The following is a 576,716-nucleotide window of genomic DNA, read 5'->3' as shown; positions in this document are numbered from 1 at the left end:
TTATTGTTGGTCTTCCTATGTCATCTCGTCGCCATGATGCCATTTTGGTGATAGTCAACACATTGACCAAGGTTTCCCATTTCTCACCCGTGCGTACTACATTTACAGCACGAGACATAGCTCAGGTGTTCTTGCGGGACATTGTTAGACTTCATGGTGTTCCCCGTAAGATCATATCTAACAGAGACTCTCTGTTCACCTCTTAATTTTGGAGAGAGTTACAGTCGGCTTTGGGCACTAGGCTCAATTTTAGTACAACATACCATCCTCAGACCGATGGCCAGACCGAGCGAGTGAATCAGGTTTTGGATGACATGCTATGTATGTACGTGATGGACCATCAGGTCAAATGGGAGGAATACCTTCATCTTTTCGAGTTTGCCTATAACAATGGGCATCATTCTTCCATAGGTATGCCGCCGTATGAGGCTTTGTACGGGAGACCGTGCAGGAGTTAGTAAAGGAGATGGAGCAGCAGGTGACCCTGATTAGATAGCGCCTGAAAGAGGCGCAGGATAGGCAAAAAAAGTATGCAGATGCGAAGAGGACAGAGTGAGAGTATCAGGTTGGTGATAGAGTGTTCTTGAGGGTATGACCACACAAGAGTCCGATTCGATTCGGAAAGGGCTCTAAGTTGGCACCCCGGTTTGTTGGGCCGTTCGAGATCCTTGAGAGGATAGGACCTGTTGCATACCGTTTAGCTTTGCCACCTAGCCTGTCACGCATCCACAATGTGTTTCATATTTCAGTACTTAGAGGATACATTTATGATGAGTCTCATATTATTGATTGTGATGCTTTACAGGTGGAGTCAGACGGGCAACTAGCACTGGAGCCTATCCGCATTATTGCCCGACGGACCCTAGCACTTCGAGGCCGAGAGCTGGACCAGGTTAGGGTCCAATGGGATTGTTACGATGAGGTCACAGCTTCATGGGAGGATGCAGCGCAGATGTGATCTCAGTACTAGTACATTTTTGATGAACTCCAGGAGGAAGTTCATGCCTAGTGGGGGAGGATGTGAGGCCTCACACCGACCCAACGTGGCATAGTGGTACATTACCCTTATTTTGTTATTCACGACTCGAGATGTCGAGACATTATCTGATGCTTGGAACATATTTTATTATTTAATGTTGTGTGATGTTATTTCCAGATATATTTGATGATTGTCATTTAATGTTCATGTATATGTATGTTGACGAAATCAGTAGATGTAGGATTGAGATGTGATTTAAGATATTTCAAATGGTTAAGAATTATAAAGGATGAAGAAACTTTATTGATGTATGTTTTAAATTATGAAAATTTCTGATACATATAGGTTTATATAGATGTGATTTTACGAGACTACTGATGGGTGCAATGAGTGTGCAGATATTTAGCCAAGGAACCCTACGGAGGAACAAAACTGATCTCCATGTGCTAAAATTTGGAAACCCTATTGTTCGTAATTGTGTTCTTTCAGTGTCGCTTGACACTCGTAAAATGTTTATGTGCTTAATTTGCTAGTTAGAGTTGTTAGATGGACCTATTTTATTTCTAGATTTTATTTTTTCTCTAACCTCTTCCCTAAGGCTTTAAAACATGTTTTTTTTCTAACCTATGGGTGTGGGTATGGGTTAGGGATCTTTTCCAACCCCTAAGCCCCTAGCTTTGACTTTTGAGGGCACTCAAAAAGTCCCTTTTTGCCTTTGTGCGAAAATTGCAAGTAGTTGTCATGAGTTGTCTTACCCCACCTCCTTTTAGGGTTTAACCATGGTGTAGGTTGTGTTAGGAGTTTCTAGAGTGGCTAAGTGGGTGGAGATAGTTATTTCTCTTTTTGGGTGGTTGAGTTGGAGGCTTATTAGAGGCCTTCCTTGGTCTAGTGGTTTGGTTAACCAATCTCTACATTTAGAGAAGATTTCTTGAAGCTTGAAGGAAGGAGGGATACTCTACTCAAATTTTTTCATTGCCATTACCTCTTTGAGAAGGTAGGAAATTCCCATCTCCCTTATTCAATTTTTATGTTTTGTTTCATGTTCTTGTTACCTTGTTGTTGTTTTATTGTTGTATGGTTGTGGGTATGTTGGGAAGATTTGTAAACCTTGTTATTTTGGTTGTTTTCCTTTCTTGTTTATGTTTGCAATTTTGAGTTTCCTTGCATGGGTGTTTTGGTATTACTCACCCTAGGAGAGGGCAGAAGTGACCAATTTTGGGAGAGGTCTGTTTAGTTGGACTCCAACCTGTGTAGAGTCTCTTCTCAGGATGAGAAGAGGGATAAAGGGTAGGGTGTTATGGGCCTCTACCCGTCAGCACAAACCTGGTATGAGTATGGCAAGTTAAAATGGAAGAACGGAAGTTCTTGGTTATTGGCCCCGATTGGGCATCTGAATTGGTGTTGTGCTTGACTTCTCCAGTTGGAAGAATCCACCTCTCCCTAGTCTTGATTCACTGTGAATCTTATTGTGTAAACCATGTATGATTATGCATGCTTGATGTTCTTTTGGTTATGCTTGATTGTCACCCGATCAGTTATTGGTTTCTTCCATGGCTCTTGAAATGAGATTAAAAAAAAATTACAAAATTCTTGATGATGACCATGAAGAAAATTGGATAAAATTGTTGTAATTGGGATTGAGATCCTATTGTAAATTGTAATTTTAATCCTTATTGTATATGGCAACGAAGTTGGGTTTTCTTCCTGATTCTTTCCCGGCTGAGCCCTTGAATCAGGTTAGCCAATAAAGTAATGGATGAGTGTATTTGGTTCTCTTAATATTTGTTCATAACGTTCAGTTGTATGAGTGCTCATCAAAAGAGAATAAATTAATTTGCATATATATATATATATATATATATATATATATATATATATATATATATATATATATATATATAAATGGGAAAATAGAATCATAGATAATATCTTGATTTATGAATGTCCAAGTTTTAATTACGATAATGAAGAGTTGAATTGATATAGTGAGTTTAAATTTAATGTATAAGTATTATGATGAGATCAATCAAGAGCAAAACCATATATTACGAAATCAAAGATAGTTCATTCCTTGATAAATTTCATGGTGGTTACAATCAAATTTGAATGAGAATAATCCACCACCTTTTCTTTTATTATGTGCATAGTATCATTCACCTTCTAAGTTCTTCAAATATGATCAATTGGACTGAGAGGTTGTATTCTTGAAATCAATAATAATAATAATCAGAACATAGAACTCATACCATGTCCTTGAAGAATTAATATTAAACATACATGTTTAACTAGAGATTGAGAGACTTTACCTAATGTACTCCTTTGCATTGGAATACTTGTATTTAGGAAACATGTTAATAATAGATTTATTCAAATCCCTAGCAACATGAATGAAATGCTTAAAATAGCATGATCATGCCTTGTCAAAAAATTTTCTTTCAAAAAAAAAATATGCACTCCCAGGAGTAAAAACTCTCTGGAAAATACATGGGGAAAAAGAATTCATTGCTTCCAAGCCGCAGAGAATATTCTTGCTCAGATTCCTTCCTTAGTGAATAAAGAAACTAGATAAATATTATGTAAATCTCTTTGGTACATAATTCTAAATATATATATATATATATATATATATATATATATATACTTTTCTTAAATAAAGCCAATATCTAAATATCTCCTCTTCACCTATAAAACTTTATGTTTTTTATTGCCTCCTTGGCCTTGCACGTCAGTTTAAGCTTGCCTTTAACAAGCTCTTTAATGTCTGCCTCATGTCATAGTGGATGGGATGGGTGGGTGACATCACCCTGCCACCTTGTCCCATCCCCATCCTTCTCCCATCCTAGTGGCCAAGTTGGATTAGTGGCATTTATGTTGAAAAGGGTATGGTGGTGGTCACTTTTATTTCAAAAAAAATTTCCCTTGCTCATCTATGATCACGTGCCCACCCTTGGGATTGTGTTCCCCTTCCTTGGGCTACGTGGAAACGTTGGGAGGAGAGATCAATGTCAACACATGACATTAATGCTTGGACGCTGGCCTAGCTTGGGAGTAGTATTAATGTCCTAGAGAATGTTTTTTTAAAAACTTCAGACCTCATCCCCTCTGCGTACATTCTTCCTGATGTGCAGGCTTGGGGTTGCGTGGGGCCTAGGGTGAGGTGTAGGGAGGGGTCAAATCGACCTGTCACATAAGCTAGTGTTATGATTAGTGGTTAGGGTAGGATAGCTGGGATTAGGATAGACTAGAGTTAGTAGGGTAGAGTTAATTTTGTTTAGGTGTAGGTTAGTTTATTTAATTCCTTGGTTTTAGTCTCTTTATTAATATCATTTTATACATATTATTTTATTTATGTATTTTATATTTGTAGTTAGCATTTTAGAATATGTTTTAGTATAGATAATTTAGTATTTATTAGATGGTTGTGTCTTTAGGTTGTTTTAGTTTAAAGTTGTAAAGAGAAATTTGTTTAAATCAAGTCTTAAGTTAGCATTACATATGAAGTTAATTTATAACCACTTAGTTATATAGTTAGTTTAGAATGAAACTTTAATCTGTTAAAGTGTACTTAGTTTAATTTAATAGAGTTTTAAGTTAACGTTGAAATTATTTTAAATCTTTTAATTATTAAGTTAGTTGATAACTATGTTGTGTAATTTTGAGTTGGTTTTAGGTTATCCGTTTTTGTATATTTAGTATAAATTTTTAAACATTTAAGGTTTTAGCAAACTCATTATGAAACTATTATCTTGTTCCATTACGCTAGCATATGATAAACAAATAGAGTATGTTGGATTGTTTCCTTTATCATTTAGCCAAAAGTTAAGAGTAACTTGCATTGTTGGTATCTTTTGATATGTTTAATTCTTAAATAGCATAACTCAAGATCGATATCAATCTAATAACAAAAGTTTCAAAATCGTAATGTTGTAATCGCCCTCATGTTTATAACCTTAGGACGTAAAGTAAAGAACCTGTACTAAAACTATTATCAATCATTTCAAACCTAGGGCATGTTAAATTATTAATTCAAAAAAAAAATTTGTGTGTGTGTTTTTGCCTTCAAGTTTTGGGCATGACACATTATTATTTTTGATACTTATGACTCGATATGTCAGAACATTATTTGATGCACTGAACATTATTATGCTATTATGATGTGTGATGCTTTACTGTTAGGTATTTGTTTTCATCATTTAATGCTTTATAAACATGTATGGTGATGTAGTGAATGAATGCAGAACTAACACTTCGATTTATCCAGTTTTAATGAATAGAATGAGATAAACAATTGATTATTAGAAAAATGGATCTTTTAATTTATATGATTTTTTTGATATGTAAATTACACAATGCATGTGATTTCTTGAACCTACTGATGTGTGCAATGAGTGTATAGGATATTTAGCCAGGAAACCTAATGGAAAGACGAAACTAAATCCCTTGTTAATTTATGCTATCTTTACATTGTCTTTCTTTAAAGGTTGTTATTTGTTCTTATTATTCCCTTAGCTTTTATTTGTTCCTATTAATTTTTTAAGGATTAAAATCATTAAATTTAAGTGCCCTAGGGGTAAGAGTATGGGTGGGGAGTACTTTCCACCCCTTTAGCCTCTTAGTTAGACTTTTAGGGTCACTCAAAAACTCTATTTTTGATGGATTGTGAAAATTGATTGTGTCCTCCATGAGTTGGTGACTCAAACTCCATCTTGAGTTACTTGAAGTCTACTTGAGTTAAGGATCATACTTAAAGGCATTTTTGAGTAGTTTTGGGGTTGTTACCCAATCTCTAGTTTTGGAAAAAGATTGAAAATTGAAGGAAGAAAAAAGGAAAAAGCTCTTCTGAACCCACCATTTTTGCCATAAATCTTTTGCTGAAGGTAGGAGTTCTTCACTCCTTTGAATTGTTTCTTCATGTGTTCATGCTTGAATCGTGCATAGGCATTATTTTGTTGTTGTATTGCTTGCTTGTGTGTTGGGGTTGATTGGGAGGGATTTTAACTTGTTTTTCTTTTGATGTTATTCTTATGCTTGCTTTGATGTTTTTTGTTTGAGAGGATTTCATGGAGATTGATTTGGCATCACTCACCCTTGGATAGGGAAGAAGTGGCCATGTATGGGGGAAGGGCCTTAGTTGGACCTCAATGGTGTAGAGTCTCCTCTCATGGTGAGAGGATGGAAAGAGGGTAGGGTGAATGGGCCCCTACTTGTCATCACATGCCTTCTTTGATATTGTGAATTCTTGAATATGGAAAGGAATGAAAATCCTTGTGGTATTAGCCATGAAAGGGCCTTGTAGAAGAATGGAAGTTCTTGAAGTTTTAGCCTCGAAAGGGCTATGTTATGGCATGGTGATTGACGTCTCTCATTGGAAAAATCACCCTCCCTCCTAGTGAAGTCCTATGTTTGGATCTATTGTGTAAAATCGGGTTGGGGTGTATGCTTGTTGTGTTTTTGATGTTGTGATGTTTCACTCGGGTAAGCTCTTGTCTTCTCTTTGTATTTCCTTGAAGTTTTGAAGGTATTGGAAGAGAGCACTTGTGAAGGATTTTGAAGAGATATAAGTTGAATTGTAATATTATGTAAAATGTATTTGAATTTTGATGTATTGGCAAAACAATCGGGTTTTCTTACTGGTTCTTTCCTGATGGAGCCTTGAACCAGGTTGAATAATAGAGAAAGAAAAAAAAAAGATTGTGAAAATATTTTTGCATTGCTTTTATGTGATTTCAAGTTTTGCATATGTATGTGAGAAAGTAGGTTAATATATTATGTCTTCAAATTATGAATTCTCAAGTTTTCAATTATGTAATGAAAAGAAATTTGATATGATGAAGTTTCCAATTCAATGTTTTTGTGTCAACAGGAAATAAAAATTCTACAATGTGGTCACAAAGTTATCTCTCTCCTTGTTAAATTTCATAATTGACACAATCAAATTTGGTTAAGAATTATGCATCACCCTGAATTATGAATTAATGGAACATACACCTTGTTGGAGGATGATTGATAAAACATGAATGGTAGGAGAAAAGAAAGAAATAACCCTATTCAAATCCTTGTAGTAGTACATTATTCATAGGAAAATCTATGTTATCATTGGGATTGAATTCACTATATATATATGACAAGAAACAAAAAGTATCATCATTTAGAATTGGCTTCAAAAATGCATCTCCAAGAGTGAAAAACACTCTCTGGAAATTGTATGGAAAAATTTTAATCTCCTTTTTGAAATATAGAGAATCTTAAAAAGATTCTCTCAACATCCTCTTAACTCATTAAATGTTCTAATCTTAAATGCATAAATAAAAGGAAAACATTAAAAAAAAGGGCTTATATGTTCAAAACATATATATATATATATATATATATATATATATATATAAGTTTCTCCTCCAACTAATAAACTTTATAAAGTAAATGCACCACTCCCCTACCTTGGCGTGGTCAAGACTTTCCCCCACTTCTCAAGCCATCCCCGTGTCAGAGGTACCTGCGCATGCTAGTGGGGCAAATTGAATATTGTTGTTTTTTTAAATATATATAACTTATGATATCAGATTTCCAAGTCAACTAGCATTTAAGGGAGATGTAGCTTGTCTCTGTTTCATTAAGAAAACTTCTCCTTGTCCATGTGAATCCTCTCCACCACATAACGTTGGGATCAAGCGTGCATCATAGTACTGCCACCATAGTACGATTGATGAATGTGATTGGAGCAAGAAAATCCTTCCCTTCTCTCTCTCTAGGTTGGCGCAGGGTGATGGGAAGTTTGAATGTGGGGTCATCATCATTTATATGGGCATCATGGGGGAAAGCATTGCCAATCAATTTAATTCTTCCCCCTCCATTCCTTGTCGGTACCTCATGTGTACCCTTCTGCAGGTCTAGGTCAGCACCCAGAATGTTAGGGCAGAGCGCCATAGCCTTGGTTAGCGCTGTGTGGAGGTGGGGGTAAGGTAGGATTAGGATGGCGATAGTGGGAGGTTAGTGTAGGTTAGTAATTACTTTAGTTTAAGTTTTTAGTTATTATATTTTTTTTTATTGTTATTTAGTATATTATATTGTTAAGTTAACATGTAGATAGTGTATGTTTTTGGTGGTGTTAGGATAGTTTTAAGTTTAAATTATTAAATTAGTTTGGTTATTTTCTTCTAGCTGATTTAAGTTAGCTTAGATTTAAGATTGTTTTAGAGTTTAGTAATCTAGTTTTCATTAAGTAGTAATTAATGACTTTTAGATCTAGTTTTAGTATTAAATTAGTATTTGATTGTGAAATTTTAAGTTAGTTTAGTGATTTAAAAAAAAAAAATAGTGTAGTTTGATTTAGAAATGTTAAATGTTAGGTTTAGTTAGAAGTTATTTCCATGTTGTAATATAAGTTATTTAATGATGTAAATAATTCTATTAGTTTTAATGTTCAATTGGTAGTATACGGAAGCTTGTTTTATTTTGTTACCTAATCATAGTTACTTTAATTTATATTGCTATTTTCCTTAGAAATGTTGTATCTAATAAATTTAGATTTAAAATTTAATGGTTAGTAAAAGATTAATTCGCGTAACTCTAAGTGTTCATTGGTAAAGAAAGTTACGGGATATGTTGCAACTCGAGGAGACATCTTGAGATGTTTTATTTTCCAGATTTTGCTCGAGGCACATCCCATTCAATATTTTATTTTTTTGCATTCTGGAGAATATCTTGGTTGTTTTAGGTCAGAAGATTGATTTAGTTTCTTTAGATGATTTTTCATGTGTTCTACTATCTCTTTTATCAACCTTATGTCTCTTTTGATATTTTTTGACATCCTTTTGTAGTATTTTTGCAAACGCACTGAGATAAAGTGCCACTCTTTTGGATTTCAAGATCTCACACATCTTTGTGTTTTATTTTACTTGCACTACATTATAAGGTGCCTTGGGGGGCTTCATGTTGGCCATATTTTTCATCTTCATTTTTTAAGTGAGTTTTATTTCCACAACATTAACCTTATAATGTGTCAATGACATGTGTCATTATATAGTTTTTTATACTTCTTTTGCACTCTTGATGTTTTTGGTTCTTTCTACAGGAGATATTGCATTCAATTTTAGTGTTTTTGCCTTACCTCTCGATATTAAATGGGTGTTATATTGAATCTATTGCTTTTTTGGTTCGATGGAGTGAGCTATGTATTCAATATCTGATCCTATGTACTAGGTGATTGCAGTAGCTAGATACCTATGCATTTCAATGAGATGAATCATTTACCATATATACATTTTTCATTCCTAATTTTGGAGGCCACAAAGATACCTTCCATCTTTGATTGATCAGATCTTCAAACTTAGTCTTCTTTATTTGGTCATGTTCTACACAATGGAGGTTCTTCATATCAACAATTTGGTAGTGTTTACAGCTTCATGCTTTAGTGGTGTTCTTCATGATCATCCTTTTGTTCTTATCTTGGGGAACATTATTTTCATCTCCTTTTGGAGGAGGGTTTTTCTCATGTGATTTTCTCTGTTTCTCCTCTTTTAAGAGATTTGGTTGTGCTTGGATACCTCATTGGGTCTTGTTATCAGGACCCAAATTTATCGAGTAGTAGTTTCTAGGTTTGTAGCTACTTCTTAAGTTTATTTTAAGGGTGGGTGTTAGAGTAATAAAATATTTTCTTACTAATTAAATCATATTAAATTCATTATTAAGTCACTTATTATCTATAGATTGCTTGAGCTAAACTTTGGGCATTTAATAAATAATTCTTTAATTAATTATTATCACACAACCTAGGTTTTACATTTTAGGGTTTTGATTTCCTTTACAATAATTGATTTGTTTTGAACATTTATTGACTTTTTATTATTACAATCTCTTTTTTGCTCATCAAGAATATCTCAATTGTGGATCTGGGAATTCCAGCCTCCATAGCTTTTGTGTCTTTCTTTCTGTGACAGGTGTTTGCATGCAGGTTATTCTTGGGAACTGTGATGTTGATCTTTCATCAACTTCGACATTCTTGTTGGGCTACTTCAAAAACCTTCTACCTGAAGCTTGAGTGTCTTCTTAGAGAATTTCCTTGGGATTCTTGTGATCTTCAGGGGTTTTACAGAGTGGCTTGGGATTTTTGTTGTTTCCTAATGACTCTAGAGGCCTTGGTCTCTTATCCACCCCAAAGAAAGTTTTGACTTTGTGTGCCTGATTGACCATTCATGCTTGTACTAGAAACAAGGCTTGGATTCTTCTTGTTTTCCATTGCATTTCTTCTTGATTTTTGATGCATAGGCCCACCTTTCTTGTGATGATAAAGCCATTTGAAATCTAGGGTACTTTTACAACTAAAAGTATCTACAAAGCATAGTAAACTATCAAACCTCAAATTTAGTGAGACAATAATGGATTTCATGATGGGTGTTCTGTGAACCAACAAAATATTTTTTGGTCGTCTCTTTTTTATGTTCAAGGCTTTGTCCTCTTTCTATTCTTCCTGGAGTTAATACTCTGTCTTTTCATAAACATGGCATTCAAACTGCCCACGATATTTTTTTTAGAGATGTATTGTGAGCATTTATACCTGGGAATATATATAGGTACATTTTCCATAGTTTAGTCATAACTTGCGAATCACTTCTGTCAAACCATGGGGAAAACATTGGAAATTGTATGTGTACTCTTTCTAGTTACAAGCATAAGCTAGGTAATAATTGGTTGGTTCCCCATTTTCCTATCATCACCATTCTCAATCAAAGATGCCATTTGAATTCTTCTCAAAAAGTTTGGCATCTTAGGTTTCTTGATGTGTGGTGTGTTACCACATAATGTAAAATAGCCCATTTTTCTTGATGTGACCTTTACCAAGGTTTGTCTATGGGTTTGAGACTTTGACAAATGGGAGTCCTTAATGCTCGACACTCTTTTCATAGATAACCAATAATTTTGATGCATATTGTTTTATGTTTTATTAGAGAGCTCAACATTTTTAGAGCTTTACACATGATTTTCTTAAGGCTTTTAGGCCTGAACGGTTCTCTTTACGTAGAACTAGACAACCACTCTTACAATATATAAATTTGTTTAAAATTTATAAGTATTTCATGTAGGTTAATCATCCTATTAAAATTCTCAAATTAAGACTTTCAATATGACATTTGAATAAAAAACCATAGCATATAAAATAGTATGATAAAAGTTCGTTTAAAAGGTTCTAAAGTATTCACTTTAAATCATCTGTAGTTTTCTAGCCTATATAAATGAGTATAGTTGCAAACAAGTGCCTTTATATTTAAATATAAACCAGTATATTTCTTTTGTTAGTTTATCACTAACTCTATATTTCAATAGGTACTAGGTTTGGATTTGGAGAATTTGGAGAAAAGATTGACACATTTAGAAAAAATGTATAGGTAAGAGATTTTAAATTTGTGATGGTTTTTTAATAGTTGTTTTTTAGACTAAACTTTTTTTTATTAAATATTAGTGATCAATTTTAGTACTAAGAAATGTTATTCTTATTGCAAAGAAAATGAGTTTGGGTGCTAGAAAGATAAACTCAAAAAAGGTAAGTTGTAACAGTATTTAAACTTATTTAAATTTTCATCTTTTTTCTTCTGATTATATAATTTGAAATACATTTATCATTTTTATAATTATATAATTTTGATATTGTTTATTAAATCTTACTACTTGAAATTATTTTTCCAAAAAGATTAATTCAATTTACAGTATTCTCTATGAATTTAATCAATTTTAAATCACCTTGTATATATCTATCATGTAATTTTGTAGGATACAATTATGCTAGAATATATCAGATCTCGAAAATCAAAGGTAACACACTATTTCTTTTTAATCAAACCTATTACATATTATTAAATGTTAATGTTATCATATGTGGTAGGTTTAATATAGATATTGTTTTTCTAATGTGAAATACTTTCTCTGTGAATCACTTCATGAAAAGGGAAATTATTTAGAAAAAAATCTTTATAATTTATACAATGCAAATAGTCTTTTGTTTAGTTTTTAAATTAGTAGATTTGGTATTTGTAATGCTTTAATGTATGTGAGTAAAAATTAGTAAATTTAGTATTCTTAATGGTTCAATATACATTACCACGAACCCTTAAACATGTAAAGCAAAAGATAATGTAGAAATAGATAACAAGCAAAAGGTATCCTCAAGCACTACAAAGGTCGGTAAACAATCCTTTGACAGCTTCAAATACCTACTAGGTCTCCAAATGTAATTAGTGTCGATGGAAACCTTACACTTCTCACTTGTTCCTACACATTATAGATAAATTGATCTAATGGTTGTCTCTCCATTACACAAGCTTTAGTTGAGTAGTATATTAGAGTTAATTGGTGTTAGGAATAAACCAAGGATAGAAATAACAATTACATGCAAATATAACCAATATCATAAAATAATAGAGCACACAAAAAAGAACACAAGACACCAAAATTTAACATGGTTCACCCAAACCTTGGGCTACGTCCACCAAATAGCAAGTCCAATATTTTACGATCCAATGATTACAACCTAATTACAATCCGTAATCCCTTACAGCTCAATACCGCCACAAGAACCAATTTTCGCATCACCTTATGAAACAATCCCTAACCCAAAACTCTTTTATACAAGTATTTTTACTGCTTTAGGGTTATAATTAATAATTACATTTCGGCCCAAAATCTCGATAAAATAGGGCCCACTTTTTTTTTTCTGATCAATCACCACAATCTAACAGTCTCCCACTTGGGAACTGATCAAGCTCCATTCTAAACAACAATCTCCCACTTGGAGACTGGTCATGTAGCTATGCTTCTACTCCATGAGGCTCCCACTAGATCAAACCACCTTGGACTCTGTTGCTCTTTTATTCATGTTCAGTCTAGAAGATCAACTAAAGCTGAAGAGGAGTTCAACTTCTCCCTTATTACTACCTTTGTAAACATATCTACTGGATTGTCAATTGTATGTATCTTGTCTAGCTTTAACTGTCCATCCTCCAAAATTGACTGAATGAAATGGTACCACAACTGAATGTGTTTGGTATTTGAATGCAGAGCTAAATTCTTGGCAAGATGAATGGCACTCTTACTATCTATAAGCAAATAATTATCCTTCTGAGGATATCCCAATTCTTCTAAGAAGAACTAAAGCCATATCATCTCCTTGGTTGTCTCTGTAGAAGCTACATACTGTGCCTCTAATAGTAGATAAAGCATTAACCTTCTATAACCTAAAAACCTAGCTCATGGCTGTGCTACCAACAGTAAAGACATAACCGTAGTACTCCACCTGGTATCAATATCCCCTTCTAGATCTGAGTCAACATAGCCTTGTATATCAGTAGTCGAGCCCCCAAAGTGTAAACACTTATTAGATGTTCCTCTCCAATATCTGAGAATCCATTTGACTGCATTCCAATGCACAATTCCTGGATGACTCATATACCTTTTAAAGACTCCCACTACATGTGCAATATATGGCCTTGTACATACCATAGCATACATCAAGCTTCCTACAACTAAAGCACAGGGTACCTTGGACATCTTAGCCTCCTCTTCTTGTGTCTTGGGACACATCTCCTTAGTCAACTTCAAATGACTAGGTAAAGGTGTTCTGACAGCTTTAGCATTCTCCATAGAGAAATGTTGTAACACCTTCTCAACATAATCAACTTGAGACAGCATCAATTTCCTATTCTTCCTATCTCTGCAAATCTTCTTACCAAGGATTTGTTTTTCTACCTCCAAATCCTTCATAGAAAATACATGTGTTAACTGGCATTTCAGCCCCTTAATATGATCCATGTTAGACCCAACTACAAGCATATCATCAACATATAAACATAAAATAATGTAGCTGTCATCATCCAACCTCTTAAAATAAGCACAATGATCTGAATGGCACCTATTGTCTCCTTGCTCATGCATAAAACTATCAAATTTCGGATACCATTTCCGAGGTGCTTGCTTCAAGCCATATAAACTTTTTCTCAATTTGCACATTAAGTTCTCCTTACCTTTGACCTCAAAACCCTATGGTTGAGCCATATATATCTCTTCATCCAAATCACCATGAAAGAAGGTTGTTTTAACATCAAGTTGCTCGAAATGCAAATCTTTAGTAGCCACAAAACTTAAAACAATATGGATATAAGTAATCTTAACGATAGGAGAATATATTTCATCAAAATCAATGCCCTTTTTCTGTGCAAATTGTTTCAAAACTAACCCGGTTTTCAATCTTTTCTTACCTCCATCCTCTTCTTTTAACCTATAAACCCACTTATTCTGTAAAACTCTTTTACGTGCAGGCAACTTGCACAAATCCCATGTCTTATTCTTCAACAAAGAGTCCATTTCATCTTTCATTGCAGACTCCTACTGAATCTTATTATCCACCTAGACAGCTTCATCATAACATTTAGGTTCACCAGCATCAGTAAGTAAAATAGAATACAAAGAGGGAGAAAATATTTCTTTTTATGCCTTGATTTTCCACAGTACCAACAGTCTTTTTGTCCTCTCAATTGATACCTCCTCCCCTTTTACTTTCCTCTTGATTTCCCATGATTTTTGGAATTACTTCCTCCCTCAATCGTTCTGCCCCTGCTTTGTGCATTCAAAGCACTTCCTAATGTAGATCCACCAAAGGTTTTCCTATGAGTTTCTTCACTCAAAACAACACCGATCACATCATTATATTAAATTGTATTTCTATTATAGCAATTTGATATAGGAATTTGTGGCTACCAATTATATCCTTGGAAGCAGTGTTTTAGTACTACAGAAAGGTATCAAACATGTCTAATATTGTGTGCAATTTTTTATAAGAGTTTCATGATTAAATTATGTTATCTGAATGCAAGCTATATCTACCAATTATATCCTGGGAAGTAGTGTTTTGATACTACAAGAAGGTGTCAAACATGTCTAATATTGTGTACAATTTTTCATAGGTCCATCATCTACATGACCCATGATCTAGGCAATAAAGTATGCAGAACATTATCACATTGTATATTTATCAAAGAAATATAAGAGAGACAGTAATAAATAAGTAGAACATGTGCCTCAAGCACCAAATAATTCAAGTTACAGTTTTTCCAAGAATGATTTCCGATGTGGACCAAAGGAAGGGTTTATGAGGAGTAACAACATATTGCCTTCAAATAAGAAATCCATCATGGACAAGCAACATCATTGCCACGAGGAAAAAGATCAACATGGGTCAAAACAACTTTCTCAAATAGAGTCTCCAATATTGGAGTGCTCCAAGATATGGTAGCCTCGTCACCTATACACTAAAAAATGAGCAAAGTGTAGGAAGTCATACCATGAATAAATCACAACTAGGAGCATACACCAAGGAGACAAGGAGTTTAGAATGGGAAATCTCCATAAAATGTCATCCTCGCATTGAGGAACAAAGTGGAACAAATGGAGGGAAACTCCATTGAAGTAAGCGCACATGAATTATAGGTTGGAGGGATACTCCACGGGCTAGATAAGGCAACTACGAGTCAGTTAAAACTGTCGGGTCCACCATAGTTAACCTTGAAAAAATTGGCTCCTAATCAAACTTACACAAAATCATATAAACCAATGGTATAAAACCATAAACTACTACCATGAGCATAAAGAGATGCTATAAAAGCATAAAACTGCAACCATGTGCAGAGAGATCAATAGAACATAGAAAAATCAAATCATTAAATAATGAAGGCAATAGTGTAAGATAACTCATAAACCTGAATAATTTGAGATAAATAAGAAGTATTTGGAAGAGCAATAAGCATAAATTATTAGATATTAGTTAAAATCTCCATGCAAGGTGAAGATAGGTAGATAGAAATGATGGGAAGAACCTAAGGTAAGAAAAAAAATTCGATGGCTATAGGCAACAGCTGGGCTGATCAATAATAATGATGATCACAATAACCCCAATGCAGCAAGGGAGAAGGATAATGCCAAAATGGCAAAAGTTAAAGGTATTGCATCAGCAGGCATTGAAAAAGACAATGTAGCTGCCAGTTCTAGAGCTCAGAAGATGAAAACTAGGACAAGCACTAGAATAAAACGGATAAAAAATAAATATCAGAAAAGAACCTTTAAGTGATTTTTCTTTTTGATTGTACTCCATATCATGCAGAAAATTACTTACCAAACTCTACAAATATGAATGTAGTTATTCACTGCACGATATTTTGGTCTGCTTACAAGCACTATTCATTGTAGATATTTTGAAATGTTTATGGAAACACAATGTAGCTTGAGTTTTTTTTATGCTTTGAAGATCAGTTATCACATGATTTTTTTATTTTTTCTTTTTTAGAACGACGTAATTATTTTCATTTTACATTGATTCTGAAGTCGTTGAAAAACCATTTTAGGTGTAGCCATTCAATCGAGATTAATCATTTCTCTTCAAAATTGCTACAGACTATCTCTATTTAGGATATATTTGCCATTTTGCTGATGGGTATAACAATTAAATTTGTGGAACAAAATAGGAGATTGTACCAAACTCATCTCTTGTTAATAAACTGCGATGGCCTCTATAATTTTTTAATATAAATAACTTACCATACAAAAGTTGTTGTATTGTTATATGCAAATATGTTGGGTTACATTAATAGATGGTAGCATGCAACCACTTGCAAATAACCTGGAACTATATGAAGAGGTTATGCAAAAAATATATATATGCAGGGAAATCAATGAAGAATCAAATTTGCCAGGGAAAAATATATGCAAAAAATATATATATTTAGGGAAATGAGACCAAAAGTGCCTTAAGAAAAATTAACAAACAGACAAATCTGCCAAGGCAAAATGATAAATTTCCTCACAAATCAACAAACAACCACATTTGTAGGGATAGAATATAGGCAAGGCAAGAAAAGAATGCATTGTTGAGAAGCCAGAAGCCCCAGTGGAAAGACAAGGTCAAAAAGGCAAGGACAGATCTGAAAAAGGATGACAGCCAAGCCAATGGTAAACACTCAAATTTACATCGTAATCAGAGTGGCATGAAGAGAGATAGAGGAAATTGGATGGATCAAGACACCCAACCTATTAAGAATGTACCAAGGGTCCTACCTAAGAATGAAGATCCAAGCTTGGTGAAGCGTAATAGGAGAATGCTGGGACAACTCTTAGGGACACTTGAGAAATTTCGGGAGGAGGACAAGCAATTTTCATCATCAAAAGAATTCATGCGGCGATCAGATTCTTTAAGAAGAGTAGAGCAAAGGGCATGTGAGGAAAGTGAAAAGCTTTGCCAACAAGAGCATGAGCAGCTTGTTGAAAAGAGACGTTGGGATTTGACTCTTCATGCACGGGTTGCTGCAAAAGCAAATAAGCATAGGTTTATAGAAGAGGTTTATTTACATGTTAGGAAAACAAACAATGGGAGCCGAGGGAGTCGAGGGAGCACAGGCCACAGGAAGGACACAAACAAATTTGAGCAAGTGTCATGAACCGACCAGGAGATAGGGTTTGGAGAATGACACCTCCTATTATGGAAGATTTAAGCATAAGGAAGCTACATTTGCCAATATCTTCTCATCTATGCCAATTGTTCAACCTGCGAAACAATATGAGGGAGATTTGATGAAGCCCCCGCCTAAGCGTGTTGCTACTCAAGGCAATGATGGGGGAGATTTATTTAAAATTTTCTCAGGAAAGGTGGTTGTTCAACCCGCCAAACCCTTCTTTGCTAACCCACAATTTCATTTACAATCAACACTGACAGATTGAACTAAGCGATCATATGAATATACTCAACGCAATGCCTCAGAACATTATAAACTAAGCATGCTACTTTCTTTTGAAAAGGGTGTCTTCGGCACAAGGTGCAAGGAAGGGTTTGCATAATAAAAAAATTAAATCAGCAGTTAGAAGAATAGAGCAATGATGATTCCAAGAGAATAGAGCAACGATACAAAACACAGTGCATGCAAGGCATGCAGAAATAAAAGTAATGATTAAGCAATTAAAAAATGCACAAATAGAATGAACTATCATTCATATTATGACATGTAGAGATAAGGAGTTAGAAATAATAATTGCAAAGAGAATATTCTAAACATGCAAGAGATAGAATTAGAAACTTAAGGAGTGCAATTTCAAAAAAATAATTGATTAGATAAGAACCGATATTAAAAATTTTTAATTATAATATTAGAAAAGAATTAATATTATTATCAAAATGAAAAGGATAATATTTGAGATTTTGATTTATATAAAATGATAAAAGATAATAATAATAAAAATTTAGCACAAATTTTGATAAAGGAGATTTAGAATAAACTTAACTAACAAAGTAAGGGGAGGTACTAAATTTTTTCTACTAAATTAAATTAGTTAAAAAAAATGAAATATATTAGAATAAACTCTCTCAACAATATACTAGATTGTACTAGAATATACTATTAAATTAGGAGTGTGATATCTTTAAATTTATATTATTCTCTTTATCAACAATATATCAAAACCTACACAAATTAGAGCAAACAGGAGTTAATCGGGTTTGGCAGTAAACCAACCAAACCCAAAATAAAATTCAATTTCTTCCAACTAAAGAAGATTAAAAAAGAAATTAGTGAAATTTCTCTTAAGAGTTTCCTTCGAATCATACCTTCATGCAAACACTCAAAAACAAAGATTAAATTGCTCTGATACCATGTTAGAAATGGAAAAAGAAATATGTAAATAAGCAATACCAAGAAAGAATCTAAGCAAGTTAATGCATGAAAAGATATTACCATAAGATAGGAGAGAGAAAGATTCAAGATCCAACACCATGAGACAAGATATTTGAAAAGGGGAAAGCAAAGAAAACCCCTTGTGACATTATGAATGAGGCATGAAAAGCTAGAGAGAGAGAGAGAGAGAGAGAGAGAGAGAGAGAGAGTGCAATCGCTCATAAAATAATTGAGAAGAGGAAGAAACCTCATGAGAAATGAGAGAGGAGGTTCATCTCTTAAATAGAGATGAGAGAGAGGAGTTAGAATGTAACTCCCATGTCTATGAATGCCACCATTCATAAGTGTGTGAGGCCAAGTGTGAGATTCCTCTTAAGGAGGAATAATCTAAATTACAAATTACAATAAATATTTGTTCTCACATATTCCACTAGAGGAGAAAATAAGATGTAGTGGAAAAAAGAAAAAAAAGAAAAATATTAGGATACCTTGGCTTATATCCTAATATATTATAACAATAAAGAAAGGAGGTCTAACCTTGGTTTATAAACACACCAAGGAAAAATTACAACTTCTAACATTTATTGTAATTTGTAATTTAGATTATTCCTCCTTAAGAGGAATCTCACACTTGGCCTCACACACTTATGAATGGTGGCATTCATAGACATGGGAGTTACATTCTAACTCCTCTGTCTCATCTCTATTTAAGAGATGACCCTCCTCTCTCATTTCTCATGAGGTTTCTTCCTCTTCTCAATTATTGTATGAGTGATTGCTCTCTCTCTCTCTCTCTCTCTCTCTCTCTCTCTCTCTTAGGCTTTTCATTCCTCATTCATAATGTCACAAGGGGTTTTCTTTGCTTTCCCCTTTTCAAATATCTTGTCTCATGGTGTTGGATCTTGAAGCTTTCTCTCTCCTATCTTATGGTAATATCTTTTCATGCATTAACTCGCTTAGATTCTTTTTTGGTATTACTTATTTACATATTTCTTTTTCCATTTCTAACATTTTTGATGGATGGGCAAAGGCACATGAAAAATGAAAAAACACAAAACACAATGTGTTGCGGCACAATAAAAAATATATTGTATTCCATTCATCGTGATTTCAAATGAATACATAGTGCCTTTTTATAGGCAAGCATACAATATTCTAGAGAAATCTAGCATTAGCCGATGAGACAAAATATCTACATATTTCTGAAAAATACTACAGCAGACACAACCTAAACTTAAACCTAATAATCTAGAAACATCTAATGAAAGACAATTAATTCTAAGTAGAAATTAATATTTCTAACATTCCTCCCTAATTTCTACTATCTACATCGTGAATATTTACAATTCCTAATGCTTCCCTCAAAATCTCAAATTCTTCCTATGCTAAACCCTTGGTGAAGATATTTGCAAGCTGCTCCTCTGATCTGCAACATTGTAGATTAAATTCTCTGTTATTAACTAGCTCTCTAATGAAGTGATACCTTGTATCAATGTGCTTTGTCCTCTTGTGAAACACATGGTTCTTTGAAAGTGTAATAGCTGATTTGTTATCACAATAGACTGTAGTAGGTCCATCTTGATCTTGCATTAAGTCTTTCAAAATTTTTTGCGTTCATGTTGCTTGACATGCTTCTGTTGTTCCCGCTATATACTCTACTTCAGCTACTTGAGAGAGTTACTATAGGTTGCTTCTTTGATGCCCAAAATACAATACCTATCCCAAGATGAAATGCATATCCAAATGTACTCCTTCTATCCTTGGTATTCCTAGCAAAATCACTATATGTATATCCAACTAATTGACAATCATTTGAAGTAGAATACAAAATACCATGATTCATAGTTCCTGTAATATACCTCAAAATCATTTTTCCTACCTGCCAATGTGAGTTCTTAGGTGATTCTATGAATCTAGAGATTAAACTCACTCCATACATAATATCTAGTCTAGTAATAATGAGATACATCAAAACTACCAACCAATCTTTTGAATATAATTGAGTCAAAACCTTTCTTAGTATCTTCTCTATTTAGTTTGGTGCCTACTATCATAGGTGTAGAAATTGGACTGCAATTTATCAATCTAAATCTTTTCAAAATTTCTTTTCCATATTTACTTTGGCAAATGAAAATTCCTTTATCATTTTGAGTAACATCAATGCCAAGAAAATATTTCATCAATCCTAGATCTATCATTTGAAATTCCTTTATCATTGCTGATTTAAACATGTCAATAGATAAATTTCTTGTGAAGGTCAAATCATTAATGTATAAATAAACAATGAAAATCTGACCTTGTTCATTGATCTTCGTATATAATTTAGGTTAACTGGCACTTCTCTTGAATCCATTCTCCATCATGTATGAACCTATTCTGTTCTACCAGGCTCTTGGAGCTTGCTTCAATCAATAGAGCACCTTCTTCAACTTATAAACTTTGTCTTCATGTCCTCTTATTTCATATCTTGGTGGTTGCTACATATAGACTTATTCTTCCAAATATCCATTCAACAATTTTGATTTGATGTCCATTTGGTGAACCATCCATTTGTTTTGAGCTACAATAGCTAATACTATTCTGGCACTATCAAGTCTTGTTATAGGTGCAAATGTCTCATTATAGTCAACCCCTTATTCTTGTGAAAACCCTTTAGCAACTAACCTTGTCTTATATTTTTCTACATCTCCATTAGCTTTAAACTTAGTCTTATAAACCCATTTTATACCAATGCAATTTTTGTTCTTAGGCAAATCAACTAATTCCCATGTATCATTTCTCTCAATTGATTCTATTTCATCATTCATTGCATTAATCCAATGTTCTTCCTTAATTGCATCTTCAAAATATATGGGATCTTAAGAAAATAAAGCAAAATTTCATTGCAAATCCATTTTAGTTCCTTGATCATAAATCTCATTCAAGCTTCTAGTTTTCTTGCTTGTAATTCTTGATCTCAATTGTGCAAGTATAGGGTTTGAATCATTACTTACTTGTAAATTGGAAGATTCTTCATGTTCAACTCCATTTTCTAAGTCGTCTCCTTGTGGACTTCGTGGTGGATTTCCTTCTTGGTCACTTGGTTGATCCTCTTGATCTTCATGATCCTTTTTATCCTTCTCATCATATGGTATTGTTGCAGTACCTATACATTTGTATCTATATTTCCATCCGAAGATTCATCCTCTTTAAATACAACATCCCTACTGACAATGACTTTTCTAGTGATAGGATTAAACAACCTATATGCCTTAGATTGCTCATCATAGTAAAAAAAAAATGCATTTCTCACTCTTATCATCTAATTTACTTATAGTTTCTTTTGGAACATGTGCATATGTAATACAACAAAATACTTTGAGATTAGAAACACTATGAATCTTACCACTCCATGCTTGTTGTGGATCATGCCCCTTATAATATTTATTGGACTCCTATTCAAGATATAAACAACATAAGAAACTAGCTCAACCCAATACTAATTAGGAAGATTCTTACCTTTCAACATGCTCCTTGCCATCTCCATTATTGTCCTGTTTTTTCTCTCTACAATACCATTTTGCTAATTATTTTTTGATTCCATGATCCCTACAATAATCTAAAAACTCATTTGACTTATACTCTCCTCCTCTATCAAATCTCAATACTTTGATAGGTAAACCACTTTGTTTCTCAACAAAAGTCCCGAATTCTTTAAATTTGCCAAAATTTTTAGATTTTTGTTAAAGAAATTAAACCCATGTCTTTCTACCAAAGTCATCAATAAATGTTAAGAAATAAGTGCTCCCCCCTAATGATGGCATTTTCATTGGACCACATATATCTGAATGCACAATTTCTAAAGGTACTCTTTCTCTATATGACATCCCTTTTGGAATGCTCTCTCTATGATGTTTGGCTAAAATACAACTTTCACATGGACTTAATGATGCTTCAATTGGAGCTAAGCCTCTTACCATTTTTTTTTTTTTGCAATAAAGATAATCTTTTGAGATTTAGATGACCATACCTCAAGTGCCATATCCATGTCTAAACTTGACTTGTTTCCTTGAAACTTGCTACAATTTCATCAATCATATTGATCTTCATCCAAAGTGGAAACATTTTGTTATTTGTCATTTCTACTCTTGCAATCACCGAGTTACTAGGAGGCATATCAAATATAGTGCACATATTTTTCTCAAAAATAACTCTATATCCTTTTTGACTATGATGCCCCACACTTATAAGATTATTTTTCAAGCCAGGTACAAAGTATACATCAGAAATAGATTTCTTACCATGTTTTTTTATGACATTGATTGTACCTTTTCCACTTACTTCCACTATCTCATTGTTTCCCAACTTCACTTCTGATTTGATTGATCTATACAAGCTTTCAGAAAAACCTTTGTTTCCTATCATATGATTTCTACAACCACTATCTAGAAACAAAAAATCATTTGAACTCTCTTGTGCTACATTTTAAGTAATGAACAACATCTTAGAACTATTCTCAGCAAAATTTGCATTTTGGTTACTCATTTCAGCTTGTTTCTTTCTACACTCATTTGTAAAATGTCCAAACTTCTTGCAGTAATAACATTGAAAATTTGTTTTATCATACCTTTGAGATGTATGGTTGTTACTACATCCCCTTGAGTTGAAGTATTGATTTCTCCTTCCTTCTAGATCTAGAATCTTTCCTTCTTCCTTTTGAAAATTATATTTTCCTCTTCCTCTTCCTCTCAATCCAAAATTGCCTCTTGCTCTGTCCCCATCAAATATCATTTGTGTTTTGAATGCATTCTCCAGTGAATTACCATTATGCTTTTTCAACCTGTCTTCATGATTATACAATGATCCAAACACCTCATCTATGGATAATGTTGTTAAATCTTTAGATTCTTCAATTGCAACCACAATATTATAAAATTTAGGAGGCAAAATTCTTTAAATCTTCTCTACAACTTTCTAATCAGTAAGCTCATCACCATTCATTCTTACTTGATTAACTGCATTCATAACACAATTTGAAGATTTCTCTATAGAGCTAGAATCCTTCATTTGTAAATTCTCAAATTCTCTTCTAAGTGTTTTCAATTTAACAATCTTTACCTTACTTGTACCTTGATATGCAGTCTGAAGAATGTCCCAAGCTTGCTTGGTTGTAACAACGGGCTTAATTTTTCCAAGAACTGAGTCATCTACAGCTTGTCCAATAATCTGCAAAGTTTTTTTACTCTTTTGCCTATTTTCATCAAGCTTCTTGTTTTGATTAGCATTTAAAGTAGATTCATCTACAGGTTCAACGTAACCATTTAATATTATATCTAATAACTCATAGGAATCAAATATAAGCTTCATTCTAAAAGCCCAATCATCAGAATTCTTTTCAGAAAATACAAGGATTGAAGCCTGAAAACTCCTTGAAGCCATGCCTGATAGAAACTTACAAACAAAATTCATACATATAACAAACCCTAAATAGGGCAATAAGAAACTTACAGATCTCATAATAACTTTCTATCCCTTTTCTTTGATGCAATCCTTCAAACTCCTTTTCTTAACCTTGCTTTGATACCAATCTGATGGATGTGTAGAGGCACAAGAAAAATAAAAAATACAAAATACAATGTGTTTTGGTACAAGAAAAAATAAATTATATTCCATTCATGATGATTTCAAATGAATAAATAGTGCCTTTTTATAGGCCAGCATACAATATTCTAGAGAAATCTAGCATTAGTTGACAAGATAAAATATCTACATATTTATGGAAAATACTACAGCAGACACAACCTAAACATAAACTTAATAATCTAGAAACATCTAATGACAGAAGATTAATTCTAAGTAGAAATTAATATTTCTAACAAATTTTTGATTAAATTATGTTATTTGAATGCAAGGTATATCTACAAATTGGGGCTTGTTAATGCCTTGCCATTATTGTTATTTCTAGGTCCAATTTCCTCGAAGAGTATTGAGGGTATTTGCATTAGTATTTGGCATGAGGAAACCTCCAACTTTGAAATCACATTAGCCTTATAGGTTGTTTGATTGTATCAAATTTAGGGCATCAATTTGGCTGAATACTAGGCAGTGTTATTCCTATCATGAGTGCCCGATTTCATTAATATTATGACTAAGGAAAATATTTATTATAAATATGAGCTCATTTCATTATGAAAACCATGCATAAATATTTATTTGCTTTTGTTTCCTTTGTGGCTTTCTGAGTTTCTGAAGTTTGTGCCCTTGCTGAGGTCTAAGGGTCTTCTAGTGATGAAAGTGGTTCTAATGATTGTATTGCAAATTATTGTTCTTGTATATAAATCTGACATCACTCCTTGCTTTTTTAGCTATGTCTAAAGGAGGGATTTGTTCGGTGGTAATTGTCTAATTTAAGGAGAGTTTTCTTGTTGGACATTATCTTGATATTGTGAAGAGATTCATTGGAATTTATTATATTAAATTGTATTTGTGTTATAGAAATTTAATCTAGGAGTTTGTGGCTACCAATTATATCCTAGGAAGCAGTGTTTTAGTACTACAAGAAGGTATCAAACATGTCTAATATTGTGTGCAATTTTTCATAAGAGTTTTGTGATTAAATTATGTTATTTGAATGCAAGTTATTTCTACCAATTATATCCTGGGAAGCAGTGTTTTGATACTACAAGAAGGTATTAAACATGTCTAATATTGTGTACAATTTGTCATAGGAGTTTATGATGGATGGGCAAAGGCACATGAAAAATAGAAAAAACACAAAACACAATGTGTTGCAGCACAATAAAAATATTTTTTATTCCATTCATCGTGATGTCAAATGAATACATATTGCCTTTTGATAGGCAAGGATACAATATTCTATAGAAATCTAGCATTAGCCAACAAGACAAAATATCTACATATTTTTCTAGAAAATATTACAGCTGACACAACCTAAACCTAAACCCAATAATCTAGAAATATCTAATGATGGACGATTAATTCTAAGTAGAAAAAAATATTTCTAACAGTTTCGTGATTAAATTATTTTATTTTAATGGAAGGTATATCTACAAATTGGGGCTCGTTAATGCCTTGCCATTACTGTTATTTCTAGGTCCAATTTCCTCGAAGAGGATTGAGGGTATTTGCATCAGTATTTGGCATGAGGAAACCTCCAACTTTGACATCACATTAGCTTTATAGGCCATTTGATTGTATCAAATTTAGGGCGTCAGTTTGGCTGAATACTCGATAGTGTGATTCCTACCATGAGTGCCTGATTTGATAGCATGAGGGGGCTGCTGAAATTAATGCCAATTAAATTGGCATTAGTGATTGATTTTTGTAAGTTTGTTTTCTCACTGTGGTCTTGAATATTCAAGTCATTATTCTGCAAATTAGTTGATTTTTGATTTATACAGGTTCATATTTTGTAAATATCCTTGGGCTCAATAAGCTATAGGCTACAATCAAAATTCCCAATCAAAAATATTTTTATTGTTGTATGTGATTGTTCTAGTAATATTGCAGTAGATGAATGCATAATTTGAATATACATATTAAGAGTTGAGTATAGAATTTAAAGAGTTGATAGTATTGACATTAGTGGAAAAATCGATAATATAATATACTCTCTTCAAGTTGCCTTGCAAGTTCAATAATTGCCTCTTTATCTGATGATAGACTTAGCATTGATATTAAAATTGGTTGTGAAGTGTTTGATGAAATTAAAAAGACTTGATTATTGACTAAGATTAGCATTCATTATAGTTATTGCTAGGCTAGGGTTATTACAATGGTATCAAAGCAGTTACCTTCCATCTAGTGGGGTTGGATAATATTTTTTTCTTTCAGATCTATTGTTGTTTGCGGAGTGACAACCACTCTATATTTTTATAGGTATGGATAGATACCAGAGGTCTAGTAGTTCTAGGAGATAGATTCATTAGTAGAGGTTGGAAAACAACTTGATGAACCAAGAGACAGTTGAGTGTGCTACAAGATAAAATGGTTTTTTCCTTTAGAAGGTCAGGGGGAAGAAGGCTTGAGTTTTCCCTAACAGGTGCCCATGATGTATATAGATGTACCTATATTTAGTATGACACCTATTAGTTCTATTTGAAGTGATAATGATGGACGTATTACATAGGGATATGTGGATGTGTTATTACCTTGGGTGGATAGCAATACTAAGTTTCAACAGATTGATGCACACATGGAGTCACCCAACTATGATGTTGGTGATATGGGTGTTACAACGAAATTAGGAGATGTCGATGTAGATAGTATAGAGACATATAATGATCCATTTGATGATGCTATGAGTTGTATTGGGTATGACATCCCTTGTTAGATAATGGGTGATGATTTCCAGGAGGTTTTTGATGGGTCCCAAGATTGATGTTTACATGATCTTACTATTGAGGAGGATGATGATATTGTGAGGTCTTCCATTTCTTTAGATGAGTTGATTCACGTACATAGTATTTTTACGTTGAATGTAGAGTTGTGCACGGATGATAGCACACATATTAGCCATCTTATGGTGGGTAGTTTTGATGTAGTTTCCTATCACAATGTGATTAGTGAAACAAAGAACTTTCATAGGTGCCAGGGGTTACAGAGGCATCATGTGAATAGTCAACTAAAGGGAATGATAGTGACATTTCTTTAGCTCTTGAGCATTATAATGTTATCCATCAAATGTTAGCTAAATTTCGCTGGGGTGCTCTTATATCTGATAAGCATATTGATAGTACTCTTTCTCTAGTAGAGATTCATGTGCTTCAAGAGGCTATCAGGATCCTTAAGTACAACTATTCACTGCTAGTTGCTAACATGGATTACATTCTGGAGTGAAGTGGCAACTCTTATGAAACATTATTACAGAAATAGGAAGAGGTGGTTAAGCTCAGCCAAGGGCTTGAGGTGATTATGGACTCTCTTCTATGTACTTAGTTGGCTCTTCAAGATTCATAGTTACGATTGGATGAGGTGATCATGGAGTTGGAGCATATACGGTCCACACCAGCCTCAAATCCAGTTCAGTTGCTTATTGTGGTTGGTGGTGAGTCTACTTCTATGGTTGCGGATGAGGAAAGTGATGATGTGGTTGACACATCTATCCAGGATATGGGTGCAGTAGGTACTAATGAGATAAGAGTATTAGTGGAGTTGAACTCTCATGATGATTTGTTTTCTTCTATTGGAAGAAAATCTATTTATTCATCTAATACAACTAATATCATTGGATAGTTGGTGGTGCAGTGCTACATTTTCAAAGTGATTAGTTGTGGGTTGCAAGGGAGTAGGTTGATTCTTCCACACATAATTTCTACTGCACAAAGTCTTTCATGGAGTATCCTTTGGAGAGTTCAAATGTGTGGAAGGATTCATACACAGTGTATAAGGGTACTCTCATCCAAGGTTATTGTGCTATTTAGATTTTGGTGGGAAAGATCATAGAGACTCTATCTAACATACTTTCCTACAAGGATTTTGAGGTTTTGTTTTTTGAGAGGGTCTCCCATAATCCTGCCTGACTAGCAGTTCAGAGTCAAAGATTGGAGTCATCTCCCAATTCTTGGTTTGCTACTGATGAGTTATTGATAGATATTGGAGCTTTCTACCAATATTATATAGTGGGGTGTGCTCATCATTTTTCTTTTGACCCACTGGTAGAGGATTTGGTTTCACATTGGTGTGGGTTGGCTCTAGTTTCATATCATCCATTATGGGATAGGTTAGTATCATCTTTTGCAGATGGGATTGACTACTGCAAGTTAGACTGCTTGCAATATCTACATACTCTAGATAGTTTATAAGAGGTTGGAATTGATATCAGTGTTTCAGGTATATATGGTCTTTATTGTTTTCGCAGTGCAGTTGGGTATGAGTGTCAGTTTGATAGGGACCTAGGCTTGTATAGAGTTGGTATTTTAATTGGGTTGAATTCTTATGTGTTGTTTCCTTCCTCAGTGCGTAAAGATATTTTTCTATTGATTTTGATGTTGATATCAGTAATGTGGATATTGGTGCTACAAGAGTTACTTGTATACAACAGGAATAGTACACAGTTCTACCCTTGGGATCAGGTGGTCTGTGATGTTCATTTTACTCCAAGATTGCTCGGGTACAAGTAATATTAGCGAGAGATTACTATAATGTCCCCATTTTTTCAGTATGGGAGTTTGAGAGACTAACCTATTATTATGAGCCTCGTAGGCAAATTATTGTGGATAGAGCTCTTATGAGGCAGTGGCTCAGCTTGGGAGGGTCTTATATTCTCCACAATTCAATAAGTTACAGGTTGGTTTTCATTTGGCTCAGATTGGACTTCATTTGTGTTTAGTTTTCTCTACTTATCATTTGTGGTAAGTTGGGTGTTGATTGGGATGGACTATGTTGGGACTTAAAATTGAAGCATTGATTTTGAGTACCATTTTGAAAACTAAGTCTAAATGAGCCCTTATAAAATCTTTTCATGCATGTGTACCTAGTCGTCATATTGAGGTCTATGATGTGTTTCATGTGTTTAGAACCTTTCATTCAATACATTCATGAGTCTCATAATGACCAATTTCTATTTTGAGTCATTTCATGATGTGTCATTTTGAGCATTTGAGAAATCTGCATTTTTTCCCTCAGTGTGAAACAACGATAGTAGGCCTAGTTTGCAATTAAATAAATTGCACCTAATAAATTTTAATGAGTCACCAACTTTTTTAATGTCTATTATGCATATCAAAGAACCTATGTTTCAGATTTTGAGTCATTTTGATTTGATAGGGTTTTGAATCCCCCAAAGTTTGTTTTTCATTGTTGTCGTATTGATGCGCATTGCTCAGAATTTTGGGTATCCCTTTTTGACCAGTTATAATTTTGAGCCACTTAACATTGAGAGTATTCTATGAGTCAGAGACTTGCTATTTTCCGAATTTGAGACTATGACAAATCTATTTGACTAGTTTGCAAACGTGATTCCAAATGCAATTTCTAAAGTTTCATTGGTAACAGAATATGCAGATTGATCAGTAGCCTTATTCAAAATGTTATAATTTTGAAACTATGATAGATAGGACCAAATTGATTGTACAACTTTCTTCTATACTCTGAATACTCCAAGTATGCTAGTTTGTAAGTTTTGACAAATCTATTTACATGCTTTCTCAGGTCCATTTCGTTTGCAAGAATTTGTATTTTGATAGTTTGTTCAATCTTCCAATTCTAAGTATCAAACTTTGAACGCTTGCCAAATTTGTCCACTTATTCATCATGAGCCCAAATTGTAGACTTATATTCTCTATATGACAATGAACCAATGCTCCAAGTTTCAATTCCCCAAGTTGTCATTTGACCACTTTTCAAAGCAAAATCCAAAGGTATTTTATTATTTCTAACATGTTTAAATGTAGGGTAGTTTGGAGCAAGTGACTTTGACAATTAATAACTTTTGATCTTGATGTTTTTATGAGATAATATTGTATAGGATGAAAGTATGTGGGAAAGAAAACATGAATGCAAGTTTTTTAAGCCTAGTGGTTTGATTTTACTAGTTTTTCAGAGCCAGTTAAGAGGCTTCCTGACTTGAAAGTGGCGTGTTTGCAGAGAATTATTTTTAAGAGTTGAATCAATTGCCCAAATTGAATTCAGTCAATTAAGGGAGTTCAATCGGTGGATTTTAGAAGATTTTCATTTCAGTTAAATTTTTTATTAGCCAAACCCACTTTGGGGACCGAGTAATCCCAACAAATCAACAAGACATTTCTTGGAGAATGAGGGGTTTCAAATAAGTTATGATAACTATGGTCACTTAAAATATTCATGCTCGTATCATCATTCAAGTTCGAATGACATGTGGTATTACTTACATATTGATTAGTAAAGGAGGGAATGCCATATTCTAGAAAGAATCATAAGGTGCATGTCTCTTGAAGTACATTATAACAAGGGTATTTTATTCTAAACATATTACTAAAAATATTCTTATCTAGCAAAATGTTCCAAATCCATAAAATAGGTGGTTAAACTCTCCAAACATCATCTATGCAACCTGTTAGATACCCACATGACTTTTACTAAAGTAGGTGTGTGCATTTATTGTATTCATTCCCCTTTAGACACTTTGAAATGTTTAGATTTTGGGTGAACATGAATAGGCTTGGTTTGCAATCTGTGTTAGATATCCTTCAAGCACTATCCACAAGGAATCATGACTTGTTTTTTATATACAAGAAGGCACGAAATTAAAGGCAAGAACTGTAAAATATAAAGAAATGAATAAAACTATACAACTCCCTAATCTAACAACTTTGGACCAAGCTTGAATATGCAAAAGAAAGTTAAAATGCTACTCTACAAAAACCAAAAGTTGGAACACTTGTCCTAATCCATACACAACCATACTAGGGCATTAAAGCATTGCAAAAATAATGTAGAATGCTGCAAAAGTCTGTACAACAGACACACACATGTGGAATCTAAATAATAACTTACACTGTTTGCTCGGTCTAGCTTGGCAGACACATTTTAATGCAAACTCTTCTTCTTGACTTAAGTAACCTTCATTATAGCCTTAACTAGATAAATAATTAACTATATCATCAAAGTCTTACTTGGTCTTATTGCTCCTTTTATACACCATATAACTTAACCTTTCTCTAGGTACTCTTGTTATCCTTTCTTTTCCAATTCTCTTGATCAATCAATCAAATTATAGCATTCAGACCAAGAAACAATTATCTTACCAGCAAGTCACAGGTTTTGACATCTTCATTTGTAGGTTTGAGATGAGTGACAAAATAATGATTGTTCGATGCTGGGTTCCAACACATCAACATTCTTCTTTTCAACAATCTCCCTCTTTGGCATTGATGGAAAACCAATATTAACAACAATACCAAAAAAAAACTTCATTCCTTTTATTTAAATCTCTCCCTCTATCAGTGTGTGTCCTTCCTTTGTACAGGGTAATGTTTGCTTTTCAATCTCTCTTCTTTGTCCTTCAAATAAACCCTTCATACTTTTAGTCTCCCTCTTCTGATAAACTCTCCCTCATACTTGCAATCTCTCCCTCTTTGACAACAATTGCAAGGTCTAGTCATCTATTCATGCAGATATTAACAATTTAGGTTCTCCCTCTATCACCTTGCTTGTGATTCTAAATCTTTTGTTTCAACTCCTTCCCTCCTTTAGGCAGTTCCTATAATAAGATCCACTACATCAAGTTGTAAATTAGGACATTTAACTTGGTTTATGGAGTTCACTAGTCTATTTCTTTAAGAAGCTTGAGATAGTGGTGTCATCCCTTGCTTACCTCTAAGATATTCATTTGGATCCTTAGGTAAAGCCTTTGTGAATATATTAGCTATCTATTCCTTTGTATTTAGATATTCCATTCTCACTTTTTTGTCTTGAACTAATACTCTCAAATAGTGATATTTGATTGCACTTGTATTATCATAGTAGATTACCACATGTTCATTGATTTCTTCTTTCATTCCTTTGAGTGACTATTTAATCCATATTACATTTGTACAATTCATAGGAGTAGCCACATATTCAATTTCAGCAATAGACTATGAAATACAATTATCTTTCTTACTGGTCCAGGTAACTAGCCTGATTTTCCTAAGAAAAATGCTCCACCGCTAGTACTTTTCCTATCATCAATGTTTTCAACCCAATCATCATCTGTATAGAGTCTCAATTAAAACTTCTCATTCTTCTTGTAGTATAGACCATTGTCTTCTGTCCCTTTTAGATATCTCATAATCCCTTTGATAGTCGTTAAGTGATTCTCCTTATAATTTGTAAAGAATCTTGCAACAATCCCAATAGCTAGTGCAATATCAAGTCTACTATAAACTACTTATTGCAACTTCCCAATCATAGACTTGTATAATGTTCACTGGCCTTTAATCTTCCATATGAAAGGTTTTCAACATTTCCTTTACATACTTGGATTGAGTAATGCAAATACCATATTGCATCTAATACACTTGAAATCCAACAAAGAACTTTATCTCTCCAAACATAGATATACTAGACTTCCTTTGCTTAGCACATACTAACGTATCATGGTTCTTCAGGCCAGATTTTGTTAGACAACATATAAGTTGTTATGGTTCTTCTAGCCGGATCTTGCTGGACACTGTAACTTAAATTTTATTATAGACCACAGTTAATGTGGTGTTTAAACTTATATTCATGTTATAGAAATTTCTTAATTTTTGTCTTTGCTAAAAGAAGTGTTAAGAAATTTAGCCTCATTGTGAATCGTAACAAATTCCTTATATAATATATGTGTGTGTTGACAGATTGATATTGATATCCTTAAATATGTCATTCCAAGAATATCATGCTGAGATGATACCTTTTTGCATACTCAAGAACATAATATGTTCTATATCAATCCTTCCTAACTAAGAGGGAGTATTAAGTTTGTAGTTATAGTCAGATTGATATAACCATGAGTTTTATTATTGATGATAAATTATCATTGCATAAATATTATTTAATATATTATTATATATAATATATATACATATATTATTATATATAATATATATACATATATTATATTCTATATATATAATAATAATATTTATATTATACATATGGTTATTAATATTAATATACTAACTAATGATGTTTAAACCTTGGAGACATGTCCCCTTCTCTCATACTTATGTGAGATCCAAATCTGCATTTGGAACATACCTATAACAATGAGAGTAGAATTACATTTACAAACACGATCCATGTTACTCAACAATGATAGCTTTCAGACCAAAAAGAAATTGTCTGACTAATAAGTAGTAGGTTTGACATCATTGACAAAATAATATTTTTTTTGTTACAAGTTCTTCACTTCAAAACAATCCCATATCAACACTCATTTTGGGTTGCATGTGTTGATGTGTTTTTCCTTTGATTCAAAGAATCATGTAAGTGCTTGATATGTCTTTGCAGGGTTTTGGATTTCATGGAAGGATTTGATGAGTATGAGTTTCAATTTGAACATAGATGTCTAATTTATAAAGTATAGGGATAGATCAAATACCTATTGTATGTTGTGATTTGTGAAATACCTAATGGATATGGTACTAATTAGGCATAGGATCTATAAGCTTTTTTTTTTGTTTCATGTGTGGGTTATGTTGATATCAACTTATAATCAAAATAATTTCCCCTTGCGTGTTGTAGTGCTAAAAAGGATACCCACTCTTAACTTATGGGTAAAAGTATAAAGTTGTGTTACCTTTCAAGCTGACTTATTGAAGAAAGACTGAATTTGAATGTTTCTATCCAAAAATCAATTTTGTTCAAACATATGATCTAGATAAATTCATTCTAGCTAAGTTATATATGGTCTCACACTTTTCCAATTGGAAATGTCTATTAGATGCATGGTTTATACTAATTTGTATCCAATTACTAAATAAAATAAATATTTTAGAAAACTAAAGATTTAATAACTCTTGCTATTTTTTATGATATTTTTTCAGTAACATATGAACACCATTTTATAGAGATCAAAGTCAGGAATATTCTGATACATAATTTATAGTATTTTAATTAGATATAGTATACTATAATTTAAAAACTCTACAAGCACGTATTTTAACACTTAAAAAGATGCCAATTTGGAGAAAGAAAAAAATATTAAATCATATCGAAAAAAATTTAAAATTTATATGATGATCTAGAGGAGAGTCATCTTCCAGAATGTATAATTTTTCTTCTGGTTAGAATAGATTTGTTTTAAAAAATGTGGTGGGAGATGAAAACTATCGATTTCAGGTTGGTTGAAATTTGACTCATTATAAAAGAGAAAATATATGTATAAAGTGCATTTTATTTTTAATTTTTCTAGCTATATATGTTATCTATAACATAGTCTGAGTTCAAATGGAAATAAATTTATTTCTATATAGTTTTGTGGTGGGTACTAAACCCCTAATTTTTAGCATTTTCAGTAGCTTAAAAACTATCTGTAAAAAATAGGAAAATATATCAATTCTTATTTCAAATAATTATGAAAAATTATAATCCTAAACTTCATCCATTTCTACTCATTTCATTAGTTTACTTCATTTTCAAATTCTAAATAATAATACCACTTTTATGTTATTGAAGGTGAACAGTTATAGTTTTGTTAGCCTTTGCCTTTACATAAGGATGACACAAGTCTGTGCTTTTACCCTTATGGAATTCATAGGTTGTGATATTAGTTATTTTATATTAAATTTATTATTAAATCATTAAATGACTTATTATAAATTTTTAATTTAACTTTACAATATCACTTAAGTTGATGATTGAGTCATCATTTGAAGGGAACATTTATTTCATAAATATTATGCCTAAGCCAAGTACTTGATGTCTCCAAAATAGTTAAGTTGAAAGGTTGAAGAGTTCAATTCTTTTGGGAAACTTTCACATTTTTAAAAGTTGAGTTCTTTTGGAAACTTTTTTCAACAAAGGCATTATAAATATAAACTCATTTCATTGGGAAAAACACGCTTAAATATTTATTTCCTTTTGTCACCTTTGTGGCTTTTTTCAGTTTTTGAAGTTTGTGCTTTTGTTGAGGTATAAGGACCTGAAGTAGAAAGTGGTTCTAAAGATTGTATTGCAAACTGTTGTTGTATAGCATTCTGCAATAATCCTTATTGTTTTAACTGTGTCTAAAGAAAGGATTTTTTTAGTGGTAATTGCATAGTTTAAGGAGAGTTTTGTTGCTGAAGATTGCGAAGAGATTCATTGGAATTTATTTTATCAAATTGTATTTGTATTATAGCAATTTGATCTAGATATTTGTGTTTGTCGATTATATTTTGGGAAGCAACATTTTGACACTACAAGAAGCTCTAAAGTAGGTATGCTACTGTATGCAATTTGTCATAGGAGTTTGGTGATTAAATTATGTTATTTTAATGCAAGCTATATCTACAAATTAGGGCTTGTTAATGCCTTACCATTACTGTTATTTATGGGTGTAATTTCTTTGAAGAGGATTGGGGATATTTGTATTAGTCTTTGGCATGAGAAAACCTACAACTTTGGCATCACATTAGCTTTGGATGTGCACCTAATTGCATTAGATATAGGGTATCGGTTTGGCTAAATACTGGGCAGCATTATTCTCGTCAGAATTGCATAATTTGGTGGCATGAGGGGGTGTTGAAATTAATGCCATAACACTAGCATTTGGAGCTGGAACTGTTGAGTCTTATTACTAGCATTGGTGATTGGTTGCTACAACTTTGTGTTGCTCATAGTAATCTTATTCAAGTCACCATTCTGAAAATTAGGTGATTGTTGATTTATACAGGTTCATGTTTTATATATATTATTTGGCTTAATAAGATACACACTGCGATTAAAATTCCCATTGAGAAATAGTTTTGCTGTTGTATGTAGTTGTTCTAGTAATGGTGCAGTAGGTGAATGCATATTTTGAACATACATATTAAGAGTTAAGTGTAGAGTTTTAAGAGTTGTTAGTATTGATATTGTTGAACCCTTGGTATTTGGTCTTTGATTGTTGTTATTGATGTCAATAATGAGCATATGATATGGCTAACATAATGAGCATATGGTATGGCTAACATCATGTAATTATCTTATTTGATGTCCTTCAATATTGTTCAAAAATATTCAAGGCAAATACATAGTTGTTATACAATTGACACTTAATGTTCACATTGTTTTTGAAAACATATATAAAAAAATAGTTTTGGTCTATTAGAAAGTCGACAAGCTTTTTTATCAGATAGACCCCAACTATCTTACCTTTTTGGAAAGGTCTCGAAGTTAGGTAAAATGGGTCTTTGTTAGTTTTTGCATAACACATGAACGAAAAGAGGAAAAGTTTGCTTATCGAAAATAGGTACCAAATTGTTATGGCAGTTTTGAGCGATTTTGGTCTAATGGAAGTTTGGGGTATGTAACTGCCTCCAAAATTTCAACTTTCTTGGTTTATAAGTAGAGGATACATTCCTGTAAAACATCCAACAAGTGGTCTTGATAAAAGTTGCAGAATTGGTTGGAATTCCTTGTAGACCGAACAATTTGCAAGAAGATTTTTAACAACAAAGAAGAGGGTAATGCTTTATGTTTCTATTTTCATATTTGTGATTTTATTTTTATTGAAGAAGTTTATTAGAGGTAGAAGAAGGATTATATATTGCTGCTTCATTCATTCATATCAGTATTTGATCAGATCTTTTAATGGAAGAAGAAAATATATTTGGATATTGGATGTTTTAAGGAGAATATAAGTATATCCTACATTGTGTTTTCACAAAGAAGTTGAAACTAGTGATTCATTATTTGTGTTGTAATAGAGATAATTCTCTAATTTTATATCTCACTTGTTCATTTTTGAAGTTGGTACTTCTTGTGTTCATGAAGTTGGTGCTTCAGGTGTAAGGGATTGGTGTTCCTTGAAATTGGTGTTTCTAAAACAGGGTGTTGGTGCTTACTAGAGTTGTAGCTCTAAAAGATTTGCCCAAGAGGCCAATAAAGTTTTAGATTTAAAATGGTTTTTTACCCTAAAGGGTTTTCCATGTTAAAATATTGTGTCACTTTGTTATTCATTAACTATCTTGCTCATGTGTATTTGTGTTTGTATTCCAACAAGTAGTATCAGAGCAAGGTTCCCTATATCAATTTTAAAAAATTTGGATAGATTTTGGTTGAGTGGAATACTTATCTTTTATGGCTCACGATAGTTCTTCAAAGGTTCCTATTTTTGATGGATTAGATTATGCTTTTTGGGAAGTAATAATGCAAACATATTTGTTATCTATTAATGTTGATGTTTTGGCTTCAGCTCTTAATGGTTATAAAGTTCCTAGTATTTTTCCTACATATCTTGGTGAAAAGAGGAAGTATGAAACTAATATGAAAGCTAAATTTTCTATACTTAACAGTTTATCTAAAGATGTTTTTGTTAAGGTAATGCATTGCAGTTCTTCTAAAGAAGTATGAGACAAATTGACAAACACATATCATGGTAATGATATAGTTAAAGAAGCCAAGATACAGCATTTGAAATCAAGATTTGAAGACCTTAAGATGGGTAATGATGAAAAAGTAGAAGACTATCTCCTTATGATAGATGAAACTGTAAATGGCATACGAGGACTTGGTTAAAAAATTGATGATATTGATGTTGTAAAGAAAGTTTTGAGATCTCTTCCTGATAAATTTGATTCTAAGATATGTTCTATAAAAGAAACTAAAGATATTAACAAGTATTCAATGAAAGATATTCATGGAGCACTTGTAGTTTATGAAATGAGGAAGTTTGGCAAACATGAATCCACAAGCAATGAAGAAACATTCAAGGTGGAAAAGAAAGTGAAACAAGTCTGTTCAGAATCAAAAGATCTCGATGTTCTTGAAGCACATTTATCAAGGAAATTAAATAAAGGAGAAGGTAAATACAAAGATAAACTTCCTTTCAAATGCTCTAATTATGGTAAAATAGGACACTTTGCATCCAAATGTTCTTATAATAGTCATGATGAAGTAGATGATGAGAAAGATAAATCAAGTAAGAAGAAATTCTATAACAAAAATAAGTTCTTTAAGAAGAAGAAGACTTTGATTATTGATGTATCAGATAGTGACTCTAGTAGTTTTGAATTTGATGAAAATGAAGTTTAATTCATGGTTATAGAAACTACCTGTCAAGAATTAGATAGTGATGATGATGTTGAACTTGTTGAGGCTGATTAAGAATGTGAATTTCTTTATGCACTTAAAAAGATCAAGGAATTAAAAAGGAATTTAAGTGTTCAAGAAAATCAATTCTTAAAAGAAAAAGAGAACTTTGAAAAAAAAACTAAGGATTTAAATCAACAAATTATAGAATTGAAATTATAAGTTGAGGAACAAAAAAGAATTGTCTTTGTCACTAAGGAAGAGTTAAGTTCTAAAGATCGGGAGTGTACAAGGTTAATGAATGAAGTAGTATCATATAGAAGAAAGTTAAAAAAATATGAGAAGACTACTTTGGATGATATGTTAAGGAAACAAAGAAGAACTGATGATCCAACAGGAATTGGTTTTGAACTTGGACAATGTTCTAATGACAAGAAAGATAAATCTTTATTTGAAATATTTAAATTTGAAAGTAAGGATACAAATCAGAATGTTACCACATCAAATGCAGGTAAAAATACAGATTTTAATCAGATTTCTAATGATAAAAATTAGGGTAGATCAAGCACTTCATTCATGGGTAAAAGATACTCAAACAGATTCACTTATTTCTTTCATGGGTATTGTTTCATGTGTCATCAATATGGACATAGAATAAGTTATTACAGACACATCTCAAGGAGGTATTCAAAGTTTCATTTTGGTTATTCCTTTGCTAAAATGAATATTCTAAGATGTTACAAATGCAATCTCTTTGTTCATGTTATGAGTAATTGCAAAACTAAGTCAATTCAGAATGATCAATCTTATGCTAGTCTATAAGTTGATAAAGAATTTGATACTAAAGTGACTAAGATATGGAGGCCTAAGATTAATAAGTCTATGTTTGTTCAAATGACTCTACATTCTAAAGAAAAAGACTTTTGGATAATTGATAGTGGTTGTTCTAGATAGAAGAAAGGAGATAGAATGAAGTTTAACAAATTTATTAACTACAAAGGTGGCAATGTTAGTTTTGTTGATGATTCTACAAGGAAAATTAAAGGTTTGGGTTCTTTGATGCTTAGTGACAAAATTTCCATTCATGAAATGTATTATATTGATGGATTAAATTATAATCTTCTAAGTGTTAGTCAAATTTGTGATCATGGATATGAAATTGTTTTAGATGAACATGGTTGCCAAATCAAATTAAAATCTAGACAGTTGGTTGTATTAGGTAAAAGATCTAAAGGGAATGTATACAATTTAAAAGATATCACAAATACTAACAATCATGAAGATGTTTGTCTTATGGGACAGGTGAATGAAAGTTGGTTATGACACAAAAGACTTGGGGACTTGAATTTTGACAACTTGGTAAAAGCTAGTAAGCATCAGAAAGTAAGAGGTATGCCATGTATAAGTAAGCCAGAGAATGTTATTTGTGAAGAGTGTCAACATGGTAAATAAATAAAGACATATTTTCCTTCAAAAGAATATTTTGCTTCTAAACCATAGCAACTAGTACATATTGATTTATGTACTCCTACAAGAACAATGTCATTAAATGGTGAAAAGAATTTCATGCTTTTTATAGATGATTATACAAGAATGACATGGGTAACATTCTTAAAGCATAAATTAGAGGTATTTAACAAGTTTAAGATTTTCAGGAAAATGGTTGAAAATGAGTCAGACATGAAGATTAAATACTTACGATCAGATAAAGGTGGTGAGTTTACTTCAGATGAATTTGTTGATTATTGTGAAAAATATGGCATCAAAAGACAATATTCAGCATCCAGGACACCTCAACAAAATGGAGTTATTGAGAGAGAAAACTGAATAGAGAAAGAAATGGCAAGAACTATGTTAGATGAATATAAAGTACTGAACAGGTATTGGAAAGAAGTAGTTTAAACAACAATATATATTTTAAACAGGGCACAACTAAGGGTAAAAACTAAGTACACTCCTTATGAGTTATGGTATGGACATCTTGCATCTGTTTTAATAAAACATTGAATAAACTTATTGAAAGTGTACATGTGAAAGTGGATGAAGTTCTGCAGGATAAAAAGGAAATAAGAATGGATAATACCTTCCTACAAGACAATGATAAAGACTTGAAAGAAACAGATAATAAAGCTGTTGAAGTTGAAAAAGAGATAAAAGAACAAATAGAAACACTAGAGCCCACAGGTACAAAGGCTATAGGAACAAGATTGAAGAAGTATCATCCTCACCACCATATTATAGGAGATAAACATGCAAGTATTCAAATGAGAACAAGAACTACATCTAGTGAATGTGCTAATCTTTGTATGTTATCTCAAATTGAACCTAGATCATATAAAGAAGCTAGTGTGGATGAGTTTTGGGTTAATGCTATGAAAGATTAACTAAGTCAAATTAAACAAAATAAAACTTGGGAATTATTGCCTAGACCTAAAGATAAAAATGTAATAGGTGCTAAATGGGTCTTTAGAAATAAACCTGGTGAAAATGGAAAGATATCAAGGAACAAGGCTAGATTGGTTTGCAAGGTTATGCACAAATAGAAGGTGTGAATTTTGATGAAACTTTTTCACCGCTGGCTAGAATTGAAGCAATAATAATCTTTCTTGCATATTCAACTTTCAAGGGCTTTAAAATGTACCAAATAGATGTTAAAATGACATTTCTTAATGGTTATCTTGATGAAGAAGTTTATATGGATCAACCTGAAGGATTTGAAAACAAAGACTATCCTAATCATGTCTACAGGTTAAAAAAGGCTCTTTATGGTTTGAAACAAGCTCCAAGGGATTGGTATTCTAGGTTGGATCAATATCTTATCAAAAATGGCTTCAGAAGAGTTGGTGTTGATAGAAATTTGTACATATATGGTACATGTGATGATGTTCTCATTGTTCTTGATTATGTTGATGATATAGTATTTGGATCCAATGATGATGCTTTAAGTCAAGGTTTTTCAAAGCTTATGCTTTCTGAATTTGAAATATCCATGCTTGGGGAACTATCCTATTTTCTTGGGTTGCAAATTTTTTAGTTGGAAAGTGTTATATTCTTATCCCAAACTAAGTATGCAAAATAAATGTTAAAAAAAATTCATATGGAAGATTGTAAGCCTATGGGAACACCAATTTTAACAAGATGTAAACTTACTAAAAATGATAATTCTCCTGATGTTGATCAAACTAATTATAGATCTATGATTGGTAGTTTACTATATCTCACAGTTTCACGGCCTTATATCATGTATGTTGTATGTTTGGTTGCAAGATTTCAATCTTCACCTAAAGAATCTAATGTTGTAGTAGTTAAAAGAATTTTTAGATATATTTAGGGTACTTTGGATTATGGGATTTGGTATCCTAAACATAATGATTTCAGATTTGTTGCTTATACTCACTCATATTGGTAAGGTTGTCTAGATGAAAGAAAAAGTACTTCAGGAGTAGCATTTTTCTTGGGTAACAAGCTAGTGTGTTGGCATAGTAAAAAGCAAGATTCTACTACACTTTCTACTGTGGAGGGTGAATATATAGCCGTATGTTCTTGTTGTCAACAGGTTCTTTGGATGGTTCAAACTTTATTAGATATGAAAGTAATAGTGTCTAAACCAATTCCTATCTATGGTGATAATTTGAGTGCAATCAATATTTCTAAGAATCCAGTTATGCATTCACGCACCAAGCACATTGATGTTCCTTATCATTTCATAAGGGAACATGTCTTGAATAGTAATGTTGAATTAGAATTTGTTCCTTCTTCATATCAGCTTGCTGACATATTTACAAAACCTCTCTCAAAAGCCACATTTGAAGGGTTAAGAACAAGATTGGGGGTTTATCCCTCTCTTCTCTTGCATAAGTTCACAAATGAATGATAGGTTTCAGGGGGAGCATATTTTTCTTATCTTTTTGTTACACTGAAACCTTGGTATATCTCCTTTGTCATTGATGTCAAAGGGGGAGAAAAATGAAGAAGATGTCTACATGATGGATATACATGTGTAAGTACACATGAATATATAGGTATATAGGTACATATACAGGATATACAGGTACACATGGATATACAGATGGAAGTTGGTATTGACATCAATACCAAAGGGGGAGTATGTTGAACCCTTGGTATTTGGTCTTTGATTGTTGTCATTGATCTCAATAATGAGCATATGATATGGCTAACATAATGAGCATATGGTATGGCTAACATCATCTAATTATCTTATTCAATGTATTTCAATATTGTTCAAAGCATATTCAAGGCAAATAGTTAAGTGTTATAAAATTAACACTTAATGTTCACATTGTTTTTGAAAACGGATTTTAAAAAAGAAGTTTTGGTCAATTCAAAAATTGACAAGCTTTTGTATCAGATAGACCTCAACTATCAAACCTTTTTGGATAGGCCTTGGAGTTAGCTAAAATGGGTCTTTGTTAGTTTTTGCATAACACATTTATGAAAATAGAAAAAGTCTGCTTATTAGAAACATGCACCAAATTGTTATGACAATTTTGAGCGGTTTTGGTCTAATGGAAGTTTGGGGTATCTTATTGACTCCAAAATTTTGACTTTATTGGTTTATAAGTAGAGGATACATTCCTCTAAAACATCCAATAGGTGGTTTTGATAGAAGTTGCAGAATTGGTGTGGAATTCCTTGTAGACCGAACAGTTTGCAGGAAATTTTTTAACAGTAAAGAAGAGGGTAATACTTTATGTTTCTAATTTCATATTTGTGATTTTATTTTTATTAAAGAATTTTATTAGAGGTAGAAGAAGAGCTATATATTGCTGCTTCATTCATTCATATCAGTATTTGATTAGATCTTTTAATGGAAAAAGAAAATATTTTTGGATATTGGATGTTTTGAGGAGAATAGAATTATATTCTACATTGTGTTTTCAACAAGAAGTTGAAGCTAGATGATCCTCTAATTTTATATCTCACTTTTTCATTTTTTGAAGTTGGTGCTTCTTGTATTCATGAAGTTGGTGCTTCAGGTGTAAGGGATTGGTGTCCTTTGAAATTGGTGTTTCTAAAACAGGGTGTTGGTGCTTCCTAGAGTTGTAGCTCTAAAAGATTTTTCCAAGAGGCCAACAAAGTTTCAGAGTCAAAGTGTTTTTTTACCCTAAGAGGTCTTCCATGTTAAATATTGTGTCACTTTGTTATTCATTAACTATCTTTCTCATGTGTTAAATTTTTATAACTTGTAATTGTTTGAAGTTTTTAAAAGTATTTTAAACCATTGATTCACCACCCCCTATTGGTATTTGTATTCTGACAGATATTAGTGGAAAAATTGGCAATATAATATCCTCCCTTTAAGTTTCTTTGCGAGTTCAATAGTTCTCACTTTATCTAATGATAGAGTTATCATTAATATTAAAGTTAATTGTGAAGTGTTTGACAAAATGGAAAAGACTTGATTATTGACTAAGATTAGCATTCATCGTAGTTATAGCTAGGCTAGGGTTATTAGAACAATCGATTTCTTGACCCCGAAATTGGCTTTCACATTTTAAGAACCTTAAGATATCTCTCTTATCCTCAAAATCTTGCCAATTTTTAATGTTGTGAGGGATAGACAGTCTAGCTTATACCTCTACCTTTAATACACTAGCAAATGTGACATCATTAGGCTTTAGAGCAATAATGGCTAATTGATTAACCATCTTGTTGTTACCTCTCTCTATCCAATATATCCCAAATGCATCAAAATTCTCTACCATGTCCCATACAACATTTCTTAACTACCTTAATCTTTTATTCTTAGAGACATAAATAGACTTTTATTGAGAGACAATAATTTCAGAGTCTCCAATCACATGCAAATATTTAATTCCATTCTAATGTGTTAATATCAAACCTAGCAACAAAGCTTCATACTCTGCAACATTATTGGTGCATTAGAAACTATGAGTGAAAGAATATGTATAAGTAACCCCATCAAGGGATATCAAACGAATGCCTATTCTAGAACCATCCTTGCAGCAAGCACCATAAAAATACATGGTCCACAAATCCCCTTTGTTTGATTTCATTTTAACTTTGGCTGCAATAAGTGATTTAATAGATTCTTTCTCCAAAACTAAGACCTCATCCCTGAATGAGTTAATATCACTTTCAACAAAACATGTTATCTTATTATCAACGTCTTGTTCAATCATATAAATACTCTTTTGTGCTCTATTGATCTTAACCAACTTGTCATCAATAAAAAATGTTGCATGAGAAAAATCACATTATAGGCTTCCACCTATTGTTACAATCCACTTCCTAGACAATAGCATATACTGTATTGAGGTGGGATGTCTACAACTAAGACTGATGTAGTGCAAGGTAGGAGAATCCCCAAAGGAGATGTCCTAGCGCCCAACAAATAACCACACGGTAGAAACACAATTACAATGCAAGATCTGATACCAAATCATAACTCTTTATTCATAAAATAACTATTACATGCAATGTATTGTACCTATAAGGCCTTCCTAGTTACGACCAAATATAATAGCAATTACAATAACAGTTCTACAAGATCCCACAAGATCTAACCCAAACACTAGCTAGCCCATATCCCTACTCTGGTAGGAACCCCCAAGATCTTGACTTGTGCTCACAAGTGACCAAGCAATCTCCTTGTTTCCCAAGCCTTAACTACTAGCTCTCTTCAAAATTTTCTCCTCTACCATCTCTTCTCTAAGATGGATGAATAATCACAATCCTATTGTAAATTGCCTCACATTTGGTGCTCTATCCACAGACTTAGGAAAAACTCATTCTATAGATACTCTCCACACTCACTCCTCTTCTAAATGAATGAATAATGACTAAAGACTTCAGCACAACCCCTACTTATATCAATCTAAGATACAAGTTGGCGCAACTCATTACAAACTAAATTAAATCCCTTACATTAAATATAGGTCAAGCCACAAGTTGGCTACAACACTAAGTTAAATACCCATACATAAATTAAATTCCAAAAGTCGACTCATAGATAACTTGGCACCAACAAAATTCAAGACCAAGCTGAGCACCAGTGAATTGCTAAGCAAATTTGAGCTCCATAGACCCTGTCGAGTTCCCAGACCATGCTAAGCTCCCAGCGCATGCCAAATGCCACTATATGCCAAGCTCCACAACACTTAACCAAAATCCCTCTAAACATACAAGATCACAAGCAAACCCAAGATGCTTCTACATCAGACTCTCCAGATAAATAGAAAAGTGTGTCCCACACTTTGATTCCCAAAGAAAGATCAACAACCATCTGTATGTTTACCAAAGGCTTCCACTCTAATAGGGACAAGAAAACCAATTTTCACATCATCCACATCTACATCATTCCATCAAAGACTAGAATCTTAACCATCCAATCTAAAACACTACCACTATCCATAAAACCATTAAAAAGGCAATTCCAAAAACCAGTACAAAGTACTCAATATTTTTTGTATTTAACTCCTCTTATTACAAGTACAAGTACACAAATTGAACCATTCTCAAACTGAAAACCTCAAAATACATGAAAACATCATCCAAATATGATTCCATAAAGATTCTAAAACATATTGAGTTCAGTACGATAATGAAGTACAATCTCATCCTTAAACGCCTATGTCCAAATATGGACCCTACAAGCAAATGAATAATGATTCAGGAAGAATTTCATTAGGCATATTTAGCTACTTATAAACTCGAAGCACCTGGAAACACACAGGAAGCAACACAAAACAAAAGAGGGCTCAGTACACACTGAGTTGAATACCGTAATCCACCTGCATGCATGTTAGACCAAACATATACATAACCATAATGCAGATATCCATTTTACTACAACATAGTGCAGTTCCAAAATTAATATGCAAGAAGTAAACCTTTACTTATTACTGCAAAATTAAACTCGCACTAAGAATAACACGTAAATGAAACATATAGATACTGAGGTGTCATCATTATGGCACTAAGATACTGCATCCCTGTATGGTATGCTCATAGTCAACACATAACGGTTTTCTCTATTATACTTGTCAATGACAGAATAGAGATATGCCTTGTTCTCCATACTTAACCATAAAGGTCTAAGTCATAGGTAGGGCCAACTATCTTTTATATATGTAATTAACCCACCCAATTCATTTTATAGTTATCACTAAATTAATTAACAGAATAAGATAAACCAAATTCAGCCACCCCGATATACGTTCATCACAGCTATTCGTAAAATACACATCAAACAGATTTTCTAAGAATGTTCATGTTACAAATATAATTCAATATTCAACATGTTACTACATCCTTTAATCTATTCGAACATATCTTAACATTGCCTATTTCAAAGGTAAATTTAGACTACTACAACAACATAAACAAATATTATAATAATAGAACCCACAAATACAATTAAATTAACATCTTAACTTAATGATATTTACTGATCTTAGTACTATAGTATTCATCCCTATTGTCATAACAATATTTACTTATCCTTAGAATTAGCTAAATAGTTAGATCAACTACAAAAGATACCTTTGATTTGAAAATGAATTCCATCAACATATTTCATAATTGAAACTTAAAATGAATCAACTTTCCATTTCAATAAAATCTAGAAAACAGCTCTGACTCTCATTAAAACAGAGTATAACCTTTAATATAAATAAATTCTTTTTATGTTTCAACATTATGATTGAATTTTAATACAACATTATAATACCATTGACAGTTTTCTTACAAGTTCAGATGATGGGGACACAACCCAAGAACAGAATGGACACAACAAAAAAGGGAAATTGTATTAACTGAAAAATAAGCTAGTACATTCAGTACAGAGAAAATAAACTTCAAAACATGCCCTAAGGGCTTACAATAGCATAAATGTGGAGATAATTTCTCCTATCAGTACGTCCTCTCAAACTCCACTCCGAACTACCTTTTACAATGCCAAAAATCTCCTTAAATAGACCCCGGAGGGTTAAGGACTAGGAGTACATTCTAGAAAGTGTTAGTAGGCATCCACCGACCAAATAGAAGGCTCCAGAAGTTGCGTTAGAAGTCGGCGCAAATTTAGAAGAATCCAAAAATAGTAACCGAACTTTCGAGAGGTATAACTTTTGAATCGTAGCTCTGATTGAAGAACCATTTACATTTTCAAAAAGCTCTCGAAGCTCTCTATAGCCCTATGGACTAGCTTCGCTCGTCCCCCATTTTCGGCCCTTTTTGAGGTCATTTAATGTCCCTAACCTAACTTTGAAGCATTCTTAGGAGGTCTCCACAACCCAAAAAATTGCAATAACTTTCAGACCGTGGGGCCTTTTGACCTGATTCTTTTTCTGGAATGCTCTAAATTACAATTACATTCATCTAGCCAATTTACACCTCCTAGTTCACCAAAATGATGGCTCAATTACATACTCCTATTTTTTATGGATTTACACGAACACTGATAGTGGAACTGTGAGAGTTGGAACCTTTATTTGACCCAAATGGGTGTCCAAAAATGAAAACACATGAAACAGAAACTAAGTCTAAGTACATTTTTTTGGGTGACACAGGATTTCCCTTATACCTCTGGATGCTCCTGCATCAGACACCCAGGGTAGATTGAAAAGTGACCCTGTCACTTTATGAATGGTAGAGGAAATCCAAAATGAGAAACATTAGCTGCTGAAATCCAAGATGAATCCTCGATCAGCCGTCCTTTCCACTTCACCAAATACTCTTCATACTACCTGTTTCTGGTACTCCTACCCACATGATGATCTAGAATATCTTTTATCTCCTCCTTCTTAGAAGCAAGAATTAGACATGGATCTAATACTAGCTCCTCATCTGCACCATCATCATGATACTCTGTTAAATCTGCAATGTTGAAAATGGGAGAAATGTGAATACCATCTGCCAACTCCACCTCATATGCATTTCTTGCATCATGTTTCTTCAAAACTTTGCAGGGGCCAAATTTCTTCATTTTCAGCTTGTTGTAAGTACCGGCTGCAAATCTTTCTTTTCGTAAGTGCACCATGACTAGATCCCCTACTTGGAATTCCTTATGTCTTCTCCTTTGATCAGCCCTAGCTTTATACTCTTCATTCATCTTGGTAATGTGTGCCTGAACCTCCTCATGTAGACGCTTGATATGTTCAGCAAATTCTTTCACTTTAGCACTTGTCCTCTCCCCTTGCTCTATCTTCCTCAATTCTGGTGCAGTCCTTGGGCTATTCCCATATACAATTTAGAATGGTGATTTTCTAGTACTCCTATTTATAGAGTTATTGTAAGCAAACTCTTCTTGTGGTAGAATCAAATCCCATCCCTTGGGCTTATCCCCAACTAAACATCTCAGCAAATTGCCCAGACTTCTATTTACCACTTCTGTTTGGTCGTCAGTCTGTGGGTGATGTGTGGAACTGAATTTTAGGTCTGTTCTCAACTTCTTCCACAATGTCCTCTAGAAATACCCCACAAATTTAGTATCTCTGTCAGAAACTATACTCCTTGGGAGACCATGTAGTCTCACCACCTCTCTGAAGAACAAGTCTGCAATATGGACAGCATCATGAGTTTTGTGGCATGGAATGAAATGTACCATTTTGGAGAACCTATCAACCACCACAAATACTGAGTCATTACCCCTTTGTGTCCTTCGCAATCCAAGAACAAAATCCATACTTATGTCCTCCCATGGCCTTGATGGAATAGGCAATGGCTGATATAGGCCAGTATTGTGACTAAACCCCTTGGCAACTTGACAAACCTGGCAACTCTGTACAAACTTCTTCACATCCTATGAAATTTGGGGCCAAAAATAATGTTCTCTAAGAATGGCAATGGTCTTATCTCGACCAAAATATCCTGCCATCCCTCCACTGTGTTTCTCCTTAATCAGATTTTCCCTCATGGAACTCCTTGGAATGCACAATTGACTACCTTCGAACAACATGCCATCCTGAATGAAATAGTCTAACCACTTGGTTCTATCTACAGCAACAGGTTCTTTACAAGCTTTCCATGCTTCAGCAAAATCAGGATCCTTGAGGTACAAATTTTTGAGTTCATCAAACCCAACTACTTCAACCTGCATTACTCTAAGCAACAACTGTCTCCTACTTAGTGCATCTGCAACCCTGTTAGATTTTTCACTTCTATGCTTCAACACAAATGTATAACTCTGCAAGAATTCTACCCACTTCATATGCCTCTGATTCAATTTACCTTGGCTATTTACGTATTATAATGCCTGACGATCAGTATACAAAATAAATTCCTTTGGCAATAAATAATGCCTCCATTTCTTTAAGGCCTGAACTATTGCATAGAATTCTTGATCATAAACAGAATACTTCTTCTTTGCATCATTCAATTTTTCACTAAAATATGCAATAGGCTTACCTTCTTGGCTTAATACAACCCCAATAGCACTGCCATTGGCATCACAATCCACCTGGAAACCTTTCTAAAATCTGGAAGTGCCAACATAGGTTGTTCTGTCATCTTCTTCTTCAGTAATTCAAAACTTCTCGCAGCTGTTGCAGTCCATTTGAACTTTTTTCTATCCCCTCTTATTGTATCAATTAGGGGTGCACATATGCCACTTAAATTCTTAATAAACTTCTTGTAAAAACTAACCAGACCATGAAATGATCTTACCTCAGTAGCAGACCTTGGAGTAGGCCATTCCAAGATGGCTTTTACCTTCTTCGGATCCATTTTGAGACTTTTGGGTAATATAACAAACCCCAAATAGACTAACTCCCTTTTTGCAAAGATACACTTCTTCAGATTAATTAATAGTTTCTCTTCCCTTAGCCTTTCAAGGACACTATGAATATGCATTAAATGTTCTTCCAAAGTCTTGCTAAAAATTAAAATATCATCCAAATAGACAATAACAAATTTTTCCAAGAACTTCTTAAGTAGCTCATTCATGAGCCGCATGAAGGTGCTTGGGGCGTTCGTCAATCCAAAGGGCATGACTAACCACTCATAAAGACCCTCCTTGGTCTTGAAGGTTGTTTTCCACTCATCTCCTTCTCGAACCCGTATCTGATGATAGCCACTCTTGAGATCTATCTTTGTGAAGTACTGAGCTCTACTCAAGTAGTCCATAAGATCATCCATCCTTGGCAAAGGAAACCGGTACTTGATGGTTATCCTATTTATAGCTCGAGAATCTATACACATCCTCCACTCTCCATCCTTCTTTGATGCGAGTATTGCAGGTACTGCACATGGACTTAGGCTCTCTCAAATTAAGCCCTTCCTCAACAGCTCCTGAACCTGTCTATTTAGCTCCTTTGTTTTAGTAGGAGTCATCCTGTGAGTAGCCTTGTTAGAAAAACTAGCTCCTGGAATCAGATCTATCTGGTGGCAATCCATCTGGAACATTATCAGAGATAATATCTCCAAACTCCCCTAGTAAATCTAAAACTTCAAGTGGTATTTCACTACTACATTTTTTATCTTTTCTAGGAATCAAAGCATAGCACATATGCTGATGTTTCATGCCATCTAAAAACTTTCTTTCATCAACAAGACAAATCCTAGCACTGCTACATACCTTTTCACCTTCCTTTTTCATTGGCTTCAATTTGTGGTGAACTCCATCCTTTGTCAGAGAGTATGTGTTTGCATGTCCATCATGTACTGCATGTCTATCAAACTGCCATGGTCTACCCAACAATAGATGGCAAACATCCATCAGAATAACATCACAAAGAACTTCATCATGGTAACTCCCAATTTTGAATTTTACTAAACATTGTTCACTTACCAGGACCTTATGATCATCTTTTACTCAAGCAATCCAATAGGGTTGGGGATGTTTCTCCCTCTTGAGCTTCAGCTTAGAGACCATCTCTTTCGATACCAAGTTATCAGTGCTACCACCATCAATGATCACGTCACAACATTTATCCTCACATTTACATCTGGTACGAAACAAACTCCTCTATTGTCCTGGTTCAATCTCACCACTTAGTAGGACTCTTTCATTTACCAAGGTCTCTCCTCTTTTTGCATCCTTTGAATGTGATGATTGTGCATTTTTATCAACATCAGCAACCCTAGCTTGGCCCTCAGCTCTCTTATCTGTCCTTCCTTGTCGTTGAGGGCATTCAAAGCCACGATGACCTTCTTCATTGCAATGGAAACAGGTACCACGGAAGCCTCCTCTTCCTTGTCCACGTCCTCTACCTCTTCCTCTCTGATTTCCAAAGTCTTGATCATAGGAGCAGTTGAAACCCTCATTCCTCTGGTTCCTGCCAGTACCCACATCTTCATTTTTCTTTTGGGTTTCATTGCAGCCTCCAGATGATCTACCACTTCCCCTTCCACGTTGACTGCGCCCTCTTTGTCTTCCTTCAAACCTTTTATTCAGCTTCTCTTCAACTCGTAGGACAAACTGGTATGCCTCTTCAATGCTAGTCATTCTTACCAGACTTAATTCCTCCTAGATGTTAGGTCGCAACCCACTGATATAACGAACAACCTTCTCCTTATTTGCTTTTGTATGCCCCGCTCTAATCAAAAGTCGGTAAAATTTCTCTGTATATTCTTGGACTGATCTTCCTGCTTTCTTTAACCCATGCATCTTCTTAAACAAATCAAGCTCGTAGTCCACAAGAATGAACTGCTTCTTCAATTTGTCCACTATGCGATCCCATCTTGTGATCTTCTCCTTTCCTCTTCTGTTTCTTTCCAATTGAACCTCTTGCCACCAGATTTTGGCATGGCCTTTTAGTTTGGCCTTTGCAAACTTAACCCTATCTGGGTCCCTGATATCCTCATACTCAAAGTATTCTTCCAGTTCATTGATCCAATCGATCAACTCATCTAGCCAATTTACACCTCCTAGTTCACCAAAATTATGGCTCAATTACATACTCCTATTTTTTTGGGATTTACACGAACATTGATAGTGGAACTGTGAGAGTTGAAACCTTTATTTGACCCAAATGGGTGTCCAAAAATGAAAACACATGAAACAGAAACTAAGTCTAAGTACATTTTTTTGGGTCACATAGGATTGCCCTTATACCTCTGGTTGCTCCTACATCATCAGATCTCATCATTTTTTGAACAGATGACCAATAACAACATTGTCATTACGTTTTTGGCTATCCAATCAAAACAATATGACTTCTTTTCTAATCATAGTCAAATTTGTAAGTTTATAAAAACTGTTATTGCAGTATTCTAAGCAATTGTCAACTAAGACCATATTTTCCAATTATAAAAATGATCTCTTTTGACATTTACAACTCCATTATTCAACAAGACCTGGTGATTCTCAAAATCTAATTTATATATTTTATTTTTTTTGCTCTTTCTTTTACAATACTATCCAATCTACTGTGAATAAAAGAATAAAATAAAAATATCCAAAGAATTGCTAATATTCAATTAAACAAAATCTATTGTTTTATCAAAGTGAATCGATTATCAACTTATTATCATCTATTCTCAAAAATTCGCAGATAACTTGGGGTTTTCCCATTATCATATGACAATCATTTATGAATGTAAACCGTTTTCTATCTTATCTAATATAGATAATGCTCGACTGTTAGCTCATGATTCAAGAACAGAGAAACACTACAGATAAGCTATTACGACAGCAAGTTCAAACAATTAAATCAATAGTTTCTTGCATCTATCACAACCAAATCACAAGTTTCCTTATTATAGAGATAAACTATAAATCTTAATTTAAAACCTCATATATCGAATGAGATTGAACTGTTCGTCAAAACCCAAGAACTTGCAATATATGCCAATTGTTTAACAAAATAACAACGACAAGTCCTTACTACCGACTGTCAACTCTCTATGAATTAATGCAACCAAAAATTGATACTATGTTGTTAACCATCAGAAGTATGGATTAGGACAATCAAAAGATTGAAAACTTAAGATATTCCAAATTTGCCAAACTCGACATCTCTATGTTGCCCCCTATACTTTACTTCATGCAAACTGTTTGACAAAAAGACTACGCCCCGAATTTTATAGACATCCCTTTCGAATTAAATCTTAACCCTCGGTCAAGAAAGGTTAGACATTCACAAGTATACAACATACAACAAAACTCAAAATATAGCACCATATCTCACATTTAATTATGGATACATACAGAGCTGCGAGATACATATAACCCAACTTCGCATATACCCATGGTTAAGTGTTAGATACTCAACATATCGTTGTTAATCCGTATTTAAACAAACATATTGAAATACATGTAGATATAAAGAGAGGGAGATTAGGGTAAGAAATTGCCCCTACTTGACAAATAGTTGAGGGTAATTGCTTAGCTCCAAGAACTTCAGCAACTCACTGAGAAAGCCAAAGCCCAAAATAAATACCACACTTCCAAAATGTAGAGACCCAAATACTGGCTTGCAACAGTTGATATGATGATCAACAACATAATCCAAGAGAAGTTTATCAAAATAACTGGCTAAGAGCAACACCACAATGCTTGGCCTTAAAAACTCAAGATCATTTTCAACAAATTCCTCCATGAACCCGATTACACAGCATCAAGGGTTACAAATGTTCTTCAATCAGAGCAATGCGGCCAAATTTCTGGCCCTTACTCAATAGATAACCCAACTATCAACATGAAATGGCCGACTGTACTAACAGTGCCATAAAACACCATAACTTCTACATTCAATGATCTTTCATTCAAAACAGGGCCGTGTATATGGCAAGTCCACTACCTTCACCATATTTTGGCTAAGATAAAAGCAAATATCCCTTTGATAAATAAGCATGCGAATCCCATTAGGTTTGTGTTATTCAAGCCTCATTTCAAACATCTATAAAACCATATGATGTGACCTAATCCACTAGAGAATGTTAATAGCCACAGGTTAAAGCCCTAAACAAAAAAAAAAAATCACATATACACATTGATGCCTCTTATTAAAACCTTATAAAAACAAAAGAATGTATAAATATATATGCAAGTTACTCTTCTAAGATAAAATTACAAACATATAAGATAAATACCCCCACCTTTTTCATAAGTCACCAATAATTTAAACCCAAGGTTATAATCCCCAAACAATATCAATTGAATGATTGCTTAGCGGTAATAGAAAAAGCTGAATAAGAATATATATATGTTTCCTTAAGCTGGTAACATTAAATAGAACTTCTTCTTTTTTTTAAACAATTATACCTAGGCAAAGAAAATTCATATATCATAACCTGAATATAACATTGGCCAATAAATAGCTCGCAATGTTCACAAATTTGTTTCACCAAAACAACTGAAATATACTTTCTAATATAAATCCAAAAGTATAGTGCATCGCAAAATCAGAGAATTCAAATATAGAATCCTGAAATAAGCTGAATGTTCAGACATAAAACACATGTCCAAAGGACATTATCACCAAGTTCAACAGATGAAATGAACATAATATCAGAGAAAAAACTTATAACCACAATTTTCTAATATGCAATAAAACCAGAGAAGTGGTCAGGCATGACACAATCAGCATGCTCACTCCCAGGAACAAACTGAACATAATGATTCATCATCAAAACCTCATTCACATCAGTAATTAATGACTCCACACAAGCAATGATAAACTCCACATCAATAGCAATATGTAGATCTCCATCAACACATGCCAAACTCATAACACTAGGCATCTCAATGCTCATAAGAAGATGCTCTACAACATACAAGTCACCACCAACAACAACTAGATCATCCATGACCAAGTGCTCTGCAATTTCCATGTTAGACTCAACCAACTAGTCATGAAAGCCAATATACATCCCAGCATCAACAAGGTTAGAAATATCTTCAACAACAACCTTCAGTTGCTCTGCAGGTTCTGTATCAGATTCGACAAACTAATCAACAAAACCAAACTCTTTCACCTTGACCTTGCGATGCCATCTTCCTTCTCGAACAAGTTTTCTAACAGGCCAAATACTCTCTTCCAAATCAATAGACTCCAACTCTGGTAGCATAGAACTTTCTTCTTTGGTTCCTCAACTCTTTTAGAAAATGTAGCATCCACAACACCATCCACTTAAGGTATTGTCTCATTAATCCTCATCTTCACTATATCATAGAAAATCACAATCATTCCAGTGTCCAATCCTCTCAGAGCCATCTTCCAAGATCTTAGCAAACCCTCTACGATAAATCACCAACAGATCAATCTTCTCGAACAAGATCAACCTTCCATCCTTGTAACCATAGATCCATTTGCATGTCCTCCCAAGGTCTTGGTGCAAACTGCCTCAACTTTAGTGATATGTCTATACACTCAGAAACAACCTTTGCTCTAATACCACTTGACATAATGCAATGTAGGAGAATCCCCAAAGGAGATGTCATAGCCCCCAATATATAACCACACAATAGTAATCAAAAATCTGATACCAAATCACAACTCTTTCTTCATAAAATAATTGTTACATGCAATGTACTGAACTATAAGCCTTCCCATTTATGGCAAAATACAATAGCAATTACAATAAAAGTTCTAAAAGATCCCTCAAGATCCAACCCAAACACTAGCTAGTCCAGATTCGTACTCTAGTAGAAACCCCAAGATCTCGACTTGTGCTCATAAGCCACCAAGAAATCTCCTTGTTTCCCAAGCCTCAACAACTAGCTCTCTTCAAAATTCGCTCCTGTACCACCTCCTCTTTCCAAGATGGATGAATAATCACAATCCTACTGTAAACTACCTCATATTCAGCGCTCTGTCCATAGACTCAGGAAAAACTCGCTCTCCAGTTACTCTCCACACTCACTCCTCTTCTAAATGAATGAATAATGACTAAAGACCTCAGTACAAGCCCTACTTATACCAATCTAAGCCACAAGACATCCTAGCTCATTACAAACTAAATTAAAACCCTTACATTAAATATAGGTCAAGCCAAAAGCTAGTTACAACACTAAATTAAATACCCATACATAAATTAAATGCCAAAAGTCAGCTCATAGGCAACTTGGCAGCAAGAAAAACCAAGACCAAGTCGAGCACCATTAAATTCCTAAGCAAAGCCGAGCTCCACAGACCCTATTGAGTTCGCAGACCATGCCAAGCTCCTAGACCATGTCGAGCTCCTAGTGTATGCCAAACACCAGTATTTGCCAAGCTCCACAACACTTAACCAAAATCCCTCCAAACATACAGGATTGGAAGCAAACCCAAGATGTTCTTGCATCAAAGACACTCATTGTCAGTTCTTTGTTAGGATATGCAAAAAATATATAAGGTAGTGTGTTTATTCTTCCTATGACAATAACTTCTCTTTGGAACATAGCACAACATCTACGTTAGTAGTATCTACCTTCAATTCTTACTTTTCCATATCCTCTTAAGTCATTATTGTATTTGATGCACAAAAACCTATCATACAGGTCTTTACTATTTTCCCATTTACACTAATGATTAAGAAAAATAGATCTATATTTCCTAAGAATTGATTCACTGAATCATCTAAATATATGGGTGGTGTTAGAGACACAACACCCTCCATTTCTACTAGTTCTTTCTTCTTCTTAGATGACACTTCAATTATAATTAGGTCAATGTTTTCTATAATATTCCAAAATATGCTAAGGCTTTATCCTTATGTTTTGGATTCTTAAGAATTTTGAGAGTGGGACTTTTACTATAATCTGTGATAGAATAGACAACATATCAACAAGAGGGGTGGGAGGAGTTTTTATTTGCATACCTTTTCCTTCTTAGTGTTTCTCAGAAATAATAACACCATGATTTTTCTGCTCTTTATTTTCAGTACCGTGAAATGACTTTTCTCCCTCCTTCCCATCCTTATTTTTAGCATTGGAAATATTGGAAACATCTTCATTATTGGGTTCCCATTCCTTTTTCACATTCTTGATCTTGATGTCATGGCCATCTTTATGTTTATTTGTTTTATGATCCTTAGGATTTTTTTTCTTGAAAAAAATACTAACCAGTTTACCCCCTTCATTCCTAGATATCTAATGGAGACACAACCAAAGACCAAAATGAACACACAGGAAAAGGGAAATATTATTATCAATGAAAAATGCCCTATGGGCTTACAACAGTATGATTTTGGAGAAAGAAATCCTCCACACAGTACCTTCTCTCTAACACCACTAAGAACTTCCTTTACAATGCCAGAAATGTTCTTAAATAAGCCCCAAATGGTTTAGGGTTAGGAAAAAATTCTAGAATATGCTAGTTGTCATCCACCACCAAAACAGAAGGTTCCATAAATCACGTTAGAAGTTGGTGTAAAATTAGAAGAATCCAAAAACGGTAGTCCAACTTCCGGGAGGCATAACTTTTGAATCGTAACTCTGATTGATGAACCGTTTACATTTTTGAAAAGCTCTTGAAGTGCTCTACAGCCCTATGGATTAGCTTAGCTCATCCCCCATTTTTTGGCCCCATAAAGGCCATTTAGTGCCCCATATCTAACTTTGAAGCGGTCTTAGGAGGTCTCCAAGAACCAAAAAATTGCAATAACTTTCTAACCGTGAAGCCTTTTGACCTGATTTTTTTTTGGAGTGTTTTAAATTAAAAATATAACCATCCCTCCAATTTACACCCTCTAACTCACCATAATTATGGCTCAATTTCATAGTCCTACATTTTTTGCATTTACACATATGCCAAGGTGCTTAAAAACTCTAACCCAGAACACTAATAATGGAACTGTGAGAGTTGGAACCTTTATTTGACCCAAATGGATATCTAGAAATGAAAATAGAAACTATCTCTAAGCATATTTTTGCGTGATATAGTATTTCCCTTATTGCATCAATATCACACCTCTTGTATGTAGCTCCAACTCTCTCCATTAGGATATAGATCCCCTGAACAATCTTTTGAACCACTCCCTTCCATTTTTAGTCAATGATTGCAAAAATAACTTCATACCCACATCTTCATGCTCTACTTCATAATCATTTAGCAAGTCTAAGAAATACCTCAAATGATCTTCACAAGTTATAACATTATTTCCAGAAAACTTTGTCAATTTGTTTCCCAATTCTTGCACAATAGTATTTGGATATCCAAGGATCCCATTAAAACATAATTTTCTATATCCCTCTAATTGGATTAGCCACTTTTGTGTTCGCACCTCGAGATGACCACTAAATCTAGATGTGTTATTTGTACAAAATGTTTGAAACTACCTTAGCATTAGTATCCACTTTCTTAGAAGATGAAGGAGGGATATCAAATCTAACAGTGTTATTAGTACTAGTTTTTGGCATGGAACCAAAATAAATACTTATTTCAAGAGTAATTGTTGTTTGGAAATTAGAGGTGCTATTGATAAAATGAATCCTCCTTTTCATCTCTAGAATAGTAGCCTCATTCTGCACTCTTTCCAATTCTTTTATCAAATCCTCCCTCTTTTCTTTCTTCTCTAATTCTATATCAGATGCTAACATAGTTGCTTGAGAGCTTGTTATCCTTATGGGCTCACTTATTGTAATACTAAATACTTTCTTCTTGCCTTTGTCATTTTCAATAAAAGAGGATTTAGCATTTTAATCCTCATTATTTTCAACTGGTGTAGTTTTGTAATTTTGGACCTGCCTGACAACAGGGCCTTCCTTTTCAAATCCTTGGTTACTCAAAAAATGCTCTTTCTCCTTTCTTAGGTCAGCAACATCATCTAACATCACTGCTTTCCAAGGAGCAAAAACCTTTTCATTTTTATTTTTTAGAGAAACAATTCTTTTGGGTAAATTTTCTCTTTCTTCTATCACTTTAGTTATTTCTTCTTCCCTTTCTTTCTGAATATGTCTCTCTATTGCTAATTGCTTAGAAAACTACATTGTCAATGTTAAGATTTCATAATTAGATTTATATTAATCCTTTATTTAAATAGATAAATATATAAATGGTCTTGCAAATATATTTATATATTCTTGTATTATTTAAATAAGCCTTGAATTATTAAATACTTTGTCATCACCCTTTTAATATCGGTGATTGTAATATATTTCTATCTAATGTAAATAGAATAATATCGACATGACATATATATGAACTAAAGTGAGGTGGCAAGTACAAAAGACGTGACCCCTTAATATATCAATCAGAGACAAAAGGTGTATGATGAAGTCAAACGATGGATAAACATCAATCATCCAATGCAAAGATTGGTCATGATAAAAGACAAAACATAGAATATGATTGGTTCTTTACCCTGCGATATTAGAGTACCTAAACATCTTAGTAACGTGGAAGTTGAATATGAGTAGTGTCTAGTTCAGAAATAATAGGGAGTAGATGATCCTTAACTCCATCCACAATCAATTTCATGGCTCTAGCATTGTCTTTTTCCCACTTATTCAATTCATCATTTCCTTTTGGTGTTTGGTTATATTTTTCTATGAATTGTTTGAGGTCATTATCCTTTAAGGTTAGCTTCATTCGTAATTTCCATGCTATATAATTTGAGTCGCCTTCGATTCTATCTTCAACTTTGATACCGCTAACCATTTTGAATGGTCAAGAATTTTAGTGCACAAAATAAATAAATAAAAATCTAATCGGGATCGAGTTTCATACCTACTCTGATACCATGTTAAGATTTCATAATTAGATTTATATTAATCTTTGTTCATATATAAATATATAAATGGACTTGCACATATATTTATATATTCTTGCATTATTTGAATAAGCCTTGAAGTATTAAACACTTTGCCATCACCCTTTTAATATCGGTGATTGTAATATATTTCTATCTAGTGTAAATGAAACAATATCAGCGTGACATATATATGAACTAAAGTGAGTTAGAAAGTATAAAAGACGTGACCCCTTAATATATTGGTCAAAGACAAAAGGTGTACGATGAAGTTAGACGATGGATAAACATCGATCATCCAATGCAAAGATCGGTCACGATAACAGACAAAACATAGAATATGACTGGTTCTTTACCTTGCAATATTAGAGTACCTTAACACCTTAGTAACGTGGAACCAAATATGAGTATCATGCTTGGACATAAGGAGATATAACCAAGACTTTTAATTTATGATTAAGATACAAAATTTCTTATCTACATTTTTATATATAATAATAGTTAATCAATGAATTTATAAATAAACTAACTTATCATATATATTAAGGATATAGAAAGATATATATATATTTAATATTTAAACAAAGAGTTTGATCTTTTTATCCGATTGAAGCTATAAAACATTAACACTCCCTCTTAGCAAGGGAGGATAAACACAAGACAAATATTATACCATTGTTAATATTAGGAATCTAAGGATATCTCAGAAAATTTCCATCATTTAATATCACATACGATATCAAGAGTATTCATCTCCAAAATATCAACATATGATATTCATCAATTACTCAAACTAGGGTAAGATATCACATTTGATATTGTTAGAAAGGTTAATCTTCCCTTGGATGTATTAATTGGGATATTCCAAGGATCCCTAAATGTAGTTTGTCCTATTGTACACATGTGGAGGACATGTCATTGTTTGTCCTTTATTCCACATGTGAGGACAACTCATTTTTTTTTCCTTTATTAAAAAATTTAGTTTATCCTCCTTAAGAGGATTGTGACACTTTGCACACACCTATTATGAATGTGGCATTCATAGAAATGGGAGTTACACATGCAACTCCTTTCTCATCTCTTTATAAGAGATGCTCCTCCTTCTTTCTTCTACACTCTTATCACTTTGATGTTATTGTATTGAGCTATTTTGCTCCAACACACTCTCTCTCTCTCTCTCTTCTCTAGGCATTTGCCTACATTCATAATACTCACAAGGGGTTTTCTTTGCTTTCCCCTTATAAATCCTTGTCTCCATTGTTGAACCATCTTGGTGTATGCTCTTGGATTTTTCTTATCTCATGGTAACATTGTTTCACACTTAACTTACTTGGATTTTTTCTCGTTCCTTGCTCAATCTTATCGTTTCTTACATGGTATCAGAGCTTGGCTATCTAATCCTTGTTTTAAGTTTTGTGTTGAAGGTTTCCATTCATTAGAGCACACCTTATTTGGAGACATCATTGAGAGAAGAAGTGTGTGTTGCAATTTTCTGCTCACTCTAACATCCTTTGTGTGCAAATTTTTTTGCATCATTTTTATCATTGTTTACTAACCCTCTTTGGAAGGCTTGCCGCCAAAGGGTTTTCCTATAAAAGTTTCAAAAAAAAAAATTTGTTGTTTTGGAAGGCGTGCTGCCAAAACAACAAAATATTACTTCATTTCATTTATTTATTATTATTGAAGGATATCATTATTTAAAGTGTGCTGTTAAAAAATTAGGTCCTTCAATAGATTCATTTTTTAAAAAAAAATTCCTTCCTTATATTTCTATTTTAAATTTTAATTATTTCATTTGAGATATTTTAATTATTTCATATTCATATTTGAAAAATAAATAAATTTCTACATCTATGTTGAAATATAATTTTTTTTAATCTATGAGATTTTAAAAGATTCTCATTCTTTCAATACCTACATTCACTTCTTTTTAGTATCTTTCCCCTTATATCTGTAGATCGATTGGAGTTTTCTTTAAAAAATCTCATATCACTAAATAGAAACCCAACTAGATATTCAGATCTTTGTGTGGGTTCATCAAAGGAAAGGGTTCATCAATTTTTCATTGCCATTTCAGCAAACCCTAGTCGATTGCCTCAGAGATTCTACAACTACCTTAAAGCGCTAACCTAACTTCCTTGCTCTCCCACTGTTAAAACCAGATCCGCCACACTTTGTTTTCTTTGTTTTCTTTGGGGTTTTGTTGTTTGACTTTCTCTGCTCTATTTTTTCATTTTTTTTGTTGTTGTTGTGCGAGAAACGAGGGATCAACCATCTTCAAGAAAATATAGTTCTTGATATTCAATTTTTGATCTGCACGCCTCTGATCGCCAGCTTTGCTGCAAATTTGAGATTTTCTATGACGAACTTTTTCTAAAGGCTTGCATGCAATAAGAAAACCCGTGACAAGTCTTCTCCTAATTATGTGCACGCAATCAAGGTGACAAAAGCGCTTTAACTCTGCTTTTCTTGACCCCATATTAGACTGTGCTTGCTTGTCTGTGATTGATATTGTGCATTTTCCTTGTAACGCTTGCTATTTCACCCCATTTTCAATAAAAGTAAATGTCCGCCGAGTTGGCTTTTCCAAGCCTGCTCCATCCATCACTATTCCAGTGAAACTGCTAGGTTTTAGGAGGGAAAAGCCTGATATTTCATCCTCCTACGTTTTAGGAGGGAAAAGGCACAGCTAGTGCTGCCAATACTATACAGATCTGAGATCTAACTTTTGAAGGATCTTTGCAGAACTTTATGTGAAACGCCCATGCAGATTTGAAATGCCCTTTGAAAAAGATTCTTTGCGTTCAATCATTGCTTTTTTCGTTTGTCTATCATTTCTTTTCCTTGCATTAAGTAACACGTATACGTTTTTTACTCATACATTTTTTTCTGTATCTTAATTATAGCAAATTAGATTCCTCTATACAAAACACTTAAATCCTATATTACATTTTTTTTCATTAGGAATCATTAACATCGTCATCCTAAATTAAAAAAATTGGATTCATTTTTTCTAGGCTATAATCATTCTAATAACGCTTCTGCAGGATTCTTTTTCATTTTTATCCTTGTACTAACGTTTTGTTGTAGAATTATATCATTTTTTTGTTCAGTTCCATCATCACGTTTTGTTTTCATTCAAGTTAACGTATAAGTCATATTTCTATTAGGGGGGACATTTTTTATTCATAAAAATGTCAACCTTAATTCCAAAAATAAAACTTAGTTATTCTAATTATCACTCCTGGAAAACTCATATCTCATTCATTTTTCGTTTTAAACACCTCTTCGAGATAGCCACTGATCCTTCTGTTGAACCTGGTTTAGTGGCTACCCAAGACGAAAAAGATACTTGGAAAACTAAAAACGAAAAAGCTTTAGGTTTAATTGGTATTTCCATTATTCCAGATTTATATGTGTTAATTGCACACTATTCTAAAGCTCAGTATGCTTAGTCAATCTTGCAAACCAAGTATGACAGTGGAGATGAATACCGCAAAATACAGTTGCAGGATCAACTTGAAGATCTCAGGTATACAGATTTTAAGAGTATGGATGAATTTCTATTAAAATTTGATTATCTTAAAAGCCAAATTATTTCTTTAGGTGTTCAATTAGAGGACATTCGTTTAATTCATCTTATTCTTAAAAAGTGTCTTCCTAGACAGTTTCAACCGTTTATAACTAATATTCATGCACAGCTTGCTATTCCTACTTTAACTTCTCAGTTAACTTATGTTATTTTTCAAACTTTATTAAGACAGGAAGAAGCTAAGATAATTTAGTTTGGTACCCTTAAATCAACTGAACATGCATTTATGTCTCAAAATTCAAATAATAATAATTTTCGTTCAAATAATAATAATAATAATAACAACAAAAAATATAATACTACTTCAAATAATTCCAACAATAAATTTCATACGAAATATAACAATAATAACAATCATCATAATAACAATCGTAATACTAATAATCAAAGGAATCATTCAAATTCCAAACCTCATTGTTCTTATTGTGGCAAAGATGGTCATGTTGTCAATAACTCTTTTAAAAAGCAAAATGATAAAAAAACTTATGAATATCAGTAACCATAATCAAAAATCAAATCATAAAAAAGGTAACTCTATTGGTTCTAATTCTCGTCATGCTTTTACTTGTAGCTTTAATCTTTGCAGACCTTTAGAATGGATTGTTGACAGTGGTGCATCACAACATGTAACTTCTCATAAAGAAATTTTTGATTCTCTGCAACCTGATATTGCTAACATTCCTATTCAGTTAGCTAATAATCAGACTTGTAAAGTTGAAGGTTTAGGTGATGTAACTATTCCTAATGGTAAATTGCATGATGTATTGTACGTACCTGATTTGAAAACTAATTTGCTTTCTGTTTTACAGTTATGTCAGGACTATAAAGTTGAATTCTATAAAGATACATGTTATGTCATAGATCCTCAAACTAAACAAGTGATTGCTCATGCTAAAATGGATAATGACAACTTATTTAAATTTCATGAATTTGCTAGTTCATGATATTATTTACATACTTCTATTGATTTCAATATATGGCATGAAAGACTTCGCCATTTAAATTCGAATTATATTACTTTCATGAAAAAATAGAATATGGTTGATGGCTTGCCTCACATTATTCCTTCTAAGATTACCTGTACAGGTTGTATGAGTGTTAAGATGCATAGGGAGCCCTTTCCAAGTGGAAAATCATGGTGGGCAACTCATAAGTTGCATCTTGTCCATAGTGACCTATTGGGCCCCATGGAGAATAACTCCATCCAAGGTTCTCGGTATGCACTTACCTTTGTTGATGATTTTTTTAGACGAACTTGGATCTATTTTTTGCATAGCAAGGATCAAGTTATTGATATATTCATTGAATTTCAGTTATATGTTGAAAGGCAATCTAGATTTAAACTTAAAATTCTCATAACTAATAATGGAAAGGAATATGTGAATAATGCTTTCCACTCTTATTTGAAATCATGTGGAATTAAACACGAGCTTACTATTCCTTATACACCACAACAAAATGGTGTGGTGGAAAGAAAGCATCGAACCATTGTTGAAATGGCTAGAAGTATGTTGCATGCTAAGAATCTGCATTATAAATTTTGGGCTAAAGCCATGTTTTGTGCAACTTATATTCTTAATAGGACTCCTACCAAAGCTCTCAAGGATATTACTCCAGAAGAGGCTTGGTCTGGTAGGAAACCTAATTTACATCATTTGTGGATTTTTGGATATGTTGCTTATGTTCATACTCCTAAACAGAAAAGGCATAAATTAGATGCTAAGTCATCTCCTTATATGTTTGTTGGTTATGATGAAAACACTAAGGGTTATCGTGTTTATGATTCCACTTCTAACAAAGTTCAAGTTGCTAGAGATGTTTGTATTGTAGAAAATGGAGTCCATGACTGTTCTACTACACATGATGTAGAATTCAGTGGCACTAATATTGTGCTGGTGGAGGACCAACCTCCTTCTCTTAACCCTACTCCTCCTCTTAACTCTTCAACTCAAGTACCACCTACTATTTCTGCTCCTACAAGTAATGATATTCAAGCAGCTACTAATGATACTTTTATTGCTAATGATTCTTCCTCTAGTGATAATTCCATTGCAACTAAACGTAAACCTAAATGGGCTCAAAACTTAATCAATGAAGGTGATGACTACATTTCTAGATTTGGTGGAATTAAACATAGAAGGATTAATTATTGTAATTATGCTTTGATGGCTACAATTATGAATTCTAACGATCCTAAGTCTTTTGATCAAGCTAACTCTCAACCTCATTGGCAAAAAGCCATGCAAGAGGAATATGATTCTTTAATTGCTAATCAAACTTGGGACTTAGTCAAGTTACCTCATGGAAAGAATATAGTTTCATGTAAATGGTTATACAAAACAAAATTGAATACTAATAATGAAATTAGTAAATTTAAGGCTAGACTAGTTTCTAGAGGATTCTCACAAATTGAAGGATTAGACTATAATGAAACTTTTGCTCCTGTTGCTAAAATGCCTACTATCAAATTAGTTCTTTCTTTAGCATCCAAAATGAATTGGCCCATTCATCAAATGGATGTTAAAAGTGCCTTCTTAAATGGTGATTTACATGAAGAAATCTACATGGCCCAACCTCCTGGATTTGTTAAGAAAGGTAGTGAAAATATGGTTTGCAAATTGAAAAAATCTATTTATGGTCTTAAACAATCACCTAGAGAATGGTATTCTAAAATTAATTCTTTCTTTATTTCTCAAGGTTTTTCTAGAAGTAAGAATGATCCTGATTTGTATATTAAACATACTAACGATGATATTATCATTGTTATTGTTTATGTAGATGATCTAATTCTCACTTCTAGTTCAAATGCTTTGATTTCTGTCATTAAGTTTCAACTTAAACAGAAATTTTAGATGACTGATTTAGGTATTTTACATTACTTCTTAGGTATGCAAATTTGCCAAACTCCTAAGGGTATCTCTCTTTCTCAAAGAAAGTATGCTCATGATCTTTTAGAAAAATTTAAGATGGATGATTCTAACCATGTTTCAATTCCATGTGAATTAGGAACTAAATTAATGGTTGATATGAATACTCATTTTGTTGATGAAACTTTGTATAGATAGTTGGTAGGAAGTTTAAATTATTTAACTCTTACTAGACCTAATATTGCTTATAGTGTTGGTTTAGTTTCTCGATTTATGTCTAAACCTCAACAAACTCATTTTAAAGTTGCTAAACAAATCTTAAGGTACATTAAAGGAACTATTAATATGGGATTATTCTATGATGCCAATTCTGAATTTATTTTACATGGCTATACTGATTCCGATCTAGGTGGAGATCCCAATGATGGGAAATCCACTTGTGGCTATTGTTTCTTTGTTGGTTCAGGTGCAATTTCTTGGAAAAGTAAAAAAGAACACTCTATTTCCCTTTGGTCAACTGAAGCTGAATACAAAGGTTGTACCAATGCAGCTAAGGAAGCTTTATGGATTAGAAGACTTCTTGACAATTTGGGTCTACCTCAACAATCACCTACCCCTCTACATTGTGACAATCAAAGTGTTATTGCCTTGGCAAAGAATCCAGTTTTTCATGCAAGGACCAAACATATTTCACTTCAACATCACTTCATTCGAGAACAAGTTGAAGACAAGAAAATTACTCTTCTTTATTGTAAAGGTGAAGATCAAGTGGCTAATATTTTAACCAAACCACTTTCTAAAGAGAGATTTCAATTCCATTGTAAAAATTTGGGTTTACAACCCGTTGATGTAAACTCCCCAAGTAAAGATTAAGGGGGGGTGTTAGAAAGGTTAATCTTCCCTTGGATGTATTAATTGGGATATTCCAAGGATCCCTAAATGTAGTTTGTCCTATTGTACACATGTGGAGGACATGTCATTGTTTGTCCTTTATTCCACATGTGAGGACAACTTATTTTTTTTCCTTTATTAAGGAATTTAGTTTATCCTCCTTAAGAGGATTGTGACACTTTGCACACACCTATTATGAATGTGGCATTCATAGAAATGGGAGTTACACATGCAACTCCTTTCTCATCTCTTTATAAGAGATGCTCCTCCTTCTTTCTTCTACACTCTTATCACTTTGATGTTATTGTATTGAGCTATTTTGCTCCAGCACTCTCTCTCTCTCTTCTCTAGGCATTTTCCTACATTCATAATACTCACAAGGGGTTTTGTTTGCTTTCCCCTTATAAATCCTTGTCACCATTGTTGAACCATCTTGGTGTATGCTCTTGGATTTTGCTTATCTCATGGTAACATTGTTTCACACTTAACTTACTTGGATTGTTTCTCATTCATTGCTCAATCTTATCGTTTCTTACAGATATCAAGATTCTTGATCTCGCAGAATATCGACATCCAATATTCATCAAGTACTCAAAAAAAAAAGTTTAGATATCACATTTGATATTAAGAGTATTGGTCTGCCAGAATATTAATGATATTCACCACTTACTCAAAATGTTTAGATATCACATTTGATATCAAGAGTATTGGCCTCCCGAAATATCAATGATATTCACCACTTACTCAAAATGTTTTAGATACCAATTTGATATCAAGAGTACTGGCCTCCCAGAATATCAATGATTTCACCAAGTACTCTAAGAGTAATGGCCTCCGAGAATGTTGAGATTCAAGACATTCACCATTTACTCAATTTATTTGATCTCATAATACAAATTTATGATCTCTTATGATCTCACCGAGTTTTTGGAATATTCCACTATGCTCTTATGATCTCATCTTCAACTCCTCTTTTTTGATACTCGATTAGATCCTAAATGTTAAGAGCAAGTGAAATATTTAGTTCACTGGGTAATTCTAATTCATAAGCATTTCCTGAATCAGGGTTCTTTAGTATTCTATATAGTCCTAATTTCTTCATCCATAATTTATTGTATGTTCCTGCTGAAAATTGATCATTTCTCATACAAACCATGACTTCATCTCCAATTTCAAATACCATATGCCTACTTTTCTTATCTAGCTTACCCTTGTATTGTGTATTCATTTTAGCAATGTGATTCCTCACTTGCTCATGCAAGTTCTTTAAGTTTTTTGTAAAGTTTTAAGCTTCAATACTACTTCTCTCCCCTATGTTGCAATTTTTCTATTCATAAGCATTTCTAGGACTACTTCCATATACTATCTGAAATGGTGACTTACTAGTGTTCTTATTGAAAAAATCATGTATACAAACTCTACCCATGTTAAAGTCAAATGCCATCCATTTGGTTTATCTCCAACCAAAGATATCAACATGTTTCCCAAACTCCTATTCACAACTTCTGTATGTCTATTAGTTTGAGGATGATGGGATGAGCTAAAATTCAGATATGTCTTTAACTTATTCCACAATGTTCTCAAAAGCATGTAACACAATTGGTGTCTTGATTTGAATCTATGGTCTTTGGTAGACCATATAGTCTTACCACTTTTTTGAAAAATAATTATGCCACATGAACAACATCGTTAGTCTTTTTACAAGGAATAAAATGTGTCATTCAAGAAAAAAGTCCACATTGACAGCTTCCTATAGCTTCCCTAGTATGGGTAATATTTGATATATTCTTGTATTCTAGTTTTCTTATTTTCCCATCTGACATATTTTATAACATTGGAAAGATTTCTTGACATATTGCTAGAACTATGGCTAGTAGCGTTTCTCACTAACCTAAGAAATAGCTTTATCATGACCAAATTGTCTAGCCAACCCTCCACTATGCTTCTCTTTGATGAGATTCTCACTCATAGAATTCCTTAGCATGTACAATTAACTTCCTCTAAATGACGTACAATCCTAAATGATGAAACCCAACCACCTTATTCTGTCTAGAATAGTTCAAGTTTTTTACAAGCTTTCCAAGATTCCTTAAAATTAGAAACCTTTGGATACAAACTTTTAGGTTACTTGAACCCAACAACTTTAACCTAAATATCTGTTAGCAAAATTCGTCTATTGTTAAGAGCATCTGCAACCCTATTAGATTTCCCACTCTTCTGTTTCAAAGTAAATGTGTAACTATGCAAAACTTTAACCCATTTCAAATGCCTTTAATTTAATTTTCCTTGACTATTCAAATATTGCAAATCTTGATGATTAATATATGAAACAAACTCTTTAGACAAGAGATTAGTCTACACTTACTCATTGAAGTAAGCAAGAAGTCTACCTTCTTGACTAAAAAAATCTAATAATATTACAACTATTGTCACATTCTACTTATAACAACTTATTAAAATGTGGAAGTGTTAAAACAAGTTGATCAACAACATTCTGTTTTAACAATTCAAAAATCTTATTTTCGCCTATAGTCCACTTAAACTCCTTCCTCTCTGCTCTTGTTGTTTCAATCAAGGGTCCAAAAATATTGCTAAAACTAATAAACATTTTGTAAAAACTAGCCAAACCATCAAAAGCTTTTTCTCACACACTTCTTGGAGAAGGTCATTCAAGGATAGTCATCACCTACTTTAGGTCCTTTTCTTAGATCTGTGGAGACTAAAAATCCTAGATATTCTAGCTCATTAACAAAACTACACTTCTTTAAATTAATCAACTATTTATCTTCCCTTAGACTCTCAAACATCCTACAGATATGCATTATATGCTCCTCGGATGTCTTACCTAGAAATTCTTTGAGTGCCTCGTTCGTGAGTCAGATAAACGTGCTCAGTGCATTGGTTAGCCAAAATGGCATGACCAATAGGACATACAAGCCCTCCTTTGTCTTTTATTCATCTCCTTCTGTGATTTAGATTTCATGATATCCACTCTTTATATTTATCTTTGTGAAATACAAAAATCCACTCAAATTATCCATAATGTCATCCATCCTTGGAAAGGGACATGTGTACTTGATTATGATCTTATTGGTATCTCGAGAATATATATACATCTTCTATTCTAATTTATCTTTGGAGCTAATACTTTTGGTAAAACACATAGAATCAAACTATTACAATTCAAGCCCTTTTGTGATAACTCATGTACCTGTCCATTAAATTCTTTTGTTTTTGTTGGATTCATTCTTTGAGGTGCCTTACTTGGGAAAATGGCTAGTAGAATCAAATCCATCTAGTGAGTGATCTTCCTTACTCCTGGAAATCCACTAAGAACATATGAGATATAATATCCCGAAACTTATCCAACAAATATACAAATTCTAAAGGTAGATCTTCTACTTCCTCTTTAACGGCTTTTGGAATTAAAAAAAATATGTACGGTCATATGTCATACCTTCTAGAAACTTTCTTCCATCAATTAAACATATTTTGGCATTGCTAACCTTCTTAGTTTCCTTCTATGCCTTTAGCCTGTGTCAAATTCCATACTTTATCAAAGAATAGGTAGTTGTAAATCCATCATGTATTATGTGGTGCTCATTCTATCTAGGTCTCCCTAATAGAAAATGAAAAACATTAAAATATCACACAACACCTCATAGTGGATGTTTCCAATCTTGGACTTTACCAAACATTTTTCACTAACCAAAGCCTTGCAATCCTTCTACAATAAAGAAATATGTCAAGGATTTAGGTGCTTCTTTCTTTCTAGATTTAGTGTGCTACCACCATCAATAATTGCATCGCATTCCTTTCCATTACATTTGCACCTAGTGTAAAATAAATTCTTTCTTTATTGAGGTTCATTCTCATTACGTAGCAAGAATCTCCTAATAACCTAGACTCTTCCTCTTTCAACATATTTAGAATGTGATGATTTTGCATGTTTATCTACATATGCAACTTGTGTGTTTCCCTCAAGTCTTTTTCTGCTTCTCTCTGGATGTTGATAATACTTAGAAGTTTTATGTCATTCTCTATAGTGGAAACATGTCGCACAAAAACCTCATGTTCTCAGTTTTGTCACACCTTCAACTCTTCGACTACGATTCCTTCGTGGAGGCATTTATGAACTTATCGCTCAAACCCACAACCAAAGTCGTAGTGCGAATTGCCTCATAGATACTGACCTTTTACACACTCAACAACTCTTATTCGTGATACAACTTGATGAAGTGCACTTCCCTTAATAACACAAATACATAACAAAAATAGAAAAATGACATGTTGTAAGTACAAAAAATTGGCTTCTTATTATCTCCAAAAGTATGAAATTACAAATTTTTGAAATGAAATATGCCAAGCTAGATGGACATTTTTCTTACAATATTCTGTAATCCAAAGCCACCACGAACATTCCAGAGTTGTCCTAGACAACATATGGAGCTTCTTTATATAGGCAATTTTTTAACTACCCAAGAAGTTTCTAGAAACTTAACCTAGATCGACCAACCTAAAATACTATTATTTTTATTCATATTTTATTACATTAGAGTAGGTCCCTACAACTTTCAGAACTCAAAATAATGTTTAAAGAGATTTTATTTTTTCCCATTATAGGCAGCGCGACTTGTGAAGACCATAACGGCAATTCCTTTGGTTGACTATGATGACTCTATTTATAAATACTTATAAAGATTTCAAAACTAAGTTCAAAGTTTTCATACCCTACTGCCATTATTGGAAGATTTCAATAACTTCACAAATAGACTTATTCTTACAATAAAATTTTACTCAGAAGCTAATATATCTAAAATGAACCTCTAGGGATTAAATAAAAATAAATGAAGCTTGAGTGACCAAATTAATAAAAATAGTAAGCTCCCTAAAATAACAACTTTGCACTGAAATAACCCTAATTGAAAAGAACAAAACAAAAATATTTTGGGCCGATAGAAGATTGCCCTTGCAACCAAGATGCTCTTACATCAATAACCCAATTTTTTGATTGGAATATATATTTAGAGTGCATCCTACTCTAGATCACAACATTTCATTTCTTCAGTTCTACTTAGGCTAAATAGGTCAATTTTTTATAGTGTGTAAGATATGGGAATTAATGTGAAGTTTTCATCTGTAAATTTTGTAATATTCATTTCACAATGGTGGAGTTCTATCATTTGGTGTTTGTATAATTCAATAGTATTACTTCCTTAAGTAATAGTTGAATTCTGAAATATATGGTCAATGTATAATTACTTCTCGAGCCCATCATAGGATTCTATATTTCCTAATTTATCGTCTCATTGCATTCATTAGAAAAAAATGGCTTGCATTTTTTAGCATCCATTAAACATGAGTTTCTCTTTATACACCCACTCAGGATGGTGTTCAATCTCCTCTTATACTTCTATATCTCAACAATCATGCCATTTTGTCTCATATTAGACAACCAATTTAGCGACAATCAATTATTATCAAATGTCACTTTGGGTTATATTGATGTAGTTGTTGATGTCAATATTAGTGTATAACTAGTAGTTGAACACTTTTGTGCTTGCAACGATAAGCTGATAAGTGCTTGATAATAAAATTATTTTTTAAAATATAATCTTATGTGAACAAATTAGATTATTAATAATTTTGATTTTAAATAACATAACATTTACTAATTTTTTAAAAATAGATTAATAAATATTATTAATTTCATTTCATTTTATAAAATATGGCAAAAATAATCATTTTATAAAACCTCATCAAAAACTCTATAGATACAAAATATTAATAAGAGATACAAAAAATCTATTGACTAAATACATTGTAGAAATTAAAAAACAATATTTAAAGAAAAAGCTAAATAGATTTTATAAAAATCAAAATAATTTTAAAACTAAGATCTAAATCAATTCTAAAAATCAAAAGTTAAATAATTAGATATCACAACATGAGCTAATGTGGAGATCACAAGTAATTTTTTTAAATAAATAAAAAAAGAAAAACAATAGTTTTTGATTAAGTAAAATAGGTTTTAACGTGTGTTGAAACCCCACAGTTAATAAAATAAAAATGAATTTTCATTTTGCAATGAACATGGACATTGTTGGCATGTGTGAAGTTGGAAGCACCATGAACGGTTGGTTGAATAAATTGGAGATACAAATCACCTTTCTCTAACTTTTATATTCATTTTTTGAACCATATATTCATATTTTAAGCCAAAAAAGCTTCGATAACAAGTTCTTAATATCAAATATTTTGGGGTTTTAACCAAACAGTCCCAAAATAATTCTAGAAACCGTACTTTGGATTCCAAGTTCCATAATCCCAAATAAAAAATAAAAAATTTCAAATCCTAAATTATATTTTATAATTCCAATTCCCTAATTGTTGTTTTCTTTGCTTATTAGGCTTCCTATTGTTGATGTATTGTGAATACTGAATGGAAAGTGTTCCATTGTTGTTTTAACTCTGTCCAATACCGTCAATCTTAGTTTACTACCCATACCATATATTTCACTAATCATCTAGCTAGTTATCTTTATTTTTTCAAGGCGATGTTACTTAGTACTATAAGTTACCATTAAGGATCCTTTCAAAGAGTGATTGTATTTTTTCATAAACTATTACTTGAATTAGTTACATCATTGTTAATTAACATTTATATTTTCATGCTAACTATGATTTTAAATTCTCCTTAATGAACATGGATTGCATTTATGTCCATGATTGATATGTATCATTCAATGGTATTGACCTTCTAGTGGTTAGCGGTGCTTATGATACACAATTCTTGGTGTCCTCAGTTCTCTTATATTCCTTTGACTTGGACTTCAAACAACTATCACTTCACACGTCCTTTGGAATTTCTTATAATTAGGTTGTGACCTTTGGGTGTCCTTGTCTAGTTTAATAGATGGTATTCATTAATGGTTATTGACTAACATATTTTATTGTATATGTAAATTTTGTTATATCTTTGTTAATATTATTACTAATATTTGTTAATAATAATAATTTTATTTATTTATAATTCATATTTCATAATAATCATATATCATATTATCATTCCAAAAATAAAATATTATATTCATGTAATTATTTTATAATATGTAGTTGTAGTATCGTATTTTTATTTGTTGTTTGTTATTTTTATTTTTCTTTTATTTATTATTTAATAAAAAATTATTATCTAATTAGTATTTACTATTAATTCCTTTTTCAAAATGGAGATATTACAATCCACCCTTCTTGAAATCATTTGTGCTCAAGTGATGCGACCTTTCAGTGTACTTTTGATGTCTAATCCTATGCCTCTCAAATAATACCTTTATCTTGTAGTTAGAATTGCAACATATTTACAAATATAAATTTATAAAATATGAAGTTTCCAATAATTAACTTAAATACTATGAATACTTTAAAGATAGAACTTATCTTGCTATTTTGTAGAACTTTCTTCTACTTTCTTAGGTTTTTCCTTATTCCTTGGTGAATCTTGATGAATGCTTCCAATCTATAGTGATTGTTCATGATTAGGTTCTTAGCACCTATAAAAGGACTTCCTTGGGCTCTAGTTATCTGATAATTTACTTCGAGTAGTTCCCTAGCTACAATACCATCATCTCATGACTCTTCTCTCCTTAATGCCTAATGAATATCGAAAATTCGACGTATACATCCTTCCTAGTAAATAGATCTCTCTTCTAGGCCTGAAGAGATGCAATATATGTTTTGTATTAGGGTGATCTACTAGTTCTCTCTTAATCATAGTGTAGTAAGCTACCTATCAACTAGTTCTGCCATTAGCTTCGCTTAGTGGTTCTCCCTCAACCACATTGTAGTAGCATGCCCTTCTAGTAGTTCTTTCTTATCACTCCAATATAGTGTCATTTACTATTCTCCCTTATTTGCATCCTTGATTACTTTTGCAATAAGGTGCCCTACTATTTTCCCTTAATTGCAGAGTAGTAGGGTTCCCTTTAGCAGTTCCCACTTAACATGCTTCTCCAATGGGCACCCTAGTGCTTATCCCTTAATTAGAACCTTGGAAAGATCCTAGGAATAAGGTGTTTTTAGTAGTTAACCATAAATTATAGTACATTAAGGTGCCCTCACAAAAGTTCTCCCTCACTAATCTATTGGAATACTATACCTCTCATGAATCTCCCTTCATAGTAACCCTTTCCCCCTTTATCTATTTCTGGGCTTTAAAGTTCAATAATAGTAATCAAAATAATTTCACACATATTGATCAGTGTTTCAACATTACTGAATTCTTAGTTTGTTGTCTAAGTATGATCCCTCTCAATATCAACTATCTTAACATTCTTTCATGACACTATATGCATAGGTGTTCTCAATTAGGTGGGCATCTACTAAATTTGGTTAGTTAAATTAAGATCTATTTGACTACTATTTCCATCTACATCTTGTATCCTCGGGAAAGGATCTTGTGTCACATTCTTTACATGGATATATACGACCATATACTGATACTCTAGTCTTTGTTTAATACTGTCAATCTTTGCTTACTTCTATTAACCATATTTCTAAATAACCATCCAACTAGTTATCTTACTTTTAAGTTGAAATTACATAGTAATATAAGTTTCCATTGAGGATCCTCTCAAACAATGATCAAACTTATTAATCTCACTGGTTTTTTTTCACAAATTGGTGATAACTTGAATCAATAATATCATAATTGGAAATAATATTATTAGAGTCACTATGGTTCTTAATTCACCTTAATGAATATGGATTGCGCCATGTTCATGATTACTCTGCATCGTTAAACACTATTAGTATGCCATGGTTTAGCGACACCTATAATACATGATGATTGGTGTCTTGTAGAAACCCACAACAACTCTAATACACCTTGTCAAAGGTGGATGAACAAAATAAACTGAAATGGAAAAATACTAAAAGTTTTGCGGCACTAATATATTTCATTAACCATTTTGTCCATATCAATTACATTTTGTCTTTTTTAATAACATTACAAGATACCTCTATTTATAGAGTGCTTGATTATTTTCGGAAACATCTAAATTAGCGACATAGGACATGTTGAGAGATTTTTGGAAGCATGAATACTAATGATATTCCTATGGTGGTGTATTGTAGATATGTTACTATGATGATATGTTACATTCATGATTGAGTTTTTCATTGATGTCAACATAGCAGTTTTCTGTGGTATTTGATAGAAGAACATTGGAAAGATCAAGTTGTTATGGACGGCTAGTTGAGTATTCTAACTCAACTAAATATGGCTTGAAATTGATCAAAGGTATGCATTGCATGGCTTGAAGCAAGCACCTAGAACCTGATATGCAAGGTTGGACAAGCATTTGACAAAGCTTGGATATAGCAAAGGTATGGCAGATTATAATCTGTATTGAAAAGAAACTAATGATGATTTGGTGATTTTGGTAATATTTGTTAATGAGATTATTTTTGGAGGAAATGATGAAGAAACTAAGAGGTTTGTAGAAGAAATGAAGTAAGCATTTGAGATGAGTATGATAGGAGAAATGAAATATTTTCTAGGATTGATCAGATTGGACAAAATAAAGAAGGAATCTTTATTTCTTAGACTAAATACTTGAAGGATTTACTGAAAAATTTTGGTTTGAAAACATGCAAACCTGTTGGAACACCTATGGTAACTAGACACAAGTTATCTTCGAAGGATGAGACACCTACTGTTAAGTAGAAAAAGTACAGTTCTATGATTGGAGGATTGCAATATCTAACTCACACAACGTTGAATATAGCTAATGCAGTTGGAATTGTTGCAATATTCCAAGTTTATCCCAGATGATGCAGGAGCATCTCGAGTTTCCTTGCAATCCTCCACTCTTGTTCTTTCTACTTTTTGTTGTCGAGTTCTTAGTGGATGTCGAGCGTTCAGTTGATGCCAAGTCATTCCTTTAATTGTTGAGTTCCTATAGTTATCGAGTGAACTCTTTCGATGCTAAGTCATTCTTAGTTGCTATCGAGTTCCTTTTGTTGCCGAGTGAATTCCTTTGGATGTTGAGCTTGTATGGGTGCCAAGTGCTAGTTTTCTGCATGGTCTTCATTTGCTGAGCTTTTTGTGTCTGGTTCTAGTTTGGGCCGACTCTACTTGCATTTAATTTTGGTTTATATTTGTTATGGATCGACTTGTGGCTTTCTATGTTCTAGAATCTTTTGTAATTCATTTTGGCAAGTATTTAAAGAGGTCTATGTTTGAGTTTGGAGGGAGAGAGAAGGAGGCGAGTGAGTTAGAACTAAGAGGATCAAAGAGAGGGTACGAACTAGAAGTTTGGTTGTCTGAATTTGAATCTATTTGTAATTGGCCATAACCCAGAAGGCCTTATAGTTGGGCATGTATGTCGAATATTTGAAGAATCAATAAAAGTATTTCATGCTTCTTCCTCCTTTTGGTTGTTGTTCCTTGTGTTTGCTTTCATTGTGTTAACTCTTGCAGGGTGGTTCAGATAGCTGGGTGAGCCTTTGGCCCTGGTTATTCATCCCTTGCCTGCTTTAGTTGGTATCAGAGCTTAAGGTTTGTCCTTGTTGAGATTAGATTGTGTAGAACCCTGATTTGGATTTGGTTGTAGGGTGGCAGATTTGCAGATTTGACCTATAACTTGTAGAGGGTATTGGTCTTGTAGGAACCTAATTTGTGAAAATGGTTGGTGGTAGAAGAAATGTCGATGATGCTATATTGGATCAATTAAGACAAATTGCAGCCAGATTAGATGTTGTGGAGATAGCCCAGAGGAGAGGAGCACATCTTGATGATGTAAGTGATGATGAAGTAACAACACCAAACCATAATCTAGAGCCTGAAGAAGATCAAGATGAGGAAAGATAATTGTGAGTGTTGTCTAGGGAAAATTCAAAGCCTATTGTAGAATTTGTTCCTTGTGATGGAAAATTGGATACCAATCCTATGTTGGATTGGATCTCTGATATGGAGAAGTTTTTTTAGTGTGAAAACACTCCTGATAATAAAAGGTGAAGATTGCAGTCATTGGTTGAAAGGTCGTGGATCACTATGGTGGGACCACTTGCAGACTGATAGATAAAAGAGAGGAAAGGAGAAGATCAGAACTTGGCTAGAGATGGTGAACAAGGTAAAGAACAAATTCCTCCCTGCTGATTACCAAGTTAGCTTGTTGAGAAAGATGCAAAATTTGAAACAAAAGGATATGACTGTGAAAGAATATACTGAGGAATCATATAAATTGAACATCAGATCTGTACATGTGGATGATGATGTTGAGAAAATTGCAAGGTACATTAATGGATTGAGATCCGAAATTCAAGATAAAATAAGTTTTGTGAAGTTGGAAAGTGTAGAAGAAGCATATCAATATGCCTTGAGAGTTGAGGAAATCTTGACAAAAAATCATGAACAAAGACAAAGAGGTAGAGGTGGTAGATTCCAAAGAGGCAGAGGTAGATCTTATGGAGAAAGTGGCAGGTCTGACAGTTCTGTGCAAGATAAAGACAAATCTGAATGGAAGAATGATGACAAAGGCAAGACTGAATGGAAAAGGGGTATTTCTTACCAAGGAGGCACTAATTCTTACTGAGGAAGAGCTAATTCCTATTCTAGAGGTGGATTTCATGGTAATTGTTTCAGATGTGGTAAAGAGGGACATAGACCTTTTGAATGTAGATCCTCCAAAGTGGACAAGGTAACAATAATGTTGTGATTCAAGGAGATGATGAGGGTTCACCTAGTGGACCTAATGCTAGAGAAAATTTAATGGTGAGAAGAACCTTATGTAATAAGGGAACTGATGAGGAACCTATTTTAAGGAGACATATTTTCAAGACAAGATGTAAGATGGTTGGAAAATGCTGCAAAGTGATCATTGACAGTGGAAGTTCTATAAATCTGGCATCAGAAGAGCCAGTTACCAAGTTGCAGTTACAGAGGTTGAAACATCCCAAACCTTATCATGTTTCATGGATCAAAGATGAGCATAAGATATTGGTAAGTGAGCAATGCCTTGTGAAGTTCAAAATTGGACATTACTTTGATGAAGTTTTGTGTGATATTATGCCTATAAATTGTTGTCATATTTATTTGGGTAGACCTTGGCAATGTGATAGATATGCTATTTATGATGGAAGATTGAATCAATATACTCTTTGGGTAAGTTAGAAGAAACAAATATTGTTGCCTTTGATTGAAAGTCCAGATGAGGTCAATTGTACTGCAATAAAAGTTTGCATGATTAATGGGAAACAATTTGAAAAGGAAATGAAAAAGAATCAAGTCTGTTTTGCCATAGTCCTTAGAGGATCGAGTGTTGGTAGTAATTGTATATAAGCAATGTTAGTATGCTAATAGAAACCAAATTTAAATAAAGCTTCTACAAACTAAACAAAATTCATAAACTTCAAGATAGACTAAGATGAGCTCTCAATTGAGAATATGATCCATTAATGGACTCTCTCAATAAGAAGCTCTCTTGTTGAGTAGCTTTGTCTAAATAGATAGGATGTATGCTCAATATGCTTCCAAAGGCTTCAATGGATGATTGTGGATTTTTGGTGTGGATATATGGATTTAGTATGGATTTGGCTCTCAAAATAGCATTATAACTTTACTTCATGGATTGTGTTATTTTGCAAAGGGGAAGGATCCAATTTATAGGCAAGAGCTTTGAGGGATTGAGGGCTAAGATGCAAGGATGGGAAAAAGCTGATGGAGAGCTCAGATTGCATGAGAAGAGAGCACATGGATTGTGCTTCCTTATAGCCAATCAAGGAGTGACACATGTCACATGGTGAGAGGATGGAGGAAAGGGGAAGGATGAGTCAGCAAAGGAGGCTCAAGGGATAAAATCTTCATAAAGACCCTCATAATGACTTGTAAGAGCAATAAAAGGGCTTGTAAGAGTCATTTATGGCCTAGTGGACTTCATAAAGTTTTATGGTTGAGATATTTTGAGAGAGATGAGAGCAATTTCGACTTGGGCTTGATTAGGAGGGTTTTAAGCTTGCTTAGGCTTGTGAAAATGATTAGAGGATGGATTAGGATGGTTTAGGATTAGCTTAGAGATAGGCAAGTGGATGGCATTTAATGAGGGTGGGTGAAGGAGGAGATATTTGTTAACTTTGGCTTGGGTTAGTAATTCTTAACCCATGTTTAGGGAATGTGACAAGGTTAGGAGGGGATTAGGATTAGGTTTAAAGACATCTTCTAGAAGAGTCTAGACTTTGGATGAGGATAAAGACTTTCTAGAATAGTCTAGAATTTCCTAGGATGAGGATGAAGACTTTCTAGAAGAGTCTAGAACTTCTTAGGATGAGGATAAATTAGATTTTTAAAAATTTAATAAAGTTTTATTTATTTCAAGGGTTTGGGTTGAGGAGATATTTATTAAAACTTTTTTAATAAACATGAGGATTAATATTTAATCTTAATTAAATATTTTGAGTTGGGATTAGGGGTAGGAAATGATGGGATTAGCCTTTAATTAAAATTAAAGAAGGATTAGAAGATTTTGGAAGAGGTTAGTGGTCTTAAGGAAATTGGCCAAGTTTTGGGCAAAAAATAAATTTTTTATTTATTTTGGATTTTTTTGGTCAATTTATTAATTAAATAATTAATAAATAAGGAAATAATATTTAAATAAGATTTAAACATTTTTGGGAGGGATTCCTTAATTAAATATTTTTAATTAAGATAAAGGGATTTAATGGCATAAAAATTAATTAATTAATTAATTAAATAATTAATTAATAAATGATGATGTCATCAGGACTTTTTCAAAAAATAAAAATACTTTATTTTCTAAAGGTTTTTAGGTGTCTACATTTTGCCCCTCTTTGATGTGATGACGCAAGTGGCATGGCATCAAAGATAAGAAAATAAGATGCCCAAGGCTAGAGCAGAAGAGGAGAGAATGGACTGTGAGATGCCCCCTCAAGAAGGCAGCGGGGAGAGAAAGCGAGGCTCGATGGCTTCTTGAAAAGTAAAAGAATCTCGGATGAGCAAGGAAACTCAGATTGGCAAAGAGAAGGGGCTGAATTAGCTCAAACTCTCACTATGGGAGAATGATAAATGAGAATCAGATGCAGAAGAGGAAGCAAGCTTAAGACTTTAGGGAAGGTGGAGGATGAAGGAGCAGAGCGCTATAAAAAGGAATCTAGGATAAGGAGATGGATGAGGGGATTATAAAGTTGATGCAACAAGATTTCAAAGAGTCAGATTGGTGGAAGATGGGTTTCGGAGATCCCTAGGACTAGGATTGTGGATCTCGAAAGATGAGGCTTGGTGGATTGATTTGGACTGGTGGATCCCTAAGACTAGGATTATGGATCCCTAAAGCTAAGAGTGATGAGTGATTCAAAGAGATACTGATGCATAAGCTGGGGTAGGAGAGACGGATGTTGGATATGGATGGGGGATAATGGAGATGAAGGAAAACCATTGAAGCTTTTTGAGCGGGGGGATACTTCAAAGAGAAGTACCACCATGTAGTTGAGCACTAGATTTGCTATAGGACTATTGGTTAATTTCCAAGGTTACCAAGAACATCAAGGCCTTTTCACCAACTGTCCAGAGGACTGACGGACTGACTCAAAACAAACATGCAAGGATTGCTCCAGCATCACACATGAGTCCAAGAGGAAGCAGTGTGGAACCGACACTGGGTAACCCACAAGCAGAAAAGAAAAATAAACAAAAGACTTGATCAAGACCTTACGCTCAGATTGCCCCATTCGTAGCATACCATGATATGGAAGATTGTGGCAACCTTGAGGAGGAAACAAAAAGATTTCTTGGAAAAGATATTTCAAGACCCAAAAGGGAAGATTCCAAATCAAAAAAAAGCGAAAATCCAAAAGAGAATTGTTTGCCAACGAGATGGGTAGGACGAGGTACTAACGGACCAAGATCAGACATGAGGAAAGCTATATCCTACAAGGATCTATCGGAGAGCACCTAAGCTGATGGATCTGGATGGGTGATGCGTCTGGCAAGCTGAACTAAGAAGGATAGCACTTTGGTGACAGGAGATCTAGCTAAAAGATGCATTGGAATAGCTAACCAAGGGTTGTACGATGTGTGCAAGATGCTAATCAAGGAGGAACGAACATGAAAGCTAGATAGATACAACAGTACTAAGCTAAAGAGGATGTACAAACTGACAGACCAAGATATTTACAAGCAGGCTAATCAAGATATGGTACAAGCTAGTAGACCAATGATAGGTATGATACAGATGGATAAAAAGCTCAGGATGAGAGGATAGCGGGATGGTTTGGGATGGTTTGGGATAGTATGGATTTGGCTCTCAAAATAGCATTATAACTTTACTTCATGGATTGTGTTATTTTGCAAAGGGGAAGGATCCAATTTATAGGCAAGAGGCTTGAGGGATTGAGGGCTAAGATGCAAGGATGGGAAAAAGCTCATGGAGGGCTCAGATTGCATGAGAAAAGAGCACATGGATTGTGCTTCCTTATAGCCAATCAAGGAGTGACACATGTCACATGGTGAGAGGATGGAGGAAAGGGGAAGGATGAGTCAGCAAAGGAGGCTCAAGAGATAAAATCTTCATAAAGACCCTCATAATGACTTGTAAGAGCAATAAAAGGGCTTGTAAGAGTCATTTATGACCTAGTGGACTTCATAAAGTTTTATGGTTGAGATATTTTGAGGGTGATGAGAGAAATTTTGACTTGGACTTGATTAGGAAGGTTTTAAGCTTGTTTAGGCTTGTGCAAATGATTAGAGGATGGATTAGGATGGTTTAGGATTAGCTTAGGGATAGGCAAGTGGATGGCATTTAATGAGGGTGGGTGAAGGAGGAGATATTTGTTAACTTTGGCTTGGGTTAGTAAGTCTTAACCCATGTTTAGGGAATGTGACAAGGTTAGGAAGGGATTAGGATTAGGTTTAAAGACATCTTCTAGAAGAGTCTAGACTTTGGATGAAGATAAAGACTTTTTAGAATAGTCTAGAATTTCTTAGGATGAGGATGAAGACTTTCTAGAAGAGTCTAGAACTTCTTAGGATGAGGATAAATTAGATTTTTAGGAAATAAATAAAGTTTTATTTATTTCAAGGGTTTAGGTTGAGGAGATATTTATTAAAACTTTTTTAATAAACATGAGGATTAATATTTAATCTTAATTAAATATTTTGAGTTGGGATTAGGGGTAGGAAATGATGGGATTAGCCTTTAATCGAAATTAAAGAAGGATTAGAAGATTTTGGAAGAGGTTATTGGTCATAAGGAAATTGGCCAAGTTTTGGGCAAAAAATAAATTTTTTATTTATTTTAGGATTTTTGGTCAATTTATTAATTAAATAATTAATAAATAAGGAAATAATGTTTAAATAAGATTTAAACATTTTTGAGAGGGATTCCTTAATTAAATATTTTTAATTAAGATAAAGGGATTTAATAGCATAAAAATTAATTAATTAATTAATTAATGATGATGTCATCAGAAATTTTTCAGAAAATAAAAATACTTTATTTTCTAAAGGATTTTTAGGTGTCTACATTTTGCCCCTCTTTGATGTGATGCCGCAAGTGGCATGGCATCAAAGATAAGAAAATAAGATGCCCAAGGCTAGAGCAGAAGAGGAGAGAATGGATTGTGAGATGCCCCCTCAAGAAGGCAGCGGGGAGAGAAAGCGAGGCTCGGTGGCTTCTTGAAAAATACAAGAATCTAGGATGAGCAAGGAGACTCAGATTGGATTAAGAGAAGAGGTTTAGTTAGCTCAAACTCTTACTATGGGAGAATGATAAAGGGAGAATCAGAGGCATAAGAGGAAGCAAGCTTAAGATCTCAGGGATTGCAGAGGATGAAGGAGCGGAGCGCTATAAAAAAGAATCCAGGATAGGGAGATGGATGAGGGGATTATAAAGCTGATGCAATAGGATTTCAAAGAGTTAGATTGGCGGAAGATGGGTTTCGGAGATCCCTAGGACTAGGATTGTGGATCTCGAAAGATGAGGCTTGGTGGGTTGATTTGGATTGGTGGATCCCTAAGACTAGGATTGTGGATCCCTAAAGCTAAGAGTGATGAGTGATTCAAAGAGATATTGATGCATCAGCTGGGGTAGGAGAGACGGATGCTGGATATGGATGGGGGATAATGGAGATGAAGGAAAACCATTGAAGCTTTTTGAGCGGAGGGATACTTCAAAGAGAAGTACCACCATGTAGTTGAGCACTAGATTTTCTATAGGACTATTGGTTAATTGCCAAGGTTACCAAGAACATCAAGGCCTTTTCACCAACTATCCAAAAGACTGACGAACTGACTCAAAACAAACACGCAAGGATTGCCCCAGCATCACACATGAATCCTAGAGGAAGCAGCGTGGAAACGACACTGGAGAACCCACAAGCAGAAAAGAAAAACAAACGAAAGACCTGATCAAGACCTTACGCTCAGATTGCCCCATTCGTAGCATACCATGATATGGAAGATCGTGGCAACTTTGAGGAGGAAACAAAAAGATTGCTTGGAAAAGATACTTCAAGACCCAAAAGGGAAGATCCCAAATCAAAAGAAAGTGAAATCCAAAAGAGAGCTGTTTGCCAATGAAATGGGTAGGACAAGGTACTAACAGACCAAGATCAGACATGAGGAAAGCTATATCCTGCAAGGACCTATCGGAGAGCACCGAAGCTGGTGGATTTGGATGAGTGATGCGTCTGGCAAGCTAAACTAAGAAAGATAACACTTTGGTGACATGAAATCTAGCTAAAGGATACGTTGGAATAGCTAACCAAGATGTTTGATGGGTGCAAGATGCTGATCAAGGATGAACTGACACGAACATTGGATAGATACAATGGTACTAAGCTAAAGAGGATGTACAAGCTGATGGACCAAGATATGTTACAAATGTACAAGTTTGTTCATGTTTTATTTTTTGTGAGATGGAAATGTTTGTGAAGGATGGGATGTCTATAATAGGTGATAGGTGGATAGGTAGATGGTTTGTAAAAAGCTTAAGTGAAAATGGGGTTTTGTGTGTGCAAGTGATAGTATACAAGCTAGGATACAGGTTTATTTATAGGCTGGAATATGGTACAAACCTTGGACAATATTCGGATAGACAAGGTATGGTACAAGATTTACAAGGTATAATACAAGCTTTGGTACAAGATTTACAAACTGTACAGGAGGTATTTACAAGCTTCATCAGATTTTGGATATTTGGTTGGAACACCAAAGGAACAAGCAAGTGTGTCTTATGGGATGGTGGGTGAATAGATGAGGGATAAGATAGTGATAGATAATGGATTAGTCTTTAGTACACAAGGCACCTGAATTACCAGGTTTTCACCAAGGTACCTATCCAAGGTGCTTGAATTGCCAAGTTTTCACCATTGGACGCTTATTTCTCTTTACTATTTTTTTCTTTTGTATTTTTCAAAAGCTGGGTATACCAAGGATCTTCAAGCATAGAACTTCTTGAGATGAATGATGTTAGTAGGATCATTCAAGAGTTCTCCTTCTAGTGTAGATAGTTGATAAGCTCCGGAGCCAAAGGAAGCAGTGACAACATAAGGACCAAGCCATGTAGGTTCAAACTTGCCTTTCTTTTCTCGATCTACTTGGACTTTCATATTTTCTTTGAGGACCATGTCACCTGGCTGAAAGTGTCGTGGAAGCACCTTCTTGTTGAAATTCCTTTTGAGACGAGTTTGATAGACTGTGAGATGATCATAGGCTTGTTGTCGCTTCTCGTCTAAGAGATCTAGCTGGTGAGTCAAGCTACTCTATATTCTTCATCTGATATTTGCCCTTGCAAAGATATGCGCAAGGAGGGAAGTTCAACCTCTATAGGTAGTACAGCTTCGGCACCATAGACTAGGGAGTATGGAGTTGTGCCTGTGGATGTATGGAAGGAAGTTTGATAGGCCCATAGGGCTGGATTTATTTGTAGGTGCCAATCACGTCCGGAATCATTGACAACTTTCTTTAGAATTTTGAGGAGGGTTTTGTTAGTTGCCTCTGCCTGGCCATTACCTTGTGGGAAATATGGGCTAGAAAAGCGGTGATGGATGCAGAGGGAAGTGCATAATTCTTCCATGTTGAGATTTTCAAAGTTACCTCCGTGGTCGGTGAAGATGGTGGATGGGATGCCGAAGCGGCAAATAATGTGGTACAAGATGAACTTGGAGACCTGAACTCCTGTAGCTGAGACTAGGGAGACTGCTTCCACCCATTTAGTGAAATAATCTGTAGCTGTTATTATCCATTTATGTCCATCAGATGAGAGGGGTGTGATAGTTCCAACTAGATCAAGGCCCCAACAAGTGAAAGGCCAAGGTGGTGCAATAGGTTGTAGATCTTGTGTTGGAGCGTGCACAAGATTTGCATGCTGCTGACATGGGAGACACTTTCTAACAAAGTCACAGGAGTCTTCTTCAATGGTAGGCCAATAGTAGCCTGCTCTAAGGATTTGTCACACTAGGACAATACCACTCGTGTGGGCACCGCAAAGTCCAGAGTGTACTTCCTTTAACACCATCACGGCCTCATTTTGGTCTAAACATCGAGAGAGAGTATCGTGATAACCCCGACGATATAGAGTATTGGCTATGATAACATAGCGGGATGATTTTTGGATGAGGTTCTGACGTTGGGTACGTGTGAGGTGAGGGGATATGATACCATCGTTAAGGTAAGCATGAATCTCATGGTACCAAGGGGATTGGGGACCAACCAAGATACAAACACGGTTTGAATCCTCATTCGCATAGGCGGGTGTGAGGAGCTGCTCCACTAAAAACTCATACTGTGTAGCTGTTTGGGGAATTTCCAAGAGCGAGCCTATAGTAGCCATAGCATCTGCTGCTTTGTTCTATATTCGAGGCACTTGTGTAAACTGAAGCTTTGTAAAATGTTGGGTTAGCTGATCAACTAGCTCTTTGTAGGGTAATAGCTTTTCATCTTTGGTTTGATATTCATTTAGGGCTTGCTTGATGATGAGCTGAGAATCGCCAAAGATTTGTAGCTCAACAATGTTCCATTCTGCAGCTATCTTTAATCCTGCTATGAGGGCCTCATATTCAGCTATATTGTTGGTGTTAGGGAATTGTAGCTTGAAGGCTTTTGGAATGTAATCTCCTTGAGGTGTGATCAACAATATTCTTGCCCCTGATCCATGAGATGTGTATGAGCCATCAAAATAAAGTTTCCATGGGGGTTTTTCTTCAATTAGACAGATATGCTCATCTGGAAATTCTGTCATCAATGGATAAGCATCTATTAGAGGTGCATCAGCTAGGTGATCTGCTATAGCTTGCCCTTTGATTGCCTTTCTATCCACATACTGGATGTCAAATTCACTAAGGAGCATAACCCATTTGGCCAAACGGCCTGTAAGTGCTGTTCTAGAGAGCATATACTTGAGATGGTCAATCTTGGAGACTAGTTGGATGGTATGACTTAGCATGTAATGGCGAAGCTTTTGAGTTGAGAAAACAACTGCCAAACAAGCTTTTTCCATAGGACTGTAATTGAGTTCATAACCAACTAGGGTTCTACTGATGTAGTAGATGGCTCTTTCTCTGTTGTAGTCATCAAGCTGTGCTAGAAGTGCCCCTAGAGCAGTAGGTGTTGCTGATATGTACAAAATCAAGGGACGACCAGGAACTGGTGGAACCAAGATAGGGGGATTGATGAGATACTTCTTGAGATGGTCGAAGATGCACTGACATAAAGGATCCCACTTGAAGTTCTCATCCTTCTTCAGTAAATGTGAAAATGGTGTACACTTATCTGCAAGCTGGGAGATGAAGTGCCGAACAGATTGGAGCTTTCCTTGAAGAGAGCGAAGCTGTCGTAGTGTCTGGGGAGGAGGCATGTCTAAGATAGCCTTGACCTTCTTGGGGTCGATCTCTATACCTCGTTTAGAAACTATGAAGCCTAGAAGCTTGCCAGATGTGACCCCAAAGACACATTTCTTGGGATTCAGCATGAGATGATATTTGGCTAACCTATCAAAGACTTTCTCCAGGTTAGCAAGATGATCCATGAAGGTATGAGACTTGACCAAGATATCATCCACATAATCCTCCAAAATGCTATGGATGAGATCATGAAAAATGGCCGTCATAGCTCTTTGATAGGTAGCCCCAGCATTCTTTAGGCCAAAAGGCATCATGTTGTAGCAAAAGGTTCCCCAAGGGGTAGTGAATGCTGTCTTATGATGATCCTCTTCTGCAATCTTGATTTGATTATACCCAGAAAATCCATCCATGAGGGACAAAATTTCATGTCCAGCTGTAAGATCTACAATCATATCTATGTTGGGCAAGGGAAAATCATCTTTTGGACAAGCTTTGTTAAGATCTCTAAAATCAGTGCAGATTTTGATGTCACCGGAAGGTTTAGTGACAGGGACCATGTTGGAGATCCACTCTGAGTAGTCGATAGGTCGGATAACCTTAGCAGCTAACATTCTTTCTAATTCAGCTTTGACCAATAATGCCACCTTGGGGTGCATTTTTCTAAGCTTTTGTTTGACGGGCTTGATCTTTGGATCAACTGCAAGATGATGAACTACAAGCTTTGGATCAAGTCCTGGCATGTCCTGATATGACAATGCAAATTGGCCAATGTTCTCTCTTAAGACCTCAAAGAGGAGGTCAGCTTAGTCTTGTGATAGGGATGCAGCAATGTGAACAAGTCTGGGGATCTCTGAAGAACCAATGTTGACTTATCGAGTATCCTCAATTAGAATAGAAGACACCTCTAGTCGATTATCTTGAGGAGGCAATGCTAAATCCTCATGTTCTTCTTGTGGCTCTGGATTTTCTTGCTGAGGGGTTCTCTTCGTTGCCTTAGCTAGTCTCAAATTCACCTTAGTTCCAGTTTTGGGTGTATCGGAACTAGGTTGGGGATTTTCTCCAAAATACCCCTTGGGATCTAGCTTTTAGATATAGGTAGAATCTGGCTTTGTTTTCTTGTGAGGAGTTTCAGCTCCCATGAATCTTAGAAGTGCCTCCTCTGATGTGAACTCATCGATGTGTATGACACTTGGTTGGTCCCAATCTATGAGTTGTGGATGGGCGAGTGGTAGGTCAATGAGGTGGATGGATAGTTCTTGGAGAACAGAGTCTCCGAGGGAGATTTGGTCTAGGATATCGTCATAGGCTCTCTTTTCAACTTCCTCAGGAATGTCTTCGATTTCGACAAGGTTGCGGTGAATGTTCAAAAAAGCATGACCGTTCTCATTGGTGCCCCCAGTTGTGGGTATGCCAAAGCCAAGACCTGACTTCAATTCCCATTTGTGTACGTCGATGGGGCACTACATGCCTCTTTCTTCTGGTCCTAGACCACCACCTTGATAGTTCCATTTGTCAGTGATGAGCTTATGTTCTTGGGGATACTTTTGGCTGAAGTGATCAAGGCGTGCTTGATTTCTTTGAGGTGCATCCTTATGTAACCATTTGTTGATATCTGGAGTGAGCTCCTCATGAAGAGGGATTTTTGAGGATACAAAGGTTGTTGGGCCAAACTATTTGTATCGAGGAGGTGGAATCTCCTTAGCTTTGTGATTTGTCGGTCGTCCATGGGCATGTGGACCAAGTGGGAGTGCCCCGACAACAAATGCATCTGACAGACTATACTCTCCGCAACCTTTGTTATTGATCTTCACGGTAGACAGGGTAGAGGCGAGGATGGTTTCTGGATCATTATAAGTGTGGGATGAGCTGGCGATGGATGTGCCGATATCAATTCCAGGGCAATGGTTTGTATATGAAGCTTCAACCGCATTGCAGTAAGCAAAGGGTTCTGGATCGGCATGGATGGTTACCTCAGTGCCTTGATGCGGAAATTTGATGCACTGATGGTAGGTGGATGGAACGGCTTTCATGGCATGAATCCATGGGCAACCGAGGAGGATGTTAAATGGTAGGTTTAGATCAATAACATGGCAGAGTGTCTCTTGGATGACTGGCCCAACCTTGATTGGCAGCAAAATAGTTCCTTCTGTGGTTCTTTCCAAGTTGTCATAAGCTTTGATGGTGATAACCTCACTGATGATATCTTCCTCAGTATACCCAGCTTGTTTTATGAATTTTAGGGTGCAAATATTCAAGGCTGATCCATTATCTATCATTACTCTTTTCACAGCAAAGTTGGATACCATGATGGCTATGCAAAGCGGAAGGGTGTGATCTGGCTCGACCACGGGTATGTCGGTGGGTTTGAACGATAGGGCACATGAGGATGAGAGGTGTCCAACAAGATTATGAAAATCAGTAGCATTGATATCAGAAGGGACACGGGATTCTATGAGAGCACTGTCAAGGATGTTCTTGTACACAGGACTAGTGCGAAGAAGGTCTAAAATGGAGATTTGGGCTGGCATGTTCCCAAGGTGTTCCAAGATATTGTACTGGCTTTTTGATGGAGCTAATGGTGTTGGTGTAATAGGTGGGCCTGCGATGTTAAATTGCGCTCTTCGAGTGGTGACTGCACACTCATTGTTTGGTCCTTGGATATTGATAACATTGACGGAAGGCTCTTTCTCGGATATACAACCTATAAGGCTACCATAGTCTATATAGGATGAAGTGTGGTCATTGTTCTTCCCATGCTGTTGGTTTGGCTGACGGTTGTTGGTGTTGTTGTTGTTGGTTTGGATAGGTGTTTTTCCAGGATTTTGGTTGAGGTGTGGAGGAAAAGCATTTTGATAGATCTGTAAGCTTGCATTGGGAGAGGTTTGGACACCAACAGTGATTTCCTTCTGATCAATGAGGTCCTACACATAGTCTTTCAGTTTCATGCATCTGAGGGTAGTGTGACCTTTTACCCTATGAAATTTGCAGTACTCATTATCTTTGTACCATGCAGCTTTGGATTGGCTTGGGTCAATTTGCTGGGTAGGAGGAAATTTGATGAGGTTTTCCTTGACTAATTTCTCAAAAATGACATCCAATGGCTCACCAAGGGGTGTATAGTTTCTAGGTGTAGGTTGGAATCTAGGCTTTTGTCCTGCAGCTACATTGATGGCATTAGCTTGATTGCTAGACCTTTGGAAGTTGGGTCTTGGATTGTGGTTTTGATAGCTTTGGTTATTCTGTTGTTGGTAGTTGATAGCTTGTTGATTGTTTGGTTGATATGGTGGGTTAGACTGGTTGTGAGAAGGACCAACAATATTCACATGTCTGGTGTCAGTGATGCCATCTGTTGCAACGTACTTGTTTTTGTTCCAATACCTAGACTTGTCATTGGAATGTGATTGATTTTGGTTGGCTTCCTTGTAAATCTTGACCACACCATCTTTAATGAGTCCTTGCTCAAGGATCATTCCTTTCTCTTTGATATCTTTGTAGGTCTGCAAACAGTTCATGGTCATGTGGTGAGCCAAGCTAGGATGGGCATTATCAATAAACATTTTCACCACATGGCATTCTGGCAAGGTGCAGGATATGCGAGTGGTAAGGGTTTGCCATCTTTGCAGGTATTCGGCAAGGCTTTCTCCGCCTTTTTGCTTGGTGTGGACAAGACCAACTATTGATAGCTCAATTTCAACAAGATGGGCATATTGGGCTACAAATGCCTCAGATAATTCAGCAAAGTTTTTAATTATGCCATAGGGGATTCTATAAAACCATTCAAGAGCTGGTCCAGCCAAGCTTTTGGGAAAAAGGTGCAAGAGGAAGACATCATTGTATTCTACGTCCTGGCAGTGCATGTAAAATTCTTTGATATGTGTGACAGGGTCTCCTTTTCCTCTGAATTTGTCAAATTTGGGCACCTCAAAGTGTTTGGTAAATGGTGTCATGGTAATGGCTCTATCAAATGGGTAAGGACACACATTCTCAAACTTGAATGTCTTCGGATCATTCCCTTCTTGGATGGCTTTCAGAGCTATCTTCATTTGCTCCCATTCTGAATTGATAGGTGATGGTTGGGGTGCCCCCAATGTAGGAGTGCCTTGAGGTAGGTATGTGTTGGATGCGGCCACTGAATATGGATGGCTATGAGGGATTTGTTGATAGGGATTGTACATTGTTTGGGCAGCTGCATGGTGGATGACAGGTTGCTGAGGGGGAGGTGGTGCATATTGCTGCATGTGCTGCGAGGCTTGTTGTTGATATGGGATTTGAGGTTGGGATTGAGGAACATAAGTTGGCTGTGGGATAAATGGATTTCTTTGTGGAGGTAAGGTATAAGATGGTTGTGAGGCTTGGGGAAAGGATCGGGGGGTTTGTGAGGTTTGACCAATATATGTGGGTTGTGCCCCCATTTGGGATGGTATCTGCAAATAATTGGTGGTTGGCTGGGGTGGTGGATTACCTCCTAGAAGTGGCATTGAAAAGTAGTTGGTAATTGGAGGTAATGGATTAGTTGGTGGTGGAGGTGGTGGGAATTGAAAGCTTGAGAATCGAACTGATGGGGTTTGATAGCTTTGTGGTTGGATTTGGAAGCTTGGTAGAGTGGTGGCAGGGGTTGGGGTCACTTGGGAGCTTGGTAGAAAATTGGTAGTAGCTTGTGGGATTTGATAGCTTTGTGGAGTGAGGGTAGTAGCTTGTAGATTTGTGGCTAATGGTATTGAGCTCCCAAGACCTAATGCAAATGATGGGATTGTGCTTTGGGCTGCAGTGAACAAGCTGGGGGTGATGAAAGGTTGATTACTTGACCCCATGGGTGGCATCCCTGTTGTATATTGCTGAGGTTGGCCAAAGATGCTAGCACTGATTTGGGAGATGGGTGGATTTGGAAGGCTGGGTTGGGGAGCAGTAGCAGCAATAGTGAAGGGGGTGAACGGTGAGCTGTTTTGGGTAAAGGGGGTTTGGAGCGGAGAGGTATGAACCAAGGATGGAGTGGTTGTGGCTGGGTTGGCTTGCGGCATGGAGATTTCAACTTGGGTGGATGATGGTATGTTTGGGTCTGTTGGATCATATGGATTGGCTGGAGGCTCTTCTTTTGGCATATATTGAGGATAATTTGGATCATAAGAGCCTATGGGTGGTGGTAGTTGCCCAAACAATGAGTGAGATGGATCTGATAATGGAGGGGGTCTTCCAAAGTCAAAGGTTCCTACATTTTCCTTTCGAAAATTAGCCATGATTGTCTCTTTGTTCTTGTCTATAATGGCATTTACCAATACTGCATTTCTTGGTTGGTTCATGAAAGCTTCAATGTCAGTACATGATGGCATAGCTTTCTCTGGGCTGAAGGATGGCTGAATGCTCAAGGGGGGTGAGGTTGTTCGATCCAAATGATAGGGCTCCATTGTTTCTTTCTTCCTAGCTAAGCGAGTGACGGGTGGCATGAAAAATGCTCCTAGGGATGAGATGCAATAATGCTGATGGATGCAAAAGGGGGAAGGCTTCTCTATGCAAATGATTTCCTAGGTTAAGGCAAAGCTATATGACAAAACCTAAGGAGGATAGGGTTGGAGATTCTAACTTCAAAGATATGTTGCCAAAGCACGAAAGGTTTGCTTTCCTATGTGTAAGCTTGGTGGTGATTGTGTCAACTTAAGGATAGACTGATGATCCTTTAGGAAGAACACGAGATTGACCACTTGTGGATCCCAACCTTTAGCTCAAGGTGATGAGGGATAACAAGTGACAAAGCTGGATTACCCTAGACAAAGCTCTGTCAAAGGGATAACCTTGGTGAGATTGATGGATTTGGAAGATTTTAGGAGTGGCAAACTTTTGGCAAAAGTGACAACAATTTTGAAGGCTTGGATGTGAGGTTTTGATTGCTGGCTAGATGGTTTGATTCTAAATGAGATGGATGAGCTAATAATGCTTAAGGGGATAACCTAAGATGGCTGGCTTTTCTACAAAGATGACTCTAAAGTGAAGCTTATCCAAGAAGATGTGGAGAAACAAGGGTGTCTAATCATAGAAATCATGCCTAGTTGGTAAGGCATAAGCAGGTTTAACTCTTGGATGTTGGCTAAATTTGATGGTGCGCTCTAACCAGGCCTCTTGAAGTGCTTCGTCGGTAGCTTTGTCCTCTGCTTTGTGGAGTTTGGCAATTTGTGGGCTTGGTGTTATTTCTTTTCTCTTGGCTGAAAGTTCTTGGTATGCTAGAGATGGTTTGAGTTTAACTTTGTGAAACTTCTGTTTGGGTTTGGGTTGCTCTGACATCAATTTCTGAATCTTCTTGGCTTTAAGAGATCTTGGTTGTTTTGCTTCAACTCGTTCAACTTCTGGAATAGGCAGTGACTACGCTAAGTATGCCCTAAGCTAAGATTGACCAAGTTTGGCAAACATTCATTCAACAAATAAAAGATCAAGCAATAGATAGAAACAACCAGATAGAAGTTTTTGATTCTCGAAAATTGATACTTGCACCAAGGAGTGTGTATGTTCTACAAATGTTTTGATCAGTCACCTCAAACACATTAACATCCTAGATGGTTGTCTACAAGGCTGACAGTTGGTTTAGCTAAGGAGTCCTCGATATACCCAAGGTACGTGAGGCCCAAATCCGTAGATGAGACCAAAAAGATGTCACACAGCCGAGAGGAGCGGTAACCCACTTCTCCTCTTTCACTTCTCAAGGGTATAAAGTTCCTTGAGGCTTAGCCCGAGTGACAAAATCTTGATCCCAAGAGAGGTGTCTTTCGATTCACCTCCCGATTCTTATACTCCACCAGAACGCTGGAGTTGAGGTCATCCAAGGGGTGATGAAATCCCCAAGCAGGCCTCCTAAAAAGAAACAAGGTTTTGGATCCTAATCTTATGCACCCAAGATAGCCTCGAAAGACGACAAGGGGAGAGAAGAATTGGATGACCTTGGGCTAAAAAACACACTTGTTCTTTTACCAACTGACTCTTATGTGTGCTAATCTAGACTTTGCAAACACTTATGTTTAAGAGACAATGTTCAATTCCAACTTGAAGCGCCAACAAAAGTAAATCGATCGAAGAATGCAAACAATAAGAAGAGTTAGGGTCAACAAAAGCAAACTTGTGTGCCCAGAGGCCCTCCACGTCAAGTATCGATTAATTTTCTTTAAGGCATTCAAGATTGAGTGTGAGTTTGTTTTAAGCCCAAAACAAAAGTGTGTGAGATTCGATTTCAAGCATGCGCCCGGAGGCTCTCCACGTTAGTTGTTGTTCAATTTTAGTGTCCAAACTTGAAGTGTGATCGATTTAATCTAGAGTTTTGATCATTTAAGAATTTTGATAAAGTTAAAGCAAACATTCAAAGACCAAGTGAGTGAGTTAGATTGTGAAACATTTAACACCTTTTTCAAGTAGACCCATCCCCATAAATGGCGCTGAGATTGCAACCAATGGTTAATATTTGATGGGTGATTAGAAAAGAGGTGAGTCCAAGGAACTACTCAAATTGATTTTTGCAAATTTTTATTTTAACTTAACAAGGTTTCTTAAATGTCCAAAAATCAAACTTTACCTAGATTGCATGTGGAAAAGAGATTTGTTTTGTTCTATTTTTAGAAGCTCCAAATGAAGTGTTTGATATTGCAATGGTTAATTGATCCTTAGAATTCAAGATTGGATTTGTTGTTTTAATCATGCATTCAAGAAAAATTTGATTTTAATCCATGGCATTCAAGAGTGATTTTAGCAACATGCATTCAAAGACAAGTGGTTAAACATTCAAGTGTTTTCTTTTGAGCATTCAAAATTGAGATTTTGTGTGTTGTTTTAAGAACTTTGAAGTGATTTGTTTTAACCTTAGATCATTCAAGATTGTTTTGGACTCAAAAGTGAAAATGACTATTTGGACTTTGGTTTTCATTCAAGATTTTGTGTTCTAGTTTGCATGTTTTTAAGCCCAAAAATGATATTCCTAGATTGTTTCGATGCATGAAAAACCTAAGAAACATTCAAGATTTTGCAATAAGACATTTGTTTGGAACAAATAACAAATCTTTTAGGACAATTTTTGGCAACCATTTAGGACTCTTATTTTTCATGAGATTTTTTAAAAGAACTTTAGTGTGCACTTAGTGTTGATTTTGAACCTTTTGAAATGGAAACTTGAAGTTCTTTTTAAATTTTCAAAAAATGAAGTGTTCCTAATTTTGCATGAATGCATCTAAAACCTTGATGTTGCAAGGATGCAAATGATTAGATTGGTTTAGTTTCACTTGTTAAAAGATTTTTTCTTTTTTGCAAATTTTTAATTTTTCAATGGATTTAAGTATGATTTGGGGGTTCATTTTAAGCACTAAAAAGAAGTGTGTATGATTTTGCTTCCTTAAAAAAAAAATGGCCAAGATCTCCCACAAGAAGAAGAAGAAGAAGTAGATGGAATAAGAAGAATATAGACAAGAAGAGGAAGAAGAATTTCAAGTTCTTTGTCCACCTATAAGCTTGAAAAATCTGCAAACACTATGAGATAGATTATGAGTTCTTTTGTCTTCTTCATGCTCATGTGGACCTACAAAACCAATTTATACAATCCTACCAATCACAAAAATAAACAAAATTAGCCAAAATTAGCAAATGACATACAAAACTTAACTAAAAAAGCTAATGAAGATGACCCATGCGGGGTCCCACCGGGCGTGCCAAAATGTATATGAGCAATGTTAGTATGCTAATAGAAACCAAATTTAAATAAAGCTTCTACAAACTAAACAAAATTCATAAAATTCAAGATAGACTAGGATGAGCTCTCAATTGAGAATATGAGCCATTAATGGACTCTCTCAATAAGAAGCTCTCTTGTTGAGTAGCTTTGTTTAAATAGATAGGATGTATGCTCAATATGTTTCCAAAGGCTTCAATGGATGATTGTGGATTTTTGGTGTGGATATATGGATTTAGTATGGATTTGGCTCTCAAAATAGCATTATAACTTTACTTCATGGATTGTGTTATTTTGCAAAGGGGAAGGATCCAATTTATAGGCAAGAGGTTTGAGGGATTGAGGGCTAAGATGCAAGGATGGGAAAAAGCTTATGGAGGGCTCAGATTGCATGAGAAGAGAGCACATGGATTGTGCTTCCTTATAGCCAATCAAGGAGTGACACATGTCACATGGTGAGAGGATGGAGGAAAGGGAAAGGATGAGTCAGCAAAGGAGGCTCAAGGGATAAAATCTTCATAAAGACCCTCATAATGACTTGTAAGAGCAATAAAAGGGCTTGTAAGAGTCATTTATGGCCTAGTGGACTTCATAAAGTTTTATGGTTGAGATATTTTGAGAGAGATGAGAGCAATTTCGACTTGGGCTTGATTAGGAGGGTTTTAAGCTTGCTTAGGCTTGTGAAAATGATTAGAGGATGGATTAGGATGGTTTAGGATTAGCTTAGGGATAGGCAAGTGGATGGCATTTAATGAGATTGTGTGAAGGAGGAGATATTTGTTAACTTTGGCTTGGGTTAGTAATTCTTAACCTATGTTTAGGGAATGTGACAAGGTTAGGAGGGGATTAGGATTAGGTTTAAAGACATCTTCTAGAAGAGTCTAGACTTTGGATGAGGATAAAGACTTTCTAGAATAGTCTAGAATTTCCTAGGATGAGGATGAAGACTTTCTAGAAGAGTCTAGAACTTCTTAAGATGAGGATAAGTTAGATTTTTAAGAAATTAATAAAGTTTTATTTATTTCAAGGGTTTGTGTTGAGGAGATTTTTATTAAAACTTTTTTAATAAACATGAGGATTAATATTTAATCTTAATTAAATATTTTGAGTTGGGATTAGGGGTAGGAAATGATGGGATTGGCCTTTAATTAAAATTAAAGAAGGATTAGAAGATTTTGGAAGAGGTTAGTGGTCTTAAGGAAATTGGCCAAGTTTTGGGCAAAAAATAAATTTTTTATTTATTTTGGGTTTTTTTGGTCAATTTATTAATTAAATAATTAATAAATAAGGAAATAATATTTAAATAAGATTTAAACATTTTTGGGAGGGATTCCTTAATTAAATATTTTTAATTAAGATAAAGGGATTTAATGGCATAAAAATTAATTAATTAATTAATTAAATAATTAATTAATAAATGATGATGTCATCAGGACTTTTTCAGAAAATAAAAATACTTTATTTTCTAAAGGTTTTTAGGTGTCTACAGTAATGACCAAGCAACATAAGCTAGTAATGACCAAGTGACAGTAGATAGTGACAGTTGAGTACCAGTAGAAATTATAGTATTTTTGAATGAGTATAAAGACATTATTGCTGATGATATTCCTGATGGTTTACCTCCAGTAAGAAGCAGAAGTCATTGTATGGATCTGATTCCTGAAGCTAGTTTGCGAAACAAAGCACCATATAGATTGACATCTGTAGAGAATGAAGAACTTAATAGACAAGTGCACGTGTTGTTGCAAAAAGGTTTGATCGGAGAAAGCTTAAGTCCATGTGTTGTACCTGCTATATTAGCACCTAAAAATAATGGAGAGTGGAGAATGTGTAATGATTCCAAAGATTTTAACAAAATCACAGTGAAATATAAGTTTCCTATGCCAATGATGGATGACATAATGGATTATTTAAGTGGAGCAAAGTATTTTACCAAGATTGATTTGAAGAGTGGCTATCATTAGATCAAAATTAGAGAAGGTGATGAATGGAAGATTTCTCTCAAGACAAAAGATGCAGGTTTGTATGAATGGTTGATTATACCTTTTGGTTTGACTAATGCACCTAATACTTTCATGAGGTTGATGAATGAAGTTCTGAAACGATTTTTGGCTAAGTTTGTGATTGTTTATTTGGATGATATTTTGATATTCAGTAAGACTAAGGAAGAACATCTTGAGCATATTAGACAAGTATTGCAGAGGTTGAGAGAGGAAAAGTTGAAGATTAATCTGAAATGTGTTCTTTTACGCAAGAGGAGATTGTGTATTTGGGATTTGTGATTTCAGCTGATGGATTGAAGATGAACCCTAAGAAGGTAAAGCAATTTTGGAATGGCCTACACCTGAGAATGTGGGTGAGGTAAGAGCATTTCATGGTTTGGCTAGTTTTTATAGAAGTTTATAGAGAATTTTAGTGTTGTTTGTAATGCTATGATTGAGACAATGAGGGGAGATAAAAATGAATTCAAGTGGACACATGGAGCTGATAAGAGTTTTGAGTCTTTGAAACAAAAGGTTGTTGAATTACTTGTATTAACTTTACCTAATTTTAACAAAGTATTTCAAGTTGAATGTGATGCAAGTGGTAATGCAATAGGACTTGTATTAAGTCAAGAAGGTAAGCTTGTTGCTATCTTTAGTGAAAAGTTGAATGATGCTAAAAGGAAATATTATGTGTATGATCAAGAATTTTATTGTATTGTTCAAGCATTGAAGAAGAGGAGACATTATTTGATTCTTAAAGAGTTTTTGTTGTATATTGATCATAAAGCTTTACAATACTTGGGATGTCAACATAAATTGAATCAAAGACAAATAAAGTGGGTTGAGTACTTGCAGAGTTTTACATTTGTGATCAAGCATAATAGTGGAGTTACTGATAGAGTTGTTGATGCATTGAGTAGAAGATGTTCATTGTTGACCGAAATGAAGGTTGAAGTTCTTGGTTTTCATGAAATGAAAGAGTTGTATGATGTTGATCCTGATTTTTCTGAGGTGTGGAGAGAGTGCAGAGCACCAAATCTGACAAATCACATAACTAAGTATGATGAATATTTCATTCAATAAGGTATGTTGTTCAAAGGTATTCAATTGTGTATTCATAGAATTCCTATGAGGTTGACTCTAATTAAGGAAAAGCATAGTGGTGGATTGGCTGAACATTTTCAAATTGATAAAATATTGAGTTTGTTGAAAGAGAAGTATAATTGGCCACAAATGTATAAGGATGTTCAAAAATTTGTAAAGAGTTGTGGAGTCTGTCAAGTTGCAAAAGGGGTGAGTCAAAATACTGGTTTATATACACCTAATATTGTTCCTCAGAAACCTTGGATTGACATCAGTATGAATTTTGTTCTTGGATTACCTAAGAAAATGAAGGGGTATGATTCTATATTCGTTGTAGTGGACAGATTTTCTAAGATGACTCATTTCATACCATGTAAGAAGATATCAGATGCTAAACATGTTGCTGAACTTTTTTTTAAAGAGATTGTGAGATTGCATGGATTACCAAGAAGTATTATTTATGATAGAGACAGTAAGTTTGTTGGCTACTTTTGGAAGACTTTGTAGAAGAAGATGGGTACTGAGCTGAAGTTTAGTTCTACATTCCATCCACAGACAGGTGGGCAAACAGAGGTTGTGAATAAAAGCTTGGGTAATTCGTTGAGATGTTTAGTTGGGAATAAGCCAAGTAATTCAAAGACTAGGCACATTTATTTTTAAGTATCACATGTTAAGAGAGAAAGTTCTAGAAAATTAAATTAGATTGGAGTATGTGAGCACTAAAGAGAAGATTGTAGATATATTCACTAAGCCTCTTCCCAAAGAGACGTTTGAGTATTTGTGAGGTATACTTGGGGTTATGCCCCTTCTCACATCACAGTAGAAGATGCAAGAGTGCATCACTCTAGTGTAACAGAACGCCATTGTTGTCTGGACTCAACGCTGATGCTTCCTATATGGGGGAGTACCTGACATGGACGGAGTCATCCAAGACTCTTGTTGAATGTTGTTTTGAACAATGTCTTTGCACACTTGAGCTAGTAAGAATTAGTTGTTGAAGAGTTTGATGCAGTGAAGTTGGTTGTTGAAACCCTTGAAATTGATGTCAATGGGGGAGTAGTTTGGCATGAAACACAATATGTACAGTATGACAGTTGGTAAAGTTCGACATGAATACAGTATGTTTGGAAAAAGTACAACATGGAATGACAGTTTGACAGAAAGAACATTAATGTATATCAATCGGGGAGAATAATTGATGTAGAGGATTTTAAAAGAAGATGATCAGTCTTTTGTTGGTATTCCTGGAACTAGATGTTTTCCATCTATGTTGCCATCAATGCCAAAGGGGGAGTTTGTTGAGACATTATTAGAGGCATGAATGCTGATGATATTCCTACGAGCGAGTATTGTTAATATGTTACTATGATGATATGTTACATTGATGATTGAGTTTGTCATTAGTGTCAACATGGCAATTTTCTATGATATCTAACAGAAGAACATTGGAAAGATCAAGTTGGTATGAATGACTGGTTGAGTATTCTAACTATCTGAGGTTATGGGAGATACTTTTGAGTATCTAGTATATGCAATTAATGTCAAATGAAGAAATGATTAGTCTAAAATAAGTTATGTACGCTTTGATGATGTCTTTCTTGAGATAGTGTTTACAGAGGCATGTTATGATAAACTTCTTATATTTCCTAGCAAAGTTATCATTGAGAATCAAGGTTGAGGATGTGAAGAAGACATGTTGGTAATGATGTGGCTAATTTTTCTCGTCATAATATTGCAAGTTATTCAAGTTGCAAAGCAAAAGGCTAATGTTATCACTAAGTGTAATGTGTTCTTAATGTGGTCCTATAATAATTAATCGAGAAGGTCCAACAGACGGCTCAGCAAATTTTATTATGGACTCGGTATAAAGGGAGGACATTTTCCTTTATCATAATATATGTTTTTGATTGATGATAAGTAGTAAGAGTAGAATGCGAAGTTTGGTAGAGCAGAGTTGAAGTGAAGGAAACTTCATTGTCGAGGTTTTGCTAAGTTGTTTGAGGTTTGATATTTGGATTCAAGGTTTGTGATGTGATCTACAAGGTCTGATAGTGATTGGTTTGGTTGATAAAACAATGGAAAGGAGAACATAATAGTAAACTAGTTGTTTGAGCAGTGAGCTCTTCTTGTAGTTGTAGTTGAAATTGCATGTTTGGGCAATGTTAAAGATTTGATTGAAAATATCATTATTGAAGAAGGGAGATTGTTAATAAAGAATATTTTCAATCATTGTCTTGTCACTTATGTCAAACCTGCTACTTGTTAGTATGACAATTGCTTATAAGATCCAAGTACTAACACTTAATTGATTGATGCAGAGGATTTAATCAATAAGATGTAACAAGAGCACCTAAGGGAAAGGTTGAGTTATGGTTTTGTAATGAAGTACAAGGATCAGTTAAGACAATGGTAAAATGATGTATTGATAATACATTTGAAGATACAGAGCTTGGCTACACTTAGAAATTCTAGGAGAATAAGTTATAACAAAATTGTATGCAAATCTTGACTAAATTCATTAGTAGGTGCCGAGCAAGCTAGATCATGTCAAGCATATTATCAATAAGTGTCGAGCAAATGCAAAATCAAGTGTGTGCTAAGTGAAATAGAAGGTGCTGAGTAAGTTTAGGTTCTGAGCTAGATAAAATGTAATAAGTTTTGAGCATCAAAAAAACTTAGGTAACGCTGAGTGAATCCACAGTAGGTGTCGAGTAACACAATATGTTCCAAGCACCAAAAATTTAGTAGTGTCGAGCTGCTGCATTATTTGAAAAATCAAAGATTCACTAGATCTGAGCTGACAAGTTTGTTACCTTGAATTTTGTAAACCAGATGGAAGATAAAAATATTGAGCTAGTGGCACAAAACTCTAAGTTAACCATTTTTAGGTGAATGCAAGTGGATTCACATGATGTTTCTAGAAGAAACAAGATAAGGGGAGGGCACATTATATCTTACTTAATCCATTCAAACCCAAAATAAAAGCGGGAAGATTAGAGTTGTAAAAGTATTCTAGATTCCTATTTAAGGAGTAATAATTCAAGGAGCAAAGGGGTTGAAGAGAGTGTGTGGTGTCAAGGAGAAGGCATTGAGAGAGAGAAGAACAAAGTATAAAGACTCTACTTTGATAGGTGACCACAATGGTGATTGCATTGGTACAAGAAGCATGGAAACTCAAGGAGATATAGCTTGAAAGGAGGATGAGCTATCGGAGATGCAAAGACTGAAAGCTAGGAAAATTTGTGAATTGAATTGAGATCTAAAATTAATAAGTTATGTTGTGAGTTATATCAGACCAAAAGCCCTTATTGTTACTCTCTAGTAATTGTATTAGTTAGGAAAAAATCCTATGGACTTAGGTTGGTTTAACAGCTATTTTATAAATCCTTTAATAGGGTGACATTCCAAGTGAATGTTCTAAAGTCCTTTAATCAAGCCCACTTCTAACATGGTGGTTGAAATCCCTTAACCGGGTCACATGTAACATTGTGTTTTTGTAGCCTTTAACAAGGTAGGACTTTCACAGGGCATCACTATAGAAGAGTGACAAAGGAGTAGCATGTTATTGGTGGTTTTTCCCAAATTGGGTTTCCACATAATCACTGTGTTATGTGTTGATTTTTCATGTCTTATACTTGCATGTTGATTTATCAGTAACTTGCTAAGAAGAATGTTTAGCTTGGATGCATGGTCGGTTTAATGGGCTCACTATACTTAGTGAAAAAAATTTATTAGGACATTTGGACCTTGAATAACTGATTCACCACCACCCCCCCCCCCCCCCAGTTATTCTAAGAGAGAAGTTCCCAAGCTCAATAGAGATAACTTCGCTGCATGACAATGTTTAATAAAGTTGCATCTTGGATCAATAGGTTATCATGCACAAACCTCAATCGAAGTGGAACATGTTGAATGAATAAGTGTCCCTACTACAGAAGATATGAAAAAAAAAAAAAGGAGCACAATCAGGCAATGTCGGAGATGCCTCTGCTCTCAGTTATGCTGAAATTGATGACATTAAGGGATGTACCTCTGCATTCAAAATGTGGAAAGCCTTGTCAAATATTTATGGAGGAGATCGTAATGTCCAAAGAGAAAAAATAGAAAGCCTCAAAGGAATGTTTGATGACATGAGAATGGAGGAAGGTGAGAACATTGCTCAATATCTCTCTAGAATAAAGGAAGTAGTAAGTGCAATAAGAAGTGGGACTAGCCATTTAGATGATGAAACTGTTATTAGAAAAGTCTTAAGAACCTTGCTTCCCATTTATTCTATTAGAGTATCAGCGATCTAAGATTTGAGATGTATACTAGGAAACAAACTAACTCTTGAAGGTATAGTGGGAAGACTTACTGCATTTGAGTTATCCAACTTTGATAGTTACACACCTGAGAATCTTGAATCTTCTTTCAAGGCCAAGTTGTTCTTGAAAAACACTAAAGAGGTGAAACCAAAAAGAAGAAAAGAAAGATAAAATATGCATCTAGTGATAGCAGTACAGATGAAGAAGATGTGGAATAATTGGAAGCATTGTTGGCCAGAAGATTTGACAGAGGCAAAGGTAAATTCAAAGTTAAGTTGCCTATCATTTGTTTTAATTGCAATGAAGTAGGACATATTGCTGCAAGATGCACATAGAAAAAGAACTATAGAGAAGGCAACAAGTACAAGAACAAAAGAGAAGATGATAGCAGAGATTACAAAGACAAAGGCAAAAAGTGCTACATTGTTGAAGAAGAGAATTCTGATGAAAATGATGATGAGGTAGTCTATGTAGCTATGGAGGATGAGTCAGATGAAGATGAGGCAACAACACTAGTAACCTATGTAAACAAGAATGGCAGATGGATCATAGACAGTGGGTCCTCACATCACATGACAAGAGACAAAAGTAAGTTTGTTACCTTAACTTAGTATGATGAAAGTAGTGTTAGATTTGGGAATGATGCTCCATGTCTAATCAAAGGAAAATGTTCCATTAAGCTCACAAAGAAAATTTCATGTGATAATCCATATTATGTTGAAGGATTGAACTACAATCTGTTGAGTGTGTCATAGTTAGGCAATGTAGGATGCAAAGTAGAATTTGGAAAGAAAACTGCCAAAATCTATGACGCTGATAGAAATCTAATAGGAAAAGGAGACCAAACTAGGAGTAATCTATTTTACCTAGATATGGAGGATGTCACCTATCTCATTGTAAGATTTGATGATGTGTGGCTATGGCATAAAAGGCTATGTCATGTTAACTTTGATAATTTGATTAGCATCAGCAAAATGAAGAAAGTCAGAGGTTTACCTAAACTGAAGAAGCCTAACAATACAATGTGCAAACAGTGTCAGTTAGGAAAGATGACCAAGTCAAGTTTCAAAAGAAAAACCTACACTTCCAAAGAAGTACTAGAGTTAGGCCATACTGATTTATGTGGCCCAATAGAAGTGCAAAGCTACAAAGGAGACAAATACATAATATTGTTTGTTGATGACTACTTTGTGATTATTACTGTCATGTTCTTAAAGCAAAAATCTGATGCATTTCAAATGTTTAAGTGGTATTTGGCCAGGGCTGAGAAAGAAACAGGGAAGACTCTAAAGTGCCTAAGATGAGACAAAAGGAGGAGAGTTCACATTAAGAGAATTTGAGAAATTTTGAAATGATAAAGGAATTAAGAGACAAACATCAGAACCTAGAACTCTCACACAGAATGGAATTGCAGAGAGGAGGAATAGATCAGTGATGGACTATGCTAGAACATTAATGATGGAGAAGAATGTTGCTCTAAAGTACTAGAGAGAAGTTGTAAGTATAGCTATCTGCACCCTAAATCAAGTACAAATCAAGAAAGGTATAAATGCAACACCTTTTGAATTGTGGTATGGTCACTCACCCAATGTAAAACATTTCAGAGTGTTTGGTTGTAAGTGCTATATTTCTTAAAGGCTCTAGAAATGGAAAGTTTGATGCAAAGAGTGATGAAGTTATATTCCTTTGATACTCCACTAGAAGTAAAGCATATAAGTGTTTAAATACTAACACTAAGAAAATTGTGGAGAGTGCAAATGTAAACTTTGATGAACATTCAGAAGTTCAAGTTGATGAATCCATCAAGAAACCATAAGAGTATAGATCATTTGTATACTTCTATGAAGGAATGCCTATTGAAAAAGAAGTTGTCAATCAAGTTGGGAATCAGCAACAAGTTTCTGTATTAGTCGAGTCACAACCAATCAATGTCGAGTTGCATTCAGGAGTCGAGTTGTAGAATGAAGATAATGCACATTCTGATTCTGAAGTCAATACACATGAAAGAGATCCTAAGCTACCTGAAAGAGATGTACATAGTGACTCTAAAGCTGAAAGACCAAACATGGAAATAAGAAAAGAACCAAGGCTATCCAAGTATGTGAGAATACATCACTCTACTAAAAAAATCATTGGTGATAAGGAAGCCAGACGAATGACAAGGAACAAACTAAGAAAGATTGAACCCAAAATAGTGAAAGATGCACTACAAGATGATAATTTGTGTAAAGCTATATGGAAGAGGAGATTGAGCAGATAGAGAAGAACAAAACTTGGTCCTTAGTTCCAAGACCAGCTGATAAGAATGTGATTTGTACCAAGTGGGTATTTAGGAACAAGCTAGATGAGAATGATGAGATCACAAGAAATAAAGCCAGACTGGTCTGTAAAGGTTATGCTCAAGAAGAAGGACTAGACTATGGGTAAACATTTTCCCCTGTTGTAAGGATGGAAGGGGTAAGAACTCTAATTGCATATGCTTCTTACAAAAGTTTTAAAGTCTACCAAATGGATGTAGAGTCTACTTTTCTAAATGGTATACTGGAAGAGGAAGTCTACATGGAACAACTAGAGGGATTTGTTGATATCAACAGTAAAAATATGGTTTGCAAATTGCATAAAGCACTCTATGATTTGAAACAAGTGCCTAGAGCATGGTATGAGAGACTTCACAAATAGCTTGTGAAGATAGGATTTGAGAGAACAGATGACAACAACAACCTGTATATCAAGATAGAAAAAGGCAAAGACATTCTGATATTTGAAATCTTTGTTGATGATATAATATTTGGAGGAAAAGATGCACTATGCAAAGATTTTTCTGATTAGATGAAACATGAGTTTGAGATCTCAATGTTTGGGGAAATCAAATTCTTTGTTGGATTGCAAGTACATTAACTGAAACATGGCATATTTTTGACTCAATCAAAATATGTCAAGGAGATACTCAAAACATTTGGCTTAAAGGATTCAAAACCAGTGAGTACACAAATGGTAATAGGACATAAGTTATCCAAGAATGATGATTCAGTTGAATTAAATCAGACAATATACAGATCAATGATTGGAAAGTTACAGTATGTTGTACATAGTAGACCAAACATTGCATTATCTATTGGAATAGTGGCAAGATTTTTTGCAAACCCAAGAGAAAGTCATCTTATGGTAGTAAAAAGAGTAATGAGGTACCTAAAAGCAACAGATGACTTTGGCTTGTACTACAAGAGGATTGAAAAGTTTGAGTTGAATGCCTACACTATGTAGACTAGGGAAGTAATATAGATGACAGAAAAAGTACCAGTGGAGGAGCACTCTTCTTAGATAAAATATTAGTCACTTGGACTAGCAAAAAGCAAAGTTATACCTCATAGTCCATAGCTGAAGCTGAATATGTTTCTTCTACCATCAACTGCACCAATATTGTATGGATTAAGCACCTGTTGAAAGGTATGAAGGAAGAGACAACTAAACTTGTGATACTTTATTGTGATAACACAAGTGCAATAAACATATCAAAGAATCATGTGATGCATGCCAAAACAAAGCACATTGCAATTAAGTATCACTATGTAAGAGAACTGGTGGAAGACAAACAAATGAAGATGGAATATGTCAACTCAAAGGAACAAATTTCTGACATTTTCACAAAACCATTACCTAAAGATGCATTTGAGTATCTTAGAGGTAAGTTGTGGGTAATACCCCTATCCAAGGTTGTTTGAGTAATAGCAAGACTGCCTTGCATCAAATTAGTTGATTGTTGAAGTGATATAAATTGATGCAAATGATACTTACTTTAGGTTTTACCTAAAGTAGTTAAAATACTAAAATTCCAAATAAGTCAAGCAAGGTGGTAGAGGAAGAAATTGGAGTTCCCACAAATTCTACACTTGCATGATAAGATGCTGAAATAATATGTCTTTGACATTGTTGTCAAAGAGGGAGAAATAGCAAAAATTGATCAAATCTACAAGATCAAATGAGTAAAAAGAGAAATAGTAGAAAAGAAGGAGAAAGGAAATAGCAACTAACAAAGAGAAAATAGCACAAATAGAAATCAATCAAGATGACAAGACTAGAGGAGTTATACAAAAAAAGAGAAGACAGTATATCAACAAAAGAGATATCCCTAATACTTTGAAAGAGGGAGTTACTTACAAAATTTAGAGGGAGTCATAAGAAATTCAAAGTTTCTAATAGAGTGAATAATAATTTTGGATACAAAATTTTTTTTTTTGGCATTTGATTTACTGTGCAATTGAACCAATGGAAAACCAAATATGTGCAATTGAAACAATGGAAAACCAAATAAATTCCAATGACAGTAACTATCACTTCCTGGCGATAGGAACATCATAAACAAAAATAAACATCAATCTATAAAACTAATAAAAATAAAAATTTATAGAAGAAATGGCAGTAACATAAATATTTATGTAAATATTATAGTCTACTCTAAAGTATCTAAAGAGATTAATCTAAAACTCACTAACTAATATAAATATGAACATCTAATTTGACAAAAGCAAGAAGTAGAAAACTACATAAAGAAAGTAAACACACTAATAAACATGCATCAACATGTTTTACCAAAGAGCGGGCCCTTACTCCTTGGCTTGCATGGTGGATAAAGAAAAAATGAGTTCTACGTTGTTGTGGTCATGACAAAGTGTTGCTTTTATTTATCATGGAATTATGCAGCCCAAGATTGCATGCAATATTCTCATCTGTAGAAATGTATATAATTATCTCCCTTTGCCTGTATCTTACTTTTCTTTTGTCTGCACAACTATAATAACTTTTACAACCATTTTGATAATATGCACCATACAAATAATAACTAATATGTAACAATACAACAAAAATTGGTAGTCTTCATCTGTAGTTTTGGAACCATGTTTTTGGTGATAACATAAGACAAAGATAGGAAAAATCTAATTACTAAGTATCCTATCCATATGATATTTGGAAATGAATCCCAATTGTGAGATATTTTCTTTCAACAACTTACACCAACTACATACATCGTTTCCATGTACATCCACCAAACTAAATAATAGAATGGTCCTTATGAATCCTTCATAGTTGTCCACAAAGTCAAAATAAATTTGTTACAATATGGGGAAATTGGGAAGGTGATGGTTTCCTCCTGTACACGATAGAGACATCTATGAGTAGAAACATGAGATAAGGTAACACCAATGGAGAAAATCACATAGGTTGCCTTCAAATTAATCACAGATGATCCTTTGGTAAATGTTCATTAATATTAAATCCATGTGAATATATTCATTTGTGTAAGAACATGGAATCATTGCAAAACACAGAATCATGGAAAAACATGGAATCATGTAGAGGCATATGTAAATAATATCCATATCTAAAGAAACCAATAGCCCACATGATCAACTAATTATTCACATAATCAGCATGAATGGATATAACCATTTCCATGTTGGAAGCTTGACGTAACCTTTCAAAATGATGGAAAAAGTGAAAGTTCAAGACTAATAGGTGATAGAAATACTTATAGGTGATAGGAATATTTCTTGCATGGAATGTGATATGAAGATCAATACACTTAAATATGCATTTTGGTAATAAGAATCAATAATTAATTTCCATCTTTTAATCTCAAAACTACATTAAATACTACTTATATATTTTAACCATGTACAACACAAAATGGTAAAGTGAGATGAAATAGAATAGAAATGGAATAGGGAAGGGATTGTTAGATTGTGGTGACTGATCAGGAAAGTACTGTACATACTTCATAAATAGTGGGAAAAAAATTTTTTTGGGAAGTAGCCGACATCGACATGGTAGCCGACATATTATGGCCGACATATGGCCGACATGTTATAACCCTAAAGCGGTTTAATACTTGTATAAAAAGGGCTTAGGGTTGGGTATTTTTGATGTGTGGTGATACGAAATTGGTTCTTGCGGCGGTATTGAGCTGTAAGGGATTACAGATTGTAATCAGGTTGTAATCACTGGATTGTAATAAGATCGGACTTGCTGTTTGGTGGACGTAGCCCAGGGATTGGGTGAACCACGTTAAATCTTGGTGCCTTGTGTTCATTTCTGTGTGTTCTATTATTTTCTGTTATTGGTTATATTTGCATGTAGTTTTTATTTCTGTCCGTGGTTTATCCTAACAAGTGGTATCAGAGCCTAGTTGTTTCTCAGTTATCCTCTGCAGGAAAGTCTCACGGTTAAGTGGGAGTCTCACGGTTGAGTGGGAGCAATGGCAGATGATGGTAAGCTGAGGGTTGATAGGTTTAATGGGCAGAACTTCCAGTTATGGAAGATGCAAATGGAAGACTATTTATATCAGAAGGATTTGTGGAAGCCGTTGGAAGGAAAAGCCAAGAATCAGGGAACTATGTCAGAGGCTGAATGGGATCTTTTGGATAGAAAGGCACTTGGAAGCATTCGGTTATGCTTGGCACCATCGGTGGCATTTAATATTACAAAAGCAAAGACGACAGAAGATTTGATGAAAACCCTAGCGACACTATATGAAAAGCCCTCCGCTTCAAATAAGGTATTTCTCATGAAGCGTTTATTTAATATGAAAATGGCAGAAGGTGGATCTGTTGCAGATCATTTAAATGAGTTTAATACTATTACTAGTCAATTATCTTCTGTGGGTATCAATTTTGATGAAGAAATTAGGGCTCTCTTGATTTTGTGTTCTTTGCCTGAAAGCTGGAATGGCTTGGTAATGGCGGTGAGTAATTCTGTTCCTGGATCTAGTACCCTAAAATATGATGATGTGATCGGTGTTATTTTAAGTGAGGAAACTCGTAGAAAATCCTCAGGTGGATCTACATCAGGAAGTGCTTTAAATGCACAAAGCAGGGGCAGAACGACTGAAAGAGGAAGTAACTCTGGAAATCGTGGGAAATCAAGAGGAAAGTCAAAGGGGAGGAGGTCTCAATCGAGAGGACCAAATGATTGCTGGTACTGTGGGAAACCAGGGCACAAAAAGAAAGATTGCTGGACTCGAAAGAAAAATGAAGGAGATAAATCAGATGGAGACAAAGAGGCAAATGTGGTAAGTAACAAATCCGAAGAGGATGCTTTGCTTCTGTCTTTAGAGAGTGTTGATGATTCATGGGTTTTAGATTCTGGTGCTTCTTTTCATGCTACACCTCATAGAGGTTATTTCATTGATTATGTCCAAGGGGATTTTGGGCTTGTTTATTTGGGGGATAATGAACCCTGTCAGATTGTTGGAAAGGGAAAAATTAAGATTAAGTTGCAGAATGGGAATCATTGGCTACTACATGAGGTAAGACATGTTCCAAAACTAAGTAGAAATTTAATTTCAGTAGGGCAACTCGGTGATGAGGGTTGTGTAATTACTTTTAATGATAAAAATTGGAAGGTTTCAAAAGGTTCCCTTGTAGTAGCAAAAGGTGTGAAAGTAGGCACCTTATATCTTTGTACAGGTCATATTGTTCCTTCTACTTTGATTGTTTCAGAGAAAAATGAATATTCAGGAACAATTACTGCAGATGAGCAGGGAGAACAAATAGCTGCTGTGGATTCTGATACAGCGCTGTGGCACAATAGACTTGGGCACATGAGTGAGAAAGGTATGAAAGTACTTCATTCAAGAAAAGTTTTACCAGGTCTAAAATGTGTGAATATGGATTTCTGTGAAAGTTGTGTGTATGGAAAACAAAAGAGAGTGAGTTTTGTAAAGACAGGGAAGGAAAACAAAAAGGAGAAATTAGAACTTGTGCATACAGATGTATGGGGACCGGCTCAGGTATCTTCCCTTGGTGGCTCTCATTATTATGTTACATTTATTGATGACGCAACTAGAAAAGTATGGGTTTATTTCCTTAAACAGAAATCTGATGTATTTCAAACTTTTAAGAAATGGAAATGCTTGGTTGAAAATGAGACTGGTAAGAAATTAAAATGTCTCAGATCTGATAATGGTGGTGAGTATTGCAGTCATGAATTTGAAGATTATTGCTCCACTAATGGTATTCATAGACAAAAAACTGTTCCAAGGACTCCACAGGAAAATGGAGTGGCTGAACGCATGAACAGGACTATAATGGAGCGCGCAAGGAGCATGAGGTTGCATGCTGGGTTGCCCTTACACATGTGGGCAGAGGCTGTCAATACTGCAGTATATTTAATTAATAGAGGTCCCTCTACTCCTTTGGGCTGTGGTATTCCAGAGGAAGCATGGACTGGCAAGAAGGTGAGTTATTCTTTTCTCAAGACCTTCGGTTGTGAAGCTTTTGCTCATATAGACTCTGAAAATAGAACCAAGCTAGAAGCTAAATCAAAGAAATGTGTCTTCGTTGGATATGGCATTAATGAATTTGGTTATAGGCTTTGGGATTTTGAAACTCATAAAATTATAAGAAGCCGGGATGTCATATTCAATGAAAAAGTGTTGTACAAAGATCTATTGCAGCAACATGAGAAGAAAGAAGATGATTATGTAGTGCTGGATGATACTCCAAAAGCTGATGTTCCAGCCATTCCTCATGATGTGCAACAACTGCAACAACAAATACCACATACACCAGTGAATGTTAGACGGTCAACACGGCCAATTAGACCTCCACAAAGGTTTTCTCCCTCTTTGTATTCTATTTTACTTACTGATGCTGGTGAACCTGAAAGTTATGATGAAGCTGTGCAAGTGGATACTAAGATTCAGTGGGAGTCTGCAATGAAAGATGAAATGGACTCTTTGCTGAAAAATAAGACATGGGATTTGTGCAAGTTGCCTGCAGGTAAAAAGGTTTTACAGAATAAATGGGTTTACAGGTTGAAAGAAGAGGAAGGAGGTAAGAAAAGATTTAAGGCCAGGTTAGTTGTAAAAGGATTTGCACAGAAAAAAGGAATTGATTTTGATGAAATATTTTCTCCTGTTGTTAAAATGACTTCTATTCGTACTGTTTTAAGTCTTGTGGCTACTGAAGATTTGCATTTAGAGCAGATGGATGTTAAAACAGCCTTTCTTCATGGTGATTTGGATGAAGAAATATATATGGCTCAGCCACAGGGTTTTGAGGTCCAAGGTAAGGAGAACTTAGTGTGCAAATTGAAGAAAAGTTTATATGGCCTGAAGCAAGCACCTCGGCAATGGTATCTGAAATTTGACAGTTTTATGCATGAGCATGGATATAATAGGTGTCATTCAGATTACTGTGTCTATTTTAAGAGGTTGGATGATGATAGCTACATTATTTTATGTTTATATGTTGATGATATGCTTATAGCTGGGTCTAACATGGATCATATTAAGGGGCTGAAACGCCAATTAGCACATGCATTTGCTATGAAGGATTTGGGGGCAGCAAAACAAATCCTTGGTATGAAGATTTGCAGAGATAGGAAGAACAGAACATTGACGCTATCTCAAGCTGATTATGTTGAGAAGGTGTTGCAACGTTTCTCTATGGAGAATGCTAAAGCTGTCAGCACACCTTTACCTGGTCATTTGAAATTGACTAAGGAGATGTGTCCCAAGACACAGGAAGAGGAGGATAAGATGTCCAAGGTACCCTATGCTTCAGCTGTAGGAAGTTTGATGTATGCTATGGTATGCACTAGGCCAGATATTGCACACGCAGTGGGAGTCGTTAGCAGGTATATGAGTCATCCAGGTTTCGAGCATTGGAATGCTGTCAAGTGGATTCTCAGATATTTGAGAGGAACATCCAATAAGTGTTTACACTTTGGGGGCTCTACTACTGATTTACAGGGCTATGTTGACTCAGATTTGGCTGGGGATATTGATACCAGGCGGAGTACTACAGGTTATGTCTTTACTGTTGGTGGGGCAGCTGTGAGCTGGGTTTCTAGGCTACAGAAGATTAATGCTCTCTCCACTACAGAGGCAGAGTATGTTGCTGCTACAGAGGCCGCCAAAGAGATGATATGGCTTCAGTTCTTCTTGGAAGAATTGGGACATCCTCAGAAGGATAATTTTTTGTTCACAGATAGTCAGAGTGCCATTCATCTTGCTAAGAATTCAGCTCTGCATTCTAAGACCAAACACATACAGTTGCGGTACCATTTCATTCGGTCAGTTTTGGAGGATGGACAGTTAAAGCTGGAGAAGATACATACCAATGAAAATCCAGCAGATATGTTGACAAAGGTTGTCACAAGGGAGAAGCTGAACTCCTCTTCAGCTTCAGTTGGTCTTTTAGACTAAATGTGAATAAAAGAACAGCAGAGTCCAGGGTGGTTTGATCCAGTGGGAGCCCCATGCGGTAGTTGTATTGCTACAGGATCAGTCTCCAAGTGGGAGATTGTTGTTTAGTGTGGAGCCTGATCAGTCCCCAAGTGGGAGATTGTTAGATTGTGGTGACTGATCAGGAAAGTACTGTACATACTTCATAAATAGTGGGAAAAAAATTTTTTTGGGAAGTAGCCGACATCGACATGGTAGCCGACATATTATGGCCGACATATGGCCGACATGTTATAACCCTAAAGCGGTTTAATACTTGTATAAAAAGGGCTTAGGGTTGGGTATTTTTGATGTGTGGTGATACGAAATTGGTTCTTGCGGCGGTATTGAGCTGTAAGGGATTACAGATTGTAATCAGGTTGTAATCACTGGATTGTAATAAGATCGGACTTGCTGTTTGGTGGACGTAGCCCAGGGATTGGGTGAACCACGTTAAATCTTGGTGCCTTGTGTTCATTTCTGTGTGTTCTATTATTTTCTGTTATTGGTTATATTTGCATGTAGTTTTTATTTCTGTCCGTGGTTTATCCTAACAGGGATTATGGAAGTGCATGGAATGGATTAAAATATTGCATAAAATGGGTCATAAATAGCTCTCATCAATAACATCCAACTTAATCATTAACAAAAAATCTTAACTTTATATTGTTCATCTATCGAGTATTAGAGTGAACTTCATGTCAATACCTAGTTGCAACATGAAACAATAACGATGAAATTAACATACAATAAAATAATTCATGCATATTGACACAAAGTTTGAAACCCTATCAAGGGAAAAACAACTTGGGAACTAACAACCCAAAATATTCGCTCTTCTGAAGTGAGCTTTGTAAGGAGCTAACCTTGTCAAAGGTAACATACATAGTATTAGATGTGATTTTGTTAGAGGATTTAAACTAAATATCATTGACACCTCATTACTCCTAATTATAGTTGGTTTCTCTAAAGGAATTACAAATATTCTACTGATTGCTACCATATAAATGCATTTACAAATAAGAATATTAAGTCTACTCAATTAAGAGATTTTGTACTACAATGGTTAGAGAGTAATAGTAAATGATCTATTAATAACAACAACTCACTTTGCTTGATTAGATCTCCATTTTACTCATTCTCTATCATTTTTTCATGCTCTTTCTCCCTTCTTACTGATCCACTCACATATACACCAACTTATCACTTCACTTGTTGGATCTCATAATGCTTGTTCCATCGATTTCACTTTCATTCTGCTTCATCCCAATTGACTTAGTCAACACCCGATCAAAAATAATGATCAATTTGTTCATACCTTAAATAGAAAACTCATTTCCACTTGACCAAATTGTCCTTTTTTTTTACATTTAATCTCAATCATGCAATCTCCATCTAGCTCAGATTCATTAAATCTAGACACTCGGGTATCACACTTTCATATTAAACTTTGTGCTTATTTTTAAATCATTAAAAACTCCCTCATTAGATCTTCTTTGAATTTTCTCGAGCCATAGATCTCATAGAAAACTTGTTCCTTGTGTTAGAAACTTATCCAAAAAAAAAATCATCAAATGTTGGCCTCAACTCAAATCTTCCAGAAACTACTCTTCTTTCCCTTGCGCAGTCAACACTACACTTGCTCGGTCAATACTAGACTTAGATAACACTATTATCACTTAGTTAATAATTCTCATCCTTCACTTACTTATCTTGTGCTACGTGATAATTGTGATAGCTCTGTGACCACTAAGTTCATTATACACTGACCTTACTAAGTAACTCAGTGCAATTTACCATTTCTTTGTTTTCATATTTTACAATCAATATAAGTTACATATATGATCTTAGCATTAAATATTGAATCAACATCTTACTATCAAAGTCTAGCTCAATAAGTTTTTATTGATATCCATATGATTATCCATACTTCATCATTATACTTTCTTCAAGTCCTCTACATCAATCAAATGATATGACACTTTACCGAATTAGCATAATATCTTATCAATTCAGGCTTGACATCAATGACAAGATAATAATTGATATGACTCTTTATATACATTATCTCTCATATCTTCAACATTGTCAGTTGGGGCTAATCTCCCCCATTGCAATTGATGGAAACATATTATTACATATTAGTTCATTATGAAACAATAACATCATACCATAATAAGCATCTTCAGCTTTGACTTAGTCAGGTTCTCTGTAACTTTAGTTCTTTTCTCTATACCAAGTTATTTATTTTGCATTAAGTACTATTTCTTTGTCTACAACTATTTCATATGCTTACATTTTGGATATACTTCTTTGTTCAACAATTCTAATGCTCAGGTATGTGCTAGATCATGGTGTGCCAAAAAGTGGTAATCTAAAAAATATGTAGTTTTGAAATAACTCAAAGCATTTTAAAATCTATTATGACACTAATACCTATCCTCATGCCAACCAAAAATATTAATACCTTTATAAGGCCTGGTATTGCTTGGATACCAACCCTACATGGTCAACTTTTAAAATGTCTTGAAAGCATGTTTTTGGCATGTTCTTGTGTATTTTTTACTTCAAACATGTGTCTGATAAAAAAAATTTTGCCCAAATTTGATGAAATGAAAAGGGTTTCTTAAGCATGTTCTTATCTTTCCATAAATGTAATGTTTGTCAAATTATGAGTTCAATGATTAATTATTATTTATTTTCTAATGGAGTTACGCATAAAGTGTTGATTGACAGACTGATTGAAAAACAAATATAACTTTCAAATGATATAACATTTTTAAAATCCAAAAGATGTGTCACATTATATAGCTATTCTACTATAAGAAAAATAGATTAAAAATGAAACTATATAAATTTTTGAATTAGTTAAGGTAGTCAAACACTAGAGTCTTTTTATTTTGAAAATACTATAGTAGAAAATTCACAATTAATTATTTGTTTGGAATAAAAATACCCAAAAATATGTGTCATATATGGGATTAAGGTGGTCAGACATACGCTTATTTTTTCCTGAAATTTTTGTACAATTGCATCAAAGTAAAAAATTTCACCAATCAATTTTATCTTTCTTCAAATAAGGCCTAGTAGTTCAGAAACTAAATTGAATTTCCTACATATTCTTTTCTGACAACTATTTTATTGAAATTCCATAACAATTGTAAAATTGCACATCAAGTTGACATAAGCCTAATTTACTGATTTTTCATAGCCATTTAAGGGCATAGTTTGGCTAGCCATGATCTTGCACATAAACACTCCATACTTCCCCTTTGACTGGTTTTGCATCATCACCTCTACTGCTTCTCTTCCTTCACTTATCTCTCCCTTGACAATACATCACTCCCTTTTAATTATTTCTCTATTGTTTCATATACACATTATTTCATATACAAATCATAAATCACTCTCCCTTTGACAACAATGCTAAAGGTTACTATAATATTCAAAGAGACAGTTATAAAACCTTGTAGTTATACCTTGTATCTTGCATGTACTCATTTCATATTCTATATTACATTCATTTTCACAACTCTAGGAAAGTTTTTAAAGTGTGAACACCAGTATCAACTTCATAAATATATTCTAATCAACCATGAATTGATTCAACGTGCATCTCTACTTAGTGAACATTTGATAGATATTGTGTGAAATTATATTTGGAATGATTTTTATGTTGTAATTGATGTCAAACCTACTAGAGAGACATTTACTAATAGTGTAGAGTACCATAATATTTTATTTATGGAAAGGATTTGAGAGGACAAAATAGCAAGGTGAGCTAGTCAAGTTGTTGAGAAAAAAGAAGTTAAGTATCATGGAATTGCAACGAGCACTTGGTAAGTTCATCATTGACAAGATAATGTGTTGTTTAATCATTACATGAAGTAAAGAAGATAAGTAAATTGTTGTACGAGTGAGATGACAAGAAGTTGAGTAAAACTCTAAGCTTGACTCAGTACCAATGTTGATCAGTCAATGAAGAAGCTGAAACAAAACATTAAGGAAATTATGAAAAATTTGAACAAACAGTATTAGACGAGTGATAGTTATGGTCGAACAAGGTAGATAAGGAAATGTTAGTATTGATTGAGTGTGAGTATCAAGCGAGCAAGATAGTGAATGTTGAGTAGTACAAAACAATCAAAGTTGAGCTATATAGTGATTATTGAGCAAAAAAACATAGAGATTGTCGAGTGATAGAAAAGTTACAGTTTGATAAACAATTTAATTTGTGGCCAATAGAGTTGAAATTTCAGATTAGTCAAAATGCATGGATGATAAGGATTGATGAGATGATATATTTGACGCTTGATGGGAGTTTGTTAATTGATTTAGGGCAAGGATTTGATGAGAAGTTTCTAGAAGTATCAAGAAGGGAGGCATATGAGATATTTTCTAAGGTTGGTTTATTATTGATTTGTGACCTTAAGAAAACCCTGTGAAGAGAAGAGTAGCAAAGAAGAAGTAAAGCGATTAGTTAAGTGTGATTTCCTGAAGGCATTCCAAGTAGATTAGTGATGGAGATAATAAAGGAGGCTATTCAATGAACCAACATATTAGTGAATGGAGATCTGAATTTTCAAAGTCAGTTGTGTATTTTAGATCAAACCTATTGTTAACATTCATTTTGTACATCCTTTATCAAGGTGGCATTCTAATGGAATGCGCTAAAGTCCTTTAACAAAGTCACTCCTAATAGTGTGGTTAAATCCTTTAACATGATCATATTTAATAGTTTATTTTGTAACCTTTAATAGGGTTGGCTCTTAATCGAGCTCACTTTAGAAGAGTGAAAAAGTCGTAGCATCTTACTTGGTGGTTTTTCCCAAATAAGGATTCCATGTCAAATCCCGATGTCATTTACTTGTGTGAATGTTATGTTATGTGTGCTATTTTTATAATTATTTATTTTATTGTAAGCCAACACATATACTGAAACATAAAGTAACAAATAGAATATCAAGTTGTTGATATGTTGCTATATAGACTGAGTTGTTTAATAGGATTGTTTGAAGTTGTTAAAAGTTGAAGTGATACATCTGAACCTGAGGATAATTGATTCATCCCCCTTCTCAATTATTCTAATCATTCTAAAAAGGTATAGGACCCGTAGTTTACCTCTTAGATACTCAAAAGCATCTTTAGGCAATGACTTTGTGAATATATCTTCTATTTGGTCCTAGTAGTGATACTTGATAGATATGTGTTTTGTTTTTGCATGCATTGCCGAATTATTTGATATGTTAATTGAACTTGTATTGTAACCATAGACAATAACATGTTCTATGACTTACTCTTTCATACCTTCCAACAATTGTTTGATCTATTCAATATTCGAACAATTAATTACAATAGCCACATACTCAACTTCAAAAATGGACTATGAGATACAACTTTATTTCTTTCTTATCCATGTTACGAATCTTTCTACCAAAAAGAAAGATCCACCACTAGTGTTCTTTTAATCATCAACATTTCCTTCCCAACTAGCATCAATGTAGACTCTTATCTCAAAATCTCCTTCTTGCTTGCATATGTGTTTACTTTGAATTAGCTGAGAATCTTGGCACTTTACCAACTACATGTGCAATATCAGGTTTACTATGAACTATATATTGTAACTTTTCAATCATAGATCTATGCAATGTCTCATTCACTTCTATCAAGTTCCCTTTCTTAGAAAATTTACATCCAGTGACCATCAAGGTGCCAACTAGTCTTGACTCATCCAGGCCAAATGTTTTTAGCGTCTCCTTGATGTAGTTGGACTGAGTAACATACATTCTTCGATTAGTTTGATGAAATTGTAAACCAATAAATAACTTAATCTCATCGAACATTGACATTTTAAATTCTTTACTCATCTGATCAACAAATAATTTACACAACAATTTAGTTCTTCCATATGTGATATCATCAAAAAATATTTACGCTAACTGGACCTTATTTTCAACTTAACTCTTCAAATATAGATTATTGTTATCACTACTTCTTACAAAACTAATTATGATTAATTAGGAATCTAAACTTCAGTACCATGCTCTCATTGATTGCTTCAATCCATATAGGGATTTGTGCAACTTCCATAACTTGTGCTTCTGATATTCTTCCATAAATCCTTTAGGTCGTTCAACGTAGACCTTGTCCTCTAGAATTCCATTCATAACTGTAGACCTTATGTCCATTTGGTAGACCCTAAATATTTTTCATGTAGCATAAGCAAGTAGATTTCTCACTCAAATCTTGTAAAAAGTGCAAAGGTATCTCCATAATCAATTCCTTCTTCTTGTATATAACCTCTAGATACAAGTCTTGACTTGTTTCTCACAAGTTCTCCCTTTTCATTCAACTTTATTTTGAAATTTCATTTTTTTCCAATCATATTTTTGTCCTTGGGTCTTGATACTAGTGTCCATGTCTTATTTTTTTCAATCTAATCAATGTCTTCATTCATATCATTAGTCCAATATTCATCTTCAAGTGCATCTTTCACAGTTCTAGGCTCGAACTCATAAATCAAGGATGTATCACCTCTCAACTCATTTATTGTCATGACTCTAGTTGTCTTATTTCTAATTATTTGATTTTTGAATGGTGTCTTCTGACATATTTAGCTAAAATAAGATTAGTTCTTCGTAATTTAACTTTTTTAGCACTCGATTGGTGCTCATCATTCTTCTCAATGTGGTCAAGTTGTGGCACAGATACTAGAGGATATTTCTTAGTGGCTTACTATTGTATTATAGTTAACCTTTATTGTAGCTCGGCTAGGTGCTTGGTAAAATGTCAAGTACTTCTTCTTGTACATAGACAAATATGTTGTAATCTTTTGGTTCTTTGTTGCTTTCCTCATCATTCTTATCTACAAACCCATCAATTCTCACATTTTCACTTTCAACAATAGTGCCAAACACTTTATTCAAACAATTTTAGGTTTTAATCCTAGTAGAGTACCCTAGGAATATTCATTTATCTCCTTTTGAATCAAATATTCCATTTCTGGCATATTTATAAATATAACTGTTACTAAAATTTTGCACATGCTGAAAATTTTACTTCAAGTAACATCACAGAAAGAATTGTAGAAGAAAACATTTGTTTTCTATTTATTCACATTTCATCATTTTGCAATCATATAAAATCTTGAGCAAAAGAGATATAATGTTCATTGTATAAATCATCACTGATATGTACAATTTTCATTTTTACAAAATATGAAATAAATGGAAGAATGCTGAAATATCCCACACAAGTCGTGAATACATTTTACTGTCTTTCATATGTATTGAAAAAAAGAAAATAAAGCATATGTGAGAAAGTTAGAGATAACCAGTCATTGCCTTTTAGACTTTGCTCTTGGTCTAGCCCTCGATCCAATAAGCTCCTAGTTCTTCATTTGCTTGCATGGGAAAAGGTGGGGTTAGATCTTTTAAGATCTAAGCAATGACTGATTACTTGTAACTGTGTACCCACACATGTGATATTTTTTCATTTTTCGAATACATATGAAAAATAGAAAAATGTATTTCAAGTGCTCTAATGAAAAAAGCGAAAAATATAATGTTAAGGGGACATATTAACTCTGATATGAAACTTTCCATTATAATCAAGAACAAGCTTACAATTATAAAATAGTGGTTTCATGAGTGTCACGAGCCGTGCTCGAACCTCATACAATACCATCTTAAAGAATAGAGCACTAAGGAGTTAGCATCATTGAACAAAGCTCGAGAATTATTTTAAATCACAATACTCTTAAGATCAAGGACAGAAAGGAATAACTGGTTTCATTAAAAGAAGAAAAGAGAATGTTGGTTTCTGGATGCTCAAATGGAAGCTCCTGCAGATTTCACAGCCAGAAAGAGAAAATGAAAATAGTGAGAGCACCAAGGTAAAGATCAATCAAGATTGGTAAAGAATGTAATGATTGCAAATTGGAATAATAAGTTGTTAAGGTGATTTTGGCTTTGTTAATGAGGAGACACACATCAAAAGGGAACATATTATTCTCATGTTTGAATAAGATTTATTGGGGTCATGGTATTTACAGGATATAAAGAGTCTCAGCATTCTACTTTGGAGAATATTTTTTCCTTCTTTCATTGAGAGAGTGTGCTATATTAGCTGACATTATACCAACATCATAACTTCTTTCTCCATCTAAGGGTTCTAGCATGGATTGACAAAGATGTATTGTTTAAAGACAGTATTCGGCTTTGAAAAAGGAGCAGCAGTTATCAAAATCCCTATACAAAAGAATATGATATTCATGAGTACTGAAGGACCCAATGTCAATTATGACTGTTGCATTAGTTTGAGGAGCTGTTGTACATGCACAAATACAACAAACCAAAGAATAGCTGAAATCAAAGACAACATGTTTTTCAACCTCTCATGGCAGACCAAAAGGCAACTCCATACGTTGTTTTAAAGTGCACAAAAATTGAGATATATGCAGAAAACCTGTGTATCATGGTGATTGTTGATCCAAAACGAAAAATGTCACCAACTGGAAGATTTTTGCAAGCAACAAAAAATAACAAATTCTCAGCGATAAAAATGCTTCCAGAATCATTTTATTTGCTGGAAAATGATAAACAGTTGGAACCCATCTAATTTCCAGCAAATAAAATGATATATCAAATGTAAAAAATGTTGTTCCTGTCCCACATTTACCTATATAGCAGTAACAAATCACTCAAGGGAAAGACCATTTTAAAAGCAACAAAATAGCTTACAAAAGAGAACCATATCTTCAGACAGTGGCTCAAATTAAGAAGAAAAAGCCAACAAACTTTTCAAAGCAAAGTTTCACTTGTAGATTTTAGCTCAAGTTTCCAGCAAGCAAAGCTCAATGGCATCCAAGCTGTAATTACTAAAAGAGATCAGCAAATATTCCCATGGTGAATTAACCAGTCTTCCACAACAAATAAAAATTAAATCCGAACAGCATAAAAGTTTCAGCAAAGCTTCAAATTCATTCCAACAAAAAGCATCATTTATGGTGGCATTTTAAAATCTCAAATAGCACACAAATATCATTCATGGCAGCCAATAAAGTAATACAAGCAAGAGAAAAACGTTTTAAGCAAACAAATGCTTAAAAATACCTTTTGAATGGCAGCTTTGAAGTTTTTTTTTCTCTTCATCCTAAAAATGTGGAACACATGCTCCTTAAAATGGTGAATTCTTGTAGCCAGCCAGCATTCAAGCTTGAAAAAACAAGTATATTCATCATGACGGCTGTAAGAAACCCTCATCATTTTTCTCCACTGCTCCAAGCCTCCAGAAGTCAAATGAAGATGAAAATGATTCATTTTAGGGCATTCAAAATATCATACCCTTTTCAACATTGTAGTTCTATTTGGAGTCTGTGGCTTTTAGTGAGATTTTACATCTTTTTAAAAAGTTTTTATATTTGAAAGGAGGGGGGGTTGGTTTATACAATGCCTTACTAAATATTTGAAGTACATAAAATATGCCTTTTAAAGCTTTTTGTGCATTTAGAAAATAATAATGATATTAAATGATACCAAGAAGTCATTTAATATTATCTTCTTGCTAAAATGCACATAAAGCTTTTATTTTTTGCATTTAGTTCCATGTAAATAGGATATTAAAGTGATTCATCATTTGAATATTTTTATTTATTTTCAATGCAAAACAAAAAAGGTTATTTTATTTATTTTTTCCTTTTGCATTAAAGTCTAAAATGTAAAGGAAAACTATTTTGATGATAACTTTTATAAATCATTAAAAAATTCCTATTTGTCATGCAAAAGGAAATGAGTCATCTTGTTTCCCTTGTTATGGTCTTTAAGTTTTAAAATCAGTTGGGAACCTTTGGAGCAAAAATAGGCTTTATGGGTCGAATTTGACCTTATCATAATAGTTAAGTGACATTTGTAAACTGTTAGAGACTTTTTTGGATAGTTTAAGATGAGTCATGGGCTTCATAATGAGTCAGTGGAGTCATATGAGCAAAAGACATTAATTTTAGAAGATTCTAAGCCCTAATTTGGAGGCTTGATTCTTGCATTCGACCCAAGGGTTGAAATTGTACTTATTGGAGTTTGTGAACTCATCTATGGAGGGAGTTCTGATTTTATGAGAAGTTTTTGAGACTCGTTTTCAGAGTCCTAAGCTTTATTGCAGAGTCTGTAATTCATCTTTTGGAGATATAATACAAATGACAGCAGTGTGATGATGTTATTTTATGTTAAGTGTTGAAGCCTTCTTTCTTTTTGCAAGTCCTGTGTGCATTTTATGAGTGATTTGAGAGAATAACTTGAGAATTTTCCTTATTCCTTGTTTTTTTCTATCTCATTCCAGCACCTGTTTGTAGAAAAGTAAGTTTATTTGCAGGTTATGATACGTGTTTATAGGTGAAATTGATCAAAGTGAGGTGTTATTTTTTCCTCCTTTTGGTGTTTCAGTACTGGAACCTTATCATGAATCATTTGTGCAAGTCTTTACAGGAAGTTTTGTTTTATTTGCATTTCATATATGGTATATAATCCTCTATGTCATGTGGGTTACGTCTTCATAATCACTTTGGTGTATCACCTCCTTTTCTTAGTTTAAGCTTTAAGTTTTAAGTTTACTTCTAGCATTTTCTTCCTTTTCCCTAAAATTTTTATTAAGCTTTAGAGGTTATCACTGAAAGATTCAATAGGAGCCGGCCTAGAATCCGAAGATTTTAAGTAGGGTGCAAATCCTGAAACTTAACAATAACACCTTCCAAATATTTTTTAATAATTTTTTTTAAAGCAAAAGTGGAGTATCCATCATATTTTATTAATAATAATTTGATTCAGTAACTCCCCTCTGGAAGAACCAGTAAGAAACCTCAGGATCACTATTATATACAATTATATATTCAATAGTATTCAGTTATATATGCAGTTACATAAGATATCCAATTGGCTAGTCTGCCCCATAGATCAGATTTCTTTATCACACTCATAAGCTAAGTGTTCTACAATTAATGACTTCCTCCTCCAATGAAATGTACAAGGGCACTGATTGAATGAGATCTAGAGCATTGGATAGGAAAATGGCTATAAGTTGTGCTGGGAAAAAGAATTGACGAACATGCAGTGCCAAGATTTCTACCCTAATTACTATGTGGATAAAACTCTGAATTCTCGGATAGTGGCATACAAACATGGCATTAAAAAATTCAAATTTACAATATGTATTTCCTCGCAGCACCTGTACTCAATAATCATTTTAAGTTGCCAAATTGACAATCTACTCTGATAAGGAGGCTATCATATCTGTACAAACTAGATCATACAGTTTAGAGTCGAGATTAATGAGCTCAATAGGTGCAAGTGACATCATGTTTTGGCCATCACATGGTATATTAGCAAGATAGCCTGCCACTGCATTCCCCTCGCGAATAAATCCAAAGGGAACCAAATTTTCTGGAAGATATTTTTAAATAAAATATATTCAATGAGTGACAAAACTAGAGTTCATAGGGTTTCTTGTTTGTACCTTTCTTCAACTGAACTTGATTGAGGGTGTAATCAATAGTTCTTATAGTCTCTCTCTAGAACATTTGTGCAACATATTTGTGAATTAACAATGTTCTAGCACAATCAACAATGGATTTATTTCTCCTCTCTGCAATATCACTTTGTATAGGTGTTGTAGGTGTAGATACTTGCCTTTTTATTCTATGCTCGATACAAAAGTTAATAAACTCATAAGACGTGAACTATCTTTTTCTATCAAATCTTAGACGTGTCAATTTCTTATCAGTTTCCTTCTCAATTCTTGCATTATAGCACTTGAGCACTTGACATGCATTAGATTTAATTTTTAGAATCATTACAATAATCATTCTTGAGTAATCATTTACATATAGAATACAATATCTATCATCATAATAACTCTCAACTCTCAAAGGACCATAAGATCGTAATGAACCAAGTCCAAAACATCATTAGATGATTGTGATTTTCTTGACAAACTTGACATGGTCATTATACCAAGTTGAGATTCGTCACACATGGCATTATTAACATTATGTGGACCAGGGTAAACTTTAAGAAAGCCACCTCCAAAAAAAAGATATAAAATATTGGCAAATCTTTCATTATTTTGAAAAAACAAAATTATTTATGGTGGCGAATCCCTCAATTTTTTATTCTAAATATGATTAATATTGGTGACTATTTACGAATCTTAATTGTTTTGTATAAAATATTGATGAATCTCAATAATAATAGGAAGTTCATTAATCACCATGGAATATTATAAATCAAAATCAAATTTTTTTTTACCTCATGAAATATTATAAGGATCATTGCATATACTTTAAATCAATAGTGAAAACTAAATATTGGTGATATATCCCTAAAGTAACTTATAATTATGATAATTATTGGTCAGTTAAATATAATTTTTTCAATAATATATGATATTTAGGTGACTCAAATGTAATCATGTATTGAATATTGAGGCAAATATTTGAGTTTAAATTTTTCAATAAAATAAATTATTGAGTAATTTTAAATATTTTAGAACTAAACTTTATAAAACTATGGCGATTTAAATATTACTAGCCAAAACATTCTAAAATTAGCCAATTCACAAATATTAGCCACTACAAACTAGCTTGATGCATACTTAGTAAACCTCTGATTTTCTTCATCCTAAGTTGACTTTAATCATATTATCAGAATTCACATGATAAAGTCTCTTATGTCATAACCAAACATCTCCAACTCTATCAAACAGGAATGTACTTAGAGTAGGATCTTGGTAATAGGTTACCTCTAGTTTGTCCACTAGTTCCAATCAATATTCCACCAGCATCAAATATTTTTACCTTAATGTTTTGAAACTCTGGTCTGTGACGTGTTATTTAGTTGTGCAATAATGAACAAATTTTATTTCAAACATTCAACACACTAAGCATCATCACATGTAATCTTATCATTCAACATTAGTGAACCTTTTCCTTTTACAAGAAATTAAACATCATTTCCATGTTTAATAAATCTACCATTATAGTCCTTCCTTGAACTTTTAATGGTTAGAGATGACTTGAAAGAACTTTCAACTTTTTCCAAACTACTATAATAGTTACTCAACTCAAAAGTGGTTAATTTACTAACACAAGCATCAAGAGTAAGGTTATTATCAAAAATAGATCTTATTTCTTAGGTACCAAAAATTCTAATAGTATGAACTTAGTTACTGGTTCGAGTTTAGTTTGACAAAATTTTGGAATGTGTTTTGGGTTCATTCTTACATAAACATGTAAAACTTATACACACACACACACACACACACACACACACACACACACACACACACACATTTATGAAGCCTAGAAGCATAGAGAATCATAAAATCATACGAGTTAATCTTAATTATTTAAACAACTAAAACATCGTAGAAATAAACTTTAAACATGTAAGTTGTAATCATAGCATCATGAATCAAGATCATACCTCATATATTTCAATTAAAAATTTTCAAGTTTAAGATGAAAGATTCAAAACATCAAAAGTAAATCATGATCCATGAATTATAATTGAAGCCACCACCTCCTAGAAGAGGTTATATAATATCCACATACTTCCACAAATGAGAATTAGATAGGGGTTTTATTCTTTGTAGGATATTGGCATAACCATTGAGAAAGATATAGATGCCTTTGAAGATCCTTTTCCTATGATAAGAAATTGTATAAATATTGACATATTGTTATTGAGAATAATTTTTTAGGGAATATAATAGCTAGATCTTATTCACAATCAAATACAATTGAAAAAAAAAAATTAGACAAAAAATTAAACAAAAGCAAAATTGAACAAGAACTTATCTCTTTGTACCATTGTATGCTTGCAAAGATGTGGGAATGAGACAAAAAAATTGAATATAAATCACAATCCAATCTTCAAATCTGTTATAGTTTCAGTACATCAGCTCAACAACAATACTAAATATCACAATAACATCTAACTTAAATATTACCTGAAAACTCTTAACTTCATATTCTTCATCTACCAAGTATCAGAATTGACACATAGATTTTAATGTGGGAACCTTGTTAAAGGAAAAATGACCTAGGATGTGACAACCCAAAATATTCACTCTTTTGAAGTGAGCTCTGTTAGGATTCAACCTTGTTAATGGTTACATACACATTGTTAGATGTGATCTTGTTAGATCGTTTATACCAAAGATCAAGTAGACCTTATCACTTCTCATTAGAGTGGCCTACTCTAAAGGATTTAAACAGATTCAATTAAATGCAACCACACAAATATATTTACAGATAAGATGGTTAAGTCTCCTCGATGAAGATATTTAATGGTACAATGGTTAGAGAGTAACAATAATTAATCTATAAATATTAGAAACTCTCTTTTGCTTGATCAGATGTCCATTTTGCTCATTCTTTGTCCTTTGTTCATCCTCTTTCTCCCTTCTTTCTAATCCACTAAGATACACATCAACTTAGTATTTCACTAGCTAGATCCTACAATGTTGCTCTGCTTGATTTTACCTTATTTCTTCTTCTTCATAATTGACTAGATCAAGAACAATGAACAATTGTTTCATCCCTTGAATAGACAACTTATTGTTGCTTCACCAAATTCTCCTCTATTTTATTGCTTAATCACAATCATCTAATCTTCATTAAGCTTAGAGTAATTGAATATAGATAATCGGGTATCACGCTTTCACCTTGAACTTTGTGCTTCATTTAAAATCAATCAATCTCTTTCATCAGATTTTCTCTAAATTTATTTAGTCGCAAAGCTCATAAAACTTCATCGTTATCTTAAAAACTTCTCGAATGATCTTTGTTTTCATCAAATGTCAGCCTTAGATCAAATCTTCCTGCAACTGTTCTTCTTTCCCTTTGTCGGTTAATGTTGTAGTTTATCAATCAATACTAGACTCTATTAATATTGTTTTCACCGAGTGTTGAATACCTCTCATTCTTCACTTACTTATCTTGTGCTCAATGATAACTGGGATAGCTCGGTGACCACCAGGTTCTTTATTCATTGACTTAACTAGCTAACGTGGTGCAATTTATTGTTTCTTTGTTTTCTCATTTTACAATCAATATAACTTTCTTATACACGATCTCAACACTCAAGAAAATTATGTAAAACAATCAAATCAACATCATACTATCAAATTCTAACTCATCTAGTGCCCATGGAAATCTACAATTTATCAATACTTGATCATTGTACTTTATTCAGATCCTGTTCATCAATCAAATGATATAGTATTCTAGTGAATTAGCATAATGTCTTACCAATTCATTCTTGACATCAATGACAACATAGCAACTGATATAACTCTTTACATACATTGTCTCTCATATATTCAACATTAAATATTTGGGCTAAGAGATCAAATGGACTTTTTCATCAACGTTTGTTTTTTAAATTTTTGAAGTGTCTTTGGTAGGCATGCCAAAAGAAAAATAGAACCATACTTGAATGTATCTCAATATAATAGAGATCATGGATGTGTTTATGGAATAAGATTATATTAATTTGATGGAGGAACTCTCACAAAGCCTTTCAACATTGACATGTTTTGGATGCAATACAATTTGTAACAGCCATTAAATCTTATGCAACACACATGCAAAACATATGAACCAAATTGTCATGCCCAAAATACATGGGCACAAAACACACGAATTTTTTTTTGAAAGATCATAATTAAAATACTCTAAGTTTGATATGTTTGTGTTCATAGTTAAAGTATAGGTTCTCTACATAACGTCTTAAGTTTATAGTCTTGAGGAGGAATTGAATCGTTAAATTTTTACTCTCGTAAAAAAAATTGATATCGACATTAGATACATTATTACATCTCTAGAAAAATAGTAAAACCATAACTTAAGTCCTATTAACTTTGATCATTTATTAATCTATTTAGACAATATTAATCAATAAAAAAAAATTCATTTATTCAAAAAAACATTTAAAAAAATACAAGTCTAATCATTCGATGATGAACTTGATAATGAGATAATGTCTATCACAAAATTTAAACAAACTTTATTAAAACCTTATTCTAATATCAATTTGCTTGAATTAAGGATCTATTCTAAAGTAATAATAATGATAATGATAATAGTAATATATTTAAAACTAAACACTAAAATCTAAATTAAATTTCAATAGTAGAACTTTACTAACTTAAACTAAAACCTACTAAATATATTTTAAAATTTACAACCTTAAAAACAATATCAACTAACCTAACATAATTAATAACTAACTTTTAAATAACAATACTACTAACTAAAAAAATGAAGTGTAACTAACATTCTAAACTAAAAGATTTTTAAACTAACCTAAAAATCTAACCCACCATAGATTCTATTCATTTCCCCCCCCCCAACCCACATGTCACCATCATCCCTCAAATCTCATGTGCTTTCCAAGCGCTTCCCCAAAGGCACTCTGCCCCACAAACATGCGCTGACCAATATTGTGTGTGGTGGCGCCCAAGGACAAGGGGCGACAATTTGCATTAATCCAACTGTAAACTTCAAAGCATAATAAAACTCAAGCGCATCCTTCCAATGGAATTTACAACTGCAACAAAGGATGGGGAGTACAGGGTGATGTCACCCCAAAACCTATGCTTTGACTTTGTCTTAAATCCTTTCTAAGCCCATTCCAAGAGCTGGCACCAACTAAGAGGAGTTAATGCAAAAGTAAATTTGGTAAGATGGATATTTGCTATATGTATGCATATTAATTTATTTATTTATTTTGTTTATTTGGATATTCAATGTAAATTTATTTATTTCCAAGATAAATAAAGATTCCTCTAAGATTCTCTGTCAGAAGGGAAAGAATAAATTTGTTTCCCATACAAAAACCACAGAGATTTTTTACTCTTGGGGCAATTTTTTTTTTAAGTCTTAATTTATGCTAAGTATAGATTTTTAAAGCAACTATTTTTTTTGTGACAAATGGGTATTATTTTTTGATGGGTTTAACATAAAGTTTAATAGTATTGTTAACAATGCAAGATCCATTTGATCTCCTAATAAGTATGAAATTGAATTGGAATATTAACCATTCATAACATAATATCATTTATTTACTTATTTGTTAAACTGCCTTAACATATTTACACTTAAAATTCGCAAAATTGAACATCATCATTCTATCTCATTTTCATATTCATTTCTATAACTGAAAAGAAAATACGAAAATCTCATAAGAACGATATCTCTCAAAACACTATTTTATTGTCAACCTGATTCAAAGGCTCCGTCGGGAAAGAACCAAGAATAAAACCCGATGTTGTTGCCATTACAACAAAGTTTTTAAATACAATTTTCATAGGATTCCAATCCCGAAATTACAACAATCAAATAAATTTCTTTCATGACCTTTGTCAAGGGATCTATATCATTTTTTGCAATACATTGCTAAGATCATGGAGGGAACCAAATCTGACTAGGTGACAAACAAGCAAGACAAAATCAAACATTCATACCCATACTAGGTTTTCACAACATGAGTCAACATTGAATCAAAACTAGAGAAAGGTGGATTTTTCCAATAGGAGATGTCAGACACAACACCAAACCAGGTGCCCAATCGGGGCTATAACTCAAGAACTTTTGTTCTTCCATTCTTACATGCCAAAATGCATACGTGGTTTGTGCTGACAGGTAGGGGCCCATAACACCCTATCCTCTCTCCCTCTTCTCATCTTGAGAAGAGACTCTACACTGTTGGAGTCCAACTAAAAAGACCTTTCCCGAAATTGGCCACTTCTGCCCTATCCAAGGGTGAGTAATGCCAAAATACCCATTCAAGAAAACTTCAAAATTTAAACAAAAACATGAAAGAAAAGCATTCAACAAAACATGGTTTCAATCCTTCCCAAGCATACCCAACATACATGCAAGCATACCAATAAACAACACAATAGCATAAGCATGAACCAAGCATGAAATATCATGAGAAAACATGAATAACATGAACAAGGAGATGAAGAACTCCTACCTTCACAACGAGGTTATGGTAATATGAACAAATTGAGAATAGCTTTTCCTTCCTTGCCTTCAATCTTCCAAGACTTCTCTCTAAAGGTAGAGATTGGGTAACAACCCAAAACTACTCCAAAAAGGGCCTCTAAATAAGATCCAAACTCAACCACCAAAAAGTGCAATAACTTCCCCCACTCACCTAAAAATCTAGAAGTTTCTAACTCAACCAAACCTAAGGTTAACCTCTAAGTGGAGTTGAAGTTATGAAACTCATGGTAACCACTTTCAATTTTCGCACAAAGGAAAAAATAGACTTTTTGAGTGACCTCAAAAGTCAACAAAATGGGCTTAGGGGGTGGAAAATGCCCCCAACCCATACCCATACCCCTTGGGTATAAATATTTCATGTTTTAAGGCCTTAAGAATTGATTTGGGACAAAACAAAAGTTAGGAAAAAATTAAGACTATCTAACAACTCCAAAATGCAGATTAAGCACTAATCCAAATTTTGTGTAACTAAACTCGATTAAGAAAAAAATTAGTGAAAAAGACACTAACTTAGTCTAACTTAGGTCCAAAGGTTCCATAGATAACCCTAACTAGCATGCTGAAATGTATAAGCAAATTCACGAGTGTCAAGTGACACTATAAGAAAATAGTTACAAAACATTAACATTTACTGATCACGGAAAGATACATTCATACATCTCACAATACAATTAACTTACGAATAACAAAGTTTCCACAAATAGCACATAGGGATCAGTTTCGTCCCTCCAGGGGGTTTCTCGGCTAAAATAACCTACACACTCATTGCACACATCAGTAGTCCAATAAAATCACATGCACATATGTATATACGTATTAGGTAATCTCATAAATTAAAACATACATCCTTCAAATCAATCAGGGTTTCTCTTGTCCTACTCATATTCTAAATCGTTACAATTTCATAATTAAAGTGTTAATCGTACATTTACTTACTTCATCAACATACATGTTCATAAAGCATTAAATAACAAACTCAAATATCTGAAAGTAAGCATCACACAACATGAAATAATATAATATGTTCAAAGTATCCAATAGTGTCTCGACATCTCGAGTCGTGAGTATCAAAATAATAAGGTATCAACTATGCTACGAAGGGTCAGGGCGAGGCCTCACACAAATAATCACCATAAATATGATTATGCAATTCAAATGATTAATGACATAAAGCATAAGCCAATTGTAATAATATCGATCAGATCAATATTAATTTATGACAATAGTAAAGAAATAAGAATCTAATTTAAAAACATCCCAGGTCTATGAGAAATATTACATCACCCCAAAAAAGGAACTTTAAAAAATTGAGAAGAGAGAATCATGAAAATGCAATAAAAAATTTAAAATAAATAATCATAATGTTTTTTATCTAATAAATTAATTTAGAAATTTTTTAAATCACATCATACATTCAAGATTAATAGTAAGGTAGTTGTACCTACCTTTTATCATATCTACATTGCTTTTGTTTGTAATCTCTTATGTAGAAAGTATTATATATACTCATAGAAATCAATTGTAAAGGTTGTCTGAGTTTTATAAGGTCTTTAAGAAGTTCTACACTTGTAATTTGTATATTTGAAAGGTGTAAGAATTTTCCTAAGAAAAAGAACAAAGTACCAAGATCTAGAAGCTCAATAGACATTACAGCAAGAGAGACAAAATGATATGATGCTCAAATGACTTGGTTTAAAGGTAATCAATAATTACACAATAATGGTAAGATATATATATATATATATATATATATATATATATATATATATATATATATATATATATATATATATATATATATATATATATATATATATATATATATGCAATAGATAATAAAGGTGGATCATCCTCCATTGTGGAACAAAGTATGTACAACATGTGCAACACAAACAGGATGATAATGTTAGAAAAACATAAATGTAGATCTCACAAAAAGAGATGTGAGACAACATGTGTCCAAAATAGAATGCAAACTTCTAGGTGTCTTCATGATAGATAACATGAAAATGTCTTATCCTAAGTAAACTTAAATAAAGTATAGTTAGTGAATACTTAATTAGGTCAATTAGTAAATACTTAATTGCTCCAACACACCCCTTAAGTGGAACTTAGGAGAATGTACTTAAGCTCACAAAACTTAGATGAAGATGTATAATGGGTCATAGCTACCAAGCCATTTTAGGCACCCATGTACAAAATGTAAAAGCAATGCAATCTCTGATAAAGTGGAGAAACAATGAAAAAAACATCATAGAAAAAAGACTCCCCAAAAATGATAGATGAAAAAAAAAATACATGGATGGATGGAGTAATCAATACCAACACATTATGACATACATCGTGTATCTACAATAGAGCAAGTATGAGAAGGAAAAATCCCATAAGAGAAAAAGGCCCCCCATTAAAGCGAGAATAGAAGAATAAGAAAGGAGACAATGTAGTTGCCCCTCAATGTAGAATACCCATTAGTGATAGCTTCGCCAAGATGAATACAAATGCTAGTCCATGAATGTTAAATAATACAACACCCCCTTATGAAGAAACAATGTCCTAGGTTAGATGCCTCCCTAATGTGTAGGCAAAAACCTTAAGATAAATGTTGTCTCTAAGAACTCCTCAACTATCCCTATGTCAATACAAAAGGTTTCTCCTTTGAAAATGGCTGAAAAGAACGAGTCACAATGTAGATTAGGCTCAAAAACTTGATGGATGGGCATTCACAATAACTTGAACTTGTAGATCAGGAGCTGAGGTTTCTAAAAAGTGGTTATAATAGGCAAACAGAGCAATGATTCTTGAGTGATGGCCTTTTGAAGTTGAGCTATCTAAAACTTCTAAAATAAATGTCAAAGGTGTATTTGGTGGACTCTATATATATTGTTAGAGTCTGTCGGCCCTAGTTTTTAAGTTTGAGTGTCAAGAACCTTCTCGCGTGGCATAAAATTGCCTATTTAAAAAAGGCTTGAACATTGTCTAAGAGAACTCTGGGTGATAGTTCGCAGCTTTGCCTTGTAGATTACTGTAATGAAGGCCCCCATGTGGGTTAACATATTGTAATTCTAAATTTTGTAATTCTACATTTGTGGCGATAATAAGAAGCCCATATTTTTTTCTCACAAATTGTTGTTATCTATTTGTTCCTATTATGTGTTTATGGTATTAAGGGGAGCACCCTTCATCAAAGAACCAAATGTCTACCCTAAAGTTAAAGAGACCTCCTACAACTACTCTACATAAGGATCCATAATTATATCAACTTCGAAGCATTTATCATGTAGAGAATGGATAAGAGGTTGAGAGTGTTCCCTAGCAACAACTAAAGAAGAATCATCTTTATCAAATAGGAGATGCATATCATCAATGATGCCTCAAAAATCAACTATGTAGACACTTACAAAACCCCTACAATGTTTTTCAAGTCGTCATCCGTTGATGTTGTAACCTAAAGACAAAGTGTATGTTGGAAATATAGGAGGGATAACTGAGAGAGGAGGGGTGAATCAATTACCACTAAAATAAATCCCAAATCCCTTTAGATGTTAGTTCAAAATAAAATCTAAAAACTAAATTTTGTTGATGCTCAAAAAACACACATAAAATGTTGTAACTCGGTAAATACTTAACATACGAATCTTAGATGTTATCTGTGATTACCATTATCTTAACTTAGATGCAAACACATAAAAGAAAATAGCATGAACACATTTGTGATGTCCCCACTTTTACATATAATTTATAATAACAAAGAAGTATTATATATAAATTAATATTAATAATAATATTAAAATAATAATATTTTATGAGTAATATTATATATTATCATATAATAATATCATCACATTATAGCAATATGGAAGTATGATGATAATCTAATATAATTATAAATAAATAATGATATCATAATGATTAAGATATGATTTAATATAGAAACACTATAAAGAATTATAGTATAATAATTTATTGTTGATATATTATTAAAATAATATATGTTACAATATAAAATAATATAATATACATTATGATATTAATTAATTTAACTAAGCTTATTGATGTAAATATATAATTAATTATATTATCATTAATATAATTAATATTAATGAAACAACATGACTCTATGAAATGCACATATAAATATAGAATGTCAAGGATATGATGGAGGATATTATAAAATATATACAAAGAAAAGAGAAAATAACTAATGTCTTGAAACGGGACACTACAAGTGGTATCGAAAAGAGAAAGATGAGATAAGGCCTGCGGTGGAACGGGCTAGGTGACACCACTCGAGGTACTAGGTAAAGCCTACGCGTACCAGGTAAGGCTTACAATGGAGAAAATACCCCAGGGTACATCATACAAGGGCACCATCTTGGAAATGATGATCGAAAAGAGAAAGATGAGATAAGGCCTATGATGGAATGGGTTGGGTGACACCACTCGAGGTACTAGGTAAAGCCTACGGGTACTAGGTAAGGCCTACGATGGAGAAAATACCCTAGGGTACATCATAGGGCACCATTCTGAGAATGATGATTGGAGAGAGATAACAATAATGAGGGTGAACAATGAGGCCCATGATTGGGTAATAGCGCACCCTATTATAGTTTCTCCTTGTACTCAGAAAATGATGAGTTAATAAATGAATTATACTTTTTGAGAAGTCACTAAATTGAGACCATAAAATTCCTTATCAGGGGGATTGATATAAGGAAATCCTAAAAAGGGAAAATTTATATATAAATGTGTACTAATGATTTTTTGTGGTTGCAAATTCATAATCAAGGAATTGCATAACGCATGTCTTCATCTATCTACATCGTGTTCTGACACCGAGATTTAACGTGGAAACCCAATTTGGGAAAAACCACTAATTGCAACTAGTTACTATTTTTGACTCTTCTTAAGTGAGCCCTATTAGGAGCTAACCCTATTAAAGGTTACAAAATAGACTGTTAGGTTTAATCCTATTAGAGGATTTAATCACCCTATTAGGAGTGGCCTTGTTAAAGGTCTTTAGACAATTCAACAGAACTGTCGCCTTGTTAGAGGTTTTAAAAATAGCTATTAAGTGAACTCTATTAAGAGATTTAGATCACTACTACAATGGTAAGAGAGTAACAATGAGATGACCTGACTCAATGGAACATATTCAGTCTACTCATCCTCTTCTTCTTTAGCTTCAACTTCAAAAATCATCTCAGGAACCTGAGGAATCATAGTAGTTTTCTTCTTTAACTTTCTCCTCTTTGTGCCTGCCACATGTGTTTCAATTCTTACTCTTTTAGGTACTGAGGGGGTAACTTCTTCCTCTATAGCTTTTGGTGGCACTTTTTGTTCTTCCTCTTCCTTTTCCTACACTTTCTTTTTCTCTTTCTATGGAAGCACTTGCTCAGTTTCTTGGACTTGAGTTGTTGGGTCAACTTGGGGCTCTTTTTGTTTAGGTTGTACCTATTCTTGTTGAGGAACTTCTGCATAAGCCATTTTATTCTTTCCTTTTTCTAGAGCTATCTTCCTTCCTACTTCCCTATCAGCTTCAAAATACTCAACCTCCTGCTCGTATTGATGCACCATTTCTGGCCTCACTTGGGATTGAGCCAAGAAGGTTGGTACTGTAACTTTTGCACCTGTACTTTTAATAGGCCATGTTGTGTCTTGAAAAGGAATAGCCTAAGGAACTGGATCACGTTTGAAAGGTTTCTTGATCCATTCCTTCTTTAATTCAACTATGTGGTAAGCTCTATGATTGATATATTAATTCTCATCATTTCCAATCTCTTCATTCATTATAGGCATGTCATAGATTTATCCCTATTATACAATGGGTCCAATACATCTTCAGTATCCTTTGCGAGAGCCTTTAATGGGATCTTTATTTTGAGTGCCTTCATTTTCATATATAGATTCATCCTACAATAACCCCTTATTCGGATATCGTAGTCATCTACCACATTCATCCAATGATCCTCTAATGTGTCATCATGTACAAACTACTTCCCTACCAAGTGTTTCACCATCCCTATATTGTCAAAGTAGGGGAAAGGGGAGTTGTACTCTTGTAGTGGATATTCATCCCACTCCAAATTAAAAGTACCAATATCTTTATTTTCTTTAACTTCAAAAGGACCAATTGTCATAGGCCATACCCATGTCTTTTTATGCTATTTTCTCACTCTGTCGTATGCAAATGTGAGTTGTCTAGCAATCTCCAATAAAATGATCCTATCCAATGGATACCTTGGAAGTTTCTTTTTATTCTCCAATATACCAGCAAATGTAAGGTAGGTGAATATTTTGAACTCGATATAGTATGTGTCGACCTCTGTGATCCTAGCCACTATTTCTCCTGACATCCTTTTGGCATAATCACCCTCTATGAATCTGATGATTGCAAATATGAAACCATCGATCACTACCCTATACTCTATACTCTAGTCTAAGATTTTCTTCTTGACCAATTTAGGGTATACCACATAAGGCCAAGCATTACCATCTTGCATGCTTCCCTTCTTATAAAGCCTCGGGTAGTCTGTTGATCTAGCCACCAATAAGTACACCAATTATGATGTCATGTAGAATTTTGGATCAGCTTTAATAGCAACCAATTGCTCATCAAGGTTATTTCTTAAAGTGGTGGCCCAGTTAATTGGCATTCTTGTCATCTTGATTGTATCTATAAAGTGGACCATCTGAATGTGAAGATGTCCAATGATAGGGAATCCCATTGCTCTACTCAAAAGCACAATTGTGTATCCAATATCATCCTTCATGTACCCTCATGTCATATCCACTTTACCAACTATGTGGGCTACTAGTATTCTATTAATCAAGAAGGATGATTGAATTATCTGTTTAGCTTCATTTTCATTCTCTTGGTATCATCTCTCAGCTCCTCCATATGTGATATGAAAATACTAATCTACCCTTGGGAGATAAAATACCTTCGCAATGTTCAGACGTCGAAGGTCAAGGACTATTTCTCTAGTGACACTCTTAACGACCTTTTCTTCAGACACATAATGTTCTACCAAGGTCATAGTCAATTCTAAGGATTGTACTGAAGTTAGGTTTGAGGTTATGTTGACTAAGCTTGAATTCATAAGTGTGGATACCATGGGGGACCTTTCCTTGGGCATACTACAAATAGTGAGGAATATGTTCCATCAATATGTCCTAGCTCGGTATCTCTAATCTCTGCATGCCTATCTTGAAATTGGGATTTCCTTAGTGCACCTTGGTATTTGAAAACAACGGCCTTGGGAGAAATATTTTCCACCATCGAAGAGGATTATGATGCAATTTTATCTACACTAGAGGAGACATTAGTTCAAAAAGCTAAAGTTAGACCTAAAACAAACCCTAATTGACCCTAAAAGATTAAAAAAATCACCCAAAATAGTTAGAATTGAGTGAATTCCCCCCATCAGCCCTGGTATGCAAATTAGTGCACTAGATGTACTAAATTGTCTGCATTTGACCATTTAGGTGCAATTGTGCAGTTGTGCACCTACACACCTTGGTAAGGTGCATACATGTGCATGTGCACAACTGTGCACTTGCGTAGTTACAAGTGTGTAAAAAGGGGAGTTCACTAAATTTTTTGATATTTTCAATTGTGCAAAAGGGTGTGCACATACACACCTTAATGAGATGTGCATGTGTGCACCCTAATATGCCTTAAGTGCATTATTTTTGCAAAAAGGTGTGCACATGCGCACCTTGAGGACTTAGGTGTTTTTAGTTTTAGTTAGGTTTTTTGTGTTTTATGGGTAAAAGGTGTGCACATGTGCATCTTAAGGCAATGCACATGTACACACGTTCTGGTGTTTAGCTGACCTTGGTTATTTGAGGGCTTACAGGAGCAGAGGGAGTGTAAGTTGTAAGGTGCAAGAGTGTGAGAGCTTGGATAGCATGGAGTAAAGTCAGAAGGTAGAGGGGGGTCTGGGGTTAATATAAACCCCAAGCCCTAAGTGTGCACCTTTCAGAAGTGCACACTTGCACATGTGTGCATCTCCATAGGTGCACACGTGTGCAAGTGCGTATTTCTAGAAGGAGATGAGTGCACACTTGCACACTGAGCATACCCATACACCCTAATGAGGTGCACATGTGTGTTAGTGTGCAAGTGCACACTTTAAGCACAAACACTTAACAACTTCACTCTTTCTCTGGATCTAACAATCCAAACTTCCCCAGACAAAGACTGAGGCTTGACCTAGACTCCTAGGGGAATCCAAAAATGACCCATGTCCCAGACTAGGGGTCAAGGAGACAAAAATTTACTAGGGGTTCCCCATTTTAAGGAGAAATGGGATGTGCATTATGAGACCACAACACATATGTCCCTAGGCATTCTAGGACCCCAATGAACATATTATATTTGTTTTAATCGGTAGAAAGGGGTCATAGGGTATCCTATGACCCATTTGATGATAATATATGGGTCAAAAGGGGTCATAGGGGTCATAGAGTATCTTAGAACCCCTTCGAACCCATTAAATGATAACATATTTTTCTAGCGATCCTAGGACCCCTTAGAAGATATATATTCATTCTAATGGGTATAAAGAGGTCATAGAGTATCTAAGGACCCCTTTGAACCCTTCCAATAATACCATATGTTCCTAGGGATCCAAGGACCGCTAGAGATGTATTATATTCATTCTAATTGGTTGAAATGGGACATAGGGTGCCATATTACCCCTTTTGACCTATTCCAGAATGACATTTGTGCTTAGGGATTCTAGGACCCCTAGAAACATATTATATTTATTATAATGGGTTGAAAGGAGTCATATGGTATCCTATGATCCCTTTTCACCCATTCAATGATAACATATTTCTGTTAACATCTAATGGGTCAAAAGGGGTGATAGGGTACCGTATGACCCCTTTTGACCTATTCCATGATAACATGTGTTCCTAGGGGTTCTAGAACCCCTAGTGAAATGTTATATTTGTTCTAATGGGTCAAATTTTTCATAGGTTATCCTATGACCCCTTTTGACCCATTCATCATGACTCTAAAGGAAAATTACGCTAAGAGATTTCATTTATTGTCACCTAATGGGTTGAATGTGGTTATACGGCATCTTATGACCCCTTTGAACCCATTCAATGATAACATATGTTCCTAGGGTTCCTACAAACCCTAGGGACATATTATATTCATCTTAATGGGTATAGTATATATCTTATAGTAATTAATTAGTATATCATATATACTATATAATATAATATTGTTGGAACTATAATTGAAACAATTGTTATATTATCATTAATGTGAACCCTTATTGGTGAGATATTTTCTATCTGAGTAGAGTTCCATATCAAGATGATTGATGAAGAGGAATTGAGAAGTGATAACAAGAGAATCTAGTGGAAAGGTTGAGTTAGGCAGAATTAGAATGGGCATTTGATCAGTTGGACCTTGACAAGGTAATGTGTTGTTTAATCACAATATTTTGTGAATGAGTTAGTTATGTTGAAGCCTAGAAGAGATTATTAATGAAGAACATATACATGTGCTTAAGTAAGCTTCAAAGAAAAAGATTAAGGTGCGTATAGTTGAAGTCAAGCTATACAAATGTCAATCGAGTAAATAGTAGAAGCCAAGAAAATTTAGTGTCAACCGAATGCCAGCAAATATAGAGTATTAGATAAGTTGGACCAATTTCTAGTAAAAAGACCGAGTGAACATAGTGTAAGAAAAGTGAGGAAGGTTAGTAATGATTGATTTATCTAGTGATAATCAAGGCTAAAGAACACAATATTGGACGAGTGACAGCATTTTACAGTTTGTGAAGGAATTGAGATTCTTGACCAAAATAGTTGAATTTTTGAAGTATGGAAAGCATGTTGAAGATAAGGATTGATGAGTTGGAATATTTAATGCAAGAGAAATCATGTTTGAGTGTTTCTATGAATGTGTTCAAATAGAAGTTTGGAGAAGTTTGTAGAAGCAGGAGGAAATGAAAAGATTGAAGGGTTTAATGAATCTGGTTGACCTAACCCTAAGATAAACAATGGTATTTAAGCAGAAAAATATCAAGATACATATTTGAGGAGGCCTAAAGTAATAGATAGAGTGGTTAGTAGACCAAAAAATGTTGGAGCAATTTTTCAATTCCATTGATTGTGAACTTGAGCAAAAGGGTGATGAGTGAAGTCTTGAGGTGAAGAGTGATTGCTTAAATGGTTTCTAGGAGAATAAGTGATGGAGATGAAAATGAAGGTTAGTCAATGAATCAATTGTTGAACCAAATTATGATCTATATTTTTAAAATGAGTTGAATTTATTTAGATCAACTTGTTACTTTCTAACCATTATATTAGTTGAAATCTTTTAATATGGGTTGACCTAAAAATCATTTGTAAATTCTTTAATCTAGGTGAATTTCTAATAGAATTTTCTTAAGTCCTCTAACATGGCCACTTCTATCATGGTGATTAAATCCTTCAATAGGGTCACACCTAATAGTGTGTATCGTAACCTTTAATAGGGTTGGCTCTTCATAAAGATTACTTCATAAGAGTGAAAAATTGTTGACATATTGCTGGTGGCTTTTCCCAAATTAGGTCTTGATATTAAATCTTGGAAACTTACTTGTGTGGATGTTTTTTAAGATGTTTTTCCATTGATGTTTTACACTCTACAAGTTAGTTATTAATGGAGCAGTGGACTGCAAGTTTATGTTACTGATAAGTTACTATAGAGACCGAGTGGATTAATGATTATATCTAAGTTGTTTGAAGTGATGAAAAGTTTAATTGTAAATAATCCACCCCCTACCTCTGTTGGTTATTCTAAATCATTTGAATAATTGGTATTCGAGAATTTGGTGCTTGTGAAGGAAAATTTTAAAGGGACTTAAAGCTAAAGATCAAGATTTACAAGAAGGAGATGTCCAAGTTGAATAGGGAGAACTTCTATGCATAGAAAAGTTTGATGAAGTTGTACATTGCTGAAATTGGAGATTTAATAGTATTCTACTTGGAGAATAACTATGTAATTGTACTTTCACCTTTGACAGCTCAACAAATAAAGGAGAAACAAGAAAATAATCATGCATAATGTTGGAGATTGCATCTTCTCTAAGTTGTTAAGAGTTTCATGACCTTAAGGACTATGATAGTCCAAAGAATATGTGAGAAAAGTTGTCAAAGATCCATGGAAGAGATAAAAATGTACATAGAGTCAAATTAGAAAGCTTGAGAGGAAATTTTCATGACATGAAGATGATGGAAGGTGAAAACATTTATCGATATGTTGGAAGAATCAAAGAAGTTGTGAATGCTATCAGAAGAGTTGATGGAAATATTAGTGATGAGACTATGATTGGTAAGGTGTTGAGAATTTTACTTCCTCTTTATGCTATTAGACTCTCTTCAATACAAGAATTGAGACGTACTCATGGTAATGACTTAAGCTTGGATAATCTAGTTGGTAGACTTATTGTATATGAGCAATGTTAGTATGCTAATAGAAACCAAATTTAAATACAGCTTCTACAAACTAAACAAAATTCATAAACTTCAAGATAGACTAAGATGAGCTCTCAATTGAGAATATGAGCCATTAATGGGCTCTCTCAATGAGAAGCTCTCTTGTTGAGTAGCTTTGTCTAAATAGATAGGATGTATGCTCAAGCTTTATACTTCAAAAAGTGCTTCAAATAGAGTTGGAATTTGGGTGTGAGTGTATGGTTTTGATGTAAAATGGCTTCTCAAAATGGCATTATGACTTTACTTCATGGATTGTGTTATTTTGCAAAGGGAAAGGATCCAATTTATAGGCAAGAGGCTTGAGGGATTGAGGGCTAAGATGCAAGGATGGGAAAAAGCTCATGGAGGGCTTAGATTGCATGAGAGGAGAGCACATCAATTGTGCTTCCTTACAACCAATCAAGGAGTGACACATGTCACATGGTGAGAGGATGGAGGAAAGGGGAAGGATGAGTCAACAAAGGAGGCTCAAGGGATAAAATCTTCATAAAGACCCTTCATAAGTGCTTTGTAAGAACATTTATGACTTTGTGGGCTTTATAAAGTTTTGTGGTTGAAGATATTTGTGAAAGATACCATGAAATTCGAATTTGAGGGTTTAGAGAGGTTTTAAGCTTGCTTAGGGTTGTAAAAATGATTAGAGGAAGGGTTAGAGATGGCTTAGGACTAGGCAAGTGGATGACAAGTGGATTGTAATTAATGAGGGTGGGTGAAGGAGGAGATATTTGTTAACTTTGGCTTGAGTTAGCAAGTTTTAACCCATGTTTATGGAATGTGACAAGGTTAGGAGGGGATTAGGATTAGGGTTAAAGACATCTTCTAGAAGAGTCTAGGCTTTGGATGAGGATGAAGACTTTCTAGAAGAGTCTAGAACTTCCTAGGATAAGATTTTATGAAATAAATAAAGTTTTATTTATTTCAAGGGTTTGGGTTGAGGAGATATTTATTAAAATATTTTTAATAAACATGAGGATTAATATTTAATCTTGATTAAATATTTTGAGTTGGAATTAGGGGTAGGAAATGATGAGATTAGCCTTTAATCGAAATTAAAGAAGGATTAGAAGATTTTGGAAGAGGTTATTGGTCTTAAGAAAATTGGCCAACTTTTGGGAAAAAAATTAATTAATTATTTATTTTGGGATTTTTGGTCAATTTATTAATTAAATAATTAATAAATAAGGAAATAATGTTTAAATAAGATTTAAACATTTTTGGGAGGGATTTCTTAATTAAATATTTTTAATTAAGATAAAGGGATTTAATGGCATAAAAATTAATTAATTAATTAAATAATTAATTAATTAATAAATGATGATGTCATCAGAAATTTTTTAGAAAATAAAAATACTTTATTTTCTAAAGGTTTTTTAGGTGTCTACACTTACTACTTTTGAATTGTCATTTTTTTCTATAATTTTAATGTCCCTACTATTGAATCTTCTTTCAAGTGAAAATTGGTTTCACATAAGTATTATAAGAAGAAAGAAAAGTATGATTCTAGTGAGAGTGAATCTTTTAATGATGATCTTGAGGATCTTGAAGCATTAACGGCAAGGAGACTTCCAAGAGGCAAAGGAAGCTTCAAAAGTAAAATCCCTATAATATATTTTTCATGCAATAATGTTTGTCATATTGTTACAAGATTTCCTATAGGGATGACAAGGATGAAATGAAAGACAACAATTTGAAAGGAAGAAAAGATGGAAAAGACAGAAAAGGATACAAGGACTACAAAAGAAAAGGTAAGAAGTCTTGTTACATTGCTAAAGAATATGCTTATGATAAATCTAGTAATAATGATGAAGAAGTTAGTTATATTGCTATGAAAATTGATTCTAATAAGGATGAGAAAAATGCACTTATTTTATATGTGAGTAAAGGTGATGGATGGATAATTGATAGCAGTTCCTCGCATCACGTGACTCGTGATAAAAGTAAGTTTAAAAACCTTTAACATTATGAAGGAGGTAGTGTTAATTTTGGTAATGATGCACCATGTATTTTTTAAAGAAAATATATTAGATGTGATAATTCTTATTGTGTTGAAGGACTTAACTATAATTTTTTTAGTGTGGCACAGTTGAACAGTTTAGGCTACAAACTTGAATTTGAGAATAAGAAGTCCAAGATCTACAATGGTTATGGTAATTGATTAGAAGTGGAGACTAAAGAAGAGGTAATTTATTCTATGTAGACCTATATGATGACACTTGTTTTTTTTCACAATATGATAATATATGGTAATGGCATAAGAGGCTATGTCATGTGAAATTTGAAATTTTGGTAAGCATTAGTAAGATGAAGAAAGTAATATAGGGTTACCAAAATTAAAGAAACCTAATAATGTGATGTGTAAACAATATCAATTGGGAAAATAACAAAGTCTAGTCTGAAGAAAAATACCTATACTTATAGTGTTATTTTAGAATTGGTTCATACCAACCTTTGTGGACCTACTTGTTTACAAAGCTACTATGGTGAAAAATACTTTATTCTATTTGCTGATGACTAATATGTTGATCAATTGTATATTATCTTTGATATTACACAAATGTCATATATTTACCATTTAGTGTGCGTCAAGCTCACTCAGGTGATGAAGATAGTTTCTTGTGTCTACCAAGCATTCTAGTGTTTGCCAAATTTAGAAGATAGTGTTTATCGAGTTCACTCGAGCGTCGAAGAGAAATTCATAGAAGTTGAGTGATAACTAAGCTCACTCAATTGACAAAGGAAAGTTGGATGGAACCAGTGTTAACCAAGCTCACTTAGTTACCAAAGGAAGCTTGCAAAGATGTGGTGTTAACCAAGTTCACTTGGTTAACATAGAAAAATCATTCTGGTGTTAGTGCCTATCGAGAAAGATCGGCTAACAAAGGATTTTCTTATTTTCCATATTGAGTTTAATGGATTTGTTTGTTGGTTCTATCCAACTAAGGAGATGAATATTAATTATTCTAAGTTGTATTCAAGTTGACTTGAAAAATTTTATGGTATAAGTATAAGGTCAAGTTGAGGATTGAATTTGGAAGTGAAAGTATGGAAGATAAGAAGATGCTTAGAGGAAGCAAATTGGAAGAATAAGAAAAATATCCTTGAGGAGCTATAAAGATACATTCAATCCAAAAGGATCAAGTATTTGAGCTAGAATTGAGATCTAAAATCAGCAATATAGTTGCATCAATCATCATATCATATCATTGTTACTCTTTAACCATTGTAGCAATGCATCAAATCTCTTAATCGGGTTGGCTTAATGTCTATTTTTGAAATCCTCTAACAAGGTGGCATGTCGATATTGAAGTGTCTAAAGACCTATAACAAGGACACTCCTAATAAGGTGATTAAATATTATAACAGGGCCACACCTAACAGTGTGTTTTGTAACTTTTAACAGGGTTGGCTCTTAACAGTGCTCACATTAGAAGAGTGAAAGTGAGTAACTAGTTGCAATTAGTGGTTTTTCCCAAATTTGTTTTCTACATTAAATCTTTGTGTCACTTGTGTTCATGCTATTTTTTTTGTGTATGCAACTAGGTTAATTAAGGTTAATCACAAGATAATATCTTAAGTTTTGCATGTTCAGTATTTGTCAAGTAACAGTTGATATTTTATTGCTTTCCAAGTTACAACATATTGTTAATGTTAATCAAGTGCATGTAGTTAATCAAGTAACAACAGTTTTAGCAGATTTTATATTTTGTATTTACATCTAAGGGATCTAGTATTTATTTTTGTGGTAACTAATTCACCCCTCCCCTCTCATTTATTGCTCTTATATTTCCAACAATTGGTATCAAATATTTTGGTTCTTGTAGAGAAAGGTGTCAAGTACCTAAGTTGAAGTTTAGGATGTCTTATAGGAGAGAGATTCCTAAGTTGAAAAATAATAACTTCAAGTCAAGGAAAGAACTTACAAAGCTGCATCTAGAAATCATCAGTGGTTCAGGTCTGAAATATTGAATGCTAAGTAGAAGGCTCCTACTAGAACATTGACAGCGGAGGAGATTGCTGAAAAGAAAAATCATAATATCATGATGATTGACCTTGCATCAACTCTTAACTATGTTGAATTTGATGAGGTCATAGGATGTGCTATTTCTCATGAGATGTGGACAAAGCTAAAGGATATCTATGGAGGTGATGATAATGTGAGAAGATCCAAGGAAAAAATCTTGAGAGGTCAGTTTGATTAGATGAAGGTGAGAGAGGATGAAAACATTACAAAATATGTTGACAGAATCAAAGCTAGTGTCAGTGAAATCAAATCCTCTAGAGGGACAATTGAAGATGTGATAGTCGTAAGCAAGGTACTCAAAACCCTTCTTCCTATCTATGCAATCAGAGTGTCTACTATTTAAGAGATGAGATGTGATCCAAATAATAAGATAACCTTGGATGCTCTAGTGGGAAGATTGATAGCATTTGAGCTAGATAACTATGATAATTATGTTCCTAGTTCTAGAAATCTTGAGTCTTCATTTGAAGCCAAGTTGTCACTCAAGAAGAAAGTTGCAAAGTCTAAAGGAAAATAATCTAAAAGTGAAGAGGAAGATAGTTCTAACAGTGATCTTGAAGCCATTGAAGAATTTCCTACAAGGAGGTATCCCAAAGGCAAAGAAAAATACAAAGGTATCATGTGAAGAAGTTGGTCACATTGTTGCAAGGTGTCCAAACAGAGAAGAAAAGGATGAAAAGAAGAACAAGTATAAAGGAAAGAAGGATTTCAAAAGCTACAAAGACTAGAAGGAAAAAGGTAAGAAGTGTTAGCATGAATGCTAATGATACTACATTTGGGGAGTATCCTAAGCATTTAAGAGTATTGATATGTTGCATTCATGATTGTATTTGTCATTAATGTCAACATAGCAGTAATTTTGTTTAACACTGGAAGAATACCAGTCGGTAATCCTAGTGCGTGTAGAAGTTGAGGAAGTTTTAGATGATGCGTAGTGGAGGACATGTTCCCAAGGTTGTCCTGATGATGTGGTTAAGAGAACTAAGACTGAGTCACTGGTGTACGAAAGATACACTTGATTTACTGGAAGTAGTTCAAAAATGGAGTACAAGAAAATAAAGTTTTGATGATCTATTGCTATCTTTCATCTGAGATGTAATGAAGAGATGTGTAGTCACACAGTGATAAAGGATAGTCATATGATGACACCAACATGTGTGCAAGACTTGGTTTCATATATGTGAAGTTTTGTATAGACTATGAGCCGAATTTACTATTGTAGTTGTGAATTAATTAATTATCTTATTTTAATTAATTAGGAAATCCTCAAGGTCGACTCAAGGAATTATTATGAAGATATGGTATAAAGGAAAGAATTTTTCCTTGCTTGTGAAATGGAACTTGGATTAGAGGATCAAGTGGAATGCAAACTATTAGTGCATAGTGCAAAGAGTAGGATGCTTACTAAATGTGTATAAGCGATCCAAGGGATCATTGGATGCATAGTATGAGATCTGGTTACAAGAATTGAATGAGTGAAATTTTATTTGATAGGATAGAGATAGAGGAAGGAAGTACAATTCAGTCCTATTATTCTACAATGAATAATATAGAGATCATTTGGACAGTGGGTTCATTGGTCTTACGCTTGAAGCTATTTGGGTAGTGGGTCTAGCAGTCTTCCACAACTCCTAATAGGGTTTGTACAACTTCTAACAAGGTTAGAATCTCCTAATAGGGATTAAAAGTCTCTTAATAGGGACTCATATGTATTGAATATTATAATAGACTCCTAAGACTCCTAACAGGGTCTATCCTCTAACAAGGAATATTTATATTAGTACATCGTCTTGTGGGTATCATCCTCGTCAGGGTTTTGCCTCTGGTCAAGGGTTTCCCTAGTTAACATATATGGTGTTAACTGTGTATGAGTATCTTGTATGGTTTCAGTTAATATTACTCATATGGATAAGATTGTTTAAAGATAATTATTGTGATAATAGTTGTATAACCAATTCACCCCCCCCCCCCCCCCCAATTATATCAGTGGATTGTTGGACTAACTACCAACATTCCCCTTCATGATTCATGACATAGATTAACCACCTCCTATGTTCTATAAGTCTAGTGGTTATATTGGGTATTGATAGGTCGATCTTTTAGTGCAACGACAACCCTAGCTTGTAACAAGTGGTATCAGAGATTGGTCATAGGTTTGAATCTCCTTAGGTAATATTGAGGGGGGATTGTTGGACTAACCACCAATGTTTCCATTTGAGATTCATGGCATGGCTTAACCGCCTCCTGTGTTCTATAAGTCCAGTGGTTATATCGGGCATTGACAAGTTGATCTTTTGGTGCAATGGCAACTTTAGCTTGTAACATGGACTATATATTCTAACAATTGGTATCAAAGCATTAGGTCTTTGAAGATAAGGCTTAACACCTTTGGGAGATCAATGGAAAATATGTTTAGGAAGGATAGTCCAAGATTTGATGGGGCCAACTATGATAGTTGGAAGGAAAAGATGAAGACTCGTCTACAATGCATGGGTTCAGGATATTGGCTTTTGAAGAAAGCTAAGAAGGAAACTATTGAGGACTTAAAGCTAGAGGAATGCAGTGACGGAGAAAGAGATATCTTCATGTATAACATGAGAGCCAGAGAAGTCCTACTGTCAGCTCTTCAATAGAATGAATACAAATAGGTATAGACATTTCAAACTTCTCATAAAATTTGGAAAGTATTTGAAATTACGTTTGAAGGTGATGATCATGCAAAAAGAATGAAATTGCAAAATTGGATTTGGGCATTTCAAGATGCTAAAATGATGAAAGATGAATCCATATGAAGATATGTTGGTAGAATATCAAAAATTGTTGCAAGTATTCGATCACTTGGTGGAACTGAACAAGATTATGAGGTTATATGGAAAAGCTTGAAAATTTTATCACCACCATTCAAAAAAACAACTTAGATGATTCAACTAGTAATGTCCTACACCGAAGATTAGAATTGGTAGAAGCAAAAATTAAACAAACTAGAGAATTAGCCAGAGTTCAGACAACCTTTAGTGCTATAAATGTTTGATCTAATCTCTCAAGAAGTACAAATGCAAGAGGAGACTTTTCCAGTAGTAGCAGATCTGAAGAAGATAAAAAGATTGAAGAAGGAATAACCCTTCTAGTAAGAAGAGAGCAAGATGGTAAGAAAATATTTAAGTGTTGGATTTGTGATGAATATGGTAATTATGCATCTAAATGTCCTAAAAGAGAGAAAAAAACTTAGAGGAAAATTTAAGTATAGAAGAGATAAGGATAGAAATTGTTTATATGCTAATGAGGAAAGAATATGATGAAAAAGATCAGAGTGAAAGTGATGATGAATTAGGATTTGTGGCTATTTAGGAAGATAATCTTGATAGATAAAATTAGAGAAGAGAGAGCTCTAGTTACCCAAGTTGAGAAGAAATCAGATTACATTATTGATAGTGGATGTTCACATCACATGACTGGTGATATGAACAAATTTGTCAAGTTCAAAAATCATGATGGAGGTATTGTTAGAATTGGTAATAATGCAACCTGTCACATCACAAGGATTGGATCTATTACTCTTGATGGTAAAACTAAAACTAATGATGTTTAATTTCTTGATGGTTTGAAATATAATTTGTTAAGTGCTGGATACTTGGTAGACAAGGGATAGCTATTATAGTTCACAAAGAAGACTTGCATTATCAAAGCCAAAGATGGTAAGTTGATTGGTATTAGAACTAGATCCAGAGGTAATGTATTTCAATTGAATCCTATTGAAATAACATGTTTGGTTGCAAAGTTTGACAACAATTGGTTATGCATAGAAGGTTTTTTTATATAATCTTTGATAACATTGTGAAGGTTAATAGTACATTTGTAGTGAGAGATCTGCCTAAGATTATTAAACCTACTTATGTTGTCTATAAAGAATACATTTTGGTAAGCAGAGAAAAGTGTCTTTTCCTAGCAAGAAGTTCTCTGCCATAGAGAAACTAGAGATTGTTCACACAGATCTGAGTGGTCTTGCAAGAACTAGAGGATTCTATGGTGAAAGATACTTTATGTTTTTTGTTAATGATTTCACTAGGATGATGTGGGTAGCATTTCTTAAAGAAAAGTCTAAAGCTTTTGAGAAATTCAAGATATTTAAGAATATAGTTGAAAATGAATCTAGTGTCAAGATTAAATGTTTGAGATCAGATAGAGGAGGAGATTTCACCTCTAGAGAGTTCAACATGTTATGTGAAGAGAATGGAATCAAAAGAAAATTATATTCACCTAAAACACCTAAAAAAATGGGATTGCTAAAAGAAGGAATAAATCAGTAGCAGAAGCAACAAGAGTGATGTTATTTGAGAATGATGTCTCAAAGACATTTTGGAGAGAAGCAATTAACACTATAGTATATACTCTGAATGGAGTATAGATAAAAAAAAGGTATGAGAAGGACACCTTATGAGTTATAGTTTGGTCATTCACCATCAGTAAAGTATTTCAGAATGCTATTAGAGTTTCTACAATTCAAAAACTGACATGTATTCCAAGAAATGATCTAACCCTTGAAGGTCTAGTAGGTAGACTAACTGCTTTTGAACTATCTAACTTTGATAATTACAAACCTAAGAGTATTGAATCTTCTTTTAAAGCTAAGTTGTTATTGAATGATTTTGTTGAGGTGAAGCAAAATAAGAAGAGAAAGATAAAATATGTGTCTAGTGACAGTGATACAGATGAGGAAGATGTTGAACAACTGGAAGCACTACTGGCAAGAATATTCCACAGAGGTAAAGGCAAGTTCTAAGGTAAGTTACCTATCATTTGTTTTAATTGCAATGAGGTTGGTCATATTGTTGCAAAATGTACACGAAAGAAGAACTACAAAGGTGGTGACAAGTACAGGATCAGAAGAGAAGATGACAGAAAAGATTACAAAGATAAAGGCAAGAAGTCATGCTACATTGTTGAAGAGAAAACAAGGGATGATTCTAATGAACATGATCATGAAGTGGTGTATATTGCAATGAAGGAAAAATCTAATGAAGATGAGGCATCTACACTTGTGACTTGTGTGAACAAAAATGATAGATGGATCATTAATAGTGGATGCTCACATCACATGACTGGAGACAAAAGTAAGTTCATTACCTTAAACTATTATGAAGGAAATAGTGTAAGATTTGGTAATGATGGACCATGTTTGATAAAAGGAAAAGGTTCTATCAAGCTCACAGATAAGATTTTATGTGACAATGATTTCTATGTTGAAGGACTAAATTATAACTTGTTGAGTGTGTTACAATTGAACAATTTGGGATGCCAAGTTGAATTTGAAAATAAGATTGCTAAGATATATGACACAAATGGGAAACTAATTTGAAAAAGTGATCAAACTAGAAGTAATATATTCTATCTTGATATAGAGGATGCTACTTGTCTTGTTGTAAAATTTGATTATGTATGGCTTTGGCACAAAAGGTTATGTCATGTTAATTTTGATAACTTGGTTAGTATCAGTAACATGAAGAAAGTTACAGGTTTGACAAAGTTGAAGAAGCCCGATAATGTAGTGTGCAAACAATGTCAACTAGGCAAAATGGAAAAGTCAAGTTTTAAGAGTAAAACTTATACCTCTAAAGGAATATTAGAGATTGTTCATATTGAATTGTGTGGACCAATTGAAGTTCAAAGCTACAAGGGAGATAAGTACATGATGCTATTTGTTGATGATTACTCTAGGATGATGATAGTTATGTTTTTGAAACAAAAATTTGATGCTTTTCAAATGTTTAAGTGGTACTTAGCAAGAGTTGAGAAAGAAACGGGCAAGAATTTGAAATGTTTGAGATTTGGCAAAGGAGGAGAATTCACATCAAATGAGTTAATTGAAATTTTTTATAATGACAGAGGAATCAAAAGACAAACATCTACCCCCAGAACCCCTCCACAAAAGGGGATTTTTGAAAGGAGAAATAGGTCTCTAATGGATTGTGCTAGAACACTCATGATGGAGAAGAATGTTGCTCTGAAATACTAGAGAGAAGCTATAAATGTAGCTATCTATACCTTGAAATATGTGTCAACCAAGAAACGTACTCATTCAACACCTTTTGAACTATGTTATGGATATTCACCCACTGTAAAATATTTCAAGGTATTTGGAAGTAAATGTTACATTCTTAAATGTGTTAGGAATGGAAAGCTTGATGCAAAAAGTGAAGAAGGTATATTCTTAGGATACTTCACAAGTAAAGCTTATAAGTGTTTGAATACTAACACTAACAAAATTGTGGAAAGTGCAAATGTAAATTTTGATGAACATACAAAAGTACATGAGAATGAACCTATGAAAGAACCACAAGAATACAAATCATTTGTATACTTTTATGAAGGTATGCCCATTGAAGAAGATGATGTAAATCAAGATGCAAACTAACAACAAGCTTCAATAACTACTGAGTCACATCCTATGAATGTTGAGTTGCATTTAGGAACTAAGCTGCATTCAGATGGTGAGGTACAGAATGAAGTGGATGCACATTCTGATTCTGAGATTAGTACACGTGAAAGAGATATTGAGATACCTAACAGATATGTATGTAGTGATTCTAAAGCTGAAAGACAAAATGAAGAAACAAAAGTTGAACCAAGATTGTCTAAATATGTCAAAAGACATCATCTTTATACTCAAATCATTGAAGAAAAAGATTTAAGAACAAGAAACAGATTAAGAAGTGGAACATGTTTCCTAAGCATAAAGAAACCCAAAACAGTGAAAGATGCATTAGAAGATTTGGATTGGTAGAAAGCCATTGAAGAAGAGATTGAATAAATAGAAAAGAACAAAACATGGAGTCTAGTTCCTAGACCAGAAGACAAGAATGTGATTGGCACCAAGTGGGTATTTAGAAACAAGCTAGATGAAACTAGCAAAGTCACAAGAAACAAAGCAAGATTAGTTTGCAAGAGATATGCACAAGAAGAAGGAATTGACTATGGAGAGACATTTGCCCCTGTTGCTAGATTGGAAGGAGTAAGAACTCTACTTGCTTATGCTGCATACAAAAGTTTCAAATTTTATCAGATGGATGTTAAATCTGCATTTCTGAATGGCATATTACAAGAAGAAGTTTACATAGAACAACCATAAGGTTTTGTTGATGATAACAATAAGAACATAGTATATAGACTGCACAAGGCTCTATATGATTTGAAACAAGCACCAAGAATCTAGTACGAGATATTTTATAATTATCTTGTGAAGATTAGATTTGAAAGGACTGATGATAACAACAATCTATACATAAAGACAAAGAAAGGAAAAGGTGTTTTGTTATGTGAAATATTTGTTGATGATATCATATTTGGAGGTCAAGATGCTTGATGTAAGGATTTTGAAAATCCGATGAAGCAAGAATTTGAAATGTCTATGTTTGGAGAGATCAAATTTTTTATGGGTTTGTAAGTCTATCAGATGAAGAATGGTATATACATCACTTAGTCAAAGTATGTCAAGGAAGTATTGAAAACTTTTGGATTGGAGGATTCCAAACCAGTAAGTACACCTATGATGATAGGACACAAGTTGTCAAAGAATGATGATTCTACTGAGGTGGACCAAACCATGTATAGGTCTATGAGTCTACTAAGGTGGACCAATCACTTAATAGCTGTGAAGAGAATAATGAGATATATGAAAGGAATAGAAGATTTTGGTCTATACTACAAGAAGAATGAAAAGTTTGAATTGAGAACCTACACTAATGTTGATTGGACTAGAAATATTGATGACAAAAAGAGCACCAATGGAGGAGCATTTTTCTTAGGCAAGAGACTAGTTATATGGATTAGCAAGAAACAAAGTTCTACTTCACAATCTATTCCTAAAGATGAATATGTTGTTGCTACTATAAATTACACAAACATTGTATGGATCAAATAGCTACTCAAATGAATGAAGGAAGAAATCGAGAACTAGTGATACTTTATTGTGATAATACAAATGCTATCAATATATCAAAGAATCTAGTGATGCACACAAAGACAAAGCACATTGCAATCAAGTATCATTACTTGAGAGAGTTAGTTCAAGATAAAGAGGTGAAGATGGAATATGTCAACACAAAGAAGAAAATTGTTGATATCTTCATAAAACCATTACCTAAGGATGCTCATGAGTATCTAAGAGGTAAATTAGAAGTGATACCCTTATCAAAGGCTATCTAAGTAACAAGAGGAGTGCCTTGCATCAAACAAGTTGATGTTCATATGTTAGAAATTGATGCAAAGGAACTTACTTTAGGAGCTGCCTAAAGTAATCAAAGAGTTGAAACTTCAAATCAGTCACAAGCAAGGTGATAGAGGGAGAAATTAAAGAAACTGCAAAAGCTTATATCTGCATGTTTTAAGATGACAAGTTTTTGGTATATGTCTTTGGCATTATTGTCAAAGAGGGAGATATTCTACTGATCAAGAGTTAGAACAGATAGCGAGATATTAATCAAGATCTAGAAAAGAGGGAGAGATTTACTAATCAAAGGGGAGATAGATCATAGCTAGAATGTATAATCATAGAGGAAGATATTCCTTATAAATGTTGAGGAAGATATTCCTGATCAAAAGTATCAAGAGATTATTGTCAAAGAGCTAGAGAGTGCTACTAATCTTAGAGGGAGATAATTGTTGGTGTATGATGAAAAAGATAGAAAGCAATATAAGAAAGAGGGAGAAATCCTAATATACCTAGTAAGAGGGAGATATAGGAAGGAACTCAGAGGGAGTCATAAGAAAGAGTTTTGTAACCTAATTAGAAGATGGAAGTTGCTGATAAAGAGAGAGATTTCAATACAAGGAATTATTTTCTTTTTGATATTGTCTTACTATTTTAACCTAGTCATTTTGGTTGAAAAAGATGTTCATCATTTGATTGACTTGGTTGATCAATTTGGTTTTTCATCAATGCCAAAGAGGGAGATTGTTGAGATCTGATTGAAAAGATCATTACTGAAGAGAGATTGTTAAAAGAGGAAGATTTTTGAAGAAGACTATGTGTTTCAATTATTGTTTTGTCACTGATGTCAAACCTTCTTTTTGTTGGTAAGACAACTGCTTATAAGATTCAAGTACTGTCACTTAGTTGATTGATGAAGAGGATTTGATTAATAAGATGTAACAAAAGCACCTATAGGAAAGGTTGAGTTATGATTATGTAATGAAGTACAAGAATCAGTTAAGACTGTGATGACATGATGTATTGATAATCTACTTAAGGTTACAAATGTTGGATAGACTTAGAAAGTTTAGAAGAACAAGTTACACAAAGTTAGTCTACCAAGCTTGACCGAATGGATAGTAGGTGCCGAGCAAAGTTAGTGCAAGCCGATCAAAAAGTCAGTTGGATCCAAGTGAAAGCAAATTCTAGTAGATGCCAAGCAAGATAGTTGATTCTGAGTAAAGTTTAGTTGATACCAAGCATCAATAAACTTTAGTTGATGTCGAGTAATATAGTATGTGCCAAGCATCAGAAGATTGATAATGCCAAGTTTTTGCATTATTTTAAAGATCAAAAATTCATTGAATTTGAGCTGACAAGTTTATTTTCTTGAATTTTTTGAACAAGGTGGAAGATAAGGATGATAATTTGGTGGCATAGAATTTGAGGTAAATCATTTTTAAGTGAATTCAAATGGATTCTAGGAGAAGTTTTTAGAAGAGATATGAGATATGGGGTAGATACATTTTATCCTACCTAATCCATTTGAACCCTGATTTGGACAATGGAAAATGAGCAAGAAAGCATCCTAATTTCCTATTTATAGGAATCTCTAGTCATGAAGAAAAGCTTTCATGTGCGATAACCTAAGGAAGAAAAGGAGTTAAGGGTTTTGCTTCATCAAGTGACCTAAGAAAAGAATCTGCAATGTCATGTTAAGTAAAAAGGCTTAAGGAGGTGAATGCTTGAAGGGTGAATAAGATATCAGATTGCAAAGTATGAAGGCCAAGTAGAATTGAGGATTGAATAGAGATCTATAATTTACAAGAGAAGTTGTAAGTTGTATCAAATCAAAGCTCTATTGTTACTCTCTAACAATTATATCAGTCTAGGGTAAATCTTTTGGAGTCTAGGGTAAATCTTTTGGATTAAAGTTGACCTAACAATCATTTGTAAATCATTTAACTAGATGGCATTCCAACTGAATGGCCTAAGTCCTCTAACAAGGCTCACTTCTAATAGGGTGATTGAAATCTCTTAACTGGGTCACATTTAATAGTGTGTATTGTAACCTTTAACAAGGTTTCCCTTTCACAGAGCATCACTTCAAAAGAGTGAAAAGAAGTAGCATGTTACTGGTGTTTTTTTCCAAATGGGGTTTCCATGTAAATTATTGTGTCAAGTGTGTTGATGAATCTATTATGTTTCATGCTTTACATTTATGCAGGTTGATGTGACAGTAACATACAAGTTTTAAGTGATTGCATAATCTAGTGGTTGAATGCATGGATATGAATGTTTTATGGGTTTACTAAGCTGTGAAAAGTTTTATTTATACATCTGGACCTTGGATAACTAATTCACCCCCCCCCCCCCCCCTCTTAGTTATTCTAAAGTATTCCAACATTTCTTGGTTACTCATTGAAAAGTAAAGCATATAGATATTTGAACTATAAAACTAAGACAATAGTTGAGTGCACAAATGTAAGGATTGATGAAATATTTAGTACTAAAGAGAAGATGGTACATTATAATTTTGATGAAGAAGAGGATAATTCTAGAATTTTTAGATAGAATGTTGAAGTTCTTTCTAAGAATAACAATGACTTGCAGAATGATGTATCTATTGAGCATAGAGAAGAACAAAGATTTGGACCTAGAGAAGAGTTAAGAGTTGAGATGTCAACTCTTACATCTAGCAAAAACATGACAAAGAATCACCCTCCAGAGAAAATAATTGGGAGCAAGGATAAAGGTGTGTTGACAAGGAACAGAGTGAATGAGGAATTGTGTCTAATTTCTCAAGTGAAACCTAAGAGCACAAATGAGGCATTTAAGGATGATCACTAGATGCAAGCAATGAAAGAAGAACTAGACTAGATTGTGAAGAATGAGACATGGGAATTAGTTCCTAGACCTAAAGACAAGATGTTATAGGAACCAAGTGGGTATTTAGAAATAAGATGAATGAGCAAGGAGAGGTTGTGAAAAACAAAGCCAGACTTGTTTGCAAAGGTTATTCACAGAAAGAAGGCATAGATTATGAAGAGACTTATGCACCTATGGCAAGAATGGAAGTAGCAAGGATGTTCTTGGCTTATGCAGAAAGCAAGAATTTCAAGGTTTATCAAGCAGATGTCAAGTCAGCTTTTTTGAATGGAGAACTTGAAGAAGAATTCTACATTGAGCAAACTGATATATTCCCTCTAATAGAAGAAAAATAATTTGCATGCAGATTAAAGAAAGCATTGTATGGTCTAAAGAAGGCACCTAGAACCTAATATACAAGGTTTGACAACTATTTGTCTAAGCTTGGATTTATTAAAGGTACAACAGATGGTAATTTACATTTGAGAAAAGATGATGATGGTTAATTTATCATTGTAATATTTATGGATGATATAATATTTGGAGAAAATGATAAAGAAAGTGATAAGTTTTCTGAAGAGATGAAAAATGAATTTGAAATAAGCATGATAGGAGAAATGAAGTTTTTCCTAGGATTACAAATTGCACAGAACAAACATAGGATATTTATTTCACAAATCAAGTATCTAAAAGATTTTTTGAAAAGATTTGGTTTAGAAAGTTAAAAACCTATCGGTACACCCATGATAACTAGTCACAAGTTATCTAGTAGAGATGAAACACTTACAGTTGGGCAGAATAAATATAGATCTATGATTGGAGGATTGCAATATATGACTCACAATAGACCAAATATAGTAAATGCAATTGGAATTGTAGCAATATTTCAAGTTGATCCTAAAGAGTATCATTATGCAGTAGTAAAGAGGATATTCAAATATTTTAAGGGTAAATCTGATTATGACATTTGGTATAATAGATCAAATGATTCCACCTTGTGCGCATATACTGATGCAGATTGGGTAGGAAGTATAGATGATAGAAAGAGCACTAGTGGTGGAGAATTATTTCTTGGAGGAAGATTGGTTTTTTGGTTGAGAAAGGGACATGACTATATATCTCATAGTACAAATGAGGCAGAGTATGTTGCAGCAACAAATAATTGTAATCAAGTTATGTGGATGAAACCAATGTTGAAGGATATTGCGATTGATTTTACAAAACCTGTTATCATTTACTGTGATAACACAAATATAAGTAGTAAAGATAAGATTGTAGATATCTTTACAAAACATTTGCCTAAAGATATTGTCGGTGTAAATAATTATTTACTATTTACACTTTACTTAAGTTTACTTAGGTTAATGCATTATTTCATTATTTATCTGGTGAGACACTTAGGAGTTTGCGTACTCTTATCAATTGTCATGTTGACAATATTGGAGTAAGCAGCTTTAATTCAGCACATGGTGTCTACAACACTGGAGTTTGCATAATTAACTGAGTTGTCATGTAGACAACACAGTTATTCACACTCCTAATTTAGCACATGGTGTCTACAACATTATTTTTCATGTTACACCATTGTAGGCTTATCCTCTCATCATTGTACTTACTCCTGTGCTTAATGGAGGATAACCCATATCTAGTGGACATGTGCCTAGTTGTATGACTTATCATGTTGCTAACTTCTATGCATTCTAGAAGCATTCCAGAAGCCTTTATATACAAGCACTCCTAGTGTACTTTCATATCAATTCATATCAATCAATATTAAATAAATATCATATCATCATTCTGATTATACTCTTTTGGTCTACTATTGTGCTTGCATTTGAGTTCCTTGATCTTGGGTGAATTTTACTCTAAAGTAAATTTTTACATGGTATCAGAGCTTGGAAAATTTCTCTTCCCATAGTCATTCGAGACCATTCTTGGGTATGCTTTTATTTGATCTATTAATTTATTTCTAGATCTGAATTTTATTTATTCTCTACATTTTCAAATTTGTGGGCATTTGCAAAAAAAAATTAACCCAATCGGGCTAGCAAAGAATTTTTTTTTTTGCAAAATTGGGCAGTGACACCCCAGCCCTGCAAGGAGAAATATTCATATTTTTTCCAAGGAATATTCCAGTTCATTAATCGGTGGACAAAGCATTTAAATTTATAGGCCATACCACACATATCTAGTGGCATAACCCGACAACTACATCAGCCAACACAATTGGACCGGTCCACCTAATACACTCTCGACGGACTTTTGTTTTATGAGTGCGGGCTTCTTATTTTATAAAGTTGTGTGGTTCATCCAACAAGCAATGTGGGGTAAAACCCAATGAATTTGTCACTATTTTTGAGTTTCTTAGTGGTGATTTTAGTATTCTAGCACCCGCACGAAAGACCCTCATCATATTATTTTTATGACTCTGGCAACACCCAAAGCACCAGCACTAGTACTTGTCACGGTGGCACCTGCATTGTCCATTGAAGCCCTGACACATGGCAACCACATATTCTCTATGGCAGACTAACCAATCAGTGGACACGCAGGCAAACAATTGGCACCCCACGTCAGCATATACAGTCACCACCCACGTCAGTACTAGTCAGCTCTGTACGCCACATCAAATAGGATGCATCTTTTTTGTTTGTATAGTCTATACAAATCTGTATAGCTGACATCATCATTACATGATGTTGGCATCATCAGGGGTCGACAATCACTAACATCATCATTCTGTGAGCCTAAATTTGATAGTCATCTGACCATCATCTAGGGGAAAATTTGAACTGCTATGATGGCCATATGACCATCAAATTTAACCCTATCTTTTGCTGATGCAACCCCTCTCCAGATTGATTTTTTACTTTGCAGTCCAACTTTGGGAGGCCATATCTTAGTCATCCGGACTCCAAATTAGGTGCAATTTTTTTTGAAATTGGGTCATGAAACACATGAGTGTTATCATAAGAAGATTGATGAGTTGACAACTATCATGAAGAAACATAATGTTCCACTGCCTAATGCTTATAAGGAGAAAGGATCTTCTTCAGATTCAATGAGCAATGGGCAAGCATTGATGGAAAATTCAAGTTCTTCAATGGAATGGATTCTTAACTTAGGTGCCTCATATCATATGGGTTCTTCAAAAGGAGATTTTTCTTCATTGAAGCAGTCAAAGGTACCGCACATCTTTGTGGGAGATGATACAAAAATGGAAGTTGAAGGGAAAGGAAATGTGGAGATGGAAAATGGAGAGTTCAAAGATGTTCTCTATGTTCCAAACTTAAGCTCTAATCTCCTCTCAATTTACCAAATCACTCACCTTGGAGATGGTCATAAAGTTGAGTTCCTTCCTGACTCAGTAAAGGTACATAGTCTAAAAGATGATTCATTGGTAGCATTGGGGAAAGTTAATCATGACAAAAGGTTGTATTATTTCCACCACTTTGTGCCCAAGTCTCCTTCACAAGCCTTGTTGACTCAATCCAATTATCAAACCCAATTATGGCATGAGCGGTTTGGTCATCTTTCCTTCTACTATCTTTAGCAACTTTGCTCAAACAAAATGGTCAAAGGTCTACCTTCAATCAAATTTTCCCAAGGTGATTGTTCAATAGGTTCAGTGGATATGCATCTAGAGGAGAAGTTACATAAAGGGAAGTCTTCAAGAGCACGAGTTGTTCTTTAGTTGGTTCACATGGTACTAGCAAGTCCTTTTGCAGTGACATCAGTCAGCCAGGGTCACTACATACTCACTTTCATTGATGACTTTTCATGCTACACTTGGGTCTACTTTCCTCATCACAAGAATGAAGTGTTGGATAAGTTTCCAGCCTTCAAGACTCATGTTGAATAGAAATAAAGGAAATCCATCAAAGTTCTTCAAATGGATAATGAAAGCATATATGTGAACAAAAGAATTTCAAAACTTTTGCAAACTTGAGGGTATTAATCTTCAAAATCCACCAACATTCAGTCTACACAAGACAAATGTTGCAGCATTGAGGATTTGAACTCTTAAGTCTATGGCAAGTTTCATGATACAAGCCAAGTCTCTAGATCCATCACTTGAAGTCGAAGCAATCAGCAGTTCCACTCACATACTTAATAAGTCACCTCATAATTCCCTAGATGGGAAGACTCCTTTTGAGGCATGTTGTGGTAGAAAACTAGTTAAGAGTCACTTTAGAGTCTTTGGTTGTCTAGCTTGGGAAAACATATCTTCCAGGGGTTGCAAGGCACCACCACCTAGGCCTTGTACTTTCATCAGATATGAAGATAGTGCTAAGGCATATAGACTTATGGATCTTGAGACTCATGAGATTTTTGTAGACAAGGATGTTCACTTTAAGGAAAGTTCACCCAACTTATCCTCTACTCCTTTGTGCACTTCATATACTGTAGAAACTGATAGTGACACTAGCAATAGTGCTTCAACAAATTTAGATACATAGGGTTCTATCAAAAGTTGCAGTGAGATGTCATGTCATATTCCACATGCATATATTGCCATAGTGATAGATCTAGCACAGCAGGGTACACCTTATCTTCCAGCTCCAACAACAGGGGATGACTACATAGCAGACATTTCAGGTTTGTTTGTGGAGTCATACATAGTGGATTTGGGGGACATCATTGATGATATACATCTTCTCTTTGATGGAGAAGATCCTTCTTCAGTTGTTGTGAGGGCTCACTCTAACCCTCATGTCCATTCTCTACATGATCGATCTTCACAGGTTGATATGATGATGGATACTTATGTATAGTAATTGTAGGAGGTCTCTTTATCAATTGAGGAGATAGTAGATTCTTTGAGATAGGTTCTAAATTCATCCTTGATAGGGACAGTTGAACAGGTTTTGAAGGCATCAGTGATTATCGGGATTCTTTCCACACAGTGGAAGCATCTCATTTGTACCTATGGTATTGTTTCTTCCAAAGGGGAGGAACACTATTCCGTAGTCTTGGATTACTTCTACATTGGAGCAGCTATCACTGACCGGCACTCTTCACTTGGGGGGGAGACTACCTTGTCTCTCTTCTTATTCTTTCTTTTAGGGGGACCTTTTCCTCTTTTGGGATTGTGTTCTTCTCACATTTCTCTATTGTATATACTTGATGTATTTCATAATGGGGGGGTCTAGATTACTCCTTCCATCCATGCATCTAGTTTTTTCATTTCTCTTTTTGGGGGAGGGTTTCTTCCATGAAGTTTTCCCTCTTTCTCTAATTTATGAGAGATTGCATTTTATTATGTACATGGGTACCTAATATGGCCTAGTAGCCGAGACCAATCATGCATTTCATTATAGCTTTTGTAAGCTTAAGTGCATTCCCCTAAGTTGCACTTAAGGGGGGTTGGTGTAAATAAGTATTTACTATTTACACTTTACTTAAGTTTACTTAGGTTAATGTATTATTTTATATATTGCATTATTTGATTATTTATTTGGTGAGACACTTAGGAGTTTGTGTACTCTTATGAGTTGTCATGTTGACAACACTAGAGTAAGAAACTCTAATTCAACACATGGTGTTTACAACACTGGAGTTTTCATAATTAATTGAGTTGTCATGTAGACAACATAGTTACTCGCACTCCTAATTTTGCACATGGTGTCTACAACATTATTTTGCATGCTACACCATTGTAGGCTTATCCTCTCATCATCGCACTTACTCCCATGCTTAATGGAGGATAACCCATATCTGGTGGACATGTGCTTGGTTGTATGACTTATCATGTTGCTAACTTCTATGCATTCTAGAAGCATTTTAGAGGCATTTATATATAGGCACTCCTAGTGTACTTTCATATCAATTCATATCAATCAATATTGAATGAATATCATATCATCATTCTGATCATACTCTTTTGGTCTACTGTTGTGCTTGTATTTGAGCTACTTGGTCTTGGGTGAATTTTTTCCTAAGGAAAATTCTTATAGATACTTTTGAGTACCTAAAAGGCATGGTAGGGGTTATGCCCCTACCTACTTTAGAGTATATGATGCAAGGAGCACATTAGTCTAGTGATACAGAGCACTATGATTAGGCTAGACTACATATTGATGCTTCCTGAATGGGGGAGTATCTAGTATATACTAATTCATTGAGGACACTATGTATTTTGGTATTTTTGTATTAAATAGTGTCTTTGGACACTTGAGTTGATTGAAAGAGTTGGAAGAAGTATTGTGTACTTGTATTGATACCTTTGACATTGATGTCAAAGGAGGAGAGAATGTGTCCATGAAAAACATCTCCTAGGTAATGGGGAGAGAAAATATAAAAGAGGCACCTATTGAGATGTCAATGTGGGAGTGTTATCTCCTTAGGGATATTTAGAAAGATTCATGTAAGTGCGCAGAAGAATATGTAAGTGTGAAGAAGAATATGTTAGTGCACAGAAGAATATGATAGTGCACAATAAGATATCTCTATGGAAAGATATGTAGCTAAAAAGTATTGTAAGTTGTTCTCCAAGAACAACTCATGACCAGTAGCCAGAAGATTTCAGATTGATGAAGAGGATTTGAGAAGATGACAGCAACAGAGTACAGTTTGGTATTCTTGGAATTTAGATATTTTTCATCTATGTTTCCATCAATGCCAAAGGGGGAGATTGTTAGCATGAATATTGATGATACTACATTTGGGGAGTATCCTAAGCATTGAAGAGTATTGATATGTTGCATTCATGACTATATTTGTCATTGATGTCAACATAGCAGTAATTCTGTTAAGACTCGAAGAATAGCAGTCAGTAATCTTAGTATGCATAGAAGCTAAGGAAGTTTTAGATGATGCATAGTGGAGGACATGTTCCTAAGGTTTTCCTAATGACATGGTTAAGAGGACTGAGTATGAGTCAATGGTGTATGGAAGTTACACTTGATTTATTGGAAGCAATGCAGAAATAAAATACTGGAAAGTAGAGATCTAATGATCTATTACTATCTTTCATCTGAGATGTAATGAAGAGATGTGTAGTCACACAATGATAGAGGACAGTTGTATGATGATGCCAACGTGTGTGCAAGATGTGGTTTCACACGTGTGAAGTTTTGTATAGACTGTGAGCTGGCAGTACTATTGTAATTGTGAATTAATTAATTATCTTATTTTAATTAATTGGAAAAGCCTCAAGGCCAACTCAAGGAATTATTATGAAGATACAGTATAAAGGAAAGTAGTTTTCCTTTCTTGTGAAGTGGAACTTGGATTAGAGGATCAATTGGAATGAAAAGTATTAGTGTGCAGTGCAAGAAGGAGCGAGATGCTTCCCAAATGCATGTAAATAATCCAAGGGATCATTGGATGCATAGTATGAGATCTAGTTACAAGTTTTGAAGGAGCAGAAGTATGTTTGATAGGATAGAGATAGAGGAAGTACAATTCAGTTCTATTATTCTGCAAGGAATAATATAAAGATCATTTGGATAGCCCTTGAAGCTGTTTGGGTAGTGGGTCCAACTATCTTCCACAATTCCTAACAAGGTTGACACAACTCCTAACAAGGTTGGAATCTCCTAATAGGAATTCAAAGTCTCCTAATAGGGACTCATATGTACTGAATATCGTAACAGACTCCTAATAGGGTCTATACTCTAACAAAGAATATTTATATTAGTACATCATCTTGTGGGTACCATCCCCACCAAGGTTTTCCCTCTGATCAAAAGTTTCCATAGTTAACATATCTGGTGTTAATTATGTATGAGTATCTTGTTATGGTTTTAGTTTGCATTACTCATATGGTTAAGATTGTTTAAATATAATGATTGTGATAATAGTTGTATAACTAATTCACACCCCCCACCCCACCCCCAGTTATATCATTGGACTATATATTCTAACAAAAAGTCTTGTTTTATGGCTAAAGATTCAAATAGTAGTGATGATGACATTACAATCATGTTTGTTATTAGTGACACACTTATTCAAATTGTAAGTATCTATCGAGCATATTGTATAGTTAACAATGTTAGCTGAGCATTTCAGACTCTATCAAGTTCTATAGTTGCTACCGAGTCCAAGAGACAATATTCAGTTTGTGTCGAGCAATTACTACCAAGTTGGTGATCAGCAGTGTAAACCAAGCTTCATAAGGTGTACCAAGTTCCTCATTGCAAACCAAGTTGTGCAGTGCTTACTGAGTTCATAGTTGATGTGATGTGAGTCTAGTCTTAACTAAGCAACTCAGTGTTAACTAAGTGACTTAGTTTATACCAAGCTCATAGTGATAGTATTTATCGAGTTATGCAATTACAATCAAGTGACTCGGTTTATATGCTGAGTTTTAAAGTATCTATTGAGTCACTAGTGGAGATCGAGTGCAAGACTACTTGGAAGTGATCAATATGGACCGAGCTTCTACGTCTCTCAAGTGCATGATGATGTTGAGCATTGATAGTAGATGTCAAGTATTAGAACCTCACCGAGCTAGTCTTCAAAATCTAAGTTCCTGTAGTTGGGCCAACTTTGTGTATTTTGTGTAAACTTGTATTGTGGTTGAATTTGTAATTTGTAATTGGATTGGTATATATGTAATGTATTGTATCACATCTAATGTATGGAATGGAAGTAAGTAATCAGAAGAGAAGAGCAAAAGAGAAAATTACAAAGGCTACAACAATATAAGGAGCAACAAAGATTTATCTATCACAGCAAGGTGATTACTACATTCAAAGGAATCTCATTCAGAAAACCAAGTTGTAGAATAAGGATCAGCTACTGTTTCATCCTAAAACGTGGATCAATCAAATCTTTTCACAAGGTAGACTCAACAGTCTTATGTAAATATCTTTACCGAGTGCATACTTCATAATATGTCTATAAATTCTTTTGCAAGGTGGACCTAGCAATCCTTATTGCTCCTAAAAGGGAAAAATCATCAAAAGTGATCATTATAAGCCTTAACAGGCCAGCTTTATACTACAACACTAAAGCTTGTGGGTATCATCCTCACCCTATTTTTACTTTTCTATTTGAAAGGATTCTAGGTTACCAAATTGTGTGTCAAAATGTGTTATGAATGCTTTTATGTTTTCAATTTCTCATGTATGCAATTAGATCAAAATACTCATGAAGGATTAATTGCTAATAAAGGATTAAGTTTCATTGGTTACTGATTCACCCCTCCCCTCTTAGTAACTTAGCCCATCACATATATTTTTAACAATTGGTATCAGAGCTTTGTGGTTCTCAAGAAAGAAGTTTAACAGCTTGAGAAAAGATCAGAAGCTATGGAGGTATTCAGACTTGACAAAGCTATTGATAATGAGATGCTAGATTTGGAATTGCCTATTGGTCAACTCAAGAAAGCAAAGGAGAAACTCTCTCAATCCCTAAAAAGAAGAAAAGATCTTGCAATCCAGATGAATGATCAACTCTACATTGAAAAAATAATCGAAGACATCCATTCAGAAAGAAATTCAAATGAAGTAAATGATGTAATCAAGGAACTGTTGGAAAAGAACAACTCACTTCAAGAAGTAAGAAAACTAAGAAGAGAGCAATAAATTTAGTTAGTTAGATTATATGAAGTCATGGAAGAGAAAAAAAAGATAAAAGAAGAGATAGAAGGAAAGAACAATGAAATTCAATACCTATCCCTTCAGCAAGCTGACTTCATTGATTAGCTCACAAATGCAAATGAAGAAATCATGAATCTAAGATTAGAGAATGAAATATTGCAGAATGATCTAAACATTGAAAAGAAAAACAATTAAAGGATGATAAAATCTCAAGCAAACATGAACCAATTGAATGATCAAAGTCATTACAGACAAAAAGGAAAAGCAGGAATTAGATATACAGAAGATGGTGAATCATCCAAGCAAGGAGCTCAAAAGAATCAAAGACCTACTTGCAGTCATGTGGTAAGATAGGTCATACATCAAACAAATGTTGGAGCAATGGGAAAGCAAAATGTAATGGAAAATGCTACAATTGCAATCAGCATGGACATAGGGCTAATGAATGTAAGGACAAACCTAGATTTGAAGGCAAATGTCACAAATGTAAGAAGCATGGGCACAAATCTTCTGAATGCAAAACTAAGATATTGAACCCAACAGAACAGATTGTAAAAGCTATATTTTTTTGGGACTATAATACTTGGTGCAGATCTCATTAATGTGGAGAATTTAGACACATTGGAATGAATTTTGTGAAATTTCATATGAGGACAAGAGATACTATCAAAAGATGTTTCATTTGTGTAGAACTTGGTCATCTTGCCAAGAACTATATGAATAGTGGAAGAGTTGAAGATGAAAAGAAGACAAAACCTAATAACATCAAAAAGTAAATGAGATAGCAATGGGTTCCAAAATCTTCTGAGAATGAAAGTTCAAGCAATGATGAACATGTTACTCAATAATTAGGTGACTCCAACATTTCTACTTGATCTCTCAAAGGAGAACTAGTACTAGGATTCTAAAGAAGATATCTCACATTAGTTCTAGCCAGTAGAATGAAAGATCTATATCAGCATACAAGATGCAAAAGGATCACTAAGTATTCAAATGATGCCAATCATTACCCATCATGGTTGGGTTGAAGACCTTATCGAGCGAGGTCCGGTTGTAAGACCCTGCTGAGCAAGGTTAGGAACTACTATATTTGTTGTGTGGTTATTGATTTGTGGAAGACTCTATTGATATTTCAATGTAAGTGAAGTGGATGATAGTCTATCATTTGAGAAAAGAATTGTACTAGGGAATTTATGGAAAAATTTGATGAAAAGGGTGAAATCAAAGTCATTTCTCACCAAAAATTTTTGAGAGCTATCTGTGCAGAGCGAATTTTAGAGCATTCAAGCAATTTGAGAGAATTAATATTGAAGATTTCTGTGTTCACTCAAACCCTACCAAGCATCAATGGCATCCACTAGTAGCAAATCAAAGAAAGGATCGGATATGTTGGTTCGAGGTATGGAATGGAAAGCGCCAGATTTTAAGCTGAGTCCTACTATCATGGAAACCCTAGATCCAAGTGGAGCTCAATCGCAAATTTCACCAAAGGTATTGTAAATCAATGATATTCATTCACATTTTAATTCAAGACATTATAACTTTGAAATAGATGAATCTTTGAAGGAGTTATGTGTGAATGGTGTGTTGAAACCAAAACATCAACATCTTGAAGCAAAAGGTTTAACTCACATTCCACATATGCCATGGGATTTTCAAATAAAATGGATGAGATACATTCTTAGTCATATACAAAATGGTCAGTTGTGGTTGGAACAACCAATTTTGATAACCAAGAAGATGATCCATAGGATCACTGGTCTTCCTATGTTGGTGAAAGCCAAAATGACCAAACCCTAGGTTAGGTTGAACTAGAGAAGAAAACCCTTGTTGAGTGGGATGGAAGGGGAATGAATATTAGTTGTGTCACAAACATGGAATTAAAGTCTAGAATACATGTTATCACTCACAAGATTTATAGTTTGAGCAAACTTAACAGCCTATCATGTGAAACAATAGATTTAGCATACAAAGTGGTCAAGAATAATCTATCACTTGACCTTGCCGAGTTGTTGTTGAACTAGTTCAACAAGAACATGGAGAGTATAAGAACTTCCAAGAACAATCCTTGTATGTTCAGTTCACTTTTAAGTTGTTTATTTTTCTATGTACAAAAATATTTCCCATCTAATGTTATTGTAGTATGGATGAAGGATGTACCTATTCTTTATCAGATTAATGAATATATAGCTGAAATGGGAGAGAACTATGTAAGTATTATGGACAATTACTTTGATGCATTCAAAGAGAAGATGAATAACAGATTCAGGATACCAAAGAAACTAGTTGATAGTGACAAAGTATATATTTAGGTAGTTAGACCAAGAATAGTATGGGTAAATCCTCTTGGTTATGAGGTATACATAGATGAAACAAAGGACATAATTGAGGCACTCAAGTATGAGACTAGCACTATAGAGGAGTAGAAGCCAAAAGAAGACTTGATAATATCTAAAATGGGTAAATAGAAGCATTCTCCAGACCAACTTACTCAGCAGATTCCTAATGTTCTAATGGAGAAGATCAAGCCAAGATGGGAGAATGCCGTGAAAAATGCAAAAGATATATACGAGCAAACCCTGAGGCAACTCATGCCAAGTTTGAGTGATAAGGAAGTAAAATAATTTTTGAAGAAGAATGAAGAAAAACTAACTTTGAGATTCAACACTTGTCTTATATTATTGAATGACATTGAGCATGTAGTGAAGAATGCTACAAACACATGGAAGAATACTTATGTTCTTCACAAGCAGAGTGATTTTTTTGTCAATGTCAGTGACAAGGATGAAAATGATGATGAACAAGAAAAAGATGATGAAATTGATGAAGTAACTCATTTTGACAATGTAGACAATGATGAAGAGGAACAGGGACAAGAAGCTACCAAGGAAGATTTACCAAATGTTCAAGATACTAAGGAGACTGACCCAAAGAAAATTGTTGTAGTGCTCATAGCCTCACTTCCTCATTCTCTAAACAAAGGACTGAAAACATCAAGCCCAAAGAAAGCTACAACAGGATTGATTGTGTCAAACACTGTAAACACAAGCACTCAATCAATTCTTGCACCTATCCAGCTTAGTACTTCAATGACAAAAGTTGCAAGCACTTCATCTACTGAGCAGATAACACTTCCCTCTACATCAATTTGGTTACACTAGATATTTATACTATTGGTACTTTGGCAATAAGTGTAGTATCTACTTTTTCAGCAAATCCTACTATTTATACAATTGTTTTCATTCCTAGCATGCAATTAATAAGTGCAAAGATAGTTGAGACCAAGTCTCAATCGAGTACAAATTTTTTGGGTAAAGGCAAAGAGAAGGAAGAAGACATAGATCTTGATGAGGAGATTTTTATTCCTAATTGGGACATCTCAAATCTCAATCCTAATCAGATGCACGTTTTTGGAGAAATTATTTAGAAGAAAGCTAGGCAACAGAGACTTAGAGAAGAAAGGAGCAAGTAATTTCAGATAATAGAAGTGATGTAGGAGCATCCTAGGTGTAAGGGCAATCTTGCATCACCCAAAAAAAAAAAATTATTTTCAGCCTTTTCTATTTTAATAAGGACTAGTAGATAGGGTGGTTACTATTTATGGGAACTTACTATTTTTAGTAAGTTTTTCATACGAGCTCAAAATGTTCTCATTTTCTATAGGAAGGTTCATTTTAGAGATGTAAGCCTACCATAAAAATTGCATTGCTCAAGCATTAGTATCAGAGAAAATATTATAGATTTTCGGTGGAAAATTTTGCAGAAAAATCTTTAGGCTCACCGTTGGAGGCCTTAGAGTGCTTGGATGAGGTCCGAAAACTCGACAAAAGAGCACTAGCACAGTTCCAAGCCTATAGATCAGGAGCTAACATTTCTGAAAAGTGGTTATAATAGCTAATCGGAGCAACAATTCGTGAGTTATGGCCTTCGGAAGTTGGGCTATCAAAATTTCTAAAATAATGTGTCAAAGATGTATTTGGCTGACTCTATGTGTATTGTTAGGGTCTTTCAGCACTAGGTATTAAGTTTAAGCATCTAGAACCTTCTCGGGCAGCATAAAACTACCTATTTAAGAAAGGCCTAAAGATATTCTAGGACAGCTCTGGGTAATAGTTCGCAACACTGTCTTGTAGATTACTGTAATGAAGGCACCCATTTGGGTTAGCATATTGTAATTGAGAATTCTGTAATTCCACATTTGTGGCAATAATAAGAAGTTCATATTTTGTTCTTGCATTCATTGTTGTTTCTTTTTTTCTGTTATAGTTTATGGTGTTAAGGGGAGTACCCTGCATCAAGAAGATGCAACGAATATCCTCGTAGAGGCACTAAACACAGAGGTTAATACTTCTCAACCAATTTTGAATGAATTAGCAGAGGTAGTCCAGAAATTCAATGAAGATTCAAATGGACAAGAGAAATTGTTGCAGAGAGCTGAGAAGAAGTTTGAGAATAGAGTTTTGGAACTTATTGCTCAACAAATTTCTATTCATCAAGTAGAATTATCTACTATTCTAGGCTCATTGGAGACCTCTTACAACAATGTGTTTGTTGGAATATTCAAATATAGAAAGAGTACTTATGAGGGGGCGGGGGGGGTGTGTGAATCATAAGTATCACACTTTAGCCAATAAAAATTTTAGGTGGAAGTAAATTGCATACATGTAAATACATCAAGAAAACATGAAACTAAACACATGCATCAACAACACATAACACTAGAATTTGGTAACCCAGAAACCCTCCAAGAATAAGAAGGTAAAACTGGGGTGGGGATGATACCCACAAAAATTACTGTAGCAATATTGTTCAACCACTTCTGATGCTTTGCCCTATTAAAGGCTTTACACTGTGTCAATAGTGACCTGGTTAAAGGATTTCAAACACTTAACATAAAGTGTCACCCTGTTAAAGGATTTAATCACCTTTTGATAAGGATCTACAAATAGTTGTTAAGCCAACCTATCTACATACGATTTTCTTTCTAATACAATGGTAAGAGAGTATTAGGTATTATAAACCTAATTGTTTGCAATCCTTGATTACTGAATGCAGGAACTTGTTTTGGTTCTTTCTCTGATTTCGATCCTCTGAGATCTGATTTCTGTTTGTCTACCTTGCTTTGTTCTGATCAACTGATTAATGAATTGCTGCTCTTACTTTCTAAGTCTCCTCTTGCCAAATACCATTCTGTTTTTCCTTCTTAGTTCTACTCTACTCCTCTCATTTTTTTATTTTTTTTAATGAACCTTTCATCTTCCTTAAAAAGACTTCGAAGACTTAGGGTTAGATATGGATCTATGATCCACATTGAATCTCAATTTCCCACTCAATACTTGTCTTTTTCTGATTGGTTGCATGCCTTTCCAAGTTTTCCAATTAGTTGCATGCAAATTGCATAGGAAATATAAATGATTCGTTCTTATCTCTATATCTTTCGAGATTTATCTTATGTCGGCTACAAAAATAGTTTACATCATAGTTTGTGCAATCACAAACTCTTATGTTGATATCCTGAGTTACTCGGCTCCTGAAGCATTATTGATGCTTGGCACATGTTGTTTCCTGGATAGCTTGGCACCTAAACAAAACTGTATCACTCGACACCTATTGTTACTCGGCACTTGTTAACACTCGGCACCTACTATTACTCGGCACTTGTTAACACGCGACACCTACTATTACTTGGCACTTGTTAACACTTGGCACTTGCTGTTACTTGGCACTTGTTAACACTCGGCACTTGCTATTATAGCTCGGCACTTGATATAGCTCGGCACTTCATATTACTCGACACCTACTCTTTGTTCGACATTGTTTATGGGAAATATGGTTAAGTGTATTGACACTTAGTTGTCAAAAAAAATTTTTAACTAATAATCTCCCCCTTTGACATGAGTGGCAAAAACACTTAACTAAGATCCTTATAACTCCTTGTTATAAGTCTCCCAAAATTTGCTATCTCCCCCTTTTATCATACTTATCATTTCATTCCTGATCATACTTAACTCCCCCATACTTAATCTCTTCTTATCACTCCCCCATACTTATTCTCCCCCTTTTTGACACTTATGTCAAGGGTCTTACAAGGAAATGCCATACTTGGCCAAAAATGTACTATTTACTTCAAGGAGTACCTTCAGAGCTGCATCCCAATTCGCTAGTGCGACATCCAATGACTTATGCTAGATGGCAATCTCTGCTACTAGGTGTACAAGTCCATCAAATGAAGAAATATTGGGGTCTTTCTTGAGGACCGTCTCTGCATTTATCTGCTCCTTGTGAAGTAGTTCCAAATGAGGAGTTATTGAGGATTGAATTTGCATCAATTTAGCTTTTGTGGTTGCCACCTTTGCTGCTAAGACAACTAACTCTCTTTGTGTGTGAAGCGATTGGGCAAAATGCTTCTCACTCTGACCTGGATTTGTGGGGAGTTACATGCTAGAAATCTTTAGATTATTCTCCAAGCTCAGTATTTTCTGGCTAGTGTCCTATGTGAATGTGGAAAAATCACACAACTTGTTGTACAGGGAAAAGATGTTTCCTAGTACAGTTTTAATTGTTTTAATTTTCTTTGCCAGTTCTTCTTGTGACAGTGCTATATCACCAGATATTTTATTATTTACCTTGCCTTGGAACTTCGTTTCTGACCATTTGAGCAATTTGGCGTTTGTTTCTTGGTCTTCACTAGTCACCTGGTCAACTATATCAGATAGTTGCTCTATAATTGGTCTTGACTCATTTGGAGACTGTAAGCAGAAAGCTTCTGTGAATATGTCTTTGTTTTTATTCAAGGTAAGCTTATGCTTGTGTTCTTTTCTTAGTGCTTCTTGTCTCCTTCTGTCCAATGCACTTTGAATTTCATTGATCTTCTCTTAAGTGAGAGTGCTAGATTCATAATATGGGATCTTTATTTCTTCATCAAGCTCAGGAACTCCATAGTGAATTTTCCTGACTGCCTTTGATGAGCTTGAGCCTGGTGTCTTGATTTGTAGTTGTAACCCATCAGTGCTTGGCTGGTGAAGAGTCTATGTTGGAGTACCAGATTTTGGTAATGCAACCAGTGTTTGTATTGCAGACTCCTCCTTCTTCTTTGTCTCATCTTTTTCTTCAGCTTGAGTATCCCTTTTATGATCGCTAGGTGGGGTTGAACTTGTTGGTTGTTCAGATGTTTCTTTTATTTCCCCTGCTGATGTACTCGGCATTTGAAGTGTATAAGTGACTACACTTGGTGGAGGTGGTGGTGGAAGAAATAGAATACTAGTAGTTTGTATGGTCGAGAGTGGTACTTGTACTTTTACCTTGACTATCTTTGTTTTAACTTCTAGATTCTGTAATTCATCAACACTGACCAATACAAGATTTGAACTTAATTTTGCTACTAGTGATGATTGGTCAAGGATTTCTAAATCCTCTGCAGTTAATGGATTGATGTTTGGATTTGAAGTGTCTGTAACATCTTTTATTTTTATAATATCTGCAAGTGTGATGATGGCATGAGGAGGACTAGGAGGAGATACCTGTGTGTCTTGCACGCTTTGATCTTGTGGCTCAGTTGTATCTTTCTCTTCCTCTTTCTCCTCTGTATGTGCCTTTTCTTCCTTTTCTTCTTCACTCTTCTTCTCCACTTGTTCCTTCTCTTTTTCCTTGGTTCCTGACACCTTCTTTTCCCTTATCTTGGCACTTTCCTCTGCCTTATATTCTTCATTATACACATCTTCTATTTTCTTGTAAACTATTTTCCACAATCTTGTGAATTTTGTAACTACCTCTTCAATTTTATTCTGTAATATGCTGAATGCTCTATACTTGGGAGTGAATCTATTATTATGCCTTTTTACTGCATTTGTTACTTGATCTCTAGACAAATTAGGCAACAATCTAGCTAATGTTGACTCCCTTATCTCCCTTTCCATTTGTAAACAAAAATGTCATTTATCCTCTACAATTTTGTACAATTCTTTAGGCATTGATTCATCTAATTCTAGAGGTGTGTGCTTATATTCAGCCATCATAGCATACACAGATTCCTCTAATTTATTTTGCTCTTCTTTGGTGAGCTTAGAAAAATTTAGGTTCTTTAAACCTTTCAAATCATCATTCCTAATTTTTGAACATAATCTATCAACAACAGTCTGAGGTTTGTATCTTACCACTTGAAATTAACTGTTGTCCTCTGACTCTGTCTTCTCCTCATCTGTTTCAGGCTGGGCAACAAATTCTCTTTTCTTAGACTCGGCAGCAGTCTTCTTTGAGTCTTTCTTCTTTCATTTTGCCTCCTCTTGGGCTTTTCATGCTGCAGCCCTTGTGGTAGGTCTCTTTGGTGCAGGAGTAGCTACTTTCTTTCCCTTGGATTGAGGAGCAGGAGGAGTTGTGGCCTTTCTTTTAACTTGTGCTTCCTCGACTTCTTCTTCCTCGGCACTTTCCTCTTTATCTTCTCCTAACCCTTGAGTCAAACCTTGAGGTTTATCTCCCTCTTCTTCAATGTCTTCTCCTTCCTCTTCTGTTGTTCCTTCTTCTTCAACACCAAATTTTCTCTTGATTTGTCTCACCATTTTTTCTTTCTTCTTTACTGCAGAAGCAATCTTCAAATCTGTTATCACCCTTGATTTAACAACATCATAGGTTCCAAAAGCTTTTACATTTTTATCAACTTCTTCTGCAAGGTGGGTTGTTATCACTGCAGAAGCTTGATCAATATCAAGTTCATAACCTAGTGGCCTAAGCCATCTTACTCTAGGTATAACTGCTTGTATATAGGTATAATCTATATCTACAAGAAAACAAATGTCCTTTTCATATTTCTCAGTCAATGAGACTGGAATCCTCATTCTTTGTTTCATGGGCTTTTTGAAGTCCTCAAAGTAACTAGTCATTTGGGCATCAAAATTTTCACCCATCTGTTCAATGTATCCATTGATTTGTTCGACAATTATTTTGTCTGGACTCCATCTTACCTTACCCACAGAAGGGAATTCTTTCATCAGATAGAAAAATATGCACACCAAAACTAATCCAAATTTGCACTGAGCTCCCTTGCTCTTCCTTATAGCTCCCAAATTCTCACTAATCTGTTGAAACATGAGCTCTGCTAGATCATAAGTGTGATCCTTTTTAATTATCTTGTATGCAACATCAACTGTTATACAAGGTACACTGTTTAACCTGCTTGATTGATAGAATTTGTGTGAAATGATTCTCACAGCAAAATCTAGTAGGGGATCTGTGACTATGTCAATAGTCATTCCTCTATTATTCCATTTAGCACCTGTGTTTTTCTCTATTACTTCCCTTTTGTCACTTCGCAGGGTCTTTGGCTGATCTAGGGTTGGAATACCAATAACCCTATGAACAGTTTTCTTGGTGAATTTTACTGGCCCTGAATCTAACCAAAAGGCTCCATCGTGTATTCTACTCAAAACTATCTGTACCCATTCAGTTTTGAAAACAATCAAAAATCCTAGGGTTTTGGTTAATCCTTTTCTTTCTATTATTGAGAACTCATCTTTCAGTCTTTTGTTCTCACATAGTTTGTCATATGCATTGCATATTTCTAAATCTCCTATGGCTCCAATTTTGCAGTTATAACATCTGTGAACATCTTGGACCATAACAAATTTATCAGGAATAACTGATAATGCACTTGCGGAATCATTCTTGTATGCTACTTCTGGAATGGGCTTGAATTCAGGTTGTTTAACTTCATTGCTGACTAGCTGTATTTCATGACTCTCTCTACCCTTAGTGGTTCCTGACCTAGATTCTATTGTTTTCCAAACTAGGGTTTATGATTTAAACAAGTTTATAAATTCTACGTAGCTCGACACTTAAGTAAAATACCTCAAATCGATGAAACTTGTCTTGAATCATTGTTGAAATCTTCACAAATGGCTTCTGAGCTGACCTTGATCTTCTCCACTCTTCTCGGCTTTGCTTCTCGTTTGAATGGTGGGAAAATGATCGAAAATCGAATTTATGTACCGTTCAAAATAGAGTAATTAATGTGTAGTGCGCTGCCAACTATCTACTCAGCACCTGAAGGATTTCAACATGACTCGGCACCCATTGTGTTTCACTTCACTCGGCTCCCATTGATATTTCACAGCTCGGCATCATCTATCAACTTGATCACTATTAGCAACTCGGCACCTGAAGACAACTTTGATAGATCTTGCAAAACTCTCAATTTTGGCTTAGCATCTTTGCTTATGCTGATTTCTTCTTTGCAGTTCTTCTATGTCTTGGAACTGATGTATGATGTAACTTGGTTTATCAATCCCACACACTTATTCTTACTTAATTTGATGAAGTGTGATCACTTTACCTATTAGGTGAAGTGATCTCTGCACTTGATGTTCTATACTCATCTTTCTTCTTCCATGTCTTATTCATTTTACTTCTGATATGTCCAACATCTATCTTTGCCTTTCCATTGCTGAACTCAGAACTTGATGCCTTTGACCTTGTTGGGCAATTCCTGTTGACATGACCAATTTTTAAGCAACTGAAACATGTAGTTTGACTCAACCATCTTTTATAGTTTCCCTTGAAATGCGTTCTTATGCAATTCTGGGGTGTATGTCCATATTCTTGACAATAGTGACAACTGTACCTGGTGTTGTAATCCCAAAATTCATGGTTTGATGTCTTTGTTGGTTGATTTAATGTCCACATAGGCTTTGATCTACATTCAAAATCTCTATGTCCATATTTTTTGCAATTATGACAATGACCCTCAAATCTTGATGTCTTAGTAGTTTTGGTTCTGCATTCATATGCTTGATGACCTTGCTTCTTGCATCTATGACAATGGTTTATACTTTTGGGTTTATCATGTTGATGGGCATTCTTGCTTCTACATACATTAGATGTATGTCCTTTCTTTCCACAGAAATGACATGTAGGTTTAACATCTTTACCTTTATCGCTTCTTTGTTCTGCACTCTCTGATGATTCTCCAACTTCAGTGCTGTTGTATCCAAGTCCTGATGTATCATGGGTTGATCTTGGGGATTTCAGTAATTGCTCAAAATATTTGATTGCTTCACTTGACTTGTTGAGATTCTCTGCCACCTCTTTTTCTCTGTTCAATTCATTCTGCATTTGTTCATTTTGCATCTTCAAAGTAGAGATCTCAATATCTTTCACATTGAGTTCATGATGAAGGTTCATCATTTGGGCAAGTGTATCCATCTGCATGTTTGAGATCCTTGTCAATTCAGTACATTTTTCTTCAAGTCTGTTTGCAAGATTTCTTTTGTCATTTTCCATCATGACCTTATCATCAACTGCTCTTTTCTTTTGTTTACTAATTTCACATATCATTATGGCCTGTGATTCATGTTCCATCTTGAGAGATCTTATCTCCTCTGTTTGAGCTTTATTTTTCTCCATCAGTTCTGCTATTGCTGCATCAAAGTCTTTAGTGTCTCCATTGGAAAATATGTTGGTGGTATCAATCTCCTTGTAGTTTATCTCATTTTCGGCTATGGCTAGATCCTTCCTTTTTTTTAATGAATTTCTCAACTTGTTCCTAAATTCCTCCAAGCTATGCAGAGCAAGTTGCACATCTATCACCTGATTTTCAATGATCTTTCCAAGTTTGAAAGCTTCCATCTATAGATCTTTTCCTCCAAGCTATTAGGCTTTTCCTTGTGAGAACCTGGATTAGCTCTGATACCAATTGTTGGAATATTCAAATATGAAAAGAGTACTTATGAGAGGGGGGGGGGGGGGGGGTGTGAATCATAAGTATCACACTTTAGCCAATAAAACTTTTAGGTGGAAGTAAATTGCATACATGTAAATACAGCAAGCAAACATGAAACTAAACACATGCATCAAGAACACATAACACTGGAATTTGGTAACCCAGAAACCCTCTAGGAATAAGAAGGTAAAACTGGGGTGGGGATGATACCCACAAAAATTACTGTAGCAATATTGTTCAACCACTTCTGATGGTCTACCCTGTTAAAGGCCTGCCCTATTAAAGGCTTTACACTGTGTCAATAGTGACCTAGTTAAAGGATTTCAAACACTTAACATGAAGTGTCACTCTGTTAAAGGATTTAATCACCTTTTGATAAGGATCTACAAATAGTTGTTAAGCGAAACCTATCTACATAGGATTTTCTTTCTAATACAATGGTAAGAGAGTATTAGGTATTATAAACCTGATTGTTTGCAATGCTTGATTACTGAATGCAGGAACTTGTTCTGGCTCTTTCTCTGATTTCAATCCTTTGAGATCTTATTTCTTTTTGTCTACCTTGCTTTGTTCTAATCAACTGATTAATGAATTTCTGCTCTTACTTTCTAAGTCTCCTCTCGCCAAATACCATTCTGTTTTTCCTTCTTAGTTCTACTCTACTCCTCTCCTTTTCTTTTTCTTTTTTTAATGAACCTTTCGTGTTCCTTAAAAAGACTTCGAAGACTTAGGGTTAGATATGGATCTACGATCCACATTGAATCTCAATTTCTCACTCAATACTTGTCTTTTGTTGATTGGTTGCATGCCTTTCCAAGTTTTCCAATTGGCTGCATGCAAATTGCGTAAGAAATGTAAAAGATTCGTTCTTATCTCTATATCTTTCGAGATTTATCTTATGTTGGCTACAAAAATAGTTTACATCATAGTTTGTGCAATCACAAACTCTTATGCTGGTATCCTGAGTTACTTGGCTCCTGAAGCATTGCTGATGCTCGGCACATGTTGTTTCCTGGATAGCTCGACACCTAAACAAAACTGCATCACTCGGCACCTACTATTACTCGGCACTTGTTAGCACTCGGCACTTGTTAACACTTGGCACCTACTATTACTCGGCACTTGTTAACCCTTGACACTTGCTGTTATAGCTCGGCACTTGATATAGCTTGGCACTTCATATTACTCAGCACCTACTCTTTGTTCGGCATTGTTTATGGGAAAAACTGTTAAGTGTATTAACACTTAGTTGTCAAAATTATTCTTTAAACTAACAGTGTCTTCACTATTTGGTAAACTCTATGATACGTCAATTTTCACTGAGGAAATAAGAGATAAATTGTTAAAAATTGATGAGGATCTGAAGGCAAGTGCACCACAGTTGCAACTTGACCTGAGTTATAGCTCTATCCACTACACAAAGATCAGATTCTTGACCGATATGCAGTCAAAATTGTTGAGAGAAGAAGCTAGAATAAGAGTTGCATTGATAAACATTCAGAGCATGATTCTCCCACACATGGATGCATTGTAGAAACATATTGCACATGTCAAAACACTCATCCATGACAATAAATTCTATATTACCGACCACATGATAGAACTATTAGTAGAAGTGCAAATTGCATTGCACACATGCAAGGTGTTGCAAGAGAATTAGGACAAGACAATGGCACTAATATTGAAGGTACATGCAGATTTCTTGTCACATTTTGGCATTACTGTATAGTTTCGATAGCATATATCGTTGGCATTAATGTCAAAAGGGGGAGAAAATTGTAAAGAAGATGTATATTGTGTAAAGGGGAGAGGATAGAATAAAAGGAAGTATACATCAAGGGGGAGAAAATTTATATATCAGATGTGAAATGATGTAAAGTATATTGTATATTATGTATGCAAGAGCATTATCATATAATGCATGTACAGATACTCAGAGATACATCTCTTACAAAATCAATTTTGAAAAATCTCAAAAATAGGATACTCTACCAAGTTGGAGACACAAGGTGATGAATAAAAAGTGTTCTTGAAAATTTTGAATATAGTTTTGACTGATAAGTGCTTTTCTCACTAATGCCGAAGGGGAAGATTGTTGACATTATAGTCATGTATTTTATTAGTGACATACACTCATTCATATTGTATGTATCTACTAAGCATATTGTATATTTAACAGTGTTAGCCAAGCATTTCAGAGTCTACCGAGTTCTATAGTTGCTATCAAGTCTAAGAGACAGTATTCAGTTTGCACTGAGTAGTTATTACCAAGTTGGTGATTAGCAGTGTAAATCAAGCTTCGTAAGGTTTACTAAGTTCCTCAATGCAAACAGAGTTATGTAGTGCTTATCGAGTTCGTAGTTGATGTGATGTGAGTCTAGTGTTAACCGAGAAACTCAGTGTTAACCAAGTGACTTAGTTTATACTGAGCTTGTAGTGATAGTATTTACCAAGCTATGCAGTCAAAATCAAGTGACTCAATTTATATGTCGAGTTTCACAGTATTCGTTGAGTCACCAATATAGACCGAGTTCAAAAATACTTGGAAGTGATCAGTATGGACCAAGCTTCTACATCTACCAAGTGCATGATGATGTTGAGCATTTATAGTGAATGACGAGTATCAGAACCTCACCAAGCTAGTCTTCAGAACCCAAGTTCCTGCAATTGGGTCAACTTTGTGTATTTTATGTAAACTTGTATTATGGTTGACTTTGTAATTTGTAATTGGATTGGTATATATGTAATGTATTGGATCACATTGAATGTATGGTATGAAAGTAATGTAATAAGAAGAGAAGAGCAAAAGAGAGAATTAAAAAGGCTATAGTAGTATAAGGAGCAACAAAGATTTATCTATCACAACAAGGTGATTACTACATTCAAAGGAATCTCATTCAACAAACCAAATTGCAAATCAAAGATCAACTCCTATTTCATCCTAATAGGTGGATCAATCAAATCCTTTCACAATGTAGACTCAACAGTCTTATGTAAATCTCTTTACGGAGTGCATACTTCATTGAATGTTTATAAATCCTTTTGCAAGGTGGACCTAGCAGTCCTTTATTGCTCCTAATAGGGTAGATCGTAAGAAGTGATCATTGTAAGCCTTAACATGCCAACTTTATACTACAGTACTAAAGCTTGTGGGTATCATCACCACCCCAGTTTTACTTTCTATTTGGAAATTTTATGGGTCACCAAATTGTGTGTCAAAACGTGTTATGAATGCTTTTATGTTTTCAATTTCTCATCTATGCAATTAGATCAAAATACTCATGAAGGATTAAATGTTAATAAAGGATTAATTTTTATTGGTTACTGATTCACCCCTACCCTCTCAGGAACTTATCCTATCACATATATTTCCAACACATATGACTGGTGACAAGACAAATTTTGGACATATGTAACACTATGATGGTGGAAGTGTAAGATTTGGAAACAATGAACCATGTTGCATAAAAGGAAAAGGTTGTATTTCTCTAACCAATGAACTAAGATGTGATAACACATATTGGGTTGAAGGATTAAAACATAATCTAATGAGTGTGGCACAGTTGAATAAAATTGGATTCAAGGTCGAATTCATGAATGGGAAGGCCAAGCTGCTAGATGGAAAAAGAAATCTAGTTAGGTCTAGTAACCAAACAAAAGGTAACTTATTCTACCTAGTTCTTAGAGAAAGTTCACGTTTCATTGCTCAAGTAGAAGAAAGTTGGTTATGGCATAAAATGTTATATCATGTAAACTTTGATAACCTAATCAAGATAAGTAAGAACAAAAGAGTAAGAGGTATTCATAGTTTGAGGAAAGCTGATGTGGACCTATCAAAAAGTCTTCAAATTGCTAAGATGGGAAAGACAAGTTTCAAGAGCAAGAACTATCATTTTGAAGAAGTCTTGGAGTTGGTTCACATAGACTTTTGTGGACCTATTGGCAGTGAGAACTATAGTAGAGAAAAGTACTTTAATTTATTTTTTTATGATTACTCTAGAATGATGATAGTAATGTATCTAAAAGACAAGTCTGAATCTTTTCAAAAGTTTAAGTGGTATCTGGCAAGAGTAGAGAAGGAAATAGGAAATAAGCTGAAATGTTTGAGATCAGATAGAAGAGGTGAATTCATTTCTAATGAATTCAATGAATTATGGACTGAAAGAGGAATCAAAAGACAAGCATCAACCCCTGGTACACTTCAATAGAATGGTATAGCTGAAAGAAGGAACAAATCAATCGTGGATTGTGCAAGAACCTTGATGATAGAAAAGAATGTTGTAATCAAATACTGGAAGGAAGCAATCAGTATAATAGTTACCTTGAACAGAGTATAGTTGAATAAAGACTCAAATCATACTCCTTATGAACTATGGTGTGGCTACAAACCCAATTTAAGTTACTTGAAAGTATTTGGTAGAAAATGTTATATCTTGAAGGAGACTAGGAAAGGTAAATTTGATGTCAAAAATGATGAAGGCATATTCCTAGGATGCTCCAGCATAAGTAAAGCATACAAATGTTTGAATATAACTATATTCTTGGTTTGTTTCTATAAGTGGTCCTTTTTCTAACATTATTGTTATATATGCATTGGTTACTATTTGTATCTCAAATAAGAATGGAAACTATTGCAATCTTGTAAATGAAAACATGTTCTTAAATGAGTAGGAATGTATAGTTTTAAGAGGTAATAAGAAATGCCAACTTATGAGAATTATTTTAAGATACTATAACCTTATGTGGCACCAATGGTAGTGTTTTAATGTGGATTATTTTTGCTACAATCATATTTATGTTATTGTGTAATAATTTAATTTTAATCTCTTACACCTTTGCCACTCATAACAATTTGTTGTCTAAAAAGCATAGATCCATTATCAAATCTTTGTTCATTAGATTTCACCATCTTTTGGATAATTAGTATTATTCCTCTATATTCCCCTTTGATAATATTTTAGTTACCATTTATTCTTGAGGTGCATCTTTTCATTTTGATAATATCACATATGCTAATTCATTTAGAATTGATTTGGTTGAGTAATATGTTAAAATGGGAAGTAGTTAAATAATTCCTCTCTTTTCTAAGAATTCTTACTTTACATTATTTCAAATAATAAATAGATTTTAATATTAGATAAAAGGTTAGTCTTCTTGAGTTGAAAAGTATGTAAAAGAGAAGGGCTTCATCAATGGAGTTTAACAATTAGTTAAATATTTGTCAGATTACTTTTATAGTAATATTTACTTTGTTTGATTTTTATTGATGAATAGTCCCTTCTCTATTAATTAAATATTAAAGTGACATATTCACAAAAAAAGGGGTCAGGGGATACAAGATTACCCTGTGAGAGTTCAAATGGCAGAGCCAGAAATATTAACTATTCATCAAAAAAATATTAAAACTACACTTAGGAGGCTAAAGAAGTGTCGACCAAGGGAGGTGGATGATTTTGATCAAGAAAACCCCATGCATCAGTGAGGTTCGATGGTGGCTCAAGAGGAGCCCACCCATCATCACCAGCAACATCTTGTTACTAAGAGGGGAGGGGTGAATTAGTTACCATAAAAATAACTCCAAGTCACTTGAATTTCTTGACAAACTTCTTACTAAGTCAAGATCTTGCACTTCTCGGTTAGAACTAGATATATATTGTAACTTGGTTAACAAAGAAATCTTATGAAATTAATGTATATTAACCTTTAGTAACTTAGTTGCAAAAACATAAATCAATAAGCAAACAACATGAACATGTGAGAAACCAAGATTTAACATGAAAACCCAATTTGGGAAAACCACCAATGCAACTACTTACAACTTTTCACTCTTCTTAAGTGAGCCTTGTTAAGAGCCAACCTAGTTAAAGGTTACAAAACACACAATTAAGTGTGACCCTATTGAAAGATTTGAATTGCCATGTTAGGAGTGGCATTTTTAGAGGTCTTAAGACAATTCAATCTAGAAAATCCACCCTATTAGATGATTTAAACAAATGATGGTTAAGACAACTCTGTTAAGAGATTTCTTCACTACTATGATTGTTAGAGGGTAACAATGATTGACCTAATTGATGAAGCAACTAACTTTTAGTTTAAGATCACTATTCTAGTTTATCCTTTGAATCTTCCTTGATCAAAATATTCTTTGTGGCTCCTTGGATACTCTGTCCTTAATCAAATATCCTTCTTAATTTGCATTGTGTATTCTTTTTCAAAACTGCATTCTTCAATCCACAAATTAACCTTTCATATATATGAGATCCCATTTCAAGTCGGCTTGAATAATCTTTAATTAACATCGACTAAGTTGGCTTGAATTAACCTTTTAATTAGGTTCCTTGTGAATTCTGCTTAGTTGATACTGGAGTCTTCTTCGGTGCCCAACTGAGCTCGGTTACTACTAGTTATGCTCGATTAGGTTCAAGTAGGAAAATGACCATTTGGGGTCAATAACAAGCATAGACCAGCAAGGAATAGTAGGAGTAGTAGGAGGAGCATCAGGGACCATCCCAAGCCATGTCACAAAGAGCTAGAGTGATGATGGTGAACATCCCACCCACTAGGAGAGTGGTGAGGGGCCTATGAATTCAGCATCTATGAGTGGAGGGTTGAGGAGTTATGCCCCCAGCAATGACCACAGGGTGGAGTTGGATTCATCGAAGTGGAATCTGACATCACTTGGGCAATCATACATTGAGCATTACCCAAATGATTGAGAAGCTCCTATAGGTGGGCAAACTCTAGAGCCACTTCGTTATCATGCACTTGAATCTATAGCATTATATTATTACATATGCAAGCCTTAGTATACATAAAAACATTTATATCCAAAAAATTGTGTGTAAAAAGAACATCATGTCTATCTTTTCGAAGAGTGAAACGAATCTCCAACCTAAAAGCATGCCAAACCTGGAAAAATTTAAAAGGGATTCTGGTAGATTCCCTAAGAAAAACCATATTCCATGAAAATGATTCCTACCTAAACACTTAAGAAATTCACGTATCTAGAGCTAGTATTGTTGAGATCTATCATAGAACCAATAGATGTATAAGAAAGACTCAAGTTGCCCACAAAATGGATAATGTGGGTCAAGAATACCCAAATGTGTGAGCTAAGGACCCAAAGGCAAACCCTAGAAGAGGACATACCAAGAAAAGTGTGTAGTGTGTAAAATTTGTATCTCCAATTTTTTTTTGTGGACTAGAGGTGCCAACACTAGTTGAGAGCCTTAACCATAGGAAAATGAGGCGGCAACCAATAATATCCCATTTTTGGCTTGTAATTAACAAGATGAGTACATGGAGACCACTTCCATTCCTTCCACTAGTGTTTGGCTAGTTGAATTCCCAACTTGTGAAGTAAGTGATGAGGTAGGACAGAGACTAGGAGGTCAAAAGTCTGTCAATGTAGGTGAACAGACAATATTGGGCATACATATCTTCCCATGATTTCATATTCATGAATACTCTAAAAATAGGTCTTTGGGATTCCTAATGGAATGTTTGAAAAAATGCAATGCACTAACACCTTGAATCTTGGCAAGTTGTGCACCATCGATAGAAAAAAAGGGTAACCACCACCAATTGTGTTGATTCATTGAAAGCGCTTCTTGGAAACCATTAGTCTCCCATCAAACACATGACTTGACACCCTCACACACTCTCTAAATGCTATTAAAAACAAAAGAGCCTTAGATTTGCACTAGTTCAAAGTGATGAGAAGGATTTGAAACCCAATCCACATCCATGTCAGCCTGTTAACAAGAAAACTAGAGAAGATATAATGCCTAAGAAGAATCTTCTAGGATTCCTCCCAAGAAAGGGCTCTAACAACCAACTTAGTACACAAAGAAGTACCTTGATTTTGAGTGGAAATAAGGCCAAGGATGTTGGATTCTTTGGGAAAGAATCAATAATCACAAGCGACTCAGTAAAAGCCATGATGCTCAAAATCTGAAGCCCAGAGGAAATCTCTCAGAAGATTCTCCAATTTGGAGTATGAGGCTTTGGATGGAGCTCACCAGGAGGAATAATACACATGGATAGCAGCCAAAACCTTGGAGTAATTTGGAATTTACCAAAAAAAGAGAGAGGCTTGGTAATCCAATAATCTAAGTTTTTAGATATTTTATCAAGCATAACATTCCAAAGGTTCGCGCTAGAATCTTGAAAAGAAAAAGGGATACCCAAAAATGGAAAATTTCACCATGTTGGATCCCTTTCCATTGGTATAGTATTGGAAATATAAGAGGAGTAACTAAGAGGGGAGGGGTGAATCAGTTATCACAAAAATATATTCTAGATCCCTTAGATGTCAACACAGAACATAAACTTCACTAAAAATACTAATGCTCGACAAACACACAAGCACTCGTTTACATTAAAAAATGTTGTAACTCAATAAGCACTGAAATAGAAACTATAACTTGGCAAATGCTTAACATGAAAATATCAAGATATTATCTATGGTTAACCTTACTTAACTTAGTCATATACAAATAAAAGAAATAGCATGAACACAAGTGACACCAAGATTTAATGTGGAAACCCAATTTGGGAAAAACCACCAATTGTAACTTGCTACTAATTTTCACTCTTCTGAAGTGAGCCTTGTTAGGAGCCAACCCTGTTAAAGGTTACAAAACACATTGTTAGGTGTAATTGTATTAAAGGATTTAATTACTCTATTAGGAGTGGCCTTGTCAGAGGTCTTTAGACACTTCAATCTAGAAAGGCCACCTTGTTAGAGGATTTACAAATAGTTGTTAAGCCAACTCCGTTAAGAGATTTAGATCACTACTACATTAGTTAGAGAGAAATAATGAGATGACTTAATTTTTGATGCAAATAAATTGCTAATTACAGATCTCAATTCTAGCTTGTATACTTGATCCTTTCATATCGAATGTATCTTTGCAACTCCACATGGATATTTAGCTTATCCTTCTAATTTTCTTCCTCTAAGCATCTTCAAATCTTCTATTGCTTTCATACATGCAATCCTCAACTTGACCTTATATTTATATCTTACACATTGTCAAGTTGTCTTGAATACAACTTAGAATAATTAATATTCATCTCCTTAGTTGGCTAGAACCAACAAACAAATCAATTGAACTCAATATGCCAAAATGAGAAAATCCTTTGTTAGTCAACCTTGTTCGGTAGACACTAACTAAGAAACAATTTTCCTATGTTAACCAAGTGAACTCAGTTTATATTGCATATTCACAAAGTTCCTTTGGTAACTAAGTGAGCTCAGTTAACACTGGTTCTATCTAACATTTCCTTCATTAACTGAGTGAGCTCGATTAACACTCAATCTTTTGCAAACTTCTCTTTGTTGCCCAAGTAAACTTGGTAGACATAGGTCTTCATCACTTGAGTGGGCTTGACATACATTGACTTGCAATGATATGACATTTTGTGTAACATCAAAAACAATACATAATTAAACAATTGTTTTCAACAATAGCCTTCTTTGGCATTGATGGCAACACGACATGTCATAATATAATGAAATTTTAGAGAAAGAATAAAGTAAGGAACATATCCTTAGTTTCATTCTAATTCTCATCCATGAGAGCTCCCTTTATTAGTGTAAACTCCCTCTGCCTTTAATTTCTCCCTCTGTCTGCAAACTCTACCTCTTCAACATCTTCCTCTGATAGCAAACTCTGCATTTTTTATATCAGACCAAGTTCTCCCTCTTTGACATCTTCAAACAAAAATTTTGTGATATGACGACAAACTCTCCCTCTTTGACATCTCATGCCAAAGACAATATTCATTGAATATCAGTACACCTTATGTACTAATTCATATGCAATATACCCTTTTAAATACTAAATCAACTAGTTGATCGTCAACATGCTCTGGTAATGCATCACTAAACTTCATTTAGTGAGCTTTAGATACGGGAATGACCCCTAACTTACCTCTTAGATACAAAAATGCATCCTTAGGTAATGACTTAGTGAATATGTCTGCAAGTTGTTCTTTAGTATTCACATATTCCAATCTTACCTCTTTATCCTGCACCAATTCTTTCAGAAAATGATATTATATAGAAATTTTCTTGGTTTTGGTATGCATCACAGGATTCTTTGATATATTAATTGCACTGGTATTATCACATAATATAATCACTGGATCCTTGATTTCTATCTTCATACCTGTCAATAGTTGCTTGAACCAAACAACATTGGAATAATTAATTGTTGTTGCCACATATTCTGCCTATGTTGTAGACTAGGAAATACAATTTTGCTTCTTGCTTGTCCAAGACACTAGTCTTTTACCAAGAAAGAATGATCCACCACTAGTGACATTCCTATCATTAGCACTTCCTACCCAGTCAGCATCTATGAAGGCTTTCAAATGTAGATTGCCTCCTTTCTTGTACCATAATCCATATTCTTCAATAGCCTTCAGATACCTCATGATTTTCTTGATTTCCATCATATGGTTTTCTTTAGAATTTGCTGAGAATCTTGCCACCATACCAACTGCTAATGTAATATCAAGCCTTGTGTGCACTACATATTGCAATTTTCTAATCATTGATCTATATGTGGTCTGATCTACCTCTTTAGAATCATCATTCTTAGAAATTTTATGTCTAGTAAACATAGGTGTTCCAACTAGTCTTGAATCTTCCATTCTAAACTTCTTTGTTATCTCCTTGATATATTTGGATTGAGTAATGTAGATACCATCTTTCTTCTACTAGATCTATAATCCAACAAAGAATTTTATCTCTCCAAACATAGACGTCTCGAATTATTTACTAATCTCTTCTTAAAATGCCTTGCATAAATCATCATTTCTTGTAAATAAAGAGTCATCCATAAATATTTTTGCCAACACAATCTTCTTTTCTGGTCCTTTGATATACAGGCTATTGTTATCATTTGTTCTTTGAAAACAATCTTTATCAAGCAGTTATGAAGTCTTTCATACCAAGCTCTGGGAGCTTGCTTGAGACCATACAACACTTTGTGTAATTTATAAACCAATCCCTTTTTCTAGGATCCATAAAACCTTTAGGTTATTCTATGTAAACTTCCTCTTCAAGAATGTAGATTTTACATCCTTTTGATAAACTTTAAATCCTTTATGTGCAGCATAAGAAAGTTCTAACACCTTATAATCTATGAATAAGAGTAAAAGTTTTGCCACAATAAATACCTTCTTCTTAAGAATATCCTTTGCATACTAACCTTGCTTTATTTCTGGAAACTTCTCCATCTTCATTCAACTTATTTCTAAAAACACACTTAGTGCCAATTACATTTTTATCCTTGGGTCTAGGAATAAGAGTCCAGATCTTATTCCTCTCTATCTGTTCTATTTCTTCATTCATAGCTTCAATCCAACTTTCATTATCCAAAGCATCTTTAACTGATCTAGGTTCTAACTCAGCAAGTAAACATGTACCTTTCAATTTATTTCTTGCCATTGTTCCTTCTAACTTGTCTCCAATGATTTGATCAGGTGCATGGTGCCTTTTGACATATCTTCCTAACATAGGTACTTTGAATTTAGAATTTTTTCCACTAGCCTCGCCATGATCTTCTATATCAAGCTCAGGTCTCATTGTTTGTGACTCGGGTCCATTCAGTAGCTTTTGACTATGACTCGGGTCCTTTAGATTGTGACTCAGGTTGAATTGGTTACAACTTGGTAGGTCTTGGAGATTTTGAGGAATTGGGGAGTGAAGTCTGTTGACTTTTAATTGGATTTGGCAATGTGTCAAGTTCATAGTAGATAGACTTTCTGTAATCCTCAGGTTCTTTATTTGTTTCTTAATTCTTCACTCTTTTCTGCAAACTCATCAATTCTTGCATGTGCACTTTCTATGATCTTATGATTTGATAAATTCAAACATTTATACACTTTACTTCTGCAAGAGTATCCTAGGAATATGCCTTCATCACCTTTGACATCAAATTTACCTTTCCTAGATTCTTTCAAGATACAACATTTGCAACCAAATACTTTCAAGTAACCTACATTAGGTTTTTAGCCATACCATAGTTCACAAGGAGTTTGATTTAGGTCTTTCTTCAATTGTACTCTATTCAAGGTATGCACAATAGTACTAATTGCTTCCTTCCAGTACTTAATTGCAACATTCTTTTCTATCATCAAGGTTCTTGCATAATCTATGATGGATTAGTTCCTTCTTTCAGCTATACCATTCTATTGTGGTGTACCAGGGGCTGATACTTGTCTCTTAATTCCTTTTTCAATCCAAAATTTATTGAATTCATTGGAAATGAATTCCACACCTCTATCTGACCTTAAACACTTCAGCTTCTTTCCAGTTTCTTTCTCTACTCTTGCTAGATACCATTAAATTTTTGAAAAGCTTCTAACTTATCTTTCAAATACATTACAGTCATCATTCTAGAATAATCATCAACAAAAAAAATACTTATCTCCACTGTAACTCTCCATTCCAATAGATCCACATAAATCTATATGAACTAGCTTCAAGACTTCTTTAGAATAATAGTTTTTTTTTTTGAAACTTGTTTTTCCCATCTTACGAATTTGACAATTTTTGCATAGGCCCATATTAGGTTTCTCCAAACTAGGAATACCTCTCATCTTTTTGTTTTTGCTTATCTTGATTAGATTATCAAAGTTCACATGACATAGCCTTTTATGCCATAACCATCTTTCTTCTACTTGAGCAATAAAACATGAACTTTCATTGAGATCTAGGTAGAATAGATTACCTTTTGTTTTCTTGCCAGACCTAACCAGATTTCCTTTTCCATCCAACAACTTGGTCTTCCCATTCATGAATTCTACCTTGAATCCAATGTTATTCAACTGTGCTACACTTAGTAGATTATGCTTTAGTCCTTCAACCCAATAAGGATTATCACATCTAAGTTCATTGGTTAGTGAGATAAAACTTTTTCCCTTTATGCAACATGGTTCATTATTTCCAAATCTCACACTTCCACCATCATAATGTTCCATATGTTCAAACTTTATTTTGTCACCAATCATATGATATGAGAAACCATTATCAATAATCCATGTATCATTTTTTCTAACATGAGAGATAAGTTCCATTTTATCTCCTTCATCATCAGTTTCATCTTTTACAGCAATATATACCATAAAACAAGATTTCTTAGCTTTGTCCTTGTGGTCCTTGACATTCTTGAAATCCTTCTTGCCTTTGTACTTGATGTGCTTCTTTTCATTTGTGTCTTCTTTGTTTGGGCATCTTGTAGCAATGTGTCCAACTTCTTCATAAGAGAAACAGATCAAAGAAATTTTACCTTTGTACTTTCCTTTTCCTTTGGGATACCTTCTTGCAAGCAATGCTTCAATGGCTTCAAGATTACTATCAGATTGTTTTAGATTGTTTTCCTCTTCCCTCTTCACTTTTAGATTGTTTTCCTTTTGACTTTTTAGCTTTCTTCTTGAGTGATACCTTGGCTTCAAATGTAGACTTAAGATTGTTAGAAGTAGGAGTATAATTGTCATAGTTATCTAGTTCAAATATAGTCAATCTTCCAACCAGGGCATCCAAAGTTATCTTGTTATTTGGATCACATCTTAATAGAAACTCTAATTTCATAGATAGGAAGAAGGGTTATAAGTACCTTTCTTACCACTGTCATGTCTTCAATTGTTCCTCCAAAGGCTTTGATAGCAGTGACACTAGCTTTGATTCTCTCAACATATTTTGCAATGTTTTCATCCTCTCTCATTTTCATCTAATCAAACTAACCTCTCAAGCTTTCTACTTTGGCTCTTTTTATGTTATCATCACCTCCATAGACATCCTTTAGTTTGGTCCACATGTCATGAGCAGTAGCACATCCTTTGACCTCATCAAATTCAACATAGTTAAGAGTTGATACAATGTCAATCGTCGTAATGTTATGATTTTTCTTTTCATCAATTTGTTCCAAAGCCAATGTTCGAGTAGGAGCTTTGTAAGAATTTTCCAAGTATTTCAAACCTAAATCATTGATGGTTTCCTAGAGTAACTTCATAAGTTCCTGCCATACCTCAAAGTTATCTCTGTTCAACTTGGGAATATCTCTTCGGTAAGACATCCTAATCTTTAACTTAGATCCTTGAAACCTTCTCTACAAGAAACAAGAAGCTCTAATACCAATTGTTGGAAATATAAGAGGAGTAACTAAGATGGGAGGGGTGAATCATTTATCACAAAAATAAATTCTAGATCCCTTAGATGTCAACATAGAACATAAACTTCACTAAAAATATTGATGCTTAACAAACACATAGGCACTTGGTTTACACTAGAAAATGTTGCAACTCAATAAGCACTAAAATAGCAACTGTAACTCAGCAAATGCTTAACATGATAATCTCAAGATATTATTTGTGATTAACCTTACTTAACTTAGTTTCATACCAATGAAATAAATAGCATGAACACAAGTGACACCAAGATTTAACGTGGAAACCCAATTTGGGAAAACCCACCAAATGCAACTAGTTATTGATTTTCACTCTTCTGAAGTGAGCCATGTTAGGAGCCAACCCTGTTAAAGGTTGCAAAACACACTTTTAGGTGTAACCCAATTAGAGGATTTAATCACCCTATTAGGAGTGTCCTTGTTAGACTATTCTAAAATAGTTGTTAAGCCAACTCTGTTAAGAGATTTAGATCAAGTTGCTAAAATGGTTAGAGAGTAACAATGAGATGACCTAATTTCTGATGCAACTAAATTTCTAACTACAGATCTCAATTCTAGCTTGTATACGTGATCCTTTCTAATCAAATGTATCGTTGCATCTCCACAAGGATATTCTTCGTATCCTTCTAATTTGCTTCCTCTAATCATCTTCAAATCTTCTAATACTTTCACACATTCGATCCTCAACTTGACCTTATATTTATATCTTACACATAGTCAAGTCGGCTTGAATACAACTTAGAATAATTAATATTCATCTCCTTAGTTGGCTAGAACCAACAAACAGATCAATTGAACTCAATATGCCAAAATGAGAAAATCCTTTGTTAGTCGACCCTGCTTGATAGACACTAACTCATTAATGATTTTCCTATGTTAACCAAGTGAACTCGGTTAACACTGCATATTCACAAAGTTCCTTTGGTAAACACGTGAACTCGATTAACACTGGTTCCATCCAACATTTCCTTCATTAACCAAGTGAGCTCAGTTAACATTCAACCTTCTGCAAACTTCTCTTTGTCACCTGAGTGAACTCGGTAGACACACGAAACCGTCTTCATCTCCCGAGTGAGCTTGGTATACACTAATTGGAAATGATATGACATTTTGTGTAACATAAAATACAATACACAATTAACCAATTGTTTTCAACATATAGAGAAAGCTATGTTGGGGCAGGAAGGAAGGACTATGTATATTAAAGTGTCTTGTGTCACTGGATGGAGAACCTAGAAGCTAAACAAAAAAATCCAAACATTGGAGTGCATTAGAAAAATTATCTCACTACCCTCAATGAGAGTGATGAAGGAATCATCAACAAAGTATCCATTGATAAGTTGAGTGGAGGACTCGAGAAGAGAAATGACTCAAACATGACCACAAGAGATGGAGTGGGATAGAAAGTATCCAAATCCTTTAGCAGATAGGGTGCACAAACTAGAAGCGAAAGGAAAACCTTGGTAAATAGATCTAAAAAGGCCAAAGGCTTCATATTTCCTAGTATTAATGGTGATGCAAGAAGAAGCATCACCAAAAAACATCTCTAGAGACTGAAGAAAGATATGTCCAAACCCTAACACTCTTAGTGCAATCATAAGCTTTGGAAAAATCAATTTTGAGAAAGAGAGCTTGTTGCTTAGACCTACAGACCCATTCCATGCCTTCATAGACAACAATGATGTTGTCCAAGATATGGCGAGATTTGAAAAATCATGTCTGCTTGGGAGAAACAACCAAGGGTAAGAGATGTCAAATATTAACTATCAAGGCTTTGGCTATGATCTTGTAGGAGACATTCAACAAGGTGATAGGCCTTCAATTACATATATCTTTAGGGTCTCTAGCTTTAGGTATGAATTTTATATTTTCTTTTTTGATAATATTTCCTAAATATTTAGATTGAAATGCTTCCACATAGACCTTGTGAAGACTCAAAAGGTTTTGTAAAATTCACAGGGGAAACCATCACATCTAGGAGCCTTGTCATCCGCCATAGAAAAGATAGCCTCCTTGAGGCCAATGAGAGTGAGCAATTGCTCACAAAGAGCACACTGCTCAACCACAAGGTGGTTAGGAGTAACAGCACGGTGTGTTTAAATTTTTATGTAATGAGAATCAAGGATACAATCTCTTATTTATTTCTAGCTATCAAGGCATTAGACTAACTAATTTGAGGTCATAAATATAAATTGTTGTTTTCTTATTATACTTGTCGTAGGCAAATACTATTGCATTCACTTGGACTAATTAGTCAATTACTTTTGACCAATCATATCAATTTATTTGTTTTGTTTGCAAAATAATCTTATATTTTATAAATTTTATTTTTTTATTTAATAAATTTTGATAATAATAAAATATTTATTTGAAATCTTATTGGTTGATATCAAATTATCTTATAGGAGCCCTTTTTCGGACATCCTCCATATTCTATATTTTCCACCTTTTTTCATGTGTATGATATTAATGAATGTTTTCAGGGGAAAAATTAATTACAATGAAGAAATACATAGTTTTTGGTATGAAATTATCTCACCAATAAAATAAAGTGAAAATTAATATACAATAGAGTAGCAAATAATGTAAAGGTGGAATTAGAGACAATTTAATTTATATCCATGTTTCAAATAATTATTTTAATTTTAATAACTAGTTACTAATAGCATTACAATACAAATGTTAAAATTAAATTTTAAACATCATATAAAATTTTAAATATTTTTATTAATATATACATGTAAAATAAGTATTACTAACATAACTATCAATTAAAATTAAAATTTAATATAAAATACTTTAAAAATTATTTAAAATATTTTATGCAACCATTTACTAACTATATAATTAATTATTTATCAATTATGTTAAGATGATGAAGTGCACCGTACAGTGCAAGGAATCTCACTGTATGGTGAGTCCACTTTATCGTACGATAACACAATGTTATTTTTATGTATGGTGGAAGTGAGACATACAACAAAACAATGTGAGGTTTGTGTGCAGTGAAAGTGGTATGACGAGGTGAGTGCCAGATGGAGTATGCAGGTACGACTAGTTGCACAGGTGATTGATGATTGGTAGACCAGTTTGCCTGTAATCATTTATGTACTGAATTTTGAAACAAATTGTAGTATGTTTTAATAACTGCAAGAATTCATTAGAAGGTTGAAGAATGAAAACCAGGTTGATTATGAGGGAAATTTGAGCCTGTAAAAAATTAGAGTTGTGTATGTAACTTGTTACTGTAATATAAAGTTGCTCAAGTTTTTGTGGTGGTGGGTTTTATCTTGGAAGGGTTTCCCACGTTAAACTTTATTTTTTCTATGTCTTGCATCTGATATGTTTGATAATTTATTTTCTTGCTCATCTTTTTTTTAAATTATTATTTTTCTTGTGTCCTTATAATTTGGCATTCAGAGAGCATTTATGCACTGTTGCTTTCCTAACAAGTGGTATCAAATCTTGGTCAGTTGTGTTATCCTTGTCAGGTAGGATTTGATTTTTTGTACCAATTTGGTTTCAGTGGGAGTTTGCAAAAAATTTGTCTATAAATTGAGATGTTAGGTACATCAGGATGAGTGGATTAAAAAGTTCAATGGCACCAACTTTGAATTGTGGAAACTTAAAGTAGAAGATATGTTAGTTGATTAAGATTTGTGGACTATTGTGTATAGCATTAAGCCTTCAAGAATGAAACAGGAAGATTGGCAACTAACGGATCGAAAGGCTAGAGGATTAATAAGATTGAGTCTTGTAGACTCGGTTTTATTGAATGTCCATGAAGAGAAAACTGCACATTCCTTGTGTAAAAAATTATGAGACATTTATCAAGGAAAATCCTTGGTAAACAAGATTTTCTTAAGGAATAAATTATACTCCTTGGAGATGGATAGAAGAATGGTTCTAGAAGATCATTTAAACTCATTCAATATGGTGATTGCACAGTTAACATTTGTCGGTGTGTTTATTGATGAAAAAGATCAGTGCATGCTACTGTTATACTCATTGCCTAATTCATGGGATCATTTAGTAACAGTTATCGAAAGTATGACTACCAAGTTGAAAATGGACAAAGTAGTTGTTGCACTTTTGTTAGAGGAGAGGCGAAAGAAGTCCTCTAAGATAACCAAAGAAGTTCTGAGTGTACGAGGAAGATCTAAGGACGAAAGTAAGAAGAAGGACACGAAGTCAAAGTCTCAGGTGCGATCTGCCACTCCTAGAAAGAAGTCCAAGGTGAAGTTTTGGAACTATGAGTAGAAGGTCATATTTGAAGGTATTGCAAGAAGGAGAAAAGGAAAAAGAAGAAATATACTTCCAACACTGAGTCTTCTCAAAGTGATGTTGATTCCTTCGTAGCAACCTTGGCAGTGCCTATTTCCGATGATGTATGGTTGGTGGATTCAGGAGCATCATTCCAGATGACATCTCACAAAGAGTGGTTCTCGAAATATGAATCATATAATGGTGGAAAGGTGTTCTTGGTGAGTGATTCCACACTAGAAATCATTGGAAGAGGAAGAGTCAGAATCCAACTCCTTTACGAAAAAGTAAAGGGAATTGATAAAGTACTTTACATACCCAATTCGGCCCAAAATGTACTTTCTATCAGCAACTTGAATGATGTCAGAGTACAAGTAAAATTTGTCCTTGGTGGTTGCAAGATGACTAGGAGATCTATTGTTTTACCTAATGGTGAATGCATTGGAACACTATATGAGTTAGATTCCAAACCTATATGTCATAATAGTGTCTCTGTAAAGTTTGATAAATGTAATGTCACAACCCATGGTGCAAACAGTATGGAAGTTCAACTTCCTACTGGCAAAAAAATGCTCTCACATTATAGGTTTGGCTATATGGCAAGAAAGTTTTAAAAACCTTGAAGAATAAAAACTTGGTTGAGGGGTTGGTTGATTGTAACCTTGAATTTGATTTCTGCAAAAATTGCATCTATAGAAAGCAAAATTGTGTTATGTTTTATTCCAATTCTCAAAAATCTTCTAGTGTGTTGTATTATATTCACTTTGATGTATTTGGTCTTGTGGATGTTCGACTTCTCTATCTAATTAAAGATATTATGTATTATTTATTAATGATTATTTGAGAAGAACATTCATTTATTTTTTGAAGAACAAATTATAAGCGTTCAGACATTTTAAGGAATTTATAAACCTTGTTGAAAACTAGATTGGGAGAAAGATTAAATATTTAAGGACGGATAATGGTGGTGAGTTTTATAATGTAGATTTGACAAATTCTATATAGTTCATGGCATCAAGAGGCATAAGATGACACCTTATACTTCACAACAAAATGGAGTAGTGGAAAGAATGAATCAGTCATTGATGGAGAGAGCAAGAAGCATGTTGGGTGGTTCTGGTCTAGAATAGAAGTTTTGGGCCGAAGTAGCGACAACAATGTGTTACTTGTTGAACCATTCTCATACGAAAATTTTAATTGACAAGATACCTATGGAAGCATGGTCTAGTAAAAGCCCTCATTAAGACATTTATGTGTGTTCAGTCGTGAAGCATATGCTCATGTACCTGAGATGAGTAGGTTGAAGTTGGATAACAAAGTAGTGAAGTGTATCTTCGTCAGGTATGGTATTGGTGTGAAGGGATACAAATTGTGGAACCCTCTCACTAAAAAGGTGTTGTACAATAGGAATGTTATCTTTCGTGAGATGAATACTATCTCACTAGAACAGTTAGGAAGACTAAGAAGAGAAAGGAAGCAGTTCAAATCCATTTAGCTTCCAGATAGGAGGTATTTCAAATTCCAAATGAAGCTAAGAATGAGAATCCATAATTACCTGAGAATGAGGATGAGAAGAGCTCAAGCAATCATACAAGTGAAGAAGAACATGATCATGAACCTCATGAAGTTTCCTCACAGGAAGTGAGGAGATATACTCGGGAGAAGTGGCAACCTGATAGGTATGGCTATTCACCAAAGAGTTTTACTTATTCTATGTTGAATGTTAATTGTGTCTATGCTTTGCTTACGGATGTTGATGAACCTAGGATAGTCAAAGAAGAAATTGATATGCCAGATTCAAATTCCTAGTTGTCAGCCATGAAGGATGAAATGAAATCTTTGGAGAAGAATGAAACTCGGGATCTAGTACCTTTGCCTGTAAATGGGTGTTTAAGAAGAAGTACGATCCAGATGGGAGGATTGACAAGTACAAGGCAATATTGGTAGCGAAGGGGTATTCTCAAAAAGAAGGGATTGATTATGGGGAAATATTTTCTCCTGTAGCTAAGCTAACATCTATCAGATTTATGTTATCACTTGCAACAATACGTGACTTTGAAATTGAGTAGATTGTTGTGACGAAACCATTTCTTCATGGTGATCTTGAAGAAGAGATATGCATGTCTCAACCGGAGTACTTTGCAGAAAAAGGTAAAGAGCATTTGGTATGTAAATTAAAAAAGTCTATGTACGGTTTGAAACAGTCACCCAAAATGTGGTACCAAAAATATGATACATATGTTTTGTCTTTAGGTTTTTCGAGATCTAAATTTGATCACTGTGTGTATTATAAAGTTTAAGGTGATTGGATACTTAGTATTGCTCTTTATATAGACGATATGTTGTTTATAGGCACTAGTAAGGAAATTATTTCAGAATTAAAATCTCAATTGTCCCTGAAGTTTCGGCAAAATTTATTTTGGGGATGGAAATCAAAAGTAGGACTCTCTACTCACATTTAAAACTTAACACAATTATAATCTATTGAAACAAACACCTTCTATTTTATTAAATTGTATAAAAATGATACAAGAGCATTCTTGGTTCTTGGAAACCATGTATCAACAAAAAATATTTTCTTTTAGTTTATTCATATTTAGTTCAATTTCTATATTCCTTAAGCACCTTCCTATGTTGATTCATTTACTCATGCACCTAATATCATGGTTGACTTAGGAACCATTTCCATTATTTGCGAATATTTTTGGCTTATTTCATGATGTTCACATACTTGTGGCCGACCTCCCTATGACCCACACTTCATTTCAAATATTTTTGGATGAGTTCTTAATGATTTAGGTATTGGCCTATATTTGGTAACACTTCTTAAATTTTAACTATGGAAATTGAGATCATTCCTAGCCAACTTGATGATTGTGGATATCCTATACGTTGATGTAATTGATCCTTGATAAGGCATCTTAGTAGTAGAATAACCCTTAGAGGTTCGAATGAATAATAATTTTGGATTTTGATATGTAATTAGGTATGTATGCCTATAGTACAAGCATGCATGTTGTTGACCAATTTTATTTGAATTCATGAGTTGATGATAATGCAAAAAATTGTTATTGCAATCTCTCAATTCCTTGTTATTGTTATTTCTATTGCATTTTTCTTTTTTATTGATTTTGGGTGGTACAAGTTTTTGGGTGCTTTCAATTGTAATGGCTCAGAGCTCTAGTCCTAGTGTTGTTGTATATTTTAGTTCATTGTTGTAATTGGGATGAGGCCCCCTCATTGTTGATTCAATAAAAAACATTAAGATGGTGTGCATTTAATTAAATAAACTTAAAGAAATATGGACAATCATAAAATTCACAATTTTAGGCAATTTTAATATATTTTTAAAATTGACAAAAGGTGATAATTTATGTGTTTACAAATATTATAAAAACATTACTTTATTTACATATCATTTATCAAGGAGAACTTAAGTTTCTTAATCATACTGTAATAATTATGCATGTCTTGATAAGTAGGAAAATTGTGTAGTTTTTTGAGTCAAACTCATTGAGTGATAGTTCATGAGTAGTGGTTCACAAGAATCCATCTCTTAAGAAAATAAATAAGACACTTAAACACTCATTGCATTTTGGTTCATCCGTCACCCACCCTAGTACTGCAATGAATTTTCTTAAAGATGGAATTTCCTCCATAGTTAAACTTATTCAAATTGCAACCTAATTTACAAAATCTTAACAATTCAAATATATATCTATTTAATCTTATTTTAAAAGATTGTCCATCATCTTAAAAGTTTGTAGTAGAACTAAAAAAGAAGATAATCTCATCATCTATAATTAAATGAAATATAATGTGAGAAGCAATTAATAAATATGTGATTCATATTAACTAAGAAGTATGAATCTCCCTTTTCGAGAACTGATTGTCTCACTTTTTAAAAGAAAATCAGAAACAATTAATAGTACCTAGAGCGAGTTAATTAAAAAAATTTGTTGAACTTCAACATCTATTTCTGTTGAATAGGTCCGTCAATATAAATTTGAGCAGGATGATGTTTAGATGCTCAAGCCGCATAATCTCTATCTCAAGATTAGTGTACTTTACGTAGCCCAGTCGATTCCCCTTTAGATTAGTGTACTTTACGTAGCCCAGTCGATTCCCCTTTTGTATCTGGATAATATTTGAGTTGATCCAGGCTGTATCTGGATAATATCGAATTGATGCCATCTGAATTTGAATTGATAAGTAGGAGACAACAAGCGTACCATCAGTCAGCCCGAACCAACAAAAGTAGAAAATAGTACAGTTTCTTTGACCATTTCAATTCCAGTGAGAACCTCGAATATTGCATTTCAATGGAGCTAGGAGAGTATCTACACCGTCCAGTATAGTACCTTATAACCCATTAGCTTATCCAGTATAGTACCTTATAACCCATCAGCTTACTTTGAGTTACCTGCAACAACCCAAATAGAATATGATACAGTTTTCAATGACTGACCCAATTCCATTGATACTCAACTGGTGCCCTCCGGTCCAGCAGATTTGTGGCGGTGGCAGGCATCTTGCGCAACTATAGCCAAGCATTCCCCCTCGTAGTAAATTTAATAATAATAAAAACTACCACAAAATAACAAGCATTCTCCATTGTAATGAATTTAACAATGCCAAAATAAAAATAAAAATAATAATTACAACTAAAAATATCGGTAACAGCATAAATCTATGCTGGTAGGGGTTGAGGTATTACCTTATTTCAGTTGAAAATGCCTGATAAGAAAAAAAAATTCGTTTTCTGTGAGGGCAAAGTAAGACTGTATGAAAAGGCCATCAAGTTCTCCCTTCTCTCTGCAAATGACAGGAAAGTTGTATGAATTTAAAACCTCAGGTAAGAAACCATTTTTAATGAAACTTTATTTCCTTGACCTTATTTTCAAATGCCATTGCAATTTGTTTTTGTGATCTGCTACACTTATAACAAAAATGGAATTTCATAGAAAATTTTGAATATATGGGAGATCAAAAGCAACAAATGGTATCTATAATAAACAATGATAATAGAGATCTTGTGTATATTGTTCCATGATGTATTGCTAGATCTAGTCATAATAAAAATTTACAAGATTTAGTGGAGCCAGTTTAGTCGTTTCCTCAAATGTTATAAAAGCAATGTGTTGTTTTTTATTAACTTTTTTTTAAAGAAGATATCATCTAAAATGGTGTGTCTGTTTATTTGTGCATTATGTATGTGTTAAATTCTAACATTCAACCCGGAGATTATACAGGAAACCAGAAAGCCAAAAAGATTGATAAAAAGATAAAAAACGATGCAACTTCAGCATGGAAGAGAACAAAGAGTTTGATGGCCTTCTTCAACAGTCCTGCTTTACCCTTAGAGAATGACAACCAATGGTTTACAGGGTTTTGTATCCTTTTTTACTGAAAGTTTTTCTTCACCCTTTTATTCTATTTGCAATATAAAGAAGATCTAAAGATAGAAAAGTCCCGCATTTTAAATAAGTTTCTATTTTGCTTATGTGATGGGGCCTTGTTGTGTGTCACCAATTGCTCCTTTTCCGTTTCCAGCAGAAGAACGTCTTAAAACATGACAAGGTTGCAGTTAAATATAATGTAATGCTGATTTTTCAGAATGCTTGACTATTACATGAAAATCTGTTGGCCTTCTGGTTCTATACAGAGGCAGTAGATGATAACGAAGGTCTAACAAATCAGTTTTAATCGAACTGGACAAAAATGTTGCTTTTATAAAGATATCAGCAAGTTAATCTTGAACATTGATGTTCTCACCACCATGGCGGATTGATATATTAGTTTTTAAGATCTAAATGCGGATTATTTCATGTAACGGTAATGCAATCACTCTGTTGTTGTAAATGCATTCCTTATGGACGTTCTTTCTCAGAAGATCCTATGTAACTGAAAAATACCCATAAATTGGGGGCACCATGTAACAGATTGGATTATCATTAAACAATTGATTTATGTATTGTGCAGCATTCCAGATATGGGCGAAACCTCTGTTTGTATATTTTCAAATTGTATAGGAGCACACAAATTTTGGATGGATTGAAGTTGGAAGTAGAGCAAGGGTTTTAGAAGTTGTATATGTAGAAAAAAATTTGCTACTTAGGAAAGGATCCCACTACTAATTTGTTGTGTAAAAGAAGAGACACGCATGGAAATCATAATATTTTTTGATGAATAGTCCTGTACTATTAAAAAATATACTTAGAATACAATTCACAAAGAAGGGGTCGGGGGATACATGATCACCCCGCAAGAGAGTTCAAGCGGCCAAAGCCGAAACTAAACACACGGCATCAGCCGGAAAAAGCAACTATTCATAAAAAAAAGCATATATAGCAACCTCAGGCTGCCAAAGCAGTGGCAGCTGAGGGGGGAGGACCATCTTTGTCATTGAAACCCCAATCATTTCTGGGATTGGGGGGCGGGCTGGGCACAGACCAGCTGTCATCAAGAGCAACAGCAGCAGGGGGATCAGTGGCAGCCTCTACATCTTTGACTTCAAGCCGCGGAGGAGAAATCGCTAGCGCCAGGCAGGGCCATTTGCCAGCAGTATCTCGACGAGCACCAAGAGGAAATCATAATATTCTAATATGTAGATAAGTGAAAAAGGAGATTGTTTAAATTTATTGAAGAATGTTATGTCGATAATTAGATTTAGGGTTTATGTTTATGGTAAGAGATTTGATTAAGGTGAGAGTTTAGGGTTAAGGTTAGGATTAGGAGTGGAGCTAGATTTTAAATTAGGATTGGGTTAAGGGTTTAGAGATTAGAATTATGATTATGGTCACAACAATGATTTATATCACTATTAATATTATAATAATAATTTTAATTAGGATCAAGGTTGAAATTATGGTTAAGATGATGGTTTATATGATATAGTTAATGTCATGGTTAGAGTTTAATGTTATAGTTAGGGTAGTTCAATGTTATAGTTAAGACTATGATTATCATTAGGATTTTACATTGCAGCTAGTAATATTTTGTGGGTTAGGGTTTTTATTATGATTAGGACCAGGATGAGAGTTTAGGGTTATGTTTAGGGTTTAGCTTGTGATCTTGTGTACAATTAGGTTTATTTAATTTTTAGGTTAAGTTATAAGGTTGGCAATTAAGGTTTAGAGTTAGGGATATTGTTAAGATAATAGGGTATGAGTTTGCATAATTTGATTATGTTTCATGTTCAAGTTGTGATTAGATTTAAAATTATACTTATGGTTAAGGTTTAGATTTGCAATTAGAACCATGTAAGGGTAAAGGTCTAGGATTAGAAGTATGGTTGGCATTAGAGGTTAGATTTATGGATTTCATTATTAGAGTTTATATTTGGATTATGTATATACTAAGAGTTAGGGTTAAGATTTAGTGATCAAGGTTATGATTAGAAGTATGCTGTAAGAATTTGCCTAAGGCAAGAATGAAATGCCAAGACCTAGAAGCTCAAGAGATAGCACAAGAGAGATAAGATATGATCAAATGAGAATGGATATCAAATGATTGGATGAATACATCATAGAAGTGCCTTGTATATAAAGGCAACTGATATGACTAGGAGTCAACAAAGAGATAAACATCACAACTAAACACATGTCCACCAAGAGTGGATTATCCTCCATTGAGCACAAGAGTTTGTGCGATGATGAGAAGATAAGTTTACATAGGTGTATCTCATAAAGAGATGTTGTAGACACCATGTGCTCTAATAAGTTGCTAACTCCTATGTTGTCAACAAGACAACTCATATGACTATGCATATTCCTAAGTGTCTACATGACAACTAATATAAATATACATTATCCTAAGTAAACTTAAGTAAAGTGTAATAATAATTAATTATTTACACGAACACTGCCCCTTAAGTGCAACTTAGGGGAATGCACTTAAGCTCACAAAGCTAAATGCAAGATGCAATGTGGGTCCCAGCTATTAGGCCATGTTAGGTACTCATGTACAAATGCAATGCTCTACATACAATGTGATGCAATGCAATCTCTCTGAAAATAGAGAAAGAGGGAAAACCTCATGGGAAAAACCTCCTCCAAAAAGAGAGATAAGTACAATAAAGAAGAGAAGAGTCGTGTGACCCCCCTTGGTGAAAAATCTTGCACCCCTAAGAGATCTCACAAATGAAGATACTTGACCTCAATGATGGGCTTGGTGAAGATATCTGTAATCTATTGTTCTGTAGAACAATACTGCAATGCAATGACCCACTCATAAATCAGCTCTATGATGTAGTGCATATGAACCTCAATGTGTTTTGTGTGTTGATGTTGCACTAGATGTTTTGATATTTCAATGGTACTCTAATTATCACAATGTATGATTGTGGGTCTAGGTATGTCAAAACCAAACTCCTTCAGAATGTGTTGTAACCAAATAGCTTCTGTAGCCACAATGACAGCTCCTCGATACTCAACCTCAGTAGATGAAAGAGTGATAGTATTCTGCTTTTTACTCTTCCAACAAATAGGGTCGGGACCAAGATAAAACATGTATCCTAAAGCATTTTTGCAAGAATCAAGATCCCCTGCATAGTATGAGTCTGTATAACCCACTAACTATAGTCTAGTACCAGTTGCATAGCATATCCCATATGTATGTGTACCCTGGATATAGTGTAAGATGTGTTTGGCTACCTTCAAGTGAAGTTTATGTGGCTCTTGCATGAAGCGAGAAACTATGCCAACTGCAAAGGATATGTCAAGGCGTGTATGTGTCAAGTAGATGAGACTTCCAACTAATTCTCTATACAAAGTAGCATCAACAAGTGGAGTGGAACACTTTGCTTCTAACTTAACACCTAAAAGAAATGGAGTAGATGCAGCCTTGCAGTCACTCATGTGAAATCGAGCAAGTAGATCAAGAGCATACTTGGGTTGAGATAATGTGATCCTTGATAAAGATTGTTATATCTTAATACCAAGGAAATAATGAAGTAGACCCAAGTCTATCATGGAAAATTTGTCCTACAAAGTAGACTTGACACCATCAATGATGGATGATGTACTCCCTGTAATGATTAAGTTATCAACATAAAGCACAAGTAGCAGGTGAGAATCACCCCAGTGAAGAATGTAGACATTCAAATCTGAATGACATCTGGTGAACCCTATTGAGAGAAGGAAAGAATCCATCTTGGCATACTAAGCTCTTGGAGCTTGTTTTAGTCCATAGATAGACTTTTCAACTTGCAAACCAAAGTAGAATCTTGAATGAAACCCTGTGGCTGGTCCATATAAATCTCCTCATAAAGATCACCATTCAAGAATGCACTCTTCACATCCATCTAATGAACAACCCATCTCTGAGTTGCAACTAGAGCTAGTGTCAAACGAATCGAGTTCATTTTTTCAACTGGGGCAAAGGTCTCAGTGTAGTCAATACTAGGCACCAAAGAGAAACCTTTTGCAACAAGTCTTGCCTTGTACTTATTGATACTTCCATCTATTGCAGATTTGGTTTGATAGATCCACTTACACCGAACCAATTTTCTTCCCTTAGGAAGAGAGACTAAATCCCATGTGTTGTTTCTCATAAGAGAACTGTATTCTTCCTCCATTGCTTTATCCCATTCTGGAATTCCCAAAGCTTCTTTGAATGTTTGAGGATTAGAAAAAACTGCAATATAAGCATGCAGGAGTGAGTTGTGCTGTGATCTTGTCCTCCTAGTATCTGAAGGATTCCCTACCAATGGTCCTGCCACATCTAATGTCTGTTGAGCCCATTTTGGTCTAGTGGAAGAAGATGTAGAATTAGAAGGGATTTCCTCAACCTCATCTATCTGTTGCCTCTATTTGGGTCATGGACGGACATCTTCCAAGTCACTGTCATCACTGTCACTCTCTTCAATGAAGGAGGAAGAAGGAGGAGTTGAAGGAGTAAAGCTTGGACAACTTTCTTCAAACTGTACACTCCTCTCATAGAAAATTTCATGTGTCTTTGGATCCATCAATTTGTAGGCTTTATGAGAGTCTGCGTAGCCAACAAAGATGTAAGGTTTACTTTGAGGTTCCAATGCCTTATGTTTCTATGGAGGTATTTGTGCCTATGCTAGACAACCAAAGACTCTAGAATGCTTTACAGTAGGTTTCCCTCCATTCCAAGCTTCAAAAGGAGTTAAACCATCCAAAGCTTTATGAGGACTCCTATTCTGGATGTAGTTTGCACAATTCATTACTTTAGCCTAAAAAACTTGATCAAGAGACTTATGTAGTAGCATGCAAGTGGTCATCTCCTTGAGGGTTCGATTCTTCCTTTATGCAACACTATTCTATTGTGGAGTGTATGGTACTAAATGTTGAAGGTCAATTCCCTCTTGAATATAAAAATCTTTAAGTCTTGAGTTCACATACTCCCTTCTATTATTTGTTCGAAGAACCTTGATGGCTTTTTTTGATTTCTTTTCTACTTGAGCCTTGAAGGTGATAAATCATTCAAACACTTCACTCTTATGAGCCATGAAGAATACCCAAGTATTGAAGGTGAGCGCATAGCAAGACTTTCCAAATAATGGCACTGGAAATGGACCCGCCACATCACTATGAACTAGGTCAAGAACACTTTGTGCTCTCCAAGACTTCTCCTTGTCAAACTTTTCTTCGAGATGCTTCCCATATGTGCAACCTGGACAAACACCATATGAGAATTGGACTTGAGGTAGACCATGAACCATGTTCTTACTGCTAAGATGTTGAAGATACTTGTAGTTGAGATGTTCAAACCTCTCATGCCACAGTTTTCTTTCTGTATTTGAATGAATTAACAAGGCTTGTGCATTAGATTTAGGCACAAGAGAAGAGAAAGTGTAAAGCCTTGAATCATGTTTAGCTTCACCTATTGCAACCATAAAATCATCTTTGATGCTTTTCATAACTGAATCTGGAAGAAATTCAACCTTGTTTCCACCTCCATAGTGAGTGATTTGGTAGACTAAAAGAAGGTTGGAGGTAAGATTAGGAACATAGGGAACATCCTTGAACACTCCACTTTCCATCTCAACTTCACCTGTTCCTTCAACTTCTACTTTAGTATCATCCCTTACAAAGATGTGAGGTACCTCTGAAGGTGTCATTGAAGAAAAATATCTCTTTAAAGCCCCCGTGTGATGTGTGGCACCTGAATCAATAACCCATTCCCCTTGACTAACAATGTGTGTGAGTAAAGCTTGCCCTTTGCTCTTGGAATATGAAGATGAATACCCCTTTTCCTTATAAGCATTAGGCAATGGTACATTGTACTTCTTCATGATGTTTTTTAATTCATCAATATGCTTGTGATAACACTCATGTTCATCATGACCAATTCTTTTACTGATGGGGACACGAACCAAGCACAGAATGGACATAACAGGAAAGGGAAAATTTTATTAACTGTAAAAATATGCTAGTACACTTAGTGCAGAGAAATAGACTCCAAAACATGCCCTATGGGCTTACAATAGCATAAATCTGGAGATAAATTCTTCTCCCAGTACCTTCTCTCAAACTTCACTCTGAATTGTCTTATACAATGCCAGAAATGTTCTTAAATAGACCCCGGAGGGTTAAGGATTAGGAATACATTCTAGAAAGTGCTAGTTGGCATCCACCGACCAAATAGAAGGTTCTAGAAGTCGCATTAGAAGTCGGCACAAAATTAGAAGAATCCAGAAACGGTAACCGAACTTTCGGGAGGCATAACTTTTGAACCATAGCTCCAATTGACGAACCGTTTACATTTTTGAAAAGCTCTTGAAGCGCTCTATAGCCCTATGGACCAGCTTTGCTTGTCCCCCATTTTTTGGCCCTGTATGAGGTCATTTAATGCCGTGAAACTGACTTTGAAGCACTCTTAGGATGTCTCCAAAAATTGAAAAACTATGATAACTTTCAAACCGTGGGGTCTTTTGGCCTGATTCCTTTTCTGGAATGCTCTAAATTACAATTACAATCATCCAACCAATTTACACCTTCTAGTTCACCAAAATGATGGCTGAATTACATACTCCTATTTTTTTGGCATTTACACTTATCTCAAGGTGATTAAAAACTCTAACCCAGAACACTAATAGTGGAACTGTGAGAGTTGGAACCTTTATTTAACCCAAATGGGTATCCAGAAATGAAAACACATGAAACAGAAACTAAGTCTAAGTACATTTTTTTTGGGTGACACAGGATTGCTCTTATACCTTTAGATGCTCCTATATCATTTACAATAGGCACACTTCTTCTTTTCCTGATTGTTGCCCCCTTTTTTGTTGGTATTAGGAGAAGACTTGCCTTGTTGTTGAGTTGATTTAGGTGGTGACTTTTCTATATCCCCTTGTTTTTTATCTTTCCTCTTCTTCTTTTTACCCTTGCCTTTGTTTGAACTTTCACTAGTTGGATTTTGGAGCTCTCATTGTTAGCCACCAATGCCTTAGACTTTGAAGACTTGAGAATCCCCATTTTTATCAAATTAGCTTGTTCATTTTCTAACAATTGGGCATATTCATCAAAAGTGAGTTTCTGATAAGAAGCCCCTAAGGTTTTCGTTGAGGTGTTGAAAGTAGAGACAAATGTGGAGTAGTCTGATGGCAGCTTATTCTGAATTAGATAAATCAACCTATCATCCTTAATGGGACTACCACAATCATTAAGTTTTGTTCTCAACTCATGCACCTGAATGATAAAATCCTAGATGGAATCAAGTTCTTAAGATCCAGGGAGATAAGTTCATCTCCAATCTTGTAGACATCCTCCTCAGTCACTTTCCCATATAGATTTTTAAGAGCATCCCAAGTTTCCTTGGATGTATCATATTTAATAATCTGATAAAGGATCTTGTCATCAACCCCTAACCGAAGGATTCCTAGGGCTTTTCTATCTATCAATTCCCAAGCACAGATATCACTTTGAGTTACTTTATCACCTATGAGTTTAGGAAGAGATCCATCCACATGTTGAGAAACTTCTTCATTCATTAATTCACACCATTTTTTAACTGACCATGTGGCATAATTATGTGGTGTTAATTTTGGAACCTTAATGTTTCCCATAATGCAAGGAAAGAAAGATAACAACAAGAAGAAAGGAACACAACATCAAGAGAAACCCCCACCCCTCTTTTCACTCAATCAAAGAACACCCCCCACCCCCCCCCCCCCCCCCACAAATGAATGCTTTAAGCACTTTATACTTAGTGTGATTACAATAGCCACTTGCCAATTTAGGGCTTAAGTGAACCTTTGATTTTACAATAGCACATATGAAACTATATCGAACTCAACAAGATAAGACACAAGACCTCTCGAGGATGTACTTAATTACAAGTGCCAAAATAAGCCAAAAAATGACCAAATGTTGAAAGTACTATATCTACTCAACATGACTCCAAACTGATACCAAAAGTAGAAAGTAGACAAAAAAAATGCACTTTCAAAAAAAATAACACTTGAATATGTGTCCATATGGGCCCAAATGAAGCCTCTGAAGTTGTAAAAATCAGGATTGGCAATTTTTCAAAAAAATCAAGAACATAGATCTTAAACAACCTACACCAATGTGTAGATCACAAAATTTTACCCCAAAACAAAAAAAAAAATTGCTCGAAAAAAGGAGTCAGTATAAGGGAGATATCATTGTTTGAAAATCACCTTTGTAATTTTTTTTCTGAATCACCGTCGTCACACCTTCAAAAATCAAATGATTCTAGATTTCACCTCAGATATCCAATTTTGATGAAATAAAAGTCAATTTAGGAGTTTTTTGACCTTCTGAATGTGATACAAAATTTGATTTGCACCAGCAAGCTCCTATCTTGACTTGCAAAAAAAAATTAAAAAATCTCTACAATGGCTATCGAATGAAGCTCCTGTGGCTCTGATACCATGTAAGAATTTTCCTAAGGCAAGAATAAAATGCCAAGATCTAGAAGCTCAAGAGATAGCACAAGAGAGATAAGATATGATCAAATGAGAATGGATGTCAGATGATTGGATGAATACATCATAGAAGTGCCTTGTATATAAAGGCAATTTATATGACTAGGAGTTGGCAAAGAGATAAACATCACAACTAAGCACATGTCCACCAAGAGTGGATTATCCTCCATTGAGCACAGGAGTTTGTGCGATGATGAGAGGATAAGTTTACATAGGTGTATCCTATAAAGAGATGTTGTAGACACCATGTGCTCTAATAAGTTGCTAACTCTTGTGTTGTCAACAAGACAACTCATATGACTATGCATGTTCCTAAGTGTCTACATGAAAACTAATATAAAAATGCATTATCCTAAGTAAACTTAGGTAAAGTGTAATAATAATTAATTATTTACACTAACATATGGTTTATGATAAGCCTTACAAATGATGGTTAAGATTAGGATTTTTTTTAATGGACAAGATTAGGATTTGGTTTATGATTAATTAATTCCACCTAAACACATTAAGTCACTTCTTGCCACTTATATATGCATAGCTCATTTTTGAAATATTCTTCCAAACATAAATGTTGAAGCATATTGTAATATGTTTTCCTACTTTATTTAGAAAATTATTGAAAAAATAGATGTTCTCTTAATTTAGAAAATTATTGAAAAGATAGATATCGATGTTTAATTGGAAGAATATTGAAAAAAATATGAAGCGGATTTCAATCTCCAATGATAGCTTATTTTGGTAAATTTATAAGATCTGTGAATTTTTTTTATGGTAATGGTGAGAAATAGTCAAATCGAATATAAATTAGGTTATAATTAAAAATATATAAAATTACCATCTAGAAGGTTGTTAAATAATTAGATAGATATATGATGTATAATTTACAAATATTATTACATTTATAACACAAAACTAAGCTGATGATATTTTTTTAAAAAAAAACTATTAAATTTTTTTAATTTTAAAATGTACATTGTCCTCAGGCCCCTTTTTTGTGAATTTTTTGTGAATTTTTTTTTTTGATCGGTAAGAGGCCGAAGCCAAGATTCATTAGAATTATTATGTGTTGGGATTAATTATTATTATTTATTAACCTTGAGTAGATTTGAACCCAAGACCTCACAATTAAGAGGCTGACAATTTACCGTTGTGTTGTAGGCTCTTGCCTCCTTTTTTGTGAAAATATTATTCAAAGTTTGAATAAAAGATAAAACAATTTCAAATGAGCAATAACTCACTACATGCATGCTTTCTCTAACAAACTATAAAGAGAAAAAATTAATATGGATAACTCTTGAAGGCTGCAAAAAAAAAATCATAGATAAGAAAGTGCATGAATTTTCCTTGTGTTTTATACCTAATTTGAAAGTAGATTTAAAAAAAAAATCTTAGATGCAATATGCAATAAAATAATATATGTCATATTATAGGTGTGAATTAACACCACTTTTTATTGAAAGAGAAATAAAAAGACTATTGCAAAAAATTCCAACATCTAACAAGTGCTTGTACTTGCAACAGTGTGGAAACAATCTCTGAATGCCAAATTACAAGGAAATAAGCAACAAAAAAATTGAAACAAAGATAAGAAAGCAAATAAATTATCAAACATATCAGACACAAGACACAAAGAAAACAAAGTTTAATGTGGGAAACCCTTCTAGGAAAAAACCCACCACCACAAAAACCCAAGAAACTTTGTATTACAGTAACAAGTTACATATGAAACTTCATTTTTTTATAGGCTCACATTTCCCTCATGATCAACCTGGTTTTCATCCTTCAACCTTCTAACGAATTCTTGTAGCTATTAAAACATACTGCAATTCATTTCAGAACTTGGTATAGAAACAGTTACAAGCAAAACGATCTACCAACCGTTGATCACCTGCACAACTAGCCATACCTTCATACTCCATTTGGCACTCACCTCACCATACCACTTTCACCGTACACAAACCTCACATTATTGTGTCATACGTCTCACTTCCTCTATACACAAAAAACAACATTGTGCCATTGTACAATGACTCACCTCCACCGTACAGTATGGTGGACTCACCGTACAGTGAGGTTCCTTATACTGTACAGTGCACTTTGTCATCTTAACAATCTCTCATTTGACGAAGTGCAAAATCACTCAATATGACTAACAAGATTCAGGGGTATTAAGCCCCATGGAACTTGTGCACCATTTGAACTTAGTTGTGTTCACCGGCTTTGTCAATGCATTAGCAACACTCTCCTGAGTATCAACCTTTTCAAGATTTACCTTTCCATCTTCAATCATGTCACGTACAAAGTGGTATTTTACACATGTCAATATTCTTTTCTTTGGCGTGGAAAGTAGGATTCTTAACCAAACATATTGCACTTCAATTGTAATTCTTTTTGCATCACAGCCAACATCCAAACATAAATGCTTAAACCAAACTGCTTCCTAACACACACACGTAGATGCCATTTACTCTGCCTCAATTGTTGAAAAATGCAATTACACTTTATCATTCGCTTATCCAACTAATAACACCACCATTTTCCATGAATACATATACATTGGTGGATCTTCTCTTGTCAATGTCCCTAGCCCAATCTGCATTGACATAAACTTGAATGCTAACCAATCTATTAGATCCCACTGAGTTACTTGATAACATAATGTGTGTTGTGATGCACACTCCAAATATCACAAAACTCTTTTCATAGCATCACAATGTGACTTTCCCAAATTCGCCATAAACCAACTAAATACTCCCACTTCTTGTGTAATGTATGGTCTCGTATTGACCAATGCATACATGAGGCTTCCAACAACACTTGCATGAGGTACCCACTTCATGTCTTCAATCTCATCAAGAGATTTTGGATTGTCATTGACCAACAACTTCATTCCATGTAACACTAAAACTATTGTTGCTTGCAATCAATCATATTAAACCACTCTAGAACATTGTTAATATATTTTCTCTAGTAGAGCCAAGGAATTCTGCCAACCCTGTCCCTATGCGTGAATGTAGAAGAGGAGGGGGTGTTTAAGTTTATCTCACTGATCTCCAAATACCATTAATTTGAATTCTTTCCATATTCAAGTCCCAAGAATTCACCTAATCAAGTCAATATTAGCCCTCTAGTCACAAAACACTATCTAAAGTGTAACTAGGTATAGAGTATGAACCTCATTGTAGAAGTGGTTCCTATTGGTTTTCTTTATGTTTTAGTGTGTATATAAAATTTTGTATGAGTGTACTTCAATGTAATTTGGAGAGAAGTTTTTTCCAAATAAGAAGTTTCGCAAGGTAAATCATGTATTTACTATAATTTTCTTATTATATCTCAATTGGAAATTTGAAAGGAAAAATCAAGGGAGAATCTCTCTACCCTGACACTATGCCAACCTATAGAAGTTTAGGGAACCCACCTACAATATTGGCCCAATGAATGCTCAGTGGCAATCAATAATTCCACTAATGGTCCTTAAGGCACCTTTGTAGTTATTTCCAACTAGGAAACCTTAAAAGAAAAGCATGGTCATACATGCCCATAACTATGGTTAAACTTGATAGGTGGACTAAGTCACACCCAACCATCCAAAGAGACAATGCCAAGAAGGAATACAGTCTAGATCTCAAAAACATAGGCAAAGAAGCAACCAAAATCATTATAAGGATACAAACTAGAATTCAATGAAACATCCAAGCTCAACTAATACAACACAAAGTATGCAATGTCATTAACAAAAATATCATATATATTGTGAATAAAATGCACAAAAGTAGGTCTATCAAATTTAAACATCCATTTTAAATAAATAATTTACATAAATTTCATGCAACTAAAATCATATCTAACATGATTTACATCTACTGATAATTTTACATCAAAACTACTAACATTAATAAAAAGAAATATTTTTAGTAAAAAATTAATAAATTTAAGCCAATTATTGCTAATGTGAAATACACCATTGACTAGACTTACACTTCTTTTCATGTCAACTTTTTTTTAATCATTATTTGATTAAGAAGGAATTATCATTAACATAATTATAATTAATCAACAAGTGGAATAGAATAATCCAGAATAACCAATAATGTCAAACATTTAGAATAATCACTAATAAATAGAAAAGGAAAAATAATTCCAATAGTAAATCTAAAAAATTAGCTCATTTCAATAATAAATAAAATGTAACAAATGCCACAAATAGATAGAATGAAATATTTTGGTGACGACTAAAAGAAAAAAGAAATACCACACAATACATTCAGAATAATTTATCAAGAAGGTAAAATAACTCACCAATCAAGAAACAAATCCATTAAAAAATTGTTACCAAAATCAATCATATAAGACTGAGTAACTACCATATGATACTGGAAGGAAATCAACATCTTAACACCATTAGAAAACATACCCAACCACACCAAATAGGAGACTATCTAAGATATCAATCATATGCATTACTATAATACTAATAAACACAACAAAATATTTTCTTAATTTAAATTTCTATTCCTTTTTCCATGCAATAGAATAATTACTCTATGTACTGTCTCAATTAGAAGAAAAAAAATTAAACAAAAGAGGAGCACCAACAATATCATGCCTATGTTCCATGAGTGAGATCAAAGAACTAACTTTTGATTTTATAACTTTAACCATGGACCACTCCAATTCATCTCCATATTTGCAAATATTCCTATTTAGAAACCTAAAGTCTAATATATTCAAGGTACATTTGACAGTAGCATACAATGAATCATATGGAAATCCCTTCCCCAACTTGTCAATGGGAATGACTCCACCATTCAGATTTGAGCTACACCATAGCCAATATCCCTCCATAGTATCGATTAGCATGTTTCCAGACAACAATCGATCTCTAAGGAATTGATTAGCATGACCCAAAAGATCAATATTAGATTGAAGAAAGTCCATGGCATTTGAAAGGAAGATGGATGCCAACTAGAGAGAATATAACAAATGCTTTGAGCTTGGAGAGAGGACTTTGTCACCCAAAAATACCCTAATCCTTGAAGCACATAATTCATAACCCATACAAAAAGTGCATTAAGGGCATCATCTAAAATTATACTAGTGAATGAATGGAAGGGTAGTTGAAGATGCACTACAATTCTTTGGTTTGGCTCACTATGTTCATATACTAATTCAATAGAGATCATTGTGGTTAAAAAATAGAACCACAGGTATGTTACAGTCACCACAAGTTGAATGCAATCATATAGTGAAAGGGAAAATGAATAAGAGAAATAAAATTGTCTTAAATCACATGTATATGGAATATTTCCATTTAAAATTTGAGCACCACCTTTGTTAGTTTTTAGCTTGTGTATACATTCACACATACGAACAAGAGATTATGGAAGATATTAGAGATTGCAAAGTGACATATTAACAACAAGTATTAACTCATTGTAACTTTTTAGAGTACTTCAATGATTTGGAGTTTGTAACAATAGAACCTATTTATTGTCACATGACATTAGACCTCATATGGTGTATTGTGATAACACATTCGGTAGATGCTCAGTCATGTTGGAAATCCATGTGCCTAGTATAGTCTTTCCTTTGCAAGTGCAATTCTCAAATTATGGAAGTCATGGATGTTTTGAGATGACTTGTGTAGGTTGATTACATATTGACAAAAAACATTAACTCGTTGCATCTTTTTAGGGGATTTGAAATATTTGGAGTGTGCAACAATAAAACCTATTTATTGTCACATGACATCAAACCTCATATGATGCATTGTGATGATGCATTTGGTAGATGCTTGACCACGTTGGAAATCCATGTGCCTAGTGTACTCTTCTCTTTGCAAGTACATTCACTAAATTAGAAGAATTCATAAGAAAACCCAAAAACTTAATACTAAAAGCGTAACTGAATATTATGAGGAACACATGTACATGAGGTTTTATTTAGATTTTAGTGCATTCATCCATTCATTCATAAATATCATAGCCTCTTTAGGTTTGATCAGCCTCTCAACAAAGTTCTTTTCATCTTTCAACTCATTTGCCAATCTGTCATTCTCAACTTTTAAATTTGTAATCTCCGGCTCTTTTCTTGCAATATCATGATTTGCACTTAGTAATTGATTGACCATGTCAAACTAATTGTGGGTCAGCTTCTATAGTTCATTTATCCTTTCATCAAGTCTTGTAATCATTTATCTTTTATCTTCATTAGCCATTGTTTTGTCTTCAACCTTTGCTTTAACTTCCTCAACCTTTTTCTTTTATTTGGTCACTTCACATAGCCTAACTACTTGTATCTCATGTTCTCTTTTACATGCTTTGACTCCTTCATTCAGAATGTTTTTCCTCTTCAATAGATCTGCCATTGTTGCATTTGATTCACTAGAATTTCCTTCATCAAATAGTTCTTCAATAGTTTCTTCTTTGTATTGGGTGTCATTTTTTTGAATTTCCATCTCTTTCCTTCTCTTTAAGGATTACCTTAATGTATCCTTTGCAACCTGGGCTTGTTCATATGCAAGTTGGACATCAATCTTCTAGTTTTCAATGATCTTTCCCAATTTGCAGGCTTCCATCTTCAAGATCCTTAACTCCTAAGTGGTTAGACTTTTGCATGTTAGTTTGTGGTGACTGATTAGGGAAGTATTGTACATACATCATAATTCTTTGGAGTTCAAAAAAAATTTGGGCCACGGCTGACGTTGTGGCCGATGTATGGCCAACATGTTGTAACCCTAAAGAGGAAAAAATACTTGTATAAAAGGGCTTAAGGTTAGGTATCTTTTTCATAGGTGTGATGCGAAAATTGCTTCTTGCAGTGGTATTGAGTTGTAAGGGATTATAGATTGTAACCAGGTTGTAATCATTAGATCGTAATAATGTTAGATTTGTTGTTTGGTGGACGTAGCCTAGGGTTTGGGTGAACCATGTTAAATCTTGGTGTCTTGTGTTCTCTTTTGTGTGATTTATTATTTCCTAATATTGTTTATATTTGCATGTAATTGTTATTTCTGTCTGAGGTTGATCCTAACAAGTGGTATCAAAGTGAGGTTGTTTTTCAATTATCCTCTATAGGAAAGTCTCATGGTTGAGTGGGAGCAATGGTAGATGAGGATAAGTTGAAGGATGACAAGTTTAAAGGGCAAAACTTTCAATTATGGAAGATGCAAATGGAAGACTATCTTTATCAAAAGGATTTATGGAAGTTGTTGGAAGAAAGATCCTAGAATCAGGGAACTATGAAAAATGAAGATTGGGATATTTTAGATAGAAAGGCACTTGGAAGCATTTGATTATGATTGGCACCATCAATGACATTTAACATTACAAAAGCGAAGACAATGGAAGAGTTGATGAAAACTCTAGCGACATTGTATGAAGAGCCCTCCACTTCAAATAAGGTATTTCTCATGAAACATTTATTTAATATGAAAATGGAAGAAGGTAGATCTGTTGTGGATTATGTAAATGAGTTTAATACTATTACTAGTTAGTTATCTTCTGTGAGTATTAATTTTGATGAAGAAATTAGGGATCTCTTGATTATGTGTTCTTTGCCTGAAAGATGGAATGGCTTGGTAATGGCTATGAGCAATTCTATCTTTGGATCTAATTTCGTACAATATGATGATGCGGTCAGTGTTATTTTGAGTGAGAAAACTCGTAGGAAAACCTCATGTGGATCTACATCAGGAAGTGCTTTGAACGCACTAAGCAGAGGCAAAATGACAGAGAGAGGAAATAATTCTGGGAATCATAGGAAATCAAGAGGAAAATCAAAGGGGAAGAGGTCTAAATCTAGAGGACCGAGAGAGTGTTGGTACTGTGGGAAACTAGGGCATAAGAATAAAGATTGTTGGACTCGAAAGAACGATGAAGGAGATAAACCAGAAGGGAACAAGGAGGAAAATGTGGTATGTAACAAATCCAAAGAGGATGCTTTGCTTCTATCTTTAGAAAGTGTTGATGATTCATGGGTTTTAGTTTTTGGTGCTTCATTTCATGCTACACCTCGTAAAGGTTATTTCATTGATTATGTCCAAGGGGATTTTGGGCTTGTTTATTTGGGGGATAATGAACCCTATCAGATTGTTGGAAAGGGAAACGTTAAGATTAAGTTGCAGAATGAGAATAATTGGCTACTACATGAGGTAAGACATTCCAAGGCTAAGTAGGAATTTAATTTTAGTAGGGCAATTGGGTGATGAGGTTTGTGTAGTTACTTATAATTATGAAAATTGGAAGGTTTCAAAAGGTTCCCTTGTAGTAGAAAAAGGTGTGAAAGTAGGAACCTTATATCTTTATATAGGTCATATTGTTCTTTCTACTTTGATTCTTTCTGAAAAAAATTAATGTTTAAGAATACTTGTTGCAGTTGAGCAGGGAGAACAAATAGCTACTATAGATTCTAGTACAACGCTATGGCACAACAGACTTGGGCACATGAGTGAGAAAGGTATGAAATCACTTCATTCAAAGAAAGTTTTACTAGGTCTAAAATGTGTTAATATGGATTTCAATGAAAGTTGTGTGTATGGAAAACAAAAGAGAGTGAGTTTTGTGAAGACTAGGAAGGAAAATAAAAGTGAGAGATTAGAGCTTGTGCATATAGATGTATGGGGACCAGTTCAGGTATCTTCCCTTGGTGGCTCTCATTATTATGTTACATTTATTGATGATGCAACTAGAAAGTATGGGTTTATTTCCTTAGACAAAAATTTGACATATTTCAAAATTTTAAGAAATGGAAATGCTTGGTTGAAAATGAGATTGGTGAGAAATTAAAATGTCTTAGATCTGATAATGGTGGTGAGTATTGTAGTCATGAATTTGAAAATTATTTCTCCACTAATGGTATTCGTAGACATAAAACTATTCCAAGGACTCTACAGGAAAATAGAGTGGTTGAACGTATGAACAAGACAATAATGGAGCGTGCAAGGAGCATGAGGTTACATGTTGGGCTTCCCTAAAACATGTGGGTGGAGGCTATCAATACTGATGTATATTTGATTAATAGAGGTCCCTCTACTCCTTCGGGTTGTGTTATTCTAGAGGAAGCATGGACTGGTAAGAAGGCAAGTTATTATTATCTCAAGACCTTCGGTTAAGAAGCATTTGGCCATATATATTCTAAAAATAGAACGAAGTAGGAAGCTAAGTCAAAGAAAGGTGTTTTTTTTGGATATGGCATTGATTAATTTGGTTATAGGCTTTGGGATTTTGAAAATTGTAAAATTGTAAGAAACAGGGATGTCATATTCAATGAGAAAGTGTTGTACAAAGATCTATTGCAAAAACATGAGAAGAAAGAAGATGATTATGTAGTGTTAGATGATACTCCAAAAGATGATGTTCCAACACTTCCTCATGATGTGCAACAACTGCAACAACAAATACCACACACACCAGTGAATATTAGACAGTCAACAAGGCTAAGTAGACCTCTAGCAAGATTTTCTCCTTCTTTGTACTTTATTTTACTAATAGATGTTTGTGAACCTGAATGTTATAATGAAGTTGTGTGGGTGGATACTAAGATTCAGTGGGAGATTGCAATGGTAGATGAAATTGACTCCTTGTTGAAAAAGAAGACTCAAGGGATTTATGCAAGTTGCCTATAGGTAAAAGGGCTTTACAAAATAAATGGGTTTATAGGTTGAAAGAAGAGGATGAAGGTGAGAAAATATTTAAAGCCAGGTTAGCTTTAAAAGGATTTGCATAGAAAACAGGCATTGATTTTGATGAGATATTCTCTCTTGTTGTAAAAATGACTTCTATCCATATTATTTTAAGTATTATGGCTACTGAAGATTTGTATTTGGAGTAGCTTAATGTTAAAACAACCTTCCTTCATGGTGATTTGGATGAAGAGATATATATGGCACAACCAGAGGGATTTGAGGTCTATATCACCTAATTTAGTAGTGTAATAAAAGGAATACTAACTAATAACAACATTCACAAAACTAAATAAGTTAACACTTATGATAGGATGAGGTTATCACTAAAAGGAAAACAAACCAAGAGGGTATAACCTATGATGACGAAGCTATGTCCCTGATGGATAGAGGATGTATGCTCACAATGTGTTCAAGCTTCCAATGGGTAGGTGTTTTTACCAAGTGTATAGATGGGTGAGGGTTTCAACAATGGAGGTGTGAATGTATTTCAACATTATGATGGTGTAAAATGTTTATGATGTAGTGGTCAGTGGGGCATTATAAGTTTGCATAAAAGTGGATGATATTTGTGAGAGAGAAGGGTTTTATTCATAGGCCAAGGGGTAGAGAGATGGAGGGTTAGGATGCAAGGATGGAAGAAAGGTGAAGGAGGACTAGGATGCTTTGGAAGGGGAGCATATGGATTGTGCTTGTTTGTAGCCAATTAGTGAGTGACACTTGTCACAAGGAGGATGAGTGTGAGAGGATGGGATAAAAGTTGGTTAAAGGGAGTAATGAGGGAGGAAGAGTGTGTAAGAGGGATGTAAGAGGTATTAATGACATGTAAGAGTTATAAATGCTCTTGGATAGGGATGGAAGAGGATAAGGGGGACTTTTTGTCTTTAGCTTGATTTAGCAAGTCTTAACACTTGCTTAAAGTTGTGCACATGTTTAGGAGGGGGTTTAGACTTAGTTTAGAAAGGGGGTTAGGGGGAAAGTGGCTTAGCTTTAATGGGATGGGTCAGTTAGGTGGCTAAGTGAGGTTAGTATGGCTGAATGGATTGGATTAGGGGTAAAGGTTGGGTTTAGGGATCTTTTAGAGGTTATAAATGATTTATTAAATGTTTTTTTTTATAAATGGGGGATGTGGGATTAAATTAAATAGATTTGAAGATTTATTTAATTTAGTAGAGGAATAGGGTTTTAATTGATAAATTGATTTTGGGTTATCATTTGATTTTATCAATTGGACTATAGTTAATTTAATTAATTAATTAACTAGGGGATGACGATTAATTAATTAAATAATAAATATTTAATCAATAATGTCCTAGGAGATGACTAAATGCGATTACCTATTTGTGTAATCAAATTTAGGTGTCTACAAAGGGTAAGGAGAACTTAGTGTGCAAATTGAAAAAAAGTTTATATGGCTTGAAACAAGCACCTTGGCAATAGTATCTAAAATTTGATAGTTTTATGCATGAACATGAATATAGTAGGTGTCATTTAAATAATTGTGTTTATTTTAAGAGGTTGGATGATAATAGCTACATTATTTTATGTTTACATGTTGATGATATGTTTGTAGATGGGTCTAACATGGATTACATTAAGGGGTTGAAACGCCAGTTAGCACATGCATTTGCTATGAAAGATTTGGAGGCAGCAAAACAAATCCTTGGTATGAAGATTTGCAAAGATAGGAAGAACATAAAATTGACTTTATCTCGGGTCGATTATATTGAGAAGGTGTTGCAATGTTTCTGTATGGAGAATGCTAAAGCTATCAACACACCTTTACCTGGTCATTTGAAGTTGACTAAGGAGATGTGTCCAAAGAAACAAAAAGAGGAGGATACGATGTCCAAGGTACCTTATGCTTCGGCTGTAAGAAGCTTGATGTATGTTATGCTATGTACAAGGCCAAATATTGCACATGCAGTGGGATTCATTAGTAGGTATATGAAGTCATCAAGGGCTTAAGGATTGGAATGTTGTAAAAGAGATTCTAAGATATTTGAGAGGAACATCTAGTAAGTGTCTACATTTTGGGGGCTCTACTACTTATTTATAGGGACATGTTAACTCTAATTTGGCTAGGGATATTGATACCAAGCGGAGTACTTCAGGTTATGTATTTACTGTTGGTGGGGCAACAATGAGCTAGGTTTCTCATTTTCAGAAGGTTAATGCTTTATCCACTACAGAGGCAGAGTATGTTGCTGCTATAGAGGCAGCCAAGGAGATGATGTGGTTTTAGTTCTTCCTGGAAGAATTGGGACACCCTCAAAAGGATGATTATTTGTTTAAAAATAGTTAGAATGCCATTCATCTTGTGAGGAATTCAACTCTACATTCGAAGACAAAACACATACATTTGTGGTACCATTTCATTCAGTCAGTTTTGGATGATGGGTAGTTAAAGTTGGACAAGATACATACAAATGACAACCTAGTGGATATGTTTACAAAGGTAGTGACAAGGGAGAAGTTAAACTCCTTTTTAGCTTTGGTTGGTCTTCTAGACTGAACAAAATAAAATAACAATGGAGTCCAGGTTGGTTTGATCCAGCGGGAGCCCCATGTGGTAGCGATATTGCTATAGGATTAGTCTCCAAGTGAGAGATTATTGTCTAGTGTGGACCCTGATCAGTTCCTAAGTGGGATATTATCAGTTTGTGGTGACTGATAAGAGAAGTACTATACATACTTCATAATTCTTTGGGGTTAGGGGCATTGCCAAAAAAAAAAGAGGGCCATGGCCGACGTTGTGGCCGACATGTTGTAACCCTAAAGCAACAAAAATACTTGTATAAAAGGGCTTAGGATTATTTTTTTTTTTCATAAGGTGTGATGCAAAAAATGCTTCTTGCGGCGGTATTGAGCTATAAGGGATTACAAATTGTAATCAAGTTGTAATCATTGGATCATAATAATATTAGACTTGTTGATGGTTGTTGAAGTGGAGTTAAGATATAGGAAAAATACTCGAATAAACAAAATAGAAAGTAGGTCAAATGTGATATAAATTTGCAGTACTAATCTTACAATAATGTGAAGATAGAAAAAGTGGGTGTTAGAAAAATTTAGGAATGCCATGTGAACAAATCAGTTTTGCAAAAGAAAAACATATTATATGAAGAATTTAACTACATGTGGAAACATGATGAAAAAACTTATTTGAGATCTATATTAAGGGAAAGGCTAAAATTCTAATTGCATAGTTAAGTACTAAAAGAACTTGCATTTTTTGCACCAAGTGGATGACAGAAGTCGAATGATATCTCATCCTTGTATAGCATATACTGATACTTAAATTCAATTCAATAAACCACTTACTATAAATAGTCTTGAATGAACTTGTGGAAAATGAAATACTTCACAAAAGAACAAGTTTATTACTTTACATTTATGTTAAGCAACATATTAACCAATATAAGAATGTCACTTAATTTTAGTTTTGAATTTTACACTTTTAACCTAAGAATCAATGAATGCTTAGTGTGGAAACATAGTATGTGCGATTTGGGTCCATTTGGTTCTTGGAAGATGACTAGAATTAACTTTTTCAAAAATTGGATTTGAAATTTTTTACGTTTGTTTCAAAATTGCCAAAATAGAATTAGCATACCGGACTTCCAATTTTGCTTCAAAACCAGATTTTTCAACTTCCTACTAGCAAGTATGAATTGAAAATCAAAACCTGGTTATGTTTTTTAAAGAGTGTAAAAATAATAGATTGGACTACTTTTTAAATTTTGTTTTCAACTCTAAGCTTACGCATAAAAATGTGCCTTCACATGCATCTTCGGAGTGAAACAAATAAAAGTAAAATCCCACATATCGGAATGAAGATTTGCAAAAACCTTAATTTGGCTTAACCAAGATTTGTAGAAACCTTATTTTTAAAATTCCATGAACCAAACCGAAAGTTATTCCAAGAGTCATAATTTGAAAACGGACTTCCAATGAGAATCTCCATCTGCAAAGAAAATCCATTCTGAAAATATTGTTGAGGATGCGGAGAAGCGTTGGCTGTCGGCTGGGCTAGGGTTTTTCCCCTAGCATGTTCTTGGTGTTTGATCTTTACTATTTTTCTGTTCTGTTTGGATTGCTAGCTACTGGACATAATTTGCGTCGGTGTTTTTGGAGATCTTCTGCAGTCAATTTTGGATTGGGGTTTTATTGTTTGCATGGCAGGGCCTGGGATTTCTTCTCCATTGGTGAGAACAGATGGTTCTTCTCCAACTATGCATGCAATGCGATCTGAATCGTTTTATTCAGGGGAGAGCTCCAAGCTATTAAAAGTTAATGGTTGTTTTCCGCGTAGCCATGATCGCCCTGTTCTGGTTATTCCTCCAACGGCTGTAATGGAGGACATTGATTATTGGACCAAGCATGTTTTGATATGCAAATTTCTTGGAATCCGGATTTCCCTATCCGCTCTTGAGGCATGGATCTGCCGCTCTTGGCAGGTGGAAGGCGATATGGAGATTATATTGGCAGAGAATAGTTATTTTTTTGTTGTATTCTCTTGCATGTCTGATCGTGATCGTGTTTTTGAAAGAGGCCCTTATTTCTACAACCATGTGGGGTTATTTGTCAAACCTTGGCATTCAGGTTTTAATTCTGCTGAGGATCTCCCTTCAACAGTGCCTGTTTGGGTTCGCTTGCCTCGTCTTCCCTTGGAATTTTGGCGTGAAGACATCCTTCGACAAATTGCTGCTTTGTTGAGAAAGCCGATTGCGATCGCACATCAATCCCTCGATAAAAAAGGTTATTTCTTATGCTAGAATTTGTGTTGAAATTAATTTGAATAACCCATTACCAGATTCTTTGGAAATTTGTCTGGGGGATTCTTCTTGGGTGCAGCAGTTAGACTATGAATCCCTCCCTTTCCGTTGCCAGATTTGTCATGAGTATGGTCATTTACTGTGGCAGTGCCCTCGTAACTCGAGTTTCAAAGGAGTGGATCGTTCTACAGCTGGCAATGCTGGTGGTTTGGCAAATACTACAGGGAAAGGACAATCTCAAATGGTTAATACTACCAAGGGGATGAATCCACAAGATGCTACAAGTAAGGGTAAGGCTCAAATGCAGGATAAGGATGGATTTATCCCTGTTCGCCCTCGAGCTAAGGGATGTGGTCAAAAGAGGCCTTTGAAAGAAAGATTATCTGATTCAAGTTTTAACCGCTTTGAGGTGTTGGATAGTATGGTTCTAGAGGAGGGTATTCCTCATCCTATCTCTTCTGATCCAGTTTGCCCAGATGAGAGATCTGTTCCTAATGATGCTTGTGGGGCATCTCAAGTTGTAGTATATCAGAACTGTGAGGTTCTTGTAGCTCATGTGACAGAGGCTCTGGTGATTCCTACAGTGTTGGAAGATAATGATGTTGTTTTGGCTGACTTGGTTAAGGATGTGCTACCATCAGGTAAGGGCAAGGGATCTCCTCTCCCCTTGGGGTTGCTGCCTCGACCCTTTAAGCGGGCTTCTTCTACTCCCCCTCTAAGGAGTGGGCGCAAAACAGACCAAGAGAAGATTAAACTCATAGGAGATATATTGATTGAGTCTGGTTCAGTGAAACCTTTGGATTCTCATTTTTCGAATTCTACCCAATGATGATTATTCTCTCATGGAATGTAAGGGGGTTGAATAGCATCCCTAGACAAAAGGCTATTCATAACTTGGTGGTTGATCATAGTCTTGATGTTTTTTGTATCCAAGAGACTAAGCTCTCTGTGGAGTCTATGGTCCAACATGCCTCTAGTATTTGGTCTCGTGGCCAATGCCAGTGTGTTGGGGCAACAGGCAGTGCTGGTGGTTTAGCTATATTTTGGGATCCTCAAAAAATTTCTCCTCTTGGCTGGATGTCTTCTTGCTCAGCTCTCTCTATGGTAGCTTCTGCTCTAGACTCAGGAGAGGTAATCATGGTTACTAATGTGTACGCACTTGTTGATCTTGTGGGAAAGGAGGAACTTTGGGAACATATTCAATATGTTAGAAATTGTCATCCTTATCATCCTTGGGTGTTAGCAGGGGACTTCAATTCAGTTTTAAGTCTGGAAGAGAAGCACAGTGGTTTGGCTAGATTGGGGCCTTCTTCTTCTCTTCTTCAGCAACACATATCTCTTTTGCATCTCTCTGATGTTAAGCCTTCTAATGGCCTCTATACCTGGAATAATTGCAAGACTGGTGTTGCTGCTATCTCAGAACGTCTGGATAGATTTCTTGTTTCTTGTTTCTGGCTTAGTGGCACCCTTACTATCTCTTCAGAAATCCTTGATTGGAGGGGTTCAGATCATTGGCCAATCAAATTTTCCACTATAGGGGCTTATGTTCCGAAGCATCCTCCTTTTAAGTTCCAGTTGATGTGGCTTCGTGACTCCTCTCTTCATGATTTTGTTTTTTGTTGGTGGAAAGATGGTGCTCCTGCATATGGTACTACAATGTTCTCATTTTCTAAAAGGCTTCAATATGTTAAAAGGCAGCTCAAGATATGGAATAGGGAATGCTTTGGGAACCTTCACTTTATGAAGAGGCTTGCTCAAGAAAATCTTGATGTCATCACAAGGGAGATTAGAGATCGAGGTTTCTCAGAGGATCTTGGCCAGGCTGAATCCCTTGCTTCTAGAGCTCTAGAAGAATGGGAACTTCGAGAGGAAATTTTTTGGAAGCAAAAGGCTCGAGTTGATTGGCTCCAGGAAGGTGATCGAAACATTGCCTTTTTCCATAAAACAGTGCAATCTCGCCGGAATCAGAACACTATCTCTTCTTTGGTTAATTCTCAAGGTATCCAACTTAATTCCTTGCCAGCTTTGTTCCAGGAGGCTATTTCGTACTTCTCTACCCTCTTCTTTGAGGACTCTCCTCCTACTGATAATGAAGAAAATATTATTTTGTCCTGTATTCCTTCCCTTATCACTCAAGAAATGAATGATTATCTCATGTGTCCTATCTCTTTGGAAGAGCTGGAGGAGGTGGTCTTTGGCATGCCTAAGGGGAAGGCTCCTGGTCTTGATGGCTTTCCAGTTGAATTCTTTCAGGAATTTTGGGACATCATTAATCATGATTTGTTGGAGGTGGTTAAAGAATCCTATGCTAGCAAGCAGATGCTTCGAGCTTTGAACTCTACATTCTTGACTCTTATTCCTAAGAGAGAGGGTGCTAATCAATTGGAGTTTTTTAGACCAATTGCCTTATGTAATGTGGTTTACAAAGTTATTACTAAGCTGATTGCTGAGAGACTGAAGCGGTGGCTTCCCATTATTATCTCAGAAGAACAAGGTGGTTTTGTTGCTGGCAAACAAATTTTGGATGGGGTGGTTATTGCTACTGAGGCTATTCACTTTATGGCTACTTCAAGGGAGAGAGCCATGTTTGTTAAGCTGGATATGGCTAAGGCCTACGATAGAGTTAAATGGAGCTTCCTAAGGAGTATTCTTCTTTCTTTTGGATTTAGCTTTGACTGGGTGAGTTGGATTATGAGTTGTGTTACTTTTGCCTCTTTTTCTGTTCTTATTAATGGTCAACCTTCACAACTATTTGGTGCTTCTAGAGGCCTCCGCCAGGGTGACCCTCTCTCCCCATATCTATTCATCATCATGGCTGAAGGCTTGGGCAGATTCATTAAGCATCAGGTGTCCCAAAATTCTATTCAAGGTTGGCGGTGGGGTAATGGCTTACCTTCTCTTTCCCATCTTCAATTTGTTGATGATTCTGCTCTTGCCGGTCTTGCTAGGATCAAGGAAGCTGAAGCCTTTCGACATGCTTTGGACGTTTATTTGGCAGCTTCAGGCCAGAAAGTTAATGAGCACAAATCTTTCATTTACTTTTTTAACACTCCTGATTCTATTCAGCATAGGATTGTTGGTATCCTACGGTTTCAGATAGGTTCACTTCCTTTGACTTATCTTGGCATTCCTATTGCTGTTTCCAGGCAGCCACGTCTCTTCTGGCAAAATTTGATTACCAAACTTCAGGATAAGGTAAATCATTGGACTCATAGATGGCTTTCTACTGCTGCCCGGGTTACTCTTCTTCAAGCTGTTATCCAAGCTCTTCCTACTTATAGAAGCATGGTTCATGCTGCACCTATTTACTTTCTCAAGGAGTTTGATGCTCTTTCTCGACAATTCCTTTGGAGTGGTAATTTGCGTAGTACTAAATGGAGCTTGGTTAATTGGGCAATTGTTTGTAGGCCTAAAAAGGAGGGTGGTCTTGGTCTTCGATCTGCTCTATTGAGTAGTCAAGCTTTGGCTGCTAAACTTTATTGGCGATGGTGCTCTGGACAACATCAACTTTGGGCTCGTATTATCACTCATAAATATTTTCATGGTGCTGATCCTTGCTCTGTTTCTGCACTTCCTCTTGAAGGTCGTGGCTCAATGGTTTGGCATACTTTGAAGACAGGTGCGATGTTGGTGAAGAGGGGTCTGTTCTGGATATGTAAAGGAGGTTCTCAGGCTTTGTTTTGGTCTGATGCTTGGGATGGATTCCCTTCCATTTTATCCATATACCCTCATCTTCAGCCTCTTTGTGACTCTTTTCTTGCCGCTGGATGGGATAAAGTGGCTCATTACAAGACTCCTTATCAATTGGGACCTGTTGTTGGTTATAGATGGAAGCATTCCTCTGATTGGCCTCCTGGAGGTACAACCATGGATCGTCAGGAGCTTTCTCAAATTCTGGCCTCTAGAGAGTGTTCTTCTTTGCTTGGTCCAGATGTTTTGGCTTGGGGCGATACCTTGTCTGGTAAATATCATGTCTCTGCTGGGTATCAGGAGATAACTAGACAATTATTTGGGGATGCTGAGGTCCCTTGGTGGAAGCAAGTTTGGAATAAAGTTTCTTGATCCAAGTGCAATTTTTTCATGTGGCTAGTGGCTCACAACCGTTGTCTTACCTGGGATAATCTTTGTAAACGTGGATTTCAGGGCCCCTCTTATTGTGTTTTGTGTGGTAATGGAGAGGAGTCTGTCTCCCATCTGTTCTTCCATTGCTCCTATTCTACTCAGATATGACACCTTCGGTGGAGCGCTTGGGGTTGCTCTTGTCGACATGCTTCCTCTTTGCCTGAGTTCTGGGCCCGCTTGGGTAGTGCTCCCTCCAAGTCTTCTTCTCTCCATGCTGCTTGGATTGCTGGCCCATCTTTCATGCTTTGACATATCTGGTTGGAGAGGAATCGTCGCATATTCCAAGATGTTCGGCTTGGTGTTTTGCATCTTTGGTGGAAAATATCACATTCTCTTCACGAAACTATTCTTGTGAAGTGTGAGCTTGATGGGGGTATGGATTCGGTTGATCTTGCTATCTGTAATCGCCTCAATTTTCATCTGCAGGATGGGGTTGCAGCTCATAGGTTTCCTTCTATGTCCAGGCAACTTCACCATCAGAGGAAGGGTCGGGTTAACCGGGATGGGCACTGGACTCCTCCTCCCTGTGGAGTTTTGAAAATTAACACTGATGGTTCTTCCCGTGGGAATCCTGGTCCGGCTGGTATTGGCGAAGTGGCTCGTTGTAGTTCTGGGGATGTTAAATTTTTCTTCTCAGTTCATAAGGGTGATTATACTAACAATCTCATGGAAGCTCAGGCTATTTTATATGCTTTGGAACAGTGTTGCTTGCAGAGATGGAGTAAGATTATTTGTGAGTCTAATTCTCAGGTGGTGGTGAACATGCTTTCTTCGCAAGAGCTTGAGGATGTTAGTTGGCAGCTGACCACTGTTGTTAAGCAGATTCTTTTCTTCTCTTCCTCTTTTCAGTTCATTAGGTTCATGTATATTCCTTGTGAATGGAATAGAACTGCTGATTGTTTAGCCAAATGGGCTTTTAGTCATGATCCGGGTTGGAATATTAGGGATAGGGGGCAACTGTCCTTTGAGATGGTGCAAGAATTTGATGATCTTGTTGCTTAGGATCGAGCTCCTTGTTGAGCTCTCCTTGTTGTATTCCTTTCTGTCTTAATAAATTTTCACCCCTTTTTTTGCATTCTGAAAAGATTTCGCCGTTGATCGTCTTTCAACTAATTCGACGAATTTCAACCATATCTCATATTTCCGTACAATAGTTGACAGATCTGTTCAACTTTACGCATCGATAAGACGCGGGAATACCAATTTCCACAGTATTTTCACAGTTGGAAGGACAATACGCATGCTGCTAACTGTATAGATAAGAAATTGAGAGGCGGGCTTTTAACATTTGGAGAAAACTTTTTTCACTCTGCAGTATTCCCTTTCATTCTGCAAATCCCCTTTTATCTGAAAAAATACGAGGGAATGACGAAGGGAAAAGTGCAGCTGAAGAGGATTCAAAGCCCTGTAAGCCGTCGGATTACTTTCTCGAAGCGCAAAGCAGGACTGTTGAAGAAGGCCAGCGAGCCCGCCCTTCTCTGCGACGCTGAGGTCGCTCTCCTCATTTTCTCTCCCTCGGGGAATAGCTACGAATTCGGCAGCCACAGGTAAGGAACCCTCATTTCCGCCTGTTTTATTTTACCTGATTTTACGGTCAAACATCATACTGCACAAGTTATTTTCAATGCTTCACTGTTTTGAAATATAGAAGTAGAAATTCGCACAAATAATTAGATGCATCACATGTCAATCAACACCATTTTCCAAAGTGCACAAAAATGGTTAGAATCTGGCTATGAATTAAACCTCATAAAAACTAAAAACTTTCCTTCCTAATCCTCAGCCATAATTTAGGGCCTCTCAGTAATTAGTAATGAGTTGAATGGCGAAACAGAGAAATTTAAGTGTCCGTCTTTCAGATAAACGTTAGCTTAGCATTTCTTCTGGATTGCGGATGGCGTGGCGTTCATTATATCGAAATCTATTTTGTATTTTAGACCGAGTCATATTAAAGATCAAGCGGACCTTTTATATGATAGATTGAGAAACAGAGGAAATAACAGAGACAGGAATATAAGTCGCATATCAATACATTTCTGTAATTGCGCTATTCTACGTGGTTGTATGGGGAGGTGGAGACACAGTCCACCATTTTATTAGGAAATATGCTTAATTTCATAATCAAAACCAACATAACAGTTCTGTTACAACTCTTTGTATTTGTTGAAGGAGAAAAACTACTCCTTCCAACATTCTCTTTTAAATTTGACCACTAACACATGATCACATATTTCAAATCTTATGTTCGCTTTTTTTGAATAATTTCTTTTTCTATTAATAAATATTAAAGTTGCATATTCATAAAAAAGAGACCAGAAGATACCAGATCAACTTAAAAGTTCATATTCCTTTATCATAAATGAACTGTAGTGTATTGCTTCTCATCATAATGGTCTGTGAATTTTTCTCCCTAACAAATAAAAATTTAAAATGATTTTTACCTCAAATACCACAGTGTGAACTACCCCCAATACAACTCCTAAATTGTTTTAGTTTACCATAGACTATTACATAAAGTAGTTTCTGCCAACCACAAAATTCACATAAAAGTGATTTCAGATGATCAGAAACTTTGCATGATAGGGATTTTTCATAATGTACAATGTATTTTATCACTTCCAACTTTGTTTTTGAACTTTTATGCTTCTTTTCTTTGATTTGACCATAAGTATGGCAACCCACCAATTTTTTCTTTTGCAGCTGTATCAGATAACTCACCGGAAAATGTAGAAATAGAAACTCATATAAACAAATCAATACATTACATGTCGATGAACATCATTTTACAGGGCAGTGGCTATTTGGCAAAGTAAGCAGAGTAATCCGTAAAAACTATATAGGAAGTTTGAAAAAAATACAAAGCTTGATAAATTCTCATGAAATGCAAATGGCGTTCATTAAGTCGAAGAAGTGCAAGTTGCAATTAGGCAAAGTTTGTACCGCCAATTGTGTTGCCCTCCTATATTGCCAGCGACTTACATGTACCTCGCAACCAAAAGCTGCTGATCGCCATCATTGTGCCAATGCGGAATGTTCATTTCACCTTTAGCCAAACCTGCAAGTAGGTACCTCATATGCCCTGAGAATGACCATTTACACTAAAAAGCAGAGGATGAACAACGCAAGTTGTTCGATGAGCTATGAGTATCTCTCTGTAAGTCAGGTGATAAGATGCTCAAGTTGTCCTCACGATTTAAATTTTCTGACAATCCTGATAAATATTTATAATTTGAAAGATTGTTTAGTGGCAGGGGTCAATCTTCGAATCTGTACCTAGCGGTGATTGCGATAAGTGCATCAATGAAAACGGTTCTACTTCTAACTTTGAAATATGATTAATCAATTTCATCTTATTTAGATGGAAGATTCAATTTAGAAGAAAAATGAGTATTATAAAATTTCTATCTTTTTCACAAACATTGAGAATGTCAATTCTAAAATTTGACAATTCCAATTTCAATCTAATTCCACCAAATAAAGGGACTCTAAATTAGAACACAGCTTACTGTCTCAGCGGGTAACAACAAAGTTTCTGTAAAGATTTGTTTAAAATGCTAGGTGTATTGCTATATGTATCGAGTTTGAGGATTTGGGAAACCAATCATATTTTTTGGTAACGGTGGGGATGACAATTTGAATGTCAAATGTTGATGCGAGGATTCAAGTAGGGAACAATCCTCCTCCGACCTGCAATCTATAGTATTGGTGGAATATATTTTAGCGTGACATTTTGGGAGCAATTGTAAATTTTTTTTCTCCAAAATGTTCGATGAGTTCTATGTTTAGTAGAGTGCATGAGGATTTAGGTTACAACGTTGGGCACGACAATAGGGTAAAAGATTCAAGTAGGGAACAATCTTCCTTCCACACCTGTGATTCGGTTTAAAAGTACTAGTCAGAGTAGAAGTATAGCTTTAAAAGTTGAACTTGTTGAAAATAAGGAATAACCTCTATATAAATTATTACACAATTCCACGTATAACTTTTAAAAAAAAGTTATTGAATTACTTTACAATGAAGTCTTTGGTGAGCAAACCAATCTAGCAAATTTGACACATTGGGCTGGTTTGGTATTATTAGGGGCAATATAACTCCTTATATAAAATTTTAGGGACCAAATTGTAAAAATCAATAATCACTTTTGTTTATATAATTTTTTTATTTGAATTATTTATAATGGTTTATTGTAGATTAAAATATAATTTTTTTATTTGAATTATTTATAATGGTTTATTGTAGATTAAAATATTCCTTATACACATGGAATAGTTGTGAATCTTTTGGCTAAGGATGAAAGCATTATTGAAAATAGAATTTTAATAGGCATATGTTAACTTATTTTGGCATTTCCATTTTAAAGACTTGGGTATTTTGAACTTTTGCATAAATGTCAAATTTACCTCTATTTAGTAGACTTTTTCTAATCACAAAATAAAATTTCTTATATTCAACATTTAATTCAACTAAAATTAACTTTAACTCAAGTTACCCAATCCTTAAGTCACACTAAATAGCTTGCGCATTTTGAGATTATGTGCGGGCACCATCAGCTTGGTTTCTTTACTTTTCACTCTCTAAAGTGATAAAAATGAAAGTTGAATAACCCATTGTTATAAATGATTTTAGAAAAGATGTAAAGTTTTTGAACATTGGATGTAGCATTTTGGAAAGCTGACTCAACGTGAGAAAGTAAGCCCAAGGCTAAAAACCAAGTCTATATCCATCAAATATAGAGATCATGAAAGAAGAAATATTGAAGCTATAAAATCTTTTAAGAAAGATAAGATATTAGGCTTTGATGGAGTTCCTATAGCATTAAAAAGCTAAAAATTCACGTTTTATAAGATAAATCCATGTGTGTTGTTATAAATTATCAATAAAATAAATTTTTATTCAAAGATCACCTTTGTATGCCACTACAAATGTCAGTATGCAAAAGCTCTAGAAGAGATTTTTTCTTCCATATTTGTTCACGGAAAAGCTATCTTTATGTTGTTTGCAAAGTGCACTCCTTGAACAAACTTTTTCGTTTGCCCAACTTTTCAAAAATCCTCTCACTATGTTCTTCTTGTGAAACCAACTTAAACCATAAAAAAATTAGATAGTTCAATACTTATAGTTTTCTCGAGGGCATGCATTTTAGGAACCAATTTGAGAGGAAATAGTCTATTCTCTTTCATAAAAGTCCTTGGAACAAGATTGTAGTCAGCTGATTTATCAAGTGTTTTACATTCATTATCTTCAAACACAACCTTGTTATTTTTTTCACTACAAGCCATCCAATACTTAAAAGTTTATTTTGTAATTTTAACACATGTAAAGTATTAGTACTAAAAGTAGTTTCTCCTTGGTTTGTTTCCATTGCCTACAAACACATCCTTATCTCTTTTAGCTACAAGCTGCCTTATAAGATTATAATTTTTACACATGTAAATTGTTAGTAGTAAAAGTAGTTTCTCCTTGTTTAGTTTTCATTTTCAGGGTACCTTTCCCATAAGATCAACCTTTTCATTATCACCAAATTTTACTTTAGTTCTCATCAATACCAATTCATTGGGGATTACGTACATCATAGATTAGTATGATGTAGTATGTGGTACATATCAACAAATGATAGCCATTCTAGTAAATGTACTAAATGAAGGAAAGCTTGTTTTCTTTAGGGATAAGTTAGGTATTGTGGAGAATACTGCCCTTGCTAGGAGGGATTGTTAAGATAGAAAATCCTACCTTATTTTTTTGTACTCCATCCTAATTCTCCAAGAATTTTCAGATAGGTTCAACCGTGGAGAATTAAGATAGAGCCATATTAAGTGCCAAAACCTAGCAATGGGGGTTTGTTAGTCTAATCACAAAGAATGAGTTAAATATTTGTAACTAGATTACTTAGAAAAGTAAATTCAACTGTGATGAAATGAGGATTCACCTCTCCAACTCCTTCGCACATTTGGGTCACTGATCTAACTGTACATGCTTGTACAAGCCCTGCAAATCACTGGCGAAGTTATAAAAATGAGAGGTTTTCAATGCACAAGATGGATCTCTAGAAGTCACATCTTCATTAACCATCCAAAATGACATTTTTCTTCCTTTTACATGTGTGGAGGTTGGTTACAAACATATCATTTTTCCTGAGCAACTCCTTTCATGCAACTTTTCAAAAATTACAAATGTTGCTCAACAACTTTGAAATCTTTTGCATTTTGTATGCCTTTTTGGCATTTTTGGTATCCCCAAGGGTCTCAGTCATCTCTTACAGTTTTATCTCTTTCTTAATACATGGATTCCATCCACATTAAGCCTACTTTCAAGTTTTGTATCATTTTGGACCATTTTACACTTTTGACATCTTTTGGGACTCAACTAGTCCTTGTAGCCTACAGAGCTTTTTGGAACCTCCTAGGGACCAAACTAGGAATTTTACATCTTAAATGGCTTTCAAAGCCTTATTACATCATCAAGTCAAATTATCAAAAACTTATGATTCATGTTTCAAGATAAAATTAGAAAACCAAAAAAAATAAATAAAAAAATTGCAAGGGAGGTTCTTTGCACCAATTGGGTAGCTTATTAATAGGGCTATCATCTGTCATTCACCCATAAGACATTTACAATGAAGGGAAAGCATAGAAAACTAATTTGTACAGGTACAGGAATTAGAGGTGATGTCTTTCAATTGAATCCTACTGAGATAAGTTATTTAGCTGCAAATGTGGATGATAATTGGTTATGGCTTAGAAGATTTGTCACATAAATTTTGATAACATTACGAATATATGTAGCTCTAATATTGTAAGAGATCTACTAAAGATTGTTAAACCTTTTGACATGATGTGCAAGGAATGTGTGATGGATACACATAAGAAAACTTCATTTCCTAGCAAGACATTCACTGCTTTAGAGAAATCGGAAATTGTTCATATAGATTTGTGTGGTCTTACACATACTAGAACCTTCTATGCTGAAAGTTGAATTATTCTTTTCATTGATAATTTTACAAGAATGATGTGAGTTTCATTCTTAAGAGAGAAATTAGAAGCTTTTGAAAATTTTAAAATATTCAAGGTTAAGGTCGAGAATGAATCCGGAATGACAATCAAATATTTAAGGTCTGATAGAGGAAGACAAGTTACATCAAATTAGTTTAACATTTCTTGTGAGGACATTGGAATTCATACATAAGTTCCAAACCTTGAGAATCTAAAGTAGGATGGGACAACGAAGAGGAGGAGAGTTGTGAGTGAAGCAACTAGAGCAATGTTGCTAGAAGGAAAAGTAGCACATGTCTGCTGGAGATAAGTAGTTACTATTGCAGTATATACCATGAATAGAGTTTAGATCAGACAAGGAACAGGTAAGACACATTATGAGTTCTGGTTTGCTCATACACCTAATGTGAAATACTTCAGAATTATTGGGAGTAAGTGTTACATCAAGAAAGAAGATGATATAGGGAAGTTTGACCCTAGAAGTGATGAAGGCATATTTCTCAAAACATATATATATTAACAATCAAAGATTAAAGAAGATTGTTAAGAATGCAAATGTAAGAGTTGATGAAATATTTCAAGTACAAGAAAGAACACTTGATTTTAATCCAGATGACAATTCAAATCAAGCTGGTACAAGTTAAAGACCAGTGATAAATTAGAATACAAAACAAGAAAAATTCTATGAATTGGATAATGAAATACAAGTTCAAATTGAAGATAAACTTGAAGAAGAATGTAGAGAAGAGTGAAGAACACTAAGGGTCTGTTTGGCAACGAGAATATGAGTGGAATAGGCATATGTAAACTCTTAAAATTTTTAATTCTTCGTTTGGGTGAACCAAATTGGAATAAAATAGGAATTATACATATTCCATTTTTAGCCTAAAAACAAGCATTTGCAATTCCACCTAAATAGGTGGAATTCGAATACGTATTCCTATTCCAGTTATGATTATTTTAGAAAACATAAATTTTTGGGTTCGTGAGTTTCCCATCAAATTCCGGCTGAACCAAATAGAGAATAGGAATATTACGAAGTAAATGGAAAAATATTTGCTTGTTATTAACAGAGAGCTAAAGGTCATTATATACAAAAGAAGGAGACGATGTTTCCTTAGGAAACAATCGTAAAGAATAGAAACATTCTATTCCAGAGAGAGCAAAAAACGAAAGCAAACTAAAGCTTAAGATATTTACAATAGATAACCATTAACTAATAATAGACAACTTATCTATTATTGTAAATACCCTCCCTTAATGGTTAATCTCTCTAACACACCAAGCTGTCCTTTGAATTTGACAAACTTATTAGGACCAAGAGGCTTGGTGAGAATGCTTGCAGTCTGATCTGTGGTAGGAACATATTGCAAATCTATAGTCCCGTCTTCAACCAGTTGTCATATGTAATGACAGTAAACATCCACATGCTTGGTTCGTTCATGGAAGACTGGATTCCATGCTAAGTTATCAACAAATAGAGTAGTCGGTCCTGCTGGTGACATCTGCATATCCCCAAGCATCTGACGAAACCAAACAACTTCACATCCCGCTTTAATAGTCCCTTTGTATTCAGCCTCTGTAGAAGAGAGAGAAATTCTTACTGCTTCTTGCTGGTCCATGTGATTGCACCGGATCCCAAACTGAGCACATATCCAGATGTTGACTTTTTATCATCAACAGAGCCTACCCAATATGAATCTGTGAATCCACTGAGTTTAGGATTTGAACTTCGAGAGTACAAAAGTCCATAATCTGAAGTGCCCTTCACATAACGAAGCACACACTTTGCTGCCATCCAATGATCAGCCTTAGGAGCTGTCATAAAGTGTGAAATATAGTTGATTGCGAAGTTGATATTACGCCTAGTAGCAGAGAGGTAGATGAGGCTGCCTACTACTTGCATGTATGTAGTATCATCAACGGAAGGAGAATCAGATTTTGCTGATAACTTGAGACCATTCTCCATAGTTGTAGATGCAAGTTTGCAATCCTGCATTTCAAATTTGTCTACAAGGCCTTGACATATTTGGATTGAGAGATGAATATACCAGAAGACTATTGCTAAACTTCAACACCTAGGCAATAATGCATGAGCCCAAGGTCAGTCATATCAAAAGGCTGGCATAAATTTTGTTTGATTCCCTGAATCAAAGATGCCGAATTGCCAATGATGATCAAATCATCCACATAAATAACCAGAAGGATGATGTCACCATCAGTAGTCTTGATGTATAGATTTGAGTTTGAAGAACTCCTCTTGAAGCCTTGATCATTGAGGTACTCATCAATCTTGATGTACCATGCCTGAGGGGCTTGCTTCAAGCCATAGAGAGCTTTTACCAATCTGAGAACCTGATGGTCTTTACCAGCAACCTTGAAACCAGGAGGTTGTGTCATGTAGACCTCTTCATGGAGATCACCATTCAGAAAATCACTCTTGACGTCCATTTGATGGACCTTCCAGCCAAATTGTGCTGCCATGGCTAGGACTAATATGATCATGCTCATCTTTACTAGTAGGAGCAAAGGTCTCCTTATAATCAATGCCCTGACGATGAGAAAAACCCTTAGCCACTAAACGAGCATTGTACTTATCCAAAGTACCATTTGATTTGTATTTGATTTCGTAGACCCATTTGCAGCCAATGGGTTTCTTCCTTGGTGGAAGATCAAAAAGGACCCAGGTGTTGTTCTTCAATAGGCTTTGGTGTTCAGATGTCATGGCCTGTTCTTACTCTACAATCCCTTTAGCCTCGAAATATGTTTGAGGTTCAAACACACTGTGAATGTTGGCCAGTAGAGAAAAGTTAATAGAATTTTTAATTTTGCTATTTTTTTGAGTAGTTCTCCCATCAATGAGCTCATCATCACGAAGATCAGCAAGTGTCTTAGCCCACCACTTAGGCCGGATAGGAGAATGACCAACAGTAGTACTAGGAGATGCTTGATCAGCAGGATCCTCATTAGAAGAAGTTGGATCAAACTCAGGCGAAGCATCTACAAAGCAAGGTGATCCTGTAGGAGAAGCCAGAGGTGTCTGTATGGGTATCACTAGAATAACTGGAGTTGCAGGAGCTACTGGAGCCCTCCCATTAGGTGGACCTAATGGAAGCCGTACTTCCAAATCATGAGACATGAGAAATAGGCATGAATGGTTCGCTTTGCTCATCAAAGACTACATCGCGACTGTAGATGAGACGAGATGTCTCAACATCAATCAAGCGGCAGGCTTTGTGAAGATTGCTATATCTAACAAGCATCGATTTTTGACTCTTGGCATCCAACTTGGTGCGTGAAGCATCAGGGATCCAAACAAAAAGCAAGAGAGCCAAAAACCTTCAGGTGATCGATTCTGGGCTTGCGACCTCACTAGGCCTCTTCCTGAGTTTTACCTTTGACTGCCATTGTGGGTGACTGGTTCAATAGATAAACTGCTGTGTTAACTACTTCTGCCCAAAATTGCTTTGGGACATGTCTGTGTTCGAGCATGGAACGAGCCATCTCAGTGATTGTCTTGTTTCGTCGTTCAACTACATTATTCTTTTGTGGTGTGTGGGATGTGGTTAACTTGCGTTTGATGCCATATGTATCCAAGAAGCTGGAAGAAGCATTAGAACAAAATCCCCCCCCCCCCCCCCCAATTGTCTGATCTAAGATTAATAATAGATTTCCCAGACTCTTTTTCAACTAAGGGTTTAAACTTCTGAAATACAGTAAATGCATTTGATTTCTTTTTAAGGAAATACACCCACATTTTTTTACTGAAATCATCTACAAACAACAAAAAATACCTAGACCCAAGAACAAAAGGAGTGGCCATAGGGCCGCAGATATCGACATGAAGAAGCTGAAGTACCTGAGAAGCTCGCCAAGAATCACCACTTGTGAAAGATGTGCGATGTTGCTTCCCAGCTTGGCATGCGTCACAAACTCCAAAGTGTTGAGTCTAAATTTCTGGCAATCCAAGAACAAGCTCATCCCGAGCAAGCTATGAGAGATAATGCACATTTGAGTGCCCATATCGCTGATGCCAAAGTGTGTTGACCGAAGATTGCCGAGAAGCCATAGCTAAGTCCTGAGAATCACTAGAATCAGTAAGTTTGAAAAGACCATGATCCTCAAGACCTACTGCAACATTAGGCTAAGTCGCCCGATTAGTGATGGTGCATTGATGTGAACTGAAGGTGACTGTCAAGTGTGGAGAATGTTGCAGCAGCTAACTTACTGAGAGTAGATTTAGTTCCATCCTTGGAATGTAGTACACATCAAGGAATATGAGATTCCTTACAACAAACTGAATCTAAATGTTGCCTTTACCAACAACCGTGTACTCTTCTCCGCCACCAAAAATAATAGTCTGAATAAGGCTGGTAGTCAGTAAACCAATCTCGACAGTGAGTGAAATGACAAGAGGCACTTGAATTAATGTACCAGGCAGATGTCTTCACATGATCTGCAGGTCTTTTAGCTATGAAGACGTAAAAGGCAGATTTCGCCTGCTCAGTATGCTTTGCACTGTTCGCTTTGGGCACTGGGCAGCTACGCATTTTCGGCATCCAACCTTCATGTGACCAAAGTTGTGGCAGTAGTTGCATTGAATGTTCTTCTTTCTGGAACCATCTGATGTTGAAGCAGAAGACTTCTGCTGAGATGGTTGTTGAATTTTGTCCTTATCCTTTTGAAAGGATTTCGCAACAAAGGCTTGCTCTATGGAGGTGGAACTGGAGCTACTACCAAACTTTTGTTTCCACTGATCTTGCTAAAGCAACAGGGTGCAGAGATCACTGAACTTCAAATCAACACCAGTAGATGTGATGTTGAGAGTCTCGATAAAATGCTCATAAGATTTTGGTAAACTCTGAAGAATGATAACCACAATATCCTCTTCCTCCATCTTGCGATCAATGACAAGTAGCTGATCACGAATTTCCTGAATCCGATTTAGGTGTGCCTGGAGTGAGGTTTGCTCATCCATGACAATAGAAAACAGAGTGTTTTTTAGAAAGAAGGCTCTGTTCTTGTTGGAAGTCTCAGGAAGACCTTTCAGATGTGTCAAGATTTCGGCAACTATCTTGCCAGATGGAATCTGAGAAAGTTGATCATTCGCTATGGATAATTTGAGAAGCATCACTGCCTCTCGATTATTTAGATCCCATGTATCTTGATCAAGACTCGAAGAAGTCAGACGCTTCGTAACACCCAGAACAAGTTGATTTGTGTTCCGATATTCAAAAATTGCGATGATGCGCTGCTTTTAGGTTCCATAATTGTGACCATTGAATTTGAAATTATGCTCGAGCATAATATTTGTCAAAGATGCCATGGCACATTTTTCAATGAAAAACTATGAAAATCTGTGAAGGCGTGCTCTTTGAGGAAAAAATACAGAAGATCCAGAAGAATTAGAGAGTGGCCTAGAAGAGAGCTCGAAAAACCCAAAAGGAATTTAATGTCGGTTTCTAAATCCATTGGCTCAAAAATTAAGGCACAAAAAACGAGGCAACCAAAAAAACGGATGACAACCCAGTTGAGCTCTCAAAAAAAACCAAGAATCTGCAATCAAAAATTTTTTTGACCCCAAAAATTAGGGTTTTGGGCAAAACCCTAGCCGTTGGATTAGAGAGTCGAATTTGCAAAAAAATGGCAGTTTTCTTGAAAAAAAAGTCTGATCCGCTTCCCAGAGCAAGATGACAGACTGAGATGGTGCTGGAAAACATTGAGGTCCTTCCAAATAAGGATAGATGTGACTGGAGCAGGGGTTTTTGTAAAACTCTTCATTTTTGGATGCAGATCACACAACAATGAAAGACGACCCGAATTGCAGATGCGAGTCGCACAGAGCCAAAATGCGAGCAACGGAGCCATGAGTTGGAAGAAACACGCGAGCAACAGAGATGTGGCCTGATATCGATTTGAAGATGCGAGGTTTCTCCAATAAAGCGCGAGTTACAGATTGAAATGAAGCTTGCAATTTACAGATTGAGCTGCGGTAGGGTTTGTGAAAAAAAAGGCCAGGAATCTGCTTGCGATTTGTAGATTCTGCATGTGAAAACTCCAAAATCTCCTCGCAATTCTTAGAAGAAAAATCCTAGCCAAAACTATGATTTTTCACAAATGAATTTCTCAAAAAAACAAAAACCCTGGACGGGTTGTTTGAGAAAAACCTTAGAAATTCGTTCAAAATTTTTTAGCAAACAATTTTGAATGAAATTAGAATTTTTTCAAAAAAATTCAAGTATTGGCTTTGAAAAATATTTGCTTGTTATTAACAGAGACCTAAAGGTCATTATATATAAAAGAAGGAGACGATGTTTCCTTAAGAAACAATTGTAAAGAATAGAAACATTCTATTCTAGAGAAAGCAAAAAGCGAAAGCAAACTAAAGCTTAAGATATTTACAATAGATAACCATTAACTTATAATAGACGACTTATCTATAATTATAATAAGGAATATGTATCCCTATTTTCCATTCCATAATAAGTATTCCATAATAACAATTCCTATTCCCATATTTGTATTCCCGCAGCCAAATGGGCCCTAAAATATGTTACAAGGAATCCTCTCGGATATCACATCATAGGTAATGTCGGCAGAGGAGTGATGGCAAGAGGAATGGTAAGAGAAGAGATTTGTTTGATTTCACAAGTTGAACCTAAAACTATTAACGATGCATGCAAAGATGAATTTTGGGTAAATGAAGTGAAACAAGAAATTAATTGGATAGAGATGAATAAAACACAGGAATTAGTTCCAAGACCTAAAGCTAAAGACTTTATTGGTAAAAAATGGATACCTAGAAACAAGATGAATAAACAAGAAGTTGTTAAAAACAAAGCAAGGTTAGTATGCAAAGGATACTTACAAAGAGACGGTATAGATTTTGAAGAAATTTTTTCTCTTGTTGCAAGACTAGAAGTTGTTAGAATACTTTTGGCTTATGCATCTAACAAGAATTTGAAGGTATATTAGATGGATGTAAAGTCAACTTTGTTGAATGGTGAGCTTGAGAGAGAGGTGTATATTAAACAACCTGATGATTTTTTTCACGAAGACGAAGACATGGTGTACAAACTGTAGAAAGCATTGTACGTGCTAAAGCAAACGCCTAGAACATGGCGTATAAGGTTAGATAAACAATTACCAAGTTTGGGTCTCAAGAAAAGAAATGCAGACAATAATTTGTACTTAAGGACATATTCAAATGACTTGTTGACCATTGTTGTATTTGTTGATGATATTATTTTTGGAGGCAGTAAAGAAGGTAGTGAAAAGTTTTCTAAAGAAATAAAAAATGAAATTGAGATGTCTACAATCGATAAAATGAAATATTATTTGGGAGTACAAATAACACAAAATAATATGACATTTTCTTTATCATGGTAAGTATCTCAAAGATTTCTTAGCAAAGATTTGGTATGGAAAACAATAAACTTGTTGGAAAACTTATAGTGATTGTATGCAAATTGTCAAACAAAGATGAGTCACCTAGTGCTATGCAAACTATATATGAATCGATGATTGGAGTATTGAAATACTTGACACATACAAGGCCAAATATACCAAATATAGTTGGGATAGTTACGAGATTTCAAGCAGATCCAAAAGAGACGCACCTAACATATTAAAAAGAATATTCTGATATTTTAAGGGAGCATTAGACTTTATTTTATTAATATGATAGATCTATTGATTTTATATTATGTGCATATATTGATGTTGATTGGGGAGGTAATGTTGATAATAGAAAGAGAATAAGTGGTGGTGAATTCTTTCTTAGTAGAAGATTGGTTTCTTAGATAGGTAAGAAACAAGATTGTATATCACAATCAACGGTAGAGACAAATTTTGTTGCAGCAGTAAACAATACTAATCAAGATAGGTGGATGAAGGAAATGTTGAAGGACATTGGTATTTAATTTTCAGAACCTATAATTATGCATTGTGATTATAAAAGTACCGTAAGTATGTCAAATAATATGGTATTACATTCAAAGACTAAACACATTTCTATCAAATATAATTTTCTGAGAGAAAAAGTTGCAAAGAAAGAGATCAGATTAGAATATGTGAGTGCAAAGGAACAAATAATAGATATATTTACTAAACCATTAGCTAAGGAGGACACCTTTGAAAATCTCAAAGGAATGCTTGGGGTAATGTTCCGAATTGATTCAGGGTAAGTGGTGAAACATTGCATCAGTCCAATATAATCAGAGCACTATTCTTACACCTGGATGTGATGCTTGGCACTACTCCTTAGGGGGAGTGGTTGCATTGGGCATAACTACTTGAGAGTTCTTATGATTTTGTTTTGTGACATAAAAATATTTGTTGTCACTTTTTAGATACATTTTTGGTTGCAAATTGGTTTGATACCATGCAAGTACTTTGATGAGGATGTTCATCAAAGGGGGCATAATACAGATTGGGATCTGCCACATTGACACCTTTGTCATTGATGTCAAAGGAGGAGAAGTTCAATGAAAACCTAAAAACCTAAGCAAGACAAAGATTGATGTTAAAGGGGAACTTCTGAGGTTTGATAGGCTATATATGTTGAAGATATTCAAAAAATCGTATTCAAGAGATTGACTGATAGAAGATTGTTAGGGTCTAAGAACCCCAATCGCACCCTAACTGCTGTAAGTGTTTGTCATACTTTTGTTGTTTGAAAGTTTATGAGTTTTTTGATTTTCAAGGGGTTTTAGAAATTAAAAGCAAGTATGTAATCATCTAACTTCTGAAACAATATTATCAGCCATTGCAACTTCTATTTATCTTTATCAATGAAATACATATAAGAATTTAGGCAATTCTTTTTTGGAAAAGTGAGCACAAAAATGACGATGGAATTCATACAAAAGTAGTGGAAAAAATTACTCTATCTGCTCAAGAAAATTATTTCTTCCAACATTGCAATGTCTGAAAAGATCCAGCTTGCTCCTTCAAGCTCTCAACTCGCAAACACGCACCACATATAGTTTATTTGATTTTTTAAACAAAATCGCAGGCCTTTGGGATTTGTGCTAATTTAGCTGTAGTATGCAATTTCTCATTTGTGGGTATAAATTAGAATAATAACCAACAATTGTAACTTATTCTTTCTTATTTTGTGTTAATAATACTTTCTCCTTTCTTCCCTACTGCTGAAAACCAATATTGTTTAGGTACAAATAGTTTCTAGATAAATCTCTTAGATATTCGAAATTTACTGGATATTTCACTAACTCAAATGGAGACACACAAAAGAACTACATTCTCCAATGGTAAAGCTATAAACTCTTCTTAGAGCTCAAAATCATCAATGATCAATTTTGGAAATAACAATGGATGCCTTGCTTCATCCCCAACAAGCATAAATAAGCTTTCCAACTCTAGCTTGACTTCTCTCAAGAAAGTTGTAGTTTCTCTAACCTCAAGAAATTGAGTGACTCCCTCAATATGGTGAATTTGGCTTAGTCATCTGAAATTGGAATTCGTACAATAATTTCCCATGTGACCAAATCATTTTCTAAAAATAGTCAAGTACCATGTCTATCATTCACGAATTGCTAAAAATATCATAACTCAAACAACTAAGTCTGAACCATCTTTCCATACCAAATTGAAGGCACAAAGCTCTACAAAAGTTGAGCCATCAGAAAGATATATCTCTCTTATGTACGGATCGCCCTCTATCTATCTTTAGTAGCCTTCGAGGGTCCACCTATAGGCTAATCAATAGCTATAATAATGTCTTTAGCTAGAAGGGGACATCAAAGTTCACTCTTCTTGAAATTGTTTGTCCTCAAGCAATCTCATCTATGGATATTGTAAGATCTCCTCGCTCTCCCATTTACCATCCTCAATTGACATGTCCTTCCATTTCACCAAGTATTCCTTGATGGTACGTGTCCTCAACTTCCTCTCTCTAAAACTTATGATAGCCTCTGGCACCAAAACTGACTTTCCCCTATCATCCAAGGGTGGAAGCATTGTAGAAGGAATAATATAATGTCTTAACGAAGGAATAATATAATGTCCTAATGCCTTTTTGAGACGTGACACGTGAAAAACATGGACTTGGATCTATGCCAACAAATCCAACTTATAGGCCACCTCTCCCACTCTCTTGATCACCCTGAAAGGTCCATAGTACCGTGGCTTAAGTTTCTCAACACCAATTGATTTGAGAGTGGACTGACGATAAGGCTGCAACATCAAGTACACCATATCGTCTACCTCAAAAGTCTGCTCCATTTCCTTCTGATTTGCATATTTCTTCTATTGGTTCTGCATCTTTGTGATATTTTCCATAAGAGCCTTTACAATGTCTTGGTTCTCCTGTAAGAATGCTCCAACACTAGGCACTTTACTATCACTTCGTAACAAATCCATGAAATTGGGTGCTTCATACCGATATAATTCCATGAAAGATGAGATCTTGATAGACATGTGATAGGTGGAAATGTGGCAATACTCATATAGATAAATACACTTAACCCATGCTTTCTACTACCTTGCTATGTAGTTTTTGAGGTATCTCTCCATCTACCTTACTGACAATCTTAGTTTGCCCATCTGTCTGAGGTTGGTAGCTGGTACTTGGAGTGAGCTCTGTCCCACACAATTTGAACAAATCCTTCTAGAAGTGGCTCATAAATTTGCTGCCCTTGCCATTGACTATGTTTTAAGGTAAGCCATGCAACTTGAATACCTCACGAATAAATATTTGGTCTACCTGCATAGCAATGTATGTAGTCGTGGTCAAGAAGAAGTGAGCAAACTTAGTATTCCGATCAACAATAACATATATGTAATCTTTGCTCTGGGCTCTCAACAATCCCATGATGGGTCCATAGATAAGCTCTCCCACTTCTTGTCGAGTATCAGAAGTGGCTTTAACAAACATGCTAGGTAAGCATGTTCCTACTTATTTTCTTGGTAGGTGGGGCATTCTCTAACATATTGCAACACTTCAGCATTGTGCGCTTTCCACGAAAAGTGCTCTTGAATCTGCCAGTAAGTCATTTAGGAACCATGATGTCTTGTCATAGGTGAATCATGATAAGTCCTCGATGTTGGAAGCTATAGTTGGAACAATTGTTATGTTGTCATTGATGTCAAACCTTATTGGTAAGACAATTTTCTATCTGAGTAGAGTGCCATATGAAGATGATTGATGAAGAGGATTTGAGAAGGGCATAACAAAAGGACCTAGAGGAAAGGTTGAGTTATGAGGGACTGTAATGGGCACTTGATTGGTTGGACTTTGACAAGATAATGTGATTGTTTAATTATAATACAAGTGGAGAAGACAGTTGCACTGAAGCGTAGAAGTGAACCAAGAAAGACCAAATGCATAGGCTTGACTGGGAAAAAGAGTAGACGATTAAGGAACTTGAAGTTTAAGTTGAGTGATGCTAGTGTTGATCGAGTGCCAGTATAAGTCGAGTAAATATAGTATCGATCGAGCATGAGTATTTAGCGAGCGTCAGTAAATGTGCTGAACAAAATAGATAGTAATGATCGAGTAATCTAGTGATGACCAAGTCTCAGAACAGAGTGTTGGTCAAGAAACAACATTGGCAGATTATGATGAAATTATGATTTCTAGCTGACACAATTGATTTCTTGGAGTATGGGAAGCATGTTGAAGATAAGGATGGATAACTTGGAGCATTTAATTCAAGGAAAATCATGTTTGAGCATTTCTATGCAAGAATTCAAGGAGAAGTTTCAAGAAATTTCTATAAGAGAAGAGAGGAGACAAAATGATAGAAGTATTCGATAAATCTGTTAGAAATATTAATCTTTCCTTGGATGTATTTAATTTGGGATATTCCAAGGATCCCTAAATGCAGTTTGTCCTATTGTACACATGTCATTATTTGTCCTTTATTCCACATTTGAGGACAACTCATTTTTATAATTCCTTTATTAAGGAATTTAGTTTATCTTCCTTAAGAGGATTGTGACACTTTGCACACACCTATTATGAATGTGGCATTCATAGAAATGGGAGTTACACATACGAACACATGCAACTCCTTTCTCATCTTTATAAAAGAGATGCTCCTCTTTCGTTCTTCTTTACACATCATTTTTGATGTTATTGTATTGAGCTATTTTGCTCCAACACTCTCTCTCTCTCTCTCTCTCTCTCTCTCTCTCTCTCTCTCTCTCTAGGCATTTGCCTTCATTCATAATACTCACAAAGGGGTTTTCTTTGCTTTCCCCTTATAAATCCTTGTCTCCATTGTTGGACCATCTTGGTGTATGCTCTTGGATTTTGCTTATCTCATGGTAACATTGTTTCACACTTAACTTACTTGGATTGTTTCTTGTTCCTTGCTCTATCTTATCGTTTCTTTTAGAATCTGACCAAACTCTAAGATCTACGGTGATGTTTAAGCAATAGAAGATCAGAATTACCTATTTGAGGAGGTGCAAGGGCTAATCTAATGAGGTTGGAGCAGTTGTTGATGCTATTGATTGGCGAACTTGAGCAGGAGGATGAGAAGAGTTGTGAAGAGGGAAAGTATGATTCCTTGAAGGGTTGCCAAGTAGATCAGAGAAAGAGATGACAATGGAGGTCAGTCAGTGGATCAACATGAACCGAATTGTGATTTGTATTTGCAAAGTGAGTTTTATTTGTCATAACAACCTACTATTACTTTAACCATTGTATCACTTTTGAAATCCTTTAGTCAAGGTTGACCTAACAGTCATATGTAAATCTTTTAATCAAGGTGACATTCTAATGGAATGTTCTTGAGCCCTCTAACAAGACACTCTTAGCAAGGTGATTAAATCCTTTAACAAGGTCACATTTAACAGTGTATTTTGTAACCTTTAAGAGGGTTTGCTCCTAACAAAGCTCACTTCAGAGGAATGAAAAATTAGTGACATGTTACTGATGGTTTTTCCGAAATTGGGTTTTCATGTTAAATCCTAGTGCCATACTTGGGTGGATGTCATTTGAGATGTTTTACTATTAAAATGTTTTACATTCTGCAAGTTTGTTACTATTAGTACAATGGACTGCAAGTTTATGTTATTGATTATCTGCTATAGAGATCGAGTTATTGAATGTTTAGATCTGAAGTATGTGAAGTGTGTAAACATTCAATTGGTACATTTGGCCTTGAGGATAATTGATTCCCCCCCTCTTAGTTATTCTAAATCATTCTAACACTGAACACCATCTTTCTGACCTCTAATCTCGGGACCAAATAAATTTGCCCTTCGTAAATGATAAACTCATTCACAGGCAGGGTAAACTTTAAGAAAGCCGCCTCCAAAGAAAGATATAAAATATTGGTGAATCTTTTATTATTTTGAAAACAAAAGAATTATTTCTATTGGAGAATCTCTTAATTTTTTATTCTAAATATAATTAATATTGGCGATTATTTTCTAATCATAATAATGAGAAGTTTATTAATCACCACGGAATATTACAAATCAAAATTGAACAGTTTTTTACCTCGTGGACTATTATGAGGATCATTACATATATTTTAAATCAATAGTGAAAACAAAATATTGGTGATATATCCTTAAAGTAACTAATAATTATGATAATTATTGGTCAGTTCAGTTTAATTTCTCCAATAATATATAATATATAGGTAACTCAAATCTAATCATATATCAAATATTGTGGTGAATATTTGAGTTTATTTTTTTCAATATAATAAATTATTGAGCGATTTTAAATACTCTAGAACTAAATTTTATAGAACTATGGCGGTTTGGGTTTATCAAATCTTAAATTATTAGCCAAATAACTAGCCAAAAATTTCTAAAATTAGCCAATCTTTGAATATTAGCCACTAAAAAATACCTTGTTCACATGGGTATAGTCATTTCCTTGAACAACTACCTCTTCATCATTACTTTCATCCTTATTCTTCTTGAAGTCTCGGTCATCTCTTCTTCCTTTGTACTTGTTGTCCTTTCTATTAATCTCATATTGGTTTTGACATATGAGTGACAATATACTTAAGTCATTTACTTAGTTCATGCTGAAAAAGTAATACATGCGGAGCATAAGTTGTCAGATAGGATATGTCGAGTGTGAGATATTCAGTATGTGCCGAGTCACTCAAGTGCCAAGTAGATAGTAAGTACCGAGTCATTAACATGTTGAGTGATCAATGATGCCAAGTTATTCAGAGGCCGAGTTACAACATTGAAGTTGCAGTTGATGCCAAGCGTCAGGGACTTCAAGTGCCGAGTAATACAATTTTGACATAGTTGTTTGTAATGGCACAAACTACTATGTAAACCGTTTTGAAGCCGACATAAGGATTGTTTTACAATCTTAGATGATAAGGAGAAATCTTAATTGTGAATCCCTATGCAGTCCATGTAGCCAATCATAAAAAGGGAAGGATTAAGCGGCAATATGGGTGAATCACAATCATTGATTCATACCTAACCCTAAGTCACTTAGGTCCTCTTAAGGAGGACAAACCCTAAACTTTTTATGTGTGTCGAAGGAGAAAAGAGAGAAATTTGCATGCACAAACAGAGCATTCATGGTAACTAAGGAGTTGTGAATTGAGATACATTATAGAATCAGTTAGAGGAGAACAGAGGAAAGGAATTAGAAGACAACAAAGATACATCTGATCAGTAAGGATCAAGTAGACATTAGGAAAGAGGTGATTTGTTATCTACCAGCAGAGTGCTAACCACAGGATCATTGTTAAGACATTCTAATTGGTGAATTAGTCAAATCTCTTAACAGAGTAGTCTTAACAAGCTGTTGTAAATCCTTTAATAGGGTGTTTACTTCATTGTAAGTTAAAGGTCTTTTACCAGTCACACTTCTAACAGGGTGTTGAAATCCTTTAACAGGGTAAGATCTAACAATCTTATAAACCTTTAGCAAGGTAGAGTTTTCACAGGGTAGATCATGTTTCATGATCAAACATTGTAACCTTCATTGGGTACACTTTATTATTGGAGTAGTAGAGATTTGTGGGTGTTATCACCACTGCAGTTTTACCTTCTATTTGGTGGGTTTTTGGATAACCAAATATCTTGTGCCATACATGTGTTGAATGTTTATTTATTTTCATACTATGGATGTATATGCTTAACTTGGTATTTCAATTTACATACATTGACCATGAGATGGATGTGTGGTGAATGATTTTAAGGTTAAAGTTTTAAGTGCTGATTCACCCTCTCCTCTCAAAGTTTACTTTTCCCATTATATTTCTAACAATTGATATCAAAGCTTTGTTCTCTAGAAATTGAAAGCTTTGCAACTTTGAGGAAAGTTCTTGAAGATGAAAGTCTACAAGTTGGGAAAGACTATTGAGAACTTGACAATTGAAATACAAATTGCTCTACATCAGCTGAATGAAGCAAGAGATGAGTTAAAGCGATCATTGAAGAGAAGGAAAAAGATAGCTATTGAGGAGAATGACACACATTACCAAGACATTGACACCACTGAATTGTTTGCCGATGGAAACACAAGTGAATTTGATGCAACAGTTGCAGATTTGATGGAACAGAATGGATCCCTAACGGAAGAGGTCAGAAATCTCAAGATAGAATAAGAAGTCCAATCAATATTGTTATGTGAGGTGATCGAGCAAAAGAAGAAAGTTAAAGAAGACAAAGTCATGATTGAAGATGACAAAAGGATACTGACTAATAGACTGAAAGAAAAGACATTAGAGGTGAATAAGATTGTTCACATGCAATCGAAAACATTGAATCAAATGATGATTGCAAATCATGAATTGAATGATAAAGATATTGAGATCACAATACTGAAGTTGCAAAATGAATAACTGAGAAATGATTTGAAAAGAGAAAAAGAGTTTGTTGAAAGTTTCAACACACCCAGTGAAGCCATCAAGTATTTTGAGCAATTGATGAGATGAAATGTCCCTTTCTCTGATTTTATATGATATTTCAAGCCTCAAATCATATCTTTAAAATCAAACAACCAATATTTCAAAGATCCACCAATTTCTCAATAAACTCCAAATCGGGTATGCCAGAAATAGTGCTAAAAGCTTCACAGCTTCACCTATTATTAATAAATTTGAAAGTGGAAACTTTTACAGAAATTTGAGCAGCATAACAGCCTATAAAATGACATTTCTAGATCTGTATAACATGCACACAATAGCTCCCAAACGGAGGACAAAAACAATGCTCATCGGGCTCCCGAAAATAGCACAAAATAGTCCGAAATCACCACAAAAACTTAATAATCTATCACAAAAGTATAATCATATCCAAATACATATATTCAGCGCTATTTTAAAATTTAAAAGTCTGATATACAACAGCAACCCAAACTGATATGAAATACTTAACCGGAAACACCAAACTCTTACAAAAAATACACTCGAAAACCCACAAATCTGCACTGTTCAGCACAAAGGCAAACTCTGCATGAGCATGCACATGGAATGGCTTCAAACTCCCATCCTTAGCCTTCCTGAAAGCCTGCAAACTCCCGTTCTTGGGTCTCCTTCTTCACAGGTTTGGCAGTCTCTGAAGACAAACAAAACAATGCGCAAAAATCAAGTTCTGGAATGAGCTCAAAATGCCTCCAAACCCCTTAAAAGAGGATATAATCATAACTCACGTACAAGAGGGGTTAATAGAACATATTTTAATAATAATTTTCATTTATTAATCCATTAGATTCCAAATATTATCCTCTTTTGTCGAAACTTCACTTTTTTGGGCTTGCCTGCCTTAGCAAAGATTATTATTTTTAATTATTTGAAAAAAGGACATGACATGAGATCTCCTAGATCTAATAGTGATACTACTAGATTGGGTTATACTAGTACTGAAGAAGGAGAGTCATCTAAAAGTGGTGAACAAAGGAATGCCAATGGTAAGAACTCCAAACCTACTTGTCATAATTGTGGTAAGATAGGTCATACTGCCAATGTTTGTAGGAGAAAGACTGCAAATCAGAATCCTAAGCAGAAGTTCATGTGTCACTCCCACAAATGACAAACAAGGACATCAGGCACATGAATGCAGAACCAATACCATAAGCACACATGGATTTGAAGGATATTGCTATAACTGTTAGAAGTATGGACATACAACATATGAATGCAGATCCAAGTCCAAATGGTCATCAAACAAGCAGACAAAGGTATAGCACAATGGAAACTCGTATAATTGGGTTTATAATATTAGGTACAGTGGTCACTATTGTCAAGAGTATGGACATGTTGTTGAAAATCGCATTAGAACACATTTTAGAAGTGACTACAAAAGATGGTCGAGTCAAACTACATGTTTTAACTATTTGAAGAATGGTCACATAAGCAAGAATTGTCCAACAAGGTCAAAGGCAGCTAGTAGTGAATTCAACAAAGGCAAAGGAAAGACAGGTGTTGAGAATCTTAGAGATGAGATGAACAAGACATGGAAAAGAAAGGAAAATTACACCACATCAAGTTTAGATGGGATCACTTCACCCAATGGGTCAGGTGATCATACCACCTCCAATTAAGCAATCAAGAGGTATGTATGGGACTAATATTTAGAAGATACACTATACATCTGTTCTAAGGATTTAGTTCTAAAACGATTATATTTGCACGAAGAAAGATGCAAAGTGTTGTTTAGAATTAGGAAGAAATCTCTAAATTTTGTCAGTTTTCATGTCATTGTCGAGCATGAAAAGTTTCACTGTGGTTGCTGAGTGAAATATAGTTAATGCCGAGCTATCGTAAGTGATAGTGTTGACCAAGATCATAGTGGTTGCTGAGCGTAAAGAAAACTACATGGAAGTTGAGTGAGTTGAATTTTCTATTCAAGCCGAGCTTATAGTTGTGTAAACACTAAGCATTAAATGCGAAGTTTTAAGGTCTATATGATTGATTTTTGACTCATTTGACATCATTCAAAACTGGAGAGAGTAGGAAGAGCTAAAGGCGAATTGAAGAGATCATTCCAAGCGTTTGTAGAGTGAATTCAATCACCGTTCAACACTATTGATTAGATTTATGAAGGTATTTATCGTGTGCCAAGCTATGCTATTTGAATTTGTGCGAACCCTAGGTATTAAATATGGCGTTTAGTTCTGTTGCTACTAAGGTCAAAGAGGGAAATGAAGTTTTAAATGTTCCAATTAATCAACAATGAAATTAAACAACTGAATTTCAAGGCAGTTCCTAACATTGCTTATAAACAAGATCCGTCTGGTGCGTTATCCATGATACCACCACAAGTCTTAATGATTCAAGATGTGAGATGTTGTTACACATGCAAGGTGGGTAGCATAGGTGATATGAAAATCAAATACATATATGGAAAACTGTGTGAGAACGGTGTACTGAAGGAGGAATACAAAATTGTAGAAAGAAAAGGGTTAACTTGTGCCCTAGATTTTCCAAACGTCTTTAAAATAGAGTGGATAAAGATTGTCTTGAGCAGAATTCATGACAATTTTGTGTGGTTAGAAAATGGACCAATCAAGATTACTAAGAAAATTGTGCAGAGGGTAATAAGGTATCCAACCCTAGACAGACCCAAAACCATGATAAGTGAAGCAAGAGAGGTGATTGAGAAGGACACAGGGGTTGTGTGGAACAAGAGATGAATGACAATTGACACCATCATAGAGCGCCTAATTGCTTTTGCAGCAAGGATTATTTTGCACAAATTCTTTCAATCAAGCAAGTTGAACTGTTGAACAGTGTACCATGTATTGTTGTTGACATAGGCTACAAGATAGTGAAGAAGGATCATACTTATGACCTTGCCGAGCTATAGTTGCAACAATTATTAGAAAACTTGGGAGCCATAAGGAAAACCAAGAATGCACAATGCAAGTTTGGATCAATACTTGTATGTATATTTTTCTATGTGCATAACACATTTCCTTTCTTTGAAAGGTAGCTTGGAAGACAAATAGATCTATTGCAGTACAAATAGGTGAATTCATTGAGTAAATGAGAGATAATTTTGAGTCTATTATGACTAGTTACTTTGAGGACTTTAAGAACTCTATGAAACAAAGACACAAGATTCTAGTGTCATTAGTTGAGAAACATTTTAATAATGTTTTCTTTCTAGTTGATACTGATTTCACATATGTACAGGCTGCAGTTCCAAGGGTAAGATGGTTAAGATCTCTAGAATATGAGATCAATATGGATGAGGCATCTATAGTAATTACAGATTTGCTTGCAAAAGAGGTAGATAATAAGGCTACTACCTTTGAAAATTATGATGTTGCAAAATCAAAGATAACTATGGACTTGAAGACAACAAGATTATTAAGAAAGAAGAACAAAATGGTCAAGAAGCTTAAAGAAAAATTTGGTGAAGAAGCAGAGGATGATGAAGAAGAGGAAGACAATAAAGATGATGAAGAAGAAGAAGTTCTTGCTCAAGCACAACTGGCCCTAACTCAAGGTCAAGGAGAAGATCAAGGTGAAGAGAAAGCCGAGCTTGAAGAAGATGCCAAGGGAGAAGAAGCCAGTGAAGCACCTATAGCCACAGAGAAGAAGAAGAGGAAAGCTAAAGCTCCATTAGTCAGCAAACTAAAGAAGGTTGTAAAACCTAAGCCTGCAGTTTCAGCTACTAGAACTAGCACAAGAGCTACTGCTAAGAAAGCTCAAGAAGTGGCAAAGGCAAAAGAAATAATGGCCTGAAAAGCTATACAAGTTGACAAGTCTGTGAAAAGACAAATGAAAAAGTATGTTTCTCCAGCTGAATCAGATGAGGAGAGGACAAATCTGATGATATTAGCCAATTCCAAGTGGTAAGTCACAATCCTTCTGATTTGGATAATCTATGTGAAAATATAAAGAATAATGCAAATTTAAGTTGATTTTCACATATTGAATTTGATAAGCTTGGAAAGTTAGATATGGATAAGGTAGAAGAGTCAGTATATGCTTTGATGGCAACATTTAAGATGACTCCAATTGAGATTGCCAACTCTCTACCAAAGGTCTTATAAGATAGAGTTGAGCAAAGATGCAAATATAGTCTCACAACAGAGAGAAATATAAGAGAAACTACACTTGCAAGAATGATGGTAGATTTAGATAAATTTGAGATGACAAAGGCCATTAAGAAGTATGCAGGAAATTTTACTCCAAAGTATCGAGCATTCAGTATTTTGTAGAATAAAATTGAAGATGCTGTTGAGCAAAATACTCAATTATCGAAGGTAATTTATGGGCTGGCAACACCTAAGGAAATTGAGCAGACATCTGTTGAGGTAGGAGATGAAAAAGATGAACAAGAAGTAATTGAGGTTACTGAAGTTGGATACTGAGAAAAATGCACACGTGGAAGACACTAAGACAAATGCAGATACACAGGCAACAATTGAAGATGAGCAGTAAACACAACAGAGTATACTAGATATACAGATCTTAAGTGCCACTCCACAACATGTGATAGAAGCAAACATTGAAATTATACAGATTAAGGATTTTTCTGACAATGTGCCTCAAAATATCAATCTCCTAATAGAGGACATGCAAACAATATTTCTAGACACCACCACTAAGGCACAACTGTGTAGTCATCCTATATTGGTGAGTGTAGATGACATTAACAAGGTAGAGAAGACATCTACAGAGGTGAAAAAACAAGACAATCAAATACCCCTCAATTTACTGTGATACAACCTACATTAGCCCTTGTAGTGTATCAAAGAAAAGAGAGAACCATGACAAACATCAACAAATTGGTGCACACTGTGTTACTACTAGAAATTGCTATAGATGCACAGATTGGAACACAAGTTCAAGGTGCAATTGAATTTGAAAGACAAGAAGAGGAGAGGATTGAAGAGTCAGACTTGGTTACAAAGTTTGAGGAACAATTAACAATACAAACTTTGGTTACTTTGCCAGGAATGACTACTACTCCAAGTCAAGCATTTCACAGGCTGAGTGTAGAAGCTACAGCACTGCAGTCATCACGAGCTAGTCCTAGTACATCCAAGTTAGATTACGTTACATCATTTGGTGATGTAAACTTGGATAAAGTGATTATTTTACCAAAGTTTGTCCTTGCAACAATCACTATTGAATAAATGAGCATACTACATGATGCACTTGCATGGAAAAAGCATCAAGAATTGCTCAAAAGGGAGCATAGGCAGAAGCAAGCATTACAAGACATCAATGATATCTTTCTTGATGCATTTAGCTTGCCAGTACCCGAAGAAGACAAGCCTATAATGGAGTAGTTGGTAAACATTGTAGAACTGATCAATGATACAAACCTGGATTCAAATGTAAAATTACTTAAATGGTCTGAGATAAAATTTCAAGGAAAGGTAAATGAAAAGATATCGAGTGCTATTGCACTTAGTCAGGTAGAGTTAGCAACCAAGATTGATAGTGTAAAGAAAGTCTTAGAGAATATTTTCTCACTTTACACCAAGTTGTGTGATACAACTCTATTCACACCAGAAGTGCAGCACCATATTGATACTTTGGAGGGAGATATGAAGAAAACAAGTACAACTCTACCTCATTCTCCAGCTCAGAGTCGGAAGCACTTAAGGAATTTGATGAATTCTCAAGGTCAGTTGGCACCTTTGCATGCTCAAGATGCAAATATTCGAGCTACATTGATTAACATTAAATCCATGTTGACCCCACACATGGACATACTTTGCAAGGAGTTAGCCTTTGTAGAGACATTAATGAAGAAAGATCCCCATCTTTCTACACTTGAAGGCTTAGTTCATCTTGCTTATGAGTTTGCGATCCAAATCAAATTATTGGAGGTAGCTTGTTATAATTGGGATGCAGCTTTGAAAATAATTCTTGAGGTCCATAAACCTTTCTTAGACAAACACACTATTCATGTACAACCCATAAGTGTCAAAAGGGGAAATATCAATAATTTTTGGGGAAAATAAATGAAGGGAAAGAATGAAGAAAGAGGGAGAATGCATGAAAGAAGAGATAAGTGGAGATCAAACAGAAACAACTTTAGCAAATGCAAAATCTACTGAGAAGGAGTATTCAGTTTTTAGTTCAAAATGGAACAATCAACTCAAGGGGAGTTATTAAATTTTGAGGTATGACTGATGAGTCATAAGTTTTGCAAAATTTTGAAGTTTTGAAATTTTGTATGTAAATGGATATTATCTGAGTTATGATTGAAAGACAAAGGTTATTCATGCATGACCAAGTATTTTGCCACTCATGTCAAAGGGGGAGATTGTTAATCTTAGATTGGTTTTGACATATGAGTGACAATATACTTAAGTCATTTACTTAGTTCATGCCGAACAAGTAATATGTGCCAAGCATAAGTTATCAGATAGTATATGCCGAGCAAGAGATATTTAGTATGTGTCAAGAAACTAGTAAGTTCCGAGTCACTCAAGTGTCGAGCCTATAGTAAGTGTCGAGTCATTACGATGTCAAGTGATCAATGGATGCCAAGTCATTCAGAGGCAGAGTTACATCAATGAAGTTGCAATTGATGTTGAGCATCAGGGACTTCAAATGCCGAGTAATACAATTTTGACATAGTTGTTTGGAATGACACAAACGACTATGTAAACCGTTTTGGAGCCTACTTAAGGATTGTTTTGCGATCTTAGATGATAAGGACAAATCTTAATTGTAAATCTCTATGTAGTACATGCAGCCAATCAGAAAAAAGAAAGGATTAAGAGGCAATATGGGTGAATCATAACCATTGATTCGTACCTAACCCTAAGTCACCTAGGTCCTCTTAAGGAGGACAAACTCTAAACTTTTTATTTGTGTACAAGGAGAAAAGAGAAAAGTTTGCATGCACAAACAAAGCATTCATGGTGACTAAGGAGTTGCGAATTGAGATACATTTCATAATCGATGAGAGGAGAACAAAGGAAAGGAATTAAAAGACAATAGAAAAACATCTGATTAGTAAGGATCAAGTACACACTAGGAAAGAGGTGATCTGTTATCTAGCAGCAGAGTGCTAACCATAAGATCATTGCTGAGACATTCTAACAGTTGAATCAATTAAATCTCTTAACGGAGTAGTCTTATCAAGCTATTGTAAATCCTTTAACAAGGTGCTTACTTCATTGTAAGTTAAAGTCCTTTTACCAGACACACTTCTAAAAGGGTGTTGAAATCCTTTAATAAGGTAAGATCTAACAATCTTGTAAGCCCTTGATAGGGCAGGCCTTTTACAGGGTAGATCGTCGTGGCTGATGCGTCCTTCATGATGGTGGATATGTATCCTTTCATTGATGATTATCATATGTGAGATGATGTTATCTTATGCTTTTATTTGCATGTTAGATTACTTTCTGCATATGATATAGTATAGGTTAGGAGTGACATTCCTACTATCTTAGTATCGATGATCTCTTCGGTGATTTGGAATGTTACGCACGGAGGGATGGCTAGGATCCACGATGGTCTAATGATGCTATTAACGGTTGGGAGGAACCGTGCACTTAGTTTATTATGTTTGATCTTTATGATGATGTATCATGTATATCATTTGATTATCTTTATTTGATGTATCATGGATTAGAATAGGATGATGTACCTTATTCTATGTATGTATATTTTTGAGCTTGTCATACCCTGTGACATGTACAGTGGATGATTGAGCATTTGAAATGTAATATATGAACATTGGACTTATCATTATTATTTCATGTGGTTGTTATATTTGATGGATTCAATAATGTTAGTTGATTTAGATGTAATTCAACGTTAAGGGATCTTAAAGAATGTAATCTATTATGTATGTTGTATTTAATTTCAATGGACATTACTATTGCTTCCGTTATTATGCATAAGTTATATGTGGTATTTACTGTCATGTTAAAAAAAAAAAAATGCTACCAAACTTAGTGAAATTCTAGGTTGATTCTTTGGATCCCTTGACGGGGCATTACATTTGGTATTAGAGCCCGAGTTTCTACATTGGGAGCTCTAGGTATTTTGGAACAACTAGAACTTTGAACTATTAAGTGTATCTTTTGGAACTTGAAACTAGGTAAACTGAAACAAAACTTGAACTGTAACTTGAATATTTTTCATACTTCAACACTTAGTTTCAAAATTGGAAAATTTACTTTTACCTAAACATAGAACTGAACTTAGTCTATTGCAACATGTGATTTGCACTGTTGTAGGATGGTATTTGACACTAGGTCTTCTGTTAGAGGCCGTGGTCATGGCAGAGCTGTCAGTGTCCATGAGTCTGCCCATGAGGGATCGGCTCATGTAGAGAGCAGAGAAGAGCACTCTAGTAGGCGACAGGAAGAGAGCCATAGAGCGGACCAAGCTGAGTCTGAAGAGGTTAGTTTGAGACAGATGATGCAGACTATTCTAGAACGTCTACCTCCTGTTCAAGAACAGCCCAAAGTACACCAGACAGAACAAGAATATAGACCCAGATCTAGAAGTCCTTGGAAGGATAGTTAGAGGTCCATTGTGTCCACTCAGATGAAGGATCTTTCAAGATCCAAGGTTAAGCCTTTCAATGGGCAAGGTTCTGGTTATGTGGCCGAGCAGTGGCTTATGTCCCTCGACAGGATTTTTGCCATGCAGGAGTTCGGCAACAATGTTAAGGAAAGATTTGCGATCACTAATTTAGAGAATTTTGGGGCCACTTGGTGGACGATTGAGGAGAAGCAGTTGGGAATCGATATGAGCAGTGTCATGTGGGAACTATTCTTAGAGAGATTCCGGGAACGATTCTTACGAGAGGAATGGAAACAACAAAGGGCTAATGAGTTTCATAATCTCAGACAGTACACTTTGTCAGTGACCGAGTATGAGCATAAGTTTTATGAGCTCATGTCTTTTTCAGGGTTCAGTGAAAATTCAGCTCAGTTGACACAACATTTTATTAGGGGTTTGAATAATCGTATAATTGGGGGTGTCAAGGTATTTGAGCCAAAAACCCTTAAGGATGCGGTACATTGAGCTATCCTTGTTGAGAAAAGTGTCAACCTTGGTTAAGGTGGTTTTGTAGGAGCGCCAGCAGCATCAGGATCTAAAGGCAACTTCAATTCAGGTGGTAATAAGAAGTTTTCTTTCTCTAAGGGGAAACAATATCAGCAACAGTCTCAGCAGACATAGCAACAGAAGGGATCAAATTCTCAAGCTCAAGGTGGTGGCAAAGGTTCTAACACCAAGAACAACCGCAATGCTCAACACAATAAACAGAATCAGTCCAATCAGCTAGCTTAGAGTAGCCAGTCTTTTGTTAGCAGGAATAGTTGTCAGCAATCAAATGTACCACCTATGGGAAGAGGGTCTGGCAGGAATATAGAATGTTTTTCATATGGACAGATTGGACATTATGCAACTCAGTGTCCTCAGCTAGCACCTTAGTTTTCAGGACCTAGACCTATAGTTTCAGAGCCTACAGTTGGTGATGCGGGTAGAGCTCATAGAGTTTTTGCAATAGTTGATCAGCGTCAGGCAGATCATCAGGGAACAGTGGTTGAGACGACAGGTGCTATTAGAGGTATATCTCTTTCAGTATTGTTTGATTAAGGAGCTACAGATTCATTTATTTCACCATCTATAGTTTCTAAGTGTAAGCTAGATGCGTTGAAGCAAAATCATGGTTGGCAAGTGGAACTAGCCTCAGGTTTTAAGGTCTCCACATACTCTGTAGTTCATAAGTGTGGGCTTAGCTTAGGAAGCTTTGATACTGCAGTGGATCTTCGAGTCATACCCCTTGGTTCCTATGATGTGGTTTTAGGCATGGACTGGCTTGGATCTCATAGAGCCAGTATATATTGCAGGAAGAAGATTATTTTGTGCCAAGATGACCAAGGGAATGATGTGCAGATAGTTGGGATACCAAGGCCTATATCTCTGCGGATGATTTCTGCTATACAATTGAAGCGAAGTTTCCGTAAGGGATGTCAGATATTTGCTGTTATGGTAAATGATCTTGATGAGGAAGATCCTATGAGGGAGACTTTAGATCACCCGATTTTGCAGGAGTACGCAGATGTCTTTCCAAGTGAAGTTCCAGGCATGCCTCCAAAGAGGGACATTGACTTTAGTATTGATCTGATTCTTGGAGCGGAGCCTATCTCTAAAGCTCCTTATCGCATGACTACTCAAGAATTGGGTGAGCTAGAGGAACTTCTGGCCAAAGGGAGCATTCAACCTAGTGTATCACCATGGGGAGCTCCAGTGCTCTTTGTGAAGAAGAAAGACGGTTCTTTGCGCCTTTGTATCGACTATAGATAGTTGAATAAGGTGACTATTAAGAACATGTATCCTCTGCCTAGGATTGATGACTTATTCGATCAGATCAAGGGAGCTACAGTATTCTCCAAGATTGATCTTAAGTCAGGATACCACTAGCTTCGCATTAAGGAAGCAGATATTCACAAGACCGCTTTTCGAACTCGCTATGGGCATTATGAGTTCACAGTAGTACATTTTGGGTTGACTAATGCTCCATCGGTTTTCATGAGTTTGATGAATGGTGTGTTCCGATCTTATCTAGACAGGTTTGTACTTGTGTTTCTTGATGACATATTGATATATTCTAAGACTCAGAAAGAGCATGAGGAACACCTGCGGTTGGTATTGCAGTGTTTGAGAGACAATCGACTTTATGCCAATGCAGCTAAGTGCAAATTCTTCAAATGAAAATTCAGTATTTAGGGCATGTTATTTCAGGTGATGGTATTTTAGTGGATCCTGCAAAGATTCAAGCGATAATAGATTGGCCGACACCGACTAATGTGTCAGAGATTCGTAGTTTCATGGGTTTAGCCGGTTATTATTGCAGATTTGTCCAAAATTTCTCTAGGATAACACATCCTATCACTTCTCTTCAGAGGAAAGGGAAGAAGTTCGTATGGACAGAGAAATGTGAGGAAGCTTTCCAAAAGCTCAAGGAGCTTTTGACCAGTGCACCGATTTTAGTTGTACCTGATCCAGAAGGTGATTTTATGGTGTGTACAGATGCTTCTCTTGAAGGGATTGGGGCAGTGTTGATGCAGAATGGACAGGTGATTGCGTATGAATCACGCAAGCTCAAGGATCATGAGTTAAATTATCCTACACATGATCTTGAGTTAGCAGCGGTAGTTCATGCTTTGACAAGATGGAGACATTTCTTGTTGGGGCACAGATTTGAGCTACACAGCGATCATCGTAGTCTTCAGTACATTTTTACTCAGCCTAATTTGAATGCTCGCCAGAGGCGATGGATGGAGTTTTTATGCGAGTATGATTTTGAGGTTAAGTACATTCAGGGTAAGGAGAATGTGGTGGCGGATGCTTTGAGTTGCGGGAGACATGTGGTATCATCGATGACCCTTAGTGTGGATTTGAGGAGTAGGATTCTTTAGGCACTTCCTATGGATTCCTGGTATCAGGAAGTGTGCAGAGAGATAGATTCAGGAAGATCTTTGGAAGGTAAGTTTGCAGGTTGCGTTCGAGAATCAGATGGTCTTTTAAGACATTTGGGGAGGATTTATGTGCCATTTTTGGATGAGCTTCGCACCTTGATATTGGCAGAAGCCCATCGTACACCTTACTCAGCACATCCAGGTGTCAAGAAGATGCATGCTGATTTGAGACGTTTGTTCTTTTGGTCTGGGATGAAGCGGGATATTGCTAAGTTTGTGGCTAGGTGCCTTGAGTGTCAGAGAGTTAAGGCAGAACATCAGCACTCGGCTGGACTTTTGCAGCCAAATCTCATTCCTTCTTGGAAATGGGATATTATTTCCATGGACTTTATAGAAGGACTACCTAAAATGGTTTGACATCATGATGCTATCATGGTCACCGTTGATCGGTTGACTAAGGTGGCGCATTTCTCACCGATTAGGTCTTCCTACACAACAACTTCTGTAGTTAATGTCTTCATGCATGACATTGTGAGATTACATGGTATTCCTAGAAAGATCATTTCTGATAGGGATCCTGTATTCACATTTGCATTTTGGACATCGTTGCAGCATGATCTTGGAGCGCAGTTAAAATTTAGTTCCGCATATCATCTAGAGATTGATGGTCAGACATAGAGGGTGAATCAGGTTTTGGAGGATATGTTACAGATGTATGTTATGGATAGGCAGAAGCATTGGGAGGATTATCTCTACCTAGTGGAGTTTGCTTACAACAACAGGTATCATAGTTCTATTGGCATGGCACCTTTTCAGGCATTATATGGACGTCCTTGTTGTACACCATTGAGTTGCGACAACCTTGAGGATCGCATCCTGTTGGGTCCTGAGATGCTTCGTGATATGGAGCAACAGGTAGTGTGTATCCGTGAGCACTTGACTACGGCACAGGATAGGCAGAAGAAGTATGCTGATGCTCATAGGACTGATAAGCAGTTTGCTGTGGGTGATAAGGTTTTCTTGAGAGTGCGACTGCGAAAGAGTCCGATCCGATATGGAAAGGGTTCTAAGTTAGCACCTCGCTTTGTGGGACCATTCAAGATTTTAGAGAGGATTGGCCCGATTGCTTACTGCCTTGCTTTACCGCCCAGCCTATCTCGCATTCATGATGTTTTCTATGTTTCAGCAGTATATTCTTGATATTGTACATGTTCTTGATTGGAATGCGTTGCAGGTAGAGGACGGGCAGCTGGCTTTGGAGCCGGTTCGTATTCTGGAGCAGCGGAAGTTGACCCTCAGGGGTCGAACCATCGAGCAGGTAAGGGTCCAATGGGACCCTACTGATGATTCTTCAGCGACTTGGGAGGATGCAGCTAGATTGAGGGAGTTATATCCCTACCTGTTTGTAGGCTTCCAGGAGTAAGCCTAACCCAAGGGGGGGTGGATGTAGTGCCTACCCTCGTTCACATCTTTTCTGGACATATTATTGCTATTATTATCAGACTATGATGGACTAGTTTTATGTTGATGGATTAGTGGTATTGTTTTGACACTATCAGACATTATGTTATGGATTCAGTGGTTATGTGATGAGATCATTTAGAATTTACGTTTCATGCAGACATGGTGATCATTATATTGTTTTCAGTTATTGTTGATGATTAGTTGGATGGTTTATTATCTCATGTGTTTTATTATGGATACTTACCCCATACTTGCATGTGTATGGTGTGCGTGTTTTCTTATTGTATGGCATTTTTGATGTGGTTAAGGAAGGGAGTCGTAGTCACCTACTTAGTCGGGATCTACACGATGCACCACTTCTTGCCATTGTCTATTTAGCTTAGCATTATATATATTGTATGTACATGCATGGTTTTTTTGCAGGTTGCAGGTACCAGGTATCGACTTCCTTGAATTGCCAAGATGAACGTACCCTATTATATTATCTCAATGATAAGAGAAGGGAGATAAATTCTCAAGTCCAAATCCCAAACCCTTAAGCCAATTGTCCTAGTGAGGTAGGACAAGTATCTGGATATTTTACCCACCGAATGTGTCGGATGACATGATTCGTGATTTTTAACCCTTTAGACTGATTTTGTGTGAATTGCTCTATGATAGGTTTTCATATTTTATCTTGGAGGTCTATGGTGAATTTTTTATTAATTAAGTTTTAATAAATAGATTTAATTAATAAATTAATTATTTGAGAAAAAATTAATATAAAAATCATGTTATTTGATATTTTGATTATAATTAATTAAATGAGAATTAATTGAGGAAAAAGAATTAAATAAAAGAAAATTAGAAATTAAAATTAATAATAATAATAAAATAATAATAAAGTAATAAATAAATAATAATAATAAAAGTTATAAAAATTAAAATAAAAATTATAAATATTTAAATAGAAATTATATAAAAGTGAATTGGAGTTATAAGCTTGCATGGGAGTTAACGGACTTTTCTATTTCTCATGTGTCAACAACAGAGGGTTAGTGCATCAATTAAGCACATGGTGTCTACAACTCTATGACTCATCTAGAAGGTTGGAAAAGACTCATGCTTAGTTGGTGACACCTTCTAGTTGTTTTTAGAAGCATTCTAGATGTTTCCTGAGAGCTCTTTATATTCAGGCATTCTTAGAAGCTTAGATATAGCGTTTGGAGTGCAATTGGAGCATTGGAGGATTCGAGAATTTTGAAGAAGGGAGCTTGCTCTGCGGGTTTTTTGAGGAAGAGCGATTTAGCATCAGAATTCGGGTAGATTCTTGTGATTTTACTTATGCTATTTCCGCATCATGCATTCCCTGTCTTCTTCGTGTCTTCCATATGTTTTCTGAGAAATTTCATACTTTTTGCTATTGTATGCATTCTCAATATGGGTAGTTTAATTTATTTGAAAATTTTATATGCATAGATCTGAAAAGAACACGGGGCTAGGGTTGAGATTCATAGTCAAACCCATTAGATTAATTATTGAAAATTTTGAAGATCAAAGGTTTAAAGAGGAATTTTGAAAATTGAAATTTATATATATATATATAATTTGTCAATTTGTTTATATATGTGTGTGTGTGTGTGTGTGTGTGTGTGTGTATATACATATATACATATATATATATATACATATACACACACACACACACACATATATATATATGTATGCAATCATATATATATATGTATATATGTTCATATACTGTGATATTTTTAATTCTGCACATATATATATACTTTCATATATATATATATATGTATATGTATATGTATATGTATATATATATATATATATATAATATATATACTTGTTAAAAAATCTGATAACATACTCGTGGGCGAAAACGTTTTAAACCAAATCGCAAATGGGAATCACGTAAGCGATTTAAAAAAAATTTATATACATATTAAGTATTAAGTCGGGGGGGACGAGACCTGCGCCCCCACTGCGTTCGCAGTGTACCGCCGTCGTAGGTACTGCGACAGCAGTGATACGTAGTACCACTGACGTCGTAGGCCCTGCGACCGCAGGGTCCTGCGTACCGGCGGACTATTATGTTATATAACGTTTATAACATTTGCAATGTTAAATGGTATTAATCGAATTTGTTAATTCGATTTTGTTTAATGTTAAAATAATTTATATATATATATATGTGTGTGTGTGTGTGTGTGTGTGTATAATATGTAAATATGATTATTAATAATTTTTTTTATAATTGTATAATTGATAAATGATTTATATCAAAGGTTCATGGTTTAAATTAATTGTTTTATCAAGTATATGAAATTTAATTGTTAGTGTGGTGGGGGACGTTTTGAATTAAAATTATAATTGAAAGATGGATTTAAAAGAATATTTGTATTCATTCAAAATATATAAATGTTGTTCCAATTCTTTTTCTAAACTTGGAAACGTAAACCGAGACTTTTGCATTTAAATTTAAGTTGTAAATTTAGCAAAATCAAAACATGTGTTTGCATTGTGTATTCTTTATGCTATTGTTTTGGGTTTTGGGTTGACTAGTGTTCACCAATTATAGGACGTCTACCAGAGGCTTGAGGGATTATGTGATTGTGATATCATGATGATGTTTTAATCTTGATCTTTATAAACCCAACTATGGTTATGAGATGGAATGCTTTATGTATTGTTTGTAATTACTGATAGTTGAGATTCTTATGTATGAAACACTTGACTTAACCATTTTTGGTCATCAATCAGTTATCCTTGGTTATTTTCTAGTCGCCATGATGAGATTGAAATGTGGATTTATTCTTGATGATGTCATGTTGTGACATGCTTGACTCAACCATTTTTTGAGTCTTCGATCAGTATGATTGAGATATATTTTGGTTATTGAGAACCATTGGATACTTTGATTATCAGTGATATTTCAGTTGCTAATAGAGAGCTGTTGTGTTCATGATTTTCTATGGATGTTTGCTCATGGAGATTTGATGCTTTTATGCATATTTGATGATTTTATTATGGATTATCTTTTGTGATTTTGAGATTTATGATTCCATGAGCTTAGGGTAGGATATCTGCATGTAGTGACGGGAAGTGGTTTGCAATGGGGGTCGGGGCCCTAAGAGGTTGCCAGGGTAACTCATTGTAAATTGGATTAAAAAGTGATAACATTCACACCTAATACTAACTGAGCGAACCTAAAAAGATAAGTGTTTTGTTCTCGCGCATGCCTTGAGTGCTTGTACAGGCTAGGATGGGAGTAGCGAGAACGCATGGTTGCGACCTTGCTTTTCGTAGTATGCCTCGTCAGTATGAGAGGATACTAGTGGCCGCATGAGATCAGTATGGACTCGTGGAGTTTAGCTAACTGCCAGGGTAACTTGTACGTGATAAATGCGATGACACTTTCCCGCTTGCATAGTAGGTTCCTACATGTCATTGTGTGCCTCTAGGGATTAGATGTCGGATTTTGTGTTTGGAACCTTTGAGTTAGTATACTTTTAGGATTCCTGGACTTATAGAGATTTGTGCTATGTGATTTTGGATAGCCTGTTTGGGACTTGAGATTATCTCCTCAACATGGTGGGAGTGGACCACTTAGGTACCACGCGATCGGGTGGTAGTGTATTTTCAACTCTTATCATTTGAGATTCATTGAGACATCGTGGCTGATGCGTCCTTCATGATGGTGGATATGTCTCCTTTCATTGATGATTAGCATATGTGAGATGATGTTATCTTATGCTTTTATTTGCATGTTAGATTACTTTCTGCATATGATATAGTATAGGTTAGGAGTGACATTCCTACTATGTTAGTACCGATGATTTCTTCGGTGATTTGGAATGTTACACACAGAGGGATGGCTAGTATCCATGATGGTCTAATGATGCTATTAACGGTTGGGAGGAACCGTGCACTTAGTTTATTATGTTTGATCTTTATGATGATGTATCATGTATATCATGTGATTATCTTTATTTGATGTATCATGGATTAGAATAGGATGATGTACCTTATTCTATGTACGTATATTTTTGAGCTTGTCATACCCTGTGACATGTACAATGGATGATTGAGCATTTGAAATGTAATATATGAACATTGGACTTATCATTATTATTTCATGTGGTTGTTATATTTGATGGATTCAATAATGTTAGTTGATTAAGATGTAATTCAATGTTAAGGGATCTTAAAGAATGTAATCTATTATGTATGTTATGTTTAATTTTAGATGGACATTACTATTGCTTCCGTTATTATGCATAAGTTATATGTGGTATTTACTTTCATGTTAAAAAAAAATGCCACCAAACTTAGTGAAATTCTAGGTTGATTCTTTGGATCCCTTGGCGGGGCATTACAGTCAGTGCCTCAAGTTCATCATCAAAAGTATCATTGTCATTTTTCACATGTTTTCCTTTTCCTTTCTTGCTAATAATCAATTGTGATTTAAAAACAGATTCAATAGTAACAAAGTGTAATTATTAAAATTAGACTTTTCAAAAGGAATAAGTATATGAATTACACCTTCCAGGGTTAGGGCATTACCTAGTGTACATCTCAGTTCTTGTATCAAAGAAACACTAATAACATAAATATGAAGTAGAGTTCTCAATGCCTTGCTGATTATTGTGTCATCTTCAATCTTTTCTTTAGCTCCTCTAATAGCTTTGACAACTTCTTTGATACTTGTGCATTATTGTACTATGTTCTCACCTTCTGTCATTCTCATTTCATCAAACTTACCTCAGATTTTTTGAATTAGCTCTTAAGTCATCATCTCCTCCATAGATGTTCTTGAGTTTATCCCACATTTCCTTTAAATTCTTGCACTTTTTTACATCATCAAACTCAACATAGCTTAGGGCTGAAGCAATCTCCAACATTGACTGATTATGTTCTTTCTTTTCTTTTGGTTGTTGAGCAGTTAGAGGGGTTGTTGTTATGTCCACAAGTGCATTGTCCAGAAAATGCAATGCATCATCAACAATACTAACTATATGTAGCCTCATCAACTTTTGCCATGTAGGAAAGTTTTCTTTGTTAAACGTTGGTATCTCTCTTTTGTATGCCATGATCTTTAGTTGTGAGTGCCTTCAAACTTCTCTTTACAAGCACCAATGCTTTGATACCAATTGTTAGAATATTTAGAATAAATGAGAAGGGGGCACGGGAGGGGTTGGGGGGGGGGGCGGGGTGAATTAGTTATCCAAGGTCTAGATTTACCAATTGAACAAACAAACACTTGAACAATTTAAGATCTTATCATTCCATTGCTCGGTGTCTACTGTAAGCTATTAGCAATATTGGCTAGTTATTGTTGATGTCAGTTTTGTACCGCTACATAACATATAGGAATTGAATACTCAATATGGAATATCAAACACTCAACCCTCTCTTGAAAAGTAAATACGCATGAAGACATGAGAAAAAACTCCAATGTTCCTTACACCTGTGGATACTAACTTAGTTATATTAAGATGATTTGATGGTTAATCATGTAGGCAGCCTTATGTTGTCTTAGTAAGCATATTTGGGAATCTTCTTCATAATTGTTTGATAGATTCAAGAGCATTGAGTAATGTCATGCGTTTGGCTATTTTTAGAAATTTAGGAATTACGCCTTTGAGATCAAAGAAAAGGGTTAACCAATTGGATAAGACAGAAGTGTCGGTGGTAGGTGAGCTACACAACATACACATCCAGTCCTCCATTCCCAAATTTACCTTTACGCATTCATTGCCCCCTGTGGGTTCATATGGCATCTTGTGGAATTGGTCCATGTCGAATATTCTTTCTATGTTAATCATTGCCTTTGGAATAATATTTGTCTTCAAGCTCATAATTTCCTCTAAATTGATTTCTGCTTCTTCATCCACTTCACCATCAATGATTTGTGTTGTGAAAACGTTCAAATTGGTCAAGAAATTGAGGATATGTCTATCATCTTCAAACACCTAGAAGTTCTTGACATTATCGGGTATTGATGGGATTGATGCCAATTCAACTCTAAATTTCTTTAAGCCGTCCAACTTAATTAGTGCCAGTGAGCTTGCAGCTTGTGCGAGTGCGTTTGCTACTTGATTACTTTCTCTATAGCTAAAAACTTGATATTGAAGGCATCAAAGTCTTCTATCAAATCCTAAACTCTGTTTCTATACCTTTTCAATTTCTTGTCATAGCATGCGAACTTTTGCTTTAACTGCTCAGTTATTGTTGGTGTAATTAAATATTCACTAATTACATTCACTTAAGCTTACTTAGGATAATGCATTTCATTTCCAAGTTAGGTGGTGTAGTTTGGTTCTTTGTTTCACCCATCATGCTACTTTCTGCTTCATCAACTTGTAGAGTTTCAACCTTCTATTTGCCATGTTGATCATTGTGTTTTAGTGCTCTTGAGATTCTCTTCTCTGCTTGTTCTAAGGCAACTGTGCACAAGGTACAAGATAATTCCAAATGGAAGGCGTTGTGAATTCTACACTAGTTGGGCAGTAACAAGTCTCTTACTGATGTTTGGTTATCCAACTCTACTCTTTGTACAACCTCAACCACAAAGTTCTTAAAATTCTCGAACATGCCTTTACCATTGTCGGATGAAGTTTTGGGATTTGACTCAATCAAGATCTAACTCAATCAAGATCTTAGTGGAATCCCTCCCTTCACTTATGATATTCAGAGTCAGTACCTCTGTCTTCTTAAGTATATAGATGTTCATACTTGTCTTTGCAAACAATATTTCATTTGATTCCCCATAGTAACTGTCAATCTCAACCTTGGGGTGCTATCAATTCTGATTTGGTTGGCGAATCCTCTCCACAAGAGCCACATATGAGAAATGTCACTTGCCATGTATCCATTCAACCTTTTGGCCCAATCCCTACCTAGGATCAATCCATCATAACTATCGGGCACATCTACCACTGAAATATCTACCATGTGTTCCATCCTCGGATCAGATGCCAATTGCATGTGTATGTTGTGTAGCTCACCTACCACCTACACTTCTGTCTTATCCAATTGGGTAACCCTTTTGTTTGTTCCCAAAGGCGTGATTCCAAAATTTCTACAAATAGTCAAAGGCATGACATTACTTGATGCTCCTGAATCTGTCAAACAATTATGAAGAAGCTTTCCAAATATCCTTACTGAGACAATGTAAGGCCAGGCACGTGATTAACCAACAAATCACATTAATATAATTGAGTTAGTATCCAGAGGTGTAAGGAACATTGGAGTTTTTCTCATGTCTTCATGAGTATTTATTTTTCAAGAAAGGGTTGAGTGTTCAATAGTCTGGATCAAGTATTCGATTCCTATATGTTATGTAGTAGTACAAAATTGACATCAATAGTTATCCACTGTTCTAAAATAATAAACTTGTAGAATGTAAACTTTAATCAGTAAAACATCATAATAACATTCACACAAGCTTGACCCTAGGATTTAATGTGGAAACCCAATTTGGAAAAAACCACCAGCAACATGTCACTAATTTTCACTCTTTTGAAGTGAGCCCTGTTAGCAGCTAAGCCAGTTAAAGGTTACAATACACAATGTTAAATGATTTGGACTGATATACATTTTGTCAAACATTGTTTCTCTCTATCTGGCTACTCAAAATTCCCAATAAGACCTCCACAGGATGGCAAGACTTATAGCTTTGATACCATTGTAATGACCTTGCTCAAATCTTATCCCAAAATGCTAATAAAGGTTCAAGAAAACACTTTGCATACAAGGGTCATATGACTAATATAAAATTTTAGTTTTCTTTTACTGATTTTCTTTTTTCGGATCTGCTTTTTCGCTTTGCTTTTTCGAACTGCTTTTTCGGATCTGCTTTTTCGAACTACTTTTTTAGACCTACTTTTTCGGACTGCTTTTTTTGGACTTGCTTTTTTGGACTACTTTTTCGGATCTACTTTTTCGGACTGCTTTTTCGGAACTACTTTTTCGAACTGCTTCCAAAAACTCAAACCCTCAAGTAGTCTTAGTATACAAATTAAGCTTAACTTGAAATGGTTGAATACCACTTCCAAAGTGCAACCCTTCAGAAGCTCTTTCACTTCCTTAGTTATGCAATCTCTTGAGAGGTATCGTTCTCAAGGATTATGCTGAATATTTGTAGACTATCAAGTTCCACAAATGCTCATAAAAGATGTAGTTGAGTTACCAAATTTCGTTTGTCCAAATGAGAGGCCAAGCCCTCTATTTATTTACTTTTCTAAGAAGTTACTAAGGACTTCTAGAAGCATCATTTTCTAAAAAGTTACTAAGAACTTCTAGAAACATCCATTATAAAATCCCATTATAATGCACTTTTATAATAAAATAATTTTATTAAATAAAAAGTGCAACTCAACTTAGAATTATAACATGTAGGCCCAATATAAGAAGTAATGATAAAATATAAATAATATCTCTAAGAGCATAATAAGCCATCCAATCGCCAAATAAATGCCAAAATGACTCTCTCATCACAACCACCGTTTATGAGAGTCCGTGATAGACTGATTTGACACGCAAAACGATGTCAGCCAAAACGGGGACATTATAGTTCGCCCTTCCTAAAATTGCTTGTCCTCAAGCAATCCAACAACACAATGAACTCCAACCTCCACCTGGATCCCAAATGAAGTAGTATGTGAAATCCTTGTGGACATTAAACCAACTGCAAATCAACATGATCAAGACCAACCACATGTCCTGTAACATAGCACCCAAAACTTGTGCGGGTGATGTAGAAGTTAAAATGACACCAAAAGGCAACTCCATAGAAGATCTAAGAAATCTCTTCTTCCCTGTATCCACCCACATAATATATATTGGACTGGAATCCTGGTCATTACCAACATGCATTGAAAAAGATGTAGCTATAGGTGAAACATATGCACTCATGCTAATTGTATCAACAATTGGTGTAGTCGTATCAAAATATATGGACATAGGAACAACACTAACAGTTGCAATAGGAAACTTAACCGAATCTGGAGTTAATGAAATCTCATAATCAACATGTGTGCCATCATTAGAACACACATCAACCATTGCATGCATACTACTAAACTCCTCATTGGATGGTTCAATTGACATAGAAGTGGCTACTGATATGACAGTATCGTTGCATTCTCCTAGTCCCACTATTGTTGCATTGTCATCTGCTGACAAAGCTTCATATGTGAACTCCTGACTCTGCACATATGACTCAATGACAGATTGTGAATCAATTATACTAGAGCGTAAACCCACATTGACTGACTCTGCTGAAACACCAACATCATATTTGGGTGGCTCTATACATGTCTTAATCCCACCTGAGGAATCAAGTACCTCCTGCACTGGAGCAACATACAAATCATCAATATTGATGCCCATGTGTCTAGCCATAAGCTACAACATCCTATCCATTCGCCTATTCTTCTCACGTTGCATCATATCCATTCGCCTATTTTGCTCCTCTAATGTATCCAGTAACCTAAACATTATATTTTCCTGATCTGGACTGATATACATTTTGTCAAACATTGTTTCTCTCTATCTGGCTATTCAAAATTCTCAATAAGACCTCTACAGGATGGCAAGACTTATAGCTTTGATACCATTGTAATGGGCACCCAAGAATGCCCAAAAGCTAAACCAAGGCTGAAATTATATTAATGCTGAGAATGCTGCAATCAATTATAAAGAGATGTATTCCAAAGGCCAAACCCTAAGGGAATGACGTCTAGAATGTTACAACAGAGAATGAACGTTCCTCTATTGCCAAACAAAAGGAGTGTGATTCACACATCCAAGCTCTTATCAAATGCAAGTCATAATCATTTGATCCAATAATCCGATGATCAGCAATGAGACTTTCAACCTTATTTATCCTTTTGTTCATCCTTCTGGAAGGAACTAAAACATTAATTAATTTCAAGAGCTAGAAGCTTCCTCCTTCCAATAATTAATGTGTGCCCTAGAAATTCCTCCCTGGCAATAATTAATTAAATCACGAGAGGCTTCCATCCTTCCAATAATTAATTCATACCCTAGAAGCTACTCCCTTGTAAATAATTAAATTAATTAAATACAAAGTCACCTTTAATTTTTAATTGAATGACTTTATAAGAAATTAATTTAATTTCTTTTTATCCTCCACTTAGACTTTGGAGAACGTGAAGGCCAAAAGATGGGATCATTAGAAATCTACCCTCCTAGAAATTGCTTGTCCTCAAGCAGTTAAGTAACATAATGCCACCTGGATCCCAATTGAAGTAATATGTGATATCCATATGGACATTAAACAAACTGCAAATGAACATTAAGATCAACCACATGTCCTGTAAGTTAGCTCCCAAAACTTGTGCTGAAAAGTATAAGTCTGGATTTCACCAGAAGTCGGCTCCATAGAAGATCTATGAAACCTCTTCCTCCCAACTGCTGCAACACAAAACTGAATCTTTGTAGGTGGTGAAAACTGAACCCAACTCCACTCAGGTGAATGATCAACATCAGCCTTAAACATCAGATTGTCATAAGACAATGTTGCATCCATGTTGAACATAGTACTATCCCAAGAGTGAACATTAACACTTTGTTGATCGATAGTATAATATGACTCTATCACTATATTGCTCACCTCATTAGCAATAACAAGTGTACTATCATCAGAACACACATCTACAACCACATGCATACTGCCAAACTCCTCATTGGATGGTTTAACTGACATAGAAGTGGCTGTTGATATGATAGTATCCTTGCATTCTTCTAATCCCACATCGATGGACTCTGTATCACCAACATCATAGCTAGGTGGCTCTATATCTGTGTCTCGATCCCACCTGAGGAAACAACTTCTTTCTGCACTGGAGCAACATACAAATCTTCAATATTGATGCCCATCTGTCTAGCCATAAGTTGCAACATCATATCCATTCGCTTGTTATGCTTTTGTTGCATCTGCTGCCCCTCCTCTAATGAACTAAGTAACCTAAGCATTGCATTTTCTTGATCTGGACTGGTATACATTTTGTCAAACTCTTTTCCCTTTATCTCGCTGTTCCAAATTCCCTATAAGAACTCCACAGGATGGCAGGACTAATAGCTCTAATACACCCTGTTAGGAGTGACATTGTTAGAGGACTTTAGAACATTCTATTAGAATATCACCTGGTTAAAATATTTACATAGACTGTTAAGCCCTTATGATTGTTAGGTCAACCTTGATTAAAGGATTTCAAATACTGTTCACAATGGTTAGAAAGTAAGAAAAAGTTTGATCTATTAGGTATATTTCACTTTGCATGTACATATCTCTGTTAAGCTCCTATTACTGATTCACTATATTGCCTCCATTGTCATCTCATTCTCAAATTCGCTTGTCAACCCTTCAAGAAATCACCCTTCACTTCTTCTCAACTCAAGTATGCCTTCTGCTTAGATTCACTGGTCAACATCAATAATAGCTCCAACTCTCTGGAACTTCATACTCAAAGCCTTTCTACATATAAACAGATGCACTACACATAGAAAGTTTGCCTCTGTACCTCTTTAAATAGGTAGTTTTGAACTTTTTCCGTTTAATGAACACCGTAGATCTTAGGGTTTACGATTCAATCCATGAGATTCAATGTATCTAATCGTCATTTTGTTTATCTCTTGTATTCTAATATCTTCTCTTGGAATCTATCTTTTAGATCGTTACTTAATCCTCTACTGGAATTAAATGATCCAACTCATCAACCTGTATCTTAAACACGCTATCCATATCCCAAGAAATCAACTTAGTCAATTGGAAATTATGATTCTTTGAAATTAATCAAAATGTTGTTCCTCAACCAACACTGTGTTTTGACACTGGACCATCACTGAATTACTTGGTTGCTATTGAATTTCTTGCTCGGCATCAATACTATCACTTGGTCGATATTGATTCTTGATCAACACTGAATTTTCTTGACACTTACGAGGGCTTTTTTGACACTAGCATCACTCGGTATGTTCATCAAAATTCTTTAGTTTTCTACTCTGTTACTCGGTCAAGCCTATACATTTGATCTATCTTTGTTCACACTTTCAAGTTTTGTACATTACTATCTTCTCTTGCAACATGATTTAAACAATCACTTTATCTTGTCAAAGTCCAACTAATTAAAAGTCCATTTGTAGTTTCCTCTTCATAATTCAACTAATCCTCTAGATGCTTTTGTTATAAATAACTTCTAAAATCCTCTTCATCAATCAAATAGATATGACAGTTAGATCCGATAGAAAATTGTCTTAGTGCTAATGGATTTGACATCAATGACAACATAAAAATTGTTCCAATTATAGTTTCCAACAAAGTATAGTTAAGGTCGAAATACAATAGAGAAAACACTTATGACCGAGCATTAGAGGCAGTTAGTGCCGAGTAACACAGAGAAAACATAAAAGTCTAGAATGATACAAACTTTGAGATAAATCGTTTCAAGCCGACATGAATACGACACTTGATGATCGTAGAGTTTGTTACAGAGGTGACACGTCTATGACATAGATCATCGATCCCTATGAGGAAAGAACAACCAATCAGAGCAAGAGGCAAAAAGGGAAGTGTCTAGAAGACTCGACAAAATTCTTTAAATAGGCAGATGCAAACCTTATTTTATATAAGAGGAATGAGCTATCGTAGAAGAGATTGTGAAATGTGCAAAGGAAGTTAAGTGTTGTGAAGAAGTTCAGATTTGGATACTACATGTGAAAGTTATGAAGAAGAGAGTTTAGCGACTTGATGAAGTAGTAAAGGACTGAGCAAAGCTATATCAGATTATAGATTGTAAGGAGGAGATCCGTAATCAACAATTATAGTACAAATCGAAAGATCAGGTACTGATTCAATTTTAAATTTTTTTTTAAATCTCCTAACATAGTCCTTACTTCATTAGAAGTGTAAAATCCTTTAACAAGGTAAGACCTAACACTCTTAAATGCCTTTAGCATGGTAGACCCCTCATAGGATAGATCATCTAAAGTGATCAAAATTGTAACCTTAATAGATTATCTTTGTTATTGTAGTGGTGACGATTTGTGGGTGTCATCCCCACGCTAGTTTTATCTTCACCTTGGAGGGTTTTTAGGTAACTAAATCTTTTGTGTTATGTGTTTACATTTCATGGATGCAATTGACAGTGAGATCTATTTGTTTCATCATTTGATTTATGTTATGCATAAAATAGATATGAGATGGTCAATATGGTGAATGTAGTAAAGTTATTTTGAAGGATAATTTTTTTTTATAGATCCCAATTCACCCCCCCTCTCAATATCTTAGTTTCCCAATTAAACTTCCCACAAAAAGAAGCTAAGAATATGTTAATAGGAAGGAAAGGCACTATATGGCAAGTGCACATTAATATTTAAGTTCACTAAAGACAAAGATGAAGAGCTAAAGAAGCATGAAGAACTTCAAGTACTAATAAATCAACTTCAACAACCCAATCAAAAAATTGAAGATATTAAGACAAAGATTGGAAATGCTTTTGATGAGATAAATCATATTAAAATAAATAAATAATGAATTGCTAAAACATTTTTACTTCTTAGAGAAAATCTGTCTTAAAAAATGACAAGTTTGGGAAGGCAAGTTGAGGAATGTCTGAAGGCCAAGACATCTTTTGAGAAGTTTGTCTATTTAGACTTGAATGCAGTTGGAATTGCAACCTATGGACTTTGCGCTCTTCTCAGTATATTAGAAGGAGTTAGAGATTCATGGGAAAAGAACTTCAAGAGTCTAATGACAATTTTTGATGATTGTATGGTACAATTATCTACCTAATGTAGAGGTATAGATCCAAATTTTGAACTGTATATATGTTTTTGACATCTTTGCCATTGATTTCAAAGTGGGATGGATAAGAAAAATTGGATATAGGTATATGTGTGTAAAGTAGAGTTAAGATACAAGACAGGTGGAGTAATAAATCAGCTAGAACTATCATCAAAGGGGGAGTTATGAAATATAATTAGGAGATATAAGGAAAGATGGTTAAGTACTACGATCCACAAGTTTTGAATTATTGGTTATTTTGTTAAGGCCAATTTTTGTAAAGTTTTGATGTTGGGAGTGTTGATTGATGGAGGTATAAACAAGATAACAAGATATTGAGAGGGTGGGGTGAATTAGAATCTTAAGCACTTTTACTTTTCAACAATTCATTCACACATCCAGTAGGTAACTTGTGCATGTAAAACTTGTAATATTAAACTTGCTGGAACATGTAAACTTGATCTACCACATGCATGACAATAAACACAACACAATATTTATTACCTAGAAACCCTCCAAGGTGAGGGTAAAACTACAGTGGGGGTGACACTCAAAAACTTCACTATTGTAGTAATAAAGTTAACCTATTAGGGTTACAATATTCGATCATAATGTATGATCTACCTTGTGAGGGTCTTCTCTATTAAAAATATTTGAGACTACTAGGTCACACCTTATTAGGGGATTTAACACTTACAATAAGGTAAGGACGATGTTAGGAGATTTACAAAGATCTATTAAGACCACTTTGTTAAGATATTTACCCTAATTCAAGTTGGTTAGAACTGATTTAGTACCTGACTCTTGGTATGCTGTGTAAACTGAATTTAAGTCTTCTCCTTGCTAACTTCTGATCTGATCTCAAACTTTCACTTTACTATTTAAATATTACTCCTTTGCATGCACACTCTTCTCTTCTCATCTCATCGCCACACGATGATTATCATCTTCTCTCCCAATCTAGGTTAAGATCTCTATTTAAAGAGTTCTGTAAAGAGTTTTCTAGATGCTCCCACAATTAGCCTCTCCATCTAAATCATTGATCACAAACCATAGGTATCTGTGATCCATGTCGTTAATGCGTAACACTTTTTGTAACAACCTCTACATATTTTAAATTTTCTTTCTATGTTGGCTTGAAAATGATTTACCTCCGAATTTTTATCATTCATGACTTTATGTAAACTTTGCATTGCTTGGCCTTTACTATTTTCTGATACTCGACATTATTGTCGCTTGTTCTGTATTGTACTCGGCTCATACTATGTAACTCAACACTTGTATGCTTGAAACTGCTCGGTCGCTATTGATCTTAGCCCCTATAGAGTTTGGTACATACTTACTTATGTACAGGACTTGGCCTATATAGAGTAGCTTGGTCACAGTGATGACCGTCTAACTCTGCCTTGTAAATGACTATAATTGTTTGACACTTATAGACAACAATAGTTAGAGATACCAACAATTCCCCCCTTTGACATTAGTTGAAAAAACACTTTGTCATATTTACATCGTTACAAATACAATCTGATGTTGAGTTCTCCCCTTAAGTCTTATGACTTATTCCAAAAGATGAATAATGAATAAATAATGTAAAATAAAGATGACAACAAGCTCATTTCCTCCTTCGACAAATCTATTTTCCCCTTGTTTTTGAACACTTATGTCAAGGCTGCTAGAGTTGAATGGGTGGAAGCAAACCATATTTATCAATGAATGTCTGATGAGCTTGGGTGATCATGGACAATGCGTGATCCCATGTGGTTCTTTCTGCCTCCAAAATGTGATTTTGCGACTGTAATCTTGCAGCTAAATGAATTAAGCTGTCAGCCACTGAAAGATTGTGATCTTCTTTGATAAGATCTTGGGCTGATTACATTTCCCTTTGCATGACCTCCAAATAAGGTATTAACATTGATTGAATAGAGATCAATTTAGATCTCATGTTGCTGTCAGTTGTTTGAAGCTTGGCCAATGTGCCTTGACCATTCAGTAAATTATTATAATGATCAATACTAGATCCTGTTGACTGTGAAATAATGTTGTTAAATCTCTTTATCCCCCTAGTGTATTTGTTCTTGAATATCATTTGTGAATCTTGGCATATCTTACAAAATATTGTACAAATGTTGTACTTTCTGTATAAGTTCTCTCATAACCTGTACACGCTCTTGCAATTGCACTTTTTGCTTGGCAATGGTTATGGAAACATTATCCACAACCTTATTTTCAAATTTTCTAGCTGATCAATCCATCATTTTTTTCATTTGATTCTATATTACTAGCATTCACTTGTTCAAAACTATTTACAAGCTAGGTAATGATTAGGGCTTCATCAAAATTTTGAATAGCAAAAACATCAACAAAAATAATTTTCATATCATAAAGTACTTGCTTTTGTTTATGGTCTCTCCTTAAATCTTCTTGCCATTTCCTTTTTGTCAAAATTTGTTGTAACAAAATTGTTTGTTCCAAGGTGAGATTTGCCAAATCTAACTGTGGCATCACATGTATTTCATTTAGACTGACTTCAATATCTGGTGAAGTATCCTTTATTGCTTTTCCTCTTCTTGGCAAAGGAGTGCTGCTACTCATCACTGCTTTAGGATTTGGTGAAGGAGGTGCACTGGTGCTCGAGACAATAGGTCACACTTGGTTCAACTCTACTTATCCCTTTATTTTCCTCAATGTGAGGTGCTGAAACAGTTTGACTGTCCACACTTGTGTCTTTTAGCTCAGTTCCTACCTCTATATCTATAAGCCTTAATTACTCAGCCTTTGGAGTGTTAGAGGTGTTGGCATATACTCGTGACATGCTGCCTTGTGGACTCAGCACACCTAAGCTTTCTTCACTGTTGTGATCATCTTTGATGGTAACAGTTTCAATTTCTTTCTCTGTCTCTGCTCCCTTGGTTGATAGCCCAAAAATGCTTTTCCCAAGAAATTCATCTTGCTATGCTACAACTTCCATTTTATTTTGTAAACTAAAAAACATTCTATACTTAGGAACAAATTTGCTCGTATACTTTACCAAAAATGTTTCCTGTTGATCCTCAGACAGATAAGGCATAACTCTAACTAATGTGTCAGTCCTTATCTTTTTGTCTTCTTCTGTGTGCTGCCATCTTCTTTCCAGTCTCTCCTATAAATCTTTGGGTATCTTCTTCTCAATTTCACTAGGAGCTAGCTTATGATTAGCAATCATATCAACCACATCCTCCTCAATTTGGGTTTTTTTAGTATTATCCAATGTATCATATTTTACAAATCGAAAGCTGGATAATCCTAAAGATCTTGGATTTTCAGATACCTCTAATAGATTTTGTGTGCGCTTTGGGTGATCATTTGACCAATCTCATTCTATTTAGATTTACAGGCACTGGGCTTCGTAGTCTCTACTACTTTTTGTTTTGCAATCTTCTCGGCATTAGCAACCGCCCTGGTTCTTGGCTTAGTTGGTGGTGGAGGAGAGAGGGGTGTTACTTGTGTCTTCTTATTAGTTCCTTGAGTCTTCTTACTCGGTGGAGTGACAACAACTAGGGATTTACCCTTGTCTCCTTCTTCCTCGTCCACATCACCACTGTCTTTTTCTTCATCCTCTCCAAGACCTCGTGTAATTTGTAACGATTCCTTTCCCTTGCTTAGGGTGCCCAGTCTTGCTTTTAGGTCTTCAATCATTATTTTCCTTTTTTTCTTCTTAGAAGCTATCTTTATATTTATAGTTATTCTAGCCTTAGCTTCCTCATATTTTCCAAAAGATTCATACTTGGTGTCTATTTCTTCTTTCAATAGTGCAACAATGTTTGCAGTCACTAAATCACTATCAATTTCATAATCAAAACTTTGTAGTCAAGCCTTCCTCGACTTTACTGCCTGTACAAATGTGTTATCTGTATCTAGAAGAAAATATATGTCATTATAATACCTTGTAACCAATTATTTTGGTATCCTCATCCTCATCTTCATTCTTTGCTTGAATTCCTCAAAATAAGCATGCATGATATTCTCAAAATTTGCTCCTAATTGAGCAATGTATTTGTTTATTTGACTTGTCACTGGTTTGTTTTGTTACCAAACAACATGACCAACACCAGGAAAATACTTTTGGATATAAAAGAAAATGCATACAATGAGGGATCCAAACTTACACATTGAATTCTTTGCTTTTCTGATAGATGATAGTCTCTGCTAATTACGGTCTTTGTAGCTCGGCAAGATCATATTCATGATCTTTCATCACTATCTTCCATGCTTGATCCATTGCCAGACATGCCACACTGTTCACTCTGCTTGACTGATAAAATTTGTGAGCTATAACTCTCACAAAAAAAATAATTAGTGGATAAAAAATGTTTGTAGTGGACAAACCTCGTTCATTCCACTCAACATTTGTGTTTGCCTCAACTTCCTTTCGACTTAGGCATCCCATGGTTTTTTTTTGTTCTAGGGTAGGGTAGCGTGTAACTCTATGAATCATTTTCTTCATGATCTCCATGGGTCTATTCTGTAGCCAATACTTCATATCATGGATTTTGCTTAAAACAATTTTAATCCATTTGATCTTGAAATTTTTTAGAAATTCTAGGGCATGAGTTAACCCTTTCCTTTCAACAACTTCAAATTCATCCTTCAAGATTCCTTCATTAGATAAATTCTCATATGCTTCTCTGATCTCAGTCTCCTACTTCTCTGATCTTACACATACAACAGTTCCTAACATCATGGATCATAATAACTTTTGGTGGTATTGAGGATAGTGCACCTATTGAATCTCCTTTCATTGAAATTTTTGGAATAACACGAAACTTTGGTGGAGGACAAGTGTCACTCTTCACTATTTGAATTTTACTAACCTCCTGGATCATTCCAGTGGTAGATGAAGTGACGATTTTCTCTTTTAGGGTTTGAAGTCTTTTCTTTCTCTTCTAAATTACTCGGTATAGTTTAGATCTTCACTTATTCACGCTTCTCGTCGAAATCACTCTTGAGATCTTTTCTAGTCACTTAAATTGCCAAATTGCTTTGTGCTCTTCAAATTTGTATGCAAGGTATAAGATAATAACTTCAAAATTTGATATATACCTTCTAGTGATCGATTTAGGGTCTCCATTAATGCTATGTATTCAGGTAGGTGGAAGCCAGATGTTTTGGTCAAATTTGGTGCCTTTGAACTAGGTCTTTTCTTTATAGCTTGGTCTCTTCCATATCACCCAATCTCTATTATTTCACTCGGTTTCTACCATTTTACTTGGTCTCTATCATTTTACTTCTAAAATGCTCGGGTCATGTTGCAATGCTCTGTCAACATAGGCAATTTTAGTGATGCTCGACAACCCTCTATAAATCTGTTCTTATGCATCTTTATATAGCAAATATAAACTTTGGCACATTTCATGTAAGAAACTAATGTATGATATATCAATTAAATATACAGTTCCATACATACATCTGTTGCTTAATTTGAGATGACATGATCACCTTCTCTATTGGATTGGGTGATTTCAGCTCCATTTGCTCCACTATTTCCATCTTCTTCCTTCTTTTTCTTTTTTTGATTCATTTCCTTCTTAATTTACTCAATGTCTACTTTTCCTATGCCTTTGTCTCTAGTTTGATTTGCTCAATGTACTTGAGTCCTGCAATTCTTGCTTATATGTCCAGATTTGTGATATTTGGAACATACGTTATTAGTTGCATAACTCTTTCTTTGATTTGTACAATATTTTTTTTTGTGAGATCTGCATTCATATGCTCTATGCCCATACATTTGACAATTATAGTAGTATCCTTCAAACATAGGTGTAGTAGATGCATTCCTCATTCTTGACCTACACTCATGTATTTAATCGCCTTGTTTCTTGCAATAAAAATAATAACCAGTAAACTTAGGTATAAGGTTTTGCATACTATGTTTGTTTCAACAAATGTTTGCAATATGACCAAGTTTTCCACAATGATAGCATGTTGGTTTGTCCTTTGATTTTGCATTCCTCAGCTCTCCATTCCTGGATGATTCTCCTTGCTCAGTGTATGAATGTCCCAAGCCATCTATACTACTAGATGAATTCATAAGTTCTTCAAAGTATTTCATTTCCTCTTTTGGTTTGTTGAACCTCTCAATAGATTCTTTCTCAACTTTCAGTTCATTCTTTAGTATTACCTTTTGTGGATTGAGATTTGCAATTTCCACATCCTTGTGATTCAATTCCTCAACTGCAAGGATTAGTTGATTCAACATGTCCAGTTGTTTGTTTGTGAGCTTTTGCACATTTGATATCCTTTCTTGAAGTCTAGTAGCCATCGCTCTTTTGTCTTCCTTAGTCATAGTCCTATCTTCTTTAGCTTTCTTCTTTTGTTCAGTCACTTCACATAATCTTATTGATTAGATTTCATGTTCTCTTTTCATTTCTCTTATTTCTTCATTCAGGAGTTTGTTCTTTTCAAGTAGATCTGTAGATGCTTTGTCATTTGGATTGATTGATTCAAACAGTCCTTTAGTCTCAACTTCTTCATAGGAAAATTGGTTATCTTGGATAGTTGATTTCTTTCTTCTTTTCAAGGATTTCTTCAGATCTTGTCTTGCTTTCTCTATTTTCTGCAGTATGAGTTGGATATTAATCACCTAATTTTCAATAACCTTGTCTAGTTTAAAAGCCTCCATATCTAATATCTAATCGCCAAGCTATTAACCTTCTCTTAGAGAGCTAATTCTCTAATACCAATTGTTGATTGATGGAGGTATAAACAGGATAAGTAGATGTTGAGAGGGGGAGGTGTGAATCGGAATCTTAAGCACTTTCAATTTTCAACAATTTATTCACACATCCACTAGTTCACTTGTGCATGTAAATATTTTATTAATAAACTTGCTACAATATGTAAATCTGATCTACCACATGCATGAAAATAAATACAACACAATATTTGTTACCTAGAAACCCTTCAAGGTGAAGGTAAAATTGGGTTGGGGATGACACCCACAAATCTTCACTACTGCACTAATAAAGTTAACTTGTTATTGTTACAATGTTTGATCATAATGTATGATCTACCTTGTGAGGGGTCTGCCCTGTTAAAAGCATTTGAGACTGCTAGGTCTCACCTTTTTAGAGGATTCAACACTTACAATAAAGTAAGGACTCTGTTAGGAGATTTACAAAGATTTGTTAAGACCACTCTGTTAAGAGATTTACTCTAGTTCAAGTTGGTTAGAACTGATTCTGTACCCAACTCTCGGTGTGCTCTGTAAGCTGATTTAGAGTCTTCTCCTTGCTAACTGATCCTCTCTTTTGATTTGATGATACTATTCCTCCCCTTTACTACTTTCATTAGGTCATTTGTTCTGTTAAGAGATAACAAAATACTTTCACTGACTTCTGATCTGATCTCAAACTTTCACTTCACTATTTGCATATTACTCCTTATTTGCATGCACACTCTTCTCTTCTCATCTCATTGCCACATGATTATCATCATCTTCTCTCCCGATCTAGGTTAAGATCTTCTCTATTTAAAGAGTTTTGTAAAAAAATTTTTGGATGCTTTAATAAGTAGCTTCCATCTAAATTATTGATCATAAAACATAGGGATCTTTGATCTACGTCATGGGTGCGTAAATCTATCTGTAACAACCTCTACATATATTAAATGTTCCTTCCATGTTGGCTTAAAAATGATTTACTTCAAAATTTGAATAATTCGAGTTTTATGTAAATTTTGCATTGCTCAGTCTTTATTGTTTTCAGATACTCGGCATTGTTGTTGCTGAGTTTGTACTATGCTTGGCATGTACTATGTAACTAGACACTTGTATGCTTGAAACTGCTCAGTTGATGTTGAGCTCGACTTTTTATGGAAAATAATTGATGACCATACACTTACTCGGCTCCTATAGAGCTCAGTACATACTTATGTACATGACTCGACCTATATAGAGTAGCTTGGTTGCAGTGATGACCGTCTGACTTTACCTTGTAAATGACCCTCCAAGGTGAAGGTAAAACTAGGGTGGGGATGACACCCACAAATCTTCACTATTGCAGTAGTAAAATAAACTTGTTATTTTTACAATGTTTCATCATAATGTATGGTCTATCCTGTAAGGGGTGTGCCCTATTAAAAACATTTGAGAATGCTAGGTCTCACCTTGTTAGATGATTTAACACTTACAATAAAGTAAGGACTCTGTTAGGAGATTTATAAAGATCTGTTAAGACCACTCTATTAAGAGATTTACCCTGATTTAAGTTGGTTAGAATTGATTCAATACCTAACTCTTGGTATGCTCTGTAAGCCGATTTAGAGTCTTCTCCTTGCTAATTGATCCTCTCTTCTAACTTGATGATACTTTTCTTTGCCTTCATTGCTCTAATTAGGTCATTTGTTCTGTTAAGAGATAACAAAATACTTTTACTTACTTCTGATTTGATCTCAAACTTTCACTTCACTATTTGCATATTACTCTTTGTTCATATGCACATTCTTCTGTTCTCATCTCATCACCACATGATCACTGTCATCTTCTCTCTCGCTCTAGGTTAAGATATTCTCTATTCAAAGAGTTTTGTAAAGAGTTTTCTAGATGCTTCCATAATTAGCCTCCATCAGAATTGTTGATCACAAAACTTAAGGATCTGTGATCCATGTCATTAACACGTAAAATTCTGTGTAACAACCTCTACATATATAAAATATTCCTTCCATGTCAACTTCGAAATGATTCACCTCAAAATTTGTATCATTTCTGACTTTTATTTCAATTCTGCATTGCTCTTCCTTTACTGTTTTTTGATAATTGACATTGTTGTTGCTTAGTCTGTATTGTGCTTGGCATGTACTATATAACTTGACACTTGTATACTTGAAACTCCTCGGTTGATGTTGAGCTCGACTCATATGGAAAATACTCGGTGACAATACACTTACTTGGCTCGTATAGAGCTCAGTACATACTTATGTACATGACTCCACCTATGTAGAGTATCTCGGTCACATTGATGACCTTTTGACTTTGCCTTGTAAATGACTAAGTGTTTAACACTAATAGACAACAATAGTTAAAGATACCAACAATAAGTTTTTGGGACTTGGCCAATTTTCCCATATGTTGGCATTATTTTCCCATATGTTGTCATTAATGCCAGGGGCAAATTGTTAGCAATTTGGCTAAGGTAGATATTGAATGTTGTCATTTATGGAAAGATATCTTCAGTATGAAGAAGATAAACCTTGAAGATGAAGTTAAGACATTTGTACTTAGAAAATTTTCTAAGTATTACTTTATCTGGGAAAGAAGATACAGTTACTAAATAGATAAAGAAAGCTGAGGAAGATAAGATAATGATTGATGAAGACAAAAGGAAAATGGCCACAAGACTTAATTAAAGGACATTTGCTGTGCATAAACTCACACACAAGCAATTTGATATGCTCAATCTCTTGCTAAGTGTAAATCAAGAGCTTAATAGGATAAATGTGAAGATTGCAAATTTGAGATCAGAAAATGATCATCTGAGGAATGGGTTGAGATCTAAAAAGGAATTCATTGAAGGACTGGATAAACCTAAAGAAGCTATGAGATATTATGAAGAGCTGATGAGATCACACAGAAGATCCCATAATACATCTAGACTAGGTTATGTCGAGCACCTATCATCTATCGAGGAAGGAGAATCATTAAAAGGTGGAGAACAAAGGAGTGTAAAGCCAAAGAACAATAAACCTACATGTTATCACTGTGGAAACTTAAGTCATACAACAACCGTTTGTAACAACAATATTGGTAAGCAAAACCTTAAGGCCAAATTCAATAGATACTATTAATTCAATAGATACTATTTTGGTTGTAAAAAACAAGGACATCAAGCACGAATGTAGATCTGGAGGTAGCAATATACTAGTTGCATCTAGATTTGAAGGATGATGTTGCAATTGTCAGAAGTATGAACATAGAGCTTAAGAATGCAGATCATGGAAGTGCACCTAAGCAAGGTAACTCTTACAATTGGAATTTCAACACATGGTACAATTGTGATTTATGTGGTGAATATGGTCACATTGTATAAATTTGTATTAGGACACATTTTAGAGGTAAATCCAAGAGTTGGATGAATGATAATATAGATTGTTATTGTTGTCATAAGATTGGCCATTTGAGCAAAAAATGCAAGAACTGAGCACTAGCACCTAGCAAAGAACAAAACAAAGGAAAAGGTACCGTTGACGTAGAACATAAAAGAAATCAATTGAATCAAACATGGAGAAAGAAGAAGAAGCAAACAAAAATGGAACTAGTGAAGCCAAGATCTCCCAATCCAATGGATCAGGTGACTAGACTACCTCAAACTAAGAAAAGAAGATATGTTAGGAATTGTATTTCAACTAATATATCATACATCAGTTCCTAACATGTGATGTAGTGAAGTGCATATCTCCATAAGATGAGATGTACTAGGACAGATCTGAATGATGAACCAAGGAAAGAGCTCATATCCCGAGTTGGAGCATAGTTGATGTCGAGCATCAGCATCAATGTCAGTTGTGATCGAATTACATTGTGGACCGAACTCCTTTGCAGACCGAGTTGATATATTGACCAAGGCAGTGAACGAAAGTATAAAGGTCGAGTTGTCATATGCAAGTCGAGACAAATGTCATGCAGTTTGTGATTTCCTACTAAAAATATGGAGTATTAAATGAAAGAGCATTTTAACTGCTTGAAGGTATTTAGTCTATTTTGAGTTCATTTTCCATTTTCCCAATGATTAAGAACTCTTGGAGTGATATCAAGGTGATTGCAGAGCATTTGTGCAATTTGCAGATAAATTTGAGTGCGTGTTGTCGGCCAAATTGCATAAGTATGCAAAGTTTTCTTTGAACCCAGTTGATTAATTTGTGAAATTACTCAAAGTTCAAAACCTTGGTTGGTAATAACATCGCATGTATTCACAAGAGAGAAGAGGGAGGCATTAAAGGACAAAAATGTTTAGATTGTGCGTAATGATGCATGCCCTCCTCCAAAATTCAAGGCATATTAAGAGATTGCGATAATTGGAGACTCATCCAGAGTGTTGTCATTGATTCCACCCTGTGTTATTATGGTGCATGATGTGAGGTCATGCTATATGTGTAAAATATACAAGATCAGTGATTTGAATTGAAAAATGCATATGATAAGCTATGCAATAATGGAGTACTGAAGGAGGAAAACAAAGTCATTATCGAGAAAGGATTAACTCATGTCCTAGCTTTTTCTAAGGTATTCAAGGTTGAATGGATTAAAATTGTTTTGAGAAGGTTTCATGATATGAAGTTATGGCTAGATATTTGACAAGTTAAAATTTCAAAATCCATCATACATCATGTAACTGGTTACCCTGCCCTTGACCGAATAAAGATTGTTCACTTCCAAGTAAGAAATATAATTGAAGACCTCACTAAGGCAAAGTGGAATGACCAAGGGATGTTTATGTTAGAATATATAGTCAACCACCATAATTGAGAGGGGGGGGGGGGGGGGGGGGCGTGAGATGAATCAGTTATCCAACTATTATCATAATTATCAACCTTATTAAATCTTAACCATATGAGCAATATAATCAGAAATCGCAATAAGATTCACATGCACAATAACACCAGATATGTTAACTAGTGAAACCCTTGATCAGAGTGAAAACTCCAATGGGGATGGTACCCACAAGATGATGTACTAATATAAGTATTCCTTGTTAGAGGATGGACCCTATTAGGAGTCTATGAAAATATTTAGTATATATCAATACCTGTTAGGAGACTTTGAATCTCTATTAGGAGTTGTAGAAGGCAGATGGGCCCACTGTCCAAACATCTTCAGGGGAAAGACCAATGAGCCCACTGTCCAAAAGATCTCTATATTATTCCTTGCAGAATAATAGAATCGAACTGTACTTCTCCTTCCTTTTTCTCTATCATGTTAATCAAACTTCTGCCCCTTCTGATCTCGACACAAGATCACAAAAATTCGCATCCAATAATCCCTTGGATCACTTACTCACATTTAGCAAACACTCTGATCTTGTTTGCACTTCCTTGAACACTTCGCATGCCATTTATAAACAAGGAAAACATTTTCCTTTTATACCAAGTCCTCAAAAAAATTCCTTGAGTTGGTCTTGCTTTCCCAATTAATTATAATAGGACCACAATAAGATAATTAATTATTTCGCAACCACATAGCATTGTTGGCTCATAGTCTACACAACTTCTCACACGTGTGACTTCTAGACTTGCGCACTTACTGATGTCATCATTAGGTTGTCCTCTTTCACTATATAACTTTATAACTTTGTGTATCCTGATTATATCACTGTTGAAGGAAAAAATAAAATCATCAGAAATTGCTTTTCAGGTACTCTGTTTCTGCACTTCTCTCTGTAAATTACGTGTATCTTCTGTAGCTCTTCCACTTATGTGATGCATACTTAACCTCATCATCAAGAGACAGTGTGAATACGTCCTTAACTTCGCGTAACTGAATATCAAAACTCTATCCGTACGACAATGATCTTCGTCTGCTACTCTGTCAGTCTTCACAACATTATTGATACGTTGACATCGATGACAAACATAGTGATGAATGCAACATGGTCTCCAATGCTTAGGATTCTCCCCTAAAGGAATACCATTAGTATTTATGCTAATAATCTTCCCCTTTGGCATTGATGACAATATAGATGAAAAACATCTAGGTTTCAAGAATACCAAACAATACCCTACTAATATTCTCATCTTTTCAAATCCTCTTCATCAATCAAATCTGAAATCCTTTGTAATACTACTATGTTCTGCATCTTGTAAGGATTGACATTAGTTGTTCATACGCTAAACAACTCTCAACTTCTCCCCCATACATTATAACTCTTCATGCTTCATATCTGCCCCATAGAAATATTCCTTCTTCTTACTTACTTGAATCTTTGTAGGTCTTCCTAATAAGATATAAGGGTGTGCTCATCTCTCCCTTTTCAACTATTTCTCCCCCATTCATCTAGAGGATGTTTTTTATGTACATATCTCCCTAATTGACATCAATAAAATAGACCTCATTATGTGAATAAATTGCTCCAAGTCTTCAACCAAGTCAAGTTTCCAAAGACATTTCTCAAGACCAATTACCAAGAGTCCTTAATGACATTGCTCATCACAGATACTCCCCCGTACTGCAAGCATCAACATTCAGCCGAGTCAAACATTAGTGCTATGTACTGTTGAGCTATTGTTTTGCACGATATTGAGTGACAGTGATCCATTTTGAACCCTGCTCTTGAAAAGCTGATTGATTACTAACTCCAAGGTTCCGGGTGGGTTTTTCAACCGACGGGGTAAGTTTGTCTGAAGATAAATGTGTATATAAGGGGGAAACCTTTGCTGGTTCAAACCAATGTTGGACAATCTGTTGTTTGAAATGTAACCACAAAAGAAATATTTTTGTTTTTTTTTATTTATGATGAATGCAATTTATCGATGCAACTATATGAATTCCTATTTTAACCAAGTGTTTTAAAAGCAAATAACACAGGTAGAGTAATGAGAGTTTAAGAAAAGCACTTGAAAGATAGATTCCTAACGGACATAAATCAAGATAACAACATCTCTGTGAATTAATTTATCAAAAGGATCAGGTAGAAAACGAAGGAAATTAGGAGCAATGCTTCCTCAACTCCACTGATGCAATTGTTGATGGGAACTCTATAAACCGAAAGATATTTTGTCTCATCAAATCGTAAGGCAACAAATAGTGCACTCACACGAGACAAGACATTATGCCGGAACAAAGCTAATCCTTTCTCTAATTTGTCACAACAATGAAATTCATTAACAAAAGGAAAACACCATAACTAAAAGGTCGCACAATCATAACAACACAATAAAACCATTAGCTCCATTATTACTCATGAACATGCATTCACAAATATAACACACTCCGACAAGATTTACTACACTTAGAATGAGAGCACGAATAATATATATTATTGCTTCAAAATAACAACATGGAGTATATATTATATCCATGTATTTATAAGAGCTCTGAAAATGCAAACTCATGCTAAAAACTAATAAAACTAATCTAATTACATACAAACTGACTCTCTAAATGGTGCTAAGTAGGTCTACACCTCTATTTATATCTATTAATGGGTGCATGAGCCTTTATATGACACAAAATAATAAAACAATAAGAAGATAAGAAGAAGGAAGCTCTAAGATGATTTGGAAGTGTCTAAGGAGCTCTAAAAATGGAAGGTTGGCCTTCATTAGATGTTTCTAGGAGTTGAACTACTATCAAATTTTTTTTGAGGTGCATGGAGTGCTCTAAAATAGCAACTCATAGTTAACTGTCGGAGCACTACTTCAAAAATATCGGCGCACCTCTGTAAAAAGTGCCCGTGCGCACTTGTGCTCCTGTGTGACAGGTTTTGAAAAATCCAAAAATCATCAAAGTGTCAAAACTGAATTTCTAGCATCTGGGTTTCCTTCCCCTTTAGACCAAAATGATGTCTGGATGTTTATTCTTGATTTGTCAATCATCTCTGGTATCTGAGTAGCTCTGGTAAATCTAAAGCCTCTTACTTAGTCTTGACTACTTGCTAGTTGTTATTGATTTCTATTCTTGTCTCCACAAAATCCCCAAGCTTGGTGTTTAATTCCAACAGTGTTTCTTCGATTTTAAACGCTTGTTTGATGTCATCCTATGACGAAGCTTCTTCAAATGTTCCTCTAAACTATTGGACCACTGATTGTACTACAAAAAGCTTAGTTTTAAACTCATCTTCAAAAATATCAAGGTAAGCAACATTATAGTACCTCTCCACTTCCAAAAATTTGTCTTGATCTTTGTCTTTTATTTGTTCGATTTCCTCATGCAATCTCGTTATTACTTTGTTTCCTGTTGATATCTTTTCAATCCAATCCCAAGTATGTACTTCATCCATCAGCCTGATATCATGGTTCACTATAGAAGCCAATTTGTCAACATTTGATTGAATATGGTGCTATAGGTTCAGATTGCCTTGTATTATTTGCACTCCCCTCTCGTTAAAACTGTCATGCCATTGTTAACATGCCTCCAAAAATGAGTCCATCTATGGGCCTGTTTGTTTTCTACCCAATGTAGCTCCAAGAGCGACCTCTAGGTTTTCTTGGTCAATAGGGCCCACTACTTCATTCAGGTAGCCTCTTAGTAGCTCATTCTACTTGCGTAGTGTTATCAGTTCTGATTCATCCTGATCCATGTGTCAAAACACCTCCTTCATGCCTATGGTGATCATTACTTTGGTTGTGTCCTCCGTGGGCTTCCTCAACACGACCTCTTGATTTGGTGATCTTTCATAGTCAGTTCTTTGGCGTTGGTATGAGGAGGAATGACAATATGTGCAAAAAGGTCCTAATCTTGGTTCTTCATTATGAAGGTCAGTGTTCAAGTATCACCCTTAGGCGGCACAAGCCTCTTCACTGCTTTAATCAATTCCTTCATTCCTTCTTCTGTTGTCAACTCCAATTATCTCTTCTATCGAAACATGACCTCCATCTTTAGCCATGCTGGTGTTGTCCCCATAGGTGAGATATAATTAGCTAAAGACTTTAGTTTTGTAGTAGGCTTCTTTCCCTTATCACTTCTCTCTCAGGTATTCTCATGTTGAGGAAGATCTTCAAAAGGAGTCTTTGTACTATGTTGGACTAAGGACCTAAGCTTTGTATCTGGTGGATTTTGTTGAGTTTCGTGCAATATTTGTCCTTCCTTGGAGACTAGATTGGCATGAAGCTGTTGCAATTCTCCTTCCTTGGTTTTTTGTTCTTCTACTTCTGCTTGAATGACTGGAGGAGGCGGAGCTATTGACCCTTTGTCCAGAATAGCCATATCCTGTGATGGTGGTGGTGGAATGCCTAGAGGTCCTTGAGGTAGAGGAGGCACTTGATTCTAATCCTCTTCTAAAGGCTCACTTGTTGGAGTATCTTTGATCTTCTCTCCCACCATCTCAGTGCCCACTGGCATAAAATCAAAGTTCGAGAGGTCGAAGACATCATTTGCTTTACTCTCCATCTTTGCTATCCACTTCTGTCGTTCATCTTCTGAAGTTGATACTTGGATAGGCTCTCTTGGAGCAGATGGAGGTTCCTGTGTAGAGATACTTCTCCTCTCTTCCTCTGCAGCTTTGGCCTAGCAAGTTCTTTGGACCCTTTGGGGATGGAGTATTTTTCTTCTTCAATCTCCTCATCTGTGTGCCCACTAGAGTTGTTTCTTTCCTCACTCTATTTGGAGTTGAGGGGGGAGGCTTCTTCCTCTGTAGTTGTTAGCGGTGGGACCCTCTATTCCTTTGTTTGTTCCTCCTCCCATTATTTTGGCTATGCCTTCTCTGGAGGTTGATCTGGTGGCTTTGCTTGATTCTAAACTTTCTCTACATGAGGTTCATCTTGCTCTTGTTGAGCTGGTACTGTTTGGGCCTCAGCCAATTGTCTCTTTTCCCTAGGAGGTGCCCTCTTCCTCTTCTTTCCCTTGTCAGCCTTGAAGTACTCAACCTCCCGCTCGTGTTGATGTAGCGTTTGTAGCCTTACTGGGGATTGAGCAGGGTAGGTTGGTACGGTGATTGTTGCACGTATAGCTTTGACAGGTCTTGCTGTGGCTGGTAGCGGTATGGTTTGAGGAATTGGATCCATTCCCTTTTTAGTTTAATTATATGTTTGGCTTGATGATCTATGTCATCCTTTTCCTCTCTCCCTATCTCGTCATTCATGATAGGCCTATCATAGATTTTGTCTCTATTGTACAAAGGATCCATAACTTGTGGTACATCTTTTTCTAGAGCCTTGAGAGTATTACGGAAGTAATTGGTAAATGTTGGGTGGATATTTTGTAACCAACAATTTTGGGTAAAAATCAAATCGCAAAATACGATGACCGGCCACAACGTGTGAGACAGAGTCTCTCCTACCTTAAAGGGAAGGCTCCCCTTTCTGACCGTTCCTTGAATCAACTTAAGGTAAGCAAGAAGTTGAGAGATTTTATAAACAAGGTGTTACTAATATTCTTTCTTCTTAACTTTCAAGAAAGGATCTACTTACTCGTAGAACGAATAATGGGCAAGGTGAATCTCTAACTACACTTCTATCAAGAGCTGGAAACAATGATACTGATAAACTTTTACTAACTTAAAGGCCAGCTAAAATGTACCAGTTTGAATCTAAGTCTGATCGTACTTCTATATGGAAAACGCCCACAATTAGGGCACAAAGACTCCTAAAAGTAAGAATACTACTATTTTGCGAATTAAGAAAAAAAATATAAGCTACAGACAAAGCTTCTAGCTATACACTTAATTGCTCCTGGTCAAAGCTCTGGCTTTAATTGTTTCTTAACTCTTTTCAATTTAATTCACTAGACAATTACCAATAACACAAGACAATATGAATCAAAGACAACTTGGATGAATCATAGACAAAGCTTACAATTCATTCAAATCACAATCTTACTTAATCAAAGTTAAGTCTTAAATGCTCCTTGGTATTCACTTTCTCTCAAAATAGTGCTTACACAAACAAAGTTATGCTGGCACAATTTATTTAGAGTTTTCTTGCATAAAGATAATGATGATTTTACAATGAGGGGGCATTCTTTTATATAGGCAAAGAAGTTGAGAAAAAAGGTGGAGGAAAAAGTGGGAGCAACTCAATCAACTTTGACCAAGTCGAACTTAAAAAAATAAAGGGTTACATGCAAGTGCACATGCAACTCGCATTACATCATTTTGCATACATGCAATTTGCATTATATGCAATTACACTTTTTCATGCAATGCATTCTAAACAACTATTAACATAAAAACCAAACAACAATCTTAGAGATTGTTTCTCAGTGCCTTGAATTTGACAATGATGTCATGCACTGTGGGAAGATCAACAATCTCCATAGTCTTTGATATGGCTTCAATTCTTACTGCATTTTCATATGCTGACTGCACAACTTTTGAATTTGCTGCTGTAGTATCTAACAAGTGTTCTGTCAAGGATTTGTACAAAACAAATTTGTTCATTGTGTGCAAATCAAAATTTTCAGAATCTATATCAGCATTGATCTTGATTGTATATTCAGAAGTCACTCTCTCTGTTGCCAAAAGATTACCAAAATCATCAGTAACACGACATCCCATTTGTTCCAAATCACAAATAACACTTGTCTCAACTACTTGACAATCTTCAAGGGCCACTTGCAATTTTGTGATCAACTTTCTTAACGTCTCTTCCTTATAACCAATGAGTCCTTGAAATTTGAAGAATATTTCACATGACGAAAGAACGTCACATGAGACCATAGCATCTAGATCAAATTTTATCATTTCATCCCAATCCTCAAGGATTTCTTTAAGGTTATTTGCTTCTTGAGTCAAAGAAGAAATTAAGCTTAGTACCATTTTGTTCATCTCTTCGACATGTCTTGGAACTACAATTGTCTCTGTGATAGCTCGAACTCCTTGAACAATGATTTCTTGTATCCAAGATTTAGTAGCTTCAATCAGCCTTCTCTCTTTAAATGTTTGTGATGTAACAATAACATTCTGAGAAGATTGCTTCTGGATGACCGAATTCAAATGAGATATCTCCTGTTTCAATTGATTCTTCTTTTCCCAAAGCTCATGATTGCTTTTTGATACATTTGTCAATGCATCTTGAGCATCTTGTAAACAACCCAAACGAGATTGATTTCTAACTTCAACCTTAGTAAAATTGTAGTCAGAATGGGTAAGCTCTTCAACAGGTTTATCTACCAAGGGCTCAACAACCTCAACATATTTGGTTTTGTCAGAATCAACCAAAATTCTGGAAACAATCTTATCTTTCAAAGATTTAGATTTAGTTTCTTCATAGGAAGATTGTCAAGAGGAACAACCACTTTCCTTCTCTTTGTTGTTATTCTACTCAACCATGCAGGCAGGCTGAAACTTTCATCTATAAAAGCAGGCATAGTGGAGACCATTGGCATTGACCCAGATTGTATATCTGTAGTGACTGAGCATGATTAAGTTTGTACCGTTGAAGGTATAGGGACATGTTGAGAAGACTCCGTCACGAAGAGTTCAAATCCATTCAAAGATGTATCATGTTGGGAAACTTGACCATTGGTAAGAGTTGGAAAATATTCAAACACATTTGCTAAGTGATCATATTGGTCATGTGCAGGAACACGAGGAGCAACGGATGAAATAGGAAGAGCCATGGTGTTAACCTCTGAAACTGGAATGGAATGAGTGAAAATAGTAGAGAATGAATCTACATCATCATCAACCTCTTGCAAAAATGGTTCTTCATGTAGAGAACATGTGCAGGCTCGTGTAGGCTTTGGAGGAGATATGATCACAATTTCTCCTTCTTCATCTGAATCTTCCTTGTCAGATTCTGTTTCCAATTCTTCTCCAGAGTTTGCTACTGATTTTTGAATTGGCTCAGGAACTTGAGATGATTTTGTTCCTTTCCCGCCCTTTAATTTAAATTTGATGGCACTATTGGCATTTGAAGATGAGGCACTATCTTTCCTTGTAATTTTCAGTTCTGATTTTCTGCTAGGAGGACCAAAACTTCCACAATCCAGACCCATCTTAGGATTTACTCTTTTAAAGCTTTTACTTTTCAACCATTTGTTAGTGTTTACTAAGATGGATTGAAACTTGTCCATTATAGATGTACCTTCCTTTTTGTTGCCATTGAATAGGGAAAGGGCAAATCTTATCAAAACCGGCATGATAAAATTCTGGATTAAGGATGTCGCCATCATCTTCAACTTGAAAATCTGAAGGGATTTGCAACATGTTAAGATCAATTATTTGCTACAATGTTAATGTTACCTTTGGTTTTACCGCCAAGAATTTAAATTTGAAAGTGTGGCTCGTGCAGCGGTTAGTCTCGAATAAGTATTTTAATGTTACAACCTGCAAGTTTCTGGCCGTCAGATCTAAGCGGTACTGACGGTTGGCGCCATCGCGCTATAAGGGAAATGCATGATATTTATTATAGCGCGATGACGCCCTGAGGACACGTTGCAGGGTGGGTCCGACGTTCCGCGGGTCGGAAAAGGTTCTTAACGCCCTTGGCGCTATGTCGCTATCGCATATCGGCTGGAAAATCTCCATAGCGACATAGCGCCCAGCGGAAATATTCAAGGCGACGAGTTTCAACGACCGCCAGAATCAAGTGTTGCGGCGACAAATCAGAAGGAACCACGTGTGCCAGGTCAGAGTTCCTGTCGGCATGGCTAACACAGTTGGGGCTTACCATCACCACCATCGGATCAGCTCGGATCAATGGTAAGCGCCATCGCGCTATGGAGGAGTAGCGCGAGGGTTATGACAGCGACATCGCACCTTGTTGACGCGTGTCAGGTGGGGTCGTGTCTCAAGGCGATGCCTGGTGTATCGACATGGAGGGAGGAAGCACGAGGTACGACGAGTCCTCACGATCGTTGTATTGGGTCGCATCGACGGATGGCGCCATCTTGCTATGGCGGAGATGCACGGATTTTATCATGGCGACATAGTGACCATCCGCCACGTGGATCGACAGGACCAAGTCTCACCAAGGATTGCCAGGTGTCATCCAGAGTGCAGTATAGTTGCAAACATGGCGCCGAGTGGGATGGGTCCAGTTGCAGATCGCAGAGTACGGCAGGTCAGAAGTTTCATGGCGGCGGGCAAACAAGTTTCACGGCCCGGAGATTTCAAAAAACGGCGAGGCGCCATGGCGCCAACGGAAAACCAATGCATTTTCCGATGGCGATATAGCGCCCAAATGGAAAGTTTACCGTGCCAAGGAATGATCAGACGGACGGGTCGCAGCGGGTGCTTTGCAAGCGCAGTCGACGTGGCGAATCGGATGGGGACACGTGTAAATATCAGGGCATGCTGTCAGTGGGCGCTACGGCGCTATGGGAATTTGGTCTCGATTTTTGCATAGCGACATGGCGCCTAGCTGACACGTGGTCGCTCTGCGGATCAGGTCTTGGGTTGCCAGCTAGTGTTTTGTCGAACCAAATAGGGAGGTGCCACGTGTATGAGTCAATGCATAGCGTACAGCGGGCCGAGTAGTCTCAGCACGAATGGCGAGTCTTTACAATTGTCGGATCCGCAGGGATCTACGACTGGTGTTGTCTCGTTATCGAGACTTGCCCGGGAGTTAATGTTGGCGACATAGCGCCCGTGTGCTACGTGTCCTGGCGGGGCCACATTTCATGTCGCCGGCGCAGTTAGATTCAAGTAGCCAACATACCAACAAGGAGACACCACGTACCAGCGGGCCCGGCAATTCAATAGAGAAGGTGGGTCGCGGGAGGTCAAGTTTTGTGACCGTCGGATTGGAAATGGATCGGCAGCAGGCGCCATCTCGCCATGGCGAAGCTGCAAGATTTTTGCATAGCGACTTGGCGCCCTTCCGCCACGTGTTGGTGGGGTCAAGTCTCGCCAGGATGCGTCGCTGAGGAGGTGCCAAACAGAAGGGGCCCAGTCGCATGGAAAGGGTGGTAAGCGCCCAGTCAAACGTAAAAGACTGCCAGGTTGGCAAGATCGAAGTTGTGATTGGCCTGCATGGCCCAGTTGGCTCGTCGAGCCTGTTTGACTGATCGATTATGATGGGTGCACAAATCATGAATGATGAGAAATCCGAGTTTTGCCACAATTTGATAGTGGGATTAATTGCTACCAACTCGGAATGAATGCCAAGTGCAGGAAGACACTCCATCCATCCGGTCGATCCATCTACCATGTCAGGGAATGTTGTGGCGCCGTTCCTGTCTTCTCCAGGCTCTTTCTCAGAGGGATATCAGATTTCTTGGTATGCAGGCCATGTTCAATCAGATCTTTGATTGGATTCTCAGGATAGAAAGTTAATGCCAGTAGGTGAGAAGTGAATGTAATGCAGAAATCTTTAGTTATGCCTAATCTATAAAGGCAATTTGGTGATTTGTTCTTAGGGTCGACTCTTCCTGATTTTCTCTGCTGCTGCTTGCAGACTTACAGTGTAAAAATTCCTTTGTCTCTGAGCTAGATAAAACATCCTGTATCATCTCTTTCAGCCATCAACATGTATGTGTAGCATTTTGCCTCTCATTGATGTATTGTTGAGATCAGTGGTCTGCATACTGTATCTATCTTTGGCCTATGGAATAATATACAAGTGAAATCTTCTGTTCCTGAGGTTATTCAATTGGTCTCCTAATCTGTATGTGGCTGTTGGTCGATATAAGTCTGAATGAATGTATGACCTTGAATGTTACCCTAGTTCCGTAGTGCATATATGGGCAGAAATGAGCCTGAACACTCTGTTTTGGTGCATCACCGCCTTAGATTAGACTAGGTAGATTTTCTTTAGTGCTCTCTTTCTCCCTTTCCCTTCTGAGAATAGATAGGTGCGCCCTGACAGTAAGAGGAAGCCGGCCTTCTCTGGAGACTCAACCTCGCAGTTCAAGTCCCACAGCTTGGAGGTTGTTTCCATGTTTCACTAGGTTGTCCTTGCGCATAGGCCTTGGACAAGGGTGCAAGCCTATGTGACTACAGTTTTTGGCACGCCCGGTGGGACTCATATCAGAAGATTTCAAGTCTACTGGTGTCAAGAAGAAAGAATTCTAGAGATAAATGCTAAAGAAGTAGTGCTGGCTTCAGTTTTCAAGCCTTCAAGAGGCTGATTCTTCAAGTACTTGGCAACTCTGAACATCAAAAAGTCTGGTTCCAGACCAAGTTTGCAGTGATTCATGCCCAGGACTGAAACCAGGGTGTCTTCTAGAGGTAAATTTCAATATCAAGAGCTTTCTCTTTAAAATCCTAGGAGAAGAAGGACTAGAACTTCATTATCACCAGTTAGGGGTAGAATAACAATTGATATACCTGTAAGATCTGTCTCTACTCCCCCTACTGTTTGAACTCAGCCTAGATTGCCATCAACACTCATCAATAGAACACTTGTTTATATGGCACAGCCAAGAGTTCATGCTTTTGCCACCTTTAATGGTGGAAGTCCTCTGTTGTTAGCCCAAAGACATGATATACCAGTATCTGCACTAAAAAGTATACTTGATTTTACTGGTGAAACTTCTATTTCCCCTTTAGAGCATATCCAAGAGGTAGCGAATGTATGCAATATTCACGGTATTACAGAAGATGATGTTGCCGTCAGACTTCTAGCCTCATCTTTAAAAGGAAAAGCATTACAGTGGTATAGAGGCTTAGCTCATGGTTCCATAACTGATTGGGATGGACTAGGAGCAGGATTATGCAAACATTTTGAAGATAAGAGTGACCATTTGTCACTACTAGAGCAGCTGACTACAATAAAAAGAGCCCCCCATGAATGTATGACTGATTTTAATTACAGATTCCAAAAGACATGGGATAGAATACCTACTATAGTGAAACCTACCCTTGGTAATGCCTTCTTGCATTACCTTAGAGCTTTCAACAGTGACATTGCCACCACAATCCAAACTATGGGAGGGGATACATTACCGAATGCTTATGAGACAGCTATAAAGGCTGAGAACATCCTAATACAAGGAGGAAAGTTGGCTCCAAGGCCTCCTATGCCTTTCTTTCCTGATGTTCCCAACCACCAACCAGCAATAGCCCCCCTTCCTACGATTTCTACGTCACAAGCCCTTACTCCAGTTCCCCAAGCTTCCACATCCTCAAACGGAATAGATGAACTCAAGGAAATGCTCCAAGGTCTAGTGCTGAATACAGATAAAAGAGAGAGGACTCTGGATAAAAAATTGCAAGAGCAGGGGAAGGAGTTGAAGGACCAAGGGAAGAGATTAGAGGATAGTTTTTCTCTAATACAAAAAATGAGTAACAAGGTGGTGGCATAGAAAGGCAGCAAGCCCAAAGTGGCAAGCCCCCCCAATTACAACATCAGGCCCCAAGTGGTGGTAGGCCTCCTAATCATTGGAATAGCTCTTTTGATCAGAATAGGCAAAATAGTCATGCTGCTGCTTCAAGCTCAAATCAGAATAGAGCTTTAGTTCCTCAAAATAACTTAGCCCAAGATCAAGACTTCTGTCCTTCATGTAACTATTCTTATGCCTACTGCCTATGTTAGAAGGCAGAATCTTATTTGGCCCTAACTGTCCAGGAGTCCGCAGTAAAGCAATCATACAAGGAAGATCATCCCAAGGAGGCCTCATATGTTCAGAGGCAGGGTGATTGCTCTTTTATGAATCACCAGATGGAGGAGCATTGTAATGTAAACCAGGATTCCGTTGCTCATAACACAAGAAGCAAGAAGAGAGCTATGGAACATACTACCCCCCTTTCTCCTGAGCAGGCCTCACCTTTGAGTGTTATACCTCATACACAAAAAGCAAATGAGCAGACAAACACTTCACACCAGCAAAGGCAAGGTCCAAGAAAGGAGGATGCAAGTGATCCCTATGTTGCTCCATCTCAGCCTCTCATGGGTACAGCTCCCAAAGTTTCCGCCAAAATTCCTAATGCACCCTTGAGTGTGGTGGAGCAAATGAAGAAAACCAATGTAAGCATCTCCATGTGGGATGCAGTAACCACCATACCAATGCAGAAAAGGATGCTGCAGCAAGAATTGGAAAAGATCGAACGCAAAGATCAGTCATCCACCATGGAGAGTGACACTAGTTTAGTACAACCATCAAGTGATGTGGAGACAAATAAAAAGGTTAGACCTCCTCCATTCTATGTTTCTCTAATTATAGGGGGCAAGTTAGTCCATAATTGCATGATAGATTCGGGGGCTAGTAGCTCAGTAATGCCTAGGTGTGCTGCTGATGCTTTAGGAATGAAATATGAGCCCATTATTAGGGATGTGTTACAACTAGATGGGAGTACTATCAAAACCGTAGGCATCCTTAGGAATGTGGAAATGGCCCTACATGCATGCCCTAATTGTACTGTGATTCAAGACATATCTGTTGCTGAAGTCAAGCCCTATTTTGCCATCTGTCTTTCAAGAGACTTCACTGCCCAAATAGGTGGATTCATATCTGCTGATTGGTCTTATATGTCATTTAAGACCAGATACGGGGCCAATGCTTCAATTAGAGCAGAACCTCAAGCCCTTCATCACACTGAACCTTACACCCCCAACTTCATTAATTTGAATTGCCCTATTTTGGAGATGGATGAAAATGACATAGTAAATGAGCCTGCCACCTCCATAGTAGAGATTCCTGATTTCTTCTTAGATGAGTGGGCAAATACATGTCAGTTTGAACCTATGTCGAAAACTCTTGAGACAGGCCTTAGTACATATTGTATAATAGAGAAGGAGGCTCAAGTTCCTGATCTTGTTGGAGCTAATGATGACATAAGTGGAATATGGAGTATGTACTTTGATGGCTCAAGGAATAGAAATAGATCAGGGGCTAGTGTTATGTTGATCTCTCCTGCACAAATAAGATACTACTTCTCTTTTAGGCTCCAATTCAGTTGTACCAATAATGTGGCCGAGTATGAATCTTTGATCCAAGGTCTCCTACTTGCCCAAAAGAGGGGAATTCAAGCCTTGAAAGTATATGGAGATAGTGAGTTGGTAGTGAACCAAGTGAGAAATCAGAATATCACCAAAAATGGCCTGCTCAAGTCTTACAAACAAAGAGTCTGGGATTTGCTTGAGGGTTTCCAAATATTTAATATCCAGAGCATTCCTAGGAAAGAAAACAAATATGCTGATAGACTTGCAGCAGTGGGTGCATCTTATGATGTGCCAGGGAATCTTGAGGAAAAGAAGAAGCAACAAATAAGGGTGGTAGTAAGGCCTGCTGTTCTTGATAATAATACTCATTGGCAAGTGTTTGAGTCTGATGAGCAGATTGTGAGTTTCTTGCAGAATGAAACAGAATTTTCAGAAAGAAATCAGTCAAGACTACAAGATCGGTATGGTGATCAGATCATTCACCTCAGTTCCAACAAGTTGCCCAAGGGTCTCATTACCTTGGAGAGTGTCTTTAATCCTGATGATTAGTCAAGAGGCAAAGGAATGAATCTAGCTGCAGAAAAAGATGATCATGCCCCAGTTACAATTGCAGATGGAAAATCTCTTAACATGGGGAAGGTATGTTCTAAAGTGGAGCAAGAAAATTTCATTCATCTATGTCAAGAATTTAATGATGTGTTTGCTTGGACATATGATGGCTTAAGGGGGTTTGACCGTAGTTTGTTTCAGCATACCATAGATTTAGTTGATAAGGTCAAACCAGTAAGACAAAAACAGAGGCCAGTGAATCCCAAGATTGAACCCTTAATGAGGAAAAAACTATCCAAGTTGATTGAAGCTAACATAATTTTTTCTATCAAACACTCATCATGGGTGGCTAACCTTGTCCCTGTAAGGAAGAAGAATGGAGAAATCAGATTGTGTGTGGACTTTAGGGATCTTAATCAGGCTTCCCTTAAGGATCACCATCCTCTCCCTTCTATGGAGCAAATTCTGTCCAAGGTCAGTGGGTCAAGGAGGTTCTCTTTTCTTGATGGATTTTCTGGTTATAACCAAGTGTTGGTTAAAGAATCTGACAGATATAAGACAACATTTACTACTAAATGGGGCACCTATGCTTATTGTAAGATGCCATGTGGACTAACAAATGCAGGTGCCACATTCCAAAAGGCAATGGAGGTGGTTTTCAAAAGATTAATCGACAAGCTTGTCTTAGTATACCTTGATGATATAACTGTATATTCCAAGAATGTAAAAGATCATCTTGATCATTTGAGACAGGTATTTCTAAGATGTAGAGAGTTTGGGGTTTCCCTCAACCCAGCCAAGTGTGTCTTTGCTACAAGCCAAGGAAAATTACTGGGACACATTGTACCTAAGGATGGGTTGACCATTGATCCAGAAAGAACAAAAGCAATACTTGCCCTTCCTCTCCCTAAACACAAGAAAGGGCTGCAAAGTTTCCTTGGTAGGATAAATTTTGTAAGAAGGTTTATTCCTAATCTTGCCATCATGGTGAAACCCCTCATAGCCATGCTTAAGAAAGATATGGTCTTCTCATGGACCAAGGAGGGGAAGGAGAGTTTTGAAGAAATCAAGGCAGCCATAGCCTCAGCCCCCACTCTCATGAACCCAAATTTTGAGAAAGATTTCATCCTCTACACTTTAGGTGGTGAGTCAAGTGTTTCTGCTGTCTTGACTCAGACAAATGACAAGAATGAGGAGCAGCCCATAGCCTTCTTTAGTGAAGGACTCAAGGAATATGAAGATAAGTATATCTTTGTTGAGAAGCAAGCCCTTGCAGTCATTAGAGCCTTCAAGAAATTTAGACACCTCTTATCCCACAATAGGATCCATTTGTTGGTGCCCCATGCGAGTGTAAAAGACTTCTTGTTAAGCAAGGACATCAGTGAAAAGAGAGCTGGATGGATCACTAGGGTAATGGAATATGATGTTGATATTTAGATTACCAAATTGGTAAGAGGGAGAGGATTATGCAAAGAAATGTTATCAGGTCAGGATTCAGATGAAGGGACTGCTATGGTAATTGCAGAGCAACAGGAAGAAAGAAAAGTTAATGCCCCAAGGAGCTGGATGGATGACATGAGGAAATTTTTATCAGGGAATGGATACCCTCAGGGATTGGACAGAGCTAAAAGAAGACAATATAGACTGCAGTCCATTCCCTATGTTGTGATTGATGATGTCCTATTCAGGAGGGATTTTAATGGGACCCTGTTGAGATGTATTGAAGAGGATCAGGATGAGAGGATGATTAAAGAACTTCATGATGGCCCTGATGGTGGCCACTTCTCTGCAAGAACAACCGCCATGAAGATCATGAGGGCTGGATATTACTGGCCATCTCTGTTCCATGATTGTTATAGGTATGTGAGAAAATGTGAGAAATGTGCCTTTTTCTCAGGCAAACAAAGACTTGCAGCTCTTCCTCTTCATCCTATTCAGGTAGATCAGCCCTTCACCCAGTGGGGGTTGGATTTTATAGGCCCCATTAATCCTCCATCTAGTGCAGGTCATAAATGGATCCTGGCTGCTACTGATTATTTCACTAGGTGGACAGAGGCAGTTGTCTTGAAGGATGCTACAGAGCCATCAGTTGTTGAATTCCTTGATGGAATTGTATCTAGGTTTGGAGCTCCTTCTACTATCATTTCAGATAATGCCAAATCTTTTGTTGGAACCCAGATTTGTGCATGGGCAATGAATCACAATATCTATCTGAGCACATCATCAAATTACTACCCCCGGGGTAATGGTTTAGCTGAATCTTCCAACAAAAATCTGATCAGAATCATAAGGAGAGCGATAGAAGACAATAAGAGGGTCTGGCATAAAAAATTAAGGACTGCTCTGTGGGCTGATAGGATAACACCCAAGAGATCTATTGGGAATTCACCTTTTGTGCTAGTATATGGTAGGGAGGCCGGACTTCCAATCTCGTTGGAATTCCCATCCTTGGAGTTGGCTCATCAGCTGGAATTGGTTGAAAATAGTTCCATGACAGTGAGAATGGCAGAATTGATTGAACTAGAAGAAAAGAGAAACGAAGCTATGCAAACCCTGGAGATACACCAGCAGCAGACGAAGAAGAGTTTTGATAAGAAGGCAAGGGCCAAAATCTTTAGAGAGGGAGATTTAGTTCTCAAGTGGGACTCAGACAGAGAAAAACCAGGAAGGCACTCCAAATTTGATCCACTATGGAGTGGCCCTTATCTGATCTCCAGCTGCAAACAGGCCAATGCGTTCCAGCTAAGTAGGCCAAATGGTGAAATTCTGCCCATTCCAGTCAATGGGATCCATTTGAAGCCCTGTTTCTGAAAAGTTGTGAATCCATGTACATAGTTAGTTTAGTTGCTTCCTATTTGTTCCTGTTTTGCAATAAGTGCGCGTGCATATGGCTCACTTCTTGAGTCGCCAGTTCTCGAAGTTTTGACAAGTCTCAGGTTGCTGAGGTGGTCCAGTTTTTGTTTCCAAGTCGTACAGACAGAGTCAGAGTTCAAGGGTTTTTAATGTTTTGATTTCTTCATTAAGGGTTAGGGTTTCTTGCAACTCTCGGTTCCGTACCTTCCAGGCCCTCTTTTCCGACTCCATGGCCCAATAGATCATTCTCAGGCACTGGTCATGCATTGAGCAGGCTCATGCCCCCTGGGAGTCGCCAGAAGTGTTACCTCTGGTTTTATCGCCAAGAATTTAAATTTGAAAGTGTGGCTCGTGCAGCGGTTAGTCTCGAATAAGTATTTTAATGTTACAACCTGCAAGTTTCTGGCCGTCAGATCTAAGCGGTATCGACGGTTGGCGCCATCGCGCTATAAGGGAAATGCACGATATTTATTATAGCGCGATGACGCCCTGACGACACATTGTAGAGGTGGGTCCGACGTTCCGCGGGTCAGAAAAGGTTCTTAACGCCCTTTGCGCTATGTCGCTATCGCATATCGGCCAGAAAATCTCCATAGCGACATAGCGCCCGACGGGAATATTCACAGCGGCGAGTTTCAATGACCGGCAGAATCAGGTGTTGCGGCGACAAATCAGAAGGAACCACGTGTGCTAGGTCAGAGTTCCTGTCGGCACGACTAACATAGTCGGGGCTTATGATCACCACCATCAGATCAGCTTAGATCAACGGTAAGCGCCATCGCGCTATGGAGGAGTTGCGCGAGGGTTATGACAGTAACAGCGTGCCCTGGTGACGCGTGTCAGGTGGGGCCGTGTCTCAAGGCGATGCCAGGTGTATCGACATGGAGGGCGGAAGCATGAGGTACGATGAGTCCTCACGATCGTCGGATTGGGTCGCATCGACGGATGGCGCCATCTCGCTATGGCGGAGATGCACGGATTTTATCATGGCGACATAGCGACCATCCGCCACGTGGATCGATAGGACCAAGTCTCACCAAGGATTGCCAGGTGTCATCCAGAGTGCGGTGCAGTTGCAGACATGGCGCCGAGTGGGATGGGTCCAGTCGCAGATCGCAGAGTACGGGAGGTCAGAAGTTTCATGGCGGCGGGCATACAAGTTTCACGGCCCGGAGATTTCAAAAAACGGCGAGGCGCCATGGCGCCAACGGAAAACCAATGCATTTTTTGATGGCAACATAGCGCCCAAACGAAAAGTTCACCGTGGCAAAGAATGATCAAACGGATGGGTCCCAGCAGGTGCTATGCAAGCGCAGTCGACGTGGCGAATCGGATGGGGACACGTGTAAATCTTAGGGCATGCTGTCAGTGGGCGCTATGGCGCTATGGGAATTTGGTCTCGATTTTCGCATAGCGACATGGCGCCTAGCTGACACGTGGTCACTCTGCGGATCAGGTCTTGGGTTGCCAGCTAATGTTTCATCGAACCAAATAGGGAGGTGCCACGTGTATGAGTCAGTGCATAGCGTACAGCGGGCCCAGTAGTCTCAGCACGAATGGCGAGTCTTCACGATCGTCGGATCCACGGGGATCTACGACTAGCTTTGTCTCGCTATCGAGACTTGCCCGGGAGTTAACGTTGGCGACATAGCGCCCGTGCGCCACGTGTCCTAGCGGGGCCACATTTCATGCCGCCGGCGCAGTTAGATTCAAGTAGCCAACAGACCAACAAGGAGACACCACGTACCAGCGGGCCCGACAATTCAATAGAGAAGGTGGGTCGCGGGAGTTCAAGTTTTGTGACCGTCGGATTGGAAATGGATTGGCGGCAGGCGCCATCTCGCCATGGCGAAGCTGCAAGGTTTTTTGCATAGCGACTTGGCGCCCTTCCGCCATGTGTCGGTGGGGTCAAGTCTCGCCAGGATGTGTCGCTGAGGTGGTGTCAAACAGAAGGGGCCTAGTCGCACGAAAAGGGTGGTAAGCGCCCAGTCAAACGTAAAAGACTGCCAGGGTGGCGAGATCGAAGTTGTGATTGGCCTGCATGGCCCAGTTGGCTCATCGAGCCTGTTTGACTGATCGATTATGATGGGTGCACAAATCATGAATGATGAGAAATCCGGGTTTTGACACAATCTGATAGTGGGATTAATTTCTACCAAGTCGGAATGAATGCCAAGTGCAGGAAGACACTCCATCCATCCGGTCGATCCATCTACCATGTCAAGGAATGTTGTGGCGCCGTTCCTATCTTCTCCAGGCTCTTTCTCAGAGGGATATCAGATTTCTTGGTATGCAGGCCATGTTCAATCAGATCTTTGATTGGATTCTCAGGATAGAAAGTTAATGCCAGTAGGTGAGAAGTGAATGTAATGCAGAAATCTTCAGTTATACCTAATCTATAAAGGCAATTTGGTGATCTGTTCTTAGGGTCGAGTCTTCCTGATTTTCTCTGCTGCTGCTTGCAGGCTTGCAGTGTAAAAATCCCTTTGTCTCTGAGCTAGATAAAACATCCTGTATCATCTCTTTCAGCCATCAACATGTATGTGTAGCGTTTTGCCTCTCATTGATGTATTGTTGAGATCAGTGGTTTGCATACTGTATCTATCTTTGGGCTATAGAATAATATACAAGTGAAATCTTCTGTTCCCGGTGTTATTCAATTGGTCTCCTGATCTGTATGTGGCTGTTGATCGATATAAGTCTGAATGAATGTATGACCTTGAATGTTACCCTAGTTCCGTAGTGCATATATGGGCAGAAATGAGCCTGAACACTCTGTTTTGGTGCATCACCGCCTTAGATTAGACTAGGTAGATTTGCTTTAGTGCTCTCTTTCTCGCTTTCCCTTCTGAGAATAGATAGGTGCGCCCTGACAGTAAGAGGAAGCCGGCCTTCTCCGGAGACTCAACCTCGCAGTTCAAGTCCCACAGCTTGGAGGTTGTTTCCATGTTTTACTAGGTTGTCCTCGCACATAGGCCTTGGACAAGGGTGCAAACCTATGTGACAACAGTTAACTTGTAGTAATTCATCTTCATGATGTCAATTTCTGTTCTCATATCAATTTAAATATACTCAATGTGATGAACATGAGTGTAGGCTCTTTTTATCTGAGAGTTCATCTCTCGAGAATCAAAATCAAATCTAGCTTTGAACTTCTTCAATGTAATCAATTGCAATTTTGCTTCCATGTTTTTTGCTTTAGGCACAGAAACAATTGAATAATTGCTAACAGACCAAGGCTTAGCTGAGGTAATGCCAAATCCGGGCCTATGTGAAGCATGTTGATCACTCTGCACATCCATGAGTTGTCTTGCTAATTCCATTAGAATGATTCGATCTATAGCAAACCTAGGTAAAGTATACGGTTCTTCCTTGAAATATCCAACTCTCAAGTATGTGAAGGTAGGAAATTGAAGAAAAATGTGGCCATACTGGTGCACCTTCTCCCATGTTGCATCAGATACTCTTTTAATAGACAACTGGTTGTTGAACAAACACTTATAATGTCCAAAGAAGGCATTTTGGAATCTTCTGTAATGAAATTTACTATTAACCAAAGTGATTTGGTTATTGTAATCCCAAATAGGTACTTGAAGATGATCTCCTTTGGTAGAAAGACCAAAAAAATATTCCATGGCAGCAGCAATGTAAATTATATAAGAATTCATATAAAAAGGCACTAATGTTTCTACATTGCATATCTGTTGACAGAGTGCAATACTGATAAGTGCCCCCCAAAAGATGTGTTCTTTATTTTCCATAATTTGAAACATAAACTTGTACATCCACGGCTCAAAATCAGAGGAATATTTAAGACGACAAATCCTACTGAGAAGGGTGATGAGATCCTCGCACTCCTATTTAAAATTTGATCGATGAAGAGTCTTTGGCCACATAGAAAAATTGCTTCTTTTATTTTCTAATCAGTAAAGGTCGACATACTTCTGATAATTGCTCTTCTACTCATTCCAACAAGCCAATGACGATTCTTTGGTCAAATCAGCACATTTTGATTTATGAAGAATTTTGAAGATTTGCTCAATAACCTTAGGGAGAAGGCTAATGATAACCTTGCCATCAACATCTTTGATAGTCCTTGTCTTAGGAGTAAATTGCCGAGCACATCCATAAACAAAGTCAGGTTCTATAGCTGCCATGGGAAACATAGAAACCAAGTGGATGTTGCTTCTTCTAATGCGCTTCATTTCATGAGTAGCTGGAGCTTCAATCCTTTGTAGAAAATCAGCCACGTCTACATGACCAATCTTTGTGTCCAATTCTTTATCATATTGATATTTCATTTTGCCTTTGGACTTAGGTGGTGAGGACATATCTTGTGCTTGTGCTGCAACACAAAAAATTCCAAAACATAAATACATCATCAGAAGGAATCTCGATGTAGGCGAATTCTGTAGCAACAGTGAAAATTCAAAAAAGGAGTGACTTTCAAAGAGAAGGCATATGCATATGCAATAGAATGAAAAGTGAAATGAAATGAATGGAATGTGAAATGAAATGATATGAAAGTGTGAAAATGGAAAATGGAATGAAATGAAATGGAATGAAATTGTGCAAAGGTGAAACACATGAGAATGAGTGCAAACTGAAAGTTGCTGATTTCAAAAGTGACTTAATGTTTTCAAGGCTTTATTGTATGAAACATGCATTTATGTAAATGCAACATGTAACTGAAAGTGGAAGGCGAAATGTGATGCAAGTGCGAATGAAAGGTACATTTTACATGTATATACAGATGAAGGATAACATGTAAATCATGTAATGAGGTGGAAACATGTACTTATTTATGTAATCACGAATGCGTATGAGAAGATGGAAATGAAAAAGGGAGGTGAGATAATGAGTTATATAGTCACTTTTGGAAGAAAGAAGAAGTCAAAGTACACAGAAAGCGAAAATGACATCTTTGTGTCTTTTCAAAATAAGACACTTGATCAAAATCGGACCTTTTGGATGCAATTAAACATAAGACATTTCTTCTAATTGTGTCGTGCGAATGGAAGCAAAAAGTGAGATGGATAAAAATGGAAACAAAAAATGGGATTACATGCATGTGCAGATGGTGAATGAGATGAAAAATATGTAATTGCATTTGTCGGATGAGATGTGAGATGGAATGACACGGAAATGGAAAGTGAAAGATGACAATGCTTTCGCATAAAAACATGTTTTTAGGAAAAAACTTGTAACTTCTTCAAATGGAGAAAAACCAGGAAACTAGCACACAAAAAAAAAACAAAAGAAACAACACAGCTTTGAAAACAACTCAAAACATGTCAAGATGCAATGCAGTCCAAAGTTCAAATTTGAAATTGGGACTTGGGGAAGAACCAAAGACATGAAAATGAAAGAAAATTTCACATTTAAAGGAAAAATGCTCATTCTAAGGCAAAGATTTTTACAAATTGCAACTATTCAATGATTTCATGCATAAAATCAACAAAGATAAGCTTGAATTAAATTGCAAGAAGGAAGAAGTCCACTTACATGAAAAATAAGCGGCAAAAATGAAAAAAAAAAGATGCTCTTTGTTGGAAAACTTCTTCAAAAATAATGAGAACTTTTCCAATCTTGTAACTTCGAATGAAGAGCAGCAAACAGGGAGATTAATTTGCAAGATGCCAAAACATGCCCTAAATCCTCTCCATTTTCCAACGTTTTGAAAATTTCAAGCTCTTGAGACGTTTTTAGAAAAAACTTGTTTCTTCAAGATTTCCAAGTAAATTGATTTGGTGTTTAAACACCAAAATATTGATCACAATGCAATACAATCAACTAATAAGGCCAAAACGACTTGTCTCCAAGCAAAAATGTTTTGAAAATTTGAAGATTTATGGAGTTTTTTGCATAAACGTGCCTTAGATTGGGAGATCCAAAAACATATTTTAGCTCACTAAACTTATTTTTTATGGAGGCAAAATGATCACCATGCCAAACGCCTTGACTGCAAGAGATTTCATTCAAATCGATGGAGGAAATCTTGAGTTATGGCCAAAATTGGATTCTTTGGGAGCAAGAACACATTTTCTTGTCAAAATAGGTCATTTTTATGACCATTGCATATTTTAAAACATGTCTTCATGTAAAATTGGACCTTTTGGAGTCTATTGCATGTTTTAAAATATGTCTTTATGTAAAATCACACTTTTTGGAGTGCATTGCATGTTTTAAAATGTGTTGATAGGCAAAATCAAACCTTTTGAGGTGACATGTTTTAAAACATGTGTCACCTTTTGTTGCATAAGCACAAAAACTCTACTTTTCATTTCATTGCATCAAAAAGGTCTAGTTTCATAAGCTTTTGATGTAATGGCATGAAAAGTATCCTTAAAAGTGAGTTTTTATATGTAATAACATGAAAAGTTTTCACTTTTCATAGTTTTTTACATGCATTTGCACATAAAAAGTCCACTTTGAAGCCTTTAAGTCATCTATATCACTTAAATTTATAAAAATGTCATCAATATGGGTCAAAAATAACATTTATGCATCATATTATTCAATATAACACATAAATATTATGTTAAAGTGACATTTAGATAAGTATTTGATTTTAAAATAAAAAATTTAAAATGCAACTATATAGTTCTACAGTCACTTTAAGTGAAAAATTAAAAAGTAAGTCAACGTAAAATTATAACATAAAGTGCACTATAGTCACTTTAAGTTATAAATTTAAAGTAAAAGTAACTTAAAAACATAACAAAATGTGAGTAAAATGTTATATTTTAAAAAAAGTGAATGTCAAAATATAACATCATTTTTTTAAAAAATTCGTGCTGTTACACTTAAAATGTCCACTTTTGAGGCACTAAAATGATCATATCTTTTGACTGACAACTCTGATAGACCTCTAGGTTAGACCGAATCGAAGGGAAAATCGAAAGGCATGACATGAGCAAATCCAAAGGACTAAAAACAAGCAAATGGAAACTCAAAAACAATGAACAAACTATGAAGGCTTCAAAAATGAAGCAAAGGCTCGACGGAAAGCAAAACAAAAATTACTTGATGAAGGCCTTCAGTAAAAAAATTTGATATTCAAATTGAAATGGATCAATCAATCAACTTTAAGCAATTGAAAATCAAATTCAAGCTTAGAGAAATGGGAAACTAGCTTGAAAAAGTTTCGTGTTGTTACCAACATTTTGTGGTGACAAAATGCAGGACAATAGGTAAATACTTGCTTGTTATTAACAGAGATCAGAAGGTCAATTTATACAAAAGAATAAATGATATTTCCTTAGAAAATGATTGTAAAGAATAGAAACATTCTATTCTAGAGAAAGCAAAAAATGAAAGCAAACTAGATATTTACAATAAATAACTATTAACTAATAATAGACGACTTATCTATTATTGTAATACCCTTCCTTTACGGTTAATCTATCTAGAACACCAAGCTGTCCTCTGAATTTGACAAACTTATCAAGACCAAGAGGCTTGGTGAGAATGTTTGCAGTCTGATCTGTGGTAGGAACATACAACAAATCTATAGTCCCATCTTCAACCAGCTATTGTATGCAATGACAATGAACATCTACATGCTTGGTTTATTCATGGAAGACTGGATTTCGTGCTAACTTGATAACACTTTTGTTATCAACAAAGTAGTCGGTCCTGCTAGTGACATCTGCATATCCCCAAGCATCTGACGAAGCCAAACAACTTCACATCCCACCTTAACAGTCCCTCTATATTTAGCCTCTATAGAAGAGAGAAACTGCCTATTGCGTCTTGCTGGTCCATGTGATTGCACGAGATCCCAAACTGAACACATATCCAGATGGTGACTTTTTATCATGAACAAAGCCTGCGCAATCTGAATTTGTGAACCCACTGAGTTTAGGATTCAAACTTCAAAAGTACAGAAGTCCATAATTTGAAGTGCCCTTCACATAATGAAGCACACGCTTTGCTGCCATCCAATGATCATCCTTAGGAATTGTCATAAAGCGTGAAATATAGCTGATTGCAAAACTGATATTAGGCTTAGTAGCAGAGAGGTAGATGAGGCTACCTACTAATTGCATGTATGTAATTTAATCAATAGAAGGAGAGTTGGACTTTGCGGATAACCTGATACCTTTTTCCATAGGTGTAGATGCACGTTTACAATCCTACATACGAAATTTGTCTTATAGGGCCTTGACATATTTGGACTGAGAGATGAATATACCAAAAGACTGTTACCAAACTTCAACATCTAGGCAATAATGCATGAGCCCAAGGTTAGTCATATCAAAAGATCTGCATAAGTTCTATTTGATTCCCTGAATCAAAGAAGTCAAGCTGCCAGTGAAGATCAAATCATCCACATAAATAATCATAATGATGTTGTCACTGTTAGTAGTCTTGATGTCTAGATTTGAGTCTCAAGAACTCCTCTTGAAACCTTGATCACTGAGGTACTTGTCAATTTTGATGTACGATGCCCAAGGGGTGTGCTTTAAGCCATAGAAGGTGTTTACCAATCTAAGAACCTAATGGTCTTTAGTAAAAACCTTGAAACTAGGAGGTTGTGTGATGTAGCCTCTTCATGGAGATCACCATTCAAGAAAGTGCTCATGATGTCCATTTGATGGGCCTTCTAGCCAAACTGTGCTGCCATGGCTAGGACTAATCTGATGGTGCTCATCTTTGCAGTAGGACCGAAGGTCTCTTCATAATCAATACCTTGACTCTGAGAAAAGCCCTTTGCCACTAAACGAGCTTTGTACTTGTCAAAAATACCATCCAATTTGTATTTGATTTTGTAAATCCATTTGCAGCCAATGGGTTTCTTCCTTGGTGGAAGATCAGAAAGGACTTAGGTGTTCTTCTGCAGGCTCTTGTGTTCAGATGTCATGGCTTGTGCTCACTTTGGAATTCCTTTAGCCTCGAAATATGTCTGAGGTTAAAACACACTATGAATGTTGGCCATGAGAGCAAAGTTAACAAAATTTGTAGTTTTGCTCTTTTTTTGAGCAGTTCTCCCGTCAATGAGCTCATCATCACGAAGATCAACAAGTGTGTTAGCTCCCCACTTAGGCCAGATAGGATAATGACCAACATTAGTACCAGGAGATGCTTGATCAGCAGGATCCTCATCAGAAGAATCTAGATTAAACTCAGGTGAAGCATCTACAAAACAAGGTGATCCTACAGGAGATGCCAGAGGTGTCTGTACAGGTATCACTGATATAACTGGAGCTGCAGGAGCTGCTGGAGCCCTCCCATCAGGTGGACCTAATGGAAGCCAAACTCCCAAATCATGAGCCATCATAGGTTGGTTTGTTTGATCAGGAACAGGAGAAACAAGCATGAATGGTCCTCGCTGCTCATCAAAGATTATATCTTGACTGTAGATGAGACGAGATGTCTCAACATCAATCAGGCGGCAGGCTATATGAAGACTGCTAAATCCAACAAGCATGAGTTTCTGACTCTTGGCATCCAACCTCGTGCGTGACACATCAGGAATCCAAAAAAAGCAAGGGAGCCAAAAACCTTCAGGTGATTGATTCTGGGTTTGCGACCTGAACCAACCTTTTTCAAATTTTTACCTTTGACCGCCACTGTGGGTGATCGGTTCAACAGATAAACTGCAATGATAATTGCTTCTGCCCAAAACTTCTTTGAAACATGTCTGTGTTCAAACATGGATCGAGCCATCTCAGTAATTGTCCTGTTCTGACATTCAACTACATTATTTTGTTGTGGCGTGTGGGGTGTAGTTAATTGGCATTTGATGTCATGTGTATCCAAGAAGCTGGAGAAAACATTAGAACAAAATTCTCACCCATTGTCTAATCTAAGAGTAATAATAGATTTCTTAGACTCTTTTTCATCTAAAGGTTTAAACTTCTAAATTATAGGAAATGCATCTGATTTCTTTTTAAGGAAATATAGCCACATTTTTCTACTAAAATCATTAACAAACAATAGAAAATACCTGGACCCAAGAACCAAAGGAGTGGCCATAAGGCCACAGAGATCGGCATGAACAAGTTGAAGTACCAGAGAAGCTCGCCATGAATTGCCACTGGTGAAAGGTTTGCGATGTTGCTTCCCAGCCAGGCATGCATCACAAACTTCGAGCTGTTGAGTGTGAATCTCTGGCAATCCTAGAACAAGCGCATCCCGAGTAAACTGCGAGAGACAATGCACATTTAAATGCCCATATCCCTGATGCCGAAGTGTGCTGACAAAAGACCGTCGAGCAGCCATAGCTAAGTCCTGAGAATCACCAGAATTAGTAAGTCTTAAAAGACCATGATCCTCAAGATCCACTGCAATAGTAGACTTAGTCACTCGATCAATGATGGTGCAGTGCTGTGAACTAAAGGTGATTGCCAAGTGTGGAGAATGTCGCAGCAACTGAGTGACTGAAGGTAGATTTAGTTCCATCTTTGGAATGTAGTACACATCAAGGAATATGAGATTCCTCCCAACATATTGAATTTGAATGTTGCCATTGATGACAATAGTGTAGTCTTCTCCGCCACCAAAAATAACAGAGTCTGAACAAGGTTGAAAGTCAGTAAATCGGTACCTGCGGTGAGTGAAATTAGGAGAGGCACCTGAATCAATGTTTTGGCACAATGACTTGACATGATCTGCAAGTCTTTTAGCCATAAAGTCGTAGAAAACAAACTTTCCTTGCTCAGTATGGTCTGCACTATTCGTTTTGGGCTACGAACCTGATTGCTTAAACTGTACAGCTAAGTGTTATCGACATTCAACCTTCATGTGCGCAAACTTGTTGGAGTAGTTGCATTGAATTTTCTTCTTTCAGGAACCATCTAATACTAGAGCAGAAGACTTCTGCTGAGATGGCAACTGAAACTTGCCTTTATACTTTTGAAAGGATTTCATGGCAAAGGCTTGTTCTGTGGAGGTAGAACTGGAGTTGCTACTGAGTTGTTGTTTCCACCGAACCTGCTGAAGAAACAAGGTACAAAGATCAGTGAACTTCAAATCAACACTAGAAGATGTGATGTTCAGAGTCGATAAAATGGTCTTAAGACTTTGGTAAACTCTGAAGAGTGATAACCACAATATCCTCTTCCTCCATCTTGTGATCGATGGCAAGTAATTGATCACGAATTTCTTGAATCTGATTTAGGTGTGCTTGGAGCGAGGTGCGCTCATCCATGACAATAGAAAATGCAGTGTTTTTCAAAAAGAAGGCTATGCTTCTGTTAGAAGTCTCATGAAGACCTTTGAGATGTGTCCAGATCTCAGCAGCTGTCTTGCTAGATGGAATCTGAGAAAGTTGATCATCAACCACAGATAATTTGGAAAGCATCACTGTCTCTCGATTATTCAGATCCCATGTGTCCTGATTAGAACCAAGAGCAGTCAGACATTTTGTAACACCTAGAACAAGGTGATCGATGTTCCGATATTCAAAAATTGTGATGATCCACTACTTCCAAGTGCTATAATTATGACCTCTCAATTTGTAGTTGTGCTTGAGCAGAATGATTGTTAGAGATTCTATGGCACATTTTTAATGAAAAACTGTGAAATTTTGTGAAGGCACGCTCTTCGATGCAACAAGACGGAAGACCGAGAAAAAATGGAGTGTCCCTAAAGAGAGCTCAAAAAACCTAGAAGGAATATGTTGTTTTCTGGATCCACTGGCTTGAAAATCAAGGCACTCAAAAAAATATGATGACAACTGAGTTAAGCTCTCGAAAAACACACCAAGAATCTATGATCAAATTGTTTTTGAGGTCAAAAACTATGGTTTCGAAGAAAATAGTTGCTGAAAAATGGTGGATTTATGATTAAAAAAAACCAGAAAATGGAAGATTTGATTTTAAAGAGGGGCGGCTAGGTTGTATGAAGCAAAAACTGACACCATTCATAGGAGGAAATCGTGAGTTTCATTAGACATTGTAGGCTGAAATCGTGTTTTTTTTAGACACTTGTGGTTTGTAGAGAAAGCATGACGCCCCTCCAACAATGTTGAATAGACTCCCATGGTGTTTAAAGAACGTTAAACTGAAAGTCGTGTGTATTAAGTCAGACGCGATTTTGGAGCTCGCTATTTGTAGATGCGTTTGAGGGTGCGATTTGCAAAAAAACCACTAGATCTGTGATTTTCATTACATGTTTTTTTCTGAAAACCCCCTAAAAAAGGCTAGGAAACACACAAATCCTTCACAAAAAGGAAAACCCTATACGGGTTTTGAAGAAATCACAGAAATAATTTTGAAAATTTTGAAGAAAATAAATTTAAAAAGAAATTATAGAATTTTCAAAAAGTTTTGAAGTATTAGCTTTGATGCCATACTACGAAAGTAATTGTTATATAATTGCGTGTTATTAATAGAGATACAAGATCAATTTATACAAAAGAATAAAATGATGTTTCCTTAGAAAACGATCGTAAAGAATAGTAACATTATTTTCTAAAGAGAGCAAAAAATGAAAGTAAGCTAAAGCTAAGTAGATATTTACAATAGATAACCATTAACTAATAATAGATGACTTATCTATTATTGTAATAGAGAGGAACCTTCATTTTGAGCATATTCTCTGCTAGGTATAGAGTCATCCTACAATAGTCCCTTATACAAACATTATAGTCATCTATTGTATTCATCCATTGATCTTCTACGACATCGACATGTACAAACTATTTCCTTGCCAGATGTTGAACCATCACAATGTTGTTGAAGAATAGGCGAGGTGAGTTGTATTCTTCCAAGGGATATTGATCCCATTTAGAGTTTAAAGTGGCAATGTCTTGTTTCTGCTTCACCTCGAATGCACCCATTAGAATTTGCCAGACCCAAGAGTATGAGCCTGTCTAAAGGGTATCTCAGAAGCTTTTTAGGGCATACAAGAGTACCAACTACCTGAAGATACGTGAAGGTCTTGAATTGATGTAGTAGGCTCCTATTTCTGTGATTCGAGTTGCTGCCTTTCTTGACATTACAATCAAGTTTGTTTATTAGTGACGCACACTTATTCAGATAGTAAGTATCTATCGAGCTTATTGTACAGTTAACAATGTTAACCAAGTAATTCATACTCTACTGAGTTCTACAATTGCTACCGAGTGCCAAAAATAGTATTCAGTTTGCACCAAGCAGTTTCTACCGAGTTTGTGATTATCAGTGTAAACCGAGCTTCATAAGGTTTATCGAGTCTCTTAGTGCAAACCGAGTTCTTCAGTGGTTACCAAGTTTGCAATTTCAGTGATATGAATCTAGTGTTGACCAAGCCACTCAGTGTCAACCAAGTGATTCAGTTTATACTGAGCTCATAGTGATAGCATTGACTGAGCTATGTAATGTGAATCAAGTGATTTAGTTTATATGCTGAGTTTCGCAGTATTCCTCTAGTCACCAGTGCAAATCGAGTTCAGACTACTTGGAAGTGATCAGTATGGACCGAGCTTCTATGTTTTCCAAATGCATGATGATGTTAAGCATTGATAGTGGATGCTGAGTATCAAAACCTCACCGAGTTAGTCTTCAGAACTCGAGTTGGGCCGACTTTGTGTATTTTGTGTAAACTTGTATTGTAGCCGACTTTTTTTATTTGTAAATTGGATTGGTATATATGTAATGTATTGTATCACATTCAAATAAGTATGATATATGATATGAATATGGTGCGAATTTGAAATGTAGAAGTGTGAAGTAAATGGCTACATCAGCATAAGGAGCAGCAAAGATTTATCTATGAAAGCAAGGTAATCATTACACTCAAAGGAATCTCATTCAACAAATCAAGTTTTAGGTTAGAGATCAGCCACTGTTTTATCCTAACAGGTGTATCAGTTAAATCCTTTGACAAGGTAGACTTAACAGTCTCTTGTCAATCTCTTTACCGAGTGCATACTTCATTGCATGTTTGTCAATCCTTTTGCAAGGTGGACCTAGCAGTTCTTATTGCTCCTAACAGGGCAGATCATCATAAGTGATCATTGTAAGCCTTTACTTGTAACCTTTGCTAGATAACTTGTGACCAATTATCATTGATATACCAGCAAGCTTATAACATTCCAAGAAAAATCTTTTCAATAAGTCTTTTAAATACTTTTCTTGTGAAATGAAAATGTGATTTTTGTTTTGCACAATTTGTAAACCTAGAAAGAACTTCATCTCTCCTATCATGCTCATTTCAAACTCATTTTCCATTTCTTCAACAAACTTATCACTTGTTTCATCATTGCTTCCAAATATTATGTTATCAACAAATATTACTATTATCAACAAACCATTCTCAATTTCTTTTAAGTACAAGTTACTATTTGCCGTACCTTGAGAAAATCCAAGCTTTTCCAAATACTTGTTCAACCTTGCACATTAGGTTCTAGGTGCTTGCTTCTGACCATATAGAGCTTTCTTCATTACCGTATCTTTTTCTTTAGTCAGAGGGAAACCTTCAGGCTCCTCAATGTATTCATCTTCTTCAAGTTCTCCATTTAGGAAGGCTGATTTAACATCCATCTAATACACTTTGAACTTTTAATTTGCTCCATACGCGAAGAACATTCTCACTACTTCCATTTTGACTACAAGGGCATATGTTTCTTCATGGTATATTCCTTCTTCCTATGAATGACCCTTGCATATAAGTCTAGCCTTTTTTCTTACGATTTCACCTTGTTCATTCATCTTGTTTCTCAATACCCATTTGGTTCCAATAACATTCTTGTCTTCAGGTCTTGGAACTAATTCTCATGTTTAATTCTTCATATTCTGATCCAATTCTTTCTTCATTGCTTGAATCCAATCATCATTTTTGCATGCTTCATTGATACTCTTAGGTTCAACTTGAGAAATCAAACATAATTCCTCTTTAACTGCTTCTTGTCATCACTCCTTTGTCTTTGATTCCTATTATTTACTCTGGTGGGTGATTCTTTCTTAGGTTCCTGTTGTAGGTAGGAGTTGTTAAGTCAACTCTTACTTCTTCTCTTGATTCAGATCTCTGTTCTCCTCTTTGCTCGCAATTTGCACATCATTCTGCAGATCATTGTTAGTTTCAAAGAAAACCTCTACATTCTCTTTAACAGGTCTAGTATTTTCTTCTTCATTAGAATTGTAATCCATCATCTTTTCCTTAATTGCAAACTTTTCATCAACTTTCACATTTGCACATTCAATTATTGTCTTGGTTGTATAATTAGAACATCTATAAGCTTTTATTTTCTAAGAGTAACCAAGAAACATGCCTTCATCACTTCTTGGATCAAGCTTACCAACATCATCATCTCTCTTTATGTAACACTTGTTTTCAAATATTCTGAAATACTTTATGAAATACTTTACTGAAGGTGTATAACCAAACCATAATTCATAAGGAGACTGGTGCAGAAGCACCCAAATAAAGAATGTACATATGCTAATCAATCATTACCTAGCGTCAGTTCTGCATGAGCCGACTGGAGGAGTTCATCTTGGGATTTGTACAAGTCCTTGTGGGGTTGGTTTACCCTATTCTATATTATTCTGGAACATTCTTCTATATTCCATATTGATCTAGAGTATTTTGTAAGTTGTTCTTCCTATTTTGTAATAATCTAGAATGTTCTATAGACTGTCTTAGCAATTATAAATAGAGTTTTTAGGTTTAGGTTTAGGACAAGTTTTTGGATATGAAATTTCGGGAAGAAGAAATCTATAGGAGAGAAAGTGTATTTATTGTTCATTTAATGAAATAATTAGAAGAACAATTATTATCTATCTCTTTCTGGTGCTGGTTCCTTTTGTTTTTGTTTTCGTTGAATTTAACTCTGCATCATTTTTGGTATCAGAGCTTGGGGAAAGCTTCTAAGGTGCTTGGGAAATGCTTGGGGAAAGCTTTCAGCTTCTAAGGTGAATTGGATGTTGTAACAGGTTGAGGAAAGAACCTGTAAGTGTCGCCAAAAGACTAGGTTGAGTGGAGAGAACCTAGATAAGAGACAATGGTCACAAGAGGAGAATTATCTCATGATTAGAAGATACTATTCGATGCATGGGTTTCATATTGGGATTTTTAGAACAAGAAGAAGGAAGAAGGAAGGAAAAGAGTGGAAGGGAAAAGGAAGAAAAGAGAAGAGGAAGCCAGAATAGATCAAGAGATAAAAGAACGAATGGAATTCTTAATGTAGGAACTGAGAAAGCACGAAAAAAATTTAGTGCGACTAAACGAGGAATTGCAAAAAAATATGGAAAAAGAAAATACAGATCTGGAGCATCAACCAATTCAGGTTACAGAAGCCTGTACTGAAACATTGGAAGAGAAGAGTTGTATGTTGAAAGAACAACCTGATCAGATTGATGTTGATATACCAGATGAACAAATCGATGCTGACATACCTAATGAACAGAGTGATGCAGATATACAAGGTGAGCAACAACATGTTTTTGAAATGGTTGATGAGCATTGTGATGAAACGATTCATAAATAGCTGGATGTGATGGTCCTTAATGCAACCAAGAAATGGCATTTGAAGTTAAGAAAGAAGGTGGTTTGGCCTATCAAAAGGATAGTTTTGATGAAGCTAAGAGGATAGAGGAGGCTCCAATAGTGATGAATTTGTCTCCAAGCATGGGGATGTTGCAGCGTAAAGACATCACAACAAAGGATTCAATAGTTCCTACAGTAACCCAAATTGTTGAAGTCATATTTAATGAGGTTCCATCTAATCCATTCATTGTAGGTTTGCAGGAGTTATATCTGAATATGGAAAAAGTTTATGCACATATAACATCTGATTTGGATACTGGTCTAGAGTACAAACAACAAATACCAAAGAATTGGAAGACACGAAAGACAAAGTCCAATCCAGTGGACCTGGATTGTATTGTCCCTGGGAGTATGGTACAGAAGCACCCAAATAAAGAATGTGAATATGCCAATCAGTCACTACCGAGCATCAGTATTGTGTGAGTCGACTAAAGGAGTTTATCTTGGGATTTGTGCAGGTCCTTGTGGGGTCGGTTTACCCTATTCTACATTATTCTAGAACGTTCTTCTTTACTTTATATTGATTTAGAGTATTATGTAAGTTGTTCTTCTTATTTTGTAATAATCTAAAATGTTTCGTAGACAATCTTAGCAAGTATAAATAGAGTTTTTAGGTTTTGGTTTAGGGCAAGTTTTTGGCTATGAAATTACGCGAAGAAGAAATTTGTTGGAGAGCAAGCGTATTTATTATTCATTTGATGAAATAATTAGAAGAACAATTATTATCTCTCTCTTTTTGGTGCTGGTTCACCCAAATAAAGAATGTACATCTGCCAATCAGTCACTACCGAGCATCAGTTCTGCGTGAGCCGACTGGAGGAGTTTATCTTCAGATTTGTACAGGTCCTTGTGGGGTGGGTTTAGCCTATTCTATATTATTTTGGAACATTCTTCTCTATTCTATATTGATCTAGAGTATTCTATAAGCTATTCTTCCTATTTTGAAATAATCTAGAATGTTTTGTAGACCATCTTAGCAAGTATAAATAGAGCTTTCAGGTTTAGGTTTAGGGCAAGTTTTTGGAAATGAAATTACGAGAAGAAGAAATTTGTAGGAGAGCAAGTGTATTTACTGTTCATTTGATGAAATAATTAGAACAATTATTATTTATCTCTTTCTGGTGCTAGTTCCTTTTATTTTTGCTTGCATTGAATTTATCTCTGCATCAGAGACTTATTCATACATTTTTTGATTTGTACTCTGTTCATAAAGTATATTGTTGTATTGATTACTTCTCTCCAAAATGTGTTGTATATATAATTCTCAAACATCATTGCTCTTGCAGCCTCTAATACTGATCCGTTTGTCCTTTTTGCTATCCCATTCTGCTCAGTGGTCTTGGGTGAAGATAATTGTCTCTTCCTTATATTGTCTTTCTAAAACATGTGAAATTTTCTAGAGGTAAACTTTCCTCCTTTGTGATCTTAAACATTTTATCTTAAAATCAGACTCATTCTCAACTCTATTCTTAAATATCTTAAACTTGTCAAATGCTTCATATTTCTCTTTAAGAAATGCTACCCACATCATTCTAATAAAATCATCAACAAAAATCAAATACTTTTCTCCATAGAATCCTCTTGTCCTGGTAGGGCTACTTAAATCTGTGTGAACAATCTTCAGCTTCTCCGTAGTAGTAAACTTCTTGTTGGGAAATGATACCTTCTTTTGCTTAGCCATGATACATTGTTTGCAAACAACATTAGTAGGCTTCATGATCTTAGGCAAATCTCTAATTGCAAATGTGTTACTAACCTTCACAATGTTATCAAAGTTTATATGACAAAATCTCCTATGCCATAACCAACTATTATCCATTGTAGCTACCAAACATGTCATCTCAATGAGATTCAACTAAAATAAATTATCTGGATCTTGTACCTTTTCCAATCAACTTAGCATCTTTGTCTTTGATAATGCAAGTCTTTTCTGTGAATTGCAACTGGTAACCTTTATCTACGAACTGTCCAACACTCAACAAGTTATGCTCTAACAATCAACAAAGTAGACATGATCAGTGTTAGTCTTTCCATCAAGAGTAATAGATCCTATGCTTGAAATGTAACAGACTGGATTGGTTCCAACTCTAACAATACCTCTATTGAACAAACTTGTTTATATCACTAGTCATGTAATGCGAACATCCATTGTCTATTATTTAATCAAATTTCTTTTCAACTTGAGAAACTAGAGCTTTCTCTTCTCTAATTTCTATGTCAAGATCGTCTTCCTTAATGGGTACAAATCCTAGGTCATCATCATTTTCACTCTTATCCCTTTCCTTAGATTCCTTATCTTCATTTGCATATAAACAATTTCTAGGTCTTCTAGGCTTAAACTTTCCTTTATACGTTTTCTCTCTGTTAGGACATTTATATGTATAATGACTAATTTTATCACAAGTCCAACATTTAAAGATATTCTTACCATATGGTTCTCTTCTTACAAGAAGGGCTATACCTTCTTCAATCTTCTTATTTTCATCAGATCTAGTTCTACTGCTTGTAGTGAAATCTCCATGAGTGCTTGCACTCCTAGATAGATATGGCCAAGCACTTAGGGCATTGAAAGCTGTCTCCACTCTAGTCAATTCTCTGGTCTAACTAAAAGCATCTTTTTCTGCTTCTAATCATCCAAGCAAAGTTTCCTTGGTGAACTTATCAATATGGGGTATCAAAAGTCCAATCATCTGTGCTACTTTCTTGAATGGTGGTATTGAAGTTTTTAATATCTTTCACACAACGTTATCTTATTCCTTCATTTAACCATATGACTTGATTCTTGCAATAATCTCAAATATCCTACTAAGACAACTATTTATAGATTCATCTTCCATCATTTTAGTATCTTGAAATACACATATCCAAGTTTGCAATTTTATCCTTTTTGTATGTGTATCACCTTCAAAATTAGATTCTAAAGCTTTCGAAATTTTACGAGATGTATCTAGTGAATTTACCTGACTATATTCATTCTTAGGAAGAGCTGATAGTAAGGCTTCTCTGGTTCTCATGTTGCACATGAACATAACTCTTTCTGCTAAACTGCATTCTTCAAGCTAGGCTTCTTGCACAATCTTTTTGTCGTCTTTTGTCAAAAGCCAATAATCTTAACCCATACATAACAGGAGAGTCTTCATTTTCTCTTTCCAGCTGTCATAGTTAACCCCATCAAACTTAGGACTGTCCTTTCTGAAATGACTCGCCATTGATCTCCCAAAGTTTTTAAGCTTTACCTTGAAGGACGTGAAGCTTTGATACCAAGTGCTACACTATATCGTCAACCAATAAAACTGAGAGGGGGGAGGTGGTGAATCAATTATCATACTATGATTATAATTATGAACATTATTAAATCTTAACCATATGATCAATATAATCAGAAACCACAACAAGATACTCATGCACAATAACACTAGATATGCTAACTAGGGAAACCCTTGATCAGAGGAAAAACCCTAGTGGGATGGTACCCATAAGATGATGTACTAATATAAATATTCCTTGTTAGAGGATGAACCCTATTAGGAGTCAATGAAAATATTTAGTACATATTAGTCCTTGTTAGGAGACTTTGAATTCCTGTTAGGAGTTGTAGAAGGAAGATGGACTCACTGTCCTATCAAACTCAGGGGCAAGACCAATGAACCCATTGTTCAAATTATCTATATATTAGTCGTTGCAGAATAATAGAATCAAACTATACTTCTCCTTCCTCTTTCTTTGTCCAATCAACCAGACTTCTCCTCCTTTTGTTCTCAATACTAGATCACAAAACTTCGCATCCAATAACTTATTGGATCGATTATTCGCATTTACCAAACACTCTGCTCTTTTTCGCACTTATGTGAATGCACTGCTCTCTGTAAATCACGTATGTCTTGCGTATGTCTTTGACTTATGTTACAGGAACCTAACCTCATCATTAGGACATAGTGTGGAACACGTCCTTAACTTCGCATTACTTGAACTTCAAAACTTTGTCCATACAACCATGATCTTTGTTTGCTACTTTGCCAGTCTTCATAGAATTACTTCTATAATGACATCAATAACAAACAGTCATGGATTCAACATGCCAATACTGCCACATGGTCTCCAATGCTTAGGATTCTCCCCCAAAGGAATATCATCAACATTTATGCTAACAGTTTATTGATACAATCACATATCCAATCATTGAGTTTGTAGTTAGAGTGATTGCACATAAGTTCTATCAATCGAGCCAACTAAACAATGTGCCTTGTGTAGCAGTTGACATTAGATACAAAATCATCAAGAAGGATCGTAGCTATGACTTGGCTGAACTACAATTGGTACAGCTTGCAGAGAATCTTGGAGCCATAACAAAGCCAATAACACCTCATGTAAGTTTGGTTCACTTATATTATGTATATTCTTTTATGTTCAAAACTTCTTTTGGAGATGTAGTATGGTCTAAGAATAGACCCGTGACTGAAAAGATCAACGAATATATTGAAAAACTAGGTGATAATTTTGAAACAATTTTAGAGTTCAGCCAACTGAATAGTGTGTCTTGTGTAACAATTGACATTGGATACAAAATAGTCAAGATGGATCATAGCTACGACTTGGCCAAGTGACAATTGGTATAGCTTGCAAAAAATCTTGGAGCCATCAGGAAAGTGGAGAACACCTCATGTAAGTTTGCCTCACTTATTTTATGTATATTCTTTTATGTTCATAAACTCCTTTCCAATGATTGGAGACATAGTGTGGGATAACGATAGACTCTTGACTGAGTAGATTAATGAATATATTGAACAACTAGGTGATAATTTTGAAACAATTTTTGATGGATATTTTGAAGATTTCAAAAGGAAAGTAAATCATAGGTTAAGTATACCTGAGTCGGTGGTGATCAATATTATGATCAAATAAGTTTTATGGTTGATACTGACCATACATATGCTCAAGCAATTATACTAAGAGTGACATGGTTAAGGCCTATGCAGTAAGAAATTAACATTGATGAAGTGTCTACTGCTATTACAACACTATTGATAAAAGTAATGGACAAGAGTGCCGAGCCATTCGGTACATATGAGATTGCCAAGATCGGAGTGATGATGCAGACAAAGGTCCCAAAGATGGGCAAAAATAGGAAGAAAATGATCCAAGACCTAAAGGGTAAACTTGGAGAATCACCATTGCAAATCACATAAGGTAAAGGTGAAGAGCATGGTAGTGAAGGTGATGACGACGATCACGAAGATGAAGCTAAAGGCAAAGAGATTTTTATTTCTGAGCCTCAGGCAACAAAAGATAAAAGATTATAATTGTTGATCCTAAGGTGGAAAGGAGCCTAAAGAAAGTGGTTCACTGTTTACCCCTACACAAAGAAGAGTCACCAGACAAGGATCTACTGCAGCCAACCTTGCAGTTGTCGAGCCAAAGAAAGGGTTAGTAAAGATAACTAGGCCAACTAAGGTAAAGAATCCAAAGAAGTGGAAATCTGAAGCCAGGGAGACCGAGCACAGTTAGTAGAAGAATTCTATAATAAAATTGATGCAAAATGTGTTGATATAAGATTGTTTTGAAGTGAAGAACTTTTAAATAAACAATCATTATTTTGTCAATGATGTCGAACTTGCTATCTAATGGTGAGATAATTGCTTTTTTGTTTGAAAGTTATCATTTAATTGATTGATGAAGAGGATTTGAAAACAGGAGATAACAATAGCAACTAGAGAAAGGTTGAGTTATTTGATATGTAAAAGAAGCTCTAAGAGCAAGTAAGACATTGATACTATAGTGTATTTTCTATCTACTCAAAGTTTGAAATGAAAGCTTACTCAGGTTAAGAATGGAAGAAGATCAAGTAAGAAACGTGTTTGCCAAGCCTTGTCAAGTAGTCAGTGCAAGCCAAGAAGAAATCAGTAGAAGCTAAGTTAAAAACAAGAGGTGCCGAGAAAAGATGAGAAACAATGCAAGCCGAGTGATTTTTAGTATATGTAGAGTTAAGTTTAGTTGGTGCCGATCATTAGTAAACTTTAGTATTTGCCGAGTGAACTAGTGTTGGTCGAGCGATAGAATAGTATAGATGTTGAGTGACAACAAATAGTGTTAAATCAAAGATTTGACGAATCTGAGCTGACTAATTAGATTTCTTGATTATGTCAAGCGTGTGGAAGATAACTATGATGCGCTGGTGGCATAGAATTCAAGGTAAACCGTTTTGAGGTGAATTCAAGGAAGATTGTAGGAGAAGTCCCTAGAGGAACCAAATTGACAAGTGGGTAGATTCGTTGTATCCTACAGAATCCTACCTAACCCTAAAATGGACAAGTGTGGTTAAGCGACAAAATGTCTGAATTCTCTTTATAGAGATATTTGGTCAAAGCAAAGGTTGTTGTATGCGAGAACTTAAGGAAGACAAGGAGTCTATGGTATTGCTTCATTCAGTTTCCGAACAAAGGTGACTGTAGTTGATATGCAAAGCAAGAAGGCTTAAGAGTTTGAATGCTTGAAGGGTAAACAAGCTATCAAAGCTGAAGAGTATGAATGCCAAGTAGAATAGAGGACTAAACAGAGATCTGTAATTTGCAAGTGAGTTGTAATTTGTTATCAGATCAAACCTTACTGTTACTTTCTAATCATTGTATCAATATAGGGTAAATCCTTTGGATTAAGGTTGACTTAACATTCATTTGTAAATTCTTTAATCGGGTGACATTCTAATGGAATGGTCTAAAGTACTCTAAAAAGGCTCACTCCTAACAGGGTGATTCAAATCCTTTAGTCGGGTCGCATTTAACAGTGTGTATTGTAACCTTTAACAGGGTTGGCATTTCACAGGGTATCACTTCAGAAGAGTGAGAATTAGTACCATGTTACTAGTGGTTTTTCTCAAATTGAGTTTTCACATAAAATCTTTGTGTGAAATTGTGTGAATTTTCTTATGGTGTTTCATGTTAACATTTCTACAAAGTTGTTTTGACCTAGAACAGTAACCTGCAAAGTTTAAGTATTGTATGATCTAATGGATGCATGCATGATAAGGTTTTATGGATATGGGTTTACTAAGCATTTAAAAGTTTTATTTCTACATTTGGACATTGGATAACTGATTCACCCCCCCCACCCGCCCTCTCAGTTATTCTGAAGAATTCCAACAAAATAGAAATGGGCATTAATCACTGAATGACAAATATGAGAAACTACATTGGCCCAAATTATGCCTGAATTAAGAAAAACTCATATGTCTATAGCCTTCAGAGGTTTTGCGATGAAATTTGTGCCTAAGACAAGGGCATAAAGAATTTTGCAAAATAGAATTGAGGATGTAGTACAAAAGAGGAAAATTGTCTGGAAGAAAACTTTTAGGTTGATGCCAATACCAGTGGAAGAGGAAGAAAAAGAAGATGAGACAAGTGAATTGGAAAACATAGAAGACATCTAGAATGATACAAAACAAATAGTAGAATCAATAGGGAGAATGACTCAAGAAAAGGTACAATAGATAAAGACAATCATCATTGAGGATGAAACCCTTGGTATTGGATTGCCTAATGTGACTATAACTATCATAGAGCCAAAAAAACTAGTGTCTGCCAATTCATTAAAAGAGGAGAAAGCTCATAAATTTGTCAAAGACACTTTGATGGATACCACCAATCCAATTATTGTGCGAATCATGGAATATCCAATGATTGGACAGAAAGATACTGCTGAAGAGGTAATTGCAACTATATCAGAAACGCCCATAGTTACTATTAACTATAATGCACAATTACAATTAAAGACACTTGTTATAGATGTTGAGGAACAAAGTGTGTCGTCTATTGAATAGAAAAGAGATGGAGAGCCAGCTCAGGCAGATTATACCATAGAGGGTCATATTGATGAGGTGAATGGTCAAGTAGATTATTCTACTACTGGTGAAAGAAGAACACAAGTCTAAGGACCTCTTGTCGAGGGAACAGAGGAGACAAAGCCACTAAGTGATGCAAGGACTGAGGAACAGGGGTAGGAATAGAAAGCAGAGAAAGAGAAAGCACATTGTGTGGATGTCTCATCACATTCTCTACAGTTAGCATTGTCGAGTAGCAACACCCAAGAGTCTAATAAGAAGAAGATGTTGAAGAAAGCTAGATCACTTGGGAAGCCTGTAACACTTGATAAAGTTATAGTAGCCCCAAATATGACACTAATCACTTAACTTATGAGAAAATGCAAACCTTACAAGACCTATTGGCCAAGAAGACCAGACAAGAAGAATTGAGAAATGAGCATCAACATAAATAGGTACTACAAGAGATTAAAGATAGTTTTGTTGATGTGTATGATATCAAAGATGTTGATGAAAAAGCCCCAATAATGGCCCAATTAGTTCATATTGTAGAAAAGGTCAATAATGATGATATTGATGCTAATGATAAAGTAGTGTAATGGTCTGAGAAAAGTTTTGAGAAGAAAGTTTTGGAGAAAGTATCAAATAAAATCACCATAAGGAATGTTGAAATTTCTAATCTTGTAAATACTTTAGAGGGAGTTGTAATGAATATCCAAACTTTGTATAAAACATTATGTGATGTACCAAGATTCACACAAGATATTCATGATTAGATTGAGAAGTTGCAATTAGTTCTGAAATCATCGAAACATTCATTGAACATGGATGCAAGTTGAAGTTCTATTCACTATAATAGATTGATATTTTCCCAAGGAAGACTAGCTGAATTACAAGCTATAGATGACAAGATGCAAGAAATACTATCTCAATTTAGTTAATGTTGATACCTCATTTACATGTTATGCAGAGAGATTTGTCATTTGCAAAGGGAAAAGTTAAAAGAGATTCAAATCTCTTTATTGTTGATAGTTTTGTTTATCTAGCTCTGCAGCTAGAAATCAACATTCAAGTTTTGGAATAGCTCAGATCGAGTTGGGATAATGCATTGGCAATGATTATACAGATTCACAAACACTTTTTGCATAAATATGGCTTGACCCCATCACCCCAATAACCATGAGTGACAAAAACAAGGGGGAAATGAACATAAAGGGGGAGATACAAATGGAAATGGATGTGATGGAAATTAGTGTCAAGCATTTAGTCATTCCTATGGTAGAGTTGGTCGATCAAAATTGTGACTGAGACATCCTACTAAGGTCGACTATTGTCTACAGGACCTGTTCATATTTCACTTAAAGTCGAGCTATGTAATTAGAACCAAGCAAGTCTATGTCTCCAAGTACTCCTATTCATACCGAGTTGATCAAAACACTATATAATCCAAGCTATCCAAACCTAGTTCATGCCTAGTCAAACAGTTTGTGTCGAGCAGATAGAAGCTAAGGGACAACATGAAGATTAGTTTTGATTGAGCATCAAAGTATTCATGTGTCGAGCAATCCAGTTTTGGTATATTTGTTTGGAATGACACAAACGCTGAGGTAAACCATTTTTAGTCAGCTTAATGCATGATTTGATGATGAAGGTGTTATTTGAGGAGATGATTACACATTTTTATTTAAGGTCACTAATCCCAATGCATATTGATCAACTAATCATAAAAATGGAAGGATTAAGCAGAAAATGTGAAAGATCTTGATCATTGATTTTGATCTGGAAACTTCTCTAATTTGTTATAAAAGAATGATCCAAGACCTAATTTTATGTATGCCTGAGAGAAGTGAAGTTTGAATGCTACAATAAAAGTTTGAAGGACAATCAGATAGAGCGACTGAGTAGGACAAAATATAGATATATCAGATCAAATATTGGAAAGAGGAGATCCGTAATCAACACATTAAGTGCAAATTGAGGGATCAGCTACACATACATTCTAGCAAGTATTTCGTTGTAAATCTCTTAACAAAGGGGTCCTAACAAACGTTTGTAAATATCCAAATAAAGTGCTTACTTAGTTGTAAGGTTAAATCCTTTAATCAAGGTAGACTAAATAAGTTTTTCAAGCTTTTAACAGGACAGGTCCCTCATAGGGCAGATCATCAGAAGTGATCAAATTTGTAGCCCTAACATGCAAAGTTTATTGCGTAGTAGTGAAGATTTGTGGGTGTGGCCCCCACCCTAGTTTTACCTTCACCTTGGAGGGCTTCTTGGTAACCAAAATTTTTGTGTTATGTGTTGGTCATTACTTTCATATTTCATTGATGTGATTAGTTGTTAAATCTGAAAGATCATTGTAGTAAGTGTTTATATGATTTATGATATTGTTGTTTGAAGGATTAGAGGTGAAGATATCAAATTTGCTATTTGTTTCAATGCTTAAAAGTTTTATAAATCCTAATTCACCCTCCCCCCTTGCACCCCCTGAATATCTAACTTTCCAAATAGACTTCCAATTGTAAGAATAAACTTCTCACAGTAATAAGGTTTTAAAGGTGTTTCAATCTCATGTATGATAAATTCAATTTCAATTTATTATATTTAATAAATATTACATACACTATGACAAGTTCATGTAATTGTTGATTAGACATGTTTTTATTTTCAAATTTTTATTGTAATTTGATAAATTTATAATTAATGTATTAATTTAGGATATGTATATACATTATTGAGGTAGTAAATTATATAAGAGTTGGTATGAATGATCTATATAAATTATTCACAAAATACTATGGCCACCAAAGAAGTAGGAGCTATAAGGAAACACAAGAGAGATCAACAATTAATAAATAATGATATTTTATCATGGATGTAAATGAAACATTATAAAAGATTGGATGAGATTATAAAGAGAACCCTTGATTAAATAGATCATGGTGAACATAGTATCGCCAAAAGATTATGGCATATGTTTTAATTTGATGATTTGAGATAAATTGTATTATAAGTTAGTAAGAAGAAGTGAGTGTCCTAGGATATCATCACATAATAATTGAAACTTCTTGAAATATTTGTAAGACCTACATAAGTAATTAAGGAAATTTAAATGGCATAAAGTTAGAACCTAGGTGAGAAACATGATAGTCAAAAAATTACTTTCAAACCAAGAAACTAAATGGATATATTATATGCATTCTTATAATACTTTATCTCTTGTTTGTATACCATAGCTCTACCTTTCATTCTTTGAGAGGTAGATCCTTTCATTCTTTTAGAGGTAGATTAATTTGAAATCTAATGAAATGTTTATACTAGTTGGTAATACACTTTAAACTGTATTTTAAAATTGCATTTCTAAATATTTTGTAATAAACAAGATTATCAATATTAAAGTTTTATAGATCTATAATTAATAATATCTAATGAAATAATCGAAGGTGGAACAATTTTTTTGATAGAGTTACATAGTTTAGTGTTCATTTCAAATATTTTTTTGATACACTTGATAGTATTGTTTATAATATTTATTTATTTTGTATAATAATTATGTGTTATCATATATACCAGTTAATTTATTTATTTTAGAAATTTAATTCCAATTTAATTGGATATAGCATAAACAAAGTATTATAAAAGTACCAAAAATATAATGGTTCTACAAGGCACCACATGTCATCGCTAGATACTGTAGAGGTATCAATCCTAACTATTTCTTATTCGTTAATTTGAATTATTTCTTATTTCTAATTGGCAACTTTTCTCTAATTTGTTTAATATTGTGATGATATATTATGTGCCTGTTAATGTAATTTTCCCTTAAGATACATTATAATAGATTGTATGGATAATTTGCTAATGGTCACCTCTTGCAATGTTTCCATAGTAATGTGTGTGTATATATATATATATATATATATATATATATAGAGAGAGAGAGAGAGAGAGAGAGAGAGAGAGAGAGAGAGAGAGAGAGAGAGAGAGAGAGAGAGAGAGAGAGAGAGAGAGAGAGAGAGCGAATTCACAAATATAAAAAAGTGACATGATTTTCTTAGTTGATTTTTGAAAAGTTAATTATTTTGATTGTAGACTTTATTTTTAGAATTATTATCTACATTAATAATCATTAGGTTGAGTAGTTTATATTTATTAAATAAAATTTTTGACTGCTTGTAACTTGTAACTTTTTTTTTGGGGATTTGGGATCTTTTAGTCACTGAGCTAGAATAATTGAAAATTATATTCTATAAGTTTTGACGTCAGAGTGTGAACAAATTCACTTTTATAATAAATAATTAAATCGAGCATCTAATTTGAATTATGAAACATTTTAATACATTTATGAGTTCTAATATTGTGAAATTATTATTTCAAATATACAAAATTTATGTCTTTTCATAAAACTCGTCATTAGAATTTACAATTTGAATTAAAAAAAGATTCTATGAGAGCTATTAGCAATCTATATATATCTTAATTGATTAGACTATTTTATTAAAAAAAATAGACTTTATATGATTTAAATGAATACAAACATCCAAATGAGAATTAAAAATTGTAAATTAAATATGAAAATACTTATTTATGCCAATTTTAGCAAGAGGAATAAATAATAGCTCCACTTGATGCTGCATAAAATTCTCTAAGAATGCATTTCTCTTTTAATATAACATTTAGTTATAAAGTTTCTAAAATATTTGATAGTAGGTGCCATTACAAACCATATCTTATAAGAATCTTTTATATGATTTACTCTGATATAAACTCCATTGAGGAGATAATTGTAGTGTGCCCGAAGTCTTTGCAATATACATTTGACATACTAACAATAGTATCCTAGATCATTCTCAACAGCCATATGATTCTTGCTTTCAATAATTCCATTTTGTTGTTGAGTCTTTGGTTAAATAATTGGCTTGTAATTTCATCTCTCACAAGAGCTTATATGTTTTGATTACTCCTCCTCTGGTAGACACCAAAAACTTAATCCTATTATCAGTTTCATTTTCATTCAAGCTTTTGATAATTTTAAATATATCTAGAGCCTCATACATCACTTTAAGAAATGTTATTTGTGCTATTTTAGCGTAACCATCAAAAAGTAACTTGAAGTACCTATCACCATTTAACACTCTTATTCTTGTAGGTTAATATAGATCATTGTGTATTAGCTCCAAAGTTTCTAGTGGTTAAGTACTCAAGTGGTCACACAATAGTGTGTCCCAATATTTCAAATGTTGTGAGTTTTTTTGAAGTACACATTTTAAAGAAAATATAATGATTTAAGAGTTTAGAGGTCATATTTGAAGCAGTAAATTGGAAATGGTTAGATAAAAGACTCTTAGATCAAACTCTCTTGTATATATAATGTGTCTACTGCTTAGTTAATCCTATAGAGTCTCCTATGCACCCATCAAAATGCTGAAAAAAAATCAATTTGACATTATCTTTTTGGAGGCTCAAATGACTTCGTATGATAAACCCAAATACAGGGTGATAATGCTCAAATAAAGCTTTCCAATTGTTATGATATATATATATATATATATATATATACATACATACATACATACATACATACATACATACATACATACATATATATATATATATATATATAGTATATATGTATGCATGTATGTGTATATACACATACAATATATGTATGCATGTATATGTATATACATATATATATACACATACATACACACATATATACAATATATCTATATATACATCTATATATATGTACGCATGTATGTATGTGTCTATATATATGTATCCACACACACACAACATACAATATATGTATGCATGTATATGTATATACATATATATATACACATACATGCATACATGCATACATATATATATACATACATACATATATACAATATATCTATATATACATCTATATATATGTACATATGTATGTATGTGTCTATATATATGTATCCACACACACACACACACACACACACACACACACATATAAATGAATTAGGTGTTTATGTTATCTTTCTAATAGAAAAAAGAAAGTTCAATATATATAGATCAAGTTAGAATGTACAAAATGAACTTATGTCCAAGTTGTAGTTAATGTCACTTCATAACTCAGTAAACTATAAAATGTTCAACCTAATTGAATGAAATCAATTGGATACCCTTGATATTAGTGTCACAAACTCAACTTCAAATGCATTATGTTTTTATCATTTTTAGAGAAAAACTTTTTTTTTGAAAAAGTGAATGTCACTCTTTTAATAGAGAGATTCTTTTTGCAAACTACTTTTCGAAGAAGGAAAAATGGATAGAATATATATATATATATATATATATATATATATGTATATATATATATATATATATATATATTGTTGGTTAACAGTTTGTCCTCCTATTAGATTTTATAACTTGACTCTTTGACACCCAATGTTTTGGATAGACAAAAGGATGTTTACTAACAAATGGGTTAGTATATGTATTCTATCACCGCCCTTTGAATTACTAGGTACAACTCCCTTATGATTTGCAATGATATGCAATGAATATGTTTTTATGAGACCAGAAGTTTTGACATTATAACCTCTTAACTTGAGAGCAGTAAAGGATAACCAAATTATTTGTAGGTATAAACAATTTAGGGAAGATGGATTTGAATAACCTATTGCACTCAATGGAATGACTGTAGTAGATTATCTTGAGATTTTAAACACTTCTATTCTAAATGCATTTTAACCGTCTAAATGCAAAGCATGTGGAGGACACTTCTCTTCTATTGTCACTGCATTTAAAATCTTGAGGCAATGCTATTATTGGCCTGACATGTTTAAAGATGCATATAAATGGGTGGCTAGTTGTGAGAAATGCAAGATGTTTACTGGTAAACCTCAGCTTGTTGCCTTACCTCTTAGGCCAGTGATGATTGAAGCTCCTTTTCATCAATGGGATTTAGATTTTACAGGCCCAATCAATCGTCCTACCAGTCAAGGACAATCTTACATACTGATTGCCATAGACTATTTTAGTAAATGGGTTGAAGCAAAGCTGATGAAGAAGACTTCCTCAAAAGTGGTATGTGAGTTTCGCAAAGAACATATTCTGGTCAGGTTTGGAGTTCCTGTGAAGTTGATAATTGATAATGCATCTTATTTTTCTTCTTCAAAAATTATTGAATTTTGCTATGATAATTGTATTCAAGTTGGGCATTCCTCTGACTAGTTCCCTCAAGGAAATGGTTAGGCTGAGTCTAGTAATAAGAATCTGATTAATATTTTGAAGAAATTGGTTTCAGACAATCAAAAAAGTTGGCATAAGAAGATTCATGATGCTTTATGGGTTGGCAAAACCACACCTAAACGACCTATAGGTATCTCACCTTTTGAATTAGTCTATGGAGTGGAAGCTAATTTGCCATTGCCTTTAGAGCTTGCTACTTGTAAATTAAAGATTGTGGTTGAAGAAGATGTTTTCAAAGATGGATTAGAGAAGAGAATCTTGTATCTTACCAAACTGCAAGAAGAAAGGGAAGAGATGGTTGATAAAATCACTGAAAATCAAGGAAGGGTAAAGAAGTTGTTCGATAGAAGAGCAAGGCCTCGAGAATTTATGGAAGGTGATTTGGTGTTCCCATGGGATCAGGACATCACCGGGAATGATGTTATGCATCTATACCATTTTGAAGATTAGATATTTTTGATGTATTATTCATATTTTCTTTCTATTCTGTGATAGTTGCTCTACTAGAATTGAGGGATCAGAGAAAACTATAAGTGTAATTTGTTTTTATAATACAGAGGTCGACAAACTTGATGGTGAATTGGTCTGTAATTCCATTTACCCTATTACTTGTCATATTTTGTGGCCCATGCATAGAGTAGTTTTGCATTAATAGTTGAAAGAGAATCATGTATGATTATGTGAATAATTAGATGAATTCTATTTCACTTTGATGTTTGCAGTATAGTGATTCAATTTACTTTCTTCATATATAGTTTTGTTTTTTCTCTTTTTAGTTTCATAACATGTTAGATAGTTTCATTAGGAAATGAAAGATAACTGTGTATGAATCTATTAGTTATTGATTGGATTCCATTTCATTCAAGGCTGATAGTGAAAGCAATTCCATTTTCCCTCGTGCATATGTTCTTCATTCCTCTTCTGCATTTAGATGGTTAATCTGCATTTAGAATAGAAGTAAGGGTTATAAATATCAAGATAATCTACTACAGTCATTCCATTGAGTGTGATAGGCTTTTCAAATCCAACTTGCCTGAATTATTTGTGCCTACAAATTATTTTTGTCCTTTACTGCTCTCAGGTTAATTGTTTATAATGTCAAAACTTATGATCTCATAAAAACATATTCATTGCATTTCATTGCAAATCATAGGGAGCTGTACCTAATCATTCAGAGGGCAATGGTAGAATACATACACTGACCCATTTGTTGGTAAACATCCTTTTGTCTCTCCAAACATTGGGTATCAAAGAGTCAAGTTATAAAATCTAATAGAAGGACAAACTATTAACCTATATATATATATATATATATATATATATATATATATATATATATATAAGGTCAATAGCTTACATCATCTTTAAATCCTTATTGGTTTTGCAGCAATAGGTGTGTGGAAGCAATTGTTTTTTCCATAATGTTCATCTTAGTGCCAATGTTAGCAAAAATGTAGGGCACAACTTTTTGGGATCACCAACTCCTTTTCTCTCAATGTTTTATAGGTTTCCTTTCCAATTTGACATTCTCCACATATTGTATTAGTAGGTCTAGTAACCTTTGTCATTTCTCTCACAATATTGGAAGAATTGATCTTTATGTCAAAGTTTAATATGTCGCATTATTTTAAGCGAAATCCAATATTTGTTTTTCTATAATAAGAGCAAGTGCTTTCATTATTGTTCTAGAGATAGTAAATATTATCATTTCTTATTCCTCTTATAACAAGCTTCCTAGATACATTCATGATTTCACACTTTTCTCCAAGAAAATTAAGTTGAAAACCCTTGTAACATAATTGATCGACACCAAAATTAGTTTACCTTAATTCTTTTACATAGTAAACATCACTAGGTTTATGCTTATCATCAATAGAAATAGTCCTCTTATCAGAAATAGATTGAGAATGTTTGTCAACAAATAGTGTTGAATCTCCTTCATGGCTTTGAAGATGTACAAATATCTTTGTTTCTATAGTCATGTTATTTCAGTAGCCAAAACCATTGATCTAAGATTGGGATTCTTCTTTTGCATGCAATTTTTTTTTCTTTCTTCATATCTTACATTGTCTTCATCCTAGAGGGCTAGGAATAACACCTCATCATTTGAATCATTTCCCTCATCATCTAGCAAATATTTTTCCTTATCTTTGTCATTTAGTTTACCATGTCTTCTAGACATTGTATGTTTTTTCCTCAACATTAGGTTTCTTCCCCTCGTCTGTAAAAGAACATCAAGTTTCTTGAATTTTGTCAATTTTTCTTAATTAGAATCATGAGAACTACTCAAGGTGTGAAGGTTTGGGTTGAAGGAATTCAGGAAGAAGCATTCAAACATGCAAAAGAGTTTGTCCAAGTGCATACCATGGCATTAGTTGTACTCTCTAGGATCTAGTGCACGGAAGAATCATGCAAAAATGAGCTTATTTACTAATATGAAATAACTTTTGACATTTAAAATCTGATGGAGATCCTAAAGAAGACATTGATTGATGGTCGAGTTATCAGTGAAGGGGAGATTCATGTTTTCCTTCAATGGTACAATGCGGTGATCTGAGCTAAGGAAATGTTTAAGAGCTTTTCCAAGAAATTTGTTCGATTGAAAAAGGTTGTTGACAACATCGAGTAGGGGTCTCCGATACAATTGCGTCCTTGTTGTTACAGAGATTGGTAGAAGACGAAATGACAACTGATAATTTGGAAGTCAAGTTAGAGGAATCCTCTTGATTAAATGTTATTGAAAGAAATGATTTTGAGAACTTGTCCATCTTCTCGAATACCATCCACACCACTCAAGACTTGCTACCAGATTGGGAGGAAATTTTGGGAAAGGTAGAAAGAGGAATTGCAGTTTTGGAATTCAAGCAAGAGTCGGCACCAAGCATCAGTGGAAAAGAGTTGAAGACGGTGTTGGATTGATTTCATGCCCTCAAGTTGGGAAATCAAGGATAGATACATTTAGTGCGTAGTGCGTGTCTTTAGTGGTCATTTAATGCATCATTGCCTTCTTGAATGTGTGTCTATAGTGGGCATTTATTACCTAGTATGGTAGTGGATTCCTTATTTCCATTAATGTATATTCCTTTTCCTTTCCCTAACCCTAATTAGGGTTGATGTGGCACGATTTGGGCCATCAGTTATTGTGATCATACGAGTCATCTGCTATAATCAAGGACCTATATAAAGGCCTCACTCCTCATTTGTAAAGAGAGGATTTTATGAGATTGTTACTATGAGCTACTGAGATAATAGAGTTTTCATTGAAGCTCAGTGAATACTTGATGTGTCTTGGTGCTTGCTTGTTCTCTTAAATTTCCTCATTTAGGTTAAGTTTAGTTTAGTTAAAGTGTTGTGATTGCAATGAGAATATGATGGTGTATTGATGAATTTCTCTGGTTCATACTTTGGCTTTTTTCGTAATTCTAAATCATTATGTAAAGTGAACCTGAATCTCTTTCATGCATATGTTTAACTTCTATCATTCGTATACATTTTTCTCTATGATGGTGCATGTGGTGGTATGCAAATATTTCGCATATGCCCCTGAAGATTGCACCAATTCATGCATAGTTGTAATATAAGTTGGCGAAGTAGAGCTTGGTAAATTGAGGAATTTGTCTACCGTAATACAATTTATTGTCATCATTGCCCTTAGGAATAGATTAGGACCTCTAAACAATATCCCATTTTATTTCTGGAGATTTTGTGAAAACCCCAAAAAAAAAGCACTTCATTGGAAGAAGTTTAGATAGCTCCCACATCCAGTATCGCCCGGAATGAATCTAAGTAAACAAATGTAAGGCCCCTTGTGGTCATCAACAAATCACATTGATGCAGGAGCATCCAGAGGTATAAGGGCAATCCTGTGTCACCCAAAAACATGTACTTAGACTTAGTTTTTGTTTCATGTGTTTTCATTTCTGGATACTTATTTGGGTCAAATAAAGGTTCCAACTCTCACAGTTCCACTATCAGTGTTCTAGGATAGAGTATTCGAATACCTCGGGATACGTGTAAATGTCGAAAAAATAGGAGTATGTAATTGAGACATCATTTTGGTGAACTAGAAGGTAAAAATTGATCAGATGAATGTAATTGTAATTTAGAGTATTCCAGAAAAAGAATCAGGTCAAAAGGTCCCACGGTTTGAAAGTTATTGTAGTTTTTTTATTTTTGGAGACTTCCTAAGAATGCTTCGAAGTCAGGTTAGGGGCATTAAATGACCTCGAAAAGGGCCAAAAAATGGGAGACGAGTGAAGCTGTCCATAGGGCTATAGAGCGCTTCGAGAACTTTCCAAAAATGTAAACTGTTCGTCAATCGGAGCTACGGTTCAAAAGTTATGCCTCCCAGAAGTTCGGTTACCGTTTCTGGATTCTTCTAGATTTGCGTCGACTTCTAACGCAGCTTCTGGAGCCTTCTATTTGGTCGGTGGATGCCAACTAGCACTTTCTAGAATGTATTCCTATTCCTTAACCCTTCGGGGTCTATTTAAGAACATTTCTGGCATTGTAAAAAGCAGTTTGAAGTGGAGTTTGAGAGGAGGTACTGAAAGGACAAATTATCTCCAGATTTATACTATTGTAAGCTCTTAGGACATGTTTTGAAGTCTATTTTCTCTGTACTGAATGTATTAGCATTTTTTCACATTTAATAAAATTTTTCCTTTCTTGTTGTGTGCATTCTGTGCTTGGGTTGTGTCCCCATCACACATCAACCACCAAGCTTATCCACAGTCAAGATCTAACATTAAAGGAAACTTGGAATAAGGTATTTTGGTATCTTCTTCTGCTATTTGGTGGGTCATAAAACATACATCAACAATATGTTGATAGAAAAAATATTTACATTTATTTTTATTGTACACATCAAGAAATCTTTTATAGAAAGGGAAGTGTAGTCTATGAAATCTGCAATGGTCAAGGCTTAAAGATGTGATTTCTTACATCAATAAAAAAGAGAAGATCAATTCAATCTTTGTTGAACCACAAGTTGAATCTTCATTTAGAACCCTAGCAGTAGACTTTGAAAGGTATTTATTAGTTGCTGGTGTGATTAAGAATTCAAGATGGATATACCTAGATTAGTGAAAATCTCTGAGGAACATAGGCCAAAAATTAAGAAACAATCATTGAAATCAATGGAAATATACCCAAAGGGAGTTTTATCTAGTGTGCCACGTGGAGTTCTGCATACCAAAGATGTAAGAGCATGCATATAATAGCAAATTAGAAAACGTAGGAGCATTTTCAATCTGTGAGAAATTTATGAAACTCTATAGTAGAGTGCCATGACTAAAAGATGAACATAAAGGGATTGCAAATAGAGGCTTACATCATGTTGTTAATTTTTCAAGTGAATTTGATTATGACAATGAATGATATTGAGGATGATGAGGTCAGATTTTCAACAATGGTCATATGGTACAAGATCTTACATTCCACCAAGGTTAATTGCATACTAGTTAGTGCTATTCACAAATCATATATGATGATAAAAGAAAACATAGAATATGATATAGCTGAGGCAATAAGAGAGCCACGAAATGAAAACCTAGACAAGATTAAAAGGAAATAAAAGGTAGACATTTAGATAAGAATAGTTTATCAGGTTCTTATTTGACATGTTTCTAGGAAGTAATGCTATTTCTTGGTCTAAGGATAACCCTTCTTACATCAATATTAATAGAAGCAAAAGAAAATTTGGAGACAAGTTTACAAGTACTTTTTAGAGGTTTTTAAAGGAAATTCAAAAGAAAATGCAAGCTAGAAAGAGATTACTAATTATTACCATGTAGAAGTATGAGAATACAACATGTTTTATGGTAAACACTGAAATGTACATGATTGAGGGAGTTAATCCTAGAACCTAACAAGTAATGCAAATGTAATATAAAGTTGAGGTTGATCGTTTGACACTTCGTATTGATCATTTTTTATCTATGCCAAAAGACCCAAAGAAACCTATATTTCAAGTACACAATGAAATAATACTTATGCATGAGCCAAACGAGAAAGAGGAGAAGGAAAAGAGAATAAAAGGTAAATTATATGTCATGAAACTTCCCGTCTCTACTAGTATGAGGAAAGAGAAGGAAGCCATAAGACCACTACTTGCTCTTGATAACGAAGAGCATGTGAAGACTGAATCACAGGTGGAAAAGGTAGAACCCAATCATGAAGTTAAGAAGTGTAAGGTAGTGGGTACTTCCATGTAAAAGTCAATTTCGGTAGAGCTTTACTTCAGTCATTCTATTCATAATGGTGATGATGGGAAGAAGAATGATAATCAAGAAGAATTTATTCAAATAACAGAATAATGCAAGATTGATGATGTACTAATACCTAAGAATCATTCAAAAGAACATCTCCTAGAATTGAGAATAGAAACAGTAAGTGACAAAGTGGGAGAAGAGTTACCAAAACAAAAGCCTGTATAAGAAGCACAACTGGCAGAAAAAGAAAAAGAAAAGGTATGTGATGAAGATGATATTCTAATAAAGAAGCAAATGAATGAAAGTACTATGAGTCTGGATAAATTGTTGAAATATGCATGAGTTATTAAAAAGTAAGCCAAAAGGGACAAGAAAGCCAAATCATTTTGCAACGGACATATTCTCTGATACGATGTTAGATGTGAAATATGATGAGAAGCCTAACCGTATAGAATTGTTTCCTCTATTGGTAATGACTACAAGTAGTAAAATGGATAGGATAAAATATGGATGAATAGGGTTTTAGAATAGTGCACATGAAAGAGACCCTAAGTTCATATTTTACACACATATAGATTATTATGATATGAGATGTAAATATAGGAGACTAATATTGAAATGAATAAATCAAAGGTACATTCTTCTGAAAAAGAATCGGTTGAAATTCCTGTCAAACAATCTCAAAAATTGTTGATTTCCATTATTGATGTAAATAGAACCAATGGAGTAAACCAGATGTTGGGATACATGCTTATTCCTTCATATCCATGAAATAAATTCTATTTTAAAGACATCTCATTAGGCAAAACAAAACTCTTTCCAACACTGGTTTACAATACTTTACCATTCACATGGTCTGACTGCTATACCCGAGTACATTAATCATAACTTTCAATCCTGACATTTTATTTCAAAACCCTTTGTAGGATTTGTTTCAAATTAGGAATACTAAAACATATCCAAAGCTTAGCCAAAAATAATCAATCGATTACACGTTATAGTATCTGCATGTAGACCCATTTTCTCTGTCATAAATCAGAAGTAAAATCAGTAACTTTTCCTTGGGCATCTAATAACCTTCTCAAAACAACTCCAAATGAAACCAAAAAACTTTTCCATAAACACTATATGAGTCTAATTTCAGAATATATAAGCCATTAAATTTTCCAATTCATAATTTTTTCTACAAGCACCAATCATTGCTTGCAACTTCAAAACAAATCTTTAAAAACCAATCTTTATTAAAATGAACATAATTGACACATATCTGAATGAAAACGACTCAAACCAATTGGAAATTAAATCTGGTTCATATATCTTTCCAATGAATACAACTAGAGTTTTTTTTTTGTCCAAATTAGTCCGTACCAAACATTTAAATCCGACTGTATTTGGGCATCCTCAAATCTGCAAAGAACCACTTTTACCAAAACTAGCATAACTTCTTCAAAACTTAACAAAATTGTTCCAAACCAAAAAGAGAAAGAAGATTATTCATCCTAATTTTCAAATGTATAGAAAATACAAGGGTTCTAGGCTGTACATGGCCATACAAGACCTGGAACCAACACAAAAATTGTTCAAAACCAATCAAAATGAAAAGTTCTTGAAAACCAATTGTTTCAAAATGACTTTTTCTTCTTCTCATTCATCCCTGTCTTTTTGGAATGACCAATACAATGATTTTAAAGTGGTTGTAGTGGTTTACAACTTTCCAACCACCTTTTAAACCAACCCAACACATTCTTTTAACCCTTGTACATTTTTCAATGCTTCTTTAAGCACTCTCATTACAATGCAAATCTATTTTTTTCCTAGTTTTTAATACATCACAATGCAAACTTAAGCATTTTAACCATTTCTTCAACATGGTTATAGGAAGTTATAAAAGACTTAAATATTACAATATTATGAAATTCATCATAATGTATGAAGGGTCAAGATGCTCCCGCATCAATTATCTTGAACTGAAATTGCGAGATCTTCAAAACCCATAAATCTTTTCCTTTTCTGAGGGTAGGTCAACCTTAACGCAGATAGTGGGGCACAATTGTTCCTCGAAAAGTCAACCTTGACCTGCACAGCTCCGATGAAAAGTCTATTTGCGGATATTGCAAGTCAATGATAACTTTAAGAAACCCCTCCTAAAAAAAATGCTTAAAATGCTGGCGAATCCAACATTTTGTGGGCAGGAACATTTTAATGTCAAGGGCGATTTTTTTTTCCATATAGGGAAATAAAATATTATATGTTGGCAATTTTTTTCTTGCCCTAAGAAAAATCAATTTAAATGTGGCGAATTAATATTTTTCTTGGCTGGTAGATAAATAAATGATGGCTATTTTTTTCCTTGCCAAAAATGAATTAATAATGTCTGAGGTGAATTACTTGTTTGGTAGGAAAATAAATAATAATGGTCTTAGCTAATCTTTAGTGGTAAACTGAAAAATTGTTTAATCTGAAAGCGAAATTTGCAAAATTTAATGTTGTAACATCATTACGTCAGTGTCACTATTACCAAGTCAGCTGTTGTCACTTTTGTATTGTTAATAATAAATACAATAGTTTTATTGACCGTTGATTAATTAGAGATCAATGATAGAAGATGCATCTCAAGGCCAATCGCTTGAAAAGACCTGGAGTCGCATGAAGTTCTTCGAAATAGAGACACGTGAAAAAGTTTGCATGGAAATTTTTACTCAATGTTAAGCACTATATGAATGTAGTTTGCAGTTGCACTTGGCAGAGTTTCTTGAATCTTAGTCATGGATACGCCAATTCGCCTGAAATGCACTAATATGGCCTTGCAAAAGCCCTTTTTTGGCAAGATTCTTGATGATGTCCTTGCCATGGTTTGCAAGCCAGATGGTCAAAGTCCTTTTATTCGCCATGCTATATTCATGGTCCTTGGCCATGAATTCTTGAAAAACGATAAGAGGTAACGTGTGTCCACGGATATTACCTCTCGCTTGCTCATGTCTCTTCTCGACCTTGGAGGCAATTAAATAGACATTCTGATGCTTCTGTGTAACGTTTTTAAGGAAACATTTTTAGAAGATGATGTCAAAATTCTTGTATTGGCCGAGCAGGTACCGGGGTCGGGCATTGGCATCCCTTTTGCAGACATGGCAGACAAGTGCTGGGAACAAGGCATAGGGAGCATTATACAGAAGCATCCTTTTCTGGTCAGCATGAATGAATGACTACTGACTCGCCATAGGAAGTGGGCACGACTTCGAAGGGATTTTCTATTGACTACTGACTTCACATGGCTGGACGAGTTCAGCGACATCATCTTCTCCAACAAATTCCTTGTGGAGGGACTTGAAGACCTTTCTGATTGAAGGTTTCAAGCCCTGGGCCCCTTTCAGCCCACTGATGCTTCCAGCCTCCCTGTCCCCTAGTTTCTGTTCCCTATTTCTTGAATACTGTTTCCTTAACTGTTGCCCTTTGGGCAAATTTTTTTTTTTAAGATATCTGTATTTTTTTTGGATTGGGCCTTGCCCTTTTTTGTAAATTACAAAATAGTAAAACCAAGCTGATTTAATTAGTTATTTTGAGTATCTATGCTATGAATCAGTATTATGTACATTGTATAGTCTAAAATATTATCAATGAAAATAATAGTTTTTGGCTTCTCAAATTGTTGTTCTTGTTAGTCTACGACTTTGTATTTGTAAGTTTGTTTTTGGCATCTCAATTCTCAATGCATTGTTGAAATGTTATTGTTAGTCTACGACTTAGTTAAAAATAGTTAATTGTTAATAATTAACTATTTTTCTTCAATCTGATTGGTTAAAACAAATGGAGCTTCAAGGAAAACTAAAGATTAATAGAGTATAAATTTAACAAAGTTAAATATAATTTTGATAACTTATGTGTCAAAATTTTATTTCATACCTATGTTGTCACCTATTCTTAACTTTTTTTTTTCATTATGAAATCTTTTAAATGATGAAGAATAGTTTATAAACAATTATCACAATTTTTAGTATATGTTAATAATTTATAGATAATTGAACTATATTGTATTTTAATTTTGAAACTAAATAGTAAATATGAATAAAAATATAGCATTTGCAATTATATTTTTAAATTGTAATTATTTTATTTACATTAAACTATTGTCATTATTATTTCATATCTTGCACCAATTTTATTTTATAAAATCAAATATATCTTCATTGAATTTTTTATATCATCTTTACAAGAAAAAGCTTATGATAGAAAAGTAGATCATTTCTAAAATTCTATAATAGAAAATAAAATCCTTTATTTATATATATTAAAACTATTATAATAATTATTATAAATTATATTATATAAATAATATTTTAGATAAATAATTAAATTAACATCATGATTTTGACATGCTCATAGCCTCATTCCTCAAGCTTAAAAGTAAAATAATAATAATTAATAATAATTTCTTTTATTTTTATCTATATTAATTAATATGGTATGTAAATTCTTTTCAATGACCGTGGCTCAATTTCAGACCAAATTTTAAAAGATTGAAGATAAAGTCTATTTCTGCTCAAAACTAGAACACGTGTACTCGAAGATTCTACCTGAAATCTCGACCATTGCATAAAAGAAAGATCGACGACCCGATATTAAGGAATGCTTTCCCATGTGCCTAGATTCATCTGGAATCGTGACACGTGTCCGATCATTGCCAATTGGAAGACTCGGTTAATATTATTAATAATTATGTTTATAAATAATTATCATAATTTTCAATATATGTTAATAATTTATAGATAATTAAACTATATTACATTTTTATTTTGAAACTAAATAATAAATATGAATAAAAATATGACATTTGTAATTAAAATTTTAAATTTTGTTTATTTTATTTAAATTAAACTATTGTCATTATAATTTATTAATAATTATTAGTACTTGCCGATAGGTACTAGGCTTAGGGCTAAGAGCTAAATATTTCATTTTCAATGTGATTCATCAACATTAATATTTTTATTCTTTTAATGTAAGTACAGTGGTTTATATTTTATATTTTAGTAATGTATTTTCTTATACATTATAATATTTTTTTGTCATTCAATTAAAAATAATATTACTTATACTATATAATCATTTAGGATTTATTATTATTATTATTTATAATTATTTATTATATAATAGAACATATAATATAATTATTTATAATATAATATAATATAATTATAACCACATGATATATATGTAATAGAACATATATATCAATGATTATATAATATATTTATGAATAAAATTTAAATTTAAATTAACATCATTATAGAAAAACATAATTATATTACATTTTTATTAATTAAAATATTTTATATATTATAATAAATTTATTAAATTTAAATTAGACTTATATAAAAACTAAAAGAAAGTACTAGTGGCACTTGTTTCATATCTTAGATCGATTTTATTTTATAAAATTTAATATATCTTCATTGAATTTTTCATATCATCTTTACAATAAAAAGTTTATGATAGAAAAGAAAATCTTTTATTTATATTGTATTATTACTATTATAATAATTATTATAAATTATATTTTTTATATAAATAATTAAATTAATCCGAAATTAGGACACGTGTACTCCAAGATTCTACTCGAAAATTGAAATCTCGAGCGTTGACTAAAAGAAAAATCGACGAGACGAGATGAATTTTGGGCCGATTTGTGGAATGCTTTCCCATGTGCTTAGATTCATCCGGAATCATGACACGTGTCCTTGACAAGTGTCACGATTGACATGTGTCACGATTCTGGATGACTCTTGACAATAGTGATATTACTCCACAAATTCACCTGAAAATCATATCAAATCATCAATAATTAAGTTCTATTTTTATTAATTAATTTATGTAAAATAAATAAATTTATTCAAATGTATATCAATGTAATAAATTTTTACTTCATTATTATTATTGTTATGTACATTACTACATTATTGAGTCTTGACTCTTTATGTTGTTTAGATGTACATTATACATCAAACCATTAATTAGTTAATACTTTCGTTTTAACTTTTAACTATTAAACTTCTAAGTTTTTACTTTTTAAAGTATGAAGTTGAAAGTTCTCCAAGTCGAGAGTTCGATACGATAGGGTTTTCAAATTTCAAATTTTCAAAAATTGGTAGAATTCTATTTTGTGTTCTGATTCCTAAAGACTGAAAGTGTGAAACTTGGGTATCAAACGACAACACCAATTATCCAATCTCAATTCTGAGTATTTAATTTTTAAACTTTTTTATTTATTGCAATTTGCAGCAATAGAAAGCTTGAGTTTAATAGTCTTAGGTTTACACTTTACAATTATTTTAAATAGGGTCTGAGGAAGAATTTTTGTAATAATCGGTAGCAGGCATGGGCAAAACAAAGTCAAAAACCTCCCGTATGAGTGCAAGCATAATGAAAAAGAAGGACATTATAGAACTCAGGCAGGTGCTACAAACCCCAGATTTCACTGATGAATGCCATGATATTCTTGATCTTGTTATCCATGGAGATTTTGGAATCATGGGAATTAGAAATTCATTGTTTAATAAGTGGACAGATCCACAGAAGAGGAGAATTTTTTACAAATATAACAGCAATATTCATGCACATACAAATAAACTAGCTACTTTGGTTACTGCATTAGCAAACTTCGTTGTGCCCGAAGTATTCCCTTGCCCTGAAAGTATAATGCTATGTGCTTAGAATTATGATGAAAATGGAAAGACAATTGTAAACCAAAACACTCAAGAGGAAATTTTATCCATAATTGAGAGTGAATTTTTCACTCTTTTAGACTTAGGGCTAGGGTTTAAAACAAAAAGCTTTAACGAGCGCATGAACTTGGATAAACTAGCTCAGGCTTATGACAAGCTGTAAAGAGTTTTTCAAGATTCATATATTAAGGGTTTAATACTCTCGAAGTCCTCTACTAGTGTTACACTGGACATAGACCATAAACCTCCTTATTAGTACAATATTTTTTGCCATGGGTTCAGAATACTATTTCTTTGTTATCATTTTGTATATGATTGGATAGCAACAAGGAAGTGGGGGCCAATGTTCTTGAAATGATTTATAATATTCATTGTCGAGGTCAGTCAGTTGAGAAGGTAGATGTAAGATATAATTTTGTTCAGCACATTGTTGAATCTATGCAAGAACAATTACTAATGATTAAAGAAAGTACAACTACAGGCAAGACGAAAACATCTAGGTTCACAAGTTACTTGTGCTACCTTCTTTTAGCAAAGCATCACCCAATATTTGAGACATAGAACAAGCAGCTTGATATTGAGGTCAATAAGTTTGATGAGAAAACCCAAAAGAAATCAGAGACTCCAAGATCAATATATGAGTGCACACATAAGATGAGGATGACTGCTAATAATAAAAACTACAACCATTTTGTAGACTTCTTTTTGGCACCTATTTACCAAAAAATCACGGGCACTACAATGCTTAGATTGCCTGTGTCTTGTAAAGATTGCATTCAACTGGGAAGTCAAATTCAATTGGCTGACTGGTTCTTCATGGAAGAGTACATTGTCTTAAGGTTTTACGGTTCAGCGATTGAACCTTGCAAACTTTCAATGCATGTTACAGAAAGAGTTTTTGCATTGGAATATGTATGACAGATGGAGAGCGCAGATGAACTTTTTAGTGGACAACAAAAAAAAACAATATTTCTTTCCTTGCCTTTCGCAATTGGAGGCCTCACATTTCAAAGAAAGGCTTCCAAAGTGGCAAATGAATTGGTAACTTTTTTTGACTTTGATTTTGTCAATCACTGGAATTATGATACATTGAACATAATAAAAACAAGACTTATTGCCAATGGGAACTCTGCAAGAAAATATCAACACCAGGAGATGCTATTGATAGAAAATTTAAAAAACAAAGATTCGTGAAATGAGGTTAAGAAAGAGATGGAGAAACTTGCAATAGAGAATAATATTTCAATGTAAGAATTGTCATCCAAAATTACAACATTGCACATATCAGAAGCACATAAATCAGAGCCTCTGACATACTTAAATTTCCATGAGAAAGCATCTAAACCTTCCAAGAGGTCTATGCCGAAAGCAATTAAAGAGGCATGCACATCTGAATTGTGGTGTCAAACCAAGATGATTGATTTTTGGAAAATGAGGCAAAAATTGGGTGAACCAAAGAAATTAGCAAGTTTTGAGAAAATTGATGAGGATGAACTTTTCAGTGATTATTGGGATAAAGAGCATCCAACTGTAGTATATGATTTTGACAGTCGCAGTGACAGTGATATTCAAAGACAGAAGGACCTCGAGTCTGATGTTGACATTCAAGATATTCAAGAGTTTGGGTCAACCAGGGGTAGAGATATTGTTAAACTTCAAATGAGTGATTCTATTAAACAAACGTATAGTAAAGGGGCAACTATGATACAAAAAATAGGTTATGTAGGTATAGGGCCCATTGGTACAAGTGGCGAAGGGATTTGGAATCCAATTTCAGTACCAGACCCACCCAAAAGAGGAAATAAACCAATCATTGGACTCTCTGAGATTGAAGATGATTCATTTAGAAAGGGCAAAAAAAAATATACTTCTACTTTTGAAGGTCATCCCAATACACTATTTGTTAAATCTTCAAATCCAATTGTAGTTGATCGCATTGGCACTGGCACTAGCACTAGCATGGATGAACCTTGTGCAAAAAAGAAAAAACTTATGACAATTACACCGCAAGCAATGTCAGCGGTTACTTCACCAATCTATGCACCAGTAGCTTTTGTACAAAATCCTAAAAATAGTCCTAAAACGCCAGGATTTGGAATGGACCATCTTTAGTATGTTGGCAATCCTCAAAATACAATTGTAGGTGTAGTTAGTTTAATTGGAGTTGGAGGAGCATACAATCATACAATTGATAATTCACCTGTCAAACATTCAATTGTGTCAGCAAACTCGGAATTTAGTTTGAACGAGTTTGCATCAAAGTTTCATTAGCCAAGTGAAAGAAATAGGAAAATTATAAGGACTTTGAAAAGTGATGCAATTGCTAAATTTCAGGAATCTACTAGCAGAATATTTCCAACATATGATCCAAACAATGAAATGATGGAAGTTCATGGCTGTTATGCCCCTGGGTAGAGATAATAATCAACCAGAAAATGTAATAAATCGTAATGATGTACAAGTTACCAGTGTTCAAATGGATTCGTCAGAAGTGAAAAATATTGACAAAATCAATTTATCAAAGGAGAGCAACAAAATGGTCTACTCTACAGTTTTGAAAGCGGAGAGGGACAACAAAAGGCTTACAAGGCAAATATAAAAGTTACAAGCAGACCTTGATAATGTGAAGGCCAAGGGGAAAGCAACAAACAATAGGTTCAAAGAATTGCAAAACAGGATATAGAATTCTTCTCCTACAGAGACAATTTTTCAGCATGAAAAGATGAATGAACAAGTGCAAAATTTGACTAAAGAATTGGATGAGTGCTAAAAAAGGCTTCAGCATGAAAAAGCCTCTACTGCACAGTTGTTGAAGTTTGTAGAGAGTAGTGCACAAGTCATCAATAAATTGAAAATTGACCTGGACTTTGCTATCAAAGAAAATAATAATTTGAAAATTGAATTGGAGGATGAAAAGAAAAAAGAGGAGTCTAGGGCAAAGATGATTTATAAGTTGCAGAAGGAATTGGGGAATGAGAAGAAAAAAGAAGAGTCTAGTGCAAACACAATCCACAATTTGAATAAGCAATTGGAGAATATGAAAAAAACAGAGGGGTCAATTGCAAACACAATCTTTGATTTGAAGAAAGAATTGGAGAATGCAAAGAAAACAGTCTAGTGCTACTGCAAACACTAACACAATCCACCATATGAGGAGGGAATTGGAGAATGCAAAGAAAAAAGAGGAGTCAGCTGCAAAGAAAATCTTAGATTTGACAAAGAAATTGGAGAACACGAAGAAAGAGGAGTCTACTCAAAGACTCCATGATTTGAATAAGAAATTGGACAATGCGAAGAAACAGGAGGAGTCCATTGCAAAGACAATCCATAATTTGAAAAGGCAACTCGAGGATGAGAAGAAAAAAGAGGTAACTACTGCAAATACAATCCAAGATTTGAAGAAGAAATTGCAGGATGAGAGGAAGAGACCAACTAATTGGCAAGGGAAATTAGAGGAAATATAAAAATAGAGTGAAAAAGAGATGTTTGAAATGAAGAAAAGGATGGAAAATGTAATTGCACAAAATAGAACATCTTCCGAAGAACATCATTTGAAGGACACTATAATAAACACGAATAAGCTTATCAAACAAGAAAATTGGAAGAAAATAATGAAGAACAGTGATAGCTTGTTTGAATGGCTTAATTTAAATAGCAATCTCATACTTCTCTTTGAAAATGTAAAACATGATGTTCAACGTAAAGAATGAATCTTCACCAATTTTTTAAGAAATCCTACTAATCAAATTTTGAATAAAGTACGGAGCTCTAGTGACAGGGATTTGGTAAACCATTGAATAAACAACTGCTTGGATGCCTCTGTAATGGCCATTGCTGTCGGTGACAATTGTGAACAAGTAATGGAAATAGGCGAAGCTCTCAAATCTGTTTCCAAAGACTTGATGAAGATGAATCACATTATATTGAACTTGCTAATTATTGGATTACCAAATCTAGCTAAATCAGACGACAGATTCATTGGAAAAAAAGATTAAATGAAAAAGTTGCAGAACATCACGAATTTTGATTTAGGCAGCTTGCCTGAGGAAACCATTCCAGAAAGAATTGCAAGTTACATCAAACCACTATCAACAATGAATGAAGTTATAGATAAATTTCTCGATTCATGTAATACTATCTCTGTGAAGTATTCATTGTTGACGAGGTTACAACTATTTACCTACAACCTCAAAGAAATGGAGCTTCCAAATGATGCAGAATGGAGCACCCTGAAGAACTTCATTAGATCTGGGTCATGTTCTCAAACTATTACTGTTGCTGTCAGTGGCAGTCATAGCTGATAGCACTAAGAAGTAACAACTTAGGAAGTGATAGTGCTATAATTGTTTTGTTACTTGTTAGTCTTTAATTTCAAATTTTGGATTTAATTTCAATTTTGTTTAATGTTAATTGTTACAAGAATCAAGAGCCAGCATATCAGGATAGTTGGGTAGCCAGACACTGGTATACTAATACTACACAGAGTAGATGGAAAAAATTTCCCTACTAGAAAAAATTGTACAATTGGCAATGTGACAAATTGGCAATGTGATTGTACACACATAATGTATTATGTACTAATAATCTGATTATATATACAATTACAAACTGATCTACAGCGATTGTTGCTCCGTTGTATCTACAAAAGGGAATTTAGGGTTATTTCAATTTGACATTAAGTCATTTGCAAAGGGTTGTAATTGTTTGTAATTGACAATTGTTAAATGTATTATGTTATAGGCTGATTTATAATTATAAATTATAATATAATTTTTTTTATAATAGAGCTTATTCTGTTAAATGCATTATGGTACAATTTCTTAAAGAAGCTAAGATCAATGAAAATCTCAACATGATTAAAAAATACAATCAATAAAAATCTCAACATGTAAGTTTGTAACATCAACATGTTCAAAAAATAAATTTAAGCATCTATAAAAGGGACAATGAATGAAAGCTATAAATTAACTTCTACAAACATAAATAATTAGGAGGTAGAGTCTTAGATTAGGGCTACTAGCCTACTACTTGACTCATGTAGAGGTTGGAATTTGAGGTTGAGAAGCTGCTATAGTTGCCATTCCGCCTGGACTAGCTCAGCATCACTATTATCAGAATCCTCCTCATTTATTGCATATAACATTTGATTGTTCGTTGTGTTTTCTTTAGATTCATTGTCAGCGTTAGACTTAGTATACATGCCAAAGTCAACATCATCTTCATTGCATATACCTCATTGTTTGCACGAATATGTAAAAAGTTCCCAGGATTGTTCAAATTTGAGATTTCTAACCACTTTGCAAATTTTAATTCATCTAATGGTATTAATTGGTACAGAGTATGCAGGGTATTACGTGTCATTTTATGCAGGTTATTATATTCTGCAATGTACATAGCTCTTTGTTGAACCTTTTTTATAATATTTCTCATGTCCTGTAGCATGGGGAGAATAGTTGCTAAAGTTAAGAGTACCTTAACATTAGTTAGACTTGAATATAGCAGAGGGAATGTCTAACACAGAGTGGATTAGTCCAAGCAATGATGGATATTAAGACATTACTTGATGCGCTGGTCCATCCAAAGAGATCCATCTGATATCATTGTCTTTAAGAAGCTTTTTCCCATCAATAAGTCCTTGAGCAAAGTGTTGAAATTCCCGGACTTGTAAGCTAGATTCATTTGATGGGCCATGCAATGATTGAGAATAACGTAGGGTGGTAAATCATTCTTGATCTTTTTGCAAAGACCACCTTTATGACCTTGCATAACCGAGATTCCATCCGCTCCAACACACACCAACTTTTTAGCAATCTCCATGCTAACCAAACCTCCAGATTAAATTAGAGTAGTCTTAAATAATTCATATAAATTTTCAATTGTCGCACTACGATTCAATTTAGCAATAGATAGCAGAAAGGGTTGACAACAAAGATCGTTGACAGTATAAACATGCATACACACCCAGGAAGTATTATCAATTGTTGTAACTTCATCTAGACACAATGCAATAAAATTTGAGTCTTTTATTTTTCCCTTCATATCTTCTTTTTCAACCTATGCAAGACATCTAGCCCATTCCCACCCGCTATTTACTAACCAGTGTGTTTGGATAGTTTTGAGTTTTTAAAAAGTGCAATAAGGCAGTAATTGAAGGGTAGTTCGTCATAGAACGTCCTCTACTCAAAATATTAAAGACCATGTACTTAATTGAACTACTTTTTCCATATTTTGCACTTTCGTTGCTTTCCCAATGTAATCTTCAATGGAACCTTTTACTACAGAACGCTTCTCTTATAATTGCTGGTGTAACTCGTATATTTCGGCATTCCTGATATGCAGACAGTTGTCCTTTGTTTTTCAAGTTAGCACGGATTTTTCAACTCCATCTATAATTTCCTCCTTGTAAACTTTATCGGCATGCTTTTTTATGGTATCAAGTTTAAGCTGCAACCTCTTCTCCTTCTTTGTTATCCCTACGCAAATCGTACATCTGCATTCTACAAGAGGCTCACCATCAATTGGATTGGGCACTGGTTTAATAAACCTGTACTTTTCCACCCATTCTAATTGAAAATTCCTTTTGTACAGAGCCCAGTAAGATCAATCTTTCTTCGATTCCAATTTTATTTTCCCATTTTGTGCATGAACATGATTTATGGAATAAGTTTTGGTTTTCCCACCCGACTGGTCCAGGACTGACTCCAACTCTATAATCTTAATTTGTGACTCCCTACTCAGGGGAAGTGCCTCCAAATCATATTCAAGTTCGTCCTCGACTGCAGGTTCACCAACTTGAACTTCAATATGGTTTGAGGGTCTAACTTGTGATGAATCTCCATTTTTAATAAGCACTAGAGATCTAACTTGTGAATATTGTAGGTTGCCAACATTTCCACCACCAAAATATGCCGCTATGGTTCTGCGTTTTGGTAATGGTGGCCTCTCTTGGCTTTCAGGGATTCTACCAAAACCCCTGTTACCCCTCTTGTTTGACATGAGAAACCGATAAATGCTGCAAAAAATATATCAACTTAGTTGTTAAACAAAAGATTGAACTACTTAGACTGCATATAGTAATAATAATATGATTCATTTTCAAAAAAAGGGTACTACTGCTACGATACTACAATCTACAATACTACCCAATATAATTCGCAAACCTATAGGCTATCTTAGCATGTGAGATGTCCAGTCACCAGTGGACACTAGACAGTAAAACTAAAAAGTAACCAGTACCACTATTGACATAAAAAATAAATTAAAATGACTTGCCTTTTACAAAAACTAGGGTCCACGAGTCAATGGCCAATGCACTCAGTACTCTGAAAGTTCGACAGCAATAAGAAATGCTAGTTTCCAGACCAAAGAATAGCAAATTGTGTAGAATAATAATATCTTATAGTCTAATTTAGGTTGGCAAATTAGGCGGGATTAACAAGCGGGAATGTCAAATGTAGGCAAAATGCACCTTCGTATGCAACGCATAACAGTTGGCTAGAAACAGCATGCAAAGGATGGCGAAATGTTCAAAATAAATGTATCCAAAATGTATATTGCATTGGCGATTGCATTGATATTTTTGACCAATCATGTGATAACTAATGGGCGACTACCCTGGGTGTTGGACCAAAATCAGCTAAATATCCAGTGACGGGGTTGAGCTATGTATCATACGCTATTCGCCAAATGACAATTGACTTGTCAGACGGGATTGCCAAAAGGTGAAGATTCGCCACTAAAGTAATCTTTGCCACAAGTTCGATGAAAATGGTATCCAAATTTGTACTTCAATTCGCTGTTCCACACCTCTACCTGCAAGAAAAATGGTTTTGTTTGTTGGATGGGGGGTTTGCCTTGGTCAAATCCCAGTTTGGAATCAATCTTGAAATGTAATTAAAATTGCAATGTGTAAACAAAGTAAATGGAACTATTCAGCTTTCTTATGTTGAAATCCTTGTGGAGGATTTAAATCCATGAATGCACAAGTATGAATGCTTGAAATGAATGTAGAAATGAGTGTAAGATGTCTCAAATCAATGACATTAGATCTTCAACACCAATCTTGAATAGATCTTGGATTGGGAGGAGGCTTGAATGGAAATAGATGAATCTTCAACATGAGGGATCCATAGAGTTTGAATTCTTCAATGGCTACTAATGGATCTCCTTGATGAATTGAATGCTTGAAGATGGATGCTTGCTTGAACTTGATAACGCTTGAATGCTTGGTCATGAGAGAGTATAAATTTGTCTCATCTCCTTATGCCTTGTTTGTTCTTAAGTCTTTATTATCATCATAAACCTTAGAGAAAATGAGAGGAGCAGGCTTCTTTATATAGAGATCTAGGGCACAAACATATAGAGAAGGCCGACATGGCAGCATTAAATCCCAATTAACCTTAACCCTAGAAATGGACTTAGATTAAATTGAATTTAAGAGTTTACCATTTTAGACACCAAGACAGCCGAAACTGAAGCAGAAAGATAATTTTTTTTGAAACTCTACATCTGGAAATCATGGAACTTTGAAATTTGGACCTGGGGTTAGATATGACGTCAACCCTGCCCTAGGTTAGGGTCGAGGTCATCCTTGACCTAGGTCAGGGTCGAGGTTGACCTGGACCTAAAAGGTCCTCCTGGACCCTGGGGTCAAAAATCCCAAACCACTTACTCAGAGGGCTAAATACTCTTAACATGGAACTGCTTCCATTTTATGACGATCTAGGTAGCTGAAGTGGACAACAATAGGTTGTGGCATAGAAGACTCTGTCACATAAACTTTGATAATATTGTGATTGTTAGTAGCACATTTTCATGGAGAGACTTGCCTAAGATTACAAAGCCTACTAATGTTGTGTGTGAAGAATGTATTCTGGCTAAACAAAAGAAAGTATCATTTCCTAGCTAGAAGTACACTACCATAGAGAAGCTGGAGATCGTTCACACAAATCTGAGTGGTCCTTCTAGAACAAGAGTCTATGGTGAAAGGTTCTTTATTATTTTTGTTGATGATTTCACTAGGATGTTGTCGGTAGCATTTCTGAAAGAAAGATCTAAAGATTTTGAGAAGTTTAAGATATTTAAGAATAAATTTGAGAATGAATCTGGTGTTAAGATAAAGTGTTTGAGATCAGATAGAGGAGGAAAATTTACCTTTAGAAAGTTTAATATATTTTGTGGAGAGAATAGAATCTAAAGACAACTATCTTCACCTAGAACACTTAAGCAAAATTAGATTGCTGAAAGAAAAAATAAGTGAGTAGCAAAAGCAACAAGAGCAATGTTGTTTGAGAATGATGTTTATATGACATTTTGGAGAGAAGCAGTCAATTCATCTATATAAAGTACTAATATCAAGTGAGAGTCATCCCTCTGAAGAATGTAGACATTCGAATCAAAGTGACATCTAGTGAAACCTGCTGAGAGGAGGAAGAAATCCATTTTGGCATACCAAGCCCGAGGAGCCTGATTTAGACCATAAATAGACTTCTTCAATCTGCAAACCATAGTAGAATCTTGTACGAAGATCAGCATTCAAAAAAGCTCTCTTAACATCCATTTGGTGTACAACCCATCCTTGAGCTGCAACAATTGCTAGTGTTAGGCAAATGGAGTTCATCTTTGCAATTGGTGTAAAAGTCTTTGTATAGTCAATACCTGGAACATGCGAGAAACCTTTGGCAACTAGTCTAGCCTTATGTTTATCAGCACTTCCATATGCTTTGAATTTGGTTTGGTAGATCTACTTACATTGATCCACTTCTTCCCCTAGGAAAGAGAACTAAGTCCCATGTGTTATTTTTCATCAAGGAATTGTATTCTTCCTCCATAGCCTTGTCGCATTCTGAAATTCCTGATGCTTCCTTAAAAGATTGTGGATCTAAAACAATGGCTATATATGCATGTGGAAATGATTTGTGTTGTGACCTAGTCCTCAGAGTGTCTGAAGGATTTCCCACCAATGAACTTGTTGCATCAAGAGTTTGCTATGCCCAATGAAGTTTAATGGAAGAAGAAGAAGGAATGGCCTCAACTGTTTGTTGACCCTGCAAAGGTGGCATCCTGGGAGTCAAAGTTGGAGGAATCTCATCTTTTGAGTCACTGTCATCACTATGATCACTATCCACGGAGGAAGGAGTACTTGAAGAAGCCAAACTTGGACATGTCTCTTCAAAGTGAACACTCCTCACATAAAAGATTTCATGAGTCTCTGGATCCATTAGTTTGTATTGCTTGAGATGATCAGGATATCCAACAAATATGCGTGGTTTGCTTTCTAGTTCTAATGCCTTTTGCTTTTGTGGAGGTATCCTTTCCCATGCTAGACAACCAAAAACTTTGAAGTGTTTGACACTTGGTTTCCTACCACACCAAGCCTCAAAAGGTGTTATTCCATCTAAAGCCTTATGTGGACTTCTGTTTTTGATATAGTTGGCACAACACATGGCTTCAGCCCAAAACACTTGATCTAGAGACTTGTGTTGAATCATACAAGTGGTCATTTCCTTAAGGGTTCTGTTCTTTTGTTCAGCTACACCGTTCTGCTGTGGTGTGTATGCAACTGAATGTTGAAGATCTATCCCTTCATGTGTGCAAAAGTCTATCAGCCTGGAGTTGACATATTCTCTGCCATTCTCTATTCTTAGGATCTTGATGGTTTCCCTGATTTTTTCTCAACTTGAGCTTTGAATGTGATAAAGTTGACAAAGAGTTCACTCTTATGAGCTAGGAAAAAGACCCAAGTGTACCTTGAAAAATCATCAATAAATGTGAGAACACAGCGGGCCTTACGAAAGGATGGTACTAGAAATGGGCCAGCTACATCACTATGAACCAATTCTAGAACAACAGTTACCTTCCAAGACTTCCCCTTGTCATATTTCTCTTTGGGATGTTTACCTGCTTCACCACTTGGACATACACCCTCTGAAAACTTGACTTGAGGTAGACCAATGACCATTTCCTTGCTGCTGAGTTGCAGAAGGTAGTGATAATTAAGATATCCAAATCTTTCATGCCATAGTTTACTTTGAGTGTTTGAATGAGTCAACAAGGCAAGAGAAGTGGACTTAGGCACAAAATGTGAGAAAGAATAAAGTCTTGTCTCATGGTTTACCTTTCCAACCACCACGACTGAATCATCTTCGATATTTTTCACCACTACTATGTCAGTGAAAAACTCTACTTTGTTGCCACATCCATAGTGAGTGATTTGATAGATGGAGAGAAGGTTAGGAACATGTAGTACATCCTTGAAGACGCCATTTTCCAACTCAGCATTCCCTTTACCTTCTACTTCAACTTAAGTATCATTGCCCACATAGATGTAAGGTACATTTGATGGTTTTAAAGACGAAAATTGCTCCCTCGAAGCACCCGTATGATGTGTTGCTCCTGAATCAAGAACCCTTTCCTCGGCATTGTTTGTACTTGCAACTAATGATTGTCCCTTGCCCTTTGAAGTGGATGAAGATCCCTTATCCTTGTATGCATTTGGAACATCAATTTTGTGTTTCCTCATAATGTTGACCAATTCATCAATCTGCTTATCTTTGCACTCATGCTCATCATGACCATTCCTCTTACAATAGGAACAAATTTTCTTCTCCTTTTTGTTCAAATTGTTCCCCTTTTGATTATTCTTGAAAGAAGACTTTTCTTGTTGTGAAGAAGAATGTTGAGTGGAAGAAGATTGATTGGAGGAAGATTGTTGTTTTGAGGAGGATTGTTGTGTGCCATCTTGTGGCTTAGCCTTCCATTGCTTCTGCTTCTTGTTGGAGTTTTTACCAGTTGAATTACCTTCATTTGCTACCAAGGCTTTGATTTTGGAAGACTTGAGAATTCCCATACCCACTAGATTATCATGTTCTAAGATCAACATTTTTGAGAATTTCTCTAATGAAGGCTTAACATAGCCACTACCTATTGTTAATTTGTGTGTATTGAAGCTATAAACAAAAGGAGCATATTCAGGTGGAAGATGTGTCATGATGTGTTTGATCATCTTTCCATCCTTGATGGGTTCACCACAATCCTCCAACTGTGCCCTATACATTTCTACTTGGGTAAGATAGTCTTTAATAGTGTCGAAATTTCTAGGATCCAACTTGAGAAGTTTATCCTCTATGGTGTAAGCCATGTCTTTATCTACTGTCCCATACAAAGCTTCAAGTTTAGCCCAAACCTCTATTGGATCTGTAAGCTTCCTAATGTGAAATTTGACAGGATCAGAGATATTTTTCAACAAGGTTCCTAAGGTCATCTCTTGTTTGGATTCCTAGTCTTCTTTCCGAACTTCATCAGCATCATCAGGAGGTTTCTTTGTTGCACCAGCAACATAACACAATAAACCTTTTTCTACCAATGGCTCTTTAATGTTTTCTTTCGAAGTAGCATAATTATGTGGAGTTAACTTTGAAAAAGAACCCATAATGTAAGAACACAAGATCAAGGAGGCACAATACATAGTACACCCCCCCCCCCCCCTTCAAAATGAATGATTTTGGCACTTTATATATAGTGCATTTACAATGGGCCACTTGCCAAAATGGACAAAGTAGGCTTTCTTATTTTGCTGATTACAACCTTTGTAGAGAGTACAAATCTGAACTTTTACAATGTAGCTCAAAATTACTACAATTGTGAAGCAATACAATGCAAAACAGGACCTATCTCTGAAAGTGGTATTTTTGTCCAAAGAAGACTACAATCTGATTGCAGATCTAAAAACTAGAGTAAAAAAAAAAACACTTAAAAAAAAAATGGAACTTGAAAAGCTGTCCAGATGAACTCGTACGATGCGTATGAAGTTGCAAAAAGCAGGATTAGACAAGTACAGTCGCCAAAAACTTTTGATTCTGATAAAACTATGGATCAAAATTAGAAAATAGCTGCACCATTGAAAAATTCAGGAAATTTTAGCCAAAATAAAAAAAATTGCACCTGATTTGGAGTCCGGATGATCGAGTTATAGCTATTTGAAGTTGGGCTGACAAATCAAAACTGCTTTTGAAGAGGGGTCTGGAGAGGAAAACACTAGCTTAAATTTGACGGTCAAACGACCATTGAAGAAGTTCAAAACTACCCTAGTATGATGGTCAGGCAACCGTCAAATTTAGAGCCATGATTTGCTGACGTCAGCATCTGTGCAGGCCTGTACATCTGTTAGCAGTATGACAGGGTACATCCATACTGTATAGATGGTACGAAATTGACAGACTAGGTGTGCAACGTGTGTATGGGTAGTAGGGCTGACTGGAGCTGCGCTGGAAGCTAACGTGTCAGCTTTGTGTTGACTGTGTCGCGGGCTCTATCTGCATGGCTTGTACCTGTAGCCACGACAAATCAAAATGCGTTGCATGTGCGGATTATGTTTGGCCGCATGGCGGCTTGCGTAGGGTTGATGGACAGGTTGTTGTCGATGGGCTTGAAGCTGCCGAAAACTATTTTCCGCACACTAGGTTTTTTATGATCAGATTTTTTACATGATCAAGTGGCTTGAAGCTGTTGGAAACTATTTTTCGAGTGCCAGGTTTTCCTGACGCAGATTCTTACATGGTATCAGTGCCCGATTTTTTATGAATAGTCCCACATCAGTGATGTGGATGAGTACAAACAGGTTTAAAAAAAAACCACCATGGATGTTGAATAAACAAATGGTTGGAGAATGCTTGGCTTGGCCGGTGGAAAGTATGTGGTCGCCAGTATTGGAAGGAATCTCTGCCACTGGTCTTGAGGAATATACGCCGGACTGTTGAATGTCCACTTGTGTGATTAAACTTGTGAATATTAGAATAATACTTGTAGAATAACACCTCCAGACTGTGGAATATTCTGCACTGCTCAGGGTCGGGGTGTGATTGCTCGGTGCCTAGGCAAATAAATTTCTCTACCTAGGCGCCTAAATCGAAAATAATTTCGAAAAAGCAGAAAAAATACAGAATTTATCAGATTTGAAAATTAATTTAACAGATAAAAAAAGACCATACCCAACTTTGCAAATTGGGCCCTCGGGTTTCGATTTGCAATTTTTTTTTGCCTCCCTGTTGATTATGGCCTAAAATAGGCAAATTTGTAGTCAATCTTCGCCGAATTGTCGCTGCGGATACAATCGCGAGGTCTGCTTAGGCTCTAGACACTCCCAATTGCAGCTCATGCTCTGGATCTGAGTGGGGTCCCTTAGAGAGATGAAGCAATGAGGTCTCCAATGGCTATGTGACGAGTATCTCTCTCAGCTCTAATACCATGTAAGAATTTACCTTAGGGAAGAATTTACCCAAGACTGAGGAACTCAAAATACAAGCACAAATTAAACTAGAGTATGATCAGAATAACTGTATAGTATTCAATACAATGTACAAGTACACTAGGAGTGCCTGTATATAAAGGCCTTTGAGATGCATCTAGAATGCCTCAGAATCAACATCATGATAAGTCCTACAAGCAGGCACATGTCCACTAGATATGGGTTATCCTCCATTAAGCATGAAAGTAAGTGCGATAATGAAAGGATAAGCCTACAAAAGTGTGACACGCAAATCAGTGTTGTAGACACCATGTGCTAAATTAGGAGTGCGAATAATTGTGTTGTCTACATGACAACTCAGTGAATGATGCAAACTCCTGTGTTGTAGACACCATGTGCACAATTAGAGTTGCGTACTTCTGTGTTGTCTACATGACAACCTAAAAAGGTGCACAAACTCTTAAGTATCTCATAAAGAGAAATAATAAAATAATGCAAAACAATAAAATAATGCACTAACCTAAGTAAACTTAAGTGTAAATAGTAAATACCTATTTACACCAACAAAATGTTGCATTCATGACTGTGTTTGTCATTGATTTCAACATAGCATGGTTTCTGTAAAGACTAGCAAAGTAGCAGACATAGATCTTAATGGTATGAACAATGGTTTGATTGTCTGGTGATGCGCAATCATGGACACGTTCTATACAATGTGTTGATGAAATGGTCAAAGTCGTAGAGTCAAAGTCGAAGACGTATGAAAGTTGGACTTGATTTACAAAGACTAGGTCAGAGACAAAGTATTGGGAAAGCAATTCTTGATGTTTGTTCACTATCTTACATTTGAGATGCTGTAAGAAGATGTGTAGTCAGGCAGTAATAGATGATAGTCTGTTGATGATGTCAACAAGTGTGCAAGCCCTAGTATCGCACGTGTGAAGTTTTGTATAGACTGTGAACCAACAGTGCTATTGTAATTGTAATTAATTAATTATCTTATTATAATTAATTGGGAAAGCCTCAAGGATGACTCAAGGAACTATTACGAAGATATTGTATAAAGGAAAAATGTTTTCCTTGTTTGTAAAGTGAGCATAACTGTTGTGATCATTGTATGAAGTGCGAAGTGAGAAAAGGAGTAGAGTGCTTACTGAATGCGAGCAAGCAATCCAAGAGATTATTGGATGCGAGTGTTCTGATCTGGTTACAAGATCAGAAGGAGTAGAGTTCCGGTTGACAGGACAAAAGAAGAGGAAGGAAGTACATTTTATTTATATTATTCTGCAACGAATAATATCATTTGGACAGTGGGTTCATTGGTCTTGTCCTTGAAGCTATTTGGGCAGTGGCCCCAGCTGTCTTCCACAACTCCTAACAGGGTTGGAATCTCCTAACAAGAATTCAAATTCTCCTAACAGCGACTCATATGTAGTGAATGTTTTCATAGACTCCTAACAGTTTCCATCCTCTTACAATGAATATTTATATTAGTACACCATCTTGTGGGTACCATGCCTACCAAGGTTTTCCCTTTGATCAAGTGTTTCCCTAGTTAACCTATATGGTGTTATTTTGTACGAGTATCGTGTTGTGCTTTGAGTTTATATTTCTCATATGGTTATGTTTGTTTAAGGTTGATAATTATTATAATATTTGGATAATTGATTCACCTATCCCCCTCTAGTTATATCAAGGGACTATATATTCTAACAACTTCACCAGAGATAGGTTTGACATGACAAATTAGGGTAAACAACAAAGTATTGGGATTTTGGTTAAGAAATTGTTTTGGCTTTTCAAAATAATTACTTGACAAGGTTAGGATGACATCCTAGATGTTAACCCACGTGTGGCAGATCAAGCTTATAGATGTACAAGATTTCATTTAGAAATTGCAAGAAAAAATTGAGAAATCTAGAATTAAAAAGGAGTTACCTAATCAGATCTAGGTTTGTGAATTAACTTCAAAGTTTAAGAAATAGAATTGGATTATGAAACATGAAGTTAGAATTATGACTCTGAAGATGAGTTTGATGGAAGATGAGAAGAATATTTAATTAGATTTGAGATCTGAGAATGAAGATATGAAATCACAACTTACCAAGGTGACATCTAAACTTGAGACTACAAAATTATAGTTTGCAGAACTTGAGAAATAGAACATTATTGTCAATGGAGAACTTACTCAAACCAAGAAACATATTGAGAAGTTATATTCAAGCACAGTGAAACTTGCTAAACAAATTATGGCACAAAGGCAAGTTTGAAACAAGACAGGAATCAGATATGTTGAAGGAGAATCATATCAAGGATCAAAAGTTTGTAAAGTAAAAGAACAAGAACTTGTGAACCATAAACCCTGTCGACAAGAAAATCTATACAAAGAAGTACTAAATCAACCTAAAGTTCAAAGAAGGCAATTCAATGGAAGATGTTTTTGTGAGAAATAGGAATTACTGAGTGGGGGGTGAATTAGTATGTCACAAACTTGTGCCCAAAAATGGATTTCATTGAGAATCTTATAACTTGCATAAATGAATGAACTAATTAAGATGAATAGTAAAAACAACCGTAAACTAATGCAACACATAACACCATACCTTGTTAACTATGAAAACACTAGCTAAGGAAAAATGCCTATGGAGATAGTACCCACAAAATGATCCACTAGTCAAAAGTAACTTGTGAAAGATATTGACCCTCTTAGGAGTCTATTATATCTGTATAGTGTTTGTGTCCTTGTTAGAAGCCTCAACCTTGTCAAGAGTTGTTATTACAATTACAAAATGTATGCAACCTGAGTCCATTGCCCAAAGATGCAAAATACAACAATATACAATATAGAAAAGAGTAGATACAATATCTTCTTTACAAGTGTTGATATATTTAATGTCTGATATGACCTTTGTAGGTCGTTGTATCAACTTTGCATACTCTTTTTTTACTGCTTTACCATAAAAGTTTGCATCACAAAATAATAGCACGACTTACTGCAATAACCATCATAATAATGCCACACAATTTCACATTACAAAATATTTCGCTTATACCATGTTGCTTCTCTAGTTGGCCTTTTCGCCAAAATACAAAACTATACTATGCCTACTTAGGGTTTGTTGGCAATGGGCAAATGTTTCTTGCATGGTTTGCGACATGGCTTAACCGCCTCCTGTGGTTTTATAAGACTATTGTTTGTATTGGGCATTAACATGTCGATCTTTTGGTGCAACAACAAGCCTAGCCTTTCTAACAATTGTTATCAGAGCTTGGTCACAGGTTGGAATTCTGCAAGCTACAGCGAGTGACGTTGCGAGGGGGATTGTTGGCAGTGAACCAGCGTCCCTTGCTGGGTTCACGACATGGGTTAATCGCTTCTCGTGGTTCTATAAGACTATTGGTAGTATTGGACATTCACAAGTCGATCTTTTGGCGCAATGGCAACCTTGGCCTTTTTAACAGGGTTAACCTTTACGATGTCGTCCCTAATTACTCAAGTAATTATTTTGGTAAACAAAACAATTCCTTATCATAAAATATCTATTTCCTCAATTCTGTCTTGTTCAGTCGGTTCATTACGGCCATCCCTGCGCATAACATCCCATCTACCGACTAGATCGTCGGAGTTGTCTTATGAGGATGCCACTACTAAAATATACTACATCATTAGAATAAGGAAATCTAACATGCTAAAAAGTAAAGCATTAGATATTCCAACTAATCAAACTCATCATCTAATCATATGCTAAACATCATGATACTGAAATGCGTCAAATAAACTAACATCATCTAAACATGATGTCCAAGCATTCTAATGAAAGCTTAAATCACAATATAACATACTCCGGAATCTGAAGTACCAAGTGACACAACAAGCAACGGTCGCATTGGAATAATAATCCATCTCTATACATTGGTCCCCAACAGTGGTCAAGGTAGCTATGCCTCCCAACCACGTGGAACCCGTAGGTCCACTCCCGCCATGCTGATGGAGATAATGATCCAACCACAAACCCACATAATGTAAACATTCATGGTTGCACTCATGCCAGACAATAATGATGACCGAAATCAAAAACATGAGGCAATGCAAGTAAAATAGGTCTTGGTCAGACACTCTATAGTTAACTATGTAGGGAATCTGGTGGAGAGTTGGTCAACATGCTAACAAACCATACCCTCGGTACTCCCTCGGAAGGCTGACATGTTGCATCCCTGACTAAAGCACGAGGACAATAGATGACACAATTTTGCATGAGGAAGTGCAGGATGCCACGCAAGTATCTACATTTCGTGCGAGGAAATGCACCATATGGCATGAGTAAGTACTTGGTCCAGCAGCCAGAACACCTATAACTAGTGTGGAGTTCTGTGCGTGGAAGTACTAACAACTACACGAGAAAACTCAACACACCACACGAACGTTTGTACTCTCGCGTGAGAAAGTGCATTTTTGTGTGAGGATCCATATCAGCACGCCATAAAACATTAAGGTAAAAAGTTGGAAAGTGAATTTCCTCCACACCAAGTAGTTCAGTATCCACGAATTGAGGCATAGACACTCGAACACTATATTGCAAGATGGAAACTACAACAACTATCTAAAACATAGTAGTAAAAGAAGCTACTGAAAGCAACATTGTAGTGTATATAAGCAACATCACAATGAACAAGAATAAAAAAAGTCATGCGCGGTTCCTCCCAATCATAATAGCATTATGAGACCTAGACGGTCCTAACCATCCCCGTGCGTAACATCCCATCTACCGACCAGATCGTCGGAGTTGTCGTATGAGGATGCCACTGCTAAAACGTACTACATCATAAGAATAAGCAAATCTAATATTGTAAAAAGTAAAGCATCAGATATTCCAACTAATCAAACTCATCATCTAATCATATGCTAAACACCATGCTACTAAAATGCATCAAATAAACTAGCATCATCTAAACATGATGTCCAAGCATTCCAATGAACGCTTAAATCACAAGATAACATACTTCGGAATCCGAAGTACCAAGTGACACAACAAGCAATGGTCGCACTAGAATAATAGACCATCTCTATACACCGGTCCCCAACAGTGGTCAAGGTAGCTACGCCTCCCAAGCACGTGGAACCTGTATGTCCACTCTCATCGTGTTGATGGAGATAATGATTCAACCACAAACTTACATAAAGTAAACATCCATGGTTGTCACTCATGCTAGATAGTAATAATGATTGAAACCAAGAACATGAGGCAATGCAAGTAAAACAAGTCTTGGTTAAACACTTTATGGTTAACTATGTAGGGAATCTAGTGGAGAGTTGGTGAACATGTTAACAAACCATACCTCTTGGTACTCCCTCGAGAGGCTGACATGTTGCATCCCTGACTAAATTGCAAGGACTAAGAATCACTGACCATACCCCTCGGCACCACCCTCAGGGGGCCGACTTTTCATTTCTTATCTTATTTAATTTTCTATCAATTAATTAAGTTATCACTTATTAGAAACTCCTTAACGCCAACTTTTTCTAGGATGGATATTCCCATACTCATCACACGATGAGTGCTCTTAGGCATGCATATTCCCAACCCAATCCCAAATGAACATAACTCCATTGAAATACAAACGGAAGATCGGGCCTCGCAAGTCTCCTAACAAATGCACGCCCACATGCTCATATGTGGCGCACCACAATCACGAAGATCAAATACAAGGGCTGGATGAGAACACAAGCATAAATAATACTCAACCGAATAACGACTTGGGAGGACGGATGAGGCACACATCCGAATGTAACTTAAAAAGTGCAACAATAATTTGACTAACATCCTATGAATGATCCAAGTACACGATCAATAACATGCCAAGAAAACCTAAGAAAATTGGGTGACACAAATCAAGGTAAAAACCCAAAAATGTGAGAACATAAAAATAAAACCCATTTGGTCTTTGGGCACAAAAGCCACAAAAATCCAATAAAATTTAGGTTCGGACACTGTATGCAAGAACGGTTAGCATAACGGTGTCAAATCCCAAACCCTCATCCCGGACACAGGGAAAACGTTCATACCCGACCAACTAGGTAGAACCAGCAAACAAAAACGGAGGGGAATACTAGTTCTTAGCCTCCTAATGAATAGCTACCAAAAATTGAGCTGAAACACAGAAACATGCTCGTGTGTGGCGGACCACCATCACAAAGATCAAAAACAAGGCCTGGATGAGAACACACACAGAAATAATACTAAATCGAATAACGGGTTTGGAGGATGGATGAGGCACACATCCCAATGCAACTTAAAAAGTGCAAAAATGATCTAACTGACATCCTATGGATGATTCAAGTCCACGATCAATAACATGCCAAGAAAACCTGAGAAAAGTGGACGACAAACAAATCGAGGTAAAAACCCCAAAACACTAGGACATGAAAAATAAAACCCTTTTGGTCTTTGTTCACATAAGCCACAGAAATGCAATAAAATTCAGGTTTGGACACCGTATGCAAAAACAAGCAACCTAACAGTGCGAAATCCCAAACCCACATCCCTAACACAGGGAAAACGTTCATACCTGACCAATCGGGCAGAACCAACGAATAGAAATGGAGGGGAACCCTTGTTCTTAGCTTCCTAACAACTAACTACCAAAAACTGAGTTGAAACATGAAAACAGGAGAGCCCTACCTGACAACAAATAGGGTAAGTACAGGAAACAGCACAATAAAATAAATATCTCGAAGAAGCTGCCAGAAATCATGACACGACAAGGTCTCTGCGAGTTAGATCCAACGAGACTGAGCTCGCAAAGATCCCACGCCCGCAAAACTCACAACGAATAGAAATGTGATCCTTTAGAAGAGGATTCTTAAAAAAAGCTCTCAATTTTGTAATTTGCAAAAGTGAGAGGTGAGGAATTAATTTCCTCTTTCAATACTTATTCACTTTTCGAATGAATAATCAAATAGGGTAAATAACTAGCCAACCTAGCTAAACCCCAAATCGACGCAAATGAAAATAGGCTATTCCTAGTAATAGGATTTCATCTATGGTAAAGCTGCTAGAAATTAAATTCAATAAAATTCAAAGCTCGAAAACCCAAAAATCACAGAAATTTCCTTAACAACTTCATTGACAATGCAAACTACTAAATGTACATACACTCATGGGTCTAGTCACATAATACAAATAATTCAAATTTCATCAAATCACTGGAAGGTTTGATTAAACAATTAAATAAGATACATTGAACATACTGGGACAACATTGGTAGAATATGATCAGCTAAATCACTATCTCTAGGTGCCACTGCTAGGGATATAAATCCTGCACACTAAAACACATGATCAAGTGCAATTACATATAATAACATAGCTTAAGCAATAAATGCATTAAATACCTATTTAAACCATTTATTCAATCATACTGAAATAATCCATTTACATCACTCACATTCGCATAAAGCTTAATGAAGTAAGAATGAAGTAAATAACCATAACCATAAACCCACATAACACAATTAGAGATATGTCCAAATACCGGATAACCAAATACCATCACAAAACATACTGTGATCTCAAAATGGCATCAACATGCAAATATGATCAATTGCATAGCATAGTAGATTAGGTCACCTCAAATGTAAAACATAACATGAATACAAATATCTCTCGAATCAAAATATAACAAGGTGCAAATTGCAAACATGAGAGGCACTACACTGCTCTCAATCCTATCAATTGGATGTCTTTTGTACAAATCAATTATCTTCTCCATTGTGCATTTGTCACTGTTGGTTAATTGATAAATTGGCATAAATGTAAATCTTCTTAACAGGTGCAAAGACATATAGGTAATCAGGGATTAAAACCTGAATTGACCATTTCTTACTTTCCTTATTCTTTCTATGTTTTCTACCAATTGGGCTCTTGATATCTCACACAAAGTTTGTATGTTGCATGGACAAATCCTACTCCCATGTCATCCTCTCTAGAACTAGAGCAAATCTTTGTACATTATTCTATTTGATCTTACTCAGAACTATTTCTCTGCCATTGTACATAGATTTTGTATTCTCAAGTACTGTTTTGTTTACAATTTCCTTATTCAATGGAATGACACCTTCATTAGTTAGACCAATGACTTAATGAATAAGGTTAGTTGATATCTTAACTACTTTGTCACTCATCCAAAATTTTCCATCATGAACTCTATTCAAGATGATCTTAGTGCATCCCTTCTTGTCAACTTCATGTTGAAATAGGTATTGAACTAAGTCGTTTTACTCTAGGTGCTCATAACCTACCTAATATGACATGTCTTGATTATAAACATGGTCAAATTCTTTTGAGATATTTTCTTCTCATATAGTTGATGAAGGGTGAGTCCCTTAACACCACAACAAGAAACAAAAACAAACAACAACACAAATAGAGAGAACAATATATGGGTTTCTTATTATTGCCGCAAAAGCAGAATTACAAAATTACAATATGCAAACCCACATGGGAAACTTTCTTACAAAAATCTGCAAGACAGAGATATGTCTATGATCCAGATTTGCCCTAGATAATCTAGGGGACATCCTCATAAAGGCACTTTTAATAGCCTAGGAAGGTTTTAGACCAAAGTAACAAGAATCGGAATCGGATCGAAATCGGCAAGGCCGAATCAAATCGTGAATCGGCCATGAATCGGAATCGAATCGGCCATGAATCGGAAAATTTTAAAAACCCTTGAAATTTAGTGAGTAACTTATTTCATAAACCCTTTATCGCTGATTCGATTCACCGATTCACAAAAAATCGTTTGGCTTGAATCGAATCGCCGAATCGCGTGAATCGCATGAATCGTCGTGATTCTTGGAACTATGTTTTAGACACTAAGCCCTAACTGTTGAGGCCAGCCAACCTTATATTATATTATTCCATTACCCTTTATTACATACGATCGATTCAAGATAATTTGCAATTTACATTTTTGGACGGGTACACTTTTGGAGACCATAACTAGCAAACCGTTGACTTGATGTGATATTGTAACCTCATTTCGGAATCCTCGGCTAATGATCTAAAGAGGCTGCTCATGTAAGCACCCACCAACCAAGGTTTCACCTTGTTTTGGATCCATTTAGGCCTTCATTGCTGCTGCTAGAGTTTGGACATCCAAAGTTCATACAAAAAATCTTCAATAACAACACTAGTACATATGATATGACATTAAAACTAATCCTACAGGCTGATATATCAAAGATAAACCTCCATTTTATGAGATTAGAACAGTCTGAGAATATAATACCAACTTACGAAAGTTAGCAAGCTCCCATGAACAACAACTCTATATAGGAATAACCCTTATTAAAAACACAAAACTGGAAAACTAGAAATAGAAATATATTTAGGTGATGCAAGATTGCCATTACACCCCGAATGCTCCTGCATTAGACACCCTGTGTAATTTGAGAAGTGACCCTGTTACGTCTCAGGTAGTTAGAGGAAAACCAAGATGGTGAACGTCCTCTCATGCTAGCCATGATGAATCCTCCACTGGCCTCCCTTTCCATTTGACCAAATATTCCTCATATGTTTTATTCCTTGTGGTTCTTCCCACACGACTATCCAATATCTCCTCAAACTCGTGTAGCTGAAGTAGATGCCCAAATACTTCACTGTGGTTTTGAAAGTTCATCTCTATCACCTCCATCATAATATTCTGACAAATCTGAAATGTTAAATATTGATGAAATATTCAGTTCAACAAACAACTCTACTTCATAAACATTTTCAAAATCATGCTTTTTCACTATCTTGCTTGGTTCAAACTTCTTCATTTTTAACTTATTATATGTACCCAATGGAAATTGATCCTTCCTCAAATGAACCATGACTTCATCACTAATCAAAAATTCCCTATACCTCCTTTTCACATCTGCTTTACCTTATACTGTGTATTCACTTTGTAATGTGCTTCCTCACCTCCTCATGGATATTCTTCAAATGTTCAACAAACTCTTCTGCTTAAGCACTACTTATTTCTCCTTTATCCAACTGCCTGAATTCATAAGGATTTCTTATATTGGTCCCATATACAATCTAGAATAGTGGTTTACCAATACTCTTGTTGACAAAATTGGTTTATGCAAATTCTACCTATGGTAAATCAGATCCCAACCTTTTGGTTTATCTCAAACTAAGCACCTCATTAAATTCTCTAAATTTAGGTTCACAACATCTGTTTGTCCATCAATTGGTGGATCATGGGATGAACATAACTTTATATTTGTCTTCAATTTCTTCCACAATGTACGGTAGAAATATCCAACAAATTTGGTATCTCAATCATAAACTATACTCTTGCCAGACCACAAATATGTAGTCCCACCAGTTCTTTGAAAAACAATTCTTCCACATTAACAACATCACTTGTCTTTTTGCAATGAATAAAATGTGATTTTTGAAAATATGTCAACAACCACAAATATGGAATCATGCTTTTGTTGTGTGCTCGATAAACCAAGAACAAAATCCACGCTAATGTTTTCCCATGGCTTCTCAGGTACAGGCAATGATTGAGACAACCACATATTGTGCTTTACTACTTTTGTCATCTGACATACTCTACAACACTACATGAACTTCTTCACATCTTGTTGCAATTGTGGCCAATAGTAATTCTGAGCAATCAAAGAAATGGTTTTATCTCTACCAAAGTTTTAATCCAAACCTCCACTCTGCTTCTTCTTGACGAGATTCTCTCTCGTGGAACTTCTGGGAATGCACAACTGACTTCTCTTGAATAACATAACATATTAGATTATGAAATCTAGTCACTTTGTCTAGTCAAGTGTAATAGGTTCTGTATAAGCTTTCCATGCCTCACCAAAAGCAAGATTCTCTGGATACAAATTCTTGAGTTTCTTGAACCCAACCACCTCGATCTGCATTTCTATCAGCAAAACTTGTCTTCTGCTAAGAGCACCTGCAAGTCTGCGAGACTTTCCACTCCTATGTTTCAAAATAAATGTATAACTCTGCAGAAACTCAATCGATTTCAAATGCTTTCGATTCAATTTTCCTTGACTATTTAAATATTGCAAAGCTTAACGATCAATATACAAAACAAACTCCTTAGGAAGAAGAGATTTTCTCCACTTCTTCAATGCCTGAACTTTAGCATAAAATTCTTGATCATAAACAAAATACTCTATTTTGGCATCATTCAATTTCTCACTTAAATAAGTAGCAGGTCTACTTTCCTAGCTAAAACTAGCTCCTATTGTAGTAGCATTAGCATCACAGTTTACTTGAAACACCTCGTTAAAATCTGGAAGTGCTAAAATAAGCCGCTCTATAGCTTCTTGTTTCGACATATTAAATATCTTGTTTGTAGCTACAATCCACTTAAATTTTTTCCTATGTCATCTCATTGTTTTGGTCAAGGTTCACAAATAATGTTAAAGCCTCTAATAATTTTTTTATAAAACTAGCCAATACATGAAAAGATGTTGCCTTGTTTGCACTCTTTGGAGAAGACCATTAGAGGATAACATTCACTTTCTCAAGGTCCATTTTTAGACCTTTGCTGATACTACAAATCCGAAGTAGACCAACTCCTTAACAAAATTGCACTTCTTTAAATTTATTGGCAACTTTTCCTCTCTCAACTTGTCAAACACCTTAGGAATGTGCATCAAATGCTCCTCCAATGTCTTAATAGATATTAAAATATCATTTATGTAAATGATGACAAACTTACCTAGAAACTCGTTTAGTACGTCATTCATGAGCCTCATGAAAGTACTCAGTGCATTAGTTAGCCGAAAAGGCACGACTAACCACTCGTACAATCAGGCAGTCTTCTACTCATCTCCTTATTTGATGCGAATATGATGGTACCTTCTTCAATTCTGTCTTTGTGAAATACACAGCTCCAGTCAAACAATCCATAATATCATTCATCCACAATAATGGAAATCTACACTTGATCATGATCTTGTTGATAACTCGAGAATGTGTACACATCCTTCATTCTCCATTCTTCTTAGGTGCCAATACTGTTGGTACATCACATAGACTATGACTCTCTCAAATCAACCCCTTCTGCAACAACTCATGCACTTGTCTGTTCCATTCTTCACTTTTTGTTGGTGTCATTTTGTGTGTTGCCTTATTTGACAAACTAACTCTTGAAAATAAGTCCATCTGGTGACTGATCCTCTATAATAGGGGTAATCCATCATGTACATTATCTGACATGATACCAAGAAATTCTTCCACCAAATTTACAACTTCAGTAGGTACCTCTACTTCTTCTTTACCATCTTTTAGAATTACAACAAAATACATATGTTCACGCCTTATATCCTTGATAAACTCTTTTCCATCAACAAAACACAGTTTGACAACACTGCATACCTTTTCTTCTTTCTCCTTGAATGACTTCAACTTATGTTTCACTCCATCCTTTGTCAGAGTGTAGGTATTTACATGCCCATCATTTACAACATGCTTGCCAAAATATCATCACCTACCCAACAACATATGACATATGTCCATAGGTATGATATCACACAATACCTCATCCTTGTAGCTCCCAATGTTGAACTTTACTAAGAATTGCTCATTGACCATGACCTTGTTGTCATCCTCCAACCAGGCAATATGGTATGGACTCGAGGGCTCTGCTACTTCAAATTTAACTTCGTAACTATATTTTCTGATACCGGAGTATTAGTGCTTCCACTGTCAATGATCACATCACAACATTTGTCTTCATATTTGCACCTTGTGTAAAAAAACTCCTCATTTGACTAGGTTCATGTGTACAGCTGAGCAAGACTCTTCTATTGACTAAGACTTCTCTTCTTTCAACATCTTCAAAATGTGATGATTTGGCATCTTCATCAACGTGCGCTACTATGGCTGGCCTTCAATTATTCTATCATTCCTTCCTTGGTGCTACGAACACTCAAAGGCTCTATGTCCTTCCCCGTAGTAAAAACATTTTCCATAGAAACTATGTTTACCAAATCCTTGCCCTCTTCCTTTTCCTCTTTGATGTCTATTGTTCTAATCATGGAAACCATAGTTTAAAATACCAACGATTAATCGCAAAAAAAGCGATATTTCGGACAACAACAAGGCTAGCGATATAAACGCCATAAATATCGGCCCCAAAATTTTAAAAAAATTGCAGCGATTTTTAGACAAAAAAATTACCATTATCTGTGGGTTTTGAGGTGAAAAACCATTGATTTTTTGGGTCAAATCAGTAATCAAAATTTCCATTCGCGTTTTAGGGCACTTAGGGCTTCCACTCACTCATCGTTGTTTATGTGCTCGAATGACAAATATGTGCACTCAGCCTCTAGTTACGACTCGTTTTTTCCAGACTTCTAGTTGGAATCATAAGGTATGTTGATGTTCATTGTTTTTTGTAAAATTTTATGTAAATTTGATTAAAACTTTATGTAAATCTGAATATAATAACATATAATAATTTTATCAATAAATTTTGTTAAAAAATTTATTTATTTGTTTTGATAAAAGATTAAAATTTACAATATAGTAATATTAAAAAATTTAAATTTAAAAGTTTTACATTAAATTTAATTTTTATTAAGTTTTAAATATAGTAAATTTAATGTATTTATTTAAATTTAAAATATTAAATAGTAATATAGTAAATTTAAAGTATTTACAGTTTTAAAGACGAAAGTAATTTAAGTTTACTGTATTTTAAATTTAAATATACATGAAAATTGTTTTATTTTCATTTTTAAGAATTGATAATTTGTAGTATGCTAGTAGCAATATATTTTACAGATAAATATTATATAATAGATTTATATTATAATATATAATATATTAGTAGATTTATAATAATTGCTAAGAATATTTTAAGCCAATTGTATATTTTCAAATGTTTGATAAAAGTGTTGATTTATTGCCGATTTTTCATCGAGTTTTTGCCGATTTCGAGTTTTTCCAAAATTTTGGGCCGGCTGAGATATTGCCTATACCGAGTTTTTAAGCTATGATGAAAACGATTGAAATTGTTTCCCCCTAGTTCTGACTGCTACTGTTAGCCTCATCTTTTTTCTTTTGATCATCATTTCAGCCTTCATAAGTCTGTTTGCCAAACCTTCCAGCGCAATCTCTGTCACTATTTTTGTTTTCAATTTTTTTTTTCTGTTTCTCTTTAACTCTTAGGGCAAACTAGTATGCTTCCTCAATACTACTCATTTGAACTAGACTTAACTCCTCCTGAATGTTTAGCTTGAACCCCTTAAGGTAGCTACATCTTCATGTCATGTACCCTACTCAAAATGATTTTTATCCATTCGACCTTAAATACCTTGTGAAAAGCAAGGGCATGGATAAGCCCTTTCTCGGCAACAACTATGTTCTCCGCTTTCAAGACTCCATTCTGGCACAACTTTTCATAAGCATTTCTTAGCTCAAAATCACCATTTTCTCCAATCTTACACATAGCATAATCACACATCAGGAACCATGATGACTCGGGGAGGAATGGATGATAATGCTCCAGATGCGTTTCCAGTCATTGTAACTTCCAGAAATGCTTTAAATTTTGGCAAGGGGCATGTATAATTCCTCAAAATTTGTGCATCGCTATCTTTTAGTGCTTCATTTCCACTTCCGAATGCAGATTATGCCATAATGAACTAGGATTTTGAAACAATATAACAAATTCATGAAATAACTAAGCTCGGTTCACAAGCTTTACTTATCTCTTCTTACAGTTGTCGATGATACGCTGTTCAATCACACAAATCGCTCTGCCAATTGCCTTTGAATTGCTCTGTAGGTTCTCTAATCGCTAGGTGAGTGAAAATGGTCTGCAAAATTCTCTATATAGTTTCAAAAGATTGAATTAGGTTGTCACTAAATGCTTCATACAATGGTGGGTACAACACAACAAGCTCAGCCTTAACGTAAGAACTTTCTTAACACAATACATTCCTTCCATTACTCGGTCAAGACCACACCTCGGTCATCATTACTGTTCCCACAATTGTCTTGGTCAACATATCAACTCAGCCTGAATGGGAGCTCGGTTCACATAGCGATACTCAGTCATTATAGACATTAGTACTTAGACTCGACACCAATTATGTATATGAACTCTTTGCTCAACCCTTGCTTCAAATCTGTCCCAAACCATCTTAATTTTTGTGGATATGGACTTTTACAACAACTTATGAACTGGTGTCTGATGTAGTATTCAAATGTACAAGTCCTTACATACCTTCTTTACTTTGTTGGAAGTAGTGTGATCACTTGCTCCATTGGATCGGGTGAGCTTAGCTTCACTGGCTCCACTACTACCTACTTTTTCCTTCTTTCTCTAGGTTTGATTTATCTTGTTCTTTATCATCTTAACAATCTTTTCACCTTTTCTATGCTCATTGTTAGGTGTTGGTACTTTGGTTTTGCAATTTCCACTTACATATCCAATATTGTGACAACTATAAAAAACCAAACTTCCATTCGTCTAACTCTTGGATTTGCCTATAAAATGTGTCCTAATACAATTTTGCAATATGACCATATTCACGATAATAATAACACTTGTACCTTTTGTGATGATCCCAATTGTGGAAGTTATCTTGTTTGGATGCCTTTCCTGGATTCCTTGGTTCTCCAACTAGGTTTTTCCTTAGTTATGCATTCTTGAGCTCTATGTCCATACTTTTGACAGTTGCAGCAATATCCTTCAAATCTAGATGCAACATGTGTATTACTAGCCTTTGACCTGCACTCATGTGCTTGGTGTCCTTTCTTCTTGTAATTAAAATGATATCCATTGAATTTTGGTTTAGGATTTTGCTTACCATTCTTCCTTCTGCAGATATTTGTTTTATATCTTGGTTTCCCACAGTGATGACATGTAGGGTTGTTGTTCTTTGGCTTTGCATTCTTTTGTTCTCCACTCTTTGACGATTCTCCCCCTTCAGTAGATGATACGTACTTTTTATATCCTAGTCCAAAGATGTCACCAGGTATTCTAGGTGTTCTCATGAGTTCCTCAAAGTATTTCACAACTTCAATAGGGTTGTTCATCCTCTCAATGAGTTCATTTTTAGATCTTAACTTATTCCTCAGATTTGCAATTTCCATGTGATTTTGAATGAATCTTCCTGATTGCTTCAAGCCTTGCATTTTATTTAGCAAATAAAACTCATAATCCACAGTAATGAATTATCACTTCAGTTTGGCTATCATCCAGTCCCATCTTGTGTTTTTGTCTTTTCCTCTTCTATTTCTCTCTATTTGGATCTCTTGCCAGCAGATGTTTGCATGACCTTCAATTTGGCGTTTGCAAATTTTACGCTATCTAGATCTTCGATATCTTCATACTCAAAGTAGTCCAATTCTTTGGTCAAATCGATCAACTCCTTAGGGTTAAGATTTCTTGAAAATGTGGGAACCTCAAACATAGGTCTTTTTTCGATCTTGGAAATAGCCATAAAAAGCCTCTCTTCTCTGGGGTTCAAAAAAACCTTTCTTCAACATTTCCTTCATCTTCATCTTGACTTTCATCTCATACAATTAGATTTCTTACTTGGCGCTTTTGTTTTTCCAATGTTTGCATTTGTCTCTGTAGGGCTTTAAAACCATTAGGCATAACAGCTACGACTCTTCCACCACACTCTATTTGTAGAGGAACTTACGCACTTCTATTGAGACCCTAGTGCAAACGGTCTCACAATCAGTGTTATGTCCATGTGCTTAGCCTAAACCACGGTCTTGGAGCGAACTACCTCCTAGTCGGTGATCTATTAAAACACTCACATATGAACTTCAAAACTTATGCGTAATTAACCATAGCTTCCTTTCATCACATTATACCTCTTGTTTATTGTGTAACTTTGGATTCTATCTCTAAGGGTCTCAACAATGTTCTGATACTCTTCTCCTTATGTGAATTATTGAAATGAACTATTCAATCTGATTGGGATTGGTTGGTAACTATTGGTGACTTCAATTTGTTCTCAAATGCTTCACTTGACTGATTTTCTAACACAACATGTGAACTTGCTGAATCCTTAGCTTTAACAAATGATTCATCAAGGTTTACTACAAGATCTTTCACATTTTCTCTCTGACTGTTGTTGTTATTCTCATTTCTACTAACGTTGTTCATATTCCTTCTAATGTTTGGGTTTCTCGTCTTGTTTGTCATATTGTTCATCCTACAAATTCTTGTTGTATGACCCAAGTTATTGTAAATCTAACATGAGCTATCACATTGTTTCCATATCTAGGTCTTGACTGATCTGTAATCTGCAATCTCTAGCAATATTTCCAAAGTTATTGCACTTATAACGTGTGATACTGTTCCTTACAATATTGGTTCCTCGAATAGGTCTACTAGCTGTAGGGTTAGTACCTCTAAACATTCTACTTTAATCTTTATTCAATTTAGGTTTCTTACATTCAATAACTTTATGACTAGAACCATAACAATTATGACAATAACTAGAAATAGGTTTAAAATACTTACTTGCACAATCCTTCATGTGACCAAATTCATTGCATGCATAACATCTTCCTCTAAATTGGTTCCTTCTTTAGGTGATTCAACTTGTTGAAGTTGTTTAGATACATCTTCAGATTGATTTAACTCAACTTTGTTCATATTTCTTTTTTCTTGCTCAGGCTCCTCGATCACAATGTCTGATTCCGTTATAACATCATGTTTCTTAGATGATTCTCCTGAAACGTGTCCAATACAAGTCTTAGCATAAGTGGGTCTCTGTATATAGATCTGCTCATCAGGTTTTTCACTACTGGAATATAAATTCTCAAGATGTTGTTTAGGTTGTTAATGTATGTGTTCCAAGGCTTGTTTGCACTGCTACTAAGAGACCTAGCTTGTCTCTTCTAGGAACGTAGTCTCCTCTAGGTCCTAATTGGCTTTGGTGATTAACTAAGTCCAATTCCAACACTTCTTAAAGAGCTCTTAACCTTGAAAAACTAACACCTTTTAGATAGTACTATCCTTCACCTTCACTTAGAAAGCTCTAAGTGCTACTTTCTCACAAATTCCACTCTTCATTGCAAGGGTATCCATCATCATGAAAAAATTCCATTTGTTACCTCTTGGATCCATTTGGAAAGATCTTCAAGTCTTTTTACTATCGATTTCAAGATTTAGTCTCTATAAAGCCTAATTAGGCCTAGTTCCAATTAGCCTTTAGTAATGACTTTTTCCACTTTCTTGTCAAAACTTCCCAAACAACTTGGAAAACTAATCGCAAACTCGAGTACCCTTTTGAATTTCCTAAAATATTATGTAGGCTTTAGGATTTGACAACCTCCGTACATTGGCTTCCTATGAACTAGGGCAAATAGGGTAATAGGCCTAGTGTTTAGGGCTGACTGTAATATTGTGGGAAAATTGTTCAAAACTTGACCTAATGGATTTGTATAGACTCAATCCCCATATCATATTAGGATATGATGAAATGCCACCTGGAACTATAATTTTTTCATACAGTAACTCTCTACCCTGCAAGAAATTATCTCTCTCTTCTATCCTAAACGCTCCAACCGGGCTTTGTTTTCTTGCCTAGGCCTTAGTAGTAAAAATAGCTACCCAAACTTCCATGACTCCTAGTCCTAATAATGACTCAACTAGCATTTCCATCTACCCTTAGGTATTTCCCATGGCTAGATTTTATGGGGGAGCCATAACTGTACAAACTGGTCAACACAGAACTAGTAAGGTCTCTAAAACAAGAATAAGTTATTCAACACTCTATAACTACTCAAATCAACTTGCTTATCAGAGGAGAAACTCTCATAACTAATCAAAGAACACTATTCAATTATCAGAGCGAGTCTTTCAAGCCATTTCAAGGCACTGTCACTACTAAAACTTGAGAATTTGTTGTAATATTGTTGTAGAGCTCTATTCCACACTCAAAACTATTACAATGCTTTTCTCCCTCTACAAGATTCGAGTCTTGGCTAATAGTAGATGCCATCTCCATCATTCTAGGGCCTGTTTATTGATCTCCCACTCCATTTCCATAACGATATCCAAGGTAACTAAGTTGGATGCAATATTTGCAATAATTGCAAATGTTGTCATGACAACATTTGGCATCTTTCTTTAATTGCCTTCATCCTATTTCATAAACTACTAACCTCCAACATTTCGAGGATTCAAAACCATTAATGACTCTATGACATCTTTACAACATCATAATGTGTTTAGAACACATTTAAGCCTCTAACCTCACCTTAAGCTTCTAACACTAAGAAAACTAATCAACAACTAACATTGGCTATTTGTGTGACGTTAGTCCTAGTGACTAACTCACTTATTCCACATAGCAAATGACCTTCTAAGGTCTTGAACAACCTAATCTACTCTTCTTGACTTGGCTAGAGTAAAAAACAAGCGAAAATACTAGACATGGAGAGGTTAGCCTAGGTGTGCTCCTGCACCATTTGTGTTAGTTCTGTTTTCACAATTGAATTGTACTTCTCAAGTTTTACATATTACAGCTTTGACGATTCAAATTCATATGCCATGTTTTCTTTTTTTGATTTCAAATCTACATTATCTGATCTCATAACTGATTTAATTTCCTTGTCGTCATCCTTCAAACTCATTTTGAAATTTGTAATCTTTAGCTCTTGTTTGAGAATCTCATTTTCTTTCTTCAGCCTTGAAACTTCATTACATTCCTTGATCTGATCTTTAGACTATTTCTTAGATTGATATGTTATATCTTTTCCTTTAGACTCTCAATGTATTCTTTAGCATCTTCATACTTATCCTTCAGACTTTAGAGTATCTCTTTCGTTTTTAAGTACATCAAGTTGTTCAAGAGCTTCTTCTTGGTTCTTCTGTAACTAACCAATATCCATAGAGATCTTACTCAAGTTGTGAGGCCTCTTCTGAGTAACACTTCTCTGAATTGTTAGAAATAGGAAAAAAGAGTAGATACAAAACCCTCTTTACAACTGCTAATATCTTCAATAGTTGATATCACCTTTGTCTCTCATTGTATCAACTTTGCATACTCTACCTTTTAATGATTTATCGTCAAAGTATGCATTACAAAATAATCACACTACTTATCACAATAATGTCACATAACATAACATTAGAAAAACTTTCTTTTATACCATATTGCTTGTCATTGGCCATTTAGCCAAAATGCAAAACTATTTACCTTGCCCACTTAGGGTTAACATATAGGATGTCATCCCTAATTAGTCAAGTAATTATTTTGGTAAACAAAATAATTCCGCAACATAAGATATTTGTTACCTTAATAATGTCATGTTCAGTCAGCTAATTACTAAAATTGGAAAAACTGTAGTAATTCTGCCTGCATTGTTTGTACTACCTTGCGCTCTTACCTGTAGTATCCTCATACTCTGTACTTCATGTACTTAAGTGTACACATTCCAATAATGCCTCTATGATCCACACAAATCAATATTCTAACTGTACTGCATGATAAATTAGATGATAGACAATTTTCTAAGTCAAACTGTGAAAATTTCATCTCTATACTTTATTCACTTGACATTGATTATATGTTGCCATAAATGACATCTCCAACTTATCTCCCTAGCCAAATTGGCAACAATTTTTCATGCAATCAACTTGGACACATGACGAAGGACTACATAGGTAAGTACTCTAAACCCTTTTCTGGTTATTGTTATAATTGCCTTATTTACGTTCATATATCTGAACAATGTAGCACACGTAGACTTGACAACATAATGCATGAAAGGACTAACCCTGCAACTAGACTACATACTAATGATCTTGTACCTACATATGGAAATAGAGTTATGGTATGCCGAATTTGTAAAACTTAGGATATACATCAAGATTTTTTTAGAATGAAGAAATATAATAATGCGAGAAACATGAGATCATAAAATATGAGAATACTTAATCCTAGAAGGAACATGCAAACATGAAAGAAGGAATGAGAATGTAAAGGGAAATCAAGTAGAAAGCATTGATAAGACATTTATTAGAGAACCAAGACCAACAAACACTAAAGTATGAATCGAAAAGACAAAAGATACATATGAGAATAAGATGGGAAAAATACCAAGTACTGAACCCCCTACATCAACATAAACAATCATTTTAACAAGCTTAAATAAGGGATATTGCACCAAATATCTATCAAACCCATAGATGGCGGAATTCAGTTCTGTAGAGTGCGCGCTAGCTTGTAATAGATGTTTTAAGACTATGGCTAAGATCACAGGACATAATATGCACATATAAGAGGCCGCAAATGAATTAAAGCTTATTGGTTTTAAGAACAACTCTTGAATGTATGCTCTTACACATTGAAGATCCAATTTTGCCAAGGATTTAAGTGTTGAAATTGAGTCATTTTGCCACCATTTGATAATCAAAGGCAAGTAGAGACTTAACAGAGAGATCCAAAGGCAATTTGGAGAATTTTGAATCATTTGAAGGAGATTATCAAGAAGCCCTAATTTGTGAAAGAAAGGTATGTATCAAATACACGAATTTGAGATTTGCAATGCATTTGAAATATAATTGTAGCTATGGCAACAATAGTTGTATGAGATGTTCTAATTAATTAAAGCTTTAAGGGCCCAAATCCATAAATAGAAAGTTACATCTAGTCTAAGAAAACGACCTAGAAAGATCACACGAAGTGACCCTACAAAAAAAACTAACTAACCATTACCAACATCAAACAAAGTAGCAGAAAACCAAAAAAACTTAATAATGTTGGGTCGAAACAAAACCTCAACCAACCATCAAGTTTTGACGGACAAAGCCACCATCAGCTAAAGCATAAAAAACAAAAAACTGAATTAACACAAGGGTCTAAAAAAGGTCGAACCCAGAGCCAATACGAAGCGCCACATCGCAAGAACTAGCAGTCACTAACCAGCAAAACCAGCATCAAACTAGTTGCCTATTCCTACAGCTCCTTGAGTTGGTCCAGTATAGAGAACTTAGGGCAAGCAGGCTTGAACTCAATAAATTCTAGGGTGAAACCTAGATATCAGTTCAAGAATCATCCTTTTGCGTCTTTGGGAGATGATCCAACAGGAGCCTTTTCTCAAATTTTGGATGGGATTTTACATGTGGAAGATGTTTGTGGATATATTCATCGTAAATTTGAGTCGATTAGGGGAAATAACATTCACAAAGATATGAGTGAGGATTACAAAATTGACTTGACATTTAAGCAAAGGGTACGAACATTTAGGTTAGTTGAACATAATAATGCTCATGGTTTATGAAGAATTTGAACAACATGAGTGGACAAGGATTATTGTTAGCAGAGTTCATGATGGAATGTTTTAGGTAAGACATATACCAGTTTTCATAACAAATGACCTTATGCACAAACTTGCTGGTTTGAGAAATGAGGGTAGTGTACCGATTTCTAAAAGAAAGTAAAGAACTTAGTTGAGGATAATATAGGAGCAACTTGGGATGGAAGAGGTATGAGGTTAGACCTGATTACGAAGACTACTCAGTTAAATTAATATTATTGTTTATAAGATGAACTACAGTTCAAGACCTAATTCTATATCATCTAAATTCATTCATGATCATATAAGATGATTGTTGAAAAGGAGAAAGTAGACATGTGTGAAATCCTAAGATAATAGTTGATTGATATCTTGGAGAGGATAAAGAAAAGAAAATACACACCTTTCAGATTTGAATCGTTGATAATTCACTTATTCTTTCAAGTCATGGTTATATTTCCAGGTACGCCAAACTATGAGTGGAGCACTGATAACTATACAATGGAATTAGTCACATATTACTTCAGAAAGTAACCTATTGATAAAATGACATAGTATATTTGTAGAATGATGAACTTTTTTCAGACTGAAATGAGGAAGAGAGACAATTGTTGCATCAATAGTTGGAAAATATAAAGATGACATTTATTTTGTGGTAGAAATTGATCACACTTGTATGGAGGTTGTAGAGCCTAGACATCTATTCATTGAATCTAAGGGTGAAGTAATGTAACAAATATTGGATGACTATGCGCAAGCCATTCTAAAATTAGATAGAGATGAAGAGTGCCGTAGATGAGGGATGTATAGAAAAATACACTGAGGTAAGAGATCAACTGTATCGTAAAGATTTTAAGAAGAAAGTGGACATGAAATTTGATCAACAACTTAAAAACTGTAGTATGATAAGAAAAGAATTTCAATAAGCTATACAAATAGCTATGTAAATGAAGGCTAGTGGACAATCAAAGATACTTCTATTTAAGCTAGTAAGAATTTATGCAGCTCATGTAGCAACATCTTCAACAACTACCACAACAATACAATCAGAAGATGAAGTTAAAATAACTCATGTACAATCTACTCCACAAGAACCTACAAGGAGGTCTTCAAAGACTTCACCATCAGTACCAGCTACTAAATCCTTACTAAGAGTAACAAAGCCAACTGTTCAAGTAATGAAAGAGATAAAGCAAGAGAAAGTTGAAGAATCACATAGAGGGACTAAGAGTGCAAAAGAAATGGCTAGAGGATTAGGCCCAAAAAAGCCTAAAATTGAGATTGTTTATGAAGTGCGAAAGAATCGAGGAGAACAAAAGTATGCAACCACAAAAATACATAGAATGAAAGGACAAGTAACCATACAACAAGTTTAACTTGAGTCTAGTGGTAGTAAGAAGAAGAAAAATTGGAAACTTGAGATTGGCAGAAGGAATCAAATGATTATGGAGGATGGGAATTTAGAGAAAATGAAGAAGTACTATAACAACTATAATCATAATTAGGCGAGTAAACTTAACATACCTATTATCAAGTACATGTTGAAATTGAAGCGATACCTTATCAATTTACATGGCACTTTACCTGAAGAGATGTATAATAGACTAAATAATTCAAGGTTAAGGGCTATTAAAATATATAAGAAGTTAAGAGAGACCATTGTTCATAAGTTTTGTGTAATTCCCAGTGATCAGTGGATGGATAAAATTCTAAAAAGATTAGAGCCACTTATGAAGGAAAAAATGACAACAGTACAGGTAATGGGATGACAAAACAAAGATTTTGTTGATATCTAAGCCTATGCTACTGATTAGTGTCCAAACACTTAGTCATTTTCAAGTCATTTACTAGGCAAGATTACAAGGTCATTACCACGACTGAGTTATCTAGTAAAGGCCGAGCATACACCACTTATACCAATAGAACAATGATTTTTGAATAGAGATATGAGCCGAGCAATACAATGAAGACTGAGCATATTTATATATTATCAAAATCCGAGCAAATTGTTATATAGAAACCGTGTGACAACACGAAGGTTTATGCATGACTGAGCATCAGAGCATTCAAGTGACGAGTAGTTTAGTTTTGACACAAGATTTTGTAATGGCACAAACTCATATGTATACCATTTTGGCTGACTTTTCTATGATATTTTATATTTGAAGAGCCAGCTAAGATGTTGATTATGTGTCATTGCAGAAAGTAATGATCCCTAGGCAAGTGATTCAACGAATCATAAAAGGGGATGTAAATGACAAAAGATGATGAAGTGTAAATTGTCGATCAAGATCTAGAACTTTCACTAAATGTCTATTTAAGGAGGATTCTAACCCTAGAATTTTGAGGAGAGAATGAGAGAGATTACGAGTGTATGAAGAAGGTGAAGTTGTAGAGCAGAGAAAACAATGAGCAATCAAAGCAGAGAAGGACTGAACAATGTTATCAGATTAGGAGAATCAGATCAGTGATACAACAAGGAGGAGACCCAATATCAGCTTGCAGAGCATACTGAGGGTCAGGTATTGAATTAGTTATTGTTATTTGAGACAGGGTAAATCTCTTAATAAAATGGTCCTAGCAGGCCTATGTAAATCTGCTAATAGTGTCTTTACTTCATTGTGAGTGTAAAATCCTTTAACAAGGTGAGACATAATAGTCTCATAAACTTTTAACAGGGTAGACCCCTCGTAGGGTAGATCACATTTTATGATCAAACATTGTAACCCTAATAGGTTAACTGTTGCAACAGTGAAGATTTGTGAGTTTCATCACCACCCAAGTTTTACCTTCATCATGAAGTATTTCTAGGTTACCAAATCATTGTGTTATGTGTTGAACTATTTATGGGTGTGATGTATTTCATTAATGTTACAGTATTTCAGTTTTAATAGTAGATTTGTGAGATGAATTAGGTGTGAATTTACATTTTTGGTTTTGAAGCTAAAAGTTTAAGATCCTGATTCACCCCCCCTCTCAGTAGCTTCTTTCCCATATACTTATTCAAATAGATGTTAGAGCTGAAATACAGGCAACATTACAACAACTATTGAGTGAACCTGGAATTTTGTAAACCACAATAATTGAGGACAGCAAGAGAAGAAAATACTATTTGGTCTATCGTACTTTGGATACACCTACTAACAATACTTATATGACTATTGGTGGAGTTCAAATTACTGTTGACACTACTGAAGATCCCTTTAAAGATCATTTAGAATTCAATGTTGGCATTTGGTAAGTGACAGTGTAGAGGACTACAATCGTGATGAGAAAATGAAGGAAGGAAGAATAGGTCATTAAGACCTTAACATTTTGCGCGATGAGGAAACACCTGAAGGACTTTTGTTGACTTGGCCACACCCAAGTAATCAACCTTATCATCTAGCATTGACAATACAGACTCTAGTTTGTCAAAATCAGAGAGAGGGAAATGAGTAAAAGGATATCACAGTGATAGAACAAAGACTTGATTGAGAGATGCAAGTACAACCATAATTGCGAGATGCAAAACTTTGTTAGAGTGAAGAACAAAAGAAACAGTGAACTCTAGATTAAAAGGCAGATTATCAACTACAAGAAATAATGCAAAGATGAGAGGAGACCAGCTAGGACTTGTAGATTCAAATATTGAAAACCCGTGGAAAGGAAAGTTGGAAGAATATCCCAAGAACTTCAAAATCATCTTCCGAAAAATTATTTGCAAGTATGGGAAGTGAAACAACCACCTTAATTTCTTATGAAATGGACTTGGAGAATTATATTCAGATTACAACCTTTTCACTTTCCAAGATTGTCAAGAATTCTAACATGTTGAGCAAGAATGCTCCAAATGCTCTAGAGGCAACTAAGAAGTTACAAAGTGCACTACCATTTCCTATCTAGCTAAAGATTCAAGATATTGAGAAGCAAGGTGAGAAAGTGATTGAGGAATTTGATCATCATTTCTCAACTCCTGAGGATGCAACAAATGTTAAAGTGCAAATAGAAGATGATACCAAAACTTTGAAGATGGTATGTGAGAGCATCATAAATGATTTGACAGTATTGAATGTTTGCATCAAAGAAATGAGAAAATGTACAAGTCAAAAGGGAAAAACTTATATGTTGAATGTGTCTTAGCATACAAGCACACTCATGCCATTGCTAAAGGCACTAAGATCAAAGAGGAAGAGCTTGAGAAGATTGAAGAAGACCTTATGAAAAATGATGCCAAAGATTTTGAGATTGATCAAAAGATTAGCTAGGCATATAATAATTTGATTATGTTGCCAAATGATAGAGTCTTAAAGAGATTCAGTCTACTAAGAGACCACTTAACTCCAAAAGTTGACTTAGTACAAAGAGAGCTGGACACACTTCTTGAAGCTAAGTCTTTATATGATAAACTTGCTTATACCGATATTAATGGAGAAGAAGTAGCATCTTTATGCACTTTACAGAGTAGTTTGTATTGATGATGTAGTTAGAAGTTAACAGGACACATAGTTTACAAGTTTAAAGAACTTTTTTGACTTTATGAATCTTTTGAGCACTCATTCAGTTTGAGGAAAGAAGAAGATGCCAAAGTTTTGACTTGTAAATTTTGACTCGCGTTTTCCTTTGATGTGTCAAAGGGGGAGTGATGAGCAAAACAAGAAGAAAAAATTATAAGTATACTATACATATGTATAATGAACATATTGTAAGGGGGAGTCATAAGTTAGATAGAGTATAATCTAAGGGGGAGTGTGGTAAACAATGATGATAGAATGAATGATTCACAGTTTTGTCAATTTTCACAATGTCACAATTTTGAAATTTGGTTATACTTAGCCAATTTTTCTATATGTTGCAATCAATGCCGAAGGGGGAGATTGTTGGCAATCTGGCTAGGGTAAGTTGATAGGGTAGTCATTTATGGAAATATATCACTAATTTTGAGATGGCATAACTTAAGGATAAGTTTGCTAAAAGTATGCTTGGAAAATTGACTAAGCATAAAGCAGAGCAATAGGGAACAATTAGAAAGTTTTGTTCGGTGAGCTTGATTGAAGTACATGAAGTTATGAAGGCTTAAGGGAAGGTAGTACAGACACTATGGTACACATCCAAGGCCGTGAAAAGTAATATTAAGTTTTGCGTGAGTTATGGGCAGTTTACTAGAGAGAAGGTTGATAGGACATACCAAGGTAAACAATAGAGCATTGAAATTTTGGGTAAGGAATTATTTTTACTTGCCAAAGTAATTACTTGACAAGGTGGGGATGACATCCTAGATATTAACCCACATGTGACATAACCTAATTTAAAGTTTTAGGTAATGAGAAATCGATGCAAGGTCGACTGTATCAACGATTTTGGTATCAAGGATTTTTTTTAGCGAACTATGACATTATCTTGTAATGATATAATATTTATACGCGCACTTTGTATGATTGATATAGATGTGAAATTGGTGTATAGAGCAGAGCATAGTAGTTCCATGATCATTGTATAAAGAGGAACTACATTGACTAATTAGATATTGAAGATATTGGTAAGAGTCAAAAGATCTTTTTGTATCTATCTTTAAAGATAGCTTGCACATTTGTATATGAATCTTTGGGCAATGGAATCAAATTGCATTTTTTATTATAAAAACATTGAATAGAGTTGAGAATTTTAACAAGGCTTAGTCCTCTAACAAGGACAAATATATTATACAGATGTAATAGACTCCTAATAGGGCTAATATCTTTCACAAGATACTTTTGATTAGTGGATTATTTTGTGGGTACCATCCCCACAAGGGTTTTCCTTTGGCGAGGGTTTTTGTAGTTAACAAGTAATGGTGTTATGAGTTTCATTCTATTGATTCCATTTTACTACTTTGGAAGAGATCAAGCCACAAGTAAATATTGCAAATATAATAAATGCAATTTTTATTAATTAAGGTAATATAGAATTTCTAAAGGCTTTGCATTAAAAGTCTAGATATAATGTTGTTAGGTCTCAAAGGAACTGGGAGGGATAAGTGTAATATTATTAAAGGGTAAAATAGAATCAACCACCTTGACACATTTAAAAGGGGAAAAATTAAGATCCACCCACTTAATTAGATTCTATTGACACAAAAGAGAAAGTATCAATGCGTAAGCTAATGCAAAAGGAGTGAATAATTTGGAGTTAATTCCCTCTCACCTCTATCTTAAGAGGGTTTAAGTAAGTACTTATGCAATACAAGACTAAAATATAAAGATCTGATTATACAATAGTGTCTAGAAATGGAAAAGGGAAAATGATATAGCTTGCAAGACACAAATGTGAACACGGGTTGTCAAACAAGCTCCAAAATTGCTAATTCCCAGGGTGTAGACTTAAAAGAACAAGGTGAACAAAACCAAGAAATCATTCGACAGTGTGAAAGGATTGATTTCCTTACGATAGTGACCTCTTTTGCCCTAATATGTGTGAGGGTGACCTCTATAATCCTAATCAACTATACTTGACCTTGACTACAAGTTTGCGATTTTGACAAACGGCAAGAAGGGTATCCATATCTACAACTTGTTTGTCAATTGGAGATGTAAAACCTACAAAATAAAGGGTTTTTGTTTGTTTTTTTTGGGGATTTGGCTCGATCGAACCCAAGTTTAGGAATTATCCTTGAACTGAGATAGTGATAGAATGCTATCAAGTAGTAGGGATAGATCTAACTGTTAGAGTGAGGTAACCGTTGCACCAAAAGATTGATCTTTCAATGCCCAATACAACCACTCAAGTTATAGTACACAAGAGGTGGTTAAGCCCTTCCCACTAATCCCAAGGGGAGCGCTAAACAAATTTCCAACAATATCCCCCCAACGTTACCCAAAGGTCGGTGGATTCAAACTTGTGACGAAGCTCTGATACCACTTATTAGAGATCAATTAAGGAATTTATCAAGAGAGGAATTGAGAAAGTCCTTAAAGAAAAGAAGAGAGATGACTATACAGTAGAATCACACACTTTATCAAGAAGTTGACACTAAAGGATTGTTTGACAATGGGAATTCTAGTGAAAGTGATGCAACAATAACAAACCTGCTAGAGAAGAACATCATCCTGAATGAAGAAGTCAGAGGAATAAAGAGAGAGCATGAATGAAGAAGTCAGTGAAAGAATGAGTGAATCATACCATGTCATTTACAAGATTTGAAGAACTAAGTAATGTTTATAGTGCTTAGTTATGTTGATTTTGAAATCGTTGAAGTGAAGTTTAAACCCTAGTTTTGAAATGGCATCCATTGCATCTGTCTCTAGGAAAAAAGTGTTGAACAGAAACAATGCACAAATTGTGAGGAATGACCAATTTTCTCCACCCAAATTCATGGCGTACCCTTACATTGTGATGACTGGAGATGCATCTAGTGTCCTGTCATTGATTACACCTACAGTCCTGATGGCAAGCTATGTGGTAATGGAATTTTGAAGGAAGAAAATAAGATTATTACTGAAAAAGGGCTTACTTTTGTGCTAGCATTTCCTAACATATTCAAAGTGCAATGGATAAAGATTGTATTGAGCCAAGTACATGCAATGAAATTGTTGTTGGAAGGTGGACTAGTAAAGCTCAACAAAGAAATCATTCACCGAGTTACTGATTATTCGACCTTAGGCAAAGTAAAGACGACAAGATGTGCAACAAATAACGTTGTTGAGGATCAGATGAAGGCCAAGTGGAATGGCTGATGAATGTCTATCGATGGAATTGAAGATGCAATTATTGAGTTTGTAGTGTGTGTAATTGCGCACAAACTATATCAGTCAAGCTGATTATATAGTGTTTTGTGCATTGCAATTGACCTAGGTTACAAAATTGTAAAAGAAAATTACAATAATGATATGGCTGAGCTGCAACTACAACAACTATGAGAAAATCCTGGAGCAATTTGGAAGGCCAAGAATACTTCATGTAAGTTTAGATCTTTTCTAGTATGTGCCAAAAATAGGAATTACTGAAGCGGAGGGGAGGGGGTAGGGGGGTGAATCAGTAATTTAATAACTTTAGTCACCAGCTGAATATTATTTATTACTTTGAACCATACATAAGAAAGTAAATAAGTAATGCAAAACAATAACAATAACTATGCACAAAGATAACTCATAACACCATATTTTGTTAACTAGGGAAACTTTGGCCAAGGGAAAACCTCGGTGGAGATGATACCCTCTAGATAATATACTGATATATATGTTCGTTTTTAGAGGATGAACCCTATTAGGAGTCAATGAGCAAATTCAGTATAGAGAGTCCCTGTTAGGAGATTCCAACCTTGTTAGGAGTTGTAGTACACTAAATGCAAGATGAGCTCACTGCCCAAACAAGTAATTAGACTTCTGGTATATAGGTGTTGTAACTTCTTTCTTGACTGATCTTTGACCTTTAGCCCGATCTCGGATCACAAAAATAGCTTCTCAAAACTTCACATATATCGCTTTTACAAAAGTTCGCATACAATACAAAATGTACACTTCTTCACCACATTTGAATTTTCAAGATGTCCTTTGCATAAATACCATGCCTTTTCACAAATTGATGCTAGGTCGGCTTAGACCATAGTATACTTTTTCAACACGGAGTAAACATCTAGGATGTGGGCCCTAATTGGTCAAGTAATTATTATGTAAACAAAATAGTTCCTTTTTTGAATTGCACTATTTTGTTTCACTGGTAAAACGTGAATATCTCTTTTCCATATAGTCCATATTGATTTACGAGGTTGTATGTACATCATTATCAACATGTATACTATCTCCATCTAACTTTGTTAATCATAATATGACATCAGTAACAAGTTACATACAAAACAATATATTGTTGTAAACCAATTTCATACTTAGACAATTTTCTAGGTACCAAAAGTTAAGTATCTTTATTTCTGAGGTTTCTACAATGTGTACATCATGTGTTTCCATAAATGACAACAATTACATATCTTTATTAGGCAATTGCCAACAATCTCCCCCTTTGGCATGGATGACAACAAAATAGAGAAAATTGGCTAAGTAACAAAAATTTGTCCAAAACATTGTAGTATTAATACATTAATTATCTTTTACAACTTATCCATCTTACATATGCTCCCCCTTTCGATATGATTATATACCTTACCTTATTTGCATCTTCTCCCTTACCTTATTTACAATTTTCTTATGCATCTTGTCCCCCTTTGACTTTATCGACAAAGGTTAGAATGTCAAAAACTGTTCATCTGCTGTCAAAAACTGTAATCATCTGCCTTAGGCTGATAATATCTTCATGCAATTATCAAAACTTGCCTTGAGACTGTTTAAACATTTTACCCATGTATCCTTGGTTGTTTCAACAGAGGTGAGAATTGCACATAGGGCATATGATGCAATTTCAACTGCATTTAGATCAGAGTATAAAAGGTTTGTATAGGTGTCCTTGGCTTTGACACACTCCTCCAACTGTCTCTAAATTCTGATACTCTCTTCAAAATTTGTTCTTTTTGAAATTCTAGTTTGTTGATATCACTGTGAACACTAGCCACTTGTCCTTCAAAGTCATCAACTTTGTTTGAAGGTTGTTGTATCTGGCTTGATAAAGCTTCTAGCTCACTCAGCTTTCCTTCAATCTAACTATCAAAATCCTTGGTCAACTTATGAGATAAGGTACACTTAATGTACAATACCTTTCTATCTTGTTGATATTTTTGAAGTTCGTTAATACAAGTATCAAGACTTAGCAAATCATTCTTTATATTTTGACAAATGGTGCTAAATAGATTAGCATCATGAGAAATCTGGGCCTTGGATTCTGCAACATTCAACAAATTTGTAAATTATTCATCAAAAGATTTCAACACTGGTTGTGCCCTCTTTTCAGGATTTGCCTATGTATGTTGAACTGCCAGAGTACTGTGTAATTTGTTAGTTACCTCCATTAAGGTTCTTTATAGGCTCTTTACTTTCTTGTTCTTCTCAATAAGTTTAGTTAGTGATGAGATCAAGTCAATTTGATCATCATCATCACCTGTTAGGCTAGCAAGCGAAAGCGAAGTAGATGAACTAGATGGTTTAGTTTCATCTTCCCTTTGCTTCTTCTTTGCTGCCTCATTAACTCTTATTTCTTCTTTCTCTCTCTTCCTTTTCCTTGCTTTCCTTCTCTTTCTTTTCTTCCTCCTCTATTCTTTTATTTTCTTCCTCAACTATTCTTTTCTTCTTCAATTTGTTTCAATTAATCTTGAATAACCTCGGCAGGAGATTCAGTCTGTTCAGAACTCTCAAAAGGGTTAGTATCATCAATGTTAATAGTAACATTGGTCTGATCAATTTGCATAGTGTCACCACTTACTGACACTTCCGAACGTCTAGGTGCTAGTGAAGGTGTTGCCTTAAACTCTATCAACATCTAACTGATAGCTGCAGCTATTTGATTCCTTATTTTATCCTTCTCACCCGTCATAAATAGAAATGGTCTCACTTTATTCCTCAAATAAGGTGTCAGATTGTTCAACTATTTCTTGACTTCTTCCTCATCATCTATCTTGTATATGGTCCTTATCATAGACTTTTGAAGTTCTATTTACTCTTCATGAGCTTGTGCTTTCTTCTCTATATTTCTGTCATAGACTTTCTGATTTACTGTGTGTTCAATTGCCTTAAGTTTGAGATTGTTAGCAATTATATATCTCATAGTAGAGATATCAATCTGATCTTTCTCAATATCATTAGATAGATCATAAAATTTGTTCATCTGAACAAAGTTTCCTTCATTAGCAATGGTTGAGTTTATCTTCTCAATCTTCGGCTTCCAAGGTTGCTTTCTTTTCCTGTTGACTATTTAGAAAAATTACTTTCTCTGCCTTTTTTGCTTCTTGTTCTTGTTCTTGTTCTTCATTGGATTCCACAATTGTCAACAATGTCTTTTGTCTTTTTCATGGTGTAGTAGCCTGTTGCTGGACTCTTTTAGTCTTTATAGTCACAGCTTTCTCTAATCTTTTTGATTTCCTCTTTGGCTCACTTGGTTGTTCAACTGATACTGCAGCATATGGAATGCCCTATTTTGAAGGTATCTCTGCAATAGACACATAAGATGGTTGCCCAATTGATAGTGGTTGCACATACATTATTCCTTGCGTCATTGTCTGTCAAACTGACCGCAACTAACTTTCTGTCATACTGGCTTTACTTAGAGCTTTCTTCATTTAGTCTCAATCTTGTGAGAGGCTTTCTCTAAGGATGCTTGATGGGCTGATTGGGTAATTTCTTCATATGTCCCAAATTTGTACTTAGGTTGGTCCTTCTCAGAGTTCAACAAAAGATTAATATATCCAATTTTTATATCATCTCTTAGCTCATAACCTAACGGATCAAGGAATGTTTCCCGAGGTTCTACTGCTTGAATATGAGTTAACTCTGTATCAAGCATAGCACATATATCATCTCTTTCTACTGCTTGAATATGAGTTAACTTTGTATCTGGTGCAATTCTGAATCTTTGTCTCATCCCATTCTTAAATGTTTACATGATTAAATTTTTGCTATCCAAGATTTTATTTGCTAGATGTCTTCTACATACATCTGTAATCTTCTCCATGGTAAATCTCTCACTACTCATAATCTCTGTGACCGATAAGTAAGGAAATTTTGTAAGTACATGAAAGAATATATGATCTATCAATGATTTAAATCTAAACAGACCATTCTTTGTCCTCTTGATCTTCTCTGAGTTTTCAAGGAGTTGCACTGTCAAAATTTCACTAAGATTGACTTGTTCCTACTCAACACAAATCTTATATGCTGCATAGATGAATCTTGCTGATAATTCATGAATTTTAGAACTTGCACATATAGAGAAGGTAGTGATTCTTCTTAGAAATCTTACATCATCTTGTTTAGCGATGTTGATCACCATAGCCTTTCCATTATAAATTGTTTTTGTGTAGCTCTTAACCTTCTTCTTAACTAGTTTCTCACCTATAAGTACACTGCCTTGTTTGGTAAGACTAGTTACCTCATTAATAAGGTCGGCTGAGATGTCAACTACATTGTCTTCCATTCACAATTTCCCATCATGAATTCTACTTCGTATAATCTATGTCCATTTCTCAGTATCAAGTTTGCGGTAGAAATGATATTTGAAAAGGTCTAGTTGTTTCAAATGTTCAAATCCGGGCTTTACTGACATATTATGGTTAAAAACAACTTCCATATCTTTGGTCATATACTCACTCCCAATAGTTTCAAACTTGCTGTTAAGATAACTTCCTACATCTTCCAAATACATTATGTTGTTCAAAGTAATGAATAATGTTGAATTGGCGTTTCCTTCTACGGGTTTTATGGAAACAACCTTCAATTTTGGTCTCTCCTCACTCATAACATTATGAGTACTGACATATCCATGATTCTATCACATATAAATTTTATCGAAAAAATTCTGTGGAGAAACGATAAAATACCTTTTTCTTGAAATAGGGTTTAGTTTGAAATCGCTTGTCAAGTCGCTTTTGAGTGCACTATGCTTCTGAGGTGATTGCAATGAAGTGGTAATCAAGTCTATACTCCATTTTATTCATTCAATTTGAACTTGCATTAATTGTGAACTTTGCAAACACGAAAAAGCTATCAAATATATTCTGAAAGAAAATATTTGCTCAAAATGTTTGTTCGATCTTCAAATGCTACCCGAAGTTTACCATAGCTTCCTTCCATCATAACAATGCTCCAAGTAACTTCACTCCATGAAATTCTCTGTAAAAACATACTTCTCATCTTCTGCTATAGAATTAATTTTTTGTGTCATAAGAATAACTCTTAATTCCTTCGTAACAAGTTTTGATAAGCTCGCAATTACAAGCAAGCTTAGCTACAATCTAAACTTATCTCGATACACCTTTTCCCAACTTCGCTACCTCTAGTTCAATATCTAGATGAAGTTTCAAATTCTGGTGCTGTGAACAAGCTTAATTCAACTTCATTGAATCAAACTTGATTGTTTACTTCGATCTTCCTGTCTTTGCATCTTCTAACTTTTCTTTAGAAATATTTAATCCCTTCACAAATGCCTCATTAAGTTTTTCTCGAAGTTCACTGACTTCATTCGTTTGTTTCTCATTGTCTTTCTTAGATTCAGAGTTCCTTTCATGCTTCCTTTTGTCATTTCTGACGTTTCTTCCATCTTTCCTTTTGTTTCTGAAGTTTCTTCCATTGTTCCTTCTATCTTTGAAGTTTCTGTCCATTCTACAATACTTTGTTGTATATCCGAAGTTGTTGCATAACTGACATACTGGAGTTCTACTAATTAGTAGGTGCATGACAATTTCAAGCTATGTGTCCAAGGTTGTTACACTTATAACACACAATCTGCCTTCTTTCTTCATAAGGTCTTCCCTCTCTCGATGTCCCGTCATTAGATCTTCTTCTATCTACAGTGTTAGTATTTTAATATAGTCTACTATTCCTTCTATCATTATCATATTTAGGTTTTCTACAATCATTTGCTCTTATGACCCATACCATAACAATTATGATAATAAAATTCTGTAACATGATTAAATGACTTATTTTGTGCAATTTCTTTTCATATCACCTATTTCATTACATGAAAAAACTCACCTCTAAATTCATATCTGGTTTCCTTAGGAGATTTCACTTGCTTTGGTTCATCCAAAATCTCAACTTCCTTGTCTTGACCAACTTCTTTAGGTTTATCAGAATATTTACTGGATTCAATCTTATCATTAGATTTATCTTTCTCTTTCAGATTTGATCTAATTTCAAGTTTCTTTGCAAACATATTAAATAAATAACCAAGACCAGTTTTATCAAAGTAGGTGTCTGTATTAACATGAATCATCGAGCTTTTCTCTGCTAGAATAAAGCTTTTCAAGTTGTTACTTGCACTGAGTTAGTTCACCTTTCACAATAGTATTGTACTTATGAAGTTCTTCATGATCTTCTTTGAATGTTTCATACTCAGATGTCTTCTTTGCCAAACTTTCTCTTAGATCTGAATTTTCAATCTTCAAATCAAACTTTGCTAGGATCACTCTGCAAACTCAAGTTTAGATTGGTAATCTTCAATTCATGTTTCAAGATCTTGTAATCTATCTTCAATTTTGAATAATCATCATAAGTAGTTTTAGACTCATTTGATTTAGGTTTGGATTTGAGATTTTCAATATTTTCCTTCAATTGTCCAATATATACTTTGGAGTCTTCATATCCATCTTTCAACTTATCTCTTTCTTCAGTAAGGAGATCAATTTGTTCAAGTGCCTCTTCAAGGTTCTTCATCAACTGTTCCATATGCATAGAGATCTTACTCAAGCTGATAAGCCTCTTTTGAGTAATTGCGCTCTAATAACAATTGTTGGAAATAAGAATTACGGGGAGGGGGGTGGGGGGGGGGGGGGGGGGGGGTTGCAGGGTGAATTAGTAATTTGCAAACTTTAGTCGCCAATTGAATATTATTTATTACTTTGAACCACACATAAGAAAGTAAAAAAGTAATTCAGAACAGTAACAGTAACCATGCACAAAGATAACTCATAACACCATATTTTGTTCACTAGAGAAACCCTGGTGGGGATGATACCCACTAGATAATATACTGATATATATATTCCTTGTTAGAGGATGGACCTTGTTAGGAGTCAATGAGCAAATTCAATATAGAGAGTCCCTGTTAGGAGACTTTGAATCCTTGTTAGGAGATTCCAACCTTGTTAGGAGTTGTAGTACACTAGATGCAAGATTAACCGACTGCCCAAACATGTACTTCCAAGTACAAGAATAGCACACTATCCAAACAAGTAAGTAGACTTCTGGTATATAGGTGCTGTAACTTTTCTCCCGATTGATCTCTAACCTTCAGCTCATTCTCGGATCACAAAAATAGCTTCTGAAAACTTCGTATCACTTTCACAAAAGTTGCATGTATATTATCTCCATCTAACTTCGCCAATCATAATATGATGTTAGCAACAAGTTACATACAAAATAATACACTGCTGTAAACCAATTTCATACTTAGACAATTTTCTAGGTACCAAAAGCTAAATATCTTTATTTTCAAGGTTTTCTACAACATGTACATCATGTCTTGGCATAAATGACAACAATTAGATATCTTCATTAGCTAGTTGTCATCACTGTATATTTTTTTATATGCATAATTCAATTCGTATTGTTGGCACAGTTGTGTAGGATAGCACTAGACCAATTACCGAGAAAATCAATGTTTTTATTGTACAATTAGGTGAAAATTATGCATAATTGTTTTGATATGGAAGAAAGCATTTGAATTACTACTTCCATTGGTAGAAGAATAAAAATAGGAAGAGGGAAGAGACGCTATAGAGTTAGAGAGTCAAGGAGATGATGATGAACTTTTGAGATTAGAAGAAGACATGAGGAAGTTGGTAGAGGAGAGTGAACAATAGGTTGTTGTCACTATAGAGTATGTTGTTGATTCATCACCACTGAATCAGAACATATTAACTGAAGATTTGAAAAATGTTGAAAGAAATACCTTAGACACCTCTCTCCCATGCACCAATTTAGTTTTGTTACAAATACAAGATTCTTCACGGATTGACAGTGCATTAACTGTTGCTACACAAGTTACATCTGTAACAATTGTTCCAGAAATAAGTATCGAGCAATAGGGCAAGGCCATCATTGTGCTACCAAAGTCTACACATGCAATTGATGGGCACGTTGTAGAGAAAGGCGAAGCAGTACGATCTGCCCAAGATGTCACGAAGGGAGCAAAGAAGCCAGAACTATCCAAACTGGCAAAGACTGAGAAACCCAAGGAGCAAGAGGCTTTACAAAGCCCATATTTAGAGTGTTGTCCGTACTAATGCATTAACTATTACACCCATTGAATAGGTTACATCAACTAAGGAGGGAGTTCAAGAAAAAGCAAGTACTGCATGATATTAAAAACATTTTTGTAGATGCTTTTGATATTCATGATGTAAATGAGCAAAAGCCAATTTTGGAATAGTTATTGTATATAGTTGAGATAGTAAATTTTGAAGATATAGATTGCAATGAAAAGTGTTAGAAATAGATAATACTGATAAGGGGGGGGGGTGTGGTTGAATTAGTATTCTACAAACTTTTGCCCACAGTGGAATATTGTTAATTACTTTATAACTTGCATATAAAAGTAAATCAATAATCCTAAACAGTAAATATAACTATACACATAGAGAACTGATAATACCATTATATGTTAACTAGGGAAATCGTGGCCGAAGGAAAACCTCGGTGGGGATGATACGCACTAGATGATTCACTAAACAATAGGATCTTGTTAAGAATATTGACCCTGTTAGGGTTCTATGAAGTACATATAGTGTCTTGAGTCCTTGTTAGAGGACTAGGCCTTGTAAGAAGCCTCAACTGTTTGAAGATTGGTTGAAAGCATGAATGTTGATGATATCCCTATGGGGGAGTATCATAAAGATGTTACTACGATGATATGTTACATTCATGACTGATTTTGTCATTAATGTCAACATAGTAGTTTGCTATGGTATCTGACAGAAGAACAATGGAAAGATCAAGTCGGTACGACGACTAGTTGATTATTCTAACTATCTGAGGCTATGGGAGATACTTCTGAGTATCTAGTATATGTAGTTGATGTTGGAAGAAGAAAGCATAAGTCTAGAAGAAATTATGTAAGTTTTGGTGATGCCTGTTTTAGTAAACTTGTTATATCTCTTAGCAGAGTCGTTATTTTGAGAATCGAGGTTCAGGATATGTAGAAGACATGTTTGTGATGACGTAGCTAAGGTTGCTCGTCATGATATTGTGTGTACAAAAAGTTATTCAAGTTGCAAGGTGGAAGATTTATGCTATCACTAAGTGTAACGTGTTTTTAATATGGTCCTATAATAATTTATGTAAGGTTGATTACCTGAACATCCATACATGTATAAGCATGGTAAGTTACATAGAATGTCATGAGATCAATCTTTAAAGTACCTGGAGTGTCCTTATTGACTCCTGCTACTCTCAGGGGAAGTCCATTTGCATTGCTCACGAGCAATTTATCACACAGGTACATCTAGGAATGTCCTCATCGCCTCCTGCATAAATTGAATCCAATATCACAAAATGCCCCCCAAGAAATAATAGTTAAAGTGAAATGAACACATAAAAAATGAGATAGAAAAAGAGGAATCTACCTACCAATAGGCATTGCCATTGCATTTGTGGCAATGCTACCTATTGAGTGAGTTTATTATTTTTTTGTTGTATCAAGATCTCTCTATTTATATAAATACTCACATACATATACACCTATACATACATACATACATATATAGAGATCATAAGGGCACGACAACGAAATACTAGATCTCCATTGATCTCCACCAACGTCCAGAGCTCTCCACCCTCACTCGGAGCTCTCCACTGTCTTTCACTCACAACTTTCCACAATCAATCAAAACAAATGGGGAATGATTAATGTCGTGTTTTCTTTTCTTTTTTTGTTTATAATAAATATACATACATACATACATGAAAACAACAATGCACTTTCTAAGAGTTTACAAATGTTCAAGAAAATTAATATTTTACAAGAAAATGTTGTTGAAACAATACATAAATTGCTTGACATGAGAGGTCCGCAAGTGAGGGTGTTGACCAATCTTGAAAACTTGAATGCTGAAATTGATTTTGATAAGGATATCATGGGAGCCACTGGATAGAATGCAGAAAAGAGTTGCAATAGGTACGATGACATTGGAAACACTGGTTAAATTGGTCTATTTGTTGATTAATTGGGTTGATTACTTCATTATTATATGATCCAATGGTAATGTTAGTTTTACTTTGACATACATGAAAACATTATTATTATTATTCATTTTTATATATACATACATACATGAAAACAACAATGCACTTTCTAAGAGTTTACAATTGTTCAACAAAATTAATGTTTTACAAGAAAATGCGCCTGAAGAACTGTTAGCTCAGAAGCAAGAAAATATTGTTGAAACAATACAAAAATTTCTTGACATGAGAGGTCCACAAGTGAGGGTGTTGACCAATCTTGAAATCTTGAATGGTGAAATAAAAGCTATTGATGATCAAACACCTATGCTAGAGTTGCAACACAATGTGATGTTGATTTTAGATAAGGTAGAGGCAGATATTCAGAAGTTTGATAATCAAAATTTAATTCACAAGAGTGAAGGAGGAGCGGCTTTACAAAGAGACTGCACGACAGACACAACATCTAGACAACATTGAGGATATTATGGGAGCCTCATGATTATGGAATTTACACTGTAGCAACACTTGCTTTTTGAACTCCTCACACACAACTCTTCATTGAAGTTATTCTTCTAGCAGTGAGAATAGCTGCTACAAATTTTTGGGAGCATTCAGAGATGAACCATGTCAAACCATTTTGACCTTGATTTTGGTGCCCCACCCAACAGTATGTACCTTTTAATGATTTGAATTTTCTACATGGTAAGGGATAATGTGCATGGTTCATCTTATTCAATGATAATACACAAATGAAGTTGAAGCTTATTGTTTTGCGAGTTTGAAGTTTTGAGGAATATAAGTGATTATGAGTCCAAAATCAAGGAGATCATTTATCTATTGTTGTTCTTCTACTTAGCGATAAATTTAAAGCTTTTTCAATAACTTAGCAGGGAGCTCATTGAACTATGTGTATTATAATGACCAACAATATTTTTGTTCGTCAAAGAGAAAAAAGACAAATTTCTTGACACATGGTTCTACCAAAAGAAAACCAAAAAAAGAATAGCCAATGTTGCTTTAGATTAGCGTACACAAATAGTACATCTATACTAAAAGATTGAATAAAATTTTAAATCTAAAATTAATCTTACTAGAAAAGCTAAGTAAAAGCCCTTCTCTTTTTAATCGTAAATCATCTTTTTTGTTGTTGTTACGAGATTGTAATTTTGTTGTGTATTTATATCACTTAAATTCAATTATATAATTTACATTTTAGAAATTAAAAAATCTCTGATTATTTATTAGCATTTTTTTATTAATAATTTTTTTTTAAAATTTCTAATTAAAACAGTGTTTAGGTTCACAAATCTTTAAATTTTATTTTCTAGATTATTTGTAGGCCCTAGATTGAGATGCACCACGGTACACATCAGACATTGTAGGGAATTGATCTAACTACTTCAACCTTGGGTCAAGGGATTCTTTGTACCATTTTTGTCGGGTCATCAAAAAAAGTTCACTAAGGAACTATGAATTTGCAAGCAGTCAATCTAAAAAAATGATTTCTTAAAATAATCGATAGTCAAGATCCAATTAAATGAAGAATTACCATGCACCCAAATAAATATAAATAAAACCAAAACTTGGAAATCATAAACCTAACAAAAGGGGAAGAAAGAAAGCAATAGAGAAAAAAATGATTTTAAGCTAATCGCTGAAGAGGCATGTCAAGTATATAGACGTATTTTGTAAAATGTCAATCATGACATTGGTATAGTTGCCACGGAAGTAAAAAAGAAATTTTGGTGAAGAAAAGAAAAAAAATAGAAAGATATGGTGTGGGAAGCAAGTGCCCAAAAAATGACATCACCTCTACCCTCTATTGTTGTCATAAGGACTCCATGTAGACTATCGCTGCATAATCAGTTTTGTAGCACCCATTTTTATAAATAATTTGACAAACAGTCTATAAGATGGAAAACTATGTAAACACCGAAATTCTCACAATTAAATCAAACAAATGTGGATCAAAATAAACAGAAAAATTGAAGTTTAATGAAGTATAAGATGTAGGGGTTTTACATCGCAATTTACTTTCTGAAGTATAATGAAGACTATACTTGCAACTGTTCTTTGATCTTCCTTTTAATGTATGCAGAGGTTGTAAACAAAATATTGATATTTTGCCAGCAAAAGAAAAGTAGACGGTATATTTTCAACCATTCATATATTTTGAGACGGTATATTAAAAAATAAATTGTAGACAAAAATTAGACGAACTTGGATTCACGCCAAGCCATGAAATATTGAGCATTAAAAAAATACAAATCAACTTCAAAATAATCCATATGCAAGTGTGACTGTAGAAACTGGATAAGAAGCCAATATCCACAAAATGATATGTGAGGAACGAAAATAAATGTGAAGCTTCTTATCTAACAACACTTGTTAGTGACAACTCATCAATCGGGCAGTATAGACAAGGCATGTGAACTGTTTGATAGAATGCTACCATGATATTTGTTAAAAAGATTGTCTAAACTTTCATTCAAAAGTCAAACATTGATAGGCATCACGTTGGAACTAGAGGACATCATGCTCACGTGGAATGGAGAAAGTTTGCAGAGGCACCATAGTAAAGTGAGGCATGAATCATTTCTTGCAATGTGTCAATAGAGAGGTCATTCCATAAGATAGATAAAAAGTGGAGTGATAATTACATAGAATACAATAATCGCAGAATATCCACAATATGGAAGCATAGATAAGCACATGAACAATTGGGCAAGAGGCCTCAAGATACTGAAAATTTTGGAATTGATTAGTTTTAAGAGTAATATTCATACAAAATGTGGCTTGTAGAAATACCATATTGTAATGTGGCTTGCAGAAATAACATGGAAAATTGTATTTGATCTTGCTAGATGGGAACAACTAATTGTTTGTTTTATTGTACCTAATTTGATGATAGTTCTACAGGAATTTGTGATCAACCCAACTAATCAGCAACTAGACCCAATTTATTGGCTTATGGCTAGTTTCTTTCTAAAAATATTTGCTATGATGTGTTTTGTAAAATTTCTTGCGAACTTTGCCCTTTTTTCCTAGTTGGCATTATTTTTGTGGAGGATCTTGACGAAAGTCACTTAGCAAGGGTTGAGTGAGTTTTATTGTTTTATTATTTGGATTTTGGAATATGAATGCAGCTAGATCATTTTTCTATTGTGCTAAGATGTAATAAGTACCTTAAAAAAGATCTCTAAATATACATATATAAAAGGAAATATAAAGTGATACTTGTTTAGAAGGAAAAGAATTGAAAATTTACATAGCCCTTAAAGAAAATGGTAGAGCTAGGGCAGGACAACGAAATCACAGAGCCAGAGCACGACGATCACAATGGTATAGCATGGCAACAAAATTTTAGAGCAAGGGCATGACAACAAAATCGCAGAGCAAAGGCATTGCAATGAAATGCAGAGATCACAAGGGAACGACAACTGAATCATAGAGCAAGGGTACGACAACAAATTGCAGAGATCACAGTTCAACAAAATTGTAGACCAAGAGCACAGCAACGAAATGCAAAAATCACAGGAATGAAGGGCATAGCAACGTTCACAACTCCTCACCCTCATTCGGAGCTCTCAACACTCTTTCCGATAGAACTCTCCACAATCAAAACAAATGGGGAATGATTTCTCGTGTTTTTTTTTGTTTATAGTCACGGGGCATCGCAATGACGCCAACATCGGTATTGCAATGGCGTCAAGGACAATTGCAATTTTTTTTTTATGAAAATCAACACAAATTACACCGCCGTGACAAATTGTTGTTGCAGTTTGACCTCAAATGTTGTAGTGCACGCTCATGCCACTTCATAGGATCAATGCACAGGCAGGAGGCATGATTCTGTAAAATGATGCTCAACGGTCTTTAAATAATCTCAAAACCCTTTCCTCATACAAATGAATATTAAATTTTATTTCATCCAAGTAAAACAACATAGATAACAATATGATCATCCAAAAGTCACATGATTAAAACATTTGAACAAAACATGGAAGAATTGAAATTAAGAGAAATTGTAGAATATTCACGATTATTGATTTTATTTATTCCTTCACTAGAACATGATATTGTTCCCATAAACATTCCCAAATTCCTTTGTATATATCCCTGACCATAGATATGGAGGAAATATATATAATAACAATGCCCAATCAGTTATTAACTATTTTCAAAAGATTAGACCCGCAATCTTTACTAATATTTGTTAAACATCATTTACTTACACACATTGTTCTTAAATTCATACAAACCCAATAGATGTCCTTATAAAATACCCCCAATACATAAATTAAATAATATCTCTATCATAAGGTGGAAAACTTCCTGTTATATATCTGCACTTAACTAACAAAACAAAAAATAAAGCCTCTGTAGCAAATAGGAAGTATTCCTATTGCTTAGTGTGGCTACTTCTATAGCATCCTGCAACTCCAAAATATAAAAAAACACAAAACTCCAACTGCTATTACAAATACATAAGAAATAAAATCTTTTGATGATCTCCTACAATGCAAAGCTCAACCTTATAAATGGCTGCAAGAAGTTTCCTAAAGGGTTAAAAGTAGGCCGACAATGAATCAATTAACTTAATTGAGTCATTTGAATACTTAGAAAATATTATAGTCTTCCTGAGCCAAGAATTGCTTTTTCTCAAGTAATTGAAAACTATGATGCTCCAAGGTCTGCTCACTCTACCATCCAACATCTTCAATTGATAGATACTTCCTGCAAACTTGGTATTCTTCGATGGTGCACAACCTCAACTTCCTCTCTTTGGCATTAATGATCTATGGAGGCTCCAACGCAAGTTTTCCCTTGTTGTCAATAGGTGGGAGTTCTTGGGAAACTATGACATGTTGACCAATTGCCATATCAAGGAATGAAACATGAAATACATTGTAAAGACGACTTCCCTTTGGAAGCTCCAATTTATGTGAAACTTTTACTACTCTTTGTACCACTTTATATTGTCCATAGAAGTGAGGCCTCAACTTATTTGAACAAGTTTTCTTCAAGGAAGAATCGTTGTATGATTGTAGTTGGAGGTAGACCAGATCTTCTACTTCAAAACTCCATTCAACCTTTCTCTTATTGACATGCATATTTTTTTGATTCAAGCCAGTTGTAATTTTTTATTGAGAGATTGAAGGATATCGAAGCTCTCCTTGAACTGCCCTTAGCCCTTAGTGTATGAGTGTCACCTAATGAAAGATCCACAAAACATGAAGTCTTATAACCATTAACCGTCCATTATTATAACATACCTATTGACATGTGGTAGGTAGTTCTTTAACAATGCTCCCCAAAGTGAAGCCGACAGATGCACACTTTTTTTGGCAGAGCGATGTAGTTCCTCAATGATGTAGAGGGCTTAGGGTTCCAACAAATAACCACTGCTATTTAAGGTTCTAATCTTGAATCATCCAATGATTCTTGTTTCTTGTCCTTTTCACCAATCTAAGCCTCCAAGACTCTTCTCCCAACTTGCCTCCTAGGTGTAGTTGGTCTGGTGAAGACTTAATCTTTGACTTAAGGCACTAGTCCTACTAGCCCTTCTCTCCCCTAGAACCGTAACCCTCGCTTAGGATCTTGTTCTTCCTCTCCCTTGGAGTCTACTGATGTTGTAGATACCCTCCATGAGCTCACTGACCTTATTTAATACTTCTAGTCACAAGAAAAACCAATGAAAACTTACTTTCTTCGCATAGGGATAATCAGGCCTATTAGCTCCTAGGTCTAGTAACCTTGTTTTGCACCAATACTTCAAATCATTTCAAACAACCCCTCGAGCAACCTTAGGAATCTGAAAGCTATCCTGTAGCATTCCTAGAAAACAAATTTTCAGTGTTTGAAAACTCCCATAACGCTGTTCTCCCTTAAGCCCTAGTTTCTAGGCTATCTTGTAGGCCTCTAGATCAGTCAGTACTAAAAAGCTTCTAGAACTCTTCAAACCTCAAACCAACCTTCCATTCCACTTGTAAATTCAAGGTAGCATCATAGGGCTTCTAGGCACTCTACTGGTTTGACCCAACTTGATCATGGACGTGCTCTGCAACAACTTTTCCAAACTGTCCTAGCTCACTTACTCCTAGCAGTTAGCCTAGGGCTTCATTCCATGGCAAGGTAACCAAACACAAAAGTGCAAAACAAAGCAAAAACACTATATACAATGTCTAACCAATCATCTCACAAGGTTTCAAATATTTTCTAGTGTGGATGATTAGATTAGAGCCATGTGTGTGGAAACAACCTTGTGACGGAAGTTCTTAGTCTAGTCAGCAAGAAAATGCTACAACTTGCAAAACTTGATAACTTCAACCCAATTACTGGAAAACTTAGAAAATTGTCCGTACAGTAGACCCACACGTGCATAATTTGATGGAAAACTTTCTAACCCTTCAAAATATGATCCTCCATACTCATATACCCGAGCATGGGTAGTTACAACCTCAAAAACTACCATTTGCAAGTTTTTGCAAAAATTGCAAAAGTTGTTTGAGCAACTTTGCAACTTTTGAGCAAGTTTTGCTCCTTAGAACTGTTTGGTCAAATGGGTCCACTTAGGACCTATTAAGGTATTCAAAGACTTTAGTTACCCAACCTTAATCATACTTGACCTATTGAGCAACTTTGGGTTGAATGAGCAACTATTGAGCAACCTAGGACCTAGTGAGCAATTTGGCTCGTACATTTGGATTAGTTGCACTCCAAGGACTCTTGGAACTTATTAATTAGACACATTTAAATAACCCCTAACAACTCCAAAACCAAAATTAGGGAGGTGCCCTGCACCACTTAGGCAGCTCTCTAACCACTTATTCACAATTTTTGTGTAAATCTTCCATTTGCAAGTGATAGCTCATTCTCGATGACAACTTTGTACTTGCCAAGTAAAATTTTCGTCCAAAAAGTGTTGAGAAGATAACTATCCCTATTGTAGACTATAATACGTAGAAGACAATGCAAACAAAACTTCTCTTAAAGAAATGACTACTACCTGAGCTACCTGAAATCCTGTGGGAATGAAAAAGAAATGAACATATTTGGTCGAACAATTCACCATGACATAAAAGCCATCCTTTCTTTGTACTTTGGCAAGCCTTGTGATGAAGTCCATCAATATGCATTCTCAGTTTTGCTTGGGTATTGGCAAAGGCTGAATTAACCATGTACGTAAGACATGCTCGAATTGATTTTGTTAGCAAGTGGAACATTTCATCATGAATTGCATGTTATGGGCTAACTGCTATCGTTGTCATTCCACCAAGAGATTGACCTGTCAATTAATGATAAAATCTCTAGACTTATAGAATCCATAAGGGGCAATTAAGGCATGTTGTGAACATCGTGAGGCAAGCTGGTACAATGCCAACAATCCCCATCCTAGTACTACTCGTTACAATTTGTGTAGATTTAAACATGTGACCAAGCTTTGATAATACTTGTTAACTCCTAGGGTTGTTTCACCAAAAGATTAACTTGTCAATATGTGATCCAACCACTATATTTATAGAATCCACAAGAGGCTGTTAAGCCACATTGCACACTTCAAAAGGGAAGCTGGCCCACTGCCAACATGATGTCTCCTGCTTGTTGGACATTTATAATTCCACTATAATTTAGCTCATCATTTGACTCTTGTAGGCTAATAGGGCTTCATAGAGGGTCCATTGAGGGTGGTACCTAGTTAGAGAATGAGTTATTATTCTACTCCAAAGTACAATAGTTTTAGACTTGGCATTTGTATGGATTTTAGGGCTCAGTTTTCTGTTCTTACTTTTATAATAAGTCATAAGATGACTAAATTGTATCGTTAGTATTCTTAGTAAGAAATTCCAATGTGTACATAGTCAAACAAAATTGAGAAATAATGAATATTAGAGATGTCATTGCTAGAAAGTAAAGTCCACTGATATAAGTAGGGGTGGGCGGGTGATACGCGGGTGATACATGTTTCTGACCAACTATGAATATCATTTACAAACCTTAAACTTCCATAGATGAATAAATTGAAAAGTAAAACCATGCACAACATAACGAAACTCATAACACCATAGTTTGTTAACTACGGAAAACTTGGCCAAAGGAAAACCCTGATGGAGATGGTACCCACAAGATTATCCACTAATTGAAAGTATCTTGTGAAAGATATTGACCCTGTTAGTAGTTGCTTATATGCATATAGTGTATATGTCCTTGTTAGAGGACTAGGTCTTGTTAAAGCCTCAACCTTGAGAGGAGGTTTAAGAACAAAATACAAACTGAACCCATGGTCCAAACATGCATATACAAGAAGTTACAAGTTATATAGATAGATACAAAACCTTGATTGTGCTGATCTCTTGAATATCTGATTAGTCCTTTGAAGTTTCTTCCATACAAACTATACTTATAATAGCCTGTCTAATCTGATCATCAATACCATCTGAGTGCTCGCATAATAATGATATCATTATTATATGTGTCAGCCTTAACCTTCTTCATACGTTACCAAATCTCAAAATTAAACTTCGCCATATAACGATCAACATCTAGAATGTTAGCCTACCTTTTCAAGAACTTGTTTTGACTAGTGAAAATAATTCCTTTACCAAAATCCTTATACTTTGTCTGCTGCTCTGTTCTGCGATAATAAGTCTGTTATTGGAAAAAGCAACCAAAACATATGCAAAAGATGTCCAATCCTTTAGTAGCCTTAACAATATCTTCTATGACGTCCGTACAACCTTGCCTTAAGCTCACTAAAGCATATGTGACTTCTGTGAAGCTTGGTGAATGAAATAATCTGCCTTTACTTTGTTATCCTTTCTTATACTTAGATAATTTTTTAAGTATCCGTATGCAAAATTAAATTCTTAATTTTGACGACCTTAATACTGCATTATGTTGCCATTAGTGATAACCGTTAACATACTACCTTAGTCAAGTTGCCATCAGTTATTGATTTTTAATTGCCCTAAATAATAATTATTTATTAAAAGGTAATAATATAAGTTGTAGTTAAATGTTACAACTCGAGGATCAATTCATCATTAAAAATAGAACATTTGAGGAATTAATAAGGAAAGCCAAGTATAATGAAATGTTAAATGGTCATGATCAATCATAACATGACTTCCAAAGAAAAATTGAATACAATCTTGGTATTTTGAAGACTCATTTCGTGTATCTACCGAGCATTGAAGAACAAAGACGACGGTTTTTTGGTATTGGACAGTGCAACTTGTTCATTGTATCAGCTTTCAGAGGTTGTGAGATATTACTTGAAGATTGCTTATCAGTTGGCTTCCTTCACAAGTCAAGATTGTGCTCATTCGAAGCGAATTTCAAAGAGGAAATAATTTGTTTAGGGTTTCAAGCTTAATAGGATTGAAAGTCTACGTTTTTGATATTATCATGATTTCTAGGTTGTTCGATGTGTTTTTAACAACTATTTATTGCAGTAAGGTAGGCGCCAAGGATAGGACGGAGGATTTTATGCAAGGATACAATAATAAATTTAAAAATAAATCTGAAGGGTCTTTGGGAGCATAAGGGATGCATTGGCATCGAGTAGTTATCTTTAGATTATAAGACGATCAAGCCACTGAAAGGATATTTTTTACGATCGGAAGCATAGAAATAATGAGTATATAATTTAATAAGTATGCATAAAGGCTTAGGCATTTCATGAACAAAGATGATATATAATTTCTATAGTTATTTCTCGTTGTGAACATTCAGTGTCAACATTTTTTGATTTACTTGCATTTCTTTTTATGTCAAAAATAAAAATAAAAGGAAAATTCAGAAAAGTCTTCAACAAAACTTTTTTCTATTAGTTATAGAGAGATCAAAAAAAGGAATACACGGTTCACTGAGGATCAAAAAAGACTCATAGCCTCACTCTGAATCTAAAGTAGCAATAATACAACTAGGACAGATCAAATACAACAAGATCCGAACATAAACAACATAAGAACTAGTGCAGAATATCAAAATAAGTATCCACCCATGCGGTCCAACCGAGTGGGCCTTCCATCCAATCAATATTCTTCCGCTCTTGGATCTGGGACAACATAAAGATCTCCTCCTTTCTGGTATTATGATTCCTCCTAATCAACATCCAAGAAATTCAATATCATTGACAAAGATATTTAGGAGTTTTCACACTTCAACACATGATATTTGAGGCCCTTCTAAGTGAACCTCTCATAAATTTGCCTATAGTTTTGGAGGTACCCTAGGCGCCTTGCCATAGGTGAATTGTGAACTTCCTTCAAAATATTCTCCTTCATCTTAAATTTTGGTCCAAATAAATTCTATCCTTGTAAATGATATCATCAACCACCTTGTACTAGTCATCTTGTATCTGACCATCGATTAGCTGGTATGTAAAGTTGTTCTTGGATTACTTGACCAATAGGCGGGCCCTGTAATCTGTCAAAATTATAATAGTGAACATATGGAAGGTCTTCTTGATAGTGCATTAACCTCCAAATTATTTCTCCCCTTCAAATATTCAATGTCAACATTATATGCTTGGATATTTTTCAACAATTTTTTTATGCAAGTCATTCAAGTCCTCCAGGAAATATCTCAGATTATTTTGGTTTGCCTTCACAACAAATTTTGCGCTAAATGATGTATTGTCGAAACTTGGATAATGCTTACATGATGGTGAGCATCTCCTTATCATAGATTGAGTACAAACTCTCAAATGTAATGTGGTGGCAGTCTTGCATTAACAACACTCTAATGCTTTCTTTGGACACATGGTACTCGAGGAAAAACGGTCAATGAAGTTTGGTAGTGCCAATACAGAATATGTACTCATGATTTCTTTTAATCTATAAAATTCTTGTTGTGCATGATCATGTGAATGGAAATTCTCCCTCTGTTCGATTTGTTAGTGACACTCCTAGTTGTGAAAACTATTTCACAAGTTTTCAGTAGTAACTACACAGTTTAAAGAATGCAAACAACTTTGTGAGTGTCATTGGTTTGGGCCAATTATGAATCTCCCAAAGTGTATCTTGATGCACCTAAACACACAGCGTTTTGATGACATGATCCAAGTACAAGAATTTTGCCATTTGAAATTTACACTTGGACCTCTTTAGAAATGAGTGACTCCGTGACTCCTAATATCAAAACCAAATGTCTAACAAGTTCCTCTTATGCCTTGATGTAAATAGTTATACAATTATTTTGTTAAGATGTGGTTCATGTAAGACTAGAAGGTGATTGGAGCATCAGTCAATCCAAGCCTTGATGAATTACTCATAGTCTCTGTAGTGGCAATAAAATTTTATGTTCTGGACAACTTGCTCCCTCATGTGAATATTGTGGTACCTAGAATAATATCAATCTCAGGGAAGTAAACTTCTTTGTGTAGTTCATCAAACAAATTGTTGATCCTAGGAATGGGGTATCTATTCTTATTGCTCTTCTTATTCAACACTTGGTAGTCAATGCAGATTTTGAGAGTCTTGTCCTTCGTGGACACTACAATGGATCCAAAGGGTCGGGGGTTAGGTCCGATCCATTCTTTTTTAAGGAGTTTTTAGATTGTCTTTTGTATATCTTATTTGAGCTGTTATAGTATTAAAGTATTTCTTTATTAATTAAGCCATATTGATTTAATTATTAAGTCACTAATTATCTCTAGTTTACTTAAGCTAAACTTTGGGCATATAATAATTAATTCTTTTATTAATTATTTTCATGCAACCTAGGTTAGTTATCTGTTAGGGTTTGATCTCCTTTATCAGGACGATCTCTTTTTGTAATATTTATCCACTTTTGATTATATAAATTTCTCTTTTTGCTCTTTAAGAATGTCTCATCTATGGATCTGGAAATTCTAGCCTCCATAGCTTTTGCTTCTCTCTTTTTGTGACAGGTATTTGCATGCAGATGATTCTTGGGAGTTGTGGGGTTGATATTTCATCAACTACAACATGGTATCAGAGCTTCAAATCTTCATTCCCCTATTCTGCTTTTGAGAAGATTGGCTTGACTAATTTTTGGGTCATTTTGAGCCCAAATTGTTGGAATATGAGGCAAACAAATTTGCTACCAAATTGGGCACGTTTCTCAAGGCTGTGATTTTCTAGATTTTGGCACGAAAATCAAGATTTTTTGGTAAGGAAATCAACTTTTTGGCATGAAAATTAGGATTTTTTTTGGTATAGAACAAACATGCTTCTTGAGGTGATTTTGGTATTGTTTTGTCACGTTTCTCGAGGTCATATTGGTACATAACCGTCCTACTTCTCGAGGTGATTTTGGTATGAAATTATCATGCTTCCCAAGACAATGTCTTGTAAGAATATCACGCTCCCTAATGTAATTTCTAGGACATTTGCAACAATTTCTAAGACCTTTGGCACAGGTCCCGAGGTGGTAATTTTTTCTTTTGCCCTTTTGACTTCTTTTTGATGTACCTGTGATTTTTTGGCCATAACTTGTTCATTTGGACTCCATTTTTCACAAACAAGATATCGTTGGAAAGTTGATTTTGAGTCCATCGTGATGGTGTAGTTTATTTGGACTTTTGATGTTGTTTGGTTGCTAGTTTATGTAGTCAACGTCAGAGGTTCAATTTTGCACTATGGGAGACATATCTTGGGATATTCTATTTTGCAAATTCTGCTCCAGGCGCATCCCATTCTTTTTTTTTTGTTTTTTTCATTCTAGTGGATATCTTGGTTGTTTCAAGTCTGGGGATCGATTTTGTTGCTTCAGATGATTCATCATGGGCTATACTGTTCTTTGTATGAGGCTTATGCCTTTCTTAAATTCTTGTTGAGATCATTTTGTAGCATTTATGCAAACACACTGAGATAAAATTCCACTCTATTGCATTTCAGGATCTTGCACGTCTTTATGTTTTGTTGTACTCGCACTACGTTATAAAAGTGCCTTGGTGGGTTTCATGTTGGCCATATTTGCCATCTTACTTTGTCAAGTGAGTGTTCCTTCCATGACATTAGCCTCATGATGTGTCAATGACATGTCTCATTATAGGTTTTTGTACTTCTTTTGCACTCTTGATGTTCCTGGTTCTTCTTTCTACAGGAGATATTATATTCAGTTTCAGTGTTCATGTTTTACTTCTCAACGTTATAGGGATGTTATGTTTGTTCTATTGTTTTCTTTGTTCGATGGAGTGAGCGATGTATTCAGTATTTGATCCTATGTGCTAGGCGATTGTAGTGCCTAGATACCTATGCATTTCGGTGAGGTGAATCATTTACCACATAGACATTCTTTCATTCCCATTTTTGGAGGCCATGAAGACACCTTCCATCTTTGATTGATCAGCTCTTCAGACTTAGTCTTCTCTACTTGGTCATATTGTATACAATGGAGGTTCTTCAGATAAATAGTTTGATAATGTTTGCAGATTCATGCTTCAGTGGTGTTCTTCAGGATCATCTTTTGTTCCTATCATCTGGGACACTCCTTAGTTTGGAGGCATCTTCAATCCTTCACTAGTTCTTTTCAACATTATTTCCATCTCTTTTTGGTGTAGGGTTTTTCCCATGTGGTTTTCTCTATTTCTCCTCTTTTAAGATATTTGATTGTGTTTGGGTACCTCATCAGGCCTTGTTGTCGGGACCCAAATTTACTTCTAGTAGTAGTTTTTAGGGTTTTAGCTACTCCCTAAGTTTATTTTAAGAGGATTTGTTAGAGTAATAAAGTATTTCCTTATTAACTAAATCATATTGTTTTAATTATTAAGTCACTTATTATCTCTGGTTATTTAAGCTAAACTTTGGACATATAATAATTATTTTTTTTATTAATTATTATCATGCAACCTAGGTTAGTTAATTTTCAAGGTTTTGATCTTCTTTATAAAAACAATATCTCTTTGTAATATTCATTCACTTTTGACTATAGCAATTTCTCTTTTCGCTCATCAAGAATGTCTCATTTGTTGATTTGGGAATTCTAGCCTCCATATCTTTTGCCTTTCTCTTTTTCTGATAGGTGTTTGGATGTAGGTGATTTTTTGGAGCTATGGGGTTGATCTTTCATCAACTTCAACATGAACTTCTTAAGACGGTGATAAGACATGGTGATGACAAGATTGGGTCCTTCCTGCAATGCTATGGTGTCCCTAAATACTTTATATGGAGATATACCAAGTGAAATATCTTTGAAGACAAAATTGTATTTCCAACACCACTCAAAGCTCGTTATCATGGTAGTAATCTTGTTGCTTGCTCAAAGATTTGGTTAAGACCAAGTAATGTGCGACCCAAATGATATCATCATGTTTAAAAGGTTCCTCCAATTGTTTGGTTAAAATTATCCTCAACAATTTCATTCCTCTTAGTAAAACCTTCTTGTCATCCACTTCAATTGAGATCTCCAACCTCTTGAAACTTGTTGTGAAATAGTTGAGGGTTTTTCGTCTATTGAATGCCCAATAGGGCATTCGTATCATCCAAATTTGCTAGAAAGAAATCATTCATCACTATGTAGTTTCGCATTGTAATGCTTAGTTGCAGAACCATATTGGTTTGTGGCAATAGATTTCTTCTCCCCTTCTTGAATTTGAGCCCTTCATGTTTCTCGGTACACATACCTCACTAGGTGACGAGTGATGAGTTGATGAAGTTAATAGCGGGCCCACTATCTAACACCACTCTTACTTATTGTCTCTAGAGTGTAATATAAACGCAAAACATATTGCACCTAAGAGTGTTGGCTAGTATCACAATGAGGCCTCTCCTTTGTACCATTGTGGAAATTTTCTCCTTATAGTTCATGTATTCTTTATCATTTTATTTTCCCTGCATCTCAAATTCTTCATTCTCCTCCTCGCTATTGGATACCACCTCAGTGTGGTGGATCTTTCGCTTCTCTAGGCATTGGTGCCCTTGTTCCCATGACTCCTTGTAGTTGTAGCCAAGCTTTCTCCCCCTACCTCCTACCTTTTGGCCTTATCTAATGATGACTTCTTTAGGTTTGATTTGTTCTCTTTCTCTTTTAGCGTGAGGGGTGGTTTGGCATTTTTGTAACTTTTAGAATAAATAGACAATGTATTGATGTTAGGTGCCTTCTTAATCACTTTTGGGAGGGTATTGGGGTTGAACTCTTTGGCCCAATACTTTATGGGTTCCATCAATCCCTTCATGAATGTCACAACAAGTCTCGTTTCCAAGATGTCAGTAACCAACATTGGCTGCCTTTGAAATTCTATGATGTAATTGTCCGCCAGTTTCATTTTCTTTGGTTGAGCCAAGTCCTTGAACTTGAGCTCTAGATCCTTCTCATCAAAATGTTTTGTGAGTCTCTACATTCAATAGGTATATGAAGTGATTCAATCATGGCTAATGGTGAGCATTATATGGTGCCACCATTGATAAGCAACTCCCTCCAAGTGGAGTACTACATATTTGATCACCTCTTCTTCAAGTATCAAGTTAAGGTTGATTAGGTTTATTTTTTCTGTACCCATGGTCGTACTGAGTGAGCAAAAGTAGATAGGTTCAGCTTATCAATCTTTTAGTTGATGCTATGATTGCACAATGTCTCTTACAATATCTTAACCAAAAATCTACATGATCCTTGGAGAGTAACTTTATGCTCCAAATCTGACATTAAACCAATCTTGGTTAAATTGATCTTGCATCTCCAAGAATATAGGATTTGGTTCTCCATACTATTCATTCCTTTGAGAAAACATTGGCATCGAAGGATGTGTTTGGGAATGTTGTGTACTTGACCTATCATTTATAGAATCATCATCGTGCTTATTATGATTCCTATATATCCTTTCTTTCACCAAAAGTTGAAGTGTTTAACTAATAACTTGTTTTTCTTTTGCCAAAGTCTCACCGAGTTTTACTTGTCTTGGCACCAAGGTCTCATTGATTTTTTATTGTCCTCGTGCTAGCTTTTGTATCAATGTCATCATTTCAATGCTTTAAGCCCCCATCTTGTCAACTAATTGAGATCTTGTCCACATCCAACATCTGCCAACTAGCTTGTAAGATCACTAGCTCTGATACCAATGTGATGTACTGCTTCACACCAACATGCACCCACATATGTATAATGTTATTTGTATAGACACAATGTACCCTAGATACTACTCATATATAGCTCATAGCTGAAGTCTCTAGCATGACAAAGTCATTATGTACAATAACTTACATGTAACTTTTAACCCAACCCGTATAAAATTTTCTCTTTCCTATACCCTTGGACAAAATTCCCACACTTCATAATACTTGTTTACATCGTACAACCAACTCTCCTCTTGCATAACCCTATGGTCAATTTAGCATTTCTATACGACAAAGCCTCTTTCCCATTCTTTGACAAAAAGTGTTTGTCGGGGATCACGTGACAACACAAAGATACTAATATTGATATGATTCAATTATATGGATCATACACAAAGCAAATTGAATTGCTAAGAAAATAAAATTTATAAATTTTCTGAATATGATGATGTATCTCGTAATACATTAGATTTTTCTTCAACTAAAGGCCTCCCAAATCCAGACCAATGGGCAGAATAGGGTGACTCCCACCAAAATTGTGAATGCGAGAATAGAGAGGATCTTGCAGTGGTCGAATGACAACAATACAAAATTTCAACTGGAATCCAAACTACATTAGAATTAGAAAGTCTCAATGATCTCCTACAATGTCAAACATGAACTTTTAAAGGGCTCTAAGAAGTTTACTGAAGGGTTGATAGAAGGCGAATAATAATAATTTATTATATTATATTTTATAATTGAATTAATTAGTTCAACGGTCTATAGGATAGTATTAAATTTGGGAATACTTAAATCAAATAATTTAATTGATTCATTTGAATGTTTTGGGAAAATTACAACCAACAACCTATACCCTAATTTTGTAAGTCTTTGCTATGCTTTAACAAATTATTTGCATACTAGGCTCAATTTCTAGATTCCTCTTTGAATACCTTTGATGGTATATCTTCCTTAGGTGGATCTTGGAAGAATAAGATTGTGGCTAGTGTAATCACAATCCCACTGATATTAGAGAAGAACTATTGTTTTATAAAACCATAGAGAATCAAGTTTTGATTAAGTTCACTAATTGCAATACAAACATTTTGCAAAAGCAATTGAAAGACAACCTGGTATATCTCCCTTATATTTGACCTCTCCTTAACAATCATTTGTACCCTCTTGGTATGATGGCTTGAAGATTTACCAATACCGTTATATACCCAACCATGGCATCGAGTAAATCCTTAACAACTAGTCCAAGATCACAAAGATAGTTGTTGTATCATTTCTTATGTGAACATTTTGCAAAAAATGTTGAAAGACAACTTGATAGATCTTCTTAGATTTGACCTTTCCTTAATAGTCAGTTGTACCCACTTTGGTATGAGGGCTCAAAGATTTGCCAATACCATTATGTCTAACCATGGGATTGAGCACTATGTACATTTCTAGTAGCTAGTCCAAGACCACATAGATAATTGTGCCATCCAGACCAACGAAACAAAACAAATTAAATTAAATATTATTTAAATCAATTTAAATATGTTAACTAATTAGACTAATTAAGGGTGTGAGGGTGAACCATTTAAAACAGACATCACTACTTATGATCAATTAATATTATAAATTTCTAATTAAACTGTGTAAAACATTTGAATTTTATTTAATTTACAAATATAAACAAAATCATTTAAATTATTTTTTCCTTATCAATAACATTATGAACTAATTAAAATCAAATATATCTCTTAAAAACTATTGTATTCATACCTTTCTAAAGAAGGAATAAAAAAATATAAACTTTAAGATTTATTTTAACTATAAATAATTAATGTACTAACATTTTGTCTGTCCATAGATGTTACGTGTGGAGGTGGAGAGCTTACGAAAAACAATGATAAATTTTTAAAAAAATTCCAAGTAAGAATTTTATATACCTATGTTTTTTTTTCACGTTTACATGATATGTTGCAACTTTTGTACAAGGAAACTTTGTAACGAATATTCTTCTCGATGACACAGACATATGATTGGTGAAGACTTGGATTCGCTTAGTCTGAAGGAGCTAAAAAATCTTAAGAAGAAAGTCCACTTGTGTAGTACAAAACTGCGCTCGAGAAAGGTTATTCGTATCTCTTCTCAAGTCTAAGAAGTTGTACATTAATTTTCCTTAAAATTGCACAACTTAAGCAGATCATGTTTTGTGCACATTTTTTTTAGTAATTCATTTTTAGAGAGAAAATATAAATAAGGGTACAGAATTATGTATCATAGATCAGTTTCAATGAAAATTGTAATGTCTGAGTTTACGTTTTTGCCTTGCATTGGAGGATAAAATTTTACTTGATTATATCGGTTCTTCAAAAAAGAAGGTATAATGCAATTTTCCTTTGAGCAAATAGGTGTACTTTTGAATCTCTTTGAATGCCGTTTTAAACATAAAACACAATGTTTATTAAATATAAATATAATATAAACATAAATTAATGAAAGATAAAAACAGTGTAAGTATATTTAAGAAATATTTTGATTGAAATATCTTATTAAATATATTTTTTAAATTAATAGATATTTCTAGACTCTCTTTTAGTTTGAAACATTATTTTATTTAAAACAGCTTTAATTTATTGATAGTGATGACAAAATAGTTTATTAAATAAAAGAGAAAGAATTATTCAAATATTAAAGAAATATAAAATAAAAGTGCTAAAGATAGTATTAAAGATTTCTCTAGTATCTAACTGAGCGGTCTAACATGTTGGGCATATCATTAGACAGTTATCCCTTATCCATTATATCCCAATTTACCTTTGACTTAATACCCACTTAACCAATCAATTAGTAACACCATTCCACTCCCTAGAAATGTATGTATGAAAGTCACAGATTCCAAGGGATTGCATAACTTGAGATGACAAATCAATTCATATGGATAAGCAAGTAAAATAAGTAAAATGATAAATAAATTATTCTAGAAATGCCATTGACATAAATGATGAATATTGACACATTATGATAAAAAAAAATTAATATCAAAATTGTCATTGGATTAATGATGAAGTAGCTAGAATTTTTCATGGCTATTAATTAGTAAAGGAAATTATAATATGTAAAGTTTTTAGCTCATAAAGATAATACTTCTACATGTATAAATGTTACGTGACATCCCCTTCTATGGTATGAAGTAATTGATTGGGATCACAATAATCAAGTGATAAATAGCATTCAAAGTGAGGTTGTCAATCACCATTGGTTTTCAAATATAATACAAAGATTAAGATAATGGCAAGTTAATATTTCGAGGGAGGCAAGGGATCTAAAATATATCTTGCTCTTAGGAATAACATGACCTCAATATCCAAGCAAACACCAAAATTTACATGATTCGTATGTATTTGGATGTGTATTCTATAAATTAAACTCTCATATATCAACGCTTGAAGCTTTCCCATCTTGGTATAAAACTTGATTGTGTAAAATAATGTTATTTATTGCTCTTGTTGGTTGCAAACTAACAACAAACTAGTAGAGAAATTAGTAAGTGTGAACACATGAACTGCTTAAATTCCATAAAGAACCCAAAAAATAGAAAATACAATATGCATAAAAGCAATATAAGTGTGTTATTTTATTAATTTAGTAAATAAATCAATAAAACTCACTAAAATCTCATACACAAATGAAATTGGGATTATATTCAGAATCATGTTTATTACAGCTGATCTACCATGTGACCTAAAAGAGTCTTGAGGAAATCGTGACAAAAAAAACCTTTAAATAAAGAATTTTTACTCTTATAAATCTCGTAGGTTGTGAAATTGTTACAAAGAATTTTGTTCTTTGTAAGTGATTTCCCACTCCTATCAAAGGCCCTTTCTCCATTTATGAATGAAATCTTGGTCCAAACATTCTTCAAAACAATTACTAAGTATGGCTAATTCTCTCTTAGGACCTACAAGTGTGTTGTATTTATCTTTAATATGTATGTTTTTTAAGCCCTAAACCATGAGGATTGTCTAGTAGATAAGCTATCATTTACTAAGCACATGATGATTTGACAGGTACCTATAATGTACAAATATCATTACATGATGTTTAATTTTTGTTGTTATCATTCTTTATGTTTAGAAATTTTTCTTCTAGGACTCTTTTCCTTTTTATTAGAAGTATTTCTCAATGTAGACCATGAGGCACTTTCAAATAAATTACTTGATCTTGGGAATTGTATGGCATTTTAAGCTTGACCACTATTCTTCTTGCTTGGCTTTAATTCTCCCTTTCATTTAAACCTAGTTACAATTTTGAGCTTGTGATTAACAATATCACATTTTTATAAAGTTCACAAACTTTTGGTGACCTTGAGAACTAGATTTTTTTCTGTTTTTCTTCATTAAATCTTCACTTCATTAATCTTTTAATACATTCACAAAGTTTGAGAACTCGTAAACCTTACAATATCCATAGTCTTGTTATGGATTGCTTTATATTCTTTATACTTGGTTTTTTTTTTGTTCACTATGCCCCATCTGTTGTAGTTTTAAGATCCATATTACAACTTTTTAAATGTTTGTACGAACCTATGAACTTTACTTATTGAGGAACTCGACAATTCTCTTCTCCTTTTGGTACTTCACAAGTTTCGTGAAATCATAAAGTTTTTTATACTATATACTATATGAACATTCAAATTCTATGTACTTTATTTAGGATCAAGTATGATCTAATGAAGTCATGCTTGTATACTATATGAACATTGAAATTCTATGTACTTTCTTTAGGATCAAGTATGATAATGTAGTCTTATTAATGTAATGGAATGTATAGAAGTCCTGGGATTGAGGCTTGGAGGCAACTCATACTAGGTGCTGTTTAGGAGGAAAGCCAATGTCCCTAACTCTTATTGAAAGTATGATGAAAGTTACATATTAAGTGAAGCTATGGATTTTATAAATGGGTAAGTGCAAGAAGCTGGGTCTCACTTTTGGGCAAAAAGCGGAAGTGTTTTTTTCTATTTTTTCTATTTCTTGTCGATTGATGTCAAAATTTGATGCATTTAGAGATTGAATATAAAATATCTTCAGAAATAAAAATTGTAGTGTTCGGAATTTACTTTTTGAAATATGTAATTTTTTTTGTGTACCTATATGATAGATTTTTATTTGGTATGGATCTTTAAAAACCACTTTTTAAAAATGTTTGTTTTAGAACCATACCACACTCGTGTAGGGACACCATAATTTGACACAAATAACTAATTTTTTGTAAATTCTTTTAAATGAAGTTACTTAACACACCAAAGGTTGATGATAATATTTTTCTTTAATTTTTCATTGAATAATTTTTTTATTATCAATTTTTAATTGACTATAAAGGTAAATTTTAAAACCTCTCGTGTACGGATATCATAATTTGATCAAAATTTTCCCTTTTTCTAAAATTCTTTTGTTTTAATTTCAAAAGAATTGTATGTAGATTGATTACATATAAATTAATTTAAGAAAAATCACAAAATAAAAAAGTTATCAAAGTTTTAGTGAACTTAACTATTTTACATTTAGGTACCACCTTTCATTAAAAAATAATGCAAAAATAGTAAATAAAATTGTAACACTATAAAATTTATATTTTTGAAATCAAGACAGTGAGAGCTCTAATGGGTTTTTGTTTTGTAAAAAAATCTTGTCAAGAACGTCTAAAAATTATGGCAAGGCATGAATTTGTTAGTTCAATGCCTTTGCCAAATCTTCAGAGGTCAAGCCATAGGCTTAGTCTCACCAAGCCTATCCCAAACTAAAATTCAAAGAAGGGAAAAAAATCCTGCCCCATGTAAAAAACGTGCAGCTGTTATTTGAAATTCAAAAAATGGGTGCCCGTTTTGAAAAATTAAAATCGGCGTTTACAATGTGCATTTAAAATCACCCAAAAAATAAAAAAATTGAATTTTCTAGAAACGGGTACCCGATTTTCAAAAAATGGGTACCAATTTTTTCATAAAACGGATACTCATTTTTTACTTCTCAAAAAATGGGTACCCAATTTTCAAAAAACGAATACCCATAATTTACTTTTAAAACATGGGTACCCGTTTTTTACTTTTAAAACACAGGTACACATTTCTAAAAAATTCAAATTTTTTATTTTTCCAAAAACGAGTACCCATTTTTTGAAAAAAAAAATGGGCATGCAATATTTAAAAAAACTGGTGCTTGATTTTAAATTTAGGATCGAGCACCTAAGCCTAATACAAGTGCCCATTTTTTAAAAACAGGTACCGGTTTCTAAAAGAGCATGATCTCAATCTGCGAACTTCCGCGCAATTGAGACCCAACTTTTTGCTTCTACCCAAATGCTTAATAAGGTAAATTTAAGGAAAGAATTAGCATAAATTTAAGGTAAATAATTTCATTGTGCTTGCTATTGTTCGATTACTAGCTTTCATTTACAATGGCTTGGTCTAAAGGGGCTACTACATATGCAATTGAGATTATGCTCACTATTGTATGTATTCCTATTTTCAGCAATACAGCGAGCTACCCCCTTACTGGTAGTACTTATCAAAATATTAATACAATGCTAAGATTTGTCATAAGATTTAAAGTTCAACAAATTTTATTAAAGAAATTTAAATTCTATCAAATAATAATAGACCCTATTATTTATTTAAAAATGTCATTGGTGTTGGAAATTTGATTGAAAAGATAATTGTGAGAAGATGATTGAAGATCATAGAGGGAGATTGTTGTTGAAAGAATGTTTTCAATCATTGTTTTGTCATTGATGTCAAACCTGCTATCCGTAGGAATGACAATTGCTTATAAGATCCAAGTACTATCACTTAGTTGATTGATGAAGAGGATTTAGTCAACAAGATGTAACAAGAGCACCTAAGAGAAAGGTTGAGTTATGATGTTGTAATGAAGTGCAAGGATCGAATAAGATAATGATTAAATGATGTATTGATAACATACTTAAAGATATAGAGGTTGGTCACATTTAGAAACATTGGAGGAATAAGTTGTAACAAGGTTAACTGCAAAGCTTAAACTAAGTTCATCGGTGGGTGCCGAGCAAATTTTTAGTTGGAGCCGAGCAAAAGAAAAATTCTAGTGTGTGCCGAGTGAACTTTAGGTGCCGAGTGAAGTTCAAGTGTCGAGCAAAGTATCAGGTGCTGAGCATCATAAAATCTTAGTTGGTGCCGAGTGAACTTCAGGTGCCGAGCATAAGTAAAAATGTAGTTGATGCCGAGTAACACAGTATGTGCCAAGCATTAGGATTTCAATAGTGCCGAGTTGTTGCATTGTTTTAAATGACAAAGATTTGCCATATCTGAGCCGACATAGTTGTTACCTTGAATTTTGTGAAGTAGTTGGAGGATAAGGATGATGAGCTGGTGGCACAGAATTCTATGTAAACTATTTTTGGGAAAATTCAAAAGGATTATTCAAGAAGTTTCTAGAGGAAACAAAATATGGGTTAGATATAATGAATCCTACCTAATCCATATGAATTGAAATTAAAGAATGGAAGAATCAAGCGGCAAAGAAACTCCAAGACTTCTATTTAAGGAGTCATAGACTAGGAAGCAAATGCTGCTGATGTTGCTACTGCTAAAGTGCCAAAATTGCGAAGTGGTTAGAAAGGTGTCAAGGAGAAGGCATCTAGGAAAAGGAAGAGCACAGAAGCTCTGCTTCCACAAGTGGTCAAGAAGAGATGGTTGCACTAGTACATTGAGCATGGAGACTCAAGAAGACTGAGCTTGAAAGGAGGGCAAGCTGTCATGGGTTGTCGAGATTGAAAGCCAGGCAATGGTATGTGCTAAGAAGTGATCTAAGATCTGCAAGTTAAGTTGTATGTTGTAATTAGGTCAAAGATTTTTTAATACTCTCTAGCAATTGTGTTAGATATAGAAATCCTATGGACTTAGGTTGGTTAAATAGCCATTTGTAAATCTTTTAACAAGGTGGCATTCCAAGTGAATGTTCTAAAGTCCTCTAACAAGGCCCACTTCTAACAAGGTGGATAAGTCCTTTAACCAGGTCACATTTAATAGTGTGTTGTAAACCTTTAACAGGGCATCACTTCAGAAGAGTGAGAATTGAGTAGCATGTTACTAATGGTTTTTTTCAAATTGAGTTTTCACGTAAATCACTGTGTTATGTGTTGATCTTTTATGTGTTATGCTTGCATGTTGATTTACAGTAACTTGTTGAATACGAATATTTAAGCTTGGATGAATGTATGGTTGAATAGGCTAACAACACTTAGTGAGAAAGTTTGAATTGGACATGTTGGACCTTGAATAATTGATTCACCCCCCCACCCAGTTATTCTAAAGCATATCTAACAATTGGAATCATGGGTACATAGTTTATTTATCAAGATTTAACTGTGTGATTTTGAGTGAAACTCATTGACCCATGTTTCATGAGTAGTGATTCAACATGAATCCATCTCTCATGAGAATAAATGGAACATTTAGCACTCATTGGATCTAGGTGATACTCACAGAGGTGAGGCATCGAGACTTCTTGGGAGGTCACCATCCTAGTACTACTCCAGCCTGAGCGCGCTTAACTACGAAGTTTCCCCCATGGTTAAACCAAAATTATACAACCCCATTTGCAAAACCTTCACCAAGTGTTCTGCCTTATGAACTATTCATTAGAAAGCCCCTTAAGCTCATCAATTGATAAGTCAGATATAATTTCCATAGGAAGTCAAATTGTGATATTGCTATTAGGATTTAACTATGTAATTTTGAGTCAAACTCATTGACCCATGTTTCATGAGTAGTGATTCAACATGAATCCATCTCTCATGAGAATAAATGAAACACTTAGCACTCATTGGATCTAGGTGATGCTCACAGGGGTGAAGCACCAAGACTTCTCGGGAGGTCACCCTCCCAATACTACTCTAGCTTGAGCGCACTTAACTACAGAGTTCCCTCCATGGTTAAACCTAAAGCTTGCAACCCCATTTGCAAAACCTTCGCCAAGTGTTGTGCCTTATGAATCATTCATTAGAAAGCCCCTTAAGCTCATCAATTGATAAGTAGGAGATAATTTCCACAACAAGTCAAATTGTGATATTGCTATCAGGATTTAACTGTGTGTTTTTGAGTCAAACTCATTGATCAATGTTTCATGAGTAGTGATTCAACATGAATCCATCTCTCATGAGAATAAATGGAACACTTAGCACTCATTGGATCTAGATGATTCTCATAGGGGTGAAGCATTGTGACTTCTCGGGAGGTCACCCATCCCAATACTACTCCAGCCTGAGCGCACTTAACTACAGAGTTTTCTCTATGGTTAAACCCAAATCCTGCAACCCCATTTGCAAAACGTTCACCTAGTGTTCTGCCTTATGAACTATTCATGAGAAAGCCCCTTAAGCTCATCAATTGATAAGTAGGAGATAAATTCCACAACAAGTCAAATTGTGATATTGCTATCAAGATTTAACTGTGTGATTTTGAGTCAACCTTATTGACCCTTGTTTCATGAGTAGTGATTCAACATGAATCTATTGTCATGAGAATACATAGAACACTTAGCACTCATTGGATTTAGTTGATGCTCACAGGGGTGAATCATCGGGACTTCCCGGGAGGTCACCCATCCCAGTACTACTCGAGCCTGAGCGTGCTGAACTACGGAGTTTCCTCCGTGGTTAAACCCAAAGCTTGCTACCCCATTTACAAAACCTTCACCAAGTGTTGTGCCTTGTGATCCATTCAATAGAAAGCCCCTTAAGCTCATCAATTGATAAGTAGGAGATAAATTCCACAACAAGTCAAATTGTGATATTGCTATCAAGATTTAACTGTGTGATTTTGAGTCAACCTTATTGACCCATGTTTCATGAGTAGTGATTCAACATGAATCTATTGTCATGAGAATACATAGAACACTTAGCACTCATTGGATTTAGTTGATGCTCACAGGGGTGAAGCACCGGGACTTCTCGGGAGTTCACCCATCCTAGTACTACTCATGAAACATGGGTCAATGAGTTGGACTCAAAATCACACATTTAAATATTGATGGCAATATCACAATTATTATTATTTTGATAGGTAAAATGTTATGACGCCCAAGATTGTGTTTAGATTTAAAAAACTATCTCAATTGGGCACCAAAGATCAAATATGGATAGGTATCTTTGGTGTAGCCCTTACATAAATATCTCAAAGTAATTTAAAACCAATTTTAGCATCTGATTTGATTTCATAATTTATAACTTTGCTCTTAATACTTCCTTGTGTATATAATTTGAAAATTAAACATGGCTACAATCAAGTTCTTAGACCAAAAAGAGGTATGCTTCATAATCATGAATGAAACTTATTTCTTTTTAACATTAATTTTAAAATCAAATAGTATATAAGGAAGAGTTTTGAATAACCAAAAAATTGTCACTTATTAACATTAAACTTCCATGACATTTCATGCTAAATTTAACATGTTGATTTTCATAGTAAAAGTTCGAAACTGATTTCGCTTCAAGAACAAGTGTCTAACTTATACTTATCATATTAGTTTGTCTTATTAGAATCTCTTCTGTATATGCTTTTTTATTAGCAAGATTGTTTGCTTCTCTATTATGTTCCCTATAAATATTTTTAATAATTGTTTCTTTGAATTGATCAACGATCGCTAAGGCATATTCCACTTTGGGGTCCCTTGTTTTCTTAACAGATTTAGGATAATTTGTGAGTCCCTTTCAATAATTAATTTATCAATTGTTAGATACAATCATTTAATTGTATGTTGTCTTTAATGTTACACAAATGACAAGTATATACCGAGCAAGCAGTGTATGCCAAGCTCACTCAGGAGTCAAAGGAAGTTGCAGTGTATGATGAGTGTCTCAATGTTAACCAAGTTCAAACTGAGTGTTCACATGGAACCAATGTTAACTGAGTTCACTCGGTTACTAAAGGAAGTCTGAAGGAAAACCGTTTTTGAGTTAGTCTTGACCAAGTTGGGTCACCTAACAAAGGATTTTCTTGTATCAGTTTTGTTGGTTAGCTCTAGCCAACTCATGGGATGAATTTCATTTATTTGAAATTGTATTCAAGCCGACTTGACAAGGTAAAACATATAAGTATATGATGGGGACACAACCCAAGCACAAAATGGACACAATAGAAAAGGGAAAATTTTATTAATTGTAAAAATATGCTAGTACACTTAGTGCAGAGAAACAGACTCCAAAACATGCCCTATGGGCTTACAATAGCATAAATCTGGAGATAAATTCTTCTCCCAGTACCTCTCTCAAACTCCACTCCTAACTGCCTTTTACAATGCCAGAAATGTTCTTAAATAGACCTCGGAGGGTTAAGGATTAGGAATACATTCTAGAAAGTTCTAGTAGGCATCCATCAACCAAATAGAAGGCTCTAGAAATTGTATTAGAAGTCAGCGCAAAATTAGAAGAATCCAGAAACGGTAACCGAACTTCCGAGAGGCATAACTTTTGAATCGTAGCTTCGATTGACGAATCGTTTACATTTTCGAAAAGCTCTTGAAGCGCTCTATAGCCCTATGGACCAACTTCGCTCATCCCCCATTTTTCAGCCTTGTTCGAGGTCATTTAATGCCCCTAACCTGACTTTGAAGTATTCTTAGGATGTCTCTAGAAATCAAAAAACTATGATAACTTTTAAACCGTGGGGCCTTTTGACCTGATTCCTTTTCTGAAAAGCTCTAAATTACAATGACAATCTTCTGACCAATTTACACTTTCTAGTTCACCAAAATGGTGGCTCAATTACATACTCTTATTTTTTTGACATTTACACGTATCCCAAGGTGATTAAAAACTCTAACTCAGAACACTAATAGTTGAACTGTGAGAGTTGGAACCTTTATTTGACCCAAATGGGTATCCAAAAATGAAAACACATGAAACAGAAACTAAGTTTAAGTACATTTTTTTGAATGACACAAGATTGCCCTTATACCTCTGGATGCTCCTGCATCAGACACCCAGGGTAGATTGAAAAGTGACCCTATCACTTTATGAATGGTAGAGGAAATCCCAAATGGGAAATCTCAGCTGCTGATATCCAAGTTGAGTCCTCAATCGGCCGTCCTTTCCATTTGACCAAATACTCTTCATACTGCCTATGTCTGGTACTCCTACCCACACGATGATCTAGAATGTCTTCTATCTCCTCCTTATAAGTAGGAGTTCGACATGGCTCTAACATCGGCTCCTCATCTGCACCATTATCATGATACTCTGTTAAGTTTGCAATGTTGAAAATAGGAGAAATGTGAATACCATCTGGCAACTCCACGTCATATGCATTTTCTGAGTCATGTTTCTTAAGAATTTTGCAGGTGCCAAATTTCTTCATTTTCAGCTTGTTGTAAGTACCGGCTGGAAATCTTTCTTTTCATAGGTGTACCATGACTAGATCCCCTACTTGGAATTCCTTATGTCTTCTCCTTTGATCAGCCTTAGCTTTATACTCTTGATTCATCTTGGTAATGTGTGCCTGAACCTCCCCATGTAGACGCTTGATATGTTCAGCAAATTCTTCAGCTTCAACACTTGTCCTCTCCCCTTGCTCTATCTTCCTCAATTATGGTGCAGTCCTTGGGCTACTTCCATATACAATTTGGAATGGTGATCTACCAGTACTCCTATTTACAGAGTTATTGTAAGAAAACTCCGCTTGTGGTAGAATCAAATCCCATCCCTTGGGCTTATCCCCAACTAAACATCTCAGCAAATTGCCCAGACTTTTGTTTACCACTTCTTTTTGGCCGTCAATCTGTGGGTGATGTGTGGAACTGAATTTCAAGTCCGTTCTCAACTTTTTCCACAATGTTCTCCAGAAATACCCCACAAATGTAGTGTCTCTGTCAGAAACTATACTCCTTGGGAGACCATGTAGTCTTACCACCTCTTTGAAAAACAAGTCTGCAATATGGACAGCACATGAGTTTTGTGGCATGGAATGAAATGTGCCATTTTGGAGAACCTATCAACCACAACAAATACTGAGTCATTACCCCTTTGTGTCCTCGGCAATCCAAGAACAAAATCCATACTTATGTCCTCCCATGGCTTTGATGGAACAGGCAATGGCTGATATAGTCCAGTATTGTGACTAAATCCCTTGGCAACTTGACAAATTTGGCAATTCTGTACAAACTTCTTCACATCCTGTGGCATTTGAGACCAAAAATAATGTTCTTTGAGAATGGCAATGGTCTTATCTCGACCAAAATGTCCTGCCATCCCTCCACTGTGTTTCTCCTTAATCAGATTTTCCCTCATGGAACTCCTTGGAATGCATAATTGACTGCTCTTGAATAACATACCATCCTGAATCAGATAGTCTAACCACTTAGTTCTGTCTACAGCAACAGGCTCTTTACAAGCTTTCCACGCTTCATCAAAATCAGGATCCTCAGGGTACAGAGAACTTCATCATGGTAACTCCCAATTTTGAATTTCACTAAACATTGTTCACATACCAGGGCCTTATGATCATCTTTCACCCAAGCAATCTGACAGGGCTGGGGTTGTTTCTCCCTCTTGAGCTTCAGCTTAGAGACCATCTCCTCTGATACCAAGTTATTAGTGCTACCACTATCAATGATCACATCACAACATTTATCCTCACACTTGTACTTGGTAGGGAATAAACTCCTCCTTTGTCCTGGTTCAATCTCGCCACTTAGTAGGACCCTTTCATTTACTAAAGTCTCTCCTCTTTCTGCATCCTCTAAATGTGATGATTGTGCATCCTCATCCACATGAGCAACCCTAGCTTGACCCTCAGCTCTCCTATCTGTCCTTCCTTGTCGTTGAGGACATTCAAAGGCATGATGACCTTCTTCATTGCAACGGAAACAGGTACCACGGAAGCCTCCTCTTCCTTGTCCACGTCCTCTACCTCTTCCTCTCTGATTTCCAAAGTCTTGATCTCGGGAGCAGTTGAAACCTTCGTTCCTCTGGTTCCTACTAGTACCCACATCTTCATTTTTCTTTTGGGTTTCATTTCGGCCTCCAGATGACCTACCACTACCCCTTCCTCCTTGACCATGCCCTCTTTGTCTCCCTTCAAACCTCTTATTTAGCTTCTCTTCAAATCGTAGGGAAAATTGGTATGCCTCTTCAACGCTGGTCATTCGTACCAAACTTAATTCCTCCTGGATGCTACGTCGCAACCCACTGATATAACGAGCAACCCTCTCCTTATTTGCTTCTGCATGCCCTGCTCTAATCAGAAGTCGATGATTTTCCTGCTTGCTTTAACCCATGCATCTTCTTAAACAAATCAAGCTCGTAGTCAACAGGAATGAACTGCTTCTTCAATTTGTCCACCATGTGATCCCACCTTGTGATCTTATCCTTTCCTCTTCTATTTCTTTCCAATTGAACCTCTTGCCACCAAATTTTGGCATGGCCTTTCAGTTTGGCCTTTGCAAACTTAACCTTATCTGGATCCCTGATATCCTCATACTCAAAGTACTCTTCCAGTTCATTGATCCAATCGATCAACTCATTTGGTTTCAAATTTCCTGAAAATACACCCAAATCAATTGTAGGTCTTTTTCCAAACTTAGTAATGACCCTAAAAAGCCTTTCCTCCGCCTGATTCAGAACTTCCCTGTCAAATTCCCCTTCTGGTCCAATTTCTTCTTCTTCATTGTCATCCTCACTTTCGTCACCTACAGTAACATTTGTTCCTCTATGGAGCTCCTCCTGCAATGCTTGTACTTGCCTTTGGAGGGCTCTAACCTTCTCAGGATTAATAGCTCTGGCCCTTCCACGACGCTCTCTTCGTGGAGGCATCTTCTTAATTCAAACTCACAACCACACAGTCCTGGTGGAAACTGCCTCACAGTCGGCGCTTTGTCTACACACTCAGGAAAACCAACTCTGATACCATTTGATGGGGATACAACCCAAGCACAGAATAGACACAACAGGAAAGGAAAAATTTTATTAACTGTAAAAATATGCTAGTACACTTTGTGTAGAGAAAAAGACTCTAAAACATGCCCTATGGGCTTACAAAAGCATAAAGCTGGAGATAAATTCTTCTCCCAGTACCTCTCTCAAACTCCACTCCTAACTGCCTTTTACAATGCTAGAAATGTTCTTAAATAGACCCCGGAGGGTTAAGGATTAGGAATACATTCTAGAAAGTGCTAGTAGGCATCCACCGACCAAATAGAAGGCTCTAGAAGTTGCATTAGAAGTTTGTGCAAAATTAGTAGAATCCAGAAACGATAACCGAACTTCCGAGAGGCATAACTTTTGAACCGTAGCTCCGATTGACGAACCGTTTATATTTCTGAAAAGCTCTCGAAGCGCTCTATAGCCCTATGGACCAGCTTCACTTGTCCCCCATTTTTGGCCCTGTTCGAGGTCATTTAATGCCCCTAACCTGACTTTGAAGCATTCTTAGGATGTCTCCAGAAATTGAAAAACTGTGATACCTTTTAAACAGTGGGGCCTTTTGACTTGATTCCTTTTCTGGAATGCTCTAAATTAAATTGACAATCTTCCGACCAATTTACACCTTCTAGTTCACCAAAATGGTGGCTCAATTACATACTCCTATTTTTTCAGCATTTACACGTATCCTAAGGTGATTAAAAACTCTAACTCAAAACACTAATAGTGGAACTGTGAGAGTGGAAACCTTTATTTGACCCAAATGGGTATCCAGAAATGAAAACACATGAAACAGAAACTAAGTTTAAGTACATTTTTTTGGATGACACAGGATTGCCCTTATACCTCTGGATGCTCCTACATCAGTATAAGGTCAAGTTGAGGATTGAAAAAAAGAATAAAAAGATAAAGCATGAGATTGAAAAGATAAATCAAGGAAGTGAATTGACCGAGCTGCAAGGAATATTTTGATTAAGAAGGATCAAGTATTCAAGCCAAAACAAAGATCTGAAATCAACAAATACAGTTTGCATCAACAATCGGGGCATATTATTGTTACTCTGTAATAATTGTAGGAATGAATCAAATCTCTTAATAGAGTTAACAGCTATTTTCCAAATCCTCTAACAAGGTGGTATTTTTAGATTTAAATATCTAAAGACCTATAACATGGCCTCTCCTAATAGCGTGAACTAAATCCTTTAACAGTGTCACACCTAACAATGTGTTTTGTAACCTTTAACAAGGTTGGCTCCTAGTAGGGCTCACTTTAGAAGAGTGAAAAATAGTAACTAGTTGCAATTGTAGGTTTTTCCAAATTGGGTTTCCACGCTAAATCCTGGTGTCATATGTCTTTATGTTATTTGCTTTATGATTCTACAACTACGTTAATTATGGTTAACAACACTAAACATCTTAACAAGTAAGTATTTCAATGTTTGCCGAGTGAAATAAATTCTTAGTGTTAACTGAGTGATTTCAGTGCTAACCGAGTTACAATAGTATTTCACATTCAGCAGTGTATTGGTTTTATTTGTTATTGATATCTAAGGGATCTGGGATTTGTTTTTGCAATAACTGATACACCCCTCCCCTCTCAGTTACTCCTTTTACATTTCCAACAATTACCTATCTCTCTACTTAGAGTTCAGTCTTCTATCAAAGCCTCTAATTTGGCTAAGTTATTAGACATTTTTCTTAAAGGTTTAGCGCATTTAATTAGGCATGTACCATTATTTGAACAAATATTACATCCTAAGCCTGCTGGTCCTGGATTACCCCTAGAGGCACCATCAAGATTTAACTTTGACCATCGTAGAGGATAAGGTTTCTATTTACATTCTTTCCTTTGTGATCTTGTTGAATTTTGAGTATATCATTGGTGGATAAATTAGTTTGAACCAAATTTTATGCATTTTTGAATCCCACTCTAAAAAAGAGCCTTCCTTCTTAATATATTTGAGTTAGAATTTTACTTAAAAACTTACAAAAATATTATAATGTAAATTGTCAAGAATCAACTAGTACTAATCAAGCATCCTTAATGTCCCTTCTTCTTAGGAGTGAGCGTTTGGTGAATATCCTTGGCCTCTTTTTATCAAGTGGAATGCCAAATTATAAAATAACTTATTCTGGGGCACAAGCTAGAATAAGAGAACAAAGGGAAGGATAAGGTGGAAGAAAAAGATGAACATGGATAAGAAGGTGGAAAAAAAAAAAAGCTAAAAGAGGAGGAAATAAAATCAGGAAGATAGAGAAATAAAGGAGAAAATTTAGTTGAAGACACAAAATCAAAAGAGAAAATATGAGCAATGGAAATTCAGATCTATATGTTTCTATCGATGTAACTATTGCACATCTTTTAGGTGCAAATGCTAGTTATTATTTTGTCTGAATATCCACACCTTGATTAGCTTCCATCAATTTCCATATATGAACTTTTAATACTCAAACTAATTTTTATCATACTTGTAATTGTTTTCCGAATTGCACCTTAACTCCATATACAATCCATTTTCATGTTGTTAGTATTTGTTATCGTTAATTCTAACCTTGTTTTGATGTTATGTTTAATCCACAAATTATGGATAAGAGGTTGTTTAGTATTAGTTTGAACAATAGAACTCGGATGGTTAAGTATATGCATCAGTACAAGTAGAAGAGAACGATAGATTATTCATGTTAGCTTTCATTGAAATTTGTTGATTTATATAGTGGTTATCTTTTATAAATCATACATATTGCAATAACTATTTAATCAATGAGAATGAGTACAATGTAGTCAATTTTTTAAAATTGTGAGCAGCTCTATTTTCTTCTTGTTCAATTCTGCAAGTGCTGTTTCTTCTTCTTTTAGCTAGATCCTTATAGCTATAGAGATTTTTACATTGTATCGTAGCATGAAACAGTGGAGTTTTTGACATTTTCTCTTCCTATTGTTTCAAATGGAAGCCACCAATTCTGCTTAGTCCCATGAGTAGAGGCTTGCATCAAAAAGTCATGGCATTAGAGGTTTGACCCAATTCTACATCAGAGATAGGCCAAGATCATGCTCTCTTCACATGGGTCTTACCTTCATTTTCTCTATAGTGAAGTACTATTTTTTGTGGATCTGTCATACCGCTTCGTGCAAATGTTTTCTTGGTTCTATTGTTGATCAGATTTTTGGACAATTGACACCTGTATTTTCAATCAGCAATTTTTTATTTCGTGGTTGAGTAGTGTCATTAGGGTCACTTGTACAGACTCATGTGACATCTGCATCTTTCAATGATAGATGTTTTCCCTCTATTTTCTGTGAATCCTTTGTTTTAGAGCACATGTGCAGATTATTGTATTCTGTATCTTCAATGCATAGATGTTTTGCCTTTGTTTGTCATCTGTATAGTTCGAATAGTATCATTGGAGGTACTTATGCAAATTGATACTGATCTTCATCTTGGATTTTGAGGAGTCTTTTCATTCAGCACAATGGTAATTATGATTTCACAGATATTCATAAATTTTCTTGTTACAAGCAATTTGCTTTGATTAGGATTTTCCTTTTTCCTTAATTAGAATAGTGTTTTTTAGTGTTAATTCTAACCTTGTTTTGACATAATGTTCTGTTCTACAAATTGTGGATAAGAGTTTCTTTAGTTTCAATTTGAACGGTGTAATTGGGGATTGTTACATACATGCATCAGTCCTAGTAGAAGAGATCAACAATTTTTCTTGTTAGTTGTCATTGTAATTTCTTCATTTTTACAATGGTTATCTTGCGTAAATCATGCATATTGTAATAATTATTCAATCACTAAAAATAAGCACAATGTAGTCAATAAATTTTTATTGTGAGCAATTGTATTTTTCTTGTTCAATTCTTCAAGTATTCTTACTTTTTCTTTTAGCTAGATCCTATAGCTATAAAAAAGTTCACTCTTGCAACCTCTTAGAGTTTCAATCATTCCCTTTTTTTTCAACATGCCCATTCACAATTATTCTTCAATCCACATATATTAATAATAACTTGCTTTTTAAAAGTCAGATGCACTAAAAAAATTACCATTTTTATCTTGGCAATCATTGTGAAAAATAATTTCGACAAAATCACGCTTACCAAGCAAAAAAAACATCTTTTGTATACATGAACCATCTCGTACCAATGGCTTTGACTTCAAATATTTATTGTCTGTTACTAATTCTTCTTTAAAATTTGAGATTTCCTTCTTTTATAAACTATTTGTTTCTTCTAATCTCTTTATCTTTTCCTCTAAATCTTCATTCCTTTTCTTAACTTAATCAACCAAATTTTACTTTCCTCCATCTCTTCATTTCTCTCTTTAATTTTGTTAATTCTTTCGGAAGTTAAGAAATTCTCTCTAAATGTTTACATGTTTTAATTTTCCTATATTCTATAATTGCTATTATTTTTTATTTGGATTTATTTAGTTCTATTGATTATTTTTATACAAGATCCATCTCAAAAACTAGGTTTGCATTTTCTTCCAACATATTTTAACCTATCGTTCCTATTGAAATAAATAGTTAAGCTAGCCTTTTTTTCTTGATTTTGAGAAAATAATTTAAATTCCTTTCGATGCCTTAATGGGCTTTCAAATATTTCTTGCACTATGTTGATGAATTCTTCACACTTAGTTTTTGTGATTTTATGATGTTGCAAATTTATGCCCTTGTGCAAATTATCATTATGTATTGCTTCTACCTATGCCAAAAAATAAAATTCCATGTTGATGAACATAGAAAGCATATTGTTTTTGTTGGTGTAATTAGATATTCCTAACTATTCTTTGGTTAGGCTTACTTGGAATAATTCATTACATTGTAGTTTGCATATGAAACACCTAGGAGTTTGCACCTATATAGAAAATGGTGTAGGGAAATTCCACTTTAGGTGGTGATTGGTATTATTAGTATCCACTTTATATGTGATATCCAGCTTTACTGCACATATCACATTATCGTCCTCCACATATTGTTATACCTCATTGCATAATGGATGATGATCCAACTTTTGTGGACATGTGATTCCACCTTGTGTGGGTGATATCTTATCTACTCTTTATCGTAGTCTCTTATTTCATTGGCTATAATATTACCAGACACATCTACATTTTAATTAATTCCAATTAAGTAAATGAATCCATTAGTTATGGTATTATAATCTAGTGAATGTCTATTATGAATAATACCATTTGTGCATCTTAATGTAATTATTTTGCAATTCTCTTGTGGAAGTTATGTTGGTCTTTTATTTGATCTTTGGGATGTTATAGTCACCTAAAACTCTTACATGATACTAGAGCTCTGAAGTTTTGAAGACGCCTCAAAAGAATGGTTTTGGCTTTATTTGGTTGTGGGTGAAAAATATAATTATTTGGGCATTGTTCTTGCATTTCAGGGGCTGTTTTGGGGAAAAATGATTATAAACTTGTCTGTATTGGGAAAAAATCATATTTTGGGCCAAAAAAGAAAAATAGAACGTGTTGTACACTTCGATCTAATTTTTAAAAAAAAAAATAACTATGTTACATTATTTTCACAACTTTTTATTTCCTTGTCAAATTCTTTTGATTAGGGTCAAGCCCCTAGCAGTGTTTGTTTATGTATTAAATTGCATATTTGTATGAATATTATTATCAAATTACATGTATTTGGTAGTCTGCAAGCAATGACAAATAAACTAGAGCCCCAAGCCAACCAACATCTCTACAGATTACAGTAATTAAATCCAAAAACCCTCAAAGTGGCATATATACCAACATTGACAACCCGATCACTACTTTAAAAAAAAAGGTTATTGGCACATAGTTCTATTAAATTACTATAGTTTAATCGCCTAGCGTGAATGTGAGATATATCCCTTAAGAACCACCACCTAGCTTGCAACCCCGAGGATCGGCACAATTTACAACCTCCACTACCTGCCCTAGTAAGCCAACTTGTAGCATGATAAAAACTTGCCTAGTCAATGCTCGAAATTAGATGTCACTCTAGTAAAAAGGTGACACATGCTTGGTCGACACATCATCCTTCATGTCAGTTATATAGTCAATGCTACATTAGCAAAGGGACACTTTTTGTGATACATTATATTTCTGCCCGTAAAAAATTGATGTCCATTTGATAGTTAAAAAAGTATTTGGTCGGACGTTTTCACTCTACTAGGGTTTCATGCGAGCTTTCAATTTTCTTGCGTACGGCTCTCTGTCTGAGCTTTCCTTCTGTTGTCTCCACTTGTCACACCACATTTACTACAGGAGCTTTTAGGCTAGGTTATAATGGCCCCGGCCAGCAATGAACCAGTTGTTACTGGTGTTCACGCTGTTGCTTCGGATTGCCATGGCACCTCCATAGAAAAAACACCCTCGCAAGTTCATCTCGAAGGTTTTTCATGAGGTAATCCTGATATTATCCTTTACAAGAATTTGGTGCTGCATGTGATTGGTTAGAACAACATACTTTGATTGGTATTTTGTGGGTAGGACTCCTCTTGAAGCTATGCTCCGTGAATGGGTTAACAAGAGCTAGACTCCTCATGGAGTCCGCCTTGATGGTATGCAAAACCTTAGCAAAGTTTTTTTATTATTTTGCTTCGCTAACCGGTCGCAAGCAGACGTGGTCTTTAACAATGGCCCTTGGTCTATGCGTTCATCTCTGCATATTTTTCAAAAATGGTCGTGAGACTTCACAGTCTCTGATGAGAAAAAGCTTAGGGTTCCTGTGTGGGTCGAATTCCTAGGTTTACCCTTGCCATGTTGGCCTTTCATTGAGTCCATTGCCAAAACCCTAGGCAAAGTTGTCAGAAAGGAGCCTGAAATTTTTTTTAATGCTCGCCCACAAAGACACATTTGTGTCAAGGTTGATCTTTCCAAGGATCTCAAGGATTCTATGGAAATCTAGATTGGGGCTCAAACCTTCTCTCAAAAGGTGCTCTATTTGAACCTCCCCAACACCTATTATAGGTGTTAGTCTACGGAAAACAAGATCAGGGATTGCCCTTTGGCTATGCCTAGGGTTAAGCCCACACCTAAAGAAGCTCCTACCAAGCCACCCAAAGGAAAAAAAGAAGAATGGATTACTATGGGGTGCAAGGGAAAGGCTACCTTGAATCCCTTGGCCCCTAAATAGTCCTATGCGGCAATCGCCACGGTTCCTCCTATCCCAATAGGAATGCCAACCCCAGCCTGCGTAGGGACGCAAGCGGTTTCCACAACACCTATTCCAGGTGTCTCGCAGGTTTCAAACCGTACTAGTTCACAGGGGATTAAGGTGGCCACCAAGGGTTCTGTCTCGATTGTGGCACGTACCCCTCTTGCTATTTCTTCCATAGCACCACAAGTGACATGGCGTTCTCACAGTCCTCCTGGATATGCGAAGATACCAGAGGTGAAAAGACAGGCTGTAAGTTCAGAAGATTTTCATTCTGACTTCAACCAAGTTTCTTCCTTCTTGCAGAATAGCTACTCCTCTCTTGAGGACGAGGATGATATGGAAGAATTTGCATGAATTTTTTTATCGTGGAATGTTCGAGGTCTTATAGACCTCTCCAGAAAGTACTATGTCTAGGACACTCGCCATAGACTTAGTAATTTAGATTTTCTTTGTTTGCAAGAAGTTAATATTTCTAGTTTCATGCTCTCCTTTGCATGCTGTGTCATTTGGCAGGATGGCGTTATGTTCTCCTCTCAACACGAAGCAAGCAGAGGTGGTGTAGTTACTCTCTTGTCACCTCGTCTTCTTTCTGCTATTATTTTGTGCGGTTCTGAGCCCACGCATAGAATTATTTGGCTCCTCCTTTCCATCAACAATCATTCTTTTGGAGTCATTAATGTTTATGCTTCCAATGATACTGTGGAAAGATCACAGATGTGGGGTTGGCTGGCTGACAACTTGCCTCCAACTACTTGGGTTATGTGTGGTGACTTCAATATGGTTGAAGTGGCCTCTAACAAGGACGACATCCTGCCCTTTCACTGGACAGTTGGGGAAAGGGAAGCCTGGTACTACATGCGCAATAAATTAGGCCTTTATGATCCCAATATCAACCACCACTAGGATAGTGGGGTTTGGCACACTAGGTCCAATTTTTGAGCTAGCTCTAACCGCCTTTTAAAACGCCTCGATCATGCCATGATTATTGCACAATCTTTTTTTATTTTTTTGAGGATTGTGATTTACTTGTCATTCCCCTACCAGATGTGATGTTATCTGACCACTATCCCATTTATTTTGTCATTTCATGGCAAATAACTGTCCCGAAAGTTGTGAAGTCACAGTTCTTCCTCAACATGTTTGTGCTGATGCATGTTTCCACCATCGCGCATATCCTATGTGTCTGGAATCTGGAGCCACGTCCGCATTCTCAAAATGGATGGATTCAAAGGTGGAATGATGCCATTACCAGAACTGCTCATTTTTTGCACATCTATGGGCGTCAGTTGGCAGTTTTCAGAAAGCAGGGTTATGAAGCCAACACTCCTGCGCTCAAAAAATCCTTTGAGGCTCTCACCCTTAATCCATTTGATGTGGAATTCCAAATTCAGCTTGCCAAGCTTCGCCATGACAAACAAGTTGCTGATAACTATGTCGCTCGAGGAGCCCAAATCAGAACCCGTCTCCACTGGTTGGAGGTTGACAATAAAGCTTCAAAAGATTTCTTCCAGGCTCTTCGAGCCCACCATACCAATGTTGGGATTAAAAAAATCAAACAAGGCACTGTTGTTCTTTCTAGTCTCCCTAACATCCTGCAAGCATTTGTTCATCAGTATGAGAATGTGTTTGCTTCACTGGGAAATTCGGTTCCTCAGGAGGAAGCTCTTAGAAAGTGCATCTCTATTACTACAAATTGCCTAGCATTTGAGCAATGTGCTTTCTGTAAGCAACTTCTTTCCCTCTGAGACCTTAAGGAGGCAGTCTACTCCATGGCTGATGATAAATCCCTTGGGTGCGATGGGTTTCCCTATGAATTTTAAAAACATCTCTCGGAGCATCTAGTTCTTGATCTACACAAAGTTTATCTTGAATCCTATCATACTAAAAGCTTAGGAGCCATTATAAATAAAGGAAATATCAAATTCATACCTAAAACTGGCGATCCGGAGGACATCTGCAATTGGAGGCCCATTACCCTTCTGAATGTGTCTTATAAGATGATTGCCAAGGCAATTTCTCTCAAAATTCGGCACTTGTTGCCTTTAATTGTGCACCCTGAGCAAATTGGCTTTATTAAGTCCAGATATATTCTTGACAACATTATTGCTGTCTGGGAAGGAATGAAGTGGGCTCGCAAGTCCAATCAGAAGTCTACTTTTCTAAATATTGACTTTGCTAAAGCCTATGATTGCATCAAATGACCCTTTATCTTGGCTATGCTCCAGGCTCTAGGTTTTGGTCTCCATTTTTTACAGTCCGTGGAGATGCTCTTTGGCGATGCTAATGCTTGCATTACCATCGATAAGTCACAATCTAAGGCTTTTGGCCTTTTTCGTTCAATCAGGCAAGGTTGCCCCTTGGCACTAGCGCTTTATGTCCTTGTTGCTGAAGGATTTGGCTATTTGCTTGCTCATCCTATGTCTTCTGGGCTGGTTCGTGGCATTTCCTTTCCCGAATCATTTTCCCAGTTAATCAACGGTCACTTTGCGGATGATTCCTTTCTCACCTTTTGGAGGATGAAGAAAACATCAACAATGCCTCAAGTTGCCTGGACACCTTTTGTCAAGCCTTTGGATCTATTCAATGGCATAAAATGCTCTGCTTTCGAGAGTCATTCTTGCCAACTCCACCTTGGCTCAGCCAGTTTGAATGGAAATGGGTTACTCATGGGGAGATTTTCTGCTATCTTGGCATTCCTTTTGCTTTACAGGCTTCGCTTGTTGAGCTTTAGAATGTTGTGCTTGCCAAGATCACCAAGAAGCTTGATTATTGGCTTACGAAACTGCTCTCCCTTGCTGGCAAATTCCAAATTTGCTTGAAGGTTCTTGCGGCTACTCATGTCTATTATTCTTCTTGTTGGGCTCCCTCCAAAGCTTCCTACCATAAATTGGAAAGATTGCTCAAGGATTATCTCTGGGCTTCTGGTTCCAATCATCGTGGCTTTCACAGTGTTGCCTGGGATTTTTATTGTCTCCCAAAAGAATCTAGTGGTCTTGGCCTGCTTTCCACATAGAAACAAGGCCTTGCTCTTTGTTCTAAATGGATTATTCGTGCCATCACTAGAGATGAGCGTGGAAGATTTTGGTTCAACATTGCATATCTTCCGGCTTTCCCATCAACAAGCCTGTTTGGAAAGGGATTCGTCTACACATCTATCTCATCATGCATGAGCCAGCGACCATACAAGGCTCATTTGTTATCAAGAGCATATGGAAGGCCTGGGAAGCAATCAAGCCTTGGCTTCGATGGCCTGGTGATGAGTTCCACAATAGCCTCTCCTTGAATTAGAGGAACATTTGGTGGTCTCCCCTGTTTGCCATTCAGGGTACTCTCCTTGCCAAGACTCAAGGTGCTAGTGTTCTGTATTTTTTCAAACGAGGCATCAGAACTCGCAAGGATCTCTTCTTGAGGGTTACCATGAGTTTCAGATCTTGGGAAGACATGCAAGTCCAGTACCACATTTTCCATTCAGATTGGCATACTTTTGACCTATTGCTCTCTTCAATTCCAATTCACTTAATTCATAAAGTGGGTATTCTGTCTGTTTGACCTTGGTGGCATGATTGGAAGTGGTTTCCTACCACTCCTTTCTCCAACTATAAGCTAAGTCTGGGTTATAGATGGCTTTCACCCCATCTTTCGATGGTGGATACGCTCAATCAGAGATGGCATTTGTAATCTTCTCTTTCTCAATGGAGAAAATGCTTTGATACCATTTGGAGTGCTATTACAGAAGCCAAGATTGCCCATTTTGCTTGGTGTCTTGCCTTCCAAGGTCTCCCCCTGGGGCCTCAGCTCAAGCATATTGGGGCTCCTGATCCTAGATGCCCTTTTTGTGGGCAACCAGAGTCTTTCATGCATATCTTCTGGTTTTGTAGGCGTGCCCAAAATTATTGGCACTGGATTCATGATTTTTTCAAGCCATTCAACCCTGAACCCTTTTCTTGGCACATGGTTATATTGGGGGATTCCTCCAGAATCACTCGGAAATTCACCTAGATTTGGCATACCTTCAGGATGGAAATTTTGTTTAGTCTGTGGAAAGATAGGAATTTTGTTCTTTTCACAAACAATTTTCTGGATTTTAATATTGCCATGTACACTAAGGTGTACATTTGTAATAATGTAATTATGTAGATTTAGGTGCAAGCATACAAAGTTTCCCTGGAGGTGGCTCACCTGCAGGAGCTGCTGAATCACTGGGGCAACGCCCCCTGCACTATTGCTAGAGTTCCTCCAGATGCCTCGGTTGATACTTCGGCACCTCGTGGCCGCTGTTAGTGGCTCCATTCCTTAGGTCGCCACTCACACACCCTGTGCTCCCAAGCTTCTCGGCGATGGTGGCTATGGCTAGTCCCTGGCTCCTCCTGGTGCTCGACGGGCACTTTCTAGAAAATGTGCTCACTTGGATCTGGGGATTTCTATTCTGCGGCCAGAGATAAAAGATGCGGAGGCTGCCACTAATACTCTTGCTGCTGCTGATGATGATGGCTGGACTATTCCCAGCCCGTCCCCCAATCCCAAAGATAATTGAGGCTTTCATGATCGTGATGAACCACCACCCTCGGCTGGCACTACTTTGGCTGCTTGAGGTTGCTTTATATTTTTTTTAATGAATAGTGTCTAATTCAGGCTACGGCCATGTGAACTTATTTGTGGGGTGATCTTGTATCCCCAAGCCCATTTTTGTGAATTGTAATCTTTGTATATTATTTATTAATATAAGAGGACTATTCATCAAAAAAAAAAAGTATTAAGATTTTTCCTACAACAACCATACAGTCATAGACGTCACACTTGAAGAAACTAGGTTCATTATTTTGGATCTAATGCTCTGTAACTTTCCCGCTCCCTGCTGATTTTTAATTTTGAAGTATGAATACAAGGTCCGTGAAGACTAGTTGGACTTCAATTCCAAGCCACATGTTTGTCCAGATTTACAACTAGTGTTAACCTCTAGCTCGGGGGCCCAAGTTGAGGTGGAGGATGTTTAAAAACCCACTGTGGGGGTGAGGGTGGACTCTGTGTAGATTAACCTTGCTGGAGATTCCCCAAGGGATGAGTTAGCATTCTTGGGAATGACCTCAAAGAGCCTTAGTGAGAAAGAGAAGGGTACTGCTGTCAAGACGACAAACTAGAAGGAGGCCCTTGTTAGAAATAGCATCGGCCCCCCACATCAGAGTCGAAAGTTTTGTCTTTGACTTGATGACTCAAACATTTCTACCAGACAATGTAGTGGATAGTATCCCATCCTCCGTGTAGCTCTGCCTAGTGGGACATTTCATTGCTTTTAGAGATTCATTTAAAATGGTCAAGAAATGGGTTCCTCAGAAATAGAATTGAAAGGAAGGGCTAGTGTTTCTGCTATGCCGAGTGGGTTGTTTCTCTTCAAATTTATGGTGGTGGTTGATATGTCCATGGTTCTCTTTGGTATTTGGTACTATAGGAAGTATTGTTTCATGATTACTAAATGGCAACCTAGATTTGATCCCACTTCAGAGTTGAATAGGATAGACCCAATATGGGTAAGACTTCCAAGTTTTCCTCTGGAGTTCTAGGATGGGATAATCTTTGGATGGATTGGGAATTCTTTTGTGCGTTTCAGCAGATTTTGTTATTATCCAGAAGTTGAGGTTGGTGTACACCTAGTTTTGAGTGAATGTAAAGATTAAGAAAGCTCTCCCTAACTTTGTTAACTTGAACACAAAATAGGGGAACAAGCAATAACTCTTAGTTTACAAGAATATTGGACTATATTCCCAAAATTGTTCAAAGTTTTGTCACATGGTAGTTGATTGTAAAGCTCTCCAAAATAAGGAAAAGGAGAAGTTGGACTCTCCAATGATTGTCTCAGAGGAGGTACTAAAAGGGGAATCAGCCTTACATCCCCCCACCCTGGATATGGTAAAGGAGGGAACTAGGAACTCCAAAATGAGAAGACATGCCAATTGGAAATTTGGGTAGTCCTTGAAAATAACTTTGATGCGAGGGCTAGACAAAGTGAAATCAAGGTGGAATTTAGAGTGGACACTGAAGAAAGCAAGATTGATGATTACCCTTTATTTGTAAGGGATTAATGACTTGCTGAAAACTCCTAGTAAGGAAGTAGAGAAGGTATCTGTTAGGAAGGATACCCTCTTCAAAGAAGAAATCTTTGATTTGGCAGGAATTTAAAAGGGTAGCAATGGGGTGGGCACCATGGTCGCTAGCACTTCCTCGGAAGTCAAACAATAAAAGTAGGGTGATAGAGTCTGTCATACCCCTCCAAAGAATCGGGTTTTGACAAAGGCTTTATCACCACCACTTAAGGAGATGACCAATCTCTTGCTGTGTGACATGTTCTCCACTCTCTCTTCTTAGTAGGAGACTGGGTGATAGAGTCTGTCATACCCCTCCAAAGAATCGGGTTTTGACAAAGGCTTTATCACCACCACTTAAGGAGATGACCAATCTCTTGCTGTGTGACATGTTCTCCACTCTCTCTTCTTAATAGGAGACTGAAGTTGGTGAATGGCAGGTACAAAAGAAAAAGTCCAGAGGAAAGAAGGCAGACTTTGGTTTGGAGGCAAAGTAGGGGAGACCACTAAGAAGGAGTACAAGGACAAAGCAAATGGAAAGGTAGATTGCTAATAGCAAGCAATCAATGTCGGACAATGTTACAAAAGGTAAGAAATGAAGTTCCTCTCATGTACTAAATGGCCCTCAAAAGCAGTTTGCTCTTAAGTAGTCTATTTATTCTTTAACGGTTGATATTATTCTTATTCAGGAAGCGAGGATGTCCTCTTCGGCTTTCTCTAAATTAGTAGATAAAATATGGTGCGAGGCTATGGCTAGTTATAGTGAGGTTGATGGGGCGTCAGAAGGTGTGGCCACCCTCTAGAATCCTAGGGTGGTGTCGGGGTTAAACTTATGGCAAGACAAAAGCTTTATTGCTACTGAACATTTCTACAATAATATGAGCTGATGTATTCTAAATATATATGCCTAGAACATGAGAGCTGGAAGGCATGAGACTTTGGAGGCTATTTCTACCTTTATGAATAATAATAGGGGAAATAATTTTTTAAGCATTGGAGACTTTAATTCTCCTCTTCACCCATCTAAGAAGTTGGTAGGGATGAATGACTTCATGGAGAGTATGCAGGATATAGCTAATTTCATAAATCTTAATAATCTTATTCATGTGGACTTGCAAGGGCCTGTATTTAGCTTGTCAAATAATAGGAAAGAACAAGAGCTTATTCAAGTAAAGTTGGATAGGCTAATTGTTTCAGCTGATTGGCAACATCTCATTTTCTCCACTCTGACAACACTTCCCAGAACTATTCCTAATCTTGCCACATTGTTATTCAATTGATCTGATAGTTTCTTCAATGGCCCTAAGCGATACAAATATGAGATTATGTGGCAATCAAACTCAAACCTTGCTCGGTGTGTTGAAGAATGGTGGAAAAATTTGAGTTGAAGGTACGACCATGTACATATTGGCTGGTAAATTGGGGAATGTGGGGAGAAACATTATGAAATGGGGGAAAACCTCATTTGATGAAATTTTTAAGGAGGAGATTGAGCCAAAATTTGAGGATCTTCAGAATGCCATAGCTGAGGGAGATTTGTCAGCTAATACCCTAAAGGAGGAAGAAGAATGTAGAGCTCAATGAAGGATATTACAGCAAAAGAAGAAATGTACTAGAAATAAAGGTCTAGGATCCAATAACTTATATAGGAAGAAATAAATACTACCTTCTTCCATGGGTCAGCCTCTAAGCATAAAAATGAGAAACTCTATAACATCCTTATAGGATAGTAACAATAATACGCTTGTGGATCGAGAGGATATGAGAAGATGGGCGGTCACTTATTTCACTGATGCCTTTGTTGATCTGAATAGGAATGTTGATGTGACCTAAAGAAATAAGCTTGTCCAGAATCTGCCTAGTGTGCTAAGTGAGGAGAATAATGAGCTCCTCACTAGCCAAGTGTCAGAGGAGGAAGTGAGGAAGGCAATTTTTTCCATGAAGGCCTACAAGGCCCCTAGGCCAAAGGGTTTTTAAAATTTTTGGGAGATGATAAAGATGGATATGACTATGGTGGCTAGACACATTTTTAGAACGGGTAAATTGCTAAGAAGGCTCAACAATACCTTCATTGTCCTGGTCCCAAAGGTTCAAGATCCTAAATATCTTACTGATTTCAAACCCATAAGCTTATTGAATACTATATATAAGGTGGTCTCGAAAAATTTGGTTAGTAGAATAAAACCCAGAACTTTATTGACACTCAAAAGGGTTTTGTCATTGGTAGACAAACTCTGAATGCAGTTGTTATCGCACACAAGGTGATCCACTCAATGGACAAGAGACGAAATCCTAGTATGGCTCTTAAACGTGATATGTCAAAAGGTTATGATAAGGTGGATTAGGAATTTCTTTATGAGGTACTCAGAAGTATTGGATTCAATAACAAAGTTGTGAATTTAATTAAAACTATTGTGGAATCTATCAATTTCTATGTTATTGTTAATTGGACACCTTAGGGGTCATTTAAGATTGATAGAGGCCTAAAGCAAGGGGACTCTATTTTTCCTCACCTATTTATAATGCTAGCTGAAGTCTTGGGGAGATCCTTCTCAAAATTGTCTCATGCGGGATCACTGACAGGTGTCAAGGCTGCCACCTCCATTCCTCCAGAGGTCATTCAGTAGTTTTTTGAAGATACCTTATATGGCTATGCTTCAATGGTGGAAGCTAGGATATGGCATAATCAGCTTGATGATTGTGTAGATTTATCAAGACAACATATAAACTTCAGTAAGAGTAAACTCTACTTCTTCAACATTGCTCAAAACCTCCAGCTATGAATAAAGAATGATCTTGGTTGTCGAACCGCTGGACTTCCTGATACATACGTTGGTCTTCTGCTAACGATGAAGGAAGTCTCTAACCAATTTTGGAATACCATACTTGAAAGATGCAGAAGAAGCTTGTTGGCTGGAAGGGTAAACTATTGAGTAGTGCAGAGAAGCCATAATTACTTACTGCATCATTGCAATGGGTTCTTGTGTACTTCCTCCCCTTAGTCAAGATAACCCAAATTATGGTGGAGAAACTAAAAAAAGTTCAACAAAATTTTGTATAGACAAGGAGTGAAGAAAATAATAGACTCGGCATGGTTAATTGGGAAATGATGTGTAAACCAAAGGATAAGTGGGGATTGGGGGTGAGAAGGATACTGGATCTAAATAAAGCCCTCCTTGCTAAAATGGGTAAGAGATTTGCAGAGAACTGGGCAAGGTAGTGCAACACAATGAAGGGTAAGTATCTTGGCAATGACCCTTATGTCTATTGCTTTATGGAGAATGACAAGCCACAGAGCTCCAAGAAATAGAATTATGTAATGAGGAATTCTAAGATTTTAAGTGATGGTTTTCGGTGACTAGTTGGAAGGGGGAACAAAGTTAGATTCTAGGAGGATAATTGTTTAGGAGGGAAGCCACTTCTACATAGTAAATTCTCTCAACTAGAAGAGGTGCTAAAAAGAATGTTGGGGATAAGGTTAGTGATTACCTGTTTGGACAGAGGAATTGGAAATTTTGTCTGGAGAGGTCCCCCACTATTTAAGTTCGTTAGTTGGTGAGCTCAAGGAGCAACTTGAGGCTTATAAGATTGTTCTATTCCTAGTAGAGAACAACTTTTCTTGGGAAAGGACCTTTGACGGGTCCTTTGTAAGGTTTTCTTACAACATGTTTTTTGGCAATGATATTACTCCCGCATATTGGAGTAAGGTTTGGTATAATTATCTTATTCCTAAGGTTAACTTCTTCTAGTGGACAACACTTCATGGTAAAATTTTCACCATTGGCAATCTAAGAAAGGGAGGATTTCAAATTTCTAATAGATACTACTTACGCAAAGCTGATGAAAAAAGCATCCATCACATATTCATTCACTGCCCTTTTGCTGTGAATATTTGGCAATCTTTCCTATAGAAATTCCAGGTGGAATGGGTCTTGCATTTGGAGTTGCAACAATTTATCCTAAATTAGGATTGCCCTTTTGTGCATCCTTTGCTTAGACTAATGTGGAAAATAATCCCTCCTCATGTTTGCTGGTGAATTTGGAAATTGAAGAACAACATGATCTTTAGGAAGATGAAGGAGGAGGAGATAATGTGCAATATTATTGTCGTAGTGTTGAAGGAAAATTCAGAAAACAGTAAATGGAATTAGCGTCATGGTCCCCCACTTATAAATGAGTAGATGGTTTGTATAAGGTGGCATCTCTCGAATGTTTTCACTAAGTTTGATAACTCTAAAAAACTTAAGAGAAGGAAAACTAAATGGAAATTTCCAACATATCCTAAGGTGAAACTCAATTTTGATGGGGTTACTATGAATGGTTTGGTGGCTGGTGGAGGTGTTCTTAGGGACTCTACTAGTAGACAACTGGCTTCTACTAGCAACTTGGGAAACACCTCTAACACTGTGGCTAATGCTATGGCGCATTTTTGGGAATTGGAGTTGGTTGTCATCTTACGGTGGAAGCACGTCACTATTGAAAGTGACTCGATGCTAGTTGTGGAGGTGGTTAAATGGAATTTTGACCAAGGATTGTCAATAATGGTCGTTATAGGAGATATTTAGAATCTTTGAAAAAAACTTGAAAGTTATGGTCTACAACACACTTATTAGGAAGGCAATACTATGGCAGATGTAATGGCTAGCTATGTCTTGTATGTTTAGGGTTTACAGTGCTAGAGACAAATGGAGTCCATCCCAGTTGAAATCCGCACTCTTATTGAGAGGGAATAAAATATTATACAAGGAGAATGAATTTAAAACTTTTGTATTTTTATTGGACCTTGTAGGTGGTGACTTTATTAAGGAGGGATATGTGTTCATATTTGTGTTCAAATGGTAAAGGTAGTGAGGATTGCTATTTTAATAATAATTTCGAGGGCCGAAAGAAGTGCTAAGTTGCAATTATGAGAAATAGTGGTCAAGAGTTGGCGAAGATTGGGGATTATGTCAGTATAAGATATAGGGTGATTATTTATTATTTAGTTTTGAAACTTTTAAATGGCTTTTTGGAGTACAAACCCAGAAAGCTTAGGTGGCAATTATAGAAAGGATAGGATGAAAGTACACATATTCATCTTTTGCCGAATGATGGATTTTTAAAGTGCATGCATTGTAATTATTATAGTAGTTTGGCATCTTAGTTCTTTGCAAAGCAAACTATGTTTATTTTATTTATAAGGCATTTCCGTGAAAGACAGGGTATTTCCAAATTTAACAATTTGGAGTTTTTCAAAGAATTCAAAACAGGGCTCGGATATCAGGGTTGGGGTTTAATTGAGCCTTCTAGAATTGAGGAATATGTGATGAAGTCATGTACCTGGATGAGCCTGAGTAAAGGCATCCTAGTTTTGTTCATGGAAGCCATAGCGGGGTGTGATGATAATATTTCGTCTCAATTTGTGGATTCTTGGGTTGACATGATGGTCACGATTACTCGCATGTCCTTATATGTTAACAAGGAAATTATTGCCATCGCTACTGGTCTTTCTATAGATAGACGAAAATGGAAAAAGGTCACAAACATTACTAACGAGACTAGTATGAATAGGTTTTTCAAGAAGAATGAGTAGCCGATGAGGTTCAAAGATGCATTTAGCCGAGAAAGTCTTTGTCCCCCATCGAATGAGGTATGCTTTGTTCTCATGAAGTATCTTATCTTAGAGGGTAGGTATGTTTCATTCTATTTTTCTTGTTGCTTGACCTTAAAGCCACTGTTTGAGATGTTAGTGATAGGATAAACAAAGGTAAAAGCTACATTATTTTATACTAGGGTTTAATCCTTAGGATTTATAATTTTTTATCTTGCCCTAGCCCTACCCCAATCTATCATTAATAATAAGGCCCGCCTTACCCACCAGGCAATGGTGAGGGTTGTTCTACGTCACCCACTCGTCTGCATTCACCCTCGTGCACACCCTCGAGAAGCCCAAAGAAAAATGGGATCTAAAAAGAGCAGAAGCCAAAATTGAAAAAAAAGGATATTGACCTGATAGAATTAGAAGAAGAGAATGAGGGGGGTAGAAAGAGATCTAGGAGACTTGCCAAAACTAGAGCTAAGATGAAACAAAATACTAGTAAGAATTGAAAGCTTATTGAGGAGACGAAGTCGAAAACCAGTGAAAGAGAAGAAAAGAAAAAGAAGATATGTGAATATGTGAATATGCTTGTTGATATGTGAATATGTTTGTTGACATCTAGGTTAGGTGTAACATCCACTTTTCCTGGGTCTAATTTAACAACCAACCTATCCAAGAATTACAAATATTACTTCATTTTCATAAGAAGACAATTAAATCAGTTTCGTTCATATGAAAGAGATTGACGGTTAAAATCAGTTAAGCAAAATCTCTTAACTAAGAACTTAAAACACCATCAATGAATTTGCCTAGTGATGGTGATGCTTCTATGCCTAATTCTTTTCTGACAATGCTTCCACCACTTCATCGTGTTTCTTGCAAGGAAATTCTCCTCAACTAAATCATATTATCATAACAAGTTATAAATAATCATAACGGCTAGTTGCCTTTTCAATTCCATGAATTCGTGATAAATAATCGACTAGCATGTTATCTTCACATGAAATTATAATGACTAACCATCGTATTATTTCACAGGATTATAACCTATTTAATTGTCCACTGACTTCATGTGAACCTCAACGGCTGTATTTTAAATTAGGTCAAAAATTGGGATGTAACATACCATTCCCCTTGTGTGTCATCGTCCTGGATGAAATTGAAATTGTAATGAACATTAGAAAGGAGTACCTAAAATTGGAATGTAATGTACCATTCCCCTTTATGTTTCAGCATCCTCGATTATATCTGCAAATTAAACACTAAAAGAATATTCCAAATACAAGATGTATATTATAGCATCATGATATCATTTCTTTTCAAAATTGGATCAAAATCTAAATCATACTCAAAACTCAAGGTCAATTTTTACTTTAATGTTTCTAGAAAGATACTTGCATGATATCATAAAATTAAACACATAGTCATCTGAGTACACTTTACTGTACTTTTGGTCATCATTAGTTTGATTCCATATTGACATCTTCATTTAAGAGGATTTTCAGGGTTCAATAACTGAGAGTAAGATAACTATTCAAAATTGGAATTCTTCAACTAGCAACTTCTAGATCATAACTTGATCATAATTTAAATCACTTATACATACCATTTGGCATATGACACTTATTAATGGGTAGATCATCCTTGCAAACTTACAAATCACCTGAAAAAGGTTAGTGAATCCATATTTTTCCATTTATGTAACCTCGGCCTTTTTGCCCATCTTATCCCAATAACATTTCATTAGAATAATCATCTCATGATCGAATATACACTTCATCTCTAAAACAATATACAACAGCTCAGCATGTAAAGTCAACATCGCATGTGTATTATACATGTATAGCAATGTGTCAAAGGGTAGAAACATGATATTCTATGCATGATCATCATACATCTTATTAAGATCATAAGCATCTAAAACAATTCATAAGATTCTTATCGAGTAGCTTATCATTCATCTATAAATATTTGAAAGTTTATATTTTTCATTTGTGTGACCTAGGCTTTCATGCCCATCTTGTTAGTGTAATGTTTCAAGGAAACAAACTCAAGTCAAACAAAAGTTTACATATGTAAAAAAGCATTGATAGTTAGAATTATGCAAGTCTGTTTACTCCATATTGGATCACAAAATGATCTTGTCATTTAACATCAAAAAGGATCATGGTTCACGATTTTTCTTTCCTTCAGTTCAAGTTCAAAAATAGAGAACAATCTATTTCTACCATTTCATAAGAACAGGAATATAATTGCATAAAGTAAATGCTAGGAACATTCAACTGAAAAGAAATATTTAGCTATCATCAAGATTTTAGATAACATCTCATCAAGGTTATAGGAGTTGTTTTTGGATTGCGCAAGCCTCAGCATTGGTGAGAGGAGAAGCATTGACATAGGCTTAACCTCCCGACCTCGGACCATACTTATCCCCACACATCTATCAAATTAGAATGGCCCTCCCTACCTCGGGATCGGGCTTGGGATGTTCTTCAATCTAGCCACCTAAGCATACTAGTGTTTAGAATGTCCGTTTAGTTAATAGGCGTGTCTTGCCTTACTAACTGATGCCACTAACAATCTTGTGATCAAAAGATGATGTATATGCCTATAAACTACCTTGGCCAAGGATTTCTTATGGGCTCAACGACGCGATCACCACCGCTCAACTTGCCAATCATGTCATTTCTAATTCTGATTCATCTTTATGATATTGCAGTTTATACATTTGTCCATTTCATATCATCTTAGCCTTTCCTTGTGTGATTTTTTCCAGTTTTGATTATAATATCCGGTTATGTAAAATAAATCTTTTTGAACGTTACATTTTCAGTTTCTCAAAATTAGCGTTGGGCCCAAGGTTTCAGTGGTGAACCCAATGCTCTGATACCATATGTAACATCCACTTTTCCCTGGTCTAATTTAACAACCAACATATCCAAGAATTACTGATATTACTTCATTTTCATAGGAAGATAGTTAGATCAATTCCGTTCATATGAAAGAGATTGACGGTTAAAATCAGTTAAACAAAATTTCTTAACTAAGAACTTAAAACACCATCAATAAATTTCCCATAGAAAATAAAATCCACATATCATGAAATTTGGACCAAGAAATCATTGTAGGAATGCTTCTGCAATCACCCAGATTAGTCCACAAATACTATTATAACAAGATCATATAACGACTTCTATCCAATACTGCTATTTCAAAAATCAAATGACGATTACCATTACATACCACTATATAAAATTAGGGCATTACATACCACTGTATCAATTAGGGCATCGATTACCATTGGATCATTTAGGGCATCAAATACCACTGTATCATTTAGGGCTCCAATTACCATTGGATCATTTAGGGCATTAGATACCATTGTATCAATTAGGACTTCAGATACTACTAAATCAATTAGGGCTTTAGATACTATTGTATCATTTAGGGCTCCACATACCACTGTATCATTCTTTTCCTTCCAATTCCTTCTTGTGTTAATAACATAAGATTAGAAGATATGCTCCTGTTTATTATTCATATAAATGAAAGGTTGATATAACAATTCATCAGATAATTTTGTCTCTCGCAACCAAATAGAAAATAATTGTAACAATGACATAACTCAATTAATCTTATCTTAGTCTTGCCTATAAATCATAAAAGTAAAAATACCTATTTCAACAAACATTTGAGTGTATAGCTTATCTTTGTCTGTGGTACATCTGACAACTTGGGGAGAGGTAAAACATTGTTAGGGGCTTAACCACCCAACCGCGGACCTTAACTTATTTCTCACACAATCTCTGACAAGAAAGACCCTCCCTACCCAGAATAGACAGGGATCATCTTGTCATCTACTGAGCATCCTCATATCTAACCACACCACTCAACTTGACAACGGGAGATAATAACATGATCATGCATGAGCTATTAAATGATATTATACTAAAATTAATATATCATATTTGACTTCTATTTTCTAAGTCATTGCAAACTCCATCTCATCTCTTCACCCTTTCCATGGCTATACAGTCGATGAATCCTAAGTGCTCGGATCTCAAAGCAATTGACTCTGTCTATTGATCCTCAACTAAATTATAAAATATATATATTTTCCAGCCTATCACAATCTGTGATTTGAAAAAGATATTCTTAAAGAATGCATAATTTATTGTATAATTCTAATCTCCATTAGCATAATGAATTATGGATTCATTTTATGGTTACTTGGCTTTCATTTACCATGAATAGATCTACTCAAAAGAGAATCAATTCTGTAATATCAAACAAGATATCAACAAGTTATCATCATGATAAATACTGTAGTTTACTACTATTGCACAATTTGTTCAAGAAAACAAATTAGAAACATTGGATTCAAGTGTTCCACATAACTTGGATAATTTGTAGATGATGTCTTGCTGAACGCTAAGCTACATGTCACACCTATATTTGCAAAGTAAATAACACATCTCCAACATAAATTTACTTCACGATTTCTGATAGAATATTTGAATGGGCATGAAATCGTGGGAAGAATTTATTGTAAGGTATAGACTAGTATTGGCAGGGATATCGATATTAAGAAGTAACTCGGGTGTTGTGGTAGAAGGTGGAACTGCTCATAGAAAAATCATAGCATGAACAATGTATTATGTGCTTGGCTGGCCGCTATGTTTCAGCCTCCCATAAACATTCTTCAGGCACCATTAACCCAAGTATATATGAACCACGTAATCTGAAATCAAGATAATAAATAAAACTTGATTGCTATGGCGGCAGTGATCTTTCCAATTGAAGTTGCAAGTTATCGACTTAAGCAAGAGAGTCGAAAATAAAAGGGAGAGAAAGTCGGAATTGAGAAGAGGACAGTCGGGTGCCATGAAAATATATATCGGGTATGAGAGTTCTTGCCTCCTTGTCTCCACCCGTCTCAAGATATCAAAAGGTCTAAGGAGACTCTTTGGCTTCCGGAACATAAAGAATATCTTGGCAATTAAAAATGCCAAGTGTTTAATCGGTTATAAACAAGGGAAGAATAAAGATGGAAAAAGAGTTGGAAGGTTATAACTCAAATGTTATTACACTTGAATATTATTATAATTTTATATTATATATGTACATGTAAATATATTAATCGGGTGATATCACTTTAGTAAATTATTATAATATATTGGTGTCATTTAATTTTTATATCTATATGTACCTATATAGATAGATCTATTATAATAATATGGTGAAAGATCATTAAAAATCTTTTGAGATACGTTTTATATTTTAACTCAATTATTTTATGTTTTTCAAATTATTTATTTAAATAGCTCGTGCAGTTTCATTGATTGTATCGTGATGTTAAAGTGGCTAGGTCCTCAACCCATTTGCCCAGTGATGGTGATGCTCCTGTGCCTAATTCTTTTCTGACAATGTTTCCACCCCTTAATTGTGTTTCCTAAAAGGAAATTCTCCGCAATTAAATCATAACAGCTAGCTGCCTTTTCAATTCTATGAATTCGTGAGAACTAATCAACTAGCATGTTATCTTCACATGAAATTATAACAACTAACCATCTTATCATTTCACAGGATTATAACCAATTTAATTGTCAATTGACTTCATGTGAACCTCGACAGCTATATTTTAAATTAAGTCAAAAATTGGGATGTAATATTAGGTTTATTGGGTAGGGTTCTATGTTTTTGATGTTAAAGGGTGTTTTTTCTTACAGTATTTTACTATAAATGTGCCGTTAATAGTTTATTCATGGTGATGTACTAAGGGCCAACCCCTCGTTTTGGTTGGTTTTAATGTCTAAAACAACAATACAATCTTGAAATTTAATAAAATTGTTTGCTGATGTCAATATTGTTTTGTATTTTTTGCCCTTTACCATTGAGATTTATGATTTTGTAGTCTAACTTTGAAGGTGTGTATCATGCTCATCTTATGTACTTTTTTCGAGGAGTTTTATTTAATTTGGAGTAGAATTTTCTAGGTGACATTATTGTCTAATTTTGGCGGATAAATTATCTAGAAATTTTAGTTTTTCATGACTATACATGTCCAAACTTGATTTCTACAACTTCCACAACCTTGTTCAAGCTCATGTTAACACTTTTTTAGGTTCTATTCTTTTTGAAACTACATGAACTTTTGTCTACTTTCCACAATTTTATCAATCTGTAGCTATTGAAAGTGGACATCACTTTCAAGATTAGGTCTATTTTGGCTTTATTTGTTAAAAGTAAAGGATCTCTGATAGATAAACAATTACAAGTATTTGTCTATAATTCTGAATCAAACAAGCAGAATAAATTTACTTATCTTCTCTGTATTTATAGCAAGTTCTTGAATTCTTCCTTCCTCAGCACTGATTACTTTTATTGGATCATTGTAAGACAAATGTTGAGAATGATAATAGCAATGATATTATATTGTGAATATGATTCTGTAGGTACTTGTATGCTTGTTGTTATATATTCACTGCAGTTGAATGATCTCAAATATATATTCAATGAACAACCATGACTCCGAAGAGTCATGCCTCTACGTGGCCCAAGGGCCACGTAGGGACATGCCTCTTCGAAGGCATGTTCAACATAACTGTTCCATGTTTAGTTTGCCCAATAACACAAGACATAATCACAATGTTATTAATAGTGCCAAGACATGGGTTGGAAACTCAACACAAGAAGAAATATATATGACGCGGGTTATAGCACCTCGACAATACCATTTGTCAAGGGTAGCAAGAAGCCTAGCGTTAATCTTTAGTCACGGGTAATATAAAGCCCGACAATGATATCTACCGTGCTTAATATGAAACCCAACATCAAGGTCTATCATGAGTAATATAAATCTTGACCACTTAAGTTGGTCAATTATAATGCATATATACTGTTACAATTTTATATACATAACAGGGATGCATGTATATGTACATGTATGCATACATCAATATGAATACATGTATGTATATTATGTCTCTGTCATGTATATTAGACAGTGGTGCATAGATACTTCTTTGCAATGTAGGATAGATATCAGAGTCAGAACACAAATTGCTTATATCTCTGAAATGTAATTACAAATAATAACATCATAGAAGATTCAGATTTACTTCTCATGACGCTAAACATCAACACTCCCTCTTTAGCGAGGGAGAAGGAAAACATTAGTCAAAGTCATCTAATAAGCAATACTGCAAGAATATTAAATGATCTCTACTTGCACTTAAGCAATGTCTAAAGATAACACACACAACCTCTGCTTGCACTTAAGCAATATCTAGAGGTAACACACATAACCTCTATTTGCACTTAAGCAATGTCTAGAGGGAGGCCAAGAATAATCTCTACTTGCACTTAAGTAATGTCTAGAGAAGCCCAAAAATAATCTCTACTTGCACTTAAGCAATGTCTAGAGAAGCCCAAATAATCTCTACTTGCACCTAAGCAATGTCTAGAGAAATCCAAATAATCTCTACTATTTACAAGATCATCACCTTGTAAATAATTCTAGATTATTAAATATGTCCATGAAAGATCGTCACCTTTCATTACATATAAATAGAAGAAACAAATAATCAATACTTCAAAAAAATTCCATTACAAATAATCATACCAAGTCTTTCCCTGAAATATTTTAGTTTCACTTTAGCAAGAGGTTTGGTAAGAATATCAGCTGTTTGATCATTTGTACATATATATTTCAATTGAATAACTCTTCGATTAACCATATATCTAATGTAATGAAATGGAATTTCAATGTGTTTAGAGTGATTATGAAACACAGGGTTAGAAGAAAGCTTGATACAACTTTGATTATCACAATAAATCATTGTAGGCTTCAATGGTCTTTTGAAGAGATCTGAAAGCAACTTTCGGAGCCATACTGCTTCTCTAGCACATAGGGAAGATGCAATATACTCGGCTTCAATAGAACTCAAGGCCACAAAAGTTTGTTTCCGACTAGTCCAAGAGATCATATTGGATCCAAGACTAATACAGTATCCTAAAGTACTCTTGCACTCAATAGAACTTCCAGCCCAATCAGAATCTAAGTATCCAGTTAGCTGAAGATTAACTTTGTCATATTTGATTCCCATTCCAATAGTACCCTTTAGATACCTCATTATGTATTTAACTACTTGCAAATGTATCTTCTTACGTGTGCACATAAACTGACTCAAGGTATGAGTTGCATAACAAATGTCAAGACGAGTATTAACCAAGTACATTAAGGATCCAATAATCTGTTTGTAATAAGTAGGATCCACATCTTCAAATTCATTCATATAATCTTTTAGTTTGTGTAAGTTTATCTCCATACGTGTAGCAGCCAGTTTGCATTCCATCATACCAAATTTGGCTAATATGTCAACTGTATATTTTCTTTGATTTAGTATAATACAGATGTCTAGTTGCCAGATTTCTAATCCCAAAAAATAGTGAAGTAACCCTAGATCCTTCATTTCAAATTCAGCAGAGACCTCTTGTTTACATTTTTCTATGAGGTGTTCATCACCTGTAATTAGTAGATCATCAACATATAATACAAAAATAACCATATCATCACCTTCAGTTTTGAAGTATAGATTAGGATCGGCTTCATTCTTGGAAAATCCTAATTTTAGTAAATAATTATCTATTCTTTCATACCAGGCTTTGGGAGCCTGTTTAAGACCATAAAGTGCTTTCTTCAATTTACAAACATGAGTATGACGATCAAAAATACTGAACCCTTCTGGTTGTTCAACATAAATTTCTTCTTCAATCTTTCCATTGAGAAACGTTGTTTTGACATCTATTTGATATACTTTCCATCCTTTAGATGCAGCAATAGCTAGGATTGTTCTGACTGGAGTATATTGGGCAACAGGGGGGCAAAAGTCTCATCATAATCGATGCCTTCCTTTTGTGAGAAACTTTGAGCTACAAATCTTGCCTTGTATTTTTCAATGCTGCCATCTGCAGCATGTTTAATTTTGAACAACCATTTGCAAGAAACAACATATTTGTTTTTAGGTCTTGGTACAATATCTCAAACATCAATTTTCAATATTGAATTATATTCCCCAATCATGGCTTCCTTTCAAGATTGATGTGAAAGTGTTTTTTTAACATTGGTAGGTTCAAATTTTATGAGTTCAGATAACAAAGCAACATTATAGAATTGATTCCTAGTTCTTTTGCTTTCCTAAATTACATCGTCTGGTTCAACTTGATTTTCAGCTAACATCTTTCTGGCCCAAAGAGGTCTCTTCTTATTGTTATAGTTGTCGGTTTCTGATTCAGTATGATTTGACATGGAAGAGATGTCAGAATTTTCCTCCCTCTCATTTTCTGTATCTTGATCTTCTTCTAAGATAGATTCATCATTATTACTAGAAATCTTGAAGGTAGTGTCTTCTTCAAATATGACACCTTTACTAATCTCAATTGTTCTTTGTCCAGGAATGTAGATTGTGTACCCTTTTGAAGTTTCATTATAAACAATGAATATCCCCTTTTTCCCAGAAGGCTCTAATTTGGTTCTCTTTTCTTTTGGAATGTGAATGTAGACTGGACATCCGAATATTCTTAGATGACTTAAATCTGGTTTAACTCTAGTAAATGCTTCTTCAAAAGTGATGTTTTCCAATATAGAGTGAGGACAATGATTTTGAATGTAGACGGCTATATTGGAAGCTTCAACCCAAAAGAGTAATGGAAGTTTTGATCATGTAACATGGCCCTAGCTGACTCAACAATGGATCTATTTTTTCTTTCAGCTATTCCATTTTGTTGAGGATTATAAGGTATAAAATACTCCCTCTTAATCCCAACAGAAATACAAACATTTTTAAAAATATCATAAGTGAATTCACCCCCATTGTCAGATCTAAAGGTTTTGATCTTTTGTCCTAATTGATTTTCCACTAGGGCTTTAAACTCTTTAAACTCTTTAAGTTTCAGAAAATAAATCCATGTTCTCCTAGAGTAGTCATCAATGAAAATTACATAGAATTGACATCCATTTAGAGAGAGAACTGATATAGGACCACAATGATCTGTATGAATCAACTCAAGTATGTTTTTAGATTTATGAACACTATTGGGAAAGGAGTGTTTAGTGTTTTTCCCTAAGGCACACCCTTTACAGATACTTGTGTGATCTAATTTAAGATTTGGAAGACCTTTTATAATTTTACTTATAGATGCTAAGGCTCGAAAATTAAGGTGACCTAATCTTGTATGCCAAATTTCAATGGAATTTGTCTTATCTTTACTAAGATTTAAGTTTAACTTTGGGTTTTGATAATTACACAGTTTATAAAAGCTTCCATCCCTAACCCTGATGGTTATGGCTTTCTTGATAGATGAGTTCTAAGTCCAAGATAGAACTTTATCTCCTTGAAATACAATGTGGTACCCTTGATCAGCAAGTCCAGAGATGGAGACAAGATTTCTTTTGATCCTTGGCACATAAAGGACATTCTTGAGTTGAAGAGTGATATCAAAATTCAGTTGAATAGAACAAGTACCAATTCCTTTAATTGGGTAAGAGGAATTGTCTCCAATGGTTACTTCTTCAGATTCATGATTTGAGAGAGACTCAAACTTGTCCTTAAATCCGAAAATATGACGAGAAGCTCCATTATCTATGATCCAGGTGTTGTGATTAGAGCTTAACTCACTTGAGAGAGCTACTATAAATGCATAATTTTCTTTGTCTATTTTGGCATTATTCTCTTCTTTAACTTCTGCCAACGCTGCTTGAATTTTCTATTTTTCAGGACACACAGTAGGAATGACCAAGCTTATCACATTTAAACAATCTTACTTTTGACCAATCACAATGTTTGTCAGATTTGTGATTTTTATTGTTTTCCTTTCTGTTATGTTTGAACTTTCTTTTCTTATTTGATTTGGAATACAAAGTTTGGATGTCACTATTTTGATTTGAAATTAAACCACTGGATGCTAATCTAGACTCCTCTTGAGTGCATTCATTCTTTAATTGATCAAATTTTGGAAGTTTAGGACGAGAGCTTAAACCTCTTATGAAAGTTTCCCATGATAGTGTAAGTCCTCTAAGTGAAATCATACTTAATTCCTTATCATCTATTTGATTTTGCATAGTAGCCAGTTGATCCTTTAATTCAGTAATTCTAAGTAAGATGAATGGATTCTCCATTTTTCATTTTTATGTAAAGTAGATCTTGTTTCAAAGTAAGAATCTACTTGTATTATAAATTTCAAATGTACTTTGTATTGTAGAGGACATATCAAATGCAGTTTTGAGATTTACTATAGAAGGAATTATATGATCTTTAACTGAATCTATGATTATTTTCATTGCTTTATTATTGTGCCTTTTCCATGTTGTTTTCTCAGATTCATTTTCAGGCATAGGTAAATTAATTTCAATGTGATTTTCTAATTCCATCTCTCCTAGAATTATTAAAAGTCTGGTTTTCCAAGATGAAAAGTTAGAAGCTCCATCTAGTCTAGCTTCAATTCTTTCATGGTTCACCATCTTAATGCCTTTTTAAAAACTTTTCTTTTCCCTTTAAATTAGACTCAAAATTTAATATTTTGCAATGGTTTTCTTATCAGTGCAGCTCTGATACCATGTTAAAAGTAAAGGATCTCTGATAGATGAACAATTACAAATATTTGTCTATAAATTCTGAATCAAACAAGCAGAATAAATTTACTTATCTTCTTTGTATTTGTAGTAGGTTCTTGAATTCTGCCTTCTCAGGACTGATTGCTTTTACTGGATCACTGTAAGACAAATGTTGAGAATGATAATAGCAATGATATTATATTGTGAATATGATTCTGCAGGTACTTGTATGCTTGTTGTTATATGTTCACTGTAGTTGAATGATCTCAAATATATATTCAATGAACAGACATGACTTCGAAGAGTCACGCCTCTACATGGCTCAAGGGCCACATAGGGACATGCCTCTTCGGAGGCATGTTCAACGTAACTGTTCCATGTTTAGTTTGCCCGATAACACAAGGCATAATCACAATGTTATGAATAGTGCCAAGACACGGGTTGGAAACTTGACACAAGAAGGAATATATATGACGCGGGTTGTAGCACCTCGACAATACCATCTGTCAAGGGTAGCAAGAAGCCCAGTGTTAATCTTTACTCATGGGTAATATAAAGCTCGACAGTGATATTTGTCGTGGTTAATATGAAACCCGACAACAAGGTCTGTCGTGAGTAATATAAATCTTGACCACTTAAGTTGGTCGATTATAATGCATATGTACTATCACAATTTTATATACATAACAGGGATGTATGTATATGTACATGTATGCATACATCAGTATGAATACATGTACGTATATATATGTCTCTGTCATGTATATCAAACAGTGGTGCATAGATACTTCTTTTCAATGTAAGATAGATATCAGAGTCAGAACACAAATTGCTTATATCTCTGAAATGTAATAATAACATCATAGAAGATTCAGATTTACTTCTACTAACGCTAAACATCAACATTATTTGGCACTTGTAATTGCTTGGATATTTGTGGAATCTTATGAATTTTTCATTAGAGTCATCTATATCCTAATTTGGGTAGTTTTACATGGAGGGATGATTGATTGTATATACATGACATATGTATTCTTTGGGGTGTCCTGAGTCCATCCATTGTCACATCTTTTTTGTCTTCATCACTCTCTTAGACAAGAGTTTTTTTGCATGAGGATTTCTCCCTTTCTCTGCTTTAGGAGAGATTTATTGCATTGCATTTACATTGTACATTGGTATCTAACATGGCTTAGTAGTTAGATCCCTCTTGTATTGTGAGTTTAAGTGAGTTCTCCTAAGTTGCACTTCAGCTTAGGTGTCGGTGTAATTAAATGTTCCTAATTATACTTTACTTAAACTTACATTGGATAATACATTTCATAGTAATTTACATATAAGGCACCTATGAGTTTGCATCTATATTTGCATAAGGTGTAAGAGAAATTCCACTTTAGGTGGTGATAGTTGTTATTACATTCCACTTTATGTGTGAGATTCATTTTAGCTCACATATCACATTATCATCCTCCACATGTTAAACATACTTTATTGCATAATGGAGAATGATCCACCTTTGTTAGACAAGTGATTCTACTTTGTGTAACTCGTCTACTCCTTAGTATAGTCTCTTGTTGTCTTGGCTATGTAAGAAGGCACATCTACATTATTAACAATTCTAGTTGAATCAATGAATCCAATAATTATGGTATTGTAATCTAATGAAGGTCTGTGATCAATAACCTCATTCTTTCATCTTTATACAATTATATTGTCATTTTCTTGTAGAAGTTATCTGAGTCGTACATTTGATCTTAAAAATAGTCCAGAATCACTTAAAACTCTAATTTTTAGTATTAACCTCTCTTTAACTATTTTTTCTCATTTTACCTTTATGTTTGTTTGCCTTCCTTATTGAAAAGAACTCTAATTTTTAATTAAAAGTGAAAAAAAAGATTAGGATGGCTAATAATATAAAAATCCATAGAAATGTTGATTGTTTTGTAGGCTAAATGGTAGGACATGAATAATGGGGATTATATAGGTGTCAAACACGCAAATAGTGAAGAGGTGAGGACGTTCGAAATAGTAGTTTTGTTTTTATTTTGAAAAGCATTTGCTATTATACTAATAGTCGTGACTCGTAGCCACTGTTGTTTTGTTTTATTAGACTACTTAATTTAAAATAGGTTTTTTTGTCAGCAATTTTCTTATATATCGAACTATATTAGAGTTATTGGCCATCAGCCATAACAAATCAAGGGTAGTTAAATTTTATCACTTTGGTATATATGTGTTTGCTTTAGAGACTAAGACAAGGTTTTGTATATAAAAGAAATATTATCATTTGAATCTGCAATTTGATGGATGGTCAAAGGCGCAATAAAATGAAAATATTGAACACAATGTGTTGTGGCACAATAAAAAATATGTTATATTCCATTCACCGTGATTTCAAATGAATACATAGTGCCTTTTTATAGGCAAGTGTACAAGATTCTAGATAAATCTAGTATTACCCGACAAGACATAAAATCAACATACTTTTGGAAAATACTACAGTCGACACAACCAAAATACCTAAACCTAAAAATCTAGAAACATCTAATGACGAACAATTAATCCTAAGTAGAAATTATTATTTCTAAAACTCTCCCCTAATTTCTACTATCTACATCATTAATATTTGCAATGCTCAATGCTTCCCTCAAAATCTCAAATTGTTCCTATGCTAAAGCCTTGGTGAAGATATCTGCAAGTTGCTCCTCTATTCTGCAATGTTGTAGGTAAATTTCTCTGTTACTAACCAGGTCTCCAATGAAGTGATACCTTGTGTCAATGTGCTTTGTCCTCTTGTGAAACACATGGTTCTTTGAAAGTGCAATAGCAAACTTGTTGTCACAATAGAATGTAGTACGTCCATCTTAAGCTTGCATTAAGTCTTTCAAAATCCTTTACATCCATACTGCTTGACATGCTGTTGTTGCTCCCACTACATACTCTGCTTCAGTTGATGAAAGAGTTACTACAGGTTGCTTCTTTGATGCCCAGGCTACAACGCCTATCCCAAGATGAAATGCATATCTTGATGTGCTCCTTCTATCTTCAATATTCCCTGCAAAATCACTATCTATATATCCAACTAACTAAAAATCATCTGAAGTAGATTATAATATGCCATGATTCATAGTTGCTACAATATATCTTAATATTCTTTTTTGTGCCTGCCAATATGTGTTCTTAGGTGAGCCCATGAATCTAGAAATTAAACTCACTCCATACATAATATCTAGTCTAGTTGTTGTGAGATACATCAAACTACGAATCTCAATCTTCTGAATATGGTTGAGTCAAAACCTTTCTTAGTATCTTCTCTGTTTAGTTTGGTGCCTACCACCATAGGTGTAGAAACTGGACTGCAATCTATTAATTTAAATCTTTTCAAAACATCTTTTGCGTATTTACTTCAACAAATGAAAATTCCTTTATCATTTCGAGTAACTTGAATGCTAAGAAAATAATTCATCAATCCTAGATATATCATTTCAAATTCCTTTTTCATTGCTGATTTAAACATTTCAATAGATAGATTGCTTGTAAAGATCAAATCATCAACATATAAATAAACAATCAAAATCTGACCTTGTTCATTGATTTTGGTATATAATGTAGGTTCACTAGTGCTTCGCTTAAATCCACTCTCCATAATGTATGGATCTATTCTGTTGTACCAAGCTCTTAGAGCTTGCTTCAATCCATACAGTGCCTTCTTCAACTTATAAACTTTGTCTTCATATCCTCTTATTTCATATCCTGGTAGTTGCTGCACATACACTTCTTCCAAATATCCATTAAAAAATGCTGATTTGATGTCCATTTGTTTTGAACTGCAATAGCTAATACTATTCTAACAGTATCAAGTCTTGCTACAGGTGCAAATGTCTCATTATAGTCAACCCCATATTCTTGTAAAAATACCTTAGCAACTAACCTTGCCTTATGTTTGTCTACATCTCCATTAGCTTTAAACTTAATTTTATAAATCCATTTTACACCTATGCAATCTCTGTTCTTAGAAAAATCAACTAATTCCTAGGTATCATTTCTCTCAATAGATTCTATTTCATCATTCATTACATTAATCTAATGTCCTTCCTTAATTGCATCTTCAAAATATATAGGATCTTGACAAAATAAAGCAAAATTTGATTGCAACTCTATTTCACTTCCTTGATCATAAATCTCATTCAAGCTTCTAGTTTTCTTGCTTTTAATCCTTGATCTCAATTGTGCAAGTATAGGATTGAATCATTACTTGTGAATCTGAAGATTCTCCATATTGAACTTCATTTTCTAAGTGATGTCCTTGTGGACTTCGTGGTAGAGTTTCTTCTTGGTCACTTGGTTGATCCTCTTGATCTTCATGATCATTTTTATCCTTCTCATCATATGGTATTGTTGCAGTTCTGTAACAATTATATCTATATTTCCATCCCAAGATTCATCCTCTTTAAATACAACATCCCTACTTACAATGACCTTTCTGGTGATAGGATTAAACAACCTATATGCCTTAGATTGCTCATAATAGCCAACAAAAATGCATTTCTCACCCTTATCATCTAATTTACTTCTAATTTATTTTGGAACATATGCATATGCAATACAACCAAATACTTTGAGATGAAAAACACTATGAATCTTACCACTCCATGCTTGTTGTGGAATCATGTTCCTCACAATCTTTGTTGGACTCCTATTCAAGATATAAACAACATAGGAAATTGCCTCAGCCTAATACTCATTAGAAAGATTCTTACCTTTAAACATGCTCCTTGCCATCTCTATTACCGTCCTATTCTTTCTCTCTGCAATACCATTTTGTTGTGGTGTGTAACTGGTAATAAATTTCTTTTTGATTCCATGATCCCTGGAATAATCTAAAAATCATTTGACTTATACACTCCTCTATCAGATCTCAATACCTTGATAAGTAAACCACTTTGTTTCTCAACAAAAGCCCTGAATTTTTTAAATTTGCCAAAAGTTTCAGATTTGCATTTAAGAAAGTAAACCCATGTCTTTCTACTAAAGTCATCAATAAATGTTAAGAAATAAATACTCCCCCCTAATGATGGTGTTTTCATTGGACCACATATATCTGAATGCACAATTCTAAAGGAAATGGCTCTATATGACATCCCTTTTGGAAAGCTCTCTCTATGATGTTTGGCTAAAATATAACTTTCACATAGACTTAATGATACTTCAGTTGGGGGTAGGTTTCTTACCATTTCCTTTCTTTGCAATAAAGATAATCTTTTGAGATTTAGATGACCATACCTCAAGTGCCATATCCATGTTTTATCTTGACTTGTTTCCTTGAAACTTGATGCAATTTTATCTATCATATTGCTCTTCATCCAAAGTGGAAACATTTTGTTATTTGTCATTTCTACCCTTGTAATCACCAAGTTACAAGGAGGCATATCAAATATAGTGCACACATTTTTCTCAAAAATAATTCTATAACCTTTTTGACTAAGTTGCCCCAGACTTATAAGATTATGTTTCAAAGCAGGTACAAAGTATACATCAGAAATAAGTTTCTTACCATGCTTTGTTCTGACATTGATTGTACCTTTTCCACTTACTTCCACTATCTCATTGTTTCCCAACTTCACTTTTGATTTAATTGGTCTATCCAAGCTTTCAAATAACTCTTTGTTTCATGTCATATGATTGCTGCAACCACTATCTCGAAACCAGAAATCATTTGAACTCTCTTGGAATACATTGCAAGTAATGAGCAATGTTTCAAAACTACTCTCATAAAAATTTGCATTTTGCTTACCCATATCAGCTTGTTTCTTTCTATACTCATTTGCAAAACGTCCAAGCTTCTTGCAGTAATAACATTGAACATTTGTTTTATCATACCTCTGTGATGTCTATCTATTATTGCATCCCCTTGAGTTGAAGTATTCATTTCTCTTTCCTCTTGGATCTGGACTCTTTCTTTCTTCTTTTTGAAAATTATATCTGCATCTTCCTCTTCCTTTAAATCTGGAATTTCCTCTTCCTCTGCCTCTACCAATTGTCATTTGTGTTTTTAATGCAGTCCCCAGTGAATTACCATTACACTTGTTCAACTTGTCTTCATGATTATGCAAGGATCCAAACACCTCATCTATAGATAATGTTGTTAAATCCTTAGCTTCTTCAATTGCAACCACAATATTATCAAATTTAGGAGGCAAACTTCTTAAAATCTTTTCTACAACTTTCTGATCAGTAAGCCCATCACCATTCATCTTTACTTGATGAACCGCATTCATAACAAGATTTAAAAATTGCTCTATAGAATCAGAATCCTTCATTTGTAAATTCTCAAATTCTCTTGTAAGTGTTTGCAATTTAACAATCTTTACCAAACTTGTACCTTGGTATGCAGTCTCAAGAATGTCCCAAGCTTGCTTGGCTATAACAGCTGACTCAATTTTTTCAAGAACAAAGTCATCCAATGCTTGTCTAATAATTTGCAAAGCTTTTTTATTCTGTTGCCTATTCTCATCAGCTTTTTCTTTTGATTTGCAGTTAAAGTAGAGTCATCTACAGGTTCAACATAACCATTTAAGATTATATATGATGACTCATAGGAATCAAATATAAATTTCATTCTAAAAGCCCAATCATCATAATTCTTTCCAGGAAACATTGGAATTGAAGGCTGAAAACTCCCTGAAGCCATGCCTGATAAAGACTCATTAAAAAAAATACACAGATATACCAAACCCTAAATAGGGCAACAAGATACTTACGAATCTCACAACAAAATAGTTTGTATGACTTTCAGTCCCTTTTCTTTGTTGCAATCCTTCTTATGCACAATCCTCCAAACTCGTCCTTTTAACCTTGCTTTGATACCAATTTGATGGATGGGCAAAGGCACAATAAAATGAAAATATTGAACACAATGTGCTGAGGCAAGTATACAATATTCTAGATAAATCTAGCATTAGCCAACAAGACAAAAAATCTACATACAGCTGGAAAATAATACAGCTGACACAATTTTATCCAGCACACATATGCCTTTGCATATCTTCGTTTTGCCTTACCCTTTTCCTATTAAATATTTGGCCACACAGCCTGGTCAACACCAGATGCATGTGCACCTCGAAGATGTCCACGTGATGCATATTCGATTCCCAAACCTCTTGACATGTAGCGAGTCATTGACACATCACGACTGACATCTTGCAATATAACACCTTCCACCATCTCCCACCGATGCGAAGATTTGTACCAGCATCTTAAAACTACATCTTTTCACCTCATTTGGTCTTCTTGGACATTATCTTATACTTTCTCCACATTTTTTTAATCTCTCTCTATCTTAACAACACTCTCGCACTTCTTTGAACACAATAGTGTATTGGGACAACTAACCTAATCTTGGCTCGACCATCTTGGTTGTCTTTCCTTCACTTAATTAAGCTTCTATCTTTCTGGCTATGAAGCGGATGAACTCACACTACTTCACTTTATATCTTAAGCGTATCATAGTTATCATAGTTTTGTGATCGTAGTATTGCAGTGTTAAATTATCTAAATATTGTTTGTCTATTTATCATTGTGGTTTTCTGTTGTTATTTTTTTATAGTCGGCTAATGTGGATGTGGAAACATCGAAGTAGGGATTTGACTGAGAGAAGCCTCCAAAGAACTATTTGACAATTTAATTCTTCTTATGTCTTCAATTTTTGTTTAAGGAAGTAGAGAAACTCATCATTCTCATCAACCCACCTTGATATGAAAATGTTCTTTTCTATCATCTTTTTTTTCTACGATTTTCATAATATTAAATCTATTCAATATTATATGCATTAGCTCTTTTTTTTTAGTTTAGCTAGAGTCTTGAGTCTCTATTTCGTCATCCATACTCTACCTATATAGGATGAAATTGTTGGTGTAATTAAATATTTACTAATTTGACTTTACTTAAGCTTACTTAGGATATTGTATTGCATAGTAGTTTGTCATTGAGACATCCAGGAGTTTGCACTTCAATTAAGCACACATAAGCTAATTACACTCTAGGTAGTGATAGTTTTTATCTCATTTCACCTTTAATGCACATATCACATTATCATCCTCATCATTGCACATATTCCATTGCTTAATGGAGGATGGTCGTGATTCCACCATGTGTAGGTGATGGGTTATTTTCTCCTCATCATTGTCTCTTATCGCCCTTCCTATGTTAGAAGCTTATTATTTACATTTCAATTGTGTCCAAGAATGTCCATGTAATCTATTGATGTTTATTATCAATAATATGATTCTTGCATCTTAATGCAATTATCTTGTCAATATCATGTGGAAGCTACCTTGGTCTTTAATTTGATCTTGGGGGTATTGTAGAGTCACCTAAAACTTTAACATTGTATTAGAGTTATCAAGGTGTGAAGCCCTCTTCTCAAGATAGCAATCTTGGCTTCATCAAGTTGTGGATAGAGAATTTGATGATTTAGATATCATCACTACATAATCTATTTGGAGCAAATTTAGGGTTTATATTTTGTCTCTTTCTATTGCAGGTAAAAATTGGAGCTTGGTGGTGCAAATCAAAGGTTGGCATCGTATAGAGGAGGTCCAAAGACCCCTAAACCAAATTTTGTTAAATCCAAATCGGGCATCTTAAGCCAAATCTAGAGCCATTTGATTTTTGTTAGTGTGGCTGTGATGATTTAGGAAAAACAAATTTAGATGCAATTTTCAAATAGTGATATCCCAGTCATTTGCGCTCCTTTTTTTGAGCTTTTTTTTTTAGAATAGAATTCCACAATCTACACAGTGTTGCAGGTGATTTTGGATCTCTAGTATTGATTTTTTTCGAAAAATCACTAATCTTGATTTTTACAACATCCAAGACCTTGTTTTGGTTGATATGAACTCATTTTCAAGTGCAATTTTGTTTTGAAAGTGCATACCTTTTTCTTTTATTTTCCAGTTCTGATATCCATTTTTAGTGAGTATAATTAAAAATTGTACTTTCAAAATTTGGCTTAGTTTTGCAATTGTAATGTATAGGCCTTAGTTTCGTTCTTTGCATAGTGGCCTAAGTCTATTATACCTTGATTTTGGGTTATAATCATTTGTAATCTTAATTTGTCATATGAGAAGTGTATCATTGGTGTGATCATGGATATGGTACACATCCTACTATAATAGATTTGACAAAGGCTAATTATGAGTCATGGGCAAAAGGAATCATCAAACATTGTAGATTGCTTAATCTCTTGCCTTATCTTTGTGCTCTCTTTCCTGAGCCAAAGACAAAGTGAAAGAAAATAGTTTAGGAAGATAAAAATGATCATATTAAAGGAGTGATTGGTATGAGTATCTTTTCATATTTATACCATCCAGTTTATTTCAAAATTAAGGATATTTATCGCCCACCCACAATTTGGACAGTTATTTGGGAGCATTTTGGAGATCCACATGTTCCTCCATTCCCAAGTAATCATATTGTTACTTAACAAAATCCTAGAGCATTATGATTATGATTTTGCAGGTTGTCATTGCTGACAAATAAAACTAAGGACCTGGTGGAGTCACTATAAAAACATCATTATCTAAATCAAGGAGGCACTATCGGAAAGCTAGTGGAGCTATCAGAATAAAGGATACACTATTGAAGTACGAAGAAGATTATCAGTGACGCTAAAGAAATGACTTATGGAAAAGTCGTGAAGAAATTCAATAAAACCCTAATTAGGTCAGCAAGCTAAAAAAGGATTAGGTTAAGGAAGATCAAAAAAGAGATCAGAAAATTGTATGAAGTGAGAGAGGTAAAAGTTGGAGAAAAAAAGAGAACAATTAGAGTGCAAGAACAATAAGCTATCAGAAGGAAGGTGTAAACAATTTGAATAAGGTTGAAGAGCTAAAATGATGTATCAAGCATTGAAGGAAGGCTAGTAAGGGTCAAATTTCTTGTTGTTTAATACTTAACAATTTGTCAACAAAATTGTTAAATCCTTTAACAAGGTGGTCTATAACAAGACTTAGAAGTTCTAGTTTGAACTTATTGTAAATCTTTTAACAGGGTTAGTTCATTGTATAAGTGGGATTAAATCTCTTAACCGAGTAGTTGTTGACATGACTATTGATAATCCTAATAGGGTATTGGACACTTTTAACAGGGTACAATCATTCAAAAGATGATATTATTGAAACCTCAAGTAACAAAGCACCTTATTGCTGCAGTGATGAGTTGTGGTTATCATCCCCACTGCAGTTTCTCTCTCTAACACTAGGTTTATGCAAGACCAAAATATCATATTATGGGTTTGTGTGTGATGTTTTATTTCAAGTTCATTACTTGACATTTTAGTCAATAACATTAAGATTACAGACTAGCGGTAATGTTATCAGTTACAGTAGGAGATAATAGTAAAAGCATCTAACAGACTATTGGTTTAAATGTTTTACAAAGTAATTAAGGTTAGAGTTTATATGGTACTAATTCACCCCCGCCTCTCAATACCCTACCTCAATCCTTTTCAATAACTAGTTTGACATGACAAATTTATCAACTTGGAGTAGGTTTGGGATAATGGAAGGTTAAAGGTACTAAAGATAGTTCGAGGAATCCCTAGATGATGCTCGTGAACAAATACATGACCTAAGGGATAAGCTCAGAACCTCGTTTGAGAAAAGAAAGGAACTAACTGAAAAGTTACAAATGAGTCTTGGTGACCTGGATTGACTATCGGGAAGAAGTATGAATTTAGAAGAAGTTGACAGTGCTATTGCATCTCTATTAAAAAAATACAATGAGCTATACGAAGAAATCAATCAAATGAAGAAGGAATACAAAAATCAAGCTCTGAGAATGACAAAAGTTTTGGAAAGAATGAGAAATGTTGAAGACACCAAAGAAAATCTCGAGGCAAAGAAAAGAGAAGCCGAAGAAACAATCACTATCAAGGATACACTCCTAGATAGACAACGAAGAGAGATTCATTCAAGAAATGACTTGATAGAAAGAAACAGTGAAAAAAACCAACAGCTGGAAACAGAAAACCAAATGTTGAAATATTAGAATAAAGACCCGAGAAACAATCTAAAAGTTGGAAAGGAGGTAAACAAAAGACTTGCATGGCTTGAAGAAAGCACATAGGAACTTGGTGAACAGTTGAAAAATCTAAAGAAACAAGATAACACTACAGACTTAGGATATAGCAGTAACAACGCAATGGAGAAAGGAGAATCCTCAAAATATGGACAGCAAACATCAGAAGAATCAAGTGATGCACAAGGTAAGACATTCAATAAATTTACGTGGTACAATTGTGGAAAATATGGACATACTGCAAATGTGTGTAGAAGTAAACAAGTACTCGAAGCATATCATTCAATAGTTACTGTTACAATTGCAACAAATTTGGTCACAAAGCCTATGAGTGTAGAATTGATACTAATAGTGGAACATCTGAGATAACATTCTACAAATATTGTTATAAATGCAATCACTATAGACATAAGGCTAAAGAATATAATGCTCGCATTCTGACAATTGGAAAATCAGTATACTATTAGAAGAAGGAAGATAATAATCTTATCAAATGTTAGATCAATGTGGAAAACTTGGACATCTAACTACGGAGTGCAAGACATGAATTATACCACACTAGAGATCATTTGGATTACCATGCTACATATGTTTGATGTTTGGACATTCTACCTATAACTATAGGCATCAGTTTGCCAACGATCATTGAAATTAGGAACAAGTCTGAGAAGAAATGAGAAAGACATAGAAAAGGAAAGAAGAAGATGTAACATCAATGGAGGGCCCCATATTAGATGGCATAGGGAAATCATCTTCTATTTAAGCAACTACTTAGGGACATAGATTTACCTTGAGTTTACTAGATTAGTATGAAAGTTATTATCGGCCTGCAATAAATGCTTTGATACAGTAGTCATTCAATACTTTATCACTATATATAGATGCCTATTATAAAACAATCATGTTATGAAAGGCATTTGTGAAAGAACAAGTATACAAAAAAAATTACTACATATTATGCATATCTATTCCACAAAAGGATCAGTTTTATTAATCGTGTTTGAACCCAAGTTATGTAAAATCGTTGGAAGAGCGACTAGAACCTATCAATGAACATCATGGAAAGAAGAAGCTTGGTAATTACCTTATCAATGGAGAAGGAACTTGAATATAATTTATGCTCTCTAAATTCTACGAACATAAATGAATCTGGAGCTTTATCAGGAATACCAAGAAAAGTAATACTAACCGAGGATGTAAGATCATTCATCCGGAGCAAGCAAATTGAAATTGGTGATGAAGAGATAAGTGTAGCATGTAAGGAATGATATAAGGGAGGAGGACTACCGAATGGTGATTTTAGACATATGGGCACAAAAGGACAATAACTTATAAAAGGAAGTGTAAACAATGTGAATAAGGTGAAAGGCCAAAAAGGACCTATCAAGCATTGAAGGAAGGCTAGTGATAGTCAAATTTCTCGTTGTTTTATACTTAACAGTTTGTCAACAAGTTTGTTAAATCTTTTGACAAGGTGGTCTTTAACAGGACTTTGAACTTATTGTAATTCCTTTAACAAGTGAAACATTGTATAAGTGTGATTAAATCTCTTAACAGAATAGTCATTTACAAGACTATTCATACTCCTAACAGGTTATTAAACACTTTTAACCAAGTGTAGTCATTTAGAATATGATATTATTCTAAGTTCTTAACAGAGGACCTTATTGCTACTATGATGAGTTGTGGCTATCATCCTCACTACAATTTTTCCCTCTAACCAAGGGTTTTTGTTCAAGATCAAAATATTGTGATATGATTTTATGTGTGTGAAGTTTTGTTTCAAGTTCCTTACTTCACATTGCAGTTGATAACATTAGAATTACAATCTATTGGTAATGATATTAATTGCAGTAGGAGATATTAGTGAAAGCATCTAATAGACTATCAATTTATGTTTTATAAAGTAATTAAGGTTAAAGTTTATGTGGTACTGATTCACTTCCCCCCCACTCAGTACCATACCTAAATGTTTCCAACGCCTATTATAGATTCTCTCATTGCACTTGATTATACACATAGTATTCCATATGATGATGATACATTAAATGAGTGTAAGTATATATATTGAGAGCATGGATGATCAAGTGACTCCTCATCTAGTCCTACTTCTCCAATTCAAATCGCTCATTCATCTCTTGTTGGTAATTCCAAAGAGTCATTTCATGATATATCTATTTACATCTTCTCGATTGGGATTCCTACTTGCTAGATATTGGTTCATTTTTTGTGGAGTCTCACATTTTAGATTTGGGATACATATTTGAGGGGGTTATCTCTTCTCTTTGTTCAGCTTGATAATGTGAGGAAATCTTTGTGCTTGGAGAGTCTTATTCATAATTCAAAGATGTGTGCTTAGAGACCTTCCTCTTTTCATTTGGATATGGATTGGTTTATGGAATCATCATCATACTTCATTTGGATTCCACTTCCTAGTTCCTAGCCAGAATGGGAAGCATTCTTACATTTGTACTTGGTCGATCTTCTTCCAAAGGGGAGAAACATTATTTGTAGATATTGGAATATTTTTCATCTTCAAAAACACTCAATATTCTTGTAGGGATTTTTTTTCATTATGGGGGGGATATCACGTGTCCTATCATCCTTCTTTTGCAGGGTTAATTCTTTGTATATACTTGATGTATGTAGTTATTTGGGGGTCTTGAGTACTTCATCCATCTATGTATTGTATGTTTTTATCTCTCTTTTAGGGGGATATTTTCTCCAATGAGGTTTTCTATCATTCACCACTTTATGAGAAATTTCATTTCATGTATTACTTTTCATATTGTAGATGGGTACCTAAAATGGCCTAGTAGTTGAGACCCATCTTACACTATGAGTTTAAGTACATGTCCCTAAGTTTTACTTAAGGGAGAGTATTGGTCTAATTAAACATTTACCAATTACACTTTACTTAAGCTTACTTAGGAGTTTGCAATTCAATTAAGAACATGGTGTAGGAGAATTCCATTATCAGTGGTGATAGTTGTTATCTCATTCCACCTTTAGTGCACATATCACATTGTCATCCTTATCATTGTACATGCTTTATTGCATTATAGAAAATGATCCAGCTATCTTGGATATATGATTCAACTTTGTGTAGGCAATAGGTTATCTTCTCCTTATCACGCTCTCTTATCACCCTTCCTATCTTAGGAGGCCTATTATGTCATTTCAATTATGTCCAAGAATGTCCATGTAATCTATTGATGTTCATTATCAATAATATTATTCTTTCATCTTAATGCAATTATTTTGTCAATCTCTTGTGGAAGTTATCTTTGTCTTTCATTTGATCTTGAGAGTGTTGTAGACTCGCCTTTAACTTTAGCAAAAATTGTACTGACAAAATATCCTATATTTGTGTTATTGTCATCAACTGGCATGGCAAGATTGCGAAACTCAACAATTGATCTCTGTTGAATGTTCTTTTACTTCCGATAATCAAAACATCTTTAGCAATTAATGTAGTTAAGTTCATTCTAGTTCTGTTATTTCTGTATCATAGCGTTTAAACCTTGAGATACACTTTTTCATTTAAGTTGTCTTGACTATCCTTTCTCACCAGAGCACTAGGAGGAGTGAGATGGTTCAAGGATTGGTTCATCTCTTGGCATTTTAATCAATCTCAATGTTGCTGAATTTTGGCCCTCCATAGTTTGTTGAATACAATGTGAACTAGGATCTTCTACATCTTATTCTCTTTTTAGTGATAATCCCTTGTTAACATGGTGATAGTAATGCCTATTTTTCTACCTTGTCTGAGGATGCAACATGAATATAAAAATCACATCTCTAGATGAACCATTTAGGAGAGAGCCTTCCCTTGTTTATATCTTTGAATTGGTCAAGTAGGCTTCTATTAGAGATGTTGTGTCTCCTATATGTTGTGTGGACATCATAATTGAAGAGATGTTCTTTGTTAATGGGCTCAATTGTGTGTAGTATGATGAGTAGTCAACCACCATTTGAACATATGATGGACTATCACTTCTCTATTTGGTGCTGACCTCTTTGATGATTCATGTAGGACTTGAGGTGGTCATCACCACTTTTGTGGTTATTTGACAGCCAAACATCTAAATGTCAAGCTAGGTATTCCCTAGCCAATTGCTATAAGCATTGTACATATTGTGCTTCTTATGTGTCATAAGTTTCCCCATAAGGGTACCATCTACACAATCTAGGATACTAATCAGCCCCTGGTCTCTTGTGAGGGCTTTCTATTCGACCATTTTCTAGCCTGATCCACTAGGGCCCTTGTTAGTTTAATTAATTCTAACTTGACATATCTTTTGTTTTACTCTATAATTTTCAATGATTTTAGCAGTGATTTCAACTGGGATTTGAGCACTGATTTCAGTTTTTATTTGGTGTTAACTGTTTGTTCAAAGCAGTGTTTACCGTGTATAAATTTTGCATGCGGTAGTTTGATTTATATAAAAGCATGCTTAATGCTTTTTGTAATATGTAACAATAAATGAATATTGATTTTATTTAATAGATCTCTGTTTGCTCTATTTTTTTCCTTGCCAGTGTGGTTTCTCTTTATAGCTAGATCTGTGCAACATTTTCTTCCAAAGTTTATGTGGTATCAGAGCTAAGACTGCTAGGAAGAAGAGACTACTTTCTATTTGTAGGAATTGAAGATCAAAGCTTTCAAGAATGGAGTTTTCACCATTTGTCTTTCTCATGCTATTCAGTTATTTCAAACAGAGGCCACCGATTCTCCTTAGGCCCACAAGCAGATGCTTGTATCGAAATGTCATTGTTTTAGAGGTTGGACCCAATTCTACTTTAGAGATAGGGAAAGGTCATGCTCTCTTCGCATCGATCTTGCCTTTCTTTACTCTCTAGTGACACACTTCTTTTGTGGATCTGTGAAGCCTCTTGGTGCAAACGATTCCTTTGCTTCCATACTTGATCAAATTTATGGACAATTTATACCTAAATTTTCAATCAGTAATTTATTCTTGAATGACAGAGTAGTGTCGTTAGGGTCACTCGTACAAAATCATTTATCAGTTGCATCCTTGAAAGATGTTTTTCTTTTGTTTGCCATGTATACTTTCTTTGAGGGAGCTATGCAGATTGTTGTCTACTATATCTTTGATTTAATTCATAGATGTTTTGCCTTTGTTTTCCATCTTTTCATTGTTTGAATAGTGTTGTTGGCACACTCATAGAGATTGATTCCTGATCTACATCTCAATTTTTGAGGAGTCTTTTCATTCAATACCTTGGCAGTTATGATTATAAAAATGTCCACAATTGTTTCATGTCACAAAAGGTTTTCTTTTGTAGATTTTGAGGGGAGGGGGGGTATTGATGCAGGAGCATCCTGGGTGTAAGAGCAATCTTGCATTACCCAAAAATATATTCTGTTTGCTTCTTGAATAAGGGTTGTCTCAGTGCAGAGTTATTAGCTGTGAAGGCTTCTTACTTAGTAAGTTGGTCATACAAGCTTGGAATGTACTAATTTCAAAGGTGAAACTTTATCTTAGATATATCAGCCTACCAGTTGAGGCTCAGTGTCATATCATGAGTATTCTTGAAGTTATTGTGGATTGTGTGGAATTTTGGTTTTAAAATTTCTAGCACAGTTTTGAAGACCTTAGAGGCCTCGAATGGGATCCAAAATGACACCAAATGGAGCCTATGCAAGATAGGCCTTCTTGATCAGAAGCTAGGGATTTTGAAAAGGTGTTAGAATAGCCAATCAAAGCAAAAATTTGCAAGTTATAGCCTTTCAAAGTTGGACCAACCAAAATTTCCAATATAAGTGTCAAAGGTATATCGAACCAACTCTATATGTAATTTTAGAGTTAGTTTGTCATAAGGGTTAGGGTTTGATGTCTAGAAACTTCCCAGGCAGTGTAAAAATGTCTATTTAACAAATGATTGTACATTGTCGACGACAACTCTGGGTGATAGCTCACAGCGCTGTGTTAAAAAATTATTGTAAGCAAGGAACCTATTTGGGTTTACATATAGTATTTCAAAATTCTGTAATTACACATTTGTAGTGATAATAGGAAGTCCATATTTTGTTCTCGCAGATTGCTATTATTTCTTTGTTTCTGTTATGTGTTTGTGGTATTAAGAGGAGCACCCTTCCTCAAGTGGTATCAACGCAAGAGTTTTTGAGTATGTAAACCGATTGTTGTCTACGAGGCAATTGCACCAAGAGTATGTTTAGGTTGAGTGTGTAGACAGATCACCAATTATGAGGAATCTTGTACTAAGGTTTAGGCGAAAGCTTAAAAATGCCTCCATGAAGAGAGTGTGGTGGAAGAGTTGCAGGCATTACACTTGAGGGTTTTAGAGCCCTCCAAAGACAAATGCAAGCATTGGAAGAACAAACGCGCAGAGGAATAAATCTTACCATAAGTGATGAAAGCGAAAATGATGGCAAAGAACACGTAAATGCAGAAGAAGAAGCAGTTCAAAACCTTGAAGGAGAAAGCTTTTTTAGGGCCATTTCCAAGATTGGAAAAAGAACTAAGTTTGAGGTTCCCACATTTTTCGGAAATCTTAACCCAAAGGAGCTGAATGATTGGATCAATGAATTGGAGGAATACTTTAAGTATGAAGACATTGAGGATCCTAATAGGGTCAAATTCACAAAGGCCAAACTAAACGGTCACACAAAGATCTTATGGCAGGAGATTCAGTTAGAGTGAAATAGAAGAGAGAAGAAAACATCACCAAATGGGATCAGATTATTAGCTAAATTGAAGTAACAATTCATTCTCATAGATTTTGAACTCAATCTACTAAAGACAGTGCAAGGGTTGAAGCAAGTGGGAAGATTTGTTCAGGAGTGTACCGAGGAGTTCTACCAAGTCCTCATCAGAACAAGCCATGTGGAAGTTGATAAAGAGAAAGTTGTTCGTTATCTTAATGGGTTGAGGCCAAGCATTCAGGAGGAGTTGACTTTGGTCCGAATGAACAATAATAAAGAAGCATACCATTTTGCCCTAAATGTTGAGGAAAAGATAAACAAGAAGTTTGATAACAAGAATAGTGAAAGAGTTTGCGGTGGAATATCTGGCAGACGATCATATAGAGGTCAAAATGATGATCAAAAGAACAAGGATGAGGCGAGCAATAGCAGTCAGTACCAGAGGAGAAACAATTCCAATTGTTTCCACAATCAGAACAATCGAGATTAAAGAGGAAGAGGAGGTTTACATGGAAAATGTTTTCACAACGGAGAAGAAGGGCATAGAGCATTTGAATGTTCCTAGCGCTACAAAATGAGAAATTAGAGAATTGAAGGGCAAGATAGAGTTATGCATGTTGATGAAGATGCCAAATCATTACATTCTGAAGATGTTGAAAGAGGAGAAGTCCTAGCTAATAAAAGAGTCTTGTTGAGTGGTGAGAATGAACTTGATCAAAGGAGGAGCTTGTTTCACACCAGGTGCAAGTGTGAAGATAAGTGTTGTGATGTGATCATTGATGGAGTAAGAAGAAAAGGTATGTAGTGTTGTCAAAATATGTTTTGTTGATAGAAATGAGTTTCTCGTAAGTATGAAGCATAAGAATGTGTTTTTTTGTAATCCCAAAAGATGGTAAATAAGAAGTAGAGGAAGTACTTGCGGAAGTTGTAGATTTGTTGGGAGAGTTTACTCATATTGTGTCAGATAATGTGATGGATTACCCCTAGTGAGTAAGATCAATCACCAAATGGACTTGATCCTAAGAACCAGTTTGACAAACAATGCAACACACAGAATGACACCAACAGAAAGTGAAGAGTTAAACATAAAAGTGCACGAGTTATTGTAGAAGGGGTTAATTCAAAAGAGTCTAAGTCCATGCGTTGTACCGGTACTATTAACACCAAAGAAGAATGTAGAATGGACGACATGTACAAATTCTCGAGCTATCAACAAAATCACAATCAAGTACCGATTTCCATTTCCTCGAATGGATGATATTATGAACTATTTGAGTGGAGTTGTGTATTTCAGAAAGATAGATTTGAAGAATGGGTGCCATCAAATTTGCATTAGAGAAGACGAGTGAAAGACTGCCTTAAAGACAAGGGAAGGATTGTACGAGTGGTTAGTTATACCTTTTGGGCTAATCAATACACCAAGTGTTTTCACAAGGCTCATGAATGAGGTATATAAGGAGTTTTTGGGTAAATTTTTAATTATTTACCTTGATGATATTTTGATCTTTAGAAAGACATTGGAGTAGTATTTGATGTATATTCGTAAGCTATTTAATAAGTTGAGGGGGGAAAAACATCTGATAAATTTGAAGAAGTGCAAATTTTTAAAGGAGTTTGTGTACTTGTGATTGTAGTATCACCAGAAGGTCTGAATATGGACCCATAGAAAGTGAAGGCTATCCTTGAATGGCCTACTCCAAGGAGTGCGACTGAGGTAAGATCTTTTCATGGATTGACTAGTTTTTATAGAAAGTTTATCAAAGGTCTTAGCAGTATTTGTGGACCTTTGACTGAAACAACGAGAGGGGATAGGAAAAAATTTAAGTGGACTATAGAAGCAGATAAGAGTTTTAATGTATTGAAACAGAAAGTTATAGGCAACCTGTTTTAGCATTTCTAGATTTTAACAAGGTGTTTCATGTAATCTGTAATGCTAGTGGTTCTACAATAGGAGTTGTTATGAGCCAAGAAGGTAGGACCTATTGCTTAGTTCGATGAGAAATTGAATGATGTGAAAAAAAAATATTTTGTTTGTGATTGGAAATTTTATGCTATAGTTCAGGCGTTGAAGAAGTGGAGAAACTATCTTCTTCCTAAGAAATTTGTTTTGTATACTGATCATCAAGCTTTGTAATATTTGGATAGTCAGAGAAAATTGAACCAAATGCATTTAAAGTGGGTTGAGTTTTTGTAGAGTTATAGATTTGTTTTGAAACACAGGAGTGGGAAGTCTAACAGAGTTGTAGGTTCTCTTAGTAGAAGACAACTTTTATTGATAGAGATCTAGATTGAGGTAGTCGGGTTCAAAGAACTCAAGAATTTGTTTTCGGAGGATCCTGATTTTGGGGAAGCTTAAAAGGGTTGTATAGAACCTATTACATTTGACGAAATGAAGTGGTTGGATTGGATTTCCACAAAGGAGAAATTTTCCAACACTGCACCATTTATTCATTCATGAAGAGGAAACTTTCCAACAAAACCATTTTTTCATCGGAGATTTCTTGTTTTTTGAAGATTTCAAAAAAATTTCCCAATTTCAAATTTTTTCAAGATTTCAAAATTTTCCATGAATTCAATTTCAATTAAAAATTTTGTAAGTTCAGATTTTCAACTTTTTGAATGGAAAGATTTTTTTGTACATTTTGGAATCAAGGGCCCACATATTTCATCACCTGTTGCATTTCCCATAAAAATGGTTTCAAATTTTACCCTTTTCAAAATTGATGGCCGAAAGTGAATTGGGCTAGGGAGTTTTGGTGGGCTTCAAATTATTGTTCACTCTGGAAGAAATTCCACAACCTACTTTCTTCTTTCCTTGTTGATGGAGATTTTGAGTGGCTTCAATAGCTGCAGGACTATTGACAATTCCTTTTTTGGAGAATGTAAATCAATTCCAAAATCCATTTCGTCGTCCAGTGGCTACAACAGTATTCTTAATTGGTACCGCAATAGCTCTTTGGCCATCCTTACCTTTAGTCCTCTTTCTGGTTGGTTGCCCACAACATAAACCAAGTTGTTTCATTGCCATATTTTATACGTAACATTCTAAATCATTAGGGCGGCCCTTTCATGAACAATTCCTCTACATAACTAATAAGACCCAATAGGGGCCATTGGGAGTACTTATAAATATCCCATCGGGGATAAACAGACTTTGATGGATGCTTTAGTAGATTCAACAGTCACCAGCATGCCTCTACATACCTATGACTTACGAACAAACCATCCCTGCCTAGCTGGTTATATTACTTCCCACCCTGCATGTGGGTAGTATACTCCTTGGTTTACCACTTAGGTTGATGAAAAGCAAGAGAGACACGAATGCAAACGGAGGGAGGGTGGGGAAAACAAAACAAATAGTAACTACTTTTTGAATTCATTATTAAGATTAACCATAGATAGAAATAACAATTACATACAAATATAAACAATATCAAGAAATAATGAATCACACAGAAGACAACTCAGAAAACCAAGATTTAACGTGGTTCACCCAAACCTTGGGCTATGTCCACCAAATAGAAAGTCCAATATTATTGCGATCTAGTGATTACAACTTGATTACAATTTATAATCCCTTACAACTCAATACTGTTGCAAGAAGCAATTTTCACATCACACCTTATAAAAAAGATACTTAACCCTAAGCCCTTTTATACAAGTATTTTTGCCACTTTAGGGTTACAATATGTTGACCATATGTCAACCACATCGGTTATGGCCAAAAAGAATTATGAAGTAGGTACAATACTTCCCTGATCAGTCACCACAAACTAAAAATTTGCCACTTGGGGACTGATCAGGCTCCACACTAGACAACAATCTCCTACTTGGAGATTGGTCCTGTAGCAATATCGCTACCATATGGGGCTCCCATTGGATTAAACCACCGTAGACTCCGTTGTTCTTTTATTCTGTTCAATCTAGAATACCAACCGAAGCTGAAGAGGAGATCAAATTCTCCCTTGTCACTACCTTTGTAAACATATTTGCTGGATTGTCATATGTATATATCTTGTAAAGCTTTAATTGTTCATTATCTAAAACTGACTGAATGAAATAGTACCACAACTATATGTATTTTGTCTTTGAATGCCGAGCTGAATTCTTCACAAGATGAATAGCACTCTGACTATTTGTAAACAAATAATTATCCTGCTGAAGGTGTCTCAATTCTTCCAGGAAGAACTAAAGGCATATCATCTCCTTGGTTGCCTCTATAGCAACAACATACTCTGCCTCTATAGTGGATAAAGCATTAACTTTCTACAAATGAGAAACCCAACTCACTATTGCCCCACCAACAGTAAATACATAACCTGTAGTACTCAGCTGGTATCAATATCCCCTGTGAAATCTGAGTTAACATATCCCTGTAAATCAATAGTAGAGCCCCCAAAATATAGACACTTACTGGATGTTCCTCTCAAATATCTGAGAATCCATTTTACAGCATTCCAATGCTCAAGCGCTTGATGACTCATATATCTACTAACGACTCTCACTGCATGTGCAATATTTGGCCTTGTACATAACATAGCATACATGAAACTTCCTCTAGCTGAAGCGTAAGATACCTTGGACATCTTATCCTCCTCTTCTTGTGTCTTTGGACACATCTCCTTAGTCAACTTCAAATGACCAGGTAAAGGTGTGCTAACAGCTTTAGCATTCTTCATAGAGAAATGTTGCAACACCTATCTCTACAAATCTTCATACCAAGAATTTGATTTGCTTCTAGCTTGGTTCTTGATTTTTCCTTCCAACGACTTCCATAAATCCTTCTAATAAAGATAGTCCTCCGTTTGCATCTTCCATAACTGAAAGTTCTACCCGTTAAACTTGTCAGCCCTCAGCTTACCCTTGTCTGCCATTGTTCCAATTGAACTATGAGACTCCCACCCAACTGTGAGACTTTCCTGCAAAAGATAACCGAAAAAACAACTTGGCCTTGAGATCGTATTGCCATAGTCTACCAAAAAGTAAATGGCATGCATCCATATTAACCATGGAGGAAACTCCATCGTTAAGCGCGCTTAGGCTAGAGTAGTACTGGGATGGGTGACCTCTCGGGAAGTCCCAGTGCTTCACTCCTATGAGCATCACCTAGATCCAATGAGTGTTAAGTGTTCCATTTATTCTCATGAGAGATGGATTCATATTGAATCACTACTCATGAAACATGGGTCAATGAGTTTGACTCAAAAATCACACAGTTAAATCCTGATAGCAATATCACAATTTGACTAGCTGTGGAAATTATCTCCTACTTATCTTCTATTTATTCTTTTTCTTCAGTTTAGAAATAGAAACTTTGAGTGAATTGGAATTGGAAAAGGAATGAGATTAGTTAACTCCTCATCACGCTCAAAAATGATCAGTTAACTCCTTTTTCGCAAGGGAATGTTTTATTCTAATTGAATCTCAATCTCAATCTCGACGTTCATTCTATTTGATCTTGATCATTGATCAAACTTTGGGATTCTATTTAAGAAACCCTCAACCTCTCATTTTAGGGGATGCATATGAAAAGTATCAAATTTCTGTTGAATTGTTGATCCAATTTCTTGTACTCATAGCTTTATTATTCTCACATGCTATCTCTCGTATAGATTTAAAATATAGATTAATTGCTCTTTCTTAATTTTAGATTAAAATGCATACATCTAGCTTAGAAGATTCTTTCATACTAGATGTCTGGTTGCTAGCTTCTCAAATATGAGAGTGAATAGCAAAATCAATCTAGTTAGGAGGCAACAGATCGACTTGTTGGATTATTTCGGATGAAAAATCCCATGTTCATTCCGGGATGATTCTACATATAATGATCATGTTGAAGTGTGGTTAATTTATAGGCCATAATTAACACTCACAACCGCAAGTCAAAGAACGCATGCCTTCAAGAATGACTTACCATCTAACTTCAATAGAATTGTATGTGTTATTAATGAAGTGCCATACATCTTCAAATCTTCATATCCCCAAGCAATCACATCTAAAAATTCCTTCATACGCTTCAAGATTTCTTCCTTGTCTATAAGAGTACAAACATTCCCAATAAAAACATTCTTGACATTTTCTTATGTTCCCAAGCTCACCCTTTAGCCTCCCCGCCGTCACTGGTTTGGTATTTGAGGGAACTTAATCTGTTTGCCTCCCCGCCTTCACTGGTTTGGTATTTGAGGGAACTTAATTGTTTGCATCGAAGATTCTTTCTAGTTCAATCATTTGCTTAGGAATGGTGTTTATCCTTAAATTCAGTTTTTCATCAATCACAATCTGAGCTTGTCAAAAAGTTGAGGATATGCTTATCACCTTCAAAATTTTGGAAATTTGTGACGTTATAACTGATGGTAATGAAGTTAGCTCAGCTGTAAATTTATTCACACAATCTATGACCAACGATTCTAACAAACTTGCAGATTGAGCCCGAGTTTGGTACATGATTGCTCGTTCAAGTTTTTATTAATGTTAATAGCGTCAAAGATTTCAATCAGGTCCCAATCTCTATTTTGATAATGACCCAATCTTTTATCATGGCAGATATACTATTTTCAAACTTTCCCGACCACTATATCTACACACATGTAGTATCTCAGCTCTCTTTTGGATAGCAAGAAGCAATCCAATGACAAATGATTCATAGTCAGCTATATTATATGTCCATAGTAACTGTAATCTATTTGTTGCTAAATATGCTTCTCTAGTCAGGCTGATGAGTCTACACTAGCTCCACTTCATTTCTTCGACTTGGATCTGTCAAAGGACATGGTCCATACTTGATCATCTATGTACTCTTTGGGTGGTTTGACCTTTGATTCTTTGATTTTCTTTTGATATTTATTTTTCCTCCATTCTCTTTCTTCGATTACTTAACGTTGTGGTTCTACAATAGCCACGTGATCTGAATTAATAATTTATTTAATATTTTCTGGTAGTAATGGTCGCGGGACAAATTTGCATACTTGTGCAATCGCAGATTTGCACATGGTGCAAGATATTTCTGAATGAAAAACATTATGTACTCTGCACAATTTGGGTAACAATAAATTCTGAATGGAAGCGTCATTACCCAATTCAATTTCTTGTTTAATACTTTTTAGATTGAAGTTCTTAAAAATCTCAAACATTTCTTCGTTCAATATTGGTTCTGATTATTTTCAATGGGTGCCGTAGACATTTTCCTAGATTATAACCTTGTAGCATCAAAATTTCTCCTATTTTGGAATGTACAATCCGATAGATTTTTCCATGAATAATATCTCATTATGTTCTCTATATTTGGTAATTCGTATGTGGAGCCTCAGCGTGCTTTCTATCCTTATCTGATTCAAGATTCCCTTCAATAGAAGCCACATGTGCGAAAAGTTAGTTGCGATGTATCCTTTCAATTTTCTTGCTCGATTTCTATTTAGAAGCATGCCTTATGCTTCAGGAATATCCACAAAGGATATATCAATACAACCATAAACACATGGATCTGATGCCAATTGCATATGAATATTATTTAATTCTCCCACAATTAGAACATTTGTCTTATCGAGCTATATTCCTTATTATCACTTTGCAGTAGAACTAATCCCAACCTTCTACATATATCCGGAGGCATTATATTACTGAATGCACCGGAATCAATTCTAACTGATATTAGGAAAGGAGCAGACTCTTCTTTCGCTTGATAGAAAAGCACTACCTTCTGTGCTCTTTGATTGAATGATTTATTTTTCTGTTAAGTATCACTTTCATTTTGTGTAGTTGTTGACTGTTCTGAAGATTGATGCCGAGATTCACTCCAGACTCACTGTTTAAACAACCAGCTCCACGATTCCACCATTTTTGCAATCACCAGTTCCACCGTCTCTTAACACATTTGATAGACTTTTTCAGTCTTAGTTTTATTTGCTTTGAGTAAGGAAATAGATGTTGACGTGCATGTATCAATGCATGATTTATGTTAGGATATTACAGCAGAATAATATAGTTTCTTAGATTCCTCTAGTCTCTATTATGGCATGCGATCATGCAGCTCAGTATTTGTTTTCATTTAATAAGAATTGTTGTTCCCTATAGTTTAGGTTGTAATTCTTTATGTTTTCTTTAACTCCATGTCTATTCACGTTAGGTTTTAGGGGAAGCATGTGTTACTAATACTTTTAAAAAATAGATGTAATCTGATATATGGGTCAGTATGCTGTATTAGAAAGTGCTGATATAATATAAGTTATTTTGTTTGATTCTGCTCAAAACAGAGCGTACTCTGTTTCTTCATACAGATTGTATTTGAAGGCTTGTTTATTTGTTTGTTTATCTTCTTTGTTGTTATAAATCGGATTGTGCAAGTGGTCATATTCTATATTTGGTATCAGAGCTCAAGGTGTTTGGAAGGCAGCAGCATGGCAAACAATTTGCAAATCCTAGAGTTTGATGGAGTTGATTACCAATATTGGTCAATCACGATGAAGTCTTTTCTGATTGGGAAAGATTATTGGGAGATCGTTGACTCTGGATATGAAGAGCCTGCAAACTAGAATACTCTCCAACCTAATGATAGGAGATTGAAGAAAGAAGCTGAGAAGAAGAATGCAATGGCATTGTTTCACATTCAAATGGCTCTTGAGAAGAGCTTGTTTCTCCAAATTGATGATGCACAAACAGCAAAAGAGGCCTGGAAGACTCTAAAAGACGCTTACCATGGCAATGATCAAATCAAGGTTGTGAAACTACAAACCTTGAAAAGAGAATATGAGAACTTGAAGATGAAGGAAATGGAGAATGTGGGAGATTTTTGTGTGAGAGTGAAAGATGCGACTCATAAAATGGCCACTTTGGGTGAACATTCAATGCTATCATTGCAATAAGTATGGACATTTTGAGAGAGAGTGTAGACTGAAATCAGGTAACAATAATACAAATTATGCCCAACAAGATGAGGATCCTTCCTCATGTAATTTATTTTTGTGTTATGGGAAAGGTGAGAGTAATGTGAATGATGTTTGGTATTTGGATTCTGATGCTCCAATCATATGTCTGGTATCAAGGAAATTTTTTCAAAGCTTGATGATGGTTATAGATCCATTATTACTCTTGGTAATAACAATACAGTGGATGTTGTGGCCAAAGGAGCCATGGATGTTCAAACAAAGGAAGGTACGAAAAGTGTTCAGGATATTTATTATGTTCCAAAATTGAAGCATAATTTATTAAGTGTTGGGCAGCTATATGAAAAGAATTATAAAATGGTATTTGAGAACATGAAATGTACTATCTATTATAAGAATCAAAAAAATAAAGTGATTACAGTTGTTCCTATGACAAAGAATAGGATTTTTCCTTTGAAGTTTGGTGAAAATGACAATCAGCTTGTCAATATGGCTTATGAGGATAAAAGTTGGTTGTGGCATCTTAGATATGGCCATTTGAATTTCAATAGTTTGAAGTATCTAACATCACATGTATTGGTTCTTGGATTGCCTAAGGTTGAAGAGCATGAATAGATTTGTGAAGGGTGTGCAAAAGGGAAGCATGCAAGAGAATCATTTCCACAAGAAAATGCATGGAGGGCCCAACACCCACCCGAACAGAATGGAGTGGCTGAAAGCAAGAACTGTACTGTGGTAGAAATGGCAAGGAGCATGTTACAAACCAAGGGTTTGAACAATTCTTATTGGGTTGATTCAGTTGTTACAGCCGTATATATTCTCAACATGAGTCCTACAATTGCCCTAGACAAGATGACTTCATATGAAGCATGGTATGAGAAAAGGCCTAATGTAAATCATTTTAAAGTTTTTGGTTGTTTGGCTTGTGTTCGTATCCCTGATCAGAATAGGCAAAAGCTAGATGCTAAAAGTAAATCATGTATTTTTGTGGGCTATAGTGAGGAAAACAAAGCTTACAGATTATTCAATCCTATTACTAATAAGATTATTGTTTCAAGAGATGTGATTTTTGATGAAGGGGGAGTTTATGGTCATCAAAAAAATCATGTTGAAAAGCCAAAATCAGTTTTGGATGATGATGTTATTGCTGATAATGATAATGAGCAGCCAGCGAATGGTTCTATTTCAAGATCACCAAGTCCACCAAGAAAGCCCTCACCAATCCCAAGAGCAAGTCCATCCTCAAGTCCTCCAAGAAAGGTAAGAAGATTGAGTGATATCTATGAGAGGTGTCAAAATCAAGCACATGAAGAAGATCCAATAGATGAGACAGTAAATTTTGTATTACTTGCTAAAGCTGATTTTGAGCCATCATGTTTTGAAGGTGCATGTGCTAATGAGGTATGGATGCAAGCAATGAATGAAGAGATGGATTTCATTCATAGGAATGAGACATGGGAGCTTGTCGACCTTCCACATAAGAAGAAGAAGATTGGCACAAAATGGGTCTACAAGACCAAGTATAATAGTGATGGGAGTGTTGAAAGACACAAGGCAAGATTGGTTGCTAAAGGTTTCACTCAAAGGTATGGCATTGATTATGAAGAAACTTTTGCATCAATAGCAAGGCAAGAAACTATTAGGATGCTAATCTCTCTTGTAGCTCAAAAGAAATGGAGTATTCATCACATGGATGTGAAAAGTGCTTTCTTGAATGGATACTTAGAAGAAGAGGTATATGTGGGACAGCCACAAGGTTTTGAGATTCAAGACAAAGAAGATCATGTCTACAAGTTAAAGAAGGCTTTGTATGGCCTCAAGCAAGCACCACGTGCATGGTATGCAAGAATTGATGGATATTTTCAGCAGAATGGCTTTCAAAGAAGTAAGAGTGAACCTACCCAAACAAGAAGGTAATGATATTTTCATTGTGAGTTTGTATGTTGATGATTTGTTATATATGGTTAGTAGTTGAAAGATGAAAGATGAATTCAAAGTTGCTATGATGAATGAGTTTGAGATGAAAGATTTAGGTCTCATGAAGTATTATCTTGGGATGGAGGTTTATCAAGGTAATGATGAAATTTTTATTTATCAAGAAAAGTATGCAAAAGATATGTTGAAGAAATTTGATATGGCTGATTGTAAAACTCTTTCCACTCCAATTGCTTATGGAGTTGCATTATGTAGAAATGATGGTGCTGAAATTATTGATGAGACATTATACAGGAGCATTATGGGGAGTTTGATGTTTTTAACTTACACAAGGCTTGATATTGCTTATTTAGTTTCATTGGTTTCAAGGTATATGACAAATCCATCAGAGGAACATATGAAGGCAGCCAAGAGAATTTTGAAGTATGTGAAAAGCACAGTAGATTTTGGCATTCACTATTCTTCTAATAAGTTTGAGCTTGTTGGCTTTAGTGATTCAGATTGGGGAGGTAGTTTGGATGACGGAAAATCTACATCTGGTAACTATTTATCTTTGGGTTCCGATTTAATCATGTGGAGTTCAAAGAAGCAAAGCATGGTTGCTTTTACAGAAGCGGAATATGTTGCAATCACTTCAGCTAGCACACAAGCTTTATGGCTTAGAAAGCTTCTTGAAGAAATTGGAGAGATGCAGGTTCAGCCTACTGTGATCTTTTGTGACAATATAAGTGCCATTAAATTGGCCAAAAATCCGGTTCATCACAGCAGGACTAAGCATTTTGATCTTAAACAACATTTTATTAGAGACTTGGTGCAATAGAAGACAATTGAGTTGAAGTACATCAGCACAAAGGAACAAATCATGGATATCTTCACAAAGACTGTTACAAAAGATCAATTTTTGACACTCAGAGATCAAATTGTGAGTCCTCTCAGCATCAAGGGGGAGTATGAAGATTGATGCCGAGATTCACTCTAGATTCACTGTTTAAACAACCAGCTCCACAATTCCACCTTTTTTGCAATCACCAGTTCCACCATCTTTTAGCACATTTGATAGATTTTTTCAGTCTTATATTTATTTGCTTTGAATAAGGAAATAGATGTTGGCGTGCATGTATCAATGCATGATTTATGATAGGATATTACAGCAGAATAATAAGTTTCTTAGATTCCTCTAGTCTCTATTATGGCATGCGATCATGTAGCTCAGTATTTGTTTTCATTTAATAAGAACTGTTGTTCCTATAGTTTAGGTTGTCATTCTCTATGTTAAGTTTTCTTTTAACTCCATGTCTATTCACGTTAGGTTTTAGGGGAAGCATGTGTTAGTAATACTTTTAAAAAATCAATGTAATCTGATATATGGGTCAGTATGCTGTATTATAAAGTGCTGATATAATAAAAGTTTTTTTGTTTGATTTTGCTCAAAACAAAGCGTACCCTGTTTCTTCATACAGATTGTATTTGAAGGCTTGTTTATTTGTTTGTTTATCTTCTTTGCTGTTATAAATCGGATTTTGTAGGTGTTCATACTCTACATGTTCTACTAAGGAAGTATTGTGGGTTATTTGTGTTCTGAAAAAAAAATTGGACCATTGGAAGTTAAAGGGCCCCTCAAGGCAAATATGATGTCTTGTGGGTTATAGCCTTTGGATGAGCATCAATAAAACTTCCTAGCGATTTGTCTCTAATTTCAAGAATTTTCATCAATTATATAATGGAAGACTCACTTTTATCTTCTTGAATTATTCTAGTACATAAGAGGTCAACCTCTAGAATCTCTCTCTAGGAGGACTTTCTTTCTATTTTTGTTCATGATTTTCCTTTTTGACTACTCTTCTTATTATGTCATCGTTTCTCATTTTGTGACACATTCGCCTATAAGCTAATGAGTTATCGATACACAACTGAACCTCTCAAGGTACTAACAATATTACTCACATTTGGGTGCAAAGAAGTTGCAAAGTGGTTGAGAGGGGTTGACGTTGTCAATGGCTCATGGTTCCTATAATTCCTTTGATATTTCCTTATTGGAGCATTACCAAATAGTCTTTGAGAAGCTTGTACTTCACATGTGCAGTTGCCAATGGAAGCGAGCTTGTAAAGCCTAACACTTGATCTAGATAATTAATTCTTTTACTTTCAATAATCAAAACATTTTTAGCAATTAGTGTAGTTGAGTGGATTCTTTCTCTTTTATCACTACATCATATCATTCAAACCTTTAACAATCATCATTTAAGTTGGCTTGATCACTCCAGGTCAGTAGATGGTGCAAGATTGGTTTATCCTTTGCGATTTTAACTATGTCAAAGTGTATGAATTTTCCCTTCTCCATAGGTTGGCTACACTTCTTTTAATTATGATCAAACAATGAGTTGTTCTCACTACTTGTCATTGGTTGATAAATATAACTATATCTTATTACATGGCTTAAGTTTACTTGTTCTAACCCCACATAATTTATCACAATCTTCTTCAAGCAAGCCTCTATTGAGGAATGTAAAAACTTTAGTAACCCTACATGAACAAATCTTTCCAAAACAAGTTTCTTTACCACTAAAACTTTCAATCTTCAATCTTTACCATCTTACTCTGTTATTGAATTGATAGATGGAAAACTCATCGAGCCCAAAGAAAACTCAGGATAAATTTGGCTATTTTTTAAAAATATGAAAAACTTAAAAAAATAGGTCAAATTTAATTACAAATACAGTTGTTTGCAAAAATCAATGAGAAGATGCATCCAATGGGTTAATTAATGAGCACACAAAAAACAAGAAGAGTTTAGATATATATAAATGGTTGAAATGGGTACAAAATTGTATTCTAATACAAAATGTTGATGGCAGGAAGAAAAGTATTAAATAGTTTCTATAAAATTATAAGTAAATACATCATTACAGTAGTTTCTATAAAACTAGAAATAAAGACATCATAGTGAATAGTATCTATAAAACTAGAAGTAAATACATCGTAGTCAATAGTTTCTAAAAAACTAGAAGTAAATACATCATAACAAAATAGTTTGTGAGTGAGTTTGAGCAGTTTTAGCTTAGTGGAAAGCAGTGCTTGTCTTGGATGTGAGAAAGTGATTGAGCTAAGTATGTTAGGTTTCAAGAATAGAGAATTGAAACCAAGTGATTTTGAGAAAATAAGTTAGAATCATTAGAAATCCTTGTTTGAGCTTCAAGTAAACCTCAAATAGTCAAGTAATGTTATGAGAAATATCACTTTTGAGGACATATCGAATCCTAAAATTTGGCTAAGCCTCGAATATTTTGAAAACCCCCAAAATCTAGAAACTCATCTTGGTTGTATATCTTCTCACTTAGCTTTTCTGTGGTGGCCTCTTCTTTGGATTCTAGTGAGGTGATTCTGAGTACTAATGCATATGCACCTGTGGACTATGTGGGAAAGGTGAGACTTTGGTCGCACATTCGGTATGTAAGAAATTGTCATTCTTACCATCCTTGGGTTTTAGCAAGAGCCTTCAATTTAGGTCTAAGCCTTGAGGAGAAGAGGGGTGGTTTAGCTCGGTTGGTGTCTTCCTCTAATTTTCTCTGTCAAAATATTGATCTATTGCATCTTTCTAATATCAAGCTAGCTAATGGGCTCTTCACCTAAAATAATACAAGATTTGGACTGAAACTATTTTTGAACATCTGGATAGATTCTTGGTTTCTTACTTCTAGGTTAGTCGCTCTCTCACATTGTCTTCAAAAATTTAGGCTCAAGGGGTTCTAATCATTGGCCAATTAATCTTTCTTCTACTCGAGTGATTATCCCTAAGAACCTTCCTTTCAAGTTTCAGTTGATGTGGCTTCGAAACTCCCCTCTTTATGATCTTATGGCTTGGCTAGTGGAGAGATGGTGCCCCTATCTATGGTATTGCTATGTGTTCTTTCTCTAAAAATACCATGAAAGCACAAGATTAGGAGTATCTTGATGTCATTACCAAGCAGATTAAGGATCTTGGTTTCTATGAGGCTCTAGGCAAAGATAAAAAGCCCTTGCCTCTAGAGGTTTGGAAGAATGGAAATTTTGAGAGGAAATTTACTAGAAGCAAAAGGCCATAGTTGATTGTCTCCAAGAGGGAGATAGGAACACTACTCTTTTTCTATAAATTGTGATCTCATCGAAATCAAAGCTATATTTTTTCTTTGGTTAATTCAAAAGGTCTTCATTTGTCTTCCTTGCCATCTTTGTTTCAGGAGGCTACCTGGTACTTTTGTGGCCTTTTTTTCTTGAGGACTCTCCCCCAGTTGCCAATGAAGAGATTATTATTTTGTCGTATATTCCCTCCCTTGTTACTCTAGCATTTAATAATTATCTCATGCGACCACTCTATATGATTGAGTTTGAGGAGGTGGTTTTTGGTATACATAAAGGAAAAGCTCCTAACCCTGATGGATTTCCTATCAAATTTTTCCAGGAATTTTGGGATATTATTAATCAGGATCTATTGGAGTTAGTTAGTGAATCTTATTCTAGCAAGAAAATGCTCCGAGCCTTGAATTCTACCTTCTTGGATCTTATTCCAAAAAAAGATGGAGCTAATTAACTAGAGTTTTTTTAGGCCTATTTCTTTGTGTAATATGGTCTACAAAGTAATTGCTAAGTTAGTTGCTAAAAGGCTTAAAAGGTGGCTCTCTACTATTATCTTAGAAGAACAAGGAGGTTTTGTTGCTGGAAGACAAATTTTAGATGGGGTTGTTATTGTTACTGAAGCTATTGACTCTATGACTAGTTCAAGGGAGCGATCTAGGTTTATTAAGTTGGATACGGCCAAGGCCTATGATAAAATTAAATGGAGCTTCCTAAGGAATATTCTTCTTGCCTTTGGCTTTATCTTGGAGTGGGTATGTTGGACTATGAGCTGCATTACTACCGCATTTTTCTGTTCTTTATGGCCAACCTTCCCAATTATTCTGTGCCTCTAGGGGTCTGAGCCAAGGTGATCCTCTCTCTACATATCTCTTTATTATTATGCAAGAAGGCTTGGCTATTCATCAAGTATCAGGTTTCTCAAAATTCTATTCATGGTTGGCATTGGGATAATGGGTTACCTTCTCTTTCTCACCTTCAATTTGTTGATGACATTTCTCTTGTGGGTATTGCCCAGCTCTAAGAAGCTAAGGCTATTTGGCATACTCTTGAAATCTATTTGGCCACATCAGGCCAGAAAATTAATGAATAGAAGTCCTCTATATAGTTTTTAACACTCCTAAACCTATTCAAAGCATGACTTCTAATATCATGTGGTTTCAGATTGGGCCACTCCCTTTGACTTATCTCAGCACTCCTATCGTTGTTTCTAGGCAGCCACAACTTTTCTGGTAGAATTTACTTGACAAGCTACAGGAGAAGGTAAATAGTTGGACTCATACACAACTTTCTACTACTACTCGGGTTATGTTTACCGTATAGGGTAAAAGGATACTTATCGCATGTAGTATAGCAAGATATAACATAGAACAGATACTTTATTCATATACGCAATATGCACATTACAATTATTCCCATGATGTTCATTCTTCCAAAATCCATTCCAGACGGTGTACATATACCTTCCGGAAGGGGTGACTCAACTGTCATGCGCCCTTTCGAATACTATTCTACCCATCGGCTACAATATAGAATTTGCCGACATCATCCGCCACAAAAGAAAAGTCGTCTCCAAATGACAATAAAACAAAACTCAAAAATAAACAACTAATTACATCAATGTATAGATATTAAACAGAGGGACGCGTTCGTGGTGTAATTGCTGTCTGTGCCCTTAATTCGTTCAGTTCCGCCCGCAGCTTGTAGACTTGCTCCTTGTTGACTTTCAATTCCACTTCTGCCTCCATCTGAAGCTCTAAAGTTGACTGCATCATCCCAACAATCTTTCCTAGAACATCCTTTTCATATGCTACTATCCTTTTCTGCTCTTTCTCCACTGCCAAATTTTGTAGCTGACTCTGTCTATCTAACAGGGCTTCCGTCTCGAATTCCCAGGCTGCTCTCTCCTTGGCTAACCTGGCAGCTGACTCCTCCTGAGCCCTCTCAGCTGCTACCTGATCTGCTTGGCTCCTCTAAAGGGTGTAATATGCCTCCTTGTTTATCTCCACTATCTTGTGAGTCAAGGCCTCTACTTGGCTCTCTATACCAAGACCTCTCATCGTGGCCCAATCTTGTCTCATCTCTGCAGTCTCCACATCCAGCCATCCTCGCTCCTCAAAACAGACTGTAAAGGCAACCAGGCATCCTAATCTCATGAAGGATACTACTCCTTCACTATTGAGTCCAAAGCCTGAATCTCTGCAAAGGCCACCACCTAGCGAGCCCGAGTCACTAGATCTACTATATCAGTGAAGAATGTCTCTCTTATCATTGCTTTCAACACTATTGGATGTTCTTGCTACACACCCATAGCCCTCTCTACTGTTTTCACCATACGCTCAATGGTGCTATGCGGTCTTCCCTCAGCATACGTCGGCTCAACCTACTATGCCTAAAAAGAGTTCTTCGAAACTACTTCTCACATAGGTGTTTGCAGGTATGCCACTCAAGGTGTTGGGGTACGGTGGAACCGCGTACTCAGGTACGTGCTCAACTGCTAGTTTTTGCTCTCTCTGTCTCCCTCAGGTGATGCTAACAGTGTCGTATCCACCGTAATCACTATATCTGAACCTACTACGTTTAATCAAACACCTAGCAACCTCAAACTCTCGCCTGCCGGTATCTCCATTACTGCTACATCAGTGTCCATCTCGGTATCAGGTACAAGTGTCTTATCTCCAGCCTTTGCTAAAGTTACATTAGTAGGCTCCATTGTTACCTCCAGAGCGGCTATCTCCATTGGTGACGAATTTGCCTATGCTACTGCCTTTGGAATAGCTCGTGTCTCCACAGCGGGTTGCATTGCAACCAAAACTAGTGTCATCACTATTGGCTGCCTCAGCTGACCAAAATTCGGAATGCCATGTATACCAACAGGAGTCAAATGTGTTGTAGCTGAAAGTGCAGGCCGTGGGAATCTCAATGGCATAGTTGTAATTAGCTCTACCTCCTCGTCCTCTTCCTCTTTCCCATCGGTGTCCCACTTTCCTCTGAAGAAATCTCCTCCTGACCACTGTCCATGTTTCCACCGTCTGACCTCGGTCATTTCTGTCCGATGGTGTTGGTGCCAAGTGTATCGAGATGTTTTCATTGCATAATCAATAGTTCTCTTGGCGCGATTGGTCCTGGTTTGGCGTCCAGTGCATCAATGGGGATCATTCGTGTTGTTGCCTCCAGGAATAGGTCGATGGAATAATGCGGCATGTAGAATGTCTTGTGTTGTAATGTCATGAATTCATACATTTGTTCAACCAACAATGTTGCCCAGTCATATACCCTACCGTGCAAAATCTTGTTTATCATCGCTACGTGTGGAAATGAAATATTTGAGGCGCGGCTAGAGCCTATGAGGCGACCCTTCACCACATCTATTAGACAGTGCCAGTGACCTTCTTGCACATTAGATTTCTTCAACCCTCTACCCCTTGATGTGTCTGAGAGAGCTTCCTGTTCCGCCTACGTCAGGTCCCCAAACATGAGCTGTATCAACTGCATTTTTACTTCTTGGCTCATCTTTTTAGGTTTACTTTCTATTTTCCTTCCCCCTTGAGCATGGCTAGGTATCCCAAATACCCGTGTGAAGTCGGTCAGTTTGAATGACACCACCAAGTTACTTAAATGTACTGGTTCGGGAGAATCTATCATATATTTCTATCATGATTCGTAGAAACCCTTCATAGTCTCTGATATAGAATACCGGCATTTGTATCACCCATTCTACCTTTTCTTTCTAAATGCTAGCCTTCACCTAATGATATTTTGGTGTCTCCTGCCACCACTTTTGGCATTCTGCACCATTCAATCCTTCAAATGTAACATTTTACACTATAGGAATAACTGTTGTAGCCGACTATTTTGGTTGCTTTACTTTCTTCTTGCTTGGTTCTATACTGGTTCCTCCTTTTACACAGACTTCAGATGGCAATGTCTTCACATTCTTGTTTGTCGTTGCAATTATGGCTAAATCCTCTTCCAGTTTCTTTTTCCAAGCTCTCTTGCTGATTGAATGCATAATTGTCACTTTTTGTCATTTTTTGAATACAAATTGGTTAGGTCAGTTACCTCTCCGTACAATCTTGTTTTGAAATCCTTCTCATGTCTTGGTGTCTCCGTACGGCTCTTGCCTCATCCTAAATTGTACGGCTTCTCTCTTCCTCAATTTCTTTCTATTGTACGGCTACAATTTGTCTTTCTCCTGAGGGTGTATAGTTAGGACCTCTTTGCCTATTGTGGTTATACCGATGAATTGCTTCTCTTCCGAGGTTTGTTACGGCCGTCCTTTCCTTCTGCTACAGGAGTCCATATGCTATAGTTTTTGGAACCTCCTTGCCTTGTACGATTTTATTGCTCTAGATGTTTGATTTCAATTGCAACTTTGTCCTATCATCATATGTTTATTATAATACCCTTCCTCTACTGTGTAGCCGTACGGCCAATACCGTGCGCTATTTGGCTATTCAATCTTTTTACCACACTGACCCAGGCCTTACGGCCATACATCTACTCCTTGATGTATTGGTTCTGTTTGAACTCTACGGTTGTCCGATTCATATCCTCAATGCTGTACAGGAATGATGTCATATGGTTTCTGCCTTTTCTCCATACCATATGTTGACTTCCCTTGCTCCTTCAATCACTCAAGCCGTACAATGAATAATCAAATGCTTGCACAATTGTCTTTTATATTGGCTTGTCGTATGGTTGGTTTATTCCTCCTGTTGTATGGTTGGTCCTTCAAATTGGCCCCCTATGTTTCCGTACGGGCCGTACATCAATGCTTCCCTCTTGCTTTTTGAGTGCCTTATTTTCTCTTATGCACAGTCGTATGGCTATTGTTTTGCCTTGTATAGTTGGTCGAGCCTGCACACAACTTCTCTGTTCCTTTCCTAATGGCTATACAGTTTACAGTTTGCTTCTTTTCAGGCCGTATGGTCTTTAAATTCACTACTACTTTTAATAATCCTCTTTAATAATCATTTTCTTTATTATTGCTTCTGTATTCCTTTATTTTAATAATCCTGTCTTTTATTACTCTATTACTTTTGTACCCGCACTTCAGGATATATGTTCACTTTATATTTTATCTACATTTAGTTATCTTACATATATACATTATTTATTGTTGTTCTTCTCTTTTAGTGGTTTGTCGGCAGAGGAACATTTCTTTCATGATAGATTTTTAACTTCAACCCATTCACCACGTCAGGTACTTCCTTCTCGTCTAGCGTCCATAACTTGATTGCCCCATTATCGCCAACTTCTCGTATCTTGTATAGTCCAACCCATTTAACTTTGAACTTTCCAGGTTTGATTTCATTTCGCCCGTTATACTTCAACACTAACTGGCTTGTTTGAAATTTATTTAACTTTAAATGTTTATCATGCCATGCCTTCCGCCTGTTTTGTGTAACTTTTGTGGCCCATTGTGCCTGTAGTCATTGCTCATCCAGTTTGTTCAGGTTGTACAATCTTTGCCTTAGGCTTTCCATGTCGCCCAGCTTGTTCTCAATTGCTATCCTCAAACTCGGTACCATGAATTTTGTTGGCACCACTGCCTCTTGTCCGTACATCAGCTAGAACAGAGTGTGTTTGGTCGTTACTTTATATGAAGTACGTTACACACATAATGTTGATGGTAGCTTTTCTTCCCAATCTTCTCCCTCAACCACACAAGACTTATAAATTACTTCAACCAGGATCTTATTCTATTTATTGGCTCTCGGGTGGTATGGGCTCGACAATGAATGATAAATTTTGAATTCAGTAGTGAGAAGTCGGATGACATGATTAACAAAGTGCCCTCCTCGGTTGCTTGTCAGTTGCTGTGGAATTATGTACCTGGTGATGATTTGTTCATAGATAAATCTCGCTGTGCTCACCGTCAAGTTGTCCGAAAGTGTGCGTGCCTCCACCCACTTGGTCAAGTACTCTGTCACCACCATGACGTACCTGCACCTAGTCTTGCACTCCTTCGAAAACTTGTTCCCTTCTTTTCCCTCCTCAACACCCAACATGTTACAGCTCGGGAAGAGCTCGTAATCCTCCATCTACCAGTGGAGTAATCCGTTCACCGAGTCTAGGTCATCATCATTTGACTCTCCTAATCTCAATACTCCTTCATCCAGTTCCATTATCTTCTTTCCTTCATCGTCACTCTTTCCTCAACCTTCTAAGTCTGATGACGCTACCTCCTCCCCCACCATCTGTGCGTGTAGGTCAATTATAAATTTTTTGCCTCCGCGTTCCATGGATAGTGTGTTTCGTTTTCAATCATATTTTACTTTTTTTTGCACCAACCAACCCCATCCAAGGATAGCGTCATACCCTCTTCTTTTCAGTGGAATGGCCACAAAATCTAATAAAAATGGTTGGGTTCCAATAGTTACCCATTGTGCCATCAAGTTTCTCAACGGTTTGATTCTGTGATGATCTACCATGAGCAACTGAAATGTAGGTGGCCACAGCGTAGGTTGTCCTAACTTTTTCCATATATCTTCTGGTAACACATTCACACTTGACCCTCTGTCCACAATTGTGTCTGTCAGTACAGTTCTCAAAATGCCCGTCTTGACTATTGTCGGATGCCTTCCCGTCATGAGTGTCAGGAACATTGGGTCTGCTGCAGTCGTTCCACTACCGTTCTTTCCTATTTCTTCCATTACTTTTGTAAGTGGTGTCATATTCAGAATCATCGTCCATAACTAGGATATTGGAAGGTCATTTAAATTTATCGGAACTTATGTTTCATTACCTACCTTATCATGTTTTGTTCAGCCAAGTTACTTTTCGAGGTATCAACAGTGTCTTTTACTTACAACTTTCCTATTTTCATCTGTCTTTCCAACTCTATTCATGCTTGTTGTAACCTCTCCTTTTCTTCTTCTGCATCAAAGTATTTTGCCTTCTTTTCTCACATGTGATGATTAGTACCTTCTCATCACATGCTTTGATACTTAGCAAATTTACCCCTGCTTTGGGCATTTTGAATCATTGTGATCTCCTAGACCACACCATCTGCATAAGAGTCGCAGTGTCTCCTTCATGGCACAATCTCTAGCAAAGTGCCCCCAGAGATTGCACGCACGACATTATATCATTGGTCGTCCACTTGCGTCGTATTGAATTCGACTCTGGCCTCCATTATTATTATTTCCACCCCTTTGGCACCAATTATTGACCTTCTGAAGTTGCATTGTTGTTTGTGTTTGATCTGGTGGACACTTCCTGTGTCAGTAATACTTGTCGTTGTCCTTTTGACTTCATATTAAACGGGCACTCTTTTATGGAATGTCTCGCAACCTAGCAGATATCACAGAATTGTTTCTTCAGGCATGAACCCTTTGTGTGGCCTTCCTCTTTATAGTTTGTAGACCACAATTCTCCCTTCATCGAGTCCAAATTCTTTTTCAAAATTTTTAATTCGTTCATCATCTGTAGCATATCCTTCTGTAACGCTCGAACTTTCTTGCTTGATTCTTCATCACTATTGCTACTTTTGGATGATGAATTGTCTAAATTTGACGATTTGTGTTTCTTCTTGTTACTTGTTTTCTGTTCGGTTTCCAAATCCATTGGCTTATTATATGCATCTATGTACGGTGCTAGAGGCACAATCTTCATTTTCTTCTTCAAAATTGGCCATAGCCCCTCCACAAACCATCGTTTTTTCAATCCATCAACCAGTTGGCTCTCCATCTTCCCCACCAACTATTTCAATCATCTTGCATAGACATGGATTGTTTCATTCTTTCCTTGCTGTGTTGTATATTTCTGCTACAATTTCATTATCGTCCTATAGCAGTCGATACTATGCTATGAACTTCTTTTTAACTTGTACCCATGTAGTCAATCTGCAAACCAATCAATTGTCACACCCCGCAAGGTTTCTGGAAACTGCCAGACCCAATCATCCTCGTCCATGACACCATTCGCCATCCATATTGTTTCACACGTCTTGCAGTGTCTAATCGGATTTGCCATTCCATCACCATTAAACTTCGGCAATTTCTCCTTTGGTCTTGCCATTGTTGCTTTCTTTTTCATTCTGTGGTACTTGTGTACCCATGCTTTTCTACACACCCACATTATTCTGAGCACCCTCGTTGTTCTGCACACCCGTGCTGTTCTGCACAACCATGTTGCTTCGGGCAATCGTCCTACTTCTAACAACTGTGTTATCTAGTGAGAAAAGATCTTCCTCAAGAGAAGTTGTTTGATTCTCTGCTTGTATCCATTCATTAGGTGTATCAAGAATGAAGAGTTCACTCCATGCTCGTGCTCCTTCAACACTTCAAGCTGTGCGAGTTACTTCCGTTCCGTTTGAATGCTCTACCCTCGGTGTATACAAGTTAAGGAACTCCTCCCTTGTCTCTTCCACCAAATTTAATCTTGTCGAGTTTATTCTAGCAATTCCTCGGCACTCCTCAATCTACTAAGTGAATGCACTCCTTGTGCCTGTGCCCCTTCACCCCTTCAATGTCCGCCGGCAATCTGCTGAAGCTTCTATCTATGCTCCGCTTGTTGTGCTAGAATTAAAACTTCTTGTGCTGTGCATATTTTATCCTTATCTTTTACCTTATTCTTATCTTTATTAAGAAAATTAGGCATTAATCTTCATCACACTTCCTTCATTCCAGATTCGACTAGCAACGGTGCCAAATATTTATCGTATAGGGTAAAAGGATACTTATCGCATGTAGTATAACAGGATATAACACAGAACAAATACTTTATTCATATATGCAATATGCACATTACAATTATTCCCATGATGTTCATTCTTCCAAAGTTCATTCTAGACGGTGTACATATACCTTCCCGAAGGGGTAACTCAACCGTCACGCGCCCTTCGGATACTATTCTACTTGTCAGCTACAATATAGAATATAGTATCAGGTTTCTCAGAACTCTATTCATGATTGGCATTAGGATAATGGGTTACCTTCTTTTTCTCACCTTCAATTTGTTGATGACATTTCTCTTGTGGGTATTGCCCAGGTCTAGGAAGCTAAGGCTATTTGGCATACTCTTGACATCTTTTTGGCAGCATTAGGCCAGAAATTTAATGAATATAAGTCCTCTATATTTTTTTTAATGCCCCTAAACCTATTCAAAGCATGACTTCTAATATCATGTGGTTTCAGATCGGGCCACTCCCTTTGACTTATCTCGGCTCTCCTATTGTTGTTTCTAGGGAGCCATGACTTTTCTAGTAGAATTTGCTTGACAAGCTACAAGAGAAGGTAAATAGTTGGACTCATACATGGTTATCTACTACTGCTCGGGTTACCTTTTTTCACTTTGCCATTGAGGCTCTTCCTATTTATAGGAGAATGGTTCAGGTTGCTCATGTTTACTTTCTCAAGGTGTTTCATGCTCTTTCTCGACAATTTCTTTGTAGTGACAATTTGTGTAATTCTAAATGGAATTTAATCAGCTAGGAGGCTATTTGTAGGCCCTAAGAAGGAGGGTGGGCTTGGTTTGTCCTTTGCTATCTTAAGTAGCCAAGCTTTGGCTGATAAATTTTATTGGCGATGGTGCTTTGGTCAAAATCAACTTTGGGCCCCATACAATCATTCATAAGTATTTCAGTGGTGTTGATCTGCATTCTATTTCCTCACTTCCTTTGGAAGGTCATGGCTCTATGGTATGGTAGACTCTTAAGGATGGTGCTCAATTAGTTAAGAGGAGCCTTTTATGGATATGTAAAGGAGGCTCTAAGGCTTTGTTTTGGTCCAATGCATGGAATGACAACTCTCCTATCTTGTCTATGTACCCTCATCTTCTAACTCTCCATAATTCTTTTCTTGCTACTAGATGGGATAAGATGGTTCATTATAAGACCCCTTATTATTTCTTTTCTCAGTGCAAAAGGGTTGTCATACTAACAATCTTATGGAGGTGTTGGCCATCTTACATGCTGTGGAACAATGTTGTTTGAGGGGATGGCGTAGGATTATCTAAGTCCGACTCCCAAGTTGTTGTGAACTTGCTTACTTCACAAGCGCTTGAGGATGTTAGTTGGCCCCTACTTTCAGTTGTTAATCAAACTCTTCTCTTTTGTAGAACTATGAAGTTGGTTTGTTTTACTTATATCCCTCAAGAGTGGAATGGAGTTGCGGATTGCTTGGCTAAATGAGCTTCTGATCACATGAAGGATTGGAAGGTTACAGATAGGGGGCAATTACCTCTCGAATTATCTCGTAAATTTGATGACCTTGTTGATTAGGATAGTGCTCTTTGTTGAGTTCTCCCTTTTGTATCTCTTCTTGTATTATATTTTTTTCCTGTATGTTAGTGAAAAAAGAAGAAGAAATATTGTATTTTCATAGTTAATGTGTGCAGCAGCAACATGAGTGCCTTTGTGCTTTCTATGGTTCAAAAAATATTGCAAGAACAACTATGTCTTTTATTAGTTGGGCAATGATTACTCCAACTCTTGTTAAATAGATTCTAAGAGCTCTTAGAAACTCCTATTAGCATGAATGTTGATGGCATTCCTTTGGGGAGAGTACGTACATGATTGACATGTTGCATTCATGACTATGTTTGTCATTGATGACAACATAGTATTGTTTTTGTGAAGAATAGTAGAGTAGCAAATAGAGAATGAGGTCGTACGATCTATGTATTGATGATGAGAAAGCGCAATTAAGGATGTATTCTACATTGTGTTCTGATGAAGTTGACAAGTGCACGTACAGAGAGTCAAAGACATGCGAAAGTTATTCATGAACTACAGAAGACAGTAAGCAGACAAAGTACCTAAGAAGTGATTTCAAATGATTGATTTGTATCTCTTAAGCGGGATAGAACTGTGATGAGCTAAGTTAGACAGTGATAGAAGATAATTTGATGATAATGTCAGGAAGTACGCAAGGTCAGTCGTTGCGTGCGTGAGAAATTGTAAAAGACTGTGAGCCAACAATGACTTGTAATTGCGAAAACATGTAATATTTTGTAATATGTTAATGAGGTCCTGTTATAATTAATTGGGAAAGACTCAAGATCAACTCAAGGAATTATTTTGAGGACATGATATATATATCAAACGAGAAAGAGCTGAGTATTTCGTAAATGCGAATAAGTGATCCAAGAGATTATTGGATGCGAAGTTGGTGATTTGGTATCGAGATCAAAAGAGGTTTGGTCCACTCAAGAGGACAAAGAAGGAGATGAGATTATTTCATTTCTATTATTCTACAAGGAATATTGCAGAGACCAGTTGAACAATGAGTTCAGCAATCTTGCCCATGAAGCTATTTGGACAGTGGATCAATCTGCCTTCTACAACTCTTAACAAGGTTGACACAACTCCTGACAAAGTTGGACTCTCCTAATAGGGACTGATATGTACTGAATGTATTTCATTGGCTCCTAATAGAGTCCATCATCTTACAAGGGACTTTTATATTAGTACATTATTTTGTGGGTATCATCCCCACCAAGTTTTTCCTCTGATCAAGGGTTTCCGTAGTTAACATAGCTAGTATTATTATGTATGTATATCTTCTTATGGTCTCTAATTATATTGTTCACATGATTACGGATTAATAAGCTTGATAAATATTTTAATAATTAGATAACTGATATCAAGTCTAACTTGCTCTAATCTTTACATTTGTTGAATCTTTGTCTTCAACATGGCTTCCTTTGGTTGTTTACATTTGCTGACTGAACATTCATGATGGCTCTGTTTTACTTTTGAATTGACTGCTGCCGTAGACATCAACATTTAATTTAATATAAAAAAATTGCCTGAAAACACCTTCACACATCTTTCGCTGTTTTTTCTTTACACGATGGTAACTTTGTGTGACGTGGCTTTGTTTGTTTTTATCTTAGTGGCACATTGATTCAAGGCTGCACACATTTTTATCGAACCTTTCTAATTTACCAATGTTCATCTTTTCACACTTATTGCCGTCTTTATCTGTTTATCGAGAGAAATCTCTTGAATATTTAACAATTAGTTTACTGCTTCATGTTACAGCCATGTTACCTTCAATAACTCACATCTGTCATTATATCCTTCAAAAATTATCCTTATGTTTTCACTCAATGATATACACTTGTTCTTCGTATCTTGTGAACAGCCAAATATAACTTCTGACAATCTCATACTGAAGATCTCTGTATATGTACTGAATTCTGTAAATGTTTTGATCTGTATAACGTGATAGCTCTGGAAGTCACAACCGTTTGTTCTTCTTATCTCTATTGCTTTTCATCTGCTGAAGTGTATGTATATAATCATGGTCGATGTATTATATATCTTTACATCTGAACTCTTCATAACTTCCATCTCTTTGAATGCTTCAAATCTTTTACCAATTTGACATCAACGACAATATTTCTATTAATCTCCCTGATTATATTTGACATCAATGACAAACTTCCATCAGAGATGTATACCCCTATGGTAAGGATGGAAACATGTGTTTTGTCATAGCAATGTAAAGTTCGCTAAAGTTCGCCTTCATGGATGGGATGTTAAAACAAGAGATATATGTGCAACATTCACGTGGTTATCAAGTTATGTGTGAAAAAGATAAGATGTATAGGCTGAAAAAGATTCTTTATGGTCTGAAACAAACTCCACGAGCATGATACAATTGAAGAATTGATTCAATTTGATGAGCAATGGCTTTTACAAAAGTGATAGTGAGACGACTATTTACATAAGACAACTAATGGCAAAATTTTATTTGTTACCTTGTATGAGATGATTTAGTTTTCAACTGGGTACGATGATTTTTTTGTTGTTGATTTTAAGAGGTAGTGAAAGATAAGTTTAAAATGTCAGGTTTCTTGAAGAAAATAGGCATAGAAGTAAAACCAAGAGTATGCCTGACCCAACGACAACAGTCATCGGTCTTAAGTTGACCGAGATAAATTGTAGCAACAATGTGAATCCAACCTTGTATAAAAGTTTGGTTAGAATTTTGATGTATTTAACAATAATTAGGCTTCATATAATGCATGTACTAAATCTGATTATTTGAGACTTAAAGGATTTAGAATGCAGAACAATGAGCTTGCCCCAACACCATTAGTCATAAGTTTTAAGTTGAGCAAGTAAGATTGCAGCAGTAATGTGAATCTAAACTTGTAAAAAAGTTTGGTTGGAAGTTTGATGTATTTAACAATTAGGTCAGATATAATGCACGCATTAAATCTGATTTTCAGATATATGGAGATTCCAAAGGACTCCCTTTGGAAAGCAAGACTATTCTGAGGTATGTGAATAGTACTAAATGATACGAAATTCGGTATACTGCAACAAATTAGTTTGGACTGATTGGTCGCATATATAGTGATTAGGGAGGAAGTTCAAATGATAGGAAGAACTTTTCTAGATATATGTTGCATACAGGTTTGTGTGTAATCTCATAGACTTCTAAAAAGAAATCCGTTACTGCTCTATCTACAAAAGTCGCTGAGTATGTACCATCAAATATAGCAGTGTGTCAAGTTATTTGTCTGAGAAGAATCTTGACAAATTTGAAAGAAGAAAAAAAAGAATGAAATGACAATATTCTGTGACAGTATTTCTTCATTAGCATTGACGGAAAAATCTTGTACTTGATTGAAGAAGCAAGCATATTGAAATTATGTATTAATTTTAAATTGACAATGCTGAAATTAAAATGGACTAGCAAACATTTTTTCCAACTTTTGAACGCTCAAGGAGAAGTCTAGGCTTAGTTAATATGGATCAACTTTGATCGTGTTTATAAACTAAGGTCAAAGAGAGGAGGTTAGAATTGTGAATTCAAAATTGTTTTGACCCTGAGCCTATTTCTCCACCTACCTGTTTGGAGCTATCAATGGTGAGTAAATGCAGCCTAGACGAATGTTCAAATATTGAAATTTCCATCTCAAGTTGGCTCGTCCCATTGCAGAGTAAGTGCAGCACTAATAGTCAAATTAACTAATGCTGGTAGCTGAGTTCAAAATTAAATTTGTGAGGGAAAAATTTTGTGGGCAGCCAAGACAAAAAGAAAGAATGGGTTTCTATTATTATTGTGTATGCAACAATAAAAAGAATGGTTTTGTGCTTTGTCTGATTCAAAAAACAATGCAGGAGCAGCTGTGAATTTTATTTGTTAAACAGTGATTGCTCCAGCTCCTAGTGAGTAGATTGTAAGAGTTCTTTGCAGTGTTTTAGTTGCATATTTTGTTTGTAGTCAGTACTGCTAGTGATTAATATAGCCTCAGTGTTGTAAGAGTTCTTTGCAGCTCCAGGTGTTTTAGGTGCAAATTTTGTTTGTAGTCAGTGTTTCGAGTAAAAAAAAATTCTAAGTGTATAGTTTGTTTATTTTGTATTTGTTTATTTCCAAATTCGAATACAAAGAACATGACATGTCTCCAATTTTTGTTGGTTGAGTTTTATTTGTAAGAATGTTTTTAAGTTCTGTGTGTTTATGCCATTATATTTTATCCTATTTTAGAAATTTAGTTTTTTATCGATATCAGAACAGTTTGTTGTAGTTCCGAGATTTTCGAGTCTAAAATTTCTACGATCTGCAGTAGCTTTCGTTTTTCTAGGGTGACTTCCGTCTTTAATTGCAAACTTCTAAGAAAAAAAGTCTGTCAACAAACACCAAATCAATCTCGAAACTTTTCCGGTTTACTCACTCGAAGTTGATAGGACTGGAAATACAAAAAGCATGATGATCTGTACATTTGACTGTTTCCTCCTCGGTTAATGGTTATCATGAAATGCCGTGATCATTTTTTATTCAAAGAACTGCTATCTATAACCTCTTTCTCAAACAAGAAATTTTTGATCTTTGAATAGCTTCACAATTTTTCTCTTAACAACAAATTTTTAAGATCTCGTGACATTCATTTCGGGCTGACTTTGTGTTGATATTGTGAAGGCCAATAGTCACGTCATTCTTCCTTCCAATAAGCGAGTCTCTTGGTTTCCAAAGACTCTTCATTTGTAATATTATTGGAGCCCTTTTATATGTTGCTCCTGCTCATTAGTAATCACCTTTTTTTACATATTAATCTATTACTCTGCAGTCTGGGTGTAGCCACTATTGTGGTGAACCAGGATAAATCTGGTGTCATGTATTTTTCTTTATTGCGTCAATTTTATTTCTCTATTTAAATCTTTTCAATTGTTATCAGAGCACAAGGTGTGCAGATTGGGAAATCGGTGTTGAATTTTCCGAAAAGATGGAGGATTTGAAAATAGAGAAATTTATAGGCAAGAATTACAGCCTGTGGAAAGTGTAGATGCACTCCTTGCTGGTTAAGCAAGACTTGGCTCTCGCAATCGAAGGAAAGTCTAAGAAACCGTCTACAACGACTGATGAAGATTGGGAAAAGATGGATGAAAAGGCGATGGCATCCATTTTTCTCTCGCTAGTGAAAAATATCTTGTTCAATGTCTCAAATGAGAAGTCAACGAAAGAAGTTTGGGACAAACTTCAGAATATGTATCAAACGGCGTCGGCTGCAAACAAAATCTTCATTATGAAAAAACTCTACAAACTAAAAATGAAGGAAGGGATTGCGATGTCCAATCATATAAATGATTTGAATACCCTACTATGTCAAGCAAGCTTGGTTGGTATGACTCAAGATGACGAATCCAAAGCCATCATCTTGTTATGTTCTTTACCTAACAGTTGGGATCCCGTAGTTACAGTTGTAAGTACTTCAAATTCTATGAAGTCAAAGCTGGCCTACGATGAAGTTGTTGCCACTTTATTAAGTGAAGACATGAGAAAGAGTAACAAAGACTCCTCATCCAGTGATGCTCTCACTATGGTCAGCACTGAGAAAAGAGAAAGAAGCCATCATAGAGGAAATAATAATTACAATCAACTAAGATCAAAGTCACCCAACTGTTTAAGGTCAAGAGGTAGGAATGGAGAATGCTGGTTTTGTGGTAAGCCTGGCCACACAAAGAGAAATTGTCGGGCTTACAAGAAAGCACAAGAAAATGTGAGAAACATGGAAGCAAATACAGCCTATGAGAAAGATGAAAGCGCTTTAATTCTCTCTACAAGTGACTCAAAATCAGATTCTTGGGTGATAGATTTCGGAGCTTCTTTCCATGCTACTTCATGTATGGATTGTTTCACAAACTACCATGAAGGTCAATTTGGAGAGGTATTTCTTGGAGACAACAAATCTTGCGAAATAATTGGCAAAGGTGACATTTTGTTACAGCTGGAAGATGGAGGGCAATGGTTGTTGAAAGATGTTCGCCATGTTCCCAAATTAATGCGAAATTTGATTTCCGTCAATCAGCTCTTTGCACAAGGATATTATCCATCCTTACATCCGGATAATTGTAAAGTTACCAAGGGTTCGAGAATAATTGCCAAGGGAAACAAAGTAGGCAATCTTTATCTTCTTGAGAAGCCTAGTGAAATAGGGGCGGCTATGACAGTCATGGGCAGCGGTGCAACACTTTAGCATCAAAGATTAAGCCACATGAGTAAAAAGAACTTTGAGGTAATGCTCAAAAGGGATCAATTACCGGGTCTCCAATCAGCAAATTTGGAATTTTGTGAACATTGCCTTTACAGGAAGCAAAAGCGCGTCAACTTCTTGAAAGATGGACATAACCAAGGAAAAACCATTGGAACTTGTACACTCGGATGTCTTTGGTCCGGTTGAGGTAAGCTCTTTAGGAGGTTCAAAATTTTTTGTTACTTTCCTTGATGACTGTACTAGGAAAATATGGATATATATGATGGCAAATAAATCTGAAGTTTTTTCTAAGTTTAAAGTTTTCAAAGCTCTTGTTGAAAACCAAAGGGGCCATAAGATCAAATGTTTAAAAACGGATAATGGAGGTGAGTTTTGTTCGCTAGAGTTCGACAATTATTGTTCAGATAATGGTATTCGTAGGGTGAAAGTTGTACCCTACACCCCTCAAGAAAATGGGGCAGCGGAAAGACTCAACAGGACAATAATGGAGAAAGCTCGGTGTATGCTTTCAAATGCAGGATTGGGAAAAGAATTCTGGGCTGAGGCATGTAATACAGCCGTATACCTCATTAATCGAAGTCCTTCAAGGTTGAACTTCGGAATTCCGGAAGAGGAATGGCAAGGTAGAAGAATTTCATACTCTCATCTTAAAGTTTTTGGTTGTCAAGCCTTCATACATGTGCCCAAAGAGAAAAGAAGCAAGATGGATCCTAAATTTGAGCCTTGCATATGGAGAGGATCAGTTTGACTTCAGGCTTTGGAGTTTAACTGAAAAGAAGATCATTAGGAGCAGAGATGTCGTCTTTAATGAAAAGGTATTCCCTCACTTTAAAGACAAGACTCCTAACAGAGAATTCATTCCTTTATTTGATATGATGAGTAATGGCACTCACTCTCAACATAGTAATACGTAGTTGCTGTATCCCACCAATAATCTCTCTCCTACATCAGTTCTTGCTCTTGCCCCTGTCTCTTCCTCAGAGGATACATGGCATACTAAGGCAGAAGATTCCCTATTCAACTCGGGAAATTATGACAATGAAAGTTCTATGTTTACAACCAACAGACGTTCACAACCAACAGTAAGTTCAATGGTTTTTGAACATGTTCCTAATCAAATGGGCAAGCCCTATGCTACTGCAGAATTGGTGGCAAAGCAGAGCCATGATAACATGGCTAACAAAAAGCTCATTGGGAAGTCGTCAAATGGATACTAAGGTATCTAAAAGGTACTTCAGATTATGTCTTATGTTTTGGCGCAAACAAAGTTCAGCTACAAGGTTACACTGATTCTAATATTGCCGAAGACTTGGACAATCGAAAGTCTACGACAAGTTACACCTTCACATTTGCTGGAGCTGCGATCAGAGTTGGGCTTCACAGTTGCAACATTGCATTGCTCTTTCTTCAGCTGAAGCTGAATACTTAGCTCTTTCTGAAGGTGCAAGGGAAATGATTTGGCTTCAGCGGTTACTTGGTGACTTGAAAGTTCATCAAAGTGAATATAATCTGTTTTGTGACAGTCGTAGTGTGATCTTCATGGCACATAATCACTCATCACAACATCGCTCCAAGCACATTGATGCACATGCTCACTTTGTTCGTCATGCAGTCGAAGAGGGCAAGCTGAATGTTGTCAAGATTGATACCAAGATCAATCCGGCTGATATATTCACGAAGGTTGTTGCCAAAAAGAAGTTCGAATGTGGTAGAACTTCTCTTGGGCTTGTGAAAAAAAGATAGATCATTCTTTGAGCAGGGTATTGGGTGATCAGTTGCAGCATTGGTTGTCCTTCAGGTGGGAGTTTGTTGATATTGTGAAGGTCAACAGTCATGTCATTCTTCCTTCCAATAAGCGAGTCTCTTGGTTTCCAAAGACTCTTCATTTGTAATATTATTGGAGCCCTTTTATATGCTGCTCCTGCTCATTTGTAATCACCTTTTTTTACATATTAATCTAATACTCTGCAGTTTGGACGTAGCCACTATTATAGTGAACTAGGATAAATCTGGTGTCGTGTATTTTTCTTTATTGCATCAATTTTATTTCTCTATTTAAATCCTTTCACTTTGATCGTTGCATTCTGTGCAGCAGACAACAACATTGATCGGACAATCCTCTTGAAAACATTTCAATCACTATAAAATTCCTTTCCTCATTGGGTCTTTCAGCAACTAAATTTTATTATAGGCCCACATCAGAAATAACTTTCACCTAGAACAACATAGGCCAACATAAAACTAATAAAAACAGAAATATGCATATACTAGAACCCTTTTAACAAAAACTGCAATTCCATGGTGTAATCTCACCTAACATTGGCTTGGGATTACTTGAGGACGTGATAATTAAAAATAAAACCTGCTTTGGATGCTTTTAAGCCTACACAATATTAGCCTGCCTCGACAATTTTGACGTTACAATGTGTTCTTACTTGTGATCTTGCTTCATAAGGATTCATATTTATCTTAACATCTCAAAACGAATTGTCCAACGTGAACAACAATATTTTAACATTAGTGATTTTATCTTCGCATCTTTTTTTTTTATGTTTTACATTTGAATTAGCGCAAAATGCATAGGCGGAGCTGCTTTAAATTCCTTGAACGATCACATAATTTCGATATTCTTGCTAATGGTTTGATAATATCAATGTCATCCAAGAAAAGTCACTGGGAGCGGAGAACGCCAACATTTGTAAAAAGGTATGAGAGTTTCCTATCCATATCCAAATTTTAATCATAATGTCTGTTATCATTTTAAACCAGACTAATTCTTAAAATGACACAGATTTGTAGAAGCCACAAATCAGGAGATATTGATATTAATGTCATAGAAGGAGACAGAAGTGACGCATGAGTCTACGCCCTTCACTTTATTTGCAGACTTCGAGAGTGCATCAAATGCATAGAGAATCAAAATTCATTATGTTGTTCCTTGTAAATGCATGTTGGATTTCGTTGACCACCATGCTCAATATTAGTTTTGTTTTAAATATTGGGTTTTAACGATTAATTGTCAGTTCTAAAAATTTGGTATAAATAATGCTTTTCAAATACATCGGATGATGCATGAAATATGAAATCTAGTTCTATGTCTAGGTTATTATTTCTATATAAAGATTTTTTTCCTTGAACTTGTTAAGACAGAAAAAGACTTCATTGTACAATTCTTTTTCTGAAATGAATGAAAGAATTAATTTGTGTTATGTTTTCTATTGTAAATATTTTTCAATCTTAAAAAATAAATTAGGAATAAATCTGTTATTCAACAAGATCTGCTTCAAACTAACCTTAGAGTATATTTCTGTTGATTACTTTTTCTTTTCCAACTTTAAAGAAAAAAATTCAATCAGAATAATGTGTATGCAATTCTTAGTCAATTCCGAGGTCATGCTATGTTCAATGCAGTTTTTATATAACTTAAGGTGCTATGAGGTTGAACTCTAGATATGTACAAATTTTCGATTATTATTTGAGTGATATAAGATTGTTCTATAATTGATCTTCTGATAATGCTAAATAATCAACATATTGATATTATTTGAAGTATATGGTGTCTTAAATAGTTTCAATTATTTTAAATTTTATTATATTAAATTATAAACATTTTAAATCACAAATAATTTATTGACTATTTAGTTTTTACTTAAATTAGAAATATTTCAAATAGTAAATAATATCATATTTTCAAAGAACCATCTTCAGTTGAATTATAAGCTTAATTATAAATATATATTAGATAATACAATATAATTAAGATTATAACTAACTATATAACCTAAAGTTATAATTAATTATAAAGGCATGTACTAGCCACTAAGTGGCACTTGCTTTATTGGTGTGCTTATTTTTTATATCTTATTTGGAATTCAGTAATACACTTTTTAGAGTTCCTAATCCCAATGTCTTGGGCTACTTTGATTTGAATTTACTATTTCTTCTAATCCTTTCAATTTAATATTTTTTCTTAGAACAAATTTCTCTAAAGATATTGGATATATGTCCTACATTTTAGATCTGACATGATTTTGAAATAGAGGTATTGTATTTAGATTTAACCTCAAGTATAAACCAACCAAGCATTATTGAAGTGGGTTATCTATTAATGGTTCTTAATTATAAGAGTACTATTTATGTCATAGCATATGGGTTAAACTTCTTCAAGTCCTCACATGGAATCTCACTTGTAGCTGATTTGAGAGAAATCTTTGAATTGATCATCTTACAAACATTTTTTTGATTTTTTTACATGCTAATGTAAATTATTTTGTTGCCAAGTTTGATGACTCTAATGTGATCAATTTGGACTTTAATTTGCAAATATTCATGTTGCGGTCAAATTTTTAAATGAATTTAGAAAATACTTAAGGTTGTGATAGTTTTTAACGTAAAGTTGGTAGTTTTTTCAGGCCTTACCTTGTCAAGGTTAAATTCTTGTAAAAACTATTAACAACCCTAAGTTAAAAACTATCAAAACCTTGAGTATTTTTTAAATTCATTTTAAAATCTGATGGCAACATGAATGTTTGAAAATTAAATTCCAAATTGGTTAGGTTAAAGTCATCAAAGGCAACAAAAAAATGTTTGGGGGCTTATACCTTAACATAAAGTATCACATTGAATCTAGAAAGGGTTTGGGAAAATTAGGAATACCCAAAATAGGGCATGTACTCATTTATTTGTTTGAACTTATTCAAAATATTGGTGCATTGTAGTAGACAAAATAAATGCACCTCTTTTAGTTAAATTGGTAATTGGGGCAACCTTTTGTGAAAATCATTATACAAACCTTTTAGAGGACCCACATAACAAAAAAAGCCTTAAATTATGGTAGATTTGTAAGAGATGGATAATAAACTATTGCTTAAAATTATTGGGCATCTATACCATCTTAATAAGGAAGCACTTAATTTTGAGACAATTTATCCCTTCTTGGTATGATTTTAGGCACTTTCTCGTCTTCCTCAAATTTCTAGGTAATCTCTTATTTCATGCATAGCAATCATAGGTGGTATTTCATCACCTTTTTGGCCATATCTTCTAGCACTTCCAACATTTCCTGTTTATTTTTGCACTTTCCTCAAGACCTTGAGATCAACTTTCGTGGGATAACCTCAAGTATAGAGCAACCTATACCTAGAGGAATTTTGGTCTCATGGCCTATATTGTCTTGGGTGTTTAAAATATGTTATTTCATGCCTTGGTCAATTTTCTTTATTTCCACTCCCAAAAACTAGTATGTATGGGACCTTGGGCATTTCATTTTCATCCGTCGACATATGAAGTAATCAAGGTTGAGCTCATCGTTATAGATGAGATATTAGGAAAGCATTTTCAAGGCATAATCAAGTACTCTTCAAGATCCAGACTTTCCTTCTTGCATCAAGCTTCTTCCTTAAAGGTGGTAGTTGAGTTTGACTTCCAAGGAGGAGATCTTCCATTTATAATTCACATTCTTCATATTTTCATCAAGGCATATTAGAAACATTCTCATTCATGAGGCTTTGACTTAATTTATTGTGTTCAGTCAAGGCTACTATGTTAACAGACTTGATTGTGTAAAAGCAAAAACCTATGTTATGCACTTTTATAAAGTAAAAACATAAATAGAATAGTTCAATGATATAATAGGAGTATTTTTTATTGGAACTTGAGAATGAAGTAAATGAATGAAATGTGTAAAGCAAGAGTTGTTAAGACACGAGAACATAGAGCAAGAGCATGGGGTAATAGTTGTTATTACACAAGAGAAGGAGAATAAAACCTTTTGAATAAAGGGGAAATGCACAGGAAAAATAAAAATTGTCTAAGTAAATTTAGGAGCTACACATGAGTTCATTAGAAGGCATAGTAACAAGAAGTAAGCTAAAAACAACAGAATTTAAGGGATTCAAAGTATCCTTTATGAATGTGTAACACCTCGCTCGGGAACCCAAGAGAAATAAACTTAACATGTTATAATGTTTACTGAATTATTATTTTTAAAGTTTAAACAATATCAAATTAACAATGTGGAAGCAATATACACATACGTGCATCAATTATAGTTATGCAAATACATTACAAATTTCATTCCACAAGGGTTTCTTCACATTGAGTCATATTTAAGAAGTTTATATTAATTAGTTTAAATCTCAAGTACAATGTGCCTTATCATAAAGAAATAATAGATACATTATCTCATAAGAAAAAATATTATTTCAACTATGACAATGAAATACATCAAATGAATAGCATCCACTACACATGTCATAGAGTATGCGAGAATAGATACAAGTACATCAAAACACAACATACATGTTAAGATCTATATGTCAACTTAATAGAAGTCTCCAAGATAAGAATATGAGTGATAATGGTATAACTCCATCAACAAACATCCAACATTTGTCAAATTGAGGGGGACCCAAATGGTAAGAAATCACTACCCCAACCATGTGGTCAACTAGTCAGGCTCTCAATCCAACTGTGTAGGGATGACAATGAACGATCTACATACAAATAATCAAATCATAGAATAATCATAGGCAAGGAATCCTGAAAGCCAAATCTACCTCAAGGTCAACAAACTAGACTGATAAAGAAAAGATAACCAAAACCTAAAAAAACACTCATTCCAATACCAATGGCACATACCAAAGTTAAAATCTATATACCAAGTATAAATCAAGTACCAAGAGATAAAGTCAATAAAGCATATCCACTATGAGTAAAAAGAATCAATAACCAAACAGAACACCAACTACTATCAATGATAGAAAATCATCACCAATAAAAATACCATTAGAGGAAAATAAAAAATCGTAGGAGGAGACCCAGGCTACATTCTAGGGAGTGACATCACATGGTCAAATTACTTGAGTTACCTTGGACTAGTCTCTCATTAGACCCTAGACCCTCAAGCGTTCAATTACCCCTGTCTAGTCACTTTGAACCCTAGACCCTTAATGTGACACATGCAGAACCAAAATACCCTCTCATGAAGATGAGGAAAAATCTATTATACCTCTCACTAGGTATTGATCTAATCCCATCCTTAGCCTATGCAAGAACTCAAGGAATGGGCAAGGGAAAATCTCTAGCTTATCTTTTTTAGTGTATCTCGAGGAAAGGGCTAGGCAAGATATTTTAATTACTATGTTATCACTTGTTACACAACATATAATTGGTTACTCTGGTGCTGATCACTTTGGGCCCCATACCCCTATTGCAAGCCACTCCCAAAGACATATACCTAGATAACCTCTCTTAAGCACATAAACCACATTTGTGTCCCATACCACAACACCCATAATGATCAAACTCAGTTCCTTAATAGGAAACTTGAAGATAAGTTAGTTCTCTTGACGCAAGTAAACATAAATTCTCCACAAAATAAATTTCATAAATGCAATTTAAATTTAAATCACAAGACAAATCATGACATCCGGTCAGATAAATGTTATAAAAGAAATCATAAAAGCCTCTAGTGTATGTCCTAGTTGGCCAACTAAACAACTTATAGGAAAACCATCAAGAAAAGAAAAACATAAAACTTCAAACGAAACCACAAAGAAAAGCATAGGTCTCCAAGCAAATGATTAGACTTGTTCGTTTTCAAAACTCTTGTTTGACCATGGACATTTAAAACATTATGCTTCTATATGTTTTCAAGGGTAAATATTGTCTCCAAATTACATATTTAAAAACTATTTGAGAAACATTATTAAAATTATAAATCCAATAATTCTAATGATATATTTATAATTTTATTAATATTCCTTATTAACTAATTATAAGCATAATAACCTCGTTCATTATCACTAATTTTAAAATGAAACATGAAATAAATTATAAATTAGTTATTTTTAAATTAAATAAACTTCATTAATAGAATACCTTAATTTAATAAAAACTTAATTTAATATAATATTAAATATATTTATAAATGTTAACATTTTAATAAACAAAATTTAATTTATTAAAAATTTAAATAAAATATATTTTTAGAAAAAATTAATAAGCCCCAAATAGGGGTGGGGCCCACACACCAAAGGGCACGCTGCCAAAGGTAGTCGTGTAGTACCCTAGGAAGACACACGTTGTCAAAGGCATTTGTGTGCTACTCTAAGACAGTCATACGTTGTTCTTTGGACAACCACATAGGGGGTAAAACCCCTCCCTATTAAATATTTTTTTTAATTAATTTTTTTTAGTAAGAAAAATTATTAAAAAAATTTAATTATATTTTTTAAATGTTTGTAGGTACAGGCTTGGTGGACGAATTTTTCTAGTCACAATAATATTTTTTTTATAACAAAAAGAGAGGGACATAAACAAATTGTAGATTTAATCTATTCAATTTTTTCATCAAACCCTAGCCCATCTGATTCATTTTCTCGCTAAATTTTTCTTCTATAAAAAATCAAATAAAGTTTGATAATGAACATGGTTTTTCAATTCCTTCAGTTAAGACATGAAAATTTCATTTTGTTTGCATAGATCCAAGCTAATAAAATAAAATGACAATCACCGAGAAGACAAAGAATATACATCTTTTCAAATGAAATATATTATTACGGGTTTCAAACCCTACCTTACATTGATGCTAACAGCCTTTGCTAATCCAAAATCCTTCCAAGCTTCCAAAATTATTTTGCTCAAGTTCTCAAAAATTTGCTCCCTAAAACCTTTGTGTAAAACAATGAACTGGAAAACCTCTAATATAGAGCCCTAACTCCCTTTAGGGTTTCTATCTCTACAAGCCTTAAAATATAATCATTTTATTTAGTTAATCTTTTAATGCACATTTAACTCACTTTTTAATTAAATAAACTCTTCTATTTTATTTTCCCATTGTATTATTTAATGCAGACACCTTTGAAAGCAATTATTTATTATTTTAATTAATATAGATAATTAGAGTTCATTATTTAAATGCAACTTTAATTTTAATCAAAATTAATTAAATAAATTAGCACTAAAACAAAATTTAAGTAATTAATATTTAATTTCTTTTTGTTTAGTTTTCTAATTTAGAACTTTAAATTAAATCTTTTCAATTAAGCATAATTCTAAAGAATTAAATTTCATCTTTTTATAATATTTTCCCCTTTTTAATCAAATGACATTTAATTATTCAAATATAACAAGCATCACAATAAACCATTTACCAAAAGAATCATATTGTCAAAACCACATAAAATGCATAAGGAAAAGTAACCAACACGAAAGTCAAACAACATATCCAAAGAAAGACTCATAGGCATAAAAAGTGTAGATAGTCATATATGAGTCCTCCTTCTCAAGACAAGTATTTGGGCTATGGTTGTGATCGGATATAATCATTATCTTCCCATTCTTACCATTGAGTTATTGCGATAGGGCACGCTCAACCTGGCAAATAAGAGAAGTCAATGCATGTATCTGCAACCTGCATAAAAGATGAGCATGTACATATGCATATATATCTAAGCTAAATAGGTAATGGAAGGGAGTGGTACATCATGTACATCTCAGCGAGTAGGTGACTATGACTCCCTCCCTCATCCAAATCAAGCATGTCAAACATAAAAGTAAAATAGACACACACACCATACACATGCAAGTATGCAGTAAGTACAATAATAAATCACAAGTACAAATCATTGCATATTCAGATATAACAACTCATGACTTAGAGACATATCATACGACATTGTCATGAGTACAATCACATTTACTAACTAAGAATAATTAAAGCATCATTAATACCAAAGTAATCATAATCATCAAATATAACTCATGAAATATAATCAACCAAGTAATCATATCTTTTATATGTATATATGTATGTATGTATGTATGTATGTATGTAAGTCATGAAATAATGTCATATAACTGCAAATCAAATATCTTTGAAAGTAACACAGACATGAGAAAGAGTTTGACGAACTAAACATACAAGAAAACTACGGGTGGGCATTACTTTCACCCCCCTAGAATTAGGATTACTCCTAGAAGCCTACTACAAAGGTACAATGATAAAAACTAAGACTCAATGTGTGGGCCCTCTTGGACCCTTCCCCACTATAGGACGACAAGACTCAACAACAAACACCCTCTGAGGTCTACTAGCATCCACAACTATAGGCTCCAAAGTTGTAGGCCTCTAACTCGAGAATTGAGGTGCATGCTAGGAAAATTGGTTGCTTTATGACCACGTTGTCAACAAGAGTAGCAATCTCCACTAAAAATTCCCAAAGCTCCCAATGCATGAGACTGATGAAAACTACCCACACTGGCATAATGGCAATGACCCTGAGAAGCTTGATTTGACCTATTGTGCATGTGTGGGGTACCCTTAAGCAGAAACAAAAATAACATAAGAGAAATGAACAAGATGCAACTTGAGCTCAACTCAAATTGTAAACTTGATAGGTGTTCAAAATATGATACCACATAGCTCTGAAGGCCAAAGTTAATGACAAAAAGTGTGACATCATCAACTTGAGAAATTTCAGCCCCCAACAAGTCCTATAAAATAGTAAAGAGCATTGTTAGAAATAAGAGATAATATTGTAAATGGCAAGAAGACACAAGAATTACAAGGAAATATGAGGGAAAGAAGACACAAGAAGGACATGTAGGTCATTGAATGTTTTATTGATCATTCTTCATCATAAGCATTGGTTTGTATATCCTGACATAAGGGATTTGATAATAGTGAGTTGATTCTTGCAGTTTATGATTGAAGGTACAAAATCAATAGTTCTAAGATGTTTAATGGATCTTAGACAAGGTGTGGAAAAGATTGGAAGGATAGTTGAAAGATTGGAAAAAATGCCTAATTGGGGCTCAAAAAAGCTACATGGCATAAATTAAAAACAGAGAGATAGGAATGAACTTTTGGCACCTTGTCAAGAAATACGAGTGTAGATTCATGATCTCCACACTCTTCCAAGATACCCTAGGTGATATGAATTATATTTTCTTCAATGGGGATGGGTATATGGAGGATGAACTCATGAGGTTCATTAGATGGGGTCTGGGTAATGATAGGTCTAGGAGATGCTGATGGGAATTGGATGGATTTGATGAATGGAAAGGGGATATATAAGAGGAGTTCCAATAATGGTAGGAAATATAAGGGGATCTAAAAGTGGGGTGAATGAAAGAGGGATGATAGTTATGGGAGATGGAAGAGGAATGATGAGTGTGGGAGATGAAAAGGTTTCACCACTAGCAACTTCACATGATATAATTAGATGACACGATTCATCAAATTAAGGAGATGGATATTCTATTGTCTGGAAGATGTGGAGGATTGGTAGATGTGGATATTGGAAAATTATATAAAGGCAAACTGTATCTTGAGGCATATGATGGATAGAATGGTGTAAGGTTTCAAAGTCCAAATGGTCCAAGTAAGGAGCTTTAGACGAAAAAGGTTTGGATAATGTCTAACACTTGAGTGTGTGAACCAAGTTTATGTACAAAAAATTAAACACCCACAAATTTTCAATAACCCAATTGAGTTATTTAAAGCTAAAAAAAGTGGCCAAGCTTAGTAACAAAGCTTGGCCTTATAACATTTAATAATAACTCGATTAGGTTATTAAATTTTTTTAACTTTCAAAAACTTGATCGAGTTTTGAAAAGTTATAAGTTCTTTTTAAAAATGTCTGATTGCCTCATTTCAACACCTAAAATAGTGTTGAGCGAGCTTGAGGAGAAGAGAAATTGCAGAAACTAATTGGGCTTTGACATTTTTCAAGCCATTTTTTAACCATGCCACCTTGTAAGCAAGGTGAGTTTGCATTTTGTTTGGTTTTTGGTTCTATTTGCTTCCATTTGGTTCTATTTGTAAAAAAAAATCAGGTTTGTAATATTTTTTTTTTAAATTTTATAATCAGATGCATCAAAGAAACTAAGAAAATGAGTTAGACATGAAATACCTCCTCATACACAAATAATGCAATCAACCCTCGAAGTACAAAACCCTCCATTGACTACAAGGCTGCCACAAAACCCTCTTCCCACTGTGACACAGCCACAAAACCCTCTACCTTCTATGATACAGTCACAAAACCCTCTACTCATTGTGACACAGGTACAAAGCCCTCCACTCAATATTCCCCTTCAACAACTACGACCGCATATAAACCCTCTGCGCCAAGGTATTTTTTAGTGACTAATATTTACAAATTGGATAATTTTAGAATTTTTTCACTAGTAATTTGGCTAATAATTTAAGATTTTATACAATCTAAATCGCCATAGTTTTATAAAATTTAGTTCTAGAATATTTAAAATTGCTCAATAATTTATTTTATTGAAAACTTTAAACTCAAATATTCGCAACAATATTCGTTACATGATTAGAGTTGAGTCACTTAAATATAATATATTATTGAAGAAATTATATTTTACTGACCAATAATTATCATAATTATTAGTTACTTTAGGGATGTAACACCAATATTTAGTTTTCACTATTGATTTAAAGTATATGTAATGATCCTCATAATATTCCATGAGGTAAAAAAATGTTCAATTTTGATTTATAATACTCCATGGTGATTAATGAACTTCCTATTATTATTGAGATTCGTCAATATTTTATACAAAAAAATTATGATTCGAAAATAGTGGCCAATATTAATCATATTTAGAATTTAAAAATTGAGAGATTCGTTAATAAAAATCATTTTATTTTTTCAAAATAATGAAAGATTCACCAATATTTTATATCTTTTTTGAGGCGGCTTTCTTAAAGTTTACCTTGCTTTGTGCATACCATTAGATCATGTAAATACTATGCAAGAGGACCTCATAAAATGCTTTACACAAAATACCTCTAACATTAGCCAATTGGTCAATAGATTGAGGTCATCTAGTCTTGCCCACCACACAACACTAATAGATACCCTTGAAAAAATGACCCAAAATACAAATGACATGTGTAGGGAGGTTACAAAATGGGGTTCATAGAGGGATAGGTATCATGCATTTTATGCCAATAGATTATCATATCAACAAGTGAAATATAAGGACATGAATAATGGTGTTACATGTGATCTTTTTATTTATCCTAACTCTGGTAACTCCCTATTAGAAACAACAACAAAATTCCTATTTATTGGTGCACTCATGCTAGGATGAGATCAACTTTCTGGGATAGGTGGTATATGCTATTTGACCTACCACCATGTAATAATTATGAGGTGCCTTTATATTTTATGAAAAAATGATACTGTGAGTTCATCCTTAGGAAGAAGCTAAATTAGTTTGACATCCACAAGTTCCAAGGTAGAGGAAAAGGCTCTACACAAGAAAGAATTGAGGTCCATAGGGTGGTACTAGCACATGAGAGTAGACATACAACATGAAAAACCATGTCTCATGTTGTGGTCTTAACAATCGTAAAGGAGCCTATATTGATTTATAGGCTCTTCATGCAGATGCATCATTGATCAATGTCATCATTCAATATGAATCACAATTAGGTGGTATTACTTCACCTACAATACCTCCACCACCATCATATGTGCCATTAGGGTCATCGTAGCTTGCGACAACTCCATCGTCATTACTTGCACCACCTGTGTCATCCTTGTATGTGCCACCTGCATCGTCATCACATGCATCACTATAGTCTTTGAGGCCTGATCAACACCAAATTAATTCTCAATTCTATTCTTAAATATCTTATACTTCTCAAATGCTTCATACTTTTCTTTAAGGAATGCTACCCACATCATTCTAGTAAAATCATCAATAAAAATCATGAAATACCTTTCTCCATAGAGTCCTCTTTTCCTTGAACGGCCACTCAAATATGTGTGAACAATCTCCAACTTCTCTATAGCAATGAACTTCTTGATGGGAAATGATACCTTTTTTCTACTTAGCCAAGATACATTCTTTGTAAACAATATTAGTAGGCAAGATGATGTATTAATATAAATACTCCTTGTTAGAGGATAGACCCTGTTAGGAGTCTTTGAAATATATTTAGTACATACTAGTCCCTATTAGGAGACTTTGAATCCCTATTAGAAGATTCCAACCCTGTTAGAGGTTGTAGAAGGATGATGGACCCACCATCCAAATAGCTTTAGGGGTAGGATCAATGAACTCACTGTCCACATGATATCTGTATTATTCCTTGCAGAATAATAGAATTGCATTGTACTACTCCTTCCTCTTTCTCTATCCTATTAATTGGACCTTTTCTCCTTCTAATATTAATACTAGATCACGAACTTTGCATCCAATAATCCCTTGGATCACTTACACGCATTTACCAAACACTCTTCTCTTATTCGCACTTCTTTGTGCACTTCGCAATTGATACTCAATGCACACGCTTATAAACATGGAAAATATCTTTCCTTTATACTGTATCTTCAAAATAATTCCTTGAGTTGGTCTTGAGGCTTTTCCCATTAATTATAATAAGATAATTATTTATTTCATAATAATAGCATTGTCGGCTTATAGTCTACACAACTTCTCACATGTGTGACACTAAGGCTCGTATACTCGTTGACATCACCATTAGACTATCTTCTATCCCTCACTAACTACACATCTCAAGATTATATCTCTGTTAGAAGATATAATGCAATCATTGGAAGCCACTTCTCAAATACTTTGTCTTTGTGTTGCTCACTGTAAATCAAATATATCTTCTGTATGTCTTCAAGTTACTTTACACACATTGAACCTTATCATCGAGACAAAGTGTGGAACATGTCCTTACCCGCACATCATTGGAACATTAAACCTCCTTTCATACAACCTTGATCTCTCTCTGCTACTATGACAGTCTTCATAGAATTACTGCTATGTTGACACCAATGACAAACACATTCATGAATGCAACATGTCAGTACTACCACATGCTCACCAATGCTTAGGATACTCCCCCAAAGGAATACTATCAACATTCATGCTAACAATGACATGTTACTTCCCATATCTAAATCTTGTTGCAATCCTTATTCTATAAAAGGATTTCTGATATTGGCTAGAGGGGTCTGAATTCTAGTTGCATGATGAACATATTTATTTAGAGTCTGTCCAATATTTTGAGTTGAGTCTCGAAGTATTTAGTTTGTTTCTTTTGAAAGTTTGAAGTTAATGAAATACTAATTTTTAGTCTTATATCTTGTCAGAAGTTTCAATACTGGAAGTATGGGGTAAGTGCACCAAGTTGTGGTGCCAAAAGGGGGGTATAAGTGGACACCTTTTTTCCAAAATCAACAATTTATGAACTTCAACAAGAATTTGAAGATAGTTACGCTCAAAATTTTAAGATATGACAAAACAAAAGTAGTAGTCATTTGAATCTAGTTTCTATACTACTATTTTTTTTCAAAATGGTTTAGTTTTAGGTCCTCAAAAGAGGAGGGCACAAAAAGTGGTATTGTTTATTCAGAAAAAACATAACACAGTACAAAGTGTGGCCCCCCTAAAATTTTAACTTTTTTTTTGAAATTCTTTAATTGCTATGGTCAAAAGTTACCTAACACTGTGTAGTTTATCCCAAAAATTTTAGGTTATTTTATAATGTGTATTTTTTTAATGAATTTTTTAATTGGACACATCCCAAAAATGTGAAATATTTGTGTGCTCCCCATAGAAATGATTCAAAACTAATCTAAAATCAAAACTTCTTTTTTTCAAAGTGTGTATAGCGGAGTCTAGTTTCCAAAAAAATTAAGTTGTTACGAAATTCAATGAATGAGCTAAAATCTATAGCCCAATTAGTACATATTGGTTTTTGACAAAAGAATGGACATACATTCAAGAGAAATTATAGTTGAAAGTCTTGAAATAGTTGAAATAAAAAATAAATTATATGGTTATATAGCTAACACAGAGACTTACAATGTCATGTAACTTGATTTTATCAATGCTCAACCATGAGGAAACTTGAAGGAGAGCACATAAGAAAAATCAATCATTTTTTGTATGTTTGTAGCAAAACACATCTCAGACCAATTTACAAACTCCAAATGTTTGGGTTGGATCCCCAAGGAAAAACCAAGCCTTAGGCTTGGTAGAATGCAAAGCTTTAAATAATGTGTGCACACTATAGTGTGTGTGTGCTATTTAAAGCTTTTTAAATTTTGGGTCTTAATAGCACATGCACACTTTAGTGCATATGTGCTTTAGTGCGCATACACTATTAAGACCTAAATTTTAATAGAGAGGGAAGGAGAGAGGCAGAGAGGGTAGAGAATGAGAGAGATTAGAAGATGGGAAGAGAGTAGGAGGTGGGATAGGGAGAGAGGGAGAAAGGGAGAGAGAGAGAGAGAGAGAGAGAGAGAGAGAGAGAGAGAGAGTAGGGGATCAGAGAAGGTGGGATAGGGAGAGAGGGACGAAGAGAGAGAAAGAGAGAGTATGGGATGGGATGAGAGAGAGAGAGAGAGAGAGTAGGGGATGGGAGAGAGAGTATGAGAGAGAGAGAGTAGGGGGTGGCAGAGAGAGTAGGGGGTGGTAGAGAGATTAGGAGATGGGAGAGAGAGTGAGAGTAGGGGATGGGAGAGAGAGAGTAGAGAGGGGGAGAGAGGGAGAGAGAGAGAGAGAGAGAGTAGGCAGCAGGAGAGGGAGGGGATGGGAGAGAGAGAGAGAGAGAGAGAGAAAGTAGGTAGTGGGAGAAGGAGTGGGAGAGGGAGAGTGTGTGAGAGAGAGGGGGGGATGAGAGAGAGAGTGAGAGAGAGAGAGTAGGGGGTGGGAGAATGAGAGAGAGAGTAGGGGATGGGGGAGAGAGAGTGAGAGAGAGTAGGTGGTAGAAGAGGGAGTGGTAGAGTGAGAGCAAGAGAGAGAGAGAGAGAAGAGGGGGGATGGGAGTGTGTGTGTGTGTGTGTGTGAGAGAGAGAGAGAGAGAGAGAGAGAGAGAGAGAAAGTAGGGGATGGGAGAGGGGAGAGAGAGCAAGAGAGAGAGTAGGGGATGAGAGAGGGGAAGTGTGAGAGAGAGTAGGGGGTGGTAGAGAGAGTAGGAGATGGGAGAGAGAGTGAGTGAGAGTAGGGGATGGGAGAGAGAGAGAGTGGGAGAGAGTAGGTGGTGGGCGAGGGAGTAGGAGAGGGAGAGAGAGGGGGGAATGGGAGTGTGTGTGTGTGAGAGAGAGAGAGAGAGAGTAGCAGATGGGAGAGGAGAGAGAGAGGGGGGATGGAAGTGTGTGTGTGTGTGTGTGTGTGTGTGTGTGAAAGAGAGAGTAGGAGATGGGAGAGGGGAGAGAGAGAGTAGCCCAAGAGAGAGAGAGTAGGGGATGGGAGAGAGTGTGTGTGTGTGTGTGTGAGAGAGAGAGAGAGAGTATGTGGTGGGAGAGGGAGTGGGAGAGAGAGAGAGAGAGAGAGAGGGTGATGGAAGTGTGTGTAAGAGAGAGTATAGGGGATGGGAGAGAGTGAGAGAGAGAGAGAGAGAGTATGGGGTGGTAGAGAGAGAGTATGGGATGGAAGAGAGAGTGAGAGAGAGTAGGCGATGGGAGAGGGAGTGAGAGAGGAGGATGGGAGTGTGTGTGTGTGTGTGTGTGTGTGTGTGTGTGTGTGAATGAGAGAGTAGGGGATGGGAGAGGAGAGAGGGGGGGTGAGAGTGTGTGTGTGTGTGTGTGTGTGTGTGAAAGAGAGAGAGTAGGGGATGGGAGAGGGGAGAGAGAGGGAGAGAGTAGCCCGAGAGAGAGAGAGAGAGAGAGAGAGTAGGCAGTGGGAGAGGGAGTGGAAGAGGGAGAGAGAGGGGAGATGAGATTGTGTGTAAGAGAGAGAGAGAGAGTAGGGGATGAGAGAGTGTGTGAGAGGGAGAGAGTAGGGGGTGATAGAGAGAGTATGGGATGGGAGAGAGAGTGAGAGTAGGGGATGGGAGAGAGAGAGTAGAGAGGGAGAGAGGGAGAGTAAGAGAGAGAGAGAGAGTAGGTAGTGGGAGAGGGAGAGGGAGAGAGAGAGGGGATGGAATTATGTCTAAGAGAGAGAGTAGGGGATGGGAGACAGGGGGAGAGAGAGAGTAGGGGATGGGGGAGAGAGAGTAGGTGGTGGGAGAGGGAGTGGGAGAGGGAGAGCAAGAGAGAGGGGGTATGGGAGTGTGTGTAAGAGAGAGAGTAGGTGATGGAAGAGAGATAGAGAGTAGGTGATAGGAGAGGGAGTGGGAGAGGGAGAGCAAGAGAGAGAGGGGATGGGAGTGTGTGTCTATGAGAGAGATAGAGTAGGGGATGGGAGAGAGAAGTGTGAGAGAGAGAAAGAGAGTAGGGGGTGGAAGAGAGAGAGGGAGAGAGGGTAGGGAGTAGCAGAGAGAGAATAGGGGATGGGAGAGAGAGTGAGAGTAAGGGATGGGAGAAAGAGAGAGAGAGAGAGTAGGCAGTGGGAGAGACAGTGGGAGAGGGAGAGAGAGAGGGGGGGATGGTAGTGTGTGTGAGAGAGAGAGAGAGAGTAGGGGATGGGAAAGGAGAGAGAGGGGGGATGGGAGTGTGTGTGTGTGTGTGTGTGTGTGTGTGTGTGTGTGTGTGAAAGAGAGAGAGTATGGGATGGGAGAGGGCAAAAAGAGAGAGTAGCCCGAGAGAGAGAGAGAGAGAGAGAGTAGGGGATGGGAGAGAGTGTGAGAGAGAGAGAGTAGGTGATGGGAGAGGGAGAGGGAGAGGGAGAGAGAGGGAGGATGGGAGTGTGTGTGTGTGTGTGTGTGTGTGTGTGTGTGTGAGAGAGAGAGAGAGAGAGAGAGAGAGTAGGGGGTGGGAGAGAGTGTGAGAGTGTGAGAGAGAGAGTAGGGGATGGGAGAGAGAGAGAGTAGGTAGTGGGAAAGGGAGTGGCAGAGGCAAAGCGAGAGAGAGAGGAGGATGGGAGTGTGAGAGAGAGAGAGAGTATGTGATGGGAGAGGAGAGAGAGGGGGATGGAAGTGTGTGTTTGTGTGAAAGAGAGAGAATAGGGGATGGGAGAGGGGAGAGAGAGAGAGAGAGAGTAGCCTGAGAGAGAGCAAGGGATGGGAGAGAGAGAGTAGGCGGTGGGAGAAGGAGTGGGAGAGGGAGAGAGAGGGGGGATGGGAGTGTATGTAAGAGAGAGTAGGGGATGGGAGAGAGTGTGAGAGTGTGAGAGTGTGAGAGAGAGTAGGGGTGGCAAAGAGAGAGTATAGGATGGGAGAGAGAGAGAGTAGAGAGGGACAGAGTGAGTGAGAGAGAGAGTAGGGGATGGGAGAAAGTGAGAGAGAGAGTAAGTGGTGGGAGAGGGAGTGGGATAGGGAAAGTGAGTGAGAGAGAGTGGGAAGTGAGAGAGGGAGTGGGAGAGGGAGAGTGAGAGAGAGGGTAAGGGATGGTAGAGAGAGTGAGAGAGAGAGTAGGTGGTGGGAGAGGGAGAGTGAGAGAGAGACTAGGTGATGGGAGAGAGAGTGAGAGAGAGAGAGAGAGTAGGTGGTGGGAGAGGGATTTGGAGAGGGAGATATATATATATATAGAGAGAGAGAGAGAGAGAGAGAGTAGCAGTGGGAGAGGGAGTGGGAGAGCGAGAGCGAGAGAGAGTAGGGGATGGGAGAGATAGTAGGCAATGGAAGAGGGAGTGGGAGATAGATAGAGAGAGTAGCTTTAGAGAGAGAGAGAGAGTAGAGGATGGGAGAGGAGGGAGAGTGAGAGAGAGTAGGGGATGAGAGAGGAGACAGAGAGAGAGAGAGTAGGGGATGGGAGAGGAGAGAGAGCAAGAGAGAATAGCCTAAGAGAGAGAGATTAGGGGATGGGAGAGGTCTAGACAATGAGAGAGAGTAGGTGGTGGGAGAGGGAGTGGGAGAGCGAGAGTGAGAGAGAATGTAAGAGAGAGTAGGGGATGGGAGAGGGGAGAGAGAGTAGGGGATAGAGTGTGAGAGAGAGGAGGTTATGGGGGAGGGAGTGGGAGAGGGAGAGGGAGAGAGAGGGGGGATGGGAATGTGTGTAAGAGAGAGAGTAGGGGATGGGAGAGAGAGAGTAGGGGATGGGAGAGAGAGAGTAGGTAGTGGGAGAGGGAGTGGGAAAGAAAGAGCGGGAGAGAGGAGGGATGGGTGTTAGGATTAAACCACAAACAGAAATAACAATTACATGCAAATATAACCAATAACAAAAAATAATAGATCACACAAAAAAGAACACAAGGCACCAAGATTTAACGTGGTTCACCCAATCCTTGGGCAACGTCCACCAAACAGAAAGTCCAATATTTTTATGATCTAGTGATTACAACTTGATTACAATCTGTAATCCCTTACAACTCAATATCACCATAAGACCCAATTTTTCATCACACCTTATGAAACAATCCCTAACTTGAGCCCTTTTATACAAGTATTTTAACCGTTTTAGGGTTCTAATTAATAATTACATGTCAGCCCAAAATCTTGATAAAATAGGGCCCAAATTTTATTTTTTCAGAGCGATGCCCCGAATCCCAAACAATCTATGAAGTATGTACAGTACTTTCCTGATCAATCACCACAAATTAACAATCTCCCACTTGGGAACTAATCAGGCTCCACACTAAACAACAATCTCCCACTTGGAGACTGATCTTATAGCAATACCGCTAACACATGGGGCTCCCACTAGATCAAAACACCCTGGACTCTACCATTATTTTATTCATATTCAGTCTAGAAGACCAACTGAAGCTAAAGAGGAGTTCAGCTTCTCCCTTGTTAGTACCTTTGTCAATATATCTGTTGGATTGTCATTGGTATGTATCCTCTCCATCTTTAACTATCCATCCTCCAAAACTAACTGAATGAAATCGTACTGCAATTGTATGTGTTTGGTCTTTGAATGCAGAGCTGAATTCTTCGCAAGATGAATGGCACTCTGACTATGTGTGAACAAATAATTATCCTTCTGAGGTTGTCCCAATTCTTGCAAGAAGAATTGAAGCCATATCATCTCCTTGGCTACCTTTGTAGTAGCTACATACTCTGCCTCTATAGTGGATAAAGCATTAACCTTTTATAACTTAGAAACCCAGCTCACGGCTACCCCACCAATAGTAAAGATGTAACCTGTAGTACTCCACCTGGTATCAATATCCCCTGCCAAAGCTAATTCAACATAGCCCTGTAAATTAGTAGTAGAGCCCCCAAAGTGTAGACACTTATTGGATGTTCCTCTCAAATATCTAAGAATCCATTTGACTACATTCCAATGCTCAATTCCTGGATGACTCATATACCTACTAACAACTCCCACTGCATGTGCAATATCTAGCCTAGTACATACCATAGCATACATCAAGCTTCCTATAGTTGAAGCATAGGGTACCTTGGACATCTTATCCTCCTCTTCTTGTGTCTTGGGACACATCTCCTTAGTCAATTTCAAATGACAAGGTAAAGGTGTGCTAATAGCTTTAGCATTCTCCATAGAGAAATGTTGCAACACCTTCTCAACATAATCAACCTGAGATAGCATCAATGTTCTATTTTTCCTATCTCTACAAATCTTCATACCAAGGATTTGTTTTGCTGCCCCCAAATCCTTCATAGAAAATGCATGTGCTCATTGGCTTTTTGGCCCTTTAATGTGATCCATGTTAGACCTAGTTACAACCATATCATCAACATATAAACATAAAATAATATAGTTGTCATCATCAAACCTCTTAAAATAGACACAATGATCTGAATGATACCTACTGTAACCATGCTCATGCATAAAACTATTAAATTTCAAATACCATTGCCGAGGTGCTTGCTTCAAGCCATATAAACTTTTCTTCAATTTGCACACTAAGTTCTCCTTACCTTTGACCGCAAATCCTTGTGGCTGAGCCATATATATCTCTTCATCTAAATCACCATGAAGGAAGGCTATTTTAACATCCAACTACTCTAAATGTAAATCTTCAGTAGCCACTAGACTTAAAACAGTATGGATAGAAGTCATTTTAACAACAAGAGAAAATATCTCATCAAAATCAATTCCCTTTTTCTGTGCAAATCCTTTTACAACTAACCTGGCTTTAAATATTTTCTTACCTCCATCCTCTTCTTTTAACCTGTAAACCCACTTATTCTATAAATTCTTTTTACCTACAAGCAACTTGCACAAATTCCATGTCTTATTCTTCAACAAAGAGTCCATTTCATCTTTCATTGCAGACTTCCACTAAATCTTAGTATCCACCTGCATAGCTTCATCATAACTTTTAGGTTCACCAGCATCAATAAGTAAAATAGAATACAAAGAGGGAGAAAATCTTTGTGGAGGTCTAATTTACCTTGTTGACCATCTAACATTCACTAGTGTGTGTGGTATTTGTTGTTGTGGTTGTTGCACATCATGAGGAATGGTTGGAACATCAACTTTTGGAGTATCGTCTAGCACTACATAATCATCTTCTTTCTTCTCATGTTGTTGCAACAGATCTTTGTACAACACTTTCTCATTGAATATGACATCCCTGCTTCTTACAATTTTTTGATTTTCAAAATTCCAAAGCCTATAACCAAATTCATTAATGCCATATCTAACAAATACACATTTCTTTGACTTAGCTTCCAGCTTGGTTCTATTTTCATAATCTATGTGAGCAAATGCTTCACAACCAAAAGTTTTGAGAAAAGAATAACTCACCTTCTTACCAGTCCATGCCTCTTCTAGAATACCACAACCCAAAGGAGTAGAGGGACCTCTATTAATCAAATATATAGTAGTATTGACAACCTCCATCCACATGTGTAAGGGCAACCCAGCATGCAACCTCATGCTCCTTTCGCGCTCCATTATAGTCGTGTTCATGCATTCAGCCACTCCATTTTCTTGTGGAGTCCTTGGAATAGTTTTCTGTCTACAAATACGCCTCCTCTAGAATACCACAACCCAAAGGAGTAGAGGGACCTCTATTAATCAAATATATAGTAGTATTGATAGCCTCTGTCCACATGTGTAAGGGCAACCCAGCATGCAACCTCATGCTCCTTTCGCGCTCCATTATAGTCTTGTTCATGCATTCAGCCACTTCATTTTCATGTGGAGTCCTTGGAATAGTTTTCTATCTATGAATACCATCAGGGAGCAATAATCTTCAAATTCATGACTACAATACTCACCACCATTATCAGATTTGAGACATTTTAATTTTTAACCAGTCTCATTTTCAACCAAGCATTTCCATTTCTTAAAAGTTTGAAATACATCAAATTTCTGTCTAAAGAAATAAACCCATACTTTTCTAGTTGTGTCATCAATAAATGTAACATAGTAATGAGAGCCACCAAGGGAAGATACTTGAGCCAGTCCCCATACATCAGTGTGCACAAGCTCTAATTTCTCCCTTTTATTTTCCTTCCCAATCTTTGTAAAACTCACTCTCTTTTGTTTTTCATACACACAAATTTCACAAAAATCCATATGAACATATTTCAGACCTGGTAAAACTTTCTTTGAATAAATTACTTTCATACCTTTCTCACTCATGTGCCCAAGTCTGTTGTGCCATAGTGTTGTATCAGAATCTACAGCAACTATTTGTTCTCCCTACTCAACTGCAACAATTGTTCCTGAACATTCATTTTTCTCTGAAACAATTAAAGTAGAAAGAACAATATGACCTGTACAAAAATATAAGGTGCCTACTTTCACACCTTTTGCTACTACAAGGGAACCTTTTGAAACCTTCCAATTTTTATCATTAAAAGTAACTACACAACCCTCACCACCGAGTTGCCCTGCTGAAATTAAATTCCTACTCAGCCTTAGAACATGTCTTACCTCATGTAGTAGCCATTGATTCTCATTCTGTAACTTAATCTTAATTTTTCCCTTTCTAACAATTTGATAGGGTTCATTATCTCCCAAATAAACAAGCCCAAAATCCCCTTGGACATAATCAATGAAATAACCTCTATGAGGCGTAGCATAAAATGAAGCACCAGAATCTTAAACCCATGAATCATCAACACTTTCTAAAGATATAAGCAAAGCATCCTCTTCGGATTTTTTACTTACCACATTTGCCTCCTTGTCTCCATCTAATTTATCTCCTTCATTTTTCTTTTGATTCCAACAATCTTTCTTTTTGTGCCTTGGTTTCCCACAGTACCAAAAATTGTTTGGTCCTCTCGATTGAGACCTCCTCCCCTTTGACTATCTTCTTGATTTCCCACGATTTCCAGGATTACTTCCTCTCTCAGTCGTTCTGCCCCTGCTTTGTGCATTCAAAGCACTTCCTAATGTAGATCCACCTGAGGTTTTCCTATGAGTTTCCTCACTCAAAATAACACCGATCACATCATCATATTTTATGGTACTAGATCCATGAACAGAATTACTCACAGCCATTACCAAGCCATTCCAGCTTTCAAGCAAAGAACAAAAAATCAAGAGAGCCCTAATTTCTTCTTCAAAATTGATACCCATAGAAGATAATTGACTAGTAATAGTATTAAACCTATTTAAATGATCTGTAATAGATCCAACTTCTGCTATTTTCATATTATTTAAACGCTTCATGAGAAATACCTTGTTTGATGTGGAGGACTTTTCATACAGTGTCACTAGGGTTTTCATTAATTCTTCTATCGTCTTTGCTTTTGTAATATTAAATGCCACTGATGGTGCCAGGCATAATCAAATGCTTCCAAGTGCCTTTCTATCCAAAAGATCCCATTCATCATTTGACATAGATCTTTGATTCTTGGCTTTGCCTTCCAACGGCTTCCATAAATCCTTCTGATATAGATAGTCTTCCATTTGCATCTTCCATAACTGAAAGTTCTGCTCATTAAACCTATCAACCCTCACCTTACCCTAATCTGCCATTGCTCCCACTCAACTATGAAAATTTCCTATAGAGGATAACTAAAAAACAACCTGGCTCTGATACCACTTGTTAGGATTAAACCATAGACAGAAATAATAATTACATGCAAATATAACCAATAACAAAAAATAATAGATCACACAAAAAAGAACACAAGGCACCAAGATTTAACATGGTTCACCCAATCTTTGGGTTACGTCCACCAAACAGCAAGTCCAATATTTTTATGATCCAGTGATTACAACCTTATTACAATCTATAATCCCTTACAACTCAATATCACCGCAAGAACCAATTTCACATCACACCTTATGAAACAATCCCTAACCCTAAGCCCTTTTATAGAAGTATTTTAACTGCTTTAAGGTTATAATTAATAATTACATGTCGACCCAAAATCTCGATAAAATAGGGCCCAAAAAAAATAATTCGGGGCCAAAGAATTTATGAAGTATGTACAATACTTTCTTGATCAGTCACCACAATCTAACAATGAGAGTGTGTGTGTGTGTGTGTGTGTGCGTGTGTGTGTGTGAGAGAGAGAGAGAGAGAGAGAGAGAGAGAGAGTAGGTAGTGGGAGAGGGATTCAGAGAGGGAAAGCAAGAGAGAGAGGGGAGATAGAAGTTTGTGTCTGTGAGAGAGAGAGAGAGAGTAGGGGATGGGAGAGAGAGATTGAGAGAAAGAGAGTAGGGGGTGGGAGAATGAGAGAGAGAGAGAGAGAGAGTAGGGGATGGGAGAGAGAGAGAGATTAGGCGGTGGGAGAGGAAGATAAAGAGGGAGAGTAGCCCGAGAGAGAGAGAGAAAGAGTACGGGATGGGAGAGAAGAGAGAGCGAGAGAGTAGGGGATGGAAGAGGAGAGAGAGAGTGAGAGAGAGAGTTAGGGATGGGGGATGATGGGATAGAGAAAGATTGTTTTTCACATAGTGCGTACACACTATAGGGCGTACACACTTTATAGTGTGTACGCGCTATAGTGCATACATGCTATATGAAATCACCAAAAAATGGTCATAACTAAAGTTTGGGTCTGTACTGATCCATATTCTACTTTTTATCTGTTGTGTATTCTGTTGTTCTGATAGAAGATGTGAGTTTCATGCTGTTGGAAGTTAGTAAACACTATTTGAAGCCTTTTTAGCATTCTTTCATTCTATTTAAAGCTATCAAACACCAAATTCAATCATTGGATACACTATTTCAAGACTTTTTGAATATTCTTTCTATAGAAAAGGTTAGTGCAGTCCTTTTTAAATATTCTTTATTATTATATAGAGACAAATTTGATTATAATTTGACATGTTTAATAAATAGTGAATTCATTGAAATTTGTATGTTTGAATGAATTGTTATCTGAAAATGGTTAGAAATTTGACAAGTTGTTTAATATATATTGCGTATTCATTGAAATAATTGTAATTTGCATATGTATTTGAATGATTTGTAATTTACAAATTGTAAGTAATTCAAATATTTGAATAATTTGACATATAGAAATCATCATCATGCTAAGGAAGAAACCAAAAACTCAAACAATGGAGGAGAGGGAGAGAGATTTGGCAATGAAAAGAGATAAAATGAAGCTACTATGTGAACAAAGAAAATTGCAAAGCAATAATGAAGAATTATCTTTTGAAGAGGAACAAGAACCACCGATACAAAGAAACAAAGAGAAAGAATTAGAAAGACAAAAAAAACAAATGAGACTATTACACTCAAGAAGACAATTGAATCGTGAAGCTACACTATCTTCCAATGTTGGAGTCATATCATCATCTCATGTTGAAGAGATGCTAATTTTTAGGTTTGATGACGTACACACTCCATCATGTCATGTTGAAGGCACAACATCAACATATCAAGTAGGTGATATTCCATCTTTTGCATCTTATTGCCAAGGCACATCATCTTCAGTTCAAGATATGCAAAGCACTCAACCTTATGTTGATATTCAAAATGTTGAGGGAATGGAAGAGATTATAACACCTTCTAAAATTCATTTTAGAAAATCAAAATATTTGATTGATACTGATACTAACATTTTGAAATCAATGCCTGACAAGATTAGCAAGCGTACTTGTCAAAGAAAAGTTAATCGTATGTGGAGATTATTCTTTAAAGAATTAAATATTATAGGTCAATGCCAATTATTTGTTGAAATGATGACAAATTTGAAATTTAGGCCTAACATGAAGACTCTTGGGCTAAGAATGATAGACGATTCAAATGAAAAAATATTGTAAAGAATCTAATGAGTGCTTATGACAAAGTGGGTTCTAAATCACGCACCAAAGATAATAATATCACAAGACGAGTACTTATATCAACAATAGTAAATACCCAAATAAAGAAAGCTCGACTCATGATAAAGACAAGAAAAATATTAAAAATTGGTAGAGGTACTCTACGGAAAGCCATGCTAAGGTGTGAGAGATTGGAAGATCCAACAAAAAATGAGTTATGGACATTTAGCAGTAGACTACCGCAAAAGGATAAATAGATTAGTGAAGCTTTGAAACCATTGATCAAAGATTTTTGGACAAATAACACATGTGTTTCTCCTAATCAAAGAGATGTTTTAAGAAGGAGAATTGGTAGCCAAAATCACAACCCGCATGCGAAACATTTTTTGGACTCAACTCAAACACAATTTTTTGCAAAATTTATTGGTATGTATCCTCAAATTCGAATAAGTCAAATTTTTTGAGATGGGTAAACCTTTTTATGTGAAGATAAATCACACATGCATGACTTGTTGTTGTAGGATACATATTGAATTTTCTAACTATTTTGATATTTTTAGGCATATATGTGTGCTTTTGCATTCCAAGTTTGTTTTGCAGGATTGTGACATGAATAAGCCACCTAGATCTTCAAGGGAATTCATATCTAATATTTTATGTGAAATAGGGGACATGCAACAATTTTATAAGACATCATGCTTGGATGGTACATGCTTATTTTGTGGTTCTTTGCAACTTTTATCAACTTGTGAACATATGGATAGTACACATGCAATTGGAAATGAAATAGTAGATTAAAAAAAATATAAGAAGTGACATATGCTCTAAAAGATGAAAAATAGGGTAAAATATGTGATTTAGTTATTGAAAAGATTCCAATGTATGAGTTCATGAAGATTTTTTGTGAAAAAATTATTTACAACTATGTAAAGCATACACATAGAGCTCAATGGCTAGATTTGCAATTCAAGTTGTGCAAGGCTACGTTTCCATTGGATACTATTGTTTTGGTTGTAGACTTCAAAGATAACTACACACTACAACCACAAAATGAGGTGCAAGCAAAGTATTATACTTCTCAATAGGTTTTCATATTTGTTCACATAACATTCATGCATTCACCTACAAGTACAAAGGATGACAGGAAGATTTTGAGGGAGTCCCATTTTTACATCAGCAATGATCAATCACATTTTATAGAGTTTGTACATGGTTGTTTTCAACTTTTTTATGAAGATTTGGCTAATAGGGGCATACCATATCGTTAGCACATTATCTGGTCGGATAATTGTGCATCTCAATTCAAGAATACACAGATGTTCTATTGGTTGAGCAGGATGCACAGGTTGTCTAGAATTGAATATATATGAAATTTCACAGAGGCTGGTCATGGAAAGGGAGAGCACGATGGTGTAGGTGCATGCATCAAAAGAGCCTTAGCTTGTGAAGAACTAAAGTACAAAGATGGAGCAATATTGATAAATGCAAAATCTATTGTCCAGTGGTATAACGCTACAATGGGTCCAAGTAAGGAAGATGAGTTTACAGCTCATAGATATTTTTGGTTGATAGATAATATTAATATTGCACCATATGAGGATTGTTGCATACTAATAGGATCAAGTGAGTTGCACTCTTTTAGAAGCTTTGATGCAGGTTCATGGAGTATCCACACACGAAAAATGGCATGCTATTGTCCATCATGTACAGAGAAAAATTGGGATGAGTGTGAGTCAACTGAATGGGTAGACCAATGGGATATATGGGTTTTGGACCCAATTGACACCTATCATCCCCCACAAGCACTGAAAATGGTAGAGATGGATTCGTCCATTGACTTTGATTGCTTGTCTAATCTATTACAACCTGGTTATATATATATATATATCTTTGTAATTTCAATATGTAACTTTATAACTTTTACCTAAGTATTTTTTGAATTAATGACCGCATTTTGTACATTTATCACTGTAGGCCATGTTTTTGTTATTATTGCACCTGAAGACAATGAAGAAGGGATAGATTATTATTTGTGTCATTGCGTTGAAGGCAAACAAAAATTGGATCTCTCAGTTATAGATGGTGAAGGTTTAGAGCACCATATCAGTGTGGTGGTTGTAACCAGCATATAGCTTAGACGATATTCTATGAAGAACCCTAACTTTTGGTTATTCAAGGATTGGAAAACAGAGAGGAAGATTCTTCATTATTTGAACCTTGTTTTTGCATCATATGTCTACTTGATAAAATATGGTGAAAAACCACATAATAAGACTCTTTGAAAAGTTCACGAGTCAGACCACAAGGCAATACTTGAGACATTAAAATGTAGAGCAGATCCAGTTGGTTCATTAGACTGAATAGGGAGAGAGAGAGAGAGAGAGAGAGAGAGAGAGAGAGAGAGAGAGAGAGAGAGAGAGGTGCAGATGCACCTTGAATCATAGGGCTCTCACATTTTCATTTTTTGTCTTATGCTTCAAGTGATCCTTGTAAGTAGAATAAGGGTCATTGGACCTAGGTATGGTAGTTAGGGTATTGGATGTCATTTAATATCCTTAGAAGAGTCACTATTTTGGCCTAAAAATCAAGGCATACCTTGTCATAGGGCAATGAGTAACCTAAGGGATGATTTATTAGCTTAGGGAAGGGTCCCTAGCATGGAATTACTAAGGGATAGCCTAAATAACAAGTTAGAAGTGTTAAGAAGAGAAAGCAAGAAAAATTGCAACAGTTGCTATATTGCAATTTTGCAATTTTTGCAAAATGCTAATTTAGCAAGAAATTGTGGATTTTCTTTTTAAAACTTGAAGGAGGCCAATGCAAACCATAAGGATGAAGGGGAAAGACCTTGGAAGAGAAATAAAGACTTTCCAAACCCTAAAATGAGAGAAGTTAATATCATTATGTATGGTCAGCATGATATTTGAAGGCAAAATTACTGAGTTTCTGAGTTTTAAGGCATTTTTTACATTGTTTTTAGATTGTACTAGTTTCCATGGTAGATTAGGTTGTTTATAACAATTTTTTTTTAGGAAGTTTGGTTTGATTGTCTTTCTTTTCATAGTTTCTCAAAAAAAGTTGCTTGACAACTTTTGGGCAACTTCTTAAAAAGTTGTTAAACTTTCAAAAACTCTTCCCCAAATGGCTAGTTGGTTCAAAACAACCTTGCAACCATTGGAGATAACCTATATTAGCCCTTAGAGGTAGGTGATAGGTATGATGTACTTATTTTGGCAAGAAATTAATAAAGTAACCTATTTTTCCTATAAAATTTTGTGTTTCAGAGCATTGTATAGACTAGTACGGATATTGGGACATCTGCTAGTGACCCCAAAAGTTAGAGGGGTGAGTTAACTTTCATTTACACTTGGTTTCTTGTTTTCATCCTTTGTAGTTTGTAAGTTATTCAAGTTTTGCTGAAGGTGCCTACAAATCAGCATTAAACCAAGGGTTTCACCTAGGGCCTTGTTGTTTTGGCACTTTCCACCATGGGAATTTGATGCCCCTTGGTGGAATGCAAGCCCTATCAATGTACCTCATGATTTTTTAAGTTTTACAGATGGCCAATCAAGGAATGAATTTTTCCACCATACCCTAGGTGTATGACTCAATACATGCACCATTCAACATTTCACCGCAATCACTATAACTTTTTCTCCAGAGTGATACAAGGTCTATAACTTTGGATTTGGACTTCTTTTATACCCCCTAGATGTTCCAATAATTGTGTTGCAAATTGGAATGTGTGAAAGGGTACCTGTAGTGTAACTGTAACCTAATTAGGCCTATCAACACTTTCCAAACACTGTTACAGTAGTGGCTTCTATTCTCTTATAGTTTGTGAGGTTTACATATGTTTTATATGTCCTAAAAGGGTTTTTTATTCTCACTTTAAATTGTGTCTTCATGTGGGGTTTTTCCATATTATGTTCAATTTACAGTTTGAAGGGCTACTAGCCTTTTCAATGGCAAATTGTTGTAATTGTATATCAGTGTTGTTTGGACACAAGAGAATCACTTTATCTATTGTATATTGACCTTAATAGGTCTAAGGTTTTTTTGTATTCTATTCGATGGTTATTGTTCTCTTTTCATTCATGTTTGGGGGTATGTTTCCTTCTTAGGCTTTTGGAGAATCCTTATGTTTTGGTGCTTTTGAACTTAGGAAAACCTAGTGATTAGGTTCCCTACCTTGTTTGGGTTGTGATAACCTATGATAAGTTTATTATTGATTCTTGTGATAAGTGTCCCAGCACTAAACCCTCTTTTTGGGAAATTTGAAAGATTCCTACCTTGTCTAATTGCATAGTGGCTTTCCTTTTAGAAGCTTCCACCGTGCACTGCTACATCACAAGCTATCCTAAGTGAACTATCTAGGATCCTTAGGTGCCTTCTTTGATGAGTCTAGAATGGGTGCTCCTGCACCAGTTATCTACTTGAGTGGACATGTTTGGGAACTGACAATATCCATTTAAACTCAATTCTCCATTTAAAGGTGGCAATGATCTTTTTGTTGTTATGTTAAGATCATTAATATATTTCAATGAGAACTTTGAGGGATCATGCCCAGCTTGAGTATCCTGGCTTCCCAAGTCCTGTAAATGCAAGGTCATTGATGAATAGGCATTTCTAATTGAAACATCTATGGTGTTGGAATGAAGTGTGTGACCAGATTCTTTGCATACTAATGAGACAATTTGAGGCTTCACTTCACATTTCTCCATGGACAATTTTATAGCACTTGTTACTTCTCTATTTGAAAATGTTGTGTCTATGTACATGTGCACTCTTTCCCAATAGTTGTAGGCTTTGTCTCTTCATTCTAAGTAATTGGCATACCCTGGATGGCACTAAGATAACCATTTTCTTCTAAAATTTCCTTTTCTCTCAGATTAATTACTCTATTAATCAGGTTTTCTATATCTTCCTTTGTATATTTAATAGATGTAGCTACAATTCCTTTGTATATATTCCTCTATATATTAAGCTTTCCTCCATAGGAATGAGAAGGCATGGGGAGTGAGGCCAACTATTGGTCACTCTATTAAAAAGGTAGTTCTTGGCCATCCCACTAATGGGAATCATTTCAATCTTATTTTCAGAATCGGTACCTCATTTTTCTTGAAAGAATAACAGATATTGTTTTCAATGTCTTTGAAATATTTGTAGCTGGTAGCCAATTTCTTATTCATTGTCTCTTAATATTCATGGGAAGCTAAGATATTTGGTTGCCTAATAGGTCCTATAAATCTTAACTAGGGTCCTAGAATAGTCCTAGATGGACCCATTTGACCTAAATATGTAAAGAGCAAAAATTGCTCGAAAGTTACAATGTTGCTCAAAAAGTTGCTTGAGCAACTTTTGCAATTTTTGCAAAAAAGTTGTGAATGAAAGTTTTGGAATTTGCAACTATCCATGCTCTAGTATATGAGTATGGGAAACATATTTTTGAAGGTTAGAAGGTTTCTAGTTAGATTTTCATTTTTAAGCAACTTTTACAAATTTTGTAATTTTGCACAAAAAGTGCAACTTTTGTAAAGTTCACTAGATTTCACTTCTAGGACTTAGAAAAGGTTCCAAACTATTAAAAAACAACTAAAAACACCTAATCCTAGGCTATCTTGACCAAAAACTCAAAAAGACCCAATTTTGCCTAATTAGCAACTTTTGCTCATATCTTGCACAAAGTGGACTAGGCATACATGTCTTGCTCATATCTCTCTCATCGTCCATCATGGGATCAAAATGTCTATTATATTAGCTCCGGGTGGCTAGGTAAATGCCAGCCCCAAGCTCGTCCTATCTTGTTGAGCAATCGAACATTCTCGGATGCCGAACCAAAACGTCCCTAAGAGTCACTAAATGCCATAGGGCAACAATCTTTGATGAGGCATATCTCAAAGCTCATGTGAGGTATGGATTCTATTCTAGGTGCTATAGATTGTATTGTGGAGAGCTACAATAACCTCTTTCACTTTTTAGAGATCTTATTCTGTTTTGATTTTGCGACCCCATCTTGGGTGATATTGAAACTTGTAGTGTTGGCTAGTACAAAGTTGCCAACTGTTGAATCTCCCTCACCATTTGTCGTAGGATCAAACTATCTATTCTATTAACTCTAGGTGGTTGGGTAAATCTTAGTCCCAAGATCATCCCATAATATTGAGTGCTCAAACGTTCTCAGGCACACTAAGCCGAAACATCCCTAAGAGTCACTAAATGTCATAGGGCAGTGATCTTTGACGGGGCATATCTCGGAGCTTGTGCGAGGTATGGATGTGATTCTAGGTGTTATAGGACCATATTGTGGAGACCTATAATAACCTCTCTCACTTTTTGGAGATCTTATTTCATTTTGATTTTGTGACCCCATCTTGGGTGATGTTGAAACTTGTAGTGTTAGCCAATACAAAATTGCCAACTGCCGAATCTCCCTCACCATTCATCGTGGGATCAAACAGTCTATTCTATTAGCTTTGAGTGGTTGGGTAAACCCTAGCCCCAAGCTTTTCATGTCCTATTGAGCATTTGAACATTTTTGAGCACGCCAAACTGAAACATCCCTAAGAGTTACTAAATGACATAGGGCAATGATCTTTGACGGGGCATATCTCAGAGCTCGTGTGAGGTATGGATGTGATTCTAGTATCTATAGGATCATGTTGTGGAGACCTAAAATAGTCTCTCTCACTTTTTGAAGATCTTATTCCATTTTGATTTTGTGACCCCATCTCGAGTGATGTTGAAACTCGTAGTGTTAGCCAACACAAAGTTGCCAACTACTGAATCTCCCTTACCAATAATTGTGGGATTGAATTATCTATAATGTTAGCTCTAGGTGTTAGGTAAACCCTAGCCACAAGCTTGTCTCATCCTTTTGAGTGTTTGAACATTTTTAGGCATGCTGAACCAAAACATCCCTAAGAGTCACTAAATGCCATAGGGCAACGATCTTTGATGGGGCATATCTCAGAGATCGTGCAAGGTATGGATGCAATTCCAAGTGCTATAGGACCATATTTTAGAGACCTATAATAACCTCTCTCACTTTTTGGAGATCTTATTCCATTTTGATTTTGCCACCCCATCTCAAGTGATGCTGAAACTTGTAGTTTTGGCCAATACAAGGTTGCCAACTATTGAATCTCCCTCATCGTTTGTTGTGGGATTGAACTATATATTTTGTTAACTTTAGGTGGCTAGCTAAACCCTAGCCCCAGGCTCATCTTGTGCTATTTAGCACTCAAACATTCTTGGGCATACCAGAGTGAAATGTCTCTAAGAGTCACTAAATGTCATAGGGTAGTAATATTTGACAAGGAATATCTCGAAGCTCGTATGAGGTATGGATGAAATTCTAGGAGCTATAAGACCATGTTGTAGAGACCTACAATAACCTCTCTCACATTTTGGAGTTCTTATTTCATTTTGATTTTGCGACCACATCTCAGGTGATGCTGAAACTTGTAGTGTTGGCCAGTACAAAGTTGCCAGCTATTGAATCTCCCTCGTTGTTCATTGTGGTATCAAACTATCTATTTTGTTATCTCCAGCCAAGCTTGTCCCATCCCATTGAGCAATTGAATGTTTTCAGGTACGCCAAACCGAACAATCCCTAAGAGTCACTAAAAGCCATAGGGAAACAACATTTGACAGGGCATATCTCAGAGCTTGTGAAAGGTATGGATATGATTCTAGGTACTATAGGATTATGTTGCAGAGAGCTACAATAACCTCTCTCACTTTTTGGAGATCTTATTCCATTTTGATTTTGTGACTCCATCTCGGGTGATGTTGAAACTTGTAGTGTTGGCTAGTACAAAGTTTCCAACTGTCGAATCTCCCTCATTGTTCGTCATGGGATTAAACTTTCTATTCCATTAGCTCTAAGTAGCTGGATAAACACTAGCCCCAAGCTTCTCTCATCCCATTAAGCACTCAAACATTCTCAAGCATGCCAAACCGAATCATCCCTAAGAGTCATTAAATGCCATAGGGTAGCGATCTTTGACGAGCCATATCTCAGAGCTCGTGCAAGGTATGGATACAATTCTAGGTACTATAGGACTATGTTGCAAAAACCTACAATAAGCTCTCTTTCTTTTTGGAGATCTTAGTCTATTTTTATTTTGTGACCCCATCTTGGGTAATGTTGAAACTTGTAGTATTGGCTAGTCCAAAGTTGCCAACTATCGAATCTCCCTCACCATTCATCGTGGGATCAAACTATCTATTCCATTAGCTCTAATGGTCAGGTAAACCCTATCTCCAAGCTCATCCCATTCTATTGAGCACTCAAACATTCTTGGGCACGCTGAACTGAATCATCCCTAAGAGTCACTAAATGCCATAGGGCAACGATCTTTGACTGTGGAAACTGGATATGTCATCTCATCTAATGATGGAGACTCGTGATAGAAGGTAAAGTGGTGATCATACACCTCATTTTGAACATTTTATTTTTTATGGTAATAAGGTAATCCTTGTTTGTAAGGTCAAGGAACTTGAGGTCACCTATAAACCCAAGTTGCCTTAGTCCTAACAATTTTTCTTTTTTTGTTGTTTTTGTTAATAAGTTGACTCAAAAAGTGTTTTAAAATTTATTACACCTTATACAGGTCCTATGTGTTACCAAAAACCACCTGGTTAAGTTCTAGGAAGTGTTAGTGCAAAAATTGCATTTTGCAATAAAAGTTGTTGACAACTTTTTGGCAATTTTAGCAATTTTTTGGAAAACCTTGAAATGAACCTTGTAACCAATCAAACCAACTGGTAATCGATTGGAATGAATGTCAAATGATGAAAATACCCTCTATGAATTTAGAGGAGGCATAAGGTGTTGGTGATCACTAAGTTTTTTTATATGGCAAGGAATCAATGTTGATGTTAAACTTGTATATAGGATCATTGAGTTATTGTTAAATATCATTACTTTCTGTTTGGAACAACAAACTCGTACTTTGTCAGAATGAAACACCACTTTAGCTACATGTTATCATTGAATGGAGTTAGTGGAATATGTTAAGGATCTTCTTGGTTGTCTTAATAGCCATTTCATGGGTTTGAAACATTATCTCTTCCCTTTGTGAAGAGTTGTCTAAAAATCAACAAACTACATGTTGTTGCAAAGAAAATACAGTCATAGGATGTTGGAGGATTGTTTTCACTCATAGGATGTTGAAGAATCTCTTGGAAGGATGGAATAGATCACAGACTAAAATTTGTGAGATAGTGAATAGGTGTTCCTTGAAGTGTCTAAGATGTTAGTTTGAAGCAAAAAGTTGATTATGATCCATTTCTCAAATTTGCTCATTTTTCCCTTATTGCTTCCCAAGTCTTGAATAGGGAAAGTGATCAAGTAGTTTTGTGAAGTTGAGTAGAATTTTTTTCAATGTTGTAACCAAGTTGGAAAGAGTCTTTGAAGACACTTAGGAAGGTGGTAAAGGTAGTTTGACTTAAAAGTGTTCTTGTTGGGAATCCACTAGGTTTTGGTGTGAGCACTTTGCATCATTTTGGATGCAATTTACATTAAAATGAAATACATGAAATGTACTTAAAATGTGAACAAAAAAAAAAGATATATATTATGATAACCAACAATGTCATACATGAACAAACATATAATATATTATGATAACCAATAATTTCACATATGAATGAACATATAATATATTATGATAACCAATAATGTCATACATGAACAAACATATAATATATTATGATAACCAATAATGTCATAAGTCTAATAATGCCATGCATCAAATATATGTCATACATCAAATATAAAATGTCATATATACATCAAATGTATATCGAATATGTCCACTGACATAAAATCCAACATATATGTCCACTAATGCCTATACATGTGTGTCTATCAACTATATCTTCTCCTTCCCACGAGGGGAAGGAAACAAATCCCTAGAGGTCTTCAGTCATTGTGTGGAGGGAGATAATTGGGATGATGGGGTTTTCCTCACATGCTTGCTCATCCTCTTGTTTAGGCTTTTCTCTAACTCAAGCTGATACAAAAAAAGTAGATATGAATCAATAATTATTATACATTGAAATCAAATATATGTGCACACAAAGTTAATTATTTTCTTATCGCCATCAAATAGTCACTTTGTACGTCCACCTCAAAGGCTTGTGGACGATCGGGTATAATAAAGCCCTACAACAATTCAATCAATATAATCAGTTATAAATTACATTAAAATTTTTTATACTAACTATTATAAACAACAACTAAAACCAAGAAAATTCTTTCATACCTCGGTTAATGGCTCTAAACTAGCCGTTGTTGCAGCAACTCCACGATCGATGGACTGGTGAAGATGAGGAGTCTCAAACATCAACAATTACATGTCATGTAATACAATTTACATGTAACATAAAATATGAAACAAATATAATCAAATGAATTTAATTAACATGAAACAAATGTACCTCTACAAAGCTTGTATCATGCCTAGGCTAAGAGTCCCTTGTGAATGTTGATGGTCTACTAGAGAACTGATGCACATGCATAAATTTTTTTTGTCAATCCTTCATATGATTACTTAATAAATATATGTATTAATTTAAATGATTAAATCGATACATACCTCTCGACTCATTGACAGGATGAAAATTTGGGTCAGGGAATCTATACTAGGGCCAACAACACTCTTACCCTGAATTTTGAACAATGTCAATACATGCTAATTAATTATTCATTCACTATACATACGAAATGTGATCAAATTAGTTTATTATAATTGTAGTTTACTTGTGTTTCAATGTCAAATGTGTCATTCAGGAACTCATCAGTGATTAGTCCATCATCCATACTGTCTCCAGTATGACTGTCAAATGTGCATAAGGATCCACATGATGTGCACATATGACCACGATGCATAGAAGGCTCCTCCTCAGCTAATGGACTGGTGCAATGAATGATAGTTTGTGTCAGAGCATTAATAGTCCCTAGAGTGTTGGTCTCTACATGTTCCTTCACAATTGAAGGAATAATCACATACTCACCCTGTGGCTTGACAACAAGTGCCCTAACTACATAAGGGTCACAACGTGCCCCTGACCTCTCAAATAATGACCCCCTACCTCTAACCTAAGATTCTAATATATCAAAATAATTGGGGATCTCCCCGAGGACAAATTCACAATATTTTTTTTTTTTAAAATACATTGGAACCTCGTGATTATTGTAGGGAGGGGCATCAAAGACCATCCACCATCTATCCTACAAGTTATTTCTAATACCATCATGTATGCATCAATAGATGGGGAACCTTTTAGTTGTATGTCTAACAATATCTTGTTCTCTAAGCTTTTTAAACAATGCACAAATGCTACCTTTTTCTATTTCTTTTTTTTTTAACATCTTGATATGATAATTTGTTTGCATAATATCTTCTTTGTTCATCCCTCTTAACATGCCAAATATCCAACTGACCACTAACAAAAGCTACATGGGTCATAATGGACTCAAGGGAGGATGCCAATTGTACTCTCATCAGATTGGTTTGTCCACAAGCTTTCAACCTACCAATGAGTGCTTCTAATTCATTTTTCTCTCTTTCTATCTCATTCATTATGTTGTCTTGGGTTCCAGGAGGAAGTCTTCCAATCGATGCAGGTTGCAGAATTTCTTTCTCTTTTTGTGGAGGGTTTTGATTTTCATCTTGTGGAGGGTTTTGATTTGGATCTTGTGGAGGTTTTTATTCTGATTTTATTGATCTGACTGGGGATTTGGTGGTTCATTATTCACATTTTCTGATAAGAAACCAATTGCAATCTAAATAAATAAACAAATTTAAAGTAAATCTGAAAAAACTTACAAAAAAATATAAAAACTTACAAAATAATGCAAAAACATATAAAACAATGCCAAAACAAGAGTAGAAAACATACTATGTGATCTCGATCTTGATCTTCGGTGACTAGGAAGCATTTTGAGGAGGCGGGTGACAAAAATTTTCAATTTTTGCAACCAACATGTGTGATGTTGAGGAGAAAGAATGTGAAAACAAAAAACAATGAGATGGGCCACAGGTTTATAGCCCATATATAAAAATGTATGATTTCACAAAGTATGCATGTGCTATAGGGCATACGCACTTTGTGAATTAAAAAAAAAACTTTTGTGCGTCATGTTTTTGGCACCACAACTTCGTGCACTTACCTTATGCGTATGTATGATTCTCAAAGAAGTTAATACATGGAAAGTTACAAAATATCTGTGTCTCCAAATTTTGTCTCCATTTTCATGCTTTTTTATGATCTTAAGAATGAATGAACAAGTTTCATTTTATCCAAATGCAATTTATGTGAGTTGTATATCATTTCATTATTGTGTTTAATTCAAGGAATTAAATAAATGCTTTATGGGTATGTGCAGGATCATGGTCAACCAAACTATGGCCTTAAGTGGCAGTGAAAAATTGGCAAATCAAGATTATGTCAACTTGACACATAATTTTAAATGGTTCTAGAGTTTATACCAAAAAGTTGAAAAAAATAATCTGTAGAAAATTGAATGTAGTTTCTAAAATATTAGGCCTTAACTGGGGAAAAAAATATTTGATTGGTCAAAAGTTTGGATTTTAATGCAGTACTATGAAAAATTCAGCGCGAAAATAAAAAGTAGGTGTATGTTTCACCACCTTAATCAAAACCAAATGATAATATTTTTTAGTATAATTACGTCGAGAGGCATTCTATATAATGGCAGCACAAATGCCCAGCACAGGAATATGCCAAGATTCCTTGTCAATAAAAAAAAAGGCAGGAGTTACAAACTTCTAAATTAAATATTAAATTATTAAATCATAAAATAAAAAATACTCTCAAAATAATAGCTGGCCAAAATAATAGGATGTCAAATGGAGGCCAAAATAATAGGCCCAAAAAAGTAGAACCCGAAAAAATATGCCCAAAAAATATGCCCCTAAAAAATAGGGGCAAACCAATTTGAATATGATTTTTTTTTTTTGTTAAATATAATATTGCATGGAGATTCATGCTTTTTTTTTGTGCGGAGTGGGGGAATTTGAAATAAATTCGTGGAATGTGAAGAGATGTCTGTTGGGGGAGATGAGGAGTCCCTCACAAGCTATAAAACAAAGACTCCTCATTTCATTTTCATTTTATGTTTTTGCAAGAAGGAAGAGGTGAAGATTATTGGAGGATTAGATTGGAGTTTTTGAAAAGCAATAGATTGAAGTTTTGGAGTAATTTTTTTGCTGGTGAGATTTCTATTTTCTATTTAGATTTAGATGTAGACATAGATTCAAATTCAAAATTAGTTATAATATTCTACTTTGATTTATATTTCAATTTCAATTAGTTCCATTTAGATTTCTAGAATTATATTTGAAATTGTTTACACTTGCATTTAATAGTTTAATCTTGCATGTTTGATTTAGATTTAGATTTGCATTCAAAATCTTTTGAGTTATATATTTTATAATACTTTTCATTTGCATATTTTAAAAGTGCATGTTTTAAATTAGTTTTAGATTTGCATGTTTCATATTAATTTTAGATATGCATATTTCAAAATAGTTTTAGTTTGCATGTTTTAGATTTGAATGTTTCATAATAGTTTTATATTTGTATGTTTGAAAGTATTTATATTTTCATGTTTCAAAGTATAATTTTATCATTTATGTGGATGACAATGTCACCATATCAATACAATTTATATTTTATTAAAGTTAATGATTTATTTAAAGTAGATGAATCATATATTTAGTATATATTTTATCATTATTAGATTGTAAAATATAGAAAAATTCTCCAAATAATAGCTGGCCAAAATCATAATCATATGAAGCCAAATGGATGCTGAAATAATAGGGCCTGACAAAAGGGGCCAAAAATAAGACCCGAAAAAATAAGGCCAAAAAAATAGGGCTGAAATAATTTCATTAAATTTTTAAATATATAATATTTTTTTTTTGTTAAATTTATTTTTGCATGCACATTGATGCTTATTTTTCGTGGGGAGTGGGGGAATTTGAAATAAATTCGTGGAATGTCAAAAGACATCTATTGGGGGATATAAAGAGTCTCTCATGGGTTATAAAAAAATTGCTCCACATTTCATTTTCATTTTGTGTTTTTATAGGGAGGAAGAGGTGAAGATTATTGGAGTGGATTAGAGTTCTTGAAGAGGAGTAGATTAAAGTTTTGGAGTAATTTTTTGCGTGTGAGATTTCTATTTTTAATTTAGTTTTGCATTTAGATTTAGATTTAGTTATGTATTTAGATTTAAATGTAGATTTAATTTCAAAATTAGTTATAGTTTAGCCTTGCATGGTTGATTTAGATATTTGATAATACATTTCATTTGCACATTTTTAAAGTGCATGTTTCAATTTAGAATAATATTTTCATGTTTCATATTAGTTTTAGATTTTCATATTTCAAAATGCTTTTGGTTTTTATGTTTTAGATTTGTATGTTTCATAATAGTTTTATATTTGCATCTTTCAAAATATTTATGTTTTTCATGTTTCATAATTAAATTTTATCATTAATGTGGATGGCAAGGTCGCCTTATCAATAAAATTTGTATTTCATTAAATTTAATGATTAATTAAAAATAAATAAATCATATACTCAGTTTATATTCTATCATTGTTTACTTAGATTAATTATGTGTTTTATTTAAATATTTTTCACAGTATATATAATTTTTTATTAATATTTATGTTTGCAATGTTTGAAAAGTGGAAGACAATGCCACCATATTTCAAGCATTACAATCAAACTATTTCATTTGAAATAGTTTTGATTTTTATTTATGTTATTTTAAAAATTATTCATTTGAAAGAATTTGTGTTAATTATGAATACTTTTTTATTGTGATAAATTCTATATGTTGATGTTTGTTTATAAGTTTGCAGGTTACTATTTGAGTTATGGATGCCTCAAACAAAGAATCAAACATTATTTGATACTAGCCTGACTACTTCAATAACCTCAAATGATTTCTTTGAGACCAAGTTTGACAAATGCCTACAAATAATTAAAGAGATGTGCACAACTATAATTAAAGTTATGGAGAATGCAATATTTCCAATTGACTATGTTGGGGAAATAGAAGTAATGCATATGAAAGATGCATAAAAATTCATATGTGACACATCTACAAAAGTGAATGGGTTTCCCTCAATGATGAAAGAAGTCTATCATGATCATTGTTCAAACAAAGTTCACAAAAGAATCTTATTCATTGAAGAATGTGACATGTATTTACGCCATTACAAAGATTTTTATTTTTTGTATATGGTTCATTCTTGTCTCCAATTTTAGAATTTTACTTCTAATTAGTTGTATTGGCAGTTTTGTTTCCGCATTGTTTTATGTAACTTTCATGAAGAAGAAAACAAGAAAAAATAAATTTATTATAGTACAAAATATTTCTTTAATGGATGTGGCTACTAAATATGTTAATTAAGAAAGAAAATCATAAGTCTAAATAGATGTCCTTAATGATAAGTATATTTATTGATTACAATTCTTAATCATTGCAATAAAAATTGCATTAGCATTATTAAAATTCAACAATATATAATGTTCTCACATTATCATGCAGAAATAATTTCCATAAAATTGATTCTTATATATTATTTCACACTTTTTACATCATCTAAATAGTTGTGTTGGGACTTATAATTTCCCTTTCATGAAGTTAAAGGTTTGCACTATTTGAGTCATTTGTATAACATATATCCCAAATTTGACCATAGTTGTACTCCAAATACTCCAACACTACACCTAAATCTCATACGTCCCTTAACCATGTCCCTTATTTTAGTGTAACATTTAACCACTTACTAACCTTAACCATAACATTTAGTGTCATATAAATGAAATTGTAAACCTTGGATCCTAACTCTAACTCTTACTCTCTATATGATTGTACTAAGGATTTAGTAAATTATATACCTTAACCTAACCCTATATGTACTTGAAACTAGAAATAATATTATATTTTTTATAAGTGGAAATATATATATATATATATATATATATATATATATATATATATATATATAGAGAGAGAGAGAGAGAGAGAGAGAGAGAGATTAGGGGGTTTATCTAGAGAGAGAGAGAGATTAGGGGGTCTATCTAGAGAGACAGAGAGAGATAGATTACAGGGTGTATCGAGAGAGAGAGAGAGAGAGAGAGAGAGAGAGAGAGATTAGGAGGTGTATCTAGAGAGTAGGGAAAGAGAGAGAGAGAGAGAGAGAGAGAGAGAGAGAGAGAGAGAGAGAGAGAGAGATTAGGAGGTATATCTAGAGAGCAAGATGAGAGAGATAAGGGGGTGTATCTAGAGATTACAGAGAGGGATTAGGGGGTGTATCTAGAGACTAGAGACAAAGAGAGATTAGAGGGGGTATTTAGATAGGGGAAGATATTACTAGGTGTAGTTAGAGAGTAGAGAGAGGGAGGGATGGAGGGAGGGAGATAGATAGAGAGAGAGAGAGAGAGAGAGAGAGAGAGAGAGAGGATGGGAGAGGGAAGGATTACATTATTAAAAAGATTAATAACTTGTATCACAATAGCACTAATCATGGGCACTATAATAGAACTAACCCACATAAAAATTTAACCTGACAATTACCCTGACACTAAGATAAACTATAATAATAGCACTAGCATCAACTATAATATGATTAATAACCTAGAAATAACCTTAACCACAATAATAACACAAATCCTAACTCTAACTCTAACTCTGACTCTAAATCTAACCCTAACCCTAACCTTAACCCTAACCCTAACCCCAACTCTAACTCTAATTCTACCCTTGACCCTAACCTTAACTCTTTATAACCCTAACTCTATACCTAAGTCTAATCCTAACCCTAAGCCTTACTATAACCCTAATCCTAACTATTATTCTAACTCTAATGCTAATTCTAACCCTAAACCTGACCCTAATTTTAACCCATATTCAAACTCTAACCCTAACTCTAACTCCAACTCTATCTCTAACCCTAACCCTACCCCTAATTCTAACCCTAAGACTAACTCTAACTCTAACCCTAACTATAATTATAACTCTAACTCTAATTGTAACCCTAACCCTAACACTAACCCTAACCCTACCCCTCATCCTAACCTTAACACTATATATAATGCTAATCCTAACCCTAACACTATATTTAACTCTAACCCTAACACTAATTCTAATCCTAACCCCAACCCTAATTCTAACCCTAACTCTAACCCTAACTCCAACTCTATCTCCAATTTTAATTGTAACTCTAACTAACATTAATTATAACCCTAACCCTAATGCCAACCCTAACTCTAATTGTAACCCTTGTGCTAACCCTAAACCTAATTTTGACCCTAACTCTATCTCTAACTCTTCTTCTAACTCTAATTCTAACTCTAACTCTAGCTCAAACCCTGACTCTAAATCTAACCCTAGCTTTATTTCTAACTTTAATTCTAGCCCTAACACTAATTCTTACTCTTACCCTAACCCTAAATCTAACTCAATCTCTAACCCTAATTATATTTGTAACCCTAATTCTAACCCTAACCCTAATCCTAACTCTAACTCTAACTGTAGCTCTAATTCTACCCCTAACCTTAACCTATATATCCCTAACTCTAATCCTAATTCTAACCCTAATCCCAATTCTAGCCCTAACCCTAACCTAATTTTAACCCTAACTATAACTCTAATCCTAACTCTAACTCTAACAATAACTCTAATTCTCACCCTAACCCTAACACTAATTCTAACCCTAACTCTAACTCTAACTCTAATGCTCATTCTAATCCTAACCCTAAATCCATCTCTATCTCTTACCCTAACTCTAACTCTAACTTTATCTCTAATTCTAACCCTATCCCTAATTCTAACCTTAACTATACCTCTAACTCTAACTCTAATTGTATCCCTAACCCTAACCTTGACTCTAACTCTAAACCTACCCCTAATCCTCACCTTAACAATATATATAACTCTAACTCCAACCCTAACCCTAATTAAATCCTAATCCCAACCCTAACTCCAACTCTATCTCTAACTTTAACTCTAACTTGAACTGGGACTCTAACTCTAATTCTAACCCTAACCCTAATCTTGTCCCCAATTCTAACCCTAAATCTAACTCTAACTCTAACTCTTATACTAACACTAACACTATCACTATCTCTAATTTTAACTCTAACTCTAATTGTAACCCTAACCCTAATGCTAGCCCTAATGTTAACTATAACCCTAACACTAACCCTAACCCTAACTCTAACCCTAATTCTAACCCTAACATTATTTCTAACCCTAAATATAACCCTAACCCTAACTCTAACTCTAACTCTAACCCTAAGTGTTTTTATAAACCTAACCCTAACTGTATTTGTAACCCTAATTCTAACCCTTGCCCTAATTCTTACCCTTACCCTAACCCTAACTCTAACTCTAATCCTAACTATATCTGTAACCCTAATTCTAACCCTAACCCAAATCCTAATTCTAACTCTAATTCTAAACCTAACCCTAACCCTAAGTCTAGCCCTCACCCTAACAATAGGTCTAATTGTAACTTTAACCCTAACAATAACCCTAAATCTAATCCTAACTCTAATTCAAACCCTATCCCTCACCCTAATTTTAATCCTAACTCTAACTCTAACCCTAGCCCTAACCTTTACACTATCCCTAATCCTAATTCTAACCTTAACCCTAACCTTAACTCTAACTCTAACCCTAACGCTAACACTAACACTAACCTTAACCATAAACATAACTCTACCCCTAACTCTAACCCTAAATCTAACTCTACCATAATTGGGCTCCAACCATAACCCTAACTCTAACTTTAATCCTATCTCAAACCTTAACCCTAACCATAACTCTAACCTTAACCTTGACTCAAACCCTAACCCTAACCCTATCCCCACTATAACCCTAACCATAACCATAATGATAACTCTAACCCTAACCTTAACCATGAGCATTACTCTAACCCTAACCTTGACCATAAACATAACTCTACTCCTAACTCTAACCCTAACTATAAGCATAACTCTAACCCTAACCTTAACCATGAGCATAACTCTAATTCTAGATTTGACTCTACCATAATTGGACTCTAACCCTAACCCTAACCTTAATTTTAATCCTGACTCAAACCCTAACCCTAACTCTGACGTTAACCTTGATTCAAACCCTAACCCTAACCTTACTATAACCCTAACCCTAATCATAACCATAACCATAACTCTAACCCCAAAATTAACCATGACCATAACTCTAACCCTAACCTTAACCATAAACATAACTCTAATTTGAACCTTAACCATAACTCTAACAATAACCATAACCATAACTCTATCCCTAACCTTAACCATAGCTCAAACCCTAACCCTAATTCTATACCTAAGGTTAACATTAAATGTAATGGTAACTTTGTCCCTAACCATATATCTACCTATGACTATAACATTTTACATTACAATATCCCAAAAAAAAAAAAATAATAATCTAAATTAAATTCCTTATATTAAATTTTAAAAAATATTTCACTCAAACCCTAACCCTATCCCCACTATAACCATAACCATAACCATAATGATAACTCTAACCCTAACCTTAACCATGAGCATTACTCTAACCCTAACCTTAACCATAAACATAACTCTACCCCTAACTCTACCCCTAATTCTAACTCTACCATAATTGGACTCTAACCATATCCCTAACCCTAACTATAAGCATAACTCTAACCCTAGCCTTAACCATGAGCATAACTCTAACTCTAGATTTGACTCTACCATAATTGGACTCTAACCCTAACCCTAAACCTAGCCTTACTATAACCCTAACCCTAATCATAACCATAACCATAGCTCTAACCCTAACCTTAATCATGACCATAACTCTAACCCTAACCTTAACCATAAACATAACTCTAATTGGAACCTTAACCATAACTCTAACAATAGCCATAACCATAACTCTATCCTTGACCTTAACCATAGCTCAAACCCTAACCCTAACTCCAACCCTAACCCTAATTCTATCCCTAAGGTTAACATTAATTATAGTGGTAACTTTGTTCCTAACCATATATCTACATATGACTATAACATTTTACATTATAATATCCCAAAAAAGTAATTTTTTTAATCTAAATTAAACTCCTTATATTAAATTTTAAAAAATATGACTCAAACCCTAACCCTAACCCTATCCCCACTATAACCCTAACCATAACCATTATGATAACTCTAACCCTAATCTTAACCATAAACATAACTCTAACCCTAATTCTAACTCTACCATGATTGGACTCTAACCCTAACCCTAACCCTAACCCTAATGATAAGCATAACTCTAACCCTAACCTTAACTATGAGCATAACTCTAACCCTAGATCTGACTCTACCATAATCGGACTCTAACCCTAACCCTAACCTTAATTTTAATGTTGACTCAAACTGTAACCCTAACTCTAACCTTAACCTTGACTCAAACCTTAGACTTACTATAACCCTAACACTAACACTAATCATAACCATAACTCTAACGCTAACCTTAACCATGACCATAACACTAACCCTAACCTTAACCATAAATATAACTCTAATCTGAACCTTAACCATAACTCTAACAATAACCATAACCATAACTCTATCCCTAACCTTAACCATAGCTCAAACCCTAACCCTAACTCCAACCCTAACCCTAATGCTAACCCTAACCCTAATTCTATCCCTAAGGTTAACATTAACTATAATGGTAACTTTGTCCCTAACCATATATCTATGTATGACTATAACATTTTACATTACAATATCCCAAAAATAAAATATATATTTTTAATCTAAATTAAACTCCTTATATTAATTTTTTTTTAAAATTTGAAGCATAATTTTATAGTAACTTCATACAACTCTAATTAAAAATTAATTAACAATTTTATAGTAACCTTATCAAAATAAAAAATAAAAAGTAAATATTTTTCCTATTGCGCTGCGACTGCCACTAGCTTATATATACCTCTATATATATTACGCCGAGAGTAATCGTTCTCGAGGCACCTATTTTTATTTTCATAAATCCCAACTTCGATTAAAATAACTTTGGGATTAAATAAAATAGGCACCTCAAGAATGATTACTCTTAGCATAATATATATAGAGGTATATATAAGCTAGTTATAGATATAAAAAGTAGACTCATGCCCAGATGTGACGCATATTTTTGGGTATTTTTATTCCAAATAAATAATTAAATATGAATTTTCTACTATAACTTTTTCAGAATAAAATAACTCTCGTGACTGGCCACCTCAACTAATTGAAAACTTAACCAAATTAATTTTTTTTCTTTTCCTTATACTTGGCAAAGCATAGAATGTGACGCAGCTTTTGGATTTCAAAAATGTTATACCATTTGAAAGGTATAGCTATTTTTCAATCAGTATGTCAATCAACACTTTACAATCATCTTCATTAAAAATTTACTAATAAATGCTTATCGAACTCAGAATTTGACAACAATTATATCAATGGTATCTTGAGAGTTATAAAAAAACTTCTTTTATTTCATCAAGTTTCGACTAAAATAATATTGTCAAATGGCTACTCGAAGTCTAAGTGTCAGTGAAACCCTTCTCAAACATGTTTTTTGAGTTGACCAAATAGGTTTGGTAAATACCAAGCCTAATTGGGTACCTAATTTCAAATCAAGTATCTGATTACAGATCAAATACCCGATATGAAATCAGGTACCTAAAAAGTCCAAATTCTCCAATTGCCAAAAATTTGGAGGGAAACCACCCACATTGAAAATTTTGGAGGGAAATGACCCATATTAGAGGGAAATAGAAATTTGGGAAGTGTGGGCATTATTATTATTCCATATGATTACGATTATTATTATTAACTATTATTATTATATATGATTATAATTATTATTATATCTAGTAATATTATATTATTATTATATATAGTAATATGTATGATTATAATGATTATTATTATTAAATATAATATAGTTATATATATAATTATTATTATAACTAAATATAATATAGTAATATATATGATAAATATTATTGGAAAAAGGGGTAAAAATTTATTCAATTAAAACTGAATTACAGGAGACCTCATGCCCAAACAACCAAATCACCAACCCAACACCAGTTACGTTCTATCCTTTTCCACTAATTGCTCGAAGGTCCCACCAAGATCAGTAGGAAGATCATCTCTATCAGAAATATCCCAACCAGCACCCTTCTCTGATGCCCATTTCGCCAAGACATCAGCCACTCCATTCCATTCCCTAGGAATATAACAGAAAAAGATCCCATCCACAAAGCTACTCAAGTCGAGAACCTCTCTAACAATAGAGGCAATTTGCCAGCTAGATTCTTCCACTCTCTGGTTATTAATCACATCCACAACTATCTGAGAGTCTCACTCACACACCATTCTCCTCCATCCAAGAGAGCAAGCCTGCTCCATAGCCACTTTAATGGCCAAAGCCTCCATCACGTTATTGGAATGAACTCCTTTGTGTATAGAGAATATAAAATAACATTGCCATTTGTATCTCTCCCAATCCCCCCCACTCCAGCCTGTCCAGGATTCCCACGGGAGGAGCCATCAGTGTTAATCTTTAGGACTGTCGTAGGAGGAGGACTCCATCTCCCCACTCTACAAACCTTCCTCTTTCGAGGCTAAGATCTCTTACTGCTAGTTCCAAATCCTTTATCCACTAATCCTAAATTCCTGATAATACGAGAATCACCAGGATCCACCGGCTCTAACATATCACATTTAGCATAGATAGTCTCTTGAAGCTTGGTTAGGATCAACTTCCATAGTTTAGTGGCTCCCAAGCTGGAATTACAAAAAATCTGACGGTTACGCTCCAACCAAAGATTCCACAGAATGAAATAAGGTCCAATAGCCAAGGCCACTTGAACGAATGAAGTTTTCGTAGGGGGTCTGCCAAGGCTGTCCCAAAATTCAATGAGAGATTCGGCATAAATACAGCTATGGCACCACACCTCCCACCACTTATGTCAGATCTCACTAGAGAGAGGACATAAGAAGAACACATGAGAAGCATCTTCCCCATCCAACATACATAGGGGACAGAAGGAGGGTCCCTGAAACCCTTTTTGCTGGAGATTATCCCAAGTAAGACACTTATTTTGCGCAACCAACCAAAGAAAAAAATTACATTTCGGCCAAGAAAATTTATTCCAAACTTTTCTCCACCAGGGAACCTCCTGGACAACATTACATTGGCTATCTAGCCGAGCATATCCCTGGGCCACACTAAACTTACCTTTTGGGCAAGGTCCCCAAGCCAGGATGTCTTTGTCTTTAGAAGAGTTGCAAAGCCTAGAAGAGAGAATATGTGCTAGTTCAGCCCGAATCTCTGGGGAGCCCCCTGTGGGCCAAATTTGTGGATCCTTCCAGTTGGCCATCTCCATCAATCCACACCTCCGAACAGCCTTGAAGTGAGCAACCATGGTCCAACCCGCAGAAGAAAAAACCTGATATAGAGGCCAAAGATGGGGAAAACTGGAGAAAATAGGAGGGTGGCCATCCCAAGAATCCTGCCAGAATAACACACTTGACCCCTCATTATAGATCTAGAAAAGACCATCCTTAATTAGAGGAGCACCCCTTTTAAGAGTGTCCCAAATAAAGGACCCCTTACCATCAAGCTCAAGTCTAGGAATATCCTGGACCTCCACTCTTGGGAAATACTTATGGGTCAGAATCTTGGCCCAATCCCAGTCTTGATTCTTGCACCATCTCCAATATAACTTTGCAGCAAGAGCTTTGATACCGAGAGCCATACATTTAAGGCCTAGACCCCCAGCAAACTTAGGCAAGCAAATAGTGTCCCAGTTGACTAAGCTCCATTTAGAGGATTGGAGGTTGCCTGACCAAAGGAATTATCATGACAAAGCATCAAAATCTTTCATAACTCCCACGGGAGGGGTTTGCACTAAACACCTGTAAATAGGGAGAGCCTAAATCACAGTCTTGAGCAGGGTAACCCTCCTAGCTAATGAGAGCCACCTACGTGTCCAATGGCTCACTCTGCTACGAAATTTTTCAACAAGACCTTGCCAATATTCTTTTCGTTGGGTCCCCAAAGCTAAAGGAACTCCGAGATAGATCAAAGGGAGGGATCCAACTTGAAACCTGAGAATTCTAGCAATCCTGAGCTGAATCAACTAAGGAGTATTAAAGAAATAAATAGAAGATTTACCTTCATTAATTTTTTGTCTAGAAGCTTTTAAATAAGTATCCAAAATCTTTCTGAAGTTCCTTTCCTCGTTAGTAGTAGCCAAGCCCATCAAGCCAGTATCATCCACAAATTGGAGGTGCATGTATGTAGGAATATCATTGCACCACTTCCACCCTTGAATAAGTCCCAGATGTGCTTGGGATTTTATAAATCTACCCAAATCCTCAGCCATAATGATAAATAGATAAGGAGAGATAGGATCCCCCTGGCAGAGTCCTCGAGAAGCAAAGAAAAGGTCGGTAGGTTCTCCATTGATAAGAACCAAAAAGGATGGGGAAGACACACAGCTGAGAACCCAATCCACCCATTCCGTAGTAAATCCAAAAGTTAGAAGCACACGACCCAGAAAGTCCCAACTAACTCAATCATACGCTTTAGCTAAATCCAGCTTAATAAACATAGCCTTTTCCTTGGACAAGGCCATAGAGTGAATAGCTTTTGTAGCAATAACCACCCCATCAAGAATCTGCCTCCGACTAACAAAACCTCCATGTTCCTCATAAATTAGAGTGGTAAGGAAAGGCTTGAGCCTTTTAGAAATTAATTTGGTGATGATTTACAAACGTAACATTACATAGAGCAATGGGTCTGAACTAGTCCAACCTGTTAGCCCCATCAATCTTGGGAATGAGAGCCAGAAAAGTAGCATTCATAAACTTGAGCATTTATTTATTTTGATATGACTCCTAGACCACATCTAGAAGATCAAATTTAATAATCTCCCAAAACTCCTGGAAAAATTCAATGGGAAACTCGTCTAGGCCCGGGACTTTACCTTTTGGCATACCAAAAACCACTTTCTTCGGTTCCTCAATCATAATAGGTTTTAAAAGATCTCTATTCATACTGATAGAAACAAGATGAGGAATGCAGTCTAAGATAGACCTAGTCTCCTCCAAAGAAGCAGGGTCTTCCTTAGAGAAGAGTTGAGAAAAGTATCTGATGGCCTCTGAAGTAATCGCCTCCTTGGAACATAGTTGATCACCAAAAGTAGAGACAAAAGAAGTGATAGAATTCCCAAACCTACGGGCCTTGACAGTGTTGTGGAAGAAAGTTGTGTTTCTATCTCCCTCCTACAACCAGTCTACCCGAGACTTTTTCTTCCAAAATATTTCCTCCCGAAGCTCCCATTCTTCAACTTCCTTCAGAGCTGAGGATTCTTGAGACATCAAATCTGTAGTCATGCCTAGGTCCCTGATCTGGCGAGTGACATTATCCAACCTAGCTTGAGCATCCCTCAAATGCTCTTGTAGGTTTCCAAAGCACTGTTTGTTCCACCTCTTCAACCTAAACTTAACATGCTGAAGTCTCTTCTCAAAGGTGTACATGGAATTCCATGCAGAGGCTTACCCTCATACCACCAGGCTATCATAAGGTCCTGCAGGGAGTGATCCCTCAACCACATCAGCTGAAACTTGAAAGAGGGATTCTTGGAGGTCTTAAAAGAGGTGACAGAGAGCCTAATAGGCCAGTGATCAGAGCCTCTCCAATCAAGAATTTCTAAATTGGTAGTCCATCTACTATGCATCCAATAGCAGGATACTAGGAATCTATCAAGCCTTTCAGAAATAGCCTCCGTCCCACTCCTTTTGTTGTTCTAGGTGAATATACCAGAGTTGGGTTTAACATCAATAAGATTCAAAGAACCAATATTATCTCTAAGCATACTAGAAGAAGGACCCAGATGGGAATGCTCGCCTTTCTTCTCCTCCAGACTCGTAACAGCATTAAAATCTCTAGCCACAATCCAGGGAAGAAAGGGGTCCAGAGAATGGACAAACATAATATGAGACCACATATGAGATTTTCCTACCAAGTCACTAGGAGCATAAATATTAGAGAATAAGCACCTTTCACCTGTCTCAAACTGAGAAGCCAGGAAGGAGATGGAAGACTTGCTCGCAATCCACCAAAAAGGAGTCACCTTCATAGGATTCCAGAGACAAGCCAGGCCCCCCGAGTTCCCTTGAGCACTTACTCCCTGCCAATAGCCATAGGGCCAAATCTTTGGTCCACATTTATTCAATTCATCAACTGAAAGCTTAGTTTCCTGAATGAACAAAACATCTGGAGAATGAGACTCTATCAATCTACGAATAGCCTTTTGTCTAGGGATGTTGCTCAACCCCCTCACATTCCAAGATAGAATAATTATTTAGAGGACTGTGAGAAGTGGGAGTCAATGGGCATCACTAACCCCGCCTCAACCAAAGTCTCGCCCATCATCTTAACCTTCTCCTGATCCGTCTTCCTTCCACTCTTAGTAGACTTCTCTATGGTCCCCTTTTAAAAAGGCTTCTGTTGTAAACCTAAAGTGGAAGCAGCTTTAGAGCCTTTTGTATTGTCAGGCACCCCTTTCTTGTTGGGAAGATTTGCAACTACGGTACTTGGAGCGTCACCAGGATGCGACCCTCCAGGAATATCACAACTAATCTCCTGGACCACTCCATCTAATCCAACTGGTTGGCCTTATTCTTTCTCAACAACCTGGACCAGAACCTCATCCTCCTAGAGCTAGGGAGCTGAAAAGGACCCATCACCCGGAGGTAACTCAATAGGGATTCCTTCCTCTTGTACCAAATTCTCTAGAACATCAAACCTGTTAAAAGTACCATCATTTTGTCTATCCGTCCAAGTTCTCTTATGCCCCTTTCCTTTATTACACGGCTTAACTGGGATTAAACCCTCCTTATCTGCAGAGGGACCATTTGGCATTTGGGCCTTACCCTTGTCTTCCTTAAGAGTTGAAACCATGGCCATAGATGACTGAGAAGTTTTATACCTGGGGCATTTGCGTTGTAAGTGCCCATACTCACAACAAATCTTGCATCTGAAGGGTAAAGTCTCGTAGTCCAACTATTGAACCCATGAAGAAGTGCTCATACAAATTTCCATAGAATCAAGAAGTGGATTATTTAAATCCACTTCCACACAAATTCAAGCATATGAAATTACCTTTCGGTCTTGGGTTAGTGTGGCCAACCCAACCGTTTTCCCCAGCAGAAGCGATATTGAATGAAGGATGTCCTCTCTCCAAAATTCCAGAGGCAATTGAGGAAGCCTAACGCACACAGGGACCCGAGACGAGATCTCCTCAGCGGAGTTAAATCCAATGTGTCAGGGTTTGAGGAAAAGCCCAACCTGGTTAAAGAAATATGGGCCTCCTTCAAAGACCTTGTTCCTGTCTGACATACTTGAGAAAATGACCAAAAAATAGTTGTTGGCCGCCAGAAGAATTTCCATAACCCCTTCCGAGTTCCATATCCGATGCGCCCACGATTCCAGCACAGGAAGGGAGAGCCGGAGACCCAGAAACTTACAAATGAGCGCATGCTTGCCCCAATACTCCACATCTTCTGAAATCTATTCTGGTTGAGTGATTAACACCAGTTGATCATCAAATCGCTCCAAACATCCATTCTTCTTCTTGATAAGGGCAGAATATTTTGATGATGATGCATGCATCCCAGACGGAGTATTGAAAACCTTACCTTCAGGCCCTCCCCGCAACCGAAGAGAGGACTCAGCCATCACTAAATCCTCAAATAAAATTTGAGATGGGACTTTCGATTGCCCCATGAGCAAGGACCAAAATCCAATCACCAATCAATTAGAAGGGCCACAAAAACCCACCCCTTGTTATTTTCCCCACATCGACTGCCTTGGATTAAAAAGGCAATGGATGTAGGCCTACCCCTACTGGCCTCACCACTATCCGAGCACACAAAACCCCACCCTTCTACCTCGAAATGGCACTGCCTGCTCAGTCCGCCGCTGCGGCCCAAACACTGCACGGTCGCCTCCACCGCTGGACACCCAACACTGCGCCTAGGGCACACAGGCCCTCATGCCTGCAACTCTCGCCATCCCTAAACCATCTCACCTTCATATATGATAAATATTATTATTATTAAATATATATAGTATTATTATATGATTATTATTATATATAATAATATATATGGTTATTATTATTATTAAATATAATATCTAGTAATATATATGATTATAATTATTATATAATCTAGTAATATATTATTATTATATTAAAATATATAGTATTATATTATTATTAAATATAATATTCTCATGAAATGTATCAAAAGGGTTCATAGGTTAACCTATGACCCCTCTCGACATATTTAACGACAACATATGTCCCTAGGGCCCCTAGTGACCCCTTTGGATGCATTCCCAATGGGTCCCTATGGGACCTAGGGCCCCTAAGGACATACGTTGTCATGAAATGCGTCAAGAGGGGTCATAGGTTAGTCTATGACCCCTCTCGATGCATTCAAACCAACCAAATATGTCCCTACGGGTATTAGGGCCCCTAGGGACATACATTGTCATGAAATGTGTTGAGAAGGTTCATAGGTTAACCTATGACCCCTCTCGATGCATTCGAACCAACCAAATGCATCCCTAGGGGTCTTAGGGCCCCTAGGGACATATGTTTTCATGAAATGCACCGAGAGGGGTCATAGGTTAACTTATGACCCCTCTCAACGCATTTCATCACAATAAATGTCCCTAAGGGCCATAGGTTGAACTATGACCCCTCTGGCCAGTCCCCTAGGGACATATGTTGTCATTAAATGCATCAAGAGGGGTCATTAACCTATGGCCCCTCTTGACGCATTTGAACCATGATATTTTTTGTCATGAAATGTGTCGAGAGGAGTCATAGGTTAACCTAAGACCCCTCTCAACGCATTGGAACCAACCAAATTGGTCCCTAGGGGTCTTCAGGCCCTTATGGACATGACCCCTTTCAATGCATTGGAACCAAACAAATCATTCCCTAAGGGCCCTAAGTTTCCTAAGGACATATTTTATCATGAAATGCATAACCTATGACCCCTCTCGATGCATTCAAACCAACAAAATGGGTACCTAGGGGTCCCAGGGCCCCTAGGGACATACATTGTCATGAAATTCATCAAACCCAAAAAATGGGTCCCTAGGGGTCCTAGGGCCCCTAGGGACATATGTTGTCATGAAATGCATCGAGAGGGGTCATGGTTTAACCTATGACCCCTCTTGATGCATTGGAACCAACCAAATTGGTCCCTAGGGGTCTTAGGGCCCTTAGGGACATACGTTGTCATCAAATGTGTTGAGAGGGGTCATAGGTTAACCTATGATCCCTTTTGACGCATTGGAACCAACCAAATCGGTTCATAGGGGCCCTAGGGACCCTAGGGACATATCTTATCATGAAATGCATTGAGAGCTAATCTATGACCCACCTTGATGTATTCAAACCAACCAAATGGGTCCCTAGGGGTCCTAGGTCCCCTAGGGACATACCTTGTCATGAAATGTGTCGAGAGGAGTCATAAGTTAACCTATGACCCCTCTTGACACATTCAAACCAACCAAATGGGTTCATGAAATAAATCGAGAGGGGTCATAGGTTAACCTATGAGCCCTCTCGATGCATTCAAACAAACCAAATGTGTCCCTATGGGTCCTAAGGCCCCTAGGGACATATGTTGTCATGAAATGCATCGAGAGAGGTCATAAGTTAACCTACAACCCCTCTCAACCCATTCGAACGAACCAAATGGGTCCTTAGGGGCCATATTGCCCCTAGGGACATGCATTGTCATGAAATACATCGAGAGGGATCATAGGTTAACCTATGACCCCTCTCGATGCATTCAAACCAACCAAATGTGTCCCTAGGGGTCCTACGGCCCCTAGTGACATATGTTGTCGTAAAATGCATGAAGACTCTCAACGCATTTCATGATAACGTATGTCCCTAGGGGCCCAAACTAATCAAATGCATCCCTAGGGATCCTAGGGCCCCTAGGGACATACGTTATCATGAAATGCATTGAGAGGGGTCATAGGTTAACCTATGAACCCTCTCGACACATTTGAACTAACCAAATGCGAATTTATGACCCCTTTTGATGCATTCAAACCAACCCAATGGGTCCCTAGGGGCACATACGTTGTCATGAAATGTGTCAAGAGGGGTCATAGGTTAATCTATGACTCCACTCAACACATTAGAACCAACCAGATTGATCCCTAGGGGTCTTAGGGCCCCTAGGGACATACATTGTCATGAAATACATTGAGAGGGGTCAAAGGTTAACCTATGACCACTCTCGACGCGTTAGAACCAACCAAATCGGCCCCTAGGGACATATGTTTTCATCAAATGTGTTGAAAGGGGTCATAGGTTAATCTATGACCCCTCTCAATGCATTCAAACCAACCAAATGTGTCTCTAGGGGTCCTAGGGCCCTAAAGGACATATGTTGTCATGAAATGTGTTGAGAGAGTCATAGATTAACCTATGACCCCTCTTGATGCTTTAGAACCAACTAGTTTGAATGCATCGAGAGGGGTCATAGGTTAACCTATGACCCCTTTCGACACATTTGGT

At 35.3% G+C, this 576,716-nt stretch overlaps 1 protein-coding gene across 8 annotated transcripts; it reads left to right on the top strand.

Moving 5' to 3' along the window:
* The first annotated feature begins 232,370 nt into the window (after window positions 1-232,370).
* LOC149564728 (MADS-box transcription factor 50-like) lies at window positions 232,371-561,051 on the top strand. 8 transcript variants are annotated; one of them, XM_089818283.1, is made up of 3 exons: window positions 232,371-232,838; window positions 426,550-426,649; window positions 560,910-561,051. In XM_089818283.1, exons 1-3 carry the CDS (start codon window positions 232,657-232,659, stop codon window positions 560,919-560,921), a joined length of 294 nt encoding a protein of 97 aa, XP_089674409.1. In that variant the 5' UTR covers window positions 232,371-232,656; the 3' UTR covers window positions 560,922-561,051. The 8 variants fall into 8 exon arrangements, with proteins under 8 accessions (XP_089674409.1, XP_089674412.1, XP_089674410.1 ...); XM_089818286.1 differs by lacking the exons at window positions 426,550-426,649; window positions 560,910-561,051 and adding exons at window positions 521,708-521,743; window positions 521,829-522,246; XM_089818284.1 differs by lacking the exon at window positions 560,910-561,051 and adding an exon at window positions 441,526-442,015.
* Window positions 561,052-576,716: the final 15,665 nt, after the last annotated feature.

Source organism: Cupressus sempervirens, chromosome 3, assembly GCF_028749045.1.
Source record: "Cupressus sempervirens isolate cs-2001-9-10 chromosome 3, ASM2874904v1, whole genome shotgun sequence".
Classification (NCBI taxonomy): Eukaryota; Viridiplantae; Streptophyta; class Pinopsida; order Cupressales; family Cupressaceae; genus Cupressus; species Cupressus sempervirens.
The sequence above is the reverse complement of the archived record's forward strand: the minus strand, read 5'-3'. Positions and strand labels throughout refer to the sequence as shown.

What these genes read in the sequence shown, in the direction of transcription:
- LOC149564728 (XM_089818280.1), top strand. Translation starts at nt 232,657, where the DNA reads ATGACGAAGGGAAAAGTGCAGCTGAAGAGGATTCAAAGCCCTGTAAGC. An exon ending in TACGAATTCGGCAGCCACAG is followed by an intron (nt 232,839 to 426,549) that starts GTAAGGAACCCT and finishes TCGATGACACAG; the next exon opens with ACATATGATTGGTGAAGACT.